This window comes from Miniopterus schreibersii (assembly GCF_964146895.1).
Source record: "Miniopterus schreibersii genome assembly, chromosome: 14".
In the NCBI taxonomy this organism is placed as follows: domain Eukaryota; kingdom Metazoa; phylum Chordata; class Mammalia; order Chiroptera; family Miniopteridae; genus Miniopterus; species Miniopterus schreibersii.
Window position 1 is genome coordinate 16,605,123 of NC_138114.1, and position 432,936 is coordinate 17,038,058.

At 43.7% G+C, this 432,936-nt stretch overlaps 13 protein-coding genes, 1 long non-coding RNA gene and 1 pseudogene across 80 annotated transcripts; 9 read left to right on the forward strand and 6 right to left on the reverse strand.

Moving 5' to 3' along the window:
* Window positions 1-6,276: 6,276 nt before the first annotated feature.
* On the reverse strand, window positions 6,277-40,120 carry LOC308566958. Of its 2 annotated transcripts, none has more exons than XR_014000248.1 (4): window positions 39,738-40,120; window positions 39,011-39,109; window positions 17,998-18,140; window positions 6,277-6,644 (listed from the first exon to the last, which is right to left on the reverse strand). It is a non-coding gene; the product is annotated as an uncharacterized lncRNA (long non-coding RNA). The 2 variants fall into 2 exon arrangements; XR_014000249.1 differs by lacking the exon at window positions 6,277-6,644 and adding an exon at window positions 15,325-17,373 and having other exon boundaries at window positions 39,738-39,921.
* A 7,344-nt stretch (window positions 40,121-47,464) lies between these two features.
* Window positions 47,465-53,210, reverse strand: PLAU (plasminogen activator, urokinase). Its single transcript, XM_081157432.1, has 11 exons — window positions 53,126-53,210; window positions 52,816-52,900; window positions 52,331-52,364; window positions 52,064-52,171; window positions 51,558-51,732; window positions 51,277-51,368; window positions 50,873-51,089; window positions 50,504-50,652; window positions 49,752-49,892; window positions 49,261-49,409; window positions 47,465-48,584 (listed from the first exon to the last, which is right to left on the reverse strand). The coding sequence occupies exons 2-11, from the start codon at window positions 52,870-52,872 to the stop codon at window positions 48,414-48,416; spliced, it is 1,293 nt and encodes a 430-aa protein (XP_081013558.1). The 5' UTR covers window positions 52,873-52,900; window positions 53,126-53,210; the 3' UTR covers window positions 47,465-48,413.
* Window positions 53,211-80,435: 27,225 nt separating this feature from the next.
* On the forward strand, window positions 80,436-135,938 carry CAMK2G (calcium/calmodulin dependent protein kinase II gamma). Of its 39 annotated transcripts, none has more exons than XM_081157456.1 (23): window positions 80,517-80,667; window positions 82,059-82,153; window positions 94,036-94,095; window positions 101,548-101,602; window positions 102,463-102,528; window positions 105,977-106,049; window positions 106,199-106,301; window positions 106,731-106,814; window positions 107,257-107,351; window positions 107,877-107,999; window positions 110,734-110,817; window positions 111,037-111,079; window positions 113,654-113,716; window positions 115,728-115,771; window positions 122,727-122,759; window positions 125,110-125,178; window positions 126,325-126,369; window positions 127,791-127,839; window positions 129,058-129,171; window positions 131,092-131,167; window positions 131,531-131,625; window positions 133,218-133,462; window positions 133,940-135,938. In XM_081157456.1, the coding sequence occupies exons 1-22, from the start codon at window positions 80,603-80,605 to the stop codon at window positions 133,448-133,450; spliced, it is 1,767 nt and encodes a 588-aa protein (XP_081013582.1). In that variant the 5' UTR covers window positions 80,517-80,602; the 3' UTR covers window positions 133,451-133,462; window positions 133,940-135,938. The 39 variants fall into 39 exon arrangements, with proteins under 39 accessions (XP_081013620.1, XP_081013602.1, XP_081013606.1 ...); XM_081157467.1 differs by having other exon boundaries at window positions 82,083-82,153; XM_081157489.1 differs by lacking the exon at window positions 122,727-122,759 and having other exon boundaries at window positions 80,449-80,667.
* LOC308566771 (large ribosomal subunit protein uL11 pseudogene) lies at window positions 121,223-121,681 on the forward strand (annotated as a pseudogene). Its single transcript has one exon. The product of its transcript is annotated as a large ribosomal subunit protein uL11 pseudogene (transcript).
* Window positions 135,939-136,520: 582 nt separating the features above from the next.
* NDST2 (N-deacetylase and N-sulfotransferase 2) lies at window positions 136,521-145,024 on the forward strand. 3 transcript variants are annotated; one of them, XM_081158143.1, is made up of 15 exons: window positions 136,521-136,647; window positions 137,299-137,399; window positions 139,108-140,453; window positions 140,603-140,690; window positions 140,993-141,147; window positions 141,333-141,518; window positions 142,012-142,140; window positions 142,271-142,453; window positions 142,546-142,642; window positions 143,008-143,131; window positions 143,259-143,433; window positions 143,632-143,802; window positions 143,901-144,010; window positions 144,211-144,313; window positions 144,409-145,024. In XM_081158143.1, the coding sequence occupies exons 3-15, from the start codon at window positions 139,449-139,451 to the stop codon at window positions 144,532-144,534; spliced, it is 2,652 nt and encodes an 883-aa protein (XP_081014269.1). In that variant the 5' UTR covers window positions 136,521-136,647; window positions 137,299-137,399; window positions 139,108-139,448; the 3' UTR covers window positions 144,535-145,024. The 3 variants fall into 3 exon arrangements, with proteins under 3 accessions (XP_081014269.1, XP_081014270.1, XP_081014271.1); XM_081158144.1 differs by lacking the exons at window positions 136,521-136,647; window positions 137,299-137,399 and having other exon boundaries at window positions 139,116-140,453; window positions 143,901-143,973; XM_081158145.1 differs by lacking the exons at window positions 136,521-136,647; window positions 137,299-137,399; window positions 144,211-144,313; window positions 144,409-145,024 and having other exon boundaries at window positions 139,116-140,453; window positions 143,632-143,682; window positions 143,853-143,936.
* Window positions 145,025-145,145: 121 nt separating this feature from the next.
* Window positions 145,146-159,668, reverse strand: ZSWIM8 (zinc finger SWIM-type containing 8). Of its 4 annotated transcripts, none has more exons than XM_081158140.1 (26): window positions 159,016-159,668; window positions 156,735-156,888; window positions 156,391-156,485; window positions 156,044-156,216; window positions 155,762-155,869; window positions 155,567-155,648; window positions 155,312-155,432; window positions 154,715-154,916; window positions 154,389-154,564; window positions 153,027-154,020; window positions 152,152-152,283; window positions 151,834-152,013; window positions 151,551-151,734; window positions 151,241-151,339; window positions 150,529-150,653; window positions 149,589-149,829; window positions 149,333-149,491; window positions 149,011-149,239; window positions 148,553-148,842; window positions 148,177-148,400; window positions 147,161-147,649; window positions 146,746-146,929; window positions 146,472-146,648; window positions 146,185-146,304; window positions 145,753-145,863; window positions 145,146-145,623 (listed from the first exon to the last, which is right to left on the reverse strand). In XM_081158140.1, the coding sequence occupies exons 1-26, from the start codon at window positions 159,221-159,223 to the stop codon at window positions 145,163-145,165; spliced, it is 5,718 nt and encodes a 1,905-aa protein (XP_081014266.1). In that variant the 5' UTR covers window positions 159,224-159,668; the 3' UTR covers window positions 145,146-145,162. The 4 variants fall into 4 exon arrangements, with proteins under 4 accessions (XP_081014266.1, XP_081014265.1, XP_081014268.1 ...); XM_081158139.1 differs by having other exon boundaries at window positions 146,770-146,929; window positions 159,016-159,306; XM_081158142.1 differs by having other exon boundaries at window positions 145,753-145,931; window positions 146,770-146,929; window positions 159,016-159,306.
* Window positions 159,669-161,364: 1,696 nt separating this feature from the next.
* CHCHD1 (coiled-coil-helix-coiled-coil-helix domain containing 1) lies at window positions 161,365-162,626 on the reverse strand. The gene is made up of 3 exons (XM_081158146.1): window positions 162,478-162,626; window positions 162,234-162,352; window positions 161,365-161,653 (listed from the first exon to the last, which is right to left on the reverse strand). Exons 1-3 carry the CDS (start codon window positions 162,599-162,601, stop codon window positions 161,549-161,551), a joined length of 348 nt encoding a protein of 115 aa, XP_081014272.1. The 5' UTR covers window positions 162,602-162,626; the 3' UTR covers window positions 161,365-161,548.
* A 2,453-nt stretch (window positions 162,627-165,079) lies between these two features.
* Window positions 165,080-169,566, reverse strand: FUT11 (fucosyltransferase 11). Of its 2 annotated transcripts, XR_014000256.1 has the most exons (4): window positions 168,785-169,566; window positions 168,043-168,668; window positions 165,899-166,523; window positions 165,080-165,800 (listed from the first exon to the last, which is right to left on the reverse strand). XR_014000256.1 is itself a non-coding variant. In XM_081158147.1 (3 exons), exons 1-3 carry the CDS (start codon window positions 169,490-169,492, stop codon window positions 166,376-166,378), a joined length of 1,482 nt encoding a protein of 493 aa, XP_081014273.1. In that variant the 5' UTR covers window positions 169,493-169,566; the 3' UTR covers window positions 165,080-166,375. The 2 variants fall into 2 exon arrangements, 1 of the variants encoding a protein (XP_081014273.1); XM_081158147.1 differs by having other exon boundaries at window positions 165,080-166,523.
* Window positions 169,567-169,698: 132 nt separating this feature from the next.
* On the reverse strand, window positions 169,699-195,821 carry SEC24C (SEC24 homolog C, COPII coat complex component). Of its 3 annotated transcripts, XM_081158176.1 has the most exons (24): window positions 195,738-195,821; window positions 193,783-193,982; window positions 191,197-191,332; window positions 181,249-181,424; window positions 180,667-181,038; window positions 179,993-180,129; window positions 178,708-178,776; window positions 177,289-177,400; window positions 176,931-177,058; window positions 175,668-175,806; window positions 175,343-175,458; window positions 175,047-175,171; window positions 174,717-174,908; window positions 174,415-174,508; window positions 174,080-174,196; window positions 173,568-173,738; window positions 172,989-173,085; window positions 172,741-172,886; window positions 172,376-172,514; window positions 172,111-172,229; window positions 171,835-172,014; window positions 171,400-171,591; window positions 171,082-171,171; window positions 169,700-170,935 (listed from the first exon to the last, which is right to left on the reverse strand). In XM_081158176.1, exons 2-24 carry the CDS (start codon window positions 193,952-193,954, stop codon window positions 170,795-170,797), a joined length of 3,360 nt encoding a protein of 1,119 aa, XP_081014302.1. In that variant the 5' UTR covers window positions 193,955-193,982; window positions 195,738-195,821; the 3' UTR covers window positions 169,700-170,794. The 3 variants fall into 3 exon arrangements, with proteins under 3 accessions (XP_081014303.1, XP_081014302.1, XP_081014301.1); XM_081158177.1 differs by lacking the exon at window positions 178,708-178,776 and having other exon boundaries at window positions 169,699-170,935; XM_081158175.1 differs by having other exon boundaries at window positions 172,741-173,085.
* Window positions 195,822-199,122: 3,301 nt separating this feature from the next.
* Window positions 199,123-208,553, forward strand: SYNPO2L (synaptopodin 2 like). Of its 2 annotated transcripts, XM_081158178.1 has the most exons (4): window positions 199,123-199,405; window positions 200,594-200,745; window positions 201,189-201,703; window positions 204,887-208,553. In XM_081158178.1, exons 1-4 carry the CDS (start codon window positions 199,301-199,303, stop codon window positions 207,055-207,057), a joined length of 2,943 nt encoding a protein of 980 aa, XP_081014304.1. In that variant the 5' UTR covers window positions 199,123-199,300; the 3' UTR covers window positions 207,058-208,553. The 2 variants fall into 2 exon arrangements, with proteins under 2 accessions (XP_081014304.1, XP_081014305.1); XM_081158179.1 differs by lacking the exons at window positions 199,123-199,405; window positions 200,594-200,745; window positions 201,189-201,703 and adding an exon at window positions 202,795-202,926.
* On the forward strand, window positions 206,313-216,642 carry MYOZ1 (myozenin 1). The gene is made up of 8 exons (XM_081158191.1): window positions 206,313-206,432; window positions 209,075-209,164; window positions 210,419-210,523; window positions 211,696-211,786; window positions 212,631-212,809; window positions 214,448-214,697; window positions 215,072-215,237; window positions 216,133-216,642. The coding sequence occupies exons 4-8, from the start codon at window positions 211,714-211,716 to the stop codon at window positions 216,362-216,364; spliced, it is 900 nt and encodes a 299-aa protein (XP_081014317.1). The 5' UTR covers window positions 206,313-206,432; window positions 209,075-209,164; window positions 210,419-210,523; window positions 211,696-211,713; the 3' UTR covers window positions 216,365-216,642.
* Window positions 216,643-221,146: 4,504 nt separating this feature from the next.
* Window positions 221,147-323,447, forward strand: USP54 (ubiquitin specific peptidase 54). 5 transcript variants are annotated; one of them, XM_081158169.1, is made up of 22 exons: window positions 221,147-221,248; window positions 266,348-266,906; window positions 269,690-269,782; window positions 286,461-286,595; window positions 288,310-288,423; window positions 288,561-288,643; window positions 289,055-289,160; window positions 289,270-289,416; window positions 291,487-291,636; window positions 293,418-293,586; window positions 294,928-295,098; window positions 298,537-298,668; window positions 298,843-299,223; window positions 299,451-299,682; window positions 301,039-301,172; window positions 303,660-303,827; window positions 306,289-306,408; window positions 307,336-307,531; window positions 309,337-310,736; window positions 316,394-316,512; window positions 320,486-320,672; window positions 322,146-323,447. In XM_081158169.1, the coding sequence occupies exons 2-22, from the start codon at window positions 266,760-266,762 to the stop codon at window positions 322,703-322,705; spliced, it is 4,944 nt and encodes a 1,647-aa protein (XP_081014295.1). In that variant the 5' UTR covers window positions 221,147-221,248; window positions 266,348-266,759; the 3' UTR covers window positions 322,706-323,447. The 5 variants fall into 5 exon arrangements, with proteins under 5 accessions (XP_081014295.1, XP_081014297.1, XP_081014298.1 ...); XM_081158168.1 differs by having other exon boundaries at window positions 221,247-221,283; XM_081158170.1 differs by lacking the exon at window positions 221,147-221,248 and adding an exon at window positions 250,041-250,098.
* Window positions 323,448-325,085: 1,638 nt separating this feature from the next.
* PPP3CB (protein phosphatase 3 catalytic subunit beta) lies at window positions 325,086-370,538 on the forward strand. 11 transcript variants are annotated; one of them, XM_081158180.1, is made up of 15 exons: window positions 325,086-325,310; window positions 337,191-337,391; window positions 338,096-338,220; window positions 340,979-341,090; window positions 342,837-342,982; window positions 343,240-343,379; window positions 343,485-343,562; window positions 343,668-343,762; window positions 346,514-346,639; window positions 354,641-354,718; window positions 359,351-359,377; window positions 361,523-361,607; window positions 362,583-362,680; window positions 367,488-367,517; window positions 368,918-370,538. In XM_081158180.1, the coding sequence occupies exons 1-15, from the start codon at window positions 325,226-325,228 to the stop codon at window positions 369,094-369,096; spliced, it is 1,605 nt and encodes a 534-aa protein (XP_081014306.1). In that variant the 5' UTR covers window positions 325,086-325,225; the 3' UTR covers window positions 369,097-370,538. The 11 variants fall into 11 exon arrangements, with proteins under 11 accessions (XP_081014306.1, XP_081014309.1, XP_081014312.1 ...); XM_081158183.1 differs by having other exon boundaries at window positions 343,674-343,762; XM_081158181.1 differs by lacking the exon at window positions 325,086-325,310 and adding an exon at window positions 325,468-325,829.
* Window positions 370,539-383,617: 13,079 nt separating this feature from the next.
* Window positions 383,618-397,670, forward strand: MSS51 (MSS51 mitochondrial translational activator). The gene is made up of 7 exons (XM_081158037.1): window positions 383,618-383,675; window positions 390,916-391,196; window positions 393,123-393,278; window positions 393,865-393,989; window positions 394,206-394,772; window positions 395,078-395,171; window positions 395,504-397,670. Exons 2-7 carry the CDS (start codon window positions 390,940-390,942, stop codon window positions 395,721-395,723), a joined length of 1,419 nt encoding a protein of 472 aa, XP_081014163.1. The 5' UTR covers window positions 383,618-383,675; window positions 390,916-390,939; the 3' UTR covers window positions 395,724-397,670.
* Window positions 397,671-402,147: 4,477 nt separating this feature from the next.
* Window positions 402,148-426,158, forward strand: ANXA7 (annexin A7). Of its 4 annotated transcripts, none has more exons than XM_081158192.1 (14): window positions 402,148-402,219; window positions 407,446-407,500; window positions 409,465-409,669; window positions 410,468-410,569; window positions 411,143-411,207; window positions 411,890-411,955; window positions 416,342-416,444; window positions 416,656-416,750; window positions 420,035-420,148; window positions 420,380-420,550; window positions 422,783-422,953; window positions 423,031-423,106; window positions 424,041-424,153; window positions 425,727-426,158. In XM_081158192.1, exons 2-14 carry the CDS (start codon window positions 407,447-407,449, stop codon window positions 425,847-425,849), a joined length of 1,458 nt encoding a protein of 485 aa, XP_081014318.1. In that variant the 5' UTR covers window positions 402,148-402,219; window position 407,446; the 3' UTR covers window positions 425,850-426,158. The 4 variants fall into 4 exon arrangements, with proteins under 4 accessions (XP_081014318.1, XP_081014320.1, XP_081014321.1 ...); XM_081158193.1 differs by lacking the exon at window positions 402,148-402,219 and adding an exon at window positions 402,531-402,917; XM_081158194.1 differs by lacking the exon at window positions 411,890-411,955.
* Window positions 426,159-432,936: the final 6,778 nt, after the last annotated feature.

Consider the following 432,936-nt stretch of genomic DNA (forward strand, 5'->3'; position numbering starts at 1 on the left):
CATTCAAATGACTGCAGCCTGGTTGACATCTTAACTGCAACTTCACAAAACACCTTGAACCTAAACCACTCAGATAAGCTGTTCCCAAGTCCCTGACCCAAAGACATTTATGTGAGATAAATGTTTTTCATTGTCTTATGCAGTGATCATTTCAGGCAATTTATTACACAGACTAGATAGCTAATACACCCTCCCCCAGCAGTATCCACTAATCTGATTTCTATCATCATCATAGATTAGTTTTGCTGTTCTGGACATTTACATAAATGAAATCATCCAGAGTGTATACTTCTGTGCCTGGCTTCTGCCACTCATCATAATATCTGTGAGGTTCATCCATATGCTTATATCTAGCAGTAGTCTGTTCTTTGCTATTGCTGTGTAGTATTTCACGAATGAATGAACCAAATTTGCCCTTTTTACTGTTAGTGGACACTTGATTTTTTTTCAGAAATGTGGCTGTATAAATAAAACTTGTATGAACATGTATATGTCTTCTGGTAGGACACATACATTCATTTTTCTTGGAAGCCATTTACTTAACACAATGTGTCTTGTTCTTTTTAATTTTCCCATGCTACTGCATACTCTGGTATTTTACGTATTAGTTTGTCCTGCTCTTATCTTGAAAATGACTGAGAACTCAACCATATCTTTTAAACATTTTTATACAACCTTTAATTTGTATATTTCAAGTACTATGATGGTAGAGGGATAAACAGGGGACACTCTGTTTTCGTAGCTGTGGCGAAGATGAGTTCTTCATATCTTCTCTATTCCCATGGGCTCTCTTAATCTATAAAATGGGACTAGATTTGCCCTCTAGCCTAAAAACTAAAAAAGGGTAAAAAATATATGACACAGTCATTTTCAGACACTGAACAACAGGCAGTGCATGACAGTGATCTCTGAGAAAAGGTAAACAAGTGATGTGAGCTTTACAGTTGCCCTGACTCACCGCCAGGAAGGAGGAACCCAGAGAGTTCAGTCTCCCAGAGTTGAGATTTCCTGTAAGTACCGGGAGGCCAAGGAGGCTATAATTCACAGGGAAGAGTAGCAGAAAGGAGACAGCTGCACCGAAAGAGAGCTCTAGATTGCAGAAGATTGCCTTTGAGGGTTCAACTGGCTACTCTTCAGAACATGCATGTGAGAAAACTACCCGAGACTGAGGAAAGAACCATCTGAAAGGAGCAGGTGGAATAATTTATAGAGTTTACATGGGATTGAGACTAATTCAGACTCCCAACAGCCAGAATGAAGAAACCTTACAATACAGGGGGCATTGAGGAGCATACTCAGAAAGGCACTGCCTCGGTAGTAAGTAATCAAAGTTAACCCTAACCTAAAGGTCGTTCAACCTAAAGTTATTAACAATCTTAATTAAAGAAAGACCTGAGAGGGTCAAGATCTTTCAAAGTAATATAACTGCATTCCAGAACATAGCTCAAGAAAAAATATTTTTTAAACAAGAAAACCTAGCACCCAAGTTGATAAAATTTACACTATCTAGCATTTAATTGAAAAATTGCCAGGCATGCAAAGAAGCAGGAAAATATAACCCATAATAAAGAAAAAGATTAATTCATTGAAACCCATCAAGAAATTATATAGATAATAGAATTAGGAAATAAGGTCATTAAGGCAGTTATTATAGCTATATTCTACAAGCCTAAGAAAGTAAAGAAAAACATAATCATGTTAATTAGGGGCATGGAAGATGGGGGGTGGGGGGAACCAGATAGAATATCTAGAAATAAAAGTATTTGTCTGAGGTTTAAAAAAAAATACACTGGATGAGGTTAACATTGAATTAGATGCTGAAGAAGAACTTGAAGTGAACCTAAAGACAGAGCCACTGAAAATACCCAAAATGACACACAGAGAGAAATAACACTAAAAATAAACAGCTTCAGTTATGTATGGCACCACTTTCAGCCACTTAATATATGTGTATTTAGAATCCCTGAAGGAAATGAGAGAAAGGGAGAGGGAGAGAGAGAAATAGAAATATCAATAATGAGAGTCATTAATCGGCTGCTGCCTCCCGCACGCCCCTCCCTTGAGATCGAGCCCACAACCATGGCATGTGCCCTGACTGAGGATCGAACCCCAATCTCCTGGATCATAGGTTGATGCTCAACCACTGAGCCATGCCAGCTGGGCTTCCCTGAAAACTTTTGAAAGGTAAATGTGGTGGTGGTGTGTGGGTAGGCTAAATAGTCATCTCAGAAAAGAAAAATTAAATTTATTAAAAGTGGGTGGGGATATCCAAAGGGAAGGGCTACACAGCACTGAGCCAAAGGGTATTGGGTCCATGATGGCAGCAAAAATATACTTGGGACAATGAAACAAGAAAGAACTTAGAAGAAGCCACAGGAGAACCTAGGCCGGGCTGCTTTGGCTCACTGAGAAGTCAGAGAGAAGGGGGACTTGGAGACGCGTTCAGGAGGTAAGCTGGGGATGAGCTACCACTGCCCATTGCTCCCCTGGTTGCAAGTCTCATGGGGTCCCCTCAGAGGGATGAAGATGGCTTTGGCGTGCTCCCTTAGTGGGGAGCGCACGCTGGGTCCTTTGTCCTGAGTGTATTTCTTTCTTTCTAGTAGGCGTGAATCTTTTTTTTTTTTTTAAATATATCTTTATTGATTTCAGAGAGAGGAAAGGAGAGGGGGAGAGAGAAAGAGAAACATCAATGATGAGAGAGAATCATCAATTGGCTGCCTCCTGCACCCCACAACCCAGGCATGTGCCCCTACCAGGAATCGAACCCCGATCGCTTAGATCCCAGGTCCACACTCAACCACTGAGCCACTCCTGGCTGGGCATTAGTAGGTGGGAATCTTAAGGGAGGGCTCAGGGGAGTGTCTAATAGAATATTCATCAGCTTCCCAGGGGTGCTCTTTCAGGGTTGTGATCTCTACAGATTGGTCAGTGCCAGGGCAGGGGGTCATTAGTCAATGTGTATGGTCCTGAGGCAACCGCAGTGCCACTTGTCTGGTTTCACTGCTTAGCTGGGCCTGGAGCTGAAATACAGCCAAGGCCTAGATGTTATCTTTAGGGAAGAAAGGCTCAGGGGGTCTAAATTGCATGGCCAGTGATATGCTAGGGAAAGATAGGTTACCCTGGGGACAAGGTTCTTGTTTTCCCAGTGTCACCCCTTGCTAGGCGTCTGGGGCTGCCCGCCCTGGTGAGTGTCCATACTGGAATTTCTGTACCTGGCCCATCTAACAACTTTCTTCACATTTAACACTATCTTGACTCTTTTCAGAGGACCAGGGCTAACAACACATCCAGCATTAATACAGTCTGGATTATTCTGTCTTAAAATCTACCATGTGAAGAGCCCCTACAGCCCAGAGCTGTCCCAGGGAATAGTCTCTCCTCCAACATTAGGTGCAGTTCATGCTTGCAGTCCCTCCTATAGTTCTCAGGGTTCCCTCATAAGAAAACAACTAGGGCCCTTGTTGGTTTTGCTCAGTGGTTAGAGCGTCAGCCCACGAACTGAAGGGTCCCAGGTTTGATTCCGGCCAAGGGCACATACCTTGGTTGCAGGCTCGACCCCCGGCCCCATCAGGGCTTGTGCTGGAGGCAACCAATTAATGCGTCTCTCTCACATCAGTGTTTCTCTCTCTCTTTCTCCCTTCCACTTTCTCTGAAAAAGCAATGAAAAGAATATCCTGGGGTGAAGATTTAAAAAAATAAGAAAGAAAAAAAAGAGAAAACCGGGGGAACAACTGCACAATCCTCCAAAAATGAGCAATAATTCATAGGCAAAAGGCAGCCTAAATTCGTAGAGGAAAGAGCAGGTTTCTCTTCAAAGTTGCTAAAAGATGCACCCAATTTACATGATCAAACACATAATTTCTTGATCTAAAACCACTGTATTTTAGTTCATTTACTGCATTCAATTTTTCTACCAAGAACAATGGGTGGGTAGCTTGTAGATATTTGCATAATTTAAAAACAAAGTGGTGGTTTTTCCATGACAGAGAGCAGTCAACTTCTCAGTGTAGAGTATAGCAAAATCTTCACTTCTTAGCAAAAAGAAACTGCTTGTAACTTTTAAGTAACCGTTTTTATTCCATTTTTTAAATTTCAAAATCCAATAAATAAGTAAAAGTTTCAAAATCCAATCTCTGTCAAGACAATCCATTGCCCACACATTGTCTCATTTAATCCTAAAAACAATAATGTCTTTCATTCATCTCCATTTTACAGAAGAGGTAACTGCATTTCAAAGAAGTTCGGAAATTTATCCAAAGTTGCTGCACTGAGTCTGAAAGATGAAATTAAACCAGTTTCTTCTAGTTCACAATCTCAAGTCTTTCCAGTGCTTTCAGAGATGCCACTGAAATCCAGTTTGCTGAAACCTTTGTTAATGATAATATAAGGAGCTTTAAGCAAACTTGCTTGTCCTTTTTGTTACTTAAGAAAATGCTTGGTCAAAATAGTTGAATATACATAAATGTTTGCTATATATTGCCTAAGTTTCTGGTACACTGAAAGAAAAGCCTTTTTCCTTCCCCTTCCTTTTCACTGGGCCTGGCTTTCCACTGGTACATGGTCAGGGGGGAGATAGGCATGTCGGAGGGTTAGGCAAATAAATAAATACAGATTTCTCACTGTCAGATAAAGGAGCTACAAATATGGAAAGTGGAAAGTCTAGATTATACCCTGAATGTTGCACAGGAATCAGAGATAACATTCTCATAGTCTGATTAGACTATAGTGTGTTCTAGCTCTGTTCACTGAGAAGGTCTAGAAGCAATGGTAGTCCTATATTTAGATCTTGGTTTCTAGATACCATTATCCACTAAAAAGAACCAGGGCTCCTTGAAGAAATGGCTAGCTCCAGACCTGAAACAGGGAAAATACAAGATGTGTCTGTGACATTTTATAACAGCAGAAAGTAAAGTTTTCCAAGAATGATGGGGACTTGTCTATAAGACACAGTAAACAGCTTGAAGGAGCTCCCGCTGGCCAATCCTGGAACAAAATAAATAATGTTAATAACAGATTGTAACCCTGTAAGTAATAGAGAAATCCTAAGTCCATATTGATATTAATTAATTAAGGAGAAAGGAAAGCTCTATCCTGCCTAATAAATCTAGGAGGAATGATTGGATTAGAAAACCCCATTTGGTAGTCATCAGAGTAATAATTTATTCAGGTTAGAATCATTAATGGATGCTAAAACTGGTGAAAGTTTGATGAGAAACAAGATATTCACATGATCTCAAATATTCTTGCAACAAAATAATTATTAATTACTTTACGATGAAGAACCTGGCAGACACCATCTTAACTAAGTGATAAAAGTTAAGACCATTGGGGGATGAATCTGGGGTAGACAGAGTCAATGGGGGGAAAAAGGGGACATCGGTAATACTTTCAACAAGAAAGATAAATTTTTAAAAAAGTTAACACTATTAATGAATCAAACTGACATCATGTGCCTCCTCAGATGATGCCTGGAGACTAGCACAGCATCACTACTGTGATATACCTGACAAAATGCGTAAGTTTTAAAGAAATGTCAGACAAAAACCCATTATTGAGGAACATTCTCAAAGCCATTGGCATGGGCTCTCAGAAACTATCAAGGTCAGCCCTGGCTGGGTAGCTCAGTTAGAGTATGGTCCGAATACACCAAGGTTGCAGGTTTGATCCCGGGTCAGGACATATACAAGGATCTACCGATGAATGCATAAATAAGTGGAACAACAAATCAGTGTTTCTCTCTGTCCCTCTCTGTCTCTGTCTCTCAAATCAATAAGTAAAAAAACTATCAAGGTCATAAAAGATAACTGAGAAATTGTTCCATACTGAAGAAGACTAAAGAGGAGTGACAACTAAACATGACATGTGATCCTAGACTGAACCCTGGACCTTAAGGAACATTAATTGAGACAACAGGTGAGCTCTGAATTGGATCCGTAGATTAGATGATGTTATTGGATCAATGTTAATTTCCTAATTTTGATTGTTGTACTGTATCCTTGCACTCAAGAAATATAAACTGAAATATTAAAGTGTAATGGGACATCATGTCTACAATTTATTCTCAAATGATTCAGAAATGATAAGTGTAAGATCAAGGTGAAAGGTATATGGAAGCCCTGTGTACTATTTTGCAACTCTTTTTGTAAATTTAAAATTATGCCCAGATAAAAGGTTTTTAAAATGAAAAATTGTGCCAGTTTCTTCCCTGAAGAACTCTAGGAGCAGAAAAGCCCACAAATACCTGTAGGATCAGGAGATTTAGAGAAAACAAAACGAAAATATTCATTTCATTTATTAATGCCTGCATAATAAACCACTCCAAAATTCAGTGGCTTCATTGTATTTGCCATAATTCTGTGGATTGGTTGGCCTCAGCTAGGCAGTTCTGCTCCATGTGACATCAGATGGGGCTGCAGTCGTTTGGGGGCTCCACTAGGCTGGCACATCGAAGATGGCACACTCCCATGCCTGGGGCCTTCGTGAGGATGGCTGGAAGCCTGGGCCCAGATGAGCTGCTGGGAGAGCAGGGCATCTTTCTCCATGCAGGCTCAGAGTCTCTCCTTTCTACGTGGCTTCTCTAAGTCATTTCTCCACGTGATCCCTCCAGCAAGGCAGCTAGACTTCTTACATGGCAGTTCAGGACTCTTTTCAAAAGCACAAAAGCAAAAATTGTCAAGTACAGTTTACCCTCTAATAACACAGGACTTGGAGTGCCGACCCCCCCACGTAGTCAAAAATCTGTATATAGCCCAGCCAGGCGTGGCTCAGCGGTTGAGCATTGGCCTAGGATCCGGGAGGCAGCCGATCAATGACAACTCTCTCATCGTTAATGTTTCTCTCTCTCCCCCTCTCCCTTCCTCTCTCTGAAATCAATAAAGATATAGATATATATTTAAAAATCTGTATATAACTTTTGACTCCCCCAAAACTTAACTACAGTATTTAAGAACGTCCAATGTCACTTTCATTGTATTCCATTAGTTAAAATGAAGCAAAACTAAACAAAAAAGTAGGAAAACGTTCCAACATACTAAAAGTATATGAGCTTTCATGTACCCATCATGTAGCTTCAAAATTTTGTGTGACATTTTAAATCTAATTTAAATTATTCATAGTTTAAATAAATGAGTCACAGGGTCAGTCCAGATTCTATGTGGGAGGGAACTACACAAAAGCATAAATAACAGGAAGCGTATCAAAACCCATCTTTGGAGCTTGGCTACTCTGAGAGCACAGATAATTTACTTGCCCACTACCAGAAACTTGTTACATTTTAAAATCATATTAAATAAGTAGCCTTTAAAAGCCAAATATGAACCAAAACAAATAGATTAAAGCTGTGCTATAGATTCTTGTATAAGTAATATCTACTTCCCTCTATCTGACCAGTATGTAACTTTGTGGTTGGTTGTTTCTTAATGTTTTTAAAAATCTGCTTCCTCTTCTCATTATAATCTTGTTATATCTGAGCAGCAAACTACCTACTTTAATTTATGAAGGTGTTCTTGATTATATTTTTATTAATTCTGAAGATTTTAAGGATAGGTTGAAGTAACAAATGGATTTTGATCACAATGTTCTTCTACTATCATGAACTGAAGTTTTAGCACCTTTATTGAGTTATAATTTAAATACTACAAAATTCACACATCTAAAGCATACAATTCAATGGTTATTCATATGTTTACAGAGTTGTAAACCATCACCACAATCAATTTTAGAATATTTTTATCACCCCAAAAAGATACTTCTACCTGTTTTCAGTCACTCCCCATTCCACCACCACCAGTTCTGGGCACCCCCAGTCTACCTTCTGAATCTATTGATTTATGTATTCTGGACAATGCATATAAATGGAATCACATAATATATGGTCCTTGTGACTGGCTTCTTTCAATCAGCATAATGTTTTTATGGTTTATCCATGTTGTATCAGTACTTCATTCCTTTTTATTGTTGAATAATATTCCATTGTGTGAGCATACCACATTTTATCAATCAGCTGTTCATGGGCATTTCAATTATTTCAATTTTTGGCTATTATGAATAATGCTACTATAAACATTTATGCACACTTTTTTGGTATGGACATGTATTTTCATTTCTTGGGTTGATATCTAGGTTCATGAATACCTTAATATAGTTTATAATATATTGATTTTATATATTTAATTTATATGATTAATTAATTATACCTATATATTCAATGAATTTTGTATATTTTATACTATACCTGAGTCCATTAATACTTTATGAGAGCTAATGGTTATTTTCCAGTTATCAAATCTTATCTTTCTAATAGATAGTGAACAGTAAATAATAGTTAATTTGTATGAAGAGGATTAGAGAAGTTGGTGGGAACTTGACTCAAAGTATACAGGAACATAAGAGCTTAGACATTGAAGTGTAACGGCGTGGTTTAAAATCCTGATTCTAGCCAGGCCAGTTTGGCTCAGAGGTTGAGCACTGATCTAGGATCCAGGAGATCCCGGTTCCATTCCTGGTCAGGGCACAGGCCTGGGTTGCGGGCTCGATCCCCAGTAGGGGGCATGCAGGAGGCAGCCGATCAATGACTCTCTCACCATTGACGTTTCTCTCTCTCTCTCCTTTCCTCCCTCTAAAATCAATAAAGATATATTTAAAAATAAAATAAAAACCTGATTCTACCACTTAAAAGTTGTGTGACCTTAGGCAAGTTACTTGACCTCTCTGACCTTCAGTTTCCTTATCTGCAAAATGGCAGGAAATATAATAATAACTACCTCATGAGATTGTCATGAGGATCAAATCAGATACCTCTAAACCTAGTGCTGGGCACATTGTAAATATGTATTAATTATCAGTAATTATTATTAATAATTGATATACTGCTGCATTTTTACATTTTTATAATAAACATACATCCCTTTTGAAATTTTAAAAAGAATTTAAAATGTGTGAAGCTGACCTTAATTTTGTGTGTTTACTACGTTAAATGCATTCTTACATTCTAAAATCATGCTTTAACTTGGAAAGTAGAGGTCTGACCCTGCTGCCTTGTGTCTGTGTTTTAGATTAACTGAGGGAATGGAGACTCCTGACCTAAGGTCTCAGTTGTGCTTTATTCTTCTCTATTTTATAAATCAAGGAGAGACAATGTCCTGGGCAGCAAAATTCATGAAGCTGTGGTGCCATTTATACCAAAATTGATCCTGAAACAAATACTAAGAATATAAATGGCCTAGTCTACACAGAGTTACTTTTATTATTCCATTGGTCACTTGGATCTTTGAAGCAAAGCAATTCTAACTATTTTTTTTTTTTTACCCTTAAGGCGTTTTTGTTTTAGTGCAAAAGAACTTTTTGACTAATTTAGCATCTTGCCAAAGATTCTGTCTCATCTCCCTGCAGCTGATTTGAGCATTCCATTTTCATTCCTTGCCTGCAGAATCGGTAATTATGTGATTTCTCTAGTGACTCCAATCTTAAATAATGATATCCCTCCAATAAGTCTTGTTCTATTTATAGGGTTTACAGAGAAGTTAGATTTTTTAAGAGAAAATAGCAACACTGGAAATGACTGTTAAGACATTCTCTAGACGCCATCTCTGGCCTGTTTTCCACTGCTTTACTCATGTTTCTGGTCAGAGCTGGAGTTCAGAATGAAGGGCTCGTGAGGTCCTCACCCTGGCTCCTCTCACCCAGACTGGGATTCATCAAGTGGGCACTCACTGGGAGCTCCAAGTGGAAGACCAGGGCCATTTTCCAGACTTCAGGAGGCCTGTAGCCTTTCAACCAACCTACTTGTAACAAGTACTGCACCCAAGGCTATTTTTATGTGCGTGTAGCTAATAGCTTCCTTGATATACTATGCAGCTATTTAAAGCGTACAGTTCAGTGGTTTTCAGCATATTTACAGAGTTGTGCAGCCACCACCACAAACAGTTTTAGAACACTTTTATCACCCCAAATAGAAGCTTCATACCAATTAGCAAAACATCCCTCTTCTCCTCAGGCCTATTTTTCTGCCTCTATGAACTCGTCTATTCTGGAAATTTCATATAAAGGGCATCCTATAAATGTGGACTTTTGTGTCAGGCTTCTTTCACTTAGTATAATGTTTTCAAGGTTCATCCATGTTGTAGCATGTATCAGTGCTTAATCCCTTTTATGGCTGAATAAAATTCCATCGTGCCATATTTGTTTATCCATTCATCCACTGGTGGACACTTGGGCTGTTCTAGTTCCAGATAATGCTGCTATGTACATTAATTGTGCAAGTTTTTGTGTGAACATATGTTTTCATTTCACTTGGGTGTTACCTAGGAGTGAAATTACTGGGTCACATGTTAACTCTATGTTTAGCCTTTGTTTAAAAATATGTCCTTATTGACTTCAGAGAGAGGGAGGGAGAGGGAGAGAGATAGAAACATCAATGATGAGAGAGTCACTGATCGGCTGCCTCCTGCACGCCCCTGACTGGGGATCAAGCCCACAACTCAGGCCTGTGCCCTGACCAGGAAACGAACCACGATCTCCTGAATCATAGGTCCATGCTCAACCACTGAGCCACGCCGGCCAGGCTATGTTTAACCTTTTGAGAAACTGCCAGGCATTTTCCAAAGTGACTCCACCATTTCCCATCAAGGTTACCTTAAGACCTACTTGGTCTGGAGTTAATTGTTGTTCTCTTTGGGAATGGCCTTGGGAACAGGTCGTTGTTGTTCAAGTAAAAAACCTCTGTCAAAGATTCTCACCACATTACCATCTGAACTCGGCAATCTAAGAGAGAATGTGTTTTCAACAGTTTTTAAAATAACATGATTAGCCCTGGCCAGGCGGCTCAGTTGGTCAGAGCATCGTCTGTACACCAAAAGGCTGCAGGTTCTCTCCCTGATCAGGGCACATACCCAGGGTCCGGGTCTCATCACTGGTCAGGATGCGTACAGGTGGCAACCAATGTTTCTCTCTCTCTCTCCCCCTTCCTCTCTCTCTAAAATCAATCAAAAGCATATCCTCAGTGAGGATTTTAAAAAGTAATACTAAGATGATTAGCATTCCTCTATCTAGAAAGAAAAAGAATGATATTATTGATCAAGTTTCCAGAATTCTGTAGACGCTTACAGAGCACTTGCCTCTTCTCACCCTAAGAGGCTGAGCAGGCTTTAGGGGCAGGTGGAGTAAGGCATAGTGGTATAAGTTAAGGGACATTGCAAAAGAAAATATGTCCCTTTTATCATGAGGAAATTCTCCTCTCTTACAACATCCTAGTTACAGAAGTAAGAAGTTATAAGAACTAATACATTTTTATTGTGGTCACTCACACCTTAGCACAAATTACTTTAAGATCATACTTTCTCCCGAACCCCTGGTTTAGTACAGTTGATCCTAACTAAGTTGTTCTGATAGCGGAAGGTAATGAAAGAGGGATAAAAGAGAAGTAATTTTAGAGCCTAAAAAGGGGAATTTAGAACATACTACCTATGTCATATTTCTTAGATCACTTACTCCTAATAACTCCATGAGACAAACCCTATTATTTTAACTTTTTAAAAAAGGAAAAAGACTCAGAACATTAAGTAACTTACTGAAAGTCACACAGATTATATGTGGAGAGCTGAGATTTGTAACTCAAATCTGAGTCCAAAGAATCAGAGGATCATCATTCTATTCTGAAGAGAGACCAGATATGGGGGGAGGGAGGGGGGGGCTAGGAAGAAGGGAATGTGGAGATTAGGGGTGTGCCAAACCCAAACTTTACCTTCTCTACAAAATTTTTGGTGTGGCCCTGGTTGCCACAACTCCTTGCTGGCAGCACCCCCGACCCCCAATGGTTCAGCTGTGCAGAAGTGCTAAGGAGCCTGGCTTCCTAGAGCTACTGTGTTTGACTAAGTTAGGACTCCGGCAACTGCTGCTGCCCCGGCTGCACACACTCCAGCAAAACTTCCTTATTTGGAAAAGTCTTTTCCATCCTATTTGGGCAGAAAGAATACAATCTCACATTTAAGAAAAACAAAATGCTTTGACCTACATCAGAAGGAGTGCTTGAAAAAACAAAAACACAAAGAAATGCCCTCCCCAAATTAAGCACATTTCAAATACTTTGCTCAAGTGGAAGGTGGCAAGGGTGAGGTGAGGGTGGGGTGTGCTGAGCACAGAGTTAAAAGAACATTCACAAATCTCTTTTCCTTTAACCTAGAAGCTGCAAACTGAGGTACACCCAGAGAAGAGCAAACTCCCACGCCCCTATACCCACCCCTCCTTTCCCTAGAAGCTGTGCTAGTTAGCAATAAGCTTTGGATCTGTTTTATAAAATTTAGCACACTTTTTACTGGAGTTAAGAAAATGTACATTTTGAAGTGATTTGTGCTATTGAAGCTGGGAGGGGCCTGAGGGGCAGGAGAACATACTTTCTCAGGTATGGTTTAGCATTGCTCCTCACACCCTGAGCAGAGGTTATATTTGAAAAGGCAGAACCAAGTAGATAACTGCAGGATGGGCCAGTGGAAGCTGCCTGGGCTGGGGCTTGGTAGAAAGATGAAAAGTCAAGTCTCAATTCTGCCATTAAATTGCTGGGTGAACTGGGCCACTTACTGAACCTCTCTGGGTGGACCTCAGTTTGCTCTTCTCTGAGGAGAGGATGGACTAAAGTGGAAAGGGCTTGTCTAGGTAAAGTGTGCGATAGAAACCATGGGTTTCCCATGCCCCTATACCCACCCCTCCTTTCCCTCCTCTTTTCGAGGGGGGTACAGTTACCCCCTTGGCCCTTCTGGAGCTCAGGGCCTTAGTGTTGCTTCCTGGCTCCTGGGGGAACCTCCCAAAGGCCCCTCTGGTATGAAAGCACAATAACCCTGATACCCACCCCACTACTTATCAAATCTGACCCATCCCTGAGTCTGTTCTCCCCTCAACTGCCTGGCTGGGGTATGAGGCTAAATCAGATAAAATAACGCTCATTAACATCTGATAACATGTAACCCTGTCACACAAATGCCTTATAAACATGCAGAATATACACGTTCCCCCCGTCGAGGGTCCCAGTATCTGCATTATTCATTTACGTGGAAAGAGAGTGTTGATCCAGGGGTCCCCCAAGCCCCACAAATTACATTAACGTTGGATTGCCTTCTCTGAGCGGGGAGACTTGGGGAGTTGTCTTCTCTTGGCAGGAATATTGTAAACTCAAGATAGAGAGTTTGCTTCCCCCCTGACTCGGAGGCTGACGCAGTGAGCACCGCCCCGGTTTAATTACATTCGCTACCCGACGGCCACAGCTTCCCCGGGGAAGGAGCGTATCCGACTCTGACTCACGGTCTGCGGCACGTCGGGTTGGAGGAAATGGATAATGTACGCCCTGCTGGCTTTGGAATTTTAAACAGAAACCCACATGCCAAGGAGCCTCCGGCTTACTCCCAAATATGGGATTGTGTGTGGCCCGGCCTCCACTGTAGGGGGCAAGCTCACTGTGACCAGAGGCAAAACCCAGGGCTGTGCCGAGCGCCAGGCTCCCAGAGCAGAGCCAGCAGCATCCACTTAAACGGGAAAGGACCGCCCCAGCAAGGGGAGCCAGGCCGGCACCCCCGAGGGCGGAGGCCCCTCTCCAGACTCATCTTGGTGGTGTCGTGGCAGTGAAGTCCTAGTGAAAGTAAAAGGCATCCCCAGCACCAGGGATGAAAGAGAGGCGTCGCCGATGGGCCAGCTTTCGGGGGCTTTGGAGCGGTGCGGGGACATGGCCCAGGCCTTGTGCTGGGCCAGTGTGCCCAGGACACCCTGAGAATCAGGGAGGTGGCCAGGCTGAAGCTACTTGGGACAACTGCTCTTGTGTCTGAGCTGAGGGGGCAGGGGGAAGTATCCCAGAGCCTAAAGAGATGGCTCCTCAGCTGGAGGCCAAAAAAAAAAAAAGGCTGGTGACCCTCTGCAGGGCCCTCCATGGCCAGCCCCTGCCTTGTGCCCACACCCCAACGTTCCACATGCCCTCTTACTAACTCTTCTCCTGTGGGGCTGGCCTAATTTTCCTCTAAAAAGTTTTTGCTTTTATTTAAAAATATGTGTTCTCTGATAAAGAAAAAATAATATAGAAATGTAACAGTAACAGCTCCCATTTATGGAGCATTTTCTTTGCATAAGACACTGTACTAAAGCTCCTGCTGCGCATCATTTCTTCAAATGTCCTAATATCCCCACAGAGTAGGTTTATTTTCTTCCAAAATAAAAATTAAAGTTACAGTAATAAAGGTGAGAGTTCATACAGGTGAAGCACCTTGCCCAAACTCACACAGCTAGTGCGGGGCAAAGCTGAGACTTGAACCTACGTGTTTGGTCGCGTGCTTAAGCAGGACATATGGGGCCTTAAAAAGCACAAGGGAAAGAGAAATATCAATGCCAAGCCACCACTCAGAGATGACTCCTGTTATTGTCCTTCCAGGCTTCTCTTTACATACATGTGTGTGGAGCTTGTTTTAACATGACTTTAGTAGAATAAAATCTGGGGCTGGTTGGGCTTCTAGGAAGAGGGAGAACAAGCCACCCAATGTCATTTGTTCAGATTCCTCTTGCCCCTGGAAAGCTCTAGCTCAGGGAATCTGCACTTGGCTGAGTCCTGAGCCCTCTGCTCCAGTTTCTGAGTCTCCAAGAGGCTCAGGTGTCTTCTTGGGAGCATCATGCCAAGCACACAGTAGGCATTCAATTAATTCTCCCCAGTGGTATCATCAGGCACAGATTCTTCTGTGATCCTTGGCCTCTACTCCAGTGTAGTTATTTAAGAGCTGTGGGTTCTTTCCCTCTCCAGCTGGTGCTAGTGTTGGTGCTGGAGTCAAATAAAGAACCCACTGGCCCAATGAGCCTAGAGGTGCAGATGTGTCATCACTCTGGGGAGCAAAATTAATGTTACTACTGCTGTCTTGTGACTGCCATTTAAGCCCTTGCTGCATTTGTCATTCTGGTCTTTCTCGTGGCTGCTGATCAGGAGAGAGCTTGGGGGACAGAGATAGTCACAGGTGAGGCTGAATGTGTGTGTTGCGGGAGCGGGGGAAGCAGAGCAGAACCTGGATTCGCTGGCATTTCTGGAGCTCAGAGGAGCTCCTGTTATCTGGTCCAGCCAGACTCTAAGAAGCTGAAGAATCACCCACAGCCAATGAAGGGACTGACTTTAGAGACAGTAACACTTCCCTGCTCGGTCATGAGACCTTGGCTGAGCCAGCTGAGCAAATGCGCGTCACAGTAAGGCAGACCATGACAGAAGCTAATAGGGACTCAGGAAATCCGTCTTTCTTTCTCACCTCCCACTAACCAGCACTTGCCCTATCACACACAATCACACACATTTGCCAAAAAAAAAAAGGTATTATACAGTGGTAAATTTTTATTGAATTTATTGAGGTGGCGTAGGTTAACAAAATTATACATGTTTCAGGTGCACAATTCTACCAAACATCATCTGTACACTGTATTGTGTATTTACCACCCAAGTCAAGACTCCATCCATCACCATTTATCCCCCTATACCTTTCTTCTGCTCCCCTCCCCCCATCCCTGGCAGTCACCACACTGTTTTCCGTGTCCATGAGTTTTTTTCCTAGTTTTTTCTTTTTTGTTCAAACCTTTCACCCCTACTCCCTGCACCCATCCCCCTCTATTCTCTCTCTTTATTCCTATGGGATAAAGGGATTTCCCCCCCCCAAGCCCTGTAACATACATATGATCCCCTCAGTTTGTGATGTAATAAGAGTGGTTATCAGTTCTTTAAACCAGGGATTACTAATTTTTTCTTTTAACTTTTTGTGGAAGTATATTACATATACAGAAAAGTGCACAAATCATAAGTGTACAGATCTATAAATTTTCAAAAGGCAAACACCCCTGTGTAGCCAACACCTGAAAGAAGAAGCAGAATATCACTAACACCCCAGAGGCCCCTTCTTGATTCCTCTAAGCTCTCAAGGGGAATCCCTACTCATAGATTAAAAGCACAGATTAAATTTTCCTATTTTTTTAACTTGACATAAATGGAATAATAAGTATGCACCCTTTCGAGTCTGATTTTTTCCACTTACTATTATATTGATGTTATTTGTCCTTCTCATTGTGTGTGGTTACAGATTATTTGCCCCATTACTGTATTAGTACTCCACTATGTGAACTCACAGTGGTTTATTTTTTCATTTTATTGCTGGTGGACATTTGAATTGTCTGTGGTTTCAAGCTATTACAGATAGTGCCTCTATGAACATTCTTGTGCATGTCTTTTGGTGAACATATGTATTTCTAGAGATGTAATCACTTATTACAGGATATGCATATGTTCAACTTTGGTAGATATTGCCAAACAGTTTTCCAAAGGGTTTGTACCTATTTACACTCCCACTAGCAATGTACGAGAGTTCCAGTTGCTCCATGTCCTCACCAACATTTAGTGTTGTCTGTCTTTTTATTTTAGCCATTCTGGTGGATGTGTGGGGATGTCCTGCTGTGCTTTTCATTTGCATTTTTCTGATGATTAGTGAATTGAGTACCTTTTCATATATTTATTAGCTATTTGGGTCTTCTAGGGACATTTGAAAGGTTTTTGTTTTCCTGGTTATTAAAGAAATATATGCTAATTAAAGAAGGTTTGGTAAATACAGAAAGGAATCATAGCAGATTTATTTTGTGTCAGTTTAACTAAACTGGAACTATGCTTTTCAGAACCCCTTTCCTTGTCTGGTTCTGAGCTAGAGTTGTCCACAAGAAAGTTGTCCACTGTGCACGAGATTTGGAGGGCAGAAGCAAAGAAGCCATGTTTCTACTCAGAAGGTTGGTACAGAGTCAGGTGCAGTTGCAACTCACACACGTTGTCTCAGATCTGCTGGCTCACACTGTCGGCACGAGACTGCAATTGGGCCATAGTTCCTTCAGTTCCCACCTTCAGATCTTGTCCTTCAGAGTTTAACTCCTGGACCAAATGTGTGTTTAGCTACATGACAAAGGACCCAGCTCCTTTTGAAGGTCACCCACATCATTGAAGCTGGAAGTTTTGGAGGCAGTGAGAGACTGCTGCAGGCCCCAGTGCACCCTCCTGGGCACCACGTAGTTCTTGCAGGCTCCAGGTTGCCTTGCTCTCCCACACTTCCTGCCTATTTCTTCCTCCCCTCCAGACTTCAGGTCTAGCACCAGAGCATAAGCAACAGTCACACAAGCTGTTTAACCAGCTCCCACAATTGCATAACATCAAATCCCTGTAATAAACCTCTTACTCTTTGTCATTCCTAGTAGTTCTGCTTCTCTGATTAAACCCTGACTGATTCAGGCATTAATAAAAAACCAAATTCACCTGTAATCCCACACCCAGAGGGGACCACTGTCAACATCTTGACGTGCATTCTTCCAGCCTGGAATATTTCAGTTGAACATAATGAGCTGTGGAGAGGTGAAAGACTGCTCAGAAGGCTGGTTTCATCCCTGCTAATCTAGTATTGCCTTTACCCATGTCTCAGAATCCCTGAGTGACCCTGTGCACAAGCTCTGAGCCTGTGAGAGCAGGTTTTGAACACATTTCCTGGGCCTTGAAATCACCTGCGTCGAGATCTTCCCCGTTTTGTTCTGACCAAACTGCAGGAGTTCCACCTTTCTGTTCCTCTGCAAACACGCATACACACACTCACACACACATAATCTTTTAAAACTAGAGTCATGCTGTGTCATCTACCTCCGGAGAACTGACAGAGAAGCGATGGCCACCAGAGGGCCAGAGAGAGTCCTAAGGCCTTCTCCCTGCCAAACATAGCTCCCTAGATGTCAATTAGAGATGTAATCCTTTGATTTAAGCATTACTATCTCAAGAATTCTCTTTTAAAATATAAGTACCCCAGAGAGAGATAACACATGAAATCTGTAATTTTTCAGAAGGAATGATTCCCCAGGTGCAGTGATGAGGGATACGATATAGAGAGCAGGCTGGGCAGGGGGTGGCCAGGGGGAGGTGAAGCCAAAGGCAAACCTGGCTCGCTTTGCAATTGGGCTGAGACCTCCCCTGCTCCTCACCTGGCGGGTGGGCCCAGTAGGGGGACAGATTTGCTTCCCTGATAAGAAGAAGCAGCTGGAGATGGAGTGCAGTCGGGACCAGTGACGAGGAGAGGAAGCCGGTGACACTCTCCCCCGCGGGTCAGTTCTGCCCGGCTGGCTTCCTGAAGAGGAACAAAAAGTGGGTGTTGTAGTGAAGGTCTCTTGCTCTGTTTTCGTTTCTCCTCCAATCACTATAGATACTGTTGGCCTCTCTCCTGGTATGTGCCTGTCGCTGCACCCCCACCCCGGACACCCCCAGGAGAGGGGACATTTGCCCCACGCGGTGGCCGCTGATCTGGGAGCCCCGGACTGGCAGGGAGGCCACAGCCCACCGCACGGGAGCGCCCAGGGGTACCATCATCCTGCCAGGGCTAAACAAGGCGCTGGTGTTTAGAATAACTTCAAGACGGTCGTGGGCGTTTCCTCCGTCAGGGAAACGAGAAACCACAGTGAGATAATGGATAGCTATATTCGGGTCACAGATTATCAGCCGCCACTGCTGCTTCCTGTTCAGAATTCTATGAAACTTCTTTCTAGTCACCGGAGTCTCGTGGGCTCTGTGAATGTGACAGCGTTCAGTGACGTGGGGCTTGGAAGCTCTGCCTGAAGGCCTGACATGACTCGGGGGTGGGACTGTTCCCGGGCGAGGCTTCGGGGTCCTGCTCCTGGCGGAGTAGGTGGTGAGTGAGGCACTGGCAGTGAGGATAACTTTTACTGAACTCCTAGCGTTTTTCAGCCTCTGGGACGAAGAGATTTTTTGTGCACTCCCTCATTTCACACTTAAAATCACCTTATGCAAAAGACGAGTGTGGGAGAGGAAGTGGAGAGAATGGAGCCCTTGGGCCCTATGGGTCAGATTGCAAACGGTGCAGCCACTATGGAAAACAGTGGGGTGGTTTATAAAACAATTAAAAATAAAGCTGCTATATGACTAGATGACCCAGCAATCTCACTTGTGGGTATTTTCCCAAAGGGACTGAAATCAGGATCTCGGGGAGATGTTAGCGCTCCCAGGTTCATTGCAGCACTATTCACAGTAGTCAAGATGTGGAAACATCCTAAATGTCCGCTGAAGGAAGACTGGATAAAGAAGATGTGGTGTATATATGCAGTGGGATATCATTCAGCCTTAAAAAAAGAAGGAAATTCTAATATGCAACAACATGGTTGAGCCTTGGGGACAGTACGCTAAGTGAAATAAGTCAGTCACAGAAGGACAAATCCTGTGTGACTCTACTTATATGAGGCATCTAAAATAAACTCATAGATGCAGAGAGCAGAACAGTGGTTGCCAGGGGCAGGCTGGAGGGGGAATTGGGTAGTTGCTAATCAACAGGTTTAAAGTTTCAATAATGCAAAAGGAATAAGTTCTAAAGACATGCTTTGTGCCTAGAGTTAGCAATATTGTATTGTACACCTAAAATCTGCTAAGGGAGTAGTCTCATGGTAAGTGTTCTTACCACAATAAAATAAAATTTTAATTTAAAAACCACCTTATGAGAGAGGTACTGTTATTATTCCCATTCTATAGATGAGGCAAGGGGAACAGAAATGTTAAGTAACTTGCCCAGGGGAGTCACAACGGTAGAACTGGAAAGAGGAATCAAGACTTGCTGCCCTCCCTCTCTCTCTGCACTTTATTGAGCTATCACTGGCATGCACTTAATATGTATACACTCACGTGGCCACCCCCAGATCAATATTAGAACATTTCATCACTCTCAGAAGTTCCCTCATGGCCCTTTCCAGCAAATATTCACTGCCCCTAACTCCCAAGGTAACCAACATCCTGACTTCTATTCTCCTAGATTCATTTTACGTATTATTAAACTTCATATGGATGTAATATATATCTGGCTTCTTTTGCTCAGTGTGTCTAGGATTTTTCCACATGGTTGTATCCGTTCTTTTTCTTCTTATTGTCGAATACTAGTATAGTATTCCATTTTATGAATATACCATCCAACTTATTTATCCATCCTCTCGTTGATACATATTTAGGTTGTTTCCAATTTTAGGCCATTTTGAATAATACTGCCATGAACATCCTTCTTAGGCAGAAATATGTTTAACTTGATAAAGTACTGCCCAACAGTTTAGTGGCTCCACATGCTTGTCAACACATGGAATTGTCAGTCTTTTCCTTTTAGCCATGAGAGTGGGTTTGAGAGTTAGCTTTCTGATTCCAAAGCCCATGTGGCATCATAAAGCTCTGAAGGATGGAGGACCCTCCTACCTCCATGGCTTTCTGTCTGGGTGGCCCAAGTACCACTTACATGCTGGCAGCAAGGATGGAAAGTGGCTCCCCAGGACAGCTGGGTGCCAGGAAATCTGCCTCTTCCATCATTTCTGAGGGGTGCCCACCAACTTCAAGACTGAGTGTGCACATGCCATTTTCTAGGAAAAACTCTCTTGGAGAAAGCTCTCCTGTGGCTTTTGGTACAAGGGTGTGCCAAGAGTGTGGCCAGTGTGGTCAGAGCCTACTGTGAGGGTTGCCCTGTTCTTTGCTAAGAACTTAGGGTGGTTCAAGCCAGAGCATCAGAAGGCTCTTCAGGGTGGGGCCTGGCCCAGGAAGCACTGTGGCCCAGAGCATAAAAACCCTAGAATTATCTTCTAGCTTGGCCTCATCCCCTAAGGTGGCCTTGGGCAAATCATTTAACCTCTGCAATTCAGTTTCTTCAACTATTCAATGGAGCAGCAACGCCTGCACTACTTCTCATGCAAGGTTCTTCAAAGGCTTTTTACTATTCCTCGGATGTCTGGTTCTCCAGCCCATCTTCTCCCCACATCCCCTATGCTTCTGCCACACTGACTTTTATTTCTCCACACTTTTATAAAAGATGTTTTTATACAAGGTATTCTCTTTCTCTAAAATGCCCTTCCTCACCTGATCCTCTCATTGTTCAAGGCTCAGTGTGTAAGCAACATCCCCTCTGGGAAGCCTTCCCTGGTCATTCCTCAGCTCTCCTTGCGGGTGGATGGCCTCATAACTCTGTGCCAGAGCTGAGCTGTGGCCTACGCCCTCTCACATCATGTTGTTTTGAGTCTTCCCCACCAGGCTGTGAATTCCTTAAGGAAAACTCCTAGTATTGTGTCAGGCTGATAGCTGTTGCTCAATACACACTTATTGAATGAATAAATACATCTTAAATGAAAAGGAAATATGGAAAGAGTAAAAAAGAAAATTAAGCCTATATTATTGTCTGATAGTAAAAGAAATATAGGCATATTGTAAACTATTCAAGCAATAAAAGTAGAGTTTTCCCCTAATCCATCACACACCCAGGGCTTTTCTATACATATACATTTTTTTTTCTCCAAAAAATGGAGTCACACTGTTCTGAATTTGTTTTTTTAAAGCTCATATCTTTTATTTTTTTTTTTAAGTATGTTTTTATTGATTTTTTAGAGAGAGAGGAAGGGAGAGGGATAGAGAGACAGAAACATCAACAAGAGAGAAACATCGATCGGCTGCCTCCTGCACACCCCGTAATGGGGATGGAGCCCACAGCCCGGGCGTGTGCTCTGACCAGAATCGAACCAGGGATCTCTTGGTTCATGGGTTGACACTCAACCACTGAGCCACACTGGCCGGGCTGGACTTGTTTTTTTATATCAAGAGCTGTAAAGAAGAAGGATCTCGTACCCTTTGGGACAGTATAGATGGACCTGGAGAACATTATGCTTGATGAAATAAGCCAGGCAGCGAAAGACAAACATCACATGATCTCACTCATATGTGGAATCTAAAGACCTTAATAAACTGATGAACAGAATAGATTCAGTGACATGGAAGCATGGATCAGACTCAGGAATCTCAGAGGGAAGGTGGGGGAGGGTGGGTGTGGGTGGAGAGAGATTAATCAAAGAATTTATATGCATATACACATAACCCAAAGACACAGACAATAGTGTGGTGAAGGCCTGGGGCAAGGAGTGGGTGTGGGATAGAAGGAGTCAATGGGGAAAAAAAGGGGATGTCTATAATACTTTCAGATAAACAATAAAGATAAATTAAAAAAAAAAAAAAAAACCTTTGGGGAATGTTTTTATTATTATTGTTCAACTTATAAGTTGAAAGAACAGTTCTCAGGCTTGGGAAATAGGTCAGAGAAAGAAACTTCAGGACTGAATTTCCTTCTCCATTCACCCCTCTGAGAACCCTAAAAAGTCCCTTGTTCATTCACTCTTCGCTCATTTTAATTACAGAAGTAACACGTGCACTGTACAGATTCAGACAATACGGAAATGTGCAAATGAAAAGGTAGATGTTTTCCATATATGTATGTGTCTATGTGTACACAATATTTAAAAAGAAAAAGAAGACTGTACTATACGTGTTCTGTAACTTGCTTTTCCCACTTAATAGCTCCTGGGTATCTTGCCATATCAGTAAATATGTATCTACCTCACTCTTTTTGATACTTGCACAAACATTCCATTGAATTATGTGCCATGATTTAGATGTTTTCTAATAATCATTTACTATCCACTCGATAAATATTTATTGAGCACCAATAGGAAAAATTAAATAAAGTGGGGAGCTCTTGAGGACAGGTTTGTCACAGGATGCTGTGGGAGTCCGGAGGAGACACGCAGACTGAGGACCTGCGTTTGACAGCACCCACAGCATCGAGGAGGAAACTGGAAAGCGTGACTCTGAAAGTCCGGCTTCCCAGCACTCTCCCTCCCGCCCAGGCCTTGCATTTCATTGGGAAGAACAAGGCAGGATCCAGGACCCCCAGAGGGAGCTTCCGGAATGCGAGCTGAATGGAGCAAGCACGGTATGCTTTAGATGAACAAATTGATTTTGCAGAAACAGGAAATTTCTTTCATTCTTTAAGTCCTAAAATAGAAGAAATGCTGGGATGCACAGGGATTTGGGGAATTTGGTTAATGTCGTGAAGTAAATTTAATGTGCATTTTGAATCGGACAGTCTCAAAGTGAGCTGTTACTTCTCAAAAAGGCTTTCATTGAAAATCAAGGAATGAGCACAAGGAATGTCACAGAGCAATCGAGGGAAGAAAACACCTCTAAGTATGGCTGGTCTCAAAGGTGCAGGAAACAGAATCCTTCTTGCGCTTCTGGGGAGGCTATAAATCAGGCATCGCAGAGGGCCAAGTGCAGCCTGGCCCAGCCTTCCTCTTTAGCCGGGATTCCAGATTTCCTCCCCAACACTGGCCCCCGGGTTCCTCCAGCTCAGCAACTGCCTACCTGGGGCCTCCACAGGCACCTTCTCTTGGTCGGAAAGGCTCCTCCTCTCCCAGTCACCACCAGGCCCTGGTCTATCCCTACTCATCCTGTAAGTCTGAGCTCCACAGAGGCTGTCTCTGGACACCGGGCGTGAATTAGCTTCCTCTGCCTGCATTCTCCAACAACACCGTTCTTTTCCCTCAGAGAAATTACCACAATTGCGAGAATATACTAATTTGTGTGGTTATTTGTTTAATGATAATGTCCTCCGCTAGGAACTGTGTCTGTTTGGAATTCCCAGAGTCTCATAAATGTCTGACACAAAATAGTACCCAATAAATATTTGTCGAATGAATGCTTTTAGAGGGCCATCTCTATCAGAATGGTAAATGCCATGCTGTCCCACTTAGTCAGCCTACTGAAAGAATCCGTCCCACGGAAATAGCACAAGTGCGCTAAGATATGGGTTAACGTGTCTTCATGGATGCATCATTTGTATCAGCAGATGCCTACATTATAACGCATAATTCAGCCCGGGCAGCATGGCTCAGAGGTTGAGCGTCCATCCACCTATGATCCAGAAGATCTCTGTCAGGGCACATGCCCGGGTTTCGGGCTTGATCCTCAGCAGGGGACATGCAGGGGGCAGCCATCAATGACTCTCTCTCATCACTGATGTTTCTACCTCTCTCTCTCCTTTCCTCTCTCTGAAATCAATAAAGACATTTTTTTAAATGCATAATTCAGTGGAATACTATGTAAACATTCAAAAGAAGGACAAATATATACAGTTACTCATATGAAAAATGTCAAGGGAGGGATGAATGGGCAGAGCACAGAGGATTTCTAGGGCAGTGAAACTACTGGGTACAATACGAAAATGACAGATATATGTTATTACATATTTTCAAAACCCATAGAATGTACACCACCAAGAGTGAATCCTAATGTAAACCAAGGACTTGGGTGATAATGATGTGTCAGTGTAAGCTCATCAGTTGTAACAAATATACAACCCTGGTGTGGGATGTTGATAGTTGGGGAGGCTGTAAGTGAATGGGGGTTGGGAGTATATGGGAAATCTCTGTACCTTCCACTCAATTTTTCTGTGATGTTATTTTAAAAATTTTTTAATTGATTTGAGAGAGAGAGAGAGACCTCGATGTGGGAGAGAGACATCAGTCAGTTGCCTCCCCCACTCACCCTAACCTGGGATCCAACCTGCAACCTGGTTTGTGTCCTGACTGGGAAATGAACCAGTGACCTTTCGGTGCACAGGATGGTGCTCAACCAACTGAGCCACACCAGCCAGGGCTAAAACTGTTCTTGAAAAAAGTCTTTTTTTAAGTCCTTAAGCCATATATGGCAGATTTCTACATTTTTTTGTTTACACATTAATATTTTCTGCATTTGTTATAGTACATGTATATTAATTACTTTTGTAATTAAGAAATACTAAAAATTAAAAAGAAAGAAAAAATAAACACTGTCCGTGATACATAGAGTCCATACTGTACAGGTACGCACATGCACAGTAACAGACGTACTCAGAGCTCCCCAACCACTAATAATAGAATAGCACCCAAGGTTCCCTCTGAACACCTGCATGTCCACACATTTTTGTTGACTATGGACCTGGCAGAGAGAAGAGAAAGTTGCTCATCTCCAAGAGATGAGCTCACACCTGGGCCTGGGAGAGGATGAGCCTAGGACCCAGCAGGTGTTGAATCTGTGCAAGACATCAGGTGTCTTCCAAGCCTGCCACCCTGTTCTTTCAGGCAGGACCCAATGAGCTTTCTTCTCATAATGTTTATCATGAAATATTCAGACAATACAAAAAAAGTATAAAGAAGAGAACCAATTACACATAATAACATGTTGGCGTAAATTCTTCCAAACTTTAAAACACACATATATAAACACATGTGCACACATGCGTCTTATATATTATATATGCCTGATTGATATATTGACCTATTTTCATTTATTTTTCAATGTATTTGGGCTGGAGTTGACTTTTACTTTCTTTTTTCAACTTTTTATTTTGGAATAATTTAAGATTTACAGGAAGCTGCAAATATAGTACAGAGAGTTCCTGTATAACATTCACCCAGCTTGCCCTAATATTAACACCTTACATACACCTAAAAATGGTCCATTTGTCAAAACTAATAAATTAACACTAGTACAGTACTATTAATCTAAATACATACATTATTCAGATTTTTGCCGTTTTTTTCCTCACACTTTCGGTGTGTTTTTTTTTTTGTTCCAGGATACCCCATTGCATTTAGACAAATAAGTTCTCACAAATTTCACCTGCTTCTTAAGTCGCTCCTTTTCTTTCCCCACCACGTAAATCACTAACAGAGTGCCTTCCTTCATTTTTCTACCTCCTGCACTCAGGCTAAATATTTGCTTTCCTTACGCGTTTCTCCATAGACCACCTCTGGGGATCACATAGAGATGAGGTCTCCCCAAAGACTGCTTCGGTCAAACAAATAAATGCTGCCCATGTGCCCTCCCCAGGCAGGATAAGTTGGACAAATCTCTTCAGTTCATGGACCATCATTTCATTATTGGTAAGCAGGTGCCTTCTTTTATTTTTTCCCCATTTGTTCCCCCTACCCACTCATCTTTCTCCCCCCTCATCAGAGGCACTCACTATAGTATGTTTATTGTATGTCCTCAGGTATACATCATTTCTAAAAGATAAACAGTGTTGTTTTGTGAATAGGTGTAACTTTAGCCTCCATAAATGGCATTATGCTATAGGTCTGAATGCTTCTCTTTTTACATGACACATGTTTTTAAAATTGTGAGGCTCAGCACACCTGGTTCATTGCACCTGACTTCTGCCCCATACTGCCAAGCATGTGCTTGCACATTGCACCAGCGGTGGGCACCTCGGTTGCCTCCACATGCAATCCTGGGACAAACCTGCCTGCTGATCCCTTAGGGGCCTGTGAGTTTTCCCCAGGCAATATACACAGGAGTGGGATGGCTGGCTCTTTGGGAATAGCGTATTTAAATTCGTGAAATAGAGTCAGGCGGCTTCTGGAATGGTTCTACAAGTTTATACTCCCACCAACGATGGTTCCTTTCTCCCCACATCCTTGCTAACACTTGGACACACAGTGATGTCATGTATTAATTTGCATTGCTCAGAGTGCCTCTAAAGCTGAGCTTTTCTTCACACGCTTGTTAGCCCTTCTGATTTCCCTTCTGTTTTCCTAATCTACCCATTGCTCACTTTTCCATTGGATTTCTGGTCTTTTTCTTATTGATCTGCAGGAGTTTCCTGTGCATTCCAGACAGTAATTGTTTGCTAACTTTAGACATTGCACAGGTCTCCTCCTGGCATGTCTTGGAGGGGGCCTATTTTTCTGGGTCTGAGCTCACTCTCAGGGAATCAAAGCAATTCACTTGCAAAAAAAAAAAAAAAACACCAGAAAAACAACTCTAGCCCATGTGGTTCAGTTGGTTGGCGCGTTGTCCCGTGCAATTCCCAGTCAGGGCACATACCCAGGATTCGGGTTCAATCCCTCGTCTGGGTGGGTAGGGGAGGCAACCAATTGATGTTTCTGTTTCACATCGATGTTTCTCTCTCTTTCTCCCTCTCCCTTTCTCTCTCTAAAATTAAAAAAATAAAAGCAATTAACTTGCTGAGACCCAGCCTCTCATCCTCTGCTAAATCTCTCAAGCCTTAGTCACCCTCCCTGATCCAAGAACAATTAAAGCATCTTCCTTTTTGTGAGCCCATTTGTTAAAAGTACTTAGGTTGGGTTTATCTACCTAACCTGTCCTCCCAAATATCCATCTTGATTCAGAGTAGTTGTTGCTGGTGGGAGGAGAGCCGGGGTTGTGATTGGGATGGGCACATGGAGGAGCTTCTGGGAGGCTGGCAAAGATTTATGTCTTAACCTGGGTGAGTTTGCCTTAAAATAATCAATCAGCTGTACATTTTGTTTATATGGGGTTTTCTATGTTTTATTTTATAATAAAAAGATTAAAATACACGCCCTTCAGTTACCTTTTATTTTTCCACTACTCTTCTGATTGCAAGACCAAAACTAATTTTTCAGACAAATCCAGTTTCTCCCTGTCTGAGCAAACCAGATTCCTACACACAGACTGCTCAAGGAATTAGCTTTTCCAATTATTACAAATCTGCTTTTCCTCTTTACTCTCCATTGATAAAACCAACCACCCTCTTGTTGTTAAGCCATAGTCTCTGTTCTGTGAAAGACACAACCATGACAAGGACCTGACAATCAACCAGCCAGGCTGACCTGGGCCCATGAGTGGAAGAGGGTGTGCTCAAAGCAACCCCTAAACCTGCCTCATGACCCTAAAGGGTTAGTTCTGCCACCGTCTCAATACGCCCTGGGTAACATACAAAACAGGAGAGAGAACAGAACCTGGGGAGGCTGCTACCACTAGTGACTTAAGGGGCCCAAACTTCATACATAAGTCTTCTTTTGTTGTTGTTGTTAATACTCACCCAAGGATATTTTTTCCATTGCCTTTCAGAGAGAGTGGAGGGAGGGAAGAGAGAGAAAGACAGAGGGAAGAGTGAGAGAGAGAGAGAGAGAGAGAGAGAGAGAGAGAGAGAGATTGGCTGCCTTCCTCCCCCCGTGTCCCAACCAGGGCCGTGGATCAAACCTGCAACCCAGGTATGTGCCCTTGACCTGGAATCAAACCCAAAACCCATCAGTGCACCGGTCAATACTCTAACCACTGAGCCACACCGGCCAGGGCAACACGCATAAGTGTACTTAGTCCACATGAAACTAAGCTGCTTTTTCTACAGTTTAAATGTCCCATCTGCAAGGGTGAAGGGGGAAAAGCAAGCTGTGGGAGCATAAACTGCTTTACTTATGATGACTAAAACCTCTGTCTGTTTGAAGTGAGCCTTTGCCAGACTGAAAAGTTCTATTTTCCCAATAACCTGATACCAGCCCCTGTCATTAGCCATGGCAGCTGCACTAAGCTGTGGGCTCCCGTGTGTTATTTTTATCCCAAATAGTCACTGGGACCCACTTGGTCACTAGTATGTTCAGAGAAGGGTTTGGGGCCTGAACGCTGCCATCAACCTCACAGGGATAAAATGCCACGTGGGCAAGAAGAGCATTTTTATTAACCGTCTGGGTAAGGCACCCTCATGTCCCAGAAGCAAGGTTCTTTAGTAAAAGCTGGATCAGTGAACTCAACTCAGGACAGGAGGCCTCAACAAGCCTTCCTAGCCTCTCTCTCTGATTCAGGGAGTTCATGACCCAACCAGCCGCATAGGAGGACGACTGCCCTCCTCAGAGAGCCCAGGCCCTTTGTGGTCACCATTTGGAGGCAGGGAGCAAAAGAGAAGAAACTGGCTCATTAATCCCCACCCAGCAACACAATATTTTTCTCCCTGGGCTCAGTCTTCTTGTCCTCAGACGTGGACTTGTCCCCCTTCCTCAGCACCATGACCAGAACAATTTCTTAAACCCAGAGTGTGGCATAAATGACCTTGAGGTAGTCAGAGCTTGTCGTCTTTGAGTCCCTTCTGACAACAAGGTCCTCACACTGCCCAACAGACCATCCCACCCAGCCTTTCCTTTCCCAGCCAGAGCTCTGGGCTCCACCCAGCCTTGGTCGCCTTCCCCCCGGCCCAGCAGAGGCCGCTAGAGTGATGCGAATGAAACCAGGGTGGGTGGGAGCCGGAGCGAAGGGCTCCCGCAGAGCCCAGACGCGGGCAGAGCACCCCAGTCCTTCAGCGGCTCTGTGGCCAAGCTGCCAACACAGGCCGGGCCTCCTGCTTGGAGCTCCCCTTATCCTTCTCGGAGGTGAGGATAGGGCGAGGGTGCGTTCATTTTATTATTTTTTTAAAATATGTTTACTACTTCAATTTTTACGTCTCCTGATGTGGGGTTTTTTTTAATGTCAAAACGAAGTTACTAAAACCGTGATCTACTTCAAATGTTTATACTTAGTAAATTAAAGCTTGTAACACCCTCCCTACTCTACACACACCCACACATAATACAACATAATGGTGCAATTCCTAAGCTGTATGAAAATAATAATAATTTACAGCCCCCTGCAGCTGGCATGGGTTGGTAACGGGGCAGGCTGGAGACGCGTATCTTCCGCTGACCCCCGAGCTGAGTGAGGCTCGTAGCTCTGCGATGGCTGCATAGCCCCGCACATTGAAGGTGTGTACCTGAGGCCCTCCTAGTCCTCTCCCCACTCTCCACCTCCATCCCCCATGGACCAGGCCTCAGCGCAGAGTAGAGAAGGTGGGACGACTCAAAAGTCCCCCTCTTCCAGACCCCAGGCTGTCACCCTCCGTGGGCAAATGCCCCCAGCCATCCAGGAATAGAGCTGGGTGCGGGAGAGGAGGCTCCTCTGCTCCTGGCTGTTCTCTGTGCAAGCCCCGTCCCCAGCATCTTCTTTCTGGTGCATTACTCCTTCCCTTTAGGCCCTGGAGTCTCTTCCTGTGTTTGTGATGTTTTTCTCAGAGCAGGAAGTCTTCCTGGAAATCCTCCAGAAACTCAACAGTCTTCTCCTTACCCAGGAGACACTGGCCTGGGGCGTGCACTCCCCACCCCGCACCCCACCTCCCCTCTGGGCTGGGGCACGGGGCCAGAACCAGAGCCGTCTTCCCAGGACCTGGGCATCTGGCCCTCAGGACGAGCATCGCCTCTGGGCTGGCCTCCCTCCCTCAGCACCGCTCAGAGCAGCAACTCCTTGCAGTAGAAAACAACAACAGAGGAGAAGAAACTTGAAAATTGTTAAGAAAATTTGAAAAATGCAAAGGGTGCGAAGAAGGAAACAATAAGCCAACATTTGTACAGTGCTGTGCTTCATGCTCCTTTTTTCACCCAGGGCGTGAAGGCTGAGCGTAGTAATTCCCCAACCAAATCTGCTGTTTCTGATCAGTGCCCGGTGCTCCCTACCTCTTCCTCCTTGCTCAACTGTCAAAATCCCCGTCTCACCCACTCACCAGGGGAGGTGATAAGGCTCCTGTGACCGGCTGGCAGGGACTGCAGCGAGTTCCAACTGCGGAGGCTGCAGCCTAGACTAATAGCTCAGAGCGTCCAAGAGGGGTTAGGAATGCCAATCCTGCTGACGCTCGTGGTAAAGGGGTTCTGGGGTCAAATATGTTTGGGGGTATCATATACAGGGTCCACAATCCTTTATCCACAATGTCGAAGTCTAAAAAGTCCTGAAAACTGTTGTTTTTTTCATAACCCAAGGGCAAAACTTGACCTAAATAGATGAGTAGTTGTTCAGATTCTTTATTTAACCTATTTAGCATGAATACCCATATGTTTTGCTGCAGAAAATATGTGATTACAGGGCCTGTCCCACTCTGCTGGGGGTACAACGGAATAAATAACATAATTACCACATTATCGTATTAAAATCTGAAAAATTATGAATTCCAAATACATCTGGCCCCACGGATTTATCCCCTTAATGGAAATGTATCTTGTCCATAACATGTCAAGGGCTCTGAGAAGTCTTGTTATAGAAAAGAAACTAACCTCACAAAGCATTCCCCAAACTTATTTGGCTATAAAACCCTTTGTTCCACTTAACGTCTATTCACATCTCACAGAATTTCCATGCGGACACTTTGGGTAACATGGGATGTTGAAAAAATTTAACTCTCTAACAGATGTAGGAAAAGTTGGCTCTTTATGGGAAGTCTTAGATCCTAGGCCCTAGGGACAGCTTTTCCTCATTCTCTGGGCTAAGACTGTGGTAAAGACAAAACGTTAGAAGAGGAAGGCTGAGGCAAGACTTTGATGGCTCATGTGGGCCTGGGAGAGAGACTGGGCATGCCGAAAAACCCAATTAGGACAGACACATGCGTCAAGGGTCAAACCAGAGAGCCAGACAAGAACCAGGAGGGAAACAGTTAAAAGTACAGCTAAAGATCAGAAACCATGAGATGTGCAGAATTTAAAGCAATCAGGAGTCCAAGTGCTCCACACAGCGAATCCTGGAAATTAATGCAACATTTTGCCTCATCCTATGAGCTTTGCTTCCTGGAAAGATCTGCACCCATTCTGGAATTGCAGGTAGAAAGGTAAGTGAGAGCTCCTCGCTAAGTCGGCGAGCAGGCAGCTCGCCCACCGGATGTCCTCTCCTGACCCAGGCAGAAGGGCTACTCAGCGACTTGTGAGAAGAGCGGATTCTGGAAATAACCATTTCCAACATACTTCTTGTGTCTCTGGTCTCTTGGTTGCTGGATGTTATTATTCATTGAAATTATGCATTGGCCAAAAATGTTGGCTTCAGATACCATGTGTCAGCAAGACCATGGCTGGGAGCCCTGTCCTGTCAGAATACGCTTGAAAGGAGGTGACCATCTTGGCCAGTACCCTGCAACAGTCCTGGGCCTGTTAAGTGACAGGAAGCTCTTCAGAATTAGCTCTAGGTAACTCCAGGATAATTCATTAACTGCTTTCTCTGAACTCTAAAGGCTGGGAGCAGCAGGGACACACTGGGGAAAGGATGTGCTGAGTCCCTCCTGGGCTTTGCTATAGCTGACCCCTGTCTTGCAGCTGAAAGGACAGCATGTACAGGCCTTTTTCAAAATGTCCCTTCCAAAACCCTCGTGCTCACCCCGTGGCTACCTCCCCGTGCCTGCCCTCTGCAGCTCATTCTCAGCCTCGGGATTTCTCAACCATGGCACCCGTGGCATTCGGCGCCAGATAATTCTTTGCTGTGTGTAGCTGTGCTGTGCATTGGGGGATGTTAGTTATCCACTAGAAGCCAGTAGCATCCTCCAAATTGTGACAACCAAACATGTTTCCAGCACTGCCAAGTGTCTCCTGAGGGACAAAACCACCGCTCCCTGTTGAGACCCTTTGCTCTTTTTGAACGGGGAAGTAGCAGGGCAGACTGAGCCAGTGCCTGGGTGAGACACCTGCTCTGCCCTGGGCTAGCTGTGTCCACACTATTTCCTACATGACCCTGCAACATTTCCCACCGAACCTAACCTCTCTGAGCCTCAGTTTCCTCACTCATAAAATAGAGGAAAATGATAATAAATATCTCATAGGCTTGTTGGGAGAATTAAGTGAGGTAACTCATGTAAAATGATTATAGTGCTTGGCACAAAAGAGCATTCCAGTACCTGTGAGTTATTACTAATCCCTGTCCCCAGGGCTCTACACCTTCTTCCAAAGTGACCGCTAACTTGCTCGTAAGAACTTAATGACCCGAGCTTACTTCTCCGACTTTATTTCTCCAACACTCCAACCAAACTCAGCACTCCAGACTTATTGACTGCTTTCAATGCCAGGGACGCAGCCAAGTTTTTTATGGCCCTGCGGTCATTGCACATGTTGTTATGTTCCCTGTGCCTGGAACTTTCTTCCCCTCCCCCAGCTAACTCCTAGTTACCCTTCAAGCTTCAGCTTGGACAGTACCACGTCCAGGAAGGCCTCCTTGAGTAAAGCTGATAATTTTATTAACCAGTGTCATCCCAATAAATTTTTTTTAAATAAAAGGACCCAGTGTTGCTCCACTCCGAGTGTCTGGAACCTAGCATGGTGCCTCACGTCCAATAGGGACTGCGTCCGTAATTTGACCAGCCAACAACTAATTTTATCCTACTAATTTTAGAACTACAATGGAAAAGGGCTCTTTTTCTCTTTCTTACCAGGTGACCGCGCATTCTTCCCATTTGCATAGGTAGTACTTGCAAATGGAACAATATTTACCAGTTATCAAACCTGGGTCCCGCTCAAGTAATTCAGTTAGTTAGAGTGTGTCCCAATACACCAAGGTTGTGTGTTCGATCCCCGGTCAAAGCACATACAAGAATCAAGCAATGAATGCATAAATAAGTGGGACAACAAATCGATGTTTCTCTCTCTCTCTCTCTCTCCCTAAAAAATAGAAAAAATAAAAAAAAATTTTAAATAAAAGTTATCAAACCTTTCAGAGATGGAGCAACTGTGTTTACATGGAGCCTTTGTAGTTTAGTATCAGGACTCCAGTCTGGCAGTCTGCAGAGTGCTCCCCATTCCCCTAATTCCACTTTCCATACTGAAGAAAACAGACTCACTGAGGCAGAAAAAAATTTTTGATTCTTCTCAAAGGCAGCAAAGTAGGAGATGGGAGAGGCAAAGGTGACAAGGAGGAGGTCTGGTAGATCCCAGCATGCCTACATCCCCAAATCTCCTGAACTGTGTGTGCACACACACACAGTCTCACCTGTGCAGTAAAAGCAGAGGGTGTGGGGACACCCCCTGGAGTGCTGTCCCCTCCAGAGACCCACCCTTCCCTCACTACCTTGAGAAATCTAAGGGAGGGGGAGGGGAGGGTCCAGCTTCAGGCTTCCTCCTCCCTCCCCAAGGAGAGGAAGCCAACTTGAGTGCTTAGTCATTTCCCATAGGTTGGGCTTTACCTGGGAGTCTGAGTCACCAACTAGGTCCCAGGGAGGGAGGGGTGCTGCCCAACATGACACATCTGCCTGCCTTAAAAGGAGGTCAGCCACTGGGCTGCAGGGAGCACCACAAGCCTGACCCTGGATGCTAAGGACCCCTGCTGCTCTGTGGGGACTTTGGAGCAAAGGCCTTGGGGAAAGGACTGAGAGAGCAGGGCTCCTTTGCTTGCCTAACAGCTTTTCCTTTCTCCCCTCTCACCCCCCTTCACCCACGGGGAACCAGCCATCCGCACCTGAACCTCCCAGTAACTCAGTGGGCAAAGCCGCAACCCTCTTCAGAGGGCATAAGTAAAGGCCCCACACCCTCAGGCACTTGCTGGGCTCTCAACAAATATACTTCCCTTCTTCTCTCTCTGAGTTGAAGATAAAGTCCAAGGCCTGAAGAATATCAATAAGCATGCGGAGCCCAAGGCAGCCTCAGTGGTTAACCAAACATCTCAGCCGTCCAGGGGTTTCCTGGAGCTGGCCAGAGGTGACCAACGCAGCTCTGGGAGAGGCTAGGCTCTAGATTGCGGATCTTCACCTCTGTTTGACTTTCACTGTCCTTGTAGCAACCAGTTCCACTCCCATGAAGCTGTGATAACCCTAGTAGCTGAACAATAGCCTCCCAAAGATGTTCACACCTTAATCCCTCGGATCTATGACTATGTTACCTTACAAGGCAAAGGAGACTTTTCAGATGTGATGGAATTAAGGATCTTGGGGTGAGGAGATTATTCTGGATTATCCAGGTGGACCCAATATAATCACAAGGGTTCTTATAAATGGAAAACAGAAGGACCTGAGTAAGAGGAAGGGATGTTGTGTTGGAAGCAGAGGTCAGAGTGATAAGGGGCCAGGAGCGAAGGAACGTAGGCAGCCTTTAGAAGCTAGAAAAATCAGGGAAACAAATTCTGCCTCCAGCCTCCAGTCCTGCTGACTCCTTTTGGACGTTTGACCTCTAGAACTATAAACTAATACTTTTGTGTTATTTTAAGCCACTAATTTTGTGGTCCTTTTTTACAGCAACGATAGGAAACTAATACAGATTTTGATAACCAGGAGCAGGGTGCTGATATAACAAATACCTCAAATACCAAGTGGCTTTGGAATTGGGCCACAGGCAGTGGACAGAAGAATTTTAAGAAATGTCGTAAAAAAAGCCTAGACTGCCTTGAACAGTTAGAACTATGGATGTTAAAAACTCTGCTGGTGATAAATGACAGGGAAGTGAGGAGCACAGTAGAGAAAACCTATACTGTCTTAGAAAATACATGAGTCATCATAAACAGAATGTTAGTAAGACTATGGACATTAAAGGTGCTGCTGGTGATGGCTGAGAAGGAAGTGAGAGATATTTTATTGGAAACTGGAGGGCGGGGGTCTTCATCATACAGTGGCAGAAAACTTAGCTGGACTGTATCCTATGGTTATATGGAAAGCAGAACTTGTGAGGAATGAACTTGGATATTTAGCTTAGGAGATTTACGAGCGGAGTGTTGAAGGTGTGGCCTGCATTATTTTTGTTCTTTATAGTACAATGTGAGAGGGAAGAGATAAACTGAGGGATGAACTATAAACAGAAAGGAACTAGGACTTGGTGATTTGGGAAACTTTGAGTCTATACGGATTGGAAAAGATGCTAAAATTAGGAGTCCCTACCCTGGCTGGTGTGGCTCAGTTGGTTGAGTGTCGTCCCATGCACCCAGAGGTCCCAGGTTCGATTCCTGGTCAGGGCATACGCCCGGGTTGTGGGCTCGATCCCCAGCAGGGTGCATGCAGGAGGCAGCCGATGGATGGTTCTCTCTCATAGATGTTTCTCTCTCTCTTGCTCGCTCTCACTTCCTCTCTCTTTCTCTGTCAAACAAAAAATAAATATATATTTTTTAAAATTAGGAGATTCGGTGCCAGGAAAGAATACTCTGGAAAGAAAGCCAGATGCGTGACTGGACAACCTTTTGAGCATGCCTTGGAAGGGTAAAAAGATCAAAGTACTCATTCACACAGAGAGCTCTTGGGCGAGATCCGGATGCGACTCCTGGGTTCCCCCAGCCTTCTCAGCAGAAGCCAGGAGCAAAAATGGGATCATCCTGGAAGAGTCTGCGGAGGAGCCTCTTGTCTGACGGAGTGAATGCCTGTGATGTGAACAGGAGACTCGCAAGGTTCTGAGAACTTTACACCAGCAGAAACACTGCCAGCTTGGATCGCAAGGGACAGAGAGGAGACAAAAGTGAAAGAAGGCTGTCAGATCCCCCACATCCTACAGGCAGGAGGCAGGGTGATAAAATTACTCAACTGCAAACACGAGTTACCCTCCAAGAAAAAGGAAGAGACAAGGGTCAAGCCCAGAGGACAGAACCTAGAGCCACAGAGGATTTTTCCAGGTCTTAAAACCTAAGGAGTTTTCCCAGCTGTGGTTTTGAAATTTCTTGGGACCAGTGACTCTTTTCCTTCCATTTTCTCCGTTTCTGAATGAGAATGTCTGTATATTACCCTGTGCCTGTCCCTGGGAGCAGATAACTTGTTTCTTAAGTTTCACAGATGAGGAAATGTGCCTCAGCTGGCTGGTGCGGCTCAGTTGGTTAGAGCATCGTCCCATGCACGGCAGGGTCTTGGGTTCGATTCCCTGTCAGGGTATATGCCCAGGTTTCAGTTTCAATCCCCAGTCAGAGCGAGGGAGGCAGCCAATCAATGTTTCTCTCTCTCTCCATCTCCCTTCCTCTCTCTCTCGAATTAATGAAAAATATATCCTCGGCTGAGAATTTAAAAAAAAAATGGGCCTCAGATGGATTACATACAATACCTCACCCATACTTTATTTAGATGATGAGATTTGGAGCTTTTGAGCTGATGAGATTTAGGTGAGATTTTTTTTTAGACTTTGAGTTGATGCTCTAATGGATTGATATTTGGGGCATATTGGAATGAACTGAGTGTATTTACATATGAGATCAACATAAATCTTTGGGGCCAGAGGGCAGACTGTGGTAGGCTCAATAATGACACCCAAGCATATCCACATCCTAACTGCTGGAATCTGGGAATATGCTAAATTTACATTGCAAAAGGAACTTTACAGATGTGATTAAGTTAAGGATCTTGAGATGGGGAAATTAGCCTAGATTATCTGGGTGGGGCTGATGAAATCACAATGTATAAGAGGATCCTTATAAAAGGGAAATGGGAGATTGAGAATGAGAGGAGATGTAATGGCAGAAGCAAAGGTTGGAGTGATATAGGTTCATGAACCAAAAGAATGTGGGTAGCCTCTAGAAGCTGGAAAAGGTTAGGAAATGGTGGCTCTTCTAGAGCCTCTAGAAGGAACCCAGCCTGCTAATCCATTTTGGACTTCCAGAATTGTAAAATAATACATTTGTGTTCTTTTAAGTCACTAAGTTTGTGGTAATTCTTTACAATAGCAATAGGAAACTAACACACTAACCCTCTTCTTACACCGAGCTCCACACCACTCGCTAACCTACTCACTCCCCAACCTGGGGCCCCTTCCACCTTTCTATCTCCTCTGGACTTCAGGTAACATTTCTGACTAGCCTCCCACACAGGCTTCCAATTATTTCCTTGGCACTCCTTCACTTCCTCCTGCTTCCTGACCCTTCCCAGTCTGCATCATCTTTTAACCTGATGATTCTTACCCCTAACTACACACTGAAATCACTTGAGTGGGGGTGGGAGGTGATCTGTAAAAGATATTGAAGCCCCAGACCAGACCAGTTAAATCAGACTCTCTGCAGGTGGGGCTCTTTCATGTATCAGGTCATTGTTAAAGCTCCTCAGGTGCCTTCATCATCGAGAACACCTGCCAATCTGTTGCTCACGAGTTATCAAACTTTCACATGTATAAGAATCACCTAGAGAACTCTGACTATAGATGCCAGGGCCTCAGGCCCAGAGAATCTGGTTCAATACATCTCATACTTAGATCCTGCTTTTCTAACAAGCTCCCCAGAGATTCAGATTCAGGTGGCATTTGGAACTTTGAGAGACATCTCCACAGCCCTCTGTCTGCTCCCTCCCCAGGAGACTCAGCTGATTGGTAAGATGAATTCCTTAGATCAGTGATCCCCAACCTAGGGAACTTGCTAAAAATACAGTTGCTCAGACACCAATCCAGTTTTGTATAACCAGGTTACGGTTAAGAAGCTCCCCAGGTGGTTCCGCAGCATACCGAAGTCTGAGAATCAATGCCTCAGATCAGCGGTTCTCAAACTGGAATATGTAATAGAATCACTGGAGGGTTTGTTGGAACAGATTGCTGGGCCCCACCTCTGGAGTTTCTGTTTCAGGACGCCTGGTGTGGGGCCGGATAAATTGCACTTCTAACCAGTGCCAGCTGATGCTGAAGTTGCTGATTGGAGAGACATACTTGGAGAGCCACCATTTCCCACTGATGTCCTAACAAAGTGTTTATCCCACCTTGTGTCTCTGTTTATCCTTTCCCCTCATTCTCTTTCCCATGAAGGAGTCCAGCTAAGGAGTAAGGGCTAAGGTAAGTGCCTGAGGAAATCTGGACTTGAGGGAGCCACAAGAAGGGGGCTGTCAGCCCTGGCCGAGGAGCTCAGTTGGTTAGACCATTGTCCCAATACACCAAGGTTGCAGGCTTGGTCCCCAGTCAGGGCACATACAAGAATCAACCAACGAATGCATAAATATGTGGAACAACAAATCGATCTTTTTCTCTCTCCCGCTCTTCTCTCTAAAATCAATCAATTAAAAAGGAGGGAGGGCTGTCAAAGAAGGACTTCTGATAAGCTTACCACTGGCCATCTGACATAATTCTAATAGCCTGCTAAGGCCAGGGCCAGTGGCCAAATTCCAGTGGAGAATACAAGTTATCTGATCAATAGCTGTTAACTCCACATATATATCCAGCCCCACCAAGACATACCAAGACTCAAGATCTTAAAGCCTCCCTGGCAGAGCCTCTCAGCTTGTGATGGTGAAGGGTGTGCAGGTGTAGAGAGGAATGAGAAAACCTGAGGTCGGAGCTGACCTTTGTCAGCAAGTTAATTATGGGAAAAGCCAAACTGGAGCTACAGTGTCCTGCTTATCAATGGCAATGACCCCAGCTTATACACATGTTCTGGAGAGAGAGCTAAAGAGACTGCTTTTGTTTATAAGAGGGAGAAATTAAGGGCAATTTGCAGACCACAAAAAAAGGGGTGGGGGGATTGGGCTGGAAACCCCACACCGGAGTTCTTACAAAATCCACTTCATTCCCATACCCTGTTTGCAGAACTTGGTTATGTCCTAAGAACACATGATCTACTCAAACACCAGAAGTCACATCTCAGTTCTAGGAAGCCAGAAGACCATCAACCAGATCTAGTGTCTACTGATCCCCTTATACATACCACTGGCCAATCCACTGATTTCCTGACAGTATATAGCAGAACTGGGAGGTTTTGGAGAGGTTCCTGGAGTCAGAACCACTGTCACAGGGATGAATAGGCCTGGGAAAAAACATGAAGGTTTGGGTGACATAACCATTTGGTGATTACGTGAGGAGGAAGTTCTCTAATTGAGTGGACAGAGTCACTGAGGTCATCAGCACGCCTGGGTGGCCCTGTAAATACTGATCCCTAAAATTCCACCAGTAGTAACTCTGGGTTAGTCAACTACCTACTAGATATGGCTTTAGGAAAATCACTTACAGTGAAAACTCCTGTAAAATTATGCATTATCTTACCTGTCTGAAGCCAGAAGGCTAACCCAAATGATCCTCTCCTTCCAGGCACCAAGTCTATCCTATCTCCATAAAAACCTCCCATGCCTGTACCCTCCCCTTACACCGCACTGCCAGTGCCCAGGTTCGGACACTCTTCAGCTCCTGTCCGGCTAATTGTAGTTGTCTCTGAGCTGGTGTTTCCTGCCCATCAACTCATCTAGGCCCCAAGAATCTTCCTTTAATCGATCTTTCACACTGCTGCCACATGCTCCAAACCTTTGAATGAACTCCCCATCACAATAAAATCTAAAGTCCTTCATGAGGCAGTCCCGGTCCTCTAGCCCCTTAGGTTCTAGCTCACGATCCCACCAGCCTAGTCGCCTCTCTAAAGCTGGCCCCTGGACCCCATGCACCTGAACGATCCGCAGGTCCTTGAGTGTCCCATGTTCCCTCCTCCTTTACCCTCGCACGTGCCATTCCTTCCGCTCGGAGGGTGCTCTTAGCCCTCCAAGACCATCTTGCATATCTTCCTCATAGCGATGCTCTCGCTGTGCTCACTTAGTTATCTGCTCCCCAACTAGACCTTTAGCCCGCTGGAGCTGAGACTTGGCCTTTCGTCTCCACACCCAGTACGCAGCACGGTGCCAGGCCCATGACCACTCTCAACGAGTGTTTGTTGCATGAGTGAGCTGAGGATGAATGGATGATAAATGAAGATCCCGAGTGCTTTCCCAGCCCCCAAACTTCATCAGCTTGGAGTGAGTGACCTTCTTTTAGAAGTCCTTTTAAAAAATGCAACCCTCCTTGAACTGGTAGCATATTAAAGTTAATGAGTTATTTTAGACCTTAACGAGGTGACCAAGCAGAACAAAGGCACTGAAAAAAAAAATGCCCCAGGAAAAGAGTTATAAAAGCAAGGGTGGAGAGGACACCAGGGACAAGTGTCACCCACATTTCCTTTTAAATGCAAATAATGACCTCATATGTACATGTAGTTTACAAAGAACTTTGACATACTTTATCTATGATGCCTCAACTCAGAAAGGTAGGTTTGATAAATGTTATTATTAACTACATTGTGCATATAAGGCTTGGAGGTATTTGCAATGCCATAGGAAAACTCTTGTGACAAAATAGTCAAAGGATAAGCGCAAGATGCAAAATTGCGTAGAGAGGGTGAACACAGTTACGTAAAAAGTAGGCAGATAAAGGAAACAAATGGAAAGAAATACATCAGAATGCATTCATTCGGTAAATATTTAATGTCTGCCTTATTCCAAAAGCCATGCTAAGTGCTGGGGACACGGTGGTGATCAAAAACACACTGCCCCTCATTGAGGTTACAATTTGGGGAGGGAAAGCATACATTAATCAAGTAATGATGCAGTGAAGGTAAAATTGCAACAGTGACAAGTACATCAAAGAGGCCTCATGCTATAACGAGACTGTGGACAAAACAGCAGGATTCTATATAGATACAGGCAACCTGGGAAAGTCTGCCTTGATGAAATGATCTCTGAAGCAAGAGAAAGAACTTAACTAGTTAAAGAAAGTCCCAGGCAGAAGGGACCTCACGAACCAGGGCCCTGTGGTGAGAAAGGGACTGCGGAGTAAGAGAACCGCTGAGCAGGACAAGACTAGGAGAGCTTGATGCCAAGTGGAGCTAGAGGGTAAGTCTGGGCCAGACCCTGCCCAAGCTAGGCAGCCAGGGAGTCATTCAGCACATTTGCATTTTCAAAGGATTTTTCTTTTCACGTGAGTAGAATGGATTGGTGGGGCTGTGGGAAGGAGAGGAAGGAGAGAGAGTCAATGGGAAAGGCCAGTTGGGAAGCTATTGTGATAGTCCAGACAAAAGTTGATGGTGGTGGTGAAAATGGAAAGAAATGGATGACTTCAAGAGCTATTAGGCAAATTGTCAGGATTTGGTGATGGATGGAATGAGGGGGGTAAGAGGAAAGAAACATCAGGATGACTCCGAGAATTCTGGATGCGAATGGAGGTGGTGCCAACACCTGAGACAGTGATGAAAGAAGTCCATCAGGTTGGGGCCTGAGACGGGGCCGGTTTGGGGCAGGCTGAGTTTGAGGTGTCTTATGTGTGACAACCAAAAGGAGGTGGCAAGTATACAAAAAATAAGAGCCTGAAATTTAGAGGAAAAGTTTGGCTGGAAATAAGCATTTGTAAGTCAACTGTTTATTGGTGGTAACTTAAGCCTGAGTGTGAATGAGACTGTGGGAGAAGCTTAGGGTGAGGAAGGGAGAAGATTGTCAACAGAGCACAAAAGAGTCAGGCTTTTGCTAGAAATAAATGATAAAGGTTTATTCCAGGGTCTTGGTGTTTGCAAACCAAAATCACAACCAGGCAGTGCCAGACTGTTCCAAAGAAAGTGGAAACGCTGAGAGTTCTTACAGTAAAAGGTACACTCTTGAGCCTGGCTTGTGTGGCTCATTTGGTTGAGCTTCATTCCGTTAACCCAGAGGTCGCAGGTTCAATTCCTGGTCAGGGCACATGCCTGGGTTTCAGGCTTGATCCTCAGTAGGGGGCATGCAAGGAGGCAACCAATGGATGTTTCTCTCTCATTGATGTTACTATTTCTCCCTCTCCCTTCCTCTCTTTCTAAAAAAGAAAAAAAAAAAAATCAATAAAAACATATATTTTTTAAAAAAAGGTACACTCTTGAGAAGAATCAGTCCTGCATTCTTAGCTTCTAAGCTGGTCCAGGATAAAATCTTCCAGATTGTCTGGAACGTCTAGATAATGAATGTCAGGTGGTCTGGACATGTGAACATTGTTTCCTAAGTCCTTCTAAAGCTAATGAGAGGGTTATCCAAAGGAGATAGATATAGTTGTGCTTATAGACACAGAGATGCAGAGAAAGATAGAGATAGAAATAGGGATAGATAGAAATATCTCCAGGCATAACTGGAGAGTTCAAAAGTTTAAAAGGCTAGTCGAAGCAAAAACAGAAGAATTCCTCCTACCTCAGCCTACTTGATTTTAGTAATTTAGCAGCTTGACTATAGTGACTCCATTTCATTCTTTGCTCTTTCCTCAAAGCTAGGATCAGGACTTGGGGAACTCAATATTCAGAGTCAAGTAGAGGAGGTTGAGATTGCAAAGGAGATCCAAGACACCGAAAGTGTTGACAATGGCTTTGAATGCTATGGAAGCATTTTACTTTTTTTTTTTTAATTGGTTTTTAGGGAGAGAGAAAAAGAGAGGGAGAGAAACATCTATGTGAGGGTGAAACATGGATCGGCGGCCTCCTGCACGCCCCACACTGGGGATCGAGCCCGAAACCTGGGCATGTGCCCTGACTGGGAACCGACCAGGAACCTTTCAGCGCACAGGACAATGCCCAGCCAACTGAGCCACAGCAGCCAGGGGTGGAAGCACTTCACTATAGTTACTTTTATGATGGGGTGGAAATTTTTAGTTAAGGAAAAAAAACAACAACACGTTTTTTGACTCCTTGACGTCAATCACCTTTCTAGATTTTGAAATTAGTACCTGAGGGTAAGAGGTGATATTCTAAATATTTAACTAGCAGGACTCCAGAGTACCAACACTTTGATGAAAGCTGAGGAAGGGCCTCAGAGGCCCTGCCAGGGGCCCTCTGCCAGGCATTTAACTCTCTGTCTGCTGGATCCTGAATAAGTGCAGAGAAGCTGAGTGGCAGGGGACAGCATGGAGGGGATCTTGAGACAGCAGCTTTTAGTGACTGAGTAGTACTGATGCCTACTGCTGAATATCAGTCCTGCCTAAGGGTCCTTACCAGCTGGACCCCACCAGCAACTCCCCCAACCCCAGTCTCTGCCTGCTCATTGCCCCCCCCAAACTTTTATCTATAACAGCTGTTTATTCATCATTTCCTGTGAACACCATGCGTTTTCATGCCTTCATGATCCTCCCTATGCCTAGAATGCCTTTCTTCTCCTTATTGGGTAAATCTCTTTGCATCTTTGAAGCCCAAGGTAAAATATCACCTCCTCTGTAAAGTCCTCCTTGACTTCCCAAGGCAAAATTCATTGCTTCCTCATCATCATTCCATGCACTTTATACATACATTTAAAAAAATACATATATATGTTTTTATTGATTTTAGAGAGAGAGGAAGGGAGAGGGGGAAACATCAGTTGACTCCCTCCTACACACAATGCTCAACCAACTGAGCCACCCCGGGCAGGGCGATGCTTTCCCCCTCTTTTTTCTTTTTAAGAGAGAGGAAGGGAGAAAGGGAGAAACAGCGATTTGTTGTTCCACTTATTTATGCATTCATCAGTTGATTCTTGCTTGTGCCCTGACGAGAATTGAACCCGCAACCTTCGTGTATTGGGGCAAAGCTCTAACCAGCTGAGCTACTTGGCCAGGGATACATACTTTTATTATAATACTTATCACATTGGATTATGGTCATGGTTCTGTCTCCTTCACAAAGTTGTGAGCTCCTTGAGAACTAGGACTATGTCCCATTCATTTTTGTATCCCCAGCAGCTAAAAGGGTGCCTGGTATCTCGGTCCTTAAATTTTTTAAGGGTTGTTGAATGAATCTCAGAGGGACTTCAAGGTCAGAAGGGGGGGGGGGCGAGGCTATCTTTTCTCCCAATTTGCTACTTAAAACTCAGCAACCACATGATACATGCTACAACATGGATGAAACTGGAAAACATTATGGGAAGTAAAAGAAATCAGTCACACAAAAAACACATATTATATGAGCCTATGTATATGAAATGTCCAGAATAGGCAAACCTAGAGAGACAGAAAGTAGATTAGGGGCTGAGGAGACTGAGGAGGAAAAGAGAGTGACTGCTAAGGGGTATTCTTTTTTTTTTTTTTTTGAGATGATGAAATGTCTTAAAACTTATTGTGGTGAGTGTTGCACAGCTCTGTGAATGTACTAGAAGTCATTGAGCTGTACACTTTAAATGGGTGAATTTTATGGTATGTGTATTATATCTCAATAATACTGTTCTTTTTTAAGATTTTTTAATTGATTTTTACAGAGAGAGAGGAAGGGAGAGGGAGAGAAAGAGAAACACTGATGTGAGAGTGAAACATCGATCAGCTGCGTCCTGCAGGCCCCCTACCAGGGATTGAGCTCAAAACTCTGGTGCGTGCCCCCTGCCTGGGAATCGAACTGGCAGTTGGACGATGCCCGACCAAATGAGCCGCACCAGCCAGGGCAATACTGTTATTTTAAAAACAGCTCAGCAACAGCTCTCACTGTGTCTGATCCAAATGTTTTCTGCTAGGCAAGAAAGTGGATACACTAGGGGATGAGTTTGGAGGGATACCTGTAGGGGTGTGGTTGTTGTGGGGGGGTTGGTTTGAGGAAAGCAGACTATAAGTGGAAATCAAGTTCAGTCTTGATAATAGAATGGGCCACAGAATATTTCAGAACGAGGAGTTCTGGTGAAAACGGAAACCACTTCAATGAAATCAGGTTTCAACAAAAAAGGCTGAGGTTACCTTGAGAAGGTGGTTTTACTTTGAAACTGGTGGCTGAGTGGGGTCTCCTCATTTGGCCTGGGAATGTTTTAAGAGGACAGAGCTATAATCTAGGTAGGGGTTGAAATTCTGATACACTTACCCTGGACACCCAGCATCCTTGAAGTAGGGCCCTGAGAGGGCAGCTCTCCTTTCCTCAGTTGGGCCCTGCTGAAAGGTCATACGTCACAGTGGTAGGCCTGTGCGGCCTGGAGCCAGCTGCCTGGGTCCAAACCCTGGCTCTGCCACCTACCAGCTGCATTGCCTTGAGCAAGTCACTCAATCTCTCTGTGCCTCCATTTTCCCTATTGTAAAATGGGGCTAATGATAATAACTTTCTCCTAGGATTTTTGGGAGGATTAAACCAGATAAGAATGTGAACAACTTAGTGGTGTCCAGTGCATGGTGAGCACCAAATGAAGGCAGTCCCGAAGGTGACAGGATAGTATCCGGAGCCATGAAACTCTGGAGAAGTGGCTGATCTCTGCCAGCCCCAACTGACACCTACAATTCAGAGAAGAGGCCGCAGCTGGCAGGGGGTCGGGTGGTGGCTGGGAAATGGTCTGAAGAGAGCAGCGTCGTTGCTCAACCTGACCAGTGGAGCTCATACTTCCTGTTTTTAGGGTGACTGTGAGCCCTGATGCTAGAGCTGCTCATGTTGGGACAGGATCCTCTTGGCCCCTGGGGGGAAAGGAGGTGAAGCAGCAGCTCGGCCTGGGCTGGGCCCCTTCGCTTCACATCATGCCTCTTCTTTCCTAGCGAGTTTCAGCTCACACCAAACACACCAATGCACACCAGGGGTAGAAGAGGGGAGGGGGTTCCCTTCAACTCTACAGGAATTTACATGGCTTTGTAAGAATAGCCACCATTTTTGTGCCTTTACTAGGTGCCAGGATTACACTGAGAGGTTTATGAACTCATGAATCCTTATAATAATCCTGGAAACTAGATATTATTATATCTTTTACAGATGAGGAAACAGAGACACAGAGAGGTTATGAGTCCTTCCCAAGTTGCACAGCTAATATTAGAGCCAGGATTCTAGTCCAGGCCACCTGACTCCTGCATGCTCTGAAACCACTGCATTTTACTGAATATGACAACATGCTAGATTATGGGGATTAAAAACTGAATATTTGGGCTCTTTCTGTCTCTGGCTGCCCCAGCAAGAGGAGCTGCCGCCAAGTCCGCCCACCTATGGAACTGCTCCAGCTTCCTGATCTAGAGGAAAAGGCAGACGTACAGCACCGAACCCAATCATCTGAAGGCCCCAACTCCTTTCGGTACAACGGGGTGATTCACCGCAGGACGGGGCCATGGAGCCTGCGGCAAAGGTGTGTTGGTTGTCAAGAAGGTGCAGAGATCCAGGCAGCGAAAGCCAGCCACCTCCTAGGTGCGGACCATCATCAACAAGAATGCCTGGGCCACCCGGAACAGCACCTGGCACATGATCTGCAGGAAAAAGTACTGCCTGGATCTGCTGCGCTGCCATCCGCAGGGCCAGTGCCACCCTGAGCAGCCAGAAGCCAGAGATGGTGAAGAGGAAACAGGCAGCCCTACCAAGAGCTCCTGAGCACCCCTCTCCCCCCAAAGCAATAAAGGTATCAGCCAACTTTCAAAAAAAATCCCCAAACAACAACATAACCCAAACAAAAACTGAATACTTTGGGTCCTTGCCCTCCCCGGGGACCTACAGTCTAGGGAGCCCAGGAGACCTTGCACCCCTAAACCCCACTCAGAAAACTGTTCATGCAGAGAACACATGCTGACCACATTTGAATTTACTGGGCACTTCACATAATCTGTCCAATTGTTCCCAAAAGATACTCAATCAGGTGCTTATCAGAAACACCTGAGTTTTCCAAACCCTTGAAGCCTGGCACCAGCCCTGACCTGCTTCAATCTCTGTGGGTGGAGCATAGGCATGTATATTTTTAAAAGGTTCTCAGGTGCCTTGGTAAGAAACACTGCCAAGACCCATTAGCGTAGCTTGGAAATTCCAATAGTTTGGCATCCAACTATATTTCCTAGCTTACCTTCCAAACTCCTATTCTTCAGAAACTGATTTTGGTTCAAAATATAAGCTCACCTCTGTTAAGGTATCAACCAGCTTCAGATTCTAAGCCACCTGATCTTAGGGATGGCAATGGCAGGACACGAGCTCCATTAACCTAGTGAGAAAACAGCACCAGCCCCACACAGATAATGGGCAGTTGTTTTCTGATCCCTGGATGCAGATTAACAATTTTCATTCATACCGGTGTTCTCCCTGGTTGAAGTCAGCCCAAGGATTGGTGGGGGCAGAGTGAAGAGAATATAATGAGACTAATACTAAAGAGGGTCACCATGCAGTTACATAAGATGTGCACTGCACAAAAGCATCAGGCTGGGGGAGCTGGGGGTTGACACCCAGCCTTCACACCATTCACCTAGCCATAGGCCCCTGGCTTACAGCACATTTTGTGCCTTATGTGGTGCGGAGGGCCTGACCTACAACTCTCCTAGCCTCTACTTCCCAAAGCCCCAGTAAGTCGAGAGATGCAGCCTGACAAGATGCATGCATCCCACCATGGTCATTTTCTACTTTTTATGCTCCCCTAACTCCCTCCCATACAAGCACCAGGGAAGAAAGAAAGTCTTCCGAAAAAAATATTTTATTAATCATCTTTATTCAAAATTACAAAAATAGACATAAATAAAAATAGCAGAATATAATTATTAAATATTCAGTGTACATGAGTGGTCCTTGCCCCACTCAGTGAGGATCGGATGAACTTGGCTGGAAGGTCAGAAGGGATAACTGTCCAAGAAAGGGACATTTATGTGAAAGTGAAACTCAAATTTTAACGCTGGCCATGAGCTATGCCCCAGAATGATATATTCATAGGCACCATTACATGGGAGACCAAAAAGCCCCAACAGTGACTCATGACCTCTCCTGACAGACCATTCTATGTGGTATCACAGTCCATAGAGTTTAGGGAAATATCTAGACTTACAGTTAGACACAGGAATACCAGCTCTTACTCTGACTACTCACAGCCTGGGCACAATTGTACAAACATACACCTGCATGTACAATATTTCCTGATATATTCATACAGTGTCAGAGCCCTACCTTCAAGTTATTAGTGTCCCTGGTCCCCAAACTACTGTTCCCACATTGGCCAAGCTCCTTCAAGAGACCTCAGTTCTGTTACACTTCCTAATTGGGAAATGATTCATTTCCCAATAATAGGCCTCATGAATGCCCACTGTTGGGGGAGCTACCTCTCCTTCCCATGCATAGATGTCATTTTTATCTCCAGAAGGCTTTAATCCAGAAAAAGACAAACTACTGGTCAGTACCATCCTGGATCAGGACCACCCCTCCATCCTGGCCAGAGGGGATCTGGGTGGCCAGCACCCAGGCCTGTATCTGAGAGTAAAGCTATCGTTGCTCACCCTGGTGGGCAGCACAAGCAAAACCATCTCTGCAGAGCCTATCTTCCTCAGTCTCTTCCCTATATATAGCTGGTGCAGACGGACTCACTGCAAAAATGATGGTCAGTGTGGGAGTGGGTAGTGCCCCTCTCCTCCCTTGGCTCCCTGGGGGGCCCTCAGAGGGCTAGGTCTTCCCGGGTGTGAGTGTGGATCCAAGATAGGAAGCGTGAGACCCTCGTGTAGACACCTGGCTTGTCCTTCATGGCACAGTCACGGCCCCAGCTCACGATCCCAGTCAGAGTCTCGCGGTTTCCAATGGAACAGACCAGGGGTCCCCCTGAGTCTCCCTGTTAAGCCAAAGACACAAAAGGTGAACCCTGGAAAAAGTTAGGAGGGGGCCATCGCGTCCTGCTGCCCAATCATGCCGGAGAGAGAAGGGAGAGTTTCCCAGAGTCAAAGTCCTTAATGGCTCCCTATCTCCTACCACATCACGCTCAAAATCCTCGGCGCGGCTTCCAAAGCCCTACTATCTGCCACTATGCCACCTCCATTCTCAGACCCCACCTCTCCTCCCATCCTGGAATATGCCGTCCTCAACTTCATTTTTGTACCTTGCAACCGAAACACTCTCCTTTCTTCCCTCTGCCTCCTCATATCCCTTTAAAAAGTCACCTTCTCTTTAAAGCTCCCCCTCCGTGACCAGCTAGTGGGCACTCACCTCCCTCTCCTATAAACTATCGTTTATAATTCACACCACACCCTGAACGCTGAGCTATATTACTTTCTATTGTTTTTTCTTAGGCTTCCTCTCTCCCCCGGTCGGAAGGGCCTAGCACAGAGACAGGCTGATGACAAATGTTTGGAAAAGGCAGAAGGGTTGGTTTAAACCTTCTAAAACTTGAGCTCCTGATTCTGGCTTCTTGAGGCTTTGGCTGGAGAGAGGCTCCCCAAAGAGGGCAGAGACATGCCCAGGAGCCCTGGAGAGATTTTGGGGTAATAGAGAGAGATGCTTAGAACCCTCACCTGGCAAGCATCTGTTTTCCACTGTGGGTCAGCAGCACACAGCATTTTGGTGGTGACTTCAGAGCCATAGTAGTGGGGCTGCTGACACTCCCAGTGGGAAACCAGCCTCACAACGGTCATTTTCAGCTCCTCTTGATAGAGATAGTCGGCTAGATGGAAGAAACATGAGGATTTACGTTGCGTCTGCCCAGCCTTTCCGCTGGGACTCTCTGCCAGGGAGGGGACCAAGAAGTATTACTACCAGGGAAAGCCCCTATTCTTTTTCCACCCAAATCTGAGTTTTTACCCCAGCTAACCCCTCACCCTCCACTTATTTACCTTTATGGTCCATCATTCCCTAAACAATGCTCTCTACTCCATCCCTGGACCCATCTGCTACCTCCACAGTGCTCTTATCTCTATCTTCATGGCCCTCCCTTAATCAAGCTGAGCTCACTTCCAGGTGACCACACTCCCCCAGGACGCCTCAGCTAGCCCCAATGGTCACTTACAGGTACTCTCTTTTCCAAAGCCAGTGACCTCACAGCTTGCGCCAAAATTAGCATCTCCATATTTTGGGGGCAAGCAGATGGTTTGTATGGACCGGGATGGCTGCGCACACTGGCCCGAGCTGGAAACGATCTTCAGCAAGGCTGGGGGAGGGGGAAGAGGTCAGAGGGGAAAGACCACCACCTGGTCAGGTGGTCACCATCTCTGCCCTCCAAAGGTTGAGGGAGCAGCTGTCTATCCCTGGGTCAGTTAGGGTCAGAGGTCATCCTGGGAGGAGTGCTGGTAGGATGAAACAAGCCTCCCCTGTCCTGTGCCTCATGGGCTTTGTTCCAGCTGCTGACAAAGGCCTGGACAGCCAGAGCTACTGCATATAACTGTATGAGGTTTTTTCTACAAAAAGCCCTGGCTGAGGTAGCTGGGCTGCAATATAGCCCAACACTCTCTCAAAGTTCTATCTCCTGGGACAGACAGAGTCTGCATCCAACAAAAGAAGGGGCACCCCAGCCCAAGCCACTTCCCACAGGGCCACTGCCACCCAGAGAAAGCTACCTGTTTGGAAATTCGGGGACTCCACAGGGGAGCACCAAGCCCCTCATGTATGGACATCACTCTGAACCCTTCCCCACTTCTCCCTTCGTGGTGTAAAGTAGGGTCTTCATGTTCCCCTACAACCTCGACCTCCCACTTGAGTCTCCTTTTGAACCCCTCCCCTCCCGGCCATCATCATGACAGCAGATGAGGGCTTTCCACTCACCTATATCATTGTGGTGAGCAAGCGTGTCAGCGCTATAGTCCTCATGCAGGATGAGATTTTCCACCTCAAACTTCATCTCCCCCGGGGTATGGGAGTTAAGCTTTGACCGACCCAGGTAGACAATGTAGTTCTCCTTCCTTGGGTGATTACTGTGGGAAGGAAGACCGATAAGACAGTCTGTTCTCATGAGATCCTATCACTTCCCCCTCCCCACCACAGTGACCTCAGAGCATGACTTGTCCCCAAGGGTATGGGTGCAAAGGAAGGGCTGAAAGGGTAGAGTTGAAGGGAAATCCTTTGCTGGGAAGGAGAAAGGTATGTGTTTGGGGTAGAGCAGGAGGGTCAGAGAGCAGAGACAGAGGGACGTACATGAAACAGTGTGTGGCACTGACCACCCAGCAAGGACTGATGAGGCTGCCACCACACACGTAGGTGGTAGAACCTCCACGGTGCCTCCTGTAGATGGCAGCAAACCAAGGCTGGTTCTCAATGTCGGTGACTTTTCCCCCAACAATCTTAAAGCGGGGCCTCAGAGCCTTCTGACCACACTGAAACGCTGCTTTTTCAGGAGAGTGAGGATTTTTTCCTGGAGGAGAAAGCGAGGGGTGTCTTGGGAAGACAGGTCAAAGAAAGGGCCCCTCTCCTCATCCTCTGACCTCCCAGTTTTTGGGGGCCAGGCAGGCCTCAGGCCTTAGCCCTCCCGTGATGGAATAAGGGCACATATGAGTTTGTCCGCTTTCACCCACTATCATAAACAGGTTGGTGACACTCACCAAAAGAGCAGTCGCGCACCATGCACTCTTGGACGCGCTGACTTCCGTCAACCTCCACATAGCACCAGGGCCTTCCCCGGTTGTCTGGGTTCCTGGCAACACAGAAGGGAGAGGGGTGTCACTTCAGCACAGAATGTCCTTCCCGCGTCCTCACTTCCAAGAAAGACTCAACCAGAGGCCTTGCTGCTCTCATGTTATGGTCAGCACTCTGGAAGCAGAGGGGAACGTTCATGAGGGCTTCTGGGAGGCCACGGGGAAGGTCCTTGCTACCCACACCTCACCTGCAGTAATTGTGTTTCCCCAGGCCCAGCTGGAGGGCATCAGGTCTTCGGGCGTGGTACGTTTCCTGAAGGACACTGGCAGAGTTCCAGGCCAGGCAGGGCCGGCGCTTGTGGTCGGTGTTGGCCTTCCCTCGGTAAGAGTGACCGTTTCCCTCATAGCAGGTTGCCGATTTATCTATGGAAGGGTGTGAGGATGAGAGAATATCAGAAAGCGGATGCTCAGACAGGCATTTTAGAGATCCCGCCAGGCCTCACGTGACGTCAGGCCGGGCAGAAGACACTAGAAAGGGCCTCCTCCCGTCCCACCTCACATTTGTGCAGCCACAGCTTCACGAGGCAATGTGTGTGCATGTGTGTGACCGTGTCTAGCCCATTACGTAGGGCTGACGTCCCCCACTCCACCCCTCCAGCTCCGAACCCCTGCCTGCTCTTCCATCCTACTCATCTCTCCCTGCCCCCAAATCTCTTGAGCCCCCTCCTCTCCGTCAGCGTGAGGATGTCCATACCTATTTCACAGTGTTCTCCACTGAATTTCTTTGGGCAGTTGCATCGCTGAATGTGGGAGAAGTACTTGTAGGACACACAGGTACCTCCATTCAGACAGACACAGTTTGCTGAAAAACAAAGGTGGGGGTGGCTAAGCCAAGAGCAAGGGAGGAGACAAGGGGGGAGCCAGCCAGCCCCCGCATCAGGGACAGGGAAGGGCCGTCTCCTGAGGCTTCTCCAAGATGTTTGTGCAGCCAGATATTATTGTGCAAGGGGTGGATACTCACATGCACCAGATACTGGAGGAAGGTCATGGCTGTCCTGGAAAAGATAGGGAAAGAGGGAAAGGTCGCCAAAGGTCCCATGTCCCTGGGACCTCGGGGTGTGCACAAACGGGACCGATCCCAAAACTCACCCTTGACTACAGCTCCCTCCTCACCCCCCATCACATCTAACTAGCCCTCAACTGGGAGACCATAGGTCTCCAGAGCTGAGAAATGGGTCGACTCAGCGAGCTCCGCGTATCAGGTGACCGCCAGCAGCGGGCGGCCCGCGGCTCCTTCCCCCCGGCCTGCAAGTGCGGGCTCCGCGGGCTCCGCGGGCTCCCCGGGCTCCCCGCCACCCCTGTCCCGTTCCCCGGAGGGTCCGGCCCTTCCGTGGATGGGACCCGCGGGACTCCGGCTCCCTCCCAGCCCCCCGTTCCCCTGGCGCTGTTCAGGGGTCCCGCAGGCCCCCTCCCACGGCCGAACCTCAAGGCGGGGAGGCCGCTTACCTGGCAGCGGCTCAGGGCCAGCGCGCCCAGCAGCAGGCAGGCCAGCGGGGCTCGCATGGCGGCGGCGGGGGCTCGGACCGCGGCCCTGCGCGGGGAGAGGGGGCGGCTCAGGGGAGAGCCCCCAGGGCACCTGCGAGGCGAGCCCGCGGTCGTCTCTCCTCCCCGGGATCAGGGGTCCCCGCACCCGCACCCGCACCGCAGGGGGACGCGTGGGCACGCGGAGCGGCGCCGCCGGGGCTGGGGGAAGGGAAGCCCGCAGGGGAGGGGCGCCGCGCACCCCACGGGCGCTCCGAGGGCGGCCCGCGCTCACCGGCAGCTGCGGCGGGAGGGGCGCGGACAGGTGGACACGCGGACGCTCGGCCGGCGCGGGGCTCCCGAGTCCTCGCTGTGCTGCTGGCCCGCGGCGCGCGCGGTATATTAAGGCCCGCCCAGGCCCCGCCCCGCCCCGCCCCGCCCCGGCCGGGCCCGGTACCGTCGGTCCACTCCCTCCCCTCCCCGCCCCCTGGAGCCCGCCGCCGCCTGGACCCCGCGTGTTTCCGCCGCTGCGACTGAGAGCGCGGAGCGCGGGGACCGCCGAGGCCACAACTGAGCGACCCGGCGGCGTCCGAGTTCCCCGCCCCTCCTCCCGGTCACCGGGCCCGGGCCCCGCCCCGGTGCCGCCCGCGGAGGGGCCGGGCGCGCGGACCCGCTCTGCGCGGTCCAGCTCCGAGGCCTGCCCCAGACCCCCTGCCTCCCCGCCCCCTCGCTCTTCCCCAGCCTCCCGCCCTCGGCCCCCCGCCCAGCCGAGTGAATGGGATCCCTGGGTCTAGGGCCACAGTCCGCAACTCTTAACAGCTGTAAAGTCTTTTTCTCAACTTGAAAATGCGCTTGACACATGCTCGCTGAAAACACAGATAAAAAGCCTGCTAACGGGCTGCTCCTGTCGACAGCCGGCTCGCCCCAAGCCACCCACACGGCCAGCGGGTGAGACCGGGCTGAGGCAATTGCTTACCACGGTAGGGAGTTTGGGGAACGGGGGAGGCAAGGCCAGATTTTATGGGAGAATTTGCAGTTCGGTTTCAGGGCAGCATTTGAAAATGAGGGCTTGGTGGGGATGGGGCTGTGCAGGGAGGGACTGAGCAGAAAAGAAAGTGAGGGCTTGGTAAGGATTCGAGGAGGGTCGAGATGCAGTGGTGCGGGGCTGTGAAAACGAAGCCTTAGGGCACAAGCTGTTCCTGCACGGTACTGAAGTGTTGATGGGTGGGTCTTTCAGGAAGTTCCTATAAGGAACAATCCATTTATTTGCCTGGGCCAGAGTATAGTTAGTTAAGCGAGTAAAGACAGTGGAATAGTGGAGACTTATTTACGTAGACAGTAAGCTGTAGAGGGTTAGGAAGTTCTATTTGCACCTCTGAGGAGAGGAATTGGGGAACTGGAGGACATGAATGAAAAGAAGATTTATTTTACACTGTTTAAGTTGTTGAAAACACATCTTTGTACCATCCATTCCAAAAAGATAATTACAGATTTTTAAATGTGTGCTTATTTAGTGCTCTACTTCATCGCGGGGCATTGTTTCTAATAAGATGAAATAATTGCTTATGAAATAAGACTGACCTCCAGTAAGACTGACCATGTACCAAGGACTCAGCCTGCTCTTCTTGCCCAAGGGCAAGGCAGTTTTGTACTCAGGCAGGTGCACACACACCTATCCCTCCAGGCATAGCTGAAGGAGCACTTCAGGGACTCTGAGGTTCATTCACTCCCTCCTTCCCCCGAGTGTTGGGAACCTAGGCTTGGGGTCACTTGAATTCTACCCACCAAGACTCTCCCCCTTTATGAGAGAGGAGATGTCTGAGTCCCTGTAACTCATTAGGGGCCCAAGGCCAGACCCAAGGCCTCTCCCCGCTTAGACCTACAGCATTTTGCTGCCTGGCAAACCTGGACCTTGAGTCTAGGTCCACTTGAGAGAAACAGGAGGAGGGCAGGGAGAGCGCCAGGATGGTAGGAAGGAAGAAAGCCTCTTTGCTCTGTTGCGGCCAGAGGTCTCCAGGATGCCAGCCTCTGCCTGGGAAAAGCGTAAGTTAACCATCCAGCTTTAGGGAGGCAGGTGGCCCATTGTCCTCCAGAGAGAGTTTTTCTGTGTCTAGCTAAGCTCCCAGCCTCCCAAGGGATGGACTGAGTCAGAGGTGCTATAAGTCGCAGAGCCTGCCTCACTACTTCCTCTAGAAGACTGTGATATGTTTTGTTTGGATTTTCAATCCATTAATTGTAAATAAACGTGATCAAAATGTAAACAGAGATGTTGCAGCCTTAGGACTTACCCCGAAACTCTTAGGCTAGTTATCAGGAAATTCCCAGCAGACTGTCATGATTCACAGAGCTCCCCTGCAGCTCTCATGACTCCAGATTACTTGGCTGGAGGCTGTCATGCTGATTTTCGAGAGCAGGATGACTTCATTTCCTCCCCAACAAAGAAGCTTGGAGACCGTTATGCCGTGTGGCACCCCTCTACTCCTTCTTCCCTCTGTGGCCTGCTCACCTGGTTGAACAATCCTGTAGCCTTCGACTCTGCACAGAACTCCCTTTCCACTGCGATCTTGGGCGCCCTCTGAAATCTCTGTGTCCATCTTTGGTGCACAGTCTGTGCTAGTCTTTCAAGTCTTTGAGGACAGAAACTACATCTTAACCATCTATGTCTCTCAGCATTTGTGCATCCCTTGTTCATTCACATAGGTGCTTTCTCATGAGTGAATCAGTGAGCAAGTGGAAACAGAGAGCTTTGGGACACTCTGGAAGTTTTCCCTCTCTGAATTTTTTTTATTTTTATTTTTTGCCATAAAAAATAGTGCTGGCATCGGTTCTTTCTTGTGCTAAAAAGCACTGATACAAATCATTCTCTATAAACTGACAATTACCTTATGACATGGTTAGGAAACATTATTCCCATTTATTAGATGAGGAAAATCAGGTGGAGAGAAGACACCTAGTTGATGAGTGGCAAAGCCAGCACTAGCACCCAGGTTTCCTGACGTTTGTCCCTGTGCTCTATAGCTCACTTCCTCCAGCAGAGAGGGGGATTAGACCGAATGTCGTCAAGAGAAGGGCCAGGTGTTGCAACTCAGAGGAGCCCTCCTGTGGGTTTTGGCTGTCTCCTTCCAGAAACGCTCCTCAGACTGTGGGCTCTGAGCTCCTGGAAAGCCAATGCCGTGTGTGATATTAGTTAGTTGCTTGCCTGAGTTCCAGGAAAACTAACTTGGTGGTCTAGGCTATCTGAGGTTTCTGTCAAAAGTGAGAGAAGAAGGAACTGAATATGTGTGATTTCATCCTGTTCCTGACTCTCAGAGTAAAGCCACCAGCCCCCACCTCTGTGTCTCAGGGGTGTAGACCTAAGTCAAATGTGGCAATAAAGACTAATGGCGGGGCCCCCTTTCCTGGACCTGCTCATAAAAAAACAGGCAGATGTCATGTGTTCAAGGAGGGCCAGGATGTCGGAAACTAGCCCTGACACTGTTTCCAGGAAACTGAGTCCCTGAAGGGCTATTTTCTTTCATTCATTCATTCTTTTTTTTTTTTTTTTTACTCCCCACTCAGACCCTCTGCTTCCTCTCCCGAAGGGCTATTTTCTGACCAGCATGACCCAAAAGGAAGTTCATGTGGAGTCACAGGATGCTATACCAAGAATATTCTCCATGGCACTATAGAGAGAGTGCAGCGCCACATCCAAGTCGAATGACCTTCAGCAAGACATTTATGCTCTTGATCTCAGCTGCCCATCTGCAAAATGAGGCAATGCCTGTCCTGCCTGTGCCCCACTTTGCAGATTGAATAAGATCATGCCTGTGTGGTGAAAGCATTTCTTCATTCCTTTATTCACTCATTCAATATTTATCATGGACCTACTATGTGCCAGACAGTTCTAGATGCTAGAGATAGAAGGGTGAACTTTAGAAACTGTAATTCCTACCCGGAGCACCTGCCTGCCTGACTATGGCTGTACTGACCCAAAAGACCAGAGGATTCTCTGGAGCCCATCCCAGGATTCCAGTCAAGTAGGGATGCTGTGTCCTTAGCAAACAGTTCCCAGCAGCTGGCCAGCTGCGTGTGCTGCTGGCCCCCACAGCCTGGACTCCTACTCCCCGCCTCTGCTCTCCCTTCTCGGTGGCCAGAAGCTCTTCTCTTTCCTTTTTACACCTGGGACAGGCAGACTCCTCTGCAGTTCAGGGAGGAGGCACTGAATGCTGGTCCCATGGCTTCCTTGGGCCCGAGGACTCCTTTTCCCTGCGTGTTTAGTTCTGAACGGGAAGATGTTGTCACTCTCAACAAGCACTGAAAGCCAGGTCTTGGGCCTGTAACATGATAGGGAAGCTGCTGAAGCTGCTAGGCCCCCAGTGGCCTGTAGAAAGAGTGGGGCGGGGAAGCCACATACTTACCTCCTTACTCATGGAAAGCAGTGAGCCCAGAGGCTGCACCCTGAGGTTATGCTCTGTCTCAGCCCTCCAGCTTTAGCCCACGCACCCCTACCTTTTCTTTACATTTCCTCCTTCAACAGCTCTGACCCAATTCCTAGCCCCACCCTGGCCAGTCAACTCAGACCTCTGCATGAATATTTTGAGACTTGGCCAGATTTTTCTTTGTCCCTAACCTAAACCCAGTTACTTCCTAAGTCAGGAACTTATTACCTTAAAGGAGTGTTGGTTATGGATTTCTAGACTTTCTGAATTCTGAGTCCCCATGAGGAACTGAGGCTAGGCCCAGGCCCTGGAACTTTTGCTCAGAGCCCCAGTGACCATGTTGGATGGCAATGGCTGCTTAACTGGACATTAAAAGGGGATGCCCAGGAACAAAGAGCTAGAATGGGAAACCGGAAACTGGTGGGTTTGCTGAAAACTGCCAAGAAGTCAAGGACGTTTAAGGAAATATGTTCAACCAGGAGCTAGTATTCTCAAAAATTTGTTTATAAGAAAACCGACATAATACTCATAGCCCATCTGATGTATAATTTCATGTGCTCAGGGCTCTCCCAAGCTGGAGTCTACATGCTGCTCTGTCTTTGAGCAAGGCCAAGCACTTCCCTTTTTACTACACAGGAGGAAAGTAGACGGCTCTAAAGGGAAGTGAATCATCTGAGTTCATTCGCCGAAAATGATGAGATTCAGAATTCACCAATTTTGAGGAAACTCATGACACATTTCCACCCTCTCTCCTCCTATTCTGAATCTTCCTTCCTCCCTTCCTGACCACATCCAAGCCCCACCCTTGGTCTCTTTGTCTTTCTCCTTCCTATCCACCTGCAGAAGGTGTTTTTTTCTCCAAGGAGTGATTGGCAGTAGTGTGATGAGGCAGCCAGGTGCTGGAGAGAGGTCAGTCTCCTTTTTCAAGGTGCCTGGGACCAAATGGATGGAAGTCTGTGGGAACAGGAGCAGGGACCCAGCAGGGAGCCCCTGAGATACAAGAGCAGGCGGAGTGAGTGGAAGGAGCCGTATGTAGGTAATCTAACCAGGAGGCTCCTGTTTGTCTTGAGAACAGTGGTGGTGGGAAGTGTGACAGGAGCTAAAGAAGAGAAAGCCTAGCTTTCTTTCCACCGTGGGCCCCGCATGATGGCTCCCACCAAGAGGGGTGGCGAGAAGAGGTCCATTCGGCCATCAGTGAGGCGGTGACCCGAGAACACAACCTCGGGGCTCACAAGCGCATCCATGGGTGGGTGCCCCTCGGCACTCAAAGAGGTCCAGAAATTTGCCATTAAGGAGATGGGAACTCCAGACAAAGCTGTCTGGGCCAAAGGAATAAGGAACGTCCCACACCATATCTGGGCGCAGCTGTCCAGAAAACCTAACGTGGATGGAGCGTCACAAACGAGCTCTATAGTCACCTACATACCTGTCATCACTTTCAAAAGTCTACAAACAGTTAATGTGGATGAGAACAACTGCTGATTGTCAAATAAAGTTATAAAACTGCAATCAATCAATAATTATTTCTAAAAAACAGAAACATCTATTCTTCCCAAAGGGCTATTATCATCTATCCCTTGTTAAAGATGGGTAACCATAGTTGACTTATATTTTCTTTGCCTTCATTTTCTTTTCCAATCTTACCAACAACCTTTAAGGAAAGTACTATTAATATCACCATTTTATGGGTGAGAAAACTGAGGCTCACAGAGTTGAAGCCGTTTACCCAAGGTCACACTATCGGTCAATGGAAGCACTGTGAATCAGCCAGACCTAGGTGATTCCAGGGCTTGGAGAACCATCTCTGAGGAAGCGTTATGTTCAGTCAGGAATGTGGGGATACCTGTCCTTACACGTGGGAATCATGCTACTTCTGACCCATGGTACTATCTCAAGGTAGCCCCAGCTGTCCGGGTCACGCCGGTGTTGATTGCTGCCTACCCAGCTTGAGCCAGACTTTGATAAAAATGTTCTTCTTTTTGCTTAGTATAGTCAGCCACAGCTCTGTCTGCTGGGTCTTGTCAGAGAAGTGATTATTGGGTCTTCTGGTTATGCTTATATATCAGTGTGGATCCCCGGAACCATCATTGGCTAGTCTTCCTTTCTCACAATCATTATTCACCCATATTTATTTGATGGGGATGCCCTAGGGTTCTCCTGTGGGAAAATAAAATAAACACCTATTTATTGAACGTGCATTTTATTCGGCAGGCATTGGGTAACAGTATGCATTATCTCATTTAATCCTCAATGAGGGAGATGCAATATTATCCCCAGTTTATGGATAAGGAAACTGAGACCCTAAGAGGTTAAGGTCAGCCAAGAAAACCAGGTCAAACCCAGGTTTCTGACTCTAAACACCCGTGTTGATAATCACTATGATAGCGTTGTTCCTTTACCCCCTTCCTGTCAAGTAGGTTTCAGAATCTGTAATAAGAAATATTCATTAGTGCTATTTTTTCCAGCCTTATCTTATGATAAGGATCATCTGGTCTGAAAGTTTAAAAAATACAGAGTTTCAGATTACTTCCTTGGAAACTCTTATTCATTAGGTCCAGGATGGGGCCTAGGTATCTGATTCCTAAGATGTGTTTCAGAGAAAAATTCTTACCGTTAAACAAGTTTGAGGGAAATTTCAGCCAATGCATATGTAGGGAGTGTTGGTTTCTTTTTTCATCTGGGAATGGCCAATGTGATTACAAACTGTCTCTCCACTGGGACTTCCACTCCACCCCTGTCTTTGGGATGGGGGCCAGAGGAGGGAAAGGAAGGCCCAGGGCTGGAAGGGCAACTTTTAGGCAGAGTCTCCCAGACAGGGATGAATCAAGGAGGGAATGTACAGCTGAGAGCCTTGTGCCAACCCAGACACCCCGAGGCGACTCTCTAAAAGTTAATTGCTTCAGCACTTTTATACTGGTTCTTTGTTTAGATCCTAGTGATAGTTCCCTTTTTAAGATGCCAAATGGATAGCTAACAGAGGGACTTTTCCATAGAGAGACTAGAATAGTTTGGAGAATCAGATAGCCCTCAAAGTCATGGCAATGAATGAGAAATGGGCTTGCCAAGACCTCAGGAAAATTGGGAGAAGCTGAGTAGAGGTGAGAACAAAGCAGAACTCAGAATACCTGTACTTCCCAGTATGTTTCTATCTGTGATATTTCCTCACAGTTCCTGTGCTTGTCCCCTTCCAAGCTTCAAGAAGCTCTTCTCAAGCTTCTTATTTTTTTCTCTAGGATCTTCTGGTCCCATCTGAATAGATCTGGGTTTCCAGAACATTGTCCCTTTGCAAGGAGGGTAAAAACTTCCTTCAATAACAATGGGCCCAGCAGCTTGTGGGATGACCACAGTGTTTGCATTTTTAGTCAAGAAGGAAGCAACGGTGACTTTCTCTCTACACAGAGTGTCCTAAGATGTATTCAGTCTGCATCATGATAGTCAGCCTCTTCTATCTGTAAAGAAAATTCCACCCCAAGTTCTAAAAATAAAAACACTGAGCTCAACTCAAACTGTTCATTTTATTCAATCAACTAAAAATTACTTTCAAATTCTAAGACACTGTGCTAGGCCCTGAGGACACACAGAAGAACAGATGTGATCCCTGCCCTAAAAAAGTTTAAAATCTGGCAAGGAAGACAAAAAGGATATACATGACAGTTAAAAAGCCATTAAGGAATGGCGATGGAAGGAGACCTGACTTGGGGTGGTGAACATGTCATATAATACATAGATGATATGTTATAGAATTTTATGCCTGAAACCCATATAATTTTGTTAACCAATGTCACCCCAATAAATTCAATAAGGAAGAAAAAAATTAAAAATAATTTTTACCCATAGCCGGTTTTGCTCAGTGGTTAGAGCATCGGCCTGCAACTGAAGGGTCTTGGGTTCGATTCTGGTCAAGGGCATGTGCCTCCATGGCAGGCTCGGTCCTCGGCCCCGGTCTCACATCGATGTTTCTCTTTCTCTCTCTTTCTCTCTCTCTCTCTCTCTCTCTCTCCTTTCCACTCTCTCTGAAAAGCAAAGGAAAAAATATCCTCAGGTGAGGATTAAAAATAATAATAATAATTGTTTTAAAAAGCCATTAAGCGAGATCACTACTTTAGAAAAATCAAAAAACAGAAAATAACAAGTGTTGGTAAGGATGTGAAGAAGTTGGAACCCTTGTGCACTGTTGGTGGGGATGTAAAATGATGCAGCCGTATGGCAGTTCCTCAAAAAAAAGTATACAGAGAACTATCAAATGACCCAGCAATCCAACTTCTAGGTATAAATCCAAAAGAATTGAAAGCAGGGTCTCAAAGAAATATTTGCACACTGATGTCATAGCAGCACTATTCGCAATAGCCAAGAGGTGGGAGCAACCTAAGTATCCAAGAAAAATGTGGTCTATACATACTATGGAATATTATTCAGTCTAAAAAGGAAGGAAATCTTGTCACATACTGTAACATTATGCTAAGTGAAATAAGCCAGTCACAAGAAGGCAAATACTGTATAATGCCACATATATCTTTAGATATAGAGGTATTCAAAGTACAGTAGTTCCCCTCTTATCCACAGTTTCACTTTCTGCAGTTTCAGTTACCTGCAGTCAACCATGGTCAAAAACATTAAATGGAAAATTCCTGAAATATACAATTCATGAGATTTAATTGTGTGCCATTCTGAGTAGCGTGATGAAATCTCATGCAGTCCCACTCCATCCCACCTGGGTCAGAAATCATATATATATATTTTTTTTTTAAATTGATTTTTAGAGAGAGAGAGGAAGGGGGTGGAGAGAAGAAACATCTATGAGAGAGAACCATTGATCAGCTGCCTCCTGCACCGTCCCTGCTGGGAATCGAACCCACACTCCGGGCATCCGCCCTGACTGGAAATTGAACCAGCGACCTCTCGAGAGGTGCATGAGACGAAACCCAACCAACTGAGCCGCACCGGCCAGGGTGGGAATCATCTTTTGTGTACACTCTCCACGCTGTATACGCTACCCCCATTAGTCACTCAGTAGCCGTCTTGGTTATCAGATTGATTGTAGAGGAATCCCAGTGCTCGTGCTCAAGGTCAGTAGCAGCCTAACTTCACATTACAATGCCCCTGTCATTCACCTCACTTTATGTCATCATGTAGACATTGTATCATCTCTCAGCATCACATTTCACATCATCACAAGAAGAGAGTGAGTCAGGTACAGTAAAATATTCTGGGCTTGGGCTCCAGGGAGTGGGGGAATGATAAACCCCTGGGGCTGAGTGCATGAATGGGAGGTGAGAATTGAAGTGGAAGCCACCAGAGGGGAAGTGACAATGCAAAGGGAGAGATTAGGGCTCCTACAACTGTCTGTTTCTATTCTTTAGGAGCTTGTGTTTTCCCAAACTCTCAGGGTCACATATTTGGTTTACAAAGAGCCTTAGATAGTTTCATTAAATGGCTCTGCTGTGAACTCTATATTTGAAGGCCAGTAGTCTCATGGATTAGAGTGGGAAGACTGAGGGTAGAGAGCCCCACTGTCCAGTCCCAGTGGCAACTGTCACATATAAAGGCCTTATCTCTGAGCATGAGCTGAGAGCTTTTTCTTGGAAAAGAGATGACTGCCCGTGGCAGAGGCTGTGGTTTTAGTCAGAGGATGGAGCGCCTTCCATTTAGTTGCTGACTCCATCCGTGAACCTTGGTTGTGTCACTTCCCTCCGTTGGCCTCTGTTTTCTCTAGAATGCAGAAGGACTTTTTTCCACCTGCTTTTGCAGAAAACGGTGGCTGAAGAAAAAGAAATTTACATCAGGCACCTTTAAGCAAAGGATGAGGCCTGAGCTGAAGCAAAACCCAGAATGTCAGAGGACATGGGAGCCAGGTTTGACGCACCCTGCTCTTGACCTCAGAAGTCCATAGAGAGGATGTAAAAATGAAACAAGATACACAACTGTTGCCCCAGAGAGCCTGGGTTCTGGGAATATGAACAGGGAATCCTGACCAAAATTCCAGGTCTCCAAGTTCCCCTCATGGAGTCATGAGGCTCATGCAGGGTGAATCACCACAGGCAGGACCTGTCTTAGAGGCCTACTCACTGAACATGGGCCTTGGCAAAGGAAGGGGCTAGAGGGAGGCTTGATTCAAACAGCTTTGGGGTTGTAGCTAAAACATAAGCTGTTCCCATGGGTCCCGAGGAGACCAAGAAAAAATTATGCCCAAAGCTCCGGATGCTGTTCTAGTTCTGAGGTCAGTGGAAGGCCAAAGCCATAAAATTGGTTCCCATAGAGTCAGCACAGTTGTCGCTGGTCTGGAAGACAACGTGGGAAAAGGAGCCCAGAAGATTGTGGATCTAAAGAAATTGAATTTATATTCTTCCCAGAGTCTGTATTATTTTTTAGTCCAATTCTCCATAAGCAAATGGCAGAAAAAAAGCAGCTCTTCAGAGCCTGAAAGAGAGACCAGAGGGTACAGGAGGAAGAAGCATGCTGGCCGCTGATCAGCAGTGGTGGTTTCTCAGCCACAGGGAAATGCCAGTCCTGAGCCAGAGGAGCAGCAGATCCTGGAAATCTGGAACGCTTGGACCGTGGAGCTCAGTGTTCAAAAGGGATCTCACACCCTGGCTGGTGTGGCTCAGTTGGTTGGAGCATCATCCTGTAAACCGAAAGGTCGCAGGTTCAATTTCCGGGCAGGGCACATACCTAGGTTGAGGGTTTGAGCCCCTGCCGAGGCACTTCCAGGAGGCAACCTGTCAATGTTTCTCTCTCACATAGATGTTTCTTTCTCTCTCTGTCTCTCCCCCTCCCTGCCTCTCTCTCTAAAATCAATAAATATATGCTCAGGTGAGGATTACCCACATACCACTTCCCACCCATTGGGTGGCGATTATAAAAAGTGGAAAATAACAAGTGTGGGTGAGGATGTGGAGAAGCTGGAATCCTGCGCACGGCTTGCTGGCGGGGATGTAAAATGGTGCCGCCGCTGTGGAAAACAGTTTAACAGAACTAACATACGATCGAGCGATTTGACTCCTAGATATATACCCAAGACAAATGAGAACAGATACTTACACCGGGTGCATTTCAGCGCTATTTACAACAGCCAAACGGTGAAGCAGCCCACTGCCCATGGACAGACGGATCATAAACTGTGTGGCGGATGCGTGCAATGGAATAGTATTCACTCCTAAAAAGGAATGAAATTCTGATACAGGCTCCAATATCCTGTGACCTTGACATGATTCCACTTATATGAGGAACCTAAAATAGGCCCATTCATACAGACAGAAAATAGAAGAGAGTTTACCAGGTGCTGAGGGGGAGGGAAAGTTATTATTATTGTTAATGCTCACCCGAGGATATTTTTTCCATTGCTTTTCAGAGGGAATGGAAGAGAGAGGGAGGGAGGGAGAAACTTTGCCTGGTTGCCTCTGCACGCCGGGATCGAGCCTGCAGCCGAGGCACATGCCCCTGTAGGAATCGAACCTGGGACCCTTCAGCCTGCGGGCCAATGCCCTGACCACTGAGTCAAACCGGCCGGGGCAGGAAGTTATTTTTTAATGAGTACAGAATTTCTGTTTGGAATGATGAAAAAGTTCTGGAAATGAATAGTGGTGATGGTTGTGTAACAAAGTAAATGTACTTAATGCCACTGAACTGTACACTTAAAATGGTTTAAAAGTATGTCCTTGTGGATGTGGCTTGATGGGTTGGAGCCTAGTCCCGTGCACCGAAGGGTTGCGGGTTCTAGTCCCAGTCGGGGTTTGTATGGGAGGCAACTGATGGATGTTTCTCTCTCACATCGATGTTTCTCTCTCTCTCCCCCTCCCTCCCCCTCTCTCTAGGATTAGTGAACATATCCTCCAGTGAGGATTAAAAAAAAAAAAGTTAAAAAATAGATTTTATATTATGTGCATTTTACCACAATGAAAAATTTGAAGATACATTTTTTAAATGGTTAAAATGGTAAATATTATGTTATGTATATTTTACCAAAATAATAATAATAATAATAATAATAATAATAATTGCCCCAAAAAGAGAAGGAGGTGGGAATTTCATAACACCAGGGATCTACCAGGCACTGAGAATGAGACTCAGAAAACAGGACATGAGAAGATGGCAGCAAATATATTCAAAATCATGAGCTGAGATGGGAATGGGGACTACGAGGGAAACAAAGAAACTTGTCCATGAACAAAAAGGATAGTGTGAGAGTCAGAAATGAAAGACAGAGAAGTTGAGACCAAAACAGAGCGCTGTTAGAGTGTAGGACTAAGCATGGAGAAAGAAATGAGGATTGGCAGGTCTGATTTTTCAAATGAGTCTAAAGTCTGAGTCTTTTCTTTGGCAGGCACATGGGTTTCCATGTTTAATTGCCACAAGGCTTGTGGTGGGTGCTTCTGGGACCTTCATCCCCTCCGCAGTGGTCAGCTGGCAGCTGGCTTTCCGTCTCTTTTTAAAGCTGAGAGACACCACAGTGAGTCAGTCCTACCAAGGATTGACTCATTTTTGACCCACTTTTGGTAATCAAGCACAATACCCTAAAATTTGACACTATGGCTCAAAAGGTATGGCTCGAGACCCAGGCTCCTAGCTGCTTCCTGTCACCATCCCATTTCTCTGTAAAAGTTCAAGTGAACTGCATTTAAAGTCAGAGAGACTTGGGTTCAAATTCTGACTTGCCTCTTACAAGCTGTGTGAATTTGGGCAAGTGACTTAACCTCCAGAAGCCATGGTTTCCTCATTTGTAAAATGGGGCTACAGAGCTCTGCAGCCTTGTGGGGGAATTAGATGAGATAATGTATGAAATGCCTCTTAGCATTTTTGTTTGTCACAGAGAAATTGCTCAGTAAGTTAAGGCCATTATTATTACCACTATTATTAGTACCCTGAGATCTTTGATTATTGAGGATCACTTTGCCACAAGTGCAATGGAGGCTTAAATCTGGAGCTTCAGTAACCCAGACTCCTGTAGACCTGAATTTAGAGCAGCAAGACCTAAATCTGATCTGGGCTCCCCAATTTACTAGCTGTGTGACCTTGAGCATTTTTCACACTGAGTCACATTTCTCTCATTTCTAAAATGGGGATGATTACATATAGTTGTAAATGTCAACTAAAATAATATGTATAAAAGATTTATAAATGACAAAACAAAAAAGTACAGATGTTTAATGTACTCAGGACCAGAAGCATGGATGCCTCTGGGCCAAGGTTAGGGTCAAGATGGGAAACAAGGTTGGGATCGGCACCAGGGTTATAAAAACAATTGTGATCAAGATCAGGGTTGGCATTGGGATCAAAGCAAAGTTTTGGGCTAAGATAGGAAGGGAGTCATGATCAGGGTCATGGTAAGGATTTGAGTGGTGGTTTTGGTTTAGGCTAGGAATCCAAGCAGATAGTGTGCACAGTCTGAGCCCTGAGGGATATAGCAGTCATGTGCAATGATTCACATTGCAATGACTGCACTGCCTGGCATAGGTTCTAATCCAGAGACCTTGCTTTGAGGGAAAGTAGAATGTAAGACTTCACAAATCCTGAGAGACTTGTAGAAGTACAAACAGTTCTATGAGTCTTTAGAGAGACCGTCCAATTGCAGCACTTCAGCCACCTTGTTTCCTTCACCCTTGACCCCCAGCCCCGTAGGTGGCTAGGCCACATTAAGTGCCAGCCTATCTCCAGGTGCACCCTGCCCAGCCCTACTTCCCACAGCTCTCATAATCCCTTCTCCATCATCCATCCATCACCCAGCATCTATCATCATCCATTCAACAAAAGGTTTATTGAATGCTTACTACTTGCTAGTAAGTACTTCTCTAGACACTGAGGATCCAGTGACAATGGAGGCAAGTGTGTTGTGTGTCCCCAGAGAGCTTTAATCTAGAAGGAGAGACAGATAATATGGGAAATTTGTGTGTATTTGGGGTGGTGGTGGTAGTAGATTCTAAAACCAGTTCCAAGGCAAAGATTACAAAATTATTCTTGAAAATCCCTTAAGTGAAAGAGCAAATGATCTGAAAGGCTTCACTGAGGAGGTGACATTTAAGCTGAGTCTGAAAGAGTGAGTGTGAGGTAGCCTGTCATAAAGGCGGAAAAGGACTTCCCAGGCAGAGGAATTAACTTGAGGTGAAAAGGAGCTCACTGCATCTCAGGAGCTAAAAGCCAATCAGGTTAGAGATGTTGAAGAGATGACAAAGGACCTCCCAAGTCAGGCCCCAAAGTGAGGACCTTATGTATAACAGCATGGAGGTAAGGTGGTCTGGGACTCAAGGAATTAAATAATTCAGAGTACAGGGCTAGAGACATGTTTTGGAATCACTGGGCTAGGTGCCCTGTAGGAGGCAAAGAAGTATAAAAACAAGTTATTGGAAACAGAGACAATGGGATTCACAGCGAGAGGGGAGTAGCCTACACAGAGGCATAAAGCAAGGATTACAAACACAGATGCGAAGCAGGTGCTGTAAAGAGTAAAGCAGGCTGACTGCAGGACAATAGGGAGGAGTAGGGACTATGGCAGACTGGAGAGCTCTTGTCTTGTTTAAAGGGGCAACTGCTGCCCGACCGGCGTGGTTCAGCGGTTGAGCATCGACCTAGGATCCAGGAGATCAAAGTTTGATTCCCAGTCAGGGCACAGGCCCGGGTTGCGGGCTGCAGCCAATCAATGACTCTCTCATCATTGATGTTTCTATCTCTCTCTCTCTCCCTCTCCCTTCCTCTCTCTGAAATCAATAAAGATATATTTAAAAAATAAAATAAAAGAAAAGAAATAATAATAATAAAGGGGCAACTGCTATTCAACTCCCACTAATTGTTAGCAAGTGGGAAGTGAGGATCAGTTTGCTAGATCTTCCATATTGTAGCAGATGCTGTCAGTTGCAGCTTCCTCTGGCCTTTGGAGCCTACTTTTTCCTACAGAAGGAAATAACAGCAGGCTAGCTATTCCCCAGGAATTAACACCACCATTATCCCTCCTCTCCCACATTGTAGAAGCTCTCAACCAATGACTGTGGTGGGTAAATAACCCAATGCCTTTGCCTCTCGGGCGAGATAACTTTCAGACAGGTGCTCTACACTATTTCCCCAAGATTCCCAGGAGAATTAAGCTCCAGATGCCCATATGGTAACTTTCTTGACAACTTAATCTAACGGCCTCCTCCCTTCCCTTCCCTGTCCACTTCCCTGCTCTCTAACTGGAGTTTCCTAGGACCGCCTACCAAATAAACTACTTGCAACTAAAGCCTGTCTCGGGTTCTGCTTCGGGGAGAAACCAACCTAAGGATAAAAAATGTTAAAAAATATTTGAGCCCTGGCCAGTGCGGCTCAGTTGGTTGGGCAAGGTCCCATGCACCAAAAGATTGCCAGTTGGATACCTGGTCAGGGCATATGCCCAGGTTGCGGGCTCAATCCCCAGTAGGGGGCGTGCAGGAGGCAGCCGATCAATGTCTCACTCTCACATCGATGTTTCTCTCTCTCCCTCTCTTTTCCTCTCTCTAAAAATCAATCATCATAATAAAAAATACTTGAAATCTAGATTTCTTTTTTTTTAATACTCACCCGAGGACATGCTTAGAGGGAGGGAGGAGGGGAGAGAGAGCGAGAGTGAGAGCGAGAGCGAGGGGGGGGGGAATGTTGATCAAGGTTGCCTTCCTTATGTGCCCTGACCAGTGATGGAACCCAAAACCCAGGTATATGCCCTGACTGGGAATTAACCGGCAACCTTTTGGTGCGCAGGACAATACTCAACTAACTGAGCCACTCCAGCTGGGCTAGATTTCTTTTTATGTTAAAACTTACCAATTAAAATGGTGCATGTCAACAGAAACAGGTTTGAAGGCTGGATTTGGCCAACAGACCATCAGTTTATTTGGTAGGTGATGAAAATTAAGACTTCATCTGTCTTTCTTATAGCAATCAACAAGGAAAGGAACACATTTGCTAAAGAAAAATATTTAAGAACGATTTGGATGGGAAAGTTCTAAAGGTGGAGGGGACTCATGCCTCGTGGAAATGCCTGCTGGAAACACAGAATTAGAGAGCACCTGAGCAATGATGAATGCTGCTGCTAGAATGGCAGTTCCGACGTACGATTCATTGCTGAGAGCCTCCTCCTTTGAATCCGGCCTCAGCAGCCACCACTCCCACCAGGGTAAGTCACATTGGGAAGTCTCAGAACCAGGCAAGCCCAGAAGCCACCCACACCAAACTGGTTCTGCAGCAAGAGTGACAAGCCAGGACCTGCTGGCTGCAGGGTCCTCAGAATCAGACTCTCCTGGTTCCCAGTCCACAACCCTCCCTGGGGCCATGAGATGGCTACTGTTCTGCACAATCTTAGCCCAGCTTACCTGGCCTCTCAGGGCAAGGAAAGGCCCTAAGAATGTGGGTATGAGGAGCTGGTAGGGGGAACCCTGAGCCCCCCTCCCATACCTCTAGGCAAGCCAGCTTTCCAGATAGTCATCCAGTTCAGCCACCCAAAGTGCTGACAGAAGGCACTGTCATCCTGGTGCTGCAGAGAGGAAGACACGCCAGGCCCTGGAGGGTGGAGGGCTGCACCTGGCTGGGATGCCCAGACAGGCCTACAGGTGACAAGCAGCACCTTATGCCCCATGTTTTCTCCAGCAGTGTTTGCAGAGCCTGTGCTATTTTAGGTTCCTTTGTCATTGCTGCAGGCAAGCTGGACTGGAGGAGTCTGATTAGAAGGGAAAGAACTGGTTTAACAGAGCGGGGTGTTGAGAATTGCTTCCCTGAGTTGGCACCTAGTGCCAGGCAGAAAGTCCCGAGGCTCAGGACTGAGTTAGATTCTAGCCCTGGCTTCAGAGCAACTTGTCAGACAAAAGAAGCGAAGAGAAGGACTTTGAGGTTCAGGGACTCGTGGCTATAATTCCCGTCTCAGGGATAACCAGGACAGTAATAATACCTTGTTATAAATGCGCTTTATTAGTATAGAAGATACCTTCATAGACGTGACCTCTTGGTTCCTTACTGCAGTCCCATCGGGCAGGCAGGCATTATTCATCCCACTTTAAATATGGGGAGTCTAAGATACACCTAAGTAAGTGAATTGCCCAAGGTCACAGTCTTAAGAGAGTGACAGTGGCAGAGTCTGAATCAATCGCAGACAGGGGTTTGGAAACCTAGACTTGCACACCTAGAAGTCTCTGTTGGAAGAGGGGAACTCGGGGAGAGAAGAGGAGCCTTGGCCTTCTGCTGGTGGCTACCGGAGATGTGGGCTTCATGGGTCAGCGGCTGAGGAATGCCCCGGCAACCCCTCATATCCTGTCGGTGGTCTGGCACTACAGGGCAACACAGTGGGCAATCAGGGCAGCTCAACTCCCCTCTTAGTGGGCGCAAAGGGTTTTTCTGTTTCCCTCGTACCGCCCCCTGAGTCAGCTCTCTGGCATTGCCCTGGCATGTCCTGGGCCCCACGCCCAGGCAGTGAGGAGGTGCTGGCAGATCGCCCGGGGAAAGCTGCTGTCTTAACTCAAGCCAAGTCCTAGTTAAGACCCCCTTCCCAGAGGCAGCCAAACAATGGCTGCATTGGGAGCTGTGGCCTGTAGGCACAGGTGAGTCTCCCTCACCCCTTGGGCTTCCTGGCATCGGTCGCATGGGGCACATACCTTTACCTCAGGGCTGCAGCCCAGGAGGGGATGCAGGGACCAAATACACTTTATAGATTGGCTGAGCCAGGCTCCCACCCCAGGGCCCTGCTTGGGTTTCTGGTCACATCCAAATAGCTGGGGAGGGAGTTGCTCTTGGACAGAAAAGAAGAAAAGAGAGCCAAGACTCCAGCCTGAAGCTACCTCAGCTGTTTCTGGGGCTCTGACTCAGAAGCTGCTTCTCAGGAATGTTGAGCACATGGGCCTCTGAGCCTCTTGTCCAGGCACAGTGGAATGAACAGCTGGGGCATGGGGGATGTTTTACCCTCCTCTCTCGTCTCTGAAAAACCCCACCGTGGGGCAGATGGAAGGCTCATCCTGGAAGGCCTGCTCACCTCCTCCAGGAAGGAAACCGATCCAGACCATCTCACCCCCAGGGGTCCACCTCAGCAACGACTATCTGCAGCAACCCATTTGCACTTATCAAAATGCTGCATTTCAGGGTGTCTACCTATCTGTTTCTACTCCTCTCTGTAGTTATCTCTCCAACTCTTTTGTAATTTCCTTAGCCTCATGCTTCTGGGTAAAAAAAGGGTGACTTGATCCTAAGATTTGATAAATATATTGATTGATAATCTGCCTCTCACCTTTATTTAATTTCTCTAAAACAGGTAGATAGCCCAGAGGATAATCCCCAGTGAAATGAGACCCGAGAAGAACTGACCCTGGGACAGAAATCATGACCGCAGTTTATCACACGATACGATACTTTTTGGTTTAATTGCATACTTTCTTAGATCGTAAGATCTGGGAAGGGAGGAAGGGAGTCTGTCTAGTTTGCGGAGCGAGTTCCCGAGTTTAACACACTACATGGTACACAGCAGGCACTCAGTAGGGTACTCTGTGCATGTCTGTTGATTTGGGTAATTGAGGGGCATCTGGAACCTGCCAGTACACTCCTGCTATCTAGCTGCCATCAGCAGCTTTTATTCTAGAGCTAACTCATCCCAGGTCCAGGAATCTGGTGATCTATTGGAAGAAACTGAAGCCACGGATACTGATAGGCTGTCTCTGGGGCCTTGGGTTCTAGGACAGACTCGGTGTTGTAAATGACCCCTGGTGGGGGGGTTGTCAGCTGAGTAATCCACAACCCTGTTGGCTCTCTAAAACCGGACCTACTGCGGCCTCTAGTGGACAAGTGGAATCACTGCCCTTTTGGGGTGCAGGTCCAGCTTCCTCACCTCTGCCCCAAGGATCTCCAGCATCTCCATCCTTGGGCCCAGGATCTATCTATAGAACACAAGACGGCACCACTCGCAAGATAATGGACCATACAGAACAACAGACCTGCCGTCCAACATACCAATCCATTAAAAGCACCCATTATGTACTGTACATAGTACTCTGATGAAAGCTATGAGGAGAGGGGAAACGGAGATATAAGAATAAGACAAGGACTCTGCCCTTCAGGAACCTATTATCTAATTAAGAAGGCAAACTACATTTTCAAAAAATCAAATAGCAAGCCCGTCAAGAGCTGAGTTCAGTGGATCATCACGACCTCTCTGTGCTTCAGTTTTCTCATCGGTAAAACGGGGTTCATAAAATTTACCTTTCAGGGTTACGTGAAGATTAAAGTAAGATGATGGGGAGAAAACAGGCCATTATTGTTTCTGTTATTTAAGCAATCTGTGTTCATCATTTAAATACTTAGAAAGCTCCTTCGAGGAAGAGAAAACAATTCACAGTAATACCGCTATCAGAGATAAGTGCTGCTAGTCTAACGGTGTACATTTTTAAGCATGTTGAGCATGTTGCAGAGGCAGGGGCATTCTGGGAGCAGTTTGGAATCACAAGATTGACTAGAACTGCGGAGGATCTAGAAACTTATATGTGAGCATTCCTACTTAATTCTGAAGGAAACAGCATTTCAGCAAAGATGTGACCTACTACAGATAATATTATTTCCTGAAGATCTCTGCCTAAGAGTTCACCTTAGCAGAGGGGCTTTCCCTGACCACCATATATTAAATAGCACCTCCATTCCCTTTTCCTGTTTTAATTTTCTTCATAGCACTTATCACCGACTCACATATTAAATATTTGTTTGTTTATAGTTTGTCCCTCTCAACGGCAGGGATAGCACCTATTTTAGTCCATTGTTCTTCCCCAGCACTGAAAAGAGGAGGTGTTCAATTACTGTTTTACTCTTCTTATGTACCAATAATTTGCTTTTCATAAAACCCTGCAAGCCCTGGCCAGTGCGGCTCAGTTGGTTGGGTGCTGTCCCATGCACCAGAAGGTTGCCAGTTTGATTCCTGGTCAGGGCACATGCCTGCTTTGTGGGCTTGATCCCCAGTAGGGGGCGATGTTTCTCTCTCTCTCTTTCCCTCACCCTTTCCCTTCCTCTCTCTCGAAAAAAATCAATAAAAAATCTTTAAAAACAAACAAACAAAAAACCTGTGAGATGAGTACTATCATTATCCCTGTTTTGCAGATGAGAAAGCAGAGGCACAAAGAAATTATAAAACTTGCAGGCTCCCACAGTTAGTAAGAGGCCGAGCCAGGATTTGGCTTCGGTGTTTTTAACCACCATGTTATACTGCTTCTCAATTGGATTAATTTGGATCATGTTAAATTTGAAGAGACAGCAACACATTCATTTGGGAATATCTGGTAGGCAATATGTTTAGTTCAGGTCTGGGATCTAAGAGCCTCTGGACCTGCTCTGGAAACCAGAAAGTTGGGCATTGGTCCTTCCTGAGGCCCATCTCTGCCTGGCCTATAAGCCCACCCACAGCCAGAAACTATTTACTCTGGATGGTCCCCAGCTTTATGTCCCATTTTCCCCTCTCTATTTCCTCCCCTCCCACGGCCCTCACCACACTGTTTTCCAAATACCTGCCAAGTCCTCAGTATTTCAGGGCCTGATTCACACTCTCTTTTCCACCAGCAATGCCTTACCTTACCTCCACCTCCACCTGCCAACATCCTTCCCCTCCTTCCATCTCCTCCAAGAAGTCTTTTCTGATTGTTCCAACTTATCGGATTGCTCTCCTTTTAAAATTCCCATAGTACTTTGCTTTTACCTTCCATGAATTTACTGAGTACTATGGAGGAGGAAGGTTCTTTCTGTTGATCTAGTAATTAAATTTTTAAAAAGACATTAACAAGAGAAAATGACCAAACTTAATTACATACATACATTTGGAAACCCCACATACATGTGTCAGAGACCCCGCCCATATACAGGGACAGAAAGTTAAAATGAGGTACATATGACATTCTGAGCTAAGGATGAGGTAGGGTGCCGTGGGGCTTCATAGGGTCACTGCAGGAGACAGATGTTCAGTAATTAGAAGTTTGACTTACCTTATATAGATATGTCAAAAAAGGCTACTCTGATAATCTCTTATTATGGGCAAGGCCCCTAATTCAAATTCTTCTAGGTAGTTAAGTGGGAGGGGGCAGAAGTTTCTCTTGAGCCTGCAGGGTCTCAGTTGCCTTTAGCTCAAAATAATCTACATTCCACAGAGGCACATCTTGGGGTAACCGATTCTGAACCCCTTCAGTACCTACTATATCCCAAGCACTTTAGCCACTGAGGATACCGGCATGAACATAAACAGACACAGGCCCTATCCTCAGGGGCAGTGCTTTGAAGAAGTGGGGAATGGAGCTTTCAGGACGATCATTACAAGGATTTGGTATGGTCAAGATGCCAGGGAGAGCTACTATGAGAAAGCAACAGCCCGGCTGGGCGTGGCTCAGCGGTTGAGCGTCGACCTAGGATCCAGCCGATCAGGGTTCGATTCCCAGTCAGGGCACATGCCCGGGTTGCGGGCTGCAGCTGATCAATGATTCTCTCATCATTGATGTTTCTATCTCTCTCTCTCTCCCTCTCCTTTCCTCTCTCTGAAATCAATAAAGACATATTTTTTAAAAAAGAAAATAAGAAAGTGACACCTGAGCAGAGAACTGGAGGACAGGCAGAGGGGAGGGGAATATACTCCAAGCCAGCGGCCTGTACAGAGATCCAGAGGTTGTCTCTGCTACTAATCTTCTGTCTTGTTCCCATTGTTTTATTTCCAGGCTCACCTTCTTGCCCCCAGTGAGTAAAGCTCCTTTAAGACTGGGCCTATTTCTGGCCCGCCTTTCTCTCCCCATAGACGTTAGGGCTGAAGCTTACCCGGAGCAGGGAGATAGTTGTCTAAAGGGACAGAAGGGGACGTTGGCTATTTCTGCAGAACCTCTCAACACGCCAGCCCCAGAGCCCCTGGAGCTCTGAGAAGTCATCCTGAGCCCAAATCCACTTCCCTCCTTGTGGTAGCCAGGCCCAGATTTATGTCTGCCCTTGATAAAGGTATCTTCTGGCACTGAGCTGGGGTTTCAGGTCTCATGCCTTAGTAAGCATGGAGGCAGCCTGCCCCTATGGACTCCCTGTGACCTATAGAGTTTGGAAGAAGCACTAGGGTGGCTGTGCAAGGACAATGGTGTTTACCAGGGCCTCTTACTAGTTCTCCTACTAATTCCTGCCTTGCCCGCTCTGCTCCTGTCGTACCAGCCTTCTTTCCACCCCTTAAATATACTGTGACTATTTTCATCTCAGGTCTTTGCTGCTATTCCTTCCACCAGGAATGCTTTTGTCCCAGATCTTCAAATGACTACCTATTTATCATCATGTAGATCTCCCTTAAAAGTCACTTTCTGAGAGCAGCCTGTTTGAGAGCTTCGGTTAAAGAAATTCTCTCTTCCCACCTCCTCCCTCCCTCTCTATCCCATTGCTTTTATTTTTTCTGTAGAATTTACTCCAGTCTAAAACGACCTCTTTCTAGGTCCATTGCATGTCTACTAAAATGTAAGTCCTGAGAGAGTAGTTTTGTGATTGTTCTCTTCTGTTTCCCAAGTGACCGGAACAAAGGAGGTGCTTGAAATGAAATGAAATGAAATGAAATGAAATGAAATGAAATGAAATGGTGAATGAATGAATGATGTCACCTCCGAGTGAGTGCCTGGATTCAGGACTGGGACCAGACTGGGATAAATTCACATTGGGATTAAGATTCCAATCTAGATCCTGTTGGTAGGAGCACATCTGAATTGACGCCCAGCACCCTTTACTACCTTTCTTATTCCTTTATATTCACTTCCTGTCCACCCATCATGCCAGCTCTACCACCTATCAGATATTGGCCCTTAGGCAAGCCTCTTTACCTTTCTAAACTTCCATTTCCTCTTCCCTAAAATGGGCCTGAGGTGGCAGGGAGGGTTAAATGGAATAGCTCATGTAAAGTGCTTAGTGCCTGTGTCTTGAATGTAGCAAGCTTTCCCTAAACTTTAGCTACAATCCTGGCTTTAATGATCTCTGCCACTCACATTTTCGCGATCCCTTTGCTCCCTAGCAGCACCCTGTGTGCCTCAGGGCTGCCCACCAGGGGGCCCCACACACTGCTCTTCTTGCCCTGGTCTTTCCTGCCTGTGCAGGCAGCCAGCCTCTCGCCTCAGTCCCTCCCCTTTCCCTCTGATGACAGCTCTGTCACATTTGCACCAGTGCTCCCTCTTCATCCCAAATATCTTGGCTTCTTGCCCCCAATTCTTCATTCATTCCGCAAATATTTACTGAGCATCTACTACATGCCAGGTTTCATGCTAGGTGTTGAGGATACAAGAAGAAAGATCAGGCACCCTGGCTTTAAGGAGTACACAATCTAAAGGGACTTGGTGGAGAGGTCCTGAGGAAGAGGGAGCCCTGACCTGGACTTGAGGATGGGAAGGCAGGAATCAAACTGTCCTTTGGAAACAGCCCCCTAGCTGGAAAGTGAAAGGGAGTTTCTCACATTATATACTCCTAGAAATCACCTGAAATTCTGGAAATGTAAGTTCCACGATGGACTGATCTTTTCAAACAAACTAATCAATTCAGACACCTCAGTTTCTCACATCATATGCTCCAGCCTCTCACCCCAAATTCTCATCCCTTATGCCCAGTCCTTTAGGAGCTCAGCCCTTCACCTTAATATCTCAGCTTCTCTTTTAAGAAATACTGCAGTCGTTGATTTAATTTCTGGTTCTTAATCCTGTTTTTCAGCCCTTAGACACAGGAGGGATGGGACAGTATGGCTCGGTTGGGAGTAGTTCTCACTGGGGATGGGGCATACCAACTTTTCTGTTCATGGTTGTGATTTGATGTGCCTTCCAGGGGAGAGAGGGGCATCCCTCACTCCCTTCTAAGTCTGGAAATTGTTTATTTAAATGTTGTCATTTGTCTTTCCTTCCCTTTTCTGTCCCCATTATATAGCATTTTCTCACTAGTTCCAAATGCCTCACCACAAGTAGTTTTCTCAGAGTCCTTGGAGAGAGGCCATGACCTCATCACCCCTAATTCTCCAAAATTAGTCATAGAATCTTAGAGTTGGAGGGGACTTCAGAAGCCACTGGTCCAATGAGTTTCAAACTTCTCTCAGGGACCTTTTTAAGCCAAGGACTCTTTTCTTCAACAAAATCTTATGTGGAACCCCAATATATGTTGAGCAGCTGCTGGGCATGACCATATTACTCGTAGGGTGCTATGGACTATGTATTGAAAACCCTTCTTGGGCACAAGACTGAATTCTCTTCAAATTTATTTTATAACATCCCCTAACAAGCTATTCTTTGTAACTATTCTTTGTTTCCAAGAGTGTCAGCCCCCGTGCATTTAAACACCTCACTTTCAACTGCTCATTTTCCTCAGGTCTGAAGAATAAGTACCTTTATTCTCTAAAATTGCATTTCAAAATTAGGGAGGGAAGCTTCTCTCATCCAGGGGCAGTCCCATGGTGTCATTTTCAGAGCCTTCAAAGAGAAAGATCAGCAGAATGATGGAGGGTCTCACCCAACGGGGCCCGTTGGTGATTATCAGGGCATCTATTTCCCGTGTAATTCCCGGTTCCCGGCTCAGTGGGTACGGCCTGAGTGCTGGTGCTGCCCAAGGGACCAGCTGCAACCGGAACAGCGCAGCTCCCGGACCCCATGAGGTTGCCATAGATACTGATGCGCAGGGAGCTAGTGAACTCGTTATTATTTAAATGTATCTTCCCTCTAATTGCTGTGGGGTAGCTGGAGGTTGTGTGGGTGCTACAGCAATGGGGATTAAGGAGAGTGTGTGTTTGTGTGTGCACACAAAGGTATCTATAAACCCCCAATTGCCACTGCAGCCGCATCGGAGTCTGAGCTGTTGAGAGAGGTAGGGAGGGAGGGAGGGAGAAGTGAGGTAGACCTAGAAAGGAAAAAGGAGGGAATGATTTGAGTTTCCTTCTAATTGTGCAAATTCTAATTTTCCACTTTATTTAGATGTTTCACAAAGAGGCAGTACATAGTAGGCAGTTGATATATTTTGTTGAAAGGAGGCTGGCTCCACTTACTCACTACTGTGAAGCATCCCTGAGTCTTCACTCCAGTATTTTTCTCACCAGTCTTCCTTTTACCCAGAAACCCAATGCAAAATGCTTTATATGGTTACCCTAAAACACCTAGCATAGTGCCCTCACCCTCAGCTGGGACGATATCCCCTCTCACAGTGGGCACATGAGAAAGGGCAGGGATGTAGCCCTGTTTTCTGGTTTCCCCTGGGACACCCTAGGGGACTCCATGGCAGTCCTGAATCTGTGCTTCTGCTTGTTCTGAGCTCTCTCTGTCTTCTCACTACACCTTGTGATGATGAATATAAAGTTTCAGCATCTGGAGGTCAGGAACCAAGTCACCTTGAGGGCTTGGGAAAAGCACATTGATGATTAACTAATATGCAGCCCCTATTTCTGGAGTGCAGGTTAGCCAACACTCTGCCTGTTCTAAGGTGAGTGACAGAAACTCAAGACTTACTGTCATTCCCAGGTATACGATCTCATTGCCCCACACTGGGACTTGGAACCAGGCTCTCAACCCGGTTCAAGGTAGGAAGTGGCCTTACACCTCAGCGCCTGACTTCCTGTTGCCCTGGGGAGGGGTGGGGCATGGTGTTCTGTCACTTCAACCCTTTCCTTCTGGGCCCTTTCTGCCCTCCTCCCAGGCAATCTGTTAATATTTTCCTCTCCTATTCCCTTAATTGTCCCCACTGTGCAGCCTGGTGTTCCAACTAGCTTCCAGGACTGTTGGGTAAGGACAGGAGGGGAGCCCTCCCTGGGAGCCTTGCTCCACCCACCCCCTCAGGGAGGTAGCCTAGGAGGCTGGGAGGATTCACAGCCTCTCAGCTGCCTTCTCCAGGCCAGCCAGCCTGATGACAATGGAGGCCTGACTCCCAGTGGGCGTCCTGCTGTAATCAAGACTGAGCTGCATGCAGCAGTTGGCTGAGCTCTGCCTGCCCAGTTGGGGCTGGTCTCTGACTTGGGGTGCAGAGGCCTGGGCAGGTCAGGAACCTGCCCAGCCAGTTTCTCCTCTAACGTGACAGTTATGTGCCTGGGTCCTACCATATCCTGACAGTGGGGACAGAGGAAGGGATGGTAATTGCCTCTGCCAGGGCCCCAAGGAGTTCATTCCACACTATTTACTGAGGGTCTGCGGCTGAGTATACATACAATGATTAACAAAAGAGGCAGAGACCCTGCCCTATTGGAGCCTACAATTTAGTGGGGAGGCAAATATTCCACAAATAATTACAGCTAACACTGTTCTGATTAGGTGCCAGGTACTATTCTAAGTGCTTTATGTGACTTAGTCCACTTAATACTCAAACTATTATTCTTCCCAGTGTTCAGATAATGTACCTGAAGTGTGAAAAGATTAAGTGACTTGCCCAACATCACAGAGCTGGTCAGAAGTCAGTGAGTTGCCCAGAAGTCAAAGCCAGGTGGTCTGACCCGAGTCCACTCTTCAGACAGCCTTGCTCTAGTTCTACTGCCTCTCACACCCGTAAACACATCATTACAAAACGCGATGAGAGCCGTAAAACGAAAATACAGGGCGTCCTGCAAGGAAATGGGGATATTTCCTCCTTGCTCGCGCTTGCTCTTCCAGCCCACACAGCACATGCCCTTTTCCTATCGTTTCCATTCTCATCCTTTCATGACTGGCCTGAGAAAGAGCGTCCCTGGTCTTCCAGGGTGGCGCGCAGGAAGGCGCAGCTCCACCTGCATCCTGCGCCCGGCCTGGTGTCCCCGGACAAACCGTGCCGGAGGGCTTTACCTGCTAATGGCCCGGCGCTTACTTACAGTCTAGACTGTCAGCTTCCCGAGGGAAGGCTGCCGAGGGCTGGCCCTGCAGAGGCCGGGGCGCCTCCCGAGCGGGCCCCTGCCCCGGGCTTTTTGACCTTGGCCTCCTGGCGCAACGCTGTGAACCGGGCTGGGGGCTTGGGACCCGCGCGCGGGGCCCCGCTAGAGACCTCGGAGGTCCAGACCCCTGCACACTCCCAACGCACAGGCACATTCCGAGCTCTCGCAGGGTCCGCCCGGGGATGAGCCCATAGGTCGCAAACCTTTCAGTTCCCTGCCGGTGGCCGGTGGCCGGGGCTGGGACCCCCTCCCCTCCTCTCCCCCGCGCGCCCGGCTCGCCACGGGCGGCTCCCGGGCGGGGCGGGGCCGGCGGCAGGAGGCCCCTCCCCGGAGGCGGTCCGGAGGCCGGGCGGGGGGCCGGCGGGGCTGGGGGCGGGGCGGACGGGCGGGCGCGGGGGTGTCACTCCCTCCTTCGCTCTCCCCGGTAAAGTCTCGCGGTGCTGCCGGGCTCAGCCCCGTCTCCTCCTCTTGCTCCCTCGGCCGGGCGGCGGTGACTGTGCACCGACGTCGGCGCGGGCTGCACCGCCGCGTCCGCCCGCCCGCCAGCATGGCCACCACCGCCACCTGCACCCGCTTCACCGACGACTACCAGCTCTTCGAGGAGCTCGGCAAGTACGGCCGCCCCCCTCCGCCGCGGCCCCCGACCCTGCCCCCGCCGCCCGGGCGCTATGCGGCTCCTCGCCCCGCCCCCGGCCCTGCACCGGTCGCTGCAGCGCCCCCTCGGCCCGCCCCACCCCCAGCCTTTCCCGCCCGCCGCCTCTGGGGCCCCCTCACCCCCAGGTCCCTGTCCCGCAGCCCCCTCCGCTCCCTGCAGCAGCTGCCCGGGCTGCTGCACCCCGCGCTGCCGCGGGGACCGCAGCCCCCGGACCGCTCCTGGGCGCCCTCCAGCCCCGCCCCTCCCACACCCTTCAGGCGCCCCTCATCCCGACCTCGCCGGCTCGCCGTCCCCTCTCCACCCTGCTCAGGAGCTCACCCAGCGTCCTGTCCCATGCATGTCCGACGCGCCTGGCATTCAGGACCCTCCCGGCCCTGCAGCTCCAAGCCCGCTGCGGTGCCCGGGTGTGGGGGGATGTTTGGAGCCCGGCCCCGCCCCCCGCTAGTCCGCTTCCAGGATCCCAGCCCCGCTGCCCGGCCGTGCTGCGGCACCCCCGTCCCCTCCCCCCATCCCTGCAGTGGTCCCGGGAGCGGCGCGCCGCAGCCGCAGCATCCCCCTCCCCTCCGCGCTGAGCTGGCCGCCGCAGCAGCCCCGGCCCCCCACCCCCACCCGCACCCCCACCCGCGGCGCCGAGCCCGGCCACTGCAGCCCCCGCCCCGCCCGCCCCCCTAGATGTTTCCAGAGCCGGAGAGTGCGAGCTCCCCGTTGGGAGGGGGAGAGTAGTGGAAAATATCATGGGGAAGGGGAGCTGTTGATGTCTGAGACCACAGCTGGACCCCCGTTCCCGTGCTGTCAGTGGAGCCGGGATGCGGTGGGCTGAAGTGGGCTGAAGGCGGCCGTGGGAGATTCGAGCCTCACTTTCCGCACCTTTCCTGGTGGTGGAGGGAGACTTCTCTCAGGGAATTACACCCTCTTTCTAATCTCTGCTTCCCCTACCTTCAACTATTCCTGCTGAGAGAAGGGCAGGGTCTCTGTCCCCTTCTCTGGTTCTCTTGGCCGAACCTCAGGGCTGTCTTGTGATGCAGCAGGTGTGTGTTTTAAGCATCGCCCACCGGCTCCTGATGCACAGCCTGAGGTTGGGGCTGTTGCTTTGCCCAGTGACTAGATGTGGGGGTGGGGATGCAGTGGTCCTCCACACACATCTGTTCAGTGTCATGCAGCGGCCACATCCTTGCCCCATGTTGGATAGTGATGGTCACTATGCTGGCGTGTGTGTGTGTGTGTGAGTGTGTGTGTGTGTGATTTTGACTGAAGGTTGGTGGGAGCATCCCTGTCCTCAGACCATGAAGCATGCTTGTGTTACTCTGCTGTGCTCCGTGTCCCAGTTCTTTCCCCCTTCTCCCTCCAGGGGTGCTTTCTCTGTGGTCCGCAGGTGTGTGAAGAAAACCTCCACGCAGGAGTATGCAGCAAAAATCATCAATACCAAGAAGTTGTCTGCCCGGGGTGAGTGTTCCCCAGCTTGGCCTCTCCCCAGGGTGCCTCCAAGGGCTTTGGCTTCTTCTGAAGATGCTCTAGGAGTTGGGGGTTGTGCATTTTAGCACTTGGAGAAGAGTTGGGATTTCCAGGTGGGTGGACTTTGAAGCCCAGGAAGGAGTTGCATGAGGAACCCAAAGTGCTCAGGTAGAAAAGAGGGAAGAAGATGTAAGAGATGTAGGTAGCTGCAGGGAGGAGCAGCCCCTGAAGGCTCAAGGGAGCTCGGTTTTTAGGGAGAGGGAGGACATTGGGAATGGTGGGTGGCATGGAATGGAGAGCTCTTAATTTGGGGCATTTGGAGTTTCTGTGTTTGGGGCTGTGGTAGCCACTCCAGGCCTGTCGTCGTCCCTGTGCCCCAGTGGTGACTTAGGATGGAAATGCAGTAAATGAACAGCTCTGACAAATCAGCCTCCCCCTGCCCACCAGGCGGCGGAACAGACTCCCAAGGGAAGGGAATCTGTAAACATCAGAGGAGGCTGCTACTGGCGAGGGCTTCTGGGAACAAATCCTGCCAGATGAACTTGATTGCTTTTTTGATCAAATTACAAAGTTGGTGGTGCAGCAGCAGATGCAGCCTGTCCTGGGTGGAGGGTGATGCCTCATGGTCTGGAATTCTCAATGGCCTGGTCTGGGTGGGAGCAGCATTGCCTCAGGGTCTGAGGATTAGGAAGGGCCAGGCCTTAGAACCTGACTCGTGAGATCCATCCTCCTGAGTACCTTAGAGTACCTGAAGCCAGGAGGGTCAGGCCCTGTCTTTCACACCTCAAACCTACACTCCCTGAACCTTGTATTGGGTGCTTGCCAAACTCACCTCATCTGATAGGTATAGATTCAGCAATGTGTGAAATGCTCTGTGAACAGGTCTGATGAGTACAGCGGTATGTGGATGGGTTGGGTCATCGAGGGCTACAGGGTGCAGCCGGGGGACAAATTTTATGAGATTCAGAGAAGGGAATTAGGGCTGGGCAATAGGATGCCATAAATACATTAGGAGCCAGGACAGATGCCTGAGGGAAGACAGCGGAAGACTGGGCTATAGCTAGTGGGGAACCAGGTGGGGTAAGAGGTGTAATAGATGTCCCCAAGCATTGGAGAAACTAAAAAATTCTACAGAGATGACAGTGGGCTTCTGTCATGTTGACAATTGTTCTGGGACCTATTTAGCAGGGTGTCTACCTCTTGGCTGGGAGGGCCTCTCTCCATCCCCACAAGCAGAGCTTGTCTTGCTGTCTCCCAGCGCTCATCTCTTGCTGCTCCTCTACGTTGGCTATAAAGTTGACTTATTTGTTTGTTTTCTTTCTCTCTGGGTACCTTGAATTGAAGGCGGTTACCATAGAGATAGGTGGGCAGTCAGATGCACTCCTCCCCTGGGGTGCAGGGCGGGGGGGTGCAATGCGGTGGGCTGTGCTCTTTGGCAGACATCCTCTGGCCAGGGATGCAGGGTGCAGGCAGAAATGATAGTCTGAGAGTCCTTACCTTCCCATGTCCACGGAGCATTGCCTTGGTGCGTCAGAAATGGGGCTGGTACCTGGTGTCTCCAGTTAATCTTGTAATGCTTTGCTTTTCCTCATCTCACCAGTGTCCTCTGACCCAGGGGTGAGAGACAGAAAGATAGCTGGGAGCCCAACTCTGGGGTGTAGGGAGAGCTGGTGAGGTGACTTTGTAGAGCTGCCGGCCTTGGGCTGTCATTTTCTTCTCCCTTCCTACCCACCTGAACTTCTCTGACCTGTGTAATCATGTCTTTTTCCCATCCTCACCTCCTCCCAACCTTGTCCTCTTTTTCCCAACTGATAATCATTCTTTCCCTGCCCAAACTGGGTGAGGTTTGATTTCTCTTTGATTTTTATTTTTCCTCAAAAAGAAAATTCTTGTGTAAGATCATATGCTTCAGACAGCAACTCCCCCTCTTGAGATGGGTATGCCAAGACTGGGGCTTTGTTATATGGTTTGTGTGCCAGGTTAACTTTGGGACAGAGGCCTACTCCTGGCTGATAGGCACAGATGCCAATAAGAGGGGTCAGGAATATGTAAGTGCCAGTACTGTTTGGAGGTGGGAGAGTGGGAGGGTGTTGTCTTGGAGATGGAGGGAGCAAGCCAGGGGCTGTGGTGTAGGTGTGGGCGTAGGGGATGTGAGCTCTTGGAGAGGGTTGCGCCAGGGGGCCCACTAGGCTGGTGCCCATGGGGTTAGAGAGTGAAGGCCGTGGCTTCCTGCAGCCTCTCAGTTTACGCTGTATATTTTATAAAGGTGCAGCAGCTGGGGCTGGGTTTCACTCGTCGCTGTCTGTCTGTCTAGGGCTCCGCAGGTGTTGGATTTCTGTGTTTGGGAATGTGGTGGGTCCGCCAGGGTCATCCATAAAGGTCTAAAGGGGCTTGCTGTGTTTGCTAAGTCTCCCGGCCCGCTTTCTTTCTTGTTTGTGATTCTCTGTGCTGCAAACCAAAAGGAAAGAGGGTATCGAGCTGCTTCTCCTTGGCATTCATGATGAGGTGGCCCGGGAGGCACGGGGAGAGATCACCTGGTCTTCTAGTGGGTGGGATCTGGATGGAATCCTTTTGCTCTGTTGTTTCTTGTCATTACAGCCACAGGCCCACATTGGTGACTGGGTTGCAAGGTACGGAGTTCATGTGGCTATGCATTGAACACTATCTTTGTGGGCCTGTCTGTGTAAAGTCACTGAAAGTCACATAACGTCACTCCATTTGCTTTGGAACAGCAATAGGTGTGGAGTTGGGAGTCTTAAGGGAGGGAACCCATGGTTCCAAGCTGAGCTCTCTGCTAGGCTGAAGGAGGCATTTAAAATAGGCTTGGATGCAGGAGTTAGTGGGCCAGGTGATGGCAATGATAAGTCGTTATTTTAAGATTTAAGAGCAGCCCCCCCCAAGGAGCCTGAGCCCTTATGTCTTTTTTTTATTTTTAAATCTTCATATTCCCTTCTTATCTTTATTCATATGCATATAGATTTTTCACCTCGTGGCGCATAACATTTTATATCCTGCTCTCTTGCTCACATCTAAAACATTGTCCCATATTGCTACATTTGAAGGGCAAATGGTCCTTTCTTTCTTCTACATAGTTTGGGATTTATTCTTGGAGCAATTAGCATCATAAGAAACCTCTGTATTTGGACCATTTGTCTGCATTCCAATTGCTTTTACTATAGTGGACACTTGGCCTTACTAAGAGATGCTGCCAGGAGCAATATTTGAAATCTGTCACAGCACTTTCTATATTTATTTAGTCTGTGTACCCTGTGTGAAGAAATTTCTATTGAAGCTAAATGTAAACAAAAGTTTTCCTCTTCCTGAAGACCTGGGAGGTAAGGGTAGGGACCATATGTTTTTTTACTTCTGTATGGTCAGGGCCTTGCAATTGCCTGATACATACGGAGCACCTACATGTTGAATTAATAGATTAAGAGGACTACATAACCCATCTTGGTTGCCTTTTGGCTTTGGCTTTCAGGAACCTCATATCCAAGTTGCTGGAACCCTTATACCCTGGTACTGGCTTGGGTTCCCCCTTTGTACTCCATGGAGCCAGACTGTAGACCTGACACAGCTGTTGGGAGAGGAGAGATGAGATTAAAGACCTGTGCTTGGGACATAATGCAGGTGGGAGGTGTAGGAAGACAGTGTAGCTTATGATTCCCTGTCATTCACAGCCTTCTAAGGCAATGTTGGAACTTATCGAAGCAGTGATTTTCAATTTTAGTGTGTACAAGGATCCCCCTGAGTACTGGTTAAAATGTAGATTCCTGGGCTCTGGCCACAGAGATTCTGCTTTTGGGGTCTTGGGTGGGGTTCTAGACTCTACATGCAGGTGGTCCCTGAGCCATGCTTTAAGAAATGCCATCTAAAAGCAGCAGCAGCAGTGATAATTGCTCTTGCCATGCTTTCTGAGATTTACCAGACACATGTTAACCCAACCTTCTCCAGGTGGCATCTCTGCTGGTATGTGGCCATCTGTGCACATGGGCTGCTCTGTGATTTGGGGCCTCCTTCTGAGCTCCCAGATTGGGGTGTCAGTCCGTGTTCAAGGCTATGGCAAGCTGAGCGGCTGGGGTTGTGGTATGTTGGCCACCAGAAGGGCAAAGGCTGTCCCTTTCTGGGTCCAGCTGGCCCTGGGGACTGAAATAGGATCCCTCTGGGTGGTGCCAGCTGAGAGTCCCCACCCCCTTAGTGTTGGCCTGAGTAGCCCCCATGACATTTGTGTCCCCTGTGGTATCTCCGAGTGAGACTTTCCTGTTAAGGATCTGGGTGAAGTGAGGGGAGGGTGAAGCAGCAATGGGGGGTGAGGCCTTGGGGGGGTGGTGAGGAAGAGAAATCTATGCAGCACTGGAACGCTGGGGCTCTGGAACTTGAGGAAACATTTAAGGAGGTTGTACGCAAAACCATGCTTTCCTCCTAAGGATAAAACAGGCTATTTTTTGTTGACAGAGAAATGGACATCCTGTATATAAGTAACTGAGCTCCCCTGACTCTTCCTCCCAAGTGGATTAGGAAGCAGCCTGGAGGTCCCTTCTCTGTGCCAAGGCTTATGCTTGGCCAGTTTCATACAGTCATACTGTGAGCTGTGTGACTTAGCTCCTATGACACTGTCCTGTCACCCTGCCCTCCTATCCACCTTCTCAGAGTGACTTTGGGTGCCGGCATCATGGGGTGGGGATGGAGGTTTGAAGGTGGTCCCATCCCATAGGAGAGGCCCCTGCTTTCTTCCAGCTGCTTGCTCTGGTCCCTTGTCAGAAGCTGTGCCCAAGCTTCGAGGCTGTGCTGAAACCCTAGAAGTGAACGACTGACCCCATTCTCTGATGAGGCTAGAGACAGGGAAAGAGAGGAGTGGGTGTGACGGGCTTCTTCCCCCATCTCTCTGCTTGCTGCTCTCTGGATAGCCTTGGCAGGCCGACAAGGGCCTGATCCCATGGGTGCCAAAAGGGTGGTGACAGGAGGAGATGGGCACTTTGCACCTCTTGAGTGCCTCTCAGCGGAGGCCCTTCATCATCTTCCCATGGAGAGACAGACCTGCCCCAGGGCCAGTGGGGAAACCAAGGCACAAAAGTTTTGTTTGTTGTGAGCCATAGGTATGCCAATGATTTTGCCCTTGTTCGGACCCCAGCATATTCAAGAGATGTGGTCTTCACTTACTCCTTGGCTCCTCCCTTTAAAACACTGATTCTGGGTATTTTGTTCCTGTGGTGAATCCTGATACATCACTTCCACACCTCTCCACCTAGCCCCAGAGCTCTAAGCCCACTGCAGCAGATCTCTCCTTTCTGCTCGCTGAGGCCTTGCTCTTATCTGTACCCACCTCTCTGGGTATAGACCCCTCTATGGGGGGGGCAGTTCCAGCCACTCCCCCAGCACCATTGCTACTTCCTGGGCCCCAGCAGCCCTAGCAGCTTCCCATCTGCTCCCCTCTTTTCTCCTCCCTTTCTTTCCCCTCCCCCATGCTTGCTGCTGCCCTGGGAGGAGCTATTTTTAGGGGCTGCTTCCTGGGATGTTTTACTTGGGGCTGGTTACCATGAAGGAAATGTCACCAAAACAGTGGGCAAAGGCTGTAGGCACCCAGAGCCTTGCTGGGGGCATGGAGAACTCAGTGGCTGACCCTGTTCTGGCCCTTGAGAGTATCCAGAGTGTCCAGAGGCAGAACCTTGCCTTCTTGGGGCTTGCTAGTGACCCCATGGGGATTTTGTCCGTTGGAGCTGGTTTGGGAGACTTTTGCTGTGGGGCACTTTTTGGCACCTCTCTCCTTTGCCTCCTTAGTTAGAACAAAGCGGGGCTCAGGTCTTTGTGTTGCTGCTTAAAATTGTTCGGGTTCAGACTGAAGAGAAGGGGCGGATACCAGTTTAAAGGACAGATTCTTGGTGTTCACGTGGTGTTCACGTGGCACATGTCAGGCCCTGTCCTCCTGTATTCACAGCCCTCAGCTAGTTCCCGGGTGTGTGGGTGTGAAGGAAATAGAAGCCATGCCCCCTGCTCGTACAGGGTAGATGGACTTTGCTTTTAATTGGAGACTCTTTGCACCTTTATAGTAAGATTCAAAGAGGAAGGGGCGTGGCATCGCAGTGTCAGGGTGAGGTCAATGGGATTGTGGTTTGGGATTCCTGCTGGTCAGTGCCCACAGCCAGGGGCTGTTTATAAGTAGCTGGAGAACATGGATTATGACACCAGACCTCTACAATGCTCTTGTTTCTACTCAGAGTAATGCCTTAGGGGGCTAGAAGGGGCCTCTCCTGCTTAGCAAGGAGGGGAGATGACCCTTTCCCCTCCCTCTGCATTGAGCATCTGAAATTGATGGGGCTTTAGAAAGCTTCTCACAGTCACGTTAGGGCCACAGGCACAAACCTTTGAAATACTCTTTGAAAAGTCAAGGGGGTCGTTGAGATTGGATTGAGGAGGGTCCTCATAGCCAGAGTTAGGGCTCTGTGTCCATTTACTTATAGGAGGTTGTATGTTTAGGTGGCAGCAGAATCTTTTTGAAGCTAGTGCTAGCATTTGTGGTTTTAGAGAAATTGTCACCAAATCAGCGGGCACATCCCCGCAGGGCTGGAGGAACAGTGGCCAGCCCTCCCTAGCCCGGATCCTGTGGGGGAAGGAGAGTGCACGTGGAGTCGGCTTCTCTCCCGGGGTCCTAGGGGAGAGATGGTTCAAGGGCTCTGCGCTCCCCTTTGCCACATGCTGTTTCCTCACTGTCTGCTTTCGCTTTTCTGCCTCCCTTGGCACACTGATCACTCCTTGCTGCCCTTTTTGTGAAGGGTACCTGTCCTTTGTAGAGCCCTGGACCACGTCTTGAAGTGCTTGGGCTGAAAGCAGGAGAGCAGGGCCTCCAGGGAGCCTTTTGTTTCGGGGCTGGCTCTGCCCTGGGTGGGCTGCTGAGCAGGGCCTGACGCTGGTCCCTGATAACGGCTGCTTCTGCTTTCCGCTCCTGTTGCCACCTCTGCTCTCGAGGGGGAAAACCTTGCAGAGGGCTGTGGTTGGGACTGAGCTGAAGGCCGGCAGGGGTGGGTCTCCATGGCAGTAGCACACAGGCAGGCAGGAAGTGGCCCTGTGCAAAAGCGGGAAGTGGCTGTTGTCAAACAGGAAGGGGGGCTGGGCGGGGACAGGCCTCGTGGAAAGGTGGGCAGGAAGGTCAGCCACGGAAGGTCGAAGCTGTCCCCTAGGAACAGGGAGCTCGGTGGTCACTGGAAGGAGGTGTGTCTCAAGGAAGAAGGCCGCTGTTGTGACGAGAGCAGCTGGTGTGTTATCTCCTGGGTTGGTTAGCCAGTCCCTGGGCCTGCCACTGTGGACCAGGACAGTTCAGTGGCCTCGTCCCTTTTGGGATTGGGGATGCTGTGTTTAAGCTGGGACAGCCCTTGTAATTGGGAAAGATGCTCTATAAACCATACTTGTTCCTGCATCCTGCTGCTGTTGGGGTGGAGCCCTGCCTTTTCCCAGACACGGACCAGTGGTGGAGGGGAGTACAGGACAGAAAGTGTGTGGAAAAGGGACAGGAGACGACAGCTGGAGAGGCTGGGGTGCTGGCTGGCTGTGCGTGGCGGAAGAAGACAGGAGAGAGTGTGGCAGGCAGAAACCGCGGCCCATTGAGCAGAGCTGGATGGCAGGACGCCACAGCCAGCAGGGCCGGGGCCAAGGAAGAGGAGGGATCCCGCAGGCAGCAGCACTTCCTGGGCTATGCTGTCTCCCTGAAGAGCCCCTATTGCTAACCTTTACCTGTAGGCTATAGACAGGAGGGGTGGAGAAACACCCCTGCCCCAGCAAGGCTGGTGGAGCCAGGTCGGAGGGCTCAGTTGGTGTGTTGTGTTGTGTACCCTGTGCCTGTCCAGGCCTGGTAAGCCCAACTCTCCCAGAATCTCTGGTAATACCCACAGCTACAAAGCCCGGTCTGGGAGGCCTTGCCTCTCATATCACTGGGCCCTTGGAAAGGGGGCTCTCCATGTGTGCCCAGCACCATACTGAGCACTTACTCAGTTACCTCATTTAGTTCACAGATATTGTTGCCCCCATTTTAGAAATGAGGACACTTTTCCCAAAACAATGTGCCTGGCTCACTGTCTCACCTCCTTTGGGTCCTAATCAAATGTCACCTCCTTGCTGACCACCCCATACATTCTCTCCCTTCCCTGTTTTATTTTTCCACATAGCACGTGCCACAACATTGACCATGCCATCCAGTTCTTATTGGCTGTCCCACCACCCCAGCCCCACTAGAGTATCAGCTCCATGAGGGCAGGGATTTTTGTCTGTTTTGTTCACTGCTGTATCCGCAACATCTAGAACAGTGCCTGTCACATAGCAAGCCTGAGTAAATATGTTTTGAATGAATGACTGAGGCACAGATGTGTGTGTTTTTAAAATATATCTTTATTGATTCAGAGAGAGGAAGGGAGAGGGAGAGAGACAGATAGAAACATCAATGATGAGAGAGTCTTCATTGATTGGTTGCCTCCTGCATGCTCCCGACTGGGGATGGAGCCCACAACCCTGTCATGTGCCCTGACCGGGAATCTAACCACAATGTCCTGGATCCTAGGTTGACGCTCAACCGCTGAGCCACGCCCAGTCGGGCAAGGCTCAGATGGGTTTAATAAATCTCCTGACATGGCAGCACTAGGATTCAATCCAGGGCTGTTTGACTCCAAAATGGGTATGTTACTGGCGGAACTGCATGGCTAAGGATCAGAGCTAGACCAAGGCACAGCCCGGGGTTTAGAGAAGATACAAGCTGCGCCCAGAATGTGGGGCTTGGCTCCTTGGAGTTCAGGTCAAACTAGCATGGACCCTCTGGACTCTGGGCAACTCCTTCGAGGAGCTGGGAGCATGAATCTGCGTCTCTCCTCTTCCCACTTTGAGTCACTGATAAAGCTAGAGCACCCTTATTTTTAGTGCTGTTGCTGTTGTAGACTGTAACCATTAGCCAGTAAGAGACTTAAGGGAGGAGATAAACATTAATCTTCTGGGCCTTCCCCTCAGCTGCTACCTCCGCATAGTAAGATGCTGTTCTGCACCTGCCCAGGCAACCAAGCCCGAGGGTTGGGGTTGGAGGGTGATGAAGTGAGTAGTCAGAAAGAGGGCTGCTGGGTCTGCAGCTTTGGGGCTGGTTAGCTTGGTACCTCCAACCCCAGGTCCAGGGGCAGGAGGAAGGTGGGTTAGCCCTGACATCTTCCCGGCTAGATCTGGAAGGAGAGAGCTCCCTTGCACCAGGCAGGGCTATGGCTGCTTTCTCAACTACCTATCTTCTGAAGGTCCCCAGGAATGAAGGATCGGGAGCGTGGGATTACCTGGAGTTCTCCTGGCTACATCCTGATCAGTGGACATACCAAACCCGAGGGTGGGAAGGAAGGCCTGACCCAGATCTTTGGGCAGCTGGGATGGATTAGCTGGGCAGCAGGAACTAATCTCTGCCTGTCCCTACCTCCTCCTTCCACAAAGCAGAGCTGTCGTTAGAGGGAACATTTTGCACAAGGCCAGGGGTGGTTGATGAAACAATATGAATTCCTTCTAGTCTGTAATCCCTACCTTATCTCAGAATACATTATCCCAGACAGGCCTGAGTTTGAATCCCAGTTCTATCCCCTTCCTGCTGTAGGTCCTCAGGCAAGTTATTTAACTTCTCTGGGCCTCAGCCTCAGCTTCGTCACTGTAGCACTTACCCAGTAGGAGGGTTGTGAGTGTCATGGGAGGCTTAGCAGAGGCTCCTTGCCGTTTAGGTAGAAGTGAGGTGGGCAGAAGCCCCTGGCACTGGAGGAAGGAATTGCTTGACAAGCGTGATGTGAAGGCATCTGCCTAGGCCTGGAGATGTTGAGGTGACCTGGACTGTGTCCTCCAAACCTGGAGTCTTCCCTTGATGTTCTCACTTTTCCTTATCCTGTTTTCATAGTACAGAGATGGAGAAAGAGGGTTCTAGGCCCAGACTCCCTGCGTCCACTGCCTGTGTGACCTTGGGCAGTTACTTTAGCTGTTTAAGCCTCAGTTTCCTCGTTTGTAATGTAATGGAGCTAATCACATCCCCTACTTCACAGGATTTCTGTGAGGATGAAATATGATAACCCATGCCTCTGCCGGGCATATAGCAAATGCTTAATAAATAATAGCTATTACTACTGTTATTGATGTTATTGATAAATACTTATTAAGCCCCTGTTATGGTAGGAACTCTAGAAAGCACCACTCAGAAGGGTCCCCACCCTTTGCCCTGGCTGGGTAGCTTAGTTGGTTGAGTGTTGTCCCAATACACCAAGGTTGTGGGTTCAATCCCCGGTCAGGGCACATACAGGAAGCAGCCAATGAATGCATAGATAAGTGGAACAACAGGTCCATGTTTCTCTCATTCTCTTTTTTCTCTCTCTCTCAAATCAATAAATTTAAAAAAAGGAAAGATCCCACCCTTCAAGAGCTTGTAACTGAAAGATAACTGATGTATGATGTGAGAATTATAACAGGTTCAGTGGGAGATAGGGGGTGGTCCTAGGGGGGAAAGTGATATCTACCAAGAGGAACAGGGGCCCTGGCCAGTGTGGTTCAGTGGTTAGAGTGTCAGCCCGTGGACCAAAGGGTTGTGGGTTTGATTCTCCGTCAGGGCACATGCTCGGGTTTTGGGCTCAATCCCCAGTAGGGGGCATGCAGGAGGCAGCCAATCAGTGTGTCGCTCTCACATTGATGTTTCTCTCTCCCTCTCTCTCTAAAATCAACAACAAGATATATGTACATACGTGTGTGTGTGTGTGTGTGTATTTTTAAAATAGGAATAGGGAAAACGTTGTGATGGAGGTTACTTTAGGTAGGATTCCAGCAAGTAGAGCTGGGGAAGTAGAATGGGGAGGGCTTCTAGGCCACCTTGCTTTAAGTAGCAGTATCCTCTCCTTGTACTTCCTGGAGCTCTGCCTTCCTGTGGAAGGATTTGACCAACACAGCTTGCTTGCATCTGGGAACTCTTGGATTCTAGTCATTACACCAAAGTAGAATAACCCCAGAGCCTGAGTGCCCCAGCAGTGGGTGGCCAAGAGGATCCTGGGGAGAACAGGATTTCTGTAAAATAGGCATCTTGATAGTACCAACCTCATCAGAGTTGTTATGAGGATAAATTAAAAGATGTATCTGCTAGTCCTGGCCAGTGTGGCTCAGTTGGAGTGTCATCCTGTGCATCAAAAGGTTGCGGGTTCGATTCCTGGTCAGGACACGTGCCTGGGTTGTGGGTTTAGTCCCCAGTTGGGGTATGTGTGGAAGGCAACCAATTGATGTTTCTCACATCGATGTTTCTCTCTCTTTCTCTCCCTCCTTTCCCCTCTCTGTAAAAAAATCAATAAAAACATCCTCAGGTGAGGATTGAAGAAAAAAAAAAGATGTATCTGCCTGGTGTAGAAGTAAGCTCTCAATAAATGTGCTCATTATTTTCTCAGATCATCATCTTTGTTGTCAGCATCATTATGTTTTAGGGTTGCTATGAATACTAAAATAGAGAACATATGCAAAACTCCTAGCACAGTGCCTGGTCATATAGTAGGTGCTCAGTAAAACTTAACTATTACTAGTATTTCTAACAAGAAAGAGATTTTGGACACCCTGGCCCAATGAAATCCCTGCAATAGTGGAAAGAGTACTAGAGTTTAGTTGAAGACCTGGATTCAAATCCTGGCCCTGCCACTCACTAGCTTGCGCTGCTTTCCTAAGGCATTTCCTCATCTGGAAAAGGTGGTTATAATACCTGTCTCCAGGATTGGTGTGACTTGCTGCATTAATTCAGCAAATTGTAAAAAGTGCACAGTTGGCGCCTAAGTATTGAAGTGGTATGAATAGCCAGGTGGCCGGCCACCAATGGAAAGTGTGGTTGATGGCTTTTGGTTTTTCTCCTCTGCTTTTAGATCACCAGAAATTAGAACGTGAGGCCCGGATATGCCGACTTTTGAAACACCCAAATATCGGTAAGTTCTCTTGCATATGGGTATTTCTTGCGTTTTGCAGGAGGGGGTGGAGAACAGAGATCCGCTGCTTTTGTATATGAAACTACTTCTGACCCTGGGGCTTTGCCTGGTGTCTTGCTTTTCCTGAGCGGGAAAGCAGCTGCGTCTTGCTCAGAATTCTGAGGCATCCTAGCTTTGAGACTGGGCGTCTTCATGCCCACAGTGCCATCTCAGGGATGGGATGTGAGGTATCGGAACAGGTTCCACACTCCCTTTCTTCCCTACTCCTTCTGTCTTTGGGCTGAGGTCCAAGGTCCTCAGCATGTGAGGTTCTGGGCTAGTAGCCTACTAGTGTCCCTCACCAGGCCCCATCCACTGCTGTCATAAAAGGGTCCGGATTTTGTTTCTGGACCTGAAAGAGTTTGTCCCTGTTGCAGTGTCGTGCACACTCTGGGGGTTTCCATGGTGCTCCTGTTTGTATTCTCCAGAGCCAGGGAAGCAAGCTGCCCACCCGCCTGGCTTCTCTGGAGAAGGGATGGCAGGAGCCACTTGGATGGGGAAGAAGAAAAAATGAAGAGGATTTCTCCCTGCTCCCACCCTGACTTGGGGGACAAGAGCACATTGTTGGTTGTTCTAAAGCCTGAGGAGCTTTGCCTGCCACAACCCACTCTGGCTCAGTTTTACATTGTTCAGCTGAAATAGTCTTTGCCAAGAGCGTTGGCCCTGATTTGGCGCTTCTGCAGGGAGGGCAGAAACTGGGCTGGCTGCAGTGTCTGAGCAGAAACCCCAGTCTTGACTTGAGGCAGAGCAGGGAGCATCTCCTAGGTTCTCCCTAAAAGCCCCGAGTCATCACAAAAAACAACATGTGTTCCGTGTTCCTCAGGCATGGCCTAAATATCAGGGCCCCCACAGTGCCCCAGAGGCCACCCACTCTACTCTGCTGGTGGCCAGGCCTGTGAGGCAACTTGCTGAAGCTTGGCGCTTCCTCCAGAGCTACTCAGCCTCTGGCTTCCCAGATCTGGGGCTAGAATGCTTCACGTGAGCTATTACGTGAGAGAGCCGAGGTCACACTCCAGCCCAAGGGGAGAGGAGCAGCTCTGAGGTAACCAGAACCCCAGCCATGCAGGGCTTTATAGATCACAATCAGCAGCTTGGATTACACCCGAAGCAGATTGGCATAGCCAGTGCTCCACTCTGCCTGGTGCAGTGTTTTCCACAGAGCCAACACCTCTCAGCCGACAGGTCCTGGGCTTGGAATCCGTGGGGCTCCTGGGTGATCTCTTGAAGTTAGACTCACACCTGAAAACAGCACGGTGGAGGCCAGAATGGCCTTACATAGGAGAGACGCGACGCAGAGAAACACCTAGAACAGCAGTCACAAATTCAGGCGTGTTTTGTTTGGCTGGCTCAGTGGTCTAAAAATATTTTTATTATTTGCCAGTCATTATTTAAAAATGAGATTTTACATTTTTGCCCCGACCAGCGTGGGTCAGTGGTTAGAGCGTTGGCCTGTGAACCTAAGGGTCGTGAGTTCGATTTCTGGTCAACGGCACATACCTGGGTTGCTGGTTTGTTCCCCGGCCCTGGTCGAGGTGTGTGCAGGAGGCAACCAACGAATCGTTACGACTCTCTCACATCAATGTTTCTTGGTCTTTCTCTCTCTCCCTCTCCCTGCCTCCCTTCCATTCTCTCTAAAAATCAATGGAAAAAATATCCTTGGGTGAAGATTTTAAAAAAAAAGAGATTTCACATTTTGAAAAAATTCTGTTTCCTAGTCTTTCAAATCAGAAGGCTTGGTTCTGCTGAGCCCACCTCTGTGCATGGCCAGACTCAGCTGGGGCTGGGCAGTGGTGGCCCCTTAGTCCATTGGCCACCGTCCTCGCTACTGCCTCCTATCTCAGGAAGAGAAAACATGGGTAACTGAAAGCCATCCACAAGCACAGAAGCATTTTGGTGTTCTAGTTCCGGGTCTCAGGGTCTGAGGACAGCAACTTCCTTTCCTTATGCTCCTTGTGACCAATTCGTAGAACAGTGACAAGCTATCCTCATGGAGGAAGAACGGGGGAGGGGGAGCTGAGGCAGGAGACGGAGCCAGGTGCGCATCACCTGCCGTGCAGGCGTGGCTGACCACAGAAGGGTCAGGGCAGGATGGAGGTAACCGAGACACAACCGGGAAGACAGAAGAAGGGATTCTAGCTGCAAAAAGTTCTAACCTTTTTCAGATACATAGTTTTAAAAATTAAATATATACTTTTTGACCTTTTGACTTTACTTGGTTTGGTGGCCTTTTTTTGTGTGTACCACCTGCCCCCAACTCAGAATTAAGGAGACTGAGAGACCTAGCCATCTGCTCTGGTAGGGAGACAGCAAGATCCAGGAAAGGCCAGGCAAGTGATACTCACTGTGTTAGCATCTGATTGCCTAGAACTGTGCTTCCATTTCATGAGTGCTCACAGATCCTGAGGGATGTTGGTCTGAGGCCCTGTTCTGGGGTCAAGGGCAGGGAGAGGAAAGGGTGAGCCAGGACTGTGTCCTGGGAGAGCTGGCTGGCCAGGCTGTCTGGCTTCCGGTGGGAACCAGGGCTCCTGGAGATGTGGCAGAGCTATGGGCCCAGGAGGCTGGGGGTTGCCATGGATCCTGACCTGGCTTGTGGCAGGAGAGAAGGCAGTTTTGTCCCCCTGATTCACTATTCCTCTCATCTTTCCACTGCTCCATCCTTCAGAGCTGTGGCCCTTTTGGCTCCAGCCTCTTTAACTCCATCCCACAGGGATACAAGTGGATCAGCGGAGAGTGGTGCAGAGTTGAGGAAGCCGAGAGCAAAGCGCTTATGGTCAAATTCTGGATGCTGTCAGACTCAGAAGGGTATTTGGTGCAAGGAGCCAGGCACCCCCAGCTTTATTCCCTAACAGATATTCTGTCCCAGGAGTTAAAAGCCTGTTAGAAGAGTGAACCCTAATGTAAATTATGGACTGTGGGTGATAAGGACGTGTCAGTGTAGGTTCATCAACTATAACAATTGTACCACTCCGGTGGGGGCTGTGCATAGTGGGGGAGGCTGTGCATATGTGGGGACAGAGGATATGTGGGAGCCCTGTGTACTGTCTGCTCAGTTTTGCTGTGAACCCAAATTGCTCTAAAAAATAAAGTCTACGGATTTTTTTTTAAGACGCCTATTGGTTATGTGGTGTGCTGCGAAACCGAACAGCCCTAGGAGAGTGGCCAAAGGTGTGGCGTTGAGAGGAGGAGACAGCAGGAGTGCTGAGCGTCTAAAGTTGGAATGGAGTGTTTGTGCTCTGCCTGTGACCTGCTTGCTCCCTGCTCTAAATTCCTCTGATGACTAGACTCCGACTTCCTTCATGCTGAGCCGCCCCAGCGGTTTCGGTCACAGTCTAGCCCTGTGGTTTAGAGCAGCACTTCTCGAACTTTTATGTGCTTATGGATCACCTGCGGATCATGTTAAAATCTGGATCTGATTCAGCAGGTCTGGGGCGGACCTGAGCTTCCTCGTGTCTCCAGGTGATACTCACGATGCTGGTCTGTGGACCATATACTAAGAGAAGCAAAGGCCTGTGGCTTTGGGCTCAAGTCCAGGTTTGAATAGGGGATTTGCCGGTCAGTAGCTGCGACTTTTCGGCACATCATTTCGCCTGCCTGTGCCTTTGTTCTGTCACTTGTGCCTTTTTGTGGAGTTGCGGTGAGGATTCAGCAAGCGGAGGAGGCCTAGGAAATAAAGGGAGATAAAAACAGATTCCAACTGCCAGAAGTGATCCGTGCTAGACCCCCAGCCCCACCTCAGTGCAGAAGGTATTCAAGCCAGACCGCCTTGCGCCCAGGGCCCATTCAACTACCAGTAAGTGTAGCAAAGATAGTTGCAAAGAAAAAGTAGGGAACATCGGATCACGAGTGAACAGCTCCTGAATCCCTACCCACCACTCCTGGGGGGCATCCTCAGCCCCCCACCAACCCCTGCCACAGGACCTCCTTCCTAACGTCCGTGCTTTTGCTGCAGACATTAACAGTGACACTTTTTCAATGCTTTTTGACCATGGTTTGTTAGTTAAAATATGGCATATTATTGGGTGGTTTTTAAAGAATTGGGAATAGCCACAATAATTGGGTTGTGGCTCTGTCAGTCCTTGAAGGTCTAAAACATCAAGTAAAAGTATTTGGGTGTTTTTTTGGCCTTCTTTCCACAGTTTGTAAAGAACAATAATTAGGCTAAACACTGTAATGTAATAAACACTGTATATCCCTTTCTCCTATCTTCCTGTCTATAGACTTGCCTGGCCGCCTTGGCCTTCCTGCCCTCTCCTTACTGGGGTATGGGCTGGGTGTCGGATTATTTCATGGCACAAGTCCATAGCATCCTTTACTCCCACCTCACAGCCCTCAGCACAGTAGTGCTAGTTACAGATTTGCGTATGTGCCGGTGGAAAGCCCGTCTTCCCCGTTCACCTGGAAGCTCCGTGGCGGAGGGCCGGGTTTATTGCCTTCACAGCCAGATCCGTGGCATGTACAGCCATGCCTGCTTCAGAGAAGGTGCCGAACGGACGTTGATGAGTGAATCAGAATGGCCAGGGCTAGTGGGGACAGGTTGGAGCTCCTTTGCCTAAGAGGATGGAGAAAGTGACTTCCTAACAGGCAGTTCTACAATATCAGGGATCTTATGCCAGTTTGTTTTGGCTTCAGGTCTCAGTTCTGCCACTTGGTATGACCTTGAGTGAGTTTCTTTGGAGTCTCAGTTTCCTCTCCTGTTAGATGGGGGTGATAGAAGTACCTGTCCCACAGAGTTAATGTGCGAGTTGAGTAAAATGGCATGTGTAAAGCACTTGCCACAGTGCCTAGCACATAGAAATAGTTCAAGTGTTAGTTATAATTTAGAGCATTATTATTAAGAATCCACTAGGTAGGCACTTAGAGTGGTGCAGTCAGTTTTCTCCCCTGTTCTCAGTTCCCTGTTAATTTTCTTTATAAGTGGGAAAAAAACACAAAAGAGATGGGCCTTCCACACCTGTCCCTGCTTGTCTCGGTAGAACCTTGCTCTGGGTCCCACACCACAGCCATTCCCTCGCCTGGGTGACCTGGAAGGGTAGGTCTTCCTTTGCTGCTTCTCTTGCCCTGCTTCCTCCCACCTGGGCTCTGTGTATGGTTCCTGGAGAAGGGCAGGTGCCAGTGACTCCCTGTCTGGGGATAGGCATGGGTGCCTGCACTTTCTGTCCTGTTCTTAGCCCTGCTGTGCTGTGCTGGGGGTGGGGTTAGGGTCTGGGGGAGGCAGGGTGGGCAGCTGGACTCCCCAGGAGTGGTTGTTAGCACCGTGCCTGCTGTCCTGTGAGCTCACCATCCTGCTGCTGTTAGTCACCTCCCTAACAAAGCTGGTTTTTAGCTTCTGGGACAGCTGATTTCCAGGGGATTATTTGTATTACACACTTTAATGCTTTTTAATAGCAAATTTCTAATTAAATGGAAAGTCCTTTTGAAAGCAAGGGAGCAGCAGCTGCAGCAGGACTCAGCATGCAGCACTGACTTAGACCAGAGAAGCACAGTGAAGGAAGTGGAAGGGCTCTGGGGGCTGTGTGTGAGCGTGCCTGGGTTAGTCAGGGTGGGAAGGAAGCAGGCATCTGGCTGTAGGTCTGGCTGTAGCTCCTTCCTTCTGTCATCTGCAGGCCTAGAGAAGCAGAAGCTTGTTTGCCTGAGGACAGGAGAGAAAGGTTTGAGGAGGAGTGATTTTAGAAGTACCACCTACCTTTGGTCCCACTGGTAAATCACAGAAATACTGAGTTTGAGGTGGAATTTGGAGCTGAGAAACCAGATCAGATCAAATAAGGTAGGCAGTGAGAAGTATAAACAGTCCTCAGGCCCTAGTTCAAACCCTGGCAGCCTGAGTCCTCATTTGTCAAGCGAGGAGAACCATAGCGCTCTCGTGATGGCTTAGTGCCTGCATTTTGTGCTCTGGGTGATCCTGCTTTGGTGGGGAGGGGATGTAGGGAAGCACCTCAGCCCTGATGAACCGCTCGGACACTGGAAATGGAAGCTGTCATTTGGGGCAGTTGGCAGCCTGGGCCACACCAAGGAAGAGAAACTAATTTTTTTTGTCTCCAAGAACTTCACTGGTTGGTTTGGTGTCAGGCCATTCCTGAAGTGCTCTCTGAGGTCTCCTGAAACTGCCGAGGGTTGGAGCGAAGGTCAAATAGAGCGAGCCCTTTGGAACCGAGGTTTCCCATCAAGAGAGTTCAGGTGAGGGAAGGAACAGGAACAGCCAGACTGTCAGCCAAAGCGTGAGCTATGTTTGCATTAGAATGATGCTCAGAGCTTGGCATTTAACCCAGAGGTGGCTCTGAGGGCAGGAGCTTGTTGAGCAGACCTCAGAAGACATTAGGTTGGTGTTTTGCCCAAGAGTTCTGGAGGCAGGGAGTGGGAAGGGATTCTGCCCATCGGCCTTCTCTCGCAGTTGGTGGGTTGCCATGGGCGGCTCCATGTGGTGGCCTCCTAGACCCACCTGTGCTGTTGTAGGTATATTCGTGAATGGTCTCTCTCCCGGGCTCCATTATTTTGTTACCTGGGTGTGTGGGCCACTCCACGTGTCCTATAGGGAGCAGCGGTGGAGACCAGGCTTTGGAGACAGATAGAGCTGGATTCACAATTTTAACCCACCGTGTCTTTGGCCTTTAGCAAGATACCATCTGTCCCTGAACCTCCTGAGTCCTCATCTGTAGAAAGGGGGTAACACCCATCTCATGGTGGTCATCAGGAATAATAAACTCCTCTTAGGCAGGCACTACATCCTTCCTAAATCTAACCGCCCAGCACAGAGTCTGGCACATAGTAGGCACTCAGTAAATGCCTGTAGAACAAGGGACGTATGCCAAGAGGCTTACACAGGCCTGGCACACAGTAGGCAGTTAATATAACGGTGATTGTTGTCTTTGCCTGAATTTGCCAGTTGCCTCCCATGCTCGCCAGCCATCATCCTCGCTCCACGTGCCTTCCTCTGGGCTCTCCCTCTCCCACTTCTTCCCCTCCCATTAATTCTTCTGTTCCCATTGACCCTTCTGAAAGAGCTCTCGGCTCGCCCATCTTGTCATCCTCCGTCCCCTGCGGTAAGCGTCACTAGGTGCTCCTCGCTGTGCATTACGCTGTCACTCGTCATGTCCCAGGACCGCCTGCTCTGGGACCAGCCCCTCTGGGAAGGTTTCAGCCCTTCTCTGCCTTCTTAGCCACGAAGCTTCTCTTGCCTACGTCTGAGGCAGTCTGAGGTGGCGACCCGAGCGCCGAGCCTGGGGTCTGGTTGTCCCTCTGTGCCGTGGCTGCATAGCCTGGGATGGGGGCGCTGGGCACGCGGCCACTTCTCACGGCCGCTCCTTCAGGAGAGAGCCCAGCGAGGCCGGCAGAGGGGCGGGGGTGGCTGCTGAGCAGGAGAGGGTCAGGATTTCCAGTTTCTCTCTGCTAATGTCTGTTCCATCTCCTCTCTTGCAGTGCGCCTCCATGACAGTATTTCTGAAGAAGGGTTTCACTACCTCGTGTTTGACCTGTAAGTGCCACTTTCTGAGGGTGTGGGGCCTTTTCCTTCAGCTAGTTCAAAATGAAGGCTTGGAAGAAGGCCTGAGCTAGGCCTCCAGCCTCGGCCAAGGGCCCCTGTCCTTTGCCCGAGGGGAAGAATTTGGTTTTGAACTTCCTCCGGTAGCCGGCATGCTGCTGAGGGGACATCACGGCTCGTGCGGCATCCCTCCCGCCCCGGGGTCCGAGCCCCAGAACGGCATTGCTGGCGCGTTTCTGTTCAGCACGCACCTCGTGCAGGTGCCTTTTCCTTGTCTCTCGGTGTGTGGTCCTTAGTGGAGAAATAGAGCACAGCTCTTTACATGACCTTAAAAATTCTGCGAACTCGAAGGTAGCTTCTATCAGTTGTAAGCTGGCTCTGATTGGTCTCTCTCCACTCCGGCTGTGGTTGAATATCTTAAAAGTGGCTCTTCACCTCCTGGAAATACCTCTTTGGTATGTTCAGGGTTGGGTCTCATTCTCTCATTCTGCAACTTCCAGTCGTAGGTCTGGTCATTTGGGGCAACTGTACCTTCGTGTTTATGTTGATCTCAAGTCTGTGACTTTCTAAGTAGGTCAGTTATTTTCTCTTAGATCCCTGTATATTCGTCTTTGCCTGAGCATTAGCTATCTGTAAGGTCATAAAAACAGAGATGCAGGAAGAGGGGCGGGCCCATGTTACCCCAGGGAGGAGCCCCGTGTCATTGAAGGATGGAGTGTGTTCTGGGCTCTTGAATGAAATGAATATAGAGTTAGGATTTCTTTAAAAGCTGTTCTGCAGTGTCACCTGTTACCTGCTGGATGCTGGGGCGGGCCGCCTTGCCTCCTCTGATCCTCTCTGTTTGTTGGTTGCAGTGTTACTGGTGGAGAGCTGTTTGAAGACATTGTGGCCAGAGAATACTACAGTGAAGCTGATGCCAGGTGAGATGAGGGCCCTGTAGTTCAAGTGTGAGTCTTGGTCATCTTAGGGGGCCAAGCATTGTGTCTGTTTGAATAGTTCTCTTGTCTGGACAAAGATTCTGTAGAGCTGGACTCAGGCTGCATTCTGTGGGTGAAACAAAAAGTTAAAAATTCAGCACTTGCAAATAAATTTTTTTGCAAAGCTCTTACAAGTCTCCATACGCCATCACCCCAGAAATACCTTTGCTTTGCACTACTGTGTACTTGTAGGCATGCCCAAGGGCCCTCCCTACCCCCTTCCTTTCCTTTGACAAATTCTACTGTGTACAAGGCATTCTCGGGATGATCCAGAGATGGAGAAACATGGTTTTTGTCCCAAAGGGTTAATAATCCAGCCAGGAACCTTTTTGGGGATGTCGGCCTTCATCACGTTGTGTCTTTTTTAAAAATATATATATATCTTTATTGATTTCAGAGAGAGGAAAGGAGAGGGAGAGAGAGAGATAGAAACATCAATGATGAGAGAGTCATTGATCGGCTGCCTCCTGCACGCCCCCGACTGGGAATTGAGTCCGCAACCCGGGCATGTGCCCTGACCGGGAATCGAACCCTGATCGCCTGCATCTTAGGTCGATGCTCAACTGCTGAGCCACGCCCGGCCGGGCCACGTTGTGTCTTGACCACCATGACCAGCCCTGATGCGGGCTTCTCAGGCTGGAAGTCATTCCTCTGCCACACCTCTCAGCCCAAGCCCTCCATGGGAGCCCTGGCAGCTCCTTTATGTGACACAGCAGTTTCCTCCTCCGCCACAGCTCTGGGCACTTGCTTGGCCAGCCTTTCCCGCCTCGGTTCCTCCCCCAGCCCGAGTTTTCTCGGAGGGTGATGTCCATACAACCTGGTTGTGATCATCCTGCCTGTAGCTTATCTGCATATGTGGCTGCTCCAGCTGCCTCTGGAGAGTGGGGAGCGCAGCTTCCTCACAAATTTCTCAACTCAGAGAGGCCAGTGTTTGTTGATCAACTTCAGATGCTTCAGCCTCAGGAGAAATTCTCAAGTGGGGAGATGAATTCCAGTGCCAGCAGGGGAGGACCAGGCTGTGGGGCGGGAGGAGGTGGTGATAGCTCAGGGAGTCTGGCGGGGAGGAGGGAGAGCTGGGGGGATGACTGTACCAGTGGGCTTGGCCTGGCTCTGCTGGGACACTTCGCACTTTTGCCATTTTTGGCCAGAAGGCTCTCCCTGCTAGCCGGGCTCTGTTCTAATTATACATTTCTGTGGAGACTCGCCTCTTCAGCTCAGTCTTAAAGTCTCTTTGGCCTGCTCTTGGGCTGTGTCCTGTAGGGAGGCCCGCGCCTCCAGGAGCCTCATAGTCCCTTGGCTCTTGTGGAAACCCCACGGTCAGATTTTAAGGAAGGAGTAATAAGTCCAGGTCACCAGCCCAGTGCCCCCAGACACTGCAGGCCTGCTCTGTATGCCTGGTAGTACCTGCTGGCTGCGGCTCCATTCTCTAGGCCAGGGTTCTTCAACCTCAGCAGTACTAACATTTAGGGCCAGATAATTTTTTGTTGTGAGACCCTCTCTTGAGCATTGTAGAGGTTTAGAAGCATCTCTGGCCTCTATCCACTAGATGCCAGTAGCACCTAACTCCTCAGTTGTGGCAACCAGAAATGTCTGCAGGCATTGCCAAATGTCCCTTGGGAGGCAGCATTTCCCCCAGTTTTCACCACTGCCCTAGACTGTCAACACTCTGCCACGAGTTTGACTGCAGTGGGGCAGGATAGTTTGGGAGTTGGACAGTCTAATTCAGGAATCAGCATGATTGGGACTCTTAGTTTGTCTTTTTCTATGCAAAATCATCATCAGAAATGCTCCTTAGGGATTCTATTTTGTTGTTTGTTTGTTTGTTTGTTTTAAAAGATTTTTTTAATGAGTTTATTTGAGCCAAACTGACGACAATTGCCTGTAAGCCAAGTCTTATGGATTGTGAAAATGCTCCAGAAAACGGCAGTTTTACCACCTATGTTATACATCAGAATCAAAGAGGAAGATGTGAGGGGTTATATGAAATCCAAAACCAAAGAGGGGAGATCTGTGGGACTAGATAAAAAGTAAACCGAATAAACACATACTTCTTTTACATTTGTGGGTATAGTTAACATACTAATAACAATGAGGAAATTTGTGGCTTCTGCTCTGGTGTAGTAGTTGTATTTTGGGGGTGAGGGGAGAAGGGGAGAGATTATTTTGATATTCCAAAGCAAAAAGACAGTTAAGGTGAAGATTGACCTTTGTTGGGGAAAAATACTGCCCTAGAACATGACTACCTGCCAAGAGCTGCTTTTAGTTAGAAAGTTTTAATTTCAGACCATCCTATGTGGTTACTTTCCGTCTCTGAGTTTGTAAGGCCACTGCCATGCAGGCCTCCCCTGAGTTTGTCAGGTTTAGTGGGTCGCCCCCTTTTGGTCATAAATCAATCCAAAGGATGCATTGATGATCAACGTGCTGGTTGGGTAATGTGGTCCCACAGTGCTAGGAAGGCTCATTCCTTGGAAGTCTTGGTGTTAGCATTTGTCTTGCTGAATGATGGACCATTAGGGATGGGGCAGGACCATAACCTTGGATGGAAGTCAAGGCTGAACTTTTCTCACAAGTGAAAAGCAGGTAAATGGGAGGCAGACAGGTCCTATGGGCCTTTATTAACAAAAACACTCTAGACCATTTTTAACCTACAAGCTACCATGATCCAAGTTTTGTTGTCTCATTTTTCTATATTTTGCATCTAGTATAACATTTACTTTATAGTTTGAGGGCGCACTATACACTTAGGTACTCTGTTGGGACCCCTCTTAAGTACATTGTTTCTTAAAGGTGTCTGTGTACTCGTTTTATCTCCCCTCCTAGATGACAAACCTCAGGTCAGGCACTGGGTCTTGTTCATTTTTGTAGCCTGTGTGGTGCCAAGCACAGTGCTCGTAGGCACCCAATAAATGTTTTAAGTAGACATGAGTGTACCCACCCCAGGTTTAGTTGGACTCTCTTTCCTAAGTTGCGACCACAAGCTGCTTCTCCTAGAACAGAGTTACTAGAGGGGAAAAGAAGACAAGGAGGGGTTGAGTGGGTTCCCCTTCTCAGGGGTCTGGGGTGTCTCTAATATCTTAGAAATAGACTGGGTTGTGTTGGGCCTTTATAGTCTAAGGAGGCATGGTGGACCCTGGTGGACCCTGTTCTAGTTGCTCCTTTCCCCTTATCTATTGGGAGACTCTGGACAAACCACTTAATCTGCCTGGGACTCAGTTTCTTCTTCTGTAAAATAGGTTGAACTAGATGATGTCCAGAGTCTGAGGTTCTAGCTCACTGTTCAGTGATTTTGTGAACCTGTGATCCAGAGTTACGTGCTTTAGTCCACAGCATGTGGTTGTGAAGGAGGTGGTTTAACCCTGCACTGACATTTGTTTTTCTTCTGCTTTTGCAGCCACTGTATACATCAGATTCTGGAGAGTGTTAACCACATCCACCAGCATGACATCGTCCACAGGGACCTGAAGGTACTGCTCAGGCTTCCCCTTTGCGTCCGGCTCGTGAAGTGTTGTCGCCACCTGGTGCCACTTGGTGGTACTACGAGGCCCACCCACACCCGGCTTCCTCTGGGCCTAGGGGTGGGTGCCTCACAAGGTTCTGTCTTTCCCTCATGCAGCCGGAGAACCTGTTGCTGGCGAGTAAATGCAAGGGTGCTGCAGTCAAGCTGGCTGATTTTGGCCTAGCCATAGAAGTACAGGGAGAACAGCAGGCTTGGTTTGGTAAGAGTGACCCTGTCTTCCTGGAATGCAGCCCCCGCCCTTCCTCTTCTTCCTGATCTGCCTTCCTCCTTCAGAACTAGAAGCCAGACCCTTAATGGTCCTGGCCTCCTCAGAGACCGGAGGAGAGGGAGGGTGCAGAGCTCCCCTCTGCCCTACGTGACTCAACACAGTGAGTCTAGCCGTTGTCAGCACTGTGCTCTGCTGCCTCTGGGGAGGACTGGGAGTTCCTGGTAGGCACATGGACTTGCCCTCTGATTGAGATTCCAGGCACTACAAGAAGCCAAGCCTGTCATCTCCTGCTACCCACGTGCTGGGAGCTTATGTAGCAAAGGCATCAGAAGCGAGAAGGGACTCGGGGAAGGTTGCTGATGTGGATTTAATGAGAGAGAAAGTGGGTTCAGTGTGCCTCCGCCCTCTCTTCTGCTGCAGGTTTTGCTGGCACCCCAGGTTACTTGTCCCCTGAGGTCTTGAGGAAAGATCCCTATGGAAAACCTGTGGATATCTGGGCCTGCGGTAAGCCCATTCCACAGTCTCAGCTTTTCGGCGTTGAGGGCCCTTGACTTCAAGCCATGGCGAGAAAGAGGCTTAGCTCTTCTTTGCGGGTCCCACAGGTGTCTGGTGTATGTGAAATCCCGGTGTTTGCTCTAGTGCCCTTGGGATGGCCGTTCCCGCCACACCCTCCTCCCCAAGTACTTTCTCTTCTGTTACATCCTTTTGGAAGAGGGGTTTGCCCACGCCTTAGAGGATGGGTTGTGCCTGAAGAAATCCCTGACATGGCTTGGAGTCACAGGGAGTGAGGCGTAGCAGGAAGGGCTGGTGGCACAGCAGCCCTGGCTGGTATCCACTTCTGTCTGTGCTGTGGCCCTTGGCTTCCTGGGTGGCCCTCAGCGCTGCGTGGGTTTTCTCGGGTCCTCGCAGGCGGTGACAGCCTGGCGGCCTGTGCTCTGTCTCGTAGGAGTCATCCTGTACATTCTCCTTGTGGGGTACCCCCCCTTCTGGGATGAGGATCAGCATAAGCTGTACCAGCAGATCAAGGCCGGAGCCTATGATGTAAGCACCCGTCCGTTCCCACCTCTTGGGCTCTTCCAAGCGGAGGGTTGGGATACAAGGAGGTTTGGGGGCTTTGAGGACCCAGGGACAGGTCTCAATTCCAGTCACCCACTGCCCCAGGAAGCCACTTTTTTGGTATCTGTAAAATCAAGGAGCCCACTGACACCCTTGGGCGTGGAGGTGTGGGGCGCTGTGTCACACAGCGATGAGAGGTCTGGCAGCTCCCTCCCCGGCGGTGGGGCCCTGGGCACATTGCTGAGTCACTGCTTCCTCCTAGAACCAGAAGGTGTTGGAGTCCCCTTCCTGCTCTGATCTCATTTTCTGGCATTCCAACCATGATTGCTCTGCCTTCCCTTCCTGACACAGGTGCTGGGATACCCCAGGGCTTCTCGAACGCTTTGCCAAGCAGCCTTAGGTAGCACAGAGTATCCCGCTGATAGGAGTTGGGATGGAGACAGAACCTACCTTTCAGGGTGTGAGGCTCACAAATTTCATACCCCTCCTTTCCCTTTTTCTGCTCCTTAGTTCCCATCACCAGAGTGGGACACGGTGACCCCTGAAGCCAAGAACTTGATCAACCAGATGCTGACCATAAACCCTGCAAAACGTATTACAGCTGACCAGGCTCTCAAGCATCCATGGGTCTGCGTAAGTGTCTTCACCTAGGAGTGGAGGAGATCAGTGTGCCCTTAGTATCCTCCTTAATGTTTTTGTTTGTTTGGGGGTTTTTTGTTTGTTTTTGTTTTTGTTTTTTTATGAGCAGAGAGTAATTATTCTGGGTCCTGAGCAAGGACTCAGCAGAGAAGGAGGGGGGACTGGGTGGGGCCCAGGGTCAGTAAATATCACCAGGGAGGCAGATGGGGCTAACTGACCTCTCTGCCTGTCTCTCTCCCACTCACTTGTCAGGTGTGATTTAGTTCTGATCTTGAACGAGGGCTTAGGTTGACCTCTGCAGGCTCTAGGTAGTTGATAGAAAGCAGCCGGCACAACCCAAAGTGAATTGACAAATTTAAGGTGCATATTCAGACTTCAGCTCTCATACAACCACTCTGCAATGTGACGAGTACATGAAAGAATCTAATGAGTGCTTAGGTGCACCTGATGGGGGTGGGATTGCTGGAGGCTGCATGGAGGAGGTGACCTCTATCCTGGTTCTTGGGCCTGGGTGAGAGGCCACAGGGAAATTGTAGTGAGTTTAAGGAATGTTAGTTTACAACAAAATGAAGCCCGCACAAGTTTCTGCCTAAGGAGTTTAGACTTTATTCTGAAAACATGGGGAACCATTTGTAATTAAGAAAAACCACTGTGGAAGCTGTGTAGAAAATGGAATTGAAAAGGAAAGAGGGCGGGCGGGTGGGGTAGAGAGCTCAAGAAGCTGTTGTAATTGTCTAAGCAAGACCAGGTGAGATCTCAGCTAAGGGTAAAGATACAGGGGGTGGTATGGAACAAAAAGGACAACTTTTAGATATTTGGGAGACAGAATCAAAAGAATTTGGTAACCAGTTGGATTTGGGGAGAGAGAGGGCTCTATGGGGACTGCCAGGTTTTGAGTTGATAACTGATGGTTTTGAGTTGAAAACATTCACTGACCCAGAAGAAACCCAGAGGAGTCAGTTTGTGAGAAAATAAAATGACTTTAGTTTCATACATACTGAGTATGGTGTCTGAGGGCCTCCAGCTGGAAACATTCAGTGGGTAGTTAGAAATATGGTTCTAGAGGTTAGAAAAGTTGAAAATTGGGAATGTAGGTCATAGTCGTTTCTGTACAGGTGGAGTTGAGGCTGTATAAGTGGATGGGTTTCCATCTTTGCTAACCAAACTTTTACTGGGGCCTTGTATAAGAGAAGAGATGGCCACTGCGCACCAGCGTGTCATGCCAGAGTCAGAGGAGCCTGCAAAAGGGGACTGAGGATGAGAACTGCCGTTGCAGAAGCAGGAGCGGGAGCCCCTCGGAAACAGGAGGTCTCAGTAAGGGAGCATCTGTAATCAGGTGCTTCAGAGATTCCTAAAGACAGGAAAGAACCCACTGGTTCTGACCGATCAGAGGGCGTTGTTTCGTTACTTGACTGGTAGAGGCAGTGGAGCGACAGAGACCCACGTAACCTGTGTCCAGTGAGGTGAAGAGCAAATGGGGTGAAGGGAGAAAGAAGTGGTACTACTTAGAAAGGACAGGTGGGTTAGGGAGTTTTTAAATTTTTGTTTAAGAAAAGTCTTGACTATAATGTATAGACTGCAGAGAAGAATAGAGTCTGGAGTAAGGGGTTAAAAATAATAGCTGACTGAGGAAGCAAAGGTTTTGATAACTAAAAGAGAGAGGCTCCCAAGCCCAGGTGGAGGGGTCAGCACTGGACATGAGGGTTGCTGCTGCTGAGACCCGGGATTAGGTTGCAGGTGGGTGAAAGTGAGTTTTGAGGGGGTGGGGGGTGTTAAAGTTGAGGTTCTTTCTTGATAAGCTCTCCTTTCTCTTTGTGGAGAGGTTTACACCCTGGGGGAGGAGGTGAAATAAGAGAGAAGGTTGGGAGAGTTGCTTTGGGAACCAGGAAAGGAAGTTGCCCTGGGATGGGGGGAAGATTTGCAGGGTAGCCCCGTGGGGTTGTGGGCACCAGGCTGCATGTGGTAGGATTTATTTTTCTAGCAGGCTGGCCAAGACAGCAACAGCAAAGGGAGGTCATGAGCAACTTAAGAATTGGGGAAATACTGTGTTCTGGAGATCATTTTGTGGGCCCCACCCTCCACTATCCTGTATATCTCAGTAGCTTCTGAGGACATCACTGTTCTATGCTGTGTAGTAACTGATTCTTATATTGCTCACCCTGAGTCAGCAAGATGTAAATCATTGTCCAGTGGCCCCTGCTTAAGGAGGAAGGAAGTTAGCAGTCACACAGTAAAGAAAGATTCCCTTCCAAAGTGATAAAAAGAATTGATGTTTCAGGATAAAGATCCTTAGCTTCTGAGATCACAGCTTCATTGAGGTCCTTGTGGGGGTACGTCCTTTGGAAGGAATGAATATTCTCTGTGGAGCCCAGGAACCCTGGCTGTTCTCACCCCTCCGAGCCTGGCACAGTTGCTGAAGGAGTGAATGTGTGAGGGTCACAACATGCAGGAGCTCTCAGTCCTTAGCCTCCGTTTCCCAAAGAGGACGACAGTGCCCTCTAAGGCACCCTCCTCAGATATCGTGGTGTTTTCATGTTCAGATTCTTGTCCTTATGTAACCTTGAGTTTTGGGTAGTGCTTTTATTCTAAAAGCATTTTCATATCTATGACCTCATTTTATCCTCTGAGCAACTCTGGGTGGCTGAGCGCATGGCCGTCAGTGCTGGGACTGTGGTGAGGGGCAGAGACCCTGGCTGGGGACTCATAGGCCTGTCTGTCTGGCTTTCAGCAACGGTCCACGGTGGCATCCATGATGCATCGTCAGGAGACTGTGGAGTGCTTGCGCAAGTTCAATGCCCGGAGAAAACTAAAGGTGAGCCTTGCCCTCTGGACTTCCAGTGCCCGGTATACCCCCTGCCCCATCACAGAAGGAAGTTTTCCTCCTGGCTGGAGCTGAGCTATGAAAGTTGCACATGGTGGGGGCAAAAGACCTGATGTCTCAGGCTCTATCCAGCAGCTACCCTCTGCCTGAGGCCAGGTTATACTTTTCTAGAGTCTGATTGGATTCATAGGACCCCTCTTCTTTCCTCAGGGTGCCATCCTCACGACCATGCTTGTTTCCAGGAACTTTTCAGGTATGTTTTCCCAGCCATGCACTTTAATTCTACTGAGGTGAGTGGGTCAGAACAGGGTGTTGCCATACACTGCCATCCTAGCCCTGGGTGTCTCGGGCAACACCTTGACCATGATGATGAGGATCCTGCTGCTGCTGGGCCCTATAACCTGGTATTCTGGGGGGTTTTACTTGGGTTCAAATGTATGAGCTCTGTTCCCTAGAACCTCCCAGGGAGTAGCCTGTCTGGCCTCCCATTTACTTTGTCCCTGGGGACTCTTATTTAATTCTCTGAAGAACTCGAAGCACTCTAAGATTTTAGCCCATCTCTGGGGTGTTGGAGGATGTGCTGGGAAAACAGAGATAAGATGCATTGAATCTTCTCAGTCGCCACCAGTAATTTGCAGACTGGAATGATCCTCTACTTCATTGTGTCCAAGTAGAGATGACTAATAGAAATTATTCCAGATGTTTAAACCTTTTTCAGCAACTGTGCTTAAAATATTCTCTGTGATATTATCTGTAAAAGTGAAGAAATAGACTAGCGGGATGGAAGGAAAGGCATTTTCTTAAATTTGCATGAGGAATTAAGAAAATTGGGACCAGTAATTTGTAAATCACACTTGACATTTCTTTTTAAGATGCAAGACACTCCACCTCCTCCCCACCCGGCCCCCACTCCACCCCCACCCCCACTTCCACCCCCACCCCCATCATTGTTTGCCCTCAATTGGGAAGTATAGTGGCTTTTGTGTGAGAAAAAGATTAATGTCAGGACTAACTGAAGACAGAAGTTCTCTTCTCTGCTTGCCCTTTTCCCTGGTCTTCCCTTCCCCTGACCCCCAGACCCACTGTTTTGGTTCAAGACCCTTCTCTCATTGTTATAACAGGATTTGCTCCCTCAGTTTCCCTCTGCACTGCCATGGAGAGGGGTTTGTGTGGGAGGCTCGCATAGCAGCCGCTCTGGGCAGAGGTTGCTCCCTTGAGCTTGAGTCCCAATGGGCTCGTCTGTGTTGGTTCCGGGTAACCTACAGCCCTGGCTCTGAGGAAGCCACAGGTGAGAGGACGTGGCACCTCAAGAGCCCTGGCCCGAGTGAGAGCCACAGGGCCCTGGAGGGTCAGGACCGGAGAGAGAGCTGGGAGAGTGTCCCACCTCAGGCCATCCCCTTGACTGGTTTGGGGCTTGTTCTTGTGCTGTGGGTGCCCACGAGGGGAAGTCTGTGGTCCTGGATTCACCTCTCACAAATGGGAGCAGGAGGGCACAGTTGCTGCCTCCAATGGTGTAGAGCTGAAGTTCCGCATCGTGCTGCTTGTCTTCTAATTACTTGTAGCTTCTACTTTCTTGGTTTAAGAGCCTTTCTTTAGGACGCTCAAGGGCATTTCTGTGCTCACCCTAGAATGGCGATCTGTTCTCTCTCAGGGGAAGAAATGTGAAGACAGGCTACTGGGAAATCAATAGCATGTGCCCCATCCCGTGGCCTCAGTCCTCTGCATCAGCTTCTCCCATCCATTTCAGGAAATCGGTGTCCTGGTTTCAGGAAATCGGTCTCTGTTAGAACAAAGCACCTTCACTAATCCCTAAAGAGCCTCCTGCCCTTGCTGCCCAGACCTCATCTGGCCTTTCTGTTCACTTTGCTCTGGGTCAGAGGAGGCCAAAAAAAAAAAAAACTGCAAGTGCTCCAGGATGACCTCTTTTGCCCTGACTCTGGGACAGGTGAGGACAGAGCCTATCTCCGGAAGCTTCTGCAGAAAGAGGTGTGTACAGACATAATCAAGAAGGAGGTCACCTGTGTGTTTCTTTAGGAACAAGCTAGGCTGTTTTCAGAGTTGACCCCAGACAGGTGCAGCTTAGCCTGGAACTCTAGCAGGTTGGCTCATGGTGAAATCAGGGCTTCTAGAACGTATTGCTTCAGTGGCCTTTGCTTTCTTTCTGGGGCCTTGTTTCTTGGGCATATTTACCCTTGGAACACTGTGAAATACAGGCTGAGAAAAGCTGCCTCTCCCAGCTCCCTGCCTGAAAGAGAGAAAGCAGCCTGTCTCCAAGGAGCCGGGGACATGGAGCTGCACACGGGCCATGGACCCTTCCTGGGCCCCGAGTGCCAGTCTCTCCACTGTTTGGAATGTGGCCAGAGGAAAGGGCTGCCTCTGCTCTGGGCTCTCTGAAAATGCCTTCACGCAGACCCCCTAGGGAGGAAGGCTGGAAAGTGGGGCTCAGTGTCCTCACGGCCTAAGCCAGGGCTGGGCTACCTGAGACAGGGCACTGCCTCCCACCAAGCCAGGCTCTTCCCTGTAACCCCTCATCTGAGGCGGTCACAGGACACGTGCTGAGCCGTTTCCACGGAGTGGAGCCGTGGCATTCCCTCTGCCCGCCTGAGCCCCGGCCTCCCAGTCCCCAGACTGCTGCAGGGCTGGCCGCACCTGCTCCCCAGCCTGCCCCCAGCGCCTTGGCTCCGGCTCGGCTGGCTTGGCCACGCCGCCCGCGCGGGCCCTGCTGTGGTGGGCGGCCCGCGGGTCCCCGCGCTGGGGCATGCTCGCTGCTGACCGGCCCCCGTGGCTTTGCGGCGGCTCTGTGCACTGAGAGACTGTATCCCCTCAGTTGGCAGGCAGAGCTCCGCCCCCGCCTCGCCTGCCGCGAGCGCCGCCGGCCTGGCCGGGCAAGGTACGTGGCATGAGTCCTCCCCGACCGCCTGCCTCGGCTCCCTGCCACCCCACCAGGAGGGCCAGCATGCCAGGCCCGCTCACCAGGGAGGCGAGTCCCATGCTTGCGGGCTGAGATGGGCATGCCGGATGGACCACCTAACTTGGCATCTGCGAGCGCATTGGTGTTACGGAGCCCCCTAACCAGCCATGCATGCTGGGCGCTTGCCAACTCTCAGGAGGCAATAGCCTGGGGACATGGAGCTGGGCAGTAGGAGGCTTTCCTCCAGGTGGCCCGAGAGCCTGGCCTCCCTGTGACGCTGCGGCAAACGGTGGGCCCGGCCCTATCCCTGGGCTGCTAGGACCAGGCTTCAACAGCACTGTTGGAGACCCCACAGAGGAAGCCACACCCCTCAAAATTGCGAGGTCTGGCATTTCGGGCCTTCAGCCTGAAAGGCTGTAGAGTGCAGAAGCTGTGCAGGCAGTGTCCCTGGGTTTGGATCCTAGCCCTGCCACACCCTGAGCAAACCATATCAGCTCTCCCAGCCTCAGTTTTCTCATCTCACCAGTGGGGTAATAAATATCATGGTGATGATTAACGATTGTATGTCGAAGGCTCTCCACCCTGCCTGTACAAGACAGCTTGTAAAAACTCCTGATGCTGGGACTCCACCCCAGACAAATCAAAATCCCTAGGGCATGGGATAGGCTTATATACGCATTTTTTTGAAGCTCCCCCCAAGTGATTCTAATGGGCAGTTGGAGTTGAGAATTCTGATGTATGTGAAGCACTTAACACAGTAGGTGGTCAGGCCTAGTAGTAAATACATTAAAGACATAACTTTCTAATTACCCCAGCATGACTGGAGGTAGGACCAAAGGCCATTTTGGGGGAGGGTCAGATTCTTATGATGGAAGGACCCCTCTTCTCACTGTAGAGAGGTGAGACCCAGCTTGTAGAGAGGAATGACCACCCAAAGGCAAGAGTGGCAGCAGCAATAGTGACTGCAGTTAACACTGAGTACTTGCAACGTGCTGAGTACTTGCTATGTGCCAAGCACTCTGCTTAGTGCTTTTCATGCATGATCCCACTGGATCCCATCACTGCCGTGTAACCCAGGCCCTGTTTTGTCCCATTTTGTAGATTAAAAAATCTCTGAGGTTCAGAGAGGTTAAGTATCTCACTCAAGGTCACACAGAGAGCAAGTGGTAGAACTAAGATGCAAACCCAGCGAAGTCCATTGGATCAGACAGTTGAGCTGATTCCATGTCCTCACGCCTCCCAGACTCTCCCATCTACTGTCTGCTCCCAGCCTTCCTGCACAGAGCTCATCAGCCTTGCGCACCACCCTGTGCGGGCTAGAATCTGTTTAATACCTTGTTATTCTGCCCAGTCCTGCTCAGTGGGTTCAGAGAGTGGACCCTGAGGAAAGGGTGGCAGCCAGGACACCCAGTAAACCTGGTAAGGACCTGCCCAGTCAAGGCTTCACCCCCTGGCAAAACCCTCCTGTAGGTGGTCCTGGTCTCTGTGTCTGTGTCTGTCTGTCCTCACGTCTGGTCTCCTTCGTGAACTGTGACACTCTTGTTTCTTGAGAACACTCAGGAGATGTCTTGCATCCTTCCAGCTTGGCCATCCTGAGACTCTCCATGGCATCTAGGGACAGAGCCCTCACCTTTCACCCTGGCACTCTGCTTCTAGGCCTGGGTGGAAGCTGTCGAAGGCGGAGGTCCCAGTGCACCAGGCAGCTCTGGTACTGAATGTGGTTTCTCCTCCTAAGCACAGTGTGTCCCTGTTTCTGCTGAGCCCTCTTCCGTGGCAGAGGAGATCCTGGGGTGCCACCCTGAGGGTCTGACGCTGCTTGAGATGTCCTTCGTGCTTTGGGGCTACCAGGCAGGGCTCTGCTTCCAGGGGTTTCAGGAGACTCCTGGCCCCCTTTTCAGACACAGCAGGCTCTTGTGGATCCAGCTGCCAGACGTCAGGTTGAAGAAAGGGTACAGTGTAAGAGACTTGATTTTCCTCTTTGTTTTCACAGCTGCCAAAAGTCTATTGAACAAGAAGTCGGATGGCGGTGTCAAGGTAGGTGTCTCCACCCTTTTAGCCTGAGATTGGCCTCTATCTCCTACAGTCACTCATGGGAATTCTTGGCACCTTGTTCCCCCTTTTCTTGGGAACCTTCCTATCCTTGCTTTTCTGCTTTGAACCAGAAACCTCTGTGCTCAGAACAGCAGGTTCCACTGGCCTGAGAGGGCAGAAGGCAGATGTGTTTCTCCTGACCCTAGCTGATCAGAAGGTCTCGGGGGAGGTGATCCAAATTCTAGTTTACTAAAGCTGAATCTTGAACTTGGCTTCCAGACAGGTGCCTCATTCCCAGGGCTTGACTCTCTGGGTTTTTTAGTCTTTTGGTTATTTTCCTTTTTTCTTTTTAAAACACAAACCCTTTTTGTCAAATGAAAGCAAAGTTGACCTGAAGCCACCACTGTCCTTATGGTCTTTCCTTATCTCCAAGCACGTCTAGAACCCAGCTCAGCTACCACTAAGTGAAAGTATCTTAAGCTTTCTCAAGGCATAGGCCCCTCTGAAACAGGCAGTTTGTTCCCATTTGGTAAAGGAGCTTTTCCTGTGGGGTCAGAGAAAGAGGAGGGAATAGGGGCTGCAGGAACAAGCAGAAAACTCTAGTGCGAGGGGTTGCTTAGCCAAGGTAGAGGAGAGGTAGCTGGGCATCCTCACAAGTGTTCTGTAGATGCTTTGGGGACAGAAAGGGTCCTGGGGATAGGGCATTGGATAGGAATTCATGCTATCTTGAAGCCTACCATTTTACACCATGGAGAATTTCAAATGGAGGTTACCCGAACCTTTAAATTCCAGCAAAAATTTAGGCCTTTCCCCAGGATCTTATGTCCCCAGCTGAGATACACACGTGTGCCCCATTTTCTTCACCCCTTCTCTCTCATTCTCTGCATGCCTGCTTCTCTGTACTTCTGCCCCAGGGTGGGGAGCTTGGGCTCTGCACACACCTGCTCACATGGAGCTGGGGTTGACCGACAACTCCCTCCAAGTTACAGGGGCATGAGCTAGATGGGTGGAGCCAAGATAGGAAAGGTGGCAGGTCTAATTGGAGAGAGATTTTGCGTATTTCTATTTGAGAAAGAAGCTAGAATCTGTCAACCTTTACACAGTATTTAATAAGCACCTATCTGGCCCAGTTCTAGGAGCACACAAGAGGTGTAGGAGGTAATGCTTTAGGAAGAGGCGGTGCTTTCATCTAACCTTAGGAAGTTGTAAGGTCATTAAAGAGGTAAATGGACACACTTGGGATTACCTAAGCACTGAATGGCCTATGGTACTGGATCCTACCTGAGTCGGTTCAGCTCAGGAAGCTTCTGGGGAAAAGCTTATTAGAGAAAGCTTAAGGGTGTAGGAAGATTGAAATCAAGTCAGTAATTACCTTGAGAGAATGGGATAGGAGGTGATAACAGGGTAGGGAAACACATCTTTTGTTTTTTTCTTTGTACACGTGTTTTCTTTAAAATGAGAATGTATTCTATAACATTAAGAACAACAACAAATATTTTTATGGTTCTGTTATCCATACTGAAGTTTTCTGTCCACCTGAAACATGAGGTGTGTGATAGAGGGATTTCAAAAGTACAGCTGGATTGGTCTGGTTGGGCAGAGAAATTGCAGGCTTGCATGTCAGACCACAGGAAACGCTGAAGGCCACTGAGCAGGGAAGCTATGGTAAGAGGGATGCTTTTGAAAGATTTGGCTAAGGATGGAAGAGCGAATAGAAGAGTGTAGAAACTAGACACAGAGGCATCAGTTAGGATTTGTTATAACCTGGGTGCAGAGTGAAGAAATGGTGATTAGAAATAGAAAGGGTCAATATTCAAAGCAGCCACCAGAAGAGCGCATGGGCGCCAGCCAGTCAGCACAGCTGTTGCCTGTGGGTAATTGGTGTAGCTGTAGCGTGAATGCTGGGGTCTGTTAGATATTAGCTCTCATTAGAGGTGTATCAAAGGAAGGGGGATTTAAAAAGGATCCATCAAAGATAATATCAAAGTTCTTGAATGTTGAAAGACTTGGTGGTGCCTCTGCTAGAAAGGGAGTAGCTGTGAAGGAACACCCGGCTTGGAGGGAAGAGAAGTTTTGTTTAGACCACATTGAGATTGAGAGACAGGTGGAGATCTGGGTGGGGAGGTCCTTAAAGATGCTGGGAAATACCTGGTGTAGCCAGGGGCGAGAGGGACGAGCAGCTGAGCCAGAACAGGCCGATTTTCTGGAAGGAGACAGCCCATGAACTGAGTTTGAAGGATTAGTTGGGTTCTGCCAGGTTAAAGAGGAGAGAGGAGGAAGAAGAATATTCCAGACAGAGGGAACTGCACATGTGAAGACACACAAGTTTGAGCAGCGTGATGGTTCTGGGAACATCAGTACCTTCCGTATTGTACGGCGGAAGCAAAGCGTGATTGCGCCAGATAGGACCTGAAATAAAGCAGTGACGGCCGAGATGGCAGTGGGAGGATGACTAAAGAGCCGCTAAGGAGCACATTTCTAGCAGAACTTTCTAGATGCTGGCCCCAAGGATGACTGTCAGGTGTGGCCGCATAAGATTAGCCTAGGAGCTAATTAAAAATATGCAGATTCCAGGGTCTCCCCTAGAGTTCAGGTTCAGGAAGCCCTGGGTGGGAGGTGGAATCTGAATTTTAAGAAAACTTCCCCTTTCCCCCTGTGAATCCAAAGCACATGAAGGATTAAGGGTCCGGTAAAGGCAAAATTTGGGGGTCGTCTGCTATTAAGGGGCTGGAAAAGAGGAATGAAAGGAAACGTAGAAAGGACAAAGGTGGGAGAGGAAGGGGTGTGCAACAGTGTCATACCTTCTAGGAACACAGAGGGATGAGGGCCAGGGGAACAGAGTCCTTAAATCAGAAACGTGGGGAACCTAGCCCATGTCTGACCCGATGTGCTCAGTAAATGAGTTTGATTCTTGAGAATAGACTTTGAAAGTAGTGATGGGACCAGAGGCTAAGACAAGTGTTTAAGAAGAGATGACCAACCCAAATTAAACGGCCAGCATCAGACAGGCTGGAGGAAATAATCCCAGCAGGTGTGATGGGAAGAGGTAATACTATTTTTATACAAAAGAGGTTTTTCTAACAAATAAGAATCCTCCCTAAAACCCAGCAGATGGTGGTGAAAGAAGATAAGCTGACAATCTGCCTCATGGTCAAAGAAGATAGAGCTGACTATCTTAAACACAGGTGTGGGAAGATAGAGCTGACAATCTATCTGAAACACACATGCGGGTGTTTAGCCTCACTAGTATCGGGGAGATGCAAGTCGAGACGAAGTGCCGTTTCTGACCTAAGTTAGTGATAAATCAGAATGACCTTTCGTAAAACAGCCTGTGTGTCAAAAACAATGAAAGTGTGCCTTTTTTACACGTTAATTCTACTTCTGGGAATTTATCCTAAAGAAACAATTCAAAATATGGAAAAACTAAAAGAAGAAAAATGTTTGACATGATGTTATTTATAACTGTGAAAAGATTGGAGACCATCTCAATAGCCAGTAAGATAATGACTGAGTAATTATGGGAAGTCCTTAATAGAGCATTACCAAGTTAATTGTCATGACTATATAATGACAGAAACATTTTCTAGTAAGTGGGGTATAAAGCAGTACATACTCGACTATCTAAATTTTGTTTTAAAAAACAATGTGTTTGTAGATTATATTCAGTATATAATATGTGGATAGAAAATGAACTAGAAGGAAACATACTGAAGTGTTAATACACTGGGTGATGGGAGTTTGGGAAACTTTTATACATTTTTCTGTATTTTCTGCATTTTTCAGCTAGATGGTGCATTACTTTGATAATCAGAATAAAAATCTATTTATTTTTAAATTGTATAAGGAAAAAGACTGGCAAGGGTGACAGGATTATGGATGTTTTCTGTTTTCCAAATTGCTTATAATGTGGCTACAGTCCTTTTATAATCAGGAACAAGTATATGACAAGTAATGACATGATTGGATGAAAGCAAGATGTGTGGGGTTCAACTTTTCTGGTCCCTCTTGGAAGCTGAGGCGATAACCTGAGTTGTGAGGAGGCCTATGAAGTTGCTCAGAGGGTCCCGAGCTGTCGGCATCTTGGATCTTTCTCTTATACCCTGTCTTCCTTCCCAGGCTCCTCCTTCCCCAGTTCCTGCTGCCTAAGGTCCAGAGTGGTTTCCTTCTCACTGTCCAGAAGCTTCCACAAGATGCTCGAGTACTAGCATCAATTTGAGCAGCGAGTCCACTTTGTGGTCTTGAGTTTGGAGACTTCAGGTTCTAGTTAGGTTTCTTTGAATGTGGATGCCAGTGACCCAGGGTCTGTGGAAGAGTGAGAGCCATTTGTGAGAGGCCACAAACTCTCAGAGCCCTAGAGGTTCCTAGTTGAACCTCTGCAAGTCCCAGGCCAGAATGGCCATCCAATATTTAAAAAGAAAGAAAAAAGTATATAGGTATTGCCTTAAGTACTGCTTGAATATCTGTTTAAGTGTGGAGAGAAGGCTTGAGCCCTTTTCTGGTTTAAAATTTTAAATAAATATTTAATTTTTAAATATAAGCAAGATGTAGGTCTTTAGAAATGAGCTGGTGCTTAAACAGTGCTGCAGTGTGCTGGCTGTGCATGGCTGAGCGCAAAACCCCAAAAGGACGGAGAGAGGAATTGAAAGAAGTCCTGTCACCTAGTAGAAACTAACTCTCAGTAGGAAAGGATTATCTCAGGTTTTCATGCAAGACAGTTGAGGGAAAAAAAGAGCCAGCTGGGAGAAAATTGGGAACTTACTCCCCTTTAAGTGAAGCAGATAACTGAAAGTGCCCTCCCTGAGGCAAGGTCCAGGTAAAAGCAACTTGCAATAACCTTTGACGGCAAGCCCCTAAAAATCACAAGAACCAAGACTGAGCCTGGTTTGTGCCCCTGCAGAGTTTCACTGATCTGATTCTGGGTAAGTCAGAAACCTGTGCTCTGCTTTTGCCTGGAGAAAAGCCATTCAGCAAACCCGTTCAACTCAGTAAATGCTTGTTGGTTGAATGCTGACTTTAAGACATTCTGCTGGACACCACAGAGATTACAAAGATAATAAGATGTGGGCCTCCTTCCTTCAAAGTGTTAACATTCTTCTTGCATAAAGGGGAGGAATAAGTGTGAATGTAAGGCTACTCTTTTTGAGAGAAGATTTTGAAAGTAAAATCTCATATTATATTTGGGCATATATGAAAGGCTAATGCAGAAGGGTCCTAATTATATTTAGGCTTTCTTTTTCTTTAGATCTAATTCTAAATTGTGGACCATTCTTTTAAATACTTGTGGCCCTCTTCTTTTTTTAATATAATACATTCCCAAAATGTGTTCTAAAGTAGAGTGTCAGCATATCTGATGTAGTCGAAGGGTCTTCCGGTCTTTCGGCTTGAAGGAAGCTTAGGTGCAACTTTGTTCAGCTATCCCGAATGTGGGTTCATCCTACACCATCCGCCTCCACCATGCCACCGAAGTTCGAACCCCAACAAAATCAAAATTATGTATACCTGAGGTGCACCAGTGGGGGAGTCAGTGCCACATCTGTCCTGGCCCCCTAGATTGGCCCCCTGGGTCTGTCTCCAAAAGGGCAACCAGTGATTGGAAGGGTCTGAGGGTTATAGTGAAACTGGCCATTCAGAACAGACAGGCCCAGATTGAATTAGTACCTTCTGCCTCTGCCCTGATCATCAGAGCCCTCAGAGAACCACCACGAGACAGAAAGGAGCAAAAACATTAAGCACAGTGGAAATACCACTTTGATGAGATTGTGGCACAGATCTTTAGTTATTTAGAGAACTCTCTGGAACCATTAAAGAGATCCTGGCGACTGCCCAGACTGTGGGCTGCAGTGTTGATAGCCACCACCCTCATGACATCATAGATGACATCAACAGTGGTGCAGTGAATGCCCAGCTGGTTAAGAAAATGTTTCCATTAAAGATCATTTGACAACAACAAAATAGAGTGTCAGCCTCTTGAGGGAAGGAACATTTATCTGACATGTTCACTGTGCCTGGAACAGCCCTCAATAAGTACTTGTTGGATATCGTTAAATGACTATATGCAGTAGTCAAACAGCAGACAGACATGGTCCAAGGGGACTTCTGTCTCCCAGCAAGCTAATTATAAAATTCTTAATTACCTCTCACTTTTCAGACACAGTCTTCTGAAATGTACTTTCGGTGTTCCGTGTGGTCTTTATTTTTATGCTCTTGTTTCACATCTGAACATAAAGTCCATGAGCACCTGGTTAAGGCCGAGAAATCACTGCTTTCAGCATCCCCTGTGGTTTGCATCTCTGTGTCCTTGTGATCACTGGACTTTTAATCACCAGCACTCCTCTTTTCCCATTTCCCACTAATTGCAAAATGACATAAAACATTGAAATCGTGTAAGTGAGGGTTGATAAAGAAAGGGAGGCCAGAATTTGTTTGTCAGATAATTTTTAAAAGCTCAACATCTTCATCCAAAAGCAGTTTGGGCGGAGTGAGGGTGAGGGGGCAGCGAAAAAAGCCGAGGTTCAGAAATCAAATGTTATTAATCTGGGGATGGCCTAGAGTATCTTTGGTCATCTCCCTGGTGGCTGCTACCCTGAATTTCAGGCAGACCTAGTAATGAGAGAAAATAATTAACCTTATAGGTGAGCTAGTTTTATTAGCCCAAACCTATAAGTTTGCAGCAAAATGTTACTTACCCTCCCAGGCTTGTGGCTTAATCTCCTCAAGAAGCTTTCTCTGAGCAAGGCTGAGACATCTCTGAATATACTAAATCTGTGTTTGTGAACCTGACAGCAAAGGAGTTCTTCTCTCCCAGGCTCTGGAGCCTTGTGTGCTGGACTCCAGCTCTCCTTCTGCTCTTTTCTCCTGAGGCAGAGCCTACGCTGGTGCACTAACCTGCAGCGTCTCTGTGCTTCTCTTCTTACCTCCTATTTCCTGTTCTCTTTCCCTTTTGCTGTGGTGTGTCCAGAAAAGGAAGTCGAGTTCCAGCGTGCACCTAATGGTGAGCCTTGCCTGCCCACCCATCCGCCCACTCCATGCTGCCTGTGCCGCCTGCCAGCCACGCAAACCCATTCTGCCATGTGCGTGTGCTTCACTCATCCTCACTGCATGTCTGTGCTGTGCGGGCTGGTGCGGCCTGTCCTGCCAGGCGAGGGCCATTGCCCAAAGTCCCCCAGTGGCCTAAAAAGTGGGCATTGGAATGTGTGGCATGGCACCCCCTGCTGCAGAGCTTGGACTGCCTCCAGCAGCCCAGGGCAGGAAGTGAAGCTGGCAGGGTCTCGGAGCCAGGTGGCAAGCACAGGGAGAGACCCTCACTCAGTGTTGCTCAGGAGGAGAGGCCCTGCTCCCGGGGCATGAACAGCCACTTCCTACAGACTGGCAGCTGGTGGGAGTCTGTGTGGTGGGCAGAGCTGCTGGCTGAAGGCTCATGGCTCTGAGCCTCCTCTCGGGGCCTTTTCCCACGTGCAAGTCCTCATTAGCAGAGCCCAGTGTTCTATCCTTCCCACCCAGCCCTCGGGGAACAGCTGAAAGACAACAGGAATGCATTTTTGTATTCTTATTTTTATCCTTACCTGAGGGCATGTTTTTAATTGATTTCACAGAGAGAGGAAGGGAGAGAGAGAGAGAAACATCGGTTTTCTCCCACATGCGTCCGGACTAGGGATCAATCCGCAATGTAGGTATGTGCCCTGACCAGGAATCGAACCCGCCACCTTCTGGTATACAGGTTGACACTCCAACTGAGCTACACTGGCCAGGGCGGGAACGCATCTTCTTTCTCATGGGACACATGGCATCAAGAGGAACACAGCATCCTGAATTATTATGAAACGATCCAGTAAAGTCAGAGGTGGAGCAACCTGGGTGACATCCCAGCCCTCCACAGATATGACAGGTTTTACAAGCACCCTGGAGTCCTTACACCGTGCCAGGGTCTTTGTCTCAGCTGGGCTTTGCAGGCAAGACAAACTTATGCAATCAGCCCCACACAGGAGGTCAGTGTCAACGGCTGAGCTAGGAGGGCTCTGCTCCTTCCTGGTGGAAATGGAAGAGAGCGGAGCTCACGGGCATTTAGACGCATGTCCTGACTACTCCTGGAACCCCTCTTCTCCAGCCTGCAGAGCTCAGTGGAGTCTTGTAGCACTTGGTTCCCGGTTTGAGGTTCCATGCCTAGCCCTGGGTTAGGGGATGCCTCAGCAAGCTAAGGGTGGATGGCTTCAGGTCTGGTCCAAGGGGCTGGAGAAAAGGCCTCCAGGCTAGAAAAAAAAATCAGCGTGGAGAGCTTCCTAGGTGTGTCCTCATTTGTGCCTTGGGCAGAGATGGTAGCCATGCATTTGTCTCTGTGCCTTTTGAAGAACTCACAGGCATCAGGTGCTTCTCAGTGGCCACCAGCGCCACTGGGCTCCCAGTGAGACTGAGTCCACTGGTTACGGGATCGTAAGAGGCAGAGAGTGTCAATACGACTCCCTGCCCTCGAGATGGGCCTCCTTCCTTCCTTGCCATCCTCCCCCCAACCTCTCTTGCTGTGCCACTCAGTGTAACATTTTGAAAGACAAGGAGATATCCTGATGGTCTGTGCTGTTAGGAATGTTGGCCTACATGTCAGCCTACTCTTTCCTGGGGGCTGGGTTCTGGGACTGTGGCCACAGCCCCCACCTGGATTCACCTGCCCCTCTTTGGAGCTCTGCCCTCACTGACAACTGACCAAGTCCAAGATTTACCAGGCAGGAAGGCCAACAGCACGCTCCCGTCTCTGCTCCCTGGGGTCAGTAGACGCGTATTCTAAGCAAAGCCACATTCCACCCCTTTCCTCTCTGGACACCTTCCTCTGGGCCAGGTTTTCTTTCTCTTCTTGTTCCTCTTACTTTCAAATCAGGCTTTAAGGTGGTGTTTTGAGGGAAGGAAATGCAGATGGCAGGTTAAAGGGGCAGCAGGAGACTGCCCACACGTAGGAGACCCAGCGTTTCTGGATTTTGTTCTGTGTTCTTATGAGCCACCTTCCTTTTCCCCTTGTGAAGGGAGAAGGAGATCCTGCATTTCTTTGGGTAAAGTATGATTGTGCGGTGACATGGCATCTGGCTGAGGCAGAGAGTTCTGGAGAGATGCTTTAAAACAGTCTTTGGGCTGGTCCCACTTTGAGGATGCTTCCAGAGCTAAGTCTCTGGACCCCTCCAAATACTCCCTCCTTCGTTCATCTCTCCAACCATTGCTCCCATTCGCATAGTGTAATGGAGGCCACCTCAGCCCTAGCTCCTCCAGGCCAGGCCAGGGGGCAAAGGGAGGTCTGGGAGTCGAACCTGAGCTGCTTTGGTGACTCTAGAGGAACTAAACCATCTGTTTTCTTGTCTCAGCCACAGAGCAACAACAAAAACAGTCTCGTAAGCCCAGTCCAAGAGCCCGCGCCCTTGCAGACGGCCATGGTACCTCCTGACTACGGCTTCTCCGCCCCTGCCCCTGGCTGCCTCCTGCTCCTGCCCGCTTCCTCTTCTTGCCCTCCCTCCCAGGCCTCTTTGGCCCTTTTCCCTTCTCGATCCCTGTAGATCAGGCTGCTTTGTGTTGTGCCCCATAGGCCCCTTCTCCCCTCATGGTCCCACCTGACCATGCTCCTTCCCGCACGGCAGAACTGCTGCTCCTGCTCCTTTCGCTGTTGGGAGGGGAGAGGGATCAGGGCTCTCGGCTAAACCTCCCAGCCTCCGGCTGAGCCCCCAGTGGGTCTGCTGCGGGAGCCGGGAAGGTGGGTTGCTTATAAAAGGAGAGAGTAGGAGCTTTCTTGGGACCTGTACATCAGTTCTTGGAGACCTCCTTATAAAATCGATCTCAGCCTTTCCTTTGAAAAGCTATGAACAGGAAGAAGGGCTGGGGTCCCCTACCCCTGGATGGTGCTGATCGCTGGGTTTCTGGAGAGCCCCATGCTGCTCATGCTGTCTGAGTTCTCTCGGGGCTTGTCTAAGGGGCACTGTGCTCTCAGAGCTCCCATCCTCCTAGCCGGGGGATGGCTAGGAAAGAGGGGAGGGTAATTGTGCCTGCTGCTCCTGCTTTCCGTGGACCCTCGTGCTGCCTGACATGGTGATATAGGGACAGGAGCTCTGGGGAAGGCAGAGGTGGGTGAAGCAGGCAGCTCCCTGGGCTCAGCTTGCTGAGGGGGCACCCTGGGTCTTTCTGGGAGAGCTCAGTCCACTCTCCTTGCTTCCTGAATACCCCTTGATGAACACTGTCGGCAGGGCCCAGCCTGTGCCCTTAGCCCTTAGCTCCTCCAGTGTACTTGACCTGTGGGTATCAGGGAAAGAGGCCCTCTTTCTCTCAGCTTCCCTGATACCTGCTTCCATTAAGTGCCAGGCCTCTCTTTCTTACCAGCCAGTGCTGCCCCCTAAATTATCTGGGGCTTCCCAGCTACCAAGGACCCAGTTAAATCAGGATATTTTGTCCTGTGAGAATGGCTGGTGGGCAGGCCCCAGTGGTCATCATCAAGGTCTCTAAGGGTACTGGGGTAGGGGTGGGGGTCCCTCAGGGGAGAGCAGTAAGTTTATCCCCAAGGTCAGGACAGTAATTTTCATCTTTTCTCACAGGAGCCACAAACCACCGTGGTGCACAACGCTACCGATGGGATCAAGGTGAGCGGCTCCTGAGCCTGTCTCCTGCCTTCCGTGTCAGCAGGAAGCTGGTGGGCTGGGTTGCAGGTTCTGGGGGCCCCGCAGATGGCAACCTACAGGCTGTACACAGAGGCCAAGGTCTTTGCAGAATCTAGGCTGTTTGTTATCCTGTCCTTCATGATTCTGAGCTCCGGCTCTACAGTCAAGGCAGGCCTAGATTAGACTCCTGGCCCTGGGCTACCAGACAACACACTGCTGCTCTGCACCCGTTACCTTATCTGTAAAGTGGGAATAATAGTAATGGGATTTGCCTCCACGGCTTGTGAAGATTAAATGAGAATAAATGTTAGCTAGAAAAACAGAGCGAGATTATAATCAGACCCTAGGGCACTCTCCTTAGTCTCACCTTCATTCCCTCAATAATCTTATCTCCTTTCCACCACCAGTAGCAAATACGTATTGAGACAAACCGTCCATCCCTCTGGTTTACAGAAGTCACGAGACAAAATCCCTCTCCACGGGTGTGGGGGAGGCAGATAATAAACCGAAACCAAATAACCAAGATAAAATCCAGTTGTGATAAGTGCTATGGAGAAAATGGTACAAAGTAAAGAAAGAGTGAACAGGGCCTTTAATTGCGGGGTCAGGGAAGATCCTCCCTCAGGAGGTGATATTTGAACCACAGACAGGAGGAAGACAGCCAGTGAACTCGGGCAGAGGGCCCTAGACAGGGAACTGCACGTGCGGGGCTTGGCGTGCGTCCGGAAGGAAGAAAACGATGGGGGAAATCCAGCAGAGATGAGATCCGAAGAGCAAGGGGTTGGGACCGGGGCGGCAGGAGGGGGTGGGGTTGGAGAAGCGGGCAGGGCCTGCTGTTTGGGACTTGGGTTTGCATTTTTTCCAGCAGCCACAAGAAGCTGTTGAAGGTTCTCAGCAGGGGAGTAATAGAGTCTTACGGACTCCTTGAAAAACCACTCTGGCCATGCATGTCATAGGGGGCAAGTGTGGAGGCAGGGAGGCCAGGAAGTGATTGTAGTAGTTCAGGCGCCAGGTGTCGGGAGCTTAGACTCAGGTTGTGGCTGAAGACAGGAGGTAAGATGGGATTTGTTTTGGAGGTAGAACTGACAGGTTTGATTTTAGATTGGATAATTGAGATAGGAGAAAAAGAGAAGAATCTACCTAAAATCACACCTAGGAGATGACTCTAGGTTTTAGCCCAAGTAACGGCACAGACAGTGCCACTTACTGAGTTGGGGAACACTAGGGAGGGAGTCTGGGAATTCTGAGTTTTGTAAGAGTCAGATGGCAAGGGTAGAAATAGAACTTTCTATGATTCCTACTTGTGCCTCCTGTAGAAGCACATACTCTGCTTTTGTTCTGCTTGGTTCCTTTGGTTTTCTAAGGGCCTGAATATTTAAAAACATGTTCATTTCGGCCTACAGGGCTCCACAGAGAGCTGCAACACCACCACAGAAGATGAGGACCTCAAAGGTAGGTGCTGGCCCTTGGTGGGGAAGGGACGCCAGCAGTGTCCTTGGTACTTCAGCTCCAGTGGAGCACCTGCCTTGTCTGCCCCCAGAACTGAGATCAGTGGCTCCTTATACTCCAGAAGAGGGCTTGGCATAAAGCTACTTTCCGTGGACCAAGATGTGAGGCCTCTGTCTGTCATGGCTGGGCTAGGCAAGAGGTGTCTCTTCTTTGACCCCAAGTCTGGAATAGCTAAACTAGAGCTTTTCCTGAGCCTATCCAGGGCCGCGGCTCAGAGAACTGTTCCTGTTGCAGATAATGAAGTGACATCCCAGAACAGGGACACCATGAGTCCCTGCAGAAGTAGCCAACAAATATGGTGAGCCTACAAATATTAGTAGGCTGACCATTGTCTCAGTTTCCCTAGGACTGAGGTGATTCCCAAGATGTGGAATTTTCTGTTTTAAAACCGGAACAGGCCCAGCACATTGGGCTGAGTTGGTCATGCTCTTCACAAAGCCCTGGCATGAACAATGGAGATGAAGCACATTTGGCTGTGTCCCAGTGATGCTCTAAGGATCACCAGCCTAGGCTTGGGCCTGGCCAAAGTGCCAGGGGATGTGGGAGGGCATGGCAGGCCAGACCACGGGGAATCTCTGTCCTGTTCTTTGGTTTGGCCTCCTGGAATTGTTTCCTTTGCCTCAGTAAGTGACCTTAGGCCAGGCTTTCAGAAAAGATGGAGGAGTGTTGCAGGACAGAGCTGAGAGAGCATGCCCAGGGGTAGTAAGGGACACCAAACCTTTTAGAACCCAGAAAATAGCATAAATGTATAAGGCAGTAAAGAGCAGTAGCTCCAGGCTGTTGGGATAAAGGTCAGATCAGTTTAGTTCTGGTGATGCTGGCAGAGTGTGCGGCTCCTTCACTGCTGGGCTCTTGACCTTGTAGCTTAGCCCCCTAAAACATCTTTTCTGGGAGCAGGGACCCTCATACAGGCTGTGTGAAGGCTCCTCTGGAAGCCACAAGCCCAGGTCTGTGCACTTTCCTGGGGCTCTTGGCTGGGAGGCCTCTCTGGCAGAGGTGGCGGCGTGGGATGTGGTCCAGTGTCCACAGCAGCCCGAGGCGCCGCCTTGCCCCGGCTCTGCAGTGCCACGGGCTCGGGTCCTGTTCGGCTTGCTCGCTCACCTGCCTTGTTCTGTTTGTTTTGGCTGCTCTGCCTTGCCCTGCCCTGCCCTGGCTGGCTAGCTGCCCCGCTCCGCACTGGGAATGGCAGCTCGGTGCCTGAAGGACGGAGCTCCCGGGACAGAACAGCCCCCTCTGCAGGCATGCAGCCCCAGCCTTCTCTCTGCTCCTCAGCCAGTAAGTGTGAGGGAGGCACAACCTGGCTTCCATTCCCTGGCTCGTCCTGAGGCCCCTCAGGGATTTCCCCCGGAGCTGGCAGCCCAGCTCAGCTGTCCCTTTTAGTAAGCTTCGGGAGCTCGGCCTCTGCTGGGTGGGGGAGCTGATTGGAGGCGCTGTCAACCAGGCCGGGGTCCCTGAGACCAGGGCCCAAAGACATCAAGAGTGGGTGGAAGAGCATCATCGCATGGTGGGAAGGAGTAGAAAGTCTTGGGATCTGCAGTGAGCCAAGAAGAAAGGCCAAGTCAGAAGTCAGGTCCCAGGTGGTGGGAGCCGGGTGATGGCGAAATCGCAATAGCCAAGCAACCACGTTGGGATCTGGTGTTTCCTGAGGCTCAGCATGGGGCTTGGGTGAGACAGACCTGAGTTTGAATCCCAGCTAACCTACTTTCAAAAATGTGTGAAGTTTGTTTCCTAATCTTTAAAGTGGGGATAAAATGGCCCCCACCTCACAGCATTGTTATGAAAAGTAAACGAGGTAGTAGAGTGTCTTGAAACGATGCCTTCCTGGGATGCCTTCCTGGGTTAGCCATAGCTCGTATTTACATTTTTAGTTGTGTCTGTGTAAATTATGCTTTTGTCTGCTGCTTTTCCTCCTCCCATCTGTCCTTTCAGAGTTTCTATACACAATCCTTGTCACCCATAGGGCCCCAGTCAGGTCCTGCAGACGGGTCTGGTGGGGATGGAGAGGGAGTGTGTGTGTGTGTGTGTGTGTGTGCCTCTAGAAAGTGGATAGAGCTCCTTGGTTCCCCTAACCGCTTACTCACCTGAAGGTGCTGATGGCTGTGGGGCCCCGTCCTGGCTGTACCTTTGGCTGCACTGCCCTTGTCTAGCTGTGCCACTGGGCTGTGCTGTTCTAATTGCTCGCATTTGTCTTGCAGCCTCTCGCTCCTGTGAGGAAAGGCTTGTGGCCTGGGCCGGCATAGGGTTCTGGTCAGGGTTAGCTCAGTCTGAGCCCTCCGTGACACTGGCAGCACCCTCTGCTAGTAGTGACGTTCCCTGTAAGTGATCTGTCCATGAGCACAGGATGTCACCAGTAGTCCCTTGGCTTGGGATGGGTGCAGGCTCTGAGGGCACCAACTCTGCCTGCCTGTCAGTCTGTGCCTTGTCTTGGTTTTCCTGAGGGGCACATCCTGGCATGAGAGCTGGTATGAGATTTAGAGCTTTTTCAAGGTTTGTCCAGGGTAAACAAAGCTGTCTTTCTGGTGAGAGGCTCTGTTTACAAAAAGTGTTGATAGTTCCAAGATCCTTTATCCCAGAAAAGTCCTGTGGAGGAGATGAGCAGGCTGAAGAGAATTAAACATCCATCCTAGGGCTCTGTTTGTGCTTTGGGAGCCCTCATCCCTGGCTGAATTCTGCTCTTGAGCTGGCTATTGCCCGGGACTAGGTTCTGGACCACTGAGTGAGGGCTGGGGGAGGGGAGCATGGTAACTGAGACCTGACTGAGCCCCTTCAGGTGAGAGACATAAGCAGGTGATGGAAGCAGCCTTATCAGGAGAAGCTTCTCAGAGAAGCTGAACCTGCTGGAGATGGGATGCAGACTCTGGGCAGAGTATTCATGATATGCCAAGCTCCTCAGCTGTTAAAGACTAGAACATTTTCTGCAACCTAGTTGTTGATGGAGAGGGAGACAAAGGCCAGAGAACCATATCTAATGGGTGGGCTTCAGGAGGAGGGGGTCGTTAGTTCTATAGACAACAGAGGAGGGATGGAGAGAAGGGTGGGCTCACTCTTCCTGCAAAGGGCCTTAAAGACAGAGAAGAGGAATGTCTTTGTCAAAGAGATCCCGGGATTCTTGAAGGACTGGGGAGGGCTCTCCGCCACTTAGGAGCTCCCAGGGCCCACGCAGGTAAATTGCTGGATTTTTTTTTCCCCCCACAGTGCGAAAACAGGAGATCATTAAGATCACAGAACAACTGATTGAGGCCATCAACAATGGAGATTTTGAGGCCTACACGTGAGTACAGACCCAATTCATTGAGGCTCAAGTTTCTCAAGGCCTTTCCCTCCTCCCCCAAAGCAGCTAGGACCCTGGGAAAAGGGAAGGCTGGGCCTTGGGCACAGCGTGTGAGTGAAACATGGGGCCGCTAGGTTGGGAGCCCTTTCAGGTAGATTCCCTATGACTGAGGCCTCCTGTGGTGTGCTGGTGGTGGGCTGAAAGGGCAGAGCTAAGAGGCTTAGCAGGAGTACCCCGAAGATCTAAGCCATCTAGTCTGGCCCAGCTCACGGCCAACGTGCTGCAGGACAGACACCACTGACGAGGAAGACAAGTAATTCCCTTAGAAGGCTGACAAGCTGGGTTTTTTGTTTTTTTCTGCAGGAAGATTTGTGATCCAGGCCTCACTTCCTTTGAGCCTGAAGCCCTTGGTAACCTCGTAGAGGGAATGGATTTCCATAAGTTTTACTTTGAGAATCGTGAGTGGGTTCGTGCTGCTGATATACTCCTGCCTGCCCCTCACCCCGCTGCCTCTGTCCTTGCTCACCCTCTTCTTCGCAGTTGCTCACTTTTCTCTTATTTGACCTGGTCATGTGCTTGCTTCTTTGTGCCCTGAGAATGGCCGTAAATGGCACCTTTGAAGGCCCTGCTCCAGAACCCCGCTGCCCCTTCATCCCGCAGCTGCCTCATGGCGGTGCTGGTCGCCACAATCAGGGTCACTCTGTTCCTTTAAGCCTCGCCTCTTTTTTTTCTTCTTTTTTTGAGAGAGAGGAGAGAGAAACATCAATGTGAGAGAGAAACATTTCTCGGTTGCCTGCCATACGTGCCCTAACCGGGGACTGAACCCACCACCTTCCGGTGCATGGAACAACGCTCCAACCAACTGAGCCACACCAGCCAGGGCAAACCTCATCTCGTTTCAAGATGATTGGAAACCATTTGAGATGAGGTTGAGATGATCTCAGCAAGTGATAATGCTGTGTCTGCCCATGTCACAATAGAAAACATTAAAGCCAAGACAAGCAAGTAACAGGGCACTGTTGGTGACTTGTGAGACTGGACGTTGTGGCCAGGGTCTTCCTGAATATCGAGGGAGACAGGAGTCCTGGCTGGGAGTTGGGCACTGGACAGTTTGTAGAGGTCCCGAGATAAGAAGCTGAATATTCACCTCCTCCCATCTTTCTCTCCACTCTAAGATCCTTCTTCCTCATATTTTCTTTTCCTTCCCACTTTATCCTGGGTCTTCCCCATCTTGCCTTGAATTTGATTTTGTCACTGTTTTCTCTACTACCTACCATCCTCTCCATGTCTCAGCTGCAGATGTAAGCCCTAGACTATCTAAGTAATTCTATTAGCCAGAAGCAATTCCAGAGTTTATAGAAGCTTGAGGGAAGGTTTCATGTAGCCCCTATCTAACATTTGAATTGAACTAAGATGTGAATCTCAATAAAAGCAACAATTCACAGTGTTTGCTGATAATGGCAATCTTTTGGCTTTCCCCCAGAGGATCCTGGGAATATCCTGAGCTTGGTACTTTGATGATTCGATTTGGACTTTGGACCCTCTGGGGGGTTTTTGTTTGTTTGTTTGTTTTATCACAAATCAATTTTGAATATTTTAAGTTCTTGACTTTGCTCTACAGCCCTAATTGGGGACAGGCCAACCCTTATGAAATCTGAACATTAGCCTAGTAGAGTAGAAAGATCATAGGCTTTAGATAAGAGTAAGATGGTCCTGAGCTCAAATGTTACATGACTTGGGGAACTTCCTTAACCTCTTTGAGCCTGTCTCCTTGTCTTAGAATGAAGAAAATAATATCAACCAAGGAATACGGCTCATGCATGTAGAACCCCCAGCACAATGTCCGGTTAACATAGTAGCTGCTGTTATCATTGTTCCCCACCTTCCTCTTTTGGATAACTGAGGCTAATGTGATGAGGTTTCCTGGCCTCTGGAAGGTGTGTGGGGGACTTGGAGAGAGGGTGAGACCTGGAAGTGCAGGCTGGGAGGAAATGTCAGTGCCCAGGCCTGACGCCCTCCTACCTCCCCCACCCTGCCCTGTCCCCTGCAGTCCTGTCCAAGAACAGCAAGCCCATTCACACCACCATCCTGAACCCACACGTCCATGTGATCGGAGAGGACGCAGCTTGCATCGCCTACATCCGCCTCACCCAGTACATCGATGGGCAGGGTCGGCCTCGCACCAGCCAGTCGGAGGAGACCCGGGTCTGGCACCGCCGGGATGGCAAGTGGCTCAATGTCCACTATCACTGCTCAGGGGCCCCTGCCGCACCGCTGCAGTGAGCTCAGCCACAGGTGCACCTGGTGGGGGGGTGGGGAGGGGCTGGGACAGGTGGGGTCAGAGGAGGAAGAGGTGGTTGAGAGTTAGCATTGGGGGAGGAGATATGGGCCACCCCAGAGGAATGGCAAGGACTAGACAGTGTGGTTGTAACAAGTTATGCTCTTAAATCAAGACAGACTTGGGTCTAGCTCCAGGACCCCAAATTGGGTGATCTTGGATAGGTTATTTCCTTTCCCTAAGCCTCGGTTTCCTTAGCTGTCAAAAGAGGGAAAGAGTGGTGCCTATCTCATTAAGCTGTAAATAGATACTTACAAGTAAAGCATTTAGTCAGTGCTCTGCAAATGTGAGGCAATGTTATATTTAAATACTAGCTTCTCCCCCACCCTCCACCTTCTCAGGCAGACTTGGTCACGTGTATAGTGTAAGTTCCAAGAACTCATCTGTGTGTTTATTGTCCTCTGTTCTGTTACCGTGTCTATCCTGTTTGACAGGGGCATTAGGAGATCCCAGCTGGAGGTCGAACCTTTGCAGCCAGTGGCTCTGGAGGGCCTGAGTGACAGCGGCAGTCCTGTTCGTTTGAGGTTTAAAACAATTAAATTACAAAGCGGCAGCAGCCAATGCACGCCCCTGCATGCAGCCCTCCCGCCCGCCCTTCGTGTCTGTCTCTGCTGTACTGAGGTGTTTTTTACATTTAAGGAAAAAAAAAGAAAAAAAAGATTGTTTTAAAAAAAATGGAATCCATACCATGATGCGTTTTAAAACCACCAATAGCCCTTGGGCTGGCAAGAAGGCAGGAGTTTGTGTGATGCCCATCCTGGCATGAGCAGCGGGCTCACTCACCAGCCCTGAAGAGGTGAGCTTGGCCTCTGGCCTCCGTGGACTTAGGAGACCAGGCAAGAACTCTGACAAAACTTTGGGGGTCGTGATGTGATTACAGCCCCTGAGGTGGCCTGCCTGCCCCAGGTCTAGGAATGGACTTCTTCAGAATTTGCATAGGCACCTAGAATGAGGCTGCTGAGAACATCGTGGTCATCAGACCTACTTGGGAGAGAACGCACAGCTCCCAGCCTGCTGTGGAGGCAGCTGAGAAGCAGTGGCCTCAGGACTAAGGGCCCGGATGTTGCTGTACTGTTCCATTTAGTGTAGAAGGGAAGAGAATTGGTGCTGCAGAAGTGTGTCCGCTACGAAGCCGATGAGAAACCTCGTGTTAGTCTGACATGTACTCACTTACTCATCCATTTCTATAGGATGCACAATGCACGTGGGCCCTGATATTGAGGCCCAATCCCTGCAGTGGGGAAGGGGAAAGGGTTGCGCTTTGCTTCGTGTTTGTTTTCTTATAACTTAGCAAGGAGAGAGCCAGACCCTAGTCAGGGCTCCCTTTGCTGCCTTTGGCAGTTTTGTTTCTGTGCCGAGTTGGACCATCTTTGTCTTGCCTCTTCACGGTGGTGGTCCCCGTGCTCACCCTCATCTGGGCCTGGGCCTTCTGCCAAGTGCCCCAGTGGGGTGGGAGGAGTGAGGCAGTGGGATTGAGCTGATGGTTGTCTCTATGCATTCAGGCTGCCCTGAGGGCTGCCCCCCCTCTTACTATTCCCTTGCTGCACGTCCATCTCTTTTCCTGTCTTTGACCCGACGGCTTTGGCAAGAAGAAGAGGTGTCCTCTTTAAGAGGTCTCTTTACTGACCAACTGAAGTATAGACTTACTGCTGGACAATCTGCATGGGCATCACCCCCACCACCAACAACTGCATGTACCCAAAAGAGGTGTCCAGAACCAAGACTCCTACTTACATTCATTGTCCCTCTCTGTGCTCAAGGAGTTCCATTCCAGGAGGGAAAGATCTATACTCTAAGCAGATAGCAGAGAAGATAATGGAGGAGCAATTGGTCATGGCCTTGGTTTCCCCAAAACAACTGTGCAAACTTGTCTGCGCAATTATTTGCACTATTGGGGGGAGAGGTGGGTAGACCCCAGCTGCCTGGACTACCTGCAGGAGGCAAAGCTACAGATTTACCTTGGAGCCACCTGAGAAGAGAGCAAACTCACAGGTGCTGGTGCTTGGATTTAGCCAGGCTCCTCGGAGCACCTCATGCATGCCCCAGCCCCTGGGCCCTAGCCCTTTCCTGCCCTGCAGCCTGCAGTACCAGCACGCAGACACCTTCACCACGGGGTTTGGTTTTGCTGGCTTGAAGACAAATGGTCTTAGAGTTCATTAAGACCCATAGCTTCATGTGGCTGCTCCAGCCCCACTTCTTAGCATTCTTACTCCTCTTCTGGGGCTAATGTCAGCATCTATAGACAATAGACTATTAAAAAAATCACCTTTTAAACAGGAAATGGAAGGCATTTGATGCAGAATTTTTGCATGATGACATAGAAATAATTTAAAAATAGTTAGTGTTTGTTCTGAATGTTGGTAGACCCTTCATAGCTTTGTTACAATGAAACCTTGAACTGAAGATATTTAATAAAATAACCTTTAAACCGTCCATTGTGTTACTGCTGTTGGAGACTTATGGCCAGAGGCTTAGATTTTAGCAACCTGGGTTACACGGCTTCAGATGAAGAGCTGTACCTTCCCCCACTCCCTTTGGGCCCATTTTGGAATAAAACTTCATAAACTCACCAGCCTCCACCCGGCGCACCCGGCAGGCCAGGCGAGTTTGGGGTGGGGAGGAAGGATTCGGGCCCTCAGCTGGTGGGCTCGGGCCTCGCCCCGCCCCCGGCCCCGCCCGCGCCGGGCCCCCCCTGCCCGCCCCCCTCCGCCTCTCATGGGCCGGCCCGGCTCCCCCTCCGCAGGCTGAGTGGACGGGCCCTTCCCGGGGAGCGGAGGCGCCGGGCGCTCGGCAGACTGTGCCAAGCTGCAGGGAGGAGGGGTGCCCCTCTGCGGGTGGGGCGCGCGGCCCGCGGGCGCGGAGGCCGAGGCTCGGCTGGTCACTGCAGAGGGCCGTGGGGCTGCCCGGCACCTCGGCGCGCGGCTGCCCGGCCCGGCGGCGGCGGGGACCCGGGCGGCACCGCGAGCGCAGCGCGCCGCCTCCCCCCGGTGGGAGCGGTGGTTGGGCCCGGCTGCTGCGGAGCGTTCGCTCGGAGATGGCGGAGCCGCCGCGACGCGGCCCGAGGCCCCGAGAGCTGGGAAGCCGGGCGGCCCCGGGACGCGGCGGAGCCCGGGGACAGCGGGGACGCCGCCCCGCCGGCCGGGTGAGCTGCCCTTGAGGATACCCCCGCACTCGGTCGCCCGCGCTTCCCCCCGCACGGCTTCCCCTCTGTTAGCCCGAGAACCACCCACGGGGGCGTCCCGCGCGGCCCTGCGCGCCCCTCGCCGCGTCCCTTCCACCCGCCTCCCTCGGAGCGGCTCCGCTGCCCCCGGCGCCCGCAGTACGCGCGCCTCCTCCGCTCGGGGCTCTCCCAGCCCGGCGCCCGCCCCGCTGCAGCCGGGCCTCCCTCAGCGCGCCCCTGGCCCCTTCCCCTCCAGTGCTCCGCGTCCCGTGCTCCCCTCTCAGCCACCCGTGACCCCATGCCCCCCCCAGCAGGGCGCCTCCATCCGTGGCCCGACGTGCCAGCCCCCCAAGCCCGTGTCGCCACTCGGCACCCCTCCTCCCCCAGCGTCTCCTCGTCTCCCAGCGCGGGGCCCACACCCCCGCCTTGCCCAGGCCCTGTCACTGTTGCGCTCTCGCAGCACAGGCCTGGACGGCTGACCCCTTAGGTTTTACCCTCAGAAACCTCCCACTGCTGCACACGGACAGCACCCCCTCACCCCGTGTTCCTGCTTCCATATGCATCATCCCACACCACACCCTACCCCAGTAGCTCCCTTGGCACCCCCGCCCTAAATACTGCTGTTTCTTCTAGGTATGGAGCTAAAATGCAGTGGTTAAGAGCACGGGCTATGGAGCTTGACGAGCCTGACTTTGAATCCCAGTTTCTCCACTGACTGAGCTGTGTGATCCCGGGCAAGTTACTAAGCTTCTCTGAACCTCAAATTACTCATCTCTAAAATGGGAATAATAATAGTCTCTACCTCTTACCTACCTCTTAGGGCTGGTGTGAGCATTAAATATATGGGAAGCTCTTAGAAGGATGTCTGGCAGAGAGTAAGCTCTCAATAAATTAAATGTTAACTATTACACTTAATTCACCCCAAGTATCCACTTCCCCTTAGTGACTTCCCACTACTGTATTTTCTCCAGCTTCCTCTGATTCTTAGAATTCACCCCTTCCTATCACCCTTGTTTGTTTGTTTTTTTAAATCGTCACCAGAGGATATTTTTTCCATTGCTTTTCAGATAAAAATGGAAAGGGAGGGGAGGAGTCATCATTGTGAGATCAACTGGTTGCCTCTCTCACAAGCCCTGACTGGGGCCAGGGATCAGAGCCCGAAACCGAGGCACCTGCCCTTGGTTGGAATTGAACCTGGGACCCTTCAGTCTGCAGGCTGACGCTCTAACCACTGAGCCAAACCAGGCAGGGCTTGTGTCACCTTTTGATTCTCTCCCAGTTCTCTTTTCATGTCGGTTTTACCCAGGCCAAAGCTGAACTATTCTGAAGTCATCTCTCTCAATTCTGAAAGACCCTGTCTCTGCCTAATTCCTCTGAGATGTATATGTCTGGGAGTGGGTGGCAGAGAGGAATTGCCAGCCACTGACCTTACTAGTGAGTAGCTAAGATGGGGAGAGTGACGATGGAGCTTCTAGAAGCGTCACTCTGTTTAAGAAAAAAATCTCAAAAATTAGGTCTCCTTAAAATTTTTCCAGTCACACTGACCTCCTCCTCTCTTGTTGGTTGGATGTGACTTGTTTCTGTCATCCAGCCCCACTCAGTTTTCTGTTTTTATAACAGGACTCAATCCCTCATCTCTCTCCAGGCTAGCTGAGGACTTCCTTCTGAGCTGTTCATGGATGAGGGTATAGTACCACCTGGGCTAATTTAGGAAGGAGAATTGGAATGGACTCTGCCTTCTGGCTTCTCTTAGGTCCCAGTGATGTGGCCCACTCTGGGTCTACATTTTTGTCATCTCTGCTAACACTGGCACAGGTGGGCTGAAAGGCTGAGGATGAGTAACTTTTCACAAGTGATGGAAAGGAGAGTCCCCAGTTTCTGGGTTTGGAGGCTAATAGAATGATTAGCTGGTACCATTTCTCTTTCCTCTTGAATTCCCCACCATAGTGCCCACCTGACTGCAAGTTTGTTAATGCTGTTAGCCTGTGCTGTTGAGTTTGATCGATGAAGAAGATTAACAGACTCATGAGTTTCCTCTTATCTGATATTTCGTTGGAGCACGGGACTTTTGGGGCTTTCTGTCCCCTCCTTGCAAGACCAGAGCTCCTGCTGGTTGGCCAACTGCTTGGTCATGGGCTAGGAGCTCCTTTCAGAGCAGGTTACTTTTCGGTTTCCTGGGCTGTTTGACCTTGAATATACTGCTCCAGCTCTGAGCTTAGCTCAAGGAGGAGAATTTAGACAGTAGTCTAAGAAGGGGAACAACTTCTGAAGCTAAGGTATGAGACTCAGATTATGCTGTTCTACAGGAGCCTTTTTTTTTTTTTTTTTTTTTGAGAACAAATCATCCTGAGTAGAAGGTAAGAGAAATGGGGTGAAGAGGGTAATGGATTAATGACACGGTTTCAAAGGGAGAAATAATCCATCAATTTTTCTGTCTTACAGATAGGAAGGGCAGAAATTGTGAACTTTGCTGACCTCTGATGTGAGGAGCTCAAGCAGGACCAAGGGTGGAGCCTGGCTAGATTTGCATCCTGAAGCTATGGGCCAGGGGGCCATGGTGACCTGACACCAATGGACTCTGTCCAGTTGTCCCCTATCGCCCCTTCTACCTCCCCTACCCTACACTAAGGGAACTTGCCTTCACCTCTTCAGGGAACTGACCCTGAGGGGATCCCTTTCCCCTGTTTTCCTACCCACCCACCCTCCCAAGAGAGCCCTAGCCTATACAACTCCTACCTCCCATCCCGTGAGGCCGTCCCCATCCCTGCCTCCCCTCCCCCGCCATGCTCAAGCTGTGGAAGGTGGTACGCCCAGCTCGACAGCTGGAACTGCATCGCCTCATACTGTTGCTAATTGCTTTCAGCCTGGGCTCCATGGGCTTCCTGGCTTACTACGTATCCACCAGCCCCAAGGCCAAGGAACCCTTACCCTTGCCCTTGGGAGACTGCAGCAGTGGTGGGGCAGCTGGCCCTGGACCTGTACGGCCTCCAGTCCCACCTCGGCCTCCCAGGCCTCCAGAGACAGCTCGAACAGAACCTGTGGTCCTTGTGTTCGTGGAGAGCGCATACTCACAGCTGGGGCAGGAGATTGTGGCCATCTTGGAGTCTAGTCGTTTTCGTTACAGCACTGAGCTGGCACCTGGCCGAGGGGACATGCCCACACTGACCGATCATACCCGTGGCCGCTATGTCTTGGTTATTTATGAGAACCTTCTCAAGTACGTCAACCTGGATGCCTGGAGTCGGGAACTGCTAGACCGGTACTGTGTGGAGTATGGTGTGGGCATCATTGGCTTTTTCCGAGCCCATGAGCATAGCCTACTGAGTGCCCAACTCAAGGGCTTTCCCCTTTTTCTATACTCAAACTTGGGGCTCCGGGACTACCAAGTGAATCCTTCTGCTCCCCTACTGCATCTCACACGCCCCAGCCGCCTGGAGCCTGGGCCATTGCCTGGTGATGACTGGACCATCTTTCAATCCAATCATAGCACATATGAACCAGTGCTTCTTGCCAGCCTGCAGTCAGCTGAGCCCCCTGTGCCCGGACTGGTGCCTCGCCGGGCACGGCTTCCCACTGTGGTACAGGACCTGGGGCTTCACGATGGCATCCAGCGGGTGCTCTTTGGCCATGGCCTTTCCTTCTGGCTCCACAAACTTGTTTTTGTTGATGCTGTTGCGTACCTCACTGGCAAGCGCCTTTGCCTGGACCTTGACCGCTACATCTTGGTAGACATTGATGACATCTTTGTGGGCAAGGAAGGTACCCGCATGAAGGTGGCTGATGTTGAGGTCAGTCTTTTTCCTTAGAGTTTGACTCCCTTGATTTTAAGCTTGCCATAGGTATACTCACTGCCCTTGCCAGGTAGGAAGAACACTGATTTTTCTCCTGCTCTGTTTGCTGTCTTCTGATTTCTTGTGTCCCTGGCTACTCTTCCCAGGCTCTGTTGACCACCCAGAACAAACTCAGGACCTTAGTCCCCAACTTCACCTTCAACTTGGGCTTCTCGGGCAAGTTCTATCATACTGGTGAGCTTATTCCCCAGCTCCTTCAGCATATCAATCTTAGTTTGGTCTGTTTGTTAACTGTCCTGTGTTCCTAGGTAGACAAGTTGGGGAAAAGGGGCAGGATTTGGGGTCAGAGTGCTGTGAGGAGCTAGTGATGGGTATGAATTTCGGTTAGCACGGATGGCAGAGGGCAAGTTGGCAGGGAGGCAGATAGCCATCTTAGATGGGCAGGTGTCCCGAGGATGGAAGGTGGTCAGTGTTACAGAACAAAGGAGGGCACAGGGCCTAACTGGCTGTGTTCAGTGGTCAGTGTGCGGTCACAGGGACAGAGGAGGAGGACGCAGGGGACGACATGCTGCTGAAGCACCGCAGGGAGTTCTGGTGGTTCCCCCACATGTGGAGCCACATGCAGCCCCACCTGTTCCACAATCGCTCTGTGCTGGCCGACCAAATGAGGCTCAACAAGCAGTTTGCTTTGGTGAGGCCCTTGGATTTCTTCCCCATACTTTTCCCCAGAGATAATGCTTCCTTTTCAACCTTCCCCTCATGGGGCATCCTTTCCCTGCCCTTTCCATTTTTCTTCCTCTGGGGGCATCCCCACCCTCTTTACCCTCTATTCCCCAAACCTCACCAGGTCCTGGTGAGAGTCTATGCCATTCCCAGGAGCATGGGATTCCCACGGATCTGGGGTATGCTGTGGCCCCTCATCACTCGGGCGTGTACCCCGTGCACACTCAGCTCTATGAAGCCTGGAAATCTGTGTGGGGCATCCAGGTGACCAGCACTGAGGAGTATCCCCATCTCCGCCCTGCCCGCTACCGCCGTGGCTTCATTCACAATGGCATTATGGTGAGGGACTGCCAATACAAACTTGAATTGAACCCCCACGTTTTGACAGCCTCCAGGCTGTGTTGATCTGTGTCTTGTCAAGTGCCAGTCCAGTTCATCCACATAATAGGGCGTAGAAGGGTGTAAAGTCCTAATGCACATAGTAAGGGTTTTATTGCTGTAACTCCAGACTGAGTCCTCCACAAACCCAGAGAATCCTAATGCCTCAGGACTTCTGTCCTTTATTTATTATGCCTCAGTTTACCTTTCTTTTTTTTCAAAAAAAAAAATATATCTTTATTGATTTCAGAGGGAGGAAAGGCGAGGGAGAGAGAGAGATAGAAACATCAATGATGAGAGAGTCATTGATCGAGCCTACAACCCGGGCATGTGCCCTGACCGGGAATTGAACCCTGAATTGCCTGAATCCTAGGTGGATGCTCAACCGCTGAGCCACGCCCGGCCAGGCTGCCTTTCAAATCTCATCTATCCCTGTTGCTTCTTTTCCCTCCAGGTGCTGCCACGGCAGACATGTGGCCTCTTCACTCACACAATCTTCTATAATGAGTATCCAGGAGGCTCTCGTGAACTAGACCGGAGCATCCGAGGCGGAGAGCTCTTTCTGACAGTGCTGCTTAATCCGGTAAGGTGCCAAGAGGAAGGGCTAGAAGATTGGAGAGCCAAAGTGTTTGCAGGCTGGGACCTTGGCTCACCAAGCCTGATTCTGAGGCGGGTAGGCTCTCCGACTCTGACATGCAGGCATCCCCTTGCAGATCAGCGTATTTATGACCCATCTGTCCAATTACGGAAATGATCGACTGGGCCTGTACACCTTTGAGAGCCTGGTGCGCTTCCTCCAGTGCTGGACTCGGCTGCGCCTCCAGACCCTTCCTCCTGTCCCTCTTGCACGAAAGTACTTTGAACTCTTCCCTCAAGAGCGAAGCCCCCTTTGGCAGGTACGGGTGGGGCTCGGGCTGACCAGAGACGTGATGGGGGCGGGGATTGAAGAGGAGATTAGGACTCATCTGATTCTTGGCCTCACCTTCAGAACCCCTGTGATGACAAGAGGCACAAAGATATCTGGTCCAAGGAGAAAACCTGTGATCGGCTTCCCAAGTTCCTCATTGTGGGACCCCAGAAGACAGGTGAATCATCCTTAGCCAACTTCTCTTCCCCTGCCTTAAAGCTAAAGGATGCTTTGGCCAAGGAACTCCCTTCTCATACCCACTCACATTAATCCAGTCTCTTGAGACAGTGATTCTTAACCTTGATTGTATATCAGAATCATCTGTAGAATTCTTGTTTTAAAAGATCCAAAGTGATTCTGATGTAGTCAAGGCTGAGAACCACTATTTTAACCCTTCCCTGGGCCTCAGACTTTCCTTCTCTCGTTCTAGTTTTGCCAAAGGGGATTTTACTAACCAGAGTGGTTATTTTCTCACCTCCTTCAAGCTCATGTTGTTGAGCTGGCTTCTCTCCCACAATGGCCTGGACTTTCTTTCCTGTTTAGGGACCACAGCTATTCACTTCTTCCTGAGCCTGCACCCAGCTGTGACCAGCAGCTTCCCTAGCCCCAGCACCTTTGAGGAGATTCAGTTCTTCAATGGCCCTAATTACCATAAGGGCATTGACTGGTGAGAGTGGGACCGCTTGGAATGCTTCTCAGAGGACCACTCCCTACCCCCAAAATACCCTATTCCAGCTTCCCCTGTACAGACACCTGGCCCTTTCATTTTGCCTCTTTCCTTTGCTACTTCCTAGGTACATGGACTTCTTCCCTGTTCCTTCCAATGCGAGCACTGACTTCCTATTTGAAAAAAGTGCCACCTACTTTGACTCAGAAGTTGTACCACGGCGGGGGGCTGCCCTCCTACCACGAGCCAAGATCATCACTGTGCTCACCAACCCTGCTGACAGGGCCTACTCCTGGTACCAGGTGAGCCTGAAGCTAGGGACACATTAGGGCTTGAAGGAGCGAGGTGATGACTGGTAGAGAGACAGAGAGGAGTAAGAGTAGGGAAATTAAACTGGTGCCTTGGGGAAGGGTGTCTATGCTATCTGTTCACTAGACCAAGAGCAGGACAGAATAATTGTCAAGTCACCAATCCCTTCTCTTCCTATTCCTGTCCTTCAGCACCAGCGAGCACATGGAGACCCAGCTGCTCTGAACTATACCTTCTACCAGGTGATTTCAGCCTCCTCCCAGGCCCCTCTGGCACTTCGCTCCTTGCAAAACCGCTGTCTTGTCCCTGGCTACTATTCTACCCATCTCCAACGCTGGCTGACTTACTACCCCTCTGGACAGGTACAGTCCCCTAATAGCCCTCATTGGGGTCCCCCTCCTCTTCCCTTCAGCCCAGAGGCTTCTAAGAAATACAGCAGTAACCACATCCCTGTCCCTAGTTGCTGATTATGGATGGGGAAGAGCTGCGTACCAACCCAGCTGTTTCAATGGAGAGCATCCAAAAGTTCCTGGGTATCACACCCTTTCTGAACTACACACGGACCCTCAGGTGGGAGAGCATGACCCAGGAGAGGAGGATGGGGGGGAAATGGGGAAGCAGGTTGGCCATGTCCATTTGGAAGAGACATGAGTGTACCCTGTCTCTCAAGGAGAGGCAGTTGTCCCTGTGGGCTGGGAGAGGTAGTGTACATTTATAGGGCTTGGGTTTCTTTTCTCCCTGCCTACTAATCGCCTCTTCCTGTTGAGCAGGTTTGATGAAGGTAAGGGATTTTGGTGCCAGGGACTTGAAGGTGGTAAGACTCGCTGTCTAGGCAAAAGCAAAGGTCGGAGGTACCCAGATATGGACACTGAGGTAAGTAAATTCTGGGGCAGGTTATCCCTCTCCACCTCTAAGATCTGATTCTTTGTCCCACCCCTCACCATTTCTGCCTTCACTTTTCTCCTCAGTCCCGACTCTTTCTTACGGATTTTTTTCGGAACCACAATTTGGAGCTGTCGAAGCTCCTGAGCCGGCTTGGACAGCCAGTGCCCTCATGGCTTCGGGAAGAACTGCAGCATTCCAGTCTGGGATGACATCCCAGCCTATGTACCAGCAAAAAAGCCCATTTTCCTAAGGGGCAAGCCCAGAGCAGGGCCCATAAGGGGGATTTGAGTTGCCTGGCCCTTCCCCCTTCTACCTCAGTGGCCCCCAGGCCTGGGATGGCTGAGAAGGGAAGGGCATCCCTTTCCCATAACTCTGGGGTCTAATAAAGGGGCTTCCCTTGACATCCCACATCATGGTACTAGCCACCTTTGACCCATGGTCTTAGAAGCTGGGGAGGAATTAGAGGCAGGGTGTAGAGGAACATTTTAATCAAATGAATTCCCTCTTCATCCCCAAAGTGTAGCTATACCTGGCTATGGGAGGGACTCCTTACTGTGGGATTAATGGGATCTACCTGTGGCCTGGCCTCCCTAATGTCATTCACATTGAATGGGGATGAGGTCTGACAGTGGCTCATGGAGCTGAGTATGAGCCCTAGCTGTGGGCTAGAAATGTCCTTAATAAACATCCTTATTTTTCTGTTTTGTCTACCTCACTGGAGTGGGAGAAACCTAGATAAAGCAAGTATCAGAATTTTCCCCTGCCACAGTTCAAGGTTCATCTGCTCATGGAGGAAAAGAAGGGAAAGGCCCAGGCAGACTAGAGTAAAAAAGAAGTTTATATATTTATAAATGCCAAATAAATACCAGAGGCCACCCAACGCCCCCTGCCAGATGGGGCTGCTTCCCCCAACCCGAGGCTTCTAGGGTCTGAGACATCTTGGCCCCAAGCTATAGCCCAAGAGCAGCTGCCAGTCTGGGCTACCAGGGAACTGGGTGGGGATGATCTGTCCAGCCAAGATTCATTCCCCCTGTGTGAGGGGCCCCCATAGCCACAGGTTTGTGTCCCTGTATAGGGCCCTAGGGTGGCCAGATTCAGGGGGAGAAGGTGGTCATCTCGAGTGAGACCCGCTGCCACAGCTCCTTGGTCTGTTTGCTGCGCTTGAGGTTCTGCAGGATGTCGTTGAACTGCATCATGCCCATGGGTGTCAGGCAGAAGGCGCTGCGGGCACTGCGGATCGCGTTCACAAAGTCGTCGTAGTCGGCAGGGGTCAGGTGGATCAAGCGGTGGTGGATGTACTGGAAGAGGGTGTGGAGGATGAGCTACTAAGCCCAGAACCAGGCCCCTCTGCCTTCACATGCTGGGTCATCTGTTCCATGCCTGCCTAGGAGGTGCTCCACCCCGCTCCATACTTCCTGGGTTGTCACCTGCATGTATGCCTGCTGGCAGCGCTGCACCAGTTGGTGGAAGGCCGGGGCACGCAGGTGGTTGTGGGCATGAGCAGGGCTCAGCCGCTGCAGCGTCTCCATGACGATCTCCTGCAGCACAAACGGGCTCAGCACCCCCTTGGCTGCCCCCACACAGAACTGGTGCACGTAGTTCACTCCTGGGGGGCAGGGGGAGGGGCATGAGACGGGGGTGGCCACCTTTGCCCTAGGGACCCAACTTTTATCTCAGCTCTGACCTGGCAGAGAGCCTCCCTCCACCCCAGGAGCTGAGGTAGCCCCCCGCCCCCCGCGCACGCACACATACCCGACCAAGGCCTCAACTCTGAGCAAGAGCTAGGAAGGAGGTCTGGGATAGGAAGGTGGGGGAAGCAGGTGGGGGCGGACAATGGTCCTGGGGAGGGGAGGTGTTACCCAGCTTTGCTGCCAGCCCCAGCAACCATTTGACATCATCAGTGTAGGGAGGGGAGCGGGAGAAGTTGTTAGGGTGATCGTTGTGTGCCCGGCGGCCCAGCATCTCCAGTGCCAGCATTCCTGGGAGAAAAGAGGGGGCACATGGTGGGGATGCATCCTCTTCACCCTCTACCCCAACCTGGTACCTGACCCCACAGTAAGCAAATTAAGAGGTATGGGAGGGGGTTGTCACTGAAGAGCCTCTGGCACAACTGCAGGTAGGGGTACAGATAGAGACCTCCTCTCACCAACACGGTAGGCAGCATGCAGGTGGTGTAGGCTGTGTGGATTGACAGGCTGACTGTGCGTCTCTTCCTCGGGTGGTGGAAAACCCCCGCTCACCAGAGGGCTGGGCTGTGTGGTCAGGGCAGGCAATGAGGCACCCTGGATGGCTGGAAACGTGGATGCTGGATGGACACTGCTCACTGAGGGATGAGAGCCACGTAAGGAACTCAGCCCAAAGAGGGGCAGAGGGAATTCCCTCCCTACCTCCCCTGCCCAGTGTACCTCCCCTCCATTCACCTGGTCCCTGTCCCCACAACTCACAGGCCACACTGGTGGGCAGTGGGAGCCCTGGCTCTGTGTGATAGGGATGTACTGTGATGGGTGCCATGGAAGGGACGGGGAAAGACACAGCAGTGGCAGCAAGTGAGGGGGGAGTCACCGAGTAAGGGTACTGAGCCCCCAGGAATGCAGGATGCACACCCTAGAGGCAGAAGAGAAAGAGGATAAATTACATTAGGATGTAACACCCACTTCAGGCCACAATTGGGTAACCCTACATTTCATTTCTTAGTTGGGCTGAGCCCCCCCGACTCCCACCACCTCACCGAGGACTCTTGGACAGCTCTATTCTCCCAGAGTGCCCCACTCCAACCCCCATGAACTCTTAATGTTCTCCCACATGCCGAACCCCCCAGGAGAACACTGGTCTCACCTGTGGGTATGCAGAGCTGGGCACAGGGAAGACGGCAGGCCGGGGCATATGAGGCATGGGGTGGGCGGGGTGAGCTGGGTGGGTGAGGTATTGAGGGCTGCAGGGCAGATGGGGCTGTAGAGCAGTGTAGGGGTGCAGGCCAGGGGAATGACCATGCCCCAGTCCTGGACCCGGATATAAACTGGACCCCACTGAGATGACTGGCACCACTGTGGCTGCTGCTGTCACTGCTGCTGCTGCCACTGTCACTGGCTCAGTTCCTGGCCCCCCCCTGCCCTCAGGCAGCCCCCGCCCAGCCTCCCCAGCTGCCCTGATCCCACTGGCACTACAGCTTGTAGCCCCTTCACGGGCTGTGGATGAGCCACCTGCTGTTTGCTCATATAGCCAGAACCACTGGTGAGCAACCTCAAACAACACTTCGGGGTATACACCCCCACCCTTAGCCGCCTCTTCCACCGCCATGCAGGCCTTCTCCAACATCAGGTTATCCTGGAAGGGAAGGGCACAAACAGTTAAAGGAGAAGGGCTTTGCTCAGGGATAACATTCCATCTCCCCCCGAGGTGGCTGGTTTCCAGGGAAGCATCACAGGTTAGGGCCAATGGTCAGTCTGTCAGGACAGTGAAAGCTTCACACAAACACTGAACAAATACTTGCTGACTAGTGGAAGCCAAGACTCGGGTTACAGTCCCAGTTCCTAATTAACTTAGCCACTCCGTCCCATCCAAGTCCCATCACATTCCCGAGGCCTTCCCTAAGTGATTATCTTGGTGCCTTAACTATAGGCCTCTGCTTCCTTATTTGTAAAATAGGAGCAATCTTAACAGAGATGTAAGATTAAAAAAGTAATGGTTGTGAAAGAACATTAATATGTCAAGTGTCATCACTGAGAGGACAGATTGGATAGCTTGTGAACTATAGTATATAGGAGTCAAGAGCTGAGCCATCAGCTTTCCCCATGCCCAAACTCCCTGCCCAGGTGCCCCAAAGCAGGTCCCCAGATTGCCTGTAGAAATACCTGCTCCTTGCACTGCACCAGCGCCCTCTGGATCTCATTGGGGTTCAACGCATGGGCATGAGGCAGGCAGCTTAGGGCTAGCTCCGCAGCCGCCCTCACCATATTGGAATCTCGTGCCCGTGATGCCCTGTCAGCCAGGGATGCAACCTCAGGAGGTGTCAGGTGCCCATCCCAGCATTCTACCAGTATAGTCAGGGCCGCACTGCCAATCTCCATTGCTTGGCCTTGGGGGAAAAGAGAAAAGCAGAGTAGGGTTAGCATGAGCACCACTGGGGGTGGGAATGGTGTCTATCCAATCAGTAACTCCAAAAGGATAAGGCTCTTATCTCCATCAATTAATCCCCTTCCCATACCCAAATCAAAACATTGGATTTACCTGTAATCCAGGAAACGTGGGAAGAATAGGTACGTGAGAGCCAGTTGGGAGAAACAAAGTTGTGCAGGCCAAGGGCATAAAGCCCAATCTCAAAGGCGCAAAGGTGCAGGTTGCGGTGAGGACCCTGGTGGCCCCCCGAGGAAGATGGATGTGTGAAAATGGAAGTGCTGCTGTTGCCCCCTGCCTTGATCAGCACCGTCTTCGCCAGCTCGAAGTAGAAGTGTGCAGCTGCCTCTGACGGCTGATTGGGTACATGGGGGGCATGACTCTCGGGACGGCGGCCCTTGTACCTGAAGGGGCAATGGGGTTGGGGAGGGGATTGGGGTTTCTCTGAAATGGGTGTCCAGGTACATTGTGAAAGACCAGGGTAAGGACATTGGGGGTACAATATTTGGATTACACTAGGAATGTGGCTCTGAGGGCGGGCCAGATCAGAGATAGGTATTTCTTCCACTGACCTGCCAACTTCAACTGTCTTCGCCCGGGCCCCTCCACTTGCACTGGCGCGGCGACTTCCACTGGAAGATGAGGAGCCCAGGGAATCTGAGGAAGAGCTGCTAATGCTGTCACTGTCCTGTCCTCTACCCCAAGAGGTGGGGGCCCAGCCCCCTCGAAGTGGCCTCCGGCTTAAGGTGGGGGAGCTATCAGATGTTGTCTCAGGAGCACTGCTGTCAATGCTGGCCATGCCTAACCCCCAAAAAGACAAGTCAGTCTCAGGAGCTCCAGAAGTCAGACTTCAGGAATATCCTTCCCACCATGTCATCCTATGGGCTGTCATACCTGTGTGCTTCTTCTTAGGCCGCCCTGGGGAGCCCCAGCCCCGTCCATTGTAGCCTCCACGACTGCCAAGTGCCAGGCGGCTGGGAACCTTCCCTTCCGGCCTTGGAGTCAAAGCCGCCTCAGATGGGAGACCCTCACAGGGAGAATGTGGGGAACTTTCTAGGTGGGGAAAATAGGACATTGGGATTAACCCAGGAAAGGGGACCCCAACATGGTCCCATACCATTCATCCCCCTGCCCAGTGCCCCCACCTCACCAGGCACATTCTTCTCTGTGAAGCCCTCAGTGGGGCCTGGCCCAGCCCCTGCCACACTCCCTGGCTGAGCAGACCCTCCAGAGCCTGAGGTCAGTGGTTGCAGGGCCCCCGGGGCTGATGGGCCCCCATGCTTTGAAGGAGACCTCTGGCTGGCTGTGGCTGGGCGGCTAGATGAGTAGAATGAACTCAAGGTCTGTGGCTTATGCGTCTGGCTCTCCCGGTCCAAGAGTTTGTCCAAGATCTGGAAGACAGAGAAATGTTGACAGGATGCCTTTATCTCCAGACTACTGTTACTTTCCTATCTCCTTGAAACAGCTTAATACTACCTCCTCAGGAAGACTTCCCCAGTTGTGACAGGAAAACCTCCTAGAACAGAGATTTTCAACCTTTTTCATCTTATGGCGCACATAAACTAATTACTAAAATTCTGCAGCACACCAAAAAACATAACTTTTTGCTGATCTGACAAAAAATAGGTATAATTTAGATTCATTCACACCTATTGAATGAATAGACTATTGTGTTGGCTATTGTCAGTGCCCCTGACTAAATAGTCAGGTACTGCAGGTTTTAAAAATTCTTCCAACACACCGGCTGGAAATCCCTGTCTTAGAAGATAGGGGCTGGCTCAAATATCTTGGCATCCTCTTTAACACTTAGCACAGGGGTGAGTATACTAATATCCAGTAAGTATTGAACCAAGTCAATGGATGACTGACTTTATGCCCTCTGCTTCTCGTCTTCTACACCACCCCCCCGCCCCGCCCAAGCACTCCTCTAATAACCATTGGTCTCTCTTGTTCTTTATGAGGTATTCCCAAGATTCCCCACTTATCTCCTATGGGCAGAGTAACTATTTTCTCATTGTGCTGGAAACCCGAGAAAGATGGTGGAATCTGCTCTCTTTGCCTGTCAAAATCCCAGAACCTCAGTCTCTTACCTTTTTGAGCTTGGCCTGATCATCCTTGTAAGTGATCATTAGTGCCAATGCCAGGTCACCCTTCTCCCGACGTGTGCCTTCACACAGGAGGGGATGCTCTGCCTCACTCACTGTTGTCTTCATGCCTGTGAGGAGGAGGGGTCCTGGGGATTGAGAATGGCATAACTCCCAAGACAGCAAAGACAAACAGGCTAGGGCTCCTCAGCCACCAGCATGTGAGGTAAGGAGTTCTCCTGGTCGAACCCACATCCCCTATGCAAGGTCCCCATTGCCTGTTACACCCAAACGAGCTAAGATCTGGTCTGCTTTTTAGGACCTTCATAACTTGGTCCACTCTGCCTTCCCGGCATATCCATCACTTTAGGGAAGTTAGGATCCTCGCTCCCATGAAGACTTGATTGCCCCTATATATTTATTCATGATATTTTGTTCCCCTACTTAGTATTTAACTGATCTTTTAAGCCATGTTCCATATTCTACCCTCCCTGAGGCCTTTCCCTAGATTTTTGTTTTACTGCCCTTATAACACTCAAAACCCACCGCACACACTTTTGTACTAAATTGTTGACTGTCTCGTAGGCACTACTTGGTTCATATGTCATCCTGGTTTTCCCATTACCATGGCACCCTTTCAGAACAAGGCCCACGTCTCATGCCCTTCAAGGTCTGGGCCAGGCTTAGCTCAGATGTGCTCAAGACACTACATACTCACCCAAGGCAGCAACTGCTGCCTCAAATCCCAGCTCCTCATCCCCAGGCATCTCGTTGTTCCAGTTGCGACTTGGGGGCCGGGAACCCGTGGGAGAAACCACTGGATAAAAGTTGGGGTAAGTCAGGCAGACAGAAGTATCATTGGAAAAAATGAAAGGGAGGGAACCCAAGACCCTAATCATTCCAGATACTCCTATAAAGCTGCCAGATGGGTCCTAGGCAATTCAGAGCCTTGGGGCTCTTGGTTTTTCCTTAGAGAAAGCTACCCCTGCCTCAGAGTTCCCCACTTACCGTGGAATCAGGCACCATACCTGGAGCACAGAGAACATCAAAGATGAAACTGGCCAACATGAGAGGCAAGACAGGCCGATAGTCACAGAGCGTCCCCTCCCGAAGCTCTTCTGCCCGGCACCGCATGGTACTCATCTCACTTGGACCCAAAGGAATCTTCTTGAGCAACGCAGCCACCTCAGACTCCTGGTATGCCAGCTTCACCTGAGAGCATAAGAAGGAGCTTAGACCTTTAATACCTCAATGGAGATCAAGATGTAAGGCTCTGAGATTACACTACACGGCTCAGACAGAACCTCTGACCTCTAAGGCCTTGGTAGAAGCCGGGGGCCGCTGTAGCTCCAAGGCAAACATGCCAACTCGAAAGGCCAAGTTGTGGTGCTCTGGGCGCTCGCTTAGCACTGTCAACAGGAAGGCCGCCTTGGTCAGCGTGTTGGTAGCCACCCAGGTCTGGCGGCTTGTAGATACCTTGTTCTTCTTGCCCTAAACAGAGAAGCACAGGAGGCAGGCAGATGAGTCTGGCTCACCTTGGTGGAGGGAGGAGGAGGCTCTCACTTGGGGTGGGGCATGGGAGAGGGTTAGGGGTAAGTGAGGAGGGCAGGGGAAGGAGGTCTCTCTCACCTTGGCGGGGGGCGGCTCTACCTTGAGGTCGGGTGGGTTGGCTAGCAGGTCCTGGGCAAGCTCCACAGTGAGACGGGAGGCCTCATTGCTATAGCCGTGTGCATGCAAGGCCTCGGCACAAGCAAATAGTACCTGGAGAGAGGACATGGGCACCAGACAGGTTGAAGCCCCAACTTCCAAAGGCAGGACACCATACTCACTCATGTGGCAAATATCCTGTGAGCACTTGTTATATGCTGGGCCCTATGCTGGTCCTGGGTATACCACAGGACTTTAGCCTGGTTTCAGAAACAGACACACAAACCAGTGTGAAGTCAGCTACTGCAAAAGGTCAAGAGGAGTACAGGTAAGAGGATACCTCACTGGGACTTGGGCATAGGGGCAGACTCAGGGAAGACTTCCTAAAGAAAGTGATCTGTTAAGATCTCTGAGACCTAAAAAAGGGAAAGGAGCTAACCAAATGAGGTAAGGGAAGAACATTCCATGCAGAAAGGCCAATCTGTGCAAAAGCACAGATGGAAGAGAGAACATGGCAAGCTATGGGAATGGTTTAAATGACTGAAGTATACAGGACAGAGTAGCTAGATGAGGCTGGAAACATGCAAAGATCAGACCAAGTGAAGCCTCACAGGTCATCCCAAGCACTTTCGTTTTTTAAACTAAGGGCAATGGGAAATCACTGGAGTTTTAAGCAGCATAGTGACACAATCAGACATTTCAGGAAAACTAATATGGAAGCACCAAAGAATGGACTGTAGGCAGGGAAGCCAGTTAGGAACCTGCTATAGGATTCTAAGTCATGCCATAAGCATGACTTAGAGCCAGATGGCCCCTATCCCAGCTGTGGCTAAGGCACACCCTCAGAGTCCCCTCACCTCCATGCGGCTCTCCTGTTCCAGTGGCTTCAGTCCGGCAAACAGGTCGTGCTCCTCCCCAGTCCCACCCTCGGCCTTTTCTTCCTCCGCCCCAGCTCCGTCCTGGGCATTCAGATAATATGCCTGGTAGTCATCATCCTCCTCTCCAACCGTAGGGGTTGCCTCTTTGGTTTTGGGAAGCCCACTGCCACTCTCATCTGTGGAAGGGAGGTCATCCCGGGTACAGACCTCCCCAGGTAGTAGGCCAGGAGGGCCAGCAGAGGCTGTGGGAGGCTCAGGCCCTTCTGAGAAGTACACGCCACCATCTTCTTCATAAGTATCTGGGGGTTCAGGAAGGAAGGCAGAAGGGCCTCGGGAGTCACCAGAGGAAGGGCAGGGTGGTGGACTTTCAGGGAATCCACCAAAGGTGCTGGCTTCTGCACCTAGGGCCAGGCTGCTGTCATCCAGGCTCATCTCAGCCAGATCAGGCTCCAGAGAGCTGTCTTCACTGCTCAGCCGTCGCTTGCTCCCGCCACCTGCTGAGCCCTTGCCCCCACTGCCAGCCCCACCCAGTGCCTTGGCTTTGCCCCCACCTGGACCCATCTTATGCAGAGCCTTATCTCCCCCCTCAGCTGAGAGGCGGCGGGGACCCCTCTGTGATGAGGGGATCCCCTCACCCAACCCCTTGCGCTTGGCCCCAGGCTCCTTGGGCCGAACAGCTGGCTCAGCAGGAAGAGGGCGGGGCCGCTCCCGGGATTCCTCCAGGCCCCCAGATCTGGAGGCACTTGGCCGAGGGGGCAGGGCTCGGGCCCAGCACAGTGCCAGCTTCCGGTCAGTGCCGCTGTAGGTGACACCGGGAAGCGGGTAGGCCTCTTCCCAGTTGAAGTAGCAGGCCTCCACCGCTGGCCGGAAGCCAGGGAACAGCCGCTCCAGGGTCTTCTTGTGCTGTCCCCGCTTCACATTCTCAATCACCTTCAGTTGCCACTGGCGGAGCTGCGTGCACAGTTCTCGGCGGCTGTGGAAACAAAACGGTGACGCTGCCGGTGGGCTATACTCTGCACTGAGAAGGGATGAAGGGGGTGGAGGAGGCATATACGGCCGAGGAGGGGTAGAGGAAAGGACCCAGTGAAGAACTTAAGTTAGCCAGCCCCATAGACATCACTCCAACACTCAGGGATTTTGGAAAGTGGGTACTGTTAGGGGAGGGAAGGAAGAAAGCCTCTCATTAAAGGGATTCATAAATCACTGACTAACCCTAATGCTCAGCATCTCCCATTTCCCTAGGGCTAGAGAATGGTACACCTGTGTATGCACAAGATGAGGCTCGGTCTGTCTGGGGCTGGCCCAGTCTCCGTGCTGTGGTGACCGTAGGAAAAGACTCACCGCTGGGGGCTGAGTGCAGGGTCCAGCACAGCCAACCTCCATAGTGTGACCATCTCGTCACACATGCTGGCACATGCATGGGCTGCCACCTCTGACTGCCCATTGCTACGACCCGTGTGCCCACTGGCGCTGCTGTGTGAGGCTGAAGTGCGCACGCTATACCACCAACCTGTTATCTGGAAACAAAAAGAGCTCTGAGATGTGCCCAAGAGCATGGAGAAAGATAGAGCAGACCTCTCAGTGTTCCAGTCAGTGAGAAGGAAATGAGGTTAAAGGGAAGGAGAAAATGAACCTTCATGAAGCTACACCCAATTCGGGGGGGTTACCTGTTCATAGGTGAGGCACTGGTCAGTGAGGATTTCCAACAAGGGGGCAGCATTGCTGTCCCTCCGTTTGAACATCTCCCGCACAATGCTAAGGAGGTTCCAGACGCCCTCTGGCTCTCGGCCCCTCAGAGGGCGCAGTAGACATGCCCATTCAGCAGCGGCCGGAGGCTCCGTGGAAGACAGATACATGGAGTTCACGTCACTGGGAAAGTAGGAGAGGGGAAATGATGATCCTAAGGTGGGACTGAATGAAGCAGATGAAAGTGCAACAGGGCTTTGACACAAAAGGGGCCCTAACCCAAAATACAGAGTATACAGAAAAAAGGATGGCCATGACAAAAATTCTTCATCTCCCCCTGCCTCAGTTTCCCAACTTCTCAAAGGAAGCTCTACATAGCTAAGAACAGACCACCCTGTGACTACATAAACCTATCATCATCCATTGATCCATTAGTGACATCTTCTGTGTGCCAGACACAGTACCGGTACAGGGAATAAAAGGTGGGAGGTGTAGGTATTAATAGAACGAAGGATCTGTCAACAGCCTGAGGGATGCTCCCCTTCCACCAGAAACAGAGATAAAGAGATCCAATTTACCTGAAGACCACAGGAGAGGGGCCACAGAACTTGTGCAGTGTCTTCTTGATGTTGTCAGTAAGTGTTGATTCATCCAAATACCAAGTACTCTGATCAGAGGCTGAGGGCCCTGCTGTGGGGTCTGGGGGTGATAGGCAGTCAGTCACCTAGAGATATGGGCCTGGATTCGCCTGACAACAGCAAGCCTTTAGTAAGTGGTGCTCTGTACTACGAGCTTTCTATCATCCTACTGCCCTTCTTTCTCACCACACTCACCTGGGGCTCCACACACTGTATTGATGGCTGTTGACTGGGAGGAGAGGAGTTCATCCAGGAGACGCTGGGCTGTGGGGAGGATCTGAGTGGAAAAGAAACAAAGGCATAGGTGACCCAAGGAGGCCTGCGCCTAATAGGAAGGCTGATAATGCAGCCCTGGAGCTAGATAGAGGAGGGTGTGCCGACCTCACTCACCTGTTGAGGGAGCTCACTGATGAGGTACTGAGCAAACTTCTGCAGCTGGTCCCTCTGCAGCCGAGACAGGGACTCTGAGACTGGCGCCCGCAGGCAGACTGCAGAAGCCTGAACGGAACAGATAGAGAAATAGAAACATCTGAGAAAAGGCTTGCTGATGTTGGAAAGGGCTAGAGAGGCAGAGTAGGGGAGGTGAGGGGGCTCACATGGTGGTCAGGCATGCAGCAGAGAAGGGGGGGATGGAGCGTAGGATAGGGCCAGGATAAATTGGGAGGGCCTCACGTTGTGGATGCGGAAGAGACAGAGTGCCACGACATGGGTGCACCATTTAGCCCCAGCCCCACAGGTGCAGCTGCAGGAAGTGACCCGGCAACGGTCAAACATCACAGCCACGTTGTAAGCCCCTTTTGGGGGGACCATTTGAGGTGGCACCACTGTAGCACTTAGGTGGAACCCTGGGGAGAAACATGGGTGTGGTCAGGAAGAGCCATCAAGACATGTCTTTGCCCTTAACTCTAGTCCTGCAGTTATTCAGATAACCTGCTGCAGCTTCTTGTAGCAAGACCTTAACTCATAATACAGGGGATGGGAGGAGCAGGGAATGCCACAGGGCATGATGGGACTCTTACCTATCTGCAGTGGGTCCTTCACAGCCCTCATGCGGAACAGCTGATCCCCTCGCTGGAACTCATCCGCACTGCCATTGGCCAGGCATGAATACAGCCTGGGAGTGAAGAAGAAGCCATAGCCACAACTCAGCAAATAACCTCTACAGACCCTGTCAGAGACCACAATGCCCTGGGCGCGCTCTCCCCAGTGTCACTCCCTCTTGGGAAAAATCCTAGGCACTCCCTCCTCCCCTTGTCTTCTAACTATAGCCCCAAATACAATATCTCCTTTGTTCTGTGGAAAGCCCAGAACACTGTGTGAAATATCAGGACTCCACTCCCCACCATCCGTCCTTTAGCCTCACCGAATATCCTCTTCATTTTCAGGGAAGCTCCAAAAAGCAATTCGGAGCTGTAGCTGCTCAGGGACCGGGGGGTAAACTTTCTCCACCACTTCAAATGGGATATGAAATGCCACCTGCTTTGCTGACAGTTCCACCAATGGGATCACCAGTCCATCTTTGGTAACAAAGGTTGCAGTGAGGGGAAATAAAAAGAGCCATGATCACTTGGTACCAATGCCAATGCTACATCTTGGGCCCCACCTTAACTATGAAAGAAAGGAAAGATCGGGATGAAAAACCAAAGGACCCTCCTGTCAGGATGCAGGAACTCCATCTGGGGAAGGAAAGCTAAACAACCCCAGCCCACAGCCTGCTACCTAAGGTCTAGAACAGAAGATACGAGGGATATCCCAGAAACTCCTGGTCAAACAGGTGTGTTTCAGGACCCTAACAGGTAATGCCTTTCATAAGCCTCAGCATCTAATTTCCCATATACCTAGCACTTTAGATTCGTATTACATTGTTAATGTCTCTCCTATGACACGCTCTTCTCTAATTGCTTCTATACTATCCCTTTTTCTCTAGATGACTCCAGGCCTCTATTTAAGGAGGGAAGACAGACCAGAGTTTAAAAAGAGGGACCTTCATTAACAAGAGAGGCTGCACTTCCTTTGGCACACCAGAACCCTGGCTTCCCACAATGGAAGCTCTGGGGCAGGGGGGAGAGGTAGGCTATCCCAAGGGAACCTAGCTGCTGCTCCTGGAATCACCTGGAGTAGGATGGAGTTACCACTTAAGGTTTCCCACTGTTTTAATAAAAAGGCAGTGAAACACAAGAGACTGCATATCTCATCAAACTGTTAGTCTGATTAGAAACAAGATCAGAAAATCATGGAGCTGAAATGAACCTTAAAAAAAAAAAAGTTAATCTCCTTATTTTACAAATGAGCAACTGAGAGTAGCCTGGGATGGGAGTGGGGTGGGAGAATGACATGATTTCCTAGATTTTAACCTGTCCAGGAAGATACCAACATGTTAAAAATCTTCACCACTATGACTTCCCTCAAAGTGAGGGAGCTCTAAGTCTCCAGGCCACCCACATGCAAGTATGAAAGAAGCAGAGAAGCCATAGAAGAGCCACAGTGATGCTGTGACCTGTGTACATGTGTGTGTCCAAAGAGCATATGCTCGCTCTCCAACTGAAGTTGAATACTACCACTCCTAAAAAGTAACACGTGTACATTTCTCTCTGCCCTACAGGGGTGCTAGAAACCTCTGTGGGGCAGTTTGGAACACTGGACCCTTGCAATGGCCAGAGTAGAATCACAAATCAAACCCCTCAACATCTGAAAAGGGCAGCTTCTACTGAGGCCCAGGACAAAAACTGTGCCTTGAGAAAGGCAGAGAAAGGATGTGGTGAATCCAGAGCCTGTGAAACTTCTCTTACCATTACTCTCCTCTCCATCCCCTTTAAAGCAAATTTCTTCACAGCACTAACCAGTTAATTCACGGAAAGACCCAAGGACGAAAGAAACTCACAGTGAAAAGCAGGACGAGTGCTCACAAGGAGACTCCAGAGACAATTACCTACAACCTTCCCCAGGGCCCACCAGATGATGAAAATCTAAGACTCTAATCCAGTGGTCCCAGCCTTGGCTTTTGACAAATGCTCAATACGGCGAGGAACCCAGCGTCTGACCTAAACCTATGGAACTATGGAATCTCCTCTCACAGGTCAGTTCACCTCCACTTTCTTCAGAGTGGAATCCCTTCTCGGTGCGGCTGGGATCAGAGATCACCACCCTGACTCAAGACGCTCCCCATGCACTTTGCAATGGGGCGACACACCTCAAATGGTTACTTCTTCACAATCCACCTTCTACTCACATTCTTAGGCTGCGCTTGATAAGTATTCCCAAGTCCGAGAGGATATTCTTTCTTACCCACCTCGAAGGCAAATGAACAACAAAATATCTACTTTCTGACGCTAGTAATCCTATCCAACCCAGGATTTCCCAGCCATCATCCCAAATCTCTCTCTCTCTCTCTCTCTCTCTCTCTCTCTCTCTCTCTCTCTCACACACACACACACACACACACACACACACACACGGAGAGAGAGAGAGGCTTGTATGGAGAAGCCACCCCAAAAAGAACAGAGAAGCGAGACCCGAAGTCCGTTCAAAGCTTGGTACGCGCGCGGTCCGGGACAGCTCCCGGGCAGGGACAGCTCCGGGCAGGGCCGGCGCCCCAGCCGGGCCGGAGCAGGGCCTGCCGCGCCCCTCCCCCCGCTCTGCCTCACCTCGCATTCTGGTACCGCCGCTGCCACCTCCGCCACTGCCGCCAGTGGGGGAATTGGGCCCCGCTGACTGTTTGCGCCATCCCCGCCAGTTCTGGCAGAGGCTCTCGGCCTCGGAGATGAAGGAGCAGAGCGAATCCTCCTCAAAGCGGTCCGAATCCTCGAATGAGAAGCGCTCTCCGTCCTCCCACTCCGCGAACATCAGCTCCATGGGGCCCGCACCCCCCGGGGCCCGGTCCCCCCCCGCGGATCCGGGGCCTGGGCCGCCGGCCGGGGACTGAGGGGAGGCCCGGGGCCTGAGGGGCGAGCCGGGGCTGGGGGTGGCCGGGGCGCTCAGGGCGGCCGTGCCGGGCGAGGATCTCAGGCCTGGGAGTGGTACGGAACCGGGCTTCGCCCAACTGCGAGGTGCGAACGGGGATCGCGGCCAGTCTCCGAGACTTAGGGCCCGTACGAAGCGCTCGGCAGCCCGGGCCTCTCGGTGGCTGCGGCACCGCCTCCCCCATCAGCTGATCTGAACTTCCGGCCGCGCCAGCCACCACCACTTCCGCCCTCGCGCGCTTCAGGACCTGGCCGAGTACGGGCAGATGTAGGCGCCCTGTGTGTCTAATTGCTGCATTTCCTGCTTTTTTCCTGGAACCCACCCTCAGATACGATAAAAGGGAGCCAACCCCTAAAGGTAAACAGAACGACTACAGATCCCAGCAATAACTCGGCATCCGTAGTGTCCCTAAGGAATAAACATTCGCCAGGCACGCCGGGAATCGTAGGCTGTCAAGCAACAACACAGGAACCACTGGGTAGTTATTGTCCTAACTCCGGATAGGCCCCGGGGCCGCTTCACCCTCTGGGAATTGTAGTCCAGAAGCCTGCATTCCAGAAGACTTTATAAGGTCTAATCGGCGAAGCACCAGGAAAAGAAGGCGTTTTATTTCAGGAAATGGTTGTGCTTTCTGTCAGTGGGCCGTTGAGTCTAGAAGTTCTTAGCCTTTTGTGTGCCCTGGACCCTTTTGTAGCCTGGTGAACCCCCTTCTCGGATTGTTTATAAATGCACAAAATAAAATTACAAGAATTATAAATCAATTATGTTGAAATACAATTATCAAAATATTAATAGAAGAAATTTGTAACATAGTAATATTTATTTACATATTAAATAAGATCCAGCAGCAAGTGTAAATAGCTACCATAATTTTGAAGCTAGTGACGAGCATAAATGATACTGAGGTATCTGTAACAAACTGTAGTATGATATGAAAATATTGTGATTTCATATAGCTATTGCTAATGATACTGTGGTTTATTTCCCACAGTCCTAACTGAAATGCTAAATTAGTTGTGGTTAAAGATAAAAAAATTTTCCCATCCATGCTCACAGAAATCTTGCTGGGCATCTATTGACTCTAGGTTAAGGACTCCTAAGTCAAGTCCACTGAGCTTCTTCCCATGGCTAAAAGCCTGTTTGCAGAACCAGACAATTGCTATCGGGTATGAGGACTATAGGAAGAGGTAGCTGTGGGGGATCAGGGAGGCAAAACCCCTTCTTTATCTTAATATCCCACTGGAGCTTTAAAAACCCCACTGATCCCTTTGTGCACATAATGCTGGGAGGTACAAAGCAAAGTTTAACTCAGTTATGACTGAAAGGGCTGAATATACATAAAATGCTATAGTTGTTTCTAATATCACGGGTGGGGATGTCACAAAATAAATGCTTTCAGCAACTGAGTGGTAACTTAATGAGAGAAGTAAACAGGCGACACACAAAGAAGGTGACTGCCAGTTAAGTCACAATTTCACCATTTGGGGGAGTCCAGTGGACACCTCCCTAGAAAATAGAAATGAATGATAATCAGCTGTATGGATATTTGATTACTGCCATGTGGTAATGAGAAACTAGAGTTGCCAGATCTTTTCATTTTTTAAAAAGAAAAGCTAAAAAGTGGATTTTTTATGATATTTTCCCCCGATTTTTAAATGTGGTCAGCTAATATAAAAACAAATGTTTAACTATGTGGGCCAAATTAAATACATCTGCAGTACCTTTGGATCACTAGTTTGTGAAGTTCTGATATTCGGGGAGTAACTTGCAGGGGCTATGAACAAAGTAGGCCGTTACTAAATACTTACAGGTGATGGCAAAAAAAACCCCTCTGTATATAGGCAGACTTCAACATCCTTAGTGCATCCAAAGGCAAGGGTACTGAATGGTGTAAAGGACTTCAAATGCAGCATATGACGAAGGTTTTTGTTCTGCTCCTGAGGCAAATCAGGGAGCAAAGAACTCCCAGAGTCTAGGGGAGGATACAGGATTCAAGTATGGAGGGAGTAGCTAATCCACAACAAAAGGCCAAGTTCTCTTCAGAGGAGTTTATTTCAAGATAAAGCATAACTTCCACCCAGACAATAATTCCAAAGGGTGAATAAAGTGTTTTGCCTCCTTTTACCCTTCAAATAGAGCACGGCAGTGCAAATGTCTCTAAAACACCTCTGCATATTCTCAGAAGCTACAGTCCAGTCATTGAAAATGCTTCTCCATTCAGCTGACATGTGATTTGTTAGGAAACCTCTGTAACAATATATTCACTTTCTGGGGGGGTAAATTCCCATACTCTCCCTGGATCGATCTCATCCTTCGGGCTGCCTGAAAACACAAAACAAAAACAAAAATTACAGCTCTAAAGTTTGTCCTGACCTAAGCCAACAGTTCTCACAACACCCCCAAACACATTAAGATATTCACCACCCAGGAGAAATCTGTGTCATCTTCTCAGCCCCTTTTCAACAAAAGGGACATGGTACCTACAAATGACTAGGATCTGAAGCTACCATGCCAATTAGCAACTAAGCCTGGGCTGGAAACCATACAATCTGTCCTTCACTATCTTTAGTTCTATTTCAGAAAATAATGTCTATTTGAGCAGCAATTTAAATTTCACAAAGTGATTTCCCATGCATTCCCTCATTTGACGCTCACAAAGTTCTGTGAGTATTAACATTAACTTCATTTTACATCTGGTAAAGCTAAAGCTCAAAATGACAATGCCTTCAAAACTGTAACCTTTCCTACTTTGGCGTTGGTGAATTAGCTCCTAAAACTTTCCTCGCCCTTTTAGAATGAGAGGGCTTTACCACCTAGCAAGAGGCAGGGAAAACTATTAGTTGTACCGCCCCCCCCCCCCGAACCCCGTTATCCTTCCAAGAGGCACTCCAGGAGCTGTCACCTCAGCCTTCGAAGCACAATCAAAGAAGTCCTGGATCTCTTTTCTGCACGCTTCGTCGCGGAATTCATTCTGTTTCCAGCAAGCCATCATCACCGACATCTCTGTGATACAGGTCGCCTCTGGAGGGTAAAAAGGGGGGGGACCCTCAGTCACAGGGAGACCCTTACCTTCCAGCCCTCCCACCCAGCCGCCCCCCTGCACCCCTTGCTTCCGCTCTGGAGCTTCCTCAGCTCCGGTTGCTCACCGCCCCTCTCCCGGCGCCGTTCCCCGATACGGTTAGCTAAGATGAGGGGCTTGTTCGGCTTTAGTATGGGCTTCCGCGGGTTTCCTAGCCGCGCCAGGCGGCCCCGCAGGCTGGGAGTCGCCATTGCGCACCAGGCTCCCGGCAGGCTCTGCGGCGCCGTGCGTGACCCTGCGTGACCCCTACGAGCTCGACGGGGCTTGGGGCTTGGCGCTTGGCCCCGGGAAAGCTCGGAGGCTCGTTTGCTTGCTCCCGTTTTCACTTGGCCCGGTCGCGTCGACGCTGGCTGAGACACCGGACGGTCCAGACCAGTGTGCAGGTTAGAAGAACCTTTGGGCTCGTAGGCTGACCCAGGTCACTCCTTTGTAGATCCCGGGCCCTGAAGTTTCCTTGCAATACTGGGCCGGGAACACCCGGGGAAGGGCCCCAATCAATGAACACTCATTTATCGTGCTAGCCTGCTGGCACGAGTGATTGGCATAGGCAAGGCCAGAGAGTGTGGAAGCGAATCAAAATATGAGTCTTTAAGATGTTAGTTGGGAAAGATTTTTGTTGTTTTAATAAGCCGTCAGTAACTGTTGGTTTTTTTACTACCTTTAGAACCACCCCCAAAGCCGCAAAGAAAAATAGGCTCATTTATTTAAAAAGGTGCTACTAAGATACAGTTTGCTCGTTTGTAATGCTCTCATTGGGTAAGGTGAAGTTTAAGCACTTTCGCATTCACCATCTTATTTAATCCTCTTGCCAATCTTGTGAAGATACTTGGTAGTATTCCTGTTTATAGACTTGGCTCCTTGTGATGCCTGGCTTCGTCAGACTTGGTTCTAAGTGACTTAACTGTTTACAAAACAATCCAAAGATGTGCATTGAATTCTCAAGGAATTTACAAATGAGCCCTAAGAAATGTTTCTAGTAATGGAAGCATAACTTGAAACAGTCTTGTAATTCACAAGGTGACTGTTTTGGAGGAGCAATATTTATTTGACTGTGTAAATTTAGTGTGCTAAAATCATTTATCACAGCACAGATGTTTGTAATCTTACCATTTGTCTCTGCATGACTGGCTCTTTTTCCTGTTGAGTGTCAGTTCATGTCAGAGAGGCCTTCCCCAGCCGGCCTTGAGCGTCAACCTATGAACCAGGAGATCACGATTGATGCCCTGTAAGGGCACAGGCCAGCATTGGGGGCTCCATCTCCGGAGGGGGGCATGTAGGAGGCAGCCGATCAATCGCTCATCATTGGTGTTTCTATCTCTCTCTCCCTTCCTCTCTCTGAAATCAATAAAAACATATAAAAAATTTAAAAAGGACTATGAGAGAAGGGACCTTGTCTATTTTGTTCATTGCTGAATCCTCAGTGCCTACTGTCAATATTTGTTAAGTGAACAAATGTTTGGAATATTTTTGTAAGTATCCAACTTTATCATGCTCACCACAGAAATAAACCAAGCAGAAGACACTGTTTAAAAATAAGCCATTTATTATACAAAAGGAAACCTGAGAAAACAGAAAATAGCAACACTTGGAGTAATAAAAGTATCAACCCCATGCTCTACCCCCTCTCCAGCAGCACAAGTAAAACTGATTTCTATCAGAAACTTCTACTGCCAATAAACCCCAAGCTTGCTGCTGTATACAGAGCAGGCTGTGCTCCAAACCAGAGAAAATTCACATTGCTTGCTTTCTCCATAGGGAAAGTGAAGCCTTTAGTTGATAAGTTCCACGTGGCTATTCCTGGTTCTGCTTTCCCTTATGGAAATATAGCACCTGGTTTACCCTGCTCTTTTGTGAATACTTTTATGGCAATAGGAATAAAGGAAAAAAGTCTGGGAAGTACTGACCACAAAGTAGGCATGAGTCTCTAGTCACAATAATTCATAAACAACTAGCCCACTTTGTACATAAAAGTGCTAAGGAATGCCAGTGTGAACTGGTGTAATTAGACAGGAAAGGTAAGGATAATTCTACACCTTGCCTAACCATCACTTATCCTTTTTACTGCCCATAATGAAATTTAAGTCCTAACCTTAGTCTGCACTTGGGTACTAGTATTTTGCACTGTAAGTCAGCATTTGTATTTGAATAGATTGCAAACTTAGAAATCAGAGCCCTGAATTTGACTTCTTTTGTGGGTCCCTACAGTATCAAATTTTAATGTATTTTAAAAAAATTTTTTTTTAATTTATTGATTTTAGAGAGGGGAAGGGAGGGACAGGGAGAGAGAGAACAAGAGAAACATAGATTTGTTGTTCCACTTATTTGTGCATTCATTGGTTGATTGTTATATGTGCCCTGACTGGAGATCAAACCCCAAACCTTGGTGTATTGGGACGATGCTCTAACTAACTGGGCTACCCAGCCAGGGCTAATGTAAGTATTTTTGAAGGTCTGTCCTTAACTCTCTTTCTTTTCTGCAAAAGAGCAAATAGGTTAAGCAAATTTTCCATGCTGTTATGAAGGGCATTTTTAATTAAAGAATAGAATGAAAAAAGAAGCACCCTGCCAGTAAAATCCAGCCTAAATAATACCTTTCCTTGGCCACATCCTTAGATGTTACAATATTAAAGGTAGGACCCTAGTTGTTGAGGCATCTACATATATATGTATTTTTATATGTGGTGATAAATATATACATACATTCAAACTAATTTTCCACCAGATATATTGATAAGCTGTGGAACTTCTGTGGTGATAATTCATTAATACAACTTTACAACCAGGGAGCTCTAAGGGCCAAGTTATTCTTCCCTGTTCTACTGCCCCAGAAAAAGCTAATGACCTCCCTGCCCATTAAGCTGTGTCTTCAAATCAGCAATAGAAGGGTTTGGCTACACCCCCAAATCTAACAGCTTTTTATTTAGCCAGCCACTATGGTGGCTTAAATCTCTTGCCTCACTTCTCATCCCCTTGACCTTGGGTGGGCTCCACAAAATGTAGTCTCAGAAATACTATAAAGTTGTATAAAAGGGTATCAGTAATAGAATGAATGAAGCCAGAATATTCATCCCAATTAAAATGAAAAGTGCTACAGAATATGAGGTAATTACTAGAGCTATATTGCTGGGCTGCTTTTTCCACCATAATTTCATGACTCTTTGGCGGAAATGGGACTTTTGTAACATATAAAAATAATAAAACAGGGAAGACTTCATTAGACAGAAAAGAACAAAGACCTATAAAATGTTTCACTTTGATTCACACTTGCCTATTTTAATATTTCAAAATCATTATATATATAAAGCTGTCAAGTCTATAGCTAGTTTAATGCAAGAAAGAATGTGGGAATGGTGGGAAGGCTGCTGCATCTTCATCAGTAATTGTGGAAAACTAGGAAAGAAAAAAACATTTAAAATAAAAAGTTTGACATGAAAGTCCTGGTAAATGATATAAAAAATACAACTCCAGAGAACCAGAATACAACCCACCAGGAGTTTTGCTTCACCACCAGCATAACAGTTTATAAAGCAGACGATCTGGAAAAAAGAAAGCATACTAAATAATCAGGGGTTTGAGGAGCAGCGCACAAGCAGTCTTACCTCATCTGGGGCCAGTATTAAGGTGCTGTTCTAATCATAATCGAGATGAAATGACTAGAGACATAAGTCGTGCCTTAAAAATTCTGTTGATCAGCTCCTTCAATCAAATGGGTGTTTCAGGCTTGTTTTCCACTGTCCAAGAACTGGATGCCTTCATCTCTCCTTGAGGAGAGGCCCTGTTACCACAGGCTGAGACCCCGGCTACACTTCATTAGGATAAAATGTCAGTGGATATAACTGGAATCCCTTGAATTCATGATAAGACTATGTTCATTAGGGGTTCGTGCAGCAGATGCCCCTCGTGTCCTGTGGTAGAATGACTTCCATCTCCTTAACTCGACCAAGTTAAAAGCTCTCGTGGGATATTTAGAGATTTTGGTTCCTTTTCAGGAAGATCTCATGTAGGTAATCCCAAAATTTCTTCTGTTGTGTCTCGTTGTTGTGGATCATGGCAGTGAGAGCTTCCCCCTGGTCCAGACCTTGCCAATAATCTTGCAGCCACATCTCCTTCCAGCTGAAATATCAAAATGGGGGGTGGGTTATGCAACCTCAGCACAACTATGGAGCCAACAAAATGTTGAGATACAGTGGTCTCTGGCTAGCACAGGGCTCTGCTTCAAACGGAAGGAATGTGAAGTAAATCCAGTACTAGTTCAGGTGACAGTAAACCACAAACACGAATATATCACACAGCCCAATTAATGAGTTCAGCTTCCTAACTTGCCTGCCCCCGGTTCCCAAATGTGGAGGGAGTTCAAAGGCAGCGGCAGGGGCCAGATTAAGGAAGCAGTTGTTATTTAGATGGTTGCCTTTAAAAAATATATTTTTATTGATTTCAGAGATAGGAAGGGAAAGAGAATCATCAGTGATGAGTCATTATCGGCTGCCTCCTGGCGTGCCCTCTTCTGGGGATCAAGCCAGCAGTCCCATGCCTGGGAATCATCCTGAGATCTCCTGGATCAGATGGTTGCCTTTTAGGTTGCACCTTTGTTTCAATAATCAAAATGAAGGTGCAACAGCATCCAGGGTCCAGATTAAGACACACCTGAATTTATTAAATGTTTACATTGTTTTACACTTTTCCTCTAGTAAATCATAATACTATGTTCAGCATAAACTAGATACAAATTACTTGATGGAGGACTTCATTTCCATGACCAAACTGTGCCAGTAGCACATATAAACAGCCCTCTGCTGCCATCTACTGTCAATGTCAGTCTCTGCAGGCCAATCTAGCAACCAAATTTAATCATCTTTTACTGCCTCTCCCCTAACAGGTGTGTTTTGCTGCAAGTGGCTTCAATAATTTCCCGCTCCACCTCCCATGCTGACCTTGTTCCCCCCACTGCTACCACATTCTGCCATCTACTGCAGTAGCCTCACTTCCCTTCTGATGCACATTGCCCACCATTGTTAATTCTCTTTTTGAAAGAATTTCCCCTATTCTGTCTAGGGTTTACGTAAAATTTATCATCCAAATCAGCATACTTTTAAGAGTGAAAGGAAGTGCTATTAGTAATTATGCCAGGTTAACGTGTGTGACCCTGACTATTGCAGACATTCTTCCCTCAAAATACTCACCTTTGCATTCCTCATCCCCACCCCTACCATATATACAAATACAAAAGGTGCCCAATAAATAGCTGAATTGATTTTCAGGACAGTACAATTCCTGAGCTTGGTATTCAGGCTATGTATATCCTGGCCCCACTTTATCTGCCCAACTTTGTCTCTCCCTCATGACTTCTCTGAACAAGCCCTCTGCTCTGGTTGAAACCTTTTTTAAGTTACTATTGCAAAGGTCCACATAAGCTGATTTTCATATGTTGTTGCCTTGAATTATATTCTACATCTTTACTGAGCTTTTTTAGTTTGTTTTATATCCTCAGCTAGACTCTTGACACTTTAAAGACAGAGTGAGCCCTTCTCATAATTTCCTTATACAACAGCCCCTCAGCACCTAGTGCCAATTCATTGCCCACAGAAGCAAGTAAATAAATCATTTTATTTGATGGCTGCAGGGAATCCCTTACCTGTCACTCTCAGGAATCTCTTCCATACTGCCAAAGCCAGGTGTTGGCATTGGGCAGTCCATGTGTGAGGGCTGGGCAATGTGAGGCTCAGGGAAAGGGATGTCCCCAGGAGAGGCTGCGTGGGCTTTCTCGGCATCCAGCCTAGCCAGTTCATGATCACAAACGAAACACTCGAAGCCATTGAGATAGTTGGGCAATAAAGGATCATTCACTCCCCACTCCCGATGCTTCAGACTATTCAGAAGGAACTGGTTGGTGATGCCCCCAGGATGTTTGTATGCCAGATATTTCATATATTCCTCATCATTCTTGTCCAGAAAGTCAATAAACTCTGCCAGCTTCTGAGGTGACTCAAAGTCATCAATAAGGATGATGGAGTGATTGTTGGGCATCCAGTCCCTCACAGAGGGAGAGCCGCGATACACAGGCACAGCACCAAGGTGCATGGGGCGCCACAGTTTTTCTGTCATGTAGTCGTCACAGATAGCATTTTCGAGGGCCAAATGGAACTTATAGCGGGACAAGAAGGCCAAGAGCTCTGGATCCTCGGTGGTGGCTGTGGCTGTGTCCTGTAACCGTGGAGTGGGCAGCTCCCGATTTTGCAGGCATTTCCCGTATGAGTCCACCTGAGCAGGGTAGAATACAGGTCAAGAGGGGTCGGCGCGTCGGCCCGGACACCAGGGGTCCTGGCCTCAGCCCGGCGCGCCCCCACCCCTCCCAGTCCCGCCACGCCCGCACCCACCGGGATGTAGCGCATGAGCTCGCGCACGTAGCGGTCCCGGTCCGCAGGCACATCACAGTGCGACTGCAGATAGAGCAGCGGCGCGTAGCCGCGGCGGCGCCACTCCGCACGCTCCTGGAGCGGAGGCGCCGGGCGGCGCAGATAGGCAGTCCCGGGCAGCCACTGCAAGGGCAGCGGGTAGTCCGAGTGGCGGCTGAAGGTGGCGGTGATATTAAAGAGGCGGATGCCTGGGCCGTGGCTCAGCACGAAGTTGTTGAGGGGCGACTCCTCGTGCAGCAGCGCCCAGCTCTGATGCCCCAGACGGGGCAGTGGCGCCTCAGACGCGCGAAAGTCGGTGCCATAGAAGAGCAGCGCGCGCGTGCGCAAGTCCTTCCGCACCCGTCGGTCCCGGGACGCCACGCACGCGCCGCGCGCACACTCGATGCGCTCCGAGTCACCCGGGAAGTGGGGAAACAGCCCTGGGCTCCACCACAGCAGCACCGGCAAGTCCGCTGCTTCCCCCCTCCCTGGCCACGGGGTCTCCGGACTGCGCGCCACCCCCACTGCGCCCAGCGCCGAGGGCGGCCGGAAAACCGTGCCATCCCACGGCTCCGCCCACTCCGCCTCCCCACCGGTCTCCCCCTCAGTCATGGGCCCAGAGCGGCTGGGCGCACAGACACTAAGCACTCCCAGAGCGGCAAGCACAGCCCGGTTGCGGCCAACCGCCATGTCCACTCTGGCAGCCAAATCCCTTCAGACAGCACTAGACACCGCCCCGCGCTAAGTCGTGACCGGAACCAGGCAGTAGGCTGCTGCTGGGGGATTGTGGCGCATGCGCAGTTCCTCTCAGCCGTCCACTTCCTGGGAGCGACTCCGCTAAGTAGAAAGGACCGGAGGGCAAGTGATACGTTGCCGGTAAAAATGAGGCTGCTGGTTACATCTTAATTTACTTTATTTCTTTACAAATTAAAGATGCATTGAAAAATAAACCAATGAAGAGAATGAGAGGTCCAGAGCAGGGGCATCGCAGGCTGGGAGCAGGCAATTCTGGCCAACATCAAACCTAGCCCTTGTCCTGCTCCAGCCAGTTCGGGTTGGAAGATAACTGTCAGCCACTCTATCAATACGAAAGCCCGAGTGGTGTCCCGGGAGGAGAGAACAGAGCTCTGGCCACCTCTGTCTCTCTCCCCAACAACCCCCAGCTTGGAGAAGCAGTTTCCAGTGGGAGCTCAGAGTGGGATGTGGGCTGGCTCTGTGAGGTATTGCAAGTTGATTACCGAGCTTCCTACAGAACCATCCAGTGCTGGGGCTTCTCCAGCTGGAAAGGAGGCTGGTACCTCTCTCCCAGGTGTTAATATACTTTGCAACTCAGTTCCCAGGCTCATTCATCTCTGACAACTTGCCTCTATCGACGGAGTGATCAATCATTGCAGGAGAACAAAAGCAGTGGAAGCTGAGAAAGCTAATCAACCACCCTCAATAATTTTGACTTGGCTGCTGACTTCCAGGCCCAAGAAGGACCAACCAATTTTCTCTCCACTACCTAAGGTCTATACCCCAGCTCTTGTGCATCTGTATGTTTTATCCCTAATATAGGAAGTTGTTGATGGCACTGAGCTGAATTAGCCTCTCCAGCCATAGTAACCCTGGGATCCCCGCTCTTTCCTGCCTGTTCCCTCTTCTTGGAGGTTGGTACAAAGGGACATGATATCGCCCAGGGTCTGGGTGCCTCCAAATCCCCCAACACCAAATCATATACCGTGAACTTAGAAACTACATTCATTACAACAGGATTAGCAGGAAAATAAGGGCAAAGTGAGGAGATAGGGGCACCTTCCATCAGCAGGACATGACAGAGTAGGAGATACTTGAGCCCAGAAAGAAGGTGTCTCTTTATACCTCTCCCTCCCCCCAAATAGACTGAGGTCAGCTTACATGACTTATAAGATATGGAACTGTCCTGGTTTCCCTGCTACCCTGGGGTACTTTCTGGAAGCTGGCCTGGGAACCTATGCCATTTACCCACTTGCTCTAGCTCAGTAGCTGCCGAATCTCCTTGTGCATATGACAGAGAAAGTCCACATAGGATGCTCCCCCACTCAGGCTCTTGTCTTCCACCAGGAAGTGTTTGAACAGCATCTCCAGCTTGTCCTCCTGTTTCACCACGATAAGCTATGGCCAGAACACAGGGTCATGAGGCAGAGCCAGTGGGAAGTCAACATCCCCTGAAATCCCATTACCCAGTCACTTACTCTCCACCCCCCTTCCAGGTGACGACCTGACAAGGTAAAAAAATCCAACATTCAGATCATTGTTACCTTCATGTACCGCGATCTCTGTGCCCTTAAGCTATCAATGAGGCCTCGCACCTTCTTGGACAGCGGATTATCCAGAACTGGCAGAATACTCTGGAACACAAAATTCATTTATCCTTGTGGCAAAGTACTCTGAGTCCAGTCAATATGGGGCAGCACAGATTTATGCATCATGAAACAAGGAAGCCTGGGAAGAATGACAGCACCCTCCCTGCCCTCCTAGTGTTCCCTGCTGTTTAAGGGGACTAGCACAATAACTTTATTGGTTCCTACACAAAACACATTTCCACACCCACATTCTCCTTGATGCCCTGCCCTTACCAAGCCACTGGTGATCTGACTGAAGGAGGAGACACTGAAAAGGCTCTGGACAACACCCTGTTGGACACCTGCTCCCACCCAGATGAAAAGGTTGAGCCCATTCTCCAACAAATATATATCCCCGTTGCTTAGACGCTCTTCCGATGCTCTAATTGCTGGTGGTTCAGTGGTACTCTCAATGGGAGACTTTGTCTAGACAAAAGGAAGGGGGGAGAATATTACTGAAGACCCTAAGACACATTTACTGCCCACCCTCCCACACACAAAAATTTCAGAAAGCTAAAGTGCCTCAGTAATTCTATCTGTGAAAATTATATCAGATAACAGGTAAAAACAAATTCATTAATGTCAGACACAGATAATATGAATCTTTCCTGTCCTTCTATGATGCCCCTTTATCAGTACAATTTCTCACACTCTAGCCCTCAGTCGCACCAAAGGTAGGAGCCGAGGATAGAAGAAGACATTGGTCTCAGCCACGTCCATGGAGGTAACCAGCTGTCGGACATAGGCACGGTCATCAGTAGTGACTTCAGCTCCAGGCTGCAGGACATCACTCTTCAACACACAGTTCAGGTAAACTGGGAGTAGCTTCATGCACTCAGGAAGGATCAACTGAAGGGGGTTATCAAAATAAAATCAATAATGATGAGAAATCCCTCCCAAATGCAAACATTTATCCCAATAACTCTTCCAACATGCTTGCCCCACCTGTCCTGCAGAGGAGGGACTGGCACAGTTCTTTCTGTAACAAGCCAGGATCTGGGCACACTGGGTGATAAGAGTGTCACGAACAGTCTTCACAGGGCTATTCAAGACTCCCCGGTATGCTGGATGGGAAACAGAAATAGCTCAGTCACTGGTCAGGCACTCCATTACATGTACCTTCCTACCATCACATCTATCTGGGAATGCTGAACCGTTGACCATCACCTTTTTCAGCCCAAATCCCACCCTGCCCTGCCTCTATCCTCACCAAACTTGGCCATGTAGTTGATGAGTGTGTCAGTCTCACAGTTTCGATACAGATCAGCTAGCTGGGTGCAGCAGTTCAGGGCCAAGTTGTGTATGCGGAGCCGTCGCTGCCCTGCACAGCTGGTATAGAGCAGAGCACACTAGGGGAAGAGAGAAAAGGGGAGCTCACATTCCTCCCTCGCCAAAGCCCTCTGGAAAACCGCCCCTTTGCTATATCATTAAACTAGAGGAAAGACATAAGCCATCCCTTCCCATGCCTCTTCTAGTTCTCTCTACCCACCTCTCACCCTCGTCCCTGTAGCCTTTTTATATCCAGTGAAATGACACCTGAGACTTCCTCCCCAGCCCCTGCCTCCCGCCTGCCACCTGCAGGAGGGCTCCACTCTCTTCATTAAGCCGATCATCATGCTTGAATTCCACGGTCACCGTCTTGTCTCCATCCAGTCCAGCCAGCTCCACATCTGTTGTATTGCTCATGTAGAAAGCCCCAAAGAAATCTACAGCACGGATACCTGAGGCCACATGGACAGGGTCAGGGCTAAAGGTATGACAAGTGCCACTTACCTCCCTCCCAGATTTAGCCCCCCACCTGCTCTTCTTCAACCAGGACTGACCGGTGCTCGTCCGGACTCGCATCACAGCATCAAAGCCAACAACCTTCTGTACATCCCGACGCAGATCACTCATGAACCGCTCCTGGTCATTCTCTACCTGCAGCCCCCAAGGCCCAAAGTCACATCACATAATATCCTGCAGACAAGCTCCCTATACCCCCTCCACTCTACAAACTGCTGAATCATAATAACAATAACAGTGAAGATGATAATAATAATAGCTCTTAAGCACATTACATTCCAGGTACCACACCAAATGCTTTATATATAATTACTTAATCCTGATGACAAGTCCTAATTAATAAGTATTAAAATCCCATTTTACAGATAAAACAAAGGACAAAATATAAGTAATTTCCCTGAGGTCATATAGCTAGCTAGTAAGTGGTGGGACCAGAATATTAACCCAGGACTGATTCTAAGCCCCACACTCTCAACCACTACACTCATGGCTCTCTTCTTTACACCTTGCAGTCTTCTCCTCTAACACTATTCCTATTAATGAGTCAATAGCTAAAGACATGTAGGCAAACATTCCCAGTCCTGCTTCCACGTGCCACCCAGAGTCCCATGCCATACCTGAAAGCAAGCATATTTGTAGACAGAGCCACCAGTGAGCTGGGGTACAACAGAGAGCGTGGCCACATCCACATACTGGTTAGGGAAGAGGAAGAGGTCTACACAGCAACCTTGGGCCACACACTCTTTGGCCAGGGTCTGATAAGCACCTGTCTGAGGCTGGAACAGAGTCTGGGGAGCAACAGAAGAAAATTTTCCAATATCTCAACTCCACCCTATTTGAGAACTGAATATGTTATATGGGGTAATGAAATGTAAACTTCAGATCTACTCATAGGAGTTTGTAATAGAAGGAGAATGGTCTCTTTTTTTAAAAAAAAAAAGAGAGAGATTCTACCTAGGACTTTGGGATGAGGTGGGATAGAAAGGTGGGGAGCAGTGGAGAAGGTTGGTAGTCATGGATGTGACATGTGAAAGGGTAGAGTATCGAGTGCGAGTCCCCCTCAAGAAAATTAAGATTATATTGCACTGTGAAGAGTCAACACCCTCCTCCCCGTCTCCCAGTCCCATACCTTCTCCTTGTCTGTGTTGATCAACTTCCTGTCATCTCTATTCTTCAGTTTCCCTGGGGCCTCTGCAATGGGCAGGGAGGTGTGGAATAGAAACAGCTTCCCTGCACATTCGGCAGCCTAGGAAAGAAGAGAGGACTACTTGTTTATTCTGTCCCTTATTCATCTATTATTCATTCATCCCCTCCCTTGTCATTTATTTAGTGCCAGCTATGTCAGACAGGCTGACTCACTGGACAGTCATCAATCACTGAAGAAAAGGGTTGTATCGCAGAGAATACAATGGCCAGAGGAAAGTGAGGCAGAGGGGACTCAACCGCTGGGGACTCTAGCCTTACCTTCAGTGCCTCCATCCCAGCCTGGATAACTGGGGCAAATACTGTCTCTGTCTCTCTTGTGTCTGCAAACATTTCTGGAATCTGATCCAATAAGCTGAAGAGACAGGTGATGAGAGGCAATCAAAACTGCTATCCAGATTCCAGAGTTCTCAAAATTCCCTGAAGAGTTATCTGGCCCCCAGACTCTGAAAACTCCTGAAGCACAGCTCCTGTCCTTCTGCTGACCTCCCCTGCTCAACTCTCTGGCTTTCTATGGTGGTACCCACCCCACCCCCACTTTACCCCCACAATCTGGCTCTTACCTGGTGATGACTGCCCGAGACTCATTGACATTGACCAGGAAGCCATCCAGTAGTGGCACAAACATGTCAGCCACATCAGATACAACCATCATCTGTGGCTGGGCCAATGAGCTCTTCACATTGTAGAAGTGGAGCACCTTATTATAGGTGACAAACCCAACTCGGATTGCTGACTCTTCTGCTCCACTCTCCCTGTAGAAGGTGACATTGTTACCCAGATCTGTCACCTCCACCATTGAGTTTCATGACATCAGGCTCCACCTGCTGTCAACCAAGACACCCAACCACCCCAAATCATTATGCAAAGGAAGCACCTGAGCTCCCTCTCACCTAGGTAGAAAGTCTAACAGTGACTTGAGCTCCTCACAGAGGAGCCTAACAAGACCACTCCTGATGGCATTGTAGGAGACATCAATCATGAAGATGAAGGCAGGAGGGCTGGGGAACTTATTGTTCTGCAAAGGAAAGAAATGTTGGGGGGAGAGGAGTATTGGTAAGCAGGCCAGTTGATTAGAGAGAAGTCGACATCAAGGGGACAAAGAAGGGGTAAGGGAAATGATCACAGCAATTCTTAGCTGTCTCATTGTCCTCCATCCACTGCTCCTCCCCATGTTATCTTCTCTCACCTTGCAGTAATCTACAGTGGCCAAGAATTCATAAGAGCCCAGGGATAGCTCAGGACGGTCATAAGCATCCACACGTTTGCCGGTATGATCCAGATGTTGAAAATACTGGGGGGGAACTGTGGGGAGCATGGCAGAGTATTATTCAGAGGTCCACTCTCAATCTTAGTAAGTCTGGCCCTGACTGAGCTCATTCTACTGCTCCATATCCCCTTATGTGTCCTACTTCCCCAGTTCCTAGATAACAGATCCTCATCTATCTAACTAGAAAGAGAACACTGAAGATGCAATCCAGATCTTTCCCCAGTCCAAGCCACTGTGAACATACCATCATTGATACAGCTGCAAAAACAGCACTGGAAGCGCCTCCCTCCCTCAATGAACTGCATGAAAGGGCACATGTATGCTTTGCAGCGATTGCAGCGCAAAGGGCCAGATTCCCCATGGTCGACAACATACGGTGAAGCCTAAGGAGCAAAGGGAAGTGCTCAGACATACAGGGAAGATACAGTGGGTTTAGATATGTGGCAATAGATGAGAAAGAACCATCTGGAGGGAGAAGTAATGGCTCAGATATTTGACCTGGGGAGGGAGTCCAGTTAAGGGGAATGAAGACAAATGATGAGGGTACTAGTCACAGAAATATCCCTGAGTCTAAATTCCATAGTTCCCTCTCCTTACTCCCCATCTCCAAAATGTCACTTCTTGAAGGAGAAAATGACTGTGAAACTAGCCCTACTAAGCCAGGGGCTGCCATGGGCCTATGAGGAGAAAGCCAAAAATTACCTAGGATTCTCATTTCTGGCCCTATCTTCAGTCCCCTTCACTCTTGCCTAGGGATCTTGACTCCTGCTTCCTTCCTCAGCCAAGTATCTATGACACTTGTCCTCCTCATCCCTGGGTTTATATGATACATACTGATGCCCCAGGCAGATGTCACCCTACATATAAATACCAGCAGCCAGTGTCCAAGCATTCCCATTGAGATCCAGAAAGAGAAAAACACAGTAAGACAGAGAAGCAGGATATAAAGTGAGCCTTGAGCTTCCAGTAATAGAGAAATCCACCCTAAGCTTGATAAGCTAGGCATGAACATGAGGGTAGAGCAGTTGCCAAACCCTTTCTTTTTTCATGCTGATTTCAAGAGCTGTGGTGACAGATCAGGGCCCATGCCAGGTAAGAGAAGGACTAATGGATCCTAATTTATCTTTTTTTCTTATATGCTGTCCTAACATCCCTAACCTACCAGGGATGATAGGATAGCATGTAAGAAAAAATAGAATGATGTGCTTCAGAGGCTCCTCTATCCAGCTGTCTCCTCAATCCAGCTGTCTCTTCCCCGACAAGTTGACCCTGTCTCTTTTCATATTGTTTGTTTCCCCTATGGACCCTGCTCCCATTCAGAAATTTCTTGGGCTTTTGCTCTTATCCCTACCACCCTCTTAAGGCATGAGCCCTGGGATAGAAAGCTATTGAAGATACTCTCCCATCCCACCCAACCAAGACTTCTTCTATTGTGACTTCCAGAATCTTATCTAGGAAGAAGTCTTATTCCCCTTCCCTCCCTCCCTTTCGTTATATCCTGACTTACCTCTTCTGGGGGCAGCCTTGCCAACGGCTTGATGACAGCTGCCAGGGGCACCTGAGCCTGCTTAGCCATGTCAGATGTGCAAGGTATATTATAGGATGTGCATCGAATGTATCGGGGACTTGCATTTCCTGAAGGAGGTAGAAAACCTGAGTCAGATCACAGAATCCCTCCAGTTAACCAGCTCTCCATTGCTGACCCACCCCATCACCCCCATAAATGCTAGAGCTGAGGGTGGCTTTTTTCCCCCTAGAGACCAATGAGGGACTGGTCTTTGATTAAAGACTGACAAAAACCCCATCTGTATGTTGATAATCTTGGAGTAAAAGTCCCTACAGGGAGGAGTTAATGCCCTTCTCACCTTGGTCTTTCACTAGGAAGTTGGTGGTAACTAAGGGTGGCACCTGGCCCCGTACTCCAGTAACAAATGGCTCTGAACCCCGGTTGTTCCTGTCATCCTCAATAACCTGAATCTGTAGGGAAAAGTGAACTGAGTGAGGTGACAGAAGAAAAGGGAGTACCAGGTCCCAGAGAGCCAGGACAAAGGGTGAAGCTGCAGCACAGAAACAAGTAATTTGCCAAGGAACACCTCATGCACCAGGCCTGCTCTCCTTCTGGAGACCATATAAAATTCTATAATGCCAATCTTCTGCTCTACAATTAGCAGCAAAATGCTGGACAGGCAACACCAAGAATGGGCTGCTTTATTAATCGCCCAAACTCTCAATCAATAATAATCACCCCTTTTCCCCCCTAACTCCAGGACAGCTTCCCCCCTAACTCCAGAAACCTTCAAACATGATCAGATTTCATTTCCCTCCCCCATCAAGCCTACCCCATTCCCCTTTGCCCCCAAGACACATTCTGAGTCAGAGCAGGAAAACAGACAACAATAACCATGTAAAAATGAATCTACCTGGAATGACTCTACATTCAATGGAAATAGAAGGGACAGGGTAAGGAGAGGATTAAACAGCCAGAAATGATCAGGTAAGGTGAGGAAGTGGGTGCTGCCTGTGTTCAGGTGAGCATCAATGTATAACTGGGGGAGAAGAGGGTAAGTACCCATTCCTTACAGCCCAATTCTCAGTCTCCCACATTTTGACAACCCAGCAAAGCGGGGGGGAAATTTTTTCTGCAAAGCTGGTAATCAGATCTTTATGTAGGCTGATGACCTTGGTCAATTCCTTCAAGATGAGTTTGGTAAAACCAGAAAAAGTAAAGGGGGAATATCCCATAACAGAAGGAGTTGAAGCTTAGAAACATATCAGAGCCAAACAGACTCTCCAGATGAGAAGTGGCTCACACCTTCCCAAACCAGCAGTCCCTTTCCCCGTAAGAAATGCCAGTATCCCAAACTTGTACACTCATAGCCACCTACACAAATGTTTCTCCACAAGCTGTAGACAGTTCAAACCCAAAGGGGGAGGGTTTACTGCTCACCTTTGTCCTGTTCCATCAAATGCCACATGCAGGCTCCTGGAGGAGCCAGCAGGACAAACACCAAAGCTGAACATGCCACCTGACCCCACCCTTAGAGCCTGACCTTCCACCACCCCATACTTAAGGCACCGCTAGCAGCTTGCTACTTCTTCATTACATGGTGACTTGGGGCATGCACATCCTTCTAGTTTATAAAAGCGAGGTCTAAAAGGACTAAGGGAAAAGGCTGGAGAGGGATGGACATGGTGGATGAGGTGAAGATGAGGTCACAGGCATGCATGGGTGGCACTAACACAGGGATGACACGCGCACACACACCCCCACCCTCTGCACTTACGGGACTAGGAATGGCATCAGGGTCTATTCTGTGCCTGGTTTTCTGCTGAGGAGGCAGCTCATTGAGTTGCTTTTTAGTATTTTAATAATAAAGGCAGCAGGGGAATGCAGGGAGGGAGACAAAAGAACAAGAAGCAGATGTTACTTCTCTCAACCCTGTGAGTTAGACATGAAGAGCTGGAGCCCAGCTCGTCCTGCTGAAATCAGGCTCTCTCTAGATCAGAAATTCCAAATCTTTCTGGCCCAGCAGAGGCCTTAATGGCTTAGACTACGATGTAGAAAAATAGGGAGAAGGGCATAGAGGAGGCAAGCAGGGGTTATACAGAAGGGTTGACTGGGATAAATCTTAAGGAAGAAGGGGATATTCCCTCCAAAAGGCCAAACCTCCCATCTAAGGACTATTCTAATGCTGAAAGAAGCCTCCCTTCACATGCGCCAGACTCTCCTTCTCACTAAAGGACGGGAAAGGAAGGGGGCTGCTTAATCCTTTCAGGTCCCCCATAGCCAACAAGTTCCCTCACCCTACTATTCCCCAAAGGAAGAGGGAAGAGAACAGAATGGAATATGACAATGGCTAAGCATGGTGAGGTAACTGACATAGCAAATGTTGCAGACAGCACTATAAAGTGGCCCCCACTTGGGAGTACAGTCCCAGCCTCTATTCTGAGTATGATAAGGCAGGCCTGAGGATTCTGATGGCTCTAAGGATGAGATTCACCCTCTTCCTGGAGAAGCCGCTTCCCCAAACTGCCCTTGTAAACTGTAGATCACTTTTCTCACACAGGAGCCTAGCAAACAAAAGTACTAAAGGCTTTCTCCTAAAACTGTCCAAGTAGGGGCAGAGAGAAAACAGTGAGGCTTTCCTTCTCTTAACATCTAATACCAGATAATACCCACTAGCTCTACCTATTAAGAAGGCTGCTGTCCTACTATATCTAAGAGGACAAGACCTGGACACAGCCTCTACTCCACAGAAGGGGCAGAGGTTACCACGCTATGTCCAATAATTGACAGAATGCAGCGCTCAACCCAGAGCTCTACTGACACTGCTGATCACTCCTGGCTTCCCTTCCTTTCTTGTCCAGCTATGCAGTAGAAGTGCCACAAAAGACTTCTGGGGCCCCAAGTTGCAATTCAGAGTCAAAAATTACACCTAGTTTCTACACCTATAAGATGAATGAACAGGGAAAATAATCAGAAAATGCTGGCAAACATCTCATCTAGGTTGAGTCACTTATCTGGCAGCCACAAACTCCCTGCCCAGGACCACATAAGTATCTACTTACCGGGCTAGGGATGGCATCAGGATCCAGGCGCTTAGGAGGCAGTGGCTGAGGAGGCCCAGGTTGATTGCCAAAAGTGGGTGCTCCTGGGTAGGGACTTCCATAATTGGGCTGAGGGCCCCGGGGTGGTCCAAAGGAACCTGAGAGACAAGGACACAAGGTTGATGAACTAAAAATCCCCTCTCTTGCCCGGCCAGCGTGGCTCAGCAGTTGAGCATCGACCTATGATCCAGGAGATCGAGGTTGAATTCCCGGTCAGTGTACACGCCTGGGTTGCAAGCTCGATCCCCAGTGGGGTGTGTGCAGGAGGCAGCCCATCAATGACTCTCTCATCACTGATGTTTCTATGTCTCTCTCCCCCTCTCCCTTCCTCTCTCTGAAATCAATAAAGATTTTTTTTTTTTTTTTAATCCCCTCTCTTCTTAAGGCCTCAGGTAAATGACTAGACTCCTATAAATGTAGACTTATGAGGCAGAGTAATGACTGTTCAAAGAAAGACCACACTGTCTGAATTGTGAGAATAAATAATGTCTTACAACCTCTATATCCTAGTAATAATACCCTGAAGCTGTCCATACAGTTCACCACTTAGCAAGCAATACTAAAAGCAAACAAACAAACAAACATCTGAATAGCTGAAACCTTTGGCTCCTAGACAGAAGTTGGGAAAAACTCACCATTTTGTTGTAGCTGATAGCCTGGCTGCTGGGAGGAGGGCATAGGGGGCGGTGGTCCTGGGGGCCCAGCCATCTGGGTACCAGGGTGCAGAGTTTGAGGAGGAGGTGAGGACACATGGTTGGGCTGGTTCACTGGGGGTCCCCCAAAACTCTGTCCAGACAGGGGTGGACCAGTCATCGAAGGCATCCGAGGACCCCCTGAAGCTTGGGGTGTGAAGCTGGAGGCCTGCTGTGGGGCAGATCGCTGGGGAGGCTGGGCCCCAGAATGACCTTGGGCCTGGCTAAGGGGAGGAGCTTGGCCTTGAGGATAGGAACCATACAGACCAGAGTTAGGGAAACTTCCTGAGGCTGAGGCCAGTGATGTTGGTGGGCCTGAAAAGTAGAAAAGGTAGAATCAGAACCCCCATCATTCTGCCTCCTTGTTTAGTAAATCACATACCGGGGCAGGAGGTGGGGGGAAGCAGGAATGCCTGTCCCAGTTACTCAGAAACAAGGAATAAAAGGGATTAACATATACCCTCACAGCCTGATGCTTCCAAAAAAAGGGAAAACAGTAACACTCCTATTGTGACAGCTACTCACCATAGCCCAACCCTGAAGGGGGAGGGGCTGGGGTCGCAGCACCACTGATCTGCATTCCAGCCAGCTGCGCAGTCACCTGTGCACTTGTTGGGGGAGGGCCATACGGCTGAAGCACAGTTGGCTGGCTGACCACAGGGGCCAATGGGGCTGACCCAAATGGCTGAGACCCAGGGAGCCTGTGAAGAGAAGGCAGGCAGTTAAGGACTAGTGGGCTGGGACACTCTTCAAAGTTGGCAGGAACTCCACATCATATAGGAAGCTATATTGTTTTACAGTATCGTACTCTCATCCTGGTCTCTTTTACAGCTTCATACTTTTGTATATTTGCAGATAAATTACATTCCTGATGATCTATTCTGTGATTATTCATGACAAATCTTGTTTTCCATTAGGTTCACTCCACAAACACATGCCAACCACCCTCAGATCAAATATTATTTACTCTGCTCCTTAGAGTATCACCTCCTTTGCCTCAAACCTTTGTTGACCAACCACCTCAGTTTTGTAATTAGAAGCCCTAAAGGAGCTGAAAGGGAAGGTGCACAGAAGTATTAACACAAAAGACATTTAATAAATGTGGGATCAAATGAATGAAGTTTGATTAACTTTTTTTAATATATTTTTTTATTGAGTTCAGAGAGAAGAGAGAGGGAGAGAGAAAGATAGAAACATCAATGAGAGTCATTGGTCAGCTGCCTCCTGCACACCCCCCACTGGGGATGGAGCCCCCAACCCCGGCAGGTGTTCTGACTGGGAATCGAACTGTAACTTCCTGGTTCATAGGTCAATGCTCAACCACTAAACCATGCTGGCTGGGCTGATTGTTTAAGTTTTAAACCAAAGTATTTATTACTTTATCCTGGGAAAGGTGTTAGAAAGATCTATAAGATTAGAGGAGCACGTCTGCTAGTTTGGCATTCTGTACTAATCATAAAGATGTGCAAACTCCACCAGGAAAGGACTAGAGAAACAGGACATAAACCAGGTAGACTTCTAGCTGGGTCAATCTAGCAAAGCTTCATTACCTGGATAGCTATGTTGGACAGTCCCATGGTATCAGATAGCACATTAAAATATAAATACAGGCCCTGGCCAGTGTGGCTCAGTTGTTTGGAGCATTGTCCTGTACACCAAAGGGTTGCGGGTTTAATTCCTGGTCAGGGCGCATCCCCAGGTTGCGGATCCTGGGATTGTGGGTTCAATCCCTGGTCAGGGTGTGTATGGGACGCAACTGATCGATGTTTCTCTCTCTCTCCTTCCCTCTCTTTCTAAAATCAATTTTTAAAACTCTTTTAATATAAATACAAAACCATTCCAATATCACTGCATACCAAATAGCAACTTGCACTACAGAAATTTACAACATAAAGTATTATACGCAAGCTCCTGGGATTTCAAGAATGAATCAAATTCTTCACAATGGTTTATTATACTGAAATTCTGATTTATCCTTCTTGTTTATTTTGTCTCTACTGAATAACTGGTACTTTATTATATTTGGTCAGCTTCTATTAGTCCTGTAGTTTAACACTTTTTATTCATTCATTCAAGTAGTATTTTCTAAGTGTTATGCTAGTGAATCTTACCTCCTTAAGCTCTTTTTGGGGCTTTGCAGTTTTGTCTTCCATGGCACCAAACATACTGTTAGCCCCATGGCAGATGCTCATAAGTCCTTGTCAGAATAATTATGTGCCACAGTCCTACTCCATTAATAATTATGTGCCACAGTCCTACTCTATCAACTACCCAATGTTATTGTCACATGCCCTAGTAATAATAAACCAACATCTGTACATGTATTTGTATATAGCTTTACAACTTACAAAGCATTTCTAAGTGCTTTAATATAATCCTCACAATAAAATAATGAGGGAGATAAAGCAGATAAAAAACTAAGAGTACAGTGGCAGAGCAAGCTAAAACTAGAGCCCAGACCTGATTCTTAGTCCAAAGTACTTTATTTTTAAATTGTGAAATATAACATATATAGAAAAAGTACATTAAACATATATGTACTGTTGAATAATTGTAATTCAAACACCCATGTAACCAAAATGAAATCAAGAAATAGATGCCTGGCTGGGCGTGGCTCAGCAGTTGAGCGTCGACCTAGGATCCAGGAGATCAGGGTTTGATTCCCGGTCAGGGCACATGCCCAGGTTGTGGGCTCGATCAATGACTCTCTCATCATTGATGTTTCTGTCTCTCTCTCTCCCTCTCCTTTCCTTTTTCTGAAATCAATAAAGATATATTAAAAAAGAAAAAAAAGAAATAGAATACACTAGCATTCAAAGGCCTTCTGTGTCTCTCCTCCATCATAGCCCTCTCTCTTATCTCAGAGGTAACTACTTTCCTAACTTCCTAATAATCATTCCCTTGTCTTTAAAACAATATAGTGCAGTTTTGTCAGTTTTTTCAACTTTCTAAACAGAATCACATCATATGTACTCTGGGTTTTGCTTCCTTTGTTCAACCATATGCTTATGAAATTCATCTATGCTGTAATTCATCACTAAATGTTATTCCACTAAATAAACATGCTACAATTTACTTAAGCATTTTAATATAGATGGGTACTTGGGTCTTCCCAATTTTTGGGTATTACAAATCATGTTGCTATGAACAAATATACAATTAACTTGTTTACATGTGCGAGTTTTTCTAAGGCATATAATTATGAGTGAAATTACTGGATTATAGAGTATGCACATCTTCAGTTTTAACAGATAATTCCAAATTATTTTCCCAAAGTTGTACTTATTTGCATCTGAACACTAGTGGATAAGAGTTCCTGTTACCCCATATCTGTAGTAATATTTTGTATTGTCAGACTTTTTAATTTTGCCAGTCTGATGGACACACAAGAGAATCCTGCTGTGGTTTTTAAATTTGTGTATGTGTGTGTTTTCATCATTTATGAGGTTCAAAGTGTGGGCTTTTATTTTATTTCCCATTGACATACAATATTATATTAGTTTCAGGTATACAACACAGTGATTAGACATTTATATACCTTAGGAGTGATCAGCCTGGTAAGTCTAGTACCATATATAGGTATTACAATATTGACTATATTCCCTATGCTGTATATACTTTATATCCTGTAACTGTTTTTATAACTGGTAATTTGTACTTCTTAATCCCTTTCACCTTTTTCACCCATCCTCCCAACCCCCCTCCCATCTGGCGATCATCAGTGAACAGCCTTTTAATATGTTCTTTGGCCATTAGTATCTCTTCTTTTGTAAAATACCTATTCTGATTTTTGTCTATTATTTTTTCAACTGGATTGACTTTTTCTTATTGATTAAGAAGTTGGAGCCCGGCCGGGCATGGCTCAGCTATTGAACGTCGACCTAGGATCCAGGGGATCAGGGTTCAATTCTCAGTCAGGGCACATGCCCGGGTTGCGGGCTACAGCTGATCACTGACTCTCTCATCGCTGATGTTTCTATCCCTCTCCTTTCCTCTCTCTGAAATCAATAAAGATATATTAAAAAAAAAAAAAAAAAAGAAGTTGGAGTTCTTTACATACTCTAGACACTATTTTATGTGTTTATGACTATTTTTTAAAAATATGTCTTTATTGATTTTAGAGAGAAGAAGGGAGAGGAGGAGAGAGAAAGAAACATCAATGATGAGAGAGTCATTGAGGCAACCTGGGCATATGCCCTGACTGGGAATTGAACCTCCATCTCCTGGATCATAGGTCGATGTTCAACCGCTGAGCCACGCCAACTGGGCTATGTCTATTTTATGTGTAAATATCTTTTTTCCATTCTGGAACTTGTCTTTAGAATGCACTTTCCATTCAATGTCTCTCTCCTTCTGATCATTCCCATCAGCACAAAAACATACCAACATCTCAAAAAATAACCAATATGGTGAAAACAACCCAAATGTCCACCAGGGGATAAATGGATAAACAAAATGTGGTATTATATCCACATAATGAAATATTAGTTGGCCATAAAAAGGAAAGAAGTACTGATACATACTGCAATATAGATAAACACTGAAAACATTATGCTAAATGAAAGAAGTCAGTTACAAAGTATCACATAGTATATGATTCCAGTCATATGAATGTCCAAATAGGGAAATCAAGAGAGACAGAAAATAATTAATGGTTACTTAGAGTTGGGGGTGTGGGGAATTGAAGGAATAGCTACACAGTTGTAGCTACTTAGCTAAAGGATATGGTGTTTCTTCTTGACATGAAAAAAATGTTCTAAAACTGGCTGTGATGATAGTTGCACATAACTGTGAATACAGTAAAAACCTGAATTGTACACTTTAAATTCACATGGTATGTAAATTATCTCCATGAAGTTGTGTTTTTTTAAATCCAATCAAATAAAATTGCCCTAAAACCTCACACCCACCTCAAGCTTCTGCACCTCTTTTTAGCCAAACATTACAAAAGAATTGCTGTCTCTACTTTAATTACTATTTCTCTGCCTCTTTAAAGCTCCTTCTTTCTGGGTTCATTTTTCTTTTTTTCCTTAGCAGTTTTCTCAACCAGAGTCTATACACTGTAAACTCTCAATCTTTGTCTGAAAATGTCTGTATTGGCCCTCTCTTTTAGCTAGGTATGTAATTCCTCGTTGATAATTATATTCCCTTAATGCTTTCAAGGTACTATTCTACTATCTGCTCTCCTTGATAGTCTCTGTTTATTCTAATCAATATTGTTTTTCCTGAGAATCTCTTACAGACTGGGTTGAAGGAGTGTGGTTGTTTCACATTTGCTTCTGGAAGGTATTCCAATGATATTGCCATCCAAGATCTTTTTTTTTTATTAAAAAAAAGCTTTGAGATATAATTTTCATACCATCAAATTCACTCCTTTTAAGTGTACAATTCACAATTTTTAGTAAATTTATAGTGTTGTGCAACCATCACCAAAATCCACCTTTAGAACATTCTCACGACTCCAAAAAGATACCTTACATCCATTTGCAGTCCCAAAATACCCCCCACCCCTCACCCCGTTATCCACAGCCAGCCAGAAGAAACAGGATTCTCCCTCTTCCAATGTGCAGACTATATTCTAGTCTCTCTGTTCATGGAAGGTGCAGCCCAGGTCCAGACTTCATAAACAAGGTCTTCATTCCAAACCTCAGCTCAGAAAAGCAAAAAGATTGATCCCTCATCCCCAGTACCTGCTTAAACTTAAGTCCCCAGATCTCAAGATGATAATTCCCACCCTCTGCCAAGGCAACCACAGTGTCAGCTTACCACTCTCATTTTCAATCCCCACTTGGAGTGTCTAGCACTTGAGGGTTTCACTTTCTTTCTTTTAAGCTTGATTATGGACTTGAAAAAAAATTTTGTTTCTCTTTCTTTTCTCCTTTCTAGATGTTTGTAGCAAATGGCTTTTCAGGTTATATTAATCTACTACCTAGCTGAAACTCTTTGACCCACTCAACTAAACAGCGTCTTCATATCTCCACTGAAACTACATATGTCAGTGACACCAAACCTTGCCAGACCCAATGGCTAATCCTTAGTCTGCATCTTAGCTTTCAGCAGCAAATGACACAGCTAATTACTCTTGCTTTCCTGAAATTCTTTCTTCATCTAGTTTCAAGATGCCACACTCTCCTGGCTAATCTCCTACCTCACTACTGTTCTTTCTCACTATCCTCTGACTTCTTTTTAAATGCTGATAAGCTCCAAGGTTCAGTATTCAATTCTATTCTTTACTCTCAATGTTCATTTTCTAAGTGATTTCATCTAGTCCCATAGCTTTAAATAATATATCTATACTGAAGACCTCTAAATGTGTATCTTGTCCTGACATCATTCCTGAGCTGCAGTATATACAACTGCTCACTCAATATCTCTACTTGGTAACTAGTAGCTTTTTCTTTTTATTTCTATATATTTCAAAATCTACTGTGCTGTCTTGCCAGAAGTCTCCCAGCTATTAGCTTTCTTAAATCTATAATGTACAAAATAAAACCCCTGATTCCCCCCCACAAAAATCTGCTCCTTCTCAAGTATTTCTCACTTCAGTAAATACCACCCAGTTTCTTAAGCCAACAAGAGACATCCAGAATTCCCCTTTTTCTATCTAACTGACTCTGCCTTCAAAATGTATCCCAAATCTATTTCTCACACCTCTAACACTACCATCCTAAACCAAACCAAAATCATCTCTTACCTGAATTACTGCAACAACCTAACAGGACTTTCTACTTCTACTATTGAATCCAGGAAAGTGACCTCTTTTTTAAAATAAATAAGGTAAAATATATATATACCCATATATATAATTAAAAAAATATTTTTCAAAAATTATTAGAGAATGGGAAAAGCATATGCAAAATTTTTCAAGTAATTTTTTTTCAAGTAATATTTTTAGTAATCACATTTGTGATAGTGTTAGTATTGTTGTACTAAGACTGTTGTGTGTAATAGGGGTAAAATAAATAAGAAACTGTGGTATATTCTAATATTCTAATTCCATCATCCCTATGGCCTTAAGAACCAAGATTCCTGGTGTGGAAGAAGAGATATAGATATAATACAGAGGTCAAGTAAAGGCTCTGTAGTCTGCAGTTTGAATTGGAAGTACAAATTTAAAATAATGAGGTATTTTACCTTTAATATATGTAAATATGTATTTCTTTACTATGTCCACTGAAAAGGCCTAGAAAGCGACTAATCAGGTAGCAATGAACACTCCTAGTGCCCAGATTACAGTAAAAAATATCATTTCTGCTCTGACTTGTGTGGCTCAGTGGTAGAGCGTCTGCCCATACACCAAAGGGTCACAGGTTCAATTCCCGGTCAAGGGCACATACCTGGACTGCAGATTCATTCCCGAGGTCAGGGCATGTGTGGGAGGCAACCAATTGATATGTTTCTCTCACATCGATGTTTCTCTTTCTCTTTCACTATCCCCCCACCCCTCCCTCCCTTTCACTGTATCTCAAAATCAATGGGAAAAAATATCCTTGGATGATAAATATCCTTTATTAACAATATGCATATATATCATCTCTCACCCACAAAATAAAGGATTTCTTGGGAAAATGGCTAATTCCTGGTCTCGGGCATAACATGTATAAGCCTGGAACATCTTATCATACTTAAAGATTGCTAGGATCATGTCAAATCGGTCAAAGATGGAACATTTTCAACCTCAATAATGATGATAATTACAGTGAATTGAAACCCATCAAATATGTCTAAATCTATAAATTCATAATGATATTAAAAAGAATTGGTCACCTTCAGTAGATAACAGTGTACCAATTCACTCTCTCGAAAACTGGTAAATAAAGGTAAAGAATCAAGCATTTATTCTACATGAGTTGCACAGCTGGTAACCAAATAACAGATGACAAGAATTGTCTATAATGGTAGTCAAACAAATAAGTGAAAAAGAAACAAAGGAATTAGAGTATCACCATTTTGTAAACCCAACAAATTAATATACCTAGGCATTAAGCATCAACAATTCCTAACATCACAAAACAAGAAAGACAAGATATTATATGCCTCCTGTAGTCTTGCCCCACACTATCCAAAGGGATAAAACTTGGATCCAGTCTCTATATTCAGCTTCCAATTTGCAGGAAATACAGAGGAAAGAGGAACACATTCAACTGCAACATGAATATACAACCAGGAGAATCCAGACTGTGAGAAACTCTTCAGGTCAATTGGCTTAGGTTCTTCAATGATAAACAGTAAGAAAAAGATAGAGTAGTAACCTACAGACTTAAAAGACACATCAAGTTGCTTTTCTTGTTTGCGTGTTGATTTTTTTTGTTAATCTTCACCGGAGGAGATATATATATATATTTTAGAGAGAGTGGAAGGGAGGGAGGGAGAGGTGTACGAAGAGAGTAAAAGAGAGAGAGAAACACAGAGAGGGAGAGAGACATCCATGTGAGACACATCAATTGGTTGCATCCTGCAGGAATCAAACCTTGACCCTTTGGTGCGCAGATCAACAAACTCTAACCACTGAGCCACACCAGCCATGGCTTGTTTTTGTTTTTAATAGGCAAAATTAAACTGTGGTATCTAGGAAAAGTCCCTTTAAGTGTAAACTGTTTTTAAAAACACAAGAAAATGGTTACCACAAAAGTTAGGATAATGGTTATTTAGTGGGGGAGGGCGAGTTATGATTTAATTGGGCACATGGAATGGGCTTTTGGGTATGTGGCAGAGTTCTATTTCTTAATCTGGGTTGCAGTTACAAGGGGGTTCACTTTATAATTTATTAAGCCATACATTAATAATGTATGGCTTAAGACAACAAACAAACATAAAAACTTTTTTGTATGTTTTATATTACAGTGAAAATATACAATGCATAAATAAACAAATAGTGGGAACATTACTACCAGCTTAAAACTCTCCAATGGCTTCTCACAGCAACTAAAATCAAATTTAAACTTCTTAATATGGCTTACAAAGCACTGCATAATATGGCTCCTGCCTATGTTTCCACTTTCTCTCCTCTACTCTCCACTATTGCTAGCCACATTGGCCTTCTTGCTCTTCCTCACATCCACCAAATTAATTTCTCCATCGAGACCTTTGCACTTGTTGTGCCCTCTATGACACTCTTCCTCCAGACCTTTGGAGAGCTCCCTTCATCATTTCACTGAGGTTTCAAATATCACTTCAGAGAGGCTCTCCTTGATGAATGTATTTAAAACAGCTTCCTACTTCCTCACCAGTCATTCTTTATATCCTTACTCTGTTTTATTTCTTATTTATATTTGTCTACTTGTCACCTCCTGTTTACTCCACTAGATAGTAAGCTCAATGAAGGCATAGACTTATTCTGTTTTGTTTACTGCTTCATCTCCAACTTCTAGAATAATGTCTGACACATAATAGTACAAAATAAATACTTTTTGAGTGGATGAATGAATGAATGAATTCCCTATACTGCTCCCAGAGTATTCCAACATACAGGGTTAGGGAGAACTTCTCAAGATCTTTCTCCAAGCTTGCATTCAATGCTAAAAATGTACATTCTAGATGCCCAATAAAAATGTCAGAAAGCGACTCTTCCATTACTACACATCCTACCCACAGTTATACAGATCATGCACCACCAGTTTTCATCATTTAAATGGTTTCCCCCGCCCCTTTTTAAATGATTATAATAACAATATACTGGCCTTGATGAATAATGAAAGCTTTCAAAGAATGACATATATGGTTTTGAGTATCTTTTCTTTCATAACTGGTCACACCTGAACTTAGCCAATAAGTCCTACCAAATACCTGATCTAGAGGAAAGGGGGAAGGAAGTCAGAGGAGACAAATAATCCTGAGGTCCCTTCTTCCTGTTTCTCCCTTAGGGTAGGCTCAGTAGAACTGAAATAATTATTGAAGATATATGTCTAGTCAGGAAAAAAACTCAGGTTCAAAGAAAGAGAAAGAATATGTAAAAGAACACAAGTACTAAGACAGGTCAATAACCCACAGAGTGGACTGTAGCAGCACCTATAACCCAGAAAAATAAAAACAAAATGCAAAAAGGTGGAGGAAAGAGAAAAAGGGATCTAAAAGAAAGGCAAAGAGAAGGGATTACGCAAAACAAAAACAAAACTCATAAACACAGACAATAATATGGTGATTACAAGAGGGAAAGGTGTGGGGGGGTGGGGTAGAAGAGGGTAAAGGGGGGATAATAAATGGTGATAGACTGAGACCTGACTTGGGGTGGTGGGCACATAATACAATATAAAGCTGATGTATTATAGAACTGTACACCTGAAGCCTATATAATTTTATTAACCAATGTCACCCCAATAAATTCAATAAAAAAGAAAAAAGATTGTTAAATTCACAGAGAAAAAAACAAGGTGAAATAAATAAATAAAAGGCAAAGAAAAGGAAATGGGCCCGCATACATTCCTAATCTTTCCAGTTTCATCAGACCAACTTTAGGTTGACCCAAGTACATACCTTTGCATTTGAACAGTGGAGCTAGGCCCATTCTGTACATCTCCTTGGCCAAACTGGCCATATGCACCCTGGCCACAAGAGGCCTGTGCTGTTGAGGCTGGAGGGGCCCCTGAAGAAGGTGGAGCTCTTGACATACCTGAGGGTAAAGGACAGAAACTAAGTGATTGGGAAATAACTTTCTCCTCTACCCTGATCAATGAGTGCAAAGCAAGAATCAATAAGCACAGAACTTCAGTAGCCCAATACCATAGCTTTGTAATTAAAAGGACACCATCAACATGCAAACTACAGCAGATTCTGAACACTGACGACCAATCAGAGAGCCTCCACTCTCCTAGACAGGTTATACTACAAGTGAAGCTGTAGCCAGGGCTACAGAATGTAGGGCCTTCCTATGATCACCATATACTTACTCTCACTTAATCCAGGACAGCCTAATGTTCTCACCTTAGACTAAAAGTCAATCCTTTTAAGGAAAAAGATCATACTCCAGAAATTAGAAACTTAGAAGATATATGAGAAAAGTGGCTCAGAAAATGACCGAGTAATACACTGAACTAGGCTGTCAAGAAAGGCACCTCTTGGGGAGACTATTCTGCCAACCTCCTCTTCATATATTCTACTTATCCTAATCATCTTATTTTCATCCACTTCTCCCAACAGCACATGGCTCAGGAAAGTGTTCCAATAGGTTGGAGACTTTGTTTCCACCCAACAGTTCAGTCAGGTGGCCCGCCCTCCCATTAGTGCTGCCACCTATGTCTTCACAAAAACTGGACTCCATCCTTTCTGCTCATCAGAGCTGCCATCACAGCTATTTCTACTAGCCCCAATCATCCTTCCTGCATACTGTCCCCAACCATCCTTCCCACATGAAATGCAGGAACAAAGCAATTAGTTACTTGACATATCACTTTGGAAACAATGCTGACCCCTGTACAAACATTGGTTTTTCTTTTGCTCTGCCCTCGGCAGAGATTATACACTACAGAACCTGCCTACAGGAACATTACTAATCTGAACCTGCTCACTAGGAATCACAAACCAGGTACATTTTCCTCTCAATAACAAAGCTTCCTCTCGAGGCAATGCCAAACTCCATCTTGATAAACCAGGACTTGACAGATCAGAGGTGGACTCTGTTCAGCCAAAGTCCCAACCCAGAGTAAGTGTCTCTGGAAACCTGAGACGTAATCTCACCATTTCATGATTTTTCCCCCAAAGTTATAATTTAAATGGTAATGTTTCTTTTCCCAAATCTCACCTATGCCTCCTTGGTCCCATATCCCTTCACGAGATTTACTTTCTTAAAAAGCATAAAGCATTTGGCATACCCTAAGTCCTCAACTAGCCTAACCAAAGATATACTGCTAACAGTTTTCTAAAAGTCCTTATGGCCTGGCCAGGCGTGGCTCAGCGGTTGAGCGTCCACCTAGGAGCCAGGCGATCAGGGTTCGATTCCCGGTCAGGGCACATGCCCGGGTTGTGGGCTCGATCAATGACTCTCTCATCATTGATGTTTCTATCTCTCTCTCCCTCTCCTTTCCTCCCTCTGAAATCAATAAAGATATATTTAAAAATAAATAAATAAATAAATAAATAAATAAATAAATAAATAAATAAATAAATAAATTAAAAAGTCCTTATGGATAATCTGTAGAGTACTAGAGTAATCTGTAAAGTAAAAGACAAAATACTGATTTTAAGGCAGAACCAGATAAAGTCTTCTCTTATTGCCCTAATATTATAGAACCTCTCAGTTTTCTGTTATTGCCTTGATATTACAGAGCCTCTAAGAATCAGAGGAAATTCAAGCAAAGGGAAGGAATGGTATCAGCAAAGATATGACAGGCACAAAAACTCAGGCACACAAACACCATACTTTTCATCCATGAACTAGCTTCCCATGTCCCAACAGAACAGTCCGTCCAATGAGAGGCATTATCAATACATATAAGGAACGTCCAGCGAGAGTGGCTCAGTTGGTTGAGCATCACCCTATGCACCTTTCACTGAAAGGTTGCTGGTTCAATCCCAGTCAGGGCACATAACCTGGGTTGTGGGTTCGATCCCCAGTTAGGGCAAGTGTGGAAGGCAGCTAAAGGATCTTTCTCCTTCTCCCTCCTTCTCTCCCCCACTCCCTCCCTTCCTCTCTCCATAAGCATGTCCTCTGGTGAGGATTAAAATATATATATATGGAATAAGTGATTTCAGGTAGACTTTAGGTCAACAGGAAATATTCAGTCCTGATCATAGGCTCTGAAGAAGCTGTAACCATAACCCTTCCATCCATCTGTAAACAACGCAGCCAGGTGAGGTTGCACAGGGTGACACCCTCAGGAAATGAACTGCCTTTGAGCATGGAAGATGTGTTCCCACTTGATGTCTTAAGGCAGGAAGACAGTCACCTTATGTAAAAACAGGGAAGGGCAGACTACCCAGGGAGGGGATCTCAGTGACCAAGAGCCAGATTCATGTTCCTCAATCCGTCACCCCAACTCTCTAGACAATTTTGGTAGGGCAATACAACCCAACCTAAAGACTACTGATTCCCCTCCTTACATCAAAGGAAACTTGGAAACAAACCTGGGGGAGGTGCTTGCTGATAGCCTGGTACTGGCCCATTGTAGGCTCCATATGAGTTGGGAGGGGCTGTGGACCCTGGTTGCCCACCATAGCTGGATTGATGATACCCTGGGTAGACAGGCTGGGGCTGCCCAAATGGTGGCACAGGTGGAGCTGACTGGTTGACGTTCATTATGAGAGCATCCCCAACTTGGTCTCACCTATTAGATAAGAGAGAAGAAATTAGTCAAAATCAAATCTCGAAACAGATCAGCTATAGAGAGTAGGAAGTAGAGACAAAAAAAGGACTGACATTATCACGCAGTGATCAGCCTAATCATTCCCCACACTCCACAGGATCTTTGTAATTTTCTGCCCCAACCAGTAGCCAGATTACCTCCCCAAAGTAAGGATTTTGTTACTCTGAACCCCATGCTTTGTCACTGCCAAGAGGGTATAAATTTCAACTTCAGATAAGTCCACTGGAATGGAACAGCAGACTCCATGCCCCAGTGGTATAATTTCTAGTGTCTAGACATACAAGGAGTCCTACCACTGATGAACTATTGTGATATTACAGGTAAATGAAACAGCGTTCCCACTTTCCATTCATTCACTCTAGCATCCTTTCATTCAACAAACACTGAATGCCCTCCAATGTGCTAGTCATTTTTAATCACTCAGGCTACATGTCTAAAGCAGATCAGATAAATTCCGTGCCCTTCAAAAGGCAAATTTCAGAGGAACTGACTAAAGAAATGACATTCTTTGGCTAAACTACAAAAATCCAAATGCTACTCCATCTCCAATCTTCCCCCAAAAAGAATGTGTGTACCTTAGAACTGAAGCATTAGAATAACTAAATGTAAAGGACACCTGAAAACTCTAGCAAGGTACCAGGTTAGAACTGAGTGCAGGCCAGGCACAAAAAACTTCTCACAATAACCTAGGAAAATAATTCAAGGATCAGCAGCAAGGTTAGATTTCATGGAAAAAAGATCATTCACCTTATCCATCAAGCAGAGGGACTAGGAGTATTCCAAATCCCAATGCACTCCTCCAACTCTCCTGTTTCTGCTCTCTATATGCTTGTCATGAATCTAGGCTACCACCAAAATTATTACGATCTTGCCCAGCAACAGAGGGATGAATTAGAGGCCCTTTTTTGGGTCCTTCCAAGAACAGGACTACCGGATCACATCTACTTTAAACAGCCTTGTCATTCCAACTATCCTATTGACAGAAGGGACCCAGGAAGCAGGAGAGCTCACAGCTACTGCAGTGGAACGATGAACCTCTTCCCTTTGCTAGGAAATATAATCTTGAGTAAAGAAAAGCTGAGATGGTCCTGGACTAGAATTCTTTAAACTCAGAGCCATCTCAGGCGTTGTTCTTCCAAATCCTAAACCTTACACAGGTCACAAGACTAAGCTTGACAGGTGTTTCCCTCCCTTCATCTTCCTAAAGTCAGTATAGGGCTGGGGGTAGGAGGAAAGGAGCTTCTTCTCCGGGAAATAATTCCCTCAAACACACCCAAGAGTTTGGAGCAGGCTCAGGTTTCCACTCCCCTCTGGGTGGACAGTCGAGGGTGACAACCCAGGGGGCGGGGCAAGCTTTCTAGAAGTCTGAAAGGAGTCGAGCTGCGGAGGCTGGGGGCGCCGGGGACCAAGACCGAGAAGCCAAGGGAGGTTCTCGGGCCACGATGAAGGGGATGATCCACTAAGCACGAAGATGGAGCGTCTTGCGCCCTTCAGCAGGCTCCGGGCAGGAAGCGGGAGCCGGAATCTGGGCCGGGAGGTGAGAAAGGAGGGTACGGTCTAAGACTGATCCTGGATTGCGGATGCGTGAGGTGAGGGTCTCTCACCCGGCCCCGCCCCCGGGCTCCTCCCTTCCTTCTCAGACAGAACTCCGATCTGGCAGAACCCTGGCCTCTCCTCTTCATTCCTACCCACCAACCTCCCGATGCCACTCCTCACCCGGCTCCAGATCCAGGCTCGACTTCGTTCCTAACGTCAAGGCTCCCAGGCTCCACTTCCGGTTCCGAGGGGCTGTAGTGTCGCCCCCGGAAGTTCCACCCCCACGCTCCGGGACCGGTCCACTCCTTCTGCCACGTCTGCACCGGCATGCGCCCAGGAACCCGGATGCTGCGCATGCGCCACTTCCTTTACTCAGCAGGACCGCCCCTTGGGCGGCTCCGCAGATTCTTACTCTTTTGCGCCCTTTTTTTTTTTTTTTTTCCCCCACCCAAATGTCCTGGTCGCTTTACGGTCCCACCAGCTGAGAAGCGATTGAAAAGACTAAGTCAAACTATCTTTAGTAACAACCCCTCAATGGCCTATGACATGTTAGTGACCTCCGATCTAGAGTCCGTAGCCACTTCCTGCCGACCCTTGACCCCACTGATTTCCGTCTTCGGGGTGGTTCTCACCCTTGACCTTTGCCAGACTTCATGTGTTCGAGTTCTGGCTCTGCAATTCGCTCTCTTGGGCAACTTAATCTCTCCCTCAGTTTCTTTCTTCTGTAAAATGGAGAGAATATTAAATGCTCTTCTAATAGCTTGTTGCCCTTCAATAGTCACGTAGATTGCCTGGCACCGGAGTAAGCACTCAGGGAAAGCCAGCTGTTATTAACCACTTTTACACAGCGCCTTGGTTCAGACGCAGAGCTGCGGGAAAGCCAGGTGGTCTCTGCTCTCAGAATGCCCTCAGCATGGGGAAGAGCTACCGTTTCTGGAGTAATTATTATTACCCCGAAGGAGTAACAACAATTGTAGCTAATATTCCTACGATTTTTAGAAATATACATGACCTCATTTAATCCTTTCAACAATGCTCATTCATTTAATAATTACCTTTGCGCACTGCTGTACACAAAAGTTATTCTCTCATATTGTTGATGGTAAATATTAGTTATTCTGAGGCACAGAGTGGTTCATACATTGAAAAATTGCACTTGTAGCCTGTGCTGGAAGCTGTACTCGTCACTGAGCGTGCTTTAGTAAATGAGCAGATTGTTCCTGTCGTTTATAGTCGAGGTCAGTGATTCTCAAAGTGTGATCCTGGGATCAATGGTATCAGGACCACCTGAGAACCTGTTAGAAATGCAAACCTCAGACCCACCCTAGACATATAGAATCAGAAAGTCTGGAGGCGGGCCCAGCGAGCTATGGTTCAGCAGGCTCCCCAGAGGATTCCTTCACACTCTGAAGATTGAGACCCATTTGCACAAAGGCACCCTAGGCTGGGACCTTTGCTAAGCATTTTACATACAAGTTTATCCCATTTAACTCACATCAGCATATGCAAGTTGGTATCCTCCATGTTAAGTAAGGTTGCACCCCTACCCCTTAGGTAGGAGTCCTAAGTTTGGTTTCTTGATAGAGGCTGATCTGTTGCATTTTACTGCTTTCTGTATCCTGCTATGGTTCTCAATCTTGGTTACATATTAGAATAATCTGTGGTGCTTTTTATTTATTTGTTAGTTTGTTTTTTAAATTTTGTAAATTGATTTTTAGAGAGAGAGGAAGGAAGAGGGACAGAAAGAGAGAAAAACAAACATCGATGTGAAAACAAAACATCAGTTGGCTGCCTCCTGCACACCCCCTACCTGAGATCGAACCTGAAACCTGGGCATGTGCCCTGACCAGGAATCAAACCAGCAACTTTTCCGTACACAGGAGGACGCCCAACCAACTGAAGCACACCAGCCAGGGTATCTGTGGTGCTTTTTAAACTTTTTTTTTTTTTAATATATCTTTATTGATTTCAGAGAGAGGAAAGGAGAGGGAGAGAGAGAGAGAGAAACATCAATGATGAGAGAGTCACTGATCAGCTGCCTCCTGCGCTCCCCCCCCAACTGGGGATCGAGCCCGCAACCCAGGCATGTGCCCTGACTGGGAATCAAACCCTGATCGCCTGGATCCTAGATCCTGGCTCAACCGATGAGCCATGCCCGGCCGGGCTGTGGTGCTTTTTAAAATGTCGATATCAGGAACCAGACCAATAAAATCAGAATCCCTAAGGCTGAGGCCTAAGAAAAATACACACACACACACACACACACACACACATATATATATAGATTGATAGACTTTTTTCATTACACAATCATCTAATTCTATATGCTGTCTTATTTTAGGGAACCAGTAGCTTTAAAAGTTTTCCAGGTGATTCCAATGTGCACTGAGGGTTAAATTAAAGCCACTGGTATAGCACTATGGCTTACATGTAGCTAACATGTAATAAATGTTTGAATAGTGAATGAATGGATATTTAGATACTCTTTTTACTGATGAGGTAAAGTAATTGCCCAAGGTCACTCAGCTAATAAATGATGGAACAAGAATCCAAGTCCAGATCTGATTCTGTATCCCAGGTGTTTTCTATGACTACATACACCAAGGCAAACAGCATTTGACACACTAGCAGAACAGCTATTCCAGGAAACGCTGTAGCCTTTAATAATTACAGCACCATAACATTATGTTTTATAACAGAGATCTCGTAACATAGGGCACATTCATGTAATGGAAACCTAAAAATAAGTAGGGATTTTATTATTACCATGGGTTGGCATGTTTATGCACACCTATCTGTATTCACCTTTCCATGACCACCTATGTATTGTAAGAGGTACTTTAATTTAGCAAACATTTATTGAGCACTATTTACATCTGTCATTGTTCTGTGGGCTGTTAATTGGCTGTTGCACACAGTCTTTGCCTTCAAGTTTCTCACAATCTAAGAGAGAGACAGGCATATAAACAAATTATAATATTGGCTGAGAAATACAACAATAGAAATATGTTGATACATCTGTTGCCCAGAAAAGAAAGGCCTACTGTATAGGTAGGGAGTCAGGAGATGGGCATGAAAGGCTTTATGGAACAGTCAACAGTTCAGCTGGGGCAAGGCTGATCAGAATTCCCCTAAATTGCGCCCAGCACTGCAGTGGGATATAGATCTCCATTTTGATTAATAGGTAGATTCACGTAGGAAGGGGCACTCTTTTCTTGGAAACTTGAGAACTTGTGGGACAAACCCAGCCATTCCTCGCTCTGGAATTGAAGCCCCTGCTGCTGCCACTTTGAAATGAGCTTTGGGGGAAAGCAGTTGGAATTAGCCCATGATCCTATCAGGGAAGCCACAGTCCCTGAAAAGGTGTACATGAGTTATAGAGCCCCGAGAGCTAGTACTCGGAGTCCTGAGTGAAAGGCCCCTGCAGGAGAATGGGGGACAGGAGAGGGCAGAAGTTTTTACTATAATTAGCTCTGGGAGTAGTTCAGCTGAGGGAGGGAGAGGAGTACAGCCGGCAACTATTTTGAGCACAACTTCGATTGACAGGACACGTGTGCTGGACTGTACTGATCCCAGGGCCAAGCTGCCTGCCTGTGGTGTGTGGTGTGTGGTGTGTGGTGTGGGGGGGAAGGCCTGGGGCAGCAGGAGCAGGACAGCCAGACAGGCCGGACGGGGTACCAGCACCTCTACTTCTCTCCCTGGGACACTGTCCAGACTCTTAGGGCCATAGGCCAACCTGAGCGATGGGTGCGGAGAAGGAGGTGCTGGTCACACTGTCAGGGGGAGCCCCCTGGGGCTTCCGACTTCAGGGTGGGGCCGAGCAGAGGAAACCCTTACAGGTGTCCAAGGTAAGGGAAAGTCCCTACATTGAGGTTTCAGGGAAAGGGGGAACCCAAGGGAACCTGGGAAGAGTCCTGTGGTGGCATATGGGGGAGAAGTGGGGAGCTGTGAAGAGGAGTGGGGGTGGGCAGGTGGGCAGGGAAGCATGTTAAAGTTCGGCGGGGGGAGCAGAGTGTGAGCACAGGCTTCCTGTGGGGGTGGGGGCTATTGGAAAAGGCTATTGGTTTTTGGTAGCAAAGAAAGACTGTCTCAGTTCCCTGCAGCACCTTAGCAGCAGAGGCCCAGGTCTGGCCACCCAGTCTTGACTCTCCTGGGTCTGTGCCTCTACCACAAACTCCAGGAATGTAGGGAAGGTTCTAATTTCTCTCTAACTAAACTGATATGTGATGAGCTGATGCTGTCTTGCCCAGCCCAGCCCAGCCCAGCCTAGCCCTGCCCTGCCCTGCCCTGCCCTGCCCTGCCCTGCCCAGCCCATGCCTTCAGTACTCCTCTTTTCCTACGCCAGATCCTTTCTCACTAGGCAAGACTCTTTTTTTGGTGCTAGGAGGGTAATGGCAAGATCTGTCCTGTCAGATGAAGTTGCTATCCTTTTGGTTTCACCGTACAGGCTTACTTTTCTCAGCTGTAAAATGTGGGTAATAATGGCACCTACTTCATAGAACCATTCTAAGGATTAAATGCAATAATACATGTAGAGTGCTTAGCACCATGCCTAACATTTAGTAAGCGCTCAGTAAATGATAGCCACCAGGGCACACACGCACACACACAATCACAGTCTCCCAGAATTTGCAGGACTCCCTCCACTCTGGAATACTGTTCTAAAATTGTGACTATGTAGATAGATAAGAGTGCCTCGGATTCCAAGGCCTGGGAGAGAACTACTGGCTAGTATAGATACTGCCCTTAGAGGAAAACCTTGGAAAGCCAGCATTTCTGGTTCCTGGCCCTTCGCCCCCAGCCCTCTCATTCGGTGATTACCCTACTTCCCCTCATGTAATGTATTACTCCCTCCACTCTGCACCTTCTGCCCTCTAGGAAGGCCCCTGAACTGCAGTCCCATACCCCCTCCACCCTTTCTTAGCCTGCGAAGTAAAATCCCTCCCACACATGGCTCCTTCCTGTCCTAACTCCTTGCATTTTGCTCCTCCTTGGAGCTCCCCTCACCTACAGTCTCTCCTCCAACACCTTCTCAGATCCGAAGACGGAGCCAAGCTGGCAGAGCAGGACTCCGAGAGAGGGACCAGCTTTTGGCCATCAATGGGGTCTCCTGCACCAGTCTCTCTCATGCCAGCGCCATGAGCCTCATTGATGCCTCAGGGAATCAACTTGTCCTCACTGTGCAGAGGTATGGACTCCTCTCAACCCAACCCACCCGGTCCCCCTCGTCCAGAGCTCCCACTGCCTGACTTTCCTCTGTGTATCCCTGGCCTGGCTTCAGCGACTAACAAGAACCTGTTTCTGCTTATGAGTTAGTGATGCAATATAGATGTTAGTGTGGGCCTCCCAAAGGGCTTGGGTGTATCTGTAACCTAGGGATGGGTGTCAAGTGGGTATCTGAGTGTGGGGGCCTCCTTCAACCCCTGCCTGTCTCATTACCATCTCCCTGAAAGCCATTTCCACTCACAGCCCTCCGAGCACATCTTGTCTCCTTCCCAGTTTGTCTTCAGATTGCCACTCTTCCCAGCCCATTCCACCTACATCCCCTCTCTCCCCGAACTTCGCCCCCCCCCCAGGCCACTCTAGCTGTGGGCCGTGCAGCCCGTTTCTCAAGTTCTCTCATCTCCCCAGGGTAGAAGATGAAGGGCCTTTGAGGTCTCCACCCCCCGGTGAGCTTCAGGTGCTGTCACCCTTGTCTCCGCTGAGTCCTGAGCCCCCTGGTGCTCCAGTTCCCCAGCCTCTTCAGCCCGGGAGCCTCCTCTCACCCCCTGACAGTGAGGCTTACTACGGAGAAACAGACAGCGATGCTGATGGCCCTGCCACCCAGGAGAAGCCCCGCCGCCCCCGCCGCCGAGGCCCCGCAAGGCCCTCCCCTCCGGGAGCCCCACCTGATGAGGTCTACCTGTCTGACAGCCCTGCAGAGCTGGCACTTGCTGTGCCTGGTCCTTCCAACCAGGGTGACAGCCGTGTGAGCTCCCCATCTTCGGAGAATGGGACAACCCTTAAGCCACCCCCAGCTGAGGCCCTGCTGTTGCCCCATGGTCCCCTCCGGCCTGGCCCTCATCTCATCCCTATGGTGGGGCCTGTTTCCCACCCGGTGGCAGAAGATCTTACTACCACCTACACCGAGAAGGCCAAGCAAGCCAGTGAGTGCCTGAACCCTTTTTCCCTAGCCAGGATCTTTTAATCTGAGCCCTAAATCTCCCCCTTCATAACCTTGGATATAGTCTTGGGGACAAGTGGAGAAGACTGATGAGTAGGAGAGGGAAATCATTATTCTGCTGTTTGAACTAGTGGGGTAAAAAGGTACAGGTGGTTCCACCCAACCCAGAAACAGGGTAAGTAGGGAAGTTGGAAAGGGACATGAATCACTGAGGGGTTTGCTTGTTGCTGCTATAATTTTGCTGGGTGCCAGATATAGGGCAGGGAAGTATTTTGAAGCAGGGTATGGCTTCAGGGGCTCTTTGGTGTTAATTGTAGGCATAAAGTCAGAGCTACCTTTGACATCTGTAAGTTCAATCAGGACTCCTGGGGCTGGGAGGCTATGAGATAGTCATGAGTTCCTAGGAAGTGGTAGAGGGAGGGATCTTCAACTCTTTATCTCAGGCAAGATTGTATAGGCCTGGGCAGAAAAAAACCAGTTCCGCTTATCTCAAGCTCTCTGCTATTTTTGATGTGAGCTACAGAACGAGGTCTAAGAGTGAACCTTCTCCCTGTCCTGTGCCTCCCATGCCTCTCCCCAGAGCCCTTTCTTGTCTCCTTGGAAATCTCAGGATCACCCCTGTAGTTCTTATCTCTCATTCCTCCCCTCCGCCATTCTGACTCATGATCCATAGAATTTTGTGTCTCTAAGTCTGGACTAGAGGCTAAGGACAGGACAGTTTAGAGTCTGACATCCCTGAGAATGTCCAATAGACCACAAAGAAATTCCAGATGCATGCCCAGGATCCCATGCTTATCCCCAATTCTCATTTTAGCAATCTCCCTTTCCATCATGCTGGGTGAGACTGTAGTTAGTGACTTAGGGATATTTTTATCCAAGCAGACCTCATTGTCCAGTGGGGTGGAGTGGGGGGAAGGGTAGGCAGGTGCCCACGTCTATCACACCGGGGCTTGTGGAGCAGGCCAGAGAAGGGAGGGGGACAGGCTCCAAAAATAGCATAGTGAGCTCATTCAGCTGCCAGCTCTGGGGACAAGACAAAGGGGCTTTAAAAGGCATGGGGGGTGGCTCAAGCTGGTCCTGCTCCAGCCAACACTGCCTTTCTCAGCATGGAAACCTTTGAGCCCATCAGCCAAGAGCCCCTCAGCCAAGCCAGCTCCAACAAAGCCCCAGGCCCAGTTCCTGAGCTACAGGATCCATTCTATGCAGGTACCACCCTCCCATAGCCAAGAGAGTTCTGGCTTCTAGAATGCAGGGGAAGACATCAGCAGTTTAGGAAGGGAGATCTCTGGGAAGGGTCTTACTCCCTTAGCTGTTTCTCCTTTTTGCCTTCCTCTTCTATCCTTTCTAAGGAAAATTTCACAAACCCTTTCTCAGAATGGGCTGATGCTATGGTCACGTGCCAGAGGGGTTTGTGACCACATGAGCTACAGAAGACTCAAGGGGAGAGAGTGTGTATGAGAGAGAAGTGTGAATAATCTATGAATATATTAAGGCCTGTATGTGGGAGTCTATGGGAGAAAATGTGTGAGCAAGGAAGTGTCTGTATACAGGTGTAGCTCGTGTCAAGAGTTTTGATAGTAATGGTTACTCACAGTGGAACTTATGGCTACTGTTAAATGCTAAATTTACCTACGTTATCTCACTTAATCCGCATAGCAACCCTATGAGGTAGCTGTTATCATTCTCACTTACAGATGAGGAAACTGAACTTCAATGAAGTGAAGTAATTCTCCCCAAACCGAACACCTAAGCCGAACTCTGACTCTAACGTGTCTCTCTCATTCACAGTACTCTTCTGTGGTATAAATGTTGGGATGGGCACAATGAGAGCCCTAGTTGGAAAGGAGCTTGGTATCTTGAGTAAAAAGTAGATGGAATTTTGAGAATTTTTTTAGGAGGAACTGGGGATCATGGGTCAGAGAGTCCAAGGCAGGGTCCCAGCAGCAGGGCAGCCTCTCTCATTTCCGGGCTCCACCTCCCAGGCCCCACATGGCATGGGAAGCCCTGCCCTGCCTCCCCCTTAGTATATAATTCTTTCGTGCCTGCCTGGTAGTGGCTACCTGAGCTCTCTACCTAGAAGGCTGGCCCCTAAAGAAGACTACCCCACTCCCACCCTCGGCTGGGGGAAAAGGTGAATATATTTAGTCTGTGACCTTGAGGTATCCTAATGATTTGGAGGACTGCCTCGGAGAGCAGCACTCTGGCTTTTCCCGCATCTCGGATCTGACACTGCCCTTGGCTGTAAGTAGCAGGGGTGTGAGGCCCAGAGGAGTGAGTGGCAGGGGTGTGAGGTACAGAAGAGTGCCTGGCACTTGGAAGGCCAATATCGGCTCTAAAATTTTGTTCAAACTGTTAGGAAAGGGGGAACTTTGGGAAAAACGGTCACCTGGAGTGTGCATGCGTGTGAATATATTCAAGTGACTCTATGTGTTTTTGTGTAAATACACGTGTGGACCGAACTAGGGCATATATAACCTGGGGATACATAAATGAGAGAGAAAAGTACAGGAGAAAATATGCCCACAGCTGGCTTTTACTAGCCCCATATTCTTGTTGAAATGATGTGTAGTGGGAGTTATTTTTATGAATGTATATAATGTGGACTGCATGATGGAGGTGGAATTGTGAATGAAGATCCTTGTTGCTAAGGATCCTTTGTGTCCTTATCATAGGGGTAAGGGAGTAAGTCCCAAACTTTCTGAGAGGCGCCCTAATGTGGTCTCTGTGGTGAGAGAAAAGTGTCCCTTCTCATCTTTTCTCTCCCTGGAACCTGCCCCATCTTTCTGCCTGGGAAGTGGACCCCCCAACCCCACCCCACCCCTCCATTGTCAGCCAGGAACAGAGGGAGGCAGGGGAGGAATGTGGGGGGGGGTAGGAGCACATCTCTGGGGAGATGGGAGCAGCGTAGGGGGAGGAGAGGGGAACTGTGTCACAGTGGTGTGGGGACAGGCAGCTGGACCCTGCCTTCCTTTTAACTGTCCTTGGCTTCACCTTTCACCCTCCGATCTGCTCCCGAGTCAGAGGACTTCGCACAGGCAGGAGGCGCCGTGGGTCGGGCCAGTGAGAAGGCAGGAGGTGGGGGGCTGCGGGAGCTGGCGGGCCGGGGGCGGGAGCCCTGGGAAACAGGACGGGGGGGCTCACCGCACTTTCCCCCCGGCCCCCTCAGAACTGCAGCGGGCAGAGAGCCTTCAAGAGAAGAGTGTGAAGGAGGCCAAGACCAAATGCCGAACGATCGCATCCCTGCTAACCGCGGCCCCCAACCCCCACTCCAAGGGCGTGCTTATGTTTAAGAAAAGGCGGCAGAGGGCCAAGAAGTACACCCTGGTGAGCTTCGGGTCTGCGGCTGGGACGGGCGCCGAGGAGGAAGAGGACGGGGTCCCCCCGACGAGCGAGTCCGAGCTGGACGAGGAGGCCTTCTCCGACGCCCGCAGCCTCACCAACCAGTCCGACTGGGACAGCCCCTATCTGGACATGGAGCTGGCCAGGCCGGGCTCGGGCGCGGCGGAGGGCCGGGGCCAGGGCGCGGGCCCGGCCGGGCAGCTGACCGAGGCCTCGGGCAGGGGCGTCCAGCTCTTCGAGCAGCAGCGCCAGCGCGCGGCCTCCAGCTCGCAGGAGCCGGCGGGGGGCGGTCCGGCCGCCGAGCTCGACGGGCGGGGCCCGCAGTCGCCCCCTAGGGCCCGGAGCGCTCCGCCCGAGGCGGCAGCGCTGCCCCCGTCGCCGGGCCCTTTAGCCAGCCCCAGGCCCCTCCTCCCCGGCGGTGGAGCCCCTTCCCCAGCCCCGAGCATCTTCAACAGGTCAGCCAGGCCCTTTACCCCGGGCTTGCAGGTGCAGCGGCCAGGTACCACCTCGGTTATTTTCCGGCCCGTGGCCCCCAAGAGGACGAACGAAAGCCTGGGAAGCCTCAGCCCCGCCCCGCCCCCTTTCCTGTCCTCTCCTCAGGGGTCCGCCCCTCTGCCCAGCTTCACCTCGGGGGTCCCCAGCCACCTGTCAGCCTCCAGTTCCCCCAGCACCCCACGCTCTTCAGGTCCCGTGACGGCCACCAGCTCCCTGTATATCCCAGCCCCCAATCGTCCCGTGACGCCAGGCGGGGCCGCAGAGCCCCCCGCTCCCCCTAGCACGGCTGCCATGACCTCCACCGCTTCCATCTTCCTGTCGGCGCCTCCGCGACCCGCTGCGCGCCCCGAGGCGCCCGCCGCAGGCCCCGCGGCCGCCGAGCCCCCCAGCGCTCGCGAGCAGCGCATCTCGGTGCCCGCCGTGCGCACAGGCATCCTCCAGGAGGCGCGGCGGCGGGGCACCCGGAAGCAGATGTTCCGGCCGGGAAACGAGGAGACGAAGAACTCGCCCAACCCCGAGCTCCTGTCGCTGGTGCAGAACCTGGATGAAAAACCCCGGGCCGGGGGCGCGGAATCGGGCCCTGAGGAGGATGCGCTGAGCCTCGGGGCCGAAGCCTGCAACTTCATGCAGCCACCAGGGGGCAGGAGTTACAAGACCCCGCCTCACGTGGCACCGAAAACCCCGCCCCCCGTGGCTCCCAAGACCCCGCCCCCGATGCCTCCTAAGACTCCACCCCCCGTGGCTCCTAAGCCCTCGGCGCGGGGGTTCCCTGATGGGCTGGTGAACGGGGCGGCCCCCTCTGCGGGAATCCCTGAGCCGCCCAGGCTGCAGGGAAGGGGTGGGGAGTTATTTGCCAAGCGGCAAAGCCGAGCAGACAGGTATGTGGTGGAAGCTACGCCCAGTCCCGGCCTTGGCCCTCGGCCCCGCAGCCCTTCTCCTACTCCCTCGCTGCCCCCTTCCTGGAAATACTCACCCAACATCCGTGCCCCACCGCCTATTGCCTACAACCCACTGCTCTCACCTTTTTTCCCCCAAGCTGCCCGAACTCTCCCTAATAAGGCCCAATCCCAGGGGCCGCGGGCAACCCCCAAGCAGGGCATCAAGGCTCTGGATTTCATGCGGCACCAGCCCTACCAACTTAAAACTGCAATGTTCTGTTTTGATGAGGCTCCCCAGACTCCTGGCCCCACCTCCTCAGGGCCCCCCAAAACTGCCCGAATCCAGGAGATCCGCCGATTTTCCACTCCAGCACCCCAGCCCACTGCAGAGCCTCTGGCCCCCACTGTGCTTGCCCCTCGAGCAGCCACTACATTGGATGAGCCCATCTGGAGGGCAGAGCTGGCCTCAGTCCCTGTCCTGAGCCCAGCCCCTCCTCCAGAATCTCCCAGGGGTCTTGGGGCCTCCCCCAGCTCCTGTGGCTTCCAGGTAGCCAGGCCTCGTTTTTCAGCCACCAAAACGGGATTGCAGGCTCATGTGTGGAGGCCTGGGGCAGGCCACCACTGAGCAGGGCACAGCTCCCAGGACCAAGGAGAGGTGGAACATCCAGTTCCTAAAGTCGCTTCTCCTGCCCAATGCACCCCCCCTCTCAGGCATCTGGAGGTTAAATTCCCTCCTGCCAGAGATAGTTTTGGAGTTGGTATCCCATCCCCCACTTCTTCCAGACTCCCAACCTCTCTGTTGCTTTCCAACCTAATATTTCTGCTTTGGTATCTGTGTTTCTCTTTGTCTCTGTAGTTTCTTGCCCAGATCTCTGTCTTTATCTCTAGGTCTCTCCACCCGTATTCCCCCACTGGTCTCTATTTCTCTACTCTGTTCTGTTCTCTGTGAGCCTCATGACATTCAATGAGAGGCACAGGGAGAAGCTACCACTGAGAGCTCAAGCAAGAAGCTCCCCACCAGGTGGGCAGCAAAGGAACTGAATTGATTCTTGTTTGCACAGTTACTCTCTACTCACCTTTCCCAAACTTGGTTGGCATATACCTAGGCGTGTATGTGTGCCAGTGTGTGTGTGTGTGCGTGCACAGATGTGCTCTTCTGTCTGAGGCAAGAGTAAGAGGAGAGATCTAAATAAAGATCTAGTGTGGGTCTCACCCTTGCGCTGACGAAAGCAGGGTGAGATAACCCCGCAGGCAGAGTCTAGTGGGGAGAAAGAGATTCACTAGAGTTAAAAACTAGCATCTGTAGCTGGTATGCAGCATCTTGTGAAAGTTATGGAGTATGAGAAGACTTGAAGGACCAAGGCAGTTTGTATGGGCTGAGTTATACCCGCTAGATCAGGAATTGAACTCAGAATTCTGTTCTGCCGGATTTCAGACAGCAACTTGAGAGGCCCATGATGAGCAGCAAGCACCCAAGGAGTGAACAAAAAGAAAAAGTTCTTCTGAGAATGAACAAATCATGGGCTTCATTTCCTCATAAACCTAAGACAGACAGAAAGAAGAGAGCCATGGGGTGGAAACTGAGGCAGAACCGGGAGCAGAGCAGAAGTTAATGAAATTGATTGAGCCACAAAGAAGAGCATGGTGAGAGAGTGAGAATGCAGTGTTGGCAGAGAGTAAATTTAGGTAACAAGAAACCAACTGTGTACAAGAGGAGGGTTGGGGGAAATGTGATGGAGAAGAATGTATTTGTTAGGGTGAAGTGGATGATGGTGGGGGGATGTGAGAGTTTATGCTGAGTGTTGAAAAAACAGTTGGTATCTGTGCTACCTCCTTTGAGCCTATCCCTCTGTCTCTGCACCGTGTCCTGACTACCAGGGAAAGGGCAAGGAAACACCCAGAGCCAAACCTCTTTGTATTCCTAATCCATCCCTCACACCCTAGCTCTTGTTCCTTTCCAGCTTCAGGTCCTGACCCCTGATCCTAGAGGAGTGTAGACTCCCCTCTCACCCATGACTACCAAGGGTCACATTTGCTGCTTGATCTGGAAACTGATCATTTCCTTTGCATATTGGGTGTGAGTCACAGTACTTTTGTTTGTGCACAAGAATAAACTTATACCCCACACTTTCTGTTGCTGTCATCTCTTCTAGGTTTATACCCAAATCCTGATCTCTTCTTGATCGCTCACTCCTTCCCCTGATCTCCTGATTCCTGATCTCCTTCTCCATTCCTGCCCTCCTATTTTCACCCTTTTCCCTTTACCCCAGATTTCTTGCTCTTCTTTACCAATTCTGTCCCATTTCTGTTTAGCCACTTCCACCACTCCCCTTGATTCCCTCTCCCCACATTCCCCATCCAGAGTCTCCCCCTTTCAATCTCCTGCTCCATACTTCCCAAACTAAGAGAAGTTGGAAAGGCCTTCTGAGCCTTTTGCCATCAACATTTCCTAGCTCCCTGGAGGACGCAACCATGTTTCCATGGGAAAACAATGGTTGGAGGTGAAGGTGGGGTGGGAGGGGGAATAACAATAGAGAGGACAGATAGTGGGGATTGAGACTAATAAAGAAGAGAAGGCACGAGAGGCAAACTAGAATTAAATATTTCTGAGAAGGAAAGTGCCTTTGCTTCGATTTTACCAGCAGGGGGCAAATTTGTGCCATTAACCAGGCTCAGGACCCAGATGCTCCTAAGTACACAGAATTCCAAAGGAAGGGCCCAGAGAGCACAAGGTGAGTATTCTGTCTTTCACCCACTTGGCAGTTTTAGGTAATCAGTCACAGGAGACCAAAATTTTAGTTTGTTTTTGTTTTTGAGAGGAGGATGGTAGTGATGATGAAATCACTGTTTACTATTTATGTTTTTTCTTCTAATTGCTTCTTTGGGTTGGGAGGAAATGGAGAAGGAAGACAAAAGATGAGGGATCTAGAGGCTAAACTGGTCTGGGAAGAGGCCAACTACAGAAAACTGGAAGCCCTTTCAGCCCCTAGCCTGAACCTGAAAAGTTTAGGATGGGAAAAGGGCATGTCAGGAGGAATGGAGAGTTCACAGAGGGACAGGGGAGTATTCTGGGAGCTACCAAAGCCACTTCTTAAAGCAGCCACAACAGGGTGGCTCCAGGACCTAAGCAGGAGGTAGAGAGGGATCAAGGGTGTTCATGGAGCTACTGAGGGAGGGGCTGGGCAAATGACAGGCTTCTCACAAGAGGGCTCTAAAGCTAGTGCTCCTGCCCAGACGTTCCTCTGGAACAATGCACACGGGACAGTCCAGATCCTATGGGGGGGGTGTTCCTTTGAAGAAAAGTCTAAGTAGGAATCTCAGAGAGTAAGGCCTTGGCAGGTCAGAGCCTTCATGGACTTCTCAGAGAGATATCAACATCTATCCTGCAGAGTAGGCTGAACTGAGCACCCCAACAGCAAATGGAGGTGAAAAGGCAGAAGTCGGTCAAGTCTTTCCCACATCTTCTCTTACAGCCTAAGAAGCACTGGGTTTGGTTAATTTTGTCCCTTAATCTGCTAAGATCTGGCCCTTCCAGAGGAAAGATCAAACCACCCAGGAACTTTCAAAGAGTAGTTCCATTGTGAACAGACTTCCCTTTCCCAAACACAGAGCCATAAGCGTTCCCACCCCCAAAATGCACCCACATGTCCTTCCAGCTGCGGCCTAGATGGGCTCTGAGTGGCTCTCCGGACATGTTCTCCCACTCTGAATTCCTGTCTACCACTTGCTGCCTGCCTCCTCTCTCCTCAGTTTTCAATTTCTTCCTCAATGCTTCTGTGGATCTCAGACTCTATGTGTCAAGCGAAAGGGAGTCCCTGGGCAGATTGATCCAGGGAGATTAGTGGGAGAATCCCAAAGGCCTTTCCTTCGTTCCTGAGCCTCTGGGCAAAGAGGGCGGGATCTTGGTTCCAGGGTCTCAGTACCCCGTGCCATTTGAGCTGCTTGCGCTCATCATCTCTATTAATAACCACCCCCCTCCCCCACAGCCAGTGCTTCCCCCACGCCTGCCCAGCTCGGGTTCTCCAGTCACAGCGCTCAGTCCTCCTGAGCTGCTGGGCCCCAGGGAGAGCTGACCACCGCCTGAGCAACCGGTAAGTCTCCAACTCTATGACCAGAGGGGCTGGAGACCATTCTGTTGGCTGTTGTGTCTGTGCGGAATAGTGACCCTTGATCCTGGGGTGGTTGCCCTCTCCCCCGTCTATGCTCAGCTCCCAGCTGTCCAGTTCAGGGGAGCCACAGAGAGTTGGAAGGAGAGGGGCCCAGGAGGATGGGGTGAATAGAGATATTGGGGAGGCACTGGAGGAATGAGAAGGGGGTCTAAGGGGCTGGATAGAAGAAAACCTCGTTGAGGCTGAGAGGTACCGGGGGAGTCCATTTAGCAGTTCCTGGACTCTGACCTCAGCAGACCCCACTAAGTTAGTGAACTACAGATGTGTTGTGAGACAGGACTCAGCAGAAGACAACATTTTTGCTGGTCGCCAACTTCTGTCAAGGAGGAACTGGTCCGTATCTTTCCCAGCTTGTCCCCCTTCACTGCCAGATGCCATTATTATGTTCCTGTCCTCCCTCAAATTCCCACTGCTATGGTATTGCTGAGTTGACATGCATCAAGGTTCAAATGTCGTCTGACCCACCCCCCTTCTCCAATTCTGGGGTCTGGGGCAGGAGTGACTGAACAGGAACAGGGAGCACTGCTGTGACCTCCCAGGCCACATTCCAGCTGGCCCAATGGAGGAGCAACAACCTCTCCTTCCTATGGAGAATGTTTCTGGCTGGATCTCAAGCCTGGCAGAACATTTTTCTGCCCCCTTGGGGACTGGGGAAGACTGAGGAGAGACCAGAGCTCGGGATGACAGCCCTAATCTGAGATCCCCATGCAAATAAAAACTTCAGATCATGCCGATGAAACCTGGGTGCATTGTCCTGCCTATGTGTTATTTGTTTTAGCCCCTGGCCCCCCATACACACTGTGTTCCTAATGCGTGCACCAGCACTTTGTAAAACAGCTGCAGAGAGGTTGGGAGAAAGTAGGAGCAAAGGCTTCATCCATAGTTTCTGCCCCGCCTCCCAAGAGAAGAAAACTCCCTAAAGCAGTGAGTTTTCGCCATTTGAGGGAATATATATTTCTTTGAAAATCTAATGAAATTTTGTTCCCTGGAGCTCTTGACTCCAGGTTAAGCAGTGCTGCCTTACTGTAGACACTCACCCTTCCCAATCACCTTTCCCTGTTCATCTTTCGACTCCCCCTTCCCCTCCCATCCAGGCTGAATCCACCTCCACAATGCCACTCTCAGGAACCCCAGCCCCCAATAAAAAGAGGAAACCTAGCAAGCTGATCATGGAACTCACTGGAGGTATGGCATGTTTGCACCTGCCTAGCATGGGGTTTCTTATTAAGGGTATCAGTCCCAGAAATATCATAAGATTATATATATCTTAGGGTGAAGAGATAAGAGGGATTCAGGGGTAGGGTGGGGTGAGGGATGGTATGGTGGGACAGGAGAAAGTATTCAACATTACTCACCTTTCCACACTTTTCACCTTGTAATATGAGACAATAATATCCCTGCCATATTACCCAGTATAAGTCCAGGACTACGGGACCCACAGGTCAGTGAGGTATGTTTAAGGAAGAAAATATATACAATGGAAACTGGCACAGAGTTAGGTCTCAATAAATGGTTAATCTCCTTACTTATTTCCCCAAAGCTAGGAAGCCTGTGCATGTATTTAAAATGGAAAACTGCACAGACTGTTTGCAGCCAGAGTTCACTGAGGGGAAGAGTAGGGAAGGGAGGTAAGGCAGGAGTCTATACTATGGTGGCCAACTCCACACGGTGTTGGCCTTTGGACTTTCCCTCAGGCTACAGTTTCCCCAGTGGCTTCCATCTATGATGTACTTTATTTGCCCTATAACGCCATGCCAATGTCCCCTTCACCCCATTCATTTTCTCTAGTATTTCCACTATCTCCACTCTGCACCCCAGTTCCCATGCATTGTCTCCAACTTCAAACCCAGGAAATCAAAATCCCTCACAAACTAGACAGAGTTTGATCGGACATTGCGGACAGCATCTGCTTCCCTTAGCAGTCTCTGCTGGGACACACACACTTAGTTATGGATGGCATCTGTATTCTGGGCCCAGAAAACCCTACTTTCCTCTTTCCCTTGCCTCTTCCTCCCCACCTCCCTAAAAGGTGGACAGGAGAGCTCGGGCCTGAACCTGGGCAAGAAGATCAGTGTCCCAAGGGATGTGATGTTGGAGGAGCTGTCACTGCTCACTAACCGGGGCTCTAAGATGTTCAAACTGCGGCAGATGCGGGTGGAGAAATTTATCTATGAAAACCACCCCGATGTCTTCTCTGACAGCTCAATGGTGAGTTCGGAACTTTACTACTCTCAAAGCCTAGTGCCCCTCCTGAAAGTTTCTTGGTAGGCCCTGAGTCTCCAAAATACCACCAACCTCCCCTTCCTGCCAATTTAAAAGCCCATTAAAACCCCCAGATATAGTGAGTCCCCAACAGCTCCAGGGTGAGTTACAGCCCACCTCTGGAACTCAGTCTCTATCTCAGAGCTAATGAAGGTGGGTGGGGAGTACCACACCCTCAGGGAGAAAATTCCTTCCCAGTATGGGTTAGTGTTAAAGATAGGGTTGCCAGATAAAACAGAGGAAGCCCAGCCCTGTGTTTTAAAGTTGAGATACACACAAATAATTTTTTAGTAAAGCATGTCCCATTCAATATTTTAGACATAAGCATAAAAAATTTTTTAAAAACCCTAGACACTTAAATTAAAATTTCAGATACACAATAAATGCTTTTTTTAGTATAAGTATGTCCTCCAAAAGAGTTGGGACATAAAAATTAAATTAAAATTTAAAATATAGGACACTCATTTAAATTTGAATTTCTGATATACAATGGATACTCTCATATATAAATATGTCCCATGCAATATTTGTGGCATATTTATACTAAAAAAGTATTTGTTGTGTATCTAAGATTCAAATTTAGCCAGTGTCCTATAACCTTATATGCTAAATCTGGAGACCCTAGAAAGAGTTAAATGAATTTTTATAGCCATCCCTTCTTGAGCCACTCTTTTATCTAAGGACCCCAGCTGTGGGGACTGACACTATCCTTGAAGATCCTATGTTCCCTAATCAGGATCCTTCAGAGAAAGAGAAGTCGGGATTGGAGAGGGGCCAGGCACAAGATGTTATAGCCGAGAAGGAGGGCATCTTCTCCATTTCCTTTCCCCTCTACCTTTCCTGGGCAGCCAGGGGAGAGTGGAAATAGATGTCATTGGCCTTTATGTAGAAGCAGAGTAAAAATGCTGAGCCAGTTATATCTAACTTTAGGAGACCAAAAGCCCTCCTTCCTGCCTGGGTCTGGTTACACTGGGTGGAGCAAGGAGATGTGCACGATGGGTGGCCAGTAGAGCCTCCTGAAGGAGTTGGTGGGTTATTTTTAGGCTTAGGAACTGAATCTAGTGTTGCTCTTTTGGCCACCCTTCTCCTTTCCCACTATAGTTTCACCGCCAGGAAGTCCTGGTCCAATAGGCACCAAGAGGAGAGAGGGAGAGGAAGAGAGAAAAGAGTTCTATCTGTTAGACAAGATGAGGAGGGGGAGGGGACAGAGATCTCTGTAGTTCTTCAAAATAAGGCTGGGCTCTCCATGCCAAAGCTATATCTCAAATTTTAGTTGGTCAGAAGTTCTTGGTCCTCTTTGGCTTGGTAAGGATGGGACAGAGGAGTCTTGAGAATGAGTTGTCACCATCCTAAGTTATAACTGGAGGAACTGAGCCCAGGGGTTCCTACCCCTTACGGAGGGTTTCATTCCTCCTAGGCAGGCTATCCACTATCCATCTATTGGACGGGAGAACCTTAGAGGATTCAGTGTCTTCTGGTTGGCCATTGTCTCTGATCATATCTTCCTTGGTGTGCAAGCCTGTGTCTTTGTATATTTCCCATACTCATTGTTAACATGCCCTTCACTCTGTCCTTGTCTTTCAGGATCACTTCCAGAAGTTCCTTCCCACAGTGGGGGGACAGCTGGGCACAGCTGGTGAGGGATTCTCCTACAGCAAGGGCAGTGGTGGAGGCGAGGCAATGGGAAGTGGCTCTGCTGGACAGTATGGCTCTGACCAACAGCACCATCAGGGCCCTGGATCTGGATCTGGATCTGGGGGTACAGGTGGCCTGGGGGCCCAGACTGGCAGAGGAGGAGCTGATGGAACAACAGGGGTTGGCGATACAGGAACAGGCAAGTATTCTCACCCAAGAGTAATGTGTCTGGTCCCTAGACCAGTGGTATCCCTAGGAATGAGGCCTCGATTGGGTGTAGGGAGAAGGGGAGCCTGACACATCTTAATGGACTTTCTGGGCCCAGGAAAATAGAAAGATGTGTCTATTTCACCCAGAAGCCTTGTTTCTTAGTCACCTTTCTGGTTTTTCAGTTTAAGAGACAGATCTGACTCCAGGCTTTCATTATTCCACAAACCTCATACAATTACCAGGAGGACTTTATACCTTTGGCCCCTGGCCTCAGCAGCTTCCCTTGTGCAGGGGTGTGAAACTAACTTCCCTTGGTTACTAACTGCTATTATTTGACTTCCTTTTCTCTCCCATGGCTGCTAGGAGACCAGGCAGGTGGAGAAGGAAAACATATCACCGTGTTCAAGACCTATATTTCCCCATGGGAGAAAGCCATGGGGGTTGACCCCCAGCAAAAAGTAGAACTTGGCATTGACCTGCTGGCTTATGGGGCCAAAGCTGAACTCCCCCAATATAAGTCCTTCAACAGGTAGGGGTGATGGGGAAGGAACTGGTTGCATCTCAGTGTGTGGCACTGTGTCCTTAGTTGGGATGAAGACTTGGCTTCAAATGTTTCAGGAGGCATGGGAAGAACATGGGGGACCTAACTGAAGGCCTTTGCTCTTTTCACTCTAGCTCAGAGAAACAGCAAAATATGATGAAAGAAAAATTTGCCAAGAGGCAGGGCTTGAATTTTTGTTCATAGGCCACTTATTAGCTGTGTGGACATGGGAAAGTCGCCCTTCTTCTGAGCCTTGGTTGCCTTGACTATAAATACTATATTATACATTTAAAGTCCTATTGAGGCTTCTTTTATTCAAGGTTAGGATTCCATTGCTGTTCCTGCAGTATGGTTCTAGTCCTTTATACCCTACTTTAATAAGGCTTAAGTATCTGTTCTTTTGACATTGGGCTTCTCTAGAGCATGGATAGTAAATTTGTGTGAAAGCAAGATAGGGAAGTGCTAGAAAAGCGCTTTTTCATTTGGTCCCAAGGAGCCTGGATTTTCCAGGAAATGTTCATTCCTCTCATCTAGACCATGTATTATCCACTGAAGGTAAGGTAGGGGTTCTATGTTGAAATTTAAGGTAGCCTCAGACCCTTGGGTCTACGGTGTTTGGGGTTACTTTCTCTAAAATGCTGGTTTGGGTTACAACTACTCATGAGGCTATCTAGTACCAACTAGACTCCTTTTCTCATATTAGCTTTGGGAAACCAGGAAAACCAGGAGGGGGAATGAGAGGCTAATGGAGGAGAACAGGAGTGCAGAAGCAACCTCCAACTAGAACCACAGACTCCCCCATCTTCAAACAGAGTAACTTCTCACTGGTAAAGCTCTGTCCCTTTTGTTCTGGTATTTAATGAAATAATGTGTTCCTTTTCAGGACAGCAATGCCTTATGGAGGATATGAGAAGGCATCCAAACGCATGACCTTCCAGATGCCCAAGTTTGACCTGGGGCCCCTGCTGAATGAACCCTTGGTCCTCTACAACCAGAGCTTCTCCAACAGGCCTTCTTTCAATCGAACCCCTATTCCCTGGCTGAGCTCCGGAGAGCCTGTAGACTACAGTGTGGATATTGGAATCCCCTTGGATGGAGAAACAGAGGAGCTGTGAGGTGTTTCCTCCTCTACTTTGCACCAAGTTTCCCCTCTCTGGTTCCAATTTGGAGAGGGAATGCTGGGCAGGATACCCCCGCCTCCATACCTTTTGGGAATGGAGGGTGAAAGGAGGGAGAAATCTGCCTTTCCATCTTTCACTCTGAGTCCTACTCCAAGCGTCCGTCCTCACCAACTCAGAGCTCCCCTTCCACTTGCTCTGTATGGAACATGCTCTTTCATGGAATTTGCTCTGCCACCGGTAATGGTCAATAAACTTCAAGGAAATGAACTCATTTTTCCTCTGATATTTGAGTGCAGACGAAAACAATGCACAAAGACTAATTAAAGTTACATACTAAACACTCATTATTCAAATTTCAAAACCAAACCTGAGCTCTGGTTACTTACACACCCACACCCACACCCACACCCACACCCACAAAACCACATTCATAGGTGTCTACGAAGACATACTTATTCAATAGTGCATAAAGCAAATAATCATGCACGAACACATGTGCTAGCCTATACATGGGCACAGCTAAGAAGCTATTGTGTGCTGTGGTTAGGGAATAGGTGTTGGTGACCTTGCTCTTAGTTTTCTTTATGTAGCTGATTAGGAATTGGGATAATCAGGATTACCCAATTTTACAGAACTAGAACATGCCATAAAATTTCCAGATGACACCAGAGTGGGTTTAGAAATATATGTGTCAAAGGTTATAGATTCCCAAAAGGATGAGATAGAATAGGGAGCCATGGTGGAATCCAGAAAGAAGCAGGAGAAACCGGCTGCAGTTATCGTATGCGTGGCTCTGGATGAACACAGCAAGAAAAGACCTAAGGGTCACAGGGGCACAGCGGTGGTGCCCAGAAAGTGCTATAACTGGGAAGAAACAATGAGAGCCAATAGGAATGAGTAATAGTACTCTTTGGCTTTACTTTTTTTTTCTTTTCAATTACAGTTTACGTTAAACATCATTTTGTATTAGTTCAGGAGTATAGCATAGTGGTTAGACACTCATATACTTCACAAAGTGTTCCCCCAATATTTCCAGTAGCCACCTGGTACCATACATAGTTATTACGATATTACTGACTCTTTCCTATGCTGTACTTTACATCCCTGGGACTACTAACATTACTCTTTTTATTGATTTCAAGCATGGGGTTTCTTTAGAATCCCAGGACTTACTACTATGTTCCACAAAGTGAGAGTGATGCAAACCAGGACGAATAAATGACTTAGCCCTGGGTGGTTTGGCTCAGTAGTTGGAGAGTTGGCCCATGGGTTGAAGGGTCCAGGGTTTGATTCCAGCCAGGGGCACATACCTTGGTTGCAGGCTCGATCTCCAGCCCTGGCTAGGGCATGTGCGGAGGCAACCAATCGATGTGTCTCTCTCATGTTGATGTTTCTCTCTCTTTCCCTCCCTCCCCCTTCTGCTCTCTCTGAAAAGCAATGGAAAAATTGTCCTTGGGTGAGGATTTTAAAAAAAAGAAAAAGAAATGACCTAATAAGTTCTGGGAAAATAAATTCTGAGAGCTGGTTGAAGTCAGCCAACTTCTTGTGCCATTAAAGATTGTATTAAGTTGCTAGACTCTGCATAAGCTGATTCAATTTTCATAAATCTTGGGTCACGTGACACCCTGGTAACTTTCCTTTACAACCTAAATAACTTCCAGGGGATTCATACTTTCTGTAAAGTTGTACACAAAACTCTTCCTGTATGCATTTTTCTAAGGAATGTGTTGTCATAGTTTGGATTTCTCCCCAAAGAGACCCTGAAACAAAAATTTGGATGCTAATAGTTAATTTGGGAGGTGATCCCAGAATTCAAGAAGTGTAAGGGAGTGAGACGATCGCCAAAAAAAGGTGGTCTGGGCAATTAGGGCTGAATCCCATTGGGGACTCAGAAAAATATGGTTCAAAGTGTGGTCCATGGACTGGCAGCATGATTATCTCTTGGGAGCTTGGTTAAAAGTACAAACTCAAGAATCGATGGCTTATTAAGCTCTTGAGATGATTCCTATGTGTTGGTAAATTTTGAGAAACACTATAGTAGATCATACTTCAGAATTGCCCCATTGAGGGGGTAGGGAACTGGAGTTTTTAGCCTCCAAATCCCATCTCTCATTGGTTGCAGATTGCTATCAGGAATGTTAACTCTGCTGGCAATTCCAGACAAAGGTGAAGTTGGAAGCTACGGGCCTGTTCAAGATCTGTCTACCAAAGCTGTAGTAAATTCTGAGGTGGATTGAGGGAATATGGGTAGGGAAAGAATCTGGCTAAGGGCCATAGCTTTCATCAAATTTTCATGTTTAAAAGTCTGTGAGCCCACCCCAAAATTAAGGACAAATGTTTGTTGGGTGCCTCTATATACCAGGTATTAGGTCAGACATCGGAGGTACAAAGACAAATAACACATGCGACAAAGAGACTTCACAGCCAACCATAAAATAATTATTAAATGCCTACTCTTAAGGTTGGGATAAAAAGAAAATTCCAGGGTCTGCTAGTAAACAACTCTAAAAACCTAGAAACGTAATTTTTCCAAGCTGAGAATGTCTGAAATCTTAAATATAACAACAACAAAAAAATCATGATACAAGTTTACTAATTTACAGGGAGCCCAGGTTGGTTGTGAAATTATTTCCTTAGTAGCAAAGTCTACTTGAAAGTCAAATTATTATCAGAAGTTGCAATGGTGGTCTAATGCATTAAAGTGCATACTTGTACAGGATCCAGCTGGAAATCCAGTCAAATCCTCAAGCTTTGCATTTGCCTGGACATTCTTCTTCTGTTAAAACACTTTCTTCACAAATGGTTCATACATTTGAATACCACAGTTCACAGAAGCCACACATTGGCAGCAGAGCTATCTGTCTATTCTGCTCATGCACATCTTCTGTTTGCCATCGCTGTTTTAAACCTCAGGAGAGTTTTAAACTCAGGAGCTCAGGAGAGCTCCCTTTTAGATATGAGCATGTGCTCTCCAGTGGGTCCTAGTCCCCAATACTACCTATTGTTTTACACCAGGCCATCTTTTTTTGTTACTTGCCTAGCCTCTGCAGTCATTCGAGTTAGCAACTCCAATGGTTCCTTTTACATAAACCATATGCCCATAATACTGTGTCCCTAAAATAACCCAGATAGCTCATTCCCTAGCTGAGGGTCCAGGGCTTTGCTGCCTAATACTGTTGTCACTAGCTACATATGGCTGGCTACCGAGTGCTTAAAATGTGCCTAGTCCGAATTGAGATGCTCTGTAAATATAAACACTGGATTTTGAGAACTTAGTCTGAAAAAAAAAGAATGGAAATTACCCAATTAATAATTAAAATATTGCTTACATGTTGAAATGATATTTTGACTATGTTGGGTTAAAAATAACTAAAATTAATTACATATTTATTATTTTTTAAAAATGAAGCTGAGATTTTAAGTTGCATAGTGGGGCTCATAATATATTTCTACTGGATAGCACTGGTCTAGACTATGAGAGCTATTCAGGGGCTTTGAGAAAAGAAAATGAATTCTCCATTTATTTCTATTTCCTTATTTGTTCCCCTCTGTTTTATTCTTCCTTGTCGACCAACGTTAAGTCCACCTTCTGTGCCCAGATGCTACTCAGTCTGCGTATAAAGTTGTCTGAGAGCCCCGCCGGTGTCGCTCAGGGGTTGAGCGCGGACCCACGACCCACCCCATCCGGGCTTAGGGCTGGAGACCCTGGTCAGGGCACATGCGAGTTTCAGGCCCGATCCCTGAAAGGGGGCTGCAGGAGGCAGCCGATGGATGATTCAGCATTGTTTCTTTCTCTTGCTCCCTCTCCCTTACTCTCTTTGAAATAAATAAAAACATATTTTAAAAAATAATAAAAAACCCCAGCCGGGTGGCTCAGGGGTTGAGCATCCACCTATGACCCAGGAGATTGAGGTTGATTTCGGGTCAGGGCACATGCCCGGGTTGCAGGCTCCATCCCCAGTAGGGGGCGTGCAGGAGGCAGCCCACCAATGACTCTCATCACTGATGTTTCTATCCCTCTCCCTTCTCCCTGTCTCTGAAATCAATAGACATATTAATAATAATAATAATAATAATAATAAAGTTGTCTGAGAGCCGAGAGACAAAGCCCTACAGCTGTGTTGAGTCACTAAGGACGTGTCGGCCGGGCAGCAAGCAACACGTGCGAAGTTGAAACGACCCAAGGAGATCCCCTTCCGCATTCAAACACCTGTGTTTATGTTCCACTAAAACGCACACCCACGTTTATTTCCTATTTTGGTCGGGCAAACTGATGGGGGTGTGGCCCTCGCGGATAATCATAAACATTTCTGTGGAACCAAGTGCCATTTGCAAATCGGTGTAGGGGAAGAACGGATGAAAACTTCCTGAAGGAAGGGAACGAGGAGATGGGAAGGTCGATTTCGGTCTCGCTCGTTCCATCTCTACTCGGCCTGCAGAAGGGAACTGCCGGGTAAACGGGGCTTCAGCTAAAGGCGACACTGCTCTAAGTTTGAGGCACTTGGGAAAAGAAGGCCACATCCCTAAAGTTATTCCAGGGCGGGGTTCGCTGTACTAACACCCCCCAGCCCAGCCCAGCCCGCCCAGCCCGCCCAGCCCGCTGTAGTTTCCCGACTCTTCCGCCAGCTCAAGATGCCAACTAGCTCTCGCCCACTGTCAGCCCTACGCACGCCATCCCTGAAACGCCGCGCGGCCGCCATTTTACAGCAACTATCGCGAGATAAACTTCGCGGCCTGGAGCCTGACTCATTTACTTTCCTGCGAGAGGCTCCTCTAGGGTGTTCTCGCCGTAGTGGTGGAAAGTGTCGCGAGAGCTGGTTGCCTTGGCTCCCTGTAGCTATAGCAGCCGCGGCGGTTGAGGATGCGGCGGCAGAAGCGGTGAGTGCGACACCCTCAGGGGGGCGGGGCTGGAGGTAATGGGGTGCAGGGGGTAGAGCCTGGGGGGTGGTGGGGAAGGTCAGGTCGCGGGAGGAATGGGCCCGAGTGTGACGTTTGGGGAAGGACCCGGGTCCAGTGGGTCCAGGGACAGGCGCCGGTCTGCGCTCGGGCACTCGGGGAGGGCTGCTCCGCTGGGAAGTCCAGAGGGAGGGACCGGGGTGTAGCAGGGTTCAAGGAGCAGGGACCGGGGCGTGGAAGCTTGTCTGTGGTGGGAGTCGTGGGGCTCAAGGGACTGAGAATTGGATAGAGGGACCGGACTCCATTGAGGAATAAGTGGGCAGAAATGGGGTACAGCTAGGAGGAGGGTATGTTGAATGGGAGCACAGAGGTTGGGCCCGGTGTACTTTGCAGTGTGTGCGTGAGTGTGAGACACACCTTCGCAGGTCCCGGGGGTCCGCCTGAGGCTGGTCCCAGACTTGAACGGCGCCAGGACCTAGGTCCTAAGTGGCTTGGCGGGAATGGTGACGTCCCGGACCTTCACCATCCCCCCGCCCCTCCAGCGAAACGCGCCGCGGGCTCTGAGCTGTGAAAGGAGGTTCCTGGTGAGCTAGTGTTAGTCGGTGCAGAGACCGTGAGTGGGGTAATGAATGATTGCTGCTCTGAAATGAAGTGTGGGGTGGGAGCCGGAGAGACATTTTTGAGAAGAAAAAAAAAACCGCACAGAACACTCAGGATGTTCTTCTTCTAGAGCGTATTGAGTTGGAGGAAGGGGGTGTGTGCTGAGATCACATTTCTTCCCAGATTCATTCAAGTGCAGGATCCTTTACGGTGCATTTATTAAATTACGTACGCAGAGTAAAATCCGTTTAGATGACACAGTGAAAGAATGTGCAGCAGGACACTTAAACCTTCCACGAATGTAATTTAAAAACGAAGAAAAGTGTTTTTTTATTGCCGCAGTACCAGGCTCAACACTAGGGATAGTTTTAGTTACTTGAATATAAAACCTAGCAGTGTGTTCCCTAAGTGTACCTAGTCAGGTTATTTGCCTTTTAAGAAATGGATGAGGGTGTATTTTAGAAGACCGCACATGTTTTGAATATCTATCAATCTGAAGTAAAAGGAGTCAGTCTCCCAGGAGTTAAAATAACCAAGAGGGCAAAACATTAGTCTCTGAGTCTCAAGGACTGTTTTCTGGAAACAGGTTTGAACTGCTTTTCTCATTAACTCGTATTTCTAGTGAAAACAATGAAATCATAAAAATGATTTCAATCTACAGACACAGCTTTCTGATAATTTTGCTCACTGTCTTTTGTAGGTATAAATTTGCAGGGGAGAAACCCCTCTTTTGATTATGTAACTGGATTTTTCCATATTGAGGTTCACAAATTCATTAATTAGAATAATGGCTTTTAAATCCTTCTAGAGCTAGCCTTGATGTGGTCATTGAAGCTATTTATTTGATTTGTGTTGGACTAAAACTTTTAATTTGTAGCTTTAGCAGCTACACTTTAAAGTGCTTTTTTGAGGCAAGAGAAAGCTTATGTGGCTGGGTTCAAGAGATTTCTGCATGAACCCATTAACAAGCTTTACTGAGTTCTTATTATGTGTAGAGCACTGTGTGTAAGACATTACGGAGTGGGGGTGGGGGCGTGGGGGGAGATTAATTCATTTATCCATTCCACAAACATTTATTGAGACCTATTTTGTGTTTGATTACTAAGCCTTCAGGATACCAATACAAGTAAGCCTTGCTCTGCCTTGAAATTGCCCAGAGCCTAGAAAGGGAGAGTGATAGAGAAACAAATAATTACAATGTAATAAAACACAATATATGAACACAGACTCATGCAACAAGGTTTTGGCCATGAGTAGTTTACATAGTATAGTTGACAAGACTAAAAAGAAACAAAGAATTTAAAACATTACAAAATATTAAGCAAATTCTGAGCTCTCTGATGGATCAGTAAAACATATAACATTTCTCAGAAGAAATAAAAGATTGGAAGCTTGACAAAATTCACAGGCCAGCTTATAATTTAATAGTCTTTTAAAAGTACTCTTTAAACATAAATATCACTGAACATTCTTAAGTCAATAATAATAATAAGCATAATAGCTGACATTTATTGAGTGATTATTAATATGCCAGGCACATTATCTCATTTTATTTTCATAGCACTCGACTCTTCAGCTGGTACTAATACTTCAATTTTAAAGATAAGAAAACTGAAGATAAAAAAATTAAAGAAGTTGCCAAAGATCACAGAACTAGTAAATGTCAGATTAGGGATTAGAGTTAGAAATATATGTGATTGGAAAAACCTAAGCAAGATTCCTTTCTTTTGCAAGGGGGCAGCCTTGAGATGGGGAAAGGAGGGCAGAGGTTGAAGGTGGAATTGGCCAGAAGACCAGAATTTAATCTGTGTCTTTATTCGTAGATTTTCCTTTCTCAAATATTTGCACTACATATGGGGAATGAATTTGAATATTACTGGGATGCTAAATATGAAGTTTAAGTTGAGTAAGTTACCATATTTATGTTGTATATAATTGCCTAGGGAGCAGTGCTTGGGAAAATAATTATAACAAGCAATTGTTAACATTTGTAGGCTTCCAGAAAGTGATCATTTTTTATTTTTTATTTTTAAAATTTTTTTATCTTAATTGTTGGAAGTATTACTGATGTCCCCCTTTTTCCCCCCATTGACCTCTTCCACCCCACATCCCCCCCCCCAGCCTTCACCACACTATTGTTTGTGTCCATGGGTTATGCATATATGCATAAAAGTTCTTTGATTAATCTCTCCCCACCCTCTCCCCTGCCCCCACCTTCCCTCTGAGATTCATCATTCTGTTTCATGCTTCTATGTCTCTGGATCTATTTTGTTCCTCAGTCTATTTTGTTTATTAGATTCCACATATGAGTGAGATAATGTAAAACTGAATTGGGAAGAATCAGAGAACCTGAATAGGCCAATAACAACTGATGAAATTGAAGCAGTAATAAAAAAACTCCCAGCAAACAAAAGCCCTGGTCTGGATGGCTTCATAGGGGAGCTTTCTAATTCTTTCAGTTGTAGGGTTAGATAGTTTACTAAAAATTTTTCTTGCTTTTTGAGGTAGGCCTGCAGTGCTATGAACTTCCCTCTTAGGACTGCTTTCACTGTGTTCCATAGATTTTGGGTTGTTGTGTGTAAATTTTCATTTGTTTCCAGGAAGTTTTTGATTTCTTTCTTGATCTTATTGGTAACCCATTCATTGTTTAATAACATGCTATTTAGCCTCCATGTGTTTGAATGTTTTTGAGTGTTTTTACTGTAGTTGATTTCTAATGTCATGCCATTGTGATCTGAGATGCTTGATAAGATTTCAGTCTTCTTGAACTTGTAGAGACTGGTTTTGTGTCCTAACATGTGGTCTGTCTTTGCGAATGACCCATATGCACTTGAGAGGAATGTATATTCTGCAGCTTTGGGGTGAAAAGTTCTGTAAATATCAATTAAATCCATCTGATCTAGTGTGCTATTTAGAGTCATGATTTCTGTGTTGCCTTTTTGTCTGGAACATCTATCCAGTGAAGTCAGTAAGGTGTTAAAGTCCATGACTATGACTGTTGATCGCTCCCTTAAAGTCCTTAAGGTTATTATTGATAGGTCCTTATTTATTGCCATTTTAATTCTTTATGCCTATGTTTCTCTCTCTCATTTCTTCTAATTACAGCAGTCTTTTTAACATTTCCTGCAATGTACGTTTGGTGGTGATAAACTCCTTTAGCCCTTTTTGTCTGGAAAGCTCTTTATTTCACCATCTATTTTGAATGATAACCTTGCTGGAGAGAGTAGTCTTGGTTTCAGAACTTTGTTTTGTATTACCTTGAATACTTCATGCCATTCCCTTCTGGCCTGTAGAGTTTCTGATGAGAAGTCAGCTGACAGCTTTATGGGAGCTCCTTTGTAGTTAACAGATTGATTTTCTCTTGCTGCCTTTAATATTCTCTCTTTGTCTTGAATTTTTGGCATTTTAATTATGATGTGTCTGGGCTTGGGCCTCTTTGGATTCTTCTTGCTTGGGACTCTCTGTGTCTCCTGAACTTGTGTGACTTTTTCCTTCACCAGGTTAGGGAAATTTTCTTCCACTATTTCTTTAAACAGGTTCTCTAACCCTTGTTTACTTTCGACCTCCTCTGGCATTCCTATGACATGAACACTGTTACGTTTCATGTTGTCCCACAGCTCCCTTAGACTGTCCTTCTATTTTTCAATTATTTTTTCTTTTTGGATCTCTAATTGAGTGATTTTTTTCTTCCCTGTCTTTTAATTCCCTGATCCGATCCTCAGTTTCCTCTAATCTGCTGTTTATTCCTTCCAGTGTATTCTTTATTTCTGCTATGTCATTCTTCATTTCTGACTGGTCATTTTGCATAGTTTCCATATCTTTGTTCATGCTGTTGAGCATCCTTACAATCAGTATCCTGAACTCTATATCTGATAGATTGCTTATCTCCGTTTCAATTTAGCTCTTTTTCTGGAAATTTCTCTTGTTCCTTCATTTGGGGCTTGTTTTTTTGTCTCCCCATTTTGTCTGCCTGTTTGGGTTTGTTTCTATGAATTAGGTAGGCCTGCTAGGACTCTCAGTCTTTTTGTAAGGCCTCTGGTGCAGGCCAATGTCAGACGCTGTTTGTGACTAGCTTTGAATACTGTTTCGAGCTATTAACAACCCTCGGCTTGAGGTCTCCTCTCCTGGGACTGGGTTTGGACAGGACCAAGATATACACCAAAGTGTGCTCTTCCAACCCCCAGGTCCAGAAGCAGATCAGGCAAAGACTCAAAGCACTCTGAGGTCTGCCTCTGTCTGCAGGCTGATTGATCTGATTCTCTTAATGAGCCTCAGGCTGTAGAAACTCCATGGGATAGGAAGAGAGGTTTTCCAGCAGGGTGGGCCAGTTGCTTCCCCCACCCCAGGTGAAAGCAGCAAAATGTCTGCCTGAGAAAGGTGTCCTCTGCAGTATGGGGGGATCACTCTGCACAGGAATCCAGAGGGATGCCCTCTGAGCTCTCTTTCAAGAGCCCACCACCGTAGATTCTCCTCACACAGCTCCAGTCCACTCTGCCCTCCCTCTGCTGGAGCCCAAGACAAGTGGCTGAGTATGAAACTTTGTGCGTTGGCTCTTTAAGAGGGTGCCTGCATTTCCGGCTATCTCTCCCTGGCAGACAGAAACCTGGCTGCTTTTCACAGCCAGATGTTATGTGGGCTCATTCTCAGTTCTAGTGCTTTTGGAGATTTAGACCCCAGAGTCCTCAGTGGGAACCCCCCACAGCTGAGATATCCCTGTGGACTTTCAGCTGCTGCCTGTGGGAGCCCAGCCAGCCTTCGCACCTCCGCACTTCCTACTGGTCTCTATGTGGTCTCCACTTTTCCTCCTTGCTTATGAGGGGTGCTCTCCAGCTCATCTTCGGTTGCAGTTGATTATTCAGGATGGCTTTTCTATATTTTATTTGTAATTCCAGTTTGGTCCTGGGAGAGTGTCAGTGTAGCTTCCACTCAGTCTGCTGCTATCTGAAAGTGATTATTTTAACAGTGAAAATGGTTATCTATATTCATATATATAGCAAATGTTATCACAGAAGACTTTAAGGGATTAAGTCATTTTATTATACTGTAGTTTTATGTATTGAGAAAAATGTGTATACGTATCATGTATTTATATATTTGTTTTCAGATATGTATTTGTATATTTACTTCTTTAAGCTCCTGTTTCAAAACCTAAAATGTGATTTCTGGTTGAAATTCAAATTTTATATCTTAGTACATGGTTTCTTTAAAAATCTAAGTGAGAATAAGAAATACCATCAGTGAACTTTTGATACTTAGTTCTAGACTTAGTTGAATGCTTAGAGGTTAACCAGTACAATTCATTCCTTGTATGTTCAGGAAACTAAATCCTAGAGAATGTTTAAATGACTTGCCCAAAGTCACACAGCTACAATGTTCCAGATGTCTTGATTGCCACTTAAGTGTTTCTTCTACTGTACCACATTGCCAAATTATATTTAATAATTGCTGTACATAGAGTTTTAGATGCTCTCAGCTAATTTTGGGAAACCAGTGTTGTCAGGAGGCTATTGATGGATGGCAGAGTACAAACTGATTACTTGTTTCCCTTATATTGTACATTTACTCCTACTTATATTAGGATAAATGCATTCAGGTAAATTATTCAAATGCTTCTGACATTTGGTTTGTTGTAGTATTACTGTTTCATTTTTCTGTATCCAGCTGCATTGGCTGGCTCATTTAATAAATATTTGTGTGTCTTATAAAAAAAGTGGAGAGGGTTATAACAATGTTGTAATACATAATATTCCTAAGAAATACATGCAGATTTGAAGGTGAATCTGAGATGTAGTTTTATTTCATTGAGTTGACTTTGTGCAGGCCCTTATAGTAGGCTGGGCGCTTATGGGTGTTTTTTTTGGGGGGGGGGGGACGACGACTTATTTTTGAGGCATTGAGACATTTTTCCAAGAAAGGTTTAGAGCAAGAGAATGAGATAAAGGGAAGAGTCTTGAGGGCTGAAAATGGAACTTACTCTCCAGGAGGGTTTAAAACTGAAAGAGCAGTTAACGTGTGAAGAGGGATAATGGTCTACAATCATTCTTGAACTTTCACCCTCCTCAAGAGAGCCTGAAGACCTTTCTTCTACTTTGATACACATACCATCTGGAAAGATTCTATCCATTTACACTCCTCCAGGGATGGGTGGGAAAAGTATTATTTTCTCAGCACTTATATTAGCAATAGTAAATAGACATTGAACAAACCAAAAACAATTTACATGATAGGTGAAAAACTGGCATCTCGTTTTAAATTTCCATATCTTTTTTTTTTTTTAATGTTTTTATTGATTTCAGAGAGAGGAAGGGAGAGGGAGAGAGAAATAGAAACATCAATGATGAGAGTCATTGATTGGCTGCCTCCTACATGCCCCCACTGGGGACCTAGCCTGAAACCTGGGCATGTGCCCTGACTGGGAATCCAACCACGACCTCCTGCATGGCTGGGCCCATTTCTTTTCTTCTTTTTTAAAAATTTCTTTTAATTTTTTAATCCTCACCCAAGGATATGTTTACTGATTTTTAGAGGAAGGGAGGGAGAGAGAGAGGGAGAGAGAGACAGAGAGAGAAACACCTATGCGAGAGAGAAACATCTGTTGCCTCCGCTACGCACCCCAACCTGGGATGGAACCTTATTTATTGAATATCCCATCCCTTTCTTCACTGATGTGAAATCATATCTTCATCGTGCTCTAAAATGCCATGTATACATATGTATGTGTATTTGTTTCTGACTCTCCCTGTTCTTTTCAGTTGATCTATCTGTTTATTTCTGGGCCAATATCACCCAGTTTTAATTATTGTTGATTTATATTGTGTTTGAAGGTCCGGTTTCTTCTGTCTTAGAACATATGTAGTAACAGATTTTTTTTTTCTTTCAGAAACAGGCTTTTAAGTTTCATCACAAACAAAAATTCTGTTGGGATTGTAACTGAGATTTATCACAACAAACAGATTACTTTATGGAAACATTTATAATGTCAATACTTTCCACTTAGAAAAGCATATTCTCTTTATTCACCTTAAAAAAATTCTTCAGAAAAGTCTATAATTATCTTCATATTGATCTTGTACATGTTTAATTTCTATGTATTTTTTAATTCATTAAAGTTGGGATCTTTTACCTCATGACATTTAAAAAATTGATTATTGCTGGCATATAGAACAGTTATTGATTCTTCTATGTTGATCCTGAATTGGGTTACCTTGCTAAAATTTTAAATTAAGTATAATAATTTTTCATTTGATTTTTTTGGATTTTCAAGATTTTCTAGCTATTCATATCTTTGCCAGTTTTCATTTTGGCATATGCAGTGCTTCCTGATTTGGACATGTTTTAAAGCTATAATAAAATATTAATCCTTTATCATCTAGCTTGCAATGTTTTTTATTTTTCTATTTGTTTTTATGGGACACCTCTTGACAATCAGTGAGTAACATTAGAATGGGCTAATGATTTGATGTGATGTTATCTTAACAATAGGAAAGTTCTAAGAGGGTTAGAATTCTTTAAACCAAGTCTTATGAATAAAACTATGAATTAAAATGAGAGAGGGAAAATCCCACTTCTGGTACAAATAAGATTTGATTATAAAATCTAAAAACTCATTTAATCTTATTTAGAGTGATTTGCCATCTGAGTTAAAGGAGTTGAATTTAAAGTTGGGGATAAGATAGCTTAATAAAATGATCAGATTGAAAATCCACAATAGAATATATAAATAATAATTGTATCTCATTTAATCATATATAGAGAGAAAACTAGTTTTTCTGATTATTGTTATGCTTGGGGGAAAAATTCTTTAGGAGCAATGTCCCCTCACAGCTCTCTTCTCAAGGGAAACCCTGACATGTGGACATTCCTGAGGTTAGCGTTATGAGGGAGGCTGGCATAATAGAACATGGGCATTGGAATGAAAGAAAACTTGGGTTCCATTCCCTTTGTCAGTTATTGGCACTGTGATCTTCAGCTCATTAAGTCATATCCTCATCTGTAAAATAGGGTGTTCAAAAATGGTAGCTATTATTAATTTTCAGACTATGATATATCACATCAAATAGTATCTACTGCTCAAAATTGATATTGCTGTAAAGCTCCATTACACGGTACAAATATTCGATGAAAACGAATGCATGCTATAACTTAAAGGGTCAGAATTCATCTGTTTGCTGCTGAATCAGTAATACAGACCCAGTCAGATTAGGGGTTAAGACAACTAAGCACCTAGTATGGAGGCTAAAAAAAGATATAATACTTTTCCTTCTACTTTCTCAGTTCTTCTAGCTGGGCTAATCAAATCAACAGAGACAGATTAACAGGAGAAAATAAAATTTTAGTACATGCACATGGGGAATTCATATAAGCATGAAAATTCCAAAGACAGGTAAAATTGGGTATATATGGCATTTTGGACAAAGGAGAAAAGAGAGGGAATAGGGTCTTGGATTTCAAAAGTAAGAATGGCCATTTATAGGTAATTGAGGAAGAGCAGAACATACATGGCAGGTCAGTTTTTGCTAGGCCACTCAGAAACAATGGGACAATGGAGGTGTGGGGGTGTGGGGGAATAGTATACAACTAATAGACCCAGCCTGAAGCCCTCCCTCCTATTTACCATGCTCAGTTCAAATTAGGCTGAGGCGAACATCCTAAGATTTCTTTCCTGAAGCAGGTTTTTCTATCTGAATCTCTTGGGTAGAAAGGGAAGAGGGTCAAAGATTTTTTTCTGAGTCTTTTGTTTCTTAATAACCAGCTTGAAATCAATATCCCAAAAGGCAAAACTTTTGGTCCCCTTCACTAGGATTAGGACCACCTAGAAGCATGTTAGAAATGCAGAATTAGAATCTGCATTTTTAACTAGATCCCCAGGTGATTCATATATACCTTAAAGTCTGTAAAGCAGCGATGTGATGTACAGTATCTAAAGGAATGTGGTAACTTCTAGATCAAAGGTCCAGTTAGCAGTTCTGATGAAACAGCAGGAGTTGAGATGATAGGAGCTATAGAAAATTAAGCAGGTTGTCCCAGTGTGGTTTATTCACCTAGGACCTACTCAACAAAGTGAGGGATACAGGGGATATCAAGGAGAGAGGGCTGGCAAAATCCTGCTTGGGTGTCTGGCTACCAGTCAAGGGGCTTGGCATCTAGAGCAACAGCTTTAGTTTCTGCAGGAATCTAGACTGGCTGTGTATTGAATATGGAGGCCACTAGCCACATGTGGCTATTAAAATTAAATAAAAGTAAAAATTCAGTTCCTCAGTCATACTAGCCATGTTTTGGGTGCACAATAGTCACCTTTGGTTGCTATATTGCACAGCTCAGATATCAAATATTTCCATTGTTGCAGAAAGTTCTGAGAGGAATAGGCAGAGATACCAAGATGGGATGTCTGCCTTAAAGGCTGGGTCAAAATGGCTATGTATAGAAGGTAGGGAAAATTCATGAGTTGCTGCTGGTCACACACCTAACTCTGCACCCCATTCCAGATCTTTTCCATTGCTGATAGCCGCTAAGTTCCCTGTCCTATTTAGGTTTGGATGTGCCTGCAAGTGAAAGCCATCAACTGAAAGGTAAGGGAAGGCAGAGGCTGACAAGGAAAATGTCTGGGAACTGTGAGTTGAAAGGGGTTTTCCAGACATAAAAGAACATTGGGAAAAGTAGGAATGGTTGGATATGGAGTTGGGAAAATGACATGACTTGCTAAAAGGAGCAGTTAGTTGTTAGAAAAACCATATTGCTTCCAGAAGAAAAAATACTGAAAATTAATTCTAATGTTCAAGTTAATGCAAAGCGAGTCACCAACTTGATCACATCTTCACTAAAATTTTTAAGTTGGCCTATCAATATAAAAAATATGGACACATTTTACACTATTTAATGAGAATTAATTGAAAACTAGAATTTATTTTGAGGTTCACTTTTCAGTCTTTTCCCCCAGAGAGTACATCTATAGAAAAGGCTATCCAAATTCTATTTATTTTTGTTTTGGAGATAGTGCTGTATAGTAAATTTGTGTGTTTCTCTCTCTCTCTCCCTCTCCCCTTCCCTCCCTTTCCCTCTCTCCTCTCTCTCTCTCCCTCCCCCGCCCCTCTTTTTTAAAAAAAATATTTTTATTGGTTTCAGAGAGAGAGAAAGGGAGAGGGAGAGAGAGAGATAGAAACATCAATGATGAGAATCATTGATTGGTTGTCTCCTGCACACCCCCTACTGGGGATCAAGCCTGCAACCCAGGCATGTGTCCTGGCTGGGAATCGAACCATGATCTCCTGGATCATAGGCTGATGATCAACCACTGAGCCACACCAGCTGGCTCCCTCTTTCTCTTTATTGATGATTTATATTAGATACATACATGAATATTTATATGAATGGAGTATGTACACAAATGTTTTTAATCTTCTGTTCTTCTCTAAGAGTTTCTCTTATTTCTTTAAGTTTGGCTATATAAATGTTCATTATAGACAAGTGGCATTTAAGAAAAAGTTATTACATTCATTACTTAGTTTTTTGCAAATTGCAAGTATAGACCTGTCATTGTTGGTATGCAACAAATGAATTTTTCTGAAATCCATGTTTCAGTATTTTAGCACTTTCTGTTAGCAGTACCTTCCTGTACCATATTGAAAGCAAGAAACATGTTCTACAAAGCACATTTTTCAAATAGCATTTGAGTTTTTAAATTAAAAGAGAAGCCAAGGATAAGACTATCATTGGACTCATGCAAAATATATTTTTGTCAGTCTTATTTTGACCTGTGTGTAGGTTCATTTTTTTCTAAGATGTGAAACAAAGGTTTTCAATATAAAGTAGGTAGGAAGTCAATAACTTATTTGCAATTTCCAGAAAAAATAAATTTTATTTTCTCCTGAAAAGAAATTTCTGAATAAATATCTTTGAGATAATTTAGTAGTTTCATAGTCAGATTTGTAGAAAAATTCATTCACTGTAAAAACAGAACTTTCTTCCTTATTTGTGTTCCATTGTCTCATTCCTGACTTGGGCTCAGCTCTTGATTCTCTGTGAAGATCCGTTTCCTTTTGGATGTTGACCCCAGGTCAAAGCTGTATGATGCCAAAAGGAGACAAATTCCTTAATCCTCTTTTGCCATTTCTTTTAGCCTCTTATTTATCTCAACTTGTGGTCATTTAAGGCCAGAAAGGTGTGAACAATTGAGAATTTCATCATGTGTTCTTTCAGTGTTGGAGAACCCAGAGAGAGGCAATATCATTTTAGTCTTGGAGTTTCACTCTTCTTGGGGCTCACCCAGTCTAAGGAAACCAATAGTTATTTGATAGAATTAAAATAAGAAATTTCATAATTACAAAGGTAAGTTTTAGACACCTCAGAGTTTTAAGAGTATCTACTGATATTGAGAACACATGTTTATTGAAAGGTTAAGGTTGTTGGTGCGCAGGTAGGCTAAATAGCCATCTCAGATGGGTGAATAAAGAAAATTTATTAAAAGAGGATGGGGATATCCAAAGGGAAGGGCTACACAGCACTGAGCCAAAGGGTAGTGGGTCCATGATGGCAGCAAAAATATACGTGGGACAGTGGAACAAGAAAGAACATAGAAGCCACAGGAGAACCTAGGCCGGGCTGCTTTGGCTCTCTGAGAAGTCAGAGAGAGAGACGGGGGACTTAGAGACGCATTCAGGGGGTAAGCTCGTAACAAGCTGCCACTGCCCATTGCTCCCCTGGTTGCAAATCTCCTGGGGTTTCCTCGGAGGGATGGAGATGGTGCTGGGTCCTTTGTCTTGAGCCTATTTATCTCTTTATTGCAGACAGGAATCTTAGAGGAGGTCTCAGGTGAGTGTCTCAATAGAATATTCATCAGCTTCCCAGGTGTGCTCTTTCAGGGTCGTGGTCTCCACTGATTGGTGGGTGCCAGGGCAGGGGTCATTAGTCACTGTATCTGTTCCCGAGGCAGCCACTTGTCTGGTTTCCATGCTTATCTGGGCCTAGAACTGAAGTACAACTGAGGCCTAGATGTTATCTTTAGGGAGGAAACGCTCAGAGGGTCTAAACCACATGACTAGGGATATGCTGGGGGAGGATAGGTTACCCTGGGACAAGGTTCTTGTTTTCCCAGTTTCCCCCTTGCTAGGCACCCAGGGCATCCTGCCCTGGTGAGTCTCTGTACCTGGGTTTCTGTTACCCAACTCTGTTACCTGGGTTTCTGTATCTGGCCTATCTAACATTTCTATTATTTGTGCTTTATCAATCAACCAATGTTTAAACTGCGATTTTCTACATAGCAAGTTATTTCGAGTAGGAAATCTGTATGAACCAAACTCTGGCCATGATTTTAATTGAGAGAAGTATAGAAGTCTGAATTAGTGTTGTCTTTTTCTACTTCTCCTCTAAAAAGTCATGAAAATAAATAACTCCCTTTTTAAGTTCACTTTGGAGTTCTTATTTCACAATGATTTCCATCCTTTTTATTCCTTTCAGTAGATAGTTACTAAGCACATGTTTTAAAAATAACAGTTTTGTTAAGATGTAATTCATATGCTATACAATTCACCCCTTTAAAGTGTACAGTTAAAAAGTTCTTATTTTATTTATGAAGTTGTTCAACTGTCATTATAATCAATTTTATTACATTTTTATCTCCCCACAAGGAAATCGTATATCCATTAACAGTCACTCTGCATTCCCACCCCCAGCCCTTGGCAACCACTCTTTTATTTCTTTCTCTAGATTTACCTATTTCTAGATATTTCATATAAATGGAATCATAAAATATCAATATGTGGCCTTCTGTAACTGTCATCTTTCACTCATTATAATATTTTCAAAGTTCATCCATGCAATGGCATGTATCAGTATTTTGTTCCTGATATGGCCAAAAAAATTCTGTACTATGTTTTATGAATATAACATATTATATTTATCCATTATCAGTTGATAGATATTTGGGTTGTTTCCATTTTTTTGGCTGTTGTTAATAATGCTGCTATGAACATGGGTATACAATGATCTGAGACCCTGCTTTCAATTCTTTTGGATATATACCCAGAAGTAGAATTGCTGAATCATATTTGAAATTTCTTGAGGAATTTCCATACCATTTTCCATAGTGACTAACCCATTTTACATTCCCACCAGCAGTGCACAGGTGTTTCAGTTTGTCCACATCCTCATCAACAGTTGTTACATTTATTTATTTATTTATTTATTTATTTATTTATTTATTTATTTATTAAATATATCTTTATTGATTTCAGAGAGAGGAAAGGAGAGGGAGAGAGATAGAAACATCAATGATGAGAGTCACTGATCGAACCCGCAACCCAGGCATGTGCCCTGACCCGGAGTCGAACCCTTATCACCTGGATCCTAGGTCGACACTCAATCGCTGAGCCACGCCCGGCACATTTATTTTTTTGATAGTAGCCATCCTAATGGATATGAGATAGTATCTCATTGTGGTTTTGCTTTGCATTTCCCTAATGACTTGTGATGTTGAGCATCTTTTCATGTGCTTATTGGCCATTTGTATATCTTCTTTGGAGAAAAGTCTATTCAAGTTGTTTGTGCACTTTTAAATTGGTTGATGTTAAGTTGTTGGAGTTCTTTATATATTCTGGATATTAACTCCTTATCAGACAACTGATTGACAAATATTTTCTCCTATTCTGTGGGTTGCCTTCTCACTGTGTTGATTGTGTCTTTGATGTGCAGAAGTTCTCTTTTTTTGTTTTTAAAATTTTATTATTATTTAAGTCATTTAAAAAGAACAATACAGTAAGCTTTCTTGTATTCACTATCCAGGAAACTAAACATTATTAAATTAGTTGAAAGCTCCTAGCTTTCCCATTCTTCTCTTTTTTTAATCCTAAACCGAGGATATGTTTATTGATTTTTTTTTTTAGAGAGAAAGAGAGAGAGAGAAACATTGATATGAGAAACAGCCATCGGTTGCCTCCAATGCTTGCCCCAGCAGGGGTTTGAGCCAGCAACCTAGATATGTGCCCTGACTGGGAATCAAACCTGCAACCTTTGGTGCATGGGATGATGCTCCAGCCATCTGAGCCACCCATCCAGGGAAGGTTTCCCCTTCTTAATTGCAAGTCCCTTGCTATCTCTCGAAGGTAACCACTAATGAATCTGATGTTTCTCTGACTAGTTTATACTCCTTAGTCATCCTGTTAGTGTGTTAGAAGCTTATCATAGAAGTAAAAACACCACAGAAGTCCTGTGGAAGATTAATGTGGGAAGGATTCTTTCTCAGGTTTTATTTTATTTATTTATTTTAGTTTAAAGCCCAGTTCAGCACCCTATTAAAGATTGTTGTATATAATAGGTGCACAAAAATATCTGTTGAATGATTGTTTGGTACGTAGATACTTCTGATTGAAGATATCTAGTACCAATATTACATCATTTGAAATGAAGTCTGCACATCTTTTGGGTTAGGATTATTATGTGCTTTACCAATAAACAGACAACTATGGCAGAGTAAATGATTACTTAGAAGCAGTGAAACTGAGGAGCAAACTTGTGTTTGCAGGATTTAGCTCTAACTACGTGGCACATTTAGCTGGCTGGGTTAGTTGAGATGTGTAGACAGGACAAACAGTAAGAGAGAGGTGGAAGCATTATGTTCCTGGTTCAGGAGAATGAGTTGTAAATTCTGAGAAGGGGGGTGATTCTGGTAAGGTCTGACTCTGGGCAAGGACTTGTTGAAACAAACAATGCAATATCCACAAGGTAGTGGCGAAGAGTCCGAGCTCTATTATAGCTGGAAATTAAATCCTTCTCTAGTGACGTTATCATAGGAGAAGCAGCTGCTGCTGCAGCCACTGCCGCCTGAACTTGGCTGTGTGAAGAGGCAAGAGCAGGAAATGATTATATGGCACTGGGCGTGCAGGGAAGGGCCTGTTCTGGCTCTGGGCAAGTGGCTGCACAGGTTGTAGGTGTCACTTTAAACACACAAAAACCTGCTTGCTGGGGGAGGAGCACCTTCCTGAGGATCAGGTGCGCGTCTGAAGGGATGAGCTCATCCTTCTAACCAGACCTGCTCTAGACGCTGAGTGAGTGTTTTCTTAACTGCGAGTCCTACAGCTGGGAGAAGAAGGAAATGGTTGAAGCTTCAGGTACTTTGTGAGTAGCAAAAAATATGGACGCTTTTTTGGGACCCTTGAAATGTGTGGCTGTGAATATCAGGTTGAAGGTGACACACATGCACATTCAGTCTTTCTCTCAATTGAGGATTGCAGTGAAGTGTATGGTGGGTTGAAGAAAGCTTTGGTGGTTCTAACTTTATTCCAGTGATTCTTTTTGAGGTGACTTAATAATTTGTTTCCTATACTGTCTTGTTTGGTTTTGCTGTTTTGGAAAATAAGAATCCTGGGGGTTTACCCTGGCTGGGTAGTTCAGTTGGTTAGAGTGTTGTCCACATATGCAAAGGTTGCCGGTTCGATCCCTGGTCAGGGTACATACAATAATCAACCAATGAATGTATAAATAAGTGGAACAACAAATCGATGTCTCTCTCTCTCTCTCTTTCTCTCTCTCTCTGTGTCTCTCTGTCTCTGTCTCTCTCAAATCAATCAATTAAAAAAATTTAAAAGAGAATCCTGGGGGCTCTTTTTCAATTTCCAAGTATCTTTATGACTTTTTTTGAGCTTTGGTTGATGGTACTTACCCCCCTTTTGAAGTCCACTGTGCTGGATTTCATAGCCCTATTCATGATTCTATTTTGTTTTGTTTTAATTTACCTAAACTATTCACTTTAAGTAAGCCCCTTTTAAATGAAATCAGTTTTAAAAAGAAATATCAATTATTTGTTATTTTTTATTAAATGTTTACTTTGAGATAATTCTAGATTCACATGGAGTTAGAGAGATCTGATGTATGCCTTACCCAGTTTCCCCAGTGGTAACATCTTGCAAAACTGAAGCGCAATACAACAAGGATATTGACATTGATACAGTGAAGGCACAGAATATTTTCATCACAGGATCTATATTATTGCTCTTTTATAGCCACACCCATTTCTTTTGTACCTCACCCCCTCCTTAACCCCTGTCAACCACTAAAAAAAATAAATAAATTTTTAAGCAAGAAATTTTAAGTGCAATTTTCAGTAGTTTTGTATTGGAGTCCAAATGGCTTATGAAAAAAGCCCTAGACTGCAATAAGAAATTTTGGTTCATTGTAGCTCTCTGACCTTGGGCAAAGAACTTGAATTTTTCTGTGCTTCAGTTTCCTTATGTATAAAATGGGATAATGGTATATTAATTTTTATCTTATTTATAAGGTTTTTTTTTAGAAATTATAAAGTTCTTTTAAAAAATAAGTACTATGTATATACAACAAAGAATTCCAGAAGGATTATGGATTTAAAACATGCATTGTAAAATAATAAAGCTTCTAGAAAAAATGTGAGACAATATCCTCAAGACCTTAGGAAGAAAAAAAAAGTACTATGTAGATTATTATCGGCAGCAAGAACAATAGTTTTCAAAATCAAAAGTATATTCCAAATTGTAAACTAGAAATTATAGCCCATTATGGTAAGACTGAGCATTTAAAAATAAATTTAAGTCTTAAGTTTCAATTGAACTTCAGAGTGCCGAATTAACTAGCTAATGATCTCAGAGCCACTGTTGTTAATCTTTGAGAAATGATAAAAACCAGAGAGAGACAAATGTTCTGATATACAAAATGAGGAAAGTAGTTGGGAAACTACAAACCTATAAAAATTGATATTAATTCCTGGGAAAATTCAATTACAAATGATTAAACAGATGATTTGGAGTATTAAACAAAAAGAGTTAGCATGAGCCCTGGCCAGTGTGGCTCAGTTGGTTGAGTGTCATCCAATGCACTGAAAGGTTGCCGGTTTGATCCTGGTCAGGGCACATACCCAGCTTGTGGGTTCGATCCCCACTCAGGTGCCTCCCGATTTGTGTTTCTCTCTCACATCGATGTTTCTCTCCCTCCCTCCTTCTCCTCCCTTCCCCTCTCTCTAAAAAGTCAATAAAAAAAATATTTTTAAAAGTATCTTAAAAAAAAGAGCATGGGTTTATTTATCATAACAAATTCCTTCTGTTTCTATTCTTGAATCCTATACTTCTATTTCTATTTAGAATTATGAGGTTAGTAGATCAGGGGATTGTTCTAGTTATAGATATAATCCTGCAGTTTCATATTCCTTCATGATACATTTGCGGTTGATGTATAATAAAATATGGTTTGGTTGATTAAATGAATGCATAAAAGATTGAATAACTGTACCCACTTAGACTCTTAATTTCACCAGGAAAGTCTCTGGTGGATTATCTTTGGACTTTGGATAGAGTATAAATTTAAAAAAACATGTTAATCAGATATGTAATTTGCAAAGCTGTAAGTGTAGTTAATACGACAGATGATGAATAAAGCCTAACAGTTATATCCATAGGATGAAATCATGGGCTCAAATTGAAATTAAATTTAACAGGGATAAGCCCTATGTTTAAGTTCAAAATCTCAAATGCTTAAGAACAACATGAGGAAGAGCTGGTTGGGCAGCAGTTCATATGAAAAATAGCTGGGAAGTTTGGTTAATCACAAATTAGCAGGAACTGCCTATGCGATATGGCTGCTAAAAACACCTTCAGCTATAGGAATAGGAGTTTATTCAGGTCACAAAAGCATTGGTTCCAATATATTTTTGTACTAGATTGGAAACACATTTTGCATATTGGTTTATTTAAATGGACACTGACAAAGTTGAGAGCATTCCAAGGAAGGCACACAGAACCATAAATGGTCTGAAAGTCATTTGTATAGGAAACTGTTGGGATTTGGGGAAGGGAGTGTTAAGAAATTTTAAAACATCAAAAAAATATATGACAAATACTCATAGTCCTACTAGAATTAACCACATTAACATCTGTTTTTCTTCTCCTCTGTCTTAGAAATAAAACACTACAGATAAAGCCAAATCCCCTTCCCTCTCCTTCCCTACAAGGAACTCTTATTTTTATCAAAGAAATACATGTGCATAGTTTTAAAAATTCAAATAGTGTTATGCCCTGGCTGGGTGGCTCAGTTGGTTGAAGCCTTCTGTACATCAAAAGGTTGAGGGTTTGGTTCCCGGTCAGGGTACATACTTAGGTTGTGGGTTCCATCCCTGGTTGGGGCATGTAGGATTCCATCCAGGATTCCGTTCCACATTACATTTACTTGTCATATCTCCTAGGTTCCTCTTGGCTGTGACAATTTCTTAGACTTGCCTTGTTTATGTTTTGAGGAAATTGGTCAAGTATTTATAGGGTGCCCCTCTATTGGGATTTATCTGATGTTTTTCTCATGATTAGACTGGAGTTATGAGGTTTTGGGTGGAAAATTACAGAAATACAGTGTCAATCTCATTACATCATATCAAAGGTACATATTATTGACATGATTTATCATTATTGATAATGATCTTGATTGGCTGACTGAGGTTGTCCACTAAAGTTACTCTTCCCCTACCCCTCTTCCATACTATATATACTCTTCGGAAGGAAGTCTTCATGCACAGCCCACACTTAAGGAGTGAGATTTATGTTCCCCATGCTAGAGGTGGAGTATCTGTATACCTTATTTGGAATTCTTCTTCAAGGGAGATTTGTTTATCTTCCCTATTTATATATTTAATATTTTCTTTATATCAGTATGGACTTGTAGATATTTATGTGTTAGGTTATAATTCAATATTAATTTTGTTTTTGCTCAAGTTGTTTCAGATTTGTCCATTGGGATCTCCTTTTATCATCTTCTGTGTTCTTTGACATACCTCTATCAATTTAAGATTTTTGTTTTGTTTTTAGCATTTCATTACTTTCTGACGTTAGAAGATGCTTTGTATATCTCATATATCTCCTGTCCCAGTCCTAGAATCGGCCATTTTCCCTAGGAACCTTGGTTCCTTTTATTGAAGAATAGTATTAGAAACTAAGATCTTGGCTCTGTGTGTGCTTGTTGCAACTGGGGTGTCATTGATTCTAAGAACTCTCAGCTGACAGAGTAAGTAAATATATCTATATATCTATATCTGTATCTATATCATCTATGTCTATATATCTATATCCATGTCCATGTCCATATCTATATCCATATCCATCTATATCATCTATCTATAAATATTTCCATGCGTAACCATCTGTATCTATATTGAGCTAGAACAATTTCATATTTTAGCTCTAATTCATTACCACGTGGATCATTTTAGCCTTTTCTCTCTGCTTATCTGTAACCTCCCATTTCAAAAGTGAGAAACCTTCCCTCATCTGCCATTCACTGACTTAATTGCTCAGTTCCTGTACACGTTTAGTGATTTCAGAATTGTTAACCTGTACACCTGTGGGAAACAGCTTTATTAGCTAGAGTTAAGTGCTAGTGTATAGTTCCTTGTGCCTTTAGTCTTACAGACTCCAGGCATTTCCAAAGTTACTTAGGTCAGTACCTTTATCTACTACCCCCTTCAGTGAGGTTATTTCATACATTTATATTTTTTAATATGGAAAACTTCAAACATAAAGTAAGGAGAAGAATATAATGAACCTACATGTACTCATCACCAGCTTCATGAATTTTTAAATACATGGTCAATCGTGTTTCATTTATACTCCCTCCTATTCTCTACCCTACTCAACCCATTATTATTTTGAAGTAAATCCCATACATATTATTTTACCTGTAACTATTCCCAAGTGAGATTTACTATAATTTAACCAGTTCCTTATTGACAGATACTTAGTTTTTATTTGTTACAAACAGTGTAGCTAGACATTGCATTGTACATTTATGTTTGAAAACTGCAGGGTAAATTTCTAGAAGTTGAATTGTTGAAACAAAGGGTATAAGCATTTAAAAATTGAGAAATACTGTCAAATTTATTCATTTATTATAAATATATCTTTATTGATTCCAGAGAGAAGGGGAGAGAGAGATAGAGAGAGAGAGAGAGAAACATCAATGATGAGAGAGTCGTCATTGATTGGTTGCCTCCTGTACGCCCCCAACTGGGGATCGATCCCACAACACGGGAATGTGTCCTGACCTGGAATGGAACTGTGATCTCCTAGATCCTAGGTCGATGCTCAACCACTAAGCCATGCCTGGCTGGGCTGTCAAATTTATTTTATGCCTACCAAGAGTGAGTGAGATGTCCGGCTCGCTCGGCATGGCTCAGCAGTTGAGCATTGACCTAGGATCCAGGAGATCGGGGTTCGATTCCCGGTCAGGACACATGCCCGGATTGCAGGCTAGGCAGCCAATCAATGACTCTCCCATCATTGATGTTTCTATCTCTCTCTCTCCCTCTCCTTTCCTCTCTCTGAAATCAATAAAGATATGTTAAAAAATAAATAAATAAAATTTATGTAAAAAAAAAAAAGTGAATGAGAATTTACCCCTCTTTACACCATCACCTTATCATCCAGCTTTTAAATTGGCAATCTGAGATATAAAAAACAATATGTATTTTTCTTTTGCATTTCTTTAATTATGAATGCGATAGGACATTTTTTCTGTCTTTATTGGTTATCTATTTTTTTCTTTCTGTGAATTGCACATTTAAATTTTTGCTTGTTTAAGAAAAGAAAAGAAATTGTTACAAAAAACCAATTTCTTTTCCCAAAACCATTAATACTATGCTGTCATGGACCCCCAACCTCTACTCCCAGTTTAGATCACTAACTCAGGAGTGGTGCTTAAGTCTTTTTAATGAAGGTAAATACTGGCTCATTTCTCCCCCTTTCCTTTGGCTCCCTTTTTACCCACCAAAGGTTCATTAGCTCTCTGTTTCTGTATTTTCAGATTGTTTATCAAACAGATGGTTTTAAGTCAGCTTCTAAGTAAGTACTCTAGGGAAACATGCCCAGAAAGTAACAGGAAGGATTTCTACAGATATGTGGGGGAATGTTTGTAATTATTTAGCCAAGGGTGTGCCCAGCTAGTATCACTTCAGCCTGCCTTGTTCATCTGTTCTGTCTTTTCAGCCAAACACAGACATGTACTCTGAGTTTTGCTGCTGTGCCATTTTGGTGGCATTTTCAACCTTATTTTTGTCAAAGTGAGTTATCTGTGTCCATATACTTTGGACATATGTACAATCAGTAGTATTACTGTTGGCTTCTTGATTAGGGAGATGGTGATTGCATTCTGTCCTGAATTAAATGACAATGCACTGACAGCCTGATTTTCTTTGCTTATGTATTTTTAAAAACTATTCAAAATCTGTATGCACAGAAGTTGAATGCCAAGCATTTGAAGCCATCTAGTTTTACCAGGTGGCAGCTGCTGTTGTTTATGGGGACCTAATTTAAACCACACACATGAAACAGGGTGGCCTTGTTTTGCAAAAAGGAAAACTGTGATTTTTAAAAAAAATAACAGCTTTATTGAGATATGATTTACAAATCGTACAATTCATCCATTTAAAGTGTACAATTCAATGGTTATTAATATATTCACAGAGTTGAACAGCCATCACCACAATCAATTTTAGAACATTTCTATTACCCCCAAAAGAAACACTGTACCTATTAGCAGTTATTTTCCATTTTCTTTACACCTCCTCTCACCCCTAGGCAAACACTAATCTACTTTCTGTCTCTATAATTTGCCTATTCTAGACATTTCATATAATTTTAATCATATAACAGGTGGTCTTTTGTGATCAGCTTTTTTCACTTAGCATAATGTTTTCAAGGTTCATATTTGTTGTAGCATGTATTATTCTTCATTCTTATTATGGCTGAATGATATTCCACCATATGAATAACCACATTTTATTTATCCATCAGTTGATATATATTTGAATTTCCACTTTTTGGCTTCATGAATAATGCTGCTATGCACATTGGTGTGTAAGTTTCTGAGTGAACATAAGTTTTAATTTCTCTTAGCATATATCTAGGAGTAGCATTGCTGGGTTATATGGTAACTCTATGTTTAATCATTTGAACATTTGCCAGACTGTTTTCAAAAGTGGCTGCACCATTTTACATTTTCACCAGCAGTATAGGAGGGTTCAGATTTCTCCACATTCGTGTCAACATTGCGGTTTTGATTTTCATTGCATTGTTTTAATTTAATTAACCTGTTTGTTTATTATTATTGTGGGGGAGGAAGAAATTTTCCTTTACCCTTATAGCTTCTTCCATAAGAATTGACAAAAGGCAGATTGATAAATATTAATTAAATTAACCAAATTTAATTGCATATGTACATTTGGAAACCCCCTATTTATGAGAGGTTCAGAGACAAAAAGTTAAAATGAGATATACTTGGCAGTCTGAGCTTAAGGATGAGGTAAGGCTCCTGAGGCTTCAGAGGGCAGGAATGTCATTCTTAGGACAATAAGAAGAGCAGAAGTTCAGTAATTAGATGTTTGCCCTGCCCTATAGATAGGTCATAAAAAGTTATTTCTCATAATAACCCTTATTATGAGCAAGGCCCCCAATTGAAATTCTTTAAGGGAGAGGTAAAATTCCTCTTGGGCCTTCAGGGTCTTGACTGCCTTCAGCTCAAAATATTCCAATGCCAAGGTAGCACATCTTGGGGAGGCCTGTTCTGAACCCCTTCATTATTAATAGACTATTTTTTAGAACCATTTTAGATATACAGAAAAATTGAGTGGATAGCAGAGAGAGTTCCCATATGCCCCCATTCCAACAGTTTCCCTTATTATTAACATCTTACATTAGCATGATATATTTGTTGCAATTAAGGAACCATATTGATATGTTATTACTAGCTAAAATCCGTAGTTTATTCAGATTTCTTCTGTTTTTACCTAATGTCTTTTTTCTGTTCTAAGTTTCCATCTAAAATTCCACATTACTTGTCATGTCTCCTTAGGCTCCTCTTAGCTATAGCAGTTTCTCACACTTTGTTTTTGATGACTCTGACAGTTTTGAGAAGTACTGGTCAAACATTTTGTAGGATACCCCTCTGTTGGAGTTTATCTGATATTCCTCTCATGATTAGACTAGGGTTATCAGTTTTCGGGAGGAAGATCACAGAGATACAATGCCATTCTCACCACATCATATCAAGGGTACATATTATCAACATGATTTATCATTGTTAATATTGACCTTGATAGCCTGGCTAAAGCACTAGTTGTTAGGATTCTCTACTATAAAGTCACTCTTCCTGCCTCTCTTCATACTCTGCTGTTGAGCAGCTTTTCATGTGCATGTTATCCATTTGTATATCTTTGGAGAAATCTATGTTAAGATCCTTTTTTTAATTGGGGTTTTTAAAAATACCAACTTTATTTATTTATTTATTTATTTATTTATTTATTTATTTATTTATTTATTTATTAAAAAAATACCAACTTTAAAATTGGGCTGTTTTTATTATTTAATGTGAGAGTTCTTTATATATTCTAAATACAAGTTCCTTACAAGATATACAATTTGCAAATATTTCTTCCCATTATCTGGGGTGTCTTATTACTTTTTGATGGTATCTGTTGAAGCATAAAAGTTTTAATTTTGATGAAGTAAAATTTATCTATTTTTTCTTTTGCTGCTTGTGTCATATCTAAGACTTTACGTAAACCAAGGTCATGAAGATACATGCTTATATTTTCTTTATTTTTTAAAATATATTTTTATTGATTTTAGAGAGAGAGAAAGGGAGAGGGAGAGAGATATATTGATGTGAGAGAGAAGCATCTATTAGTTGCCTCCCACATGTACCCTGACTGGGGATGGAACCCACAACCTGGATATGTGCCCTGGCCAGGAGTCGAACCAGTGACCTTTCAGTACATAGGACGATGCTCAACCAAATGAGCCACACCGGCCAGGGCTCTTATTTTCTTCTACAAGTTTTATAGTTTTAGCTCTTTCATTTGGATTTAATTTTCCAATTTGACTTCTGCTATGGAGCCACTCAGCTCCTGTCTTTACTGCCAAAATAAGCATTATCATTAGCATTTCAGAAATAAAACCCAATAATAATGGTTTTGCTTTGGGCTTACTCCAGGAGGGAGTCACCTTTGTTTTTCCTAGAGAAATTCTGTTTGTCTTTTAAGCAAAATGTTCTTTCATTAAACTGAACATTCTGCAGTATCCTGCCCTGCTTGCTAATGGAGACCAATAATGAAAGGTTGTGGGAATCTGACCAGGTAGGACTTTTTAGCCTGTGTTCTTTCATTCCCCCTCTCCATTTCTCTTAATTGCTTTATTTAAGTCTTAGAGGTAGTTTCTTCCTGCTAATATTATTTATATTTTTTCAGAGGCCTTTGTCTATTATAGTCAAAAGTGGGCTATTAGGGTATAACACTGCCTGCAAAGTACTTGAAATAATATGAAAAGTTTTGTTGAAGCACAGTTGTTTCAAAGTACTGCTGTAATTAGTAATCCAACTTTAGAATCCCTGGACATTTAAACATGACATCTTTAGACTGAGCATAAATGAGTCAGGAGGCTTTGCTAAAATGAAAAATCGCCAAGTTTTATTCACAGGTCTTAGGATTTGCAAATCAAAAACAATACCTGGTAACTAACACCCAGAAGGCTCTGAAGGAAAAAGAAAAGTTGAAATTTCTTATAGTTAGAAAATACACTGTTAAGAAGAATCAGTCCTGCATTCTTAGCCTTTGGATTAGTCTGAGATGGTAATCTTTCAGATGTCCGGTGGTCTGAATAATAGATGCTAGGTGGTCCGGACACATGGACATTTTTCCCTAGGTTCTCTATAGGTTTATCTATAGGATTTATATGTATCTCCACACATTGATGTGTGAACAACAAAGGGACTACATGGCAGGCCTGAGAAGCTCAGTAACCAAAAGTAATTACACAGGATGATATGATTATAAATTCCTAACTGGGCAGGTCATGTTGGGTAGTCATGTCCCAGGTATATGCTTCCTTAGAAAAGGTTAATCTTTACCTTAAGTGAGCACTGTCCATTGTTTTTGTGCATCTAAGATTACATACTCTTGGAATGTCAGTAATTACCTTTTCCAGACTTTTCTGAGGCATAAATGTTGGTGGTTAAATGGCACCAGGTGTTAGACCTCTGTTCAGCAACCTTGGTACTTGAGTTCTGGCTAAGACAGAATTCAGAGCCAAGACTCAAACTATAAGAGAAATTTTATTTAGAAAGTCAAAGAGGTAGAAGAAGTGAGCCACAGAAGAAGTGGGCTCAGGAAACAAGTTACAGAAAGAAGGGCCCTTGGAGCTTAGGAGAGACGGAGATATGCACCTTGAGAGATGAAAGAGGGAGGAAAAGCACAGGCATGCTCTGGAAAAAGAGTTTGAGGACACCCTGTGTCCCTGTCTTAAGGGCTTTTACCTGGAGGTCTCAGGGGAGGATCTCAATAGAATAGTCACCAGCTTTCCAGGTGTGCCTCCCGAGGGTCATGGTCTCCACTGGTTGGTTGGTGCCAGGACAGGGGGTCATTAGTTAATGCAGCTGGTCCTGATGTCGGCCATGGTGTTACTCTGTCTGATTTTGCTGCTTCTCTGGGTATGGACCTGAAACACAGCTGCGGCCTAGATGTTATCTTCAGGGGTTAATGTTTAAGGGAGTGGTCCTGCAAGGGCTTGTAGTTTTGCCCATTGCTAGGCACCCGGGGCTCTTCATCCTGGTGACCCTCTGCACCTGGCCTGTGGTTCCTACTCTGTTCATGCCTATCTACCTGCCTACTACATAACCACCTGTGCAAGGACTCCTCATTGTTATCTTGCTGCCCCATACCATCTCTATTTACTATAAATGTTAAATGTTAACTATCCCTACCCACCAGTGTAAAACAAGCATGTATCTTTCCATTTTAGAGATTTCCCCACTTTGCTTTCTCCCACCTCCTTAATCTTAATTAATCTTAACTACCAATGGATAGCATGTAACCTTCCTTATGTTTTCCCCTTTGATTCTAAATGTATAAAATGAACTGCAAAACTGCCATTCTCTAGAACATTTTCTCAATTCCTTGAGATTTTGCTTCCAGGCCAGTCCTTAATGTATTTGTTTTTTAGTTCTTTTTGTTTGTTTGTTTGTTTTTTGTTTTGGTTTGTTTTCTGCTGACAGATGTATAACTGAGAAGTTCAAATGTTTAAGACCTCAGGCTGGTTAAAGTAAAATAGAATCTATTCCTCATGCTTTAGCCCTTTCAGCCAATTTTATTGGGCTGACTATACAGGCTCCAGTTTAAGTCAGCTTAGCTATACTGATTTCATCTTATTTCCTTCACTCATTACTTTAATCTAAAACCATATATATCACTCTCCCTCCTGACCTACCAGTCATGCCCACAAAAACTTCCCTAAAGGCAGTTTGGCAAGTTGGCACTTACCTAGCACAGATCTCCAGTTACTAAATTTATTTTGGGTGCAGAGGCTCAGTGCTTGATGCAGAGTTCTCTCTATATATGAGACAGAATCTGCTGTACAGTCTTAAAAAGGAAATAAGAAATGTCCCAAAATAACTTATGCAAGGAAGAATGTATGAGAGTTTTATGTGAAGTATTTTCTGAGGGGCTTCAAAAGAGATTATAGTATATTAGGGTGAGATTTCCCTGTGGGTCACCTACCTTGCTTGGCTGAGATTTGGAAAGTCGTGTTACCTAGTTGCATTGTAACCAGAGTTGAAGCTCTGTAACTGCCCCAGTACTCTAGTTTTATTTGATTAGTTCTATAAAAAATATATAACCATCTATTAATGACTTGGAGAGCTTGACATTTTTCTTTGCATTTAGCACTGATCAGTAGAGATCCTGTGTTTCACACTTTGAAATGGCAGTAATAGCCTCATCCCCACCCAGCCCTAGACCTGAGTTAAGAATGCTAATGTTAGTGAAAGAAAAGGAATAATATCCTCTTTAAAAAAATATTTTTATTTATTTTTACTTATTGACTTTAGAGACAGAGAGAAAGGGAGAGAGAGAGAAAGAGAAACATCGATTTGTTGTTCCACTTATTTATCCATTCATTGGTTGATTCCTGTATGTGCCCTGCCCACAACCTTGGCATATCGGGACGATGTTCTAACCAACTGAGCTACCTGGCCAGGGCTTCTTTTTTCTTTAAAAAAAAATTTGGGGGGGATATTTCTTTGTTGCCAAAGGACTACTTTAATTTACTATATTGTAAAAATGTAAGAGCTTAATTAGTTTTTGGGCAGTGCCTATATCTGTTTAATTTTACCAATAAATCTTAATTAAATCTTTTTTAAAAATCATATATATATTTTTTTAACCTATAAAAATACAACAGACCTTCATATTTGGCAAGGATTCTGCTGTTGAGTTTTTTCATCAGTATGCTTATAAAACAACTCCTTTCAATAAAGCTGTTTTATAATTGGGAGTGATACATAGAAGGGTGTGTGTTGGTCCTCTGGGGCCTTTGTGCTCTGCCTACAAATGTAAGTTCTGGGCTGACTGATCACATGTTTGGGGGCAGGACCCTGCCTGCTGTTTGTTTTTGGTGATATAACTTGGCCTCTTCCCTGAGAGAGGGGTGGAGATCTTTCACTGTCCTCGCCTTTGGGACTGGGAACATTTGACATCCTATGCATTTAAAAATTGATTCTTGAACCCAACAGCTCAGTTTACACACTATTTTTCGTTGAGTGTGTCTTGTTTAAGAGAGTTGGGGAAATTTTGCCTGTTAAAATGATTTAAGTCCTGACAGTCTTGGAATTCTGAATTAAGGATTCAAATAATGACTTTGTTTTAGTTACTCGCCAAAGCACTGTGAAAGTGTCTTTTAGTGCGCCTTTTGACTGCAGTGTAAAGGACTGTTTTTACTGCTGGCCCTCCTTTTGGAAGCAGCTGCCACCCTGCAAACCTTATTGTTATACTGCTGACCTTTGTCATCAGGAATGCTTCTGGAGGAAACAGCCTCCTAATTGTTTTTGTTAAGCCTCTATGAAGTTTGTGATATGTCCTTTCAAGTTACTTTTGGTTAGTTTCTTAAGTTTACTTTGTTTGCATTTAATTGGGGGCTCCACCTTTTTAGTTTTATCATGAATTGTCAGTGCCAGTTCCTGGTAGATGGTAAAAAGAATTGCTCTCTCCCTGTTACCCTGTTCTGTGGGAAACCTTTGTGGTTTAGATTCACAGTTTCCCATTGTTGCTAGCTGCAGTTGTCTCCTCCCTCCCTACCCTTCCCTCCCCACAGCTCTAGCTCTTCTCTTGTTCCTCCCCATTCCTGTATCCCTTGCCCCACAGATGCCCTTGTGAGTGCTGGAGCCTTTTGCTGGAGGTTATGTGCTTTAAGGTAAATATCTTTCTTGTGGTAAAACTGGGTCGACGAGTAATGTAGGGAACTGGTCAGTCTTTGTGAAGTGTTGCTTTTAACACCAACATTTCAAAATTTGAAACTGAAGTTTTAGGACTCTCTTAACTTTCAGGAGGCTTCTTCATGCTGACTGTTGTTTCCGCTCTTTTCTGTTTCAATTATTAAGGCTTTGGTAATTTGATTTTTATTGTTGGTTTAAAAAGCCCTTCCCATAGATTTTCTTGAGCTTGTTACAATTAAAGGCAAGGGTTTGGGGGTTTAGTATTTTAAATTTCCTTCAAATTGAAGGTTATTTGTGATTTCTTTATACTTATTTTCAGTATTAACATACTGATAAAAGTAATAACAAAGAAAAGATCTTATTTTGTGGCTAAGGTGGAAAGTAGCATTTATTTCCAGAATCAGAATGATTCTTTTTTCCTCTTAGCAGAATGTTGTTGGCAAAATTCACTAAGATTTTGGCAATATGTTGTCAAGTCTGGGAAATGGTTTTCTGAGTACTTCAGGATAACAGATGCTTCTGGGAATTATTTTTCGGAAGTTAGATTTGTTCATTAGCACATGCTCCCTTGAGGCGTGAGATCTATAATCCTTTTGAAAGTTAAATATTTAATGTTTGGTGTTCAGATTAAGTCAAATAACACTTTCATGTCATTCTGTTTTCTTGGATTACATGTTTTGATCCTCAGCTAAAACAGAAACTGTGTGTGTGTTATTTTTGACGTAGAATGGATGGTACTGTGGTATTTCAAGGAGTTGTAAGTTGGAGCCTTGGGTTCTCCAGAAGTACTGCTAATTAAATGCCATTTTCATGGTAGACATTGTAAGAGAAAACTTGTTTATGGGATTTTATTGCTGTTCAATAGTGATTTCCTAAGCTCCTATGTGGCAGGTATTAGTTCCTATGCTAAGTGCTTTGCTTCTAATTCCCACTACAGCCCTGCCAGGTAGGCAGTATTATCCCTCTAAAAAGCAGTCATGCATAGTAGAAAGAACATGGGGTGTTCTTTTTTTCAAAATGAGGAAAATAATCCCTGTTTGGTAGATTAATTGTGAGAATTAAAGGATATACCATTTGTCTAGTGCCTAGCACTGAGTTGGTGGTCACTAAATGGTGGCTACTATTATTATAATTTTACAGCTGAAAGAGCTGGAGAGGCTAAGTAACTTGCTAAAGGTCTCTTGGTTTTAAGTGATAGAGCTAGGATTTGAACTGGCTCAAAAGCTGGAATCTGGTATGTTTTTGCTTGAGTATTGTGAAGGCTTTTAGAGTAGATTTCAATGGATCCTGCCCATCGTTCTACCTCCTTCTCCTACAGAGGAGGGTTTTTTTCTAGATGCCCTTCTTTCCCTGGTATCCCCTATCACCTTCCCAGTCATGTGCTTGGTGTGTCACACTGGGGTTGCTTGTGCCATTCAGTACCAGTGTTCTCCCAGCCGAAATGAGTCAAGCCAGTGCAGTCAGTGGCTTCCCTTCCTATTTTCCTCTTGTAGAGCCATCATGCTTTCATTATTGTTTGAGATGAAATAATTTGGGTAGTGATGTGTTTATAATGATTCATAAATAGTGCATAGTTGCAACCAAGCATTTAAATTAAAAAGCCTTAGTGGTTTAAATATTAGGAAAAAAATCTCTTGTTCTAAATTATTGAACCAGAGGATAATATAGGGCAATGTTATGGAACTCAGTTATCATTTTGCTATCCTGGGGCCTAATATAATTACTATTGATTTGCTTTCTTTTAACCACAGCTGTTAACTGGTTTTCTGGTATTAACAATCTGTTTGAGAAAAAATGTTGTGTTTGTCCTACTGGTCATAGAGTATCTTTCTTCCATAGACCTTTTGGAAACACAAGATACTGAATTAGGTATGATATGATTCAGACAGTAGATTAATGGAAGAGATAGAGAGATGACTGATCATGCTTATAAACTAAGTTATCTCTAAACCAACAAATGTGTTTCACAACATGTAGTTCTCCATTTATTCTTTTATTGAACAAGTATTGAGCCTCTGTTGAGTGTAGTCTACGCTGTAGTCTAATAAAGTACTGATTAATAAAGTTCCTGGGAGGGAGAGGTTACCCAGTTGGTGGGTGAGTGGTATTTAGACAATCCTTTGGAAAATGAATTGACTATTCCTTCCTGCTAGAGTATGACTATCATTAATATCTATTACTATAAGTTGCCAGCAGAATGGCTTCTTCAAACAGGTTTGCTGAGTGAAAAAGATTACTAGAATTTGGTAGGACTGGGAAGATTGGGGTGGGGAACAAGGTAATATAGACAGAACAAAACTTTTTCTGTGTTTTAAGGGGAATAGTGGTAGATGAAATTGGAAATGTGCATGGGTTAAGGTTGTGGAAGGCCAAGGAGGTTTTTTGTTTGTTTTTTTGTTTGTTTGTTTTTTAAGATATTTTTATTGATTTCAGAGAGAGGAAAGGAGAGGGATAGAAAGATAGAAACATCAATGATGAGAGAGTCATTGATCGGCTGCCTCCTGCACACCCCTGACTGGGGATCCAGCCCGCAACCTGGGCATGTGCCCTGACTGGAAATCGAACCGCAATCTCCTGGATCCTAGGTCGATGCTCAACCACTGAGCCATGCCCGGCTGGGCTGTTTGTTTTTAATAATTAAAATTCTGTTGTTGTTGATTTTAGAGAGAGGAAGGGGGGAAGAGAGAGAGAGACATCGATCACCCCAACCAGGGATCAAACTTGCAACCTGGGTATGTGTCCTGACCAGGAATTGAACCCGTCACCTTTTGGTGTATAGGACAATGCTCCAACCAACTGAGCCACACTAGCCAGGGCAAGGCCAAGGAGTTTTGACAGTATTTCATCACTAAAGTTTTCTGAGCTAAATAGTGATTGATTAGCGTTTGCTCTTGGCAGTATTTTATTTTATTTATTTTATTTTTATTTTTTAAAATATATCTTTATTGATTTCAGAGAGAGGAAAGGAGAGGGAGAGAGAGAGATAGAAACATCAATGATGAGAGAGTCATTGATCGAGCCCACAACCCGGGCATGTGCCCTGACCGGGAATTGAACCTGGATCACCTGGATCCTAGGTTGACACTCAACCGCTGAGCCACACCGGGCCAGGCTCTTGGCAGTATTTTATAGATAGGATTAAAAGAGGAAGAACAGTTTGGAAATTATCTTAATACTCTAGATGAGTATTAAGACTAGTATTGAGACTGCATTATTTTTAGAATACATTTTCCCATATTTAGATATTGCTTTGGGTTCATGCTATCAATTATAGTTTAATTTTATGGAATTTGTATGGTAAGTTTATGGATGTGTTTGTAAGAGAAAGGGAGAAGAAGGGAGAAAGGATGGGGATAGGGGTGGCCAGTCATCATACTCATAGCTGCTCTTTATGGAGCTCTTCTTTTGTACCTGGCCCTAAGTATTTTGCACATATAATTTGTTGACTATGCTCAACAAATTGCATTTATTATAGATAGTAAACGACCTGAAAGTGATGGAGCAGGATTGGAATACAGATGATGATAATGATTCTTCTGCTGCTTCTTCGTCATCATCGTCATTGTCAAAACATTTAAGCCTCACTAAATACCAGGCACTGGGCTAACTATGCATATGCTATACATTATTTCATAAATTTGCATAATAATCTTATGAGATGGGTCTTATTTATTAGTCCTACTTTGCTGGTGTAGTACCTGAGAGACTTCAATGCTGATTCAATAACTTGGTTAAGATGACACGATTATTAGGTGATAGAGTCCAGACCTGTTCTACTTTGCTAACTCTGAGTCCCTAATTCTAACTCTGGGTTCCTAAGTTGTATAATTCACATTATGTTCTTTGGGAATGTACACCTTGGATCTCCACTGTAAGCATGGTGTTTCCTGAGGTTATGCAATATGGTTGGCCCTGCAGAGGCTGCACTTTTTTTTGATTATTTTTTAAAATTTTTATTTATTGATTTGGGAGAGAGAGTTATCAATTTGTTGTTCCACTTATTTATGCATTCATTGGTTGAGGCCTGTCTGTGCCCTGACTGGGGATCGAACCCACAGCCTTGAGGTATTGGGATGTTCTAACCAACTGAGCTACCCAGCCAGGGCCTCAGAGGTTGCACTTTTAACCATATGCTCTTTCTACTATCATGGTGCCTTCCTTAGATAAGTCAGTAAATTATCTACAGCTCTGGATCTTCATAAGGAGGGGCTAAGTAGCCTCCAATTGTCATTTCTTAGTTCTTAAAGTTTGTCACTTGTAACAAAGTGAAACATGTCTTGTTTTTTAATTTTGTTTTTCTAATTAGTTTTGGACAAATTTGTTGTAAATGAGGCATTTTTCTAAGTTCTTATAGAAGGAAAAATAAACCTTTCTGCCCTTTATCAGCATACAATTCTTTTTTTTTTTTTTTTTAGCATACAATTCTTGTTGTACATGATGTAATAATCTGAAGCTGCCAAAGACCAATCCTCAGGAAATCATTTGAGTTGAGTAACTGTGTTCAGTGGGGAGTTTGAGATAACCAGCCCATGAATCAACAAATCACTTAGGTTTTTTTATGGTTGTAGATGCTTATCTCTCTTTATTTTCAAGCTTGAATCAGAAGGAAGTATTGATTCAGTTGATATAATCTCCATTAGAAACATTTGTCTGCAGTATCTCAAACCAAATATGGACATTTTGGGGCCTCTTTTATTTATGAAGAGTCACAATTTATCAGGATGTTGGAATTGGTTTTTCTAGGTACTTACCCCTCAAACAGAAAGTTTTCTCTTTTAGTTAAACTTTTAAGATTCAATGTCTATTATATTCAACCTTTTTGGAATAAAAGGATGCTCTTAAGGAATATGTAATGTTATATAATCTAGTCCATGTACACAGATAACTGTAACATGGGGGAGGATGGGAATGCTGTAATGTAAGCCCCACATGCACTGAGAGCACAGAAGATGACATAAATGAAGAAAATGGGAAGGTGAGAGGGAGAGAATCTGAGAACGCTTTTGGTGCAGCTGTTCCTTGTATGATATTATTTTTAAAAAGAAAAGGAGAGGAAAGGCACTCCAGGTAGAGGCACTATTAGAGCCAAAGCACTGAGGAAATAGAGGGCAGAGCGTATTGATTATACAAAAAAGAGCTGAGTGTACCTGGTGTGGAGGATGAGTGAGAGGCACATTATAGGTGCTAGGTGAAATGTCTGATCAATGAGTGAGTGAGTAGAAGATGTAGCTAGAAATGGAGGTAATGTCTAATGATTCTCACATTTGTGCAGGTGCTAGACATTTAATTCAATCTGATAGAATATGTGAATATAAAAAATATGTGAATGTAAAAAACTCAAGAACATGAGTCAATTTTTTAAAAAGCTGTCAAAATAGGTCTGATTGACTGCTTTGGTTTTTTTTCTTCCTTTAAGTTTGTTATTTGTTTATGTTTTTGCCCTGTTAGCAGTAGAATAGGTGGACAAGAAAAAATTTTGAAAAAGAAACTTGTGAAAAATCTATCCATTGCCCTGGCCAGGTGGCTCGGTTGGTTGGAGCATCGTCCCGAACACCAGAAAGGTTGCAAGTTTGACTCCCAGTCAGGGCACATACCTAAGTTGTGGGTTTGATCCTGGTCAGGGTGTGTACAGGGAGGCAGCCAATCAATGTTTTTCTCTCACATTGATGTTTCTCTTTCTGTCTCTGTCTCTCTCCCCCCCCTTCCTCTCTCTCTGAAAAAAACAATAAACATATCCTCAGGTGAGGATTAAAAAACAAACAAATAAATAAATAAAGCATGCATATTTTAAAACTCCATCCATTAATATCCCCCCCCTTGTGAAGATTTTTGACAAGGGGAGTGACATGGTATTTTAGGAGTCCTCTGGTAGTCACATGTAGGATTGGAGGCCTGGCAAAGTCAGTAATATAGTGTAGTACTCCAGAGGAGGTGAGGATTAGGACCTTAGCAGCGGCAGCAGTGAGGATTGAATAGAAATCCCTATCTGGTCCCTTATTACTAAATAGGAAATAGTTACCTGTTAAACAGCTTTCATATTGTTAGGATATTAGGTGTCTCGATGATTGGTTACCTCTGGTCCAGAGTCCTTCCATCTATTTTTAGGGACAATGAGTTTAAATTCCAATTTTAGTTTTACTTTCAGTAAGGAAATTATAAATTATAGATAATTTATCTATGAATTATAGATAATTTAGAAAATAGAGAAAAGGGAACAAAATCCATAATTCCCTCAACCTAATGAGATCCCTGTTTTTTACATTTACTTATTGTTGATCTTGTAGATTTAAAAACTTTTCTAACAGTTCATTCTAGGTACAGCAAGTTCTGTAAAACAGGCTACTGAACTAATAACACTTAACCCATTAACTGCTGTTCTGTGATATTAAACATGATAAACCCAGAGATTTCATACGAAGCCTTCACTGGACTGTAGTTTACCACTGTCAATGTCTCCTCTTTTCCTATAAATCTTAGTCTACTTACTTTTATGCATTTAGATATTAATTTCCTAAATTCCTCTATTTTTTATTTTTTTATCCAGAAGTGTATTTTATTTTATTTTTTAAAATTTATCTTTATTGTTGAAAGTATTACAAATGTCCCTCACTATCTCCATTTCTGTGTTTCCTATCTCTTTGTTAAAGTTCTCACTAAGTTTCTCTGTTCATCCCGAGTTCATTGAACATCCTCATAGCCAGTGTTTTGAACTCCGCATCTGATAGATTGCTTGTCTCCAATTTGTTTAGTTCTGTTTTTGAAGGTTTGTTGCGTTCTTTCATTTGGAACCTGTTTCTTTCTCTTCTCATTTTGGCTGCCTCCCTGTGTTTGTTTTATGTATTAGGTAGAACTGCTATGTCTTCTGGTCTTGGTAGAGGGGCCTTGTGTAGTAGATGTCCTATAGGGCCCAATGGCACAGCCTCCCTAGTCACCTGAGCTGGGTGCTTCAAGTGTGCCCCTCCTGTGAGCTATGTGCACCCATCTCTTGTAGTTGAGCCTTGATTGCTGTTGGCATGTGAATGGGAGGAATTCACCCCTAGGTTGATGGGCTGCGAGGACTGGCCAGGACTACCAGGAGGAGCAGGACTTGCTTCAGTAGGGCTCTGGTACCTGATAAATCCACCCCCTTGAGTGTGTCACTCGTGGAGGTGGTTGAGTGGCACTCCAGCGTGGTCTGAATCTGACCACCTGGTCTGCTGCCTATGGGGCCTCCTGGGAGATGCAGACCAAAGTCAGCCGCTGTTTGTGCCCTGCTCGAGGCCACCCTGCATGAGCTACAGAGTGATTTGTAGATGGCTGCTACTTGTGCTGGGCTTGGAGATGCCCGGGAGAGACACCAAGCTATAAACTGAGGCCAGCTGCCACTAGCACCAGGCCTGGGCCACTTAGCAAGAGGCACTGGGGTATACTGAGGCCAGATACTGAGGGCATACTTATTTGGGGTTTGTAAACCTTGGAGAGATTTTAGTAAAGTCCAAAGCATGAGCCAAGAAAGGTTATTTGTATGGGAAAGCCACTGGAAACTGCTTGGGTAGACCTGCCAGTTGGGTGAGGCTGGGTCTCAGGAATCACCAGGGCTGGCAAACAGTGTTAACCAGGTTGATGAAGACTCAGACATGGCGCCCGCCTGCCAGCTCTGTTGGAAGAGAGCTAAGCATAGGAACAATGGCCTCTGCCAGCACTTCTGTCTGGGAGAAAGCCATCCCTGCAGCCCTCACTCCAGAGCCAGACTATTCAGTTCTTCCCTGTATGTCCTTCATGCCTTTCAACCTGCTGCCTGAGCGCTGGAGCTCAGAGGGAGGGAGTCCAAGTAAGTCCATATGTGGTCCCTGTAAGAGAAAGGCCTGGGATTCAGCAGCCCTTGTCTTATTCAGCCACCATCCCTCTTGGTATTCTCAGCCAGAAGTTATGGGGACTACTCTTCCTGGTGTTGGAACCCTAGGCTGGAACCCTTTGCTCCTCAGCTGGGGACCTCTGCAGCAGAGATAACCACCACACGTGGATGTGGGACCAGCCCCTTCCAAGTCTGCACCCCTTCTACCAGTCTCCACGTAGCTGCTGCTTTATATTTGTAGTCATAGGACTTTTGTTCAGCTAGACTTCATGTGGTTCTGAATGATGGTTGTTCTGTAGGTTAGTTGTAATTTAGATGTGGTTGTGGGAGGATAGGAGTACACATTACCTATGTTGCCATCTTGACTGGAAGTCTGTATATCTTCTTTAGTGACTTGTGTCTGTTCAAATGTTTTCCCTACTTAAGAATATTGAACAATTTTTCTTATTAAGTTTTGAGGAATCTGTGCATATTTTGGATACAAGTCATTTATCCATTATGTGATTTGAAAACATGGTGTTGGCAAAAGTAGGTTTACAGTTGTTCGTATGGAAAATACAATAATTAATAAATAAATAGTACTACAAAGAATAAACTGTGTTTTGCAGACTCACAAATATAAGTCTACTTTTTCTCATCCCCGTGTTTTCTTCCAGTATTTCATTTGTATTCTCATTCTCTCAGCAGTGTCTTACAAAGCATAGATATTCTTAGTAATGAAGTCCAAGTCTATACTTTTTTTTATGGGTTGTGCTTTTGTTGTATTTAAGGAATCTTTGCATAACCAAAGGTCACAAAATTTTCTTCTGTCTTTTAAAACTTTTAGTTTAGGTTTTCCATTTAGGACTAGGACCTAGCCCGGCTGGGCGTGGCTCAGTGGTTGAGCGTCAACCTAGGATCCAGGCAGTTGGGGTTTGATTCCCGGTCAGGGCACATGCCCGGGTTGTGGGCTGCAGCCGATCAATGACTCTCTCATCATTGATGTTTTTATCTCTCTCTCTCCCTCTCCTTTCCTCTCTCTGAAAGCAATAAAGATATATTTAAAAAAAAAAAAATAGGACTAGGACCTAAATGATTGATTTCTTTCACTAGTGTTTTGTAGTTTTCAACATATAGGTCCTACATATATTTTGTTACATTTATACCTAGATATTTTATATTTTGTGGTATTGTTGTAAATGGTACTTTAAAAGAATTTCAGTTTCCAGTTGTTCATTGCCAGCATATAGAAACACAATTGACTTTTTAAAAATACTGACTTTGTATTTGGTGACCTTACTGACCTCACTTACTAGTTCTTAGAGGTTATTTTATTTTATTATTTGTGGATTCCTTGGAATTTTAAAATGTAGAACATCATATTGTCTGTAAATAAAAGTAGTTTTATCTCCCATTCCAATATATATTTTTAAAATTTGTTTTTCTTGTCTATTGCACAGGCTAGGGCCTTTGGTGTGGTGTTGAATAGGAGTGGTAATGTTCCCGGAGAATTGAATTTCTGTCACTAGTGGGAGTGGGGTTCTTGGGGTGCCGCTGGAATAAGCATTTTCAGAGGCCCCCATGGGAGGATGAGATGTGGTAAAAGGCTTTATTTTCATGGGGTTACATTTTCAGGTTCCAAAGTCCTATTTCCCTTAATCCAGTCCTATAAAAGGTGCAGCTGGGGCTTTAGCAAAGCTAAAAGCAAAGCCAGTGTCCAGAGTTTCCGTTCCATGGTGGAGCTGGGTTCGATGTAGCATCAGGCTAGTTAAAGTCCATTAGTCCATTGTGTGGAGTCCACCTGGCTGTCGACCTTGTGGGTTAATGCAGAGCTTGAGAGCCCTGCAAGCCAGGAGTCAAGGGCAAGCAGCAAGAGAGAGAGGGAACTTTCTTTGTTCAGGAGTTAAATATCAAATCTTCCTGGGTGTGCAGAGGCCACATCTATTTTGGCCAGTGACCTGCTCCCAGGTGTGATTGACAGGCAAGCACCTTCCCACATCACCCGGACCTTACTGGGCATGTGTCTAAATTGCAGCTTCCCTTCGCTCCTTTACAGTTATTAATTAATAACTAGGTTATTACAACCTTATCATAAGAGCAGACTTTACCTTGCTTGGGACGTGAAAAAGGTGGAAGTAATCCTATCAAAAACTTATTTTGACTGGCAGCTGATATTGTTCTGCTAAGGAACAATTTAAGCTTTTTACCTTTTAATGTGTAAAATGTACACAAATAAATAATGGTGCATGTTAAAGAGAAATATTATTTAAAAAACTATATCAATGATTTGGAATGGCAAGGGACAGGAAGCCAGAAAAACTTATCTATCCTAATGGTCTAAATGGGGGGTAATTGTGGTATAAACTGGGGTGAAAACAGTTGAAGTAAAAAAGAAGGCTCAATACAGAGCTTTTGAAGGGAGGATTGACAGGCCTTTGTGATGTAGATAGGAAAGGGAGAGAGGGATAGGAAGAAATAAAACACTACAGGTGTTTTAAACCTGGGTATTTGGGGATGCCATTAGTATAGATAAATAAATAAATAAATAAATAAATAAATAAATAAATAAATAAATAAATAAATAGTAGAGTCAGAGGAGGAACTATTTTGGAGGTGGGGAGGGGGGGGTACAGGTAGGGGGAAGGAGATGACCAGATTTGGACATGTTGAACTTGTTACAAAAGTGGGACAATTTGCAGGTAGTTGGTAATTTGGTTTCGGCTTCATAAGATTTGTGATTTATCAGACCAGAAATGATGGTTGAAGCTCTGACAGAGAAGTGGATAAGAACACCATGGGAAGTACTCTAGAAAAGACCAGGAAGGTCTGATTTAAACTTTGGGGAATGCCCACTTTTAATAAAGTAGCAAAGGAAAGGGAAAATGAGCTGTCGCAATAGATCTACTGTCCATTTGTCATTCTTTCATTTTATTCATTCTCTTGTTTTCTTAATTCACCCAATGAATCCAAGACTGTATAGTATCAGGGTAGCCAGAGTTAGGCGCTGCAGGAAAGTTAAGAAGAGGCCTATGGAAAAAAGCCAGTAGGTTTTTAAATTAGATTTCTTTAGAAAGTGAGTGTTCCATGAAGTAAAAGTGTGCAGTACATGTTCTGATGGTACACAAGGAGAGGCAGCAATTGTAAATTATTAATTGTAGAGACATTTAATAGTGAAAGGTTGAAAAAAATTGTAGGACTGTAGTTATAGGCATTAAGGTCAAGGTAGCCTTTGTTGTTGCTGTTTTGTTTTTTTTAAAGAATATCAGATTATCTCTCTGTGGTTATCTTTAAAGGGAAAAGAGCCCGTAAGGAGGAATGTTTGAAAGGTAATAATAACAATAATTTATATAGCAATTACTGTGTGCAAGCCATTGATATTAGCATTTTGTATCTATTAACTAATTTCAATCCACATAATAAACAATAAGATACTATAGATATGGTTTGGAATTGTTATTGGTGGAAGTGGAGTTCTTGGGGTGCCACGTGGAAAAGAATTTCCTGAGGTCCCCCTGGGAGGATGAGATTTCATGGAAAGCTTTATTGATAGTGTAAAATTAGGGGGGGTTCACCTCCAAGGTCCCATCTCTGTCTGTCTTATCATGGAAGAAGTCCAATCTTGTCTTCAGCAGGGCCAGAATTAGGGTTACTTCCCAGAATTTCTGCTCCACATTAAAGCCCAATCCAGTCCAGCATCCTGTGTGTAGAGTCTGTATGGCCATGGGCCATATGGCTGCTTAAGGCCTCATGGCTGTAGAGGTGAGTGCAGGGTGAGTGTGGTGGGTCACGGAGTAAGAGAAAGAAAGAACAAGAGCATGAGAGTAGGGAACTCATTGGGGATTTTAACCTTCTAAGATTTTGCGGGCTTGTATTTGGGTCTACCCACTAGCCAACCCATTGTTCCCCAGGCTAGAATGACAGACAAGCACCCACCCTAGGTCACCCCAACTTTACTGTGCATGTGCCCATCACCCACTTTGATCCCTTCCCGCAGTGACCTGCTTGGAATGGACCAGTGGTTCCCTGGGGAGTATGAAGCTGTAGCTTCCTGTGGGAGCTGCCCAGGTGACCATGCTTATAATGTGTGGCCTCCACTTTGCTCTCTTCCTGTTATCGATATTAATAACCTAGCTAATTATGACAATAACATAATTATTGACATGTGGAGTGTACCAAGGAATTTAGGTAATTGCCTGTTGATTTATCAGGCAAATATAGTTTCTTAAGTAGATTACAAATAAACTGCTATATAGAATAACAGAAACTAGAAATGTGAGCAACTTTCCTGGTTAAACTGTTTGGGTATCTCATAGTAAACGTTGACTTCTAACTTTAGGGTTACTTTTGGCTTTAATCACTAGTAATGGGGTTACTTACTGTTCCTTCATTAGAAACTGAGATACTCTTCATGGTTTTTCCGTTTGAATCATTGATTAGTTGAACACGGTCATTCTTTGTTGACCTAAAATGTTACCCTATTCCTTGTAATAGGCTCAGTTGTTTGCCTTTTTTTTTTTTTTTTTAAATATGGAACTCTTCACGAATTTGCATGTCATCCTTGCTCAGGGGCTATGCTAATCCTCCCTGTATCATTCTTTTTTTTTTTTTTTTTTAGTATGTGTGCTGCCGAAGCAAGCACTCAGTTATTTGCCTTTTTAAGTTAAACTGTTCTTTATGGGTTGATTGATTGATTTTAGAGAAATAGAGAGAGGAAGGGAGAGAGGGAGAAGAGGGAAAAGGGGGGAAAGAGAGAAACATCAATTTGTTGTTCCACTTATTTATTCATTCATTGGTTGATTTCTGTATGTGCCCTGACCAGGGATTGAACCTGAAACCTTGTATCAGGATGATGCTCTAACCAACTGAGCTACTCTGCCAGGGTCTAAACTTCGTATTGTTAAAATAGTCGTAAAATTCAAATGTTTCTCCAAGCACTTGGCTAAATTGTGCTGACATATCACTTATCCTATTGAGGTCTATTGTTCTTTTCATACAATTAGAAGACTTATTCCTGGTAATTCACAACTTTCAGGAGTCCTGAGGTCCCCAAACCAAAATTTACTTTTTTACTCTTAGGGATAGCAGTTCACTCATTAAGTGAACTTATTTATTGCTTATTTTAAAAACTTGCTAGTAGTTTCACGTGCCTATTGCATTAAATCTCAGCCACTGTGTGAAATAGGTATTGTGCCACTGTTTTACAGACCTGGAAAACCAAGTTCAGGACACCTAAGTAGTTTGGGATTTTACAAAGTAGTAAAAATGTGGAAATTGAACTCACGTCTTCTAACTCTAAGTCTGGTCCTAGCCCTCTTTGTATAATATCACTTACTCCTTATAACAACTTGACATTATACTCTATTTTGAGCTGTCCTTTTCATAGAAATGTATTCAAGTTTTATTCCATTTTTATTTTGTCCTTATATCTATATATTTTTATATATGTTTTTTCTCTCTCTTTTTTAGTTTGGGCTTGCCAGTATCACCTGGCATAATATTATTATCTACCAGGTTAGTAATTTTAGTTATAATTTTGCATTGAATCACTAGTATACATATTGTACAAGGTAATTTTTACATAATTTTAAATTTTTTTATTTTTCAGATATCATTTCCTTTTCAGTTTAAAAACATAATTTAAAACTCAGAGAAGTTGTAAGAAATGGTTCAAAGAATTCCCATATACCCTTTAGCCAGATTTGCCTATTGTTAATGTTTTGCTATATTGATTTGCTTTACCATTTCCTTTTTCTCTCCCTCTTCATATATACATATGAATACATACACCTTCCATATATACTTAAAACACTTTTTTCTTCTGAACCATTTATGAGTAAGCTACTGACATTATGCTTTTTTACCCCTAAATACTTGAGTATTAAGAAGTTCTTTCTCTTCTTCTTTTTAATATGTTTTTAAATTGATTTTTAGAGAGAGAGGAAGGGAGAGGGAGAGAGAGAGAAACATCGATGTGAGAGAGACACAATGATCGGCTGCTTCCCTGATAGGGGAAACAAACCCGAAACCTGGGCATATGCCCTGACCAGGAATTGAACCAGTGACCTTTCTGTGCATGGGACGACGCTCAACCAACTGAGCCACAACGGCCAGGGCATCTTTTTCTTCTTTTAAATAGGTTGTTAGAGCCATATGGGTAGAACTCTTAATTTATTTTCCCATATGTCTTTAGTAGATGACATTGGAAAAGAATTATGTTGTTTGGTGCTAGACCTGCAACTTAAGTGAAATATTTTGTCATCGGTACTTCTTTGGACCATTTGTTACTGCCTCTTCTCTTGGCTTTGTTCTTTTTGGCTCTCACCCATAGTTTCTGACACACCTAGAGCAAATGTGAGAGCTTATTGCCTTACCCTACATAATACTGCCATTCAGAGCCTGAGAATCTTTTTTTTCTGCTACTGCCTATTTTCCCTCTGCTCCCTAAACTCAGGGGTGTGTACATAGGGCAGGCTGAGTTTCAGTAAGCTCCTAATGTGGACACTGGAAACCCCACCTGCCTGCCAAGTCCTTTTGGCTGTGAGCAAAGTGGAGGCTTGGTACTTGTCATTCCTCTGCAGCAGTTGAGCTGAAAGAATGCTGCAGGGCTTGTTGGAAGTTGCTTAGCGGCCTTGAGTAGGGGGGGTGTGAGGGTGTGTGTGTAGAGTTGAGGGTCTTGTGTAGTCTATGTAGGAGACCTGAAATCCTTCCTGGTGCCATGCCAATCATTAGGCAGTATTTATTGAGTACTCCTTATGACCAGCACTGTGATAGAAACTCTTGGAATAGTATAATAAAATACATAATTAAATCACAATATAATAGGCAAACAATTCTAGCTCTGCCACTTATCAGCTTTGATTTGGGCAAGTTAATGTCTTTAAGCCCCACTTTACTTTCTGTAAAATAAAACTATTAAATCCTACATGATAGGGCTGTTGTGGAGATTGAGTAAAGAATGTAAGTATAGTGTTTAGCACATGTCTGCCACCCGATAGTATTTTATTTCATACAGTCATATTTAGGATTTATGACTGACACCATATAAAACAAATAGAGTAATAAAACAAATAGAGAATAATATGACTCTACAGTGTATAATCAAATACTTAAATTATGGCATGTAAATTATAAATAGTCTGGGAATTTGGAGAAGAGAAAAAACAGTCTTGTGCAACCATTTAATGTTCCTGTGCCTCAATTTTTCCAGTGGACACACTGTTTAAATGCTATGTGATATCCCAGAGAATGCTTAAGGTATTATAGCTTTTTTGGGTTTTTAGGTGGTCTATATGGTGGTGGGAAGGAAGGGAGAAGCTTGGGGAGCTGTTAGAAACCAAATTTGACACTCTTAATTTTTTCCTTATGTGGTCATGGCAGCCTTATAGGAAAGTTTGAAGCTGGAGATTAGAAGCATTACCTTCCAAGGAAGGTGCCTGCTTTGGTATTTTTCCCTGTTGCCTCACTGGCATTTTAATTAGTTGAGAAGTAATGTTGGTCAATGGATGCCTCTGATTATAAGCGCCTCAGGTTTAATCTGAGGATTAAGTGATTTGTAGGACAAATTATCTCTCTGATTTTCTGGCAAAAATATAACATACAAATTGACATGGCAGGAGAAGATTTAGTTCTCTTGGACTAATGTTAAGGACATATGATTTACTTACCATGAGTGTTTTTCTGGGATGGGACATCTTTACTCTGAACAGAGTCCACACTGATAACTTGGCCCTCTTAACTTTAAATAGCCATGAATACGTAAAATACCTTAAAACTTTTCTTTTCTTTACTTACAATATCCAAAATGAACTGTTTCAATTCCTTGTTTGGTATGTACTGACTTGGTAATTTTTTGTAAGCCTGATTTTGGAAAATTTGTATTTGGTTTTTATTTTTGGCCAGATCAACTCTCTTCTCCTTCTAGAAAATTTCAGAGAAGTTTCCCATGAAAGTAAACCTGCTAATACCTTTTTTCCCCCCTCTTTGGTTTCTCCTTTTTGTTGTTGTTAGTTTTTTTCCCCTTGGAATTGTTTGCCAAGGTTTCAGGTTTATAGTGAGAGGTGAGGCAACGTTGATCTTGGCAGAACAGCACAAAGCCAGTAGAGTCATTAAGTGACGCAAGCTTTTGATTTTTTTCTTTCTGTTAAAGCTCTCTGGCACAGCTGGCTATTCTAGTCACAGAGGAAGAGAGGAGAAGAAGTTCTGGGTGGAATGATAGAAGATGTTTGGAGCATATTAAAAAACAGCAGCAGCAACAGCAAATAACCCCACATAATTCAAACAAGCTTCTTAGTTTTTTGGAATCTATGTCAGTTGCTTAGAACTTGAATTTCTACTTCAGAGGATGATGGGACAAGGAATAGAAGGCGAGGAGGGTTGCGTTGGATTCTTGCTTATCTGTCTGCCTCTCCTTCCAGTTGGAAAAATCTTCAATCCACAAGAAGCATTATTAACAAGCCTAAGGAACACATCCTACCCTGATCCTGGATTCTGTTGGAGTTGAGGAGTACAGCCACTTCACCAAGATTTTATGGACGCAGTTCAAGAAAAATAGAAGGAAACAGTACTCAAGAATTTGAGTTTGTATTAGTCCTGTGCCATGTTAAATTTTGGGCATTGTTTGGAGCTCTGTCATGTGGATCTAAGTGGATACCTGCATTCCTTGAGCTACATATATATGATGTTTGGAAGGTTGTAAATTCAAAATCTTTCAACATATATTCATTAAATTCTGGATTCTCTTTCTGTTAAAGACTTCAGCAGACAGAAACTCCCTCTCCAAAAGACACAAAACCTCCTTTGTGTTTTCAGGCTAAATGTGAACAAATAATGTCTTGGAAGAGAAATTATTTTTCAGGGGGCCGTGGTAGTGTCCAAGGGATGTTTGCTCCTAGAAGCTCAACCTCTATAGCCCCCAGCAAAGGCCTCAGCAATGAGCCTGGACAAAACAGTTGCTTCCTCAATAGTGCCTTGCAGGTAAGGGCAATTTCTTTCTTTTTGGTAAACTTTGACTTTTAGTTGCTGGTGCTGTATTTCTGATAACTCTTTTAAATATAAGACTTGACAGTGTCTGTTTGAGGTCAGCAACCTGAGATCATTTTTAAAGTTTATCTGTGTGATCTTAGGCACGTCACTTTATCTCTTTGAGTCTCAATGACCTCATTGGTAAAAAGGGGATTAATGTGATAGTGAAATAATAACTGTAACTACTGCTACTTACTTGCCTAAAGGGGAAGAGGTACATGGAGTAGATGATATTACTACTTGTTTATTGATTCTTTTCCTGAACAGGTTCTTCTGTTTCTTTTTTTCCCTTTTGACACTGAGGTGTCTTATCACTCCAGTTGCTTTCCTCTAGTATAGAAAGCAAAATTCTTTCCACAATTCAAAGACTTTCTTGTTTCATAATATTATGCTTGTCTCGTTATATTCAGGCTTTCAGCACACACAGAGTCCAGTCTTTGTCCACTCTTCATCTCCTTCTTCTGAGATCACACGTAGTAGCTCATAATTGGTGTCTGGTCAAATATGCTTGAACAGAGCTAGTGGAAAGTAAATTTTCCCTTCTGTTGTTGCTTGCCACCTCAGTGGTCTCAGAATCCCAAAGCTTCCGCCTGCCTGCCTGGTCTGCCTAGTCAGGCCCATGTACCTACCTTGGTCTAACTTTCAAGTAATCCCTTTCCTCTCCTTCATGCTTTTCAGAGTAAAAGTAAATGAAAATTTCCACCCAAGATAATTATGCTTTGGTTAAATATTAGTTTTATACCTCAGATTTAATGAGAAAATAAGTTTCAAATGTGAGAAGAAAAGACAAGAGTATTTGATATAAAAAGCATTAGATTTAGGAGACCTGGATTCTGCTTTTTGGCCTTCTCTATACTAGTCTTGTGACCTTGTACAGGTATTAGTATTTCAGTTTCCTCATGCATAATAAAAGAATCTTGTAAAAAAAAAATATTGTCAAGCTTATTTGTTTAATCAAAGTTTCATACTCTGTTTCCAAATTTTTATTTGAAAACATTAAAAAATCCTTTGCTGTGAAAGCCTGTAGAAAGAGTTTAAGTACTTTCACTAATTACTACCACAAATTTCTTGCAATTGAGTGGGGTTGGTTAGTGTTTTTTCCAGGTGATGCATATTAGGTTTTTGAGTGACTTTACAACAATACTTTTGTAAGTTAGAAGCAGGCAAAAAGGGTGTTGATTTAGGTGTGTTTTTGTTTACCTCCTTCCTGGCCATAGTCCTATTTTTATAATTCTGTTTCTTTCTATATTTTCTATCTATACTGTCAGTTGAAACAGTATTTATGACTTTCTGTTCTAATTTCCAGTGCTATATGCTATATGTATACACACATAGATATTTCTACATCCATACTTAAGGATTGTGTCATTGATGGTTTTGGAGTGCATACTATAATCATGTTACAAAATTGAAAATAATTGTTTCTCTGAGCTAATATTCTAACTTTTGATGTGAAAGCTGTGTTCGCCACAGATGTGTTGAACTCATTACATTTGTTTAAAAAGTTGTTACTTACTTGGGAGCAGAGTGTGTTTCAAAAAACTTTTGATGTATATACCTTGAGACACCTGAGTAAGAAGCTCTAGAGGTATTCTGTGATCTGGGGCTCCAGAAGTATAGTGCCTTTTAAATGTTTTCCAGGCAAGAGGAACTCCCTAAGGTATTATGCTATATATTACACCATATCTATTTTAACTGAAGTCCATAGTTTATTCAAATTTCCTTAGTTTTTACCTAGTGTCTGTTTCTATTCCTGGATCCCATCCAGGACACCACATTTACATTTACTTGTCCTGTTTCCTTAGACGCCCCTTGGCTGTGACAGTTTCTTAAAATTTCCTTGTTTTTGATGACCTTGACAATTTTGAAGAGTACTAGTCAAGTATTTCATAGGATGTCATACTGTTTGAACTTGTCTGATGTTTTCCTCATGATTAAAATTGGGGTTATGGGTTTTTAAGAAGAAGGCCATAAAAGTAAAGTGGTTAGAGCATCAGCCTGTGAACTGAAGAGTCCTGTGTTCAATTCCAACCAAGGGCACATGCCTGGGTTGCAGTCTGGATCCCTGACCCCTGTTGGGGCACATGTGATTGGCAACCGATCGATGTGTCTCTCTCACATCGATGTTAATCTCTCTCTCTCTTTCTCTCCCTCCCTCCCTCCCCCTCCCACTCTCTCTGAAAAGCAATGGAAAAAATATCCTCCAGTGAGGATTAAGAAAAAAAAAGTAAAGTGCCATTTTCATCACATCATATCAAGGTTATGATTTATCATTGTTGATATCACCTTTATTTTTAATCTATTGACTTAAGGAGGTTACAACTCTCTCCAAAAATTGAGAAGTCTAACAAAGACAAAATTCCACACTGTAATTCAGGCTTCTAAATAAATTTTAAAAATATTCTTGCTTTTTTTGTGGACCATTAAAATAAACTCTTATTCTGCAGCTATTAACACACAAATTTCCTTTTCAGGATCACATTTGATGTATGTCATGCCATATTTTCTGTGTGACTTTCCTTCATGTTCAAATTAATGTCTTTTCCAGAATATGGTCATCTATCCCTCTTGTTAGATGCCTCCTCACCTTTTTTGACACTTAATATATCAGAATGAGCTTTTCTCTTGGGAATAAAGATATCTTCTGCATTCATTACCTATGTTTGTTTGAACTGTTGAATTTAAAATTAAATGGTGGCTCTTTATAGAGTAATGTATTTTCTCTTCTTTGCCAGGTTTTATGGCACTTGGACATCTTCCGACGTAGTTTTAGGCAGCTTACAACTCACAAATGCATGGGAGATTCCTGCATTTTTTGTGCTCTCAAGGTAAGTACTTCAAATTTGTTTCTTCTCACTACCATTAGGTTGTCAAATGACTGATATTGAAGAGGTTTTTGATTAATCAAGGTGAAGCTAAAGATTTTGTTACTGAGTTACCTGCTTGTGGTTTAGTGCAAAGGAGGAGACTATGATTAGTTAGTTTTGTTTTTTTTATTCAAAGAATTACTACTTGGCTTGAGTAGTCTGTTTTTTAACCTTTTTGCCCATGCAAAAAGGTGACAGGATACTATTCAAATGTGCTTAGGTTTTGAATGTTTAACTAAAAAGTTAATTCTAAATTTTCATTTTGAAAGCATAAAGAACCCAAGTATTCTTAATGTAATTAACTATTGTCTGTCAAATCTAAATTTAGCAACAAATTCTTCCTACTAAAAAAAGCCAGTATTAAAATTTTCCCATTCCGTAATGTTTCCCATTATCACATTTAATAGATTCTTAATACCAGTATTCTGCCCCACCTCTGACTGCAAGTTTTTCATTTCTAAATAAAATAAAACTGGGGATTCATTTAGAAACAAAGGAAACAGCCTAAAGTGAGATTTCTGACTTGGAGATTTTAGGTATACTGCTAAAGAGGAAGAAATAGGATGGGTAAGCGGCCAATTCTCCATTACTGTCTCTTTTCCAACATGTAGCTTCTCTGAGTTTTCTTGGTCCAGATATACAGTAGATTATTTGTGGTTGGATGAGTCTGCTTGAGCTCTGAGTAAGCTTCCAGAGTCATTTTTCAATCTCATAAAGTCTGAATTCTTGGTTTGTCACAGGGATACTTGGATGTGATGATTATATGTTTAGTTGCTTTTACATCTTAGAGTAGGAATTGTGACCACAAAATTCAGGAGAATTTCCCAGTAATATTGGTTATTTGCAACAACTGACTCAAAACAATTTTTTGACCAGCGTGAGTTTTAAGCCCATGATAAATAGATATCTTTAGAAAGAAATAACTGAGTCTTCTCAACTTTTTGCTACTTGAGTCATAAATATCTTTTTTCTCCACCCTTTGTTTAGAACCACTGTAACTTTTAGCAAAATATAGAATATGCATTATTGGTTAATTGGGAGTTTAAGTATGAAATTTTAATAAAATCAAGTATTTTACAAGTTGTAAGATCTCTTACTATGCCCATTCAGACAGAATTCTATCCAAAAGAGCATTTGGCTTGATTTTCTGTAAGGTACATTGACATTAAATATCTAATTTTAGGTAAACAAGAAATATAGTGGTCCTTTGGTCAGCAAGTCAAAGGGAAGTTTGGTTCATGGCATTAAAACCAAAAAACTAAGACACAATACTTGCTAGAGAGGTTTGACTCCTGAAGAAATCCCTGGTAGAAGAATCTCCTGAAACTAGAAATTCTTTTCTATACCAGGAAGGGATAATGGAATTTATATGAACCCCTGACATGACTTTGATTAGTCAGGACTATGCCATACTCTCTTCATTGACACTTGTGGGACTTGGGAGAACTGGCTGTCACAGTCTTATTATGTTTCATTTTCCAGAGGGACAAATTGTTACGCTAATATAAATCAATATCATTTGATAAGCCAGAGAGATGAAGAAAACCAACCACTAGACTTTATGGGACACCTGAGATACCCAATACAGAAAGGAAGTTGTTTTCCAACCTGTAGGGGCTGAGGATATATATGGGAGTCTTTGAGAGAAGCAGTTGCTTATGATAGATGGATAAATGGGTTTAGGGCATCAAAGGCTGTATTTTGTGTCTTTGTTCCTCTGAGGATATGTTGGAATACTGGCACTTTCCTCATCACATCACTGTCTATCCATTAGATTTCTTTTTCTTCACTGTCTCTTTTGTTATATTGGGAGTATATTAAAATTTTGATTCCCTCCCTCCAAAGTGCTTTTCAGTCCCTCAGTGTTATATAAATGTTAAATAATTAGGATCTAGTTTGCTCATACTTCATGTTTTAGATGGCATTGTTTGCATTCTTTTAATTATTATATACTTAATTTGAAAAATTTAAATAGGTTTATAATGCAGATGGATTAATTTGACATATAGATGAGCTGAACTTTGTTCTAATAACTGAGAAATTGTAGTTGTTAGAATAGCCATGGTTTCTAAGACATATTTCTTTATTCATACTGGAGGGCTTCATTTTCTGAGAGAAGAGAAAGGATGATGAGAGTATGGAGAAGTAACCCTGGGATGGGCCATCAGCACCTTGGTCCTCCTAACTTTTTTAAAAATATATATTGATTTCAGAGAGAGGAAGGGAGAGGGAGAGGGAGAGAAAGAGTTGAAACATCAATGATGAGAGAGTCATTGATCGGCAGCCTCCTGCACGTCCCCAACTGGGGATCGAGCCCGCAACCCGGGATGTGCCCTGACCAGGAATCAAACTGTGATCCCCTGGATCTTAGGTCAATGCTCAACCGCTGAGCCATGCCCGGCTGGGATAGGATATATCTTTTGTTCCCTACTTTAGAACATGAAAAGAATATATCTATTATTAAACTAGGCTCAAATCAGTATAATAAGGCAAGAAAAACAAAGGAAGGATAAATATTAGAAAGAAAGTTGTTATTTGTAGATGATGTGACTGGCTATTTTAAAAAATATCAGAGAATCTACTGATAAATCAGAGTCAGTAAAGAATTTAGCAGGTGGTTGCTTTTAAGATCAAGGTCTAATATTCAGTTGCATTTCTATATATGTACTGGCAACTAACAGAAAATGCAATTTAAAAAGAGCTTTTATAGTAGCAACAAAAGATATAAAGTAGATATAAATAAATCTAACAAAAAAGTTACATGACATAAAACCCCAACAGAGATCCAATATAATCATCATCATCATCATCAAGACAACATCCTTGTAACAACTATTTAGGTCAAAATAGAATATCGCCAGTACCATAGACATTCACCCTCTTTTCTTCTCAATCACATCTCCTTTCTCCCAGAGGTAACCACTTTCCTAATGTTTGTGGTAATCACTTCCTTGTTTTATTTGACAGTTGTACTACCTATGTATCCATTCTTAAGAAATCTAATTTAAAAATTACCTGTTTTTGCCCGGCTGGGCGTGGCTCAGCGGCTGAGCATCGACCTAGGATCCAAGCGATCGGGCTTTGATTCCTGGTTGGGGCACATGCCCAGGTTGTGGGCTCGATCAATGACTCTCTCATCATTGATGTTTCTATCTCTCTCCCTCCCTCTCCTTTCCTCTCTCTGAAATCAATAAAGATATATTAAAAAAAAAAATTGCCTGTTTTTGAAACTTTATTGTAAATGGAATCATTCTGTATAAATTTGTGTATGTGTCTTATTTAGCTCAGTAATATGTTTATAAGATTACCATGTTTGTGCAGGTTGAGTTTGTTCATTTTCATTATTATATGGTATTTTCATTGTGTAAAATAAACCAGCGTTTGTTTATCCATTCTATTGCCAGTAGTCATTTGGATTATTTCCAGTTTTTAATTTTAATTTTATATTTTATTATATTTTATTTAATTATTTTATTTTTTGTTAATTCTTACCTGAGAATATGTTTTTCATTGATTTTTAGAGAGAGTGGAAAGGAGGGAGAGAGCGAGAGAAAGAGAAAGAAACATCGATGTGAGAGAGACACATCAATTGGTTGCTTCCCACACGTGCCCTGACTGGGGTGGGGAACAAACCCAGGCATGTGCCCTTGACTGGGAACTGAACTCGTGACCCTTTGGTTCTCAGGCCAATGTCCTAACCATTGAGCAACACCATCCAGGGCTCCAGTTTTTCTATTTTTTATAAACAATATTGACAAGAACATTCTTATACACATGTACAAATGTGTACACATTTCTATTTCATACATACCCAGGAATGGAATTATTGGATCATAGGTTATGTATATCTTCAACTTTTTAAGATAATGCCAGGTGTTTTCCAATATTTCCACATGTTTTCCAAAGTTGTGGTACTAATGTATACTCTGACCAGCAGGTTTTTCCTGGAAGCTGAGAAAATTCAATTCTGAAATTCATGACAAACAGTGAAGAATAGAGAGGACGCTCTTGAAGAATGACAGCAAAATGAACAACTTCCCTTGTGTTCAGTCAGAGTAGGCTAAGTTATGTTGTGGCAACAAACTAAAATCTCAGTGATAAACATGCAAAAGGTTTATTTCACTCACGTTACTTGTCCACTGCAGGTTAGTAGGAAAACCCTACAGATTATAGTCATTCAGGAATTTAGGGGCCAAAGTAACAACCAAGGTGAATATTCCTAGTTGCTAAGCCAAAGGGAAAAAGAGCTCTGGAGGGTCTCGCATAGGCAGCTTTGTTTGCTTAGCAGGTCACTTCTGCTCATAACTCATTGACCAGAGCTAATCATGTGGCTTTAATGAATCACAAGGGGACCAGGAGTGTGATCCTATTATAATTTTTGAGAGAAGGGAGAACCAGAAATATTTGGCAAGCAATATTAATGACTACCATACTTTATCAAATATCAAGACATATACACCTGTAGTCATTAAGACAATCTGGTACCAACACAGTATGACTAATAAACCAATGGAACAAAATCAAGACTTCAGAAACAGACATAAGGAAACTTGCTCTTTGCCCTGCCAATCAAAGAAAAAAGTGGACTTTTCAATAAATGGAGCTTAGATAATTGGTTATCCACATGGGGGGGGGGGGGGGCGGGAAGAAAGGAAATTAGATCCCTACCTCATATTATACCAAAATTAAGAATTTCAGATGAATCGAGGACAAAATGTGAAAGGCAAAATTTTTCAAGTTGTAAAAGGAAATATGAGAAAATAACATGACTTCAGGGATAGAGAGGATTTATTAAATAAGTATTAGTACATGCAGATCCAGGGAAAAGCCCTGAGACTGAAAATCTACCTCCATAAGCAGAGGGCAGGGAAAGACCGAAGAAAAAGATTGGCCACTCCAGGGAAGTATTTAATAGAGCTTATTAAGGAAACTAACATGTGAGGCATATCTTGGTGGCTGCAAGATGAAATGTATCCGCGTGCCACTTGGCAGGCACCAAATAATTATGTAGGGTAAGAAGGGAGGGATAGTCACAGGCACTAGTACATGAATGCTACCAGGTATGGGAAATTACTTTACATGCTTGACCAGGTCACGACAACAACCTGTTCCAGAAACGAGTACACAGCAGGAGGCAAGGGAGGAGTGCCGATCTATGTCAGAATGAATGTCAATTATAATTAGTCTCTAAGTGGGCTTTGCTGAAAGCAACCTTCTTTCTGGGCCGGGTCCAGCTTGTGGGACAGACAGCGGTCATGTCATGGAATAGCCTTTCCCCCACAATAAGACATGAAAAATACAAAGTGAAAAGTATTGATACATTTTACTACCAAAAAAAAATTCAAAAACTTCTTTTCATCAGATGACTCCATAAAGAGAGTAAAGACAGAAGGCTACAAGCTGGGAGAAAATATCTGCAGTACATATAACCAACAAAGGGCTGGTCCTGAGCACAGAACTTCGGAGAAGAAACCCTATAAGGAATAAGTAAAGGATAAATGTGTCAACAGGAAAATGGGCGAAAGACATAAACAGGCATCAAAAGAAGGATCTGAAAGATGCTTACCCTCTTTAGTAATATAAGAAATGTAAATTAAACCATACCCTTCAGATTAGTAGAGATTTAAAAATCAGATAAAACTGTTACCTAAAAGGTGGAATGAGAATTTACATACGTTGCTGGTTGGAATATAAACTGATGCCACTACTTAGTAAAACAGTTTGTCATTACACTTGTCCAGTAAAATTGAACTAGCATATACCCTACCACTCCGTAATTGCACTCCTACATGTATGCTGTGGAAAACTTCCTTGTACATGCATATATACATGCATATATACCAGAAGATATATTTGAGAATGTGCAAAGTAGTAGTAGTTTTTGTGATTACAAAAAAATGAAAACAACCCATTCCAACTATGATCGAATAGATTAAAAAATTATGTTTTATTCCTAGAGTAAAATACTACATAGTAGTGAAAATGAACAGTCTGCAGCTACATGTCAACTTGGATTAATCACAAAACCATTATGCTGAGTGAAAAAAGCAAGTCATGGAAAACTACATAAATTATTATTCCATTAATATACTAATCAAAAACAGGTAAAAATACAGAGCATATTGTTCAGGGATATATACATCTGATAAAACTAGAGAAAAAGGGAGTAATTCACAAAATTCATGATAGTGTTTACCTCTGGAAGATGGGGTGCGGAGGATTAATCAACGGGGGGTCTCAAACTCATTGCTAATTTTTCTGTTTCTCTTTTTTCTTATCCTCACCTGAGGATATTTTTTCCATTGATTTTATAGAGAGTGTAGAAGGGAGGGGAAGAGACAGAGAAAGAGAAACGTTGATGTGAGAGAGACACATCGATTGGTTGCCTCCTGCACGTGCCCGGACCAGGGCCGGGATCCAGCCTGCAACGGAGGTACGTGCCCTTGACGGGAATCAAACCCGGGACCCTTCAGTCCACAGGCTGATTTTCTATCCACTGAGCCAAATAGGCTAGGGCTAATTTTTCTATTTCTTAAATTGGGTGGTGGGCACATGGGCATTTATTTATTATTCTTCGGCTATATACATGTCATGTTTGTTCTTTATTTCAATGATTATTTTATTATAAATATAAAAACAAGTACTGCCATCATTCTAGAAAGCACACTAAAGTGTAGAGAAAAACCGAAGATTTCCTAATTCTGCCGCAGAGATTGTCATTTCTCTTTATGTTTCCTCTCTGGTCTATTTCTAGTAATAAGTCTTTTTGCTCACTGTTTTAGTAAAAAGAATACTTTTTAAAAGACTCCTAAATTGCTTCTCTGTCTCTAGTGTCTTCCTATTTCATTTGTTCTAACAATACCCTAGAGTTACTCCCTTCTTAAAACCTTAAAGTGGCTCCTAATTGTCCCGTAAATCACTTGAAAATGCATGATTACAGACATTAAAAAAACTTCGTTCTTTTCCCTATTCTTTTCCTTCCCCAGGCACTCTCCATTTCAGCTGTGATAGCAGACGGCGCAATTGCTGTGGCTACCTCTTAGACATTACGGATGTCATTTACTTTGCCTGGATCCCTTGGCACCCAAGACCATAACCTAATGATAAACAAAACAGTAACACGTTCCTTTTGATCAAACTACACTCACCTTTCAAAACTCCACTTTAGAAATTTATCTTCTTCATGAAGTTTTAAAAATACCGTCTCTGTCCAGATCCATGCTTGTTTGACTTCACAGTGGTTACCATGGCTGGATGAGTTTTTGGGAAGGTGCCTCAGCTTTTCTTCCCTCTTGGTGTTCCTCACAGTGCCTGGACCATAATAAAAACACTTAACTTTTCTGGGTCCATATATTGTTTTAGTAGGTCTTGGGTTTCAGTTATGGAGTTTTGGGTACTTGCCCGTTTCTTCTCTTTTTCTCTGTCGTTTATGCTCTCTTATTCTTGTCCTAAGAGATTGTCATATAGTGACTTTTGGTCTCATATTTTTTAGTAGGTCTACTAGTCTAGGCTTTCATGCCTCATTTAGTAATGGAAGGGTGAGAAGTGTGTGGGGGTGGCGTGTGCAGGGTGGATGGTGGAAAAGATCTGCTGAAGGAAAAAGCCTGGGAGTCTGTCAGCAGAGGAGTTATCTGATATCTTGTAGTTAGGTTACATGTTGACTTTGGGGTGTCATAGTGTGGGTGTAATTCTATATATTTTTTCTCTGTAGATGTAATTCTGTATTTTTTTCTCATTTTTTCTCTGCCTCCTATTTAAAAATTAGAGGAATGTTTGATGAGGCTAGTAAGTATTCCTTTTTGCTGGTACTTCATGACCTGTTTGCATTCTTTAATGGTAAGTTTGATACATAAAATATTTATTTCAAAGATTTTTTTCAAAACGGGATACTCCAATCTAAAGTAATCACCCTTTCCCATATATTATATTACTATTCAAGAGGCTGAATGGTCTGAGTGTCCTTCAGATAATTACATCATAGTGGCATTCTTTTATGAGTTGTTGGATAAAAGTATTCTGTAGTACAGGAACACAATAAACGTAACAACAACAAAACACCCAGGAAACTCCAAAATTCCTGAACTTGAAGTACTTTGTTAAAAACTTGCCAATTCTATGAAGTCTGAATTATTTATGTTAGATCATAATATTTTAGTTCTAAAACCCACTATTAAGGACAAAAAGAAACTCAAACATGTTCTTAGATGAATCAGAAGCTAGACAACTTTCCCTTAATCTGATGTTTGGATGAAGGATTTGCTCTTGCAAGTCTGGTTGAAACCCGTATTCATATATTCCTGCTTTGTCTTTAGTTGTTTACTTTCCTTTGCACCAACCCTTAAAATGCATTGACTGTTGGCCTTATGTGACCACCTTTTGGTTCATGTCTTTATTTAATTTTTTTTTTTCCTTCTGCTCTGTGTGAATGTCTGTCAGTACTCTTGTGGTCTTCACCAAGAACCATAGTATCTGTTGTATCCAGTGCTTGTAATTGCTTTTTGGTAGTTTGTACACAATATTATTGATAATCCATTTCTTTTGGTTCTACAAAATGTACTGGGGGTTTTTCTGTGTTATCTGATACTAAGTCCCTAGAGTACTTTCAGCTGCAGAATCTTGCATAGGAATTTTTAATGATGACTTTCATTAAAAAGACTTTGTGTCAGTGTGTCTTTCTGCTTGCTTTGAACTACAGTGCTTTCAACTTTGCCTTAGCAAATAGAAGAGATTCGTGTGCTAATTACCCTGTCCCTTCTAAAATCCTAAATTTATTTCCAACTAGTGTTACTGAAAGATTTTTCCTGACCTCAACTGTTGTCATGCCCTATGGCCCAGAGCTCATAGTTATTATTCATAATGAATGTGCTCTTACACCCCCCATCCCCAGGGTATCACTTTGCTTTGGTGTTGGCTTATTTCTTTACCTCTGCCGGGGAGGAAATCCGTCCTCTGTACTTAGCATGCCGCAAAGATTTTGTTCTCCTTCCAGGGATTGTGCTAGAGGCTTTGCAGCGCCAGGATGTAGGACACAGTGGTTTTTGTTATAGGCAAAGAAGAATGCTGCATTGATTGATTAAATTCAACACATCTTCTCAATTAGTGATTTTTCTTTTAAGAATGCTAGTGTAAGGCACAAATCCCAGGGAATGGTGGTGGGAGGAAATAGGTTTTCGTATATAAGGTCTCCTGGAACATAAGTCTGTATCTGTAGAACAGTAAGACTGTTCTGAAGGGGCAGGAAAGTCTGTGTTCTGCTGATAGCCCACCTGTTACTTGGGGGGAAATTTGAGAGTTCAGGGAACAAATCCCTCAATATTTTTGAGCATGTTCCATGTAGCTGTTCCTCTATTGGGTACTGAAGCATAAGCACAGGGAGTAAAATAGTATAAGAAATTATTCACCATTCATGATCAATCCAGTCCTTTTTTTTTTTTTTTTTTGTAGATTATAGGTATGGAAGGCTCTTCATTATCCTGTGCTCATGACCAGTATCAGAGAAGAGTGGACCCATTATCCTGGACTATTTAAAGCAAGAAATTAGATTTCTAGTATGTTCCCTGGAAATTTTAGCTAGTAATTAACAGTCCTCACAGTATTATGCTAAGTGAAATAAATCAGGCAGAGAAAGACAAATACCATATGATTTCATTTATATGTGGAATCTAAAGAACAAAATAAATGAACAAACAAAACAGAAACAGACTTATAGATACAGAGAACAAACTGAGGGTTGCTAGATGGGAGGGGAATTGGGGGACTGGGTGAAAAAAGTGAAGGAATTAAGAAGCACAAATTGGTAGTTACAAAATAGTCACGGGGATGTAAAGTTCAGCACAGGGAATACAGTCAATAATAACGTAATAACTATGTATGGTGCCAGGTGGGTACTAGAATTATTGGGGGATCACTTTGTAAATTATATAATTGTCTAACCACTATTCTCCACACCTGAAACTAATATAAAATAATATTGAATGTAAACTGTAATTGAAAAATTAAGAATGTAAAACACACACACACACACACACACACACACACAAAACCAGTCTTCACATAAGGAAGATATGTCCTTATGTCTAATGAACATATGACCTGCTTGAGTTGAACTTCCTTGTCTTGCTTACCTATGGGATACAAGCGTGTGTGTGCGTGTGTGTGTGTGTGTGTGTGTGTGTGTTTGTGTGTTTGGCTAAGCTTTCTTAGTCTTACAGTCCTAGGAGGCTGTGCCTAAACATTTTCAGCTAATTTAAGCACTGACATAGCTGGGATAATATGAATCTGCGTCCTTTATCCTGTTTAAAATTTGGAGTCCAGGATTCCTCATGACACTCAGAGGGAGGGTATTACTGCAAGGAAAAAATAATAGAGCATCATGATTCTTTCCTTCCCAGAGTTTATGGCAGAACCTGAAACTTACATGATCTCAAAATCTCCGTGTTTGTCCAGAAGGCCCCCTTTTTATTTTTCCTGGGGTAGTGGTTATGGTATTGATTCTCAGAATTTGATGTGAATACTGTTGGTAATCTATAAGGTCCTTCACTTTTTATCTTAGCAAAAATTAGCAAACTGAATATTATATTTTGTAAAAATATCTACATTAGTTTATGATTTCCCACTAAAAGCAATACCATTCTCTGGTGCATTTGGCTTGTCTCTGCCTTTGTGTGTCTCTGTTCAGTGTCTTGAAGTCTTGGTGTTTCTCTCTACCTGTGTCTATGTCTTTGTGTGTGAGTGTCTGTTTTTTATTGGTAGCAGGAATGAGTGTGATCAGTAGCTTATGATGGTCTTTAACTTCACCATGGCAAGTCCAAAGTATTGGGTTATGAACTGGGTGCAAATAAAGTCCTAAACTCATGGGGAGATATGGCATTGATAACTGAACTGAATTTAATTTAAAGGGACTGAAAGATGATGTGTGGGCAATTTTCTAATCAGGAAGTCCAGAAGGTAGCTATTTTTAGATATAAGGTTAAAGAGTCCTAAGAGAGAAACTAGCCAGCTGTTTTCTGCCTTCCCCAAAGTTGGAGCACAAATTTCTATTAAACTGACTGGATATTTGATGATATTAAGGAATTACTATTACCTTTTTCTGTGTATTGTAATGATATTATGGTTATGTTTTAAATAAAAGGAGTTCTTAGGTTTCAGAGGCGTATTCTCAAATATTTACAGATGAATACCATCTGCAATTTGCTTCAAAATGATCTGGGAGTGGGGTAAATGGGAGGGTGGTATATATGAAATGAGATTGGCCCCTGGCTGATAATTGTTGAGGATGGATGGTAGGTGCATGGGAGTTTATTGTGCTATTTACCCTTGTGAGTTTGAAATTTTTTGCAATAAAATGTTGAAAATCCAGTGTTATTGTTTTAGATGCCAAAATGTTAAACAGTTACATATTTTTTCCTCTTGAAAGAGAACATTTAACATTCTTTAGAACACACAAAACTAATGTGAAAGTTCTCTTCCAGGAGTCAGTGACACTGAGGGATTAGCTCCTTTATCTTCTTTTCAGAGGGTTGTGTTTACAGACAGGTTTGACTGGCCACATTTAGGTTTATAATATTTAGGTCTGCGATTTCCAGGAGTTGTGGAGAAAAGGACTAGTTATGAAGCCAAAATGATGAGAGGTTTGGGAAGCCCAGATCAAGAAGAAACCCCTAAGAACTGAATAGAGCGGTGCGTAAAGTGTGTCATGCCTTGCAGAAGGCATTGCTGACACCTTTCGGGGATGAGTTGGACTGCTGACTAGGGCACTTTCCAAACACCTCAGGCCCATACGGCGTCCAATTTAGTGACTGCCCTTCTCCCCATCCTCTGTAATCATGATTTCTTTTAGTTGCAAGGCTGGGAAATTCTGGGATAGAAATAAACAGCTGTTCCCTGCCTAAAGATAAAAGTCTGTGTTTTAGGGGGAAAAACCCCAAAACATAAGCAACAGCTGCATTTGTAGTTGCCAAAGCACAAAGACTTATTTACATGTTTTTTTGCTAATCCAAATAATTATGTGCTCATGTGGGTAGAATTGTTTGTTACTTGATCCGAGAGAGATGGGTGGGGCAGCACCTGCTTTTAGTAATTAAAGTCTTGTTGCTTTTGCACTGCATCCAAGAAAATAGTTAACAAAAAGTAACTTGCCTTTTCCTACAAATGAAAAGGAAGACCTCTTTGGTTTCATCCTGTGAAGAAGAGTAGAGAGAAACCTCAAAGGTGAATTTTCTCTCTTTATTGAAATGAAACCATCAGGGACCCCACAGGCAAAATTCCTTGGTTTTGGTTCTTCCTGCCCTCTCTTCCTCCCTGCCATAGGACTCGGCAATTGGAAGAATACCAGTTTTTGTTCCTTATTGGTGCTACCACCTGTTCTTACTGCTGAACTAAATGTTCTTGGCTTTCTTTGGTGTGAACAGGATCTCCCTCTGGGAAAGGTGGGAGGAGGGTGAAAAAGGGAACAGGAGGAGGCCCGTTCCAGCCCTGTGCTCATGTGAGAGGGACACACAGGGGTTAGTGTGCTGCCCTAACAGAGGGGCTTTGTGCTACGGCTTCTTCCAGAGCCGCAGCTCCACAGATGCATGCTGGGCAGGCGCAGGCTGCGTCATCCCTGATACACTCGCTTCTCTCTGACAATAGCAGAGCAAGACTGATAACAAAAATTACCATAAAAAAATAAAGAAGATGCAGGCAGAGGCCATTCTGAATGCATCCACATACTCAGTGTGTATGGAAGAAGCTGCCCGTAATTAAGAGGCAAAGCAAGAGTATAGCATGGAGACCATGATGCCAGTGAACACAGCAGCCGGATCTGTTGTTGCATATCCACTGTGGGTGCAGGCAGAGCTCTTAGGTTAGGTTTTCCCCTGTCTGTGCTGAAACCCTTGTTATCTGGGTCATGGGAAATCTTCCTTCCTTGAATAGCAGCAACAGAATGAGAAGACGTTGGTCCTTCCCACCCACATCTCAGAGACTGGGGAGGCAGCTGAAGTAGAAGCATTTCTGACTCAAGGCCCTTCTTCAGCATAGGTCAGTGGCGGACATGCTCCTTAGTAACCTAAAGTGGCTCTAAAAAAAAAATAGCTAACCCTGAGATAGTACTTATCATACTGCCAGGCATTAGTGTAAGGTGGAGATATACAGATAACTTATTTAATCCTTAAATAACCCAAGGAGGTAAATACTATTATTAATTCTCTTTTAAAAGAAGAAACTAAAGCCTAGAGAAGATAGGTAACTTGTCCAAGATCATATAAATGGAAGTAATAGGGTTGGGATTTTTAAAATTTTTTAAACTTTTTAAATCCTCACCCAAGGACATTTTTTCCATTGCTTTTCGGGGGGGGGGGGTTGTCTCCTGCTCGTGTGATGACAGGGGGCGGGGATTGAGTCTACAGCCCACCTACGTCCCCTCGGCCAGAATTGAACCTGGACCCTTCAGTCCGTGGGTAGACACTCTAACTGCTGGTCCAGACCAGCTAGGACTAGGGTTGGGATTTTGAACCCAGATAGTCTGGTTCCAGAGTTCATCCTCTTAACTGTTACACTACACCATCTCTCAGTGGAGCCCTGTTCTTTCTCAAACAGGTTCATCTGAACCGGAGAACACAGAAAGTGATTCAAGTGACTATTTTCTCAATTCTCTTGAGAATGGTAACATAACTAGTACTGTACATGCGAGAGAAGTTAATTCATTAGGAACTGTTGATGCCTTAGAGTATCAGGGCTTGCTTCTTGAGGAAACCCAGTTGAGAAAGACTAAAGGAACTGTAGTTTGCAAATATATTTGTACAGAACTGTTCTGGAACTACTTTACCATTGGTTCATTTTGGAACCAGTTTTGGACTCTGAACAAAAAGGACCAAACCTCACACATCCCTGGCCCTAGAGACAGAGCCTTCATCAGCAGTAATGTTGTACCATTAGCAATTGAGAAGAGCAGCTGGTGGGGATATGACAGTGGTTACTAAGACTTGCCAAGCTTGTGTGACTTTGAGCAGATCAAGTGGTCAGACCACCATCTACTTACAGAAGTAGTCCCTGCTGCTTTCTTGCCTTCATTTCTTTTGTTTGTTCATATTCTCCCAAGTTTCAAAGTCCCGTAGGTCACTTGGCAGATGTCCAGTTGCCCTCTGGGAATGTTTAACTATAGACCTCGACCTTTCCTTTTGGCCTAGTTTAAGAGGTCACTCATAGATATTCTACTTCCAGCAAAAAATGATGGAAGGCCCTGCCCTGCCTTTATCTGATCTTACAATAGACTTGTGACAAATTTTTAGGTTAATCCAAAATAACTTCAGAGTAATTATAATAGATTTCCCTCCCAGCTCTTAGCTTATTAAATAATACTAAATATGTATTGCTAGTACTGCTTCCTCCACATCATATGAAGTCATTTGTAGGGAAGTAATAGCAGGTTACATAGTAAATGATTCTTGAGCTGCCGTAGGGATGGAAGTTCAGTGTATGAGGAGAAGTGATGCTGGTAAGATAGAACAAGGAAAACTGTGCCTACTTGCAATGAGCAGAATGAGGTTTAGTCCCATTTTGCTCTAACCAGTTACATTACCTTAAGAAAAATGTTCACCTTTTCTAGCTATTTTTTATCTCCTTAAAAAAAAAGAGAGGGACTTAATAGTATCTTTTCTTAATAAGATCTACCCACATCACATGGTTGATTAATTTGTTCATTCATTCATTTAGGTATTTAAAACTAGTTATTGGTTGCCCTCTGTATGCCAGTACCTTTCAAGGTTCTGGAAATATAGCAGTGAATTAAAGGACAAAAAATTCTGTTCTCATGTCTATATTCTAGAGGGTGCAATCAGACAATAAATGTGTAAAATACATGTCATGGCAGATGGTAATAAGTGCCACAGGGAAAAATAAAACTGGCAAGAGTGGGAGGTATGGGAAGAGGGGTTGGAGTTTGCAATTTTAAATAGGCTGATTGGGAAATACTGTATTGAGAAGATAATATTTGGATAAAAACCTGAAGGGAATGAGTGATTGAGCTACTGAAGGTCAAAATGAGGACTGAAAAATGACCATTCTAGGTGGTGGGCCTTCTATTCTTAGATCACATAGGTAGGTTTATGAAATGGTCTCATTTCTGATCTCATTAGTAACTCTGAAAAATGACCCTGAGATTTTTTTTATATGAAGAATTTCAAGTGAATGACATTGTTTGGCCTGTTGATATGTAACTCATTGTTGAGTGAGTTGTTAATCTGGATGGTTTAGTGAGGATCTGGGCCATGAGCTGCTGCTGTCAAGGAGCACATTCTAGTTTCTCTGGGTAAGATTCAATACCACTTGAGAACGGGTCATCAAGCCAGGTGCCACTTGTTGCTACTCTTTGTTTCCATTCTGCAGACATAACACTCATCATTGTTTCAGATGTAGGTAAAGATGGAGAAGATTGATACATTTAATTACACCCAAATAAAAAACTGCTTCACATAAAGGACACCAGAGACTGGAATAAGATATTTGCCACAGTAATACTCAGAAAGACCTAGAAAAACCAAATGTAGCTAGAAAGACTAAAATGAATCAGTCTGATCGTATTAATTGCTGACAAGGATATATTTATTTATATTCATTCCCTGGTGGAAGTATAAGTTTGCATAGACACTCTATAACAGCAAAAAATTGGAAACTGTCAAAATGTGAACCAATGAAGAAGTGGATAAATAGATGTGGGTGGTATCATCACCAGGTAAAATACTATCCTGCAGGGAGAAAGGATAAACCAGGTATATACATTATATCATTATAGGTAGATCTCAAAACAATGCTGAATTTTTTAAAAAGTAAAATTCAGTGTGATATTTTGTACATAAACAAAAAAGTATGTGTGTATACAGGTTGGGGTAAAAGTAGGTTTACAGTCATGAGTATGCAAAACACACTTGTATTTTTATTTATTAATTATTGTATTATTTTCCATATAAAAAACTGTAATCCTACTTTTGCCCACCCTGTATATGTATCCCTAAATATACATAGTGTATAGATATGTATATGTATATATGTAAAAGTATTAAAAACAAAAGATTATGCAACAAACTCATGATAGTGAGTGGATGGTAGAGAGTAGGCAGTCTTAAATGGGACTACAGCTTTATCTGTAGATTGGAAGTAAAAATGATGGAATGTTTATTTCTTGGGTTAGACATGTAGGTGTTTGTTATATTAGTATTTCTACTTTTGAGTAATTTTGTATTAGCTAAACAATTTAAAATAAGGGGCCAAGTTTCATAGAATGAGTCCTCTGAGAATAATTTACCAATCTGCTTACATATCATTTATCTTTATTTACTGTAGACCATCCATCTGTCTTTATCAGAGGAAATGGGGTGACTGAATTATATTAACTCATGACAATGGTCTCTCCTAATGTGTCCTTGATGGTATCATACTTGGTTGGAAGAGCAAAGATCCTAATTCTTATTAGCACAGGATCATGCCCTTTATTCTGATTCTGCATTTTTTACTTTTTTATTACTAACTGCAAGCATATTAACCTGTAGGAGGTACATTTGGTTCCATAACTATGAGCATGGAGATGCTAGCATGACACCGGGATGTTTAGAAGCTTAATAACAGCACTGTGCTTTTTCCCTTGTCTAACCCTTCCCTACAGGGAATCTTTAACCAGTTTCAGTGCAGCAGTGAAAAAGTGCTTCCGTCTGACACTCTCCGCAGTGCTCTGGCAAAGACTTTCCAGGATGAACAGCGTTTCCAGCTGGGAATTATGGATGATGCTGCGGAGTGCTTTGTAAGTGCTGGCCTCTGGCCTTCTTTGATCTGGGGTGGAACTGTTGATGGTCTCCGTCAGGGACTGGCTACTGTACTGTGGTTATTTACAGCGCCCCTGATTTCTACAGTTAGAACTAGAAATTTCCCTAGTTTCTCAGAGCTCTAGGGTATCTCTGCTAATGCAGTATGAATAGCCTCACAGGTTTACTCTTTTTCCTTCAGGCTTAGGGTAGTTTTGTGCTTGCCACTGCATAAAACGGGTTGTCACCTTCCGAGGAGACAGGGCTCATTAAAATACAAATTGCTGGACTCAATTCCCTTGAGTTTTTGATTCAGTAGTTCTGGAATAGGGTCCAAGAATATCTACCTCTGACAAGTTCCCAGGTGATGCTAATACCAATGCTACTGGTTTGAGAATAACTTGAGTTCCTAGCACAACCGTAGGGTGCTATTTAGATAACTGTATTTCTCCCAGTGACTGTTAGTGGAAGACCCTAACTCTTCTGAACTCTGGGTTCTATCCATCAGCCTTCAAAAGACTGCATTCATTAAAAAACTCAGAAAGTGATATACATCCCATTACAGGGTAAAATGTAGGCCACAATCAGAGGTACTCCTGAGAATCTGGATCACTGCTCTATTACCGGTGGGACTATAAAATGGTAATGCTACCTTGGAAAAGTTTGGCAGTTTCTTAAAAAACAGAACCTGCAAACTACCATATGATTCAGCAGTTGCCTTCCTGGACCTGTAGCCCAGAGAAATGAAAATTTATGTTCCTACAAAAACCTGTACATAAATATTTATAGAAGCTTTATTCATAATAGCCCAAAACTGGAAACAACCCAAATGCCTTTAATGGGTAATGGGTAAATGGTGCTACAAACTGGTACTTCCATACTGTGGAATACTATGCAGAAATAAAAAGGAATGAACTCTTGATTTATATATTCTTTAGAATGGATCTAAAGGGAATTTTGCTGAGCCCTGGTTAGGTAGCTCAGTCGGTTAGAGCATTGTCCCAATACGCCAAGGTTGCGGGTTTGCTCCCCGGTCAGGGCACACATAGGAATCAACCAATGATGCATGAATAAGTGGGACAGCAACTCAGTGTTTGTCTCTCTCTCTAAAAGTCAAATAAAAATTTTTAAAAAAGGGAATTATGCTGAGTAAAAAATGCAGTAAAAAAGATTATATATTATATGATCCCATTTATATAGCATTTAAAAAATAAAATTATAGAGCTTGGAGAATAGATTTGTGTTTGCTAGGGGTTAGGGTTGGAATTGGGTGGGTAGGACTATAAAAGGATAGCATGAGGGTGCCTTGTGGTGATGGAACAGTTTTATATCTTGATTGGGTTGTGGTTACATGACTCTGTACATGAGATAAAATTGTATGGAGCTACACACAAACACAAATGAGTGAAACCTGATGAAACCTGAATAAACTCTGGACTGTATGGATGCCCATTTCCTGGTTTGGATATTATACTATAGTTATGCAAGATGTTGCCATTGGAGGAAACTGGGTGAAAGGTATATTGACTTCCTATACAATTTTTTTGAAACTTCCTGAAAGTTTATAGTTATTTCTAATTAAAGAGTTTAAAAAAATCAGAAGTACTCCTATCTTCCAGGAGGATTGCTATTTCCCCGAGTAAACTGCCAACCAATTTGTACATTTGTCTGCTAAGTATTGTTGATATACTGCTTTTGTTCTTCCTTTGTTAGGAAAACCTGCTGATGAGACTTCACTTCCATATTGCTGATGAAACCAAAGAGGATATATGTACTGCCCAACACTGCATCTCCCACCAGAAATTTGCAATGACATTGTTTGAGCAGGTGAACTTTATTTCTGTCCCATCACTTCTTAGACCTTTTCTTCAAGAGCACTTTATCCTGGGATGTGGGGTGTCCAATGGGGGCCAAAACAGTTAATGACTATGGCTGCTTGGTTTTGCTTTTGTTCCTGGGCCTAGTGTGTATGTACTAGCTGTGGCGCCACCTCTGATCCACTGCCTTTCATCCAGATGGTGCATTACATCTCTACCACTTCCCTTTGGTGAGTCTTACAGGGGTTTTCTGTACCCTTAGGCACTCCTTCAGTTGATTGGGTTTTAACCGATGGTATCCAAATATATTCTTATTGCTGAATCTATGCCATATTGTAGGAGCTCAGAACTGTAATTTTAAAATACCCTTTTGTCTCCTTCTTTTCCATTCCTCCTTTTTTCTTAGGCTCAGTTCTGGCCAGCAGAGTGGGGGAGGAATGGGGATTCTATGAGCTGGCGATGCGGAGACAGGCAGAGGCACTCATTGTGTCTGTAGGACGCTGAGGCTGGTCAGGACTAGGGGCTTCGGTTTAGTGGGCAGAGGAAGAAAGTCAAACCTGTGAGCTAGGAGTTTACATGCATGATTTATTTCATTTAGCTGTAACTCTCACTGTCACCCCCTTTTAATTCTCATCTTGAAGCAACCAGGCTATTTGTATGCTGGAGAGACGAGAAAAACCCTCACCAAGCATGTTTGGTGAGCTGCTACAGAATGCCAGCACCATGGGGGATCTCCGGAACTGTCCAGTGAGTTGTCAGTGGTGGGGTTTGGAGTAGGGAGGGAACGCTGGGATCAGTGGAATTGAGGCAGAGCCAGTGGGAAACCTGTCAAACTTGCCTTATGTATGTATTTCAGAGCAACTGTGGAGAGAGGATTCGGATCCGCCGTGTATTGATGAATGCTCCACAGATTATCACAATTGGACTGGTATGGGACTCAGACCACTCAGACTTGGCGGAGGATGTCATTCATAGCCTGGGTACCTGCCTTAAGTTGGGTGATGTGAGTGTTAGTTTAACTCTGACTGTTATTGTGTCTTATTCTTGCTCAAGGGCATGAACCCTGAACACAAAGGTATATCCTAAATGAAAAATACTATATTGTATGACAAGCATACTTGTGTACAATAGTCCCCCCTTATCCATGGTTTCCCTTTCTGTAGTTTCACTTACCCACAGTCAACTGTGGTCTAAAAATATTAAATGGAAAATTCCAGAAGTAAACAATTCATAAATTTTAAGTCACATGTGGTTCTGAGGAGTGTGATGAAATGTCACCCTGTTTTCAGTCCCTGCTCCCTGGGAGGTGAATAACCCCTTTGTCCAGCATATCCACACTGTATATGTATATGTATATGTACATGTATATGTATATGTACATGTACATGTATATACATATGTACATATGTATGTGTGTATACATGTACATATACAGTGACTATTGCAGTATTGCAGTGTGTTCAAGTAGCCCTTAAAGTAGCCTAGTGTTACATCACAATGCCTATGTCATTCATTTCACTTCATCTTATCACATAGACATTGTATCATCTCACATCATCACAAGAAGGGTGAATACAGTCCAAAAGATTTTGAGAGAGAGAAAGACCACATTCACATAACTTTTATTACAATATATTGTTATAATTGTTCTATTTTATTATTATTGTTATTGTTAATCTCTTACTGTGACTAATTTATAAATTAAACTTCATCATAAGTATGTATGTACAGGAAAAAACATAGTATATGTTTGGTACTATCTCCAGCTTTAGGCGTCCACTGGGGGGTCTTGGAGTGTATCCCCTGAGGATAAGAGGCACTACTGTATATGTATGCACATACATGTGCATGCATGTACATGCTCACTTACCTCCTTTGGGTAGGTAGCAAAGGCTTTTTATAAGAAATGGGATGACCTTGGCCTTGAAGACAGGATAGACAGAGCTTAGGTACTGGTAAAAATCAAGCAATTTATAGAGTTATTGTGTGCTCTACTCACTGTTAGTTTATACCAGTGTAGAACAGGGAGTTGTATTCAACCATAGGAGGCAGTAAGGTCAAAGAAGTGAGCGACCCTGACTACAGCTGCTTTGGGAGGTGAAGGAGGTAAGAGTTGGTTACTTGAGTCCTACAATACAGAATTCTCAATGAGGAACCAATATCTGTTGAGAGGGTGATGAAGTAGCTTAGAAGATAATTTAATGGGTTAGTGGTTTTCCATGAATCTATTTAGGAAAATAGACAGGGAAACAGACTTCAGACCTGGAGCCTTAACCTTGTCAGCTCCATGCCCTAGTGTAGGTACAGCCATGGTTTTCCTTCAGTTCAAGAGAAGAACCAGAAACTCTGGTTTCCCTTCTGTTAGTTTTGCTTGCTCTGTGACTCAGGAGATCCTTTGCTGTTGTTTTTAATATCATCAGCCACTACTGAGAATAAGTGAACTATTGGGGACCTTATTTTAGGTCTGGTTCCTGAGGAATTTCTGAATGAGCAGGCTCAGCACAGCAAAATCTCCTTTTTCTAAAATTTGTAGCGTACATATTTTGTACTGGTCTAGTTTTATTTTTATGATTGTTTTCTGAACCAAATAAGTTCCTCAAAGCTAGAATAATTTTCTTTCATTTTTTTTTTGCTTGTTTCTTAGCACCTAGGACAGTGATGGGCATCTAGGAATTGAAATGCTGGTAACCAGCATGGTGGTATTACTTCTCTTAAAGGCTCTCTTAACCCCTACTTAGGGTCCCAGCAGGAAATTTATATTTGTGTTTCCAGGTGACAAATAACTTTTGAGACTTGAGAGTGTTTTGGTTTGGTTTTGTTTTTCAACTTTTCCTGACTCCTGTTATGATCGGAAACATCACCACCTTACCAGTTACTGGCCACTGTCTGTCTTGTTCCACCCTACATTTTGCCTTTTTAGGTCATTTCTGATGATCAATATGGATTAGAAAAAAATCTTATACTGAAGGGCAGGGAAGCAAGATAGTACCTTAAGAAATGATGGAGTCAGTCTGCTGACGGATGATGTGAGAGAGTTATGTCACTGTACTTTCCTTTCTCTTCTTTCCCCCAGCTGTTTTTCAGAGTGACAGATGACCGGGCCAAGCAGTCTGAACTGTACTTAGTAGGAATGATCTGTTACTATGGCAAACATTATTCTACATTCTTTTTTCAAACAAAGATCCGAAAATGGATGTATTTTGATGATGCTCATGTCAAGGAGGTAGGAATATTCAAGCCCTTCTTAAAGTGTTTGGTGACTGCAACAAAAAACTAAGGATAATTATTTGTCTTTGTGTTTCATTTTCATAATTTTAATGTCTATCTGCCGATCTACTGGATTTATGAGAGTGTTAGTTGTATCTTCCCAATGAATGGCAACATCCTTGAGAACAGGATGAATATATCTATTATTTTTTCTATATGCCCTCACATGGCATTCAGCACAGTTTTATATTTATAGTTAACAAAGTATTTTTTTAATGTGTTATTTGGTTGATTTGAATGACAACAGTCTAATTATTCAGATTAGGTTATAGGATTAGCAGAAAGTTCAGAATTCCAAATCTTGGAATTATTAGTGGGTAATACTTTGTCTCAGGGTTGCTATAAAATACTCTCTGATTGTTATCTCCCTAAAGTACCCTATCATAGATTAACATGTTTTTGAGGTAGTATAGAGAAAATAGGGCTATGATAATATTTAAATCTGGAAACTTGGTACTGTCTGAACCACAGAGGCCAGATGAAGTAGTTTAGGTGATTTGCATGAATTAGAAAGACTCTTGTGATTAGGTTAGCAGCTAGGAGACTGCTTAGACATTCTATACCAATCCATGGACCTTAAGCAGCATCTTCCACAGATAGTAGTCTTTGTCAAATTCTCTAATTCTCTTCTTGATCTCTTTTTTGCTGTTGTAATTTTGGGCAACATATAAATTCTTTGAGCTTTAGGGTTTTTAAAATTGATTTTTAGAGAGACAGGAAGGGAGAAGGAGAGAGAGAGAGAGAGAGAGAGATCGATGTGAGAGTGAAACATGATTGGCTTCTTTCCCATGTGCCCCGACCAGGGATAGATTCCACAACCTGGATATGTGCCCTGACCAGGAATCAAACCCTCAACCTTTCGATGTACAGGACAATGCTCCAACCAACTGAACCACACTGGCCAGGGCTAGGTTATTTATTTGAATAATAATAATACATGCCTTATAAGATATTAAATAAGGTTATCTAAAAAGCATATAAATTTGTTTTAGTTAAAGTAGTGATAACGCAGTTATAAATTTACTGACCATCTATTATAAAATAAGAATTACGATAGTTGTCTGACTCCAAGAGCACACCATCTAACAATGCGACTGATTCAAGCTTAAGAGAGGGTGAGTTTGGAGGTTTGATTGGATTGTTATTTCCATGGCTGTTCAGTCACTTTTTCCCCACTGCCGTGGCAGCACTGAATCCAGCACAAAGCTAAGGCCAAGAGGCCCAGCTGTCAGTTCTAAGCAATTTAGCACTTTATGTCCTGCCATGTGTGAACTCTGACAGAGAATGTCATTTATTCTAAAGCAGTCTGTGAGAGAGTTTCTGTCCTGAGCTTCATAAAAGTGATTTTAATATTTAGGAAAAAATTCGAGACAAGCAGATTTCAAGCAAGAGCTTTGGTTTGGTGTCTGTGAAAAGAAAGATCACCAAGGCAGCTGAAGTCCCCTCGCACAGCATACTCACCTTTGAGAACTTCTGTTCATGTTTCATAACTGAATCAATGTTTCATGGGAATAAAAGTAATTTTATTCACCATTGCTGTCTTTTACAGGCTCCTAATGCTTTCTAAAGGGCTTAACAAAAAATTCGTTATGTGTAGCTGTAAGATCTGTTTTGCTGTTTCTTTACCCGATTCTTGTCTTTTCATCTTTTATTTTCTTTAGAAAATCAGAACAGGAAGATGTGTCTTGAATTGTGGATATGAATTATAATTGTTCTGTTCTGACTTTTTTTATTCAGATTGGGCCCAAATGGAAGGATGTGGTGACCAAGTGCATCAAGGGGCATTACCAGCCTTTGCTGCTGCTTTATGCAGACCCCCAGGGTACCCCAGTGTCTACCCAGGACCTGCCTCCCCAAGTTGAATTCCAGTCATACAGCAGGATGTGCTACGATAGTGAAGATTCAGGTGAGCAGCCCAGCTCTTACTTCCCCTTTCCCTCTCTAATGTGATCATTGGATATTTGGGACTCTTGACCATGAGCCTAGCACATAACCTAGCTTGGAGAAAGAGGACCCATTAGAGAAAGGCAAGAAATGCCAACTTGTCCTGAAGCCCAACTTGCTCCAGGCTTTGTTTCCTTCCACCTCTAAGAATGTGTTTCCTATATTCAATGTGGCCCCAGTTCCAAAGTGCAAAGGAAGTTATGTTGATTGAGACTGAGATATTAAATCTGTGAGGGAAACCTTGGTATTTAACCTTATAATATTGGTAAAGATGACTGATTCTTACTAGCAATTTAAAAGCGACTTAAGTGAGTTAAGACCAAGAGAAATGATATGCTACTACAAAGGTAGTCATATTGTTAGGGATGAGAGATTTTTGTTTTAAAATGCCAAGTACAGTAGGGATATTCCTTCCTCAGCTTATGAATCAGTTGTTTACTTCTAATTCAGTTGTATGGAACCTGAATTATGTTTTCCTGTAGAAATAGTTTGCCACTTGATGTTTAAAGTCTCATGTTAGCCCATAGAGGTTCATAATACATTAGAAATATAACTCTTATGGTTTTGGCTTGATTTCTGAAAAGGAAGAAAAAGAAATGTTCTTTTTTACTTCTATTTTTAGGGCTATTTATATTTCTAAATATAATTTTGAAAGAGAAGACACTTGTCTTTGGACTTTTTCCCCGCCCCTTTGTATCTCCATCCTGGTTGGTAACTGATGTTCATCCCACCTTTGTAACCCACCCAGACCTGCTCTATTTCTCCCTTCAATCAAACACCAATGTCCACCACTTATCTTAGCTAGGTGTTTAGAGGAAAGTAGTCCAATTGAGCTAATTCACACTAAAGTATAAAGGACAGCCCCATAATTTCTCAGAGATATTAAAAATGCTTGTAATGCCAATTTAAAAATTTTAAGTGACATTTCCGTCACTTAAAATTATGGGATAGGGGTTATGTATGCCAGGTCGGCCTGGGACTCTAACTAAGTAGATCTTATTTTTCACAACTTTTTCCTTTCTTCCACTTTCCCCCCATAGGTTTTCTAAAAGCCCCACAGTTTTTCACAGTGGCAGGCAAAGTGAGGGCTTCAGCAAGGTAGGGGCAGGAGTGGGAAGACTTGTTTGTGTGTCTGGGTTATCTGGAAGCTGGGTGTTGGGCAGAATGGCTCTGGTATGTCCTTCTCACCGTGCCATCTAGGAATTTCCTGCCTTATGGACCTTTGTTGCCATCCAGCTCTTTGCCCCTCTATCACTGTCCTCTCTTTCCTCACTTTTGCCTATGTGTCTCCTCCTTCCCTCAGGGAGGGAGCCCTCCATCTCAAGTGATACTCGAACAGATTCCTCAACGGAGAGCTATCCCTACAAACACTCCCACCATGAGTCTGTGGTCAGTCACTTCTCTTCTGATTCTCAGGGGACAGTCATCTATAATGTGGAGAATGATTCCATGTCTCAGAGCAGTCGGGACACAGGTAGGGGCTTATGTAGTGGATCCTTCTTGTCCCTGCGTAGAGGGTGTCCAAGAAAAAAAACGGGGCAAGTCGGAAATGTTTGCCATGCAAAGGCAGGAAGACACAGAACTTGGGTAATTGAGTGGGATCAAAAGAAGCAATACAATTCTGAATAGACGGTGATGTTCCATTGCATGTATTCCTGTCCACAGCGGCATGTCAGTGAGGACCATTGTGATGTAATTACTGATGGGATTGTTTATTCTGAAAGCTGCTTTTCTCAGGCTCTGCTCCATGAGAGGGAACCCCCATCCCTCATAGTGCTTCACTGAGTCCTCGTGGTCTTGTACCTCATGATATTCTCATGCCAGGCTTTGTCCCAAGTTAAGGGCTTTGAGAGAAGGGCCATACTGTGGGGAGGGGACACCTGCTCTCACCTTGCTTGGCTTCCTGAAGAACAGAGACACAAAAGAATGAAAACTTGCCTGTTTGTTATTGTGAGTCCCATGCAGAGAACATTCTTACATTTTTTTGTTTATCTGTGGAGAGTGTACCCGTGTCAGTGGAAAAAAATCAATATGGGGCATCAAAGGAAGAACATCACCCAAGGCATAGAACAGTGCCCATTCTCTTAGAGATTTGGCGATTAATGAGCTCATGGCTTCAGATTGGTGTTTATACTCTCTGCATGGTCTTTTAAAAATAGAGAATTTCAAACATATTCAGAGGTATATAGAATAGCATACTGCGCCTCCACATACCCGTCACCTAGACTCAGTAATTATAACTCATGGCCAATCTAGTTTCATCTGTACCTCTACTGACTTTCCCCACTCCTAGATCATTCTGAAGCAAATCCCAGACATGTCATCTTTTTCATAAATGTTTTGCTATATATCTTTAAAATATAAGAAATCATTTTTAAACACACCATTATCACACTTAAAAATATCAACAATTCCTTTAAGCCACTAAATAACCACTGAGCATTTAAATAAACAATTTTCTTATAAATGTCAATACTTTTTAATGGTTTGTTTGTTTGACTCAGAATTGAAATGAGTTCTACACATCACAATGGGTTGATAAGTCTTTTGAGTTTCTTTTACTCTGTAGGCTTCTCCTCTGTTTTTTTCTTGCAGTTTATTGTTGAAGAAGTAGGCAGTTTAGCCCTGGCCAGTTTGGCTCAGTGGTTAGAATGTCGGCCCATGGACTGAAGGCTCCCGGGTTTGATTCTAGCCAACGGTACTTACCTTGCTTGCAGGCTCGGCCCTGGTCTGGGCCCAACCAGGAGGCAACCACTCGGTGTGTCTCTCTCACATCAATGTTTCTTTCCCTCTTTTTCTCTCCCTTTCACTCTCTCTGAAAAAGCAATGGAAGAAAAATAAAAGAACTAAGCAGTTTGTCCTATAGATTCCCCACATTCTAAATTTTGTTGTGTTTCTATGGTAAACTTTAGCATGTTTCTTTGTGCTCTGTATTTTTTGGTGCTCTGTAAGTTGGTGGTTGGATCTAGAGATTTGGTCAGATTCATGTTGGATTACTTTTGATGACTATTGCATAAATGACTACTGCAAAGTGTGATACACTTTTCTTTTTTAATCTCCACCCAAGGATATGTTTGTTGATTTTTAGAGAGAGATGAAGTGAGAGAGAGAAAAATTGATGTGAGAAACATTGATTGGTTGCCTCCCATACGCGCTCCAGCCAGAACAGAACCTGCAACCTAGGTATGTGCTCTGACCAGGAACCGAACCTGCAACCCTTTTGGTATGTGGGATGACACTCCAACCAACTGATCTATCAGGCCAGGGCAGTGTGATATTTTTAAAACCCTGTTTCTGAAACTGAACCATGAAGAAGTTAAGTCACAGAATAAATAAAGCCTATTTTCCAAGAGAGTTAGGTTTATTGTTAAGGGTTTGTGAATGGCTGAGAGTAGGGGAGCATATCCCCGTTGGTTTATATTTGTAGTTCTAGTAGCTCCAAGTGATTTCCTCCTTTCTTAAATCTTTATTATGGGTCCAGATGTAGCAAAGGAGCAGATTAAAAGCAATAAAAGATTGCATTGATAAATATAACCATATCACTATATTGCTGATATCTGATTATGTATAAGGATTCTCATATACTAACATATGAAAACAAATTTTTGTTAACTCAGTGCATTTGAGAACCTAGGGAACTTTTTTCTAAGCCTGTCTTCCAACTTAATTCAGTTGCTTAAATTCACCTCTGGCCTCCAGCAGCTTAGATGATTATGTCTTTTAGAATCTGACCTTTGCTATTGTCACATCACCCTCATCCATTCACATATGCTGGGTATGAAGTAAGTCAAGTTACACAAAACCCCAGATCTCTGCCCGCCTGGTGTGGCTCAGTGGTTGAGGTTTGACCCATGAACCAGGAGGTCATGGTTCAATTCCCGATTGGGCACATGCCTGGGTTTCAGGCTCTATCCCAGTAGGGGGTGTGCGGGAGGTAGCCAATCAATGACTCTGTTTCATCATTGATGTTTCTATCTCTCACTCTCCCTTCCTCTCTTTGAAATCAATAAAAACACATTAAAAAAAAAAGCCCAGATCTCCTGGTTTTCTCAGCAGTTAGTATTGAGGAACTATGTAGTATAATCTCTGGGTTTTGCCAGTTTGGGTGAAGCATAGTTGGGGATGGGAATGAGAATTTATTCAAAGTTCAAATGTTCTTTTTTAAAAAATATATATATATCTTTATTGATTTTAGAGAGAGGAAGGGAGAAAGAGAGAGAGAAATGTCAATGATGAGAGAGTCGTCATTGATCAGCTGCCTCCTGCACTCCCCCACCTGGGAACTGAGCCCACAACCCGGGCATGTGCCCTGACCGGGAATCGAACCTTGATCTCCTGGATCCTAGGTCGATGCTCAACCGCTGAGCTACACCCAGCTGGGTCAAGTGTTCTTTTAATTGATTCACTTTTAAGGAATGTTTAGAACTGGGTCTTAAAGCCATATACAACCAGAGCTCTTGTGAGTAAAGGCTGAGACACCTGGGATCATACCAGACATAATAAAAATTAGGCTTTACTTGGTATGTGTTGCTAAATAAATAAAAGGAAGGCTCTGTCTTCTATTTAATAGAGTGAAAAATATTTTTATATTTTAAAACTTTCACCTTTTAAAAAGTACCAAGTAATGTGTCCTTCAGGTTACTGGGAAAATTTTTGAGTGGGATTGAGACTAGTAATTGCTTAGGAAATATGGTAAATTTGGAAGGTCCCATTAACTACTTGAGCTTCTTTGCATTTATCTGTTGAGAAATTCCTGCTACACTTAAATCAGGTAGCCATAGCCCTTGCAGCTTTCAACCCATGGGCACACTAAATTTGTGCCACTGTCATGAATCCCAAAAGGAGATTGGTTTCTCAAGAGGATGGAGGTCAGTCTCAGATACCAGCTTACCCCCATTTCCTTGTTTTTTAGGACACCTGACTGATAGTGAATGTAATCAGAAACTCACATCCAAGAAAGGGTCTCTGATAGAGCGCAAGAGGAGCTCTGGCCGAATTAGGAGGAAAGGCGATGAGCCCCAGGCCTCAGGGTACCACAGTGAAGGCAAGCCATTCTGCATTGCTTCTCTTTCCTAAGTTAGTCTGTCAGACTTGTCACACTCCAGACCATGGCTTCTCTTTTCTGCTCAAAGGGCTTTCCTTGCTGTCTCAACTTTGGGATCTGGGTATCCATGAGCACTTTAAACATTTATATTTGTTTCATTCTTTGTGTTTTTAGGAGAAACACTGAAAGAGAAGCAGGCTCCTAGGAATGCCTCTAAACCATCCAGCAGCACCAACAGACTAAGGGATTTTAAAGAGACAGTCAGCAATATGATCCATAACAGACCATCCCTGACTTCTCAGACCAACCTAGGATCTTCCTATGGGGGGAGAGGAGGAGACCAGATGGACAGAAAGCCTCCTAAGAATCTGCCTTTACACTCTCGTGACTGGGAAGTGGAGAGTACTAGCAGTGAGTCAAAATCCAGTTCTTCTAGCAAGTATCGTCCAACATGGAGACCCAAACGAGAGTCTCTGAATATTGACAGTATCTTTAGTAAGGACAAAAGGAAGCACTGTGGCTATACCCAGCTTAGCCCATTTTCTGAGGATTCAGGTGAGGAGATAATTAGGGAAGAATTGGGCTTTTGAATTAAGTTTACGTATTTAAAAAACCTGGGTTTTCTGGTATACTTCACAAGGTCTATTTTTACCACTTTGTTGGGTCTTTTGGGAATATAAATTCAGTAAATGAGTAGCTGGAGGGAGGTGTTAGTTATTTCTTAATTTGAGGCAGATGCTAAACCTACCTCCTTTTTCATACTTGTCTTTTGATCGGGATAGCTAAAGAATTTACACCAGATGACCTAAGCAAGCCACCTCCTTATGACCTTAAAACTAGTGGACCAAGCCCCCAATACAAGCCTTGGGGCCCAGCACGGCCAGGCTCTCACCTTTTAGAGCAGCACCCTCGCCTAATCCAGCGAATGGAATCTGGCTATGAGAGCAGTGAGAGGAACAGCAACAGCCCTGTCAGCCTGGATGCAGCCCTGCCTGAGAGCTCGAGTGTCTGCAGGTATTGTTTCCCCTTTGAATAGTGGCACTGTCCTGAGCAGCAGTGTAATCCACCAAGAGGCTTACCAACTCAGACAAGTGGAAAGGTGCGCTTTATTACCATCTTGTGGGCAAGCAAAGTATTGTGCTCTATCAACTTTCTATGACAGTAGCTCCCTCTGCTGGGAGAAAGAGCAAAGGCACTTGAGAAAGGAGAAAGAACATTTTTTTTTTTCAGTTGTTGACTCAATTACAGATGTCCCCCATTTTCACCCCCTTTGCCTCCCTCCACCCTGCTCCTGCCCCTTTAGGCCTTCAACACATTATTGTCTGTGTCCATGGGCTATGCATATGTTCATATGAGATCTGTCAGTCTGTTTCATTTATCCATTAGCCTCTGGTCCTATTTTGTTCTTCAGTTTATTTTGTTCTTTATATTCCACATATAAGTGAGATCATGTGATATTTGTCTGTCTCAGACTGGCTTATTTCACTTAGCATAATAATCTCCAGGTCCATCCATGCTGTTGCAAAGGGTAAGAGTTCCTTCCTTTTTTATAGCCTTGTAGTGTTTCATTATGTAAATGTATCACAGCTTTTTTAATCTACTGATGGGCACTTGGGCTGTTTCCAGATCTTGGCTATTGTAAATAACACTGCTATGAATATAGAGTACATATATTTTTCTGATTGGTGTTTCAGGGTTCTTAGGATATATACCCCAAAGTGGGGTTGCTGGGTCAAAAAGCAGTTCCACTTTTAATTTTTTGAGGAAACTCCATACTGTTTTCCACACTGGTTGTACCAGTCTGCATTCCCACCAACAGTGCACGAGGATTCCCTTTTCTCCACATACTCACCAGCACTTGTTGCTTATTGATTTATTGATAGTTACCACTCTGACCAATGTCAGGTGATACTTCATTGTAGTTTTTATTTGTATCTCTCTGATGATCAGTGACCTTGAGCATTTTTTCATGTCTACTGGCCATCTGTATGTCCTCTTTGGAGAAGTGTCTATTCAGGGCCTTTGCCCATTTTTTATAGGATTGTTTGTCTTCCTGGTGTTGAAATGTATAAATTCTTTATATATTTTGGAGATTAAATCCTTATCTGATGAATCATTGGTGAATATGTTCTCCCATATGGTGGGTTCCCTTTTTGTTTGTTGATGGTTTCTTTTGCTGTGCAGAAGCATTTTAGTCTGATGTAGTCCTGTTTATTTACTTTTTCCTGTGTTTCCCTTTCCCTTGGAGACATATTGGCAAATTATACTAGGTCAATGCTTTGTTGGTTTTTTGAGGAAATTTTGTCCTAGGAATGTTGCTAGTTATCACCCTTCTACTGCTTTCACTAGACTCTAGTTTCTCTTTTGAAGGGATCCAAGTGCTAAGAGATCAGCCGGGTTGGCACCTTCCTGGCGTCACATCCCAAAGTCTCACAGCAGTAGCATCCTGGAGGCGGACTCCAGAGCATCCAGGAGCGGCTGGACAAAGAATCAGACCCTATCAGGTGAGCAAAAGGACAGTGGATTTGGAGGACTTGATTTGTCTGCCAGTTTTGTTTGGGAAACAGCCTTACCTCAGAACATTTGAAATTAGAGGACAGTTGCACTTTGAGCATCTTTGGATTATCTATTTTTGGTTTATCATGGCTTGCCTGGTTGTTCTTTTCTACCTTGGAAAACCCCTTGTGGGATCAAGAAGGAACAGAAATTTGGTGAGCAATGTCAGTAGCATCTGCATTCTGCAGTAGAATGAGTTCTAGGGCTTTCCTTGGTATAGAGGCAGCCTCTTGGGAACGTATTTCTTATTGTTTAGTACCATGAATTGAGATAACAAAGGAGGACATGTAGACAGTGGACAAAGCTGGGACCTAAGTAGGTCAAACCTACCCTTACCTCTGCCTCCAAACCCTGCCCAGTCTCCTCCTTTTGTTTTTTCCTTCTTGAATGTGCTTTGTTTCCACATACTCCCTCCTCAAAACAAGCTCTGAAGGAATGATCTGGCTCCTTCACACTAGACATAAGTGACTGAAGATAGTTTAAAGTATGCTTTCTCTAAGAGAAATTAGCATTTTAACAAGTCAAAATCTGAAGATAAAGGAATAGTGGAATTTCAGGTATAGATTTGAGGTAATCATAGGTTTTAGCTCCTTTTTACATTTCTCTCACAACACATATATACTTCCAGTGCCTTTTCCACTTACGTAGAGACCCAGTGCAAATAGGTCAAAATAAATTCTTTACTTAGAGCTGAAAATTGTGATAAGTAGGCATTCTCCCCAACAGGGAGACTTTGGAATGCCTGAGGGAAGATGGTGCGTATACAGCATCTTCTAGTCTGCTGAGGAGTTCTGGGAGCTGCTAACTTAGAAATCAACATTATCTGAAAAATGTGTTCATCCCCCCCTTTTTTTCTGGTCTGTTAGATCAATTGGGAGTAAGGTGTGTGGCAGAAACCTAACTATGGCCCGATTTAATGAGCTTCTGGATATAGATCTGGCCAGCTTACTAGAGAAAGAACAGAATACTATGTGCTACCGTGTAGAGATGAGACCAGGAACATTACTAGTCTGACCACCAGTTCTCTTGATAGCCACTTAAAGTTCTTAGAGAGCTGGAAGGGAGGTATGCAGCAGTACTGAAAAGGCATGAACTCTTTTACCTGTGAGTGCCATAGGTAGCTCACATCTGGTAGAGCAAAACAATGCCTATAGAAGCAGGTATCTCTGAAATCCTGGGCTGGAGTAGGTTATAATTAGAAACCTATAGAAGAAATTCATGCTTTCTAATGAAGTCATACATTTGGTTTACTCCTTCCATTTTAATTTATTTTGTGTTGACTAACTTTGCTTTGAGAAACTTGTGGTTGTGCATGAGGCTACTCCCCCTTCTCTTTTCTTCAGGTAGCCAATGCTCTTTCTAAAGACCAAGTCTCATGATTTCTCTAAAAGTCCTAATTCTGGACTGGCTGGATAGAATTCACCAATAGGATTCTTCAACTGGTAAAAGATATTTAGCAAGGACTTACACCAGATTTCTCACACACCACACATCCTCTGTGTACAGTGAACCCTACTTATGCCTCACGATTGGATGCAATCATATTAGCCTGTCACAGGCTAACAAATATTTTTATCTGGTGACTTTGACCACTCCTTAAAAAAATTACATAAGTAAAATTAATCCATCAATTCAGTAACCTGACCACTGCCTCTTCAAATTGATCATGGTATATATCTTTCTGCATCTTTCTCTATGCCAATACAGGTATATAGATAAGTTTATTACTACCATTTCTTAAAAAATAAAATGAAGTCATACTATACCTGTTACTCTGTTACTTGATTTTTCACTTAATATAACATGGGCATCCTTTTAGGTCTATGAACACTGATAAGATTAAAATTTTACTACTATGGTCATTTTCCAAACTCATTAAAGAGAAGATAAAAATTAAGGGTGAGGGATTGACTTGCTCGAAGCTTCCCAATGCATCAGTGGCAGCACGTGGTAGGGAATGCTCCCTAATGGTTAAGATTATGAATTTAACTTATTTGACTGTAATTCAGCTCCACCACTTACCATGTGTGTTACCTTGGGAACTTACCCTCTTACTCAGTTTCTTCATTCCTAAAATGTGGGCAATAACACTATTTACCTCATAGGTTGTTGTGAGAATTAAATGAAATAATATATGTAAAAGTTCTTAAAACTGTGCCTGTTACAAGGTAAATGCTCAACAAATGTTAGTTGTCATGTTGTTACAGTTGTTATAAAGCACTCAATAAATATTTGTTATGATTATGATTGTGATTGTGATTACTCACAGGCCAGGTCTCACCCTGAAGCTGATATGGAAAGCAATATTCAAAACACGGACTTCAAATTGAGCCAAGAGTTCCAAGGGAAAAGCAGGGCAGTGGCCGTAACTGAAGCAGAGGCTTAGTCTTGGTTGTGGAAATGTGGTCATCTCTCCTTCCTTGCTTGCATTCCAGGTGGGGAAATACCTTCCAAAAGTGAACTGGATGAATTGCAGGAAGAGGTGGCCAGGAGGGCCCAGGAACAGGAACTTCGGAAGAAACGGGAAAAGGAATTAGAGGCAGCTAAAGGCTTTAACCCGCATCCCAGCCGCTTTATGGACTTGGATGAACTGCAGAATCAGGGTAATTGTTGTATTAGATTATTGGTGATGGGGACAGCGAGAGAGGAAAGAAAAAAAATTCAAGCTTATAAATTCCCTGTCTTTGCTTTATTAGCGAAGTTGAATTTTATCTTAATTCAGCCATTTTGGTGAGAGATAGTGGAAGTAGGAGGTAACTAGCCTATTGATTGCAGACAGACATTGATTTGGGGCCCATCTATTTAAAGCTTATAGATTAGAGATAGTATAGTGTTCATGAAAAATATTTCACCTGAACATCTATAGAAGGTGTAAATAAAACTAGTCACAATTCAGAACCAGCATGAAAGCGCAGGGAGCAAGCCACACTGACAGGTGAATTCTACTTGCTGGGCAGAAAAATACCCTCAAGATTTCCCACCTGGAGCTCTAGGGAAGTCAATCTATCAAACAGATTCTAAGAACGTGGAACCCAATTGCCTTCTGGTCCTCTGATGATCTATTTCCCAATCTCATATGATTTTCATGGACTTTACTTAAGCTCCCTTAACTGCCCCACATCAGTCACTTTTTTCCTTCAATTGCTTTAGGATGTCACTTTGTACTAGAAGAGACTAGCCTTCAAAATAGGAGTTCAAAAAAGCTGAGCTATCTATCTTAAGTAGGCCCTGAAACCTTTATCTCTGTTGGCTATAAAAAAATAAAATGAATTTATTATTATTATTAAGAATTCCTGGATGTAACAAATTGTGCTAAACCAGTATAAAAAACAGGAGTCAGTGCTTTTAGGTGACTACTTTCTGTTGATCACTTCCTTCTTTTTATCAACACATAAAGAAGCCTCCTGGGCTAATTTGGGGGCCACTTTTCTCTAATCTTGCTGTCTTTTGATTTAAGTCAGTTGTTGACTTTTATTTACTAAGGCATTGTATTTATCAGTTTTAAATTCCTAATTCCTTAGCTGCCCCTATATTTAGATAGTCTTTTCTTTCTTTTTACCCTCAGGTTATATGGCATGGGTATCTCAGGGTTACATTGCTTTTGAAAGAGGAGCCTTTTCATCTCCCTCCCTTGCCTTCCCCCACCCCTTCTGTCTGTAGGGTAGTAAGTACATAAAGTTGAGAAGGAAGCCCTCTGGCTACATTTCATTGTCAATTCTCCATACAGTTTGGTTCAGTATCTTCTGGAAAAGCAAGAACTGGAGTGCTAAGTAAGAGTCTAGAAGATAAGAATTAAAATCTAGTACAGTGATTGGTCAACTATAGTTTACCTATATCTCTGAGAGAACTTAGGTTTAATGACTGTAGCCACCACCTGTTGTTATAAAGGTTGTATAGAGCCCGTTGATTTCAAATATTATGAGAAAATTTCAGACCTGGAATGGCGGGGGGCTACATCTCTGGAGCTGGCGTAGAACCTGAATGCCAAGTTCTTCAGAACCCACTTGCTACTTCCCCAACCTTCCCATTACTCTTCAAGAGCCATGGTGAGTTAGGGAGAGTGAGGGGTGCAAGAGTCTTTCTTACCATGTCCAGGCAAAGGTAAGTGGAGGACTGAGACACTATGGGAGAACTACTGACATTTCAGGTTTTATTCTTGTGAGCTTGGGGAAGTTCACCACTAATCCCAACTGGAGGTGAACTTGTATTACAGCTTACTACCAGTTGATGGTTATGAGTGAGTACAGGGCAAAGGGGTACATAAACTTGAGTCTTTTGAAGAAGTTGCCCTTATAGAACTGTTTTGCCTTTTCATCTGGCTCTGTACGTGGACTCTGCTGCACCTGCTTTGGCACACATTCACTTTTGGGGGGGAAAGAATACCCCATACTCTCTGCATGGGAAGGTGACTTTTGTGAGGTAGATTTGGTGAGCAAGGGCATGATAAAAGTAAATATTTAGCAGTGCCTATGAAAGGTATGTGCACGCAAACCAACAACAAAGGCAGTTCAGCAGATATATTGAGGTCAGGAACTGTTGACCCCTGTGCCCAAGAGATGTACTGGTTTTCCAGTTGAGGGTGGTGCAGAGAGGACTGTGGATTGATGTGGGAATGGAGTGTCAACAGATGGCTTTCCACAGAGCAGTGAAGCCACTTTTGTCTTAACACAGCACTTGAGGTCTCAGTGGAGATCTGGGGCATTCTGATACTGGTTGGCAGGATGTATCTTGCACTGCGGAAAAGCAGGTGAGTTCAGGCTTAAGAACCCACCCTTCTGCTGTAGACAGTGCTTTGTTCTTTCCTTGAGGGATCCCCTAAGAGGTCTCGGAGTTGGAATATGTGGTGAACAGTGGCATACTTTCGTGACCATGGGTAAGACCTCAGTGAAGGCAAAAATGGATGTCCTACATGTTTCCGAGAGTCCTTAATAGCAGTGCACAGTTGGAGTAAGGGTTAGACCAAAGGCTCAGCAGCAAGGATCTATGTGCACTGAAGGGAAACAACAGCACATAGGAGAAGCTGGAACCAATTGTAATGAAAATGAAAAGTGCTGGCCCTTTCAGGGAGGAGTGACGGCTTTGAGAGGCCCCTGCAAGAGGCAGATTCAGTATTTGAAGAGTCGTTGCACCTGGAACAGAAGGGAGACTGTGCTGCAGCTTTGGCTCTCTGTAACGAAGCTATCTGTAAGTAACTCTAACCACTCTGCCTATGGCACTTTTGATTAACTTCATAACAGGTATTATTAGTATCGTCCCTCAGATGGGATAAAAACAGCATTTATGTCTCCTCACTCATTCTCCCAAAGCGAGAAGCCCTTAGCTATCTTTGCTGTTCGGATTTCTAAGTGTGCCAGGCGCTGTCACTGTGGCCTACGGATGTTGACTGGAATAACCTCAGCAGGAGCCCACAGATGAATTACCCAGCCGTGCCTTTCTTCTTATTCCAGGATAAATTAGACCTCAGATGTGAGGTTGGTTTGCTCTTCCTCTAGTCACTGACTGGTGAGGTGCAGCTCATGGCAGGAAGAAAGGAATGAATTGGCTGTGACTTCCCAGGCCTGTGACTTTGCACTGCATATCTGATTCTTTGTTTCTCCCCTGCCTTTCTGGTGTGCAGCACCATTAGGTTACAGAAAGGGACTAAGGCTTAGAATTTGTATCTGGTTCTTAAGTGTGACCCACAAGAAGCTGTGTTCTGTAAAGACACATGCAGGTTTGGATCTTATTTCTGCTGCTGGCGGTCGGAAAGGGGGAGTTGGGAGAAGAATGTGGAGACCAGAGTCAGACACATCAGTTGCAAAAGACAAGAATGGCAGCCTCGAAGATGGAAACACCAGTTTATCTTCCTAACTCATTTTAGTTTAGCTTTTTGTTTGTTTGTTTTTAAAATTTGAATTAACCCGTTTAGCCTCCATGGCTTCTGTGAATGTTCCTTACAGCCAGAGCCAGCTCTGTGCCCTGACAGCATATGCATGGTCCACGCCTTACATTCCTGCTGCACATTTTGAGTTTTACTGCATATCTTTGCTCATTTTTTGGTTCAATTTTATTCTTTTTATTTTTGTTTGTATTTTGTGTTCTGTTTCTGCTATATTTTCTTTTGCATTTTAGCTAAACTAAGACTTGCCCTGCATGGTGCCAGCTCTAGCACGCACAGCAGAGCCCTAGTCGATAAGAAGCTGCAAATCAGTATTCGAAAAGCACGGAGCCTGCAGGATCGCATGCAGCAGCAGCAGTCATCGCAGCAACCGTCGCAACCCTCAGCCTGCCCTCCCTCACAGGCAGGGGCCCTCCCTCAGCCAACAAGGTAGTGCCTGGGAACCACAGTAGTTTATGTATGCCAGGGGAGGAAGTGACCATGGGTGCTCCATAGCCAGAGCTCTCATTGTCTTGGCAACTACAGAGGAGAGAAGACTCTTCTGAAAAAATTTCTTCTCTCAGGTCAGACATATGGTGAAAGCTGATCCCACTGCTGGTTGTTTTCTTAAGAGTTCCTAGAAAGAAGCAGAAAGTATAGCACGATAAATAGACCACTTGTTCATATTTCCTATGGGGGAGTTTGTCCCTGGACTTGTGTAATTACACAATTACTAAATTTGCACATATGAAGTTCTTAGACATGGCAATCCGAGCCTCATTTCACACTGCAGAAGAAGCCATGTGAATTATTTTGGGGTTTACTGTCCCTCATGGAAGCAGAGAAAGCAGTCTTCCTTGCTCTGATGAAACCATAGAGAAGAGACACGCAGGTTCCCTTTGTTTTGCTTTGCCGTGGCCGTGGTTGGGACTAGGAAAAAGCCCTGTGGCCATTGGTGTAGTTCTCACGTTTTAGCCCTTGAATTTGGCAGTTCCTTAGAATAGATAGATTTAAGTAAAAGTAAATATTGGCTGTTAATAAACCTGAGTAGTTTTCAGAATATAAATATTATAAAAGCAGCTAACATTTTTTGAACATCTGCCTATGCCCAGGCACTAAGCTTAAACACCTTATGTTTTATTTTATTTAATTCTCACAATAACCTTAGGATAAGGACTATTATTTAGTGATACTATATAAATAAGGAAATCAGGCTTAGAGGATGAGATAAGTAAGGTACCCAGTACTACTCAGCTAGTAAGTGGAAGAAAGGTGGAATTCAAATCCAGGCAGGTCTATTTGACTCCATTAGGTTTCCCATATAAGTATAATATCATACTTCTCATAATGTAAGGGTGACTGAGTGATCGTACCGACAGAAGTTTATAGTATGTTATCATCCAATGTAATCCTCATAGCTAGGATCTTCCATTTTCTCCTGTTGTGTGCTCCACCAGTTGAATACTGATCTGAGAATCTGATCAGATATGTTTTGAATATACGCAATTTAGGCAGCTAAACTCTTTCCAGAAAACTTATGGCACTTAATGTATGTGAGTGGTCGAGGTTTTATTTTAGTGATTCTAACACAATTTTTAGGTCAGAAATATAAAAAAATTAGTGAGAAACCAACTAAATGCACTTGATCCTGACTCCCACTCCCAAATTCCAAGACAGTTACAGTGCATTACTTTGGGGAAACATCTCGGTGAGTAATACAACCAAATCTGGATTATGAAAACATACTTGAAATGGTTGATTTTTATGTAATCCCATGAGCCCAAATCACCCTGTACTCTGTAAATATGGTCTTTTGGGGTTTTTTGTTTTTGTTTTTGGCTGTGCTGCCTCTCAGGACCCCAGGTATGAGTGATTTCTAGGCTTTGCTTACTTTCCAGGTCATCTGCATGTGGGACTAGCAATTTTTTTTTAAACTTGCAAGTAAAATATGATTGGAATAGGACTTTATGGGTAGTAAAGAATATTGGCAAAGGCTTTACTTAATATTACTGAGTGCAACTTTGGTGAGGGTATGTAATAAAGAGGATTAACATTACCTATTAATTGGGTGTGAGCAGACCATGTGCCTTCTCTTGTGAGCCTCTGAACTGTTGACTCTACTTATGCTTGTCTTTCCATTTATTTTCACCATTCCCTCTGTGGATAGCTAGAAATGGGAACTAAATGAACATTTTTTTTGTAAGTGATCTTGTCAATCAAGACAGCTCATGACTGGCTCTCTCCATTTATTTCAGTGAACAGCCTGTCCCGGTCCAAGTATTGTTAAGCCGGGAGGCCCAACCGGATCCCTACACGAATACAGAGTTTGGGGCCAGTCCTTCTTTCGTCTACTCATCTGCTTCCTGCCATGAGTCACACTCATCACTATTCTCAGAGTCATCTGCCCTGTCCGCCCCACAGCATAATTCCCCCAGTAGGTCTGCCTCGAACCTTCCTACTTCAGTTGAGGTGGATAGCATTGACCCCTCTGTGTTCCACAGGCAGGGCTTACCTAAAACACCAGGCAGGACTGAGAAGAACTCTCATAATGCTTGGGAACCATTGGATGTACCAGAGGGTAAGCTGCAAGACTACAGGGATGACAACAGCAGCTTCAACAGGCTCTCCCCTCCAGAAGAAAGAGGCATTGATCAAGAAGAACTCTTTCAAGAAAAGAGGAATCCTGCTGATTCATCCCAGGTGATGCCTTGGTCACACCCAGCTGGAACAGCCACCTGTGAGAGAGGAGATGCACACACCCTTGGCTGTAGTCCTGCAAGTTCATCAGCTCAACCCGGCCTTCCCCTTTACAGAGCCTGCCACCCCACAATGCCTGCTGCTTCCTTAACAGTGTTTCACTCTCCTGACACCGTGCAGAAAACTAACCAATGCCTCCAAGCCAAAAGCCTCAAAACTTTGTTGACTTCAAAAGTGGATGGAAGCAGTGAGGAGCCCTATAGGCCAGAGTTTCCTGGCACAAAGGGGCTTGTTCGCTCTCTGACAGAACAGTTCCAGAAGATGCAAGGCACCACCACAAGGAATGGCTCAGGTTCCCAGGATAGAAGTTTTCCAAATAGTCTAAAGAAGAACTCTTCCCCTTCTGATTCTAAGCCTCCATTCCCACAGGGTCAAGGGAAAGGCCACTGGGCTTGGGCAAAACAGCAACCCTCTGTGGATGGTAGGGACAGACTGCCTTCCTGGGAGGAATCTCCTGATCATTCTTCTCATGGCATGAACTCTGGGCTGCCTAATGGTGAAATTTCTTGGGGAGGACAGCCCAGGTTGGCAGAGCCAGGTATGTACCAAGGGAAGCCAGTTGAAGTAAGAGATGCTAGGCCTAAAGAGTTGGGCAGCAATGTTGACTTGGGGACTCCCTTGCCTTTGGATTCCTGGGTGAATGTCACAAGGCTCTGTGATTCTCAGCTTAAACATGGCGCCCCTGGGCCAGGAATGAAGTCTTTCCCCAATGATCCCCATACCTGTGTAGCCTATCCAGACAGAAACCACATCCTTTTGCATCCACATTGGAACCAAGACACAGAACAGGAGACCTCAGAATTGGAGTCTCTCTACCAGGCAAGTCTTCAGGCTCCTCAAACTGGCTGTTCTGGATGGGGGCAGCAGGATGTGGCCTGGCACCCACTTAGCCAAACAGGTAAGAATGCTTAGCTGAACAGGTAAGAGATGGGGGAGTGGGGGTCATATAAAAGGGATGAGGACAAGATCAGAAGTGGAGTGGTGGTCTGTCCAAATAATATCCCCAGTTTAGGAGGTGGTAGTAAAACTTTTGACTTTATTCATAAAGACTTCAGGACAAGGGCTAGACATTTTCTGGCTGGAGTGAATGATGGGGACAGATCATCACCCATGGGCCAGTTCCCTCCTTCTAATGAGAGAAACTGACGAGTATATGCCCGCGGCTTCTTCAATATACCAGTGCTAAGGGATGGCTCATGGGTCTTTGAGAGTGACTCAGCATGACATGGGTGAGGCTGAGAGGAAAAGTCATCCTCCCATGGCTTAGGAGCTAAACTAACCCCAAGATCCAGCTTCCAGGTGCAACTTGCCAAGAGGATGTCCACACTGAGCCAAGTCTGCAAAGGGCATTTCCTGATCATTCCGAACCAGCAATAACAGGACCGTCCCTGACCCCTTCGGGAACTGCCAGGTGTAGAATTTTCAAGGTGGTGTGCATGTGAGGCATCCGCTCACTGATTTTCATGAGTTTATTGTGAAGGATGAAATTTGCAGATGCACATCACAGACCTAGTTCTGGAAATTGAATAAACAAAGAATATTTATAATTTAGATTGACGCACTTAAGAATTTCAAAGCCTGAACTATTGTCCTGGTTCCATCATGAACTGTCCGTATAAATTGGACAAGTCACTTAATATCCCAGTGAGTGCCAGGTTTTTACCTGTAAAAAGAGAAAATTAGTTCAATGATTTTTTTTTTTTTAAAGATACCTTCCAATTATTACAATATATATGATTCTGTGAAATTGAACTCAGAGAACTTTATCTTCAACTCTGGCATAGCTGTTTCTATAATGGTATGAGTTCCTTGCATGCTGCCAACCAATGCTTAATTACAGCCAAATAAGTGTTTAGTGAGTACCTACTATGTTCCAAGGAGCTGTGGGGTAGGTATCACATAAATATGAGATTTGGTATTACCATATGTTTTTTAGGATGTGCATCCTAGTGTAGACTTTGCAATAACATTTATTAAGTGCTCCTTAGGTACACAGGGGCAGGTTAGTAAGGGAAGATTCTAAAGAATGAGGGAAAGCTGGAGTGTGCCTCAGTTAGCTTCCCGTTTAATATAAGAGAGAAAGACTACACAAATGTCAAGTGTTTTAATAATAATAAATACATATAAAAGAATACATTGCAATTAAAATATCATTAACTAATGACTGTCAAAAAGCAAAACATATTACAAAAGCAAAGCAAAACAAAACAAAACCTTTTTATTACCCAAAATAGCAACATTTTTTATTGTGGATAGTTTTAAAATATATAAAGTAATAAAAATTTTTGATAGTTCTACTCTTAAAATTTCATGAGTTTACTTCTGGCTTTGTTATTTATACATATTTACTATATATTTTGTTTTATTTTACAAAAAGTAGGATCATTATGATATGGTTGAATATTTAGGCTGCTTTCAACTTTTTATAATATTATCCTGTGTTGAATATCTTTAAACTTAAGTGTTTGACCACATTTCTGATAAGCTCCTTAGAATAAACTTTTAGAAGAGTTAATAACTAGTTGAAGGTTATAAACTTTAAAAAAATCTCTTGATATATATTGGCAAATTAGCCTTCTGGAAGATTTATACCCCTAAAATCAATATGACAGGGTACCTACCAACCATTGATTTTGTCTTTAACAGTGAACAAAAACTAATTTTAAAAATCCATCTAATGAATCAGTTCTCAAAATACTTGTCAAACCAAACTAGCCTTTATTCTGTTAGAGTCTGTTTTAAATTGACTCAATTTAAAGTCTTTAAGAATTGACATGTGCGCTGGCTGGTGTGGTTCAGTTGGTTGGAGCATTGTCCCATATACTGAAAGGTTACAGGTTCAATTCTCAGTCGGGGCACATACCCAGGTTGGACATTTGATCCCTGACCAGGGCCATGCATGAGACAAGGACTGATGTTTCATTCTCACATCGATGTTTCTTTCTCTCTCTCCCCCTCCCTTCCTTTCTCTCTCAAGTCCATAAAAGCCTGTCCTCATGTGAGGACAAAAAGAAAAAGAAAGTTCAAGTGTTTTAAAAAAAAGAACTGACATGACATAAAATAATGAAGTGATCAAGTGGAATAAATTAGGTAAATGATGATGAAGGAAAATGCCAATTAGCATCCATGTATGACAGAATATATTTCAGGAGTCCTTTATCTTATTGTAAAGCATTTATTAAGCACCAAATTACTTTCCCCCCACATCTTTATTGATACATAAAATGAAAAATAACATTGTGTACATTTAAGGTGTACAGTGTGATTGATACATGTATATATTGCTAAATGATTACCACAATAAGGTTAGTTAAAGCATCACTGCACATAATTACAATGTCTTTTGTGATGAAAACATTTAAGATCTACTCTTAGCAACTTTCAGGTATATAATACAATATGGTTAACTACAGTCATGATCTCCAGAGCTTATAACTGAAAGTTTATACCCTTTGACTAACATCTCCCCAATTCCCCCACCCTCTCCCCAGCACCTGGCAACTACCATTCTGTTCTCTTTTTCTGTGAGTTTGCTTATTTTAGATTCCACATATGAGGTCATATAGTATTTTTTTTTCCTCTGTCTGACTTATTTTTTTTAAGTTTTATTGGCATGTAATTTACATATCATACAATTCACTTCAACTGTACAATTCAGAGGTTTTTATTGTATTCACAGAGTTGTCCATCCATCACCACAATCAATTTTAAAGTGTTTTCATCACCCCAAAAAGAAAGCCTGTCCCCATTAGTAGTCACTCCCCATTTCCTCCTACCCCTTTTCCCCAGCCCCATGCAACCTCTATTTTCTGTCTATAGATCTGCCTATCTGGGACATTTTATATAAATGGGATCATATAGTATACCATGTTTGTAACCAGACTAATTTTGGCATGGTTATAGTACCTAAAGAGTTACACAAACACTGCCCCTGACCTATATTCTAAATTTCGTAATACTTTGAAGTTGGGCAGACATCATCTTAAAAATAAAAAAACAACTTTGTCAGGGAAGATCTTCAAATATATTCAAGTTAAGAGTAAGAATAAATGTTATAATGTCCTCCCTCCCCCAACGTACTTATCACTAACCTGCATGGTGATTCTTTTGGCCAGTTATTAACATATGGCCAATAATTGATTTAGCCATAGCATCCTCCTCTTTCCCTTTCCCACTGGATTATTTTAAAGCAAGTCTCAGATGTTATATCATTTCATCCATAAGTAGTTTAGAATCTATCTCAAAGAAATAAAGACTATTTTACAAGGCAAAACTATAACATTATTACACCTAAAAAATTAACAATAATTTCTTAATATAATGCAGTAACCAGTATTCATATTTTCTCAATTGTCCCATAGATGTCTTTTCACAGTTGGTTTATTTCAAATTAGGATCCAAACAAGATTCTCACATTGCATTTTGTTGATATGCTTCAAGGCATTGGTTTTTAAGCCCATAAGATTCCTCTCTTTTATCCCCTTGCCATTTATTTGTTGAAGAAATTTGGTCATTTGTCTTCCTCATTCTAAATTTTACTGATTGTATTCTAGTAGAGCTTTGTTTTTATTTTCTAAACATGTCCTTCTAGCCCCTGTAGGCTTGATTAAAATCAGGTTCAATTTTTAAAAAATAAGACTATTTCATAGGTAGTACTTTGAACTTCTTATATCAGGAAGTACATAATGTCTAGTAGTCTTTCTTGTTATTCTTGATCAGTAGTAGACATTTTAATTCTACCTTCTATCAAATCCAGAAATCCCCTCAACAGTACTCTTTGCAGATGGCGACCTCCACCTCTGCTTATCTTTAAAGGAATCAGAATCTACTCCCTTCGGGAGGTTTCAATGGCCAGCTCCTTGTTTAGGGAATCACGCGGGACTCATTAGAGGGGCACCAGTCTAATCACTGCTGCTGTGATTCTTAAACCTGACCACCCATCTTAGTCACCTGAGGAGTAGCCTTTAAAAAAACAAATTTATATAAATGGGATCATAGCACACATGCTGTTTTTATTATGGGCAATTTTACTGTTTCTCTCTCCTCCCCTCACGTTAATCCGCACCTTTATTCCCCACCTTCCCAGGTAATAACATAAGGTGCATGTTTCTGTATTTTTCTGTGTATAAAATCTTACGTAGATCTACATATAGTATTTTGGGGAGGATAATACAGGTGTGTGTTTTCCCTCTTAACAGTACTTCATGAAAATCCCTCCAGGTCACTTGGTTTAACTCAGTTCATCCTTTGTCGTGGTGGGCAGTGCTTGATCCTGAGGATAGTGACGTCCTCGGTGCTTCTGCTGCAGATAGGGTTGCTTTCTTTCTTGCTCTGGCCACTGCCAACAGTGCCACGTAAACAGATGTGCTTGCCCCTTGTTCCCAGGAGTAAAGTTGGTGAATAAGTGGACGAAGACGTTTCCAGTGTTCTGGCACTTCCAGATTGCTTTCCGGGAGACCGTGCCTTTTACACTCACAAGCTCTGTCTGAGTATATTCTCCCACGCGTTTGGAGGAAGCCTCTTAAAAACAAATATTCCTATGCTCCAGCCACAAAGATTCCGATTCTGTAGGTCTGTGGAGAGGCACAGCAAGCTGCATTTTTTAAAGCTCCTAGATGAATCGGGTGGTTTTAGAACCACTGTGTTTAAGCTCCAAGAAACATTAAAAATAATAGGTCTTCTAGCTTAATATCAGCAATATCACACTTTAGCTTGATAACGTGTATTAGAATCAAAATGCAAATGAAGACATGAATTGGTGATAGGCATAGATATATAAAATACAGGTCAAGGGCATGTGTATCTTCAGGATGGAAGGCTTAATTAGTGGTATTGGGGCAAGCCCCTTGAGAGTCACGGATCCAGTTTGGAGCAGCTCTTAACAGTCTAGCAAGATTCTGAGGAAGAGATAAAGCATTTAGTGATTGTTTAGAATTTAAGTGATTGAGAGAAGCTAATGGAAATAAAAGTGTTACACATACAAAATGTTGCCGAAGAGCTCCTGTTCATAATAGGAAGTGAAAAATGAGAGACTTTTAGAGAGAGAATGAGAGAATTTTAATACTGGTTAAGCTACTTACAACCTGTCAGACCATGGGACTCACTTTTCTTTTATGTAAAATGAGGCAGTTTGATAGATGATTACTTGATCATTTCAGTTTTTAACTAGACTGGAGGTCGTTTCTTTGTCATCACAGACACCTTAGAGAATCACTATGTCAGAAAATGTCCTCTGTATATAAGTCTTGGGGCCAAGTCTGACAAAAGCAAAGTTAATTGTGTTTACAAAACTGAAAAGAGGCAAGTTGGGGACTTCAGCCATCTCCCCACAGAGCCCCTTCTCTACAAGGTTCTTCAAGGCCTATGCTCTGAGACGCTTGTGGCCTGTAAGAAACTACCCATATTCTGAAACTCCTGTTTTACATTCCAGAAGCACATCCTCAGTTAAATTCAGGGATGCATATTTGTTATTTAATGAAACAACTCCTGAGTTTTGTGCTGTCAGGCTCAAAGAGAAGGGATGACTTCAACTCATATCTGTCTTTTCCTCCTCAGGCTCTGCAGATGGCGTGGGAAGGAGGTTGCACTCAGCCCCTGGCCTTGGCCTCTCAAAGACCCCAACAGCAGAAATGGAGCAGAGTCTCCATGAAGCCAGCACAGTGCCTGCTTCTCAGGTAGCAGTCTCCAGTGCTCAAGTACTGGGCGTGGGGTGGTGTTTTGGGGAAGAAATTGTGGAGAGAGGAATGCTTGGATTGGTGGTAAGGCAGGGGCATGGTAACGTGGGGCATTAGATGAAAACAAGGTCTGCGACTGAGCTTCTTTTGAATGAGGAGATTGCAACTTGAGCACTACTTTCAGATATATCTAATTCAGGCTTCTACTAGTGAGTCTTCCCCTATTCTCTCCCACATCCCTGGGGACAGGGTCTGTGGGTAAACCACAGGTCTGCTGTTATGTGTTTGCCTGTGTGTGTCTGTGCATTTGAAGGCTATACCTTGCCAAGGCCCCAGCAGGGAGTAAGGGGAAGATGGTGAGTACAGTGCAGAGAAGTTTTGCTGCATCTCATGCAGTCTTGGTGGCACTGTTGTCTTAAGAGAGGGAGGAGGCCCCAGTCTCTTCCCACAGTTTTGTAAGTAGACTCAGTGTCTGTCTATTCAGAGCACCCTCTTTCTCTTGGTAGGTGAAATACTGTGCAAGTGAAGGAGAAGAAGAAACTGAAGGTTGTAATTGGGGGGAAAGCCATGTGCACTCAGCAAAAATGAGGACACACAGTCATTATTTTATTGACACACATTTAGTTAGAGCCCAGAGGAATGTCCCTTCCCTGTGGCAGTTCTGCAAGATGTATTATAGGGTTCCCCAGGGCAAGAGGAGTCCTAGTAGCCTTGAGAGGAGTCTCTGAGAAGAAATGGCTCCTGATTTGGGTCAGAACTCATTTTACTAATCAAAGGAAGAGATGGCATGGAATGTCGTTTTGCCTTTTCCTCTCCACCCCAGTACATGACTGAGTGAGGTCCAGTGTGCTTTCAAGCTGAAATGAAGCAAAAAAAGGAAAATGATTTTAAAATCCTCCTTCTGAGGCCGTTCTTACATAATTAATGCAGTAATTTGTAGGTGAAAGGGACAGGGACACCCAAGTCAGCAGAGATCAACAAACTCAAACAGTTTCAGTGGTGGGCTTATTGTGCCTTTTGAGAATTTCACACACTTGCCCAACGCAAGTTGAGTTTTCATCACAATAGAGATCAGCAAGCAAAACACCAGTGCATTGAAACTTGTTCACCAGGTTAGTTCAATAAAAATTTAAAAACAGCTTTTAAATATGTGGTATAAAAATTAAAAGGCACTAAAGGATATAGAGTGAAAACTAAGTCTCTGTTCTACCAGTCCTTCAGATCCAGTTTCATTAGTTCCTGAATTCTGAACAGTTTGCCATTCTTTTTGGAAAAGGTGGTCTTTGTGCCCAGCATTTCTTCTACACCTTTAATGCATGTAATGGCAAACTGTTATTGTCCTAGGAGATTTGGCTTTCTTTCTTTTGACTTCTGTATTATTTATTCATTCATTCTTTCTTTTAAACAAATGCTTATTGGGCTTATGTTCTAGGTACAGTGCCAGGTGCTGGGGATACAGTGGCTAGTAAGCTAGATGTAGTCCCTGCTCTCATGGGCTTTATAGTCTACTGGAGGAGACAGAAAAATAAACAATTCTAAGATAATATGATAGGATTTAATGCTATTGAAGTATAATAGAAGGAAATCAAAACTAGGCTTGAGGGATCAGAGGAGGCTTCCTAGAAGAAGGACATATATATATGTAATAGGTAAAGAGCCCTGAAGCATACGTTAACGGAATTAAAAGAAGCCACGTTTGTATGGTCAGGTTAGAGTCTGGCAAGGGAAGGATGGAGAGAGTATGAACAAGGGTTGTGTCGTGAACCACAGTAAGGAGTCTGGGAGGGCAGAGGGAAGTGAACACACTGCAGGGCCATTCAGCAAGCAAAGATCAGGGGGGCTTGGTGCCTGCCGCCTGCATGTGGGGAAAGGAGAAGCAAAGATCCAATCCTGGAATTATGAGTTGACTGATGATATATTTGAGGGAAGAAATGTATACAACTTTGGATGTACACGGTGGGGTAAAAGTAGGTTTAAAGCCTAGCTGGTGTGGCTCAGTTGGCTGAGTGTCCTCTGTGTGCCAGGAGGTCGTCAGTTTGATTCCTGGTTGGTGCACATGCCCAGGTTGTGGGCTTGATGCCCAGTAGGGGGCGTGCAGGAGGCAGCTCATGGATGTTTCTCTCTCTCCCTCTCCTTCCTCTCTCTGAAATCAATAAAAGCATATTTTTTAAAAAGTAGGTTTACCATTCATACAAAAAATAATACAGTAATTAATAAATAATAATACAAGAATAAGCTGTTTTGTGTACTCATAACTGTAAACCTACTTTTGCCCCCTCCTGTATTAAGCTTGAGTGGAGATATCTTAGGCTTTTGGATGTGAGACATACAGGCTTGAAATTGAAGTTTGGGAATCACAGCCACTGAAAAGAGGAAAAGAGTAATTGCAAAAGAGAGGAGCCAGGACACAGCTGTGAACAGCATCAGACGGAAGGTGGTTCTTCTGAGGAACTCTAAAAGGAGACTTAGTAAAAAAGACCAGAGACAGAAGGGAAAACAGGGAAGTGTGGTGTCACTTTCTTCTGCCCAGAAGAAAGGAATACTTGGCTGTGTCACATGCTGAAAGGACCTGGTCCTCAGGCTGTATGGTAAATGCCTTTTGTGGGCCATGAGTATACTGATGAAACAACACAAATTCTGTCCTTGAATAGCTTGCAACCTTGTAAAGGAAATAAGATATACTGGCATATAGATTATTTTATTTACTACTTATTAAGTGCCTGTAATGTTCCAGGTGCTGTTCAAGGTGCTGGGGACACTGGAGTGAAAAGAAATGTATTCTACTAGGAGAAAAGACAATAAACAAGTTAATCCTAGACAATGTGTGAGGAAGAAGAATAAAACAGCAAGAGGATGAGGAGTCACGAGGTAACGATCACTCTCAGGGCTACGTGACAGAGTAGGGAGGGAGTCAGTGCCAAGAGGTAACACTTGAGCACAGGCCTGAGATGTGAAGGTGCGAGCCATGGGGAGAACATGCCAGGTAACAGGAGCAGTAAGTGTAAAGGGCCGGAGGCGAACTGAGCTTGGTGTGTTTGAGGAACATGAAGGTTAGCGTGTAAAAGGTGCAGGAATGGTAGGAGATGAGTGAGAAGGACTGGCATCGCCTTACCCATAGGAACTTGCAGGCCACAGTCCGGAGGTCATGGGCTGGAGTGGAGACAGGGAGATCAGATCGGAGGTTGTTGAAATATGAAATCTGAGTAGAAATGACAGTACTTGGCAAAAGCAACTAATGGAATTGTGGATGAAAAGTGCAAGATCAAGTTTCCCTGCACCCTTTTATGTCAACATTTGAGTCTGGGTGGCTTAAAAAAATGTGGTACCTGGAGGAGGAGTTTGGAAGAATGTTGGTTCAATTGTGGACATATTAGCGTTTCAAATGTTAAAGGGGAAGTTTCTGAGATTTTGGCACAAAAGGGAATGACTAATGGAGTATAGAACAGGACATAAGCATCAGTGGGTGCAAACTTGACAGGCACACAAGGATAAGTGGAATGTAGCAGCGACAGGAGAGAAAATCTAGTAGTAGAGTTCTTGACTGTACAGCTAAGGAGATATATTTTGGTTCCCAATATTTAGAGAGAGTATAGAATTTTTCTTTCTCAACCTCTCAGGCGTTCTGAATTTCTCTCTTATTTCTTCTCTATTTTTAAATTTCTATCTCTATGTCTCTAATTCCACTGTTAGCATTAAGGAGTTTGCTAAAAACTTACATGGTCGGGCTGGGAAAGTGAAGGCTCTGGGGAAGATAGGTTAAGAGGAGGACCTACGCTTTGGCATCTCCGGTTACAGTGATCAGGATGTTTCCTAGAGGGGCTGACAGGAGTGACTGAGTAAACTGAGTCCTTTCCAGAACAAGGTACGTTTGTACTCTAGTTCCCTCTGTCTCCCCTCCTAGCCTCTGTGTTTACCCAACCACATCCTGCTGTGTTAATTCTCATCTCTGTGCTTTTTGTCGTCTCATTATAAGGATTCATCAAACGCGAGGAAAAAGGCTTTGGAAACCGGGCACCGTTGTTCCAGCTCCTCTTCCCTCTCTATCATCCATGACCCTCCTGTGTTTCTCCTTGGTCCCCAACTCTACCCACCCCAACCACAGCTCCTGTCCCCAGAAGTCTTGATGCCCAGCATGGCAGGGGAGCCCCATAGACCCCCAGGTAACTCTCCCCAATCTAATATTGTATGCCAGAATATGGTACCTTTCCAGGAACCTAAAGGTTCAAGTTAGTACACCTATGGTGTGTGTGTGTGTGTGTGTGTGTGTGTGTGTGTGTGTGTGTGTGTGTGTGTCCCAAGGTGGGATTGTAAAGGGATATGAATTACTGCTTTAAGGTCAAGCATTGACCTAGATGAACTGGATTGAATCATTTCTTGGGTAACATGGTTCTTAGACTAAGGTTCTAAAACCAGAGTTCCTAGAATCTAACTACCTGTGAAAATGAACTGCTTAGTCACGATAGGATAAGCTTTTAAGTGACCAAGGGTAGTTAATACCCAGTCTTTAGGATCCCTCCAAAACAGAAAGTATCATCTCTGTTAGTTTTCTCTCCTTCTATCCCCTAAGTCTCAGTTGAGGGATGGTGTAGGAGGACAAGGAGTGAATAGGAGACTTGGGAAGACGCTGTCCCTGGAATACCCACTGCCACATACACAGATCCAGACAATGCCGGGGAAGGTGGGCAGCTTCCTCCACAGTGAGATTTGCTGCTTGTCTTCCTCATGGGCTGACTGCAGTTTAAGGTAGTGATTCTCAATGGGAAAGGGGAGGTGATACTAGCATCTAGTTGGTAGAGGCCAGGGATGTTGCTAAACATCCTGCAATGCACAGGGCAGTCTCCATGCACTCCTTTATCCCCCAAAGAATTATCGGCCCAAAATATCTGAAGTTCCAAGGTTGAGAAACCTCGGCTTATGGATATAAATGCCCCAGGGTAGGGGGTGGTTGTGGTTGTAGAACAGAAGGTAGAGTAATTGTTGATATTTGTGTCCAAATTTTAGGGAACTTTGGACAAGCAGGTCTTCTGGATAGAGGACTTTCCATTACTCTGTGTAGCAGCCAGCTAGCCAGCTTCCTTGGACAGTTGTTAGGGGTGTCTGATCATATAGTCAGCATTTGCTGTAGCCTGTTCTGCACTAATGCTGCAGTGAATACAGAGAAGGAAGGCAGCTCTCTCTTCTTGTATAGAAAAGGCATTTCACATTGTATGCATGGGAGGAGTGGTATGAGTAAAAGCAGAGACCTCAGAATGTGCAGGAATGTAAGCAGAGACAGCTTAACTGGAGTGAAAGTACCATGTTGAGAAAATGAGTGATGTTTTAGAGGGTTGGCTCTTAGGAGGAGAGAGAGAGAAAGTGTGTGTGTGTTGAAGGATTATAGTGGAATGAGGATGAAGTACGGCAGCATCCAGGAGACAATTTTATTTGCCCAGGTGGGAGGTAAGATACTTGATTTTGATGTATATTAAGATTTTTTTAAAATGAAATTAAAAGCTAAGCTAGGCTCCTTCTTTCCCTGGTGGGTATGGTCTTAGAGGAATGGAAAGTTGGGAGGAATAGCCAGGAATGGTCCTCTGGGAAGGAGAATGGTTTACTGAAGATGCTCAATCTTTGGGTTTCTTTTGTCTTCCCAGGAACTTCAAGGAGTGTCCAGCCGTTTCTGGCTATGTGTGACAGGGGTGAAACTTCCCAAGGGGTCAAGTACGCAGGAACGACTTTGAACTACCGGAGTCTCCCCCATCGTACCAGAACAGATGCCTCTTGGGGACCATGGTCAGAGGCCAACCAGCATATTGGGGCTAGGTTCCTAACTACTCCAGGGTACAAACCTCAGCTAACCCACTCTGCCACACTACCAGAAAGACACCAGGGCCTTCATGTTCCTCATGCTCAGTCCTGGGGGGATCTTTTCCATTCACCCTCCCATCCTCCCATTGTTCACCCTGTGTCCCCACCATTAAGCAGTCTTCATGTACCCCTAAGGTCCGCTTGGAATTTGGGTCCTGTTCCAGGGTCTCGATCCCCTGGTCCTCGGAGAGTAGATATGCCCCCAGATGATGACTGGAGGCAAAGCAGTTATGCCCCACAATCTGGGCACAGGAGGACAGGAAGACAGGAGTTTCTGTTTGTTTTAGCAGATGCCCCTGGAAGAGAGCAGATCAGGGCTAGAGCCCTGCAGCACAGCAGGTGGTAAGGGTCACCCCTTTCCCTTTCTAGAGCCACAGCTTTCTCTGTAAACTGTACTGTGGCAGAGTTTGTACCCAACATCCCTGCCAGGGTTGTGCAAGTCTCATCTCATCATAGAGTTGGCAGTTTCTCCTAGGGGTGCCAGGAAACTTTAATGTGATGTGGCTCTTTGAGAAGGAATATTTGAAATTCCAATTTCCATCTACCTAGCAAAAGGAAGCAGCTGCTAGTTAGGGCTTTATTTGAGCCACTTTAAAGATGAATCCATGTTATTCTGGACACTGCCCATTCCTTAGGTCACCACTTTATTCCTGGATACTTTATGCCCCTACCTGTACCTGAGCCCTCATCCTGTTCCTCTACTATATTACCAAGTTCTATCCTTCGCTTTATCCACCTATGCCTACTACATGACTGTCTGTCTCCCCCATCCCCCATTCTTGGAGGGATGTAGCCCTGACCACAGGGCAGCCCATCTACCCAGGTATTATAGACTGTCAACATTCCCTGTGCCCCCAAACCTTAGGCCTAGAATGCAGAGCTGCCAACATAACATTTGCTCTCTGAACAGATGGAGTCAGGCGCACTAACACACTCTCCTGTCTCAGCAGCAGAGCCATTACTGCCACTTGCTCAGTCGCCGTTGTAAACCCTCAGAGTCAGCTGAACTATTTTAGGGCCAAACATACTGTTTTTGTAAAGTATTTTCATTAATAAATCTATAAGATAGTTCTATTTAATTCCTTGTCATTTAATTGTCTTTTTAAGCCCTTTTGTATGCTCTTGTTCTTTTGTATTGGGGTGGACTGGCCTGGATAAGCAAGAAATACCCATTCCCAGTGGCCTGGGCTCCCAAAGAGTGAGTCATGGCACAAACATACATATATATGTGAGAATGTTTGTGTGCGAACATATATGAATATAAATGTATACTTGTGTGTGTGTATGGCTTTTGACTGAGTGAAAGTGAGGACCCAAAGAGTTGAAGGACTGAAGGATAGTTGAAAGATATATATTCAAGGTAGGAGTTAATGTGCACTAAAATGGAGTGACTTTCCTTCTTATTGTTGCTGCTAGTATATTTCATACCCCTTTCCTGCCAAGAGGCACTAAATACATTACATACACGCTATCTCCTCCCCTTCTTAGGGAGATTTTCTAGAGATTCGAACTCCTAATTCACTCTTGATCTATATACTCTTGGTGCCCTCCCTCCGTAAGTTTGTGATGTGCCTCCTCTCCCTTCCTTGCTCTCTGCCCATGGTTGTTTCTCCCTTCCCTTCCCCTGTGGAATTATTGCACTTCCATGCCAAAAAGATCCATTTTCACCCCCGTCCCACTCCCAAATTCTCCTCCCTCTAAAAGATATTTTAGGGGCCCCCTTTGCAAAGAATACCTATTGGCCATTCCCCTTCTCTTTTACCCCAGGCCTCAGGATCATTGAGACTGACAAAAAGAAGAGGTAGAATGGTGCTCTTTGAGACCTTTGGATCACCATTATGAACAGATTCAGAGCACATGCAGTTCTGGGCAGGAGGATTGGCAGGAATTTCTCACTCCCACTTGCTTCCTATGCCATCAAGATACATACATCTTAGTAGATACGCTGCTCTCTATCCACGATTCATTACATCTGCTGGTGAGACACACTACTAATAATTACTGATTGATAGCCAATCAGTTCTTGTTCCACTATCCCCTTCCCCGTGAATGTCCAGCCCTATGAAGGTTTCATTAGTTCCTGGATTCTTTATGTGCACAGAAACACCCTATGAGGTATTTCTTATGAGGAACTAATTTCCAATTCCCTACTTACTCCTCTGCCTTCCAAATCTAATTTTTGAATGAATCAAGGAGGTGTGTCTTTTCAGGTGAATTCTGTAGACTCTTGGAATATCTTTGGTGTCATCCCTTCCTTTTCCCTTACCTATTTGACTTTTAACCCTTGGAGCCTGATCTTTACCTGCATTCTTAACTCTGTGCCATCAGTCTCAACAATTCCAGGCTCTAAGCACAAGGGCCGGACTCTCTCTCAAACTCCACTTTGAATGGTCACTTCTCTGTAGACCTCTATGCCTCTTCTATTTCTCTTGCCCCTCACCAACCAGAGTACCCAGATCTGACTACCAAATTGTTATACACTTGTTTTTCTACTAGTAAGAGATTCTGAGGTTTCATCACGTCATCCCATCTTACTGGGAGCACCATGAGAGCTTGTGTCGTGCTTCCTACCACTTATTCACGGCAGCAACTAGCTAGGCCCCTCACTCTTTGGTTTTTGCCTGCCCAGAATTTTAACTTGATCCCTTGGCCTCGTCCTCTTTCTCTAGCCTCAGTAATTTTGACCAAGTCCCTAGAGCCTGCCCCGCCCCCGCCCCCGCACGCGCGGTGCATGCCGGTCTTAGCCCCTCTGTAGGGAAAGAGGGTCCGCCATGTTCCCCGGCGGCGGCGCCGCTTGGCTCTGGTAGCCGCCGCCCCCGCCCCCAACCCCGCCCGGCCCAACGCCTAGCCGAGCCCCGGGCCCAGCATGGCCGCCCCGGAGCCGGCCCGGGCTGCACCGCCCCCGCCCCCGCCCCCGCCGCCCCCTCCCGGTGCTGACCGCGTCGTCAAAGGTGAGAGGTGGACGAAGCCCTGGGGGCCTGGCCTGAGGAGCTATGTGTGAGGGCGGGCGGAGACCGTCCCCTCCGGAGCGGGCCCGGAAGGGCGGGCGAGTGACTGGCTGCCTCCCTTGGGGAGTGGCCCCTGGGCGGGCCCCTGCTGGGCTGGGCTGAGTTGGTGGCGGCGGCTCCGCGGTCTCTTGCTTGCCTTCAGGCGGGGACGGGGGTTTCGCTGTCGAGGTCTCCTAGCCGGAAGGTTGAGGCTGCTGGCCGCAGTTGAGCCCCTTTCGTTTCCTACTCGGCCTGTCACAGCGGCCCAGAGGCCGCGATTAGCTTCCTGCTCTGCGACAGCTGCACGCCCGGCTTGCCGGGGCGGACCGAGGGGCTCGGAGACCTTCAGCCACGCGGGGCCGGGCGATGAGCAGTCAGAAATCACCTCGGCTTTGGCCCACGCCTGCTCCCAGTGACAGCCATGCGCCCCGTTCGCGCCCAGCTAGAGCCAGCCAGCCCCGGGGGTTCGCGCTTCGCCCTCAGGTGCCACCCTGCGCGGGGGAAGCCATATGGGATTGGACGAGGGTGAAGGGACGAGGCAGGATTTGGGGGCCCCGGCATTAATGCAGAGTAGATGGAGAAAAGGCAGCATAAAAGACGAAAACAAAACAAAACGCCTCGTGGGTAGGAGGAAGAATTTACTTAGAAAACTGTCAACACTGGTCAAAGGCCAAAAGGGGTTACCCCTTCCCTTCAAGCACACACCCATAATGCACTCCCCCTAGAAGGAGGAGTTATAAATATTTCTCACCTGGGGCAGAATTTATAGGTGTTTACCGACAACAGGTCAGCATATTAATTTAAAATTAAAGAAAAATTGAGGGCTAATTGAGAGTTACTTAAGATTTCCATGCTCTCTGGGAGAGCCCATCAACTTCAGCACCGCTGTGAAGGTGAAAAACAATTGGGAATGATTTTTCTTTACCATGTAGCTTGGTCAATAAAGTTTTTTATTGTATTATGTTTCTTTTTGAAAGATATATACTTCTTTGTGTTGTGTTTTTTTTTAAATTTAGCTTCTCAAATATACTGGCACAATGTTTAAACACTGTTAGGCCCAGTGACCAGATATGTTTCCATTAAAATATTTAAAAACACGAAAACCTTTTTCCTTTGTGTTATTTTAATTTTTGAATTTGAGCCTCCTTTAATAATACTAATTTGTACCCAGGCTTCTGCAGATAATTTTTAAGAGTTAGTAGTATATCCAGCTGGGCCAGGCATTGGAATGAGTTGAATAAAGAGTTTATGGAATCCTGGTCCTGTGAAATCTTTTTAGAGAGAGAGAGAGAAAGAGAAAGAAAAGGAACAGGAGACATAGGCTGCCTCTTCATTTTCTGACTGTGTTATATGTTCATTTCCCTGGGCACTTTTCAATCTACTGTTAGATGGGACAACTAGTCACATTCCTGGACAATGAGTTTATGCTATCCTTATGCTTGTGAATCTTCTTGTTTCATGTCATATATATGCTAATGTTTTCCCTGTACTGCTTTAATACAGTAAAAATAAGATTTCAAACATAAGGCATATTCCTTAGGGGGTGTGAATCCTAAACAGTCATATTTGAATATGGAATAAAAGTCATTTGGTTTAGGTAAATAGGAAAGTAGCTTGTTGGTATAGAAAATATAGTTTAATATAGAGTTCATAGATAGAAGATCTCATGTACTCAGTAGTATATTCTTCACCAAGACAACTTTCATTTCGTTATGGAATATGTTAGCCAGTTGGAATGCCTGTTACAGTATGTTTATAGAAATGGTTTGCAACAGACTAGTTTGCATATGGAGTCTCATCTCTGTCTTCCTTGGAAATTACTGGGAAAGTCACCTTTCATACAAAATCCACTTTTAGATTTTATCTTCAGGCTTTCTTCTTGCATTCCTCATTCAGTAATTATGTACCATAATGTTACATTTGATAACAGAGAAGATGCATGACCACAATGCTAATTCAATCAAGTTTAAAGCTTGTTAAAATCCACATTTTTTTAAAAGTCCAATATGTGTTAGTTTTGCAGCTGTACCATTTCATAGTAGTAATATTATGGAGACCATCGTTGGTATTGAATACAAGTAGTCTTTTACACCCTGAAGCTTTTTCTTTTCTCAGTTTTATGCTCTTAACACTTCTAGTCGGTCAGGAGGCCAGTGTTTTATGGTCGCATAGGTTTTAAAAGGGGGATATAGATCTTTCAGTATATACCAGATGCCTGAAATTCACTTCATGTGAAGTTTGAGGTATTGGAATACTGTAGGTGATTTCATGTATAAGTGTAATTAGTTCTTCACTGAAATTATTAGTGATAATTCCATATCACTAATTATGAGTGGTTAGGTCTTCTGGTTGGTTAAAGCAAATTTAGTTCTGAGGCCACTCCCGCTGATGGCTCTGGTAAAATTCTTCTCTTTTAAAGTTGATATAGCCCAAGTGCTTTAAGTGAGAATAGTATGCCCTCTTAACTATTTTTTGTTAAGCATTTTTCTATTATTTTAGCTAAGATAAGTTGGAAATAAGAAAATAGAAACAAACTAGGGAAAATAACTAACTATCTGCATAAGTGCCTTACTGCCACATCAACAAAGTTGGTATAGGTAATTAAAGCATAAACCTTGAATTTTATGTATATTGCTCTCCCTCCTTCCCCTAAAATTTGCTTGACCTGAATTGTCCAGATACTTTAAAAATGTACCCAGACTTGTAAAACTAGATTGTCCCTTGAGATTATTAAATCTGTTAGTCTCGATACAAAAATTCACCTTCATCACTTAAGAGTACACTGTCTATAGTGTGTATATGTTCACTTTTGCACACACAATGTAACTCTCTTGGATTCAATATATATTCTTTCTATTAACCTCATTTCTTAAATTATCAGATTTTCTGATTAAACCAAAACACTGAAGTGTGTGTGTGTTAAATTTTTAAAGCTGATATATTTCTGCTGGACAGCCTTTGGATTTATTTAGGTTCTTTTGCCAGCTGCCCTGCTTAGGTCATTTGGCTAAAGTGTTTTCCAGTATCTCAGCTTTATTAGGATTGCTTATTTTTCATTACAGATTTTTAGATGAACCACATAGGTCTTGGGGGTCACATAGCTTCTTCAGAGTTTCTTGCTAGTTCTATTTCACTGTATTTTAAACCAACTTGAATTTTAATTTTTGTTTACTGAACGTATTTTGTGGACTTAACCTATGCAAAAAGATAACTCTTAAAAATGATTTTTAATTTTCTTTCTCCTCCTATTAAACTCTTAAGCATACTAAAATAAATCTTCAGTACCATGTGTCCTAGAGAAGGCAAAGGAACAGAGAATTGTGTGTGTGTGTGTGTGTGTGTGTGTGTGTGTGTGTGTGAGAGAGAGAGAGAGAGAGAGAGAGAACACTGTGATAATAAGACATCTTAGAAGGAAAATGCCAAAGAGGAAATAGAGCTGCTCACTAGTGAAGCAAAAGCTTTGGGTTCCAGAGCTATTGAATGAATTGGCAAGAGTCATAAGGAAGAATCTTGATTTACTAAATGAGGTATGTTTTAGTGCCAATCATAAGACTATTTCATCATAAAAATGCTTATACACAGAGATGAAATAAGCTGAAGCTAATTGGGCATCCTTGTTTGATACGTAAAATTTATTTTGAAACCTAAAGTAATCAAATAGAAGATATTTATTGAATGCTTGCTGTATGCTAAAACTGTAGGGAAACAACAGAAGTGTAAAAAGATAAAATACAGTCTTGGTCCTTGGAGACATACATACTCATGAAAAGTTGTATCTGTCATAAGGATGGGTGTGTTTAATAATTTCGAGCTAAGGGGCAGAGCCAGCAAGTTTTGAGTTCAAAGGAGGTAGTGATGACTCTGGACTGGAATGGTCTAGTCTAGCAAAAGTTTGTATAGGAGGAAAGAGGCTTGAAGGATGGGTAGGTTTCAGATAGGCAGAAGACTGGGACCATTTATTTGTGCATCATTTATTAAGTACCTGCTTCGTACCAGGCATTATACTAGACATTGGGGAATTAAATATATTAAGATAAATTCTCTTGGTGTGCTGGCAATCTAGTGGAGAGACATTATTGTAATAAATAATATAATGAACTAGGTACAGAGTGCTGTTAGAACTGTAAAAAAGGAATTGACTATATTACCTGGACAGAAAGCATCACTGAGGCTTATGTGTTGAGGTGGGCCTTGAAGGATGAGTAGAATTTCTCTAGATAAAAGTTAGGGCTGGGTAGAGAAAATATTTTCTGGTAGAAAATAGCAGCAGAAGGGCTTGGAGTTTTTTAAAAAGTGTGAAATGTGTGACAGTGTGTGTGTAAAGTGCTTGGCAAGTAATGACAGGCGATGAAGTTGGAAAGGATCTTTTGTACACCAGTTCAGAAGCTGGAACTTAAGCTAATAAGCAGTATAACCTCTGGATGGTTAAGAACACAGGTTCTAGAGTTAGACTGGGTTTCAATCCTAGCTCTACCTTAATAACCTTTTCACTGTGGACAAGGTACTTAATATCACTGAGCCTCAGTTTTCTCATCTGTAAAATAGAGTTAATGAAGTATTTACGGGGGTTTTGAAGGATTAATGAAGACAGTCCATGTAAAGTGTGTACCACAGTGTCTGGCCTGGCACATGATAAGTATTCAACCAATGGTAGCCAGCACCATTATTATTATTGAAGGTTTTAAAGTAGAGGAATGACCCCAGTGTCTTGGTTTTGAAAGCTAATGTGGTATTGTGTAGAACAAAATGTTAGAAGAGGGGAGGCTTAAATCAGGGTGTCAGAAGATTAATGGTATAGTTCAAATACAGAATGACCAAGGCATGAATTAAGGAAAAGAGAGAAACCAGATATGTTATAAATTATGAGTAATATTAGAAGATAGATATATATTGAATCAGTTATTTGGTATTGGAATGAAAGAGGTGGAAGAGCAAAACTTTTTAAGGGAAACAATCAGACTGATTTTGCTGTAGGGATTGAGTAAATTGAACAATTATATTTAGAGGCAGAGATTAGAATGACATGGAAAAAACTGGGAATGGTCAAATTGAGAAGGACCTGGAAAATAAGTTTCAGGCCAAGGTTGTGGGTTCCATCCCCGGTCAGGGCACATACCAGAATCAACCAATGAGTGCATAAACAAGTGGGACAGCAAATCTATGTTTCTCTCTCTCTCTGAAAATCAGTCAATCAATAAAAAATTTTTTAAAAAGAAAAGTTTCAGACTTTTTTTTCCGCTTTATTCTTTGGTCCTTAAGAAACTACCCAAAGTTTTTGAGTATGTTAGTCTAGCTGTGCTCTGCACAATCAAGGGGGGGAAAAGTAGAGCTTAGATTCTTCTAGTACACAAAGTGGTAAGAACTCGAACTAGCTGACATTGATTGCAGTAATGGAGATGTAAGAAAATGAGCATTTGAAGAATCAGTAGGACTTGGAGTACAAAAAAAGAACAGTGACACCAAAATTTTAAGTCCAGGTGATAGAGAATAGTAATACCATAACAGAAATAAGCCAGGAAAGGGGATCAGTTTTCAGGGAAAAGTACTGTATTCACAGAACCACCACAAATTAAAAGGAACCCAAGGGATAACTTGAAATTTTGAAGACAGCACTGTAGGACTTGTTGAATCTTTCCTTAGAGCATGTGGCCTATGCATGCTTCTACCTCTAGCAATTGAAAGGGTTAAATAGTTTTTCATGATGAGGAAGGCTTCTGATGAATCTTTTAGTCACAAGAGCATTGCCATTGTGTTGGTATAAGACAGATGGTACTGGAGTAGCATTTGAAGACCTCACTTTCAACCATGGCTTTCCCGTGGTTATTAAGGTAGAGCTAGGATTCAAACCCAGTCAGTTGAAACACTGTTCTTTGAACCTGCTTTCTCATTTGTAAATGGAGATAAAACATTCCCTACCAAACTCAGGGGATGTCTCTGAGAATCATACAGGATTACGTATGTGAAAATACTTTGTTAACCGTAAATAAAGCACTATAAATACATTGTTACTGCTATAATTTAGTGTCAAGATACACAAGTATTTTAGAAGCTATAGCATATCTTCAATTCAGTAAACGTTTATTAGTTAACCTATATTCTAATCACTAGGTATATAGAGATGAGAGACTGCCTCCTGCCTCTACGGAACTCATAAGCTCCTGGGGGAGACATTTACAGTGAAGCTGGTAAATGCCATGATGTAGATGTGCATCAGATGTTATGCTGTGGAACCACAAAAGAGGCAGTGGCTTTAACCTAGTCTGGAAACATTAGGGAATTTTTCAATAATTGGAATACTGAAATGAGGTTTAAGGGCAAGGATAAATCAGGCAAAAGATAGGAATAGCGTACCCCCCAAACAGGCATGCAAGGTAGAGCTTTTAAGTGATGTAATTTAAAAAATGAAAATAAAGTGTAGTATGGGATGTATGTGAGGTAGTGCAAAAGATGAGGGTTGGAAATGCAGGAAAGAGATCACGGGATCTTGTATGCCATGTTAAAGAATTTAGACACTATATACTGAAGCCTGTCTGGAAACAGGAGAATGTTGGATTTTATTGTTATTTTAAATGTTTTTATTGATTTGAGAGAGAGGAAGGGAGAGGGAGAGGGAAACATTGATGTGAGAGAATAGCATTGACTGACAGCCTCCTGTGTGCCCCCAGCTAGGGATTTAGCCTGCAAACCTGGGCATGTGCCCTGACTGAGAATCCAACCAGTGACCCTTTGGTGCATGGGGATTTGCTCAACCCGCTAAGCCACACCAGCCAGGGTGAGAGTACTGGATTTCAGAATGAGTATTTGAGTATTGTGGAGCATGGGAAAAATTAAAAAGATTGTAGTAATTCCGGGGGGGGGGGGGGGGAGTTCTCCCTGAGTTTCCCAGGACCGAAGGGACAAAAATAGATCAAAGAATTACTTAAGACCTATTGGCCGTGTAGGGTGAGGAAGAAAGAGACTTCTAGGATAATTCCAGGTGGAAAACAGACAAAAAGTGAGAAAATGAAGACACCCATTATGGAATACTTTTTCAAGAGCTTAGTCGTCAAAATAAGGGTTGGCCAACTTGATATTCCTCCCATCCAATACTAAAACGTCCTCTCTGTGCTCCGAATCCCATGTCCCACCATCCCCCCTATTCTGTTTCTTCTGCCTCTCACTCTTCACTGGGTCTTTTCCTTTGAGCAGATAAACATACTTAAGTCTCTGATCTTAAAAACAACCCCAAACAAGTAATTCTCCCTTACTGCTCATTCCTGTATATCATGAGTTTCATATGAGAGAGAACGAAGTTTAACAAATGACAGGGGCAGGAATAAACTAAACTAGCTAGAAGGCATGACCTTTAAAGGAGGAGGTGTTTTTCTCTCTCAATGGACTGATGGTGTTGGAAGTGATAATGGGGAGCTAAAGACTGAATTTTCTTTGCTGGGAGAAGTGGAGTGTGGAAAAAAGAGCAGTGTTCACTTTGAAAAAATGTGTTTCAGAAGTGTTGTTCTTCAGGGGAACTAAGATTTAATTAAGCTAGAGAGGTGAAGATAGCATTCTTCGAAGAGTCAAGTGTGGGGGGGGGAAGGTTGGATATTTTTTTCTTTTAATGGGAATTCTAAAGGCCTCAGTGAAAAGGATTGGGAGGAGGAGAACAGCCAGAGGATGGCATGGTTTGAGTAAAAAAAATACAGAGAAAAAATTCAGAAGTATAGATAACAGGAGGGACTTCATTTTGCATCATTGCCAATAGTAGCACAGGCATCTGAATGGTACTTTGGAGTAAAGTTGTTCATTTGGCACCTGCTGCACCCCAGTTGGTGTGGGAAGCTTCATGGGACCTAATAGTTTGCAGCCTTTGCTTAGACTTGGGGAGGAGGATTAATTTTCAGGATTCCTTACCCAGTAGTAGAAAAAGTAAGATCTCCGTCTCTCCCACATCCGTGATCAATCTGTGTTCCTGGTTTATATTTCCAACTTCTGAAAACTTTTTTAGGCTTTGTTTCTTAGCCACCATATATTAAGTCTGAGTGAAATACCCTGTGAATGTTATTGATTACTAAAAAGATATGACCATCATGGTAAAAGTTGGGTTTAAGGAAATTTTTCAACAGGACAGTTTGGTCAAAATGAATATTACCAAATTAGGTTTTCTAGTGTCGGAAACTTGGTGATTTGAGGTGATTTTGTAAGTATTTAGATTGTTCTAGCTAATCTTCCATTTTATCATTTCAGTTATTGACCATTTACTTTACATTTATATACATTTATGTTTTGTTTTTTCCCTATCACAAATATAGAAGAGAAGGAAAAATAGTCTAAAAATAAGGAGAGGAAAATGCATAGGAAGAAAACCCTAGAAAAGCAGGAATGATGGGCCGAAGATGATTTAAAAATAAAAAAGGAAAACTCTTAAAAGCCTGAAAATAGATGGAAATGTTTTAAATTGCCTTAGGAATTGCCAAACAAAGTAGTGGTTTGAGAATATTAATTAAAATTTTTTTTTCATTTATTGATCTTAGAGAGAAAGAGGAAGGGGGGAGGAAAGAAACATCGATTTGTTCTACTTATTTATGTGTATTTGTTAGTTGATTCTTGTATGTGCCCTGACGGAGTGATTGAACTCGAAACCTGACAATGCCCTATCAGGACAATGCTTTAACCAACTGAACTACCCAGCCAGGGTGAGAATATCATTTTTTTATTATTTTTTAAAATATATTTTTATTGATTTCAGAGAGAGGAAAGGAGAGGGAGCGAGAGAGAGATAGAAACATCAATGATGAGTCATTGACCAGCTGCCTAACTGCAACCTAGGCATGTGCCCTGACCGGGAATCGAACCCCATCGCTTGGATCTTAGGTCGATGCTCAACCGCTGAGCCACGCCCAGCCGGGCGAGAATGTCATTTTTTGATGAAAAAATTTTAATTAACCCTCTATTGACCAATAGGGTCAATAATTAACCCCTTATTAGGCCAAATTCTATTTGGTTTGTTTTCTTTAGCCTGATTAGATCACCTGCTACAACTCCTTTTCCCAGCTGTCAAAGAGCACATACCTTTTTCCTCTTATTTTTTAATTTACTGATATATTAAAACATATTCTTTTGAAACTCCCTATTCTCTACCTTCAGTTTGTGTTGTTAGAACAACACTGATCTTCCATAATTTTCACCTACTTTTATCTAGGATGGCATTTCTTCACTCCTCAGTCTGTGCCCATTCCTTAAAAGGTGTCCCAGCTGGTCCTGAAATGTAAAAGTGCGCCTTGAGTTGAAAAAGAAGTGAAAAAGTATAGGTCTATAGATAACTTACTGGTGGGCATGGAGGCAGTTTAAACACCCCCTCCCCCCAAATAAATAAAGACATTCCCTCTCTTGGTTAAAAAGGGGGCAGTACCTCAGTGTGACTTTCACAATATGCGTGAAAACATTCAGTGTCACTGATGACTGGCTGACTGGACAAAGATATGGGTGTGGGGGGGGGGGCGGGTTCTACCAGATGGTTTTTTAGGAAGTTCTGTATTTTGAATAAAATTCAGTTATTAGTAGAATTATGTTGTTGATCATTAGAAAGTATACATAATCTAGAATGCAGCCTCTTAAATAGTGTCTCTTTTCCTGAGTAAAGTGATTAAAAAATTCTCTTGGCCTAACCAGAAAATATGATCTTATCTTGATCTCAGAAATTTGTATTTAAGAGATGTTTAAACTTCTCATTTTTATAATATCCCCAAAGTAACTTTTGATTTATTGAGTGATCAGTTATTAAATTCTGTATGTGTGTGTGTGTGTGTAATTCTGTAGTTTTTAAACAGTTGGTTTACTGATGGGGGCACATTTGGTTATATCATATTTAATGGTTTATTTAATCTTTAGTTGAAGAAAAACATACTTTAACAGAGGTTTTTATTTTATTAGAATCTAGAAATAATATATCTGGGGGAGTAAAATGTATTCAATGCCTGTTCTAGATGTAGTAAAAAGAGATGGGAATAAATGTATTCTAATGAAGGGGAAAAGCAAGTTCAAGTTTTGTTTTACTAGGTATCAAAAAAAAGAAGAAGAAAACGAGGGATTGGTGATTTCACAGTCCTTTAGAAATGGTTCACAGTCCTTCTGCATCAGTTCTTATCTCACTTTTAAGGGATGGAGTTCTTCCTAAAATTTTTTCCCTCATACTCACTTTTAAAGGATTGAGTTCTTCCTAATTTTTCCCCCTTGTTTGAGAACGTGGTTATTTATTATTCTTCCTTAGGTAATTGATATAATTTTAACCCAGCCCCCTGTTTTTAGGTGCTCTGTTAAGAAGTGTGAAGAAGCAGTTGTTCCTAAACATCTCCAGTCTTCTATATAATAATTGTTAATCACAGTGACAACCCTGAAGCATCATGAAAATACTATATACTGTATGCCTGAATATAAAATGAGTTTTTTGCTTAAAAAAACCTTTTATTTCAGAAAAGAGGGAGCTGCCTTACATTTGAGTCTGTGTATAGACTGTTACTATAAATTTCTCTTTTATTTTCTTTATTTTGAAAAGCAAAGTTCTATTTGATAAAAAGCCTAAAACAACTTTAGTGATCTTGAATACATAAAGAGGTCACTTGCTGGATTCAGTAAAAAATTAATCAAATAAACTTAACAGATATATAGTAATTTTTCCTAGACATGTAACCTCAAATTGTGCTGGGTACCATTGAAAACAGACCTTTCTGTTTTCTGTTCCATTTAACAAATATCAGTTTAATGCAATATAGTTGGTGAGATTACTCGTGTAAACTATATATGTGTAATACAGGAGTAAAAAGGCCAATTATTTCAGTAGTTAGACTGTAGCTTAGGATAAATTTGCAATGATAACTTTTTACATATATTCAAAAAGTGCTTTTTCTCAAACAATTTAAATGGAAGATAATTTGCTTTTAAAAAGTGTTAGATGACTCAAAAAGTGACTAATGATAAGGAATATACTAAAGTTGAAGATGTGTATAAATATTTCAAATGCATATTTTGCGAAACATAAAGGTAGAAGAAAAAGCAGTATTTCAAAATTATCATGAATTATTAATGTTTGAAATCTATACATGCTCTAAATTAATTTAAATTTCATAAGAAAGCATTTGGCTTTTATCTATATCCCTAAAAGTTTCTATTCAAGTTGGCCAGAAAACATTGTTTATTTGTTTATTTTTTAAAATATATGTCGTTACTGAATTCAGAGAGAGGAAGGGAAAGGGAGAGAGAAACATCAGTGATGAGAGTCATTGATCAGCTGCCTCTTGCACGCCCCCTACTGGGGATGGAGCCCGAAACCCCGGGCATGTGCCCTGACCGGGAAATCGAACCTCGATCTCCTGGATCATAGGCCAATGCTCAACTGCTGAGCTATGCAGCCATGCAAAACATTGGTTTTTTTATGTTCTTATTGGGAACATGGTGGTCCACCTTATATTTGGGAATTCTTTATATTCAGGCTTAGTGGTATTAAGTTACATTTAATGTATTTCATATAAGGTGAAGAGTGTATGGCATGTTTTGAGAGTTCTGTGAAAAATGTTTTAGCTTAAAGAAAAAAGCTTTAATTATCCTGAAAGAACTTTAATTTTGTGAGATAATTCATTTCTCTAATAAGTCTCAACAAAGAAAATGTGATATACAGATTAATAAAAAGAAGTATAATTTGATTACTTTTTTAAAAAAGGCTTTTTAAAAATTAATACATCTATCCAATGAATGAACAAAAACCAGCTTTTTATTTTTTACTGTTACTTACCTAGATCCATTGATTAGTTTTATGTTAATATATTATAATATATAGTGATTTATTTTTTCTCAATTAAAAAACAATTGCAGCTGTCCCTTTCCCCCCAACACATCGCTTGACATCTGAAGAAGTATTTGATATGGATGGGATACCTAGGGTTGATGTTCTGAAGAACCACTTAGTAAAAGAAGGTCGGGTAGATGAAGAAATTGCACTTAGAATTATCAATGAGGGTGCTGCCATCCTTCGGAGAGAGAAAACCATGATAGAAGTAGAGGCTCCAATTACAGGTACATTTATTTATGTTTGGATATTATTTTTTTTATCACACCATTATTTAGTGGTCTTGATATATAGCTGTCTTCTCTTTAATCATAGCATATACTAAATTAATATTACATGGGCATTATATTGAAATTTTAAATTATTTTTTTTAAAGTTTTTTAAGTTTTTGCCTGTTTTCAGTGAATAAACATAATCCTAAATAATCTGAGTGCAGAAGTTAGTCTAATATGCTATTTTGAAGGTTTCATTAGTTGTGTTGGCCATAATTCAGTTTGATTCAACAAATACTTATTTACTTTGCTTTCAGTCATTAGGGACAAATACCTATATATCATCAGATACCAAAGGTAATTATTTAGAAGTCTGCAGAAAGTGTTGAGTTAGATTGGCGTATTTACTGCCATCATTATAATTTTGTCATCCTAAGACACACGTGGTTGGTTTTCTAAAGAGGAGCTTTATAAGTTTAGATGAAAATTTTGTTACTGGCTACAGGTTTCATTACTTTTGTTACATCTTGTTCTAGATCTTGAACACATGAACACTTGGGTACACATCATCCCTGTCATGACTCTTCATAGAACGACTTCCTTCTCAGACATTTCTTGATAGAATTTGCACTATCTCTTATGTAATATAAATTAGACTTTAAGTAAAATTTGTTATTTCAGAGGGTTTTTTTTCATATCTCATAATCTTCTTGTTTCAGTGTGTGGTGACATCCATGGCCAATTTTTTGATCTGATGAAACTTTTTGAAGTAGGAGGATCACCTGCTAATACACGATACCTTTTTCTTGGTGATTATGTGGACAGAGGTTATTTTAGTATAGAGGTAATAATCATATACTGTCATTTGATTTGCTTTTAAGTGTTATCATAGATGATTTCCATTAATTCCTAGTAAAATAAGTTCCTTAAAGTACCTGTATTGGGTTCTTTTTAATACCTCTGTATTTTTTGAAGTTTTTAGGTAAAGCAACTATTTATTCCTCTTCTGTTATTCAAACTATTCTATTAATTTTCCCTGTATTACTCTGTTTATGTAATTGCCATTTTTTTCCCCAGTGGAAATTATAAGCAAACAGAGGGGTCTGTATTGCCCTGTTATCTAGTGGCCTTAAGGAGTTAGTGCTATTTATCTCTCTTACCCCTGGAGGTATTAACTTATGTGAAAAAGGATTAATTGAATTTTCTCTGATTAAATAAAGCACATTATAATGCTTTTATTGCTTAAACCCTAGTGCTTCTATTCCTCCTTCTGTAGCTATTAAGACCCTAGTATATCATATGGAATCCTTGTGTATTCCGAAATTATTCATTTGTTTTTAAAAACTTAAGAGGCATTAAAATGACCTGTTAATTATCACTTAATGGTAGATGGTTCTTTTTTTTCTTTTACTTTTCTAATTATATAAATAAAATAAGATAAATATAGAACAATTTGTATTTTCTAACATATACATCTTTTTTAAAATATTTAAAAATTGGTTTACAAGATTATATATTTCAGGCATATAACATAATTTGATATTTATATACTCTCCTTTTTAATGAAAATGAGATCATATTATAATCTTTTTCTGTAACTAGCATTTTTTCACACATCCTTATACTGTGATGTATTCCAAGTCAGTAAATATAAATTTACAGCATCATTTTTAATAGCTGCATTGTATTCCATTGAATAAACAAACCACAGTTGATTTAGTCAATCCCTTATTGTCAGATACCTAAGGTGTTTGAAGTTTTTTTCCATTTTAAATGATGCTTCATTAAGCCATGTTATTTATGCATCTTTGCATACTTGCCCAAATATTTCTATAGGACAGATCCCTAAAGGTAAAATTGCTGAATAAAAGGTCTACCAATAGATACTTGTGTTGAGCATTTAATATGTTTCAAACATGTTCTAAGCACTTAACACACATTGATTAATTTAATCCTCACAACAGTGTTACGAGGTGAGTACTGTTATTTTATCCATTTTAGAGATAAGGAACCTAAGGCTTGGAAAGGTTAAGTAAACTTGCCCAAGGTCACATTGTTGGTAACCGGTGCAGCCAGGCAGTCTGACTCCAAGCCTGTGCTCTTAACCCACCTCTCGTGGTAAATATTGCATACTTACCTATTGACTTCCCATGCTGGTTACTATTGTTTATATCCCTTTCTTCAGTGTTTTTGTCAACCTCCCTTGAAGTATGCTAGGATTCCAGTGGCGAAGAGAGTTCAACGCTCTGTCCACTGAAATTTGCTTAGGAATTTTATTATCCTGAGTACTTCCTTCCATTCATAGTTTCATCATCAGCCCCCTCAACCTTCCCTCAAGGTTTCAAGAAAATAGTCCTTCTTAACAAAAAGACTGGGGGCTTTGACAAAAACAATAATTTTAAGAAGCTTAGCTGGTAACTGAACGTGTTGGTGTGTATGCCCTTGTAGCTGACTCTTAATACATTTTATTGTTATATAAGGACAATAACAATCAAAATAAGCAGGAAGGGCAGGTAGTCCTTTAATAAGTATTTTCCTGGTTTAATTACTTTTGTGTGTGAATAAAATGAAGGTGTGAATAGTTATGTTTCAGTTACTTTAACTTGTTAAAAATAAAGTTTGTTATAAATGATTATATAAACCAAGCTTATTTTCCATAGGAAATAGTCCTTTTTTTAAAAAAAAAAATATTGATTTCAGAAAGAGGAAGGGAGAGAGAGAGAGAGAGATAAAAACATCAATGATGAGGGTCATTGATTGACTGCCTCCTGCACTCCCCCTTCTGGGGATGAAGCCCCCCCCCCACCACCACCACCCCTCCACCCCACCCCCACCCTGCGTGCCCTAACCGCAGTCTCCTGGGTCATAGGTCAATGCTCAACTGCTGAGCCACGCCCCTTGGGCCCTTCCCTTTTTTTAACCAAATAAGTAAAATGTGACTGATTCTTATGTTAAATCTATTTAGAGAAAAGCATCTATTTGTTTATTACAAAATAAATATAAACGAGGCTATTTCCTTCATTAGGCAGTATGGCCTAATGCTTAACATCAGAGAATCAGAATGCTATCTCCATTACTTACAAGTTTCATGATTTTGGACAGGTTACTTAAATTCTTTGCTTTAGTTTCTGCATTCATAAAATAGAGATAATAATGTATACTTCATAGGGTTGGAGAAATAAATGAGGGGGATTAATTTTATAGTGCTTGACACATTGTAAGTACTCAATAAATGTTAGCTGCTATAATTTCTTACATTATTATTTATTGATCTCCCTAAGGAGAAGACCAATTTGCTAATTGTTTTTACAGCAAACAATCTGTAAATTTGAAGTAAATAGATTATGTGACTCATTCATTCAACAAATATTTATTGCTCTTACTGTTTGCTAGGTACTTTCCTAGGAGTGAAGAATAAGAAATAAATAAGATGACAAAGTACATGGTTTCATGGAGCTTACATTTTAGTTAGGGACAAAGAGAAAAAATAATAATAATAGAGAATGTAAGGGTAATAGGGTTAGAGGGAAAGGAGCAAAGATCAAGCACGTAAGTTAAACAAAAATACAAGGTAAATTCACTGGAAACGTTTTCTTTTGCAGTGTGTCTTATATTTATGGGTCCTGAAGATTCTGTACCCAAGCACATTATTTCTTCTGAGAGGCAATCATGAATGCAGACACCTTACTGAGTATTTTACCTTTAAGCAGGAATGTGAGTACTGCCATCAGAAATATTTTCACTTCCTCAGTATTCTTTTAGAGTGATGTGGGTAGTGAGAATTTGAAGATTTTGCAGTATAACATATACAAGAACAGATTTTGTGTACAAACATGTAAAGAATTGAGGAAGATTGCTAAGAAGTCTCTACTGTTTAATGACATTTTATTCTAGCATATGTACTTAACAGTTTTGAGTTTTATATATAGTTATTTGTATATAGTAATGTTAACAGGAAGGATAAAAGTAAAATAAAATTGTTGTTGCATTGGAAATTTTTGTTCCCTAACGTTGAGGCATTCCCATGAAGGTTCTTAACAAATGATTCATCCTGTCATCATTGCAGATGGTTTGAAACATGCTATTAATGAATTGAAGTTCTTAGCCTATAATGTGTACCTCATTTCTCTTAAATTATTATAGCAATAATAATCAAATAGCTATAAGCAACCACATGATATAGAGTAATATTTGGCCATGTTTCACGCCTCATAGCTGTGTGGTTGTTAAATTAATAATTAAGTCTTAGAGTTAGGTTCTAAAAATTGGTAATTTCAGAATTAGTGAGACTCAAAATATGATCCAGTAAAGATCATATTAGTAGTGACTTCCAGGCAAAGTAGAAAAATACAGTTATGGGTAATGGCAGATGTAGCAAACTCATATAACTTCAAGGATCAGGCAGGTAACCTAAATGAATATAAGATGAGAAAGTGTATGCTTGATCTAAAAGCAATCAAGCAATGAAATTAAAGTTTTTATTAAACCACAATGCTGGAAAACAGGTCTGTTAAGACTATCAGTTTAGGACCTTTGGTTGCTGGCTACAGATTTTCTCATTTGAATGTTACAATATTAAAAAGGAAAATAGAAACTAAGCTTTCCCCCACTTAGATAATTAACAAACCACCCACCAAAATCCCACCAAAAACAAAATATGTAAGAATTCAAAGGTATAAAAAAGTATCAGAATGTGTGGGGTATCTCCTTAAAAGTAAATGAAAAGTTTGATTTGGTGGAGTTTTGTCTTGTGTTATATTGACTTCTGGCTTTACTGCCCATTTTAAGCATTTGTTACAGCCTTAAGGAACCCCTCTGCTTCTCCAACATATGAAAAAGATATTTTATTTATTTTTTAGTTGGATGGGTGTTGAGTTTTGTAGTAATGGTATAGTATTCTTGCCTGTAACAACAAAACAGTCACTGACTCTTAGATTAAAATAAAGTATTAAAACTATTTTAGCTTTAAGTATAGTTCTCACTTTGCCTTACTTGGCCTAAAGGTAAAGGGTTGAGCTGTTTTTAGAGATTTAATTTATTTTTAGTAATTTTTTTATGACTATCTGCTGCATACCCAAAATAAATTTAGAAGAGCAAATATTTTGTCTTCCTAAGACTGATAACATTGCTTATCTGTGTTGATTTTTATAGAGCAAGATGCTTGCCTTTAAAAAAGATTGTTTCCAGTAGAATTCACTCTTTATGGTCTTTAATTCTGAGATTTGGCAAATGCATAGAGCTGCTCATCACCATGGTCATGATACAGAAAGTTTTATTTCATAAATTCCTCTTGCTGCGTTTTTATAGTCACCCCTTCACCCCTTCTCAACCTCTGGCCACCACTTGGCTATTTTCTGTATCTGTAGTTTTCTTGCCTTTGTGTTAATAGTCAACTATGTATATGTTTTCAAAATGATCTACTAGTAATGTAATTTTCAATTTAATTTTTTCTTTTTCTAGGTAAAATTAAATATTCAGAAAGAGTCTATGAAGCTTGTATGGAAGCTTTTGATAGTCTCCCTCTTGCTGCACTTTTAAACCAACAATTTCTTTGTGTTCATGGTGGACTTTCACCAGAAATCCACACACTGGATGATATTAGGAGAGTGAGTACACATTTTAGTTTCAAGGTTGATTCCTATTTATGGTACTTTGTTGGGTAGAGAGTAGACACTTCAAACTTCTCTTCACTACCTAATATGGTAAAAATTAATATACTGATATTTTAAGGCAATGTCTTCTAACCGTTCAAAACAATGTAGTATGGACAGTATTCAAAGTTGGTATCACTTTCCTATGTCTGTTCTGTTCTCACTTTTTGACAAGTTATTTCTGTTCTTTGTTTCTTTTCTTTCTTTCACAGTTAGATAGATTCAAAGAGCCACCTGCATTTGGACCAATGTGTGACTTGTTATGGTCCGATCCTTCTGAAGATTTTGGAAATGAAAAATCACAGGAACATTTTAGTCACAATACAGTTCGAGGATGTTCTTATTTTTATAAGTAAGGAAAAACTATCCAAGATTAATCACATTTTAGTTGTTAAAATAGAATATGCTTCACCTAGAAAACCATTATTTTACTTAATTTACTCTTTTCCCCCCACAGCTATCCAGCAGTGTGTGAATTTTTGCAAAACAATAATTTGTTATCGATTATTAGAGCTCATGAAGCTCAAGATGCAGGGTAAGAATTCTGTTTCCCTGACCCAAATTAACACCTTATGTACAAATCAAACTTAGTAACAATGATTGATGCTTTACGATGCATATTAAGCTATTTGTTTTGCAGCTATAGAATGTACAGAAAAAGTCAAACTACAGGGTTCCCTTCATTAATAACAATTTTTTCGGCACCTAATTACTTAGATGTCTACAATAATAAAGGTAAGATGTTGTTGATAAAAAATTGTTAAACAACTTAGCATTTTAATTGACTTATTTTTTGAACATATAATAGAAAAGGGGCATTATTTGAATCTATAACTATCCAAATCTCCTTATAAAAAAGTATAAGATATAAGGGAGGGGAGAGATCAAGAATGAAAAATCCAAAATGTAAAACTTAAGTCATATGTAACCTTTCCACAACTTGTCACTTACAAAAGCTGTCTTGTAAAAGAATGCTGAGTTAAGTACGTCAAGCAAAACCAAACATGATTTTCTCAAACTCCCCTTTCTTAAATCTTTCCCCTTATAATCAAGAAAATGTTTCCTTGTTTACATAAAGCTATTGCTGCTGCTTTGACCATTTTGTGTATTTATACTGTATAGTTGTTTAGTTTATCATGTTTCTTGTTTTATGTTCACTGATCTAGGTTCTCTTTCCCTTTCTTATTTCTTTCTTCTACCACTACATGAAGATTTGTAGTTGAGCCTTCTTTGGTTAATTTGCTCTGACCTCCTTTCAGGGATACAGTCTTCCCTTTCTTTTTACTGTTCTGTCTTCCTTTTTTCTTACATCTTTTTTTCTTTACCTTCTGTTCCATTTGTTTTCATTCTCCCTCCTTCCCTCCAAATTTTATCTATGGGTAATAGTAATTGGGTTTCATTTAACTTGGAACATAGCTTATTGACAGATGGTATCAAAGGATTTTAATCTAGTTAAGTGTATACCAAGGTCGTTGAAGATGAGCTTGGGTATGTTTATGTAGTTCATATTTTCAGAAGACGATATTAAGTCAGCTCCTATTCTGTCTTGATGTGTCTGGAATTCAGTTGACTATGCCATAGTTTCAAGGGTCAGACTGGAGTGGATGTGCCAGGAAGAAAGAACAGACTATAAAAGTATATTTAAAGAGATAATGAGGTCATTGTTAAATATGGGTTGTGGTGTGAGTCCAGAAGAGGAGCAGAGTAAGAAAGAGTTCTTTGGATGATTGGAGGTGATGGTTAAAAGATTAAAACATTTGCCAGAGGTCAAACAGTAGTATGCTATATAATAACTTTGATATAAAATATGCTTCAGGAATTTAATACTATGTTAATTACAAAAACAGCGAAACTATTGATGTTGACTGAGTTGCTAATCTTTAGAAGCTGCTATCAATGCAGCCTCTAACAGTTATGCCAGTGATAAAATACTTAAAACTGTATTTTGGTTTGTAAATTTTTAAACTTTTGTAAAGATACCTAATGAGGTGTGCCTTCATTTTTTAGGAGAAACAGATCTTAAATTAACTACATTCTCAAGAACAGAATCAAATGCTACATTTAACTTCCTACTAGTGCTCTCATTTCTCAACTGTGACCTCCCCTTGTCAGTATTAATGAAGCTAGTGTTGAGTGTACATTTGACTAGTGCCTTACCGTTGTTCTTTGCCAGTTTGACTTAGGAGGTTAAGGGATCACTTTTCTTAGTACTCAGAAAAGAAACTCAAGCCATTGAATCTGTCGTGTCAAAATCAAATGTCTCTTGGTAGTTCTGAGTCTGTACATAGTGTTAATGATTTGAGTGCTTATGTGGTATGCGTACGTTTGTAATGTTTCATTCTATATGTAAGACAATTTTCTAGATTCTTTTTTTTAAGAAAAGCTGAATGCTTGGTATCAGCCTTTAATTTCTGAGGCTAAATTTAAAATACTTTTATTTCATGGGAACTTCATAAAAGAAATAAACATATTACTTGTAACTCTGTATTAATCAGAATCTCAAATCCTGGAATTTAACATCTACATTTTAGTGCTTTTTATTAAAATGGAAGGAAAAAGTAACCACATAATTACAATATTTGCAAAGCATTTTATACTTTTATGTACTTTCATGTGAAATACATTCTTTGTTCTTAAACTTCTGAGGTAGGCAGGTCGGACATATTAATCCTTTTTATAAATGAGAAATAGATTAGTTAAATGATTTACCAAGCATTACGAAGCTAGTATGTGCTGTATTTTAGATTAGAATCTAGCCCATCTAACTTACGTCAATTAATTTAAGATATTATTTATATCAACATATTGAAACATCAGAAAGATATCTAAAATTGAGATGAGTATGTTATCTTTGGGTTATTTGGCTATAATATTCCCTCTTTTGGTACTCTAATGGAATTTTTTTCTAAATGAAGTAAAATATTTCTTTGTAGTAGTTTCACTTGATTTCCCATATTAAATGAAATAAATATATTCATATATTTATAAATAATACGTTTCACATTGTTTTTTTCTTTTTTGTTTGTTTTCTGTTGTTGTGTTTTGTTGTGTTTTTCTTTATTACCATTCAGCTATCCTTTTTAGATTGCATACAACTAAGAAGACCCTCTTAAATTCCTGTAACTTTTGTGAACTTTTAAACCTAGAAAATTGTTCATTGCCATTCTGTGTTTCCTCTATAAATGGAGTTTTCACAATTTTGGATTTAGTTTAAGTGTATATTTATCATTGGATTATAAAGTAAAACAAACATTTTAGAATAGAAGTTTTATTAATAATAACAAGATCTGGTTATGCTCTACATAAAAGTGTATTAAAAAACAAAAAGTGCCTTCAAAATTAGTTCTTACCTCCCTCTACTAGCCCTCATTTCACTCATCCCTTGATTCCTCACCCCGTTAAAAAGACAGTTTTCTGCTTTTATGTGTTTTAGACTTTTGGAGCTAAAGACAACTTGTTACATTGACATTCATACTTATCTTGCAGCTGCTGTATTAAAGTATGAAAATAATGTGATGAATATTCGACAGTTTAACTGTTCTCCACATCCTTACTGGTTGCCCAATTTTATGGATGTCTTCACATGGTCTTTACCATTTGTTGGAGAAAAAGGTATAATTTTAATTTTTTAAAAATTGTTTTATTACTGTTACATTTACTCCAGTGTACTATCACAGGTACATACTTGCTAAAGGAAGCTGAAGTCTAGTTTCACTGTGGGTACAGCTCTACTTGTGTCAGTGGGTGTGGATATGAGGGCCTCAAAGATATTTTAGTTAGCTGTTTACAGCCCCCATGTGAGTGTGTCTGGGGCACTGGAAGAAGACTTATAAATAGCCTGATGTTGTCTTCAGCTGTTAGGTTTTCTTTCTTTTTTTCTTTAGTTTAAATCTTTTATGAAGGTGTAAAGGGATAGCTTTGCTTTGTAAAGGACACTTTTGTATGTTTTTAATACCAATTTTGGGGGTGTCACAGCAATTCATGGGAGAATTTAATAGGCCTTGTTTTGGGCAATGTTAGTCATTTTATGGCAGTTCTATACTCTTGAGAAAAATAAAGAAAAATTCAGGTTCTAACTTAATATTCTATATAAAAATATGTAAGCAATTTTAGTGGTGCTTCTCTAATAATTTAGAGGGATACTTATTAGTATATAGTTAGTAGGTTTTTAAAGAGAACATAAATGCTATTTAAGAAGGTTTCTTTCATTATTTTGTCCTCGTTCTATAGAATTCTTAAGCTTACTTTATCTCATTCTCCTTTTCCAGTTTTGTGTTAATTTGTCCCCAAGGCAATGCCGTAGTTTCCATACGTGGGGAAGTAAGAGAGTACAGAAATTATTGTAAACATTTTGTGTTATATCCTTATCTGACCTTCCTCACCTCTTCCATGTTGCAAAATGTCTCTTTCTGTTTTAGATATGTTACTTCTGCCAAGGCAATTTTGGTTCTAAAATTTAGCCTTAATATGTAAACCTCGCATGTTAAACAGGTTTTTGTTTTTTTTAGATTGCCTTCAGTCTTCGTCAGTTACTCAATAGGTCAACATTCAGTTAATATGGGGATAGAATTACTCACTTTAGCATTTGAGAAGGGGGCCAGTAAAGGGCTTACGTGCAAGGAATGTATTACACTACAACCTATCTTTGGTATATGAGAAATAGTTCAATCATAGCATCATCAGGCGAAAGGTAATTTAAGAATTCATCTTGCTCATTCTCCTATCTCCAGGCTAGGCTGCGACTCAGCTACTTTAATATGAGTAGAATGGAGGGTAGAGCAGACAGGGAGGGTAAAGTAAAAGGAATATGGGCATTTCAGAAATTCTGATTTGATTATCTGATACTTCTACAGTAAGGAAAGATTTAATTGTACCTAATTTAAATGGTTTTTGTTTTTTCAAGAGGCTTGATAGTTTTTATTATGGTGTTTGATTAAAAATGAAATTTATAGTTCAGACAGGTACTTTTCATATTTAAAAAGGGAGTCTTAAAGTATCAATTTATTTTATTTTTTAAAATGTATCTGAAAACGACAGTTTATTTGGAGACTATCAAACACGTTATTTAGGTGTTAGGAAGCTTTTAAGAATGTAAGTGCTTACAAGAAAAAATTTCATGAAAATGTTCTAGTTTCTTCTCTAATTTAAATGTTTTGTTGTAAGTGTTTAAACAAGGACAGAAATAGTTGTGAATAGTATTTCTCAACTAATGAACCTGTTAAAAGCCAGGACATCACAGAATTTTAGAGCTCATGATGAACTTAGTAATCATGTAGTCTAACTCGTTTTAAAAGATGAGAAAATTTAATATACTTTCAGTTGATCTTTCATTAATGAAGTTGGAGAAGAGATTTCTGTCAGTATTTCTACATTTGAAGTCTGCTACTAAGTGATCTTTTGTTCTTCCTTTGCCACTCTAATTTTTTTAATTTTAGATTTAGAGAGAGAGAAACATCGATGTGAGAGAGAAACATCAATTGGTTGCCCCCCACATGCACCCTGACTAGGTATTGAACCTGCAACCTGGGTCTGGAATCAAACCCGCCACCTTTGGTGTATGGGATGACGCTCCAACCAACTGAGCCACACCGTCTAGGGCCTTCTTTTGCCACTCTGAACCATCTTATCTATCATAAGATGAGGAAGTATTCAAACCTTTTGACTATTTTTGTTGTATATCTATAAATCTTCTCTAAATTACCTCTTTCTAAAAATGTGAAGCTCAGGCCCTGGCTGGTGTGGCTCAGTTGGTTGGGCATCATCCCATGTCCCAAAAGGTTATTGGTTCTATTCTCAGTCAGGGCACGTGCCTGGGTTGCAGGCTCAATCCCTGGCAGGGGGCATGCAGGAGGCAGCCAATCAATGCTTCTCTCCCTCTCCTTTTCTCTCTCTCAAAGTCAATAAAAATATTAAAAATAAAAATGTGAGGCTCAGATTTCAATATTATATGCAAATAGAATCCTAACCAATGTTGAGCACATTAAGAGATTTTCTCAAACTCATTGCATATTTTTCCATTTTAATACATGTTAATTGTTTAGAAAGCCTAACTACTTCTTGATTCTAGTAAAAATTTTCTTTTGGTGTGGAAAGGAGCAAATGATATCTCATTTGTTCTACTTCAAATAAGCCAGTTTGACTTTGATCTATTACTTGGGAAGCAACTAACATAAGCCAGAGCTTCCTGAGAGGCTCGTTTAATCCTAAAGTTTGATAAAAGCAGTGTTTTTAACCTTTTGGGGGCTTTTTATTTCATTAAAAAAAAAAAGTTGGAATTTCCAACATATACAAAGGTAGATGACCAATAAGATGAGTTCCCATGAATCAATTACTCAGCTTCAACAATTATCAAATCATGGCTGATACTGTGTCATTTATATCCCTCTCCACCGCTCCCCACCCCACACCTTAAATATTTTTGAATCAAATCTCAGCTGGGTTTTTGGTACCAATAAATGTTTTAGAAAATCGGAAAACATATGGTAAGGACCCTTTTTAAATTAAGGTAACTGCACAAAAACATTAATTTTTAAATATGAACCCTTTTGAGAATCTGATGAAAATTATGGACTTTTGCCTCAGAAAAGTTTCATGTACAAATATGTTTACATTTTCAGGACACTCATAGGTCTGAAGTCAATTGGTTAGCCCTCTCAGATTTATTGGCCCCAATTTAAGAACCTCTGTTCTAGAGGATCCAATATGCTATGATCTTCCGTAGAAGGTCATACATGGAAGATTTATTCATTTACTAGATTTTTAAAGTGTGTTTATTCAGGGTATTTAGAGAACAAAAAATATAAGTAAGATATAGGTCTTTGCAGATTAATAGGGGACTAAGCTACATAAATAATTATAAAATGTAATACAGTGAGCATTCGAAGGCAAGCATAGTTTTATAGAAGTTGAGAGAGAGGAGATTATATCTGGCAGAGGGATTATAGTAGCATTTGATTTGGAGCGTAAAGAATGGTGGAATTGTGCTGGTACACAGGGGCATGAGAATTCTAGGTAAGAGAACTTTTCAAGCCTGAATCTGAAAGCAAGAAAGCATAAGGTCACTGACAAATGGTTGAGTTCAGTTTGATTAGCTAGTAAGATGTATGGAGGACAGTAGTAGAAAAAGAATGAAAAGCTAAGTCATGGCTAGATCATGAGGCTCTTGATCACCATATAGATAATTTGGAACTTTCATAAATGGTGGAGAGCAACTGAAACAGAATATGACCAGTATGGTCATTTAGAAAAATTATTTTGGTTAAATAGGCTGGAAGGAAGACTAAAGGTTGGGAGACCTCTTATGAAGCTATAGCAAGAGTCAAATGGAAACATAATGAAGCTCTGGTAGGATTAGGAATGGAAAGCAGAGGAGAACTGCAAGAACTATAGAAATAGAATCAGTGAGACTTAACAGGATTGCATGTTTAAGGGGAGGGAATGGTTAAAGATAACTTGGATGTTTTTAGTCTGGTAATGATATGGCACTGTCATTAAACCCTCTGATGAAAACCCCTGTAATTCTAGCAATCCCTCATTCTGATTATAGCTGCTCTTAACCTTCATTGGAATTGCTAGGCCTTTGACCAGTCTATTCTTATTAGTCAATTCCTCCTTCCCTCTCTTCCTTTTTTTTTTTTTTTTTTAAATATATCTTTATTGATTTCAGAGAGGGGTTGGGAGACAGAGAGAGAGATAGAAACATCAATGATGAGAGAGAGTCACTGATCGGCTGCCTCCTACACGCCCCCGACTGGGGATCGAGCCCGCAATCCGAGCATGTGCCCTGACCGGGAATCGAACCCCCATCTCCTGGGATCCTAGGTCGATGCTCAACTGCTGAGCCACGCTGGCTGGGCCCCTCTCTTTCTTCTTAACACATCCTGATACTTTTTTATCTCTTGTTTTTCTATTTCGCTTATCCTATAACTCAGCCCCAGTAAAATCCAGTCATCCATTTCTCTGTTCTTATAGCCAGGATATAGAGCACTGCTGAAGATATTTATACAGCCTTAAAAATAGGTACCACCCTTTGATTTCTAGCATTAGCTGGGCTCTTAACAGCACTCAAACATCCTTCATGTCATTCAGCTTCCTCTCCCAGTTCCTTTGGGAGGTAGTCTAAATTTTCACCCTTTTTTCTCAATGTCTTTTTCCAGTACCTTCCCTCACTCTGAGAGAAAATACAAAACAGTAGTGGGAGCTTTCTCTACTTGCTGTTCCCCTGCTTCATAAGCTGCACTCATCTTGAATTCTTTTACTGTTGTCCCTGGATTCTATTACCCTTCTGCTTTACCATAAACTTGCTTCATCAGTCAGTTCCTCTATATCTTCAAACTTTCTCTACTAAGCTCTTTTTTAAATTGTTCAAATCTATCTGATCTTTAACTAAAAAATAAATAACATTTTCCCCCACCTGATATCTTTCTTTGACTACTACCTTGACGTTACTCTCTTGCATTTTCTTCACAGCTAAGCTTTTGGATGAAAAGGACTATATACTTAAAAGCTGCTATTTAGTATCCTTAAATGGCTTCTGTTAGCTTTCAAGATAGACCTTAACTTGTCACACAAGGTTTTTGGACTTTCCCTACTTTGTCTTTAGCCTCATTTCTTGAATTCTCTTTCGTATTCTTTGTGTTCTAGCCATAACACAGCATAGCATAGCCAATCTTCTAAATGTGTTGTGCTCTTTAAGTTTCATGTCTTCATACTTTTTCTTTATTTTTTCATAACAGTTTTATTTTAGATAATTCGTATGCTGTACAGTTAACCTGTTCAAATTAAATAATTCAGTGTTTTTTCAATATATTCATAGAATTGTGCATCTATTACCACAATCAATTTTTAAACATTTTCATCATCCGTCCAAAGAAACTCTGTGCCCATTAGCAGTCACTCCCCATTTCCCCCACCTCTCCTTGCCAGCCCGAAGCAACCACTAATCTACTTTCTGTCTCCATAGATTTGCCTATTCTGGACATTTTATATAAATGGAATCATACAGTCAATATGTGGTCTTTTGTGACTGGCTTCTTTCCATAATGTTTTCAAGGTTCACCGATTTGTAGCATGAATAAATACTTCATTCCATTTTGTGACCAAGTGATATTCTGTTGTATGGCTGTAACACATTTTGTTTATCCATTCATCAGCTGATGGGCTTTTGGTTGTTTCCACTTTTTGACTATCATGAATAATGCTGTGATGAACATTTGTATACAAGTTTTTGTGTGGACATATGTTTTCACTTCTCTCAGGTATAGAACTGGGAGTAGAATTCCTGGGTCATATGGATGGATGTTTAACCTTTTGAGGATTGACCAAACTTCTTCTCAAGCAGCTGTACCATTTTACAGTCCCTCCAGCAGTGTATAATGGTTCCAATATTTTCATTTCCTTGCCAACTGTTACTTATTATGTATCTTTTTATTACAGCCATCATATTGGATATGAAATTGCCTGTCATTGTAGCTTTGATTTGTATTTCCCTAATAATGATGTTGAGTATATTTTTATGTGTTTATTGGCCATTGGCATATTTTCTTTTGAAGAAATGTTTATTTGAATCCTTTATTTGTTTTAAATGGATTATTTTTCTTTTTATTATTTAGTTGTAAGAATTATTTTTATAGTCTAGATGCAAGTCCCTCATCAGATATATGATTTGCCAATATTTCCCCCTGTTCTATGGGTTTGTCTTTTCCATTTCTTGATGGAATCCTTTGAAACATAAGAGTTTTAAATTTTGATGTTTTATTTATTTTTTCTTTTGTTGCTCATGCTTTTGGTGTCACATTTAAGAAACTGTTCCCTAATCCAAGTTCATGAAGATTCACCCCTATATTTCCTTCTAAGAGTTTTATAGTTTTAGCTCTTACATTTAGGTCTTTGATCCATTTTGAGTAAATTTTGTATATGGTGTAAAGTGGGAAGTGTGTCCAACTTCATTCTTTGCATGTGGATATCCAGTTTCTCCACACCATTTGTTGAAAAGACTATTCTTTCTCCACTGGATTCTTTAGCACACCTGTCAAAAATCAGTTGACCTTAAATGTGAGGTTTGATTTCAGGACTCTCAATTGTATTTCATTGATCTATATGACTGTCTCATATTTTTCTAACTTTTGTTTTAGAATGTCTTATCTGCCCTCTCCTGGGCAAACTCCTACTTCATGATTCCTCTACCAAAAGCCTTCCTTTCCCTAGCAGATGTTTGGTTTACCTGTACATAATTATAGAATAGTGTTCATCACTCTTCTGTGGCATGCAGTTGTTAGCAAGCTTTTGGAGAGTAGGGATTGGAATTTTATATCTGAATCCCAAAGCTCTCCATTTCTAGGTGCCATCAGAATATTGAATAAGCATTTTTATTTATTAATTGAAATTTATTGTACCTTTTTTATTTACTCATTTGTCAGATACTTGTTGGATGCCTGTCATGTACCAATCACTGTACTAGGCTCCTGGGATATAGCGGCAAACAAAACAATATCCTACACTCATGAAGCTTTCATTCTGGTAGGGAAGATAGACAGTATACAAATAGTTTAAGATGGTTGCCAGTAAAACCAGCAAGGAAATTCAGACTTTGAAAGAGAAGTCGAGACTGGTGATACAGAATTTGGAATCATCTTCAAAAAGGCCCTAGCCAGTTTGCCTCAGTGGTTAGAGCGTTGACTCGTGAACTGAAGGGTCCTGGGTTCATTTCTGGCCAAGGGCATGTACCTCAGTTGCAGGCTTGTCCCTGGCCTTGGTCGGGATGCATGCAGGAGGCAACCAATCGATGTGTCTCTCTCACATTGATTTCTCTCTCTCCCCCTTCCCTCTCTTTGAAAAGCAATGGAAAAAATATCCTTAAGTGAGGATTAAAAAAAAAATTAAAAACAAAACAAAAAGATGGTACTTTATATAGTAATAGATGGAATCACTAAGAAATTTGAGCATATAAAAAGAATGTGACTGCAGAGAGAATCTTTAGAATATCCAAATTTGAGGGGGAAATAGACTAAAGGTAGGAAAACCGTAAGAGTAAGATTCTGGAAACCAAGGGAAAAATAGGTAGAATGATAAAGGTGGATTAAGCCTAAGAACAAATCATGGATTCAGATTGTTAGATAGTCATTAATAATCTTAAGAATTAAGTTTCAGGGGAGTTGTTGGAGCCAGTTTTTAAAAGCTTGAGTCCTTGGACTTTTTTGCAACAGTGGAACTGTGCCGTGATTTTTTTCTTACTCCTTAATGCTGTACTCATAAGTGAAGAATTTAAGTGTAATATTTAGATGTTTTCCATCTCTGTTTTTATCTCTGTAGGGCTTCTTTTTTCCCCCTGAGAGACCTAAAAACTTATTCCATAAAGAATCTCTCTCAGATTTGTTATCCATTGAATTTCTTTCATTTTGAAAGCTTTTATGTCTTTTAATTCCGTCATTCCTACTATCAGAATGTGTTAGTCTTCTTGGGTTAATCATTTGACCATTTATATAAATAGTTGGTGTGCATATATATATATATATATATATATAGAGAGAGAGAGAGAGAGAGAGAGAGAGAGAGAGAGAGAGAGAGTTGAATATGGGCAGCAAATGTTAACTGTTTGTTTTTCCTTTGGAATAGTGACAGAAATGTTGGTAAATGTTCTGAGTATTTGCTCTGATGATGAACTGATGACTGAAGGTGAAGACCAGTTTGATGGTATGATTATTCATTTTACTATTTTTTCATTGTGAAATGGTATCTCTTAGCTGCCAGCTTCAGCACACACTCTTGCAAAATATAGTCATTGCTCTCAAATGACTATGCTATTTGATAAGTGACAATCACTTTTTCAGATATTATTTAAGTAAGATTTTAAAATAATTTTAGTGATTTTATTTTTTTTCTGTTTGTATGGGGAAGAAGATGAATTTTGGGAAAGGGGAAATTTGGAAGAAAGAACAGAAGGAGGGGAAAATTGAAGGTATAAAAGGATGTGGTTCTTCATGAATTATAGACACTGCTGAGAAGGATAGAATGCTTTTTGTTTCATTGCACAGTGTTGCTTAGTGCATCAGAAACATACCTGAACCGTCAGTGCTGTTGCTATTTCCTTCCAAAAACAAAAGTAGGCTGTCCCAACTTATGAGTTGTTGTGTTCTAAGAAACCACGTTAGTTTTGTTTGAGATTCAGAAAGCATATTTTCCATAGAAACAAGCTTATACGCAGTTGTTAGTTCTTATGAAAGCCAACCAGCCTATGCATCTAATGTGAATTTATAGTATAAATTAATTCCACAGAAACAAAATTTATTTTTTATGTTTTGAAATTTTTATTTTAAACTTTTAAATTTAAATATTTATTTAAATTTAATTCACTGAGTAAACAAGGACATAAATAACTTATAAGCTGAAAACTATTTTCTTCCATATGCCCTTCACATCTTTGTTGTAGCATACTTTTCATAGTTATAATCAGTATATAAAATGTTCCCATATATTAAATATGGTTTACGTATTGGTAAAATTTAATAACTACTTATTTCTAAGTATATTATTATACAATAATTTTCATAGTTAATCTCATATTGTTTGGCATTTGGGTAGCTTTAAATTATCCTTATTATGAGTAACATACAGTAAACATATTTGTACAATAGTTTCTATTTTCCTTCTTAAAATAAATTTCCAGAAGAGAATTACAGAGCCAAAGAATATAAATTTTAGCTTTATTATTTTAGCTATGAATTGCCAGATTACTTGCAGAAGAATTGGACCAATAGCAAGTGCTTCCTGCTGGATTCACTGTGAATCCATAGATCTATTTCTCCACAGGCCCAGCTCATTGGATTTTCCTCATTTTTACTTATTTTGCTTGGTGGCTATATAGTAAGAAATTATAGTTAGTTTAATTTACATTTTCTTAAAGTTAAGGGAAAAAATTACTGTCTACTTTTCCAACTCTGTGAACTGTCCATTTCAGTTGACCACTTACCAAGTAAAATCTGAGTAAAAACTATTTTGACATTTCTCTACTTACAAACATGTTCAGTTCTTAAACCCTATTATAAGCCAATTTGTTCCAAGTTACCGTGTGCAAGTGTCTACTATTGCCATCTGTTGGTGGCAGACAGAGATGTGCTTTTTTTACTCTGGCTTGTTAACTGAAATAAATTATTTATATCAGGTTTTTTATTATTCAGTAAGTTTTACTGAATAATATTTATTTTTTCTTATTTTAATTCTCTTTTTCATGTTTGTGTAGAAGTTTTTAATTCTAACCTGTTTCATCATATTTGTCTTTTCCATACAATTTTTAAATAGTTTTAATTAGATATTTCTTTTCACTGTTCTGCTACCACCTTTTTAAGAGTAGGTCTGGGTTCAGATTCTGTTCCTTATAATGGCCATGTGACCTCAGGCAAGTTACTTAGTCTTTCTGAGCCTCAAGTTTCTTATCTTCCAAATGAAGATAATAGTAACTACTTGATAATGTTATAGGTATTGATATAGTGACTAAAATAATTTTGGGTACATAGCCCACTAATATTTTCAGATAAATTTTTGTGTTAATTTGCCAAATTCTGTGAAATATCTAGTAGGAGCTTTCATTGGTATTATATTGAAATTATATCTAAATCTAGGAAATTTTTAAAAAATAATATTTAGTTTTCCAAACTAAGATCAAGATCTCTTGCTCTATATAAGTAGTTCATTTACTATAATTACTTCATTTGATATATTTAATATATAATTATCCCATTTAAAATTATAGTTTTTCTTTAAAAAAAATCTGCTATTACCAAGTTAAATTAATACTTTAGTATTTTATATTCTTATTACTGTTATAACTGGTATCTCGCAATGTATTTTCTAACTGTGTATAAAATAATTATGTATTTGTGGGTTTATTTTATGTTTAACAACTTGTATCAGAAAAATCATTTCCTATGGTAATTTTTATTTTGTTTTCCTTAACTTAAAAACATGTCATTTGCAAAAGGCGAATATTACTTATTTTCTATAATTTTACCTTTTATTTCTTTTTATTCTTTAAAAAATTGTATCAATATTGCTAATAGTATGTTAAGTAGGAGCGATGACAGGTAATGCTGTGGTCCTCTTCCTATAATGAAAAGGAAAAAAGTTTCCCTGTTAAGTCTAGTGTAGTACATGGTTTAGGTACCTATGATTTTATGGATGTAGACACTGAATCAGTTTTGGGGATTCAACAGGAAATATAAAATACTATTATAGTTCTTCTAATGAGATTTAATGTGTCTCATCAATATTTTTCCTATCCATGATAAATTGTACTTATTTATGCACTTGTTAGAATGATATAACAAGTGCATAAATAATCTACACTCAACATTTGATTTTTAAAGAGGCAGTGTAGTTTAGTGGAAAGGATCAGTGGTCAGGTGTCTTGGCTCTACCATTATGCTAGCTGTGTAATCCTAGAAAAGTTACCTAACTTCTCAAGATCTTCTCATCCATAGATTGAGGGGAATATACAGGATGAAAATTCTTTCCCACTTTTAAGTAACTGAAAAAATTGTTAGCACTATTTATGACAGTGTTTCTATAAGAAAATATAATGAGTTCCTCTTTTTTTCACCCTTATACTCAAGTATTAGTACTTGATTACCCTTATACTCCAAGAAAATTTTAAGAATATGGGTCTTAGAGTCTACACGGAGGAATGAGAGTCGTTTACAGGATGAAGAACATTGAGGAATGGAGGAAAGGGGAGAAAATTAGGATAGATACTGGGTTGGGGGTAGGGTAGAGAGCTACTGGGACTAGGTTTATTTTTCTCCCTTATTCATATTTCTTCATTTCTTCTCCATAACTCTGTTCATCTTTTCTTCTTTCCTTTCACCATGATAGCATGCCTTCTGTCCTCTCCTCTGTTTTCTGCTCAGCAGTAGAACCATCCTATGGACTGGGCCTGGGGAGAAATCTGACTTACAAAGAAAACTTGGTGGAGTGAGATTTCTGTGGAGGCAGAATAAGGGTTTAGCTTTTCTGTGGGAAAAGGGATAGAGCAAGATTGGAGATTTCCCAGTGGCAGGAAGGAAAGAGTAATTTTTGCTTATTCAGGTTTGAAATTGGGTAAAGTAATAAGATTCTCTTCCTTCTTAAGGGATGGTCTTTGTTTTTCTGTATGTTTAATGTATGTGTGGGATTATTTATATATATATATATTTATTGATTGATTTTAGAGGGAGAGAGAGAGAGAGAAAAATCAATGATGCCGGAGTCATTGATGGGCTGCCTCCTGCACTCCCCCTACTGGGGGTCGAGCCCGCAACACGGGCGTGTGCCGCGTGTGCCAGGAATCAAACCTCGATGTCCTGGATCATAGGTCGATGCTCAACCACTGAGCCACGCCGGCCGGGCCGTAGGGTTATTTTTAAAGGCAAATATTTGCATAAACATATTGCATATATAAATGCACACAGCATTCCTTTTAGAGGTATTTAATCATTAAATAATTTTTGAACACTGATTTCTGTGGTATCTTGAGTTTGGTAGAGAAAATACATAATCCATATGTGCTATAGTTTTACTAACCCAAAACTTTGCATTTCCTATAATGGAATCATGTATCTCACTCAGCATTAGAATGGAAGATATGGAAAGGCCAAATGAAACATCTCTACTGCCTACTCTTAGAGCTATTACTTTCTTTTAGGAACAAAAAGCATATACTATTGATCCTGAGTATGTGCAGATGTTCTGCAATTCAGATTCAGGAAATTGTGTTCTATGATGGAGTGCGGGAGGCTTAGTCTTTCCTTTTTGGGAGTGGGTGAGGTTTTCCTCTGAGGTAGTTTATAAAGTTACCTACATTTCTCTGTATATACTACAGATTTTGCAGATGTTGGTGTCCTTGAAGAACCACATGAGTTTGTATCATATTTGTGTCATTACCTTTCACTTAACATACTTCCATGGGTGATACATTTCTTTAGGGGTATCAATATAAATGTACGGTTGTTGTTAGCACAGTCTTTTACCAGTCTTATGTGTTTTCACGTGTATTTTTGTCCCTAATTTGTCTACTTTCATCGAATATTATAATCATTCTGTCCATAATTTCTTCTGCACACATATCTTTTAAGAAACCTTTCCTTTAGAGCTCTACACAGTGGCATCCCTCTTTTATTCACCGCATCCTACAGTACTGCATTTTTCAAATTTCAAATATGAGGGCCTTCATTTTTCTCTCTTTCTACATTCATTCTTCAGTACCACTGCCAAGTTAAATCTCTATCTTTTTATTTGTCTCAACCACCTTTTCTCCATCATTCACTTCCTTTTTTCTGGACTCTCCATCTGAAGAACGGCTCATATATGGCAATAAAAAAGGTACAGACCAGACAGAGTAACATTGTTTTGAAATATGACTTCATAAGTTGTCCTCATGTCCATGTAAGTTAGCACATTCATTTGAGTACTATGTATGCAGAGTCCTCTTGGGCCTTGTGAAAATTTAGTTTAAGTTTTATCTAAGTTAGAATTTGATGTTTTTAGAAGTCATATTCCAAGATATCTGTCTTTCTGTGCATGGAAATATTTTTCCCTCTTTTTCATTCCTCTTGTTTTTAAATTTCATTCTTTTGCTTATTTGTAATGTTTTGTACTTTTCCCTGCATGATTAGGGGTGTTTGATTGTCTGTCTATTCCCCAAAGTAATTTTACTGTGGAAATTTACTTTAATATTATGCATGATGTGTTTGTAGACTGATTTAAAATCCTGATTTGTCCAATGTTTTTATATTCCAGTGAATTTTTAAATTCGAAATCAGTAGAGTTTACATAGCATTCAGTTTTACAGCTATATAAATTAAGACTGAAAATATCAGTGTACTTCATTACAGCCATCTTCCCCCATCCCCATACTCCTCTCCTAGCTATGTTAAAAATTTTGTCAATTAAAACAAAATGTATATATTAATTTATTTGAGGAGAATCAGACTGACTTTATATCCTTAGACAAAATACTTAGTAAACTTGGTTTATTTGTCTATAAAATAAGGAGATTGAACTTTGCAATATCTTTAATGTCTCTTCAAATTCTAATATTCAACGATTCTGAAACTTTTAGTAATTTTGGGGCAGGGGGCATCTTAAAAATACCTGTGTGGTGCCATGGAACCAACACCATTTTGGACTTGTAAAAGCTGTAGCTTCAGTGCTCATAATATTACCCTTTATAGTACCTTAAACATAATCATGGAGCCTATTTTCTCTAAAATATTTCTTTTGTTTTCATCTTTGAAATTGGATTTCTTTTTCTGTTTCTTTGTCATTATCCAGTCATTATCTTAGTTTTTAATTATATATATTTGTGGGATACTTGAATTTTAAATGAGATGCTCTAGCCCGGAAGACTATGGTTGTTCAGACCTCTGTATACCTTGGTCTAGTGTCTTTAGCCTTTCCTTAACCTTCTCTTCAACCATGGTGCTTCCATATATATGTTTTTATCATGTTGAAGCACAGTTCTAAGAAACCACATTCTGGGGTCCAAAGTGATTCTAGTTGCTATATGTGAGATGATAGGACTGAGATTGTGGTGGTTCTTTCTGGAGGCCGAGGGAAGGAAGATACAAGCTTTTAGTGTTTCATCAGCTAAAGATCCAGTTATTTTGGTATATTCTCTTCTGTATCAGTGATAGACAACACAGGTAACCCTTTAGAAATGAAGCATTAGAGAGCACTTGAGATCTTGCTCCCCAGCAGTTGTCCTTCATTTTAGCTTAAATAATCTCTTATAAAAATTCTCAAAAAAAGAAGGAAGGAAGGAAGGCATTAGTGATCCTTTAGCCATGTTTTTAAGGAGTTTTTTCTCATTGCTCACTCTCCTTGTGTCATACTCACCTAAGGATGCAAGAGCTTGTATATATTTGCATGCCCTTAGAAGATACCTAGTTCCTGAGGTTGAGATGTGCATTGTTGTTGAAATGCTGGTATGGCCCTTAGTTCTGGGTCACCTGCATAGTAGTGGCTTCATACTGTTTTTTTGCAAGGAAGCTTATTTTGTCATAGTATGATGGGATATTTCCAGCCTGCATGTCAAAGGCTTTTATAATAGTTAAACAGAAGACTATAGGCTATTACCAGTTTTTGTCTGTTAGTCTGCATGCCATGGGCTTTCATGAGAATTAAACAAAGACTGTAGGGTTAACATCTTCTTGTCATCTGGTTTGTGATACAGGTTGGGTTGTAATTTCTTTCCCATTGTCATTTTACTGGTTAGTCAGTAGTGAGAGAGTCCTAAAGTTTGTGAATTACTTTTCATTTGCATCTCTATCAGATCCCAGTATTAGACCAATGCTGAGCTAAACATTGAAGGAGTGAGAAGCTTTTTGGCATGAGTTCATCTAGTCTCCTCCATGTGAGCTGGTGGCAGGGGGCTTGGTGTTAACTCAGATGAGTGTGGAACAGGCTGATAGAATGGTCCAGGTGTGAATGTCCTAAACCTGAGTTTTTTATTTATTCCATTGAAAGTAGGTTCAGCTGCAGCCCGGAAAGAAATCATAAGAAACAAAATTCGAGCAATTGGCAAGATGGCAAGGGTCTTCTCTGTTCTCAGGTAATGATACATTTTCCTAAATATTTGTTTCATAGAAATTATTTGTATTGTACTTTGTTAACAAGCAATGTCCTGTTTGACATCTAAAAGCAATATGGTAGTATTCTCCCTATAAAGAAGTTCTACATTTACACATTGAAGAGGGAAACACAAGTCCCTTTGAAACTAGGGTTTTTGACCTTTGTGATTATTATTATTCACCTTTGGTATCTCTTGTCCTTTTGTGATGATAGTACTGGGTCTACACATTGAAAATTAGAGCAGGATAAGAAGGAAGGGGGCACTTGTTAGAGTATTCCTGGTGAACTTGCTTATCTATATAGGAAGTCCCCCCCTTTTTTTTAAATAAATATGTCTTTATTGATTTCAGAAAGGGAGAGGGAGAGAGATAGAAACATCAACGATGAGTCATTGATCGGCTGTCTCCTGCACGCCCCCTACTGGGGATCGAGCCCACAACCTAGGCCTGTGCCCTCACTGGAAATTGAACCATGATCTCCTGGATCATAGGCCGATGCTCAGCTGCTGAGCTACGCTAATGGGGCGGAAGTCCCTTTCGTTGGAGCTACAAATTGTCTTCCTGGGGTTCTTTCAGGAACACCAGGGTTAAGGGTGCACATGAATGGGTCAGTCCTTTAAAATTTGTTTGCTAAAGTGATTACATGAAACATTTGATATTTAAAGGATATGAAATACCGTATTTTCTTAATTGTATAATGCCCATTGATTGTAAACCTTACCATATATTTATTTAATAAAGGTTTTCAGAAAAAACTGTATGCCTCAGTAGTAAGGTATAACCTCATATCTGAAACATTTAGAATAAGGAAAAATGCATATTTGGAATTGAGGAAAATATGGTAATAGCAATGCATATAATAAATTATATACATGGGCTCTATCTGGGCCCATCTCCTCTTTGAAACTAAGTACTTGTTGGGAGTCCCTGATGTTTGTTATATCTTTGTGCTATAGGGAGGAGAGTGAAAGTGTGCTGACACTCAAGGGTCTGACTCCCACAGGGATGTTGCCTAGTGGAGTGTTGGCTGGAGGACGACAGACCCTGCAAAGTGGTAATGATGTTATGCAACTTGCTGTGCCTCAGATGGACTGGGGCACACCTCACTCTTTTGCTAACAATACACATAATGCATGCAGGGAATTCCTTCTGCTTTTTAGTTCCTGTCTTGGCAGCTGACACAGGCAGAATACTATGATAGGTAGTGTCTGACTAATAACCTGACTAGGGCAGAAAATTGATAGAATGGGTATTCGTTTTAATTGAAAATAGTGGTTAGTCTCTCAGCTTTTCATGAAATGATATGGGAGCAGCTCATATCATAATATCTGAATTATTTATGTATTTATTTATTTATTTATTTATTTATTTATCTAATGCACCCTTTTCTTTTTAAAGCCCCAGTTTCAGAATGTGAGTTCAGTATATACTATATCATATTACTAAAATGGAAATGTAATTTCAGGTTTCTTATTTTTAATTTTTAAAATTTATGTAATTGTATTAGATTATGCTTTTATTATCAGATACTTAATTTTAGAATTAACAATCTGCTTGGGCCCCAGAACCTTACTTATGCACGCACTTGCCAAAAGATTTGTGCAAGGTTTTGTACCCTGGTAAATGATGCCAAAGTTTGTTCTCTGTGGTGTTTGTCAAATGTTCTATGTATAATCGACTGTCTGTAACATGCTGTTTCCTTCCTCTGCAGATGTAGCTGCTTTCCTAAATCTGTCTGTCTTTCTTTAGGTTAGCTGTATGTCTGTAAAAGTATGTTAAATTAAATTTCTCTATCAGACACTTGTTTGTCTTTTGATGTAGAAGCAACTTTGTAGCACCTTGTTTTGAGGTTTGCTGCATTCGTTGCTGCACTTTGTGCATTCTGAACATGAATGTAACATTAGATATTAAGTCGTTGTTATAAGGGGTTGAATTTAAATCCTGTAAGTCAAAATCGAAAGGGTGTTATTAAGTGTGCTTTTATTTTGCATGAAAATAAAAAGAATTATACATAAAGCATTCCTGTAATCTGGCTCATTGAATATTTTATATTTAAAAAAATCACCTAACATTTTTTGGCGTAAATATTTCTGTAAATACTGGGTTAACTTTTTGAAAGCCCATTACAGGTTAAGTAGAAGAGAGTGTTGTGAATGTTATAGACTGTGCACAGTAATTCAAAGTCTAGATTTCTTTCCCTTGTGGTTGGAAAGCAAAAAATGTGATATGGAAAGCTTAATTTATGTTTTATTGTAGCCACTTTTGACAGCCCTCCAAGGGTCACTGCTCTATTAAAATAGGCAGCAACAGATCTGGTGTTTTCCTTAGTCATGATTAACAGTTTCTTGTGGTGTTGTAATTAGTAAATGTTTAAAGCAAAAAAAAAAAAGGAAATTTTAACTTAAAATTTTTAATAAATTTAAATTAGATTGACTTTTCACAATTTCATTTCACTCAGTCTCATAATAAATGCTTAAATTAATAAATAAAAAGAATTTTTCCTGTAGACAAATAATTTCTACTTGTAGCCTATTCATGTTCTATTTTATATGTTACTGTGTTGTCTGCTACCACCACTGGCATATGTGAGAAATACAACTATGTTTTGGAATTATAGTTTCAAATTTTTACTCTGAATGAGGTTTTCTTTTTTGATTTTTTTAAAATCTTCTATTTTCTTTATATTCCTTGCCCTCCATTTTTCTTATTATGTTATAAACATTAGAAAAATGAGCTAAAAAGAATTTGATTAAAACAAATTAAGATCTTAAACATTCAGTAAAACTTATAACAATGTTAATAGAAAGAAGGTGAATTCTAATAGCTTGGAAAATGTTATACCTTCCTCCTCTTTGTTCAGAAGGGAAAAAGAAAACTGAAAGGGTTTCATAAATAAATCTACACTACAGTTGTCTTCGCAGTTATCCTCAGATATATTATTACTTTTACATTGTTTCCGCAACAAACCTTTCCTTCAGATTTCACAAATTAGCACGTGCTAATTAATGCTTTGTTGGCAGCTCAGCACTTCTATTTATTTTTAATTTGCATGTAGCCTGAAGATCTGTCTTCAACTTTGAAATCATCCCCAACTGCAGGGAAGGTTTGAAAGACAACTTTACTGAAGGGACTGTCTATTCCCAGGATAGAGTGAGTTACTGATTGGTGCTGAGCTTAAGGGGTCCAATTTGGGAAACTAGACAGCTCCCTCGTTCTGCCAGTGATGGCTCTTGGTACTGTGGTTTGACCATTTGGTTGAAGTGATTTCCCTAGCATAAGAAAGACTTATTTTGAAACAAATAATGAAACTCATTTGAAAGCTGCAACTTTGTGTTTTTTAAAAGTTTATCTAACATTTAAAATTTTAGTAGACATGTTTCCTGATGTGAATAACTGAGAATTAAGTATTGCAAAAATAAAGTTTTTAAATTTTAAGCCCTTAGCTCTGTTGTCAAAAAATAAAAATTGTCTTCTCAATAACTTTAAAGTTAATTTATGATATTTCTTGAGTGTTTTTACAAACTGCACAACTCCACTGGAGTAGTATTTGATATTCATATTTTATGTGCATTTTCTTCATGGAAATTTGATTGAGAGAGTCCTATATTGCTACTTTCATCAAAACCTATATGTGGCCATCTCTGTTTTTAGTCATGTCTAATTTTCTTGATCATTTATCTTACATAATATTGTGGAACACAATTTAAAACAGCACTATACTCAAACTTTTTAAGGCCATATCAAGATGTTCTAAAAACTGAAAACAAATAGAGGAAAAATAGTGCCTTCCAGATAGAATTTTGCAATTATCAGATCTATTTCTTTACACCTTAATGTTTAAGTTTCAAATGACCTTTTAATTCTAAGTTTGACATGATATGCAGTTTTGACTATGGTAGCTATTTTGTATTCTGCAAAGGATTTAGGAGCATTTAGAGGCCCCAGGAAAGGACAGAGAATATCATTTGACCTAGAAAATGCTTTTACATATCAAATTAAAAGCTCATAGAATGATTTCAAAAGTATATTGCCTCGTATCATCATTTTAAAAATTTATTAATATACTGAAACTATTGATACACTCAAATAGATACTAATTCTTATAGTGATGTTATTTTTAATTGCCATATATGATAAAAGTTATAAAATATTTCACATAAAATCACTTCTGTTACCACAAACTCTAAAAGTATTCTTATTGGCATTTTTCCCCCCCATTCAGTTTCTAAATTATAAAGAAAATAGTCCACATTTTGAAGAATAGGTATTCCAGGGCTGATCAAGAAGAGATAGTTCATTTATCCCAGTTTTTCTATCTGGGAAAATTCTAAGACTATTTTCCGAATGTACAGGACTAGATTTTGCAAATGGTGATTTGTACAGTGGTATACAAGAAGCATGTCTGCTTTTATTTATAATATCTAACAGTTAAAGAGAATTAATTCTTCCCTCATTCAGTGTTCATCCTACTTCTTTTGGGTCCCCATTTCATTTTATTATCTGGTTGAGATCAACAAGCTTTTCTAATTTAGCCTACTTTAATTCCTTAGATTCATCAATGTCCTTTCACATTAATAACTGTTTTGGATAAAATTTATTTCTGAATCATGTATACTACTAAAAGCTTATTTCAGGAATAATTATTCTAAGTGGCCTTATTGTAGAAGAAGCAAAGTAGAAGGGTTGGGGCATTATTGTTGTAAATATTTGGAGTGTGTTTACTTTGGGTAAAGTGCAGAATTGGCAGTATTATCAGGCAGTATTGCCCTCTGCAATCTTTGATCTTGATTCTCAATGTGAGTACTTTATACAATTTGAACCCAAAAATGAGCCAAAGGAATCTTTGACTATAAAATATATAACTAAATATGTTGAAATTCTCTATGGGGTAGAGACAAGCTTTACCAAGAATGCATTTCTCATTTATATGACCTATGTCCATATCATGAAATAACTAGGATTTATTGCCTGTAAGATCTCAATTCTATCTCTTGATTCCTCTGTAGTTGGTAGCTGGGTTTGAAAAGATGCTCAGTAGCCCTTTCTCTGTCGTCTTTACTTGAGAATGCAGGTTATTAGTACCTGAGGCAGATGTGAGTTCATGATAAACTGAACATAAGTGGATCTTTTAAAGCTATAGATGTTAATATCTAGATATTTGGAACACCAACGTTAGAATAGAAAGGACGTTCCTGGTAGACAAGAGGGTGCTTTTCTGTTACCCACAAAGAACAGAGCTACGGAACTACTCAGAGTAACTCACCAAGTTTATTGCCCCTAAATTTTATCGTAGCCACAACGACTTTTGCAGTTTATGCATTGCCCTATGAATCAGAAGCAACAGGAAAAACATTGCTGACTTTTTCTAGTTTATATCTTAGGGAACCAACTGGTAATGAGTATTATTTTAGTTAGACATGAAAGTAAAGAATCTCCTGTTTGTTCTTCTGCTACAATTCTACCATCATAATTTCACACTAGAGAATTTCCTTGTAATTGTGATGGATATAATATAATAAACATGTTGGAAAATTCTAAGGCCATCAGAATACTGAACTCAAGATGGGTAATTAATACTGGAGTGCATTTGCATGGGTGCTGAAGTGTCTGTGTTTACAGTAGGTCTGTGTGTTCTGTGCTCTGAGCAATGTTGTCATAGTGCTGCGTGTAAACTGTGCTGTATCAGGAATTGGGGGATTGGATGGGGCTCTCTAATATGGGTACTATTATGTTAAATTGTAAATGATGATGTAGTATGGGGTACTGTGTTATTTTAAGTGATCATTGCCTTTTCTGCTGTACAATATGACCCTTCTCATCTCTCTCATTCATTTTGCATGCCTCTGCTCACTTCTGTACAGCCACAGTTGAGGCTATTGAGGCTGAAAAAGGTACGATCAGAGTCCTTGCACTGGGCAGAGATCTGTGGTGTGTGGGTGGGCATCAGAGAATCCTGGGGTGTGTCTTACTCCTAGCTTGCACAACCCAAGGTGAATCAGACTCACTGACTCATCCAGTTTAAGTCACATTTCTCTCTCTCTTTCTCTCTTTGTTTTTTAATCACAAGGACTGATTTCCATAGTGACAATCTGGTTTTTCCCCTTTTATAGCATATCACCCAACTAGCATTTAATGTTCCTGAATTCTTTAGAGTACAGCATGTTATGCTATAATAATATAGCATTTAAAGTTGTATATAAACATCTATTCCATATTTTGCATGATTCTGTGCTACTCAGATTATTTTTTTTCTAAGTTAAACCCACTCTAGACATAGATTTGAGTTTGTTTTTACTCATTTTCAGTAATTCCCCTAAGAGTGCAGAAGCTGTATCACTATGATTTTTTTGTTGTTGTTGCAGTTTGAGCTAGTGTTTGCTGATAATATTATATTCATGTATATCATGTATTGGCTTAAAATTACACATTACTAAATGTTTTGCTGACCAACCATTTATTTGGTTCCATATGCACAGACTCTGAATCCCAGGAATTGCACATATTAAAGCAACCAGATTTTAACCAGTAGTATGGAAATCTTTTCTATGCACATTTTAATAATGTAGGATACATCATTCCAGATGAAGTAAATGAGAAACTATAACAATTGGAGGAGAATTGCCATTTATTTTGACTTAGGTTTCCCAAGAACATGCAGTGGATGGCCAGTGAATTAAAGATGACATCTTCTAAAATAAGAAACTATAAATACTTTTTTGCTATCAGCCAAACACAGATCTAACTCCTGGAGGCATTTCCCACCTTTTCCTTTTCATATTGATGGTGATTGAGTGATGATACCTTGGCCTCCAAGATAGTTCTGATCTGCTAAATTTTAACTTCACCCTTCTCCCAAGCTCTTGGCACAGATTTGTGTGTCAAGGATTAACCTTGTTTAGCCTCCTTACTTGCCCCCATTGTTGATGTTGCCTTACTGTGATAGTCACTGGTGATCTTTGGGTCTGAGGTAGGAGATAATTGGTGTAGTAGAATTCAGACTGAGACCCTGAGACCATTGCCTGAAGGTTGATTTGGGGGACATGGGAGGGTTATTTTTGTGTTTTTTTAAAGGCTACGCTAACATTTGTCATCTTTGATGCTGTCATGTTTATATTTGGGTTTAAACATTTCACATTTTAAGGGGAAGTCTGGAACGGGGATAGGATTCAGTTAACATAAGATTTAAATGTTGCTACATACAGCTAATGTCTTCTTAAAAATCATAATTATGTTTTTGAAATCTCAGAACTGTTTTTCAATTACTGACTTATCAAATTTGCATTTTGTTAAGCAATACGAGGATTCTCTCCACCACATAGAATCTGCAGTTTTGAAGAGGCAAAGGGTTTGGATAGGATCAATGAGAGAATGCCACCCCGGAAAGATGCTGTACAGCCAGATGGTTTCAATTCTCTGAACACCGCACATGCCACTGAGAACCACGGGACTGGCAACCATAGTGCCCAGTGACCCACGGCTTCCCAGGGACTCTCGCATCTCGGGCCCCAAATGGACAGATTACCCGAGGAGCTGGAGGGGTCGGACAAGCTGACTGTAAATGTCACAGTCCCTCTGGAGAAACCATTGTGCTTTTGAGACCACAGCCCCCTTCCTGGATGGAGGCTTGAGGGCCCTGGGATATGTGCTATCTGATAAGACTGGGTCCGTTGCTGCCAAGGTGGAGAGCAGTGAGCAAGGGGCTTGGGGCAATTTCCATTGGAGGGCCACTGTACCTCCATTTATGCTTGTGGTTCACACATTTAAGTTTACAAATGAGATTTCTTTTTCCCTTCAGTAGAATTAGATTTTGTTTTTCAACCATGACTTCAAATGCAATCCTAAGAGCTAACGTGGACTTTCCCCCCCGTGAAATGTCTTTAAAGGGTGAACTAGCATGGTCTTAAAATACATTTCTGAGGTTACTAAGCTGTATTTTGAATAATGGGCTGAGAAATACTGAAAAACCCAGTTGGTGTTTATACAAAATGCTGACCTCAGGTCTATATTCTTAAATGTGGCTAATTCTGTAATATAGTCTTGGTATTTTTTAATTATGAATGCACAGCCTATTTCTAGACACACTCTCTTACTTGAACACAAATCCAAAAACTAATTTAGAATCTTTTTGTCCAGATCTTTTGAGATTTACACCCCAGAGATTTAAGAAGAAAACCTCTAAATTTCAAAATTAATACAGAATTACAGAATTACTCATTTAAGATACATTAAAAGAAATTTGTACATTGTCAAAGTAAATTTTAATTCAAATCATGTCTGTAAAACTTGACGTATTTTGTGTATGCATGTTTTCATTTTGCAAATATTTAATATATAGACCTATGATGTACAGGTACAACATGTATAAGTTACCTAGATGTTATGAGAAATTTTAGTTTATTGTGAGTACTCAAGTTGCTTAAATAGCCACCAGGGTTATTTGCTGCTGGCTTTCTATCATTTTTATGTTTTGATGCAAAGGAAATTTTAAAATGTTCTGGAAGTGTTTTTTGATTAAGCAATGCAGCATAGAAGCAACAATGGGTCTATTCAATCATTCAGGTGTTAGTGGAGGCATAAAAGTCAAGACTGCATGTTGAACATTTTCTTTTGATAGCTACAGAACTGCTTGGTTAAACTAAATGGAACCATGTGCTAATTTTTCACAATTATTGACCTGTATTGATTGCCACTGTAGTTTGGTATTTCCCTTTACTTTGGTGGCCTGCTTCCCTCATGCCCTGGAATACAACTCAGAGCTCCAGGCAGCGGAACCATCTGTTGTTTTGTTTGCCAGAAAGTGCACCCTGTATGGTCCCCTGTCTAAGTTGGAAATATTATGCATGTGCAGGACTATCTGAGTATTTTATAAACAGTAGCACACAATAAATTCCATGCATGGGCCGCTGCTCCTATCTCTGTGTTTGGTTTTATTTGGATGTAGTCTGATTTGACCTCATGCATTTCAGAAAATCCTGTTAATAGGACTGGGACATATCCTTCAGAGAAGATTATCTCATGGACAGTTCATGGGAATTTGATTAATTAAATTCTTGTCTTTATAAATTTTGCTTTTTAAAAAACTTTAGTTATTCTTGTTTTGCATGAGCAATAGTAACTGAGCACCAGAGGACTGGAATATATAAATAGGCCTTCTAAATATAATATTTAAAATCACTGTTTCACGTAACCTTTAATTAAAAGAAAATCTTACTGTCTAGAATTTTGTTAGAATAGTATTGGAAATTTATTGGGTATTTTAACAGTAAGAAAAAAGATACTAGTGATACTGCATTTTTCTACCATTATATTAATTTCTTTTTTGCCATAATAAAAATTAGTATAGAATCTTGAAATTGAAGGAAATTAGGATATTACTCAACATTTTATAATAATATAATCATATAGCAGCTTTAATTACGTTTTCAACAATAATTATAATACACATTATAAAGCATTAATTTAAATCGAAAGTGTATATATTTGCCTATTTGTAGGTAGCAAACAACTCAAACTGTTGACTATTACAACTTTTTCTTTATTAACTTTATTGGGGTGACATTGATTAATAAAATTATATAGGTTTCAGGTATACAGTTCTCTAATACATCATCTGTATATTGCATTATGTGTTCACCACTCCAAATCAAGTCTCCTTCCATCACCATTTAACCCCCCTTATACAATTTTTACCTCCCCCACCCTCCTTTCCCTCTGGTAATCACCATACCATTATCTGTGTTTATGAGGGGTTTTTTTGTTTTTGTTTTTTGTTTTGGCTTAATCCCTTCACCTTTTTCACCCAGCCCTGCAACTACCCTCCCCCGTGACAGCTGTCTGTTCTCTATCTATGACTCTTTATGTTTTGTTAGTTTATTTTGTTCATTAGATTTCACATAGCATCATGCTCTCCAGGTCCATCTATGCTGTCGCAAAGGGTAAGATTTCTTTCTTTTTTATGGCCAGGTAATATTTCACTGTAGAGATGTACCACTGCTTTATATACACTCATCTACTGATAGACACTTGGGCTGTTTCCAGATTTTGGCTATTGTAAATAATGTTGCAGTGAACATAGGAATGCATAAATTCTTTTGAATTGGTGTTTTGGGTTTCTTCGGATATATTCCCAGAAGTGGAATCTCTGGATCATAAGGCAGTTCCATTTTTAATTTTGTGAGATCATGCCATACTACTTTCCACAGTGGCTGCACCAATCTGCATTCCTATTAACAGTGCATGAACCGGGTTCCCTTTTCTACACATTCTTGCCAGCACTTGTTTTTTTGTTGATTTATTGATGGTAGCTGTTCTGATAGGTATGAGGTGATTATCTCATTGTGGTTTTAATTTGCATTTCTCTGATGACTAGTGACATTGAACCTCTTTTCATACATCTATTGGTCATCCATATGTCCTCATTGGAGAAGTGTCTGTTCACGTCTTTTGCCCATTTTTTAATTCGATGGTTTGTTTTTTTAGTGTTAAGTTATATAAGTTCTTAGTAATTTTGGATATTAACTCCTTATCAGATGTATCATTGATGAATATGTTCTTCCATTAAGTGGGTTGTCTTTTCATTTTGTTGATGGTTTCCTTTGCTGTGCAAAAATATTTTTGTTTGATGTAGTCCCGTTTGTTTATTCTTTCTTTTGTTTCTCTTACCTGAGGCAATATATCAGAAAAAATATTGCTAAAAGAAATGTTCAAGATTTTGCTGCCTATGTTTTCTTCGAGGTTTTTTATGGTTTCGTTTCAAGTCTTAACATCTAAGTCTTTAATCCATTTTTAGTTTATTCTTGTGTATGGTGTAAGAAAGTGGTTTAATTTTATTTTTTGCATGTATTTGTCCAATTTTCCCAACACCATTTATTGAATAGACTTATCTTTACTCCATTGTGTGTCTTTGCCTCCCTTGTCAAATATTAATTCACTGTAAAGGGTGGATATAGCCCAGCTGTTGTGACTTAGTGGTTGAGCATCGACCCTTGAACCTGGAGGTCACAGTTTGATTCCCGGTCAGGCACAATAAAAATTTTTTTTAAAAAAGTGGGTTTATTTCTGGCCTCTCTGTTCTGTTTCATTGACCTATATGCCCATTTTTATGTCAGTACCATACTGTTTTGATAACTATGGCCTTGACTACAAGGCCATAGTTTGATGTCAGGTAGCATGATAACCTCCAACTTTGTTCTTTCTCAAGATTACTGTGGCTATTCGGGGTCTTTTGTGTTTCCATATACATTTTTGGAGTATTCGTTCTAGTTCTGTGAAATACTCCAGTGGTATCTTGTTAGGCGTTGTGTTGAATCTATAGATTGCTTTGGGTAGTATGGACATTTTAATGATGTTAATTCTTCCTATCCATGAACATGGTCTATGCTTCCATTTATTTGTATCTTCAGTTTCTTTCTTTAGTGTCCTATAATTTTCAGAATACAGGTCTTTTAAATCCTTGGTTAAATTCATTCTTAGATAATTTTATTCTTTTTGTGTTTTTTTTTTTTTTTAAATATATCTTTATTGATTTCAGAGAGAGGAAAGGAGAGGGAGAGAGAGATAGAAACATCAATGATGAGAGAATCATTGATCGAGCCCACAACCCGGGCATGTGCCCTGACCGGGAATTGAACCCCGATAGCCTGGATCCTAGATCGACGCTCAACCGCTGAGCCACGCCCGGCCAGGCTATTTTATTCTTTTTGAAGCAATTGTGAATGGGTTTGTTTTCTTAGTTTTCCTTTCTGATAGTTCATTATTGGTATATAAAAATGCAACTGCCCTGGTCAGTGTGGCTTAGTTGGTTGGACATCAACTCCTGCACCAAAGGTTGCCAGTTCAATTCCTGATCAGGGCACATGCCTGAGCTGCAGGGTTGATACCCAGTAGATGGGATGCAGGAAGCATCTGATTGAAGTTTCACTTTCACATTGATGTTTCTCTCCCTCTCCCTTCCTCTCTCTCTAAATATCAGTAAAAAATATTTTTAAATAAATAAAAATGCAACTGTTTTCTGTATATTTATTTTATATCCTGCTACTTTACTGAATTCATTTATCAGTTCTAGTAGTTTTTTGGTGGAATCTTTAGGGTTCTCTATATACAGTATCATGCATCTGCAAATAATGACAATTTTACTTTTTTTTTTCCAGTTTGAATGCCTTTTATTTCTTCTTGTCTGATTGCTGTGGCTAGGACTTCCAGTAATATATTGAATAAGAGTGGTGAAAGTGGACATCCCTGTCTTGTTCCTGATCTTAAGGGAAATGCTTATAGTTTTTCCCCATTCAGTATGATGTTGGCTGTGGGTTTGTCATATATGGCCTTTATTATGTTGCGGTATGTTCCCTCTATTCCCATTTTGCTGAGAGTTTTTATCATAAATGGGTGCTGGATTTTATCAGAAGCTTTTTTTGCATCTGTTGATATGATCATGTGGTTTTCATCCTTCATTTTGTTTATGTGATGTATCACGTTTATTGATTTGTGGATATTGTACCAAACCTTGCATACCCAGAATAAGTCCAACTTGATCATTGCTGGATCATATTAATATATTGCTGGATCTGGTTTGTTAATATTTTGTTGAGGATTTTAGCATCTATGTTCATCATGGATATTGCCGTATGATTTTCTTTCTATGTAGTGTCTTTATCTGGTTTTGGAATTAGGATAATGCTGGCCTCATAAAATGAGTTTGGGAGTCTTCCGTCCTCTTGAATTTTTTGGAATAGTTTGAGGAGAGGTGGTTAGTTCTTTTTTATTTTATTTTTATTTATTGATTTTAGATAGAGGAAGGTGGGGGAAGAGAGTAAAAGAGAAACATTGATTTGTTGTTCCACTTATTTATGCATTCATTGGTTGATTCTTGTATGTGCACTGACCAAGGATTGAACCCACAACCTTGGTATATCAGGACGATGCTCTAACTAACTTAGCTACCCTTCCAGGGCAGTTTTTCATTGAATGTTTGGTAAAATTCACCAGTGAAGCCATCTAGTGAGGACTTTTTTTTGTTTGGAGTTTTTTATTATTGCTTCAATTTCACTAATTGTAATCTGTCTATTCAGGTTTTCTGATTCTTCCTGATTCAGTTTTGGAAGGTTGTTTCTAGGAATTTGTCCATTTCTTCCAGATTGTCCAATTTGTTGGCATATAGATGTTCATAATATTACTTTACTATCCTTTGTATTTCTTTGGTGTCTGCTGTTACTTCTCTTTCATTTCTGATTTTGTTTATTTGGGTCCTCTCTCTTTTTTTCTTGATGAGTCTGTTTAAAGGTTTATCAATCTTATTTATCTTTTCAAAGAACCAGCTCTTGGTTTTATGGAATTTTTTAATGTTTTTTTAAACTCTATTTTGTTTATTTCTGCTCTTTATAATTTCCTTCCTTCTACTTACTTTGGGCTTTGTTCTTTTTCAAGTTCCTTTAAGTGTAAAATTAGATTGTTTATCTGAGATTTTTCTTACTTCTTGAGATAGTCCTGTTTTTCCTGTGTCCCATAGCTTTGGGGTGGTTGTGTTCTCATTTTCTTTTGTTTCAAGGTATCTTTGATTTCTTCCTTGATCTTATCATTAGCCCATTTATTGTTTAGTAATATCTTACTTTGCCTCCATGCCTTTCTTTGTTTTTCAGTTTTTTGTGTGTGTGATTGATTTCTAGTTTCATACCATTATGGTCAGAGAAGATGCTTGATGTGATTTCAGTCTTCTTAAATTTATTGAGACTTGTTTTGTGTTCTAACTTGTGGCCTATCCTAGAAAATGTTCCATGTGTGTTTGAAAAGAATGTATATTCTGGTGGGTGAACTTACATGCATATATGCATAACCCTTGGACACAGACAATAGTGTGGTGAAGGCCTGGGGTAGGGGGGCCAGTGCGGGATAGAAAGGGTCAGTGGGGGAAAAAGAGGACATCTGTAATACTTCCAACAATAAAGATAAATTTTAAAAAAAGAAAATAATGTATATTCTGCTGCTTTGAGGTGAAATGCTCTGAAGATATTAATTAAGTCCATCTGATCTAGTGTGCCATTTAAGGCCACCATTTCCTTGTTGATTTTTTGTCTGGTAGATCTATTCATTGATGTCAATGGTGTGTTAAAGTCCTCTCTTATGACTAGTATTACAGTCCGTCTATCCCTTTATGCCCATCAAGATTTGCTTTACATATTTAGGTGTCACTATGTTGGGTGTGTAAGTGTTTACAAGGGTTATATCCTCTTGTTGGATTTCTGCCTTTATTGCTATGTAGTGTTTTCCTTTGTCTCTTGCTGTAGCCTTTGTTTTAAAGTCTATTTTGTCATGTATAAGTATTGCTACCCCAATCTTTTTTTTTTTCTTTCCATTTGCATGGAATATCTTTTTCCATCCCTCTACTTTTATTGTGTGTGTATCTTTTATTCTGAGGTGGGTCTCTTGTAGACAGCATATGTAGGTACCTTATTTTCTTATCCATTCAGCTACCTTATGTCTTTTGATTGAAGCATTTAACCCATTTACATTTAAAGTGATTTTTCATAGGTATGTATTTATTGCCATTTTATTCTTTTACATATGTTCCCATTTTTTTGTTTGTTTTCTCCTTTTCCTCCACCCTTTTCCCCGTCTTTTTTTTTTTAATCCTCACCTGAGGATATTTTTTTCCATCACTTTTCAGAGAGTGGAAGGGAGAGAGAGAGAGAGAGAGGGAAAGAAACATTGATGTGAGAGAGATACATCGACTGGTTGCCTCCCGTATGTTCCCTGACTGAGGGTGGGGAGAGAACCCACAACCCAGGTATGTGCCCTTGACTGAGAATTGAACCTGCAACCCTTTGGTACGTGGGCCAACACTGTAACCACTGAGCCACACTGGCCAGGCCTTCCTCTTAAAGCAGGCCTTTTACATTTTATTTTTTAATCCTTACCTGAGGATTTTTTTCCATTGCTTTTTGGGGGAGGAGGGGTGGAGAGAAACATCGATGTGAGAGAGAGACATTGATTGGTCTCCTCCCACTTGAGCGCTGACCGGGGCGGGGGGGTTGAGCCGGCAACTGAGATACATACCCTTGGCTGGAATCGAACTCAGGATCCTTCAGTCTGTGGGCTGACACTCTAACCACTGAGTCAAATTGGCCAAGGGCCCTTTTACATTTTTTGTAATACTTTGTGTGTGTGTTTTTTATTTTGGGTTTTTTGTTTGTTGAAATGAATTCCACTTTATTTTTATTTTTAAATATATCTTTATTGATTTCAGAGAGAGGAAGGGAGAGAGGGAGAGAGATAGAAACATCAATGATGAGAGAGAATCATCAGTTGGCTGCCTCCTGCACGACCCCTACTGGGGACGAGCCTACAACCCAGGCGTGTGCCCTGACCGGGAATCGAACCTCCATCTCCTACATCATAGGTTGATGCTTAACCTTTGAGCCACTCTAACTGGGCTTCTGTAATACTGTTTTGGTGGTAACAAACTCCTTTAGTTTTTTTTCTTGTCTGGGAAGCTCTTTATTTCTACTTCCATTTTAAATGATAGCCTTGCTGGGTAAAGTAGTCTGGGTTGTAGGTCCTTGCTTTTCATTACTTTGAATATTTAATGCCAATTCATTCTGGCTTGAAATTTTTTGTTGAGAAATCAGCTGACAGTCTTACAGGAGCTCCCTTGTAGTTACCTGCATTTCTCTTGCTGCTTTAAGATTCTCTCCTTTAACCTTTTGCATTTTAATTATGATGTGTCTTGGTGTGGGCCTCTTTGAGTTCATTTATTTTGGACTTTGCACTTCCTGGACTTCTGTGACTTTTTCCTTCATCAAGTTAGGGAGTTTTTGGTCATTCTCAGTCCTTTGCTGTCTCTCTTCTCTTTCTGTAACCCTATGATTGGGATATTATGTTTCATGTTGTCACAAAGGTCCCTTAAATGATCCTCATTTTAAAAATTCTTTTTTTTGCTGCTCTGATTGAGTGTATTTTTCTACCTTGTCTTCCAAATTTCTGATTCAGTCCTCTGCTTCATCCAATCTGCTGTTTATTTCTCCCAGTGTATTCTTCATTCCTGACTGGTTCTTTTTTATGGTTTCTATGGCCTTTTTCATGCAGTTGAGCATCCTCATAGCCATTACTTTGAACTCTATACCTGATAAATTGCTTGCCTCTGTTTTATTTAGCTTTTTTTCTGGAGATTTCTCTTGTTCTTTCATTTGGGGCTTGTTACTTTGTCTCCCTATTTTAGCTATCTCTTTGTGTTTGTTTCCATGTAATAGATAGATCTACTATGACTCCCAGTCTTGGTAGGGTGGCCTTATGTAGTATGTGTCCTGTGGGGTCCAGTGGTGCAGTCTCCTTGATCACCTGAGCTGGCTGCTCTAGGAATGTCCTTTGTGTGGGTTATATGGGCCCTCCTATTATAATTGAGTCTTGATTGCTGTTGGCCTGTTTGTGTATGGGATCAACCCTCAGGCTGGCTGACTGTGAGGCTCAACCCCGACCATGGCATGTGAGCTACTGTGCTGTGAAGCAGCGTTTGCCTGAGGAGGGTGTGGTGCCTGCTGAGATCTCCCTTTGGATACGCTGCTGATGAAGCTTATTGTATCCTGCTCTGATTTTGTCTGAAGCTGGCCACTGGATGTTTTAGTTCTGGGCCTCATGGAAGAACTCTGGTGCAGGCCAATGTCAGATGTTGCCTGTAACTGACCCTGGGTAACCTATTTGGAGCTACAAGCGATCCACAGTTTGTGGCTGCCTCTGCTGGGCCAGGGTGTGTACGGGAAGGACCAAGCTGTGTTCCAAGGCCAGCACTGGACCTGCGGGCAGGTCAGCAAGAGTCCCAAGGCACCCCAAGATCCGCCGCCCCCTACCTTTGTCTGCCAGCTGCCTGTTAGGCTCAGTCACTGAAAGAGCCTCTGACGCTACCCAAGTTACATAAAGAAGGTCCACAGTGAGTCACTGGGTAGGGGCCGGCTGTGTTCACCAGATTGATACAGGTTCAAACTCAGTGCCCGTGCTGGGTCTAAGGCCACTCAGCAAAAGTCACCAGGTATACCAAGCCTAGCTGCCATCCAGTGGGTGATTGCACTCCTTTGTGTTCAGGCAGGTCACCGGGAGTTGTCAGGGTGAGGCCAGTGGAGTTTATCAAGCCCAAACAGACCAGGGTGAAGGGGAGTATGAAGGCTGGGCTCTGCCCTGCTCAGGCATGAGAAGAATAAATGGCCCCTGTTCTAGAGCCATAGAATCTGTCCCAGATTCTTCCAGGAGGAGAGAGAGCTCAGCAGGATGGAGCTACCAGGAGTCGGGAGGATGGGGCTAGTGGATCTCCCATGAGAGGGAGGTGTGGATCAGGCTTCTGGGGTGGGGCCCTCACCTGAGAGCTACACAACTCTGTCCTGGATTTTGCCCTGACCTTGGCAGAGTGGAGCCACAAGGAGTTGGGCCTGTAGTGCCTCCTGAGCCACAGCTCAGGTGTACCCAAAGCCCAGAGGGTGGTTCCAGCAGATCTGTGAGGGGGAAGCACCACCAGTCAGTTTCACGGGAAAGTGGCGCAAAGACCCCCCACCCAAAAGCCGCACAACTCAGTCACTGACACCCCCTGTGTCTGCCCAGACCTCTATACTCTAACCAAGGCAGCTAACTCTTCAAGGTGTAAGTTCTACAGGGTATGGTGAGAGGGAGTACAGAGGTTGGGACTATTGCATTCCCCCAGGCTAATGCTACAGGGAGGGAATGATCCACCCAAGAATGATGATGTCTGCCGTATGGAAGAATGACTCAGCACAGGGATCCTGGTGGCTGTCCCTTCAGCTTTCTCCCCAGAGACACAAACCCCAGACTCTTCTCACTCACATGACCTAGTCCGCTCCACCCTCCCTCTGCTAGAGCCCAGGGTGAGTATATGCAAACGAAATTTTGTGCATTGGTCATTTAAGAGGGTGCCTGTGTCTCTGGCAGACTCCCATCTCTCCCAGGTGGACAGAAACCCTGCTGCGTTTCACAGCCAGGTGTCATGTGGGTGCTCTAGGCAGGGGAGCCTGGCTTGGAGTTTAGACCTCACACTTCTCAGAAAGCACCTTTGCACCTTTCCCTCCAGAATCTCAGCTGCTGCCTTGAGATAGGGGCCAGCCCTTTTTGCATCTCTGCCCTTCCTAGCAGCCTCAGTGTGGCTTCTTCTGTAAATCCTTAGTTATAAGATTTCTCTTCAGCTAGTGTTCATTTGGTTATTCAGGATGATGATTCTTGAATTTAGTTCTAATTCCAGTTTGGTCCGGGGAGGAGGTGAGTGTAGTTTCCGCCTACTCCCACCACCATTTTGGATCTCCTATTACAACCTCCACTTGCTCTAATATTGACTTGCATTCTAGTTCGTGAGCCACCTTTAAAGTTATTGCTGCATACCTTAAAGATTCTTCTTGATGTTATTATCTTATGAAAACTATGCATCTCTAAATTAGGAGCTTAACTAGTATTTCTGTACTAGGACCTTTCTTCGCCCTTAGGTCTATTACTAGGGTTATAGCCTATTTGTGGGAATAATGGGTAAACATAAAGCATAAATAGCAAACTAAGGAGAATTATGCATTCATAGTAAAAGTTAAAACAGAGAAAGTAAGAGAAAGGAACGGAACTCAGAAAAAGTGGTATGTACGAAGAGTGGTAGAAGAGAGTAAACCCTCGATGTTGCAGACCTCAATTTAATGGACTTCAGATTTAATGGACAAAATTTCCTCTCTGTATGTCATATGTGAAAGTTAACACCCTGTTAATTTTAAAATGCTTTTAGCCAAGATTTGCTGATAATTAAATTGATAGGTTTTTTTAAAATATTAATTCACTGTTATTTTTAAACAAATTTTAGCAAATAGGCCATATGTTGGAAAAAAACACTGTAGTAATTTTGTAGACATAAATAAATATTACATATCTACAATTATAGTCCACATATTTAAATCCAAGTGTCACCGGTGGTAAACAATGTTGGGCAAATGATTAGCACATGATCACACCACATCGCATGGTAATTGATTCTGTTGTCACGTGGTGTGACTTTCTGCAGCAATTTTAATGCCTGCTGGCAGATCACCCCAGCCATGTGCATTTGTTTACTTGTGGTGACTGGTGAATGCACACATTTACTAGACCTATTCAGTATAAATTTAAAATTACAGTAATACATATAGAAAACTTTTCTGTGAAATTAAATTTTCAACATAATTTTAATTACACAAATATGTCTACGTAAATAAAAACAGGTAAACTATTTTGACAATTTTTTAACATTCGCATTTGGAAAACCTGTATTATATAATGTACTTTTGGCTTTAACAGACACCCCCTCACCCGAATTAGTCCATTATATCGAGGTTTTACTATATCACCCTGTACCTAACATACCTTTTCCTACCTGTTTGAATAGGAGCCTCTATCTAGTCTTTCTTTGTAAGTAGTTTTAAAACAAACCATAGAAGTATTTTTTTAAGTTTAAAAAATATATATCTCCCTCACCAATAAATTCAATAAAAAGGAAATATGTATATATGCGTGTGTGTGTGTATATATATATATATATATATATATATATATATATATATATACATGTCCCATGATGAATGCAAATTGTGTCTATCAGAAAAAGTAGTAGTGATGGTAAAATGTAAATTACTTTTCAATATCAATTTTTTTCTATATATATAATCTCCCTTTATATTCAAAGATGACACTTCTAAGTTAAAAAAAAGACAATCTCTGACTTTTTGTACCTTCTACAGTTCAGGCACTATTAACAGAACTTTAAATATTCTGCCAGTAACATGCAATTGACCTGAAACCTTTGCTTAAAAGGAATCACCCCTATTTTATTCAGGATTTTTGTCTGTTGCAACTGATTTTCCTTTGTCCACAGCTGTTCTACATAATGTTATATAATATTTTGTTGCTTCCTTAACTTTTTTCTTCCACCTTCCCTGCTTGTAGTTTGTACTTGCTACCGTTTGGGTTGTTTTTGGGGGGAGGGGGTCCATTCCCAGCATCTGTTCATATGCAGATTTGATTGCCACATTCCAGGTGTTCATTGGGAGTGGTCTGTTCCCCAGGCTGATGTTCACAGTGACAGGTAAGTGAGGGAACGGGCCAGGTATAAGCAGAAAGGCCTTACAGTCATATAGGACCACTGCTCACAAGGTTTTGGAGTTTTATAGCTCTAAGTGAAAAGCAGCTAGGAATGTGGAAATAAATTCCCTGGATCAGCATCCATTACAGGAAGGAATAAGAAAATGTCTGAGCTGATTCTTATTTTCTGTTCCTAGAAATAGTTTGCATTTTTAGTCATTAATATTTTGGTCTTTCTTACTTTAGTATTCCCGAAATATTTACAGTAGTCTCCGTTTATCCATGGTCTCGATTTCCATGGTTTCAGTGAACTGTGATCCAAAAATATTAATGGGAAATTCCAGAAATAAACAATTCATAAGTTTTAGATTGCACATAATTCTGAGTAGCATGATGAAAACTCATGCTGTCTCGCCTGGCTGGTATGGCTCAGTGGTGGAGCGTCAACCTATGAACCAGGAGGCCACTGTTTGATTCCCGGTCAGGGCACATGCCCAGGCTGTGGGCTCAGTCCCCAGTAGGGAGCATGCAGGAGGCAGCTGATCAATGACCCTCTCTCATCATTAATGTTTCTCTCTCTCCCTCTCCCTTCCTCTCTCTGAAATCAATAAAAACATAAAAAAAAACAAACCCAAACAAAAAACTCACACTGTCTCGCTCCATCCTGCCCAGGAAGTGAATCATCCCTTTGTCCAGCATAATCACACTGTATACACTCCCTGCCCATTAGTCACTTAGTGGCCTTTCCTTCTTGGTTATCAGATGGACTCTCACAGTACTTGTTCAAGTAACCCTGTTACGTAATAATGGCACATTCACATAACTTTTGTTATAGTATGATGTTATAATTGTTCTATTTTGTTAGTCATTGCTGTTAATCTCTTACTGTGCCTGATTTATAAACTGTTATAGGGGTATATGTATAGGAAAAAAACATAGCATATAAAGGGTTTGGTTCTGTCCATGGTTTTGAAACATCTGCTGAGGAACTTGGAACATGTACCCAGTGGGTAATGGGGCTACTATATTCCTCTTTTGAAATAAACAGGGGGAGTGCCCTGATGACATTCACTCAGAAAGTGCCGTGTTCTCTTTTCAAGGAAAGTGAATTTTACAAATTAATTCTGATTGTTTCCCCTATAATTGTGCCATCAAATTACCATTTCTAGTCTTTATTATTATTATTATTATTTTAATTTTTATTGATTGGTTGATTTTAGAAAAAGAGGAAGGGACAGAGAGAAACATCAATTTGTTGTTCCACTTATTTATGCATTCATTGGTTGATCCTTGTATGTGCCCTGACTGGAGATCGAACCTGCAACCTTGGTGTATTGGGAGGATGCTCCATCCAACTGAGCTACTTGGGCAGAGCCTTTTTGGGGTATTATACTGTACTTAAGCCTGGGTTGGTCATTGCTGGGTTGTGTTCGAGCAGTTCGTTAAGATGAAACCAGTTTTGGTCATGAGGGAACTCATTCTGGGTCTATATTGACACCCAGAAAAACCAAGGGGTTCCTGTTGCTCTGGGCTAGTGCTTAGCCTTTCCAACCAAATACTGACTTCTGAACTAATCCCAGGGGCTTTTGCCCGATGCTGTGTACTAAGAGCAGAAATGCCGCCTTAGTGAGAGAGGTCCAGGAAATAGTAGGCTTCGTCTTTCTTCAACCTGCCTGGCCTTTGGCAAGTATGGGAGTGTTGACAGCATTCGGAGACTTCCTGGCAGAAAAGGAAGGTCAGAAAGAGAAGTCCGTGGGCAGGGGGCCAGGCCCCTCCTTACTTTCTTAGGGAGAGTGAAGCATGTCTGGTTGGCAGGGCACACGTAATCACAGAGACCCAGCATTTCAGCAGTGTGCCAAGGAAAGTGATAGGGAGGGACAGCTTCAGGTCAGCCCCAACCTAGATCTGAAGAGATCAAGCATTCACTTCACTTGGAAGAAATAGAGCAGGAAGGAAGCTGAGGGCTTAGCAGGGTAAGTAACTTTTTCATCAACCAGTTTGCTGGCTTAGTTTATAGTTGAGTTAAGCATTTCTCACCCCAGGGAGTGTTCATCACTGCTTAAGCAGCTGAATGTGGCCCTAATTGCAATGTTCCTAATGTAGTTTTCCTTTTTGTCTTTCTCTTTCTCACCCCTTTTGAGGATCCCCAATGACTAGCTCCACTCCCCTTCTCTTCCCTACCTCTCCAAGGACATTTTGCATTTGCTGGTGAATTAGAGAAAATTAGATGGGCCCTCTTGGTCTGGAAATGACAAGAAGATGACTGTGATTTGGGTGAAACTTAAGGCTTTTGGTGGTAAGGAGGGAGAAAGATGGGAGACGTAGGTCTGGGAATAGACTAATATTTTAGGGGGGTTGAAGGTGATGAAGGATAGGAGTTTTTCTAGGCCATCCAGTTTGTCTTCTTTCCTCTCCAGTCCTTGTGGTTTTCTCTCATATATACTGGGAATAAATTAGAGCCCAATTCACTGGGGATGGCTAGAAAAAAGTTAAAATGATTCCCTTTCTCAGTGGAGCAGACTCTGAACTCTGGAAAATTCTGAAAGCTTACTACAGTTCTTTCCAACTTCTCCCTTGTCCCATTTTTAGCCTTTCTCTCAGTAACCCTCCGCACTCCAACAACTTGAACTTGGAGGATTCTGGAGCTGGAGTACACAAACTCACACATGACTTTGTAGATGCAAGTGCAGGGACCAGGCTCCTTATTTCTACCTTCTTACCTCCCTGCCAGAAAATTAATTCATTTGTCTCATGAACCTGCTGTAAACACAGGAAACTGACATCAGGGATTTCACCAGCACCACTGCTTCCCAAGCGGTGCGATCCCTGGACTTCCAGCCAGTTCAGCCAACCCCCAGGGAGCCAAGAGTTAATCTTTTATTAGAGGGAGACCTCTCTTTGCAAAGGCAGACAAGTACTTTCTGGTCTTAACTGGATTCCATTGTAGCACAAAGGCTTTTGATCGAACATCAGGAAGATATTTATTATTATTTCTATGATTTAAGACTCTTGAGTTGTCTCAAATCAAAGATACTTTTCCTCCCTACCTATAAACAAAAGATGAGCTCATTCTTTCAAGGTTTATCTTGCCCCAGGGGGCTGGGAGATAGAGCAGATAAAGCTTCTTCTAGAAATGCACTGGTTATATAGAAATGTGATGAAAATGTGTGGTCTTTAAAAGTGGAAGGGCCCTGGCCGCCGGAGTGGCTTAGTTGGGGGGGGTGACGTCCCCTACACCGAAATGTTGCTGGCTGGACTCCCAGTCAGGGCACATACCTAGGTTGTGGGTTTGATCCCTGGTTCCAATTGATGATTCTCTCTCTCTCTCCCTCTCTCTCTCTCTCTCTCTCTCAAATCAATAAACATATCCTCGGGCAAGGATTGAAAAAAATAAAGTGGAGGGAAGAGTCAGGTCAGTTGAGGTCCAACGGTGTGAAGGCAATTCCCTATACCTTTAGTAAAGGGATATGACCCTTAAATCCTAAAATAATCTATCGTTAAGTCTAATTTCTTCTTTATTGGTGGGATTTTAGAAGACGGGGTATGCAGATGAGCTTAGCTGTCTCTGTTCTGTAGACTCTGAAATCATCCATTCATCTCTGGGATGAGGGGAGAGCTTAAAGGGTGGAATGAAAAGATGAGAAAAATATACAAAAGAAAATATAAACCAGTTCCTCTATTAACCTGAGGGTGGGTTTGCAAGAACCATGTTGTAAGATAATGGATATTAGCTGGGTGATTCTGGGAGGGGTTTTGTTTGTTTGTTTGGCTACCCACACCTCAGATTCTGGAGATTTTTTCCTAAGAAATCTGGTCTGAAAGGGTTAAATGTCAGACCATTTTTGTAACAAAACCTGATCCCTGGTTTGAACTTTAATAGTTAGTTACCTCATTCAAACCAATCACTGTCAACATTTTTACCCTCTCATATTTCCCTGTCCCCTGAGACAGTTAACCTAGGGGTTAATAATGTTTTAGCTTCTCAATCTCTATGGATATCTTTTTTTTTTTAAATCAGGTGAAATTCACGTAACGAAATTAATCCTTTTAAAGTGAGCAATTAAATGGCATTTAGTACATTCGTGTTGTTGTGTAACCACCACCTCTGTTTAGTTCTGAAACATTTCCATCACCCCAAAAGAAACCCCCATATCCGTTAAGCAGTTACTCCCCATGCCCCCTTCCACCCAGCCCCTGGCAACCATGATTCTGCTTTCTGTTTCTGGATTTACCTATTCTTAAAATTTTTTGTTGTTGTTAATCTGCACCCAAGGATATTTTTTCCCATTGATTTTTAGAGAGCATGAAAGGGAGGGAGGGAGGAGAGAGAGGGAGAGATTTGAGAGACACATCAATTGGTTGCCTCCCACAGGTGCCCCAGCCAGGGCTGGGGACTGAACCTGCAAACCGGGTATGTGCCCTTGCCCGGGAATCGAACCCGAGACCTTTTGCAAACCGGGTATGTGCCCTTGCCCGGGAATCGAACCCGAGACCTTTTGGTGCACACAGGCCGACCCTCTAGCCACTGAGCCACACCGGCCAGGGCTGAATTGACCTATTCTTGATATTTCATATAAATAGAATCATATAACATGACCTTTTACGTGTGGCTTCTTTCACTTAGCATCATGTTTTTGAGATTCATCCATGTTGTAGCATGTATCAGTACTTCATTTCTTTTTATGGCTGAATAATACTCCATTGTAAACATATCCCAGTGCACTGTCAAAGTAAGAAACAGCCAAACCGGCAGAGAGTTTCCGTAAGAGTTTATTTAAGCCAAACTGGGGAGCAAGATCTCAAGAGCTCCAGAGAATAAGTTTTGCAGCTGAAACTAAGGAGGCAATTAAGGAAGATTATATGAAAATGGGAAAGAAGCAAGGTAGGGATTGGATTACAGGACAGTTAACAAGATTATGTGCTCTCCTGTGGTGGTTAGGCTGATTTCATAGATGTATTAACCCAGATGCATAGGAACAATGGACAGAGCTTCCTTAAAGCAAAGATAAATCTTTTGCTAAAAAGTTATATGCCTGGGAAGTGACCTACCCAGTTAGGAATTTATGATCAGGTCGCCCTGTGAGGTTACTTTCTGTAGAATCCCTGCCCTTCCCTTTTTTTTACATTATTCATTCATCTGTTGGTGGGTTTTGTGCTTTATGGATACTGTGAATAGTGGTACTGTGAACACGTGTGTACAGCATTTGTTTAAGTTCCTGTTTCCAATTGTTTGGGGTATACACTGAGTGAAACTGCTGGGTCACAAGGTAATTACGTGTTTAACTTTTTGCAGCTCCGCCCTGCTGTTTTCCATAGGGGCTGTACTATTTTCCGTCCCTACTATCAGTGCACACGTGTTCCAGTTTTCCCAGACCTCAGCAGCGCTTGTTTTTTGTGTTTGTAATAGCCGTCCTACAGGGTGTGAGGCGGTATCTCATGGTTTTGGTTTGCATTTTCCTAATGATTAGTGTGGGTGGAAAAGGGGCCGCATACTAAACCTGACAAACTCAGGACAGGCCAGTACGGTGGGCCCTACAAACTCAAGAGACCCGAAGTAACCACACAGGGTGGTCTGAACGTAAAACTTCCTAACTGAAAGCAGGTCATGCTGGTAGGTAGGCATGTCCTGGGCCTGTAGCTTCCTTGACAAAGGTCAGTCTTTACTAAGTGAGCCTGTCTATTGTCTTTTTCATCTAAAATAACATACGTTTGAAATGTCAGAGTAATGGGCTTTTCCAGACCCCTCAGGGCACACCCACCGCACCGAGCAGGAGACCCCCGAACCCCTCCTTGTTACGTTTCCCTGAGTACCATCTCTGTGTGCTATGAATATTAGTTATCAATGATCCTGTCCCCACCAATGTAAAAGAAGTGTGTCTCTCTGCTTTACTTTTTATCCAATTCCAGAGATTTCCCTACTTTGCTTTCTTCCTCCCCCTTAATCGAGCACTGACATCGGACACAAGAGGGTCTGCACTGCCGCTGCCACTGAGTCAATTAAGTAGAGACCAGGGCGAATCTTTATTATGCGGTCCTTTAATCAGGTAGCTGGCACCCCGAGAGAGCGGCAGGCGTAACACCCTGGAAAGACCGCTCTGACATCTCTGAAGCCAGCGTTATATAAGATTAATGGGTGGCGGAAAAATTTAACAACTACGCGAGTCCCAGGGTCTGCTGTCTATCATTGTCCTCCTAAAGATTAGCTCTCAGCTGTTTGTCTCCCTGCAGGCATGTGCTGTCCTTGGTCTGCTCTCAAAATGTATCTTCTTTCTGAGTGATGGAGCCACCTGGGCTTCAAGGTCGACTTATCTTTACGACTCTGTTTTCCTTTTCCTTTTTCTTGGAGAAGTATGCATCAGTTCATTTTATTTGGGTATTCAGTATCTTTTTATTGATTTCAAAGAGAGGAAGGGCGAGGGGGAGAGAAACATCAATGATGAGAGTCACTGATCGGCTGCCTCCTGAAAGCCCCCTGCTGGGGATCGAGCCCGCAACCTGGGCATGTGCCCTGACCGGGAATCGAACCCTGGCCTCCTGGTTCATGGGTCGACGCTCAACCACTGAGCCGTGCTGGCTGGGCCCTGTTTTCCTTTTCCACACTGCATTCTCCACAGTTTCCCAGAGTCTGTAAGAAAACCTCTTATGTGTATAGTTAGTAAGGTGAATAATTATTAAACAACTGTGATTCTACCCCTATTACGTGCCCTTCCCCTATCACCACCAGTGGATTCCATGCGACCCTTCTTCTGTCTCTTCCTTAAGTTCTAATGTATAAAATAAGCTGCAAAACTCATTTTCTGGAGCATTTTTTCAATCTGTTGAGATTTTGCTTCCTGGCAATTGTCCTTAGATTGGTTCAAATAAACTCTTATAAAACTTTTTCTTAGGCTGGACTTTCTTTTGTCAACATTAGCGATGTTGAACATCTTTTCAGGTCCTTTTTGGCAGTTTGTATATTTTCTTTGGAAAAGTGTGTGGTCAGGTCTTTTGCCCATTTTTTAATTGGGTTATTTGGTGTTACTGTGTTTCAGGAGTTCTTCACATGTTCAGGCTATTAATCTTTTATCAGATATATGATTTGCAAATATTTTCTCCCATTCTATGGGTTTCTATTTCACGCCATCCTTTGGTGCACAAAAATTTTTTATTTTGATGTAGTCCAATTTATTTATTTTTCGTTTGTTGCTTGTACTTTTGTTGCCATACCCAAGAAATTGCCAAATCCAATATCATGAAGCTTTCCCCCTATGTATTTTTATAAGACTGTAATTTTAGCTCTTAGGTCTTTAGACTCAATAATCAGGCTCAAATCATTCTATTTCATTAATTTCCCAGAATACTCCCATCTACATTTCTGTGCTCACACTTTTCTCTGTGTTCAGAATTCCTGTTTTCATTGTATTAGCTGTATTACCATCCTTCATGGTCTCTTCCAGCAATAGTCAACCTTTTAAATCACGTGGCACCCATAAACTACTAAAATTCTACGGCATACAAAAAGTATATTTGCTGATCTTATAAAAAAAAAAAAAAGTATACGTTTGACTCACCCACACAGGATGGCTGTTGTATTGGCTGCTGCCATTTTTTTACTTGACAATCTAAGGGAAAAGAGATCAGTGCCCCTGACTAAGTAGTCAGGTATTGCATGTTTTTGTTGTTTTTTTAATCCTCATTAGAGGATATTTTTTCCATTGCTTTATCAGAGAGAGTAGAAGGGACAGGGAGAGAGAAACATCGATGTAAGAGGGACACATCAATTGGTTGCCTCACGCACAGCCCCGACCAGAGCTAGGGATCAAGCCTGCAACTGAGGTACATGCCCTTGGCCGGAATCGAACCCGGGACCCTTCAGTCTGCGGGTCAATGCTCTGACCTTGAGGCAAACCGGCCAGGGCCGGTATTGGCATGTTCAAAAATGATTGTGGCACACTAGCTGAAAATTGCCGGTCTATTGCAACTGCTCCCTGCTTCATAAAGCCGTCCTATGACGAGACTCACTTCTTCTACCTCCCATTAGTGCTTTAGTTTCACTTTTCTTGGGATATATACGCTGCCTTTTACTACAGTTCACATTTAATCCCTCTATAAGACATTTAGATGTTAAGTATATTTTTCACAATTTTTTTCATTATGGTATTTTGTAAATGACTTTAATCTGTTTATAAATAAATATTTATTGAATGATTGGATGTTTTTATTTTTTTCAATGTAGTCCCTTTTGTTTACTCAGCACTTGTGGAAGGAATGGTAAGCCAGGGAGGGAGGACATCGCAGAGTTCCTCCTGGGCGGGGGTGGGGGTGGGGGTGCGGTTACCTCTACTTCAAAACTCACCTCCTTAGGAAATTTTTCTCACAATTTGCATAATTTGCTTTGACTACCTAACTCTTAGCATTATGGTGCTCCTTTGTATTGCATTTAATTTTCCCTTCTTGGTTTATTGCTTATAAATGTGATGATAGGTCTTTTAAAATGAATGTTTTACTTTCCCAGCTAAATTGGATTGACTTCCTCAATTAGATGGTAGTTATGGACAGCTAAAACTTCTGTTGCTTTTCCCTCTCTTTTAAGTTGATTTTTTTTTTAAAAATATATCTTTATTGATTTCAGAGAGAGGAAAGGAGAGAGAGAGACAGAGAGAGAGAGAGAGACAGAAATATCAATGAAGAGAGAGTCATTGATCTGGGGATTGAGCCCACAACCCGGGCATGTGCCCTGACCGGGACTCGAACCCTGATTGCCTGGATCCTAGGTGGACGCTCAACCTCTGAGCCCCGCCCCACCGGGCTTAAGTTGATTTTTGAAATACACTAATAATATATAAATATATTTTTTGTATATTTATATTTATATTTTTTGTAAAAAAGCCAAACATTACAGTTAAGTCTAAAGTCCCCTTTGATCCACTCAGTTCCTCTCCTAGTGCCTCTTCCCCTCAGTTAATCACTGTTACTGGTTTTAGATGAGCCCTGCCAGACCTTTTTCTATGAATTACCTACATATATATTTAGATTTTATATAGAACTTCATATGTAATGTTTCCCCTCTGTTTTTCACAGCTGCCTGTGGCGATCAATAAACAGTAGATAAGAAATAAATCTTATTGATACCTAAGTGTGAGAGACTAGAATGAGAAGTGAAAGGTCAGCCATGAAAACACCTCATATGTATCCAGCTTGCAAAATTCCATTCTGTATCTTGTCTACATACAGTCCCCAGGTATCAGGGGACAGGCCATGGCTCCACGGCCCCGGCGACGGAGGCACAAGAAGTCTCCCTCAACAGTGGCTCCCGCAGCTGTGACCCCTCCCGCAGCTGTGACCCCTCCCGCAGCCGTGGCCCCTCCCGCAGCCGTGGCCCCTGTGCCTCTGACCCTCTCAAAACCTGGCCCTAGCATTGATGCCCTTGGCTTCTACTCCTTGGAGAGTAATGTTCCTGGCCTATCCCAGCTGATTCTTCAAAAGCTCAACATGAAAAGCTACGAAGAATACAAGTGAGTGACTAGCTCTGGAAGAGCTGTACATTGTCTCTGGTAGAAGTGATTTCAAAAGGTTGAGAGGGAGTATAGCTTGGGACTAATGGGGTACAGTAAACCCTCAATTTTGCTGACCTCGATTTAACGGACTTCAGATTTAACGGACAAAATTTCCGATCTGTGTGTCATATGTGAAAGTTAACACTGTTATTTTTAAAATGCTTTTAACCAAGATTTGCTTATAATTAAATTAATAGGGGTTTTTTTTGTTATTAATTCACTGTTGTTTTTAATAAATTTTAGCAAATAAGCCATATGTTGGAAAAAACACTGTAGTAATTTCACCAACATAAATAAATATTACATATCTACAACTATAGTCTACATATCTAAACCCAAGAGCCACTGCTCGTGAACAGTGTTGGGCGAATGATTAGCACGTGATCACACTGCATCCCTCGAGGTAATTGGTTCAGTTGTACTGTGGTGTGACTTTCTGCAGCAGTTTTAATACCTGCCAGCCTATGTTCTGACGTGGGCTAAGCCACACCACAGCCATGTGCGTTTGTTTACTCGAGGTGACTGGTGAATGCACACATTTACTAGACCTATGCACTGTAAATTTAAAATTACAGTGATACACATAGAAAACTTTTCTGTGAAATTATTTTCATACATAATTTTAATTACACAAACATGTCTACATAAGTAAAAACAGGTTAACTAATATGTCAACTTTTTAACATACACATTCAGAAAACCTACTTTATTATCTAACAGATTTTCGGCTTTAACGGACACTCCCTCACCCGAATAAGTCCGTTGTATCGAGGTTTTACTGTATCTTACTGCAATAAGGGAGATTTTTCTTATCCTGACTTTTGCCAGTTTATTACTATAGAAATTAAAAAATATAATTTGTGCCCTGGCTGTTGTGGCTCCATTGGAGTGTCATCCGGTACGTACACCAAAAGGTGGTGGGTTCGATTCCCGGTCAGGCCTCATCACTAGGTAGTGGGTTTGACCTGGTTGGGGGCACATGCAGAGGGCAACCGATCGATATTTCTCTCTCACATCAATGTTTCTCTCCCTTCCTCTCTCTAAAAAATATCAATTAAAAAAAGTGCATGTTAAAAAAATATATATATATAATCTGCTTAAGTCAGAAATGATGGGAATAGGTGGAAATACCTACGGGAATGGGTGGGCAAAAGTAGGTCTACAGTTGTGAGTATCCAAAACAGAGTTTCTTCTTCTTTTTTTAAATGTTAATTCATGTCTTTTATTAACCCCAATGCAATTACTTGTCTTCCCACTTGTTGAAGCAAGAGGTCAGACAACGTTTGCCACAATAACACCTGTCACAGTGGCTGGCCCTAAACACCCCAGACCACATTCATCCGAAGGGCACTGCCGCCTTCGGTGACATTCTGCCACTCTCGTCCACTGTGTGGTATTTCAGGACAGCAGCCTGGCCTTTGTCCTGCTCGTGCGTCCTGGGGGTGGTGCACGGCCCTTCAGCCTGACAAGGTGAAGGGCGGGCTCCTTGTGAGTGCTGTGGCGGGACAGAGGACACCCGTCCTCCAGCTGCCGGCCAGCGAAGATCAGCCTTTGCCTCTCGGGGGCATTCCTTCCTTACCCTGGGTCTTGGCCTTTACACTTCTGTTGTATCCAGGGGTTCAACCTGGAGAGTGACGGTCTTCCCCGTGAAGCTTTCCACGAAGTCTGCATCTTGACGGCGACTCCAGCGCAGACGGCAGAGGGGGAAGGAAGCCAGAGTTCAGTCTCGTATCATTACTCATTAATGACTGTATTAGGTCGTGTTCCGGGTGAACAACTGTAGACGTACTTTTGCCCACTCCTGTGTGCGGGAGGCAAAGGAGGGGTCATGAGAGACTTGGGGGATCTTTTTCCTATTGCTGTCCCTTCTCGTGCTCTCTGCAGGTTGGTGATAGATGGGGATACTCCTGCATCAGGCTTTGGATTTCGATGCCCTCGGGAAATGTTCCAGAAGATGGAGGACACATTCCGATTCTGCGCTCACTGCAGAGCACTCCCCAGTGGCCTTGCAGACGCCAAGGTCCTCCGGCACTGCAAGAGGTGACGAGTCAGGGGCTAATAGGGGCGACATCCTGGAATGATCCTGTTCTCAGACCTCCTTGTGGGAGGAAAGGCCTGAGCGTTTTCAGAATAACTTAAGGCCCACTCCGCATTTTGTGTGGTCCTGGCCACAGAAAGGTTAGAAGAGGCCTGTGCTCCTGCTTCTTTTTGGTGTTGTGGGGAAGAGCCCACAGTACTGTTCTCTCTACCTTCCTCCTCTTGAGGACTCAAGGGGTAAGACCGTAATCTGTTCCGGGGAGGGTGGGATCGAGACATACCCCTGAGTAGAGGGCAGCCGTAAACTCCTGGAGTTATTTTTTCTTTAAGGGACATAAAAACTAAATTGTTGCAGAAAGAGACTGAGGTGTCATTTTGACCCAGGAGAAAAATTACATTCCCAGTCTCTCCTGCCTCCCCTTCTAAATGTAGTCCCCAAATTTGGTACATCAGCCATCATTCCTTTCCCTACCTTCCCTGCCCAGTAATCTTTCTTCCTAGGAACAGGACTATCGATTCTCTTCCCCAGGTAGTCTCCCAATCACCTATGACGTATAGGAACAAATATTTCTGGGGCTTATTCTCTCAGGTGCAGAAATGTCTATTACTGTGGTCCCGAGTGCCAGAGGTCGGATTGGCCAGCACACAGGAGGGTTTGTCAAGAGCTGCGCCTTGTAGCAGTGGACCGTCTCATGGAATGGCTTCTGGTCACAGGTGGAGTGGCGGTGGGGGGGACTCTGCCATAATGGTCAAAGCTAGTTATACTTGGAGAGAGATAGGAAAGCATGTTGTTATGAGGGAAAAACGAGGAACTAAGTGGGGCGGGGTAGTGGCCCGTTTCTGGTCACAGGTTGGAAGAGTGAACATAGAAGGATTATTGAAGCCAGGGAAGGATAGGGTCACTTCTTTCTTGTTCCTTCTTTCTTGCAGGAGATTTTGTCCTACCCTCGGGACCTTGGCCATGGCTGGCTGAAGTTGTACAGGACTGGGACACCTGGTTTTCTATGCGGCGTTTACAGCTAGATGCTACACTGGATGCTGTGCTAGGTAGTCATGCCATGAGCACACTGTGGGCCAGTGTGGGAAGGCCAAGGCCAGACCCAGATGACCTGCAGGGCTCTTTGAAGCGACTCCTCACAGATGTCCTGTCACGGCCCTTGACGCTGGGCTTCGGGCTTCGGGCCTTGGGGATAAATGTGAAGAAGATTGGAGGAAGCACAGTGCATGTAGTTGGTGCTTCCCATGTGGAGACGTTTCTCACTCGCCCCGGGGACTATGATGAGCTTGGTTACATGTTTCCTGGACACCGTGGCCTCCGTATAATAATGGTGGGTGTAGATGTTGCTTCTGGCTTTTCACAGAGCACCTCAGCTTCACCTGTGGAACCTGGCACAGTTCAGCTTAGTGGCCACAGGGGCCTGTATCATAACTTCTGGGAGGAGCAGGTAGAGACTGGGCAGACGGCCCGTCCAGATTTGGTGGTGGCCTTCCATCCAGGTAAGAGTCATTGGCTCAGGGGAGTACCGGGTGGGTCCTCTGGGAAGTTTCTATTCTGACTCTCGTATCTTCTGTCTTTGGAGCCCTGTTCATTTGATCAGGTTAAACACAGTATGATGATGACCGTGTTGGTCATCAGCCATATGGGCTACGCCTGGGCTCAGAATTTTCCACTGAAGAACCTGGGATGGGCGATAGTGGTAAATGAGCATCAGCAGTGGGCGAGGGGAAGGTTAGGGTGGACACAATCAGAGAAGTATCTTGCTTAAGGTCCACCTCAGCCTTTCCCCTTCTCTATTCCACAGGTTTTCACGCTTCCCCGGACTTGATGGAGGCTTGGCTGCCCACCCTACTGCTGTTTCGAGATTATGAGATCCCTACATTGATTACTGTTTACAGGTTTGTACCTCCTCCTATTTGTGATACCTCCCTGACCCACTCACACCTCTGTTTATGTAGATGAGCTTATTTCTCTCTCCCTAGCTCATCTTCTGCCTTCTGGTGAGGATTTCCTTCCTTCTCACACTTGGCTTTCTCTGTCCCCTTGGAAAAAAGGCCTATGTTAGTAAATTGGTAATTAGTGAGGCACTTGGGAGGGAGGGATAGCCCTTGCCTAGTCCAGCCTTAGGTAATTTGGGGGCTTGATGAGTCCAGAAATGTCCATTTCTGAGCAGTTTCTCTCCTATCTCATAATCAACAGAGCAAATTTTTTTTTTATCTGTCTCCCATAGCTATCAGGAGTTGGCAGCCTCTTTGCAAATTCTGGTGGACCTGGATACACACATCATTGCCTATGGAGCCAACCCTTTCATGTCCCTCAAACCTGAGCAGGTCTATTCCAACCCCAACAAGCAGCCAGTATACTGCAGTGCCTACTATATCATTTTTCTTGGGAGCTCCTGCCAGCTGGATAGGAAGCAACTGGAAGAGAAAGTTGATGGTGGGGATTAAATAGCTGAGCCAGATTCTGACTAGATACCGAGAAAAGGGAGGTTGATAAAATTACCCTGCTGATGTCAACTTATTGCCAACTTGGAAACTCGCTAAATTCTAAACCTCATTGTCCAGGTAAAGCTTCTAAGCTACTATATGATGTGACTCATTTCTGAGAGGTTAGCCACAAGTAGCTTCTAGAGACAGGATTCTAGACTTAATGTGTGGCGAGAGGCCCTGGTAATTAGTCTTTCTAGAGCCTAGAGTTCCTAACAGTTTTCTTTGTGCGAGAGTTATACCTTTTGACAGGAACCAGGTGGCACCAAGGAGAAGCATGGCACCTTATTTTGAAAAAGACTTTCAAAATAATACAGCAGTTTGGTCTAAAAAAAATGGAGAGGGATTAATGACTTGAAGTGGTGCAAGAATGGGCAAGTCAGAGCCCGGCGGGGCGGGGCTCAGCCGTAGAGCGTCAGCCTAGGACCCAGGAGATCAAGGTTCCATTCCCGGTCAGGGCACTCGCCCAGCAGGGGGCCTGCAGGAGGCAGCTGATCAATGACTCTCATCATTCATGTTTCTATCTCTCTGCCCTTCCTGTCTCTGAAATCAATAAAGGCATATCTAAAAAAAGAAAAGAATGGGCAACTCAGAGAAGTGGTTAGGGACCTGGGGGAGGTTGTGAGGACTAGCACACTGTTCTGTTTCCCGGCATTTTCAAGATAAATATCTCATTTCCGTATTTTCTGTTGTGGACTTCAAACCCTAGAGATAGCAGCTTTTTGCCCTGGTGTCATATTTTAGATATGCTACGTTAATTCAGACTTGATTTAAATATACTTGAGTTGTTTGTTATTGCCCGGTCTATACCACAATAACCTCAGTTTGGGGCTTCGTAAGTCACTTGTTTTTATCTTATTTCTTATTCGCTGGCAAGTAGTACTTGTCTGCACACAGAACACCTCACGCTTGGAGGTTTCTCCCTTGTCCAAGGCGTGATTAGCATCGGCTCTGTCCGGGCCTGCCACTCTGCCACGCCTGGCTCATGTGTTTCCTCTTTTGTCACTCTCAGGGTGAGGATATTCCCTGGGTGCTCGTTCCTGCAGGCCTGCCGGCACCTCAGTGCCCCACCCCGAACCCCGACACACACCTACACATTCTTATCGCCCACTCTGATAGGGTAGTGGCAGAATTTCATTCAGAACATTTAGTTAGTATCTATTATGTAAAAGGTCCTGGATTAGGACTTAGGGGAGATACCAAGTTGAATGAGACATGATCCTTATTCTTAACCTAGGAAGAGAAATAATACATATGCATAGATATCTTTATTACAGGATGTAATGTGAAATAAAAATTGGAGAGAGGCTTGTAGTGCTAAGGAAACAGAGTGAAAAGAGGGATCACTTTGCTGAGTGATAGTGAAGGTTGTGTGAATTAGAATTTTATGAGACAGATGGAGGGCAGGGCACTCAGATGGAAGGAATAATAGGAGCAGAAGTTAGGAGGCAGAAAAGCATGGGAGATATTTTAGGGTGCATTGGGGGATTAGCATAAATTAAGTCTGAAAGGTAGATTGAGACCAGATTATAGAAGGAGCATAGCCAACGGGTCAGTTTTATGTAGATCTGAGTATGAATCCTGGGGTGACCACGAAGTCTTTTGTGCCTGTGGGAAAGCTAAGCTCCTTCAAGTTTCCTTAATTTGTAAAATGGGGATAATGTGTAGTACCCAGAGTTTCATTAAGAGTTAAATGAGAGCCCGGCCGGGCGTGGCTCAGCAGTTGAGCATCGAACTAGGATGTAGGAGATGCGGTTCGATTCCCCGTCAGGGCACATGCCCGGGTTGCGGGCTCGACCCCCAGCAGAGGGGGGGCTTGTAGGAGGCAGCCGATCAATGACTCTCTCATTGTTGATGTTTCTATCTCTCTCCCTCTCCCTTCCTCTCTCTGAAATCAATAAAGATTTAAAAAAAAAAAGTTAAATGAGAATGTTTGCAAAGTTGGAGGACATCCACATCCCTGTTTCAAAAATTATTTCAAAGAATGGTAAGACAGTGTGGTACTGGCATAGAATAGACATGTAGAGCAATAAAATAAAATTGAAAATCAAGAAATAAATCCTTACATTATATTGATTTTTGACAAGGGTGCCAAAACAATTCAATGGGGAAAGAACAGACTTTTTAACATGGTGCTGGGACAACTGAATATTCACATGCAAAAGAATGAAGTTGGATCTTCACCTCACACGGTATATAAAAATGAACTCAAAATGGATCAAAGATATAAAAAGCTAAAACTATAAACTCTAAGAAGGAAAGGGGTACCTCTTCATGAAGTTGGATTGGGTAATTATTTCTTAGATATGACACCAAAAGCATAAGCAACCAAAATAAAAATAGACAAATTAGATTGTATCAAAGTTTCAAACTTTGTGCTTCAAAGGACACCATCAAGAAAATGAAAAGAATGGGAAAAGATATCCATAAATCATGTATCTTAACTGGTAACTATTGAGTGCATAGCACTTTGAATTTTTTTCAGTAACATAAACATGAACTGGCAGTACAGCGTAAGATGGTTTAATGATTGAAAAACCAACTGAGATGCTATTGTGGCTCAGATGAGATAATGCAGGTGTCAGCTTAAGTGGGCATGGAAAGGAAGAGATGATTTCTATCTATAATAAGTACAGTAAATAAATAGACGATGACATTTTATAGATAGAACATGAAAGTACAATCTTTAGGGTTTGGTTACTGATTGTGATGGATGAACCTATTTATAAACCTCTTAGAGTCTAATCAGGAGACGCAAACCACACAGTAACAGGTGACACAAAAATTTCCGACCTAGCTCTGGCCGGTGTGGCTCAGTGGGATGAGAAGCATCCTGTGCTCCAGAAGGTCCCAGGTTCAGTTCCCAGGCAGGGTACATGCTCAGGTTGAGGGCTCGATCCCCAGTTGGGGTGCAGCCCATCAATGTGTGTCTCTCTCCCTCTCCCTTCCTCTCTCTCTAAAATCAATAAAAACATTTTAAAAAACGAAGTAATACATTTTTAAAATATTTCAACTTAGTTGAATGGTGGTGATAGTACGTAAGAGTCTAAATACCTAGCTTCATGCTAAATGCTGAGGATTCTAAGATGGCTTTTGCCCTTAAAGGGTTTACAGTTTAACAGGAGAAGACTGACATAGCAAGGGCAATGTAATAGTTGTATTTCTAAAGTCAGCAGAGGAAGTGAAAAGAAAAACCTGTATTTTCAAAACTACATTGAAAATCCCTTAGGATAACACTACATTGGATTCTTTATCTCAACAGTCTTATCAGTTTTTCCACCAGTATTGGAAACAAATCTGTTTACTTAGTTGATTACCAGATGAAATAGTTTGCTAGGGTTTGGGGGGCCCTGTTGTAGTCAATCAAATATTTATTGAACATTTATTACTAGACTCTAGAGATATCCCTGTTCTCATGTAGATTACATTCTAGTAGGGGGAAATAAACAGTTAACATGCAGAATTTCAGATTTGTTAAGTGCTATAAAGAAAGTTAAATAGAGTAATGAGCCATATAACTGGTAGCGGTGTCGAAGGCAGTGGCGGCTATTAATGTTACAACATTTAGGGAATAGCTACCTCTTTGAGGAGATGCATAACATCTGAGATGATGCAAAATGTGAAGAACATTCCCAGTAGAAGCAATAACAAGTGCAGAGATCCAGAGAACCTCTGGTGTGTTTGGGCACAAGTTTGGCATGTTGGACAGAAGACCAAGCTTTGACCAGATGTGGTGACTGAGGGGAAGTTGAAGAGGGATGAGGTCAGAGAGGTAGGCAGGGACCAGGTTACACAGGGCCTAACATACCATGGCCAGAAGTTTGGATTTTATTCTGGTTCCAGTGGGAAGCTATTGGAAGAGTTTAATCAAGGGAATGTTATGGCCTAATTTATTCTTTAGAAAGATTATCCAGGGTTATTATCCTCAGCACTATTCACATTTCGGGCTGAAATATTATTTGTTGTAGGGGGCTGTCCAGTGTATTGTAGAAAGTTTAGTAACATCCCTGGCCTCTAGTCACACCTCCCCACCACAGTCCTGGTGACCAGAAATGTCTTCAGACACTACGCAGCGTTCCCTGGGGGACGGAATGACTGCTCCAACTGTGCAGAAAGGAGACTCTGAGGCAATGGAATGTTCACATTATGAGGAGCATAATGGCTCCTATTTCACACGAATTCTGGAGCATCTGATGACCTTCAGAGCTGTTTTGATTTGCTTTTGCGAAGTTTATGTGGTTGAAGACGGCAGGTAAGTGAAATGCTCATGTGCTATGACACCACCGTTAAATGTGCAGCAGCGGACATCTATAAAAGGTGTAGTTTGGTACAAAAGGGGAGTGGTCAAGTCAACCCAGGGGAAGAGAAGGAACAGCAGAAAGTCAGGGAAAGTTTCTGAAGCAGGAAGAAGATGGGCAGTTGTTGAATTGTCTTCACAGACGAATAGTTGTTCAAAGGCAGGCAGCGAGCTCCAGGCAGATTCCTCCTGCGCGAGGAAAGGGCCTGGCCCTGAAGGGACCTGATGTCAGGAAAGAAGGGTGAGTTGAACGGATGACGCAGGAAGCCTAGGGGTAGTGTCTGAACAGGCTATTGGATATTTGGTTCTATAGCTCAGGAAAGTGGGCTGGAGATAAGAGGTTTGGAAAACATCCTCTTAAGGTAACAGGGCAGAGAGAGGAGTGGGGACAAGATCACCAACAGTGCAGAGCGAACATGAGTAAAGACAAGCTTTTTAGGGACGCTTAAATTACGGAGGTCTCTGGGGGCAGATTGGTCAGAAAGGCTCCGTATTTGCCAGGCAGACGGACTGGTAAGATCTGGGGGGAGATGCTGGGTACCCAATGTGTTGTATAGTTTGTTTAAACTTGACAGTGACCTTCCTCATGTATCTTTCACTTTGTTCCTCTTTTGGGGACAGGTGTAGCTTGCTCTTCCCCCTTACAAAAATTTTTTTTTTAATTATAAGAGAAATTTTATTTAGGAAGTTACAGAGGTAGTAAAAGGGTCCTTGGAATTTAGGAGAGAGAAAGGCAGAGGTAATGTGCCTGGAAGAGGGAGAGGGGGAAGGGAAAGCCTCGGATGTACTCCTGAGAGAGAGAGAGAGAGAGGAGGGAGAGAGAGAGAGAGAGAGAGAGGGTGAGCATGCGCACATGCCAACTTAAAACTTTAATCCACCCTGGCCCACTCCCTTGAGAAAGCTTTTGGGTAGAAAAGCATGTAGAGTAGTGGGTTGATGGTTCTCAAATTTTAGTGTGCATCAGAGCCACCAGGAGGGCTTGTCAAAACAGATTGCTGGGCCCATGGGCCCCTGCACGGAAAGGTTGCCAGTTGGATCCCCTGGTCAGGGCACATACCCAGGTTGCGGGTTCAATCCCCCATTGGGGTGCGTGGGGAGGCAGTTAGTTGATGTCTCTCACTCACATAGATGTTTCTCTTCCCCTCTCCTTCCCTCCCTCTCTAAAACACACACACACACACACACACACACACACACACAATGTTTTTTTAAAAAAATAAAACCCCTTAAAAAAAAGATTCAGTCCCAATCAGGGCACACACAAGAATCAACCAATGAAAGCATAAATAAGTGGAACAACAAACAGATGTTTCTCTCTCTCTCTCTCAAATCAATCAATAGAGAAACAAAAAGCAAAACAAAACAAAGCAAAGCAAAACAAAAGCCAGCAGACTGCTGGGCTCCACCCCTGGAGTTTGATGGAGTGGATCCGAGGAGGATCCCAATCATGGGCATTTCCGTCAGGTCTCCAGGTGACCTCGCTGCGCGCGGCTGGGGGCCGCCCTGGGAACCTCTGTGACAGGCGGCGAACTGGCCTCTGCCCTGGACACAAACGCTTAACTGGCGCAGGACACTGCTCTGGGCCCTCGGAACCGCTCCACGCGGGTGCGCGCCGGCTGATGCGCTCCCGTGCCGGGGCGCCTGGACTCCCCCACTCCCCCTGGCTGGGGTGCGCCTCTCGAAACCAGTGCACACTCCTGCCACAGAGGACTACAGGGAGACGCCGCCTCGGTCCCTGGAAGACACCGGCGAGGGCGGCTTTTCAGAGGCGGGCGCCGCCCGGGCCGCCAGCCCCGCCCGCGCCCGCCACTGCGGGGGCGCAGGGACCCCTCAAGCCGCGGCCGCCTCCCCGGCGACCGGCTAGGGCTCCCCGCCCGGCCGGGGCGCGGCCCGGGGCTGGGGAAATGCGGCGGAACCGGTTCGCCCACCGACGGGAACGGCTCTTCCCGCAGGTGGAGCAGCGGGGCGGGAACGCGGGACGGCGGGAGCCGGGGTCCCCCCGCCGGGCGCCGCCCCTCCCGCCCCAGGGGCGTTCCCAGCCGCCGCGCCGCGCTAACGGGCTCGCGCGGCCGCCCCCCGCGCCCCGCCCTCCCCGGGCCCGCCCCCGGCTCCATTTTGCCTCCGACTGGGTTGGGCTGTGACGCTGCTCCCGGGTGTCAGGTGAGGAACGGCGCCCCCTGCCCTGGCCGCCCCTCGTCGCCCCCGTCGGGGAGACGGCGGCCCCGCGGGTGGCCCCGCGCCAGGGGGCGGTGCAGGGGCCCGCGGGCCTCCCGGGGGCGGGCGACTCGAGGGGCGCGCCCCCGGCCCCCCGCCGCCCGGCGGGGCGCACTGGGCTGGGAGAGGCGAGGCGGGGGGCGGGCGGGAACGGGGAGCGCCGTTCGCTGGGCGCGGAGCGGAGGGAGCGGGACGCCGGGCGCGTGGGCAGGTGGCCCGCAGGTGGAGGGGCCGAGGCGGGGCCGCCCCGCAGAAGCGCCCTCGGGCGGGAAGGCTGAGCGGGGCGGCCGGCGGGCAGCGCGCGGAGAAGCCGAGCCTGGCTGGTGACGAGACTTCCCGGTGACACAGCAGATTTAGGGAAACTTGGGAAATCCGTACCGCACTTGTTTAGCAAACACAGTGCGAAAGCCTGAAATTGCCCCCTGGCCCGAGGTTTGTAGTTGTGGGGTCAGCGTTCCCGACTCGGTCCCGCGCCGCAGCCGCACACACGTGCGGTTACCGGCTGGTCCCGCGCGAGCGCGCCCCGCACCGCGGGAGATGGCGGGTGGGCACCGCACCGCCAGCCGCGGAAGGCAGCGCTTGTAACCGCCTGCTTTAGCCAGCTGAGCGGGAGCCGATCTGGTAAAGCGATCTGCCCTCGTCAGGTAATGAGCGGAGCGAGCCGCCGGGGCGGCAGGCTGCGGACGGGGCGTCTGCGGTTGGGCGTCATCACCCACCCTTCCCTTTCCTATTTCTTTCGTAAACTGAGGAAACTTCCTTCAGTAGACACCGATGGACTTTTGGGTTGTTTTTAAACCCTTCTCTGTTAAGTTCATAAACAGCTGCCTCTTGTTCCTGGGCCTCCTGCCACCTCTGAGACTCCCACAGGGGGACCCACCCCTTTCACAGCTGACTCACTGGGTGGGGATGGTTTGGAGAACCAGGAATGATTTTCTAGGCTTTTAAAAAGTAGTTGCTGGGGAAGGATGTTTAAAAAGAAAAGCCCGGGTTCCCCGCTGTGGCCGCCTTATGCCCTGGGCAACGTTGAGTAATTCTTTGAGTTACCCTGGGGTTTGTTTAAGCTTTTTACTAAAAGCTTTTGAAATCTACCTTTTGAATAGATGATACTGGGCCCAATTCCAAAAGAGTGAAAGGCGCGCGGGAAAGTTAGTGTCCATCTCGTTGTCCCCCAGCTTCCCTGCCCCGAGGCAGCCCCTGTTTTTCTGCTTCCTTGATGGGACTTTCAGGGGTATTCTCTACATATTGAAGGAAGTAAATGTGTTTTTTCCACATCTGGTTGCAAATGACCTATGTAGTTTTCCACTCCTCCCCCCATGACTTAGAGATGATTTCATAGATATGTAAAAAAAGTAGCTGCTCATTTTTAGTAACTGCGTAACACTCCATTGTACCGCTATCCATAATCTCTTTAACCTGTCCCTCATTGATGGACTTTTAGATTGTTTTAACCCTTTTCTGTTACCAATAGTGCTGTAATCAATAGTCGTGCACATACATGTGTTGCATTTGTGCAAGTATTTCTAGAAGATACATTTCTGGAAATGGAATTGCTGCTTTCTAGTCCTTTATATAATTACATTTTTTTAAAAAATGAACCCAAATTCACTTTCTTAAAATTGCATTAAGTTTTCTCATGTGAAGATAGTCTTTATTTTCATTCTGGTTTCAAACTTTATTGACATGATTCCTCTAGGCCCTTAAAGGTAAGATTTAATAAATGTAGAAATATGCTTTGTCACTGGAACAATTCCTGAGATTTAGAAATTTAATTGCTTATGTAGTCTTTGGTACGGTAACTACTTGTTGCCTTTAAAATTATTATTCTTGTCATAAATTATTTCTGATTTTCCCCCCTTTCTTTCGACCGTGATGTCTTCTGCTGTTGGCCCATCTGACTGTTTTCAGATGTTGTCCTTTTACTCCTTATACCGACCAGGCTTAGAGGAGAAGGGAGCCCAAAACGTTGTAGTTTGTTCCTGTTTTTACATCCAGGCCTTTGGATACCAAATAACTGTTTTAGAACTAACTGGATCAATTTTCTTAATATCTTATTATCTTTCTTATGAGCATAACTTTGACTCAATATATGTCCATTCATTCTCAATTTAGCAAGTTTTTAGCTTCTATCCTGTGCTTATGTCATAAGGGACACTATAATAACTTAAATTTATTATCTCATTTTCCTATATTGTGTACTCAAAAGACAGGATACTTACTCCCCCATCTTTCTATCAGCACCTAGGACAGTGTGTATTACTGTCCTGGGATAGTGGGTTTTCATAAATTTTGATTTGGATTTGTTTGGGGTCTTGATATAAAAATAATACAAATCCTTTACAGGCATATTGGGGAGAAGAGTCAAAACACATTGAAAAAATTAGGAAATTAGATGGTAGATACAGAAATGCCAAAATATTCTGGTACCAAAATATGACTCTCAGACCAGCATCATTAGCATCATCTGGAAGCTTAGTTAGAAATGCAGACTCTCAGGCTCCATCCCAGAACTACTAAATCAGATTCCTCAGGTGATTCACATACTGCGAATATTTAAGTTTAAGAAGTACTATTTTACCTAGTACATTGTTCAAAGAAGGGAGAGAAGATTTGAGCTGGTTGAGGGAGGAGAGGTGAGTGAGCTCAGGCTTGAGGGCCAGATCAGTTAAAGGCAACAGTGGCTTACGCAAGACATGTTGAGAGTGGTTCACGCGGTAGAGATTTCACACTGGGAGTTAGGTGTTGGTAAGAGATAAATTGAATAGATAAATTGGAGTCAGTAGTAAAGAGACCTGACTGTCAGGCCGATGACTTTTCATTTGATACTCCAGCAGTAGTCATTGAGTTTTGACCTGGAAAGTAATATGCTGAAAGAGCAGCATTTTAGGCAAGTTCACCTAGTAATGGTGCCCAGGAAAATTGGAAGCGTGAGAGTATAAGCAAGGACATAAATGAATAAGTAATTTTAGTAAAATAGGCACCAGGCGATGAAAACCTGGTGTAAGGCTATGGCCATGAGAATAGAAAGGACTGGAAGAATGGGAGAGGCATTTCAAAGGAAGAAGAGAAAAATAGTATTGGGTTACCTACTATCCTGGAGTAATAGGTAATTTAAGTAGTGGTACTGTTGACAGATATGGGATAATAAGAGTGACCTGGTGGGGAATAATGAGTATTTAATTCCACGCGAAAGCCACCTAACTGGCTTCTATTTATTAATTTTTTTAAACAAGTAACTTATTAAGCATCCACTGTGCATCAGGGTGTCCAGAAAAATGGAAGACCTGTTTTCTTTTTTTTCAATTACAGTTGACATACATTGTATTCAGTTCAGGTGTACAAATAGAGATTAGACATTTATATAACTTACAAACTGATCCCTTGGTTATTACCCAGCTGATACCATACAGTTACTACAATATTGTTGACTATATTTCCTATGCTGTACTTTACATCCCCATGACCATTTTTTAAATTGAATTTATTGGGGTGACATTGGTTTGCAAAACCATACAGGTTCATGTGACTATTGGCATCTGTATGTCCTCTTTGGAGAAGTGTCTATTCAGGCCCTTTGCCCATTTTTTAATTGGATTGTTTATCTTCCTGGTGTTGAGTTGTATAATCGGCCTGTTCTCATTCTGCTCGATGATAGTCCGTCTTACAATTATACCCCACTTCTAGCCTTGCACAGGGCATTGTTTTACTTTCCTGGGGTTGAGGGGGATCTCAGAAAAGGAACAATGGCCTCTGCCAGCACTTCTGTCTGGGAGAAAGCTGCCTCCTCCCACTCAGCTCTTAACCTGAAGCTGAACAATCCAGTTCCTCCCTGTATGGTGCCTTTGAAGCTGCTTCCCCAGCCTTGGAGCTCAGAGGGAGTGAGTCCTAGTGAGTCCGTGTGCGGGCCCTTTAAGAGGAACTGCCTGCATTCCCGCAGCCCTTCCTCTCTCTCAGCCTCAATCCCCACTGGTTTTTACAGCCAGAAGTTATGTGGATTTCTCTGCCTGGCACTGGAACCCTGGGCTGGAGGGCCTGGTGTGGGGCTGGGATCCCTTGCTCAGGAGTGACCTCTGCAGCCAAGAAATCCCTCCACATTTTTATTGGACACCTGGGTGTGCGACTGGCCCGGTGTGCGTCTCCACCCCTCCTGCCAACCAGTTTTGATGTGGCTTCTTTAAATCCTTAGTTGTAGGACTTCCATTCAGCTAGATTTCAGGCGGTTCTGAATGATGGTGGTTTTGTAGTTTAGTTGTAATTGTCATGTGGTTGTGGGAGAAGGTGAGTACTGTGTTTACCTACACTGCCACCTTGCCTGGAAGTCCAGACAATTGGAAATTTTAACACTGACACATTGATGATATTATGGTTCGATTTTTAAAACAGCCTGTTAATAAGGTATGTTTTTAGAGATGTATGAAGTATATATAGATTAAAAGGATAGAATGTCTGGGGTTTACTTCAAAACAGTCCAATAAACTGGTTGGGAGTAAGAGAGAATATTGAAAAAATTTGGCCATGAATTGGTAATTATTGCAGCTGGGTGATGATTGTGTGGGCTTTCTTATATATTATTTTTACTTTTTAATAAGTGAAATTTTCCAGAATCAGAAGTTTATAAAAATAAAGGCAGGGTTTAGTCCAGGTGTGTATGACTATAGAATGTTAACTCTTAGCCATGATAGCATTGTTTCATTGTTTCCCATAATGTGGTTATATCCTACATAAGAGGATTTCTGTGACATGTGGAAAGTATTTTAGTATTTATATATTCATCTTAATATTACCTTCTCTTTGTGGCAAGAAAACTATTTCATGGTTTCCATTTATGGAAGTAATATAAAGCAACTTTAAAAATAGATTTAAGTGAAAAATGAATTGACTTAAAGGAAAATATTCCATAAATAATAGTACCAGTAATATACAGTTATGAGAAAAATTGTATTGTATAGGAGAAGGAAGTTGGAACATTTGTTCTGCTATACTGACTCTATTGGTACCAATGATAAAATGAAAACACGTGTATCAGCTTTGCTTTTATCCCTAATATCCACATTTGAATGCCAGCCAGATTCTTTTGAAAGAAGGTGTATTTTGTATAAGACCCTATGACAATATATATCTTCAGAGGCCTTCATCCTTATAAGAAATTACAAAGGACATTTTTTATTGTTACAGAATGTCATATCCAGGCTATCCTCCCACAGGCTACCCACCTTTCCCTGGATATCCTGTAAGTATTGCCACTTATGATACTAAAATAGCTTAAATTCTTGGAGCAGATGTTGTGTAGGACTAGCCCATGACAGATCTTACACATAGGCTAGAGAAGGGGTCATAAACTCAAGTGCCCAGTAGAATGAGTGAAGGTGGGTGTTGGAGGTAACTAGAGAGTGCTTGCATCACCTGTGGAAGCCAGCCGCTACTCAGCTTTAGTTTGATAGGACCATGCAGGGAGGCAGACCCAGTGATGCTAAATACTACCATTTCTTTCTTTTTTTTCTTTTTTTTAATATTTTTATTGATCTCAGAGAGAGGAAAGGAGAAGGAGAGAGAGATAGAAACATCAATGATGAGAGAGTGATTGGTCAAGCCCGCAACCTGGGCATGTGCCCTGACCGGGAATCGAACCCCGATCGCCTGGATCCTAGGTCGACGCTCAACCGCTGAGCCACGCCCGGCCGGGCAAGATACTCCCATTTCTTCAAGTAAAGCAGGAAATCTGGATTTTGTTCCAATTGCCCCAATATGTAAAATTGGGAACTTAATTTTTTTCCTTTCAGCTCCATTCCTCTGGTGCAGCTGCCTCTCTCACGTGGCTCTCCACCAAGAAATTATTTTAAATGTTAAATGTTTTTGGAGTCAATAAAACTTGTAAGCTAAATTCATCCCATGAGTCACTGGTTTTTAACCTTTGTGCCAAAAGGTTTAAAATAATTAAGAAGGGCTTGACTCAGAGATAACAAATTGCAGTGGATTTGAGCGCCCTTGATTTGTTGCGACTTTTAGTGTTTGGAGTACATTTTATAAATGTGCTGTCAAGTTCTGCCTCGTTGATGTCTATACTATAAGGACTAAACTTACAGCTGAAGCATAAGTGAGAATCATGTATTTCAATTTTATACTCCTAAGCATGTAGGGCTTCTTTCTGACTGAGAGAATAGAAAGAGGGCCCTACAGATTAATGACAGTGTGCATCCTTATGTAAAGTGAATCTATATCTGGATTTATCATAGGAAAGATGAGGATTACGAATATGCTTCCAGGTGCCTATGTAGGAAACTGGACCCTGGTGACTACTTTAGTCAGTGTAGGCTAATTGCTGAAATACACAACCCAAACATCCCAATGACTTAACACAGTAAAAACTCATTTCTTCCTCCCTTCAGCTCCTGGAAGCCAGTGGGGGTGGGGCTTGGGGGTGGGGAGAAGGCTTTGTTCCAGGTAGCCTTTCAGGTTCCCAAGCTCCTTCCCGGTATTGGCTCTGCATCTAGCACCTTGAGATCCTCCACTGGACCCTCTGCTGGCAGATGAAGGGAGAGAGAGGAAGGCAGAGTAGAGGATGGGCAGGAGGAGTGGGGGCCAGACTGGAAGTGGTGTATATTACTCTGTCCGCATTCACCCACCAGTATTTGGTCATATGGTCCTACTTAACTGCAAGGGGGCCTGGGAAATACAGCCTGGCTTTGTGGAGAGGGGAGGAAGTTTAGTGAACACGTGACAATCTCTGCTGCACTTGGACATTGTCTGGTCTGAACCATGTGCAAAATTTCACACCCCATGTGTGACTCAGGTCACCTTTTTTTCTCTCTATTGTGTAACAGGTCCAAGTGTGTTACAGAACTATCAGTTTCCTTAGGGTAGAGGGGTGGATATTTCTCATATTTCTAGGTGCTAGGAAATTGAAAGAACTAATGAGTTTTGTTAGTTGTTCCTGAAGGTTTGGAAGGACCCTGGTTCTTACTCCCAAATAGAGAAACAGACCCCTGGCAACGGTAGAATTAAATTTTCAACTGAGTTCTGACAGACAAGCGTCCTGAAAAATTAGTGTAAGATACCAAGACTTCTAATGGGGCTTTTAATATGGACAAGAAAAAGCTAGGCCTTCACAGTCATTTCTGTTTGCTCTTTTTTTTTTTAAATGGGTCCTATTTCTTTATGATCACATTCATTTGAAAATATTTTCTGGTTTTTCAGCCTGGGGGTCAGGAGTCATCTTTCCCCCCTCCGGGTCAGTATCCTTATCCTAGCGGCTTTCCTCCAATGGGAGGCGGTGCCTACCCAGCAGCGCCAAGTAGCGGCTACCCAGGAGCTGGAGGCTACCCTGCCCCCGGAGGCTATCCAGTCCCCGGGGGCTATCCCGGCGCCCCGCAGCCAGGGGGAGCTCCGTCCTACCCCGGAGGTGAGTTATGGGCCAGCGACTCAGCCCACAGCCCTCACCCTGCCCTCTTCATTCCTGCTTGTGTGGTGTGAGGTCAGAGTAGCTCGTAGCCTGCTTTCTGCCTTAGACAGCAAGGGCACAGCTGGCAACACAGAAGGGTAAACATTCTCGGGGGCCCTAAAAACTGGGGACAAGCTCAAAAATTGTGTTGGGAAAGGAATTGGAAGAAATCGCATAGTAATAAAAGACCCATATAGAGCATTGTGGTTATTTGTAATCTTAAGAAGTGATAAAGGTATTTCTTTTTGGTGTTTTTTCCCTAATCCTCACCACCGGAGGAGATATTTTTACTGATTTGAGAGAGAGAGAGAGAGAACCATCAATTGGTTGCCTCCTGCCCCACCTGGGAACAGGGGATTGAACCTGCAACCTAGGTATGTGCCCTGACTGGGAATCGAACAGGCAACCTTTTGGGATGATGCTCCAACTGAGCCACACCAGCCAGGGCAGATTAAGGCATTTCAATTAGCGTGATTGTGACTTTTAGGATATCTTTGTCCAAAGGTAAAAAACAAAACAAAACAAAAAACTTAGCATTTTTATACTGTAAGTTAGTAAAGCAAATGAATGAAGTAAAAAATTTAAATATATTTTTTAATGGGGAAGGAGTTAGTGAGAAGTTGAATTTAGACCAAAAGGGACCAAAAGCATTAATAGCACATTTCTCCCCCCACTGTAAATAGTAGATATTTTTCTAAAGTTTTCTGTTTGATCATGAGAACTGTCACTAGAGTTTATTCTTTTCTCTGGTTCCTCCAGGCCAGGGGTTTGGAGCCCCAGCAGGTGGAGCTGGCTTTGGAGGCTATCCACAGCCACCCACGCAGTCTTACGGAGGTGGCCCAACACAGGTCCCACTACCCGGTATGTACCACTGTCCAGAGAAACAGTAGCATGGTATTTTCAATTTTTCAAGTGCCGTTGAAAAAACGTAGTTTCTGTTTGGGAGAGTTGTCAGCAGATGTTTATGCTAAGTACCTCTGTAAATAATTTTAAATACATGGTTTCATGATGTGTATTAATTTGATGAAAAATATAATTAGTAAGATCGTAATAAGGACCCACTTTTTCAGTTACAAAAAATAATGCCCCAAAGCCAAAAAGCAAAAAACCTTCAGGAGCCTCTCTACTCACTCCTGTACCACAAATGAAATACCCCCAGAGCTATGTCCTTACATCCTTTCCAGGTGGAATCAGAATTTAATCTGGTTTAAGTGTTTTTTAAAAAGTATTATTTGTTAGGATATTATATAGGACATGGAATATTTTTTTAAAGTTCTTATGACCAAAGTTTGTTTTAGGTTTAGTAAGTTATACCAAAAAATTAACCTAATGATTAACATAATGTGAATGTTCTTATATATTTCCATATTCATAATAACCAATGCTGTTTTGAAAAATTAGATCATAAAAGACTTGTTTGCTGTATGTATGTAGGTGGCTTTCCTGGAGGACAGATGCCTTCTCAGTATCCTGGAGGACAAGCTCCTTACTCTAGTCAGGTATTTTTGCTCCTATCTTATAAATTTAGTCGGGGTAATTGGATAGTGCCAAAGAAGAGCACTGCTCCTTTGCCACAGTAGAGGTTTCCATGAAGCAGATGAAATGGTCTATAACAGCGATTTTCAACCATGTACCACAAGAATTTTGAGAACATGCAGTACCTGACTATTTAGTCAGAGACAATGACCTCTTTTCTCTTGAATTGTCAAATAAAAACACAATAGCCGTCTGGTGTGATGAATCAAAATTACACCTATTTATTTTTTGTCAGATCAGCAAAAAATATAGTATATTTTTTGGTGTGCCCCAGAATTTTAGTAATTAGTTTATGTGTTACACGAAATGAAAAAGGTTGAAAACCACTTGTCTGTAACATCACTTAAGACTTTAAACTTTGCTTTTGATAGACTCCATGCTCTCTGGTTTATCTGCTTTAAGTAGTATCCGGATGACTTTGATAAGACAAACACTCCAGCCAACTCACAGGTGCTGATACTTACAACTTTTTCATAGACATTCACTTGGGCTCTTTGCATGGGTTTGATTCTTTTTTCCCTTCCTTCACTGTCAGTTATAAATATGAACTTGGGCGACGGGGGTGATTGGTATTTCTGGCAGTGTTTTATGAAGTGGGGTTTTGTCTTCCATTTTTACCTTTGTAACTCTCCACTCTCCTTTCAGATCAATACAGAATCCTTTCCTTCCTATCCTGTTTTCTCTCCTGTTTCTTTGGATTATAGCAGTGAAGTGAGTAAGGTTTTCTGCTGTTCATTAATTACTAGGTTCCCTACATATGCCTTCATTTGTTTCTGATTTCTTGTGTATTTGTCTCTCACCACTTCCTGAGAGCTCAACTGTATCTGGTAGTATACCTTTATGTCCCTGTAGTGCTTGGCAGGGCTTTAAACATGGTAGCCAATTAATTGTCTGTTGAATTGATTTCTCAATAGCCCCAGAAGGTCTCCTATATGTCAAATTTTGCCGCATCTCTGTATAGCTCCTTGTTTTAATATTAACTTTTATTCTTTAATTGCCTTGTTAATTCTTTATATCTTATGCAAGTTACTAGGAACATAAGCAATGTACTTGTATGCTTACCTTTATCTTGATTTTCTTATTTATTTATATGTTTATTGATTTTAGAGAGAGAGAGAGAGGAAGGGAGAAAGAGAGAGAGAAAGAGAAACATCAGTGTAAGAGAGAAACATCGATAGGTTGCCTCTCCTACGTGCCCCAGCCAGGGATCAAACCTGCAACCTAGGTATGTGCCCTGGCTGGAAATTGAACCCACGACCTTTTGGTGTATGGGAAGATGCTCCAACCAACTAAGCCACCCAGCCAGGGCAATTTTATTTATTGTTATACTGTCTGTTCATAAAGATCTAGGATTTTCAAGTTTTTTTAAAGGCTGGGAGAGGGATTGCAGTGCTAGAAGAAAAATACCTTAGCCATTTTCTGGCCTACTTTCCTGATTTGAGGAATTTGAGCTCCAGAGAGATTAAGAAACTTGTCCAGGGCCACACAGTTACTGAAAGACAAAGCTGAGACCAGGTCCTAGCTGTCTGACTCAGACTAGTGGTCTCCCGGTTACACAATGCTGCTTTGCTGATACAGCAAATGATATTCCTCCAAAGCATGTAGTAAATTGTTTTCAATCCTTCTTCTATTGTTGAAGTTGTTAGTCATATTATGAATCTGTAACTATTTTAATCATTCATTATGACAATTTTTAAATTTTAGTTGACGTATGCATATGATTTTAGAGACATTTTATGACTGAATAGAAAAGATTTTTAAAATAAAACACTAAAAGTGAAACACACAACTTACTTTGTGTAACAATTACCACCTTAAGATAGAGCTAAAACTAGTAGATGGAAGTTAACAGAGTGGTATGTTCAGAAGAGCTTCTAGATGGAAGTGGAATAGGTTACCTTGTGAGGGGTGAGTTCCCTGTCACTGAAAATCCTCCGGTAGAGGTTGTAGGGGGTGTGTGTGTGAAGATGTAAAGAAATTTTCTGTCTTGGTTGGGCAGTTGGGCTAGGTAACCTCTTTTGATTGACCCAATTCTAATTTTATGGCAGTTTTTCAGCAGGAATATTAGAATCAAATGGGTATCGAAGGTTGGAACTTTTGGTGGCAGATAGTGTGGACTTAATGTGCTGAGAAATCTCCCTTCCCTAGAGTTTTGATCTCAACAGCATGGACCCTGATTTCTTTGAACTTAATATAATGCCTGAAGGATGATAGTATTTCTGATGAAGATTCACTTCAAATTGGACTGTCAACAAAGAATAAACAAAACCAGTTTTCTTAGAGATGCAAAATAGAATAGTTTGTTGTTCTTAAAAAAAGAATGGGCTGACAGAAAACGAGAATCATCAAACAGTAATTGATGAGGGTCAATTTCTTTTACTGTCTAGTCCAATATATTATAAAAAGGCTTCTCCCCTACTTACGATTTTAGTGACAATGATTACATCAAAGGAAACTTTTGTCGTTTCTTGATACATTAACACTCATGTAAAGGCAATATGTTGAAAAAAATTATATTTGGATATTTCCTACAAGTAGGACAATTTTAGTTTTTCCTTAAAACCACTGTACAAACAGTTTTTGTTAGTTTTCTACTTACATTCCTGGCTTAGAAACTAGTGAACGATTGTTTGGTAAAGTGTATTGGTAGAATGTTGATGTAAGAGTGTAAATGAGTGGGAAGAATTATTGACCATAAAAATGTTTGGTGAATGGTGGTCTGATCCACTTCTCCTAATTTACTTTGCCCCCACAGGTACTGGCACATTGCTGTATTCAGTGGGTGTAAGCCTGAATACAGCTCCAGTTTCCTAAAAAGCAGTTAAATCATTTTATAATTGAAATGATGTTGATTGCATGGTTAAAAGATACTTTAGAGATATTTGGTTAAATAAAATATATTATTAAAATTGAATTTAAAAAATTATGGTAGAATATCATCTTGCTTCATTCCATCCCTCTTAAGCTTTGGTTTGAATATTTTAAGAAAACTGTTGAGCCCTGGCCAGTTTGGCTGAGTGGTTAGAGTGTCAGCCCGCAGACTGAAGGGTCTTGGGTTCGATTCCTGTCAAGGGCACTTATCTCAGTTGCAGGTTTGATTCCTGGCCCCGGTTAGGGCAAGTGCAGGAGGAAACCAATCGATGTCTCTCTCACATCAATGTTTCTGTTTCTCTCTCCCTTCCATTCTCTCTGGAAAGCAATGGAAAATATCTTTGGGTGAGGATTCAAAGAAAACTATTGAATTGTTTCAAAGCTTTGCATTTTAAAATTTTTTTTACTTTTAATTTTGAAGTAATTTCAGACTTACAAAAGAATTGCAAAAAATGTACACACAGAATTCCTGTACACCCTTTACTCAGATTCTTCAAATGTTAATTTTGTACATAAACACAGTACAGGGGTCAAAATCAGTAAATTACACTGATATAATTCTGTTACCCACCCTGTAGACCTTACTCACGTTTCACCAGTTGCCCCTGTAATGCCCTTCTCTGGTTCAGAATCAAATCCAGGATGAAATATTGCCTTTGTTGTCATGTCCCTTAAATTTCCTTTAATATGAAACAATCTTTAGTCTTGTTGTTCATGACCTTGACACTTTCAAAGAGTTATTTTGTAGCACATTCCTTAATTTGGGTTTGTCTGATATTTCCTCGTGATTAAATTCAGGTTATGCCACTTGGGCAGGAATAAGCACAGAAATGATGATGTGTCCGCACTGCATCCCATCAGGAGGCTCTTATTGTTGACTTACTCTGTTCCTGCTGATAATTGATTTTGATCAAACTTTTACCCACTGATTTGAACATCCTTTGATGATTCTTGCCTGAAACAATTATTACTGTGTTATTGTTATGTGGTAATTTTTAAAAATTTCCTCATAGATTTCTATTTAAAAAATATAGTCTCCATTTTGCTTTCTGGTTTATTTCCTTGTAAAATCTATGAAGAATATTTTACCTCCTGGAATCTCTAATCATCACTTTCATTTTGTGCCTATTTATTTATTTATTTATTTTAGGAGAAGTTTAAGTAACAGTGGCAAGGTTTATTAAAGCAAAAAACAAAAGTACACTCGTGGATAATAAACCTCTAGCCTTAGCACTAAACTGAAAAAATAAAAATAAAAAAAGAAAGTACACTCTCAGAGAGAGAGCAGGCAGGCTAGAGAGAGCAGCTGCCTTTTTTGCTTTTCTTAATACACAGTGTTTTATTTCGTGTCTAATAATCAGGGCTCATAGAGGAAATGAAGAGATACTAACAAAATGATATTGCTTATTTAAAACCTCATTAGGCTACTCATGTTCCACTTTACTAAAGCCTTTATTATACTCTTGCCTTTAAATCAAACCCTGCCACTTACCTCACACTATCCAGGAGTCATCTCGTTTTCTCCTGTTCTATCAAGAAGGGAACTCAGGTGCAATTGGACGTTTCTCAGTCTTCTCCTTACAGCAGGATGCAGGGACTTACTGCATAGCCCCTCCTCATTCTCGATCCCTGGCATCATCCTTCACTCCCCTCCTTGCCTCTGAACATATCCCGTATCCCAAGGAATTCCAAGGAATACCAAGTGGGATTCAAGGCACAGGAGGATGGTGATTAATTTCAGCAGCTTCACTAGTCTCCTGAAAGTTTAGTGTCTGTCTTTTGGCAGGAGGGAGAGATGTCTTTCCTGCCTGTTTCGGAATGAGCCCTGATAACAGTCGCTCATATCCTTGTCCTAAAACGCAAACACTGGCCTCTTTGCTGCACAGTTTTGACCAGGGAAGTCTTGTTGTTGTCAGCAGAAAGTCCTGACTTGGATTTTGATTTTGATTTTTTGAATTTTTTATGAGTTTATTTGAGCCAAACTGAGGACATGTGTCAGGGAGCAAGATTTCAAATGCTCCTTGGATTTTTATTTTTAATTTGTATTTTTTTACTAAAGATGGCAAACATTTTTTTCATATTCATTTTCCCCCAGTTTTATTGAGATATAATTGACATACAATACTGTATTCGTTTTAGGTGCACAGCATGATGATTGGGTATATGTATGTATTGTGAAATCATTGCCACAGTATCTGACTTGGGTTTTATGCCTCTTGTTCTCAGCCTGCTGCGATGACTCAGGGAACTCAAGGAACAATTCGACCGGCTGCCAACTTTGATGCTATAAAAGATGCAGAAATTCTTCGTAAAGCAATGAAGGGTTTTGGTAAGGAAAACAGATTTTTGTCTTATTTATAACAAGTTTAAGTGATTAAAGTAAAAATAGGCTTGATATCATAAACTAAATTTATGTATCAGCCTGTGTGCACATACCTCAATTTAATCTGGCACCAGGTACCTTGTAAGCATCTAAGAGATGTCTCAAGGAGGATCCAGCGCAGACTTTATCCTTACTGAAACATGTATGATTCTTTCAGGGACAGACGAACAGGCAATTGTGGACGTTGTGGCCAACCGTTCCAACGACCAAAGGCAAAAAATTAAAGCAGCTTTTAAGACCATGTACGGAAAGGTATGCTTTTTTTTAATTTTTTTATTGAGTGAGCATGAAGTAACCTGTAGAGCTTGCATCCAGAGACCCCAGGGGTGGTGTATTTGTTATTCTTTTCTCTTAAAAGCCTTTCTAATTCTAGAGTAGTCCTTGATCTTGTCAACATACCTTATACTGTGTCTGGTGTGTGGTAGATGTTCAGTAGAAAGTAGATTATGACCACAATCATGATCAATAGCTTGGTTCTCAGTCTTCTCCTTGGAGTGGGATTCAAGGACTTATATAGCCCCTGCTTATTCTTTTTTTTTTTTTAATATATTTTTACTGATTTCAGAGAGAGTAAGGGCGAGAGAAACATCAATGATGAGAGAGAGTCATTGATCGGCGGCCTCCTGCATGCCCCCCCTGGGGATCGAGCCCACAACCCAGGCATGTGCCCCAACTAGGAATCGAACCGCGATCTCCTGGATCCTAGGTTGATGCTTAACCTCTGAGCCACACCGGCCGGGCCCCCCTGCTTATTCTTGGTCCTTGACTTCATCTTCCACTTCTTTCCCTCCCTTAAACATATCCTTTATTTATGATTGTGTGAGACTTCTTGCCATTCTCTGCACACACCGTGACATTTGATACTTCCGTGCTTGGTGCATGGTGTTCTCTTGGCCTAGGACGCCTTTTTCTCTTTTTTTGCACTGCAAACAACTTCTCCGGGATTTGGCTTAAATTAGCTACTCTGTGCTCTGTGCAGTTTCTCTCTGCTCTGGGCAGAATTTAGCTGCTTCTCCCACTGTGGTCCCATAGCACTTTGTAAAACCTCAGGCAAACCATGTCATTCATATTCATCTTTGTATTTATAGCACCAAGTACAGGAACAATAACAAATACCCACTTAATAAATATTTGTTGAATGGATGATCTGTGACTAAACCTAGCAAGATTCTGTGGCTAAAAAGTGCCATCGTTTGTCAGCTATAAAGGGAAAGCATTCATTTGCTGTCTACCTTGGAATCCTAAAAATGTCCTAACATCCTGTGGATCCAGTTTACTTTTCTCACAATGGGAGGGGAGCTCCGGTGGTTGGTCCAGCCTTGCCTGTTCTATCTGCCGTTCTCTGCCCAGCCCATACCCACATCTTTAGTCTTAAGGCTGATTAAACAACACAAATTCTGTATTTCCTTAGGGCTTAACATCAGACTCACTTCTCATAAAGTGTATTTCATATTATGAATTTCTTTAGTTCATAGTCTGTGCTATGCCATTCTGAATTTTCTCATATATCACTTTAGAATTAAATTCATGGCCTATTTTCCTTATCCCCAGCCATCTTTTCTCTTAAATTCCTATTAATCACTAAAAATACTCTTCTAGGTTACCGTGGTCTTCTCTGATTCCGGTTCTTTATCAGCTGGTCAGTCAGTGAATATTTATTCAGTGTCTACTATATGCCAGGCACTGCTTTGTTCTAGCAACTGGTTATTGACTATGTCTTATTGATCTCATCTGTAAAAGGGCTTTTTAAAAATGTGTCTTCTACTTAATGTTTTAAAATAATTTTTGTATTTTTCAATTATAGTTGACATACAATATTTTATTAGTTGCAGATGTACACAGTGATTAGACATTTATACAACTTATGAAGTGATCACCCTGATAAATCTAGTACCCGTCTGACACCCTACATAGTTATTACAATATTATTAACTATATTCCCTATGCTATACTTTATATCCCCAGGACTGTTTTGTAACTTATTAATTTGTACTTCTTTTTTTCTTTTAATATGTTTTTATTTATTGTTTTAGAAAGGAATTTTTTTTTTAATAGGTCTTTATTGATTTCAGAGAGAGGAAGGGAGAGGGAGAGAGAGAGAAATATCAATGATGAGAGAGTCATTGATCGGCTGCCTCCTGCACGCCCCCCACTGGGGATCGAGCCTGCAACCCAGGCATGTGCCCTGACCAGGAACTGAACCGGTGACCTCTTGGTTCATGGGTTGACACTCAACCACTGAGCCACACCCGGATGGGCTTCATTTGCACTTCTTAATCCCTTCCACTTTTTCATCCACTTCCATTGCCACCACTGAAGTCCAAGCCTTCATTACTTCTTACCTAGATATTCTAGTAGCCTAAATGTTCTCATCTATAGCCTCTTTGTCATCATAGCCCACACTGCCTGTTGTTGCCACGTTAGTGCTGTTTTCTTGCGTACATGTTTCCAGTGGCTCCTCTAGCATGCAGAATCAAATTCACATTCTTCAACTTGGTATTCGAGGTAATAATAATCCAAGCATATAGTTACAACTTTGATTTACTAATCTGTGAAAACATTGCCCTCTGACAAAATTGGTTGTCTTATTGTTCCATTGAACTAGCTTTGCTCATTCTTGCCCCTATACTAGTAATTCTCAGTCTCAGCTGATTATCATAATCTCCTCTAGAACTTAAAAACACACAGAGGAGCATCTGAGATCTTGCTCCCTGACATGTTGTTACTTTGGCTCAAATAGACTCCTATAAAAATTGAAAAAAACACACCCACATGCAGAATCTCTGAATAGTCCTCCTTAACATCAATGTTTTATGGTTTTTGTTTTTAAGAAAAATTCCACAGATTATTTTAATGCATAGCCTAGGCTAGGAACCACTTTTCTGTCCCATGTTTGTTTTTCCTTCTTGCCTGAAATACTTTTCTTCTTCCTCTTTGCCTGCTAATTTATACACACTCTTTAAGATCTGGACTAAAAGCTTTCTCTGCATCCTGTAGCCTTTAACTTTTTCTGTTTCATCTTTTTCTGTATTTCTGTGCTGCTTACACATCTGGGGCTGGAGTACAGGCTGCCTTATGTTATCTCCTTTTAGACGTTCACCTTATGTTCCAAATAAGAACACCATCACTTCTTGGCCTTTTGGCTAAGATCAAGTGCAAATAAGAACACCATGATGAGGATTTCTACTCCCTCACAGAACAAGAACAGTTTCTTATACTAATAAATATCTGTTTATCATTTGGTTCATCTGAATTGTTCTTTGTTTCATGTGTCTCTTGTTTTGGTACCTGATATAGTGATGGAACTTCAGTAAGAATTTATTTAAGTTTTTATTGATAGAATGAATAAAATACATCTACTTGAGTGTAATAATTTTGAATGTATATATTTACTTATATCTTAGTATATAATATTCAGATTTTAAACTTAGGTTTTCATAAAGCAATTCAATTCCATTTTCTGTATTTTTCTTTAAAAATTTAAGCAACAAAATTTGGAGAGCACATATACTTAGTTTGTACTTGTAATTAAACAGGATTTAATCAAGGACCTCAAATCAGAGTTAAGTGGAAACATGGAAGAACTGATCCTTGCCCTGTTCATGCCAACTACATATTATGATGCCTGGAGTTTACGGAATGCAATGAAGGTACTGTATGCCATTTATTTTGAATATTTTATTCTATTTCAAAAAATCCCACAAATTGTGGCAGTTCTGAATTTACAGTGACAGCTAAATCATATATTCTTTCATATCTCTGAATATATAGAGCTTTCCAGGTCTGGAGACCAAAAATATTTGATGGAACAGCAAGATTTAATAACTTTCAGAGATTTTGTTTTTCTCTTGTATAATTCTCCCTTTTGTTATTTCACATAGGGAGCAGGAACTCAGGAACGTGTATTGATTGAAATTTTATGCACAAGAACTAATCAGGAAATCCAAGAAATTGTCAGATGTTATCAGTCAGAATTTGGACGAGACCTTGAAAAGGACATTAGGTCAGATACATCAGGGCATTTTGAACGTTTACTTGTTTCCATGTGCCAGGTGAGTATAGCATGAATGTTTGTGTGAGGGTGGAGGGAACATTCTTTGCTGCCTGTTGCCAATGAGGATTCTTTATTTCTTTTAATATTTAGCCCCCTTCGAATCTTGCCACCTTTAAGAGGGACAACACAGAACCCAGTGTACAAATTTCTTTGTAGTCACTATTGATATTTATTTCTGTAGATGTGGCTTTTGAAAGGAATCAGAAATTAAGCTCTTTAAGGTTGTATGGAATCAGAAATCAACTTGAAACTATGTCTCAGCATGAGATGAATCTGTACTCTTAAACTTAGCATTTTACTACCAGTTAAGTTGTACCATCAACTACAGATACGCAGGAGTGCCATGGAACTGCTGTATGGGTCTGAACAGTGTGAGGAGAGCCAGAAATGCAGAAAAGTGTTCAGGATTCACAGAACTATCGCAATTGGCACCTTCCGTATTCTGATTCCCAAGATGTGCTGGAGAGGTGACAGAAAATTCCTCAAATAGGGTATTTGGAGTGATATTATAAACACCCTTAGAATGAGATGATAAGAGTTTATTTGAAAGAGATGATGCAAAAGACTAGCACACTGACTCAATATCAGCAGTTACTGGCTATCCTGTTAGTGCACAGTGTTGGACAGTCTTGAGGGATCTAGACGTAGAGGAGAGGCTCTTCAGAGCAAGGGAAGTAGTTGCAGAAAAAGTAACAAGCAAGAGCCAGTGGATGTGGAAGTGAGAAAAGAATGCGAATGAGTGGGAGGAAGTTGAATTTGCTTACAACAGAATAAACAGTGTGAGCTGGGGAGTAGGTTAGCATTTAAAAAGAAGAAGAAAACAAACAGGAACAGATTTAACACTAAAAAATGATTATATATGAGGTGTGGAGTGTCTTTCTACAGGGTTCAAGGCCCAGCATTTTATAAAGTAACGGGACCTGTGCCAGGGAGTGAGCAGAGGAATGGCTTCCTAGGAAAATGGGCCCGTGCGTACGTGTTTGAATCTAAAGGCGATAGTGTGGGAAGTTTTTCCTGAACATCTCTTCCTGTGCTGGATTCAGTCATCCGCTTAGAATGTGCTTCTACATATTCCTTGTGCCCAGGGTTCTTCACAAGACGGTTTCTCGCCTTTAGGGAACACCTCTCCATTTTGTTCTTCAGAAAGACACCGAGACTCTAGAGGACAGCCTTTCCTTTGTTTGGGTTTGTGGTTCCGTTTTTGAGAGAAACCAACTGCCCATCTAAGCTTTACTCTACTCAGGCTCAGAGCTTCCTCTCTCCTTTCTTCCCTCCTGTCCCAGGGGAGAGTTTGGGGTACAGATCGGCACAGTCTAGCAGAACCTGAGTTATTTATACCTTCTTCTAAAAAGCTCATGCATCATTTTTATTTATACATTCATAATAAATACTTATGTATTAAGATTTCATTTGGATAAAGGAAAGAAGTTCATGAAGCCTCCGTATTATATGTTCCCTCCCTTGACTTAAATTCCTGGAGGGCAGAGACCTTGTTCCTATCATGTAGCACATCCTGTTGGTTATGTTTCTCTGGAGAACTCTAACATAGCCTGGCACAAAGCAAGTACTCCATACCTTTAGGCTGCATTAATGAATGCAAAGTGGAATTGAGTATAATGCATGTTGATCTTAAATCTCAGCTAAGGAGAATAATAATTTCTTCATTTAAGTGGTAGTTTATATCTACAGTAGAGATATTTTGTGTGTGTGTGTGTGTGTAAATCATATATATGTGTATATAATCTTTTATGGAAACCTTTTCTGGTTTAATTTAGTGCTCAAAGCCCTGAAAACCTCTCATTTTAACATAACCTCATTAAATCATGATCATATATTCTAAAATTCAAAGTTGGCAGTGCAATAAAGTACTAGTTACACTAGTGTATTCCTTTGGAAATGAAAACTATGTGTGACAGACTTTATGCATTAATCTTTTTGTTAAAAGAAATTTTAAAAAATTGATTTGAGAGAGAGAAACATTGATGTGAGAGAGAAACATCGATCGGCTGCCTCCCACACATGCTCTGACTGGGATCGTACCCTAACCTGGGCTATGTGCCCTGACCGGGAATGGAACCCTCCACCTTTTGGTGAACAGGATGATGCTCCAGCCAACTGAGGAGCTATGCATTAATCTTTAATAAATTGTCCATAAGTGACCAGATTGGAAAGAAAATTTTTAATAGAACTTGTATCACTTCTTTCCAATTCCTGCCTTCCTTTTTTGCAGGGAAACCGTGATGAGAACCAGAATGTTAACCACCAGTTGGCTCAGGAAGATGCTCAGCGTCTCTATCAAGCTGGTGAGGGGAGGCTGGGGACAGATGAATCTTGCTTTAACATGATTCTTGCCACAAGAAGCTTTCCTCAGCTGAAAGCTACCATGGAGGCTTATTCCAGGGTGAGTTTTTCTTTTGAAGATCTGGCTTCTGTTTTAAGGTGTGAAAATATTTTAACCTCTATACTCTTTGTTTGCAGGTGGCTAATCGAGATTTGTTAAGCAGTGTTGGTCGTGAGTTTTCTGGAAATGTTGAGAGCGGTTTGAAGGCCATCTGTAAGACATTTTTGTTTTGCTTTGTTTTGTTTATAAATGAGTGAGGCTTTGAATAGTTGTTCAGTTGTTCCTATTAAGTGATGATGATTAATATAGTCTCCCTAGAATCTGCTGAAGCAGAGGCTGAACCAATCTTAGCATAATGCAGTTCCCTATGAGTGGTTGGTGGCATGATCAATTAGGGTTGTTTCGGAATTATTATTTTGTTTTAAATATATCTTTATTGATTTCAGAGAGAGGAAGCGAGAGGGAGAGAGAGAAACATCAATGATGAGAGTTACTGATTAGCTGCCTCCTGCATGCCCCTCACTGGGGATTGAGCCAGCAACCTGGGCATGTGCCCTGACCAGGAATTGAACCGCAATCTTCTGGATCATAGTTTGGTGCTCAACTGCTGAGCCACTCCGGCCGGGCCAGAATGGTTTGATGTTTATTCTATATGCCCTTCTTAAGGACTATGCAAGAATATATGATAGCCGTGGCCAAGTAGCTCAGTTGGTTAGAGCATCACCCTGAAAAGTCAAAGTTGTGAGTTCAGTCCCCGGTTAGGGCATATACAAGAATCAGTCAATGAAGGCATCAATAAGTGGAATAACAAATTGATCTTTTTTCTCCGCCCCACCTTTCCTTTCCCCTCTCTCTAAAAATCAGTCAATAAAAATTTAAAAAAATATATATATATTCATATATATATACACATATATATGTATATATATATAAAAATTTGGGGGGCCAGAGGGAATCTTTTAGAATTGAAAGCAGCCTGTTTAGTGCATCTAGAAAGAAAGGTGGATGCTGAGAAAAATCAAAGGGGGAGAACATTTCTAACCCACTTCAGGTGTCTGAGGTGATTTCATGGGAAATGCTGGAAGGCCGGCTAGAGGTGCAGATGAACCTGGAGGGGGACACGTTTCTGACGCCGCTCTCATTGCAGTGCAGTGCGCCCTGAACCGCCCCGCCTTCTTTGCTGAGAGGCTCTACTATTCTATGAAAGGCGCCGGCACAGATGACTCCACCCTGGTCAGGATCGTGGTTACTCGCAGTGAGGTGAGGCTTTCTCTTTTTGTCTGACTTCATTTTGAATTTTGATTTCTTAAAAGTTCCTCAGTTGGTTGTCAGTCCCTCAGGAGTGGGGGGCCGCAGCAGCTGCCTTGTGGCTGCGGGGGGTTTGTGTGAAGCTCTGTCCGCTCTCCCCACGCCCTGAGGGCCTTGCTTTAGCAGAACAAACGGCGGTGCTGCACTCGGAAGCCGCGATGCTCCCTGAGAAGGCCTGCGGAGAGGAGTTGCAAGATGTTTTTTGGTTTTCATTTTGCTTATGTAAAAAACTGTATGAAAGACCTACGTAGTAGATTAATCTTACTGGATATGAAAAATTCCTGAAATTTAGCATACCTTGTTAATCATAGAACAATTTTAAAAAGTTTATCTTTGTCTCTTTACCTAAATAGAGCTTTAAATGTTTTCCTTCCTTTGATTTTTAAATATTTATTGGATTTTTTTTTTTATTGAAAGAAAACACACATATACAACTAAATTATACTAAAAAAGGTAAATTATTTTTAAAAGACAACCAGAATAGGGTGTTTTAAAAAAGCTTTTTGTGTATTTGTTCTTAGACTTCAATTTTCTATGCAAGTTTTTTGTTTTTTTTTTAATTGCAATAAACTATATATAACATAAAACTTATCATTTTGACCATTTTTGAATTCAGTTCTGTGGCATTAAGCACCTTCATGTTGTGCAGCCATCAACACCAAAACTTTTTCACCTGAAAATACCCACTCATTAAGCAATAATTCACCATTCTCTCTCCCCAACCCCTTGCAACTGCCACTCTACTTTCTGGCCCTGTGTATTTGACTACTCTAGGTACCTCATGTAAGTGGAAGCATACAGTATTTGTCTTGTTGTGACTGGTTTTTTCACTTAGGATAACGTCTTCAAGGTTCATCCCATGTTGTATCTTGTGTCAGAATTTCCTTTTTAAGACTGAGTAATATTTTATTGTATGTATATCCCACCTTTTTTTTTTATCCATTCATCTATCAGTGGACCCTTGGGTTGCTTCCACCTTTGGCTGTTGTGAACAGTGCTGCTTTGAGCACGGGTTTACAGATATTAGTCTGAGTCCCTGCTTTTCACTTTTGTGTATAAACCCAGAAGTGGAATTGCTGTATCATATGGCAATTTTATTTTATTGTTTTAAAGAATCACTATACCATTTTCCACAGTGGCTGCACCATTTTACAGTCCTACCAGCAGTCCACAAGGATTCCAATTCATATCCTTGCCAACCCACACCTGTTATTTTCTGTGTTTTTCATAATGGCCATCTTATCAAATGGTTTTTAAATGACTAATACTATTGGAATAATAGATTAGACTTGTACCATTCGTATCTAGTGTTTTCACAGAACAGTGAATCTGAATCAGACCTTTATTGGGTGATACTAGCACTAGTATGAGTGCTAGCTGTAAAACATCAGTCTTTTGGTGGTGTTTTCCCTCTGCTTTGATTATAATTAGGATCTTTTCACTATCAAAGAATAATTCTAAGAAATACCAGTTTTCTTTTGATAGATTTTTTCCTAACATTAAAAATATCATCTTTTGCATGCAGATTGACCTTGTACAAATAAAACAGATATTCTGTCAGATGTATCAGAAGACCCTGGGCACAATGATTGCAAGTGACACAAGCGGAGATTACCGAAGGCTTCTTCTAGCCATCGTGGGCCAGTAGGAGGGATTTTTTTTTAAATGAATGAAGTTATTCGAAGCTTACCCTTTAAAGCAGTGACTGACCTGCATGCAGCAATATCAGCCATCAATGTAACCAAAAGAGCTTTTTATTAAAGACTGTGTCAGGGCTGTGCTTGGTTTGCACATGTGGTTATTGCCTTAATTCCAATGTTATTTTTTCTCTATATACAATCAATGTAAAGCCATAATCATAATGTAGTATAAATGGAATGTTTGTAAAGCATACTTTTCTCACTGCTCTTATTCTAATCAGGATACCAAATTGAATAAAAATCACAACAATCTCTAATTTTGTGTAATAATATTGAATTTTTAAAAAGGTTGCTAAAAATCCTGCCTGCTAACGTTCTACTAGGTCCATTGGACAGTTAGAATTGGTGGTATTTCAAAACTGTATTACTTTTAAAAAATTTAGCTCTTTTAACCTAGACTAATTTACATCTTATTTTATATAAATTGGTATTCTGTACTCATAAACACTAACCTGTACACATAGAAAATAGATTAGTATTGCCTGTAGCAACTTTTAAAAATGGGAGTAGGTGTTATATGCATAAAATACATAGCCTACATTTATGTCTACTAAAACTCCCTAAATACCTTTATTGGCCCCTGATTTTAAATATATATATATTTATGAAAGACTTTAAAATTAGTTGCAATTTAATTATAATTCAAGACAGTGAAGCTTAACACATAAGAGGTACTCAATTAATGAGGCTTAAAGCATCTCCATGGCAGAATCGATGCTACTCTGGAGAAGTTAGTCAGGAACTCGAGTATTGGTGGTAGAGCAGGGTGATTTCAAAACCCATTGGTTTATCCTCAGTACCGAGCAATTACTTACTGAGTATGTTGAGCATTACAATAAATAGGGAAAATACAAAGGAAGTTTGTAATCTAGTGGGGATTCTAAACAAAAATTAGGATCCAAAAAAATTGTAAATGTTAGATTATAAATTCTGCTAAGGATAAGAACCCTATTTGTTCTTTGTGCATCTCCAGCACAAAGCAGATGTTTAAATTTGATGAATGATTGTGCTAAAAATTGAAGGGAAGAATAGTAAATACCAAGTAAAATTCAGTGTACATTTGTTTTTTGTAAGTACTAAGGAGCATACAAGGTAGTGTAAGACACAACCTTACTCTAGAGAGAGACTTAGGTATAATTGCAATATGAGGCAAAGGCAATATACATGGGTAGAAGGATAATAGGCTAAGATAGATTTAATTGCTTTTAAAAAGTTTCATTGAAAAAGTTTGCTTTTGATCTATGTTTTGAAAATGTAACAGCGATGAGATATGGTAAAGATGAGAAAGGAGGGTAAGGTATTAAAGAAAAGATGAGCAATAGATTTTTAAACTTGAGCTATAATTCATATACCATTCACCCTTTTAAACTGTACAATTCAGTACTTTTTAGCATAATTACAAATTTGTGCAGGCATTACCACCATTTTTGAGCATTTCATCACCTATAAAGAAACTTTATACCCATGAGTAATCACTCCCCATTCCCTCGCCTCCTGTCTAGCTCATGGCAATCACTAATTTATACTCTGTCTCTCTGGATTTGCCTGTTTTGGGCTTTTCATATGAATGAAATCATACAATAGGTGGTCTTTGGTGTCTGGCTCCTTTCAATTAGCATACTGTTTTTAAGACCTGTCTGTTGGAGCATGAATCAATATGTCATCTATTTAAAGGCTGAATAATCCATTATTGATACACATTTTGTTTGTGCATTCATTAATTGATGGACATCTGGGTTTTCACCTTTTGGTTATTATGGATAATACTGCTATGAACATTCTTGTACAAATTTTTGTGTAGATACGTTTTCAGTTCTCTTGGCTGTGGAACTAGGAATTGCTGGATCATATGATATCTTCATGTTTAACTTTTTGAGGATCTGCCAAACTTCCCCAAAGCAGTAGCATCTACCAGCAGCTATGAGGTTTCTAATTTCTCTTAATCCTCACCAGCACTATCCTTGTCGGTCTGATTATAGCCATCCTAGTGGATGTGAAGGGGCATCTCATTGTGGTTTTGATTGGCATTTCCCTAGTGACTCATGAGATATTTCCTTGTGTTTACCGGCCATTTGCGTATCTTCTTTGGGAAAGTTTTTAGATTGGGTTGTCTTTTTATTGTTGAGTGGTAGGGTTATTTATATATTCTGGATAGTAGACCCTTATCAGATGTGATTTTGTTCTGTATTCTTTTATGATACGATCAGTCATGTGGACCCAAGAAGAAATTCATCTGCTGAGATGTACTCCCCATGGTCAGCTTGTCACCAGGAAGGGGCTGGGCTGAGGCAGGTCTGCCCTGGAACGGTCTGAGATATGTGAGTTCTTGACTTCTCGAAGAAAAGAATTCTAGACACGAGTCCAGGTGATTTGAGAGTATGTTTATTAAAGTGTGGGATAGTGAAACAAAGGTAGGCCTTAGGATAGAGGTAGACTCAGGGAAGGAAGTCACAGTAACAGAAGTAAACCTAGGCTGGACTGCCTACACTCAGGAAAGGAAGTCACAGTGACAGAAGTGACCCTAGGCTGGGCTGCCTACACTCAGGAAAGGAAGTCACAGTGACAGAAGTGACCCTAGGCTGGGCTGCCTACACTCAGGAAAGGAAGTCACAGTGACAGAAGTGAGCGAAGGTGGGGCTGCTTTCGGCTCACTGAGAAGTTAGGCAAGAGGAGGGCCCTAGGAGCTTAGGAGAAAGTAAAAGTTCACACCTGAAGAAAGGGAGGCCGGGGCATGCTCAAGGGAGAACATGCACTGGGTCCTTTGTTTTGAGGGGTTTTATCTGTTTTTTAAAGGTGGGAATTTTAGGGGAGGTCTTGGGAGGATCTCAACAGAATATTCATCAGCCTTCCAGGTGTGTCCTCTAATAAGCTGCTGCATCAAAATGAGCATGTTAGAGGGGTTTGGGATCATTCTCCTGTCAGCTTCACCTCTATCTTGGGTTCATCTGGTTCTAATTGTTTTGTTGTTCTGTTATTTATTCCCCTGATGTCATCCGTTCTTGGGTTTGGCTGGCACTAATGGCACTAACTGGGTCTCTGTTCTCTCTCCTTGACCAGGGTGATTTAAGCTACTCTCTGGTTGGGAAGGAGAGCTGTAAACCATTTGTTCCTACGTGTCCTTGTGAGGCAGGTTAGTAAGAAAGGAAAATTCCTTGGCAAGTGGAATGGGGAAACTAAGACAAATAGCTAAACAGATGGCAGAGCAACTTTCAGCCAGCTAATTACAAGATCTTGTCTTCCCTAACCAAGGACACAGGAGCAAATGGTTTATGCATTCCAGGACGTGCAGAGGGCAGACCAGCCTGGATTCCAGTCCCTTTCTGGTGACATTCTTTGAAGGTGAAACTGACCAGAGAATGACCATTCTGATGCATCAGCATATCAAAGGACAGCTGGAAAGCTGTTGAATATTCTGTTGACACCCTCCCAGATCTCCCCTAAAATTCCTGACTTTTGAAAACATAAAAACACTTAAAACAAAGGACCCAGTACCCACTCTCCCTTGAGCATACCCTTCATCCCCCCTTCTTTCCTCAGGCATATATCTTTGCTTTCTTTTTCCTAAGCCCTAAGGTTCCCAGGAGACTTGCAACCAGGGTGCAGTGAGGAGCAGGCTCATTTTGGGCTAACCCCCTGAACCTGTCTTCAAGGGCCCTCCTTTTGCCTCTGTAACTTGTTTCCTGAGTCCATGCAGCCCAATGTGGATCACTTCTGCCTCTGTGACTTCCTTTGTTTTATTTTTAAATTTTATTTATTTTTAATCCTCACCCAAGGATATTTTTTCCATTGCTTTTCAAAGAGAGAGAGGGAGGGAAGGAGAGAAAGAGAGACATCGATGTGAGAGAGGCACATCGATTGGTTGCCTCCTGCACGCACCCTGACCGAGGCTAGGGATCGAGCCTGCAACCGAGGTATGTGCCCTTGGCCAGAATCAAACCTGGGACCCTTCAGTCTGCTAACCACTGAGCCAAACTGGCCAGGGCCCGTGACTTTCTAAAAGGGCTAAGGCAGCCTTGCCTAGGCCTGACTGTTCCTCACCTTTCCAAAGGGCCAAGGCAGCTCCATCTAGGTTCACTCCTATTGCTATGATCTTGCCTCTTCTATCTTAGGCCCTTCCTTTGTTTCACTGCCCCCAACTTTCATAATGTACTCAAAATTACCTTTTCTCCTGTCATGAAATCTTTGCTGCACAAAATTAGGAACCCACATATTACAGACTGTGCCAGGGCAGACCGTCCTCGGTCCTGGTCCCTTTCCCGTGACAATTGGTTAGGGAGGATAGGGTCTTGTGATTTATTAGCTGGCTGTTAGTTGCTTGGATATTTGTTTAACTCTGTTTCCCCATTTCACTTGCCAGGGAATTTTCCTAGCTTTTTACTAACTTGCCTCAAACTGAGGGCCCAAATTTTATGACTAGTAAGAGTCTTTTGGCTATTCGTTGTCAGGGGCTCTTCCCATACTCTGTATACCAGGAAGAACCTCAGACTGAACTCTTGGCTTCCCACACTATGGCCTGCTTGTTTACATAATCTGCGTCAATCACTGCAGGGAAACCCTGGTTTCATTTTTCTACCAATGGACCGAGACCTGCCCTCTAATCAGAACTATACAATTTGGATACCTCATTTACAAAAAACGGACCTAACTTAGAACCTGGGCAGGAACCTTTGTCTTGGTAGAATACAATTTAGGTTGTTAATTGAATCTGTGTCTCCAGACTGTAACTCCTTTTGCTCACATAAATGCTTTTTATTCTTTATTATAGCCTAAGATTAATTTTGGTTTACCGACAGGTGTAGTCACAAAAGGAGACACAATAGAGGCTCAGGGAAACAACTTATTATACTCAAATGTCCTAGACACAGGAGGCACTGCACATACAGGGTCACATGGGAAAGATGCCAGGGTGGTCAGGAGCCTGGGGGAGTACTTAGGACATGGCCTTTATCGGGGTGTCTGAGGGGAAAGGCAGGGCAAGCAGTTTAAGAATAGCTAGTTTGAATAATTTTGGGTGGCTTATCAAATGTCTGGTACCTGGCCCTGGGGTAATTAAGACAGAGAAATAATAGCTTCCTGGGATGCAGAGCCAAATACAAAAAATTATATACAGGATTGGGCAAAAGTAGGTTTATAGTTCATTTGGGAATTAATAAATAATAATACAAGAATAAACTTCTGCATACTCACAACTGTAAACCTACTTTTGCCCCACCCGGTACACACACACACACACACACACACACACACACGCACACATACACACACACAATACAGATTTACAAATATTTTCTTTCATTCTGTAGGTTGTCTTAATTTTTTTGATGGTGTCCTTTGATATACAAAACTTTAAAATTTTGATGCAGTCCAATTTCTCTTTTTTGTGGGGCTTGCTTGTATTTTGGGGGTTATGTCTAAGAAACCATCGTCTAAGGCAAGCTCATTTACCCTTATGTTTTTTTCAGAATTTTTATAGTTTTGGTTCTTAAGTGGAAGTTGTTGACATTTTAGTTAATTTTTATACATGGTGTGAGGTAGGTGTTCAGCTTCTTTCTTTTGCATTTGCATATCCAGTTGTCCCAGCATTATTGAAATGACTCTTCTTTCCCCATTGAATTGTCTTGGCACTATTGCCAGAAGTTGACCATAAATATAAAGGTTTATTTTTGAACTCTCAGTTTGATTCCATTTATTTCTATGTCTATCCATAGGCCTTGATTACTGTACTAGATTACTTGATAACAGTAGCTTTGTAATAAGTTAGAAATTGGGAAGTGGGAGTCCTCCAACTATGTTCTTTTTCAAGATTGTGTGGCTATTCTGGGTCCCTTGCATCTCCGTATTAATTCTAGAATTCACTTACCAATTTCTGCAAAAAAAAAGCCATCTGGGATGTACATGGTGAATGTTTTGAATCTAGATCAGTTTGAGGAATGAGCAATACATTTATTGTATTATTGGATGTTGTCAGAAATATATTAACTTTGGAAATAGCAGATTAGCTTATTCGAAACAAGTCTTTTAGAGTAACAAGAAAGGAATTTGTCAAGATAGCACATAGTTTAGTGGAGGTCTTTGAAGCCCCGTCTGAAAACTTTGAATTTTATTAGATTTTAAAGCTCCCCCACAAATTGATTTGTATATGTAGATGATTTAGTTCTGATTATCAGTATTACTGTGTTTTCTATAGCACTAAAGAGGGCCTTTTCTGTGTTTTCCATATGCACATGGGTGTTTTAAATCAGTCAAAAAACATTTAATGCCTTCCCTCATAAGGACTATAGGAATTTCAGAGTGGCCACTAACTACTAAGCACTCCAGAAGAATAAAAAGAACTTTAACATGGGGTTTTGCCCACAATCTAATGAGGTTCAATTATGTTCAAGGAAGTGACACCTGTTACCCTCCATTGCCTAGGCCTTGGAGAAAAATACTGAGTAGACCAAGATCATCAGAACAGTTCCCTAGCAAAGACTTCATCCTAACTCAAGCTTATTATGAAAAAAAAAGTATGTCTTACACAAGGTAGGAAGGCTCTCAAAATGTAAATTCACTCACAACCCACACTTCAGAAAGATTTCAGAGAGAAATATGTTCCTCAATAGTTCCATTGTTTTATTTTGAGATCCTTTTTACTACTTTATAACACTGCAACTTTGAAAAAATATTTTTTCTTAATTTTTATAATTTTAATATGTATATTAGCGGAAATAAAATTCATTTTAAAAAATTGGCTCTGGGCCCTCCCTGGTGTTGGCCGCACACCAAAGGGTCGCAGGTTTGATTCCCCCTCAAGGGCATGTACCTGGGTTGCAGGCTTGATCCCCACCCCTATCGGGGTGCATGCAGGAGGCAACCAATCACATAGATGTTTCTCTCTCTTCCCCACCTGCCTTCCACTCTCTCTAAAAATCAATGGGAAAAAAAATCCTCAAGTGAGCATTAACAACAACAAATGGCTCTGGTAACTGTATCCTATGCATGAAGTTTTCGTGGAGAGTGGTTTGTGTGTGTGTATAGTTTAAAAGTTTTGTTTAA

What these genes read in the sequence shown, in the direction of transcription:
- MYOZ1 (XM_081158191.1), top strand. Translation starts at nt 211,714, where the DNA reads ATGCCACTCTCAGGAACCCCAGCCCCCAATAAAAAGAGGAAACCTAGC. An exon ending in GGTTGGCGATACAGGAACAG is followed by an intron (nt 214,698 to 215,071) that starts GCAAGTATTCTC and finishes CATGGCTGCTAG; the next exon opens with GAGACCAGGCAGGTGGAGAA. An exon ending in CAATATAAGTCCTTCAACAG is followed by an intron (nt 215,238 to 216,132) that starts GTAGGGGTGATG and finishes GTTCCTTTTCAG; the next exon opens with GACAGCAATGCCTTATGGAG.
- PPP3CB (XM_081158180.1), top strand. Translation starts at nt 325,226, where the DNA reads ATGGCCGCCCCGGAGCCGGCCCGGGCTGCACCGCCCCCGCCCCCGCCC. An exon ending in CACTGGATGATATTAGGAGA is followed by an intron (nt 342,983 to 343,239) that starts GTGAGTACACAT and finishes TTTCTTTCACAG; the next exon opens with TTAGATAGATTCAAAGAGCC. An exon ending in AGATGTCTACAATAATAAAG is followed by an intron (nt 343,763 to 346,513) that starts GTAAGATGTTGT and finishes CTTATCTTGCAG; the next exon opens with CTGCTGTATTAAAGTATGAA.
- SEC24C (XM_081158175.1), bottom strand. Translation starts at nt 193,954, where the DNA reads ATGAACGTCAACCAGTCAGCTCCACCTGTGCCACCATTTGGGCAGCCC. An exon ending in TCAGCAAGCACCTCCCCCAG is followed by an intron (nt 191,333 to 193,782) that starts GTTTGTTTCCAA and finishes CTTTACCCTCAG; the next exon opens with GTATGTCAAGAGCTCCACCT. An exon ending in ACAAATATGCTTGCTTTCAG is followed by an intron (nt 173,086 to 173,567) that starts GTATGGCATGGG and finishes TGGGGGCTGCAG; the next exon opens with GTAGAGAATGACCAGGAGCG.
- USP54 (XM_081158169.1), top strand. Translation starts at nt 266,760, where the DNA reads ATGTCTTGGAAGAGAAATTATTTTTCAGGGGGCCGTGGTAGTGTCCAA. An exon ending in CAATGACATTGTTTGAGCAG is followed by an intron (nt 288,424 to 288,560) that starts GTGAACTTTATT and finishes TCCTGGGCCTAG; the next exon opens with TGTGTATGTACTAGCTGTGG. An exon ending in GGGATCTCCGGAACTGTCCA is followed by an intron (nt 289,161 to 289,269) that starts GTGAGTTGTCAG and finishes TATGTATTTCAG; the next exon opens with AGCAACTGTGGAGAGAGGAT.
- PLAU (XM_081157432.1), bottom strand. Translation starts at nt 52,872, where the DNA reads ATGCGAGCCCCGCTGGCCTGCCTGCTGCTGGGCGCGCTGGCCCTGAGC. An exon ending in TGGAGAACACTGTGAAATAG is followed by an intron (nt 51,733 to 52,063) that starts GTATGGACATCC and finishes ACCCTTCCATAG; the next exon opens with ATAAATCGGCAACCTGCTAT. An exon ending in TGCTCACCACAATGATATAG is followed by an intron (nt 49,893 to 50,503) that starts GTGAGTGGAAAG and finishes CCCCTCCCCCAG; the next exon opens with CCTTGCTGAAGATCGTTTCC.
- CHCHD1 (XM_081158146.1), bottom strand. Translation starts at nt 162,601, where the DNA reads ATGGCGACTCCCAGCCTGCGGGGCCGCCTGGCGCGGCTAGGAAACCCG. An exon ending in ACGGCGCCGGGAGAGGGGCG is followed by an intron (nt 162,353 to 162,477) that starts GTGAGCAACCGG and finishes TTTACCCTCCAG; the next exon opens with AGGCGACCTGTATCACAGAG. An exon ending in ATTGTGCTTCGAAGGCTGAG is followed by an intron (nt 161,654 to 162,233) that starts GTGACAGCTCCT and finishes TTGTGTTTTCAG; the next exon opens with GCAGCCCGAAGGATGAGATC.
- MSS51 (XM_081158037.1), top strand. Translation starts at nt 390,940, where the DNA reads ATGGCTCCACGGCCCCGGCGACGGAGGCACAAGAAGTCTCCCTCAACA. An exon ending in GTCCTCCGGCACTGCAAGAG is followed by an intron (nt 393,279 to 393,864) that starts GTGACGAGTCAG and finishes TTATTCTCTCAG; the next exon opens with GTGCAGAAATGTCTATTACT. An exon ending in GGTGGTGGCCTTCCATCCAG is followed by an intron (nt 394,773 to 395,077) that starts GTAAGAGTCATT and finishes TCTATTCCACAG; the next exon opens with GTTTTCACGCTTCCCCGGAC.
- CAMK2G (XM_081157456.1), top strand. Translation starts at nt 80,603, where the DNA reads ATGGCCACCACCGCCACCTGCACCCGCTTCACCGACGACTACCAGCTC. An exon ending in CAAGAAGTTGTCTGCCCGGG is followed by an intron (nt 82,154 to 94,035) that starts GTGAGTGTTCCC and finishes CTCTGCTTTTAG; the next exon opens with ATCACCAGAAATTAGAACGT. An exon ending in GGAGATTTTGAGGCCTACAC is followed by an intron (nt 131,168 to 131,530) that starts GTGAGTACAGAC and finishes TTTTTTCTGCAG; the next exon opens with GAAGATTTGTGATCCAGGCC.
- NDST2 (XM_081158143.1), top strand. Translation starts at nt 139,449, where the DNA reads ATGCTCAAGCTGTGGAAGGTGGTACGCCCAGCTCGACAGCTGGAACTG. An exon ending in TCATTCACAATGGCATTATG is followed by an intron (nt 141,519 to 142,011) that starts GTGAGGGACTGC and finishes TTTTCCCTCCAG; the next exon opens with GTGCTGCCACGGCAGACATG. An exon ending in GGGCCTACTCCTGGTACCAG is followed by an intron (nt 143,434 to 143,631) that starts GTGAGCCTGAAG and finishes CCTGTCCTTCAG; the next exon opens with CACCAGCGAGCACATGGAGA.
- FUT11 (XM_081158147.1), bottom strand. Translation starts at nt 169,492, where the DNA reads ATGGCGGTTGGCCGCAACCGGGCTGTGCTTGCCGCTCTGGGAGTGCTT. An exon ending in AGCTCATGCGCTACATCCCG is followed by an intron (nt 168,669 to 168,784) that starts GTGGGTGCGGGC and finishes TACCCTGCTCAG; the next exon opens with GTGGACTCATACGGGAAATG. An exon ending in GAGATTCCTGAGAGTGACAG is followed by an intron (nt 166,524 to 168,042) that starts GTAAGGGATTCC and finishes TTGATATTTCAG; the next exon opens with CTGGAAGGAGATGTGGCTGC.
- ANXA7 (XM_081158192.1), top strand. Translation starts at nt 407,447, where the DNA reads ATGTCATATCCAGGCTATCCTCCCACAGGCTACCCACCTTTCCCTGGA. An exon ending in GTTTACGGAATGCAATGAAG is followed by an intron (nt 420,149 to 420,379) that starts GTACTGTATGCC and finishes TATTTCACATAG; the next exon opens with GGAGCAGGAACTCAGGAACG. An exon ending in TCGTGGTTACTCGCAGTGAG is followed by an intron (nt 424,154 to 425,726) that starts GTGAGGCTTTCT and finishes TTTTGCATGCAG; the next exon opens with ATTGACCTTGTACAAATAAA.
- SYNPO2L (XM_081158178.1), top strand. Translation starts at nt 199,301, where the DNA reads ATGGGTGCGGAGAAGGAGGTGCTGGTCACACTGTCAGGGGGAGCCCCC. An exon ending in CTTGTCCTCACTGTGCAGAG is followed by an intron (nt 200,746 to 201,188) that starts GTATGGACTCCT and finishes TCATCTCCCCAG; the next exon opens with GGTAGAAGATGAAGGGCCTT. An exon ending in CGAGAAGGCCAAGCAAGCCA is followed by an intron (nt 201,704 to 204,886) that starts GTGAGTGCCTGA and finishes CGGCCCCCTCAG; the next exon opens with AACTGCAGCGGGCAGAGAGC.
- ZSWIM8 (XM_081158140.1), bottom strand. Translation starts at nt 159,223, where the DNA reads ATGGAGCTGATGTTCGCGGAGTGGGAGGACGGAGAGCGCTTCTCATTC. An exon ending in CCTGCACTCAGCCCCCAGCG is followed by an intron (nt 154,021 to 154,388) that starts GTGAGTCTTTTC and finishes TTGTTTCCACAG; the next exon opens with CCGCCGAGAACTGTGCACGC. An exon ending in GCCTAAGAAGAAGCACACAG is followed by an intron (nt 149,240 to 149,332) that starts GTATGACAGCCC and finishes TTTGGGGGTTAG; the next exon opens with GCATGGCCAGCATTGACAGC.